Source organism: Ambystoma mexicanum, chromosome 12 (assembly GCF_040938575.1).
Source record: "Ambystoma mexicanum isolate Mex_15411 chromosome 12, UKY_AmexF1_1, whole genome shotgun sequence".
Taxonomy (NCBI): domain Eukaryota; kingdom Metazoa; phylum Chordata; class Amphibia; order Caudata; family Ambystomatidae; genus Ambystoma; species Ambystoma mexicanum.
This window is the reverse complement of record NC_090936.1, coordinates 662,587,125-663,163,840: the sequence shown is the minus strand read 5'-3', so window position 1 is coordinate 663,163,840 and position 576,716 is coordinate 662,587,125. Positions and strand designations below refer to the sequence as shown.

Below are 576,716 nucleotides of genomic sequence, written 5' to 3'. Positions count from 1 at the left end.
CTTATTTAATTGAGGCAATGTCTCAGCTAAGTAAGAATGAATGGCAAAGACTAGGACTTGGTACAATGAAGATACCTGGTAAGCAATGTAGCCAGCACCCCCTCGCCTGTCTTTATTGTCCTTACTTAGGTGAGACATTGGATAAACTAAGCAAGGAATGTGACGAGGAACACCAGGACTGTATAATATAGACTACCGGAAAGTAAGTGAGCCATTTGCATCTCTGCATATCCATTGTTTTTTTTTAAATAGGAGGTAAACTCCTGTACCCTGCTTCCTTTTTTGTTTTATTACGGTTTTAATCTGTTTTGATTGTTCCCTGAAAAATGAGGAAACCAATGTAAATCACAGGTGCAAGTGCACCAATGAAAATGCATATACCCTCACACAAACACAAGCACACCACCTACAACACTGCACACAGTAAATGCTTCTAGTACTGTACAAATGCACTGCCCCAGCACAACTGCTCAAGCCATCCCAACACCTAATCTGCACACACATGCACACACACACTCCAAGATCAGCTTTACACATACAACTAGCCACTACAACAGTGCACACACGTGCAGACACACAGGCATACACTGTACAATGCCCCAGCGCAGCACACATAGACTCTGACCCTTGCACCACACTGTACATACACACCATTCCAGCACTGCAGGAACTTAGGCACAGACACTGGCCTAAACCCAGCTCTGCACAAGGACCCAACCGTGGGAAGTGCATACACACACACACACTCACACACAACATAAATACAAACACACACATTGCCTCAGCACGGCACACACAATCACACACACACCACCATACACCCGCACACTCGACACTCACAGCACTCCTCATACACACTTCATTCCTAGTGCTACACACACAATTCCCAGGCACTGGTTTCAGAGTTTAAGATGCTTAACCTAAAAGACAGAGGTCTGAATATAAATATCCCATAGATGTTTTAAGATACTCTATGGTCAACTTTGATTTGCAAGAAAATGACATCAACAAAGCCAGAAGACAACCCTCCAACACCACCTATATATTACAGTTCGAAACCCCCATAACTGAGGACACAGTACATCGACAATAGGCATCTTAGGTGTCTAAGCACTCATGGTTGGCACCCAATGTTAAAAAAAGAGCCACCTTGCGATAACAGCAGACATTTCACCATTCAGAAATGGTAAGGTATTTTGTATTTGTCACATTGCATTTGAGCCAAGGAGTCATTATGAAGATCAAGGTATTCCGAGGTAACATTGGACACTGCACCATTAACACCTTAGGGACATACTTTGTAGTGGTCAATTTAAATACCAGCCAGTTAATCTGAGTATCTATATTGAAATCACTGTCATGATACTACATAGTGGCTACATATATTTTTCAGACTTTAGGCATCATTACAAGTACGGCGGTGCAGTAAAAATCAGCCGTAAAACTGAGGAAACTCTGTTACCGCCACATTACTGCAGGTAACTATAGGTGTGTGTTGAGTTGGAGGAAAAACCTCCAGCAAAATGCTGGAGGTGATTGGAGGTAATTCCGATGCCTTACTGCCAAAAATGGCAAAACTGTTAGAATTACCACTGGTGGTAATTCCGCCAAAATTGACATGGAGTCCTAATGACTCCATAAATCAGGCCTAACACCACCATGCCACCACGTGTTATCCAGCGGTAATTCCCCCTGACCAAGTGGCGGCGGTAACGATAAATCTGTTTGCCAGTATTCCGGTAGCTTTACGACCGGAATACCGCCAAACCTGTAATGAGGCACAATGTGTGAAGCAAATTCAAAACAACCCTTCTTTCCAACTGTGTTTTTTTCAATCTTTCATTTCAATCTTTTTCTAAAAAACGAGAATATATTTTTTTAATTTACTGAGTCCCACTTCAAGATTGCATGTGCATACTACTAAGAACATACAACATTCAACAGTATAAGGTAGTAAGATTGACTTTCTTAAAATGCATCCTTCAGCATGGCTAGTAACGTGAATTGTTTTAAATGGATACTATGTTGTGTGTTCCCTGCTACATGTGCTACGCTCCTGAACACAAGACAGCCATACTAGGCCTGTTCCATCCACACCATTCCTTCACCCAATTAAGTTTCAATTGAGAATTCTCCTTTTTAGTTTTGGCTATTGGGTGTTGCAAAGTGACAAATATGAGCTAAAACCAGTGAATTGGAGCACAACTAGCAGGGGTCTGGAGGTGGTTGGATGTGAATGTATAGTTTGTATAGTGTGGGTAGATGGTTCTCTGCTTCTCCCAGCAACAGAAATTGAGTGATATACAGTAATTGTTTCCAAGAATTGAGTTGCACCTTGCTATCTTGTCGAATGTGATTGTTTCCAGCTTGGATAGGTAGCACCACATGAAATTAAAATGACATTTTAAAAATGTCATTTAGAAGAATAGATAATTTAATTTAACAGAGATTATAGCAGAAACATGATGCTTCAGTGATGAGGAAGCCACCCGAAGTCTGAATTTGTTTTTTTTTTGTAATAACTTTATTTAAGAAGTATATAAGAAACAATACAACTGAACAACTTCATAAATATCAGAGTGAGAACAAGTGGAAAAAAAACACACCATAACTTGCAGTCCATCAAAATTGTAAAGTACACACTAAGTAGACAGTAATTCAAAAAATGCAAAGAAATCAAAAATCATTCCCACCCACCTACCCCACAACAAGACAAAACCACACAGAACAAGACCCCAAAACTAAAAACCACACATAACAAACACCCCCCCCCCCACATCCCCCTCCTATCCCAAAATCCAGTAACAGGAAAATCATGGCCTACACCTTATCCAAATAAATCACGAAATGACCCCCATCTTTCCTCGTATTCAACTTCCCTATGAAGACGAATTGCCTGAGTCTTCTCATACCAAGAGAGCGTCGGCACATCAGCCACCCAATTCTCGCAATGCGACTCCTTCCTAGACTTCCACACCTTCATAATTTGCTTTATCGCCACCAAAAATGCCCTATCAATCCAATCCGAACAATCCCACAACTCCACAATCCAACCATCCTCTGAGAGGAAAATCGCTGAAAGAAAAGTACGAGGCACCAACATACCAGTTACCAAATCAATGCAATCTATAACCTCTCTCCAAAAGTCAACCACCCTACTACACTCCAAGAGCATATGTAAATAAGTCCCACTCAAGCTTCCACACCCCCAACACAGGTCCACATCAGCCAACCACCTCCCTTTCATTCTCACCGGTGTCCAGTAAATACGACCCAAGGGACGTTGATGAACATACCTCAAATTTAAGTCAACCTTGACCCTCACCGAAACCCTCCAGAAGTTGTCCCACAGATTCTCAGAAATGTCTATTCCCAATTCGTACACCCACTTCAACCGCAACTGGTCCCAGGAGCTCCTCATGCAGTCCTGCAAAGGCATCAGCTGAACATATGAAGAAACCGTTTTAGGAGAAATAGAAAAGATCTCACAAACTCAAGGACTACTACTCAAAGGGTCACTCAACATTTGCATCCTTTCCACCAGTAACTGTTTCAAAATACCATATCTACCCATTTCTCTGGCATGTAACCCATAACAATCAACCACTTCTCCAAATGGAACCATCCTCCCCTCCTTCCATACATCCCCGATCTTCAGAATGCCCCTATTAGCTCAACCCCTCCAATCAAGCGTCTTATTGTTAATCATTACACCCGGATTCAGCCAGAGAGAGGCCATATCACACAAGTGCAAGGATTGCCCACACCCCAGAATCCAGGCCACCAAAGCCAACTTTGAAACCACCAAAGCTTCTAATTTAGCACCAGAATTTGCCAATCTCCCATAAGAATACAAACAATCCGAGGAAAAAGGATACAGCAGTTCTCTCTCCATGACAAGCCAATAAGGATCTGATACCCGCCTCTCCTTAAAGTAATAACAAGCCTTCTTCAAAAAAAAACCCTACAATAATTCTCCAATACTGGATAACCAAATCCCCCATATTTGACACTACTTACCATAATATATCTTGGAATTTTCGGCTTGTTGCCCTTCCTTCAAAGGAAGCCCATAAAAATCCTATCAACATTCCGGAACATTCTTTTAGTAAATTTAAGAGGAAGTGATCACCCGAAGTCTGAATTTGATTCAAACAACACAGAAGAGTAATAATCCAGAAACAATTCTTACTCAGCTAAAAAGGCTGATATGATGGGAAATAAATAATAAAGTACATGTCTACACAATGGCACAATACCACAGAGCACAAAGAATCCCAAGAGGACACAGAATCTCATTACAATCTACTCTTTGGAAAGTGTTCATTAGACTTAATAATTTTGACAGTAGAAGAATTAGCTAATTCTCTTCAGAAACTTGATTCAGAAATGACAGACCTGAAATACACAATATCCGAGTTATTAACAAAATAGAAGCGAGAAACAACCGTAGAGGATATTAACAAGAAGTTAGCGTAATATGAGCAAGACTTGGAAACAAAAAATGAAAGTTTAGAAGAGATACTATTGTCTATAGACTTGACATTGTCTATTCCTGACAGGAGTATTATAACATCAATCACAGAGAGTACAGAGAGCCTTTTAAGAGAAACACTCCTAACCTAAGAGATTAATTAAGCACATCTTCTGAAGTATCCAGTGCGGAATTAGAGCGGCAGTGAGAAACAAGTTACTCATTTAGAGTCACTAAGAGGATGCAGAGAAGTCAAAAAAAGATATCCAGTCGGGAAAGGAAATCTGGAGCTGCGGAGTACTTAGTGATTACCCTTTCTAACTATAAATCATCCAAGCCACAACACAAGTTTTTGGAAAAAGGTTTGTTATTTGCACCTAAATACAACAGTGCATGTTTAAAAGAAGAAATAGACCAGCAAACTGGTTCATAAAATGAAATTAAAAGTGTTTTTCTCCAGAAGTGTGGAGAATATGAGTGATGAACAGGACTCTTACCAGTACAAAGACTTTTCTCCTAAAAGCCTTTTCAATCCAGTGGTACATAACTCAAATCTTGACTTTTTTAAACTACGTTGAATGATATTCAGAAAATCAATTTCAATAAGAAATTGAGAGATAACTTAAGTAAAACAGAACATAGTGGACCCAATGGGGAATGGGGAATAAAGTTTACCGCCCAACCCATGATTCAGCGGTAATTCCGGCATACCGGGATACCGCCCAACTCGTGATGAGGCCCTTAGTATAGTTGTATAATTACAGGACCTTTTTGTCCTTTGTTACAGATTTTCTTTGATACACAACTGGAATTGAAACACAACATGCAGATGCTATCTTCTGTTAGAAGAAGTAAGTCTTATGATTAGGGCTCTGAATACTGGCAGGAATGCATTTAGGATGCTGCAGAAGAGTATAACATTTGACTTAATTTTACTTTTGTTTAGTCTACAGACATTTCATTTTAGCATGCTTTGTTACACTGAGGTTACTGAAAATCACTAAGAACATTTGCCATAGTATAAACAGGTTAATTATTATTATTATTTATTAATGTGATACAGTTTTAAACAAATGTAAAAAACTTTACACATAAATTAACATCAGATATCTAAAATGCATAAATAGAATACAGTAAAGTACAAAACAATTCCAAATCTTAGTAAAATCCTTGATACAATTTCTAGATAGTTAATTTATATATGAATTCGGGTCAAAATCTAAAAGAGATGAGTAAACATCCTATTCTGATTCATAATTAAGATAAAACATTTCATGCTTACACAACAAAATGTCAATTACTTATCGGGGGAAGACCCCCTTGAATTTAATTTCATGAGAGCAATTGCCACTCGCCAGACCTGAAAAAGTGCTAAATGCAGTTTAGGGTTATATGTGTTAACACACTGCTTCCAAAAATCTGCCTGGCCCATATAGTCTGTGTTATGGACAAATTCGCCCAGATACTTGATATACTCTATTCTCATCCTGCCGCAGCTCGTCAACACGTGTTGAGCTAATAATAATATAAACAGGTTAATGGGATGCAAGATAGGGTCTAGAGACATAGGGCCCGATTCATGGAAATGTGCCCAGAAATCATGCCAGGGCCGTGCGCCAACAAGGACACTGAGCGAGCCTGCGCCCAGAATAAAAAATGTGCGCCCCACATATTCATGGAATTTACTGTGCAAAGTAACCTTAATTGCAAGTTGCGCCCAGAACGCCCTGACACGCCCACACACAAAGCATAAAAAGCCAGAACAACTACCTTTGCGCGCTCCTCCGGGTGTGAATACACACACCCTTCAAACAGTGCGTGGGGTCCCCCGCAAGCAAGCATGCATCTCGGGGACTCTGCCAGGATCCCCCGTAACTGTTGCTGGCACCCCGACAACATGCGTATGAAAAATCGTAACTCGGTCTAAACTCGGAAAATCTGTGTGTGAACCCCTGTAAACCGTTCCTGCACCCCGCTCACTGCTTACAAGCACCCCTAAGTTAGATCAGAACCCTGGTTGCGTACATGCACCCCTAAATCTGACATGCAAACCCACCTCCGTGCTGCAAATCCTATGCACACACGTACTTACGCCTGCTTTCGGTCGGCGTAGTGATCGAGGGATTTGCGTGGCCATTTCTCTGCCGAGAGGCTGCTGGTTCCGTGAATACATGTCGTTTGGCGCAAATATGGGTGTGCGAGGGACTGCTTGTGGCCATCCCTCGTATTGCCCATTTTTTCACATGTTCTTCCCCATTTTCTGTGTTCTACCCTTCTCCAACCATGTGGCCAAGCCACGCCCACACGCTGCGTGGTCTCTCATGTAAAACGCTCGATGGCTCGCACAGAATTTCCGGGCATGCGCGAACTCCACGCAAGTCCCAAGAAAGTCCCACGCAATCAGTTCCATGAATCGACGAACGCGGATTTGCGTGCAGTTTGGTGTGCAAATGCCCTATTTCACACGCAAATAATTCCATGAAAGATGCCCATATTATATTCTAGTAGACAAGACATTAAAATCATTTCATTAATTCATAGGATATTTGAATGGATTATTTTCCCTGATGAAAAATATGATGTTATCTGAAACATGTTGTATACAAAATAACATGATCCATTCAGATTAGTGAAAGTTCACATAGAAGAAAAGCTATATAAACAAAGATTTTGTCTATTTTGTAGAATTTTCAGTTGTGTTTTTATAATTTTGGAGAAGTGGGATAATGTAGCTACTCCTATAAAAATCATATGCAACATTGTATAAATCTTGAATTAAAGTAATTCATGTGACTAATATGATAATGCAATATTGAAAGGTATTATAAAAGATTGGTAGCTTTAAGAAATGAGAATACTAAAAGCGTATTTGATTAAGTTTGGAGATTTTTGGTTTTGAACGATACTAGGAATAAATGCATTAAAGAACGGAATTTGTTAGACAGAGCTATACCTGGTGTAGAGTGCGGGAGAATCAACTCTGGAGGGGGTTGAATTTGAATGTATAGTTTGTATAGTGTGGGTAGCTGGTTCCCAGTTTCTCCCATCACCAGAAATGGATTGATATATAGTAACTGTTTTCAAGTATTGAGTTGCACAATGATATACTGTAGCATCTGGAGTGAAGCCCCATGCTCACACTATATGCAGTAAAGAAGGTGCATGTGTTGGTCACCCTTGACCTACCTACCTATCCTTTTACATCTCAGCAAATATGGTACCGAATCAAGCTGGCTACAATGGCAACAGGGACCAATATTGATCTACACATAAAATGCATATCTAGAACCAATCATCCACGATGAACCTCAATCTTAAAAGATAAGATCTTGGGAACTCCAACCTTGAAAATAGTCCACTGGTACCTGAGAGAACAGGAACATGAAGGTGAAAGCTTTGTCCCTGAAACAGGCATGCTTAGCAGGAACGCTTCCGATGAATGTCAGTTCTATGCTATGAAATCTTGGTATTAATAACCACAGCTCAAAATAAAGCAGTACAAATAAGAGGTATAAACAACTGATTTTACTGTTTCTATGTCATAATTTCAAATTTTGTAGGTCACCTGATTTTTTTCTGCCGATTGTAGGTGGCCTTCAAAATTGGAAATAATGACATTCCCCCCCAGTTCCATTTAGAAAGACTGCTCGATTTAGAAAGACCGCTCTGTACGGCCACAGAGCAGTCTTTCTAAATCGTATTTTTTCTTTTCACTTTTTTTTAAAAAGGTCTATTGACCTAATATCATTTTACCTTGTAATGTAAACAATAAACATTAGGAACTATTGCCCTTATTTTCCTTTTTCTCTGAAAAAGCAAATTATGTGCAAGTATATATATAATGAATTTGTTATTGGCGTGTCGCGCTCTGCTTTGTAATTGGTTAAACAAATGAAATGCAAATAAAGTCTATTTCAATCAGCTTTTCGTCCGTGGTGAATTTATTCCAAACAAACAGCTGACACGTGTTTCGACCTGAGTCGTCCTCGAGGCTTAATTTTCACTTATTCCCTCGTGTCGATCATTATTGTGCGTTGTTGCATGAAAGAAATGTTCTTAAACGTAAATTTCTGATTAAACCCGGTAGTACGGGAAATTTTCACCATGTATGGTGTCATAGGCTGACGCGCTCGTTGAATGTGACTAGTTCAAAGAGTGGGTTTCTAGGTTCACTCACTGTTCCGTGTTGGATACCAATATAGGAGATCCTTTTGGTCAAAGCAAGGAATTAGACCCAAACCACAGATTGCATTTCAGGCAACTTTGACCAATTAGACCCAAACCACAGATTGAATTTCAGGCAACTTTGACCAAAAGGATCTCCTATGTTGGGAAATGTGTTGTCATTTTTTGCAATACCCACCTAAGGTCTATATCGGCAGACATTCTGTTATTGGTGAGGCAGCTTTCCTAAGTGGATTCTGACAGTGGTGAAAAGTGCACTCTTAAAGGTTTGGACCCATACATACTGTACAGCTCTAGTCTTACACAGCTGGGAATTTTTATCAGGGTAGGCCTGGGAGAGGCAGACAGTGAGAGGTTTTATCTGAAATTGTTTACCATTTCCAGACAGGACAGGCCTCAACTTCCCATTCACTTTTCACAGAATGATCGAGTCCTTATAGATGGAAATGTAGGCAGCCTTTCACCCAAATGAGTTATGGCACCAATGTCTCACCATTCCAGCGGTTTTTATCAGCAATCTCTTCTTCATAATAATTATGCACACAGTGGGGCCCATTATCAATCTTGGGTGATTCAATGAAATTATAGTTTATTGTCATTTCAAGATGAATGGAATTTACATGCTCAAATGTATCCTGCTCCTCGGAGACTGGCTTGTGCACTTGGATCTCCAGGAAGTATATCTCTCGACTCTGAGATATGCTTCCCATTTCCGCTTCCTGCAGTTGTAATGATCTGCTTAAACTAGTAATAATGCACCTTAACATTATTATCCCTGTCTGTGGATTTTCCAGGCCATCTGCGACACACCTCAATGGTCACCTTCTTTGTTTCTTTAGCTGGAAGCCCAATATAATGGCAGAATCTTCTGGCACATTCCTACAAGCCTGGGTATTGGTGCTCAATTGTAATCCCCCCCCCCATTTTTCAGTTATCATCCAAAAACTGGCAATGCCCATTGGAAGGGGGTACATTTGGTGATGATGACACTGTTGTGGGTAATGCATATTTGGCTTCCAGTTCTTCTGGAATGTTCCTTAGATGTTTGAACCCAACCTCCACAGAGCCCTCCTCTGATGGGGTATCACGCACGTCTTCCTCATCCAATGACATCGGGTGGGTCTCCGATGCTGAGAGCATGGTGGATGTCAGGACACTTCGAAGCCGCTTAGACCTTTCAAGGAAGGCTGAAGAACTGATCCTTGACAGTTTGATCCCAGCTACCTCTTAGAGCAAAGAACGTGTGCTGTGTGTATAATCAATCTTATTTGGAATGAGACCTGCGTCCCATTCCAGCCCCTCGAGCAGCCATCCAGAATTCTTGGTCCTCTTTGGCCGAGGTCAGGAAGGATTACAGAACAGTAAGTACTTATCACTACGCTGTACGAGCCAGGCATGACACAGTCTTGAGAGTTCTACTTAAAGATCACCCTCTGGTCTGCCGTCAGAGATGTGAGAGTTTTACTGGAACTCTATCAAGCATGGTTGCCAAATCAGAAACTCATGAGAATGTCCTGCAAGCGAACCATGCGCTTGTGTCTGGATTCTTGTCACTGGGCATTGACTGTAGAAGCCCTTGTTCTGACTGGCAGAGTGTACTCTCCTGCCTGAGTGATTTCTTCAACATCTCAAGGCGAACTAAATGAAAATCCAGCATTCCTGGACCATCCCAAGCTGTCTGGGGTTTGTGTCTTCCGCAGAGACAGGAGAGGCCACTTATTGATCGTGGTAAGGAAGCCATTTAATGCAGTAACATCTCCATTGCTTGTCTCTGGGTTTGATGGGTCCTGTTCAGGCAGAGATTGATATTTCTGGATCTAGCACTCATTTTGCAAGATGACCAATTGCATCTTAACTGTTCAATGTGGGAGCACACCAGGAGGCATCATGAGAGCATCAGAATAGTACACTATTTGGATATTTAACAATGTCTTCGTAATCTTGAAACAAGCAACAGGAATACTGCCACTCTTGAAATATAATGTATATTTTGCATTCCTTTTAGTATAGGAATGCCTTGATTGCATTAAAGACACAGCAGAGATGATTGTTCCACCCATCAATTGTGAATGCAGATGGCAAGTCATGTTTGCCACTACACAGCACTGCATTGGGCAGATTAAATCAGATGACATGTTGGTGAGGCAAATGGCTCGAGCTAAACACACTCACTTTACTTTAGGAACAGGCTGATGATGTGTGGCATCTGGTTAGTACCCTGGTCAAGATGTCTCATCCCTTCAACCTCCCAAGCTTGCTAGATCGAACCCCAAAAGAGGCTTATAATTATGACACTGGTTATGACAGTGCTTAGAATCTGGTATGAAGCACTAGAAATCACCACATTTTATTATGATGATTAGTATTATGATTATTATGATTATTGTGACTATGTTTCCTTTTGAACTACAGGATTCCCTGAGAGATGATGGGAAACGTAATTTTTTGTTATTGTTTGGAAACCTTGCTGATTGCTTACCTCTCTGTCTTTAATAGTATCAAATTAACAAGGGGGGTCCTGGGTGTCCCTCTGCCAGACATTAGTCCTGGTTACGAGAGACTTACCCAGAGTCTTTAGCTCACTATCGTTCACAGAGAAGAAATATCCCAAACATATCAGTCTTTGTCCTGCCCTGGGGCAGTCCAGAACCGAAATGCTAGACAATTCTCCTATGAACAAAAGTACCAACAGAAACCCCAGACACTTGTTTCGGTCTGGTTGGACCTCATCATTAGGGTGGATCTGTGCCTCTCTAAGAATAGTGAGCAAGGGGTCCACGTCTGGATTCCCCTAGTAACTTAGGGTGAGACCCAAAGCTACTTAAATATGCAAATTAACAAGGGGGTCCTGGGAGTCCCTCTGCCAGACATTAGTCCTGGTTACGAGAGACTTACCCAGAGTCTTTAGCTCACTATCTTTCACAGAGAAGAAATATCCCAAACATATCAGTCTTTGTCTTGCCCTGGGGCAATCCAGCACCGAAATGCAAGGCAATTCTCCTCTGAACAAGAGTACCAACAGAAACCCCAGACACGTGTTTCGGTTTGGTTGGACCTCATCAATAGGGTGGATCTGTGCCTCTCTAAGAATAGTGAGCAAGGGGTCCACGTCTGGATTCCCCTAGTAACTTAGGGTGAGACCCAATGCTACTTAAATATGCAAATTAACAAGGGGGGTCCTGGGAGTCCCTCTGCCAGACATTAGTCCTGGTTACGAGAGACTTACCCAGAGCCTTGCTCACTATTCTTAGAGAGGCACAAATCCACCCTACTGATGAGGTCCAACCAGACCGAAACACGTGTCTGGGGTTTCTGTTGGTACTCTTATTCAGAGGAGAATTGCCTAGCATTTCGGTGCTGGACTGCCCCAGGGCAGCACAAAGACTGATATGTTTGGGATATTTCTTCTCTGTGAAAGATAGTGAGCTAAAGACTCTGGGTAAGTCTCTCGTAACCAGGACTAATGTCTGGCAGAGGGACTCCCAGGACCCCCTTGTTAATTTTAATAGTATCAAGACTTTCCTAGACAAAAAAGTCAGGAAAATCTCCATTGTTGGCTACTCAGGTAACTGGTTTTGCTTCAGGGCCTTAATCAGTCTACAATAGTGAGTCCTATGCTTACCTCCTCTATATTTATTGATCATAGACAGGGATGGCGATCTCCTGAAGACAGCAGATTTATTTTATGTTATTGGTTTGCACAAAAGCGTATGCAAAACATTTAACAATAGCATCACCATCTACATTAAAATAAGAATATCAATGCAAATTATTTATAAATAAATAAACAAATCCAATTTTACTAATGAACAAATCACAATCCTACGCAAATCACAATCCTACGCAAACTAATAGCAAACAATTGTTTCACTTCTAAAAATCATAAAGTCTTAAATGTCCTCAATCACAGTTTTTAAAAATGTTACTGACACGATAAATAAGACCTTGTTACAGCCACTGAAAATTATCTGCCAAAATGTCAATTTCATGCACAAAATTTCCAAACACGTGTTGCCTAGTTTTCTGCAGAACTTGACAAATAATACAAAAATGCTTCGATGTCATTGTTGCAGTATATACAGGTGCTAGTATCACTTAGCTTCCTTATGTGTAACATTTCCCCTGTGTTAATCAAGGTAAGACTTAACCTTAAAAACACCCTCAAGCCTCTTCCTATGTAAAGCGGGATGACCCCATAGTGCTTGTTCACAGTTGCCAAGTCCCTGTATAAATGAGGGACAGTGAGCTAAAGACTCCTTGGAACCAGCCCTCTATGGAGCAGGAGCTCCTTCGGTCCACTGCAGGAGCAGTGGGCAATCCTCGGATGTCCCAGCTGATTTCCCTGTGAAGCGACGGTAAGCACACTAAAACTGCACATGCAAATTCGGAAATAGCGCTCCCAGCCACGCGCGCCGGAATTGCCTCTATCTGCCTCCATATTTGCCCTCTGTGCCTTATTGCACCTTGCCACCCTGTCCCAGGCCCAGTTGCCCTGCCCTGGGGTCCTTTGTGCTTGTGGATGCCATTGCGGTGCACGAGGAAGGAAGCACCTTACAAGATGGCCGCCCGCCGAGATTCACTGCCTTCTTTATCCTAACCCCAGCCTCAGGCCTCCCTACATGGCTCTGATTGGCTTTCTGGCCGTTTTTCACCAGCCTATCCAGTGAGCCGACAGGCGAAAGCCGGCCCACGTCTGCAAGGCCCAAGGAGACAAGGCCAGCACCTGTCCTCAGCCTGTCACCAGCCGTCTGCCTCTGCATGAACCCCTGCACCTTGGTATTAAGGTAACATTACAGCCCGAGTGGCTATCGGACCATTGTCTGCTTTGTTTGAACACCTGTCCCTGAACTACTCCTCTTGCCCATGTGTACACGCCACCTACCGACTCATAGTGCTATCCTACTTTCACTAGCCTGTTGTGTCACAGGTGCACGCTCGAACTATATTTGCTTCTTAACTATGCTCAGCGACCTGTACTCCCATCTCCCTTTACTCTCGTCTTCACCTCCTCCCACAGCCACATATTCACCTTGATGTGTTTTCATTACTGCTGCATTGTATGTGTTATCTTTATTGCTGCACTGTACTATGCCACAATCATGCGCATGTGTTCTATGATACACTTGCTTCTTTGGTGAAACCCCTCATATTTGTGTCTTTTGAACTGCTGTCCACACTTCGTGGCACCACATAGGTATTGACTTTACTCCATACTTGGTAATTTACCCTGCTGCCCTACTTGCATTACCTTATCAGGGCTGTCTAAACAGCTTATCAGCTAACTGTTACCCTGCCTACATGCCTCACTTGTATTAACATATTTTGTCGTTGCCTATTGCCACTGCCACACTCGTGCTGCTTGGCGGTGAGCTGGCCCAGGTGCCTCACCTGCATTGACCTACTTTGTTTATTCTTGCTGCCCAATTGTGTTCTGGCCCAGGTGCCTTACCTGCATTGACCTACTTTGCTTACTCTTGCTGCCCAATTGTGTTCTGGCCCAGGTGCCTTACCTGCATTGACCTACTTTGTTTATTCTTGCTGCCCAATTGTGTTCTGGCCCAGGTGCCTTACCTGCATTGACCCACTTTGTTTACTCTTGCTGCCCAATTGTGTTCTGGCCCAGGTGCCTTACCTGCATTGACCCACTTTGTTTACTCTTGCTGCCCAATTGTGTTTTGGCCCAGGCGCCTAGTTCCCTCACAAGTACTGCCTTATTCGTGTTGACCAACTGGTACCCGGAATAGGTGCATCTATTAGCACCGCCATATCCCTGCCGCTTAACTGAGGAAGATGTTAATTCTAACTATTCTGTTTTGCACTATGGCTGCCACATTACATACTGGTACTAGAAGCCTAGCGTGCTTCACTGAGCTCCCTCTAGCACCCATACTAGATCCTAGCCCGTTCAAACTGACAAATACAGCTTTACATTTTGCTACGCCCTCACAACCCGCACTCCATATTGCCCCAGGGCCAGCATCCTTTGCTTCCCGACCTTGTGCCACATCTAATAGAAACCTTAGACTCCGCGCCAGATTAACAAAATTACACGAACCACTAAGAAGATCCCTACCTCCCACCAACCTGAAGTCTAACCTTCAGTATACTTTGAAACCTATTCATTCTAATTTATCACCTTCACATTCTATCGCCAATACTAATGCCCACCAAACCAATAATCATAAACGGAAATCAAGCGATATCACAGCTAAACCTGTCCAGGTCAAAACTGTTACTGAGGCCCCCTCCCTTAAAGGAGCACTCCTCAACGCAAGATCGCTTGTCGCCCATGCCCTTGACATTGCTGATCTAATCACAGAAGGCAATCTTGATTTCCTTGCGATTACCGAGACATGGCTACATAACGCAGCAGGACCATCGCTTATGCTAGCCATCCCAGATGGCTACACAATAGCCAGACAAGACAGAGATGGTGCACAAGGAGGCGGTATCGCTATCATCTCCAGAATGTGCCTATCCCTCAGACTAGCCCCTACCCAATTGTCACAATCCTGTGAATTTCTATCTGCTAAATTCCAGATAAATAATTCTCAATCTCTCACCATCCATCTAATATACAGACCGCCGGGTCCTCTTGGCACTTTCGAGGAGGACCTGCATAATATACTTTCTAATAACCTCAAACCAACCTCTCAATTACTCCTATTAGGGGATCTCAACATAGGCTTTAATGACCTCATGGACAAAAATGCTACAGACATAGCTAACTCAATCACGGCATTAGGCTTGTCTCAAAAAGTCAATAAACCCACCCATTTGAAGGGGAGAACATTGGATTGGATAGCGGATTATAACTGTGCAGTTACTATCTCATCCATCACTCCTCTTTCCTGGACAGACCACTCACTGGTGTCCTTTTACTTATCTACGACCAGACCCACTCCTACTGCCCCTCTACTAGCGCCACCATGTCTTACAAGAAATAAAAAGAGTATTACAGTTGATAAAGTAATCCCTGCGATCCTTCCCACTCTAAATGCTTTACCAGAAAATCTAGATCCTAGCATCCTAGTCCATGAATTCAACAATATCATGCTCACTACATTGGACAAAATTGCCCCTCTTAAACTCAGATCTAGCAAACCCAAAGCCCACTTAAATAAATGGTTCACGCCACAACTTAGAGACCTACGCCTTTTGAAAAGAAAAAGCGAAACCAACTGGAGACTCTGCCCCTCCACCGATAATAAAGCCAAATTAACCTTGCTCTCCTCACACTATAAGAATGAAGTCTGCCTGGCTAAACATAATTCTTATGACGAGCGCATCGCCAAATCCAACTCTAGCATGAAGGAACTCTTCTGTATACTAAAAGAATTAGACTCACCTATAGCCACACCCGATATCTGTACTAAGGATAAATCCTGGTGTACAGACATCCAACAGGCATTATCAAACAAAATGAACATGCTCCAAAACAAAATCCAGCACAAAAAAAGAAACCCTGAATCTACAGCATTCACCTAAAAACCCTCTGCCTAGCGACCCACCGAAGACACGCGATAATATCTTCCATTTCACCAAAATGTCTACTCTGGAAGTAGAAAAAATCATCCTCTCATTGAAGCCTTCTAATTGTAAAGGCGACATCTGCCCTGCGCAACTAATAAAAGATGCTGCCAGGGAACTATCTCCGTTCATTGCTAAACTGATTAATGCCTCCTTTACTTCAGGCTCCATCCCTGCCAACCTAAAACAGTCTTGGGTGCTCCCTCTCCTAAAAAAACAGACATTAGATCCCCTCATCCCCACCAACAACCGCCCCATTACCACTGTACCATTTTTACTCAAAATATTGGACAAAGCTGCCTATAACCAAATTCAGAAACACTTAGAACGGCACAAACTCCTAGGAGACAGACAATCTGGTTTCCGCCCTCTATACGGAACAGAAACTGCCCTTATCGATTTAAAATCCCAAATTGATGAGCTGAGAGACAAAGGGAAGTCAGTACTTTTGCTCCTACTTGATCCCTCAGCTGCATTTGATCTTGTGGACCATAAGATCCTCTGTAGACACCTAGATTCTGCTGCTCACTTCTCCCCTGAGGCTATCAGATGGATTGAATCATTCCTGAGTGAGAGAACCATGAGAGTTTTCTCTCCTTCGGCAGCTGCAGACCCTACCCCTATCCTGTGCGGTGTTCCTCAGGGTTCTTGCGTCTCTCCAACTCTATACAACATCTTCACCAGGCCCCTGTTCGATGATTTGGACCATCTGGGTATCATCTACACCAATTACGCAGATGATGCACAGATTCTCCTCCCGCTTTCTGGGGATTATATCAAGGACACGGAGTTGGTGAACAGGGTATATCTTATCATCCAGGCATGGATGGCCACTCATGGCCTATGCCTGAACGATGATAAGACCGAGTTCATAATCATGGGAACACATGCCAACATCAAAAAACTAGGTCAGGAATTTTCCTCATTCAACATCGATGGAAATACCATCAAAGTCTCCAAGGAAGTAAAAACCCTTGGCTTCTACCTGGACTCCACCCTGTCCTTTGATAAACAGGTAAAATCCCTGGCCTCCACTACAGCCTACACCTGCAAGCTGATCAGAGCTGGCAAGCCATTCCTCTCTAATGACAGCTGCTTGATCCTGGCCAGAGCGTTAATAGTATCTAGAACTGACTACTGTAATGCCCTATACAGTGGGGCTAGTAAAAATACCATCAAGCGGCTTCAAACATTTCAAAATAATGCCTTGAGAGCAGCACTTGGCATAAACATAAGAACCCATATCTCCTCCATTAGACGCCAGCATAAATGGCTGTCTACTGGTAACAAAATACAGCTTAAGACCCTATCACTGACTCACAAAGCTCTAAATAACGCTGCCCCTAGCTACCTCACAGATAAACTTCATAGAAGAACCTCTCTCAGACCTACTAGAGCTGGCAATGCCAATTGCTTGGCCATACCTAGATACAGACTCACCACTATTGGTGGTAATAGTTTCCCAGTGAAGGCTGCTAAATCTTGGAACCTACTGCCACCTGATCTAAGAGTAGACCAACCTTTCCCACTTTTCCGAAAAAATGTCATCAAATACCTCATCTCCACCGACCCCTAGTCTCCTACCTTTAGGTCTATTTCGTACCTTGATCAATTGAGTCTCACTCGCCTTTATATTCTCATTTAAACCTTGTGCCTCTCTGTAACCTGTATATTTGTACATTGCATATTTTTGTAACCACATAAGTCCTTATTGTATATTGTGTATATTTTATAACTACGGATACTATGTAAGCCTTTATTGTATATATTGTATCTCTTGTAACTATGTAAGCTTTGCATTTTCTTACTGCGCCCTGTTACTTACGGGTCTGGTGCGCAATAAAAGTGAATAAACAAACAAACAAACAAACAAACAAACTTGGTAGAGTCTCTCCCAGGGGCCATCCACCCAAGAGCAGGTCAATGGGTTGTGTTCGTGCTGGTAGAGGGATTCCCAGAACCCCCCTTGTTTCGCATATTAAGTAACTTTGGGTCTCACCCAAAGTTACCAGGAGAATCCAGACGGGGACCCCTTGCTCACTGTTCTTAGAGAGGCACAGCTCCACCTCTAACAAAATAATTCAGCATTTCTGCAAACATATCTCACTCAAAAATCTCACACAAGCATCTCTCGCACAACAACCCGCACGCACTTCACAACACCGCAACAACACATAAGCAACACCAACAGCACACGAGGACTGGCATCGACCCAATACTCGCACCAAAGCTCAGCACCCGGTGTATACCGAGTTGAAGCTGCCAACAGAATACCACTCCTCTCACTATCCTACTCCCGCTTCACCTACTAACCCATCCCACCTTCTCATTTACAGATCCGCCAGAGCGCCTGGGGACCAACTCCGTTGGTGACGGTGCGCGGTACAAATACCTTTAACATTTAACATAGCCACTTCATTTGTCACAAGTGTTTATCCAATCACCTTCATGCATCAACTTCTTGGCAGGAATGTTTTAATCCTTATGCTGACACCAGAATTTACAGAAATTGCCTTTAAAAGTCCAGACATATGATTTTCATTTAGTGGACAATGTTTGTTTTTCTCCTTGTGAAGGAGAAAATCAAACAAAGGAGTGCAGCCCAGCTGTAGATGCGTCCACACTGAGCCCTGGGCGTTGTGTGTAAGTCACTCATGCCAACCATGAGGGGTGGCGCAAGTGATGTGAAATGCAGAGTGGTAGTGCAGCCCTTTTTGTATAGGATACGCCATCCCTTTAGATCAGTTCCTTTTTGTATAGGATACGCCATCCCTTTAGATCAGTTCTTGCATGTTTCGGGTATTTGCACAGGCAGCTGAGCTCCCTGCATGCCCGTGCTCGAACTCCACCACTGCATGCCTGTTCCACGTGCACTACACGCAAATCAGAATGGATTGGTGGAGCTTTGGATTGGTTTTGCAGAATGTTCTAGCCCGTCTGACGCTGGGATACGATGAAGATAAGCAGACACGACGAGGAAGAAGTTGACTGCATTACACGTGTCCTCAAAGCTGTTTAAGTCGTTCCACGCGCGCTTTGCTTCGCTTCACAGCAGAACACCATACTTGGTGACGGCACGACGTCTTATTGCAAGATATTTGCACTTAAATAAGTGCCAGAATGATGTTGTTAATTCCTGATGCAAACCTTCAGTTTAAATCTTATCATCATGATAAAACAAGGGTGAAAACAAGAACCGTGCAATGGAACGGTTGCTCTTTCACAAGTAAGTCTACAGTAAATAAAGAGTCACGCTTCACAGGAACACTAGCCGAGAATGACCTCTGACCTGAATAAACTTAAACACCCAGAGCGGTCCCACCCAGGGCGTGAGCGCAGGTGTGCTTGTTTTTCTTCCATAAGTGTGCCTCAGATACTCACCGCGTGCCAGCAAGATACTGAATCAAGGCTACATAAACCAACCAAGATTGAGTACATGCAGTGGCATTGCATGACAGAAATGGTGCCCCTGCCAAATTGGGTAATGGACCGCTTAGGTTCTAGCCACATGTAGAAATACACACGTCATTCTGGGGCTGTAGGGGCAAGGGTGGACCGGCCTACAGGGAACTCTGGAGATTTCACGGTAGACCTGTGCTCCCTGGGCCTCTTTTGTGTATTTACACATTTCCTCATAGGAAAAGGGTTGGGCTTGCTGAAAATGTGTAATATCGTGGCGCTTTGAAAATTATTTCCAGGGCCTTTTTTGGTTCCCAGTCCACCCCAGTATAGGGGATCCTCAACCATGAGGGCCCACAGCCTCACAACTGAGATGCCCGTTACTTCCCGATTGCATTTCTTATCAACCAAACACGTCGTCGCAGAGAATGTGCGTTTCAATAGCAATCTCGCTGTAGCTGTGAAATACGCTGATTTGGATTCTCCCTCTGAAATACTAACGTTGAGCATTGTGGGATGGAAGCAATGTGGTGTTTCAAATACGACTTTTTAAAGAAAATATCTCATCATGAATTGGTATTGCACGTGATATGTACTACATGGGCCACCTAAAGTGTACACATTATGGTAAAACTGATTTTTTTACCCCATAAAGCACTTTTCATTCTGAGGAAGTGGATGTTGAGGTCAAACATGGAGACCACAAAAGAGTTACAGTAAACAAACAGGAAAACTCATGAGAAGAAAGGAAGGCTGGGAGTTGTGGTTCCAAAACTCCAAAGGACTAGCACAGTGGTGTTTACAAAGCCCACAAAACCACAGAAGAGTTGTACATTTTGAACGGTGGTCCTGGCATTTCAAAAGTCCAACACAGGAGCACTGTCTAAAAAAGCCAAACCGAGGAAGACTTGCACATGGGGAGTATGACTTCTAATATAGTGCAGAGGCACTGTCAAAGTCTAGAGGGCAAAGGAACACGTGCATACTGAGAGTCGTGGTTCGGATGCTAAACAAACCAGATCCAGAGCCTTAATTATCAAGCAAAACTACAGACTAAAATGAATGACTCCTCACAAAGGCACTGACAAAGAGAAAAGATGAACTGAATGAGGGTGGGCTACCCTGGTGCTTAGCAGACTGATATCGAGGCATCAAGCGGTGTTAATGAAATAAGAAGAAGCTCGGTAAAACCAGAGTCTGCAGTAGTGCAAAGTTAACAAGAAATTAATTTTAAAAGAAAATCATTTTAAAGTCATGGTTTCACTCAGAGAAGAACAATTCTTACAAAACTTAAAGTGTGAGATTCAAAACAAGGTATGGGACCCCCTCTACCGAGAACGAACACAGCCAAATAGCCGATTTTATGGGAAGATGCCCACTTGGGAGGGTCTATAACCAAGTTTTAGCTCACTGTACCTTCACAGAGGAGAACTATCCATTTACAAATCAGTCTGGTCACATTCACTTAGGCAGTCCAGCACTGAAATGCTAAGCAAGTTTCCTCTGAACAAGAGTACCTAGTCGGTCCTCATCAGTGAGGTGAAGCTGTGCCTCTTTAAGCACAGTGAACAAGGGGTCCACATCCCGATTACCCTGGGTAACTTAGGGTGAAACGCCAAGGTCTTAAAACATTCAAAAAAAGGTCTGGGAGTGGGAGAGGTCGGCCCATAAGCACACATAAAAGAGAAACCTGCATGAATGTCTGGGGAGCATTCAAAGGCCCCAAACAGAAGTTCCGTTCACATGAACAGCAGGATTTTAAACACTGAACCAAAAACGGCTTGGCCTGTGTGTTTTTTAATGTAAAATTGAAGAGCCATGTGGAAAAGGAACCTACCTGTCACTGCCAAAGGAAAAGCAGCATTTTAATTCACAAAAGAAGGAGGAATCGAAAGGTCCCTTTCACATGGAAAACAGTATTTTTAAACAATGACACAAAATGGCTTGCATATGTGTGTGCAAGTAAAAGCAGTTTAAATGTGAAAATGTACCACTGCTAACAGAAAACTGCTAGGGAAAAGACATGATGGGTGGGTGACAAAAAGCAATGTATATTATGTTTCCCATACAAAATACCAGTGACATTTGAAAAGCCATTTTGTTTTCACTGTAAAATGTCAGCCCAAGGCAAATCCTTTTGCTGGCTGTGGGCAAACTTCACAAGGAAATCTCCCACTGCCAGTCTGGATGTTAAATCTCCCATCTAATTACCGACTGCAATAAAGTGTTCTGCTAAAGTTATCGAAAACCAATGTTCCCCAGACTGGCTGGCTCTGAAGGCAGTGACTGCAGAACAAGTTCCCCTTGGCGGGAGCATGACCAATATGTGTGGAAATTGGGGCCACAACTTCAAAGAGCACGCTTCCAACACAAAAAGACTGATAAAAAAAACTCTGGGTACAGGCTGACCCAGTGAAAACAAATGGCTTGAAGGCAGGAGAATGACCATTTGTCTCACATGAAGATTCACAATGAAATTAAAAGGACTATTATCATTTAGGCCTTTTTCTCAGTAACCATAGGTAGTACTGATTTCATTTATGTACCATTTTTAATGTAATTTCCAGGCGATTGTAGTGATATAAATGTCCTCCACCTATGACTCAGGGAACTACAATGGCCAGTTAAACTAAGTTCTTGCCTGATCTGAAAATGTTCCAAATGTGAGAGTTGTTGAGAGTTGGTGAACAGGTGGAGAATAGAATTAGGGATATGGGTAATAACTTAAATATTCATAACTCTTATGCTTTTTATGGAAACGGCAGAAAAGTGCCACACAGCCATGCAACATGGTACAGACCTGGTGGTCGGCTTATCTAATTGTCAGTGATTAGCTGAATCAGAAAATATGCATATTATGGCAGTTGCTAGTAAAATTATGAAGTTTTGATACACAACTAGTTTTTGCCAAAAATGTGAAAGGAGAACAAATGGCGATTACAAATGGGAATTGACATATAAATTATATTTTAAACAGAGACTTTCTATGTAAGTAGAACTGAGCCCTGGGAAACCAAAAGGTGGGGGAGTCTGCCTGCCTTGAATCCTTTCCCTTTATAGTAGGGGTGGGGGGAGGGTGTTTGGGACTGTGTAGATCCTTTGCCTATTTAACTAAAAATATAAATTCAACTAATTCCCTATTTGGCAGAACACTACGGGGTGAATGTCGTTAAAATTTGAAATGAACAAACCTCACTTCCCAGTGTGCACTGAAAACTATAGCCTATAATTATTTGGGTAATCCTTTTCGTCCTGCTGACCCCGACTTCTTTAAGGACGAGGGGTGTCTTTGTTCTTATATCTTTTTATCCACCTTCCCCAACACAGGCCTTTCAGTGGAGAGGGGTCCAAAATCCAATATTCCCCAAATCATTCAAATTGTTCTGTCTGACTACCCCAACACAGACCAAAGTAGGGGGTATGAAAAACAAACAGCGCAATCACCCCGTGTTTATTATAAACCAAAAATGTGGCCAAAATCATAATTGCCATATGTAATAGTACCAATCTTGAAATCCTACTGCTAGCCTTTTGAGACCGCAGGAAAATCAAAATCGTACAACACTACATGATACTGTTTTGGTCATTCATCAGTTTCATTATTTCTTGAATTTAAATATGTAGAAAGTGAAGGATTGTGAATGTGTTCTTTTCAACTCACTTTTGTGATTTATTTATGCTGAGAGAAGTTGATTGTGTTGTTCACGGATAAAGTGGTGTTTGACATTTTTGTGCAAATTTCTATTATTTTTAATTTAAATAAATACCAATATATTTCCCGTACACCGGCCTGGTTCGTGGCTCGTTGTCAGTTCAGGGGGATGGATCCAAGGCACATGATATGCGTCTGAAGTAGGGCTGAATAAAAGAATCCAGTAAACAGTTTGCTGTGTCAAACCTTAAGTGGGGAAGGAAGGAAATCCCTGTGTTGAGGGTGGCTTCTCAATAAACCGTTACAAAAGAAAAATTATAAAAGTTGTTACTCTTTTTTGTTTTGGCTATACAGTGGTACTAAAATTGTCACCTATTAAGCCAAAAATGTTAACAAGGGAGTAGAAGAAATAGTGGCGATGGGATGTGAGGAGGTACAAACAGCCTGCAGCTATTGTTTGGTTATGTGTCTTCCCAGGCAATGTCCATTGCCATGCTATGGTCTATGTGACTTCCACCTCATCCGTGCCCTTCTCAGTCCAAGCCCATTGCAGAATCTTTTACCATGTTGTCAATTCGTTTCATGTCTCACAGGCTCATCAGAACATCCATGATGTACAGCTGATTAAGATTAGTGTAAATAAGAAACTGAAGCATCACCTCACAGGAAGGGGACAATCATTGACTCCCTTCTGTGTAGTCCCTGCACATTCATGGAAGCTGACACTGGCTGGTAAAGACCCCAATTTATTTCTATTTTTGTCCTTTATCATACTTACTTCATTTTGTGCAGCTCTTCTTTTGGGCTCTTTTTTCTGAACTGAGGGAGCTTTATTTCAGCATTTCTTGGAACTGTGTAGATCAAGGATGGATATATGCAGCAGCCTTGAGGTGCTTTGACCTTCATCACATAGTCTCCCAACAAGGCACTTGAGAAGGGAAGTAACTTGGAAGGTATATAAATGAGGCATGCTTCTTTGGTCGCACATTCTTACCTGCTCTAGGACACAACACACAATTAAGTTCTGACTTGTGAAAATAATGTGAGAATTAAACTAAAACGAATTCACCCTGTAAATACGAACAGTGTCCCCCATACATATCCTGCCCCCACACACAACTCTCAGTTCCACCAATACACACCAACACACACTCTCCCAAACACTGTCTTTCCCCACATACACACATACATGCACAGCTCCTCACATAGTGCCACCACAAATATGCTACCAGAAAACATTGATCCCCACAGACTCACTGACCCCATGCATGCTGAGTCCCACAAACAACATGCACACGCTGCCTGCCCCCATACACAGCCACTGCTACACACACTGCCCCATCACTCACACATTGCCTATAGACACACTTCCACCACTCACACTCTCTCCCCCTTACACCCATACAGACCTCCACACACTGCCTGCTCGCATTTCCCACACACACTGCCCCAAACAAACTTCCCCTAACACACGCACATGCAAACACTGACTTTTCACTCTCTCACACACTCCATACAACATACACCACTCTCACATACACTGCTCTCCTCCACACATGTTGCCCAAAACATACTCCCCCACACACTGCCCCATGCACTAGCCAGACAAATGCACACTCTCCCCCTTACACCCATACAGACCTTCACACTGCCTGCACACATTTCCCCCCACACACACATACTGATTCCTAAAACTCCAACACACAATACCCTGCCCTCACACACTACTCCTTTCCCTACACACTATCCTCAACATGCTGCCTCTCACAAAAACCTCACACTGCCCCAATATACATTGCATTGCCCAAGATGCATTTCCTCCCACACACATGTCCCCTCACACCCATGCACTGCTCTCAAACACACTGCCTCATACATGCACACCGTTCACACAGACTGCCCACAAACACACTAACACTGGCACACACTGCCCCTACGAACGAACACTGCCCCACCCTACACACTGTCCATACACCCATAAACACTTCCCCCACACACTGCCCATATCCTTTCCACACACACAATGTACTGACACACTAGCTAGACACACTCACTATCCACACACTAACACTGCAACCAAAACTGTTCTTCCAAAACCATCAAGGACCACATTGACACCCTCGCTCCTGCCCTGGCTGACTTCTGCAAACACTGCTTCACCATTGGAGCCTTCCCTTCCCCCTGAAGCACTCTCTTGTGCACCCTCTTCTCAAGAAACCATCAGTTTACCCCTCCTGCCCAGGTTAACTATCGCCCGATCTCCATCGCTTCTTTTTTGGGCAAACTGTCAAGTTTGGCTGATGCTTCCTGGAAATCACTTAGCCCAATATCACCCTCCTCCTCCTCCTCCTCCTCACTTGTGTCTTCAGATGAAGTGTACTGAAGTCTTCCCTTCTTCTGTTTATCCTTTTGTTTCTTATGGAAGAGTTACGGCCGTCCTCGAGTGGAAGCCATCTGTCGCCTTTTTAGTGAAGGCGGGTAGGGGACCCCCTCCCGCCGAGAACGCCAGAGAGAGAGAAAAAAGCCACAAGGCCGAAAAAAACCTCTCAGAGGATGCAGTTCGTATGGTACACTTCAGAGGAAAGATAGTCTTTGTAGTTCTGTTGGGAGTTCTTGCAGGCAAAGGACAGGATGGGTGAAGTCCTGGTAGATGAAGAGCAAGATGAAGAGCAGCTTCCAACTGGTGTTCAATTCAGGGGGCACCCCAAAGGTCTTTGATGATAGGTATTAGCAGAGCTCCCCAGAGGAAGCAGGCAACCAAAGTAATGGCCGTAAAGCAGAGGACGACCGTGCAGGCGCAGAAAGAGGTAAGAGCCGACAGGAAGGGGGACAGACCGTCCCTGAGACAAAACCGCTGAAGTCAGCCACGCCAGGGCCTGACCGGTGATCCCCAGGTTATCACGGAGACGGTTGAGCAGGATGGCATGGTTGACTGTGTCAAAGGTAGAAGAGAGATCAAGTAAGATGAGGACACAGGGGGTGTTGGAATCAAGGTTGGAGAGCAGGTCTTCACGGATGTTCAGGAGAGCAGTTTCCATGCTTCTGGCAGCTCTGACGCCAGAATGATGATCATGGAGACAACCAACATATTCAGTGTGAAGATTGAGCTGAGAGATGGCCAGCTTTTCCAAGAGTTTGCCCAGGAAAACAGTGATGACGATTGGGCGATAGTTAGCTGGGCAAGGTGGGTCGGCAGAGAATTTCTTAAGGAGAGGGTGCACAAGGGAGTGCTTCAGGGTTGAAGGGAAGACTCCAGTGGTGAAGGAGTGGTTGCAGAAGTCGGCCAGTGCAGCAGCCAGGGAGTCAATGTGGTCCTTGATGGCTTTGGAGGAACAGGGATGAACCTGTTTTGATGAGACTTTCATAGATCGAACTTGTCTCGAAACCTCGTCTGGGGAAAAAGGGAAAAGGCAGAGAAGGAGGGGGAGAGGTGGCCAAAGAAGGGTCAGAGGAAGAGCAGGGAGTAGAGGGAGGAAGGGGAAAGGAGGAGAGAGAGGACAGGATGTCCTGAGTTTTAGAGATGAAATGAGAAGCCAGTGCCGTGCCGTGCAAACATCTCTAAGTCAATGGCTTTATCTAAACCCGAAGCACATCCTATGCCATTTCTGCCCTACACCACTCTCCCTGTGTTCTGGTCTTTCCTGAACCCCTCTCTCCCCTGCACACACTAGTCACCCTGTGCTGCAAACCATCCCCATCTTTCATCTGCACTCCGTTCTTGTTCCCATCTCTCCCCTCCCTTGCTCCTCTCTTTTTCTGTCCTCCGCACCCTTTCAACCCTTTTTCACTTTGTATTCCCCCACTCTACTGCACCCCAGTCCCTCACTTCCCATTCCCCTATGGCCAGAGCCCCACAACTCTCATATGTACACTTACTCAGCACTTTCTCCTCAGTCTTCAGAGCACCCTCGATATCCTTGGGCGCTTTTCTACAACTATTAGTCATGCTCCATTGTCGTACCTCAGTTTGGGGTCTTCTCCAGGTCACTGTGGAGGCAAGGCCCAGCCAGTGCTGTGCACACATGCTTGTATTTATTATTTACACTATAATGCTGCTTGCCGCTTGCCGGATGCTGCCCCCCCATACCGGCCTGCACCGCACTGGTCTGAGACCACATGTTTGCCTCACCTGCACTGTATGCAGTGTCAGTATACATACACTCATCGCTCTGTGATGATGAAGTCCAGGTATGGACCCAGCAGGGGGTTGAGGGGGACAAGTGGGTAATGGGGATTATAAGCCACTTGAACTTCCATAAGCTAGTGGACTGTTCTGGATGTGCTAAGGGAACGGAAGGGAAGATGGCAACATGCTTCTTTTCACAGCAACAGCATTAATACTGCATATACCATAGGGACCCCTGGGAGCTCTGGGAGGCAAACACACAACACAAGGGAAAGGAAACTGCAACAGAGCATGGACAGGAATGTGCACTGGCACGCAGGTCCATGGGGGAAAGAGGCCCGCTAACAAGGCCATACAGTGCTGTCTTGGGTCACTGTCACCAGCACGATGTAAGCGACTGGCCGGCACTTATTTTCAGGGTGTTGAGCTGTGGGGGCAGGTCATTGTAGTATTTACACATTAGCCTGCAGTGCAGGTCTAAGTAATTTCTCATTTCTGCATTCATGTAATACAGACTATTCTTTGTAGTCGACACAATTTCAAAACAGTCATCTCCCTATCATGACTTTTTAATTCCCACAAGGCGCAGGTGGCGTGGCGGTGGTGGTGCTCTGACCTCACACTACACTTTTGGTTCCTAAATCCAAATTCGAACTCTGCAGAGCCTAAACAAAATCCCCCCTGGAGCCGGGCCAACCGCTTCCTGCGACGCACACCTCCCCTCAGCCACAGCCACCACAGTACCGTAGTTGAGTTCAACTGCTTCAAATGAATCCACAGACGTGTGAGATTATCCCTTTGCTGTGGGTACGGGCTGAGGCAACTTGCATTTCACACCCACTGTTATGGTCCTCACGAATGCCCTCATTATCGGGAAGACCACACTGCACAATGCACAACATTATGAGCTTCAACATAAACAAATAGCTTCATTTTCCAAACAATGGAGACCTTCCCAGAATAGCGCTCCGGTGTATGTGCTCCAGGTATGTCACCACAAACCAGTTTGCCTGCGGAGACCTGCAAAGAGTTCCACCAGCGGGTAAAAATCGGTAAATATTGAATCCCTCTGAGTTGGGGGCTTTTTTCTGAAGTCGCATAGGTTTGCGATACACTCGTGAGCACATTGCGCAACACAGGGGTCTTGGGTGTTGATTTATCATTTATGTTCTGTAATGGGGCTATGTGATACCTGAACAGTGCATGAAACACATCAGGGATGTATGTATTTTGCTCATCGTTTAAAAGTGCACATTGCGTGCACAGAACAGCCCAATTTAGCACTTGTGTGCTGTTGGGTCACCTGCATGCAATTTGAAACCTTCACGAGGCATGGGGCGAAGCCTGTCTTTTCCTCTTATCATGAAATAAAATGAGGGTTCTACCCTCAGGTTTTTCAATTCATGATGAAACATTAAGAGGCCAGGATTCCATGATCAATTTGCAACGTGCTGCACGTGTTTAGAAACTGTATAAATATGGCGTTGGCACATTCCCCCTAATAAATCCTCCCTATGCCGGCCTGCACTGCACCTGGGAGAGGGGGGCCATTTGACTTACCTTAAGTACGGTAGCTGAGGTCTCAGGAGGTCGAGTCGAAATCAGAGTCTGACTCTGTCTCCCTCGATATTAACACACGCTGTTAGTCAGTCACTCTCAGCAGGAGCACGCGTCGCTGCCTGGCTTCTCCTTCCTTCTGGAAGCTGAGGCTCGGCAGCAGTGCGCTGCGCAGGGGCACGTGCATTTCCCTGGCCTGGGCACATTCCAAATGCGCAGGCTCTGGGCACGCATGAGCAAGCAGCAGAAGTTCTTGTTTTAGCCCGCTGCTGCAGACAGTCTGAAGCTAACTTGTACTTTTGCACGCATGACCAGGGATGTCATTTCACCAAAATGCCAGGGGTAGCGGAAGTGACATCACATGACCCTTGACCTCTGATGACATCACAGGAGGTGATGTCGTTTGACCCCACCCTGAAGTGATATCACGGGAAGCGATGGAACTCAACCTTTCACCCCTTGACAAAACAGGAAGGGGCATCACATAGCATTGTTCCTAAGTACACTACGAAAAATATGTTTACGATATCACTATAATGTGATGTACATTTCATACAAGAATGGGTCGCCACATGTATCGTTAGGATCAGTGTGTACAGACCCATATTACCAAATTACTGTGAATGCAAGCAGACGTCCATGGCCAAATGATAATGATGTGTTATTATATAGCACTTACGCTTAAGCACTTTATATAGAAAAAATATACACCCAATATCACCCAACCTGTTTGGTACTCATTTATCGACCTCAGAAGGATGAAAAGCTGAGTTGAGGTGTTTAAGAACAGACTAAATCAATGACTCACCCCCTGAAGTGTGCCTGAAATGAACCTTTAATGAGTCTAGCAATTATTGTATAGAATTCCAGAAAGACACATATGAAAGTATTAGACTTGTGGCACCCCTGTTCTTTTTTTTTTTTCTTTTTTTTTTTTTTAGAGGCCTGAACAAGAAAGTCAGCCACTCCAGAAGTAAAGAGACACATGGTGCTGGCCAAAGCCCAGGAGCTTGCATTACAAAAACAAAACAAAACAAACCAAAAAAATTGACACTTTTTTTTATTTTCATTTTTTTTGGGGGTAGCAAGGGAGACCACAGGGGTAGCAAGGGAGATATCAGAGGTCTCCGTTGTGACCCCTGGTGACCTCTAAACGACGTCCCTGCGCATGACATCTGCAGCCTGCAGTGCAGGCTGCAGACGTATTTTACATGTTGAAGTGACACAAATTCTGGGGGGGATAAATTACATTATATCTCCCCCACCTAAAATTGTGGGGGGGATTTGTCCCCCCTGTCCCCCTCATGTCCTACGCCAATGGGTCCAGGCCCGGGTTCCTGGAGGGAGGAATTACCGGGCCCTCCGAACTCAGAATGGCCTGGTAATTCCCCATTCTGGGAACCCGGACCCGATTTTGGCGGCAGCCATGCCGCCAATAGCGGCATGGCTACAGCCAAAATCGTAATGAGGCCAAGACACTTTATCATATTGCCAATTCATACATTCTACTATGAAACATGATACAAATATGCAGTGCATCTTACCGTACTATTTTAAGAAGCCAAAACGTGACAATGGCCAAATTAAGACTCACTTGTGTGCTACTCGGGCATCTTGACCAAAATGCATCAGCCTCAAGTGATCGCTCGCGAGGCACACATTTGAGAAAGGTTTTCTGCCTAAGTTCATTAAGGCACAGGGGCACACCAGATACATGTGGTGGAATATTTCTATTATGCCTGGAAAGGCCCCACAAACTACATATGCGACAGTGCCGTTCCAGCTACGTGCGAGCCCCGATGATTTCCAGTGTTCCCAACTGGTTCAATCTGAATTGCATAGAAAATGCAACAAACAACTCTACGTGGAAATAGATTCGCATAAGCTTGGCGACGCGTGTATAATGGCATGTGTTTATACTATTCTTTTGCAAGCGTTAGTTTTGAATTTCCAGAGCGTTTGGCCCCAGTGCCACCATCTTTCTCTGTTTTCGTCCAATTCAACTGGGCTGACAGTGGGTCTATAGAGGGCCAAGTGAATTCAATTGCATCAAAAAACGTTTCAATTGCACGCTTGTATTTGGCGCTGGGAGTTATCAATTGTCATTAATACTTTTTTCAAGATTTCTGATATAGGGGCTTGTGTTCAATAGAGCTGTTACGTGAAAGCAAGGCGTAAAAGCCTTGCGTAAGGCTTTAACACCTTGCATTCACGCCAGCGCTCATTTTCCAGGATTTGTATGGAGTAGAGGAGGAGCGGAACGTAACTTGCATTTCTGCCGCTGCCACACAAATGATACATTGGTGGCAGTACCTGACTGATTTGCATATGTCTGGACCCATTTTGCAATGGTGCAGACGAGCCAAAAAACAGTGGTGTGGAAAGGTGCCCAGAGCATTGCCAGTGGTTCAGATTAATTCAAAACCTTCCACCATCACTTTTTGTTTATAGTTTGTCGTCTTTGTGAGAGACGGTATGCCCAGATGTGGGTCCCTTGCTTGCTGCACCATAGGGAACCACGCTGCACCTTGCTGATGAAGCCCAATAAGGCCGAAACATGTCTGGGGTTGCTTGTGTTTCAGTGCAGAGGGGACCTTGCCTAGCAGTTCTGGCTGGGCTGCTCTGATTGGTGACAGTACCTGACTGATTTGCATATGGCTGGACCCTTTTGCAATGCCGCAGACGGCCTAAAAAAGTGGTTTTGTTCACTGACAGTCAGAATATTAAAATTGAAAAAGGTGCCATATATCTAGACGTTAACCTTGTCATATGTTCTTTAAGTACTTTCCTTAGGGTTTGCTCTCAGCTCATGGTGCACATACATGGGGAAATGAACAGGCCTCAAGCACACAATTCATTTGTAAACATGACGATAACCTTTAATGTCATTAACATTTTCTGATGATGCTGTTTCTTTCTTCCTTACTTTAGTTTCCCTGTATGTGCCTCTGATTTCTATGCATTGTGGTTCTTCATATGAATTGTTTGTACCAGCACAAGTGTTGTAAATCTTGAATTGTTAGCTAGTTATTACATGTTTAACATTACTCAAAACTCTGATAAGGTAGCATTCATTATTCTACTATCCAAAATTACAAGATTATAAACAGTGTAATTCTATGGTGCATGCTGCAGTCATTGCCTATGTTTATATATGATTAGGTTTCTGTATTAACAACAACACTCCGATACAATGATTTTTGATGACTACTTTCGTTAATAGATTAAGTAGTTCATGATAGGTCTCCTGATCACCCCTGACATCTTGTTACCAACAATAAAAACACAACTCCTTGTAGGGACTTTTCATCAAAATTTATTTCACATGTGATGTCATCAATTACATTTGTGATGTCATCTTTGATGTCCTGGGTGTTAGTCTTAGGAGTGCACAGTGGTGGTGTGTGTTATGGTTGCTTAGCTTACCATAATGGGCGAATTTCAGGGGGTTTTCGATTTTACTTGTAACCATAACGACCCTTTAACAAAGGTTTTTCATTGAATTTCATAGGTTTTTATTAGTCCAACTTAACCTTAACGTCCCCTTAACAACCTTTTTTCATTCAATTTCATAGGTTTTTATTAGTCCAACTTAACCATATGGTCCCCTTAACAAAGTTTTTTCAGTGAATTTCAAAGGTTTTTATTAGTGCAACTTAACCATAACCTCCCCTTTACAATGTTTTTTCATTGAATTTCATAGGTTTGTATTAGTCCAACTTAACCATAAAGTCCCTTTAACAAAGTTTTTTCAGTGAATTTCATGGATTTTTACCAGTGCATGCTATTTTCCTACAACTTACTAATATCATACTTACCCAATATAACAATATTTGTGTCCAATTTACAAAGTGTCACCTTAAAACTCTGCCATTTCCCACCTGCTAGAATCATTTTTAACACTTCGATACACTTTTTGCAACTATTTCAACTAGTTTTTCATCCGTAGACGTCTACGAACATCGGACTTCATTGCGGACCTTCCAGACAGTGCAACATGACCATACGCTGGCGCACGGCATGATGACGTGTCCGAGAACCCGTCTGCATTTCACAATAAGATCTGTGCTTCGCGGGCAGTTCCGAACTGCATTTTCTACTGATCTAGGAACTTTCAACTTCAAAATTTCCATTGCACAGCTCCATCACCTATTACTACTCATTATCCATTAACAATCTAGTACACAGTACATACTTTTAGCAAAACTGCTATTTATCTTAAAATGGCATCAGCTAATGCCATCCCTCCTCTCCAAGAGCCACCACCACTTCTGTAATCAAGGAGCATGAGAAACACTGCCCCCTACCTTCGAAATAACACATGTGCAACATTTTCCCCTGTCCACATACCCCTCCATATTAGTGTTTGGTGCCTCTTCCCTCATTTCCCTCCCCACCTTTCGTTCTTAGCTCTCCTGCCAAAAAAAAAAATACATCCAAAAACAATAAAAGAAATGTTCCTTTAGGAACCACATTTCACATTTAAAAAATAGAGCTAAAAAAAGGTATAGACTCCATCTACTTTATATTTCTCACTAAAGTACATATACTCAATAAGATTTTCCAACATTTCCATTTGCATTTTGTGTTATGTTAATGGGAATATTGTGGCGTTCATCCTCCATTCCTGGGACTGGAACGGTGGATACCGGCCCGGCAGCCCAAGTTATCAGCCCAAGCAAAGCAACGTTGGATAACGAGGTCTCGGACCATTATCCCCTCATTCCAGCCCCTGTAATGGAGGATGAAGGCCTCTAGCACCCTAGGTTCCCAAATCGGGAAACCGGGTGCTAAAAAAAGGATTTTTCTTCCTACACCGGGATGTCGTAGGAAGGTAAATCCTTTTCCAAGATGGCCATCATGGAATGGGAAGGGAGGGTTCCACACAGGGCCCCTCTTCTCTTTCCATGGCAGCCTGCAAAAGCCAAAAAGACAACTCTATGACCATATTACCACAAGCACATTGTTCTTCCTTTTCAAATCTATCCCAATTTCGAATAACTTTACCACAAAGCCAGTCCCAGGTCGACATGGCCAATTTAACCCCATGTTTTGTCCCTCGTGGTCATGGCCAGTAGCCAGATTGTCCGGATCATAACCTTATTCCTTAACCCGCACAATCTGGCCACTGCCCATGACCACAAGCTACAACTCAGTCACCAAAGCTATATCACTATTTTTTGTACCTTCATTACGACACTTGTCAAAAAATAAAACACAGGCACATTTGCAAAATCATGCTTTCAGGTCCTTCTCAATGCACCTTACACAAGTTTGCTGGAAATCCACCCAAGTTTTATTTTTTCAAAAGTGTCAAATGTATGCACATACAATCGTCATAAAACCTAGCCCCCACTTGACAAAATCCATTCAGACTTTACGAAAACATTTATATCTAGATCTATAATCTTTTTGCAAACCTTTGTGTAGATTTGTCAAATGCACCACATTTATAAGCCTTTACAATATTTTGGCACCCCCCCTCCGATTCTTCCCCTCTTGACAAAATCCCACCAAACTTTGCAAAAACATTTATATCCAGATCTATTATCAGTTTGCCAAATTAAGTGTAGATCCGTCAAATTGCACCTCATTTATAAGCCTTTACATTATTTTGGGAGCCCCCCCTCTAATTTTGCCCCCTCTTGACAAAATCCCACCAAACTTCACAAAAACATTTATATCTATGTGTATTATCAGTTTGCCAAATTAAGTGTAAATTCATCAAATGGTACCTCATTTATAATCCTTTACATTATTTTGACACCCCCATCTAATTTTGCCCCCTCTTGACAGAATCCCACCAAACTTTGCAAACATATTTGGGATCAGCTCAGAAATATAATTGCACAATTTCATGCAGTTTCGTTATGTGGCACCAAAGTTATAAGCCATCCAAGAACTGCTTTCCACCAACCCTTTAATGCAGAGGTGTCAGCGAACTTCACAGGACTGTTCGCGGACTTTCACAGCGAAAAACACTCGTTGTTTTGCTTCTTGCAGCCATATTCCATCCCATCCTCATCACTCCTCACCTCCCCAGAGATTATTTGATAAGTTTGACAAGTGCAATGTTGTGTTTTATAATATGTTTTTAGCGCGATGTCTGCGGACACCGGCCGCTGTCCGCGAATCCAAGATGGCCGGCATTACCAAAAATCTGACGCACCTCACTCTTCATTCCAACCAATCAGCGAACACGTTGTGTGTCCACCGACATGACGCAAGCCGATTATCCAATCGGTGTCCTGTCCGCGGAGCGAACAGGAAAGTGTGTCCGCGGAGCAGACATAGATATCACACATTTTATTAGACCTGCTTTTTGGTCCTTTTAAAATGAACTACTGGACGGATTTTCATCAAATTTACAAAAGCACACTGTTGGGACCAAGCCGCTGCTCCTACTGCAAATTTGCTGAAAATCTGTCCAGCCGTTTGGGCTGCAGGCGCAACAGAAATGTTTTCTCCATTCAGTCTATGGGAAAAAAATAAATTTTGGGACCCCCCTATAACTTTGTCCCCCTTTGACCAAACCTCGCCACACTTTGCAAACAAATTCGGAGTGGGCCATACGCTTTCTTTGCAGAGTTTGGTGAGGATTCGTCCAAGGGCAGTGAAGTTATAAGCCGCCCAAAAAGTGCTCTTCCTATGAGATGAGCAACTTAACCATAACTACATGGCCGCTACCAGAGGCCATGTAATTTAGCTTTTATTGTACGCCTGTGTATTAGAACAATACTCTGTCAAAATGCTGCTTAAAAATGACTATGTTCTGAGAGAAAGAGGCCTTTGTTATAAACTAACCCTGACAAGTGTTCATCCACACTCAATCTACTGTAAGTGAATACTGTTGTTCAGCATGTATCTAAGTGTAAACGGTGGATTAAATTAGGTGACATTATTTTATGATCAACCAAAAAGCTGCACGTGAAGTTAAAAGGTTGAGTTGCTAAAAATGCTAAAAATCTGGTATTCACCTAAATCAGTAGACAAGTCCGAAGCACGTTTTTGCTCCCAAGAAGAAAAACTCTAAATAAAAAGAAACATCTGCCAGAGACTTAGTAGAAGATTTTCAATGTTTTAGTGAGGAGATTCCTGAAAATCTTCAAATGAATGTGGTTTGTGCTGCCAGAATTTTTTTAAAACACTGCAAGTTATTTCACCGTCATACAAACAAATGTTCAAAAGATCCCCTTATCTGGCTCAGAGCAACTGGCTAGATGTAGATGGAAAGTCATTTTAAATGTGACAACATTAATTACATTCCAGATCTCAGAACTGATTAGTATCTGGATATGTACACTTCAAGTGATCACTCCAGGGTGTCGGACCTGACACATGTAGACCAAGGTAAATAATGTTATCAGTTTTAGTCTGCTAGAATTTAGTAAATATGAACATAGATGGATAGTGACTTCTGAATGTATCTGGCTCCGATACCCATTTCACATCACATCTGAAAGCCATTCTAAAAAATGGATGGCCAATGGGTGAAGAAGGCCTGGCAAACTTAAGGATTTTATGCCACTCGGAACAGAGAACCCTTATCATTTTGAAGGCCAGTAAAATGGATTGATTATAAGTACCTCTTAAAGCTTTTGGACTGGTCTGTCATCTACCAAAGAAGCAGATTTCCAGCTTGTGTCCTATTACCTCTGTGGCAGGAATCAACCAACCAGACATACATATAAACCTAAGTTTATAATGTTTTTTTAAGGGATCCTCTAATGTATATGGGCAAAATGATATATGGTGAAAGGGGTTTCAGGTGTGTTAGCTGAGGTGGGAATTGGTTGACCATCGACAGACTTGGGATGGTGTACAGCCCTATTATCGAGATTAAACCAAGAGCACTATAACTCTCTGACATCAATAATCAACAAATGCAATGTAAAGCGATCTCAATTTGAGTTTTTCAAATATATTTACAATATCTTATGAATTCCAAATCAGTTATCATGCAATATATCTTAAACATAAATAATCAGTACAAAACAGACAGTAAATGTCAAAACAACATATAAGCCAATATTGTGGTGAGAAGTTATATAGCAGAGTTTTCCATGACTATTCTTCGTCAACTCCCAATGAATTCAACCAATTAGATAACCCAATGTTTTGTTGAATAGAAAACCATATGGTGCCTGTACCAAACAGATTCAAGGTTTCATCGAGGTCAAGGTACTTAGGAAATTCTAAGGATGGTGAGATTGTTTAGTTTTCTAGGGTAATACAACTCACTCACCTATTAAGGAAGGATGAGATGCATCCTGGCTGTGTTCAGCTGCTTGTTCCTGGTGTTCTGAGTGGTGAGCCGTAATTTTGAAGATGCATATATAGCGATAGTGATGTCATGTTATGATGTTATTACGTTGTGAGTGACATCATGCATGCATGATTGGTGTAAACAACCTGATGCTATTGATGCACACATTTGGTAATATCCCATAAAGGAAGCATAATGCCGAGTCCTTCTATAGTGATGTGCAGACTTCAATAACTAATACATGTTGTAAATGATAATTATGAATTATCACAGGTGTTAAAAGGAAGTATAGTACATTATTTGTATCATATAATTTTATGATAAATTTGTATTCATATAAATAATCTATGGGCCAATAACCTTTTAGAGAAATATATATTCAGTGTAGTACCCAGTAGTTGCATCACTTATACTGGTTCTTATGCATGACTTTGCCATTCCTCAAATAACACATTCTATTACATACATGATTGTAAGTATTATTAGAAGGACATGAAAAAAGTTGTAATGAGCATCAAACTATAATATACTAACACAAACAAATTACAAATGATTGTCTCGTTTATGAGACATATGTACTGGCATCACAGACCTCCTAGACCTCCAAGGCTGGCGAAATGGAGAAAGGTAATCCCTGGCAAATAATAATGGCCTCACCAAGTTAAGTGCTAAGGAAAGTGTACTGAAGGCTGCCAGGGAAAAATGGAAACTTATATTTGCAGAAAAGCCATTTGCCATTATTCCAGATTTTCCAAAAAAGAATGTTGAAAAAGGGAAGACATTTAATGAGCAAAAATGATGGCAAGGGACATGAACATCAAGACCTCTCTGTTGAAGCCAGCTATTCTGAAGATGTTCCTCCCAGGCGGTGTGAAAACTACTGCAATCCCAGAGGAAGCTGTTTAAAGGATGCACAACTGAAGAACAAAACGCAACCATAATACTAACAGCCCCTTAACTTAAATACCATATTCGTAGTAGATGCTATATTCATGTATATATGCCACATTGTTTTTTTGTTCATTTGACTACTAGATTCAGTTTTATATGTCATGGCTGGCACAGAGGGAATCGTTTTGTAGTTGTGTCAATACATCTCATAAACCATTATGTATTATTAATTTGTTAATTTGTTAAGTTCTAATGCAATATTCTTAATATAGGTGCCAAAAGAAGGAGACCGTTTAACAACTTACCGGTCCTGTGATACCGAGAAGGTCCTCTCCTCTAATGCGCTTGTGCTTCCGTATGTATCACGATGCTTTATGTATGCGTGCATACGGAACATGGCACCCCCTAGTCACAGATGGATGTTGATACGGGTTTTGGTACAGCAGCTCCTACTCTTATTGGATTCACAGCATGCAAGGAACACGGTTGCTCATGAGAGGCGGGTAAGGAATATGACATTTGTTGTTTGGTTCAGTGTGTGACGAATGACTTATGCCTTACAAGTTCATTGTCCATGAATGGGTCCCAATAAGAGTGATTAAACCCTATGAATTGCAATCAATATGAATATGAATTTATAAACAATATATTAGGTACCAGTACACCCATATACTGCTCGTCAATGCACTACGTATCTGCACATCTAGGTTATCATTCATGATAGTGCCTAATTAGATAAGGATTTACCACAATCAGTTAGAATAACTATAGAGAGGCAATCTAATATAATGAGATAAGCATACATATTGGTATTATTAGTAAGGTACAGTGTTAGATTGGGGAGAAAGGTCTCTGACGTGAAGGATTTACAACAGTGTGGCTCACAAGCACCTGGTTAGGTAAGAGGGAACTTTGTAATATATTTAATTTCCTTTTTTTAACATTTTTTTAATTAACTTACTCCAGTTTGTTTCACCTACTTACCCCTTCTGGCTTCACATCAATTCGACCTTTAAGGCGCACTGCAATTCTTAAGAGTAATCGCTTGGAATGTAAATGGTATTAAAGATGCAGTAAAAAGGAAAAAGGTTTGACAGAGAATGAGGCCAAAACACTGTGTAAAGGGTGTTGGATTGGAAAAGCTTTTGGTTCATCATACAGCTCTAGCTTGAGAGGTGTCTGCACCGTATTTCACAAGAAGTTACCCCTGTCCGTAACATCTTATAGCTTTACCGGTCGGCTGCTGTGCTTCTGACTATCGCCTGGGGGGGCATTACCCTACCAGTAATGCCCTCCTTCCATGGGTTCTATGTCTTCATTAACAGACCACCCGATGGCCGACCCACCCCCCACCCCCGACTGAGGAAGTCACTAATTGTTATAATGGTGTGTAGACTTCTATAATGATGTATGTGGTCAACCACACATATTGCAGCAAAATAATACTATGTTCCCCAAAATGTATTTTTATATCCTCACTAGCCTCTATTGCAACCCTTCATGTTCCAGCTTAATGCAGCAAGACTATTGGGTCTCAATTTCCTGTTAAGGACTTGTGCCTCTGACTCTCAATTTTCGAAAATCGCCAAATAGATTTTTTTGGAAGCAATAGACAATAATCCTGCTTATTTTTGGGACTGTTCTTTGAAGGGTTCACTATTTGAACAGTACGGGACACTAAGGGGCAAATACTTTTTAAGTACTCTCCTTGCCATTGTTTTGAACCCAAATTAGTAAAGGGTTCACTTAGCTTATAATTAATATCTGAATAGTAAGGCCTAATATTATAGCCTATTTGTTCTATTGACTCCGCCTCAGCCAACAACACCTTCAGCACTAATTTGAAGGGGATGTTGAGGTGGACAATATCCGTTCTGATTTTGTCTATAAAATTGACAAGGTCTATGTCTTTTGATGATAGGAGACAGAGGCATGGGATTTTGTGATTTTGTGATTTTGTGATTTACTCTTCCTTGCTTTGATGAGATGAGCTTTTCAACTATAATGTATGGTGGATACAAATGGGATAACTGTGTATTGCTTAAATGCTCTTGTAGGTTTTACTCGTAAAACATATTTTCCCTGTGAAGGAAGTCTTTTTTTCGGTTTTGCTATGGCTGATTGGAATAGTTTTGCTTTGATTGGATCATTTTGCATGTTGTCAAAGTGGATATGAAGGTACATTCATTCCTGAATGGGTAACAGGGAACAGAGAAATATGAGAGGGTAAATTGTGCTTTTGGGCTGAGTCAATAGTGTTTCCCTCATTGTGGGGGGTGCATACTAGATGTGTGTCTGCGTATGTGTACCCTAAAAGAATTATTAATGTGTGGCTATGAGAATATTCATGCATGCCATGTGTATGGGAGCAATATTAAAATATGTAGAATGGTTCTGAGTCCCCCCACCTTCTTCTAGAATCTCTCCCTAAAATAAACACAGAAAACTATGAGAAAAGAGCAAAAACATCTACATCTGCACTGATGGATACGGGACTGGGATTTTGAAAAGCCTTTTTTCGCAGTGGTATGTAACATGTTCAAAATGTAGTCATAGGCGCACTCTGCGAGAACGAACACAGCCCATTTACCTGTTATTTGGGAAGGTACCCACTCGAGAGAACGCAGCCACAGGAGTTAGGGCCTTCTGTGAGCTGGGTGTCTGCGGACTCCTACCACGGCTCTGGCTGCCTGGGGATCCCCCTAACAGCAGTGCATGGCAAATGCCTAATACTTATACACAAGCCAAAACAGTTGTCTTTGCCAATGCTTGTTTTAACATGACTTCAGGGAAGGACACATTTAGTGCTTATAAATAGTGGCTTAACACAGACCTGGTTAAGACATTTTATTATACCAGCAGCATGTTCACAACTCCAATGTTATTGTATTTTTATTATTTTTATTAGAGTCTTATGGCCTAAATGCATAGGCCTTAACACAGTTCTTCAATGTTAACATAAAAAGGTAAAAATGTACATTCACATAATTCACATAGTTCATACACTATAAAAAAAATCTCCAATTAGTATCCAAATACAATATCAATACAAATTCAATTTTCTAATAAAAGAATATACATCAAACAGTGAAGATCTCGAGCAGTGATCCAAATGAGTATTCTCCCAAAGTGATTCTCAGGGTTGCAATCTAAGACCCTCATCATGTCTCCCCAAACAATTACAGCTCAGAGTTGTTAAAGCTGGACAATCACACACATCAGTTGTTTTAAAGACTCTACAGAGTTTGAGCAATGCCAGAAAATTGCATCACATTTAACTTTCATTTTCCATTTGAATCTGTTCTCCGTGGCTGGTAGAAGGTTCAAACAGAAGCATAATAGGCATCTGGTGAAGCCCCACGAGGGATATAGCAGTAGGAAGGGGGGCAACATCCTCTCTTGCAATGCACCCTCTCCTCTGCATGTCTATTCATCTTGTAGAACATCACTCTATCACATGTATCAATCCAATCCTGGTCTTCTGTCTTATTCCTAATAAGGTGTCATTTATGGTCACTTCTTCTAGACAGGTTGATGTTGTGCCTAGGAACTTACAGCATAACTGCACTAAAATACTTTTGCTGGTGGCCTTTGGCATGGTCATCTGCTCAAATATGGAATATAAAGGAGGTTGCCCTACTCCAACATATTTTATAATTCATTAAGTTTAGGCCCAATTCTTGTCGGATAACCAACATCGGGACTTATCTTGGGAGACCCAGAGCACTTTTCCATAGAAGACCCTTCACATAATCAAAGTCATACTTAGTAGGCTGGTGAGATACTCTGAAGTAGTAGCACATCATTGGAGCCACTTTCAATTTATACAATTTGAGTAGGGGCTTGAGTGAGAATTTTCCAAATCGCCTGTGTAGTGATTTCATCTGGCAGGCCATCTGTTTCATCTTAAAAATGACCTTCTATCAATAGTGTTTAATTCCTTCCATCCAGTTATTTCACATATCGCACCTCTTCAATATTCGACAAATTTAGAGTCCAACTAGTAGCAAGCTTCCTACGCGCGCATTAATTTGACCAGATTGTGATCAACCCAGTGCAGGTGGTGGAATGCATAAGGGCATTCTAAGGGCCTTCACTGGGGGCTTTGTGGGAGAGTGTACTCAAAAAGGCAAGGCTAAAAAGAGGGGATGGTTTGATCTAGCTTGTACGACCACCAAACAAGCCCTCTTGAATGCTTTAAAATCACTGGTTATCTCAAGAGGGGACATTATCCAGGCAAGAGCCCACTATCGCTCAGTGATACAGAAAAGAAAAATTGAGCTAGAGGAAGTGGCGTGGGAGGGGACCAATGACTCCAAAAGATTTGGGGAATTTATGAGAGGGGGGGGCGGCAGTCTATAAATCACCAGAAGGCCAAAATGGCACCCATGTGTCAGTGGAAGTCTGTGTGTTGCATTTTGCCTCCTTTTTTGGAGCTAGAAAAGCTTTAGAGGATGGGAGGAATAGGAGCTCAATCCTACACTTTACAATCAAAGAGGTTTCATTAGCAATCAAGGCCCAACCCCACAACCAAGCCACTGGACCAGATGTGATACCCGCTGACGTATTTCTGGACCAAAGTGATCTATGGGCACCATTGTTGAGCCTAGCATATAACGCCTGCTTAATGTGTGGCCAGCTCCCACCTTCATGGAAATCGGCTATCAATTCCCCTATCTTTAAAAAAGGACACCCCACTAGCCCAATGTCATATCGTCCCATATCCCTCTTAGACACCTTGTTTAAAATCTTCAGAAGGGTCTTGCTGAACATATAGAGTCCTAGCTCTCGGAAGGGTCAGTCTTGCCTGACATTCAGTTTGGATTCCGTCCCGGGCTAGGAACCACGGAACAGGGTCTTAATTTGTATGGCCTATTCTCCAATTCTGTGTTCTGCAAGGGAGAGGTGGTTTGTCTAGCTTTTATGGACCTAAGCACAGCCTTTGACAAATTAGATAGATCAAAGTTGTGGGCTGGGCGTTGGTCAGTGGGGTGTCCTGAAGAAATATTGGTAGCAGAACATAGCTCAGTATTACAGAGATCAGGAGGATACATTCTAAGCTGTCTGACAGAAACATGTATGCCACGTCACTTTCAGGCCGGTAAACGTGTTTTACTAAAAGTAGGGTGCAGCTATATGGTAGATTTGAGATGTACTTAAGCTGACCCTCAAAGTGAATGGGATAATGTTGCCTTGGAGTATGTTTAATATCATCTACAACCTAAACTCCAGAAAACGAATTCTGTGACGGCCAAGGCGTGTGGCTAAGAATGGTCAAGTCAAGAATAGAGAGTATGAAAGGCGAATGTGGACACAGATAAACCGGGTAGGTAGAGAAAGATGGAGCAAATGCCGATTATTGTGTAGGCACTGAAAGCCTGGCACTCTTTTGGTGGAAATGTTTTAGTGACGTGGGTATATATTTGTCTCCTGGGTGGACAATCTTTGAGGCCAGCCTCAATGCCGGAATATCACTGTTAGCATGAGTGCACATACACATATATGCTTCTACTTACTCCCTAGGTACTGCATTGCCACAAATGGCCAGGTTCAATATACAAGAACACTGGGAGGCGGTGGGGTGGATATAGCCACTCTTAAATGGGGATGGGTTTTGAACTGTGGTTCCTCTGGAAGCAATACTATGAACCGGGCTGTCTGGAATATCTTGAGCCCTGCTAGCAATAATTTTAGGAAGGCTATAGTGGTGTGGGGATTGTATTCCTCTTTAGCTGAGCCCTAGTTCTTGTGGAGTTAATCTGCACAGTCCAGCCTTGTCTACCCCTTTGGGCCAGTTGTTCAGCAAGGTGGAGTTAGCTTGTCCTGTTAATGATGGCAGTAGGGGATCTTAGGTCTGGTAGGGTTGAAGAATCAAGTTACCAATTTACATTTGCAGATTTCCATTACCTCAGTCTGGTTTATATGTATTATATCTTTATTTGGGTATTTTGTGCTATATGTGCTTGGTAGCCTTGAACAAAAAACATGACGTTAATGTGATACAACCAGCTATTAGGTAACAAAACCGGCATTATGTCCAAAAGAAGAAAAGGGGCATGGACGTTGAGATGTAAAATATTAAACAAGTATTTTTATCTTAAACCTATTACAACTTCGATAACAAAAAAGGGAATGCTTTGAAATAACAAAAATAACATGTAAATAGCATCTAAATATGAAGGTGCCTGAAATAGAAGGGAATGTGTATGTGAGGGCAGTTTCTTAGAAATAAATAGGTCTTACTGAAAGTAGTGTGTGTGTGTCTGTGTGATAGACTCAAGGTATGCTTAAGAGGCTAATGACATGCGTTGGGCTTAATTGCTAGGAGTCTGTTTAATAACCATTAGTCCTAGGAAGTTATCACAGGCAGTCACGGTTCTACTTAAGGCACAGAAGTGAGCATTATACAATTCTCTTTTCTTTTGTTATTGTTATCAACAAGAACAAATGTCAAAACGACATCTCCTAAATACCTGCACTTCTACTGTTCCTCGTTCAGTCCTACCCTCCACCAATGCAACACGCTCTAATAGGATACACTCCATGTTGGTACACAGAAAGTCCTCTTTTCATAATGGTAACTTTCTTTGAACATTATTAGTGTTATTAAGTGGCTAGACTGTCCTACATTAGATGTAGGCCAGTCTAGCCACTTAACACTTCACGTATCATATTTACTTTACCCTTGATGCATCAAGAGTAAATCAAACAAGAATGGAATGCCCTCAGCAGCTCCCACCCCTAAATTTAAGGACCCCGCTGAGCGGAATCACTAAATTTAGGGTTGGGCCTGACACACAAGCAACACTTTCTCCCACACAATCACAAACCTTTCAAATAACTCCTTGCGTGCACACATTCATAAAAACAAACACACCACCAACATACACCTGCACACACATATATACTTACATACATACACACATACATTCACATTGAAACACTTGTGTATAGGCGCGTTACAAATGCCATATCATATCATATCATATCATATCACATCACAGAGAAAAACAATTATATTACCTGCCTGCATCCTCCACAAGTGCTGCACCCAAATGGATGAGGACCGGATGGTGCTCCTTTCCGCTACATGAACACACTGACTAACAGGAGATGTATCCTCTTCTGTCTGTCAGTGTGACTACAATGTTAGTCCAAAATGAGAGGCACATGTTAGTCTTCTGCTGCCCCGCCACCCTGCCACCTCTCATTATTGCATGCTACATTTGTTGTGGAGCCCAGAGGGCTCTGCATGCCAACAAAAAAAAGATGAGGAGTGGGGGACACGCCCCTGGTCAGAGGGAGGCAACACAGTCACCTCTGCAAATAAAGCACATGGGTGGACTGTGTTGTGTGAGGGAGTGGCGCCCCCATGCCCACAGTGGTAGGCCACCACTGATTACTAGAACTAAATGCTATTCTGTGGCACACTTCAAAGTTGCACTAAAACCATGAATGAAGCATGCATAATAGTTGTACAACAAAATGTGTAAAGAATAGAAGCATTACACCAATCTGCAAACTAAAGAATATCATCCAACCGTATTCCTGAATAAAAAAACCTTAGGGTCTATAACCCCTCCCCCGACCACCCGTGAGGAATAGACCCCATATACCCATATATGGATACATCAACCCCAGCTTCCTTAACAATCCCCCTAGCTCATGTAGCCAAAGTCCAGTTATCAAATTTTTTATACTATTTGAAATGGTCAACTGCACCTAATTTAGAAGATTAAGAAAATGACAGGAATTCAATCACATTAGAAGTTGTCTTTTTAGATGGTGACAACACAAAAGAAACAACTGAAAGATTAAATACTCTACCCTTAAGATCCAATGCACGATTATCAAAAACATTACAACAAGAAGGGGCGCTGTTGCGCACAAGGAGAAATGGCCGCTCCCGTGTGAGCTCTTCAGACATCCTGGGCCAAAATGCGAGTATCATTGCTCAAACAGGCCGGTTCCGACTGGAAATCACCATAAGTGCTCACTTACTCCAATAGAACACTTTGGTGAAGTTTGATCCCATTTGCTGTCAAGGGTACGAAGTTACGTAGAGTGAAAGTAGCCACGGGAGCAGTCAGACAACATACGCAGCGGCACAGGGGGGAGGACCCAGTGGCGAGAGAACTCAAGGACCGGGAATCGAACGGTGTGGCCTCCAGACACAAGTAAGAAGGTCGTGGGCACTCCAACTTTCGTTGAGTGCCTACAGACCCAACGGACACAGCCCCCTGGATGGGGGTTATAGCAGGGCAGAGGGGCCCAGGGCCATCCAACGATCGACGGGGTGAGGGAGCGCAGTTGAAGGGCACATACTCCCAGGCCCGCCTTACAACAGCTCTAGCTCCCACTGGCCGTTCCCCATCCATTGATCTGCCCCAACTCCCCCTCCACTAGATCAACTCTCCACTGCGAGGCTGGTGGACCCGGTCCCGGGTCATCCATTAGCGAAGACACGTGACACTGAAGCCCGGCCGATATCGCCGACCTTAACACTTGTGGCAGGGACCTGGGCTGCTCCTTCACCCACCGCCCACTGCACTCGTGGTGCATAAACCCCACAAATACCCAGGCAACGCCAGGCAATGCCGTGGGACAGACCACGGAAAAAAATTTGCTACAGCCCACCTTAGCATCACAAATAATGGCGCCACTGATCTGCAGGCTATGTCAGCCGTAGTACGCTTTCAAACCCACGAGCCCAAGCACACGGGAGCGGGCTCCACACGTAACGGCTCAAGGACGCAAAGAGACTCTAACTACCTCCACAGAGTGGCTCCCCACATATACCCACGCCCCACATGCACTGGGCACACTACAAAAAGGGACTCACCCATAGGCGCTTTGGGGACAACCCATTCCAGGATCCCCTGGCCCAACCTAAGGTGCCCGCATCCAGGAACCGATAGTTACATTCTTGGGACAGATCACGGCTGCACAGAAAGGGAGCATGTAGAAGTGTAGTCACCTCCACATAAAACAACAGGGGCCTCTACGCCCCCATGGTGTAATTGGAACAACGGAAATCACCATACAGACCCAAGAGGGGTGCATCCTGGACAGGAAGTCTAAAATCCGCACAAGATCTACAAATCCCCACCCTCTAGCCGCAATACACAGTAAGCATCAACAGCGCACCCGAAGGCAACCAAAGGAGGCAAGTACAGTCAAAAGTACGACACCTCGGGAGAGGTGGGGAGCCATCTCCCCTGGATCCCAACACCCTACCTCCCCAAACACGATACGAGAACTAATGTAAGTGACGCAAACCTGGTGCAAGGCTACGACCAAACCAAAAGCAGAACAACACTGGTACCAGCCCCGAAGGAACAAAATACGATGCCCAAGGGCTTCGGTCCCAAGAAAGGGAAAGAAGCCATAGAAAAGTATACAACGACGACAAGGCGTGACACGGAAGCCATAATGTCCAAGGAAATACCCCTGCAAGCACAACCAGCTACGACAGTAACAGCAATGGACCCTCAGGCACTCTTCTTGGCTATGCAGCAGGGATTTTCCTCTCTTAATGAGAAATTAGACGGGATAACAGCCAATGTCGCTTCCATTAAAACGCATTGGACAAGACCACGACCCGAATCACGGAAGCTGAGACACGAATCTCCAACACGGAAGACACACTGGAGGCGTTAAAAACAACAGTGACAACAATGGCAAAGGAACTGGGAACAGTCAAAATTAATTGCAAAGATTTGGAAGCCAGATCCCGATGGAACAACATCCGCATAATAGGTGTGCCAGAGGAAGCCCTGAAAGGACCCATGGAACAAGAGGTGGAAGAACTTCTACATGATCTTCTGGGAGATCCCAGATGGTCACCTATGTTCATTGTAGAGCGCACAAACAGATCTCTCGCGCCACGTCCCAAACCTGGAGCATACCCGAGGGCCATCATAGCGTGCATGATGAATTACAGAGACAGAGATTTAGGGCCTCATTATGACCTAGGTGCTAAGTGTTTAACGGCGCCGTAAAAGGCTGCGGCGCCGTTAAACACCTAGGGCCTAATTACGAGGTCCCTTTGCGTGACCCGACCTTAACGGCTGGTTTTACCAGCCGTTAAAGTAGGGACCCGCAAAGGGACCTTCGTGCTAATTTCGGTACCGTAATTAGCGCCTTCCCCATTCCCATTGAGCCCTAGGAGGCAAAAATGGGAATTGGGAAGGGCCATGGCGGCATGGGGAATTACCGCCCCACCAACCTCGGAATGGGGTGGTAAATCCCCATTCCGCCATGGCGGACTCCGGCATGGACCATGGTGCTGATAGCACCATGGTTTAGCGCCGGAGTCCTAATGAGACCCTTAGTGTTGAAAACAGCCAGAGAAAAACAAGAACTGAAATGGGAGGCCAACACTATCTGCATTTTCCCAGACTACACTTTGGCGGTACAACAAGAAAGACGTCTATTCACCAGGGTCAAAAGACTACTATGGGAGCGGCACGTCCCCTATGCCATGCTGTATCCTGCTAGACTAAAGCTACAGTACTAGAACAAAACCTACTTCTTCACATTTCCCGAGGAGGCCGCAAAGTTCGTAGAGACTCATATCCCAATACCAACTCACCAACCAAGAATTGAAGAGGACACCTGAAGTGATGTGACCCGATGACAGCAAACAAACGAGATATAGACATAATGACTTGGGAAAAAGAAAACGGGGCTCCCCCTTTTTGGGCAAGCTCCACTGTAATGGCAATGCTAATTTAGTCCATCAAAGTTAATGTTGTGAGCATTTATTTTTCTCACTGTTCATGATGAGTTAGAGCAACAACAGAGGGACCTGGCCACGATGGAACAGAACATGACATTGCGGCCTGGAATGTCGCTGCGGCCCCTCCTGTAGCAGGTGCACCACAAGTTAATGGGTGGGGAAAGGGAGGGATATGCGGGCATAATTAAAGTTTGGGGAACTATGAGAGTGGGGGAGGGATACAGGGCAAGTTTGTTGGGTTATGGCTGAGGAGAGGGGGGTACTACAATAAAAGCACACAGGTACTTAACACTAACACAGACATGGACAAATCAATGATGGAACACACTGACCACAATTATGTACATATCCGAGAAGATGGCCGAACCAAGGAATGAGGATATCAAAATGTTAAGCTGGAATGTCCGAGGGCTGGGATCCAAGATCAAAAGAAGGAACATTTTAACATACATTAACAGATTGGGCCCCAAGATAGTTTTCTTACAGGAAACACATCTACTACACCACCAAGCTGGAAAGCTCGCTCTGAGTTGGGGAGCACATCAATACTATACATCATACTCCAGTCGAGCAAGGGGGGTAGCGACCCTTATACATAAGACTATACCATTCACATGTCTCCACCCAGAATGTGACCCGGAGGCAGATATGTTTTAGTCCATGGCACCCTCCATGACAGGGAAGTAGTGCTAATCAATATCTATGGCCCAAACATAGACGACCCTGGCTTCGATTCCACTTTATTCGAGAAACTGGCGAAATTTCCCACGGCTCATCTGCTATGCGACAGTGACATCAACACCATTCTGGATGTACACCTAGACCGCACGTCGGATCAGCCAAAGGCACTGTCTAAATCTGCCCAAACGATACTCACCTATATGAATGATCTGAACTTGAGAGACGCATGGCTCTCCTTAAACACCACCAAAAGGGCGTACACGTTCTACTCTTCCGTGCATGATATGCATTCCAGAATAGACCTATGGCTAATCACCAATGACGCATTAAGCTGGGTTATTGACGCTCACATTTACACCAGGACATACTCGGATCACTCACCCACACAGCTAACATTTCGGATCCCCGACATAAAAATAAACAGACCACCCTGGAGGTTTAAACCAGCAGCCCTCCAAGATCAGGTCTACAAGACGACATTAGCCTAGCACATACGGGAATACTTTGACATTAATGAGGGCTTGGTGTCCAGTTACGAAGTACTATGGCAAGCATTTAAAGTCTGTTTCAGGGCCACTCCAATATCTACAGAATTTGGAGTCCTCAAAGATATCCACAGGGACCTTGCACGCCATGAAACAGACATTGCCAGCAAACAGACCCAGTATGCGCAATCACTGTCCCCACAACTAGGACTGGAGATTAAAACTAAACTCGACTAATTTAAAGAAGCCGCCAATCGCGAGATCTGCTATTTTGACAAGCCCGCAGCAGCAAGACGATACAGGGAGCGGGAGCGCCCTGGGAGACTACTGGCCAGAATGGTGCAAGGCGAGAGCGGGGCCCAACCACCATCCCATGTATAAAGCGTTTAGACGGTACTGTGACCATGTACAGGCAAGGGTTTATGGAGGCATTCTATGATTTTTATAAACAATTATACTCCCCTCAGAACGACGCCACTGATGAGGAAATACACAGATATCTCTCCCGCATACCAACGACACTATTAGCTGATGGCACCAGAGAGGCCTTTCACAACCCAATCACAGAGACCAAGATATCTGAAGCCATATAAAACACTACCCAATGGGAAAGCACCAAGTACAGATGGCCTCGGGGCAGAATTCTACAAGGAATTCAGCCAACTCCTCGCACCCAAGCTATATTCAGTATGGACAGAAGCCTTAGAGAAAGGCGAACTGCCTGAAACCACTAGAGAAGCGGTTATCACCTTAATGCTTAAACCCGGGAAACCGCTCAAGGAATGCAGTTCCTACAGACCGTTATCATTAATAAACACGGACGCTAAAATCTTCGCGAAGATACCGGCTACCCGGCTAACCCCACTAATGCCCTATATGGTCCATGAAGACCAAGCGGGTTTCATCATGGGTAGGTCCACTGCAACAAATATTAGACGTTGCCACAAGATTTTGACGGCAATACCAGCAGACACACAAGGGGTAGCGGTATCTTTGGATATGCAAAAGGCATTTCAGACGGAATACTGGCCCTTTTTGTTCAGGGTATTACAGAACTACGGCTTCAGACCCAACTTTATTAACTGGGTCAAAATATGATATACACGTCCCTACGCCAGGATAAGCATCAATAGTTCCCTTTCCGTCACACTGGAGTTACTAGAAGGCACCTGTCAAGGCTGCCCATTATCACCCCTCCTATTCGCATTGGTGATAGAACCTCTGGCGGACATACTTAGAGCCCGCTGCAGCGCGTGTGGACTGTGGTTAGAAGGCAAACTGGAAATTATTACACTATACGCCAATGACATTCTGTTATATCTTAGGAATCCGGACCGCACACTCGGGAAGGTCCTATCAGAGGTTAAGACCTTTGACGAGTTCTCCGGCCTGAGACTCAACTCTAAAAAATCCGAAATGTTTCCACTTACGGAAGCAACGGTTGCACCAGCCAACCTTCACGACTCGTTTGGAGCCCGGTACACATTCAATATCAGGGGGCATATGTGTCTAGGACTGCTAAATTATCCCGTGCTCTGAACTACCTTGGCCGACACCCTGTGCGCAAAAATGACACAATGGAGTGCCCTACCTATTTCAATGATGGGAAGAATCACCCTCATCAAAATGATAATCCTTCCAAAACTTTTTTATCTGTTCAGCACAGTCCCGGTATGGCCAGGCCGAGCACTATTTGCAAAAATAAAAAGTGCCTGCACTGCTTTCACATGGGGAGGTCACTCCAGATTGAACTGGAGGATACTAACTGACCCATATCCACAGGGACGCTTAGCAGCGCTCGATTTTGAACTTTACTATTTGGCCCCACAAGCACACTATGTCGCCCAATGGGCTACAGACTTCCTCAATCCCAGGGGCACGCAGACTGACCCCATCTATCAAAACCCTCCAAGTTGCTCCACAATATGACGGTGTCATGTCCCAAACACCACAACTCCATCAACCCCACACAAATCACGTCCACAGCATGGGCCAGAATCACTGACATCTATGGTACAGATAGGCTGTACCACCCGAGAATGCTGATTTGGGGCGACCCCAATATACCACTTATTTTAGGCAAGGAGGCAGCTACACATTGGGGAGCCAGGGGTATCATCCAATGGTGCCAACTATTCATGGACAAATGTTTTGTAACATGGGAAATTCTCAAAGACGTAGGCGATGCGCCCAAACACAAGATGCATTATATGCGTGTTAAATCATCCATTGCAAATATATGGCCCACCTTTCCAGCAGAGCCAGTGATAAACTTGGCCTGGGATATATGTTCACTCCGGAGAAAGGAAAAATCTCGGCATTAACACTGTACAAGACTATTACTCAAACCCACCCTCCAGAAATACATAACGCCAAAAACAAGTGGGAACAGGACCTGGTGCACCAAGTAGAGGACATCCACTGGCAACAGATATGCTCTTTAACCAAACACATATCATGCAATGCCAGGTATACATTAATTCATTAGAAAATTGTCCACAGAACACACTACACTCCTGCCAAATTGAATCGCATATACCCCACAGTGATAAGTACATGCCCTAGATGCCACTCCGAAGAAGCAGACATCTTTCATATGCTGTGGTCATGCATAAAACTCAAAGACTACTGGGCAGAGATCTGTGCAGCGTTAGACGAGATGGCTGATCAGCCCATCGAATGGTCACCATTGCTGTGTCTACTGGGACCTACAGGAAAGATAAATCCAACTTGGCGAAAGCTACTGAACTTAAGCCTACCGATAGCTAAAAGGGTGATTCTGATGAAGTGGAAAAGCAATACCCTGCCAACAAAGGGAGAATGGGACAGGGATATGATATGGACAAATGACACTGAGGAACTATACATAGACTCAGTACAACCCACCTCTAGACCTAGAAATATATGGGCCAGATACAATCAATATTTATCGGACAAAACTGAGGCCGACGATTCAGAATAATATGGACTGAAACTTATTGTAATGTTAATGTTCCGTAATTACTTCATAATGTGTATTTGTCCTATCTGTGTGCAACAATAAATAAAGGTTTGAAAAGAAAAACAAAATTACAACAAGCCACCAGGCACGATAATGTCATGGGTTTAGCTGACAGGGTAGCGCTAGTCATGAAACTGAGTAATAATCATATTACCATCCGTCATAAGTGAATATTTTGGAAGAGGTGGGGTGGGGCAACCCATTTCAATAATCTACAGACTAAAGGTTATTCCCGCATTGGAAGACCATCAACCAATCTTCGATAAGTAAAAATAGCTGATATATAAATATTAACGTATCGTAAGATGTCTTCCTTGATAATTCTGCTAGGAAATGATATACTTGAAGAATAGCTGCCTCAATGTGCTCTGTTCCTCTCCACACACCAGCTAGCCCAGGTCTTCCATGCCGAGCAATAAGACCGGATGGGACTTGGTAGCCACGTTTATTTGATAACATTTGAAGCTGACTCAGAAATGGCTGGCGTGGGGGGAGGGTGGAGGGAGTTCCATCCATTCCAAATATGTTCCAGGCCACTAAAACCAATGTGTTGTTGTGTCCTAGCAACAACTCAGTAAAGGAAGGAAGGACAATTGGGCAGTCTACCATAATTTCCAGCAGTAAGGAGTACCAACCCTTTGTAGGCCAAAGAGGTGTTACAATCACTATGCTAGCTTTCTGAAACGGGGCATGCAACAAGAGTGTGGGTGTCATGGCAAATGCTGTAAAATCCTAATGCATCTCTAAACTTCACATCTGGAAAATGATTTCCGGTACTAGAGAGTAAGGATACAGTCGCCAACTAATAATGTGGAGTTTGTGTGTTGAGCCTAGAGACAAAGCAATCTACCTGGAAGTGGCACCCAACTGGCCTGAATTTGGAGATAAGCCCATTGGTGGAGATGGCAGTCCACTAGATTCTGCCAATGTTGAGATCACTAATACCTCCACGACATTATGAATCCCTGCAAGGTATGTCCTGCCTAGGAAGACAACATTTCCCAAAAGGCCAGGACTAAATCTGTCAGGTATTGTAGTGTTCACCCCTAATTTGTTGATGTACCAGAATGCTGAAAGGTTGCCCATACATTTAGGGCAGCAGAAGACTGCCAGATATCTAAAATCCCTTGTCAGCATTGCACATTGTTCTGTGCCTGGTTTCCAAAAGGGTAGGGAGTGCCTGCCTCAGATTCATGCCGATCCCAAGCCAGAAATGGGATGTTCTTGCATCCGTAGAATTCCCTCCCCGAGGATGCCCATCATCCACGTTATGCAGGTGCCCTGCTTTACACCAGTATATCTATCTGCCTGTGTACAGTCATTTGCATGCACAGATTCATTGTTGTGATTCAGTGCACTGGCAGAATGTTGGAGCCTTCTCCACTAGCTATGCACTAATTGCACACCCAAGTGGATAAAGAATGTCTATGAAATGACCCCCAGGGGGAACTATGGCATTTGTGCAGTGGCCCAGCTGGGCTGTCCTCCCATTGGCTCCCTCATTACATTGGGAGCAGCGAAAGGAGGTCAAGGAGACTGACGTCTTTGTGCAGCTTCCCCACTTTGTACTGATAAGGCGGGAGGCGGACTCAATTCTGGGTGCATCTTCAACACCAGTCAGTGCTCCCTTAGAAAGGAGGAGTCAGAGGCCCTTGAACAGCCCCGAGATCTGCAGAGGTGCTGAAATCTCACTTACAGGGCTTTAAGTGGTCTGGGGTAAACCGGGACAGAGCCCCAGCAGCCTCCACCCTAGCACCCTCTGACACTATAAGCAGCCAATAAAATGTTTCCCGAAAGCAGACTACAGGAGACTTGACCACATGGTAATTGAGAACTGCAGAGCAGCATTGGTAGATGCGTAACCAGGATTGCCTAACAGGCGGGCCTGAAGCTAATCTAGTTGGGCCCACCGCATTGACGTTAACATCTGTGAATGCCCACGCACTGCTGCTGAGTATGCATTTACAGGTTTCGGGTGGGTCTTGCCCTCTGAGGCCCTACCCTGCCTATGTCTCTGAGCACTGGATTCACAAGGAGTGAGAGGAATGCATTTAGAGAAATTAGACCTCAAACACTGCTCAAGCAGAACAGCCAAAGCCTCGTATCTGCAGGTGAAGCTGGTCCGCTAGTATATATGGCCTGTGGGTTGCAGACATTGTATTGTTGGATTCAGTGGTGTGACACATGAAATGTGCATCAAGTCCACTGTGTACCGTGCTGAGTCACCAAAATGACATGTCAGTGGAGTTTCAGGATGTATTATTTGGATCAGGATGAGCCCTCTTTAGGCCACGCCTAGCACTTATTAGGCCACGCCCTCTCATAAAAGCACCCCTCGATTTCATATCCCACTTTAAGCACGGCAGTCTGCGCCACACGGGTAAACCCATCTGAAGGAAATTAAAGCACCTCCTTACTTTTTTATATTTATTTTTTGTTTTTTGTTTTAAAAAAATCGTTCACAGTTATAATCTAAATATAAATATATGAAAATAAAACAAAATATTGAAAACTATTTGGACGATACATTTCCAAGGCACAAACCATCAATCGATATTCTCAAACATCTCAGAAAGAAATCCCCTCCTTACAATGAGAAGGTGCGGTCCTAAGCACAGCTTTTAAGGCTTCTTTTAGCTCTGTGATATGAGCGCTCCAAAAAATGTAACACAGTTAAAGTTGGAGACATTGCGATTCACCTAATGTTCCCTGCTGCACAGTGGCTGCTGCAAAGATACTTTGCTTCGTCCATTCTCCACATCCCTTCCCCCATGTAGCACGTTTGTCTACGTAAACCTTGCATTTAAACGTTGTTTATCAATCACAGGGAGGCTCACCTTTTTATGCCTTCCATTGAACAAGTGGCTCATTTCCATTCATCTCTATGGTGGCGAGAAAAGGCGAAACGCAACTTCCGTTTCTGCCGCCTCTCTTCCTCTCCGCCATACAAATACTCTATCATTTGTACCAGCATAAAATGCTGGTGATCCCCAAGGATGTCATTTAGGGGTCGCCAGAGGTCGCAACTGCGACCTCTGTGGTCTCCCTTGCGACCTCTGCGGACTCCCTTGCGATGTCTAAAAAATAAAAAAAACAAAAAAATGTTCTTTTACTTTTTTTATTTTGTAATGCAAGCTCCTGGGCTGTGGCCAGCACCATGAACAGGAGTGCCACAAGTCTAACATTTTCGGCACTGACCCTAAATAAGAAAGAATAGGAACACCAAATAATGTGTCTTTCTGAAATTCTTTACAATAATTGCTAGACTCATAAAAGGTTTATTTCAGGCACACTTCAGGTGGTGAGTTACTGATTTAGTCTGTTCTTAAATGCCTCAACTCAGCCTTTCATCTTTCTGAGGTCGATAAATGAGTACCAACACAGGTTGGGTGATATTGGGTGTATATTTTTTCTATATAAAGCGCTTAAGCATAAGTGCTATATAATAACACATCATTATCATTTGGTCGCTGACGTCTGCTTGCATTCATAGTACTTTGGTAATATGGGCCTAGACACACTGATCTTAACGATACATATGGCGATCCATTCTTGTATGGAATGTACATCACATTACAGTGATATCGCAACCATATTTTTCGTAGTGTACAATGCTATGTGAATACACTTCCTGTTTTGTCAACGGGTGAAAGGTCGTGTTCTATCCCTTCCTGCGATATCACTTTGGGGTGGGGTCAAATGACATCACTTCCTGTGGTGTCATAAGGGGTCAAGGGTCGTGTGATGTCACTTCAGCTGCCCCTGGGATTTTGGTGAACTGACGTCCCTGGTGCTCCCTACGGGGTCCACCAGCTTTATGCACCAGCGTAAAGCAGCCGGTCCCCATAGGGATCCATTGTAAACACTGCATGCAATGCAAGTATGGCAAGGAGTGTGTACAATTGAAATTATACCCTCCCTGACATGTTCCCATGTTGGGGAGGGTTTCATTTTAATTAGGAACACTGCTCACCATGTGCACACGGTCAGCAGTGTCCACAAATGAAAATGAAATGCTCTCGACATGCTCATATGGCAAGCGGCGCTCACAATCAAAAGTAAACGCTGGCTGGCATTGTAGCATGCCAGCCAGCGTTTACTCACTTTGCACAGCGGTGTGCAAACGTGCAGTGCAAAGATCTCGCACACGTGTGTACACCACCTTTTGCACTGCACATATGTACCCCGCAGTGCAAAAGATTAACATTTGACAGCAGGGCGCTGCCTTGTTAAAGTGTTAACGTAACGGCAACCCGACGTTAAATTACGTTAATTAGCAAAATGAGCTCCAATTGGTTTTTCCCAAAGTTTAATGTGTTGTGTGATATAGCAATTTTGTGCACTTATATAGTTCAGAGAATTGTGCGCATTTACATACTTTGATTGCTTAGATTTTTTGCTCAAAACGTTAACGTTTATGATGTCATATTTTTTATTGCATTATTGATGAACATGATCTTATACAAATTACAAAAACAATGACATAAAATGCAAGTCATATTTGTGTGTCTTGACATGGGTTTGAGCCTTGCTCATGGGAATTGTGCTGTGTTGTGTTGAATGATCGCACATTTCCCTTTTCAATGGTCCACAGCAAACACTGTCTCTTATCAGCCTCAAGGCTTCCAGGCCATCACCAGATTATCTCCCTTTTAATGGCTTTTGCGCTATCACCGCTTATCACTATCATACAGCAACCTTCGAGCACAAGAACATGCTTTCAAAATGTTCTCACACAATTCTAACATTTGCTGGTCACTTGGACACCCACACGTTCTCTCCTCCCAACGGTTCAACATTTTCCAAAATGCCTCTTACCTGTACCCTAAGGCAATTGGCCAAGGTACACTCACAATGTGTGTCCAGCCCATCTCCACAACTCTTAACCACAATATTCCCTTCTAGATAGATACGATTTCTTTTTACGATAACCACTATCTCTGTCAGTTGTAGCACTTGTAAATTATTGATTGTTAGCACCTTGACCCTGAAGCATCCTTGCACGCTTTTTACCTTTTGGGATTTCACAGGGCGTGTTGAAACCGGAACATTCATGGCCCTGTTTGACTTTGAAATGCCAATTTTATTTTATTTTAGTTTAGTAGTTTGTAGGGTGCAGCATCTCCAATCCACATTTACACACTTGTAGCATATTCTTTCAATCCATACCACTTTTGATCTATTTACGACAAATAAGGCCCCCACAGACATTTTCTCCGGTGTACTTTCAATGCAATGAAACACTTTTGCCACAAAACAATGTCTTCGAAATGATTGACTTGCAGCTGGGGAGCTCTCTTCCAACCTTTGAGTTTAAATGAGGATAAGAGCGTTGCTGATGTGGCGAGTGGTTAAATAGTGAAAGCCTGTTCGAATGTGGAGGCCGATATGCCATTTCGGACACAGAGTGCATGTGTTGAAACTGCAGACACAAAAGCTAATTGATTGCTCAAAAAGTCAGGCAAGACCCTTCCATTAGAAATTACACAACCTGATGTGCCTGCCTAAAGGAGGTGACTGACAGGTGAGGCAAAGGCAAGATGTACTTTTCCTGCTAATCAACTGCTTTCCACCCTAACAAGGTGCAATGAAACACATTTGCCACAAAACGATCTCTTCAAAATGATTGACTTGTAGCTGGGGAGCTCTCTTCCAACCTTTGAACTTAAACGAGGATAAGAGGGAGGCTGAGGTGACGACTGATTAAATTGTGAAAGCCTGTTCGAATGTGGATGCTGATATATCATTTTGAACACAGAATGCATGTGTGAAGATTGCAGACACAAGAGCTAATTGATTGGCCAAAAATTCAAGCAAGACACTTCCATCAGCAATTACACTACCTGGTGGGCCTGCCTAAAGGAGGTGACTGACAGGTGAGGCAAAGGCAAGATGTGCTTTTCCTGCTCCTAGACTGCTTGCCACCCTAACCAGATGAGTTAAACAAATGACTTTAAAAAAGTACTTCAGCAACCTCTACTTTTTACATCAAATTGTTTGTTTGGACATTACATTGCTGCATTACTGGCCTAAAATCCCATTTTGCAAGAGAGATTTAGATAACCTCAGCGGATCTGATAGAAATGTATTCCAAACATCAGAAGCAGCTTAGGCGGCTTTCCACCAACCAAGTGTTGAGGATCAGATGGAGATCGATGCTCTGCAGTATTTGAGAATTTGCAGGCAGCCACCCTACTAGTGATGAGATGTCCCTGTGGCGAGTGATGAAGGTGGAGATCAATGCTCTGCAGTATGTGAGAATTTCCAGGCAGCCACCCTACTAGTGATGAGATGGAGATCGATGCTCTGCAGTATGTGAGAATTTGCAGGCCTTCACCCTACTAGAGATGAGAGGACCCTCTGGCGAGTGATGGAGATGGAGATCGATGCTCTGCAGAATGTGAGAATTTGCAGGCCTTCACCCTACTAGAGATGAGAGGACCCTCTGGTGAGTGATAAAGATGGAGAGCGATGCTGTGCAGTATGTGACAATTTGCAGGCATCCACCCTACTAGTGATGAGATGACCCTCTGGCGAGCTATGGAGATGGACAGCAATCTCTGCAGTATGTCAGAATGTGCAGGCCTTCATCCTACTAGAGATGAGAGGACCCTCTGGCAAGAGATGGAGATGGAGAGCGATGCTCTGCAGTATGTGAGAATTTGCAGACAGCCACCCTACTAGTGATGAGATGACCATGTGGTAAGCGATGGAGATGGAGATTGATGCTCTGCATTATGTGAGAATTTGCAAACAGTCACCGTACTAGTGATAAAATGACCCTCTGGTGAGCGAAGGAGATGTTGATCGATGCTCTGCAGTATGTGAGAATTTGCAGGCAGTCACCCTACTAGTAATGAGATGACTCCCTGGCGAGCGATGGAGAAGGACAGCGATGCTCTGCAGTATGTCAGAATGTACAGGCCTTCATCCTACTAGAGATGAGAGGACTCTCTGGCAAGAGATGGAGATGGAGAGCGATGCTCTGCATTATGTGAGAATTTGCAGGCAGTCACCCTACTAGTAATGAGATGACTCCCTGGCGAGCGATGGAGAAGGACAGCGATGCTCTGCAGTATGTCAGAATGTACAGGCCTTCATCCTACTAGAGATGAAAGGACTCTCTGGCAAGAGATGGAGATGGAGAGCGATGCTCTGCATTATGTGAGAATTTGCAGGCAGTCACCCTACTAGTAATGAGATGACTCCCTGGCGAGCGATGGAGAAGGACAGCAATGCTCTGCAGTATGTGAGAATTTGCAGGCATCCACCCTACTAGTGATGAAATGACCCGCTTGTTACCAGAGGTTAGAGTCACCACATGTTAACTACAAACTATTCCACCCATCATTGCAATCATGATTTGCTTTCGTTTTGCGCAGCAAAGAGCCAGTGTAGCGGTGCTTGCCAGGGTGGAGTCCCAGCACGTATTTCTGAGCACTGGCGCTTATTGTCCCAGACTCAGTTTGAAAATGAGGTGATGTGTTGGCAACTTTATTATTTTAACTGTCAGTAAGTCATAATCACCCAATAAGCAACAACTCTGTTCACAGACCATGTGCCTCTGCATCCTGGGCCGGTTCATTGTTTTTGATTAACCTGATGAGCCACGCCACCACTGCTATTTGTGCTATCAATTTTCATGAATACCAATAAGCTAGAAGGTGACCATGCTGTCCATACCCACTCACCATATCAGCCAGCCGGCATTAGATTGACGCCACCCCACTGCTTTAATAACCAGCAACAATGCTGCAGCAGACTGGGTGGCTTACGTGTGTCATATTGAAAGCAGGCAAGCAGCCACACTGTTGGGGCAAAACACTAGTTCAGCAGGCAGTGTGAGAAACCAGATGGTGTCTCACCCACTAGTCCCCGGGGATCTTTCATCCAGGTGGCCAGGACACAGCCATCACTTTTGGATCCAGTCCCTGGAGGGGGACCAGTGCAGGAGGATCACCTGGGTGAGGGGTCTTCGGGGAGTAGGACACTCCACACTGAGAGAAAACAGACTTGCACCCGAGCCGTGTACCCGACATGTCCCAATACTATGATCAGGCGAAGTCAGACAATTGTCGACAATCACTCACACCTGACTTACATTACACTTCCCCACTTGGATAAAATGCAGAGCACGAGAGCACACTCTAAGCGAGGCAAAGAACACAAATGTACAGTAGTTTCTAGTCTACAGCTGGACGAGAGTGAGAAATACGGCAAGGCATTAAAGGTTTGTGAGAAGGGCAAACACCTTCTCCTTTTCGGCAGTTAGCCTTTACTTTAAAAAGACCTTCAAGGCAGAAAGCGTGAAACCAGTCTGAAGAATCCTGCATTGTGTGCCAGAGATATCGAGTCCCCTTCCGCGAAACTGACCAAGGCGGGAAGGAGCTGCAGATGCATTGGTATCGTCCGTGGCTCCAAGAACGAAGAAACGACAGAAAACAACACAGACAGTGAGTTGGGGAGACCGATCTGTGATGAATCCAAGGTTGCAAGCAGCAAAATTGTAAAACAAACTAACATGATTAAACGCGTGTGATGAGAGACGCGAGACAAGCTAAATTGCTGCTGAATGTTTGAATTTAAGAAGGAAGGATACGATACCGTTGACATAGTGGTCCAGCACCTTAAATGTGCTCAATCGAAGGTCTGTGTACAGTATCCAGACAAGAGAAATTAACGTAGAAGATTGATGTGAGTATAATTGCATAAAGTGAATAAAAGTGGTGCTGCGATGGTTTAAGCAAAACCAATCGCACATTTGAAAGACTTTGATTAAATATCGAAAGGATCTGAGCCCAGACAGGCGGGATCCATGGTCTGAGCCCAGCAAAGGAAGACCAAATTGTGAACATTGTGCTACAGGGGCCTGAGCCCAAACAAGGGGGACCCGTGGTCCGAGCCCAAAGGAGGGAGACCAATCTTCAAATTATGAACGTGAGAACCCTAACAAAGGAAAGGAACTTTTGTGTTTTGTTTGTTACATCAGGCCCTCTGTAATAAGAAACTTACATTGTGAGAGAGACTTTGGTAGAAGGCCCTGATGCCTATGTGTTGAACTGTTACCTCGTGGCCAAGAGGCCAAGAAGCCAGAGTGAGTGCGAAGCCTGCACGTGCCACCTTGCCCACTGTGGAAAACTGCTCAACTATCCTGAGATATAATTTCTTGAACACTTTTCTTTTGCATACATTGTTATCACACACCATTCTGTATTTTAAAGTAAGAATTGACAATAGGTTTATTAGTATATGCCCTTTTATTATTTTGACAGACTCCACTGGGACTGCGTTATAATTATTTGATGGTTGTAGCTGATAAGCGTTCAACCAACTCATTTAAAGTTCAATAAAAACCCTTGAACTGTGATCACTTGTGTCTGTCTTCCCTGTTTGATACCAGGCCTTCGTTACAGCACGCATGCATGTGCGTTTGCCCGTGTTAGTGGTACAGGGTTCTCAGGATTTCCCATTCCATGGGTGAGGATGTTATCCAGTCCTCATTTTATTCTTTTTTATTTATTTTTTTAAAAACTTTATTCCTGGCAAGAGAAGGTACAGGGCAACAGGGTAAAATTCTACATTATACAATTTAGCATCTTAAATTCTGACAGCAATGCATAATGTGCAACACGAGAGACAGAGAAACGTTGCATAATTACACTTGTAGGGAGTGACAAGTTTCAGTTCGGTTTGGGCATGTCAGGATCACACAGGTAAAAGCGGAAGGGTGTCCAATCATCGCAGGGTCTGAAGTGGAGGGGGAGGGTGGAAACAATAGGTCCTAACATTCTTGGGCCCATGTCAGTGCAATCAGCCATTCTTTCACACGGGAGGGGGTTGGTTCTTGTCTTTCCATTTTAGTAAAATGGCTCTCTTAGCAATCATGCTACCATATACGTGTTTAGTCCAAGCTGTCCATACAGGTATCCTTAATCATGACCTGTGGCTCTTCATCCACACATGGAGGGATCTGTATGTTCCTTGGTCGGTATGGCTGTCTGAGGGGATACCTCTCGACATATTTTTCAATCATGGGTCCATTGGGGATTCGTCTGAAATAGAATGGGTGAGGGCAGTGCTTTCTTTGGTAAGCTTCCCTATCCCTCTTCGCTTGACTTCCACATTGCCCAGGCAGACCCACTTAGCTTTGTTTGGAAGCGCCTACAATTATAAATACTAAGACTTCCACATTTCCCCTAACTGACCTACTATACGTCTCTCTAAATATCTCTGCAAATGCTAGTGGCCTAAATCACTTAATCCCAGCTGAGGCTACCACATATGATACTTCTGTAATACTAGTTCAACTTTAACTACTACTAACTGTACTCTTGAATGTATCCCTGTATTTGGTCGGATCATTACATCCTGGTATTCCACTTCCAATTACCAGAGGCGATAGTTAAACCTCAGAACTCCTCCAAGACCATTATCAATCGTAATTTCAACTGGATTCAGGTGCAGGACCTGTCCTTTAGTTTATCAACTCTCATGACTGAGACTGCGAGTGAGAATTCAGCTGAGTACTTGGCCTCCTCATTGTCAAGCACCTTTTCTAAACTGCGTGATGCCAAATGCTCCTATTCAATCTAAAATTGAGAGGGATAACCCCAATCACAAAAAATGGTTCACTACTGAACTCATAGCAATAAAGAAGGAAAAATGTAAGATAGAACTACGCTGGTTAAAAGATCAATCTGATGAAAACAAATTGATATGGAAAGAACTAGATAAAACCTACAAAAATAAAATCTTTGAAACTAAGGAGTATTATAATTTTGGGATTAACCAGGCCTCCAACTACCCAGAAAACGTTTTGAAATTCTTAGACTTCTTGAAAAACCAAATTCCCTTCTTACTCCATTTGTTCCCTCTAAGCAGGACTCCATAGATGTACAAATAACATTTGAAGCAAAAATAATGAAGGACAGAGAGAAAATCAGTGTAGCACAGCCTAATGTCGCACTCTCAACTAAGATTCAGGGTCATATTCCTAGAAGCAAAACTATTGATCTTTTCGCCTTCTCGCCTATATCTGTACTGGAGATGCAGAATATTTTATGCACTATGCTTCCCACCTCATGCTCTGAAAACATCCTTCTGCCTAGGCTCATATTGGAACACAGAGACCTTTTTGCCCCTTTTCTCAACAGGTTTATTAATGCATCCTTTAGTGATAGCTTGGTGCCATTGCCAATTCAAGCAGTTACGGTTACTCCACTGCTCAAGGAGCCCCGTCTGGACCCTAGGGATGCAGGTAATCTGAGATCTATAACCAACTGTCAAGTTTGTCCCCTATCTTGTTCAACATATACACAAGAACTCTGTTTTCAATATTGGATGATCAAGGGGTATTTCTAACAAACTACGCCGATGACACGCAGCTGGTTCTAGAATCCCCTGGGGACCATTTCAAGGATAACAGATCCATCTCCCACATCTTCCATCAGATAGAACTCTGGATGGCCTCAAACTGGCTTTGTCTGAACACTAACAAGACAGAGATTCTGATTTTTGGCTCCAGGCAGGCCCGGGCAAAACTCAATCCGACTTTCACGAGTTTTAGAATTGGAGACAACACCATACAGGTTCAAACTAACGTGAAAATGCTTGGTGTTCAGCTGAGGCCACTCTGAGTTCAGAGGCACATGTAATCAGCTGATCCGAAATTATTACCAGCTGCACCTTCTCAGAAACTTTCCTCCGCACATTTTGGAAGAGAACAGAGCCACCATAGTTCGAGCAACAATCAACTCAAGGTTAGATTATTGTAACTCCCTATTGATTGGAGCCTCAAACTCATGCCTAAAAAAATTCAGGTTCTGCAAAACGATGCTGTATGTATCGTCAAAAAGGTTGCTAGGCGTGCTAACATCTCCAATCACTGACATAACCTTCACTGGCTTCTTGTCAAGGAACGAATCCTGTTTAAGACAGGAACTATGGTTTTCAAATGTATCTCTGGAAAAGCCCCTGCTTTAAAATCATCCATTCCACAATATTGTCCGCCAAGATATCTGCACTCTAGCAGATTATCTGCCCCGGTCTTAGACATACTAATGGACTTGGCAGATCTTTTCCAGTTAAGGCAGCAATCTTTTGGAACGCTCTCTCCATTACCTTTAGGTCAGAAGAGGCACTAGGAACTTTCAGAAAAGTTTTGAAAACATATCTTTTCAAGTGATCCCCACCCTGATCGTACGATCCCCTTTTGTCCTGTTCCTTGATGGCTTCATGCCATGTGAGTGTTATGGGTGCAACGATGCCCACAGGCTTTCGCCGCCTTCTAAATAAATAAATAGGTACTCTGTACAAAGAGCAAATCCCAAAATCAATGTCACTATCGGAAGTTGTTTGTTAAAATATCTTGATTCACTTTAATATTCTCCTTTAAGTGCCAGAGAAAGGAGCATACACTGCCCAGTCACTGCTTGTGAATACTCCTAGAGTGAATATAGAATCTAGATTAACAGATGGATTTGGAAGGCCATCAAATTTGAGACAATAAAATGATAATTTGTTATATAGACCAGATATTAAAGTAAACAATGCTAAATTGTGGCGGCTAGCATGATATGTAGCAGGTGTTTGAGCCATTACTTTCCTTACCATTGGTAGAAAGGAAATGTTTAAAATCTAAATTAGGCTTCAGAACATAATCCGTGGAAGAATTGCTCTATTTGGAACTACAACTTAAACCATTAATCTTCAAATTTCAAATAACAAATACGTTTTTATAGGTATCAATTTGGTTGAACAGTTATGCAACTCTTACCCAACTGAAAATAAAAGATATGCTGTCTTTAGACTCTTCAATTCTTGAAATGGCTTACTTTTGTTCAAGTATCTTTTGAATCCTTGTGTCAACTACCTTTTACAGTAATATGGCATCTTTAAGCAAGAGAGATAAAAGTCCTCCAAGCTGCAACCAGAATGGATAATCTATTATTTTATCAGTCTATACAAACTAAGCAATCAGTTCCAATTTGCTTATGTTTTATGAACCATATGAAAGGTTCAGTTAATTATCTTCGCTATATCTTTAATAAGCCTACGAGAATTTTGATCACAAACCTTTGTTTATTTTAGCCACAATTAGCTGTTAATTGTGCAGCATAGTTAAAAGATGCTAATTTGATCTCTAACTGTGGTTGACATTCTCTACGAATAAATATAATGTTTTTTTTTGTTTACAATGGTATATTGGTCCATGGAAGAAATATGTCTTACAATTGTAACGCAACCATGCACTTTGGAAAATGTGGACCATCATTTCCATAGCTTACACAATATTATGATACTAAGATTTGCTGGTGTTTAGAAGGTTTCTTAGTGGCTGCTATTCATATCAGACAAAGAATGGCTTCATGCTGAGATAACCAATCTAATTGATGTTTGCTAGATGTTAGATTTAACTCTGTAGTTTTTATATTTAATTGTATTTATTGCTGTATATTATGATTTGATTTCTATAGTTTTCTTTGACTTTTATGGGTATAGTATCCAAATAAAGTTATTGAACTAAGTAGACAACTCAAAGTGGTATCAGGTAATAATATCGCCATATATATGGTCGGCGTAAATAATATCGCCGGGAAAATGTCGTGGCAATGTTATTTGGGTGACCATATATATGGGGATAGGGCAAAAAAAAAATATTTAAAAAAAATGAAAAAAAACAAAAGTTTGGGGGTTGCAGGGTGTCCCCGCATGTTCCATGGAATAAAGCCACCACAAAAAACGGCCATTTTTCGGCGATATTTTTGCATGGCGAGATTTTTGTGGCGACATTATTACATGGAACCCTCAAAGCATAAATTCAAACAAGCAACATCTGTTGCACCCTCAATAAAGCATAATGAGTAAATCAGGCCGAATAATTGGGCCAACTCTGGGACTGTAGTAGCAGAAGTATTGGCAGCTATAAAAACATCTGTAGCAAAGGATATAGAAACAGCATCTGCTCAACCTCAAATGATGGTGGGAAAGGCAACAGCCGCCAAACCTGCATAGGCCGGACAGCAAAAAAACTAAATACACAAAACAAGAATATACTCTAGAAAGTGATGCAAGTAGCGAGATGACCTCTGATCTCAATATGCACAATGATGATTTGACTCCTTTATTAGAGAAATATCAAATATCAACCAGACAAACTGATCATAGAGTTGCTACATCCAGCACAACCTTTGCTCACACATATTTGCACATTGATTTGGATCACCCACATGGAACTATGTACGGGAACACAATCTTGGCAAACTTCTAATAAACTTGAATGTTGGTTAATGAAAACAATAAAAGAAACAAAGAAGGCCCTCTTGATTCTTTGAAGTGGGGTAGCAAATCTCCCATTTGGGTTATTGTGTGGATGAAGTGGAAAGACGAGTTTGACAAGTTGAAGGCACGTAGGTCATAGAATCTCTAAATGTACCCTCGTTCCAAGCAATAAATGACACTCAGGGTTGCAATACAATAAAATACATTCGATCTATTACAGGAACACTTGCCAGAAAAGAAGGAATGGTATTTTCAAAAGGAATTTTATATAGCTCACCAAATTTTGTTAAAAGCTCAATGTGGCAAATATCCAAGACCTATGCACCTGTATTTTGGACATTTTATTCCAAAAGGAAATGTATGATGGCTGTGAGGAATGCAAAGCCTCTGAAGTATATATACATGCAGCCTTTTGCTTAATCAGACAATAGATGCAGAGTAACTCAGTTGAGATGTACTTTTAAAGTAGTTTTTGGAAAATTTGAAGTTTCCGAGCATTGGGATACATTTTTGTGAAAGAATAACAATTGATTTGTCATGGCATGTAATACTTATGAGTGTCACAGAAAAGCATGCCAATTTCTAATAGAATAACAATACAAAAACAAATAGAAAAAACTATTTCAATCACTTAAACCAATCAATATTAAAACAAATTGGAAACATACTACACACGCATAATATAACACCAATAATCAAGAGAAATAACAAAAAGCAGTGCAGGGAATACAGGCAATACAATGTATAAGCACTGGTACACACACAATGAAGGGAATTAAATATTTTAATTAAAAAGCAGCATACAAGAAATATATATTCAGTTCTCAATTATGAAACAGCTGACTAGTTTTGACACATAATTACACGGTAGGCGGTAACCATGGCGCTATTAGCGCCATGGTTGCCGCCGGTATTTTACAGTGTCAGCCTTGGTGGATGGCGGAATTACCTCCCTACTCCAAGGAGAGCGGGGGCGGTAATTCCCCATTCACCAAGGCACTTCCCCATTCCCATTTTTGCCCCCATAGGGCATAATGGGAATGGGGAATGCGCTAATTACGGTACCGCAAATTGCAGTACCGTAATTAGCATCAAGGTCCCTTTGCAGCACCCTACTTTAACGGCTGGTCAAACCAGCCGTTAAGGTCGGGTCCCGCAAAGGGAACTCGTAGTAAGGCGGTAAGGGTTTACCGGTACCGGTGCCCTTACCGCCTACCATGTACCCATAGACTCTCACATCAGTGGTTGCATCTTCGTCAGGAAAAAACTAAGAATAACAATATCTGCAAAACATCAAAAATATAAGAAACTGAAACTATCAGGAGGGAAAATGTCTAAGGTCACCAATCATTTTCCAAAGCAAAGGATGTAAAAACGGATAAGAAAGTAAAATCCCAGGGGCGCTCGTGAGCTTGCGACCAAGATAGCCATTGAGCTCTGAGCTCCGTGCTTGAGCGATTTGAAGAGGAGGCCGCAGGCCTACGCTATTGACCTTTATGTGTGCTTTTTGATGGGAAAAGTTGCACGTCACTATCATGTGTGTGATGCTGTACTCCTGGTCGATTTTGTAGCCCGCATTGGCCGAGCTGGCTTCCTGCATAGCAGCTGGGGGACCTGTGCGCAAGCTGTGATGGTCCATTGCCTGCAGCTGACCAGATCCCTTCCCACTCTGTGCCGTGGCTGCTGGTGGGCTTCCTCCTCTGTGAGGTGGTGCACAGAAGATTGGGTAGTTTGGGTTGCTGTCCGACTGGGACAGGAGACATGGTATCTGCTCCTTGGTCTGCAGTGTTAATTACCTCCTGAGCAGCCTATACCTGGCATCCTTCGCGAGGCTCGGGTCAGCCGAGCCTACCACTGACACCTGCAGAGGACACGAGGACCGCTGCTCACCCGAAGATGCTGCGGCAGTGGGCATGAGGGGATTGAGGTCTACTAGTAGTCGAGGACACAGGCGTCATGGTGACCTAAGGTGGGTTTGCTAGTGGTACGTTCCTGTAGGCTGGTACACTGATACCAGCAACAGGCGCTGGCACTGTCTCTTTGCTGATGCGGGCCATGTTGGAGCCCAGAGCTTTTGTGCACTCACTTGCTGAGATCCCCGAATGATGAACTTCGTTTTTCCTACAGACCTAACATTGAATTTGCACACCTATCAGTGTTATTGACTGTATGCTTCCAGTATGCTGTGAAGGCGCCATTGGAGTGGATGTAAGTCTGTTTTACCTGCATCCTGTGCCGATGGGGGGAGCTGCTGATTTTTGCCCTCGCAAACATCTAGCTGCGGACAGGCTCCCAACGTCGTTGCTTGGCACGTTGTTCCCCATTTGTAGGGAGTGGGTCGAGGTGGAGCTTGCCAGTTACTCATGGCAAAGGGGAGTAAGTGACAATCTTGACTCCCATTTATACACAAGAAAAGCCCTGAAATGCTGAAAAATGATGCTGCATCCTCTGGATCCGAGGACGTAAGCGGCAGAGACAGCAGAGATGGACAGGGGGAGGCACGGAATGGTCCTGCCTTGGGTGCTGCTCCTACTGGCTCATCTTGTGACCTGGCCATTGTATCAATAAACACCAAATTGGATGGCCTAGTGTATAAAATGGACAGTATGAAGGAGTCTATTAAAGAGAGTGGTCGCATTTTCGAGGCTGAACACAGGATTGAAAACCTTGAAGATACCAGTACGGAGGTGTGTCACACTGTGTGGACCCCACAGCGAGAGTTGAAGGCTATCAAGGACAAGAACAAATACTTGGAGGTGAGATTGCGCAGGAATAACATTTGCGTGGTGGGGATCCCTGAGTCAGTTCCATCACAAAATATGGAAGTCTTTATGGAGGAGTTTATCAAGGAGGTGCTCGCAAACCCACCGCTGTCATCCCCGTTTTTGATAGTGAGGGCGCACCCGGTTTCCCCACAGGGCCGAAGCTGGGTCAGAACCCCCGTCCTGTCGTTGCGCGCTTCTTGAATTATAGAGACAGAGACACTGTTCTTCGTAAGGCACATGATCTGGGCACATGATCTGGGTGACCTCCAGTATAAAGATGCCAAGGTCCCTTTTTATCCAGATATCACCCCAGCTGTTCAGAAAGCAAGAATATCCTTTGTGGCAGTGACAGTCTCTCTCCAGGAGCATGGATTCAATATGCAATGCTATTTCCGCTGCGGTCTGGAGTTTGGCAGTGTGGGTTGGGGTTAATATTGAAAAAAGATTTATAATCTGTAAAAGTATGAATAAAATGGCATCGGAATGAGTTTGTGCTTGTTATGAAATGATATAATGTGACATTTATAACGCGCCTGTACACAAGTGTTTCTAGGCGCGACAAGACAAGGAGGGAGAAACAAAGGGAGGACAAAATAACGATCTTACTAGGCCTTGTGTCATTCAGATCGCGCAACAAGTGCAGGAAAGAGGGAAGGGGAGAAGTGCCAGGGGTGAGGAGGAGGTGAAGGGAGAAGTGCAGTTAACTCACAAGTGCAGCCATCGGGTGGCTCATACGTGCAGAGAGAAGGGACTGTAGGGTTGCAGATACAGACCCTTAAGTGCTGGGAGCCCAAAGGCAGTGCGAGTGCAACTGGCCATGAGAAGAGCCTGGGCCAGAGTTCAGAGGGTGACCAGTGCGTGGAGCAGTCAGGTGCATCAGCAGGGAAGAGGAAGAGAGAAAGCGGAAGTGAAAAGGAAGGTCTTGAGTTGCTTCCAGAACCGGAAGTGGTTCTGATCAAGTTTGAGAGACGCATGGAGGTTGTTCCAGAGGGAAGCCCCAGCCGAGGAGATAGATCTGCCCCTAGCTCTCTGCTTGGACAAGCGTCTGACCCTCAGAGAGTTGGAGGTGGATGAGCAGAGAGCTCGAGAAGGAGCGGATGGGAGAGGGCACTTTGTTTATCAATGCTTTTGGTGCTTTGACAATGGCAACAGTTGAAATATTCAGCTGGAACGTCAGGGGATTAAATAACCTGTCTAAGGTGCTCCAGGTGGTGAACCACTGTGAAAGGCATGGTGCTAAGATTATTTTTCTGCAAGAAGCCCACCTTGTAGGGGGTTCCGTTTCAGGGGATCGCCAAGGCCTAGGGAGATGATAAGGCTTTTCACTTCATGGTGTGATGAAACTGATTCACAAGTCATCATGGTTTAGGCTCCTTGAGCGTGAGGCAGATCCAGAGGGCAGGTTTGTGCTGGTATCGGGACTCTTTACCAGCAGGCCTATTACTATTTTTAATATATAACAACCCAACATAGATGATGCAGACCTTTTTATAAACCTTCCGCACAAAAGTTATAAATACGTACATTCTAATCTCATTTGGGCAGGCAGCTTGAATACAACTCTAGATACCATAGAAGACAGGTCTGTCGGGGGCCATAGGCCTCTTTCCCAGGTGGCCCGTGCAATTGTGATGTGTATGTCTGATCTGGGATTGCTGGATGTGTGGCACACATTGCTGCCTGAGGACAGAGAATGTTCTTACTATTCGTCCGTGCCTGATAGGACCTCCCAAATTGATTATGCTTTGGCTGAACCGATGCTGGTGCGAATAACTAAGGATTGTGTGATTCTCCCCAAAACGCTCTCAGATCACTCCCCATTGAAGTGGATGATTGAGGTCGACCAGAGCATGCTCCCGCTGCCATTTTGGCATTTTAAGGCGTCAGCCTTGTATGATGTGGTATTTCACGGTGAAATCCATGAAATTCTTTTGACGTTCTTTGAGTGTAATGTGGGTTCGGTATTCTCATCAGCAACAATTTGGGAAACATTAAAATTCTACCTTAGGGGACTCTGCATCGTGCTGGAACATGGGGTGCTCATAGATATTAGGCGCCATCTCTCTCAGTTGGAGGTAGACATTCATAGCCTTGAACATCAACTGGGGGACTTTGACAATACAGAAACACTAGCTGCCATTAAGACTAAACTGGACCAGTTCTGGGTGAAGGCACACCATGAAGTGCAATATCTAGCACAACCAAGTTTGGTGCAAACATATGGTGAGGGGAGGCCTGGGCCCCATCTTGCGTCCATGCTTAAATGCGAAGAGTATGGGGGCGATATACCAGCAATTCATACGCTGGACGGGAAGTTGGCATTGGACCCAGATCAGATTCTCAAACCTTTTGGGGTATTTTACAAACGTTGCCCAGGTTGGACCAGGCTGCTCTTGAATCACTAGCTTCCCCTATTTCTGGTGATTATATTCTTGCAGCTGTGAAAGTACAGCCTTCTTCGAAACCTCCGGGCCTGGATGGCATGTCTGCCGAATTCTATAAATAATATGGGCCTCGTACCGTTGATCACATGGTACGGATGTGGCATGACCCGATTCAGTCTGGATAGCTACCTCCTACATTATGGGAGGTGATTATATATTTCATCTTTAAGCCTGGTAAAGAACCGGTGGATTGTGCTTCATGTAGGCCAGTTTCGCTGTTAAATTTAGATACAAAGATCTTTGCAAAAGTATTAGCCGATCGTCTCCTTCCACATCTCCCCACCATCATTCACCCAGATCAGTCAGGTTTAACCGGAAAGATCTACTTCACTTAATATGTGCGCTCTATTTTTGCTATGTTGGCTCAAATAGATCCAGATGTAAAGGCAGTGGGCGCCCCACTGGACACCAAAACGGCGTTTGATTCCGTTGCCTGAGAATATCGGTTCACGGTCCTGCAGGAGGTGGGGTTGCCAGATTACTTTCTGAGAGCGGTTAAGATACTGTATGCGGGGGCTGATGCTCACATTGGTTTGTTTGGCAAACAGTTGTCTCCCTTCACCCTGGGTCGTCATACGCAGCAGGGCTGCCTTCTATCACCTCTGCTTTTTGATTTAGCCATAGAACCCCTGGTTATACGTTTTTAAGTAGGTTTCCCCATGATAGAGGGCTAACTCTGTGCAGAGCATGCAAGATTGTTTCACTCTATACCGAGGAAATTCTATTATATCTCAAGAAGCCGATGCTAACCTGCTCTCCTTGACGCGGGAAGTGGACGGTTTTGGCGACCTCTCGGGTCTCTGAATTAACTTGGCTAAATCGATCCTGTTCCCTCTGAATGACAATACGAGGTGTCTGAGATACATGGGAGCTTACAGTTGGGAACAACTCTATGTAAAGTACTGTGGAGTTCAGGTTAGTAGAAATCATGCCACTCTCCCGCAGGATAACCACATATCTTATCTGGGCACACTCCAGAATAAGATTAACAAGTGGTGCTCGCTGCCACTTTAAGCCATTGGTCGGATCACCATTGCCAAGATGGTAGTGCTTTGCACGTTTTTTACTGTTTTCAAAATATACTGGTTTGGCCTGGGGTATCATTCTTTGTGGAATTGAAATGCCTGCTGATAAAGCTTGTTTGGCTCCCCAAAGCACCTTGGGTTAAAAGGGAGACACCGGCTTTACCTTATAATCAGGGGGCCTCCGAGCTCAGGATACGGAGCTCTGGTTTCTGATATCTCAACTGCAATTTGTCACCTATTGGATGTCAGGCCCTTGTTTCTAACTGCATGCGCGCATCGTATGATTGGTGGGCTTCCCACGCTGCCTAAGAGCTCTAGAAGGTTAGTGGGGATTTACATGATTCTTGCACGCCATTGTATCCTTTTGAAGTGGTCCAATAGGGCACCGCCGACGTTCGATTCTTGGTTGAAGGACATGACATGGTCTTGTGATATGGAGCAGGACTACTGTTCCATGGTCACCGGCACAGCTAGACCTTGTGTTATCTGGATCCATTGTTAGCTTTTCTCAATGCACAACATCTTGAGAGTACACCGACAGCAGAGGAGCCTTTGGCCCCACCATAGTTAAGTTACACTTTCACTAACTCTGGTAATCGGTGGAGTACTGATACTTGCTGTTGTGCATGTTTGCTGTCTATTTAGGCCACCCAGAACTCCATTGTATTGCTTTTGCTCCATGCAAATATGTTCTTGTATTCTTTTGTTTTCTTGTTTTTCATTTTCATTTTTCAGCCTTGACAGATGATTGCTGTATTGTTTTGCTTTTGTTGAAATGTACTTGACGAACAGGTGAATCGTAATAAACAAAGTTTAAATAAAAAAAGAAATTAAAATCCCCTGCATCTGATCTGCTACAAAACTGATTCATAGAATATTCACTTAATCTATCTTTGATAGTATGAAACTATGTGGAAGGCAGACTCTCATGTCACGTCTGGAATTTGAAAATTGCTCTGAATAAATGCATTTGTATTAATATCACATGCTTATCAATGTCAGTTGTTATCATAAACCACAGGGGCAGTGCAAACTAACATCCAGGTTTTAGCAGATTTTTTCACCTTCTCTAATAGTGTTGCCTCTGGTCACGGCACCATCAAATCAAAAGGCGAAAACCCTTACCTACTGAGAATATAAATTAAAAACCTTCAATTAACTTATTTTTCAACAATACTATTAAGGTGGGGGAAAACCGAAAGTCATTCCTCAAGCATCTAACATCAAGTTAAAACAAGAGACATCCCAAATAGAAACAACTTTGGTTTGGTGGTGGTGCGACCAGAATCAACACCACTGGTGCAGGTTTCAGTGAATTTTCTCGATATCTTTTTTGGTATGCAGTAAAAAAGTCGAAAACATTTGGTCGAATGCAGAAATGTCTAAAAAAAAGTCTAAAAAAATTTCAAATGTTTTTTTTTATTTGTATGTTTTTTGGGGGTTTAGCTAGTAGAAATAAATTGTAAATAAACCATCTTTTTTATATGTAATCAAATGTTGATGTTCCCTGCTACCTTAACTGATATTCATGTGTGCAAGGTAATTTTCACTTGTTGATCAATTTTCAAAGACTTACCGTTTGAAAATTATTGTTGTCATAAGAAAAATTACCAATGACTTTGTGACTTTGTTATTTTTTGCATAGCTTTTTATTCTTACCTTTGCCCTGGATAAAATGCAGGCACTAATTTAAGAGGTTATACATCAAAACTAGCTGGTTGTTTCATAATTAAGATCTGTGCATATATTCCGTGTGTGTGCCTTTTTAATTGAATCACTTAATTGCTCTCCTTTTGTGGATAGCACACCTTTTACATTGTACTGTTTACACTGAAATTTGTTATTTTGCTTGATTATGCATGCCGTAATGTGCATTTGAATTGTGTATCCCAGTTGGTTTGATATTGATTCACTTAAGTGATTACATTTTGTTTTATTCTTTCTTTTTTTATTCACTTGTGTGTTGTTCTATTAGAAATGGAAATGTCTTTTTTCTTTGACACCCTCATAAAGTACAATATACTACTGAAGAAAATGTGTTGTTACTTTAAATATTTAGCTTTTTCATTGTAATTGCTCCTAATGATCTGCATGTTAATTGGACTCCCCCTCCTTTACAAACTTTATACATGATCATAAAACGTACTTCCATATGTCAGTATATGAAGCAGACCTATTCCACCTTACGCTCTCTCCAAACTCTCAGTACGCAATTGATGCAATAGTGCCACTTGGGGGAACAACTGAGGGAAACTAGTTTCTGAGCACAAGATCATACGAAATAAGGAGGCAGATGGGCATCAGGGCATAAAATATATTTGAAGACCTTTGATTGTCAGCCTACAGTACCTGAGAGCAAAATGGGCACAAATTGCAATTATTAATCTGGAGAATTGTCGACATCTTCCACACTATTCAACAATTATTTGCCCCCAAGGTAGATTTGATACTGACTGTGCATAACCTCTCAAGACGCAGCTTATAATTTCATCACTTGGTGGCTCACTGGCATTCAATGTGGATGGAAACACCTGAACCTTCATGCGCTGGCCCTGCCGACAGGTGCAGTGTGAGCGGGGTGAGAGTGTGACATAGGTGTCCTTTCAACTACACGGGCATTCAGGCACTCAGGTCTCTCTTCTAGTAGGTGCTGCAAGGTTGAAAGCCTACATGGTGCACCCCTGATAGACTAGGGACCAGGTGTGTACCTAGTCTACACCTCGCCAACTGGATGAACACCTCATCAACTGGGTGACTCCTAAATCAACTGGGTGCAAGAATTCAATTTGACCCACCATTGTCAATGTTAATGCATTCAGTAAGTGGTACATTTTACCCTTGTGTTATTGATTTGTTCTGTGTGGTTTCTTAATTTAGGCCCACTTTTATTTGTGAACTGTTATTAGTGTGATTAGTTTATTGTGTTTTGTATGAGATTCAGTCTGTTGTAGATGCAGTTCATCTCTACAATTGGCATCCTTTAGTACCTGGACTGTACTAAAAGGTTTGACGTTGCCAAGGAACCTGTGAGATGATTTTAACTCCAACTCCCATCAGCCCTCGCTATTGAATTACCTGTGTAGAATGAATTAATGGCTGTAGTAATCCAAAATATGTGGCGCGTGCGGAGCAAAAAAGTGACATTTGGGGACAATGCTTTGATAGAGTTGCGGTTTGCCTCTCTCCAGTGCATTGAACAGATTAGTATCAGGCACCAGCGCTCTTTTTCCAACGAACAATGCTATGGTAAAGCCCCAACATCCCCCCACCAGTGCTGCCCACAGTTTTTGTCTGTTGTGTTGCTACCCAACACCCTGCACTTTAATTCACTTACATCTTCCCCTCTGACTGGTCTTTCAGCAAAGCAGTGCATTCACACCTAGGTCTAATCTTACCCCTTGGTATCTACCTTGGTAATGGACCTTTAAAGAGTACTTGGTAGATGATTGTGAGTTTAGGCACCAAGGACTTTGATCCTTCCATCAGGTGCTGACTGCTATTATGCACAACAAGACCAACGCGTTCACTTTGATATTTCATGAAAGCAATCATTACCATTCATCTGCCCCTTCCGCCAAAGACATAGTGGTTGCCAATAATTACCATCCACCTCCCTAATGGAAGTCTTGGCCAGCATCTGTGGCCAGGGATGGTGGGGTTAGAGAGCCAGAGTTGCCATGATTTACATCATACCCTACATTTCAGAGCCTAAACTCCACCCCGAATGACTACTAAATGTGACTCTCGAGAAAGTTTGGTTTCTGTGCTTTAGTGCAAGAGAAACTACTACCTGTGAGCACCTGACATGCTTACTATTCGACAGTAATATTGTCTTCTGGCTGAATCTATGTATCAATACGTATTACCACTGCACATGTAATAAACAATAGATGCTATCAATATATTCCCTAATCACTTATATCACTAACCCAACAACTGTTTGCACTAATATAGTGTATTTTACACTCATAAATATAAACAAATTACATATGCTCTCACTCTCCTGCTTAGGTTTTATGTATATGTATTCTCTTGTAGAGATAATATTTGAGCATGAAGAATAGAATAGTCAGACAATATACCATTCAAAATTTTAGCAATAAAGTAGTTGAGGAAATGCACAGCATACTACTTCTCTTTTCACTTCTAAAATGTCAAACTTTATGAAATCAATAAACAATGAATATGTAGCCATGTTGGCCCAGTAAAACCTAAAATGATACTCACAATTGTGATGCTGTAGGCAGGTGAGGTTATACAGACCAACCTTTGGATAACCCAATAGGTGGAAAGGGTTCAAAACTCTGTCAAAATGTCATGGTTTCTATAGGTAGTTAACTGAGAGCAACCTAAAAGTGATCAACAGCCATGGGTCAAAAAAGATTATAGGTAAAGCATAAATCCTCCTTATATTCCCCTGCAAACTACTCCTCTCACATTTCCTCTGTACTTTGATGGTCCCGCTTATCCCGACCAAAGAAGTATAAGGGGCAACACAGGTTATATATGAAAACTGTCCCGAAACCGAGTATCAAGCTTTCTCTAGCACAGAAAAAGTTGAAAGACCAACCTGGCAAAAATACATCAGTGTGTCTCTTAATGTTTCTCGCATTGGAAAAGAAAACTATATGTTAAAAAATGGGCATAAATGGCTTACTTCAGCCCCATAAATATTGAAACAGGCAAAAAATAGAACTTGTAAGTGACAATGTTTAGCCTGAGGAGCAGGTTACTGCCTCAGGGTGGAGGCGTCTGATCTCTGCTGGTGGCGAAAGAAAAGAACTAGAAAACAGGCCTTCTCAATCTCTGCCCTCAGACTCTGGATCCTCCTCCTCGTCAACATGAGACTCACCCCTTTATGTCTACATTTCAGGAAGACCTGGGTGCCCTCCACTTCAAGGTATTGCTCCCTAATACATAGGTCTACACAGCCTCCAATACCCACCTAACCAGAGAATGGGTGATCTGAACCCCCATGTTTCCTTCCCAGTTTGCTTGTAGATCCCTTTCTCAAAACTGCCTACCCTCCCCCGTTGTAAGCTTCCCGCTCCCCTTTATTTCTACTTACCTCACAATGTACTTCCCCCTATGACTTGTAAAGTGCTCTGTTGGTTCCCCAAGCTAGGTCCGCCCTCAATAACAACTCTACTAATAATAATAAAAATATGTTTTTTGCTTATTTCCAAGGCAGTACAGCTCTCTAATTTAGCTCTGCCTATCATAGATTGAAGAAAACATTACAAATCTTAATTTGGAAGAATTGGCAAAGTGCCAATTTCTTTTAACTCATACATTAGAGTTACAGTTTTTTACCTAGTTATTAACATTTCCACTTGTTTCCGTTGTGAGGAAACCAGAAGGTGTATCACCCGCTAGTCCCCAGGGATCTGTTATCCAGGTAGCCAGGACATGGCCATTGCTTTTGGATCCAGTTCCTGTGGGTGGACCAGTGCGGGAGGATCACCTAGGTGAGGGGCCTTCAGGAAGTGGGAGTGGGACACCAGATGGCAAGACGTGTTATCCCTCCCCCTGCAAAACCTTTACCCCATCCTACCAGGTAGGACATGTGGGAACCTTACCCCCCCTTTCCCTTTTCCAGCACTTTCACAGAGACAGCCTTCTCTGGCAGAAAACAGACTCGAGCAGTGTATCTGACATGTCCCACTACTGTGAGAGAGGTGTATAGAACTTGGAGGTACACCTATGTAAGATGTTTTACAGTTAGGTAAACAATGAAAGTCAAGGTTTTGAAAATAAATTTGAGGTGCAGGGGGAGAAAGGTTCAACCTTGGCATCTAGGTTGGGTACGTATATGGAAAAGAGTGGTTGTTCCCAAAAGGTTTGGGAACTCCCGTCCCCTGCACACTGTCGAATATCTGTAAATACAGATCAATCACTAAAGGGAGTTAGAGATACTCGTTTTATACATTGTTTCAGGAAACATTTAGCATAATGTGATTTGTAGTAAGCAATTTAAGTGGTACATAAACCATATTCATTGAACAAATACATTTTTTGATGAAACGAAGATTGTAGAAAATATTGGTTGCTTTATTGTACATGGTACATGATGGTGCCCAAAGCGTTTCGAGTTATCAACTCTTCTTCAGGGGCAATGGCACAATTTTGCAATTTTTCTAAAAAAACGAAAAACATAAATCATATTTTAACCAATTCTATAAGTTCATATAGCCTATAAACGTTTTAAACTCGGACAAATGACAATACAGCCATCATTGCAGCAGATGATAACAATTTGAAAAGTAATGTTAGGATACAGATATCAGATTACAAGCAAATCCCTGGACTAGACATTGTGATTTGTTGGACAAAAGAACAAAAAAACCAAGAAGGGTTTGTAAGAAAGGAATTACCCTTGACCTTTTTGGCAAGACACAGTTACTTTCAAGAAACCTTCAAGGCAGAAAGTGTAAGGCCAGGAAACCAGACTGAAGTATCCTGCATTGTGTGTCGGAGATACCGAAGGCCTCCCCACGGGACTGACCAAGGTTGGGAGGAGCAGCAGCAGCCACAGTGGTATCGTCCTAGGCTCCAAGAACAAAGAAGCGCCAGAAAGATCAACACAGCCTGTGAGGTGGGGAGACTGATACAAGAAGAGCAGTCTGTGTTGAAGTCAAGGTTGTAAGCAGCACCATTGTATAACGAGCGCAGGAACAAACATTGTTAAACGTTTGTGATGAAAGGCACAAGTACAGCTAAACTGCTGATGAATGTTTGAACTTGAGAAGGAAAGATACAATACAGTTGACCGAGTATTCTGGCACCGTGAATGTGCTTAATCGAAGGTCTCTGTGAGGTATCCTTCCAAGAGAAACAAAAGTAGAAGACTGATGAGAACAATTGTGTGAAGTAAATCGAAGTGGTCCTGCGACTGTTCAAGCAAACCCATCGCACATTCAAAAGTCTTCAATTTAGATAACAAGATTGTAGGATCCAAGCCTGAATGAGGGAGATCCATATCAAGAGGATCTGAGCCCGAACGAGGGAGATCCATATCAAGACCATCCGAGCCCGTACAAGGGAGATCCATATCAAGAGGATACAAGCCCAAATGAGGGAGATATCCATGGTCCGAGCCCGAATGAGGGTGACCAAGTATGAACATTGTGAGAAAAAGGGTGCCTCAGCCTGAGGAGGGAGCCCCATGATTAAAATTGAAAAGCGAGAACTGCATGTGAAAATCCTGATAGGAATGGAACTTTGAGACTCTGTTTGTTACGACAGACCCTCTGCAGTAAGAGACTGTTATTGGAAAAGAGGCTTTGGCAGAAGGCCCTGATGTCTCTGCTTTGAACTATATCCTCATGGCCAAGAAGGCCAAGTGTGTGCAAAGCTGGAACATGCTGCCTTTCCCTGTGCTGAGAACGTGCCGAAGGGAAGCCAACTGCTCAACCGTTCTAACATATTATTTCTTGAACACTTTTATTTTTGCATACACCATTGTACAAAATCCTTTTTGTATTTAGAAGTAAAGATTGGCAATAGGTTTATTAGTATACATCCTTTTATTTAACAGAGTCTTGACTAGGACTGTGTTATTATTATTTGATTGTCGTAGCTTGCTCCCATTCTTAGCTTCAGGTCTAGATAGGCATTCAACCAACCCATTTGAAGTTCAATAAACACCCTTGAACTGTGACCACTTGTGCCTGTCTTCACTGTTTGATACCATGCCTTCCTTACACTGTGCCGAGGCAGGATCAAGTCTTGTGGGTTAGCAGTTGGCTTCCAGCCTCTGCCCCCTCATGGTCCAAAGTGTCATAATGTTTGGAAACATTTCAGAAGCTCATTTGATCCTTCTAAAACAGCTGGTTTACATAGTTTTTGTCCCTCCCCTATTTCCCTGTTAGCCAATCCAATACTAACAGATGATGACGTAATTCATAGGCTGGACCGTCTTGTTTGTTTACATTTGAAATTAAATCAACTTGTCATTATCAACAGTGTAAAAAATAGGCTGGCATGTTTTGAATGCGGGGGACTCTTGCCAAATGGTACAAAACATCTGTGCTTATCCAAAGCATTTTCGGCTATCAGTGTGTCCCAATTAAATGTTCTCGTTTGGTTGGTGTTTTTGTTTCTGTTTGCTTGGACGTCTGTCATATTTGTTGACATAAGCATCTTGAGATGGACATATTCATAAAAAACCCTATCATGATATGGACTCCAGTTGCTGTGCGTGTTTTGCAAAGCCCAACAAAGATAGGGGTTTATTAGCAAACTATTGTGCAGTGGAGCTTATAGTGCACTTGCAGTTGGTGTCGTGTCGTTTTGGCATGTTAAGCATAGTTGAAAAGGGTGCTGTTTTGAAACGCTGCCGCGTTTCGAAACAGAAAAAAAAAAGTTGCAAAAAAATGGCAGCCGGGAAAGGGAAAACATAGTCCGTTTTCCCTTTCCATTGTGGCCATCGGGAAGGGACGTGCTGGGAACAGAAGTGTTTCCAGCGCGTTCGCTTCAAGAAAAGAAGAAAAAAGAAGGTAAGTGGGGTTGGGAGGGTGGGGAGGGGATAGTTTGCGGGGGAGGGGAGCGGAGGAAAAAAATAAACTTCCCTGAGTCCCTGGCGGGGGACAAAGGCAGCCTCCAGCCATGGGGAGGCTCGGAGCGGGGATTTCCCCGTTTTGAGCCTCCTCACTGGCTAAGGGGCTGCCACGGAAAAGAGCCAATCCACATGTTGTATTCCCGATGCGCAGTGCGTGCCGGGTACTAATGTATGTGAATCTCTTGGTGATTAATATTCTGCACTGAACAATTTGTGTTGCGAATTTTCTGCAATGTAATCACTTGGCGCTAATCGCTGCTACTTTCTCCCAGCAAAGTCAGGTGAGTGTGCTGCTCCCAAAAGCTGACCTCAGAGATTTGCGGCTCCTCCCACTCATCCTCCTAGGTGTCAGCCAATGTCACATGGCTTGTCCACTTGCTTCACAAGTCAGACACTGACTGGTGTGTCCTCCACCTCCCAGAATCTCTGCCCCTCTCTCCAGCCAGAAGAATTAGGTGAGCCTAATTCTCCCACGGGCAGCCCTCATGGGTTCCTGGGTCTTCGTGTTCCTTCTCCCAGGTTTCACCCGATGGCACATGTTTTGTTCAATGGACTTTGATGGAGTGACTACCAAAATCACTTCTGCACCCTCCCAGAAAAATCAGGTGAGTGTACTTCTCTAACAAGCTTCCCTCAGTGTACTGCTCCTCTTGCTCCTCCTCCTCCCCGGTGTCAGACAATGGCACGTGTCTCATCCACTCACTTCAAGAGATGGAAACTGACTAGTGGACAACACTCCTTCCCAAATCTCTGGTGACGGTGCATGTGTTGTTTGCCCACTCCAAATCACTGAGCAATGTATAAGCAAACCCGATCTCACTCTCAGCCTGGTTTGAGTCAATTACTACCTCTCCTTACCATTCTTTCTGCAACTACCCTAAATGCACTCCAGTTTATTAAATCTTGCCTAAATATTTTAAGACTGCCTCCAACAACATCGTTCAACCTCTCTGAAAAGGGCCTCAGACTGAATGGGAACGTCAGACATGTATCTCCATTTACTTAATTTGGTCGAATTTCGAACAGACTTATAAAAATGTTTTCCAAGTTTCTTGCTTGACGAATCATCCCAAAATCAGATGATTTGGCTTTGTTGCTGGAAAGTTCACGTGCTGATTAGTGGTGGAGTCCAAATAACAATGGAAAGCCCTAAGTTATAGAGCAGCTATAAAAATAATACTAGGACGGTCGAAAGGGATAATGGCTGAAATGCAGTGTTCTGACAAAATGAGGCACATCTGAAAACAATGAAAAAAAAGGATTTAAATGACAGTGAGTGCGGCATAATACCGCTTCAAACCAACATTGGATGAAAGCAACATGTATTATCAAGCATTGGAGTTTATTTATGTCAGTTAGGCCTTAAAGAAAATGCTCATGGGGCTCCTGATACCTTTCATCAGTTGTGGAATTAATGTTGGGTTTACAACGTACACCAGGCATACGGGCAGCAAGTGAGATCTGCCTCCTTAACCCTTTATGCACCCCCGAAACAGTTTTCCCCCCAATGCCAAAGTTGAAATCAATTCTAGGGGATCTGGGGAATTCGGGGTATACAGAACTAACTCTCTACCCGAGATTGCCTTTTAAATGAACACCCAAAAGCACTAAAGGGGTAAAGCTACATCCATTGTATTGCCTACATAGTGGTACTTAAGCATTACACATTAGTATTCATTTGTTTAATGTTGTGTGCCGATCATTTGCATCACATTGCACCTATTGTATGTACGAATGCAAGCGAACAGCATAACTAAATGACATTCGGATATGAGACAGACAGCGGCACCGTAAATGTAGGATTTTGGGAAGGGTTATAAAAGCATACCTGTGAGTTGGGTAGGGATGTCATATTCAAAGCAAGGTCTGAAAAGTGCACAGCAATTTGGAATAACGAATTTTTAGGCTTCTATATTTTTCTGTTGTGGGGATTTTGATTTAAAGTGTCAATAGCTCATACACATGAGAGGATCCCTTGAATGATGGGTAGCCTTTACTATGCGAGGCAATGAGAGGATATAGGGTTGCTGTATTGAAATTAACAAATGCATTCCCTTGGGACCATTAGATGTTCCTGGTTGGGTTTAAGGAATTTCTCCACTTTTTCTTCTGACAATTTACTTTGACAAGCACCGACACTGGCCAGTGCCGAAAGCCTTTTCTTAATTTTCTGAAGTGATCAATTTGTCTCATATGTCGGACTGCCTTTCTCTTCCTCTTTGTTTTCTCATTTATTCGTAGGCGTTCTCTGTTTGAAACCCACATTGAAGTGAACAAACTTGCCTGACCCTGTGTATATATAAAGTAGTTGTCAACAGCATTTGGGGCTATTGTAGGTTGGCGATCAGTTATTATTTCAATACTTTAGGCCATGTTTATTTATCTTTCCTATTGCTGATCCCCACTGTCCTGTAGATCTAGTCAACTGATTATTAATAGTTCAATGTGGTGCAGCACCAAACTAAAATCACACTGTACTTGAACTGCCATTTCCAAGATGGTGGATATCCCTTCTTCAATCACAAGACGATGATCTAATTGAAATAAAGATGGAAATCACAACTGTCCTGGTGTGGTGTGGCGTGTGTCATGAATGCAGTGGGTGCTTGTAATTTGGGAGACACACTGTCACAAAATAAACCCTATGTACCTTTCCTTTTATGTGACCTCATTTGAGTCATGTTCAGATTCATTTAGAAACCCCCACACCAGAGTTAGATACACCTAATTTGCAATCCAGTTTGGTCTTATTGTACTATCCTATCATACACTCTTTGACCCGATTGCACTCTGAAACTCCAGCTTGTCTGTACCTCATTTTTTGTCCCTGGGCATCCCTCCACGGTATGTTCCTTATTTGTAGTCTTGTAGGAATTTAATTTTCAGTCCACTCTTGTATTCGTATCTGCAGATCTATAATACGTTTCTTTTGCACCCCTTGAAATGTTAGCTTATCTTCTAAATGGTCCCTTTTAGTATTGTTAAATTATGATTTTCTACAGGCATTGTTGGAATTTTCATTTTGGGGGAAACAGTTTTGTATGAAAGCCACATGTAGCAGAAGGGTGAAAATCGTGTGAAACTATCCATGATATTGCTGTCAGGGAACTGATTGTATTCACCTGATGCAGTCAATCTGAAATTGAGTAACCAAACATTGTAACAATTACTGCATTGGCTGATTCACCCTTTCCGTCTGGCTATCTGATTGCGGAGGATAACTCGTCACATGAAATTCGTAATCCTTTACCCCCCGCTTTTATCAAAACCTTGGTATATACACGGTGACCATTTATCTATTATTATAACTTCTGGGAGTCCATGTAATTTCACTATATTTATGATAAAAATGTGAGCTAAGGATGAAGCAAATGTACAAAATATGTTTATTCCTAAATGAATCTCCGACTACTAGGATGGTAATGCAACACTCCTGAAGTTCACCGACAAATTCCATTAACATTCTTTGCCGGTGGTTTATGGGTTTGGTAATGGATATAATAATCCTGTTTATGTCGCTGGTACTGTAGTAGCCAGGGCACATGCAGTACAAGATTGAACATAGTTCTTGATTTGTTTTAGTTCTTGACACCAACTCTATGGTTCTTCCTATGCCCGGGTGTCCGGTTAACAGATGCTCTGGCATGATTTGAAACTGAAAGAAATATTGCTTTCTTGCAAAATAAAATACCATTGACTCTCAATTTAATTCCAGCTTCATTTTGTAGCCATTACTCTTATCACCTTCCTCAATTCTTCCACTATTAGTCCCTGAAAAGTTTCACTCTGAATATAGTTTACTGTGGCAATGTTCCTGTTTTCCGGCAGAATATTCAGCTCGGATTGGGCGCCAATGCCTCACAATCAGATCTTTAGGATAAGGTATCTGCCTTCCCGTGTCTGCTGCTAGCTCTGTATGGAATTAAGAATTGAAAACGTGAAAAGATGCACATCCATGCGCATTCTTGGGGCTGGCACATTTAATAGTTTTAAGAATTCCTAAATGATTCTGATCTGTCTAGACCTGCACCCGGCTTATTGATCATTACAGATAATACCTCCATTGCTCAAACGTGACCTTGATGGCCAGCAGTTTCTTGTCATAGTTCATGTAAATCTGCTCTGTGTTATTTAGAGATCTTTAAAAAAAATGCTGATACGTGCACTTCTTTAATGTGCTCATCTCCCTGCCACAATGAAGCTCCAATTGGTGTGGCTGAGGCATGACTTTCTACTATAAATGGAGGCCTCAGATCTGATGCCATAATATGGCTTCTGAAGTAAATGCATTTTAATGTGCTGAAAGCACTGTCTTTCTGGCCACCCCATTTGAATGGCATTGATTTTTTGTCAACATAGTAATGGGTTGAACTATAAAAGTATAAAAACATCTGCACTTCCTTAAATGTAGTTGGCCTAGGCCAGCTGATCCCAGTGCCCACCTTTGTCTGAACATTCATTATTCCATTTACTGATATGCAAAAATCCCAGGAAATCTAATGCTACACTTTCGAAAAAACACTTTTCTACTTTTGCAAATAAGCTGTGTTGTCTCAGTCTCGCGAACACTCTGTGTACATGATTTCAATGCCTCTCTATTGAGGGTGAAAAAATCTAAATACCACCCAGGTAAATGATGATAAAAGTATCCATCCGGTTTGTAAAAATGTCATGCACCACATGCTGGAAAGTGCCCGGGGCATTACACAACCCAAAGGGCACCATCAATGATTCTAAATGCTAATATCGTGAATTAAAGGTCGTCCTCCACTTGTCTCCACTACTGACCTCACCATATTACAGGCCTCTCTGTAATCCAATTTAGTCAGTATCATGGTGGTACGTAATTATTCTATTAAGACCATTATCAAAACGATCCTATATCCATTTCTAATCGTTGTGAGATTCAATTCACTATCAACCTAACAAGGTCTCAATGTGCCCTACCACCCTATCGAAAAAAGATTGGGGCTCAAGCAGATTACGGAATGTATCGAAAGAATTATTTTTTTTATTGTACGTATTATTATTTATTTATTAGGTGTTTATAATGCGCCTATATTCAATGTGTTAGAAGCCTCTTCTAACATTTTCCTTGATTTATTATTATTATTATTATTATTATTATTATTATTATTATTATTATTATTATTATTATTATTATTAGGGTATGTAATGAGTGCAGACCGAGCTTTAGGAAGCAACAGAGTGCTTTACAATCCTAGGGGGCGTGACATTGTTACTTGACTACATGTCTTCTTTAATGCTAAGTCATACAACCACCCATGTGGTGTTTTCGCATCAAGGCCCATCTTAAGCAGGCAGTCACATATTCTATTAAATGGTAACCTGCGCATTTCCTTCTCCAAAAAAACATCTTGATATTTTCTGTGCTGCCATGGTATCGAAGTTGGTCCCAGATTGTGTGCGTCTAAAGCCCCACCATTATGTGTGATTGATTTGTTTTGCGCTGTCCAACAATGTTGCGAACACAATGCAGAGTTAAATATGATCAATTCCTGCCTCCAATCAATTTTCAGATTATTTTTCCTCAGCCAATACACATCCAGAATTAAAGGAAAGTTAGGAGAACTGATAGAATTGCATTGAATTTCTTCTATATGTCCAAAGTCTGTCACCATCACCAGTCTAAACAGACATCGCCTGATATTGAAAGCGAGCCGTCCACTAACAGTATTTCTGAATCGAGCAATGAAATCACTGCAAAGCGGCCATAATTAATTTTAATGGTAACTTGCAACAAATGTGCCTGCAATTGGAAATGGCATAGGATTCGCCCAAGAACAACCATGACTCATGGCTACCAACGGAGAACATATCCTTGGTAGTGAGAGTTCTTTCCACAGTAGATGCAGAGTTTTTCTTTATGCCTCTCTCATTCCTGCTCACTGTTGCTTAAGGACCGTTTAATGTTCACACCTTCCATGTGCTCCCCTTTATCCTCTGCCTGAAGACTGAACACTTATGAGTCGGGCCCCTGTCAAAACAGACTCTTCATCTTGTCTAGAGATCTCTCCATCTTTCTAGTCTGAATCCACTGATCAATTTGTAATGTTAAATTGACCAATATTGCAGTGGTGGTAGGTCTATCTGTACAATGTGAGTGAGTCCTTAATTTCTTCCCTTAAATTGTATAGAGCATTGCGCCTGCTTAGGTTTGCCGAGCTATCTGGGATTTCATTCAACAGACATAAATCCTGTCTTTTTCTCTAGGTGGCCTCCATGAGAGGGATCCGACTGCCCAGCCTAACTTGGGTCTCCCCTGGGAGGCTGAATCATTTAGATATCTAGGAATCCGGATTCCGCATACACCCAAAGAAACACACAATGGCAACACACTCTGGGTACAGGGTGTGCGGGGGGGGGGTGCCTGGAGAAGTCCATGTCCTTCTGGTCAGCTACCAGTCATGGGCAGAATTGCTATTATCAAAATGATAGTGCTCTCAAGATTTCTCTCCGGATTTACGAATATCCACCATTATATAGAAACAGCCTTCTTCCGCCGTCTGGATTCGATAACTGGAGACTTCATATGGGTCACCGGTCGCCACAGGCTAGCCCTCAGAGCGTTGCAACTGCCGTACAGAAATGGAGAGGTACAACTACCTAATCTTGAACTTTACTACCTTACCCCCCAACTAAGTTTGGTTGCAAAATGGTTAGAGGAACCTCCTACATCAGAATCACAGTTGCTACAGCAACTGGTGTTCCCAGCCAGGCTCAGCCAAAGACTGTGGCTCCCAGTGAGCTGCGCAAACACAATCGCAATGTTGGTTAGACTGGGCAGACAGATATGGCATAGGGCAGTGAAGCTCCTAAAACATAGAGCCCATACTCACCTAATGTTCTGATAATCACAGATGTGTGCACAAATAGATTAGACATGGGAGCTGCTAGACTCTGGGAGGAATGGGGGTCTATACATTGGGGGACCTGTATGAGAGCCTTCAGTTCAGAGGTAATGACAACCTGTCACAACAGGCAGGCCCACCCAACGGTCAATTTTTGCAATATATGAGAGTGAGGAGCGTAGCCAGACGTAAGTGGGAAGGGTGGCCTGAAGAGCCAGAGGAGACGGGAGTTGTGGCCCTAATGTCTCTACTGGAGGATCGCTGGAGACCATTGACTAGATGCAAATAACAATGGGAGTCCTGGGAGACTCTCTGCCAGACATGAGTCCTGGTTACAAGAGCCTTACCCAGAGTCTTTTGGGTAAGGCTCTTGTAACCAGGACTAATGTCTGGCAGAGAGTCTCCCAGGACCCCCCTTGTTATTTGCATATTTTAAGTAACTTTGGGTCTCACCCTAAATTACTAGGGGAATCCAGACGTGGACTCCTTCCTCACTATTCTTAGAGAGGCACAGCTACGCCCTACTGATGAGGTTCAACCAGACCGAAACACGTGTCTGGGGTTTCTGTTGGTACTCTTGTTCAGAGGAGAATTGCCTAGCATTTCGGTGCTGGACTGCCCCAGGGAAGGACAAAGACTGATATGTTTCGGATATTTCTCCTCTGTGAAAGATAGTGAGCTAAAGACTCTGAGTAAGGCTCTTGTAACCAGGACTAATGTCTGGCAGAGAGTCTCCCAGGACCCACCTTGTTATGACCATTGACTAGATTACATAACTTTCTGATTGAAGGCAGTGGCGTCAAAGACCCCAAACTAAAATTAAAATGGGAGGCGAGCCTGGGTTCTGACATCACTGACCCGGAGTGGGAACTTGCACTCACCACCTAAACAGATATCCCGAAATGCCAGGGATAAATTGGTCCAATTGAACGTACTACACACGCACATACATGACTCCCACCAGGGTAGCCAAATTTAGCACTGAAGCTTCATCCCGTTGCACCAGATGCCACCAAGAGGAGGCAGACTTTAAACATATGTTCTGGAACTGCAGAATAGAACAGCCCTTCTGGTTTCAAATTGAACAAGCTTGCAGGCCAGCAGGAGTCATTAGATACTAGAGTCCTAACTGGGAGTGTACCCAAGACAAAGCAAACATAAACATACTATTAGATTCATGGACTTGGCATGCATACTCGCGAAAAGGCAAGTCACTATGCAATGGAAATCGCCAGAAGGACCCCAGTATAAAACACTGGTTACACGACTTTAAAATTTGGAGTGAAGCAGAGACATGGGCCTGTGGAAATTCAGCATTAACGCCAGATGAAAATCTCACTGTCATTCTGTCAGGCCTGGAAGACACTGGTGGATGCTATGTTCCACTCACCAGACTACAAACCACCATGAAGCAACAAGTCCATTAAGACACACAACTAATATCCAAGATTATTATCCCAAGCACTCCTTGCCAGGATATCCTGCCTGCCACCTGAACTCTCAAAAACCAGTGGATCATCCCACACCTGGCCAGACATGAACCTTTCTCTATACTGAATAATGTCTGCGGCTAGATCCAACCGTTTCATAGGTCTTTTGATTGGCTATACGCACACAGTGTACTGTAATGGATCATTTACCTGGCACCTGGGGCTTGCTTCATTTGCCATACTGTACTTGCGAAAATGTAGTCAGCTACAAGTTCTATAAATAATAAGATAGATATGACCACGTGGCCCAGAGCCACACTGCTGGACGACATACCTCTTGTGACCCAATACCGCTAACTTTCTTATCACCCCTGTCAAGCGAAGAGTCCAATTTGTATAGAATGTTTGTTGTTTTGTTGGCTTGCTTGATCGGCTGCAGAAAAAGCTGAGACTTGATTATAACATTTCCTTTATTGCTGAAAGTCGCTGTAATAAGTACACTGTAACTTGAAAAAACAAAGTTTAAAATAAAATAGAGCATTGTGCCTGCTGATTAATCAAGTGTGCTGCAGCTAGTTATTGTAGGTACTGTGCGATGTAGGCAATAACTTCCATTGAGCCTTGTTTTAGGCGTTATACTTCCATATGTGCTCCCTGTTTTATCTTTTGTTCAAACATAACCAACATGATTCAATAAAATTAAATAATTTCCTGAACATGGAACTGTATTGAAAATTAAGGGTGTAGGCCAAATTAAAGCCTATATGTTTATGATGGAAAGGATGAAACTCCTATGTGCTGTATTTTAAGAGTTTGGCCATTGTGATCAGCAGTGAGTCAAAAACCCATGACAAATCTTGGGATCTCTTGGGATCTCTGTGAACTCTTCAGTTGCTGCTAAATTCCTCTGGGATTCACCTACTACTTGATCCACCAGTAGTGGCTCTCCCATTCTACCGAGAGTGGTACCCTGTTTCTGTAGGCTTATAATGTACCCCATTAGAATTCCACTTTCTGTGCATTCTGTTTTTAGTTCATTCTGAATTTCCTCTGTCTCCCTGGGCAATGCAAAAAAGGAGAGCAGCATCAGCTTTTTTAGGAATGACTATGTGTGAGGTACAAGAAGATTTCAGGAGGGCTTCCGATGCAAATTCCCTTCACCTTACAGTCTCCCACCAGAACGACACACAACTCACTCTATGGCCTCATTACGAGAAGTGTGCTAAAAACGGGGTCATTACCGGCATGGAAGAACTAGCGGGACCGTGCTCGTTTGATGCCACTAATAGCGGCTGATTACGAGTGTGCGAGCACGCGCGAACCCCCATGCCGGTAATGGCCGTACCGCCATGCCGCTAAAGGCCCTCCAACCCCCGATAGCGCCATCACGGGACCCGCCAATACCGTCTCCGTACTAGGAGGCACCCCTTAATACCGACCCGGTAATAACATCATGCTAATACCGGGCTCGTAATACCGGACCCGGAAGTAACGTCACCGCGTCGGAACGGGAAATGCGCCGGCATCCATCTTTAAAAACACAATCCATTGCAATCCTCCCAAACCACCAGTGTTTTACATGAAAGACCAGCGCCTTCCAAATCAACATGTCCAAGGCAAGCAGAAAATCTAACCCCCTCCTGCGTAAGAAGCGTTTTTCTGAAGAACTAAACATGTTGGGGGACGCCCTCGCTGCCCATGCTGAGGACATAAATACCCATAACCTCAAGAGGGAGGCACAGCAGAGGAAAAAGGAGATTTGGGAGGAGGTAACCCGCAAGGTATCTGCAGTCGGCACCACCCCACGGACAGTCAAAGACTGTAAGAAAAGGTGGGATGACCTCCGTCTTAGGGCACGCAACATCCTGGCCAGCAATCGGAGGGAGGCCATGGCCACAGGTGGGGGTGCCCACTCCCCGACAAAACTAATGCGCTGGGAGGAGACGTGTAGTACCTTCATCCAAATGGAGTCCATCAAGGGCTTCGGGGAGATGGAGACAGGTGCTGCAACATCTGGAGATGGAGGTGAGTGACCCTGCAGACCCCAGGAGGGGAAACCATGACGTAGCACAAGTGATGTGGAATAGAGCATAGGCAAGGCAATGCATGTCCCATCACACACACATCAACATATCCGTGTCCAGATGGAGGCCCGAACCCTGCCACACTGAAATGCATGCTGAGTGCCAATCCCATTACCAACAGACAGCCAACACACACGGACCATTCCCATGTCATACATCACACAAACCTCAATACAACGGCATGCCACCTGTCATGCAGCATTCCTGAATTGAGACGTCACAGCAAATGTCAAAATGCCCCCTTCAAACTACCCTGTGTGACACACCTGTAAGATATGAATGCATGATAAATGGAAATCTCCACAGCACCATATAATGCATCTTGCATGTAACACCATCACTGATGCCCTGCATCTCTTCTAACACCCCAGTCACCTATGGAGAAGATGCCAGTGAAGAACCAACCACAAGGGCATCCACATCCTGGGCCAAGACAACTGCCACAGGCAAAACCACCTCCAGGGGAGCCTCGCAGCCCACACCAAAACCCAGGTGAGTGCCCAGCCCATGCCCGCACATAAGGGCCCCACAGCTACGCCTGAGACCGGGACCACAGAGCTGGCAACACCAGCGGAAGGCAAGGCCAGTGGCACCCATTCGGCAGAAACAAGTTCTGTGGGCGAGGCAGAAGCCACTGCCCCACTGAGCAACATCGAAATTGGAGCAGAGGAGTATCTGGACGAGGAAGGCCTAATCCATGTGGCATGTCCACACTCCCCAAGCCCCCTGTCCACCCCACAACCCCACACTCAGGCCACACCCACCAGCACCATTGTGGATCCTGCACTCCACAGTTCAGACCTGAGCACCACCCCCCGAGGCCAGCCTAGCCAATGCTCGCCCGGTGGCAGCACCCTCAACCAGTGCTGCTCACACCAACCTTGAGGCACGGCTATCAAGGGTGGAGGCAAGACAGGACTCCATGCTGGAACTTGTCTGACAATATGTGGCGGAGGGAGAGGACACGAGGCGAGAGATAGCACAGTCCATTGCAGGGAACACTGCCGCCATCAATGCCTCTGCAGTGATGATGCGAGACAGTCTGGGGGCCGTCACGCAGGTCCTGACCTCAATACTGCTGCACATGCAGCAGCAACAACCCGCACCAGCCGTGCCAATCACTACGGCATCCACCCCATCCACCACACCCCCATCCTCCACATCCGCTTCCTCTGCACCCTCCAGCCCTGTGCGTCTGACAAGGGGCAGTGCGAGGCAGTCAGAAATGCGCCCCCAGACACCAAGAAAGCAAGGAAATTGTGTGGGACAACAATGGGAGTGGGGAAGATGGTGTCGGTGGTGTATAGGTGTTTAAGGGGGTGTTCATTGGGGGGTATGGGGAGTTCTTTGGGGGGTATGGGGAGTGCTTTGAGGGAAATGGGGAGTTCTTTGGGGGATATAGGGAGTTCTTTGGGGGGTATTGGGAGTTCTCTGGGGGTATGGGGAGTTTTGGTGTTTTGGTGGGGGGAGGGGGGAGCACTTTACTGTAGTTTACATTAATACACCCGCTGTGTGAAAAATCATTGCATGCCTGGACATTGTTCATTTCGTGTGTATCCATTTTATTCATGACAGTGCACAATGCCCAACTCCCCACATACCCTGTGTGCATGTCTACATAGATCCAGTGCTCAGTGTAGCACTGACACATATCCATCAACGTCCCTGTGGTTCAGAAGTATTCATTAAATCAGTGATTGGCGTACGGCATGGCCATATTGTGCATCACGTACTGGCAGGGGTGCTGCTTCTTCTCCATCTTCTTCCTCATCATCCACACCCAGTGCATGCATGTCAATGTCAGGTGGCAGTGGTACATTTCTCCGGACGCACATGTTGTGCAGCATGACACTGGCCATGGTGATATTTGCCACATTCTCAGGCCTATAATGGTGTGCTCCACCAGACCTGCTTAGGCAGCGGAACCGCGCCTTCAACAGGCCAAAGGTCTGCTCAATCATGACACGGGTACGGGTATGAACCCGAATGTACTCCTCTTCATGGCTGTTCCGCGGGTTCCGCACAGGGGTAAGTAGCCACGGCTTCAAGGGATAGCCTCCATCACCTGCATGCGAACACAAAGAGGTCTGTGTGAGTCACTCTGAGCTGCCACCTTCAGGATTCACAACCATGGCCGCAGCAATTTGGTGTTGACATGCACATGTCCCTGTACGTATGAACAAATAGTATTTAGATGCATTGTATACTGCAATATGGTGTGCTAGTCTTGATGGCGTTGAACGGATGATGCAGGGTGATTACTTGCATGCTGATGCGGATGTACTTTGGATGCAGGACGATGTCTTGCGTCCCATGATTGCTCTGTATACTACTCTGTGCATGATCACACTAGCCACATTGGCACAGTTGCAATCATGTTTGGTCATGCATTGCTTGACATACCCATGGGGCCAGGTTGTGCGTCTTACATGTTGTCATTGATATACGGCATTGGTCCAATGTGTGGCAGTGATGTGTCATGTTCGGGTTGGAAGGTTTAGGTCAGGAGTGTTTAGCTCTGCATGCATTCTCCACTCACCACCCATTCCCACCCTGGTGGAGTATGCATCCCCCCACCTCACAACCCCGATGCACTGCCATGGGCCAATCAGGCAACTCAGCAAGCAGCCAGGCACGTCATCCAGCATGTCGCTCAATGTGACGGGGTAGTGTGGAGTTAGGCAGCACCAGGGCATCATGTGTAGATCCGGGATATCGGGCAAAACAATGTGTGATGATCTTGCTGGAGTCACATACCATCTGCACATTGATGGAGTGGTATTGCTTACAATTGCGGTACACCGCCTCTATGGCATGAGGAACTACCAATTCTACATGGGTGCAGTCGAGGGCACCAATGCAATTGGTCATGACTGCCAGTGCATGGAAGCCTACTTTGGTGTCGGCAATCTCCTGGGCAGTCCATGGTAGGGATATGTGGGTGCTAGCGTGCTTCAGGGGGGCATCCAGCACTTGGGTCAGCATGCGTGAAAAGAGTGGTTGTGATATGCCATGCACCTGGCCCACTGTGTGCTGGTAGGTGCCTGTGGCCATGAAGTGGAGCACAGACACCACCTTTAGTTGCGGGGGGATGACAGTGTGTATTTCAATGAGGCTGACAATGTCATCATGTATCATGTCCACAATGGTGGTGATGGTGTCCCGGTCCAACCGGTACAGGGTGTGGATCAGCTCAGGGGTTAGATTGAATGGACTGGGTATGATGCGAGGGATTGGTGGCTGCCTATGAGGTACTACTGGCTGCACTGGCGGTAATTGCTGGGCCTGTCTCACCCTCTTTCTCCTCCTGCGTCTCTTCTGTGATGCCTGTTGCTGTTGCTGTAGTTGTTGTTGTAGTTGGTGTTGTTGCTGTAGTTGTAGCAGTATACGCATTTCCTCCAGCCCCATGATTGCAACAGCTAGTGATATAATTTTGGTGTTGGAAGGGGTGTGGTGTGTGGGTGTACTCCTTTTATACTGGGACAGGCTCCATTAACTCCACCTGTGGTGATTGTGTGCACCTGTGGCGGTTGCCTTGACTGCAGGTTGCTGTTTATGGGTGGCCCGCGATGCCTGTATGGCCGCCATCGTGCAGGCCCTAATTACCGCCTTCGGGATGCCGGCAATTGCATGCCCGCGTGAGTTGTGATGTCCTCCTATTACCGGCATCCCGGTATTTACTCCATGTACACGCGCAAGCCGGTATGGGCGGTAGCGGTATTGGCAGGTTGTCGGGTCGTAATGGCCCGGACCCGTTAACGATGCCGGTAATACCGTTCCGCCTTCCTATTTTCATTACCTCCAATCTCGTAATGAGGCCCATAGTGTACGGATAATGAAAAGAAGATCTGACAAACACTGGAGGGTGGGGGCCCACCTATGATGTGAAGAAATCACAGTTAGTACATTGAAGACCTTCGCACATGCATATGTTTACCACTTTCACAGAGATCTTTCCAGACATGTGTAAATGATCATACACACAATGAATCTAAATGAAGCCTTGCCCAATGGGGTCACAGGAACACCCGAGGTCCAGTGCTTGGTAATAGCCTAAAAACACTCTTTGGCACGAGAGGGAAAAGCCAAAAATGCTCAAGTTTAAAGCGTATCATTAGAGGAGATCAAATGAGAAGCTGCAAGCCCACAGTTCCCATTCTGCAGAGGAGCCGAATCGTGGAGGATATGGGGCAAATTTGACAGAGGGGGAAAGAATATATAGCATAGGAGCAAGAGGGGAGCAGGGAGCTGCAAATGGATTCAAGAGGGACAAATCAGGGGTGAGGAGGAGGAGCCACCTGGACGGCAAAGTTTACCTCAGTGGAGGTGTAAACTAATACCAAGAGAACCACAGAGAAGGGCCTCATCAAGGCCTGAAGCTAAAGCACAACGACAGAGGGAAAACCAGAAGGGCCAAATCCAACGTTGCCAAGCACCTTAGATTGCTCATTGAGTTTGTATTGTCACTATGTCACTAGCCCCATTGACAGAGATGTCTTCCAAGATTCCCTTTATGTTTCCTGTCAACCTGGCCACCATTTGCAAGTGGTGTGTATGTATTTTTGTCCTAGAACTTTCCTTATCCTTCATCTGTTTCCCCCTTTGTAGATTTCCAGATTTCATATAATTTCCAATGCCTCTGTCTTTTATAGGTAGCAGATGTTTTCTTCCCTTTTGCCCGCTTTCATTAAACCTGACACAGAGAGAAGTGGATTGCAAAGGGGAAGGAAAAGACCAAGGAGGATCTGATAGACCAACTGGTATGTGGACGAGCTACTGAAGCCGACATAGAGGGGAATAAGGGAGAAGGTGGGGGTAGAGGAACTAGAAATGAGAGAAAGCAACATACACTCCCTGCATTGAAGAGTGTGAGTAGAGAAGGTGTGGGGGGTCTCAAGCATGTGGCAAATCGTTGAGGATTTGCAAAGGAGAGAAAGAAGGTGAACATCTAGGACCGAGAAGAAATGCCCAAGGCATGAGATCATTACAACTCATCTAAGAGGTAGACAAGGAGGAAAAGTTGGGGAGCAGAGCTAGGTTCCCCAAGCAAGGAGAAGAAGTGAAGTATAAAACCCAATTTAAGAACCAACTGAAGAGGCCCCAGCCTTGGTGGCAAATATAGGGCCTGGAATGGAAACACTCTGCTCGCCCTCCCTTCTCTCTTTCATAGGGGAGGGGAGCCAAGGGGTTGGAAGAAATGTATTGTCTTGGGCATTTTCCTATACCTTCAGCAAATTATGTTAAGGAGTTTGCAAAATAACCTGTGTAAACTCCAAACAGGCATCTATTGTTGATTTTGTTCAGCTTCCTTACAGGAGCAAACATACTGTCGTGATCTGAGGAGGCTGTAGGAGAGCTACCCCTCTAGGAGACAGACCACTCATAGAAAGTTCAGCAGTCGGGCAAAGACCGTAGATAAAATGACTTTCCCCCCAAGAGCGCAGCCTGCAGGATTATAGACACCTAACAGTCCAGGGGCTTGAGTGAAAAGGTAGGAGCAGCAACAGAGCTAAGGAAAAAAATACAAACAATCAATGAATATTCGATAGGTAATGAAACCCAGCCTCACCTCCCTCAGTAACCCCACTCTTACCTGTTGTGTGATGTGAGAAAGTGGAGAACCTACTTGACCTCTCGTGATGGGGAGCAATGATGAATGAAGAGTCCAACAAAGTCCCGATTCCCAAAGAGTGCAAGTCCAAAACAGCCTAACCGAATGGCACGAGGGCGCAACTAACAGTGTCCAAATAAATCCAGGGTTTAAACAGCAAAGCGTCCCAAAAGTCCACAAAAAGGAAACAATCCCAAGGTGACCAATTGTAGAATGCAGCAGAGTGTCCAGTAGGTCACTGAAGAGAAAAATGGTGCGTGATAACATGTAGAAGCAACAGCAAAGCGTTCCTGCAGAATCTGATCTAGTGAAAAGGAGATATGAAACAAATATGTAAACCAAAGAAGAACCGCGTCAGCACAGAACTGTTGTGCTCTGCAGGAAGGTGCCCAATGCCTGCACGCGGCGTCAGCACCCGAGGCAAGAAATGTTTATCTTGTGCTCGCAGGAAAGAGCCCAATGCCTGCACGTGGAGTCAGCACCCGAAGCAAGAGATGTTTATCAGGTATATTCTTTGTTCATAGGGGCAAGACAAGAGAAGCATTGTAGGACAGGCCAGGAGTTCAGTAACCAGGGAGATCCAGGCAAGGGGAGGCAGGCATCAGGAAGCAGAATTGGGGTAAACGAAATGCAAAATCTTTAGGGCAGTCCGAGGTCAGAATATCAAGAAGAGTAGTAGAAATACAAAACACGCGACTTGAACCGAAGACAGTAACACAACGGTTAAGGAGCACCCGACTGGGGCCAATGCTCATTAATATAGTTGTGTTGTTGGAGACGCGAGAGGAACGTCGCATGTGCATCACGTGACTAGCCCTAACCTGGGATTTCTGGGAAATGTAGTTTCTCTGGCGTTGAGACAGACGCCAGGGCAATCTCCACATATTACTGGAAATACCATGAAATAGCGGCAGGTGGAGTCAAGGCACGACAGTACCTCCCCGCAAAGGATGCCGCCCCTGGGCACCATGCAATCGCCACATCCAAAAAGAGCGTAAAAGGCGGGAAGCATGCAAATTGGAAGCCGCCTCCCAGGTACTGTCCTCCGGGCCATATCCTTTACAGTCAATTAAGTAGGAACGTGCCCCGCGCCGCAGTCGGGTGTCCAGGATAGCACGCACCTCGTACTAACAGTGATTGGTCCCGGAGCTGCATAAAGCCGGGTACCGGGCACAAACGGGCAGAGTAAGGAGACATGGAATACAGGGTGTTTCTGCCTATGGGCCGGAACGTCCAAAAGGACAGTAACAGGATTGAGACACTGCAAAACTCTGTAAGGGCCCACGTAACAGGGCAACAGTTTGCATTTCCCTCGGATTGAAAGATGTTTAGTGGAAAGCCAGACACGGTCACGACAACAGTAGGAGGGGGCCAGAGAGCGATCCTTATCTGCTTGCGTATTTGCCGGGACTGAATAGCGCACAAGTGTTGGGCAACCGATGCACGTATGGTAACAAGAGAATCACGTACCGTTTTACCTGCAGGGACCTGATCCAGAGATGGTAGGACCGGAGGGAGAATCCTGGGATGCTGCCCATACAGAGCAGAGAATGGAGAGCAACCCACTGAGGAGTGCCTGGAGTTGTTATATGCAATCTCAGCGGCCCCCAGGACCGATAACCAGTCCGACTGGTATTTCAGACACAAACAGCAGAGGAACTGCTCCATGGTAGCATTGGTGCACTTGGTTTGGCCGTCGGTCTGGGGATGATAAGCCGATGACAGTCGGGCATCAATGCCCAGAGAGCAGGTTAGAGCGCAGCAGCAGCGCAATGTAAATTGAGAACTGCGACCTGAGACCATCACAGTGGGAAGACCAAAAAACTGCACCATGGGGTCAAAGAACAAGGCTGACAACCGGGTCACTGATGGTATCCCAGGGCACGGAACGAACCGTGCCATTTTCGTAAACACGTCCAGCCCTACAAAAATGGCTGACATGCCTTGGACCACGGGTAAATCCACCACAAAATCAAGGGTAACCATATACCAAGGGTGTGGAGGCAAGGGCATTTTCATCAGGAGGCCTACAGGTTTTCCTGTTTGCCTTTTACACCATGAACAGGTAGCACACCGGGAGACATAAAGGTTGGTATTGTTCTTCATACCCGGCCACCAACACCATCGGTGCAGAAGATTGTAGGTTTTCCCCTGGCCTGGGTGTGCTGTCAGATGTGAATCATGAGACCATTCGAGGGCCATTTTCCTGGAGTGATTGTCAGGTAGATACAACAATCCATGCACGTAGGGAAGGCCTGAAACGAGCTTGGCACCCAAGCCATTGAGGATCGAGGAATGATCATTAGCCCACTGTCGTAATCTGTCCAGAAGTGATCAAGAGACGAACAGACAAATATCACCGAGCCAGAGGGTAGAATGGATGGCCTTGGTTTTGGGGTGTCTAGGTCAGTGCCAATGTGGGACAAGGCATCAGCTTTGCCATGTAACGGGCCAGGACGATAGGAAACCGTGAAATCGAACAGTGTAAAAAATAAATGCCAACGTATTTGTCATGCATTAGTACATTTGGCGTGAGGCAAAGCTTGAAGATTCTGGTGGTCGGTATAGACAATAACTGGATGTCGTGCACCCAAGAGATGGTGCCTCCACTTCTTAAATGCCGCCTGTATGGCAAGAAATTCTCTCTCCATTTTAATGTAGTTCCGTTCAGCTGGCGACAAGCCACCGGCTGCAGACATCGTGTGGTAGGACTGGTCTGAGAGAGAATAGCTCCAACTGAGATAGCGGAGGCATCTCCTTCCACGATGAAGGGAAGGGAAGGATTTGTATGCTGCAAGAAAGGAGCAGAAGTGAATGCCTCCTTCAAAGCCTTTAAAGACAATTGTGCCTTCTGGTCCCAAAGAAAAGGGACGGAGGGACTGGTAAGATGGTTGAGAGGAGCCACAATCTCGGAAAAAAAGAGGCAATGAACCACTGTAAAAATTAGAGAAACCCAAAAACGACTGCAGGGCTTTTACTGAAGTCGGGACGGGCCAATCTAATACCGCCTGGACTTTAGAGGAACACATATGGACCCCTTTTGTGGATATGCGGAATCCCAAGAACTCGACTAACGTTACATGGAAGACACATTTTTCTTGTTTCACAAACAAGGAGTGATCCCGAAGGCGTTGCAGAACAGAACGGACATGCTGGACTTGATGTTGAAGCGTGTTTCGAAAAGATCAGGATATCATCCAGATATATCACCACGTAACAGTTCAACATATCCCGGAAAATATCGTTGAGAAGTTGCCAGAGCATTGTAAAGCCCAAAGGGCATAGCGCGATACTCATATAGCCCGAATTTGGTCTTAAAGGCGGTCTTCCATTCATCACACCGCCAAACCCATACAAGATTGTATGCACACCTCAAATCAAACTTAGTAAACATGGTACAGGAAGAAAGTTTGTCAAGTAGCTCCGATGTGAGAGGTAGTGGATACTGGTTCTTAACCATGACTTTGTTCAAGGCTCTGTAGTCCACACAAGGGCACAAATCCCCTTCCTTCTTTGGTACCCAAAATATCATGGAGGCTACAGGGGACCAAGATGGTCGGATGTGGACCAAGCGCAATGCCTTGTCCACGTACTCCCCTAGATAATCTTCCTCTTTCTGGGTAAGGGAGTATATTCGACCATGAAGATTGGCAGCCCTGAGTACCAGATCAATGGGCCAGTCGTAACTCCGATGGGGAGGTAGTAGTTCAGAAAGCCCTTTATCAAACAAATCAGCATAATCAGCATAAACCGGGGTAACTGGGGAGTGGGTGTTTGCCCGGTGGCACTAATCGTAGAAGCGTTAGCCACCATAGTCAGGCAGGGAGACAGTACTGTTGCATCGCTGGTCCGAAGACATTGTCTGGCACAGTAGTCAGAAGAGAACTGCACTGTCTGTCTAACCCAGAGGATGACGGGGTTGTGGGTCTGTAACCAGGACACCCCGAGTATAATCCCGAACTGAGGGGTCAAAATGAGGTCAAATGTGATCCATTCAGTATGTCCCTCGGGGGTGGACATCTCAACAGGACCGGTTTGTTCGTTTACCTGCCCCGAGGCTAGACATGATCCGTCAACAGCATGTACCTCTTCGGGTCGGGTTTAGGGATCACAGGCAATCCATGGTGCTTGGCTAATTAGACGTCCATATAAGTTTCATTAGCACCGGAGTCCAGCATAACCGGATTGGAAAAAGCCATGGAGTCTGGGGTGGTGAAACTCATGAACAAGTAAATATGTGAGGACAGGAAGGACCCCCCGAGCCGTCCATCAACTGACTCATCCTCCCGGCTCGGTTCAAGGACAAGTCCTGGCGTTTCCCCCAGCCTTACGCAATCTCTTGGGGTATACTCGAATGAAGTGGCCTGATTGGCCACAATAGAGGCAGAGGTTATTAGCCATTTGCCTCTCCCACTCAGCTCTGGTTAGGGGACCTCTAGTTGGCCCGATTTGCATTGGCTCATTATCCCCTGATAGTGATAGAGAAGGTGAGTCAGGTTTCAAGGAACACATATCAGGAACCCGACGTTCACCTCGTCGTTGTCGGAGCCGGGCATCCACCTCTAGGACCAGGCCCATCAACTCCGGGCACCCTGACGGTATGGCTGGTTCGACTCACAGTGCATCCTTTAATTCCTCTGATAACCCTTTGTAGAAAACCGCTGCCTTCTTATGTTCTTGCCACGTAGTCTTGTCCGCCAACTGGTTAAAACGGGCGAGATAAAACAGGAGATCCTGCTTGCCCTGACTTATGGAAAGGATCTCCAGATCGGAGGCCTGAGCCTTATACCGGGTGTCGAAGACGGCGTTCATTGCCTGGATCAGGGTATCAAAGTCATATAAGGCAGGGTCATTAGCTTCCAATAACAGATTGGCCCAGGCCGCTGCAGTCCCACCCAAATGGGACAGGAAAAATGCCACTTTCGTGGTGGCATCCGGGAAGGCCAAAGGACGACAAAGAAAATGCAATCGGCATTGATTAACAAACGTCCTGTAGGTTTTGGGATCCCCAGAAAAGCGTTTTGGAGGGGCCAAAGGAAAAGGCCCAGGGAAAACTACTGGCGTTGGAGCAGGGAGTTGAGGTTGCAGAACCGGAGGGGGTGCGGCAGCCGCAGCACCACCAAATTCCTGGTCATGAGGTAAGGGCTTCACAAAGCTATGTAATACGTCCATGCGTTGATGTAGAGTTGCATGGGCGGACGCCATGTCGGTACATAGGGAAGCAAAGGCCTGCATGAGTGCAGCCATTGGGTCTGCCCCGGGATACATACCTGACAGGCCTTAGCCTTTGGACCTCTGAGCTTGCCAATATTGTTTGTCTGCTTTGAACCTTTGTCCACTTCTTTCTCCTTTATGACCCTATTCTGTCTCCAACCTCTCCCTGTCTCTGGTGTCATCCTTCTTCCTCCCTTTGCTTCTCTCATTCAACCAACTCCTGTTTTAGTTCTCCCTCCTCCTCCTCTGTGACTTCTCTAATGCCAACCTCTCTTCCGCCTGCTTTCTCTGTCTCACCTTGGCAAGACACATCCACATTCCAGCTTCCCTCACCCATATAAAAGGAAACAGTACCTCTTTTATTCTGCCTATGTTGGAGTCCTCTTCCTACCTGGGTGGGCGGGAAGGTGGTTTCCTGCTTTCCAATTCCAATTCAAAATGTTTATTCAAAAAAATTATCCATAAACAACATTTGCAAGATAAAATACATACAACAGTACAATGTGCAATTCCTGCATTCATCTAAAAGTGAGGCATTGTAATTTAGTTCTCAGGAGGAGTGTTTCATAAAGCTTGATAGTCATTTTGAAACTGTGCCATGTCGGCTGTCGGTTCATTTGGCAAGAAAGGTGCCTACATCCTGTAGCCCCTGTGTTCCTGTCCATCCAGGGGTAAGAGTGTATACCTGTCTCACCCCAGGCCAGAGAGCGTCCCCCTGGGACCAAACCAGACCCACCTAACTGGCCAGCTGGATAGGGAAGGGCCCTGCAACTGCAACCAAAATTGCTGTTAAACAGGAGCTGGGTTATGCCCCGAGTCCTTAGCTTACTCCAATGGGGCACAGAAACCAAGGTGGATTTTTTAGGGATCCCAAAGGTGACCCCTCTTTTTTTAAATAAAAAAAACATTCACTTTCGTATTAAAAATTCCTATAACTAATCCTGTTCAAACTTCTCCTGGCATGAGTTATTTCTAAAGGACACTACCCCATCAGCCCACCCATCCTTAGAGGGATGAGAGGAGGATCCATAGGGTGGGCTGAAGGAACAGATCCCTGACCTACTCCTGCCGCCACCCACAGTGGGGGAAGGCCAGAAGATGGCTCAGTGGGTGTTCGCACGCCCTAGGTGGCCTCTGGCAGCCACCACTTCCCCTACCTGTCTCACGCCAAGGTATACAAAATCCCTTCTTCTCTTGCATGCATACAAGACACACGATCACACACGATCAGAGGCTGTTTGTCATCATTCAAGGCCTGGATACTTTTTTTAAAAAATGAATCATGATACGGCAGAAGTCTTTGTTATAAAAGAATATGTGGACATCAGTCTGTTGCCTAATACTTTTGGCCTCTGTCCTAGTTCAAAACCTGAGATTAACAATTTAGGCATCATCATTGATAAGAACCTCACATTGAATTCACAAGTTACAGCGGTCACAAAATCATGTTATTTCACCATTAGGAAAATTAAGACGTTTCTTGCATACTTGTCTTTCCTGCATCAGTAGTTGGTATGCAATTCCCTCGTCTCCTTGTGCCTCGATTATAACAGCGCCATTTATTTGGGCTTACCGAGTTATGCTATTTCCAGGCTATGAAGAGTACAAAATACTGCTGCAAGGCTCTTAATGAAATACGAGACGCATGAGCACCTTTCTCCAGCCCTTCGCTCTTTACATTGGTTGATGGTGAAGAATCGAGTAATATTCAAAAGCATGTACCTGGCACATAAAAGTCTTCAACATCCCATGGCAACCCCCCTCTCTACAAAGCTCTGCACATATACGCCAGGGTGCACGCCTTACCACATAGGTTAGATAGAAGACTGAACTTTCCAGAATATAGGAAGGAGAGGTCAGGTGGCCGCTTATTCCTGGTCCAGACTATTAGATTCTGGAACACCTTACCCCCTGACCTAACCTAACTGAACCTAATATTCTGTCCTTCAGGAAAACATAAAAACATATCTTTTTAATAATTAACTAAATCACTCTTATCAGGTTACAGTAACCCTCTTTGGTTTTAGCCGTATGTTCATCCCCTAAACAGCACTGACATACCTTTGGGTGATTGCCAAGCTCTATAAAACCTCAATATAACATAACATAACATAACATAACTGATCAATATACACATTCCTCTACTTAACCGTTAGCATTCACCCTCTTTCATAACTAATATACTGCATAACTATTGATATAAATATGCACTTAAATATACATTTAAATAAACACAATCAACATATAAAACATAATATATTACATAGGGGTGACTGGTGCAGTCACCCACCCCTTTTCAGTACCTGAAGGTGATGCCCCTTACAGTGAATGAGTGGTCTGCTACCTGATGCAAATAGGGCTGTTCCCCATCCTGTCAGTGGTCTTCTGAGGTGGCCCCATGCACTGTGGGGCTGCGTTCAATCACTGTCACGCCATGCAGCTCTGTTCTTATCATCTGGGTGGCCCGTGGTACTTGGGGCCCACCTGCGATCACCGCTGCATTCCACAGCCCATGTTAACCTTCTTGAGTGACTTCAAGCCATGGGGGTCAACTGCAATCACTGCCGTAGTCCGCAGCCATTTCTGCTTTAAGTGGCATCCCTGCCATACCGCAACGACGTTGAGGCCTCATGGCCCCACCCCCTCTCTTCTTGGTGTTGAAGGGATTCAGGGGCAGACACCTGTCCTTCCAGATTTCCAGCCAGTGTGCCAGAGCTTCCTGCTTCTCCCGGCTGGCCGACATTGGGCAGAGAGGACTTTCTCCGGCCTCTCTTCTTCACCTGGGCTGCCCTACATGGAAGCCTAGGACTTCCTTCACTGCTCCTTCACCTCCTGGGCCACCTGGCATATGCAGCCTGGGAAGATTTCACTTCAGGGCCCACCCCACAGCCATGAGGCGGGCCGACCGAGAGCAAGGCCACATCGCTCTGGTCGCCGGTCCGGCCCGCTTGGTCCAGAGCTTTCTTCTTCCCCTAGCTACCCACATATCTGGCCCAGGTTTTTTTTAATTATAGGGCCCATAATGTCTGGCCCCTGGGTGGGCCAACAGCCCCTAAACCGTACTGGTGGCTGGGCTGCTCCGGTCACTCAAGCCGGGCCAACGAATCATGCCGCGTCACCCCACACATGCGTCCAGCTGAAAATTCACTTTAGGCTCTGGGGGCCGTTCAAGGCCATGGTCCTCAAACCAGCTGTGTTTCTTGCTTCTCCTTTCTTCTTCTTTTTCATGTTTGTTTATTTCTCCCAACGTTTTTTCTTTGGAATCCTCTCTTCCTGTCCAGCCCATTCTTAGGCAGGGGAGCTCCAGCCTTTGTCCTTTTTTCTTTCTCCCAGCATTCCATCCAGCCCCATGGTGGGTTGAATGGATCAGTCCAGGTAAGTAAACACATAGACCTACACACACTAAATAAAATATTTTATTAATGCACTCTGGGGTCAGTGTCTTTATTTCTAGATTTTCCTTAGGGGTCAAGCATATAGCCCTCCCAAACTGGGCCAATAATAGACATGGGCTACACTCCGTCTTCAGTTTGTTGCCTTTTCTGTGTGTAAATGGACAGGAGCCTGGGGAATTTCGAATTTCTGGGGTCTTACTGCTTCCAGTTTTCTGTGGAATTTCGGATTTGTTTTTCCAACAATGATATAAGAAAAAACTAAGTGTTTTGTGAGTGCAAGCCCTACTGCTGGATAGGGATGGAGAGGTTGTTCCACTGTGTTGTTCTGGGTGAGGGAGGAGGTATTGCTTCTCCATACAGTGTCAGGGTGCATTTGACCTCCCTAACTAGTGTTTGGTGTAGTTTGGGGCCTAGGACCAGGCTATCTCCAACTATCCCTCCCTAAATACTCCCCTGCTAGAACCCACCTCTCCTTTGTTCTCCAAAGGTGTAGTCTGGTGTAGCATTCAATGTGACGGCATGGCTTCCTGATGGATTTGGAAGGAGAACGTTTCTCCTGCTGCAAATGGGGTTCTGGGAAATCGTCTCTTGGAATGTCCCGAATTCCAGCCCCTAGTCACAGGGCTCCTCACACACTGTCCACCAGGAAAGGAAGAAAAGACTGCATGGAAAGCAATTGGTCAGGTCTTTATTCTATATTGGCGTTACAGGTAAATGGCTAGATTACCATCTGTTTGGACTATCGAGAGTGTGGGAGGTACCCCAGAATACTGCCTCCAGAGGTTCCATCGCATAGCGAGTGGTTTCCCCTGGCCATCAGTCTTCTGGTCCTCCACAACTGGTCTGTCTACTGTGCCTCCATCAGAGCAGATCCCATTAAAGGCTTCCTAACTCTCAACTAATCCACATTTAATTTTATCAGGTAATAATGTCCCTATATATATGGTTGCCTTACATAATGTCGCCGGGAAATGTTTGTGGTGACATTATGTAGATGACCATATATATATAGAGACAGGGGGATCAGGGGTTGAGGGGTGTCCCCTGCATGTTCCATGTAATAATGTCCCAGCAAAAACGCCAATTTTTTGGCGAATTATTTGCATGGCAACATTTTTGCATGGACGTTATCACATGGAACCCATTTAGTGGGTGACCCCTCCCACACACCAAGGGATGTCATGCTTGCTCACCAGCCACCCTCTGTGCCTCACCAACATTCTTACTGAGTTGGGTAGACTTTCGGAGCTTAGAGTCTCTGTTGCCCAGAAGCAGGTGAACTTAAAGCTCAGTAGCCTGTGCTGACAGATCAGTGGCTCACCCAGGAGTGTGGAGCGCAGTAGAGCAAGGCAAGGTGTAGATCAGAGTCCAACTGATCTTCTCAGTCCAGCACAGTACCCTCTCTCTTCACTCTTAAATAAATAGCTGTGATGGGGGTTTGTGGGGCAGATGGCCCTAAAGGAATGGAAAAGGCATCCTTTCAGCCTAATGCTTTAGGGGGATGCAGCGCTGTTAAGGGGGTTGGGCTAAAGGAGTGCTTATATTATAAGCCGGCCAATTACTCACTGACAAAACCTCATGAAAATGGATGAACAATCAGATTATATGATCCTTGCCATCACTGTTTCCATTCCAGGCAAATATAGGATTTTTTTAAAATTCACAACACCCTTGAGACACTGATTTATTTAAAGGAAAACAGGGCATTCATTAACAGCCAAAGTGCCCACAAAAGCACTTAATTATCGCGAAGAGCTGCAAGAGAATATTGAGATGTATTGGCTGAGCCAGACATTAGTTTCCCATGCAAACATAATACTGAGGAGGGGAGACGAAGCTCAGGACTGATGACATCAGTCTGTGTACATTATTTGGTGGGGCTATTTGCATCTCAATATGAAACAGCAATAACTGTTGCACATACTTGAGGTGAAGACTGAGGTGCCTGGCCACAGAGCTGAAGTAGATGGTGGTGGGGGTGGGCGGTGTGTCTGCCTATCACAACTGAGAGGCATTTGTAGATCTGTGCTCAGATCTCAATAATGAATTAGCAGAGAGTGATGTGGTCAAGGCCTATAGGAAACCCTGGAGAATTCCAAGTAGTCCTCTGCACCCTGGCCCTCTTTTGTGTGGTAACTTATTTTATTTCCACATTTTCTCATAGGGCCATATATGTATAATTTGGAGCAATTTTGAACATTATTTCCAGGGTCGCCTTTGGTTCCCAGTCCACCTCTGACATGCTGCTAGTCAGGACCGCACTCCAGTGACCTTTTACTTCAAACTAAATTTTAATTGGGATTAACTCCTCAAATTACACTAGGAAAATATACAAGTCAGTAAAACTTTTGTTATGATAGTTTCCCTGAAGTACACATTGTATAAGAACAAATGTCATGTTTTAATCGCTCCTGCACCTCCAGCGGCAGCTGCAGCTTAGTTTTTACACTTGGGGTGCTGCCTCTGCTGCTGTCTGTCTCCCACTTGCTCTTGGGAGTGGCTCCAGCCAGCAGTCTCATCTTCAACTCCGCTTTCTCCTTCACCCCTCACATCTTGGACCTTGACAAGAAGGCCCACTTCCAGCTTTACCTCCTTAGAGGCATTCTCCCTTTCCTCACCTTTCCCGAGGAGCTCAACGTCTCCAGAGTGTTGGTACTCTCTAGGCTGGACTACTGCAACAGCCTCTTCCTCAATCTCCACCTTTCCTCACTATGTCCCTTCAGCTAATCCAGAATAGGGCCGCTAGACTTACCCTTGGCCTCAAGCTGAGGGACCGTATCTCTCCAGCCCAAAAATCTCTCCACTGGCTCCTGGTGGCCACAAGTATCAAATTCAAGACCCGCTGCATCATCCACAAGGCTTTCTGGGGCCTGGGAACACACTATCTCCCACTCTCCCTCCCTAAATAAGCCCCTGATAGAGCCCTCCACTCATCTAACTCCAACTCCCTGTTTGTCAAACTCTTCTCCAAGCAGAGAGTGGGGAGCAGATCTCTCCCCTCAGCTGGTGCCTCTCTTTGGAACAGCCTCCCTTCCCCACTCAGACTTGAGCCAGACCTCCTTAAGATCTGGAAACTTCTAAAAACTCTACTTTTCTCCACCTCTTTTCCTCTTTCCCTTCCCTGCTAATCACCCCATTGCCACTGAGACTGGCGGCCTGGTCCTTCATGAATCTCACAGGCTACCAGACCCTTTTCCTAGATGACACCAGCACCCTCCTGCCCCTCAGCACTGCCCTTGCAGGCCCCCTGACTGGCAGCTGTACATCCCACCTTTGGGATTCCTCCACCCTAGCACTTAGCCATTGGCCTCCTCCCTTGGCTCCCCTTGGTACTTCTTTCCCGGGCTCCCACCATTGCTTGTCCATACCATGCTCCATCCCTCCTCCCTTCCCTTCCTCCCCCACCTCTCTTCACTGCACGACCAAATGTCACAATGTAGTAGGACCATGATTGTATATTTACTGTTTTGCCTCTGTTATTTACTCCCTTGTTCCCTCCCCACTTTGTCTCGTGGCACCTCAAAACACTATTCAGTTGGATATGTGCCTAACAAATGCTCAATAAAATAAAATACCAATAAAATGGTACTAATTACATACAAGTAAAAATGCATCCGACTATCTATCACCCACTCTCGGCTGGTTTCGCTGCATTTTTATGACCTGGATCGTAAGAGCTGGGCTCGGCATTTTTGCCAGGTTACCTTAGCATTGCCATATTATAGAGGTCTATGTTCCTAGGGCAGCCCACATTTCTACTTTTGACACTCCTGGAAGCAGGGAGCCTCCGCTTCTTTCTTCACTTGCCTAATGTTCATTGGTACAGAAGAGATGAGTAAATGGCACAAATGCAGCTTGTCTGACAACCCAGTTGCGTGCTTGCATATGGCATTCTTTTTCCGGCCCGTACCGTTGTCATTACTCTTATTGCCATCCCAAGGAAAGGGCCTTCTGGTTTGAATAGATTCATTGGGCAGTAAAGCACTGGTGCCAGAAGCATCGTTGAGGATAGTAGGAATAGTTACCACTATAAGGCTGCCCTGGGACAAGATGATGGTACGTTTACCACTGAATGCAGCAGGCCTGCTTTGATGGTGTATAGAATGCCCAAAGATGTTACTTCCGAATTGGCATTTTCCCTCAACTTTGCTGCTGCTTTCACATCACTCTCACCAAGTTAGATAGAGGATTCCCTTCCACACATCGCGTAGTAGTGCTTGCCCCGGCACTTTTCATCTTGTTGATAACATCATTGGTGTGTGGATCCCAGGACCCACTCGCTGAGAACGTAGTGTCTAAATGCTTGCAGCTTGGCACAATGTACTACTTGGCTCTATCTATACGTCATTGACTATTTCTCCTTGATGCTCCTCCAAAGATTACAATATTTGTGTTTTGCAAGTCAAGCAGCATGCGATGTCTCGAGAGTGATGCAGTGATGACTTCACAGAGGGGTTCTGCCCCAATGTAATAGGAAGCAGAAAATTATATTAAACAAGGTTGATATCTTTTTAAAATAAAAATGTATATACAGATTAATATACACGTGTATATAAACTTTTATATAAAAAGTAATATTTATAATATAAAAATATATATTAAAATTAATATAAATTAATATTTTTTGATATAGGCATTTAGATTAAAATTAATATGTCTCATTTTTTATATATAAAGTTGTCCCCCAAAAAAATGACATAAAGAAATGTTGATATACATTTTGATATAAAAATATATATCCATGTTAAAGTCTATGCAGTATAGATGACATCATTATTTTATAATCTCATTGACACGGACTAGAGAGTAATTGTGTATCGATGGATATAGCTTTGACACCGAGTCTAAATAGAAACTGGCATGATAGCCTTACGTTAATTCACTTTATAAGTAAAGTGTGCTTCCCAGAGCCTCTACAAAAGTTCAAACTATTGCATTTGACAGGCATGTTTCTTTTAAATAATGAAAAACAGTTCAGGTTTTAAGTAAACTGTACTTCCCAGAGTCCATAAAAAAAGTCAAATTACTATCTTTTTGAGTCTATAGCACCTCTTGTGCAGCTTACATATGTCCCTCTGCCACTCTGTGACCCATCAAATAGCATGTGACAGGAAAATAATGGAGCTGAGCAGCAGTGAAACAGCACTGCTGTGGGTGGGGGTTTGTACTGCTCACCCACAGATGACTCATACACAATGGAATGCCAAGAATCCCAACAATTCAGATGACTCCCCCCAAGGCTCATGCTTTTCTCGCCAAAGCCAGCAAAAAGCACAGAGGGGTCTTTATATTTAGCTTGCCAGAATACAGCATTTTCTGTGACAGCTGTGTAAACACACCCCAGGAAATACACCTGGACATTTGTTTATCAACCAACCCCAACTGTAGGCAGCACAACAATGTTTTACTTATGACGGGATGATGGCACGGTAAACAGCTGCAAGCTGAGCTTAATTTTAGAAGTTTCCATAATGATACAGGAAGCTAACTATTCATACTTATTTATTTTATTTATTTATTTATTACATTTGTTACACACCCAGACCCTTGGGTATCACGGCGAGGTTGCAGACAGTTCGTTAGGATATAATTCAGTGAGGAACCTTTGCATAATAATTACAATCAGAAAAAGTCATAGCAAGTTATTTACATACAATTAAAATAGAAGCGTCACAGAGTATTTAAAGATGCTGAGGTAGTGGCTAACATACTCTACGGTGCCAATCACTAATTCTTGCCAAGTATGCACAAAATAGAATGCTGGGCTTTGTTGATAATGTTGATAATGCAGGAACCAGGAAACAAACAGCTCAAATTAGATTAGTTACAAACCCCATTTCTGCAAAGTAAGTAGAAGCAGAATTCTGTGTGTTGTTGATAAGGGAACATCAATGGGGAGGGGGTACATGGCTGTATCCTTTAAAACCCTTAAAAGGGGGAGCCTGACTCCTTCAGGGGTACCCGTTTTGCCTCTGCTTGGGAATTCTGTTAGAGCGCTGGCCTGAGGACCCCCTGCAATGCCACTAATTAACTTGGAACAGCTGATTGCAACTCTGCGGGCACCTTGTTATTTAACAGGATTTGATTGTGGCTCTGTGAGACCCCCTGCAAAACTGTTGATTGGAAACTAGGACTGGTGTTTATTTGAGTTGAGCGCTGGCCTGTTGTCCCCAAAAACCTAAGAGCCTGTCTGATTGGGTGATTGGGGTGGTATCATCTATGCTGGCACCTATAGATGTTATTCCACTGGCCCTCGTATGTCAGGTAGCTTGCCTGTCCCTTCCCCAAAAACGATCTATTACATTGTTGCATGGTTGCAGGATTACCACTGGCACTTGCCTTCTGCCATCCACCCCTGTATTTGTGATCCCTGATTGGCTGGAGACGATCTCTCCAGGCCTGGGACCCAGCTCTGTTCTCAGAGGTCAGTGCACCTTCTCAAGGTGATGAGAAAGACTATGTGTTCCCATTGTAGCCGTCAGTATTACCACTTCGCCTTTGAGAGTGCATTCAGGGTTGCAGCGTTGTAAAATACTGTATGTATCATTTTGTGTCTGCTTCGCTGGGAATTGCTCCTCTTCTCACCATGGGTAAATGGCCACTATTCATCTCGGCTGTACCACGTGGGTGAAAACCTAAAAAATTAGCCTTCTGCTATGTAATTAGTGAGGATTTATTCTGCTTTTCTGCAGATGGCTCCTTGTTTCTAGGCTTAGGTATGTGCTGCTAGTCTTTGTCCTTGGCTGCAAGACTCGGCTTGGTGCTTCATGCAGCCCAATTCTGCTTTCTGTTGCCTTTCGTTCTGAGGCCTGTGTCGTCATGTAATTCTACTATAGTTATGCTATAATTTCTATAGGTCTATATTGTGCTATTGTAGGAACAAAAGGATGGGTATCCCCTACAACGTGGACTCGGGGAGCATATGTAATCAAGAAACCAAGAACAGTGGTCACACGGGCAAATTAATAAGACAAATTTGCAAATAATCTCGACTTCAATATGCAAACAAAGGGGATAAGCTTGGTCAGTGAAGAATAACATATTAATATTTTATTGATAAAGTACATACAATAATATAAAAAATGTATAATGAGCACATTATGTACCATAAAATGAGTGCAAGAATGTTATAAAAAGACATATACATTTATTATTCCATCAAGTAGCAATATTTAGTCTAAATTAAGAGAGAGTATCAATATAAAGGAGCATGTAGTATTGATTAGACCTAATAACATAACGCGCTGCTGCACTCAGGGCTAAGGGCTATATTACTCTCAAATTGTGGATTACAAGCAAAGGAACATGCAACAATAAAGTGCTGAGTGCCGACTACTAGTACCTTGCTGAATTGATTTTGTGCATATCTCAAAGAATCCAGTTATTCTGTAGTTTCGATGAATTGTCATATCTAGTTCAAACCAATCGAACAAGAGAGGGAAGAACTGATATTCATCTTCATCGGGACTCAATTACCACAGGCATAATGTTAAACAACGAATGTACAGAAACATATATAAAAATCAACTAACAACTAAACTTGCTGATTACTAATTGATGATTAGGAAATCTTCATCTCAAATCATTTTTCAACCCACTTGTTCACTGTAAAATGACAAAAAACACAGAGTATTTAAAAACCTGACTGAGCCTAGCAGGCCCATGACGCAAAATAAAGTTAAAAAAATATAACATAAACAAAAAAGTCTTTAGCAAAGTAACAGATCCAAATTATAATAACCTTTTTAAATCCAGTGAAGGTGCAGAATCCAACCACCACAGCATTACAGCAGATGCTGGAAAAGTTGATCTGCAGGGACATAACAATGGGACTGGGATTAATACCATCCCTACTTCCCCCAACAAGCCAGATTACCCAAGAGGCAACGACACAAAGTGAATGACCAAAAGAAGAAGACTCTACAAACCTCCATTAATATGAAGTAAAATTCATCCACTCTTAATGCAAGTGGCTGTCATAGGTGCTGTCAGTAGAATATCTGGACGTCAAATTTCCATTTAGAAAGGGCCATGATGAGAGTCCTAATGGAAAAAAAGGACAAATAGGAATAATTAATGTAGACTACACCATAAAAGGCTGCTACAATTGGCCCGAAAGATGTGCAGAGTAACTAGGAATACTAAAAATGCAGCGCCCCTAAAAATGCCTCCATACAATCTAGGGGCCCATAGGACCTCAATCTTGACTAGAAGATGCTGACACCTGAAATATGCCTGAGTAGCAATTATAACAATATGCCAATGATACTGCAGTTAACACATAGTGCATACACAGGTTTCCAAGGTTGTCCTCATAGAGTGAAAGTTTCCATAAAATTATCAGCATTTTGAAGTCAAACAAGTGAAATGTCAACAAGGTAATGTCTCGACCCAGCCTAATGTCTATTTAAATCTGCGAGGCAAAAATCCGAAAATATTGGAAAAAATTCCATTGTGTAATATGCCTGCAAACAGATTACCAGTCTTCATAATAATACATGCTGGTAGCCACGCTGCCAAAAAAGCATTGGGTGCATATAAAAAAGACCCAACATGAATAGCGAGTATCTTAACTAGTTCATAGGCACTCACCTTGAACAGTGCCCAGTATGCAGAGCTGCAGCGTGTTGAACAAACCCAGTAACAGGAGTAAACTACCCGCTGCTCTCCCATTGGTATTCTAAATAGCATGGAGGCACATCTGTATTGACGCTCGTATGCTGTGAAAAAGTGATGGATATAAAAAGAGGATTGGAGAGTCTGACTCAGTAATCTATAATTACATCAACACGTAAAAGAGAAAATACGTACAAAGCCACACTGTCGAACAAATCGCTGGGAGAAAATAGGAAACTGAGCCCAAAATTAAACCCTCATTGAAAACTCTGGTAGATAATAGTAACAATATAATCCATCATAAGAGTAACTATGGAATCAAAAAAAGGCGCAGTGTGATCACGAATGGAGTCATGGTTATAGAAAAAGGACTTCAAAAGAAATATCACAAAACATACAAAAGACTGCCATTGGTGTAGACAAGAAAGGCAAGAAGATGATTATAAACAGCCGAGGAATACAACATCCACAATGCAGTAGTTGTAATATATCCTTGCACTTAGGAGAACATTTAGAGGGGAGGTATACCCAAATAGGCCTATTAAAAATAGACCAAGAAACTACAACATTTCTGCAACAACAATGCTAAATACCAGCAAATATACTGACGTAAAGATATTCTAGTGTACGCAATGAAGCCGTTCTTTTTGGTGGTTAAGGCCCGTTTGGTAACTTAAGGTGTTTTACATGCACCATTGTTCGCACTGAGACAATCTTGCTGCCGTATTGAACAAATCCATGCCAAATACCCGTTCCAGGGCCCACCATTTAAGATCATTACAACTGTGATTTTTTTCCAAAAAAACGGCTACAAGTGGCGATGTTATTGTTTTAGTCTGAATTTTGGACTTGTGTTCAGTTATCCTAATTTTGGTCTAGTTGTTTTTCCAATGTATGTTTTAAGACAAGGGCAGGTAATGGCATAAATGACATTGGAAGTGTTACAGGTGGTGTGGTATTACAAACACCACAATTTTCAATTCATCATGACTGATGTACAGGAAGTTGTAGATTTGCATTGGCTAATAGAGCCACATGGAAAGTGGCCAAGTAACGGTTTGAAGCCCCACAAGGCCAAAAGGGATATTCTGTTTTTTGTTGTTAACACTGACCCTGTCTGCTTGTGAGAGCCAATTCTTTAAATCTTTCCCTTTCTTGAAGGCAGAAATGGGGTGTGCCAAGTCAAGATTGTTGAATTTCAGCAAATGCCAATGTCTAAAGATAATCTTTTTAATGGCATTATGATGAGTATTATAAGTGGTCGCACACAAAATCTGTTTGTTAGTAATATTGGTCTTATTGTTCTTAGTCAATAGAATGTCACAATGTTGATTTTTAGCCCTTTTCCGAGACGGTCTCAATAAATGGGAAGGATAACCTCTTATCTGCAATCTGTCAGAGATGATATCTACTTGGGACGAAAAATCCTCTAACTTGGAGCAATTTCGCCTAGCTCGTAAAAATTGCCTATAAGGAACACTTTTCTCGTAATGCCTGAGAGTGGAAGCTATCAAAGCAAAGGATAGTGCTCCTATCCATCTCTTTACGGAACAGATCTACAATAATATGGCCTTCACTGATCTTAATGAGGAGATCCAAAAAAGGTAAACATTGATTACTACTGTTCATAGTAAATTTGAGGTTAGTATTCAGAGTATTGATCAATGAAAGAAAACTGGTATAATCACCTTGAATTCTGTCCCATACAATGACAATATCATCAAAGTGGCATTTGTATATCCTAATAGCTGAACAGAAAGGATTGGAGTCAAGGAGAATAAAGGTTTTTTCAAAACATCACAAATATAGGATAGCATAATTGGGGGCAAAAGCTTCCCCCATCACTATACCCTTGATTTGCAGATAAAAGGAATCTTTAAACTGAAAATAATTCTTGGTTAAAGCTATATCTAATAATTCAACCACAAATTTGCTAGGAATCTGATGAAAACCTGGTCTAGAGTCAAAACATTCTTTCATAATACTGAGAGACTCTAATTGTGGTATGTTGGAATATAATGATTCCATGTCAAGTATAATTAACACATCAGTGTTGGAATTGAAAGGCAATCCTTCAAGCTGTTTGATGGCGTCAGTAGTGTCAGTGAGATAAGTGTCGGTAATCGCCGCCAAAGGTTTAAGAAAATAGTCCCAAAACTGGTCTATCGGTTCTAAAATGGAACTGCAAAGAGACACGATAGGTCGGCCCGGGGGGTTCAGAAGATATTTGTGTATTTTTGGTAATACATATATAAGTGGGATCCTGGCCCCTTTAGCTGTCAAAAATAGGAACTCCTTTTCATTAATTGCTCCCACTTCAAGAGCTAGAGTAGCAATTTGGTCAATTTCTTTACTTATATTGTCTGTGGGTCACCCCTCAATTTACAGTAAAATGTAAGATTATTAAGCTGTCTCATTATTTCTTGATCATATTTTTCCGCATCAAGAACAACAAGACCTCCCCTCCTCATCATCTTTAAACAAACAAGGCTTGTTGCAAACCAAGAGTCCCTGGGGAATTATATTCTTTTTAAGGTACTCTGTCAGCAAATGACTGTGCATTTCAGTTCTGAATTTTTTCTTTTTAAGTTTCTGAATACTGTTACTGGTGACATTAGATGAACCCCCCAGGAGTATGGGCACCATTAATTTTGTCAAAGAAGGAAGGTGTGTTAATAACTTCAGCTAACTGTTCTTCAGTGAACAACACAGAATCAGATGTCGCCATAGTGAAAGGTAATGGAGGGAAAGTCTTCAAAGGTCAAGACAGGTCAATGCCAAGAAGTAGTTCAGCCACAGTGAAGTCTCATACTCTAACCCATGCAACTAAGTGTTGCACTAGTATTGGAACAAAAGGATGGGTATTCTTTATTGTGCTATTCTTCTTAAAGGTTTAGTAGTATGTTGGTACTTCCAGGTTCCTCACACAATCCTGTAGTTTCATATGGTTAATTGCAATAAGCATCTGCAAGCTTGCTCTTCATCGCTTCTTTGCCTTGCGTTCTGTGTTTCTGTGTTTGGCTAATGAGAAAAAATAATAAAACCTTTTGACAGTGTATATGTATCTGTCCTTTATCTACAGAACTGTGTAAGCATGTCCTTCGCGTGTGCTACCCGTGTCTGTGTGTGTGTATCCATGTAACTTGGTGCATGGATACGAGTGTGCTTCATGGCTCACACTACTATGCTGGGGTGTTTCTAATAACGTGAGCACAGTTATATATTTGCAATTAATCGATCAGGTCCAGTGAGGCATCTGGATAAATGATCAGTGTTGGGGCAAATGTATCCATGACGACATTAGCTGGATAAGGTTTGAATGGCTGTCTGAGAGAATATCTGTTCTCATATTTAGTTGTCACTGGTCCTCCTGGGGGCTGTCCAAACAGCGACTGGCATCTTGCATCTCTGACTCTTCAGGCTGTCATGCTTATGGGGGTCCCTCACTTCAGTCCCCCCTCTGGTCAACTTATCGACCAAACTACTAAGCTTAGTCACTGTTGCCTTTGGTAGCCATATCTTCGTTATTCCTCCAAGATATCCATAGAAATGTGCATGGGAATCGAAACTCCATGTCATGTAACTGCAGTCTCCTTCCAGGTTACATCATACCCATCTCAACCAGTATCTCTGGTTGTCCACGGGATCATTGAATGTTATCATCTCGGTCGGGAACAATGGGAACTCCTTTATCTGTGTCGTTATCTTATTTCTTTCCTCTACAATTTTGTCTTCTTCACCATTTGTATTTATGTCTACTATCACATTCATCGCTATTGTTTTCTCTGTTGTATTGCCGTATTTTGTGATACAGATCTTTATCACACATAATCCAACTTGTACTAGTATTAGTGGTCCTAGTAGTACCTTTATTCCGTCTGCCATCCATGTTGACATCCATGAGAATATATACAGCAGCCATCTTTGGTCTTTTCCTGTTCCTTTGGCTTCTTCCTCCATCTTGGCATGCATCTTTGATAATCTTGTCACTGCTTCAGTCATGGTGCAATTTGCTTCATCATTTGTGGGCACAAATGTACAACATGAACTCCCAATCTTGGCACAAACTCCTCCCTCCATTTCTGTGAGAAGGTCTAGAACATTTCTGTTCTGGAGTGCCATCAAGCTTACCGCTCGGAGCTCTTCTTTTATCATGGTGAAGCCATTTACTGTTGAATTTATTGTCTGCATTAGCTTCCATCTCATAATCTGGAGCCATTTTGCAATTGTGTATGTCCATACAGCTGTAACTACTGACGTAAAAAGCTTCTCCATCCTACTGAACAATCTACGTCCAGGTGGTACGTCGTCAAGTAATGCTTCTGATGCTGATGAGAAGCAGTTATCTCTTTTCACTCTACTCACTTCTACTGCTTTCTTCGTTCTCTTTGTATTGTCCATCTTAGGGAAGTCTTCTGTCTTGATGTCTTTCTGCCCTACTACTAATGCTGGTGTATTATTTTGTACCAATGAACATATTTCTCCCCAGTTGGGTGGCAGCTTCTCATACGCCTTGGATCTGCACACCCAATAATGATCCATCAATACTGCTATCCCAAACTTCATTGCAGGATGCTTTTCTTTGTACTTGTACTCTCCGTTTTCTCCAACCTTTACTTCACCATCATTCTGGAAATGTAATGCTGGTTTCTTCATTGGTATTGTGGGCATTGGTCCAGCTTCATTATCTACCCAGGTCAGTAACTTAGTACTTGCCTCCCATTCTTTCAGGCACTTATGTTCTCCCTGTACTGTGTTCACGGGAGCCTGTAAGAGTGTATACGCTTTGCTGCCTACTACTCCCTCCTTCCATCCTTCCGCTGTGTACACTTGGTCATACACAAACATTTGTGGTCATTCTCAACATTACGGTTCTCCTCCTATATCCTTTTGTCCCTTCTTAGGACATGGCAATTCTTTCAGTGTTATTGTCTTTGTCTCTCCTTTCTGTGGGCCATCAGTTATGTATTGCACAGCCTGGTCTAGTCGCCAATAGTTGTTCATCATGTCCAGTACCTTTATATAACTATCTTTATAAGGAAATGTTGTCTTGGACATCCATCCTAATGTTGTTGTTCTCCCTTGAATCTTCCCCGTGTTGTAACCGTGCACAGGCACATAAGGCATTGTGCTCTTTCTGCTGGTTTTTTGGTTGCTAAAAATGTTCTGGAGGCACTCATGGCATAGGGGATTAGGGAGCAGACCTAGCAGCTCTCCCCGGTGGTTTGTTTGCCTGCTTTAGTTATAGATACTCAAGCACTATGAGTGAAATAGAGTTTCACCCCCCATGTATGCATCTACACTGTGTCTACCTCTCTTTAGTGTATGTACAGTGCTTATCTGTCCATCTGACATGGTCGTTCCACCTGCAGGAATTGGGGGTTGTGTTAGTAGAGGATACAGCAGTATTACTAGCAGTATGTGAAACTCACCAAAAGATGAGGGCAAAGGCACAACATGAGAATAAGACACAAGACACAATAATCCCCTCCATCACTTACGCCTCTTGGATCCTTGTGTAGTTTGAATATACCAGTTGCCTGCTTGAAATTAGCAAAAACGAGCATTACTTTATTATTATTTAATTGGTTCAAGCTCTGTGAACAAAATAATCTGCCATAGCAAGAAGGAATAGCTGTTCCCACACAGTTTTTATTCTGGGATCACTCAGTACCATGGATTTTCTCTTTCGAGGTGTGGAATTACTTGGGACAAATAAGCTATGAAGACACAGAAATATACATTCAGATGGCATCTCCTTGTGCTGTTGGATCTCCTAACAAATTGGACAAATTGGCCTTGTAAGGTTTCGGGATGGGGATCACGTGGAATCATGAAAAAATGCAATACTAACTATGCAATAATAACAGTCGCACTTTCACAATGAATGCTGTCATTGTGCGAAAAGACGAAAAGAAAAATAACAAACAGACAGTGTTCCCTCACGCTGGATGTGTAGTAAGTCCTTTCCCTATCTCTCCTGTTGTGGAACGTGTAATCATAGGGTGTTCTCTGCTGGGCTGTGATTGCTTGACACAATTGTTTTCTTCTTCTGCTTGCGAATTGTTGGCCCTTTCAATATTGGTACTAGGAGAGAGGCCACTGCTTTGTAGTGCTTGATGTCCCCTAGGTGATTCCAAGTTGGTTGTCCTATAAGTTTCACAGCTCGCTCAGTCACTAACTCAACAATGTGAGGTCCAGTAAACCGTAGCGTGTCCCAGTTTCTGTTGAAGTTTCATACCAGGACAGTGTACCCTGGATAAACTGGTTGCTTCTTTAAGAGATCCTCGGTTGCTTCAGTATTGTTGCTCTCTTCTCTTGCTTCAGGCCTCTGCCATTGTCCCAGCAGTTGATGAGAAATAAAAGAGACACTAGCCATCAAGGAAGCGGTGTATTCGTAAATTTCTTGACCCAAAACATCAGAAACTTCTCAGCATCTTTCAGTGCCCTAGTCGGAGGAGTCAAGGGGAGTCACATACGCCATCCTGTCAATACCTCATGTGGGGTTAAATGGGCGGACCATGGTTTATTGCGCAACGCACATATTGCTAACAGAAGACAGTGAAGCCAACTTTTATTGATCATCTTTTTAATCTTGGCTATGCAGGTACTTGAGGCACTCACATAATCCGTTTGCTTGTGGGTGATATGCACAAGAGAATTTGTATTGTATTCGTAACAAGGTTATGATATATTGCAACATCTCATTGGTGAAGTGAGGGCCATTGTCAGACTGCAGGACCTCACAAACATGTCATTGTGGGTATATCTCCCAAACCAGGAATTTCCCGATTCTAAGGGCATCAGGATGGGAACAAGGACTGGCTTCGATCCATCAGGAAAACTGACATACAACCACTATCATGTAGCGGTACCCTTGGCATACTTGGATCATGTCAACATAGCCGATGTGCAGGTGCTGGAATGGACCCACTGGGTGAGGTATGGCTCCTCTCACCACCCGTAATATATGACCTGCTGTAAATTGTGTACACACTAGACAATTAGCATGAATTCAGCCACGTGTTCAGCCAAGTTGAGACAGAACCAGTCCTCTCCAATATGAGCAGCAAGCACCTCCTTTCCTATATACATAGGATGGTGTAATTGTGTCAGTGCAGTGTGCAATTATGAGAATGTCATTACCACATTTCCTGTGCTATTTTGCTGCCATAAGGCACCTGTCAGAGACACTGTACATCCCCTCTTAACCCACACCTCTTTTTCTTCCCTGGGTGCAGCTCTCTGTAATTCCATAATCTGTGTCACTGGTAATGTGCTGTATCCTTCCCTTAGTATCATTGTTTGTGCACAATTGCGTGTTGGGGACCAACTATCCATTTCTAAAATGACCCAAAGTAGGCGGCACATTTTGCTCTGCATCTGCTGCCTCATTACCACTGGAGATGGAGTCCTCACCCCTCGTGTGTGCCTGACACTTTGCCACTGCTATGCGCTGTGGGTACTGGGTTACCACAATCCGTCTACCCAACAGGATTGCATGCTGCACCAGGGACCCATCAGCACGTCTGAAGCTCCTCCTCAGCCAACGTGACCGCCCAGAATGCACTGTGACTGTCACGTAGACTGAATCCGAATATGCTGTCACTTGCTTTCCTTTGCTGTGCTCCAATGCCAATATTAAAGATTCTAATTCTGCTACTTGTGCTGATAAATGCAACTGTAGACCTGCACTTGTCACCACCTCACTCATCCCGTCCTCTCTCAATCTCACTACTACTGTCCTTGTATGTCTTTCCCCAGTCGTTTGGTCAATAGTTGACAACCCATCAATGTAAAGTACATCTCCCCCCAAGTGTGTTCTCTTGTACTATTCTAGTGTCACTGAATTCTTCTATGTTTGTTGTGCAGCTATGTGCATAGTCGCCCTCCCTTAAGGGGTCGGCGATGAAAGTTGCCGGGTTGACAAGTCTGCATCTCACTATCTTGAGAGCTGGGTTTGACAGTAACACCTCATACCCTGAAGCTCTCTGTGTAGTCAATGTACTTTTCTGTCTTGAGTATGGCAAAGAGAGCATGCTTCACATAAAGAGTGGTGCTGCATCCCATGGTAATACTCGCTGATTTGTCTATTGTGAATTCAACGACAGCCAATGCCTGTTCACATGCATAGTGTCCTCTCATTATTGGGTCTAATTTCCCACTGTAATATTCTAAAGGTTTGTGCCCCATGCTTGTCTTTTGTGTCAGTACTGCAGTCATATCCACTCCATTTGAGTGTGAGAATAAGACAAATTCACTTTGATAGTATGGGATCCCTAACACTGGAGCTGTGCATATTGCTTCTTTCAGCTCCTCAAATGCCTCAGTGATTTCTGTTGTCCATTGTAATGCGCCCTGCCCTCTTTGTGCTTCCTTCGGTACAGTCAATAAGGGCCTTGTGTAAATGCTGTAGTCAAACACCCATGCCCTGCAGTCATTATATAGTCCTAATAACTGCTTCATTTGTCTTATGGTAGTGGGTTTGGTTGTCCTGCGTTTTGCTTCTCCTCTTTCTGGTGTCACTTTTTGGCCATCTTGGGATATCTTGTATCCAATGTACAACACTTCCTTCTGGCAATATTGTAATTTGGCCTTGTCTACCTTGTATCCCTTGACTGCCAGTACTGTCAACATGTGCACGGAGTCATCTCTACACTGTGTCTCTGTCTTTCTGCAAATCAATATGTCATCTATGTACTGTATTGTATGTATGTATATTAATTGTATGTTTCTTAAGTCCAATTGAAGTACTCTGTTGAATATAGAAGGTGATTCGCAGTACCCTTGAGGCAGCCTTTTATGTTTTCACTTATTTCTATACAGAAATTAAATTAAGTCTTGCGAATCTGGCGGTAATGGTATATAGAAAAACTAAAGGAAACTCTGCTTCTGCAATGTTGTCAGTGGGCGCAAGTCCTGTATAAAACACTACAACCCCATGTTGCCTTTTTGACTGCGGTCAATTTTTGATAGGGTACACTGCAGTGTTGGTACAGATTCTGATGGTACTAGGATGTCCTGCTTCACTAGTGCTGCAATGGTCACATAGCTGCCCTCGTCTGCCTCCCTCGACAGGGGATATTGCCTAGCTCTTGGTAAAATGGCTCCTGCCTTCAACTTTATTTTTACTGCTCCTATCCCTTTCACAAGCCCCACATCATAGGGACTTGTGGTCCATAAGAGGCTGGGTACTTTTGCCAAATCTTCCTCGAGAAATATCGGCGGTGCTTGTAGCATCATCGCCATTCTCTGTGGTATCTCTCTGTAATGTATTTTCACCCAGTATGTGATGCTAATTTCAAATACTATCTCATGGTCTGATCTGTTGTCTTTGAACAATTCTTCATCTGTAAATTTAGTCAGTCTTTACCCTTCTGCCATGGAGATTACTGATCACCATGGTCGTCCTGTGTCATCTGCCCATATACTGCTATCCAGTCATCCCCCACTATTACTGCTTCTAATTCTAGTGGCATTATCGTCCCTTCCTTTTCATCTAATGGTATTTCTGGTCTGAACAAGTACTCATTTGGAATACGCCATATTTTTACCTGAATGCCTAAGAGCAATGCTATTATTATTTCAGTGCCATATCGAAACAGCTCCTCATCTGCTGGCACCTCATCTGTACCTTGAGTCCACAATAAGCTTGAATAATCTCTCTAATGTTAAGGAGCTGTATGGAACACGCAATCTCCTTGTCAGTGAACGAGATGATCATGTTGAGTTTGCTCATGATATCCCTCTCCATTATTTATACTGGCGTCTGTCATGAATACACAAAGGTAGGGCCGAGTCATGTTCTCCTATAAAAAGTGTAATATTGTCTGTAAATGGAACCAATTCTGTTTCACTCAGAGAATCCTTGAGCATTCCTGGCATTGCCTGACAGACTTTACTTTCCCTTCCGAATGCAGAATCTAGTTGCCCCTGTCTCTACAAGAAAGAAAAAAGTTGTGTCACCTATCGTCACCCCTATGCATAGTTCCCCTGCAGGGTTGGGTGCAATCAATAGGGTGTCCATCTGTGGGCTGTCCTATTGAGGGTATAATGACAAGGTATTTGTCCCCCACTACAGTGATCCCTCTCAGTTTCCTAATGGGAGTTGTTGTCATGGAACCTGTGCGTGCCAGTGTCCCGTCGTTTGGCTGTGGCATGTATGATGGATGTGTGTTATTCTGAATATGCAGTATCTGTGGTGTATGTGTGTACTGTTGCACTGGTGCCTGCATCTGTGGAGTCTGTGTCATGGGCTGTTGTGTCTGCGGGTAAGTGTTTGGTATCTGTCCTTGCTGTTGTGTCTGGTCGGGGGAAAAACAACTCATTCTGTTCCCCTGGGTATGCTGGCTGGTATTGCATCCCCCATCCTGTGGCATTCCCCCTCTGCTTCTACATACCCTGAGATATGTCCCATCTGTCCACACACCCAGCACTGTGGTGATTCTCTTATTTGCCTCTGATACCCTCCGGAGAATCCTTCTGGTCCCTGCTGCATTTGTTGCCCATATCCTCGATACCATCCCTGTACTCTGCTTGGCTCTGTTGCATTTGATGCCCATACCCATGTTCCCTTGGTGGTCCCCTCTTCCTCGAAACCCATGCTGTGCATCCCCCCACCCCCGAACCCTCCTCTCATGGGCGGTGGTGCGTACAGTGTCTGTGGTGCATTCTGAACGCCCATGCTTGTTATCACCACTCCTTCCATGGTGTATTTAGACAGTTTGTTCTGCACTAACTTCGCCTCTTCCTGCTTTCTTCCTCATGCTTTTTTCTCACATTTTCCTGCATTAGCCTGCAATAATGTACTATTGTAAGTTGTATTTCTGACCATGGCTTTGCTTCGATCCACACCAACTTCTTAATTTGCCTTTGCACCTGTTCTGGTAACCCTTGGCATAATATATGATAGAATAATGCCACTGTTTTATCCCACGGTTCTTGCGTTTCAAGGCACCATAACTCTTGAATAGCCTGCATATATTGTGAGGGTCTTCGTCTTCCCCAATTCGGCAAGCCATGTTTGCACTGATATCTGACGTGTAAGGGTATTGTGTCCATACAGCTTGCCATATGGCCACTCGCCAATTAGCAAACAACATCATGCGCTGTGTTCTGTGTTGTTACTCGAGGATACCCCGCCCTTTTCCATATGTCATCGGCGGCATCTCCATGGATCGCCACTAGTAAACCTTTTACATCCCCTACTGCTAATTTTTGTCCCACTGTCATCCTTTCCATGTCGTATATCCATTTCCCTGCATCCGCGGTCAAGAAGGGTAACCTAGACTGCAAATTCTCCTTGTTGATATGTTTCCAGGGTATACACGGAGGTTGCCCCCCCCCCTTTTCCAGTAAGGGGAACTGTGACAACAGTCCTGATCCCCATCCAGTCTTGTGGTGTCTTTGGTGGATCTGGATGCCGTTGCCACTTCTCCCCTCCTTCATGCTGCAAGGTATCTAAGCCTTTGCACATATGGGGTTAAGTCATCGAGGCTGTGGAATGTAGCCCTGGATTGTCTTAGTCACTCGTCCTTGTCACCCCACACTCCCTCTGTATCTTTGTCTGCTCCCCATGTGGAGCTCCGATCAGTGTTTTTCCCTGCCGATCGATGATCACGTTGCCCTACTAACTCGTTATTACTCCCTACCAAGTCATTAGCTGACTCTGTGTCTCCCAAGTCGCTGCCAAAATCATCATGGAAGCTCAATCTCCTCAGTACCTTTGCTCCCTTTGGTTCCTCTTCTAGGTCAATCAAGTTCCCACAGATCCCACTCACGGAGGACCCTGTGTTAGATTTGTCTGACAGCGCAGCTTCCCTGTCACATTTCTTGCGATGCTCTTGCTCTGCTTGTCTATCCCTTCCTTCATTGTTGTCGAAAGTGGTCGACCCCAACCATAGTCTTATGTCGCTCACTGCGCACTGCTCCTTCTCCTTGCATTTGTGCTCTCTTGTGAGCTGCTCTAGTTGCCACTTCCTTCGTTCCCTCTTTACTAAAATGTGCCTTTCCTTTTCATCTTCCTCCCTTCTCCTCTCTATTTCTTTGATCTCTCTCCTTCTCCTCATCTCTCGCTGCTCCCTCTACTTCTTTTCTGTCTTTAGCTTCTCCCATCGTGCTTTATTGCATTCTTCTTGTTCCTCTTTTTCTTTTCTCTCCACCTCTTCCATTATCTCTGCCCACTCTCGTGCTTCACTGCCTTCCTTACAACCTGCTACATCCTTACTCGCCCCTCCTGGTTTCCCTGCTTTCTTCCCATCTAATTTCAGGAGTATCTAACCTCTTACCCACTAGTTAGATGCTATATTCTCCAGCCCTTCCCTTGTGGTTGTCTGTGTCTTGCTGTGCACCCCTTTTCCACCTCCTGCTTGTCCGGCCCCTTTCTGCTCCTCTTCCTTGGTATATGGTGGAGGTTTGAATATTGGATTTGACTACCCTTCTGCTGCTTTTAACTCCTGTATAGGGTATAATCCCTGTGTTCCTGCTAAAGCCCCGTCGCTCTCATTATCATAAGGAGCTGGGGGAGCGGGAGCCAAGGGTATTTCGCCCAGGGCCTCCTGTTGGCTCAGCATCAATTGACACCTCCCCATATGCCCCCCATCGTCCTGAAACATTTTCCAGTGCTTAAATATTGCCATACGGTAGCTCAATTTCTCCCCCTTATAAAATTCTTGCAGATGTGTATGTAATCGTTGCTGCACATGTTTGAAGAAGCTCCCGCCCTTTGGCCATGGCTTAGTCAATTTACCTTCTGTGCTTTTCAACCATTCCGTGCTGTATTTGCAAATCATGTATTTATATCGCGGAAGGGTCTTACATAGGTGCTGTAGGAGTGTGTCCACTGCACCTTTACCACAATACATTTCTTACAATACTTACTTGACCTCAAGTCAAGGTTTTCGACAACCCTGCAGTTATTTTAGAAAATATGCCTTGTCCTGGACAGTGTGGGATTTCGAAATAAAAATGTTTTTTGTACTGTCACAGGCATCTCTGGCTTTCAACCAGCTTTCCAGAGGTGCTCGGCGTACCACCCTTCTGCAACTCTCTGCCTCCTCAGGCACATCCACCAATCTTGCGCATGCGCATTCCATGCACTGCCATAGAGCAGCTTGCTACGTTAATTTTTTATGATCAAAACTGAATTCTGCACCTTCTTGTGCTCTCTGAGTCCTATATACAGACCTCACTGGTGGCATTACCTTTGTTCTAAATAAGGCAATGGTAGGAATCAATAACAGAGCTCACAATTATACTTTCTCAATACATAGATATTTTCAAAAGCCCTGGCATATACCCACGGCCTTCATCCTGAATCCTAACAGGAAATACCAATATTTCACAGGCTCAATCTGTACTTACAGTGTCGCCTTGTTGATGAAACGCCTCTGCGAGACTTAACCAGAAGAACACCTTCTGCAATTTAAGATAGGTCCAGTTGCTAAGCCCTACATACAGGGATACCATCATCCATGACCTGAGCTAAAATGCCCAATCCACAGGAAACCAAATATGTACATAGATTCTGTCATCCGTACCCTTAAGTCAATAGTCTAGGTTAGCCGCCTGAACCTTTTATCTCAAAGATCGAATGTTCCCTAGCCATGAACAAATGACATCTACCTCCTTTCTCTACTATACTACACAATATTCCACAATACTTCAACAATACTATATAATACTCATCACCATTCCACACCCAACATTTCTTCACCACCCCCCTCAATTGCTGTGAGGCTGAGTCAATACTTACACTCCATGATCCACTGACGGTGTCCGGCCACCAGATCTCCCCAAGGTTGCCACATCACCCTTCTTGTCTGCTGGGCTCCTCACGGACCGCACGAAGGATATTTCCAAGATGGCTCCTGACGGCCTCTGCATGGGCTGTACCTCCCATCCCATGTGCACTCACACTTTGCGAGCTGCCTTGCAGTCCTCCAGGCACTGTGACTGAAGAGGCGGCTCTATACCGAAAGGGCATAGTGAACCATCCCTCTGCTACCACTTTGTATAGGTATGCCAGAGAGGACTGGGGCTCCTACCACACAATCACCGTTCGGAGAACCCATGGCCCAACAAACCCTCCCACGGCATACAAACAGAGGACTCAGCCATGGGCAAGTTAGAACTGTCCTTTATTTTCCATAACAGACAGTGATGATACAGGAAAGACGTTTCCAGCCATCACAACTCCTGAGGATGTGTCAGGAGCTTTTTTGCCATTGTGACATAACAAATCAGCTCTCTTCCCTAAAAACCTAAAAGCCGGCCTGGTTGGGTGATTGGGGTGGTATCACCTATGGCTGGCACCTATAGATGTTATTCCACTCGCCCTCGCATGTCAGGTGGCTTGACTGACCCTTCGCTGAACATTATCTATTACATTGTTGCAGGGTCGCAGGATTACCATTGGCCCTTGCCCTCTGCCATCCAGCCCTGGATTTGTGTTCCCTGATTGTCTGGAGGTGATCTCCCCAGGCCTAGGACCCGGCTCTGTTCTCAGCGTTCAGTGCACCTTCTCAAGATGATGAGAATTGTTCGTCTCGGCTGTACCACGTGGGTAAAGACCGCAAAATTGAGCCTTTTGCTCTGTACTTAGTGAGGATTCATTCTGCTTTTCTGCAGATGACTCCTTGTCTCTGAACTTGGGAATGTGTTGCTCATCTCTGACCTTGGCTGCAAGTCCTGGTTTGATGCTTCATGCAGCCTAAATATGCTTTGCTTCGCCTTTCGTTCGGAGGCCTGTGGCTCAATGTAACTCTACTATAGTTATGCTATAATTGCTATATATCTATATTGTGCTATTATTCTTATAGGTTTAGTAGTATATTGTTTCTTCCAAGTTCCTTTGTAGTTCCACATGGTTAATTGCAATACGCATCTGCTCTAATGACGTCAGCACAGTTATATATTTGTCATTAATCGATCAGGTCCAACGAGGCATCTGGATCCATGATCAGTGTTGGGGCACCTGTATCTATGATGACGCTAGCTGGATAAGGTTTGAATGGCTGTCTGCGGGAATACCGGTTCGCATATGTAGTTGTCACTGGTCCTCATGGGGGCTGCCCAAACAACGACTGCCATCTTGCATCTCTGGGCTGTCATGCTTATGGGGGTCAAGAGGGGCATTCCAGGGACCCTCCCTTCACCACTGTTATGTTATAAGTTAAAAATAGCTGTTGACGAGACTTGATTGTCGTGAAGATTAGAGGGGCCTCCGTCCCCAAGTACCACACAGGGAGAGATAATATGACTCTCTATGCGATCCTTGAGGCCACAGGTGGGAGATGCTGGAACGCCGGAACCACGTAGCACTGGAAACCCCAAGGCTGCTGTAAGGCAAACAATTATTAGTACAAACAATCACAGTTGCAGTATACAGAACGGACTAGTACTGTCCAGGAAGAAGCTTACCAAAGTGTGGTAGTAAGGTTGCTGCTAACCATACAGGGGCCTGAGATAACACTATGTGGGGGCGTGTGAGCAGCATCTTCAGATGATGGTAATGGTGATGGTGACGGGATGGTGGTCAGAGTAGTAACCAGTTGCTGAGCCCACCTGCAGTTGTTGATGTGGAAGACGTGGATGTATGTAAGTTCATGAAAAGTGAAAATCAATCAAGGGAAGAACCAAAAGAAGTCCGGTATGAAAGTCCTGAGGTCAAAAACAGCCAGATATCCACAAGGAAAACTGCCAAATCCGAAGGGAAAGGCAAAAGAAGTCTGTAGTTTGAGGTCCGAGTTCGAGTAATCCAGGAATCAAGATTGAAGAGCAACCGCCAAACTGAGTCGTGAAGAACAGCTGTGAAGCGATGTGTGGTCGCGGGAACTCTGCTTTTATACTGTTTGATTCCTAGTCCACATGACCCAAAACAGAATCACGTGATCGGAATCTCCTTGTCACGTGATCTGGAAGTGAACGTGACTGCCTGACTCTGCCTGACCCAATGCACCACGGCAGTTGCCAATGCAGAAATGGATACAACCGGGACCGAATGTGACTTCTGCTGTGATGTAAGGTATGAACCCAAAACTGCTCACACGGCCCCCGTCCTACATGTGTACCGGATGTTGGGATTGGACATGCTGGTGGGCGTGCTGCAATGGAGTCTAGCGGGCGTGTGGACATGATGCATAACAGCTGTGCTGCCTACAGTTGGGTTTTGTTGATAAGAATGTCCATGTGTATTTTCCTGGGGTGTGTTTACAATTCTGGCTAGCTAAATATAAAGATCTTTCTGTATTTTCTGCAGCCCTCAGCAAAAATGCATGAGTCTTGTTGTGAGTCATCAGAATTTCTGGGATTCTTGGCATTCCATTGTGTATTGGTCATCTGTGGGTTAGTAGTGCAATCCCCCCTCCCACAGCGGTGCTGTTTTCACAGCTGCTGAGCTCCATCATTCCCCTGTCACACAATGTTTACTAGGTCACAGAGCAGCAGAGGGACACATGCAAGCTGTGCAAGACCTGCTGTAGAGAAAAAAACAATAGTGTGACTTTTGTATGGGCTTTGGGAAGTACACTTTACTTATAACATGAACTGTTTTTCATTATTTAAAAGGAACACGCCTTATCAAAGGCAATAGTTTAAACTTTTGTACAGGCTCTGGGAAGCACAATTTACTCATAAAGCGAAATAACGTAGGACTACCTTTCCCATCTCTATTTACACTCTGTGTCAAAGCTATATCCATCTATACTCCCTCGCTATCTAGTGCGTGTCCTTAACATTATAAAATAATGACATTCTCTACACTATATAGACTTTATGACCAGTTCATATAACATTGATATACATTTTTATATCATAATTGGTATCAAACATTATTTATATCATTTTTTGTGGGGCAAATTTATATACAAATTTTATGTACACCTTGTATATCCAAAAAATATAAATTTTCATATAAATGTCTATATCAACAAATATTATTTTAATATTCATCTTATATACATTTTTATACCGAAAATAATAATTTTCATATTAATGTTGTACACATTTTTATATTAAAAAGATATAAAATTGTTTTATATCATTTTCTGCTTCCTATCACATAGGGGTGGAACCCCTCTGCGATGTCATCACTGCGTCACTATCCATAACCCTAGATTCACAGTCCCTAGGCCTCATTCTGAGTAGGGCGGTAAGGGTTAACGGTCACCGGTAACGAGACTGGTGCCGTTAAACCCTTCCCGCCCTACTACGAGGTCCCTTTGCGGGTACTTCCTTAACGCCTGCTTTTAGGGACTCCGGGGTCAATAACGGTATCGTAATTTACGGTACCATTATTGCCGCCTTCCCCCTTCCCATTGAGCCCTATGGGGGCTCAAATGGGAATGGGGAATGGCCCTGGTGAGTGGGGAATTACCAGTCCCTCCGACCTCGGAATAGACCAGTAATTACTCCATTCACCAGGCCGGAGTTTGGACGAGTTCGGAGGCAGCCATGCCGCAAATAGCGGCGTGGTTACCTCCGAACTCGGAATGACTCCCAGTGTTCAGAGCTCACTTCGCCATCAAGCCTTGTCCAAATAACACAGCTAGAAAAAAGTAATGGGCAGTAGCCTTCTTTTTTGTTAAATGGGGGCCTGGTCCTAGAACGCAAGGTAAATATCAAGACAAAAAAGAGAGATAGACACCAGGCTTCCCCTCCCTTGGACGTACAGGGGGGGACCTATTCAGAAGCTAGTAATTTCTTGAGCTAGCTATAGATGATCACACTCAAATTTATACAGATAAAACAAACTGTAGTTGAGGAAACAACATGTTAAAAACATACATAAAAAAAGTTACAGTTGTTAACCAGAGAGAAGACAAATGGACATGTGTCTTAACGTGGATATTAAATGCAACAAGAAAAAAATAATGAATGTGTAGTATCAAATACCAAACACAGATTGGTGCTTCTAGCTTGGAGATCCAGATTAGTGTTTATAGATCAGATGTAAGTATTGCAGACACTAGAGTCTCATAGATGAAGAAATGGCTTTCAGAGGCCCCGAGCTTTCTTCAGGACAACAAGGAGATTATTAGATGTACGTATGTTCATCTAAAAAGGTAAAGGATAGGAGTGCAAATTAAAAAGGTGTGATTATACCATTCATTAATAATGGAATACAGAAAGAGTAGGTCTGGCCCTCACCTTTAAGTAGTTAATAACGTCTTGGGATGGGCGAAAGGATCTGGACTGTCTCGCATGCAGTGTTGAAAGTCTCTAGTGCACAGAGGCTACCTATAATAATAGAGACCGGAATTGAATTGCATGCCAGATGCTATAGTGTTGTGTACAGACAAGCAAAAGAAATATTAATTACCTGGCAGGGCTAATTGGGGTCACATGATGTGACATGTTGATAGTGGTCCACAGTAGGGGACTGACAAATCAATCTAAGCTGAAAAACCATACGAAAACTCTTAGGTAGGAACTTAGTTGGCTGCATTTTATATTTTGATTGAGAATAGCAATGCTCACTCATAAATGGCAGACTAAATATTTCACATTTCAGTTGTAATACTTGTTACATATGGATTGTTTTTAGTGCAACAATTGAGAAAGGAAAACATACAACAGGCTGGTTTAACCTTCCTGGTGTATGGAATGCAGATGTAAATTGGTATTACACACAATAAGCATTGCTATGGAATTTGAAACAGGTATCTCTATCTCTCAAGAGATATTACATATCATTTACATAATCCAGCAAGAGACCTCACTGGTAAGTTAAACAAGTGAACAATTGCGACAAATTGCCTGGTCACATTTTGTTGTGCGTAACAAGCACAGAAAGGACGAGATCTGTATCTCTCATATTTTAGAAATCTTCTCATATGTTAGAAAAAACAGATTGCACAATTCAGTGTTTCATGCTGGCAACAGTCTAATTACCTTGGATGAATTATAATCAAAAAAGGTAATGGCTCATCAATTAATGTGAATAGATTTAAAAAAGGGCATCGATTGTTGAACACAAAAGGTATCTAGTTGTTGATTTGTTGCTGCGGATTTGTTGCAATAAAAAGTAGGGAAGTATAATTTAATTAAAGAACAAGTTCCACTCTATTAAAACGTTGAGGCTTCGCTTGACCGTGTCTAGGCAGTAAATCCACTTTTGTTCTAGGCGACGTAGCATCATATCGCCCCCTCTGTAAGGATGTTTTACGGTTTCAATGATAAACCAGAAAATGTCTGTGTGAAGATGTTTTTTTTCTTTAAAGTGTGCTACCGTAGGCTTATCTTCTACTTCATTTTGATGCAAGACTTATGTTCATAAATCCGTTGATGGATTTCTCGTTTGCATTTGCCAATGTATATTAGGTTGCATTGACATTTTATGCCATAAACTGACCATTTTGTTTTGCAATTCATGAAGGATTAAATTTCCAGGTTGTACCATTAAGATTGATTTCTTTCAGGTCCTTTGTAGAGGTGCCGGCAGTGCATGTCCCGCATCTGTGATGGCCGATTAGGGGTGGAAGGTTCCACAATGTTCTTTAACTTAAGGTTATGATTTTAGGTTCTTCGTAAGTGTTGACAAGACGGTCTTTGAGATTCTTGCTGCATTTAAAAGCGAACCTGGGTTTGTTCAGTTTGAAAGTGTCAGGGGTGAGAACATCCCAATGGCGTAGTACTGTCTTTCGTAGCATGTTATTAATAGGTGTGAAAGTTGTTACACACGTTAACTTATCTTGTAATTCTTGAGAAGTTTGAGTGAGGCAGGATTCTCGGTTGGCATTTCTTGCTCTCTTTCGAGCTCTTCTAATGATGTAAGTGGAATAGCCTCTTTCTTTAAGGCAAATTGTCAATGACTTGCTGAAATCTGTTAGTGTAGTACAGTTGAGGTGGAGGCATAAAAACTGGCCGTATGGAAGATTTTTTTTCAGGCTAGACAGATTGGTAGCTCGAGTAACCGAGTAAAGTGTTTTTAGATGTGGGTTTTCTGTAAAGTGTGGTTCCCAGGTTGTTTGCAACAGATTTATATATTTCGACATCAAGAAATGGACTACTACTTAGGTCTTGTTGTTTGGTAAATTTAATGCAAGGGTTTTGCGTATTGTGCCATAAAAAAAATTCCTCCAGTCGGTCCGATGTACCACGCCAGACTCCAAAGATGTCATCTATGTACCTGTGCCAACAAATCAGATTGCCTTTGAACTGGTTGTTTTCATTATAGACAGAAGCATGCTCGAAAGTGTCCATGTATACATTTGCTACATCAGGGGCGAAAGTTGCCCCCATGCTGGTCCCATGGCATTGTTGGTAGAAGGTTTGTCCATGAATAAAGAAGTTTTCTGTAAGTGCTAGATGGATACATTAGAGGAGAAAGGCAGTTGGAGGCTTTGTTTTCCTTCTTTTATCTAGATAGGTTTTTAGTACCTCAATACATTCCACTTGGGGAATGCTGGTGTAAAGCAATTCAACATTAAAAGTTACTAACAGATCATCCTTCTCGATTGAAATGATACTAAAAATGTTGATCATAGATGTTGTATCTTGTACAGATTATTTCATTTTTCCAACAAACGGTCGAAGGAAGGTATCTATATAGATCAATAGATGTTCTAGAATAGACACTATACCTGCTACAATAGGTCGTCCAGGTGGTGTGCAGTCCTTTATGTGAATTTTTGCCAGTAGAATGGGGTGTCTTTTAATCAGGAACAATTTTTCATCGTCATCAATCCATTCTTCGTATGAACGAGTATCATGAGGCTCTCTATCTCAGATAGGAGTCGTTGAGTTGGATTGGTATCAATTTTTTGTAGAATTTGGTGTCTTCCATTTGCCTGTTGTACTCATTGCCATAGACTTGTCCTCCCCAAAGGTCGATGCCTCTTCCTTTGTCGGCGGGTTTGATCATGAAATTGCGGTCGCCTTCTAAATTTTTAAGGGATTGCCTTTCATCTTTGGTTAAATTATCTGCGAAATGTCTCTTGTTGGTAAACATTTTGATGACTTCTGATAAGATTTTATTTTTGAAAGCCAATATTTCAGGGTTTACCATTGATGCAATAGGTGATAAGTTGGAGGGTGGCTTCAGTCCAGTTGGTTTTTGGGGTTCTCTTTCTGGCATATCATGGAAATATATTTTAGACAAATGAGTCGGAAAAATGTCCTTAACTCCACCTCGGTGATGAATTTATAAGCGTTGGTATAAGGTATAAAGCTGAGACCTTTGGACAAAGTATTGATTTCAGTCTGGGTAAAGATGTGGTCGCTTAGGTTGAAGATAGGTATTACCACATCTGTTCAGGGGGTGGTACCCATTGTCTTGTCCTCATATCCGTGAGGTATTTGTTGGCGGGTTCTCCCTCGTCTCCAACTACCCTGAAAAAATTGTGGCTGATTTTTTTTAGATGTTGAAGGTCCCGTGTTGCAGAATCTGAGTCGCTGCTGTTTGAGCTGTTGGAAAAAGACACACATTTTTTGGGGTAACGTCGTTGGTTGTAGCCTCCTGATGTTTGAGTTAAATTTTGTTGGTTGTAAAAATCAGGAACTAGATAAGGATAAGTTTTCTCCTCTTTGTAATTTTTTATATCATTTTTGAATTTCCACAATTTGTTGTCAATTGTACATTTTTGAAATTTAGCTATTTATTCTTCAATCAATTCCAATTGCTTCTTAATATCTGGAATGACTGAATAGGACCCCCCCCCCACCCTGTACATCTAAGGAGGGGTAGCCTGGTCTCTTTTTTGTTTCTTTTTTGTCCCAAATAACACAGCTGCCAGATTATCTCATCTTTACAGCATTTTGATATAAAATGTATATTCACTTATATCAAATTATATAAAATGTATACCCACTTTATATAAAATATAAATGTTAAATCAATTGATATAAAATTATACCCACTTCATATAAAAATATACATTTGATATAAAATTATCATCTTTGATATCTTTTTTTATATCAAATGTATATAACGTTTTTATCAAATCATATCAAAAGGGGGCATGTCCACTTATCAAAAATTTGATGCAGACAAAAGTGTTTCCTTCTACTACTCACATTTAAGTAAAAGAATGTCCATCCATTGTTGAATAGCTTTCATGGAGTTTTTGAAGGACCCATGCTTGGCCAAAGTGAACAGTTTCAAATGGAGTAGAATTTGAGTATCATTACTGTCACATAGTTGTAACATACCAATCCAATAAACTGATTTGTCAGCGGCTGGATGTATACATTGACTAATAATGATGACAGAGCGGAGCCCCGAGGCAAGGGTTGACCGAGATCTATGCAGTACCAAAGTCTGAGCCCTATCAAATAAAAAGGAAGTTAGCCATTTCAGGACCATTCTGTGAGCACTTACTTCTTGGAGGCTCTGCAGAGGGATGCTGTATTGATCCACAAGGAATCTGTTGATGTTTGCAGGTCATCTGATATTGCAATCAAGACAATCTCTAATTGTGGCCAGGGAAAAGCCTGCTTCCTCTACGTCCAGCAGATTGTGTTGTCCCTAATAGGATCTAAGTTGCAATACTCCCTTTTTCACAAAGCTTCATCGAAAGGAATGTTGTAAATTGAGGGATAGTCTATTAAATGGTCAGGATCAGAGAAGGTCTTTTTAAAGAGAGAGTTTCCCGGGATTCTTATATTTTCATCAGAACTGATCCCTCTGCCACTGAAGTTGAGGTGGCCTGTCACAATATCAACCAGGCATGGGTCTCGTTTCTGCATTCCCATTCTAGTCAAAGACCTTCTTCTCCCTGGTCTGTCTTTTTGAGGTATTCAGAGGGTTGCACCAAGCTTGAAGCTCAAACTCATGGTGCTAGGATAGTGATGAAGGACGTCAAGTTGGCCATGCTAATCAAGGTGCTGTGGGATGGGATAGCATTTTGGATATATGGACTAGAAAGTTAGAAGTTTAACTGGGACATTAGAAGCAGCAGAGTCTAGCGAGGCTCAATGGGCAATAACCATTAAGGCAACTCTGAAGGCTATTTATCTTGCATTCTGTATTAATACTGAAATTAAGATGTGAAAGGGTTTCGCTTCAAGAACCATGAATGCCATAGGCATGCAGAGGATAGTTAACATATTCAGCACAAAGTTACCAAAAATATGTGTTTGTTTCTTGACTAAGTGGCAAACAGATAGGTAGGAGGTTTGATTATTCAACAAGGGTATAATTGATTTTTCAGTAGATCTGTCACAACTATCGTCCAGATAAATATTTTTTTTAAAATTAATTGGGCAAAATAACATCAGTTTATTAGCAACACTTTAATTGTGGCTGTGAAGCAGAGCATTTTGTATCCAGTCGCAATTTTGGTCACCTATGGTTCACACTGAAGACACACATTTGCCTGAGCTCAGAGGTGTATTCACCCTTTGCCTGGGATCAGAAGTGTCCTCACCATTTCCTTGATGTAAGAAGGGCCCTACATGCAAGTCAGAGCGCTTATAAAACATTCAAACTTCGAATAAACACTGTGGGTATAACTTCACACCACAGGAAATGGACAAATCACAAGTTACGGCCTTGCAGTGAAGTGCCCTAAACATTTGCAAGGCCAATAGCTGGGTAGCAGCAGGACCTCTGCCACTTGCCTGTTCGCCCAATGGACCTCATCATCCCTAGAGAGTCGAGTTATAAACATCCTCCATACTCTTGCTGTGGCCACGATACTATTTTAGATGAGTCTGCCTTTTTATTTAAAAAAAAAAACTTTACAATCAGTGGGCAAGTGAATTATGGGGATGGACGGTGTGACATGGGTGGGAAGACTTTATAGATCCTCATCTGCTAAGTGATGTTTGCTTTAAGCTGGCTGAAAAAACTGAAGCTTGACTAGGACGACCTCTCCTTCAAGACTCACATCTCCAGGAAATCTCACAGCCTGGTATTAGCTCACTCTCCTTTGCAAGGTCAAACATTTCATCCTATCCTCAGACATCAGAACTGTCAGCCAAGACATGTTATCTCCCCATCTTTACGAAGACAACTCCCTCCTGTAAGGTGTCCCAGCCCCATCCTGGCCCTGGTAGGGGCAACGCAGCATGCATCATCAAAGGCACCAAGAAATTCAGTCAGATCACACACAACCTCAAAGGGCAGCAATGACTGACCCTACAGGGCCCCATCACCATTAATACAGACAGTATCATGGGTAAAGCAATGACAGCCAAAGCTCCTTCCCACCTGGCTGAAAAAACTCACTTTTGCCAGAGGCCAATATATCAGAAGAATCCTGTATGTCTCTCTGCTGGGAAACAAGACATCCAAGAATTAAAAATACAAGAAGAAAAGTTGCTTCTGACTAGGCAGTGGCAACATGTAACCACATTCCCGTGTCCATTGAGAATAATTGTGCTCTCACTCACTCCAGTGAGGAAATGAAGACCCTTGTGTTCATAATCACATCTAAGATGCCACTTCAGATTCCTGGTGAAACTGTCTTACGCACGCTCATATCCCTATCCCACTCCTGAGCTCCATTTTAACCGTACCCTCCAGCGTATATCACTCTCTTGCTTGCCAGCGAGGCTTGCACTTTAGAAATACCATACATGCATACAAAGATACCTAAGGCATGCAGGTCATGATAATCACCTATCTAAAACCCACAGAACAATTCTAATTTGTCATCTGTTCTTCATTTGACTTACATCATACAATCTCACCTCCTCCCCTTGCCCAGCTATATGCTAGGAGGTGGAAGGCTGGGTCCAGCATAAACAACCTGGCGTTCTCTCCATCTAGCCATCTAGCCCTTGAGAGACACTACTCACCAGTTCTAGATTCCCAGGACTTCGGGGAGCACCACTCTTTTGCGATCATATCTTGCCAGAACTGGAAGTGTCCTTCATCTGCAAACTCTTCCAAACTCTGATTGATCTACTGCACTTGTGGTGCACTCATTAACAGAATACACATGCTGCTCACCAGGGTGAAAATATGTCACTTCTGGGGGAGTCTGAAAGGAGTCAGATATGGTCTCATGGACAGGGGGGCCACTAAACGGTCTACTTAAGGTCTTCTGACCTACCTAGGCACCCCATGAGAATTCTAAACCTATGTTTAGTGATAGGCCATCTCAGCAGCATTTCTACCATGTGAGGTGATGGTGTGGCCAATCTCTTTAGGCATGTTCCAATTTGTTTTGGCCCCACCATCCTACCTTAGAGTTTTAGAATGATTGTTCATGTGAAATGGCCCCCACTCAGGTCCGAGGGGGACCCAGTGATACCAAACATGTGGGGGTAGAGGTTTTCAGCCCACCCTGAACATTTCCAGAGTGGGATGGACTCCCTTGGATTCCCAGAGGCAACCCCATTAGCATGAATAAAAAGGCATGGCGGAGCTGCACTCACGTTATTTCTGAAGGATTGTTTATTTGTTCTTGGCAATACTTTGAAAGACAAATAAGTGGATCCCTCGGATATGAGTGGAAGGGGTAGCCATTTTATATCAGGGTGAAATCTCATGAGCCCACTATTGTTGTCTCACGGCACTGCTTAGTAAGACAAGGAGACACAAGTGGACCAAATGGTTGTAAAAGTGAAACAAATAAGTCCAATAAACATGCACATGCCAATAAAAAATCTGAAAATCAGCACTGTCCTGTCCCGATATGTCAGCCGAGAACCAAGGAGGACTCAGGATCCCCTACGTATTTTTGTCTAGAGTCTTTTACGATGCCCGAAACACGGCAAACATTCTCCACCCAAAAAAGAAAGACACATATTATTAATGAAAATACTTTGTTCAAATGCTTCATCCCCACTCAACACCACTGGTAGGAAGAATTGCTATAACATCCCAAAGGTTTGTATTGAGTACCACTTCAGCAGTCTGCATGGTGCTAATTGATGAAATCCCTTCTTATGTGTTTCAGTGCTTTGCTGGAGTCAGAAGGCTAAAGATGGGCAGGCCCAAAAGGAACATTTGAAAATACAAGTATACAAATTCCAGTCTTCCATTACAGTGATTAAATACATGCATGTTATACATTTGGGCTACTCCTAGTTACTTGGGCACTGCCCAACAAGCGACACCTATGAATGCACAAAAATATAAACAGCCCTGTTATTGAACAGTTCATTTTCTGATAATGAATTCATTTTGTGATTTACACAAACATCTTCCGCAAACAACGAAGAAAAGAAATGCAATAAAGAATGGATTTACATGTTTTAAAGTATTTTTATTAATTTAGAAAGTGTTTTTCTTGTCTGCATAACTATTAATTATAAACACAACGATTCAGTTCTGTATTCGGCTCCGGTGAATACTTGTCCAACTATTCGGTATTCGGCCAAATACGTAAAGCTATTATTTGGTATACCCTGTGGGGTTTAAATGCAGCTCTAAGATGAAAAGTTAACTGTGTCTGGCTGACTGAGGCCTAAAAGCGCAGACAATTGAAGGAACACTGATGGCTGACAGACAAATAGGCAGTTTTTCAATCGCAACTGCCAAACATCAAAATGCTGTTTTCAGAGAAAGACGAATACAAACACTAAATGGGCCCTGTATTTGAGTGACTAGGCCAAAGGCCTGAAACTTCATTCCATTACATGTGACTGATGCTTAAGTGCAGCTTTGCTAACACAGAGAGCTACCATGGAAATGTGTACATTCTGTAACATGAAAGCAATGAACAATTGTAATAGGAAACACCATTGACAGACGTAATTCGGGGGCCCACTTTAATGAAGATGGTGACTTTTTAACCTATGGAAAATTACTGACACAAGCAGCACAAGGAAAAATGAAGAGATGTCTTGTATTTACTGTGAAATGTAAAGCAGATTTAATGTATAAAAATGCAGAATGTAAAAGCATCATGTATTTAGCTGTTCCTAGGATTGAGCTAAAAGCTGTGTTTAGCCCAAAAAACATTCCCCTATTTGATTCGAAGGCCAAGAACTGTTCACTTTACCAGACCAGATGCAAGGGTCAGCTCTGCTCCCACCCTCCATCTGTAAATCACCATGAAGCTCACAGGATCAGGAAAGGGACAAGGCTTATGCCTGACGAAAGTGTTATGGTGGTTATTTGACCCACACTGTGAAAACAAAAGGCTCAGCTAATGGATGTGAAAATACAAAGAATTATAATTAAATGTGTGGTCCCTCCCTGGGCTGACAGACAGATGACATGCAACAGAAGACAGCTACATGATGCGAGGAGGTGGAGTTATTCCATCTGCATCAGGAGATAAGGTACCCAGGGCCTGGCCATTAACTTTGTAAGAATGTTAAGAGTTTTTTTCATGGCAGGCTGAACCAACAAAGAAATAGATATCTGGACCTACATCTAAGTGGGGAAATGAAATGTGATGTGTAAGTAAAGTTACAATTATCCACATGAATTGAGATGAATATAGGTGCTAAGGAGAAATCATAATTGTTTATTATCTTGGGAACCATAATTTTCATAAACATGATTCAAATATTTCCGAAAAGCTTATGAAAAGACCTATCCAATGATACAACGTTCATAAATATTTGACCTTGGGACCTAGATTTAGAAGTTAAAATGGGATCCTAGCGTCCCAGAAAAAGTCATGTAGCCAAGAGTCTGCAAGGTGGTAGCTTATTAAATTAGATACCTGTATGTAACATTTCTTGATGACAATTGCTATACTAGTTGAATGAATCACTAAAACCTGTCATTCGCACCTGCAACCACTTGCTGAAATTAGACACTGAGCCTCATTACACAGAATGCGGTAAACCATAGTGCTATTAGCACCATGGTTGCCGCCGGTACCATACCGGTACCACCATGGAGAAAAGGGGAATTACCACCCCATTCCAAGGTTGGTGGGGCGGTAATTCTCCCTTTCTCCAAGGCCCTTCCCCATTCCCATTTTTGCCCCATAGGGCTCAATGGGAATGGGGAACGAGCTAATTACGGTACCGCAAATTGCGGTACCGTAATTAGCACCAAGGTCCCTTTGCGGGTCCCAACTTTAACGGGTGGTCTACACCAGCAGTTAAGGTCGGGTCCTGCAAAGGGACCTCAAAGTAAGGTGGTAAGGGTTTACCGGTACCTGTGCCCTTACCGGTAAACCCTTACCACCTACTGTGTAATGAGGCCCACAGTGCGTTACGTCCGGCATGATCAGACCAATTCAAAAATATATATAGTCTGTGACTCTTATTTGTAATTTAGAAAGTGTTATCATGTTGTAGATTATTAAGTTCATAACCGGAATGTTCAAAATTGCAGGTTCAAATAAGTGGAGATATACCTTCCAGAATTGGAACTAGTAACCACAGGAACCAATCAAAGGAAAGAAGCTAGGCTTTGTTTAAGGGGAGGAAAAATAGATGTAAAATCCGAATCATGAGCTAGTAAGCTGGCACCTGATAATTTAGATATGTTGTGGTGTGATTAGGGGTTAAAAAGAAGACACACAATGGGAAATGGGGGAGAGCTGTCTGAAACGATGTGAGTGGGAACTGCTGAAATATTGGTCAAGAACCAACATTGCCTGGGAGACATAAGGAGCAAGAGGAAAACCAGGAAAAGAGACAAAGACTGGGTATCCATAACCAAGAGAGGCAAATAGAAGGATTGATTCTACTGCAAGCCCCACAATCACTCACACAATTAGAATATAAGTTACAACAAAGCACAATTCTAGAGCTCATATATGAAAACCTCATCTAGTAACTTAAAATATTACATTAAAACACCACAACAAGCCAGTGGAGAGCAAGACATGGAGTTCACTCCACTGCAAGACACACATAGAGTGTAGAAACCATAAGCCACATTTAACACCAATTGAATGACCAGACTATCCACAATAGAGTATTGTTGGATGTAATTATGGCCGTTAAACAGATCATAAATTAACTAAAATGTGAAAACAGTCAGCTCATCATAAAAGAGATTGACTCACTGAAGGATTTTGATCAAATGGATCAGGAATGAAACATTCTGAAGCAACAAACATTACAGCTGATCAAAGAAAAAGATGCCCTAAAATTGAAATTGAATGTAGAAAAAGGTCATCCTGATCAGGACTGGCTAGAAATATGGAAGACAATATTGATCTGATAAAGCGCTTGAGACAAGCAAAGGCTGACATATTACAGGCAGTGCTGAACCTGCAATACATTTGATGAAATAAATCAGAGAATTAGACTTACAGACAATGATTTTGCAAAGAGATCACCTAGGCCCGCTTGGCTGAAAGGGAAAGGCAAAAGCTTCAGCCTAGGAAGGGCATTTTATAAACCTCCACAAAGTCAGGTGAATGGCTGGATTTCCCCAGAGTACCTGGAACGAGGGATAGTACCCATTGGCAACCGTCTGAAGAGGAGACTGTGTTCTATCTTGCACCAAAAAGTGCTGACAGGAAATGGGATCCTGAGAGCTCGCTGTGACATAGGGCAAAAGGAGGAATCAAGATCCCATGATTCTGGAATACATTCCCAATCTCTGAGGGATAGAAAGTGCCTGGAAGAAAGGGAGCGGAGTTGAAAAATAAATACCCAACACAGAAAAGGTTTTTTAAGGACCTCATTAAACAAATTAATGCCATAAATAGTTTCATGACCCCATACCACAAGAATGCTATCATTTGAAATAAAAATGATGTAAATTACATGGAGTTTTCAAAATGTAAGCCAACACCGGGCCTGATGCCACGGGGGGAAATGACTAAAGGAAACTCCTGATAATCAACAGGTTCCTAAGGTGGGGCTCTGGTCAAATGGAGATGTCAAGCCCTTGAGGAAGCTTCCTTTCTTACCAAAATGGAACCCCTCGAAACCTCTCAGCCTGATAGTGAATCTTCATCCCCAAGGAAGCTAGAACACAAAAAGCAGAGAGTGAGTAGAAGAGGGCAAAGAAAAACACACTTTGTGGAGAAGGGAAACAAGATAATCTCCAGTGAAAGAGAAGGATCCCCACAGGATTCAGGTAAGGACATCTTCTATTTCAGGAATGGGGGTATCCCTCCCAAAGAAAAATGGCTGCCAAGAGACACTGAGCATGATGGGGTAGGTATGGAGACTGACCCAGATCGAGAAATTCCTAGACCCCAACCATGGTAGCCAGATCTTACAAAGACTGTACAGGTATCCTCACCCGCAAACAGGTTCAGAGAACGGTCTTCAAATACCCAGGGACAGCAAAGAAAGAGAAACTCCCTACTGCACACATGATTTTTAAATGTTGATTCTTTCCTACAGATTCCCAAACTCTGACATTGAAAACCACCCAAGATCACACTGTGACAGAGTTCAACATTAAGAAAATGTCTCCTGAGCTGGCAACAAACTCATACTTTCTCCGTAGACTTGAAGCAAAAGAGGGCAGATTATATACCCCTTTAAGGATACAGGATCAATGTGAATTATTGGCTCTGGTGGATACACGATCCCAAGATACGCTCCTGTCAAAAAAGACTTTCAACCAAATGAATTTAGGAAGGGGGAGAGTCACCACATTCCCCTCATACCCCTTCATGGACAACTCCAACATGTTGCTGGGAATAATGTTTCCATCGAAGAAACTGCAGATGTAGAAATACAAACCGGGCAACATCGTTTGAAACACCAGGTGATAGTTTTGACTCCAGAGGGCACACCTTGTTTACTGCGGAACGATTTTCTTTGGAGGATATCTCCTCCGATCGACTTTTTGAACCAGTTCCTCTGGACCTAGACTAACCGGCCGAAGTACACATTATGTAAGCTTAAATGGCACCTGCCATTTGATTGAGGGGTGTACTGATCAATTGGAATTTCACTTCCAGAACAACCAAGTCCCAGAAATCACCATCATCTCTATAGAAGAACAAACCTGTGATGGGAACTCTTCTTAACTATTAAAAATCAACCTTCCTCTCAGTTGAAAGTTGTATTCCACACTGGAAGGGAACACTTTGACATTTTATATCAGTCAAAAGTCAGATGAAACACTGAATCCCTTGAAAGAGGACAATAAAAAAACCAGCTCAGAGTATGACTAATATTCAGAAAAAGGGCAAACAGTTGTCTTTTTCTGATTCAGATAAATGAAGGGGAGGAGCCAGTACTCATCAGAGTATACTTGAATAATGGAAAAGCTTAATCAATGAAGGATTATTCAGGAAACTCCAAAAAGCTCAGGCCATCCTACCTTTATATTGATTGATAAATGGGAAGTGGATCTGGAAACAACTAATTCTAAACATGTCCTGCCTAGCAGATGTATGCTGAAAGTTTCCATTGGTGATAAAACTATATAACATAATTGCTGGGTTACTAGAGATGTCCCTTCTGACTTTCATTTGGGTAGTGACATCTTCAATCGATTCACAATTATCCTAGATCTGACTAACAATAAAGCATGATTACGACTGGGAGGTAAACCCATGGGCTTCGGCAATACCGGGAGTGCATTTTGGTAAGCTTACTTGCTGCCTTATGCGGTTGAAGTTTAAGGGGGAGAAGAGGTTACTACCCCACAGGTGCGACAATTCACGATTCCCCTCAAATTTAAGCGAGGCCAGACCTCAAACATAAAGAAGCTTACATAACTTTGAACTATCACCTGCAACAACAAGGTTTGTATTTATATCCAACACCCATAGTGGCTCTAGAAGACAACACCATTTGAATATTGGTTGATAACAGCAAACCTCAAAGTATCACTTAGTGCATGGGTACCTCTAATGGAATAGTGGTGATGCCCAACACTCTTATATTGATTTAGGGATTTAAATTATAGGTCCCATTTCTAACAACTGTTTCGACATCAGCAACTACATCCCTCCAGAAAATATTTTTACCCACCATGGGGGAATTTCTTGTTCTACTCGTCATGTCCTTATGGGGCGGAAGAGGTAACCTGTGAAATCGGGATGGATGAGGTGGTATTTAGAGTGAACCACAACTATCTCGAATCTATGGAACCTCATGTCCCGGTAAACAACATAATAAGAGATCTCTCCACCCAACTGGAGGATACCGCTCAGATTTCCAAGCCTGAGGTCTTTCCAAATTTCAGGCAGATGGTTGAGGAATTGTTTGATCAATCAATCAAAATAGCTGATGCCTGTGAGACTGAGGAGCAAAGACAGCAGCTGAAACAGATATTCCTAGACTTCCATGATATAATTTCAGTTGATTCTTATGACTGTGGACATGCATCTCTTCATGCAACCACCATACCCATGGACCCAGGGATGGCTCCAGTATTTGTGAAACAAAACCAGTTACCTCTCAGATCCAGGGAGTCAGTCAAAGAGATTATCAAGAATTTGGAATCCCGTGGATAATTCATCCGATCCACAATACCTTTAATAACCCAGTACTGGGGATACTAAAACCCAACGGGCAATGGAGACACTGTGCAGACCTAAGGGAGTTAAACAAATGGGTCCACATGTCAAGATGGCCTCTTCCCTACTTCAATCAGGGGCTGACACAGATGCAAGGGTCAAAAGTGTGCACAGCCCTTGATTTGGCAAACAGTGACTAGACAGTACACATGAGTCTGAAAGACCAGTACAAGCTTGCCTTTACCTTTGGAGGACAGCAATATATATGGACCCAAACATCCTTTGGATATATAAACTCCAGAAATTAGTTCAATATATTCCTTCATAAGGCCATGCCTGGCTTGGACAAAAGGGGAAATCTGGCCTATTAAGACGATGTGTTGATCAAGAGCTCAACCATGGAAGAACATATCTCATAGATTGACTATGTTCTGGCCCAGTTGCAGAATTCCAGAGCAAAATTGTCCTTTCAGAAGGCCCAATGGTGTAAGACCAGAGTGAACTTTCTCAGGCACGAAATCGCCACTGAGCATTTCATCCCCCAGGCAACGAAAATGGATGCAGTATTAAAAAATAAAAAAACCCTACCAATCTGCGAGAATTGAAAAGTCTTCTTGGTCTCATTAATTATAGCCGAAATTTCATTGAAGACTATGCAGAGGTCACTCGACCCCTTGCCCAATTATTAAGACTGGAGTCAAGTAGGAGTGGGGTCCGGAACAATCTGAGGCAGTTAAACAACTAAAAAGAAGCCTTTCTCAAGCTCCTTTATTGGCGCACCCCATTAAAAATATGGAATTCTTCTTAGAGACAGGTTTTTCAGATACCTGCCTAACAGTGGTATTGTACCAACAGCACGACAATGTCAATAAAGTTATCTCTTACGTGAGCAAAACTTTGTCCTCTGTGAAGTAAAATTCAACGATTGTGAAAGGGCATACCCTCGCAATGTTATGGGCATTGAAAAATGACTGCCTGTTTATCCAGGGGAAGCACATAATTGTAGACACTCATCAACTCTTGCAGAAGTTACAAAGTTACAATATCCGGCCTGGGAATGTAAGTAATTCCAGAACTACTTCCTGGATTCTGTTCATGTAAGGCTTTGCTTTGGAGGTCAGGTATGGCCAAAACAAGAAGAGTCCTCTACCGCAAGGATTGGCGCACTTGCATGATTCTGCTCAAGAAAACTGTGTGGAGGAAGAAAGTCTAATAACCAAAGACAATATGAAGGCATACCTAACTACCCCACATAAGGTCTATGAAGAAGACACTTGTCAGGGGATACCCACAGTTTATGTGGACCGGCACCATGTTTTCAATAACGGAAAAATAGCTAATGGTTGCCTTTGGGAATGCCTGGATGGATGAATGATACCCCAGAGACCTCTGCTAATTACAAACTAGGACTCCAAAGTAGTCAAGTTGCAGAGTTGATGGCTGTTCATCAAACCATCCTTACTGCGTTACACCACCAACTCAAGAAACTGGTCATCATCACTGGATCTGACTATGTTAGGAATGGGTTAGTGGAACACCTAATCAACTGGAAGAATAGAGGCATGCTTTGTGCTAACAATAAACCCTAAAACATGGAAAGCTGATCCAGTCCATAGATGGTCTTGTGACCTCTAATGAGAAGAGCATCTATTGGAAAGATATTAGGCGTCATTCCAAAATAGAGTTCTGTATAAGACTGGTAATGACCTGGCTGGCCAGATGGTTAAAACTAGAGCTTTGCAGGGGGATTTCATAGATACAGAATCTTTGCTGGGTGAACTTCAAGTTGCAGCTATGCCCAGGTATCAAACTCATGCCAACAGTGAACTCTCAGCTGCTCATTGGAGTAAAGACACCCAGGATGCAGATTTGATCACTGCACAAAAAGAGTATCTGATTATTGGACATTTCTATCAACACATTGACGACCCAGTGAGTTTTCCTCTAGCAGAAACGGATAGTACTAGAAAAAAGAATCTCTGGGTGTTGATGACATTTTCCAAAATGTTTTGATTCCAAGATGGTTTGTTGGTAAGGAGATCGCTATCTGGATGTGACCAATGGGTGGTACCTACCTCATTCCGGAGCCTGATGTTGAATCACGCCCTTGATGGCGTCATTGCCAGTCATAGGGGTATACAAAAGACCTTAGAGATCTTGCGAGAGATTGCATACTGGCCACACATGTACCAGGACCTCAACATATATCTAAAGGCGTGTCTTGTGTGTGCACAATTTCAGCCAAATTCCCCCAGATACAGAGCTCCCCTACAAAAAAGGGGAATGACACCGCCTTGGTCAGGTTTGCAAGTCAATTTCATCGTACCAGCGATTCACTCCTCTAGAGGAAACAAGTACATGTTGACCATAACATGCTTGTTTACAAAGTGGGTAGAATATCTTCCTGCCACGAATTGTGAGGCGGATACAGCTGCCGCACTAATGATCAACCACATATTCTCTCTGCCTCCCCCAAAGGAATGCGTCGGAGAGAGGAAGTAATTTTACCAGTGAGGTGATGACCAATATGTGGGAGATTCTAGGGCTAAAAAGAAAACTCCACATCGCCTACCGCCTGGCATTGAGTTGAAGGGTTTACAGTTATAATAAGACAATTGTAAGCATTCTGAAGAAGTTTATGAATGACTCTGGACCCAGTTGGGACATTGAATTACCACTTGTGCTGATTGCTATTAAGTCTACACCGTCTGCTGCAACTAACATGTCTCCATTTGAACTTAGGACCAGAAGAAAAATTGTGTTACCTCAGCATCTGCTCTATAGAACTCATGAGCAGATGCTGATAAATGCGTCCACCACTCACGAGTACATTGAAAACCTAAGGAAACACCTCCAGCATGCTTTTGCTTATGCCCAACGCAACTTGGAGAAGTCGGTTGACGGGATGAAATCTCTTCTCTATATATAAAAAAGGCAAATTTGTGGATATGTGTGTGTGTGTGCCTGTTTAAAATGTTCGGCATACCTCCCAACATGCTACAAACCTGAAATGTTGCCTGTGTTTAGGTTCCATGGTGTAGACAATTTAAAAAGTATAAAATATACATGTTTCTATTTTTGTATGCTTTTTTTAAACGGTGTGCAATGCTTGGTTATGTGTGTGTCTGTTTGAAATGTTCAGCATACTTCCCAACATGCTACAAACCTGAAAATTGGCATTTGCGTAGGTTCCATGGTGTAGACAGTGTAAAAAGTACAAAATATAAATATAACTTTGTCCATTTCTTTTTTGTTATTGTAGAAATGCTAGTCATACTATAATTTGAAGACCACAAAAAAGGAGTGTGAGGTTGGTGATAAGGTCCATCTCTACAACTTTCAGAGAAACCAAACCAAGGAACAGAAGTTGCTTCCATGTTGGCGCAGCAGTTTTGAGATTGTAGATTAAATATTGCCTGTGGCCAAGATGATTCGCATCCCAAAGGGAGAACAGATGAAAGAGATACAGGTCCATATCTATTAGTTAAAAGCTGTAATCTCAGACAAGCTTTGAGAGTGATTGAGGAGCCTGTTGTAGTTCGAACCAAGGAACCATCTGAGGAGTGAAAGGTAAGATTAGAACCACGGATGTAATCTAAAATATATAACCAGTGAGTAATTAAATTAAAATGGTAATAATCTATGATCCATGATTTCCAATGAATATTGTCTGTGATTGAAAATTAATATTCTGTTTCTGAAATGTTATCCAGGGAAATAATGTTTAAACACAAATGCTTTACTCCTCTCTTTAGAAACATTAACTTCATTACTTCCAGCCTGGAAACTGAAGGAAGGGGAGTCATGGTGGGTCCCCAAAACCCTGAAGAGAACAAAGGGGATCCAGGAAGGAGGTCAATCCCATACCCCATAACCTGTATGATGAATGAAAGCCTGACCAAAGCTACTGGATCACCAGAGAAACCAATGTGAACCCCACTGCCCCCTACCCCTTCACTGGAGTTCTACATGTTATAAAGGAGCAGGGGCAGGGGGACTTGTGGGGTTCAAATGCAGCCCTAGAATCTAAGGAAAGTGTGTCTGCCTGACTGAGGCCTAAAAGTGCAGAACGCTGAAGGCACACTGTTGGCTGACAGACATAAAGGCAGCATTTCATTCGCAACTGCCAAACATCAAAATGCTGTGACAAATACAAACACTAAATTGGACCTGTATTTGATTGACTAGGCCAAAGGCCTGAAGCTACTTTCCATTACATGTAACTGATGCCTAAAGTGAAGTTTTGTTAACACAGAGAGCTACCATGGAAATGTGTACATTCTGTAGCATGGAATCAATGAACAATTGTAATAGGAAACTCCATTGACAGAAGTAATTCAAGGGCCCACTTTAATGTCGATGGTGACTTCTTTACCTATGAAAAATGACTGACACAAGCAGCACAAGGACAAATGAGGAGATATCTTGTATTTACTGCAAGATGTAAGTAGATTTATTGTATAAAAATGCAGAATGTAAAAGCATCATGTATTTTGCTGTTCCTAGGAATTGAGCTAAAAGCTGTGCTTAGCCCAAAAGACCTTTCCCCATGAGATTCGAATGCCAAGAACTGTTCACCTCCCCCATCAGATGCAAGGGTCAAGCTCTCCCTTCCCCCTCTATCTGTAAATCTCCTTGCAGCTCACAGAGCCAGGAAAGGGGTGGAGCTTATGCCTGACCAAAGTGTTATGGTGGTGATTTGACCCACACTGTGAAAACAAGAGACTCAGCTAATGGATATGAAAAATACACAGATTTATAATTCAATTCATGGTCAATCCGTGGGCTGACTGAAAGATGGCATGCAACAGAATACCATCACATGATGCCAGGAGGTGGAGTTAAACCCATCTGCATCAGAAAATAAGGAGACCCAGTGTCCTGCTGTTATCTTTGAAATAATGCTAAGTGTTTTTTAATTGCAGGCTGAACCAACAAAGAAATGGATGGCTGGACCTACATATAAGTGGGGGAAAGAAAAGTGATGTGATGTGTAATTAAAGTTACAATTATGAACATGACTTGCGATTACAATAGGTGCTATGGGGAAAGCATAATTGTTGATTATCTTGGGAACCATAATTCTCACAAAAATGATTCAAATATTCCTCAAAAGCTTACAAAAGGTCCTTTCCAATGATACAACTTACATACAAATTCAACCTTGGGATCCAGACTTAGAAGCTAAAATGTGATCCTAGCATTCCAGAAAAAGTAATGGAGCCGATGCGGTAGCTTACTAAATAACATACCTGTATATGAAATCTTGTGATGATAATTGTTATACTTGTTGAATAAACCACCAAAATCTGCCATCCGTACTTGCAACCTTGTGCCGAAATGAGACTTAGGGGGTAATTCATAGAATTTAGCGCACAAGTGGTGCACACGGCTGGCGCACAGAGTGCCCGTGCGGCAGTCTGCGCCAGCCGCGTGCGCCAAAACCCATTTTAACGCACAGCGTATTCATGGATATTTACATCCGTAACCAGCCGTGGAGCAGAGTGGCGCAGTGACCCTGCAGCAGCGCCAGTTACGCCCTCAACCCCGTCCCGTGCGCCAAAAACATTGCCCAAATCCAGTACATGGCGCAAAGGCCAGTGGACCAGCATACAGCTCCCCAACCACGAAAACGCGTGGAAAACTCCCTGTGCACCCCTCGGAAATACGCGTTCCCCGCTCGAACCAGCGAAATCGCATGGACAACTGCCCGCATACCCCTCGGAATATGCGTACCCTGCTTGCGCTAGCAAAATCGCGTGTAAAACTCCCTGCGCACCCCTCTGAATACGCATACCCTGCACGCACTAGCGAAATCGCATGTGTAAAACTCCCCGAACACCCCTCGGAATACGTGTAACCCGCTCGCGCCAGAGAAATCACATGTAAAACTCCCCGCGCACCCCTCGGAATATGCGTACCCCGCTCGCGGCAGCGAAATAGCGTTTAAAACTCCCTGCGCACCCCTCCGAATACATGTACCCCGCTGCGTCAGGTAAAATGCATGGAAAAAATCCCCCCTGTGGTGTGGGCTGCCTGCAGGGCATGGACCGGGGTGATGGGCTGCCTGCGGGGCATGGACGGGGGTGATGGGCTGCCTGTGGGACATGCCCAGGGGTGATGGGCTGCCTGCGGGCCATGGAGTGAGGTGATGGGCTGCCTGCGGGGCATGGACTGGGGTGATGAGCTGCTTGAGGGGCATGGCGAGGGGTGATGGGCTGCCTGTGGGGCATGGACTGGGATGATGGGCTGCCCGCGGCCATGGACTGGGGACATGGGCTGCCTGCGAGGCATGCCGAAGGGTGATGGGCTGTCTGCGGGGCATGCCCAGGGGAGATGGGCTGCCTGCGGGGCATGCCCAGGGGTGATGGGCTGCCTGCGGGGCATGGACTGGGGTGATGGGCTGCCTGCGGGCCATGGACTGGGGAGATGGGCTGCCTGCGAGGCATGCCCAGGGGTGATGGGCTGTCTGCGGGGCATGCCCAGGGGAGATGGGCTGCCTGCGGGACATGCCAGGAGTGATGGGCTGCCTGCGGGGCATGGACTGGGGTGATGGGCTGCCTGCAGGGCATGCCCAGGGGTAATGGGAAGCCTGCGGAGCATGGATTGGGGTGATGGGCTGCCTGTGGGCCATGGACTGGGGTGATGGGTTGCCTGCGGGGCATGCCCAGGGGTGATGGGCTGCCTGCGGGGCATGGACTGGAGTGATGGGCTGCCTGCAGGGCATGCCCAGGGTTCATGGACTGCCTGTGGGGCATAGACTGGGGTGATGGGCTGCCTGCGGGGCGTGCCCAGGGGTAATGGGCTGCCTGTGGGGCATGGACTGGGGCCATGGACTGGGGTGATGGACTGCCTGCGGGGCATGGGGAGGGTGGATGGGCTGCCTGCGCGTATTCCGGGGGTGCGCTTGGACTTTCACACACGATTGGCCTGGCGTGAGCATGGTACCTGTATCCCGGGCGTGCGCTGGGAGTTTTACACGCGATAGGCCTGGCGCAAGCATGGTACGTGTATTCCGTGGGTGCCTGTGGACTTTCACACGTGATTTTGCTGGCGCGAGCGGGGTACGTGTATTCCGAGGGTGCACAGGGAGTTTTAGACGTGATAGGCCTGGCGCGAGCGGGGTACTTGTATTCCGGGGGTGTGCGTGGACTTTCACAAGCGTTTTCGCTGGTGCGAGCAGGGTACGTGTATTCCGGCGGTGTGCGTGGAATTTCACATGCAATTTTGCTGGCGTGTGCGGGGTATGTGTATTCCGGGGGTGTGTGAGGAGTTTTACACGTGATAGGCCTGGCGCGAGCGGGGTACGTGTATTCCGGGGGTGCACGTGGACTTTCACACGCGATTTCACTTGCGTGGGTGCTTTACATGTATTCTGGGGGTACACATGGACTTTCACACACGATTTCGCTGGCGCGAGCAGGGTACATGTATTCCGGGGGTGTGTGTGGACTTTCACACGTGATTTTGCTGGCACGAGCGGGGTACGTGTATTCCGGGAGTGCGCGGGGAGTTTTACACGCAATAGGCCTGGCGAAAGGGGTACGTGTATTCCAGGGGTGTGCATGGACTTTCACATGCGTTTTCGCTGGCAAGAGCGGGGTACGTGTATTCCGGGGGTGTGCGTGGACTTTCACATGCGATTTCGCTGGCGTGAGTGGGGTACGTGTATTCTGGGTGCACATGGACTTTCACATGCGATTTCACTGGCGCGAGTGGGGTACGTGTATTCCAGTGGTGCGTGCCGAATTTCACACGCGATTTGGCAATGTGTGCCCTCCCGGGTGTGCCCCCCTCCCCCCATGCCCCACAGGCAGCCCACACCGTAGGGGACCACCCCACACCCCCGGCCATGCCCCACAGGCAGCCCATCACCCCAGTCGATGGCCCGCAGGCAGCCCATCACCCCTGGGCATGCCCCGCAGGCCGCCCATCATGCCTGGGCATGCCCCGCAGGTAGCCCATCACCCCAATCCATGGCCCACAGACAGCCCATCAGCCCAGTCCATGCCCCGCAGGCAGCCCATCACCCCTGGCCATGTCCCACAGGCAGCCCATCACCCCAGTCCATGGCCCGCAGGCAGCCCATTGTTAGGGAGAATTCTCATTCTACAGCTAATTTCCCTTACCTATAGAGTCACCCAGCAGCTTTGCTGGATTTGAAGGGTTTGTTTTTTTCTCCTGCTAAAAGTGAGACTCTTTTTCCCACTCTTAGGCATCTTTGCTATGTGTGTTCTAGGCTATTTTTGTGTTTAATGTCTATGGGATTTTTTCAACCCCATAGGAACCATCTTTATTCACATGTTACACCGCACCCTACGTGCAGTGACACAGGGGTCTCGTAGTGACCCCCAAACATAGGCTCCATACCCTGGGACTGACTACTGTCTCCCAGGGCATGTAAAGTCCCCATTGACTTTACTAGTCAATTTATGTGAACAAAACCAGTACAACCCATCTTACTATGGAGGTACTGGAAAGGGTTAATAGTTTTTCCCTTATGTTCATTTTCAAGAGGGTACCATACAGTCCCTCTCGCAAAAGTTTCTGGCTGGTGGCAGTGGTTACTACCATAAATATTCAACCGCAAATATTTTCCTATGGGATTTTCCCATTGTTCGAGGCTACCACTTTTCTGACACCCCCTAACATACTGCCGGTGTAGTTTAATATTAACTTTACTCCGGTAGGTTTTTTTTGCCAGAACTTTAATATAACTTCTTTCTCGTGTCTTTCTCTAAACTCCTAACCTAGGTCGGGGATCCTTTGTTCGTCCGTTTGGCGAGCTTCTGCCAAGAAGCCCTCCTTTCGGCATCACTGAGTCTGGGATGGGTCCATTGTGTGAGAGGGGGAGTAGGACCCCTGGACAGGGTTGCATCAGCAACCCATGTCGCACTCTATCCTGATAGGCTGGAGGGTCATCCGCCAAGATGACCACTTCACTGTGTGAGTGACAGCTAGGCTGTATGAATGGGGATCATTTTGCATAAAAGCAGGGTCCTGAGGACTGGAAGAGCAAGACGTCGCCACTGGAACTAAGAAGCCGAAGAGGAGAGAAGCCAAAGACATCTGCAATGACTGAACCACCGGTGAATCCCTGCTGCAGCGTCACACCACTTTTCTCCACACGACGAGAGAAGATCTTCATCTGCAAGAGCCTTCTTCCCTTGAGCTTGTGGGGCAAACCAGTTTGCCAATCGCCTTCCCGGACCTGCCTTGGTCAAATCTCCCGTACTCGGAGGCCGGATAGCCAGGCACCAGTCCACCCGGACCGTGATTTAAAGGAGCGTACCTTTTATTTGTCGGCCATCACCGCGGCTGGTTTCATCCCTGGGTAGTGCAGTAACTCGAACCTTCCTCCACAACAAGAGCCTCTCTTCCTCTGCTGGATCACCCGAACTGCAGGAACTCCCAGGAACAACCGCCACCGCAGGAGCCACCTCTTCATTTTAAAGGTACATTGTTCCGCCAGGCTGCCCTTTCTTCGCGGTAGCACTAAAGGTGTTTAAATCCTTTACCTACCTGTTGGGTTGGCCTCCCCTCACTCTTAACATTGTCTTTCAACTTCTGCATCCACCTTTTCAAAATCGTTAACCAAAGTCTTGGCTGCAGCTACAAGAACATTTCGCTCCTGGACCCTTGCCCTGTACCATTGACCCTGGCACAGGCCTACTGACTCTGGCTATATTTGTTAGACCTGCCTTCTTTAGATTGATTCTCAACTAGAACTGTGTTGATGCACCAACTTCTTATAACTACCCTTTTCTTCCCCTTTCTAAACCTTGTGAAATTCCATTTTGCTCAGTTTTCATTTCAGTATTGTCTATACTGATGCACTGTCTTGCTTAATCTGGTTGACAAACTTATGGGAAGTGTTGCTAGGGTGTGTAAGAAGCTATTTCTATATAACTTGTGCTTTCCCAACCCTTGTGAGAAATTGCTAGAATATCCCTTGTGTAGTTTTCACTGTGTCGTTTTGCTCAGTTTTCACTCTGGTTCATTTGGTCTACAGCTTAACTAGGGAGTGTGTATATTTTTCCTCTGACTTATTTAACTTGCTTTAAGAAATGTGATAGATGTTGAAGGCATGCGTCCCCAAAAGGCATTACCCTCCCCGCAATGAGAGGCATTAAAAGACACCCCCAAAAGGGAATGAGACTAGGACCAAGTGCGAATAAAAGTAAAAAGGGTCTTTATCTAATCAAATAGGGCATGCAAAGGACTATGCAAGTACTAAGAGCGCTCTGTCTGACAATAGCAAAGACAGTCTTATTTATTACAGAATTTCGTCATAGAAACCTACACACTATAGGGGGCACATAATCTTGGGGATTGGGTGGCGTCGACTAACTATAGGTGCAGTTCTGACGAGACGCTCCGTGGTTGCTGGACATCAGCGTGGTGCCAACGTGGGGCGGATAGGTCTGCTGTGCTCACCGGGAAGGGGCTGCCAAGCAAGGCGCGGTCAGTGTCATTAATGAACGGGTGCCCTGACTTTTCTGCCCTTGTGGCCACACACACAACATTCATTCATTTAGATAATTCCGGTTGTCCTGTAAATCCTACAATAGGTTAGTATAAAGGTTAATAAGACACAAGAGGAATGCATATAATGTGAGGCTTTACCAATACATCAGGACACTGTTACTTCTGACCTGCTGTAAACCTGGGGTTCTTTTTCTGAGGGCATGGGGTAGGCTGCACTGTCATTCTGATCTCGTTAGATGTAGTAAAGAATTACTTTATGATGTGTTAGTACAGGGTTGAATATCTGTTTCACAAGGCCCATTAACTTAGGGTGAACCAGAGAGCCACTGGATCAGCGAGGGTCTACCTTTGGCCTTTGGGATGGGGTTTTAGGGCTGGGTTGTAAATAATTCATTTGGCCAACCATGGTGGTCTGGGACATGGGGAGGCAAATACTTGAAGCGGGTCCAGCAGAATGAGGGGAGGTGAGGCTGTACTGCTCGCACACCAGCTTGTCCTGGCGTGCCTTGGTGTTAGGGGAGGGGAGATGGCCTTGGGAGTGTTCGTGTGAGCAAATCTCTGTGCTTAGGTTGCACACTATGTAAAACAAAGAGATGATTAATAAAGTTGGTAATATTAAAAACAATCACACATTTCTACTGTCTATACATTTGCATATTATTATATATCTGTTTATCATAATTTGGCAGTGTTACATACATCATTAAACATTGGACGATTATATTTTAGTAATGTCACACGGTAGTAGCTGAATAACACATGAGGTAGCATTAGCTTTGATGGTGTATTCAGAAGCATGGAAGCAATACATTCAGAGACGGTAATACATTTTCATTCTGGCTTATACATTTAAACGTGTCCCTCTATGCACATACACACACACACACACACACGCTTGTAATAATGCTCCGTTTGCCTTCCTTTGTATTTTAGCAGCATTCGTTAGTTAACCCTAGGCGGTCGGTATCACTTTCTTTTCATTACACATGGTACCATATGTGAGCTGAGACCATGCTTGTTTTACCAGAACCTATGAATGATTTCTTTTTTAAACATGGGTGTTTATATTTGATTTAGCAATCTTTGTAAACTGTCAGGCATTGGAGTGTGATTGGAAATCGACAAGGGTTCATACAAAGAGGGTATTGACATCATATATTTTACATGTTAGGGGTTAGATGCAGAGTCGAAGCCTGTTCTGTTAGAATGGTTTTCTGTTATTTTCCAGGCTTGAACCGCGAGTCAGGTCACTTCGGGGACAATGATGTACTGCGGAAGGTAAATGATACAATGTTTGTTCTGATACTTGTTCGTGTCTGGTTGTACGTGAGAGAGAGCCTTCAGCGGATCTGCCATGGAGCAGAGGCGCCAGGGGAAGGGCATGGCTCTCTGTGAGTGGGGGCCAAGCTGCAGCATTCGCAGGCAGGCTGCCTCGTTGGGTTTCAGGTTGTCAGTATCTAAAATGGAGTCCCGATGCTTTCCAAAATGGTGTCCATGGTACAGCATGATCAGTCCTCTGTGTCAATCAGTAGTCACCCCGTCACCTGGGCCATTGTGACAGGGGGGTCCCTGACGAGCCACGAACTTCACATAGGTGGGGCTTGTCTGGGAGGGGGGTCTTTTAGACCTATCCTCCCATACATTTCCCCCCTTTCGTTACTTAAGTAATGAATACTGTAACTCACCCAGTCTTTGACGCTCCTTCTCATCTGCAAAAGCTTTGTCCCATGCTGGTGTACCCTTTATTGGCATCCAAGCCCTACACACCCCTCTCAGACTTCCCCCTCTTCTAGCATATTCATCTGGTGTGCAGGTCATATATATGCAATCCCCATCTCCTTACAGGTCCACCCACACCTCTGTATACCATTCTATTTCTTGTGGTTCCTTTATTGTGGTATGATACAATCTATCTACTTTATCCCCATCGTAAGGTATAGGCACCATTCTGTACTTAGGCCCGGGATCCTCACCTGTTTGTACTTGAGCCTCATGCATGACCTGCGCCACTCCTCTAGTGTTGCCCATTGTCACCATCATCATTGCGCCATTAGGCACTGCATTTGCACAACATCGAAGACCCAGCTGGCACACACAAAAAATCAAGAGTAGAAATACCACAGTAGGCATCAGCATTTTGATCGTCAGTCCAAGCCATGATGGTACCCAAGAGAAGCTGGCAACTGCTCCTCCTTCAGTTTTCATTCGTTCCCCCAGGTTGTGCACTGCTGCGATGACATGTGACAACGTATCGTTATCTGCGTCTTCAGAAGGTACGAATGTGCAACATGCACTCCCGATTTTTCGGCAAACACCACCGTCCATCGCCGTTAACAAGTCTAGGACATACCTGTTCTGCATCGTCATTAACCGCAGGGCTCTTAACTCCACCTTCATCACGTTAAACCCTTCTTCAGTGTCGTTAGCTAGCTGGATCAGCACCCAGCGTGTGATCTGGAGCCATTTTGCGTTTGTCCGCGCCAGGATGCTTGGAACAAGTGAGGCAAAGAATGTTTCTGCAGAGCTGAACAGTCGATACCTGTCTGGAATCTGCGCCAATAATTCTGAGGAGGCTTTGGATATGAAGATGGATGATTGTCGCCTCCTCGATAGCACCTCTTGCTCATTGCCGGAAGACAGGACATACATTTGTGGCTCTTCTGTTGAATGGGATGTTTCATTCACAGGGGGCATCTGGCACTCCTTTGCCCCCAACAATATGGCTCTCCGGAATCACCATAAATGCTGAGTGTAGTGTTGCCAATGCACATGTGCCCCTCCAGGACTGCGGGAGATGCAAGTATGCCTGTTGACCGCAGACTCAGTAAGTGTCCATAAGTGCTGCTGTTCCCTTCTTCATGTCTGGGATAGTGAGTGTCCGGTTACAGTTCTTGTTCACACCCATTGGGTACTTTCCTTCCCCATGGAAGCATAGTTCATATGATATTTCTTTTTGCAATTTGAATGGCTTTTCTATGGCGGTCACCCAGGTCAGTTTCATGATGTGCTCTTTCCAGGCGGGTGTGCATGTTTTTTCGACCCACTGTAATTTCTCTGCTGTCAGCCCTCGTAGTGCCTCAGCCCTGCACGATATTTCTTCGTCTTTCCATTTATTGTCCAAAAACAATGTCCCTTTGATCACGAAAAAAGGCTCTTTCAAGCATATCACTCCTTTCACTATTGAGTAGCAGGTTTTCTCATTCTGCAGCATTTCAAAGGATACTTTGTGTGCCTGAAAGGTGTTCTTAATTCTTCACAAGGTGAGATGAAGGAGAGACTGGGCTCTGCAAGAGGTAATTCTTTTGGCAACAGAACTTTAGGTGTGCCTGAGGCGTGGGGGATTAGGGAACAGACATAACAAATTTCGTTGGTTGTCTGTTTTGCGGTAGAACTCATGTCCGCATACCATTTTTTTGACTGGTGTCTTCTATTGTGTCTAGACCCAAACCATAGTACTTGTCATATTGTCTCCTCCCCACCTCCCTCTTCCTCCTGTTGCTTCTAAGGTAGCCCCTTGCTTCTCGGGCTATGTGTGATTTTGGCCCCCCTTTCCCCACACCCCCTGTTTCCATTCATTATACAGTGACAGAAACCTCTCTGTCATTTCTTCATTCTCTTCCTTTTCTCCTATAGGTACTGTAATGTCTGTTGTGGGAGTAGCTACTAGTGAGGGAGGTGTGGCAGTAGTATCGTATATCCATGACATAACAGAAGAGTTGCGGTCATTTAAACTGTAAACATTGTATTCCGAGACCTTTAGGAGTGAGGTTGGGTTTATACTCGAGCTGCTATGGATATTATTTGGGGGCTGCGCTTTGGGTGGGATTGTACCATAGCCCCATCCAAGCTGAAATCCATCCCATATTAAGTAATCACCCTCTTTAACCATTTTGGTTGCATTCTTCGTGTTAGTTCCGTTCCCCCCACCCCCCTCATTCATCTCGATAGAGATGAATGAAATTAACCAGTACATAATGAGACCAAACCTCATTGTAAAGAATAAAACAGCACACACAGACAGACCACATTCATACGAATATCTACACCACTTGAATACATTATTTACATTTCTAGCTGCCCTAATACTATTAGTTGCGGGCTGCCCGTTTGTTGCCATGGTCACTCCTACATGTTAAAACATAAAAGTGCATTAAGCATACTTAATCAGTTGACATTTTCATTGAGAGAGAGAGAGAGAGAGAGAGAGAGAGCTTTATATTTATAATCCAACATTATTTGCATTTTCATTATTAGCTTTCGCTTATCACAGAACACTTTTTTGTATTTTTAATTTTTCCATATTTTCAATCTTTTTCTCAGTATCCATGTTCTATATGCATTTTTTTGTTTTCCTCTTTATTGTTAATTATTTGCTGTTGTCTGTGCTTCCTCTTCTCATTCCTCTTGGACACTATCATATGCTCTACGTACGTCTGTTAAATGTATCCAATATCCCAGGCCCTTTACTTTCACCACAGTCGGTGTGCAAAATATCACTTCATAAGGGCCATGAAACTTGGAGCATTCCACCTCCGTACAAAACTTCTGACATAAATTAGGTCCCCTGGCATTAACTGCCCTTGTGGGCCTTGCTCGACAAATGTTACTGTCTTGTTCCCTTCTTCCCGAGTAAATGGTGGTGCGAGTTGCCTTGATATCATGCGGGCTGCTCTTGTGAGTTTTGTCAGATAATCAGTAAACTCTTCGCCTAGTATCGTGGCAATTCTGTGTTCATCTGAATGTCTGCGGAGTGGAGAGTGTGCTGCGAAAGACACAATTTTGATAGTCTGCCTTTTAGGAGGACGTTGATCTTCTCAACCACGCCGTTGCTTTGCAGATGATAAATTGAGCACAGCTTATGTTTTATTCCAAACAAGTCAGTTACTTCCTTGAAAAGCTCATTAACAAAATGAGTGCCGTTATCCGAGCGAATTACGTCGCAAATTCCCCAGCGCGGGAAGACTTCCCTCACCAAGAACTTTGCAGCGCATTTGGCATCAGATCGTGCACACGGCCCAGCTTCAACCCATCTGGAGAATGGACAGACAACCACTATCATATACTGGGCCCCATTAAACCTTTCCCCCATATCTGCATAGTCAATATGCAGCTCTCTGAAAGGTCCTACTGGTTTGGGTATTGTTCCTCTAAGTGTTCTCAGTGTCATTCCTGAATTGTATATTTGACATGTTGTACATTCCATTGCCAGTTTGGATATATGCTCCTGGAGGCCTGGCACAAACCAGTCTTCTTGTATCTCTATGTGTTGTTTAGCATTGTGTGCAGGGAAGTGTAGTTGCTGAAATGCTACTTCTAGGAGTTTCAGGGGCATTACCACCTTCCTGGTGTTATTCTGATGCCACAAAAGATCAGTTGCTAATTGACTACAACCTCTCTTTTCCCACAGCCCTTTTTCCTCCTCACTTGCTCTTTCCTGCAGCTCCAGTATTTGTGACACGGGCATTGTATTGTATCCTTCCGGAAGATCTTCTGATGTTTGTTGTGCAACTAAGTACTCACCTGTTATTTCTTTTACTAAATAGGAAGCTTCCTTGGCTGCAGCATCAGCTGCAGCGTTTCCCAAAGAGATAATGTCTGTGTTGGACGTATGGGCTTGGCACTTCACTATTGCTACCATAGTGGGTTCTTTCAATGCCTCAATAAGTTCTTTCAGGAGCTGTGCATGTTGTACAGGTGACCCATCTGCTCTGCGAAACCCTCTCAGACCCCATCTTGCCAACCCACTGTGTACTGCTGTAGTCATGTATGCTGAATCTGTGTAAATAGTCACTGTACATCCTTTTGCTGCACGTAACGCTTCAATGAGGGGTATAAGCTCCGCTGCTTGGGCTGAGTAATGGGAGGGCAGGCGATGCTGCACTATCACTTCGTACTCACCTTCTTCCAATCTCACAACTGCTACCCCCACATGTTTTTCCCCTGTGTCAGTGTCAATTGATGCTGACCCATCTATGAAGTAAACCTCTCCTTCGTTTAGGGCATTTTCACTTACCACCGTGCCTTCCCCCTCCTCCCCTGTGTAGGTGGCACAGCCGTGTCCCTGCAGGTCTTCTAATGTGCATGGCTCTGCAATGAATGTTGCTGGGTTTACTGTTTTGCATCTGACTATGTGTATGTTTGCACTGGACAGTATTATTTCATACGCAGTTGCTCTTTGTGTCGTCAGTATGCTTTTTGATTTTTCTAATATAGCAAATAGGGAGTGTTCCACAAATAGTGTCACACAGCATCCCATCACTATTGTTGCACTTTTTTCAATGGTGAACGCTGCGGCTGCGAGAGATTGCTCTCAAGCGAAGTGTCCTTGCATCACTGCATCTAATGTGCCACTGTAGTAAGCAAGTGGCTTGTGTCCCAGGGATGTTTTTTGTGTCAGTACTGCTGTCATGAGTATTCCCTTGCAGTGGGAGAACAGGTAAAACTCGCGGTCATAATCTGGGTTCGCGAGTACCGGTGTGCTTGAAATCAATTCCTTGAGTGAGGTAAATGAGTCACTCATTTCTGCTGACCATTGGATTTCTCTGTTCTCGCCTCTTTGAGTGCCTGCAGTAGTGGTCTTCTGTATTCTGCATAATCTAAGATCCATGCTCGACAATGGTTACACATACCTAGAAATGTTTGCATGTCCTTTACTGTGCCTGGTTTTTTAACTGCTGTAATGGCATCTACTCTGTCTGGTATTACCTTTTTGCCATCCTTTGATATTAGCTGTCCCAAGTACAACACTTCTGGTTGGCAGTAATGTAGCTTCCCTCTGTCAAACTTGTATCCTTTTTGGGCCAACAATGTCAAGAGAGTGACAGAATCTTTTCTGCATTCTTCCTCACTTTGTGCGCAGATGAGCAAATCATCTACGTATTGAATTGTCGTGCTCTCAACTGTCATGTTTCCTAAATCTTCGTGGAGGATGCGGTTGAATATACTGGGGCTCTCTCAGTACCCCTGGGGTACCCTACAATGTTCACACCTCTTTCCCCCCAGTGTAAAAGCTGTTAGATACCTGCCCTCTTCTGCCAATGGGATGGAGAAAAGGGCATTTTTCAAATCAACCACTGTGAAGTGGGAGGCGTTCTTGGGGATGCTGCACAATATTGATGCAGGATCAGGGACCAAAGGGAACTCTTTTTGAATGATGTCATTGAGTGGGCGTAGGTCTTGGATCATCCTCCACGCCCCACCTTTTGCTTTTTTAATCGGATAGGTACAAGTATTACATGGTGAATTTGAGGGTACTATTATCCCCTGGGCCAATAATGCACTGATTGTTTCTTTTATACCTTCTTCTGCTTCTCGGGACAGTGGGTATTGCTTTACCCTGGGCACAATGGCACCAGGTTTAAGTTTTATTTTGACTGGGGTAACTCCATGCAGTAATCCCACATCATGGGGGCCTGCAGTCCACAGATTGATGGGCACTAATTTCATGTCATCATCGAAGAAAGAAGGCGGTGCCCCCACCACTGCCATCAGCTGTACTGGCACCTGCCTTTTTTTGTATCATGATGTCACAGGGTATTGCTATTTCCATTATTATCTCACCGTCACTTTCAGAGTCTGAGAAAAGATCCTCGTCTGACAGATCCCGCAATGCAATGTCGGCATTGATGCACAACACTGTGCGCCATTCGCAGCAGTGTATGTCCATTGCAATTACAGCTATTCTCTTAGCTGAGATTTGAACTGCATGTAAATCTAGAGACATTACTGTTCCTGGTACAATCTCTGGGTGTGTGATTGGTCGGAAGATGAATTCTGCTGGTACTCGCCATTACAGCTTTTTCAACTCAGGTAGTACTCGTGCCAATGTTTTCAGTCCTTGGATAAACATATCTGGATCTACCGGTATGCCACGCACATCTGGTGCTGTTGCTCGTGCATGCACCACCAGCATTACACGCAAAGGACAGATCCCTGGGGTGGAGCAAACTATCCCTCTCTCCGTGAAGGAGATAGTCATATTAAGCTTGCTGAGAAAGTCCCTTCCGAGCAAGTTAATCGGGGACTGTTCGTAGTATAGTAGGGGTGCTCTTACTGTTTTACCCCCCACTGTGACGTCTAATCTTCTGTGTAAGGAACTTCGACAACAGCCCCAGAGAACCCCTCCGTCTCCAATTTACGATTAGATAGCGGAAACCTCCCTTCACGTAAACATGATTTTTCAGCTCCCGAGTCCACCATAAATATGAACTGTTTATTCCCTATCTGCACCCCTATCAATGGTTCCTCTGCTGCATTGTAGGTCATAGATAGAACAGGACACATAAGTGCTCTCTGTGGGCTGTCTTATGCTTGGTGTCTCATGTTCCCCCCTTGACTGAAAACATTCCCTGATACCACCGCCACTCCGCCGTATGGGGCCGGTGCACCATTAGCAGTGGTGGTGAAGGGGTTATCTTGTGTATATTGCATGTGATCTCGGTTTTGCGGGTGCAGCTGTACATTGTGAGGTTGTTCGCTTCGCTGTTATACATACCCCCGCTCTGGCTGCCCTTGTGGTCCTCCCATGGGTAATCCATAGGGGCTCCCTGGGAGAGGATGACCACATTGTTCGATATCTTAATACACGTTGTTTGGTCTACTTCTGCATTCTCATGAGAAATGTCCCCACCTCCCGCAATTCCAACAGTTTCCTTGTCCCCCCCTTGGACCTTGTCCTCCATACCCTCCATTCCCCCCATACCCTTGACCACCCCCTCTGCGGCCCCTGTACCCACCTTGTCCTCCGCGGGGGGCCCGCTCTTGCCACTGCGGACCTCCGTATTGCTCCTGTCCATTCCACTGTGGCTGCCCGTTGCCTGCCCATTTTGCAGCCATCCTCCCTTTTATTGCTACCAGCCCCTCCTCCTCATCCCCCTCCCTGTCGTGGGGGTGCGCCGCCACAGCTGCAGCGACCTTCACTAATTTCGTTTGTACTAGCTTGGCCTCATCTGCCAACCTTTTTTGAGCAATCTCTTTCTCCCTTTCCTTTATTCTTTTGCAGTGGTGTACTATTATGCTTTGTATTTCTGGCCACCCTTTTGCTTCGATCCCTGCTATTTTGTTGAGTGCTTTTTGCACCTCCTTTGGAAGCCCTCTCTTTATTATGAAGTAAAATAAAGATGTTCACTGGTACCAGGGCAATGCCCGTTTCGGCTCTCCACATCCCCTGCACCCGGAAAATGTAATCCATAGCATCCTCCCCCTCATTCATTGTACACTGCATTACTGATTGTAAATTTGGTGTGTCTTGTAATGTTTCTCTTAATGCATCCCATACACTTGAGCGCACTGTGTTAAAAGATGCTCCATCATGGCGATCACAATTCATTGTCACTACCGGGAAGCCAGCCTTTACCCACACTCTATCTGTTGGGTCACCCACTGCCGATACTAGCAGACTTTTGACATCTCCTACTGCTAATGGCACTCCTGTAGTGTGTTTTTCGAATGCATATATCCACTTACTTGCCCCTCCTGATAGCGGGGGCAATACTTTGAGCAAATTAGCTTTATCCATCTGAGCCCAGGGTATATAATTTGGTCTCCCACCTCCCCTGTATATCAATGGGAGTTGTAGTCTGCCATTTGTCGTCTTGCCATACTCACCTTCAATCCTTTCCTTCCTAACAGTGCCATTCCTCCCATTCTATTCCTTAACCTTTCTGTCCATTCCTCTTCCATCGTTCTTCCCAGAGATGTCCCTTCTCCTCTACCGGACCCTCCTCCCATTGCCACACTCAACCTCCCGCTTTCCTGTTCATCGTCCTCAATGTTGCACCATAATTCTTCCATGCCCCGGTAGCCATTCCACATCACCTGTATTTTCATCTATTTCCTGTGGCCCCAGTTCTACTATTCGAGTTGGCTCTTCCTGAATTCTGAACAGTATTTCCCCTTTCTTCCATCTCTCTTCAGATGTCTTGTCAAGTGCCTGCGCTCTAGGTGTTTGCTCATGTCTGACAACACTAGTTCCATTCTGCTCACATATATTTCTTATTCTAGATAACTCATCTCTTGCCATGAAGAGCCTGGAATCTAGGTCCTCTGTCAATTTTTCTATATCTACTGCAGGGGTGCTTACCTGTCCGCGTTGTCTGGGGCCCTCGTATGGTGGTGGTGCAGTTGGTCGTGGAGTGGCTGTAGGTGCTGCAGGGGATACATATGTGGGGTCACTATTACCTTCTGCTGGCACTGGCTTGTTTAGGAGGGGGTACAATCGTGTCACCTCAATCGATCCCTCTCTTCCTACCTCTTCCTTTCCAACTTCAGGTATCGGCAAGGGACTATCAACTGTGGAGGGCAAGTTAGACACTGACTCCTTCCTTCTGAGAGGAGGCACTTCCTCAAATAACCTCCACAAATCTAGGATTTCTCTTCTGTTATGAAATTGTTTTCCTTTGTACTTCATGAATATGCATGTGGCCACCATATCTAGGATGCTCTTATCAAACGATCCCCCTTCTGGCCATACTTGGGGCAGTCCTTCTCCCTTTAGTTCTGTAACCCACTGATTGTGGTATTTCTTTATACGTTCAGCATAACCAGGTACATTTTTACAGATAGGGGCCAGGGGTGTTTCTGCCCCCATATTGTGTTTTCAGTTTTTTTTATTTTTTCTATCCTCTTGTACTATTTGTGTCTATCACTGTGCAGTATAAGTGTGTGTGGCTTCTATCTTAGTCAATTCCTGGACATATGTAAACGGAATACTTACTCGTACTATAACTACCTTTGGATCACAAACACTTGCTTACAATATTGTTACCTTGTCATCTTACCGGGTAACACTTACGATGACCATACCATAGAGTAATACAATGTCATCAATTTAGCATCATTTCCGTGCAATTCATTAAAACATGATTAACTTAACATATGCAACATGGGATAAACACTTAACAGACTTTTGGCATACAACACATAACATTTACCCCTCCTTTTTTCTCCCTGCCCTGTGCTTTTCTCTCTGGTAAGGTCCTCTTTCCCTAGTTCATCAATTGTCCCTACACCTTCTAGACCTTTTTTTATTTTTTGCTCAACACCAAGGTACCCTAAATATAGAGGAAAGAAAGAGAGAAAGAAAGTAGCAGTTTCTAACATTTTCACCGTGTCTCCCTATTACCAGACACTTTTATTTAATTCTCCACTTTTTACTTATTCCTAGTACTAGCTGAGATAGCACTACGTGGCGCCGCTTTCTATCCCCTTGCAGAGCTAAGTTCCCGTCTCTTATCTTCTCTTATTTCACCTTTTTATCCTAATGGCCATGTGCAGAGAAAGTAAAGTAAATACAAGATAGCATTAAATGGTTGAAAGTACCCCTTTTAAATGACGTCGTGTACCCCAACTCCCTTCCCCTTTTCCTTTTACAGTCACTCGCACTTAATATTCACATGCCCGTCTTGAATCGAGATTCTCCAGACTGGGTCCGTCCAGGGAGCGCTGCCTCACACTCAAAGGCCGCCCCCCGGCTCCCGCGAGCGGTACTCAAAGGGGTTTTTTGGAGCGGGATCCCGTACCCTTTGTTAATTTCGTGCGCACGTCTACGCGTACCAGTTGCCGTAGGCGGGCAGCTCTCCTGAGTGGGCACACTGTGCGTCTCCACTGCCGCCCGGAATCTCTAGGGCCAGAGGGGACGATGACGAATTTCAAAAATGTAATCACGCTTTCAGGGTCACCACTGAAGGCATGCATCCCCAAAAGGCATTACCCTCCCCGCAATGAGAGACATTAAAAGACACACCCAAAAGGGAATAAGACTAGGACCAAGTGTGGGTAAAAGTAAAAAGGGTCTTTATCTAATCAAATAGGGCATGCAAAGGACTCTGCAAGCTCCGAGAGCGCTCTGTCAGACAATAGCAAAGACAGTCCTATTTATTACAGAATTTCGTCATAGAAACCTACACAATATAGGGGGCACATAATCTTGGGGATTGGGTGGCGTCGATTAACTATAGGTGCAGTTGTGACAAGCCACTCTGTGGTTGGTGGACATCAGCGTGGTGCCAACGTGGGGCGGATAGGTCAGCTGGGCTCATCGGGGTGGGGCTGCCAGGCCAGGCGCGGTCAGTGTCGTTAATGAATGGGTGCCCTGACTTTTCTGCCCTTGTGGCCACACACACAACATTCATTCATTTAGATAATTCCGGTTGTCCTGTAAATCCTACAATAGGTTACTCTAAAGGTTAATAAGACACAAAAGGAATGCATATAATGTGGGGCTTTACCAATACATCAGGACACTGTTACTTCTGATCTGCTGACCGGGTGTCGTAAACCTGGGGGTCTTGGTCTGAGGGCATGGGGTGGGCTGCACTGTCATTCTGATCTTGTTAGATGTAGTAAAGAATTACTTTATGATGTGTTAGTACAGGGTTGAATATCTGTTTCACAAGGCCCATTACCTTAGGGTGAATCGAAGGGCCACTGGATCAGCGAGGGTGTACCTCTGGCCCCTTGGGGTGGTGGGGTTTTAGGGCCTGGTTGTAAGTAATTCATTTGGCCAACCATGGCGGTCTGGGACATGGGGGGAGGCAAATACTTGAAGCGGGTCCAGCAGAATGAGGGGAGGTGAGGCTGTGCTGCTCTACACCAGCTTGACCTGGCGTGCCTTGGTGGGAGGGGAGGGGAGATGGCCTTGGGTGTGTTTGTGTGAGCAAATCTCTGTGCTTAGGTCGCACACTATGTAAAACAAAGAGATGATTAATAAAGTTGGTGATATTAAAAACGATCACACATTTCTACCGTCTATACATTTGCATATTATTATACATCTGTCTATGATAATTTGGCAGTGTTACATACATCATTAAACATTGGACGATTATATTTTAGCAATGTCACACAGTAGTAGCTGAATAACACATGAGGTAGCATTAGGTTTGATGGTGTACTCAGAAGCATGGAAGCAATACATTCAGAGACGGTAGTACATTTTCATTCTGGCTTATACATTTAAACGTGTCCCTTTATGCACATTTGCACACACACACACACATGCTTGCAATAATGCTCCGTTTGCCTTCCTTTGTACTTTAGCAGCATTTGTTAGTTAACCCTAGGCGTCGGTATCACTTTCTTTTCATTACACATGGTACCGTATGTGAGCTGAGAGCATGCTTGTTTTACCAGAACTTATGAATTATTTCTTTCTTAAACATGGGTGTTTATATTTGATTTAGCAATCTTTGTAAACCGTCAGGCATTGGAGTGTGGTTGGACATCGACAAGGGTTCATACAAAGAGGGTACTGACATCATATATTTTAAATGTTAGGGGTTAGATGCAGGGTCGAGGCCTGTTCTGTTAGAATGGTTTTCTGTTATTTTCCAGGCTTGAACCGCGAGTCAGGTCACTTCGGGGACAGTGATGTACTGCGGAAGGTAAATGATACAATGTTTGTTCTGATACTTGTTTGTGTCTGGTTGTTTGTGAGAACGGGCCTTCAGTGGATCTGCCATGCAGCAGAGGCGCCAGGGGAAGGGCATGTCTCTCTGTGAGTGGGGGCCAAGCTGCAGCATTCGCAGGCAGGCTGCCTCGTTGGGTTTCAGGTTGTCAGTATCTAAAATGGAGTCCCGATGCTTTCCAAAATGGTGTCCATGGTACAGCATGATCAGTCCTGTGTGTCGATCAGTAGTCACCCCATCACCTGGGCCCTTGTGACAGGGGGGTCCCTGAAGAGCCACGAACTTCACATAGGTGGGGCTTTTCTGGGAGGGGGGTCTTTTAGACCTATCCTCCCATACAATGTGTTTATCTAGAAGTGTATAAAATAAATATATATCTACTTTTTAATACAAAGCTTTGGTCAGTGTTTCCTTGTGCCATAGTACTGTAGGCCTATTGTGTAAACCCTGAATACTGCTCATCTCCCTCTTGAGATAAGTCTGACTGCTCAGCCACAGCTACCAACTACATTTGTGTGGTACAGACTGATACCAAAGGGGATTTATTGCTCTCACCTGTAGTCCTAATCTTGTGTAGTGCTCCCTAAGGGAACTGCACAGTGCTCACTAAGGGAACTGCACAGGATTTTGCCTAACACCCATCACCCCAGTCCATGGCCCGCATGCAGCCCATCACCCCAGTCCATGCCCTACAGTCAGCCCATCACTCCATACCATGCCCCGCAGGCAGCCCATCAACCCATACCCTGCCCCGCATGCAGGCCACCTGGCACCATGCACTTGGGCGCCCCGACACATATCCCCCACCCCACCCCCTGTGACAGGCACCCCCCAAGCACCCCCATTGACGGGCACCTGCCAGCAGGCCCTAACTCATGTCCCCCCACCCACCCCCATTGGTGGGCACCTGCCAGCAGGCCCCGACTTATGTCTACCCCTCCACCCCCCCACCCATCCGCATTGATGGGCACCTGCCAGCAGGTCCCGACTCAGGTACCCCTACCCACCACCATTGACGGGCACCTGCCAGCAGGCCCCGACTCATGTCCTCCCACCGCACCCCCAGTGACGGGCACCTGCCAGCAGGCCCCTACTCATGTCAACCCAACTCCCTACCCACCCCCATTGTCGGGCACCTGCCAGCAGGACCGACTCATGTCCTCCCGTCCAGCCATCCACCCCACCCACCCCCATTGACGGGCACCTGCAAGCAGGCCCTGAATCATGTCCTCCCACCACCCCCACCCACTCCAATTGACGGGCACCTGCCAGCAGGCCCCGACCCATGTCCTCCAACACCCCACACCACCCCCAGTGATGGGCACCTGCCAGCAGGCTCCAACTCATGTCCGCCCGTCCCCCCGTTGCCCCCACCCACCCCCATTGATGGGCACCTGCCAGCAGGCATGACTCATGTCCCCCCCATCCCCCCATGTCCCCTACACACCCCCATTGACGGTCACCTGCCAGCAGGCCCTGACTCATGTCACCCCAAACCCCCACCCACCCCCAGTGACGGGCACCTGCCAGCAGGCTCCGACTCATGTCCCCCCACCCCCCAACCACCCCCATTGATGGGCACCTGCCAGCAGGTCCCGACTCATGTCCCTCCACCCCTCCACCCACCCCCATTGACGGGCACCTGCCAGCAGGCCCCGACACATGGCCCACCAAACAACATGTCCTAACAAAACAGACCCATGGCCCTAATGCCAACCCAAATCCCCTCTGCCCCCCAGTACAAGTATGCAACCATCCACTGCACCCACTCCCAAATTACCCATGCCATGAGAGTCTTAAAAGAACCACCATGGCCATGCATAAATGCACAACAAAGCCGCACAGTGGTAACACATGACTGAGGCAATGTTCATTGAGACATGCACAAAACCAATGATAGTACACAACATCAATCATGAAGTTAAAAGAAATGTATTAAAAAACATAATGAAATAACATAATGAAAATCAAACTTGCAAATTAATACATAATGAAAGCAATTCCAAAAAAAAGTAAAATCCAATGAAAAACAAAAATCCACGACATGAAAAAAGAAAAGTGGTCCATTGCCAATGTCAATATGAATTAAATAATCCCAAAAAAAGAAAACCATTGATCCATGGGAATTGTAAAAAAAGAACGTATGTGCAAGTCTTGAACTATATACAATGCAAGTCCAAAGGGTCCATGATCCCCAAACAAAAGGAAACCTACAAAAAAGTCCTATGAATAAAAAACTATATACATAAAGTGGAGCAAATTCCATGAACTCCAAAAAAAAGATAAAACAAAAGAAACCTAACCCTAAAGAACTATGTATAAAGGCGGAGGGCAAGTCCTACGGCTCACTTTATTATGTTCCGGGCCAGGGCATCATCGAACTCCATGTCGATGTTCCAGAGGCGGGCCTCTTCCCTGGCCTCGAGGTCTCGCAGGGATGCAGTCATGGCATCCTCTAACTCCCTGCGAGTTGCCTCGAGGCACTCAGCCCGCCTCAATGCCCTGCGCATGGAGTTCTCCACCCTGACCATAGTGAGCCGTGCCTCCTCCGCCCGCTGCCACTCCGCATCTATCTGCTGGCCCAACCGCTGCCACACGGAAGACACTCCCAATCCAGGGTCCTCATGCCCTCCCGCCGATGCCTGCCCCTGTGATGTTGATGGCCCCCAGCCATCATCCCTCCCACCCTGAGCCTGCTGCTGCCATGCATGTGCCCTGCCTGTCGATGCCTGCATGTCCTCCTCTTGCTGGGGTGGCCACCCCTGCGGGACCTCCGACTCCCGACTGTGGCAGGGATGTGTCCTCCACCAGCCTGGCCGCTGGCTCAGGGGCAGCTCCACAGGGTGCCCAGGTGATACTTGGGCAGGAAGATGGCACGGAGGACGACTGGCGCATAGGGGGATCAGTTGAGGAGGGGGTCGCTAGAAGATCCAGCACACGGTGGAACCCAGCGCCGGTGACCTGTCGTAGTAGGCTGATGTGGTCAATGAGGTATTCGAAATGACGTGCATTGTCCTCACGAGAACTCTGCACGTCATCCCGAATACCACGTTGGTGCAGCGCCACTTCAGCTAGGACAGGCTCAATCTGGTCACAGAGTGCCACGTCCGCAGGGAGAGGAAGGCCAGTTGTTGTTTGCGCATCCCCTCCCTGAAAACGGGTCTGGACAAAGGCATCCCTGCTGGTGCAGGATGATGCAGTCACAGGATCGGGGACAGGATTACACACAGGCACCTCCGTGGTGGCCTGTGCTGCCTCCTGTCCCTGCCCCTCGACTGCACCACTAGCACCAGTGGAATCCCCCCCTCCAGGCCCTGTACGTGGGCCTTCCATGGCCTCCTCCTCAACTGAACCCCCCACCAACCTGGATGACTCCGTGCCATCTTCCTCCATAGGCCCCTGTGGGGGCTCAGCTACCCCTACTGCTGCTAGGAGTCCACCTCCAACCTCCGCCTCTTGGATCTTCCCTTGGCAGCTGTGGCCATGGACGTGGCACTAGACTCCTCACTCCCGGAAGAGATGACTACGTGGGAGGAGAGCTGGGCCTTGCGTCTCCGGCTAGCAGTGGGATCCCTGCCACTGTGCTCCACAGCACCGTCTCCGCCCTCTTCATCAGTCGATGCTGCAGACAGGGAGAGACAGAACACAGGCATCAGGGCACTGTACAATGGTCGGACACACACGTGACAGTTGCACATCAGCGTCAGTGTCAAACTTCACAGATGGCTTCACACTCCCCAACACTCATATCATTTGAACCCACACACATGCACAAATTGACAGGAATCGTGCAGCAGGCAGCAGCATCCATACACACACACCAGCATGAACATCCAAAGGTTGGCATGACGTCACAAGCAACATGGGGAGTGCCGAACACATGCACACATGCCAACAGACAGACAGGCATCTGTACATCTCCACCACCTGTCACAGTGCAATCATCGGTAACTATGTCACATCTGCCCATCGGGTTCCTACATGTCTGTGTCACATGCATCCATGGCATATCACTGTCGCACACATGTGAAACGCACACATGCACATGTATGCCGTGCACGTACATGAAGGTGGAACCAGCATCCATGTATCACACCCCAACCATGCCATAGTAAATACACAGACATACTAACATGTGTGCATCTCCACATGCAGTTGTGCATCATGCTTTGGAACACATACCCCATTGATGTGCATCACACATGACAGGACTCACATGCAGCACGGTCATGTCCCTGCACAAACACACCTACAGGTACTAGCGAAAATGAGATTAATATGAGATTAATATGAACAGCAATGATCAGTGGGACGAATCGGTTCAATTGAGGAAACGTTTGATACGTACCCAGTTGCATGGGGCTATTATGCTTGAGTATTTGAAAAATCAAGCCCTTCCACAGGGTCTCATAGTGAGAAATGAGCCACGTCTATTTTTTGATAATAAGGAATTTAAATTAAAATGGAGTTACATATCAAACAAGTGCGGGAGGGACTGGTTAGTCCTAATCATTGACACAGCTACTGAAGTCTCAAAGAAAATTGAGATAGATATTATGAAATTAGAAGAAGAACTCAAAAAAGACCTTGATCTAGATGTTTTTAAAACCAAACTTGAACAACATCTTAAAGGATTAGTAGACTTTAAAAACGACACTACCCTAGAGAGGGTCAAAAGGTTGAAAAAAGACCTTACTAATTTCACCCATGAAAAGGCTTTCCCTTATGTTGTAGAGGGCCATAAATTTGGTAACACACTTCATGTTCCCAAAAACAATAGACGTGTACACTTTAGGGACACTTCGTACAGCTCAGGTGAAGATAGTACAGGAGACACTGAACCTGCAGCTCAATCCAACCTGGGCAGAGGCAGAGGAAGGGGCCAGAGGGGGAGTAATAGACAAAGGCAAAGGATGCCTTTTTTAGGACAGGGCCCCAATCGAGGGGATTGGGACAATCAGGTCAGGACACGGAGTAGGACAAGGAATCAATGGTGATTAACCTGTCTAACTATGTACTCTCCCCCGAAGAAGAGAATACTCTCAATAGGGGCCTGAGTTTTGTCTTAACAAAAACCCATGATCCTTTTGAATTTCGCACTGTTTTTTTCATTCATGCGGAAAGTACGCCTCAATGAATATTTCAGTGAACACGAGGGTTACAATAGCGCCAACTAAAGTGGACTGCGTAATGCGTCGACTTTCTGTGCACCCAGCCATTCTCACACCGCCAAATCGACGGTCTTTGAAAGACAGGTGCTGGCGGAGGTTCGGAAGTTGGAGTCCTGTGAGAAATCCCATAACTCCAATTTCAGTAAGCTTCAGAGAGCCTCTGCCTTGAAACTGGCCAAGGACAAGAATCTTATCATCAGACAAGCAGATAAAGGGGGAGCTATTGTGTTGATGAATCGCAGTGATTACATAAAGGAATGTGAGAGACTTCTTTCTGATAATGTGAGCTATCTGAAACTCACTGGTGACCCTACTGCGAGACTGACTAAGATTATAAAAGAGAAAGTCACCTTAGCATGTGACTCTGAGATGATCAGTAAACAAGAATCTGATTTCCTAACTAGGGAACAAGGGAGGACACCTGTGTTCTACATTCTGCCCAAGGTACATAAGAGACTAGTTGACCCCCCTGGCCGTCCCATAGTATCTGGGGTTAACTCCATTTTGGAACCGTTGTCCAAGTTCGCAGATTTTTATCTGCGACCATTTGTTATGAAAATGCAAAGCTATTTAAGGGACACCACCGATGCCATCAACAAAATAGAGAACATAGAATTTGTCCCAGGCCGTTCTTTATTGATAGGTTTGGATATTCAATCCCTCTACACGATGATACCACAAAGAGCTACATTAGAGGTGGTTGAAGAAATTTTGCTAGGATGAGAGGATGGACACCCTGTGAGCAGCGCCTTTATTTTGTGGTGTACTGAGTTTGCCCTTACCCAAAACTTTTTTCAATTTCAAGGGACTTTTTTTCAACAAATAGAAGGCACTGCCATGGGGGCTGCCATGTCCCCCAACCTGGCTAATCTCTATGTTGAATATTTTGAAAAAATTGTGATATACCCAGCCACTAATCCTTATATCCAACACTTGAGGAAATGGCTTAGGTATATTGACGAGATACTTATTGTATGGGATGGCACGAGAGAAGAAGCTGAATGTTTTGTGAGTTGGTTGAATCAACAAAATCACTTTTTGAAATTCACGGGTTCCATATCTGATTTTGAGACTCATTTTCTGGACATCACCATCTTCCACTATAATGGTGTGTTAAAAGTGAAGCCCTATATTAAGACCACTGATAAGAATTCTCTTCTGCACTTTAATAGCCATCATGCCAAGCACCTAAAAACCAATTTACCTTTTGGACAGTTTTTAAGGTTGAAAAGGAACAGCAGTAGGAAAGAGGACTTCTACCAAAGCGCGGATGCACTGACTCAAAAACTGTTAAATAAAGGTTACCCACCCAGAGTGATTAAGACTACCTCAAAAAGAGCATATAATAAGAATCGGGAGGCTCTTCTGGAGAAAAATGTGAAAATGAAGAGAAAGATTGGTGTTGTATTTGTCAACACGTTTTCAAATTTATCTTACAAAATTAAATCTATTGTGATGAAAACATGGAAGAAAGTGGAAAAGAAGCTTTGCCTCCTTTGGTGTCTTTTAGAAAAAGCCAGAACTTAAGGAATATTTTGATTAGGAATGATGTGACTGAAATGAATACACCACTGGTGAGACAAACTAGACTGTGGAAATAAAGGGACATTTTCCTTGTGGCAAATGTAGTATGTGTGCCCAAACCAAGGAAATCAGATCAATACAAATTCTGCCGGATCTAAGGTGGGAGCTTAATGAAATGACCAACTGTAATACATCTCACGTTGTGTATTTAATTACGTGCCCTTATGGCTTACACTATGTAGGAAAGACCAATAGACAATGCAAAGTCTGTATGGTAGAACATCGGAGCTGCATTAGAAATCAAGTGATTACAGCACCTTTAGTAAAACATTTTCTTGATATGAAACATGGCTGCATGACTTTACGTGGCTTATATTGAAAAAAGTGCATGGCCATGGGAAAGCTGAGACCGACCAGAAATTACTGAACCTAGAACAGAAAATCATTTTCAAATTGCAAAGTAATGTTTTGGGGCTCAATGAAAGTATTGATTGGCATCTGGTAAGCCAAAGATAGAAGTATGAAATGTTCATGTTTGGGCTGAAGTCATCTTGTATATGACAAACGTTGCTTTTTGAGACTTGTTTGGTCCAGTGCATTCATGAGTATGTAACTTCTCAACATTTGTATTTAGCATGCCTCTAAACATTTCTAATATGCTTGTTTGTGACATCTGCAATGTGTTTCTGGGTTTGGGGTTATTTATGTCCCCTTATGCACTTATTCCCTCAACATGGTTTGCATTGGGGTATTTTCAAGCAAAGATGGCCGCCGTGTTTTGGCTAAGCGAGTGCTCCGTTGAATAGTGTTGTCCTTCCTCTGTGTTTACCTGGAAGTTGATACTGCGTTGCCATCCGGACCATATCATTGTATCTGGTAGAAACGTGTGCGGGTGCCGTACTGGCTGTTTAAACCTCCGCGAGTCACTAGCGAGTTGTTTGCACTTGTGAAGCTAAAGGTAAGCTTGTTTTTCTTCTGCAATATTTGAGGCACGTGACGGCTGTTTATTTCTGTTTATTTATTTTTCCCACCACGTTCTGAGTAGAGGGCTGCTATATACGGTCTTGGGCACGCTGTGCTCTTCAGCATTTCTGCACACATTCTGTTTTGAAAAACACCTGCTGGACAGGCGACAGTGGGCGTGCTCTGGTTTTTCCTTTTTTCCTTTTTCCACTGCTCTTTCCCTTTACTGATTAGAACACCTTCGCAACTCTGTGCTTTTGGGCATGCCAGCGCAGCTCGTTCTTTGGGAAACACCTGCTGGATAGTTTTATTTCTACACGGCATTTTTGATGCAGGTCACCCTTATGCATGACCGTAGGTACTTTTTGGTTGTGGGAGCTTGGGTGACACCCCTACAGACTTGAACATCCAGCTCCTTGTTTTCCTCACCTGATTTGGTATTTGGATTGTATCGGGACAATGAATTGAGGTGGTACCCTGAAGTGGCTTGTGATTGCTTGTGTTTTAATTGCAGATTGGCACTGCGTCATTGTACAGTCATCTGTGGACTGGTTTGTTTGCCACAACAAGGGTGTCTGTTACAACAAGGGAGCTCTTCCCGTTGCCTGGCGCTGTGGGTTGATTCACGTGTGTGGAGGTACGTCCCAGTTACCTCACATTCTTTTGAATTTATCGGTACTATAGTATGGATGGCTTATAGGTAGTGTGATGTGTGTTCTTTCCAGGTGTGACGATATCTCAGCAGACTAGGACGCCTTTTTGAAGTTTTGGTTTTTCAATTAATAAAAACTAGCTCATCAGTCATTTATCGACGTGTATTAAAGGTTTACCATTTCTAAGGTAAATCTAAGTGGTTTAATTTGTTTTAGACCTGTTGTGGAACTGTTCCTTTTCTTGAACTGATTCCACTCTTACATTTGGTAAATATCCCCTCCCCTGTGGGACTGATTAGTTTCCTCTGTTTCTTTTCCTTTTAGGCTGTTTGCCTGAAACTACCCATTCAACACGGTGTTGAGAAGAATAGTGGATGTTTTGATGTTTTAAAAGTTTCCCCTGAAGAATGTTCGCCCGAAAGGGGCAGTGAAGAACAGAGACATGTTGGGATTATATGTTTTTTATTGACACATTTAGGTTTTTTGTATTGTGTTATGTGATTTAGTGTGTGTCTTGGGTACTTGTTTATTTTGTAGCCTAGTTTTTTAGACTTTGTTGGTTTTAGTGTTAGCATTCACACTGTGTTAGGTGAGGGTAGTTTTTTATGTTTCATTTTAAATTGTTTTTATGTTTCAATTTAAAGACTTTGAATAAAACAAGAATGTTTTTTTGAAATCTGGAGTATCGCACACAGTCTATGTTGTCAAGACTTGTAGTGCCTGGAAAAACTTTTCAAGAGGGGTCTATTTGATGGGGAGAGAGAGGGGTGTAAGTAGAGAAAGTGTATCATCTTATCCTTCTTTTATGAAAAATGTCTATATTCCTATTGGTGGAGTAAGATGTGGTATGTGTAAATAGGACTGTTTGTACCTATTTAAATACCTGCACAAACACATCCATACATGGCCCTTTTCAGACATATGTCCAAGCTGCACACTCCTGGCACACCTCAACATGCACTGCGTCCAATAAGTACGCATGGACACTTACCGCTCGGCTCTGGACCGGTCTCCCTCTCGAGGACCTGGCGGTGAAGCGCTGGGTTAATGTGTTCCAGGACCCTCATGTCGTCGGTGGTAAGATGAACCCGGCGCCTCACTGCATCCGCTGCTTCCAAGAGGCTGTTAGGCAGAATCCTGTGCAGTGTCCTTAGTGACCACTACACACAATTAAGACCACAGGTGGTAATACAAGTTTTACCTTTGGTACAAGCCTGTACTACTATGTCAGAGTGGTAGCAGTGGCGGAGCAGCCAGGCTTATCTCAAGAGTATATGAGCAGTAGCAGGGATTACACAAAGGGACCAAAATTACTGTGACTCAAGCAAACACTGACTTAAGGTTTCAGGTAGAAAAATATAAGTACATTTATTTTTAAACCATTCGTTATAAACACAACACTTCTATTAAACTTAAACAAAAACCACACGTTAAATATACTACAACTAACAAATTCACTTTGTACAGTATGTCTCAAGGTAAGTACCCTGTGTTTGAATGAACCGGTGTTATGCACAAACACATTACCACGGATTGCGATCACTTTTTGACAGTTCGGTCTACTAACTAAACGCGTATCCGTGACATGAAATGCTACCGGGGCAAAAACACACTTAGCACCTGAGATACTCAGAGGGAGTTGGAGGCAAAAATCCCAGGCAATATTTTGGTTAGGCAAACAGAATCAAGAAACACTCATAGACAAGAGTTCAAAAGCCAAAGCCAGGGACAAGTGACGCCGGGGCCTGTTGCCGAAGATCACACAGTCAGATAGTTCACGATTCAACGTAGCCACGAGTACTTCGATATTGTCAATGTTCGGAAGCAAAAGTTATAAGAAGGAGGGAAGACAAGGGCAAGCCTTGGAAATGAAGGAAAGGGTTCACCTAGTTTCCTCAAGCAGGACACAGTACCTTATTCCAATGATGCAGCTGGTGCCATGGCAGTTGTTCCTGTTGGTTTCCCACAGACCCACGATTCCTGGAGCTTCGTTGTGAAGGAGGACGTCTGAAGGGGGTCTGCACCATATTTAAGTAGTGGCTTTTCAATTATTTGTAGGCATGCACACCAGGGAGTTTTATTGATTCTACTCTCTTGAATACGATCAAGTACAATAATAAAGAGCCAGCTACAGCTCAATCAAGATGGAATTCTAGAAACACAAATAAAATACGTGAATAAGTAAGTTCCTTCTTGGCATTTCTAATAAATTGCGGAAATCAGTACAAATATAAAATTAATTAGGTTGTTCTTCTTTTTTGATCAATACAAAAATATCAGACAAGGGTTTTCTAAGAAATTCAAAGATACCTTCAAGTCTGATTATTCTCAATAGTCTAAATTACAGTTTATGGACCAGGAGTGTTAAGTGGGGGTCTAGTATTATTAAAAACTAGCCATCTCTCTTAAATTTAGTTGAGTTGAAATATACAATCCCTTAGTCTATTTTTTTCTTAAACTAATGTTTTCACACTATTTTAATATGTTTACTTATGTATTTCTTGTAGATGTGTTTGTGTATTAATGGGGAACAAGATTGATCTACCATAAAGTAATTGTTGTCCTGAAGATGGCCCTGCATTGATTTCTGTGACCACCGCTGACAACAGTGGTACACGATATTGGGCCGAAACATATGTCGACCGTTCAAAGGAAAATCTAATGTTTTTTCCATGTCATGAATGCATATTTGATGAAATGTTATGCACTAAGTGTTTTTTTCCAGTTTTAGAATTCCCCTGTTAGATGAGATAAACGATGAATGTTATGATTGAAAATCAATTTTGAAATGTTTTTTAAGATATTTTTTATAATCATTAAAGAGATAGATATTTTGTAATAAGCAGCAGTGTCAGCGCTATTTTTCTCAACGAGGCGATAACCCAACTAATTATAAGTACAGGTTGCCCTTTACCCTTACCCGAGCTTCCATACACGACTAAAAGAGAGGGGTAGTCAATCAGTCTTTCATAAATATTCCTTTACAGATTGTACCTTCCCTCTGTTTTGACCCCCCGTCAAGAAAAAATAGGGATTACCCATTAATTTAAACCTTATTTCACCTCCTCCTACCTCATGTCCAAGGTAGACCACCCAACTCTGACCAATTTGACACTTGCTTTCCTTTATGGTAAGGTGGGCCTGTTCCAGAGCCTGCAATACATAGTCTAGGCGTTCAATGTGTTCTTTTCATGTAGGGCTGAACACTGCAATGTCATCCAAGTATGCCATGCAGAAGTCCTCCATCCCATTCAGAACTTGATTGACCATCCTCTGAAATGTAGCAGGAGCAGTCTTTAATCCAACAGGCATCACCTTACATTGGTAGAGGCCAGCTGGGGTAGTAAATGCAGTTTTCTCCTTGGCATGGTCTGTCAGGGCTATTTGCCAATAGCCTGACGTGAGATCAAATGTGCTGAGGAACTTGGCTGAGCCAAGTCTATCCACCAGCTCATCTGTCCTTGGCAAAGGATGGGCATCAGTCTTAGTGACTGCATTTAGAGCTCTATAGTCCACGCAGAATCTCAACTCCTTGGATCCTGACTTTGGTACAAGCACAACTGGGCTAGACCATAGATCAAGCATCTTGTTGACCTCATTCCTTATGTGGGATCTGATATTGTCTGACATTCTGTACCCCCTGCTTTTGACAGGCAAACAGTCACCAGTGTGTATGTCATGCTGGCCCCAAGGGGTCAAACCTGGTGAAAGTGAGAACAGGGAGGCAAACTGATTTAACAGTAACTTGCACTCATCCTGCTGGTCATATGTGAGACTGGAAGAGAGATTAACTCCTTCCACTTGCTCATCTAAAGGTAAGCCTCTGAGGAGGTCAGGCAGAGGTTCACTCTCCTCCTCCTCCTGAGCTGAAGCTAGAAGCAGAGCTCCTATGTCAGGTCTAGAGGCATAAGTCTTTAAACAGTTGGTGTAAAAGACTCTGGGAGCCTCCTTAGGGTTGCCTAAGTCCACCAGATAGTTCACATCTCCAAGTTTACCCACAACCTTGAAGGGTCCTATCCATTTGTTCTGCAAGGCACTCTGCCTTTTTGGGATCATAACAAGAACACGCTGGTCTTGAGTAAACTCAACCATGTTAGCCTTCTGGTCATGCCAATGTTTGACCAGAGCTTGACCAGCCCTCAAGTTGTCACTTGCCTCTGCCATCATGTGTGGCATTCTCCTCCGTAGACCTATCACATAGTCAGTCACTCTGATGGCTTGGGGGAAGGAGCACTCTCCAACCCCTCCTTAATCAGGGCCAATGGACCTCTGACTGGATGGCCATAGAGAAGTTCGAAAGGACTGAATCCTACTCCCTTCTGAGGGACTTCTCTATAAGCAAAGAGAAGGCATGGCAGTAGAAGGTCCCACTTTCTTCTAAGGGGTTCTTCTAAAGCACCTATCATGCCCTTCATAGTTCTGTTAAACCTCTCTACCAGCCCATTGGTTTGGGGTGGTAGGCAGTTGAGAACTTGTAGGTGACTCCACAGGTTTTCCACATGGTTTGCATGTAGTGGGACATAAAATTTGATCCCCTGTCAGATATCACCTCCTTAGGAAAACCTACTCTGGTAAAAATACCAAGTAGGGCCTTAGCCACAGCCAGAGCCGTAACAGTCCTCAGAGGCATTGCTTCAGGATATCTAGTGGCATGGTCCACTCCAACCAGGATGAACCTGTTGCCTGAAGATGTGGGAGGGTCAAGAGGATCAACAATGTCAATCCCAACCCTCTCTAAAGGAATTCCCACCACTGGGAGAGGCACTAAAGGTGCCACATTCTTGGACCCACTCTTTCCAGAGGTTTGGCAAGTGTGGCGGCTCCTGCAGAATTTGTCTACTTCAGTACCCATCTTAGGCCAGTAGAAGTGCAGAGATAACCTCTCTTTGGTCTTCTTAAAACTTAAGTGAACAGCCAGGGGTACCTCATGGGCTAACTGCAGAAACTGGAGTCGGTTCACTAAAGGTACTACAAGTCTTTTGTAGTCCCCAGGGGTTGACTCAGTTGGTTCACTGTAGAAGAGGCCATCCTACCAGTGCAACCTATACTTCCCAGGCTCAGTCCCATTGAGCTGAGAAGCTGCCTGTTGGTGAAGACCTTCCAAGGTAGGACACTCTCTTTGTCCCTTACTGAAATATTCCCTGTTGGGTCCACCTTCTGCCAGTAAAGACTGAAGCTCAGGATGGTCAACAGGGTCAAGATCTCCTACCAAGGTACCAAGGTAAGATCCTGTTCTAGATCTGATTCCTCAGTATCTAGTTTGGCCATACAGGGTTGAACCTCACACTCAGCCTCAGCTGGTGTGGGAGTCACAGATGTGACTTTGGACAGTCTCGGAGATGTCCTTCTGGGCACAGGCGTTCTTGCTGGTTTCTTGCTGGCAGACTTAGGTTTCCCCTTTGTCTTTTCTTTTCCTGCAATGGCAGTAAGTAAGTCCTGTGGACATGGGGTGATAGTTTCCCTATCATGTCCCCAGGAGAGCCTCTCAAGGTTCTCTCCCTTGCAGACCTTGTGAGCTCCTGCTTCCTTCTGCTGGGGAGCCTGGGGGGTATTAGACACAACTGCAAGAGTTTTAAGGTCATTACCCAGCAGGACCCTCCCAGGTACGTTATGTGGCACACTTACAGGTATCCTGACAGTCATGTCATTACACTGGATGAGAGCTGGTAACTGGGGAACCATTTGCACAGGGCCTCCAGCTAACTTGGTTAAGTGTTTGGGTGCCTTAGCAACATCCTCCACTTTGGAAAAACATTCATCAACCACAGTTATGCTGGCTCCAGTGTCTCTGATGGCAGGGGTCTCCTGACCATTCACAATAACACTATCTTTATAATACTCTTTAGTATTATCTGGGATTGAGTTATAGACATCTAAGTTCTGTTGTTCCCAAAGACCCAAGGACATTAAAGAAACACTAGCTGAAACTCTCATGGGCTCATCAGCTAGTAGCTGAAAGTTTCCACTGGTCATAGGTACTTCATCCACCTGGGAGAAGGCTAAGGAGACAGTGTTGATCCCTTAAGGTTTACCCTTACACTTGGGATCTCCTTTCACATGGCCAAGCAACCCACAAACAAAGCATTTTCCAAATGCTGTCTGGAATGGGGGTTTGCTCTGACCTCCATCTGGTGTGCAACCAGATGGTACACTAGCCTGATTCGGTTTACCTTGTGGCTTACCCTGGTTATGTTTGGGGCCCTCTTTTGGATTGGAGTTATTGGAATTCTCTTTGTTGTCTTTCTTTGGCTGCTTTCCCTCATCCTTTTTCTGAGTTGCCCCAGAATCCTTGTGAGTGGCCCTGTTGGCAACCCACAAGTCAGCAGCCTTTGCTAGTTTCTTAGGATCTATCTCCTTTGAATCAGCCAAGTGCTGTTTAAGCTCAGGGGAACAGACATCAAAAATAGACTCCAACATTACAAGATTCCTCAAACCTTCATAAGTGTTCACTTTGTAACCCTTAACCCAACCATCTATGTTTTTCAAACATTCACACACCCAGGTAGCCCAAGGGGTACCATCATGCTTTTTGAGGGTTCTAAACCTCTTAAGATACTGGGAAGGGGTCTTCCCAAACCTAGCTATTAATGCTAGTTTCACACACTCATAATCCTGTTTATCCACCTCCCCCAACTCCATTACAGCATCACTTGCAACAGGGGGGAGCCTAGAAAAAAGCCAAGGAATCAACTGATTCCCTGAGATACCTTGAATCCCATGATTGTACTCAAACATTGCTAACCAATCCAAAACATCAAGCTTAGTCTCATACATACCAATCATCTCCTTTGGCATACAGGGTCTCTTAGGGCTGGAAGACCTAGAAGACTCTGGGAGAGAAACATTTTCTAGAGACAGTTTCTTCATTTCTAGTTCATGGTTCAGCTCCATTTCTCTGAGCCTCAACTCTTGATGTTTCATGGCAGTTTGCGCATCAATACGTTTCACTTCCAATTCAAGTCTCATTTTTTCAAGCGAAATAAATTCAGGAGTAAGTGTAGGACCTGTGGGTGTCCCAGTGGACAGAGGTTGTGCTTTCTGAGCAGGCAAAGGAGTTGTAGGGTTTCCTAGCAAGGACTCATCTACTTCTTCTAAAGTAACACTCTCAGAATCAGAAACATCAAAATCCACATTTGCTGGAGTGGCAGGTCCTTCTGACCCACTCTCCAGACTTTTTCCCATTAACTTTTCAACCAGTTCATATTTCTTTCCTTTACCAGAGAGATTCTTATCCCTACACATGGTTCTCAGAACCTCAGCAGTATAGAGTAAAAGACTCTCTTCAGTGTAGCGTTCCATATTTGACATGATTCCTTTTAATTAAATAGACTTAGTGGTGTTAGCCTTGTGGTTAATTGAACCCAAGCAACAGTAGCACTCTAAGTGTAATCACTCTACTTCCAAATCCTCACCGCTGTACACCAGTGTTAGGCAGAATCCTGTGCCGTGCCTTTAGGGACCACTACACACAATTAAGACCACAGGTGGTAATACAAGTTTTACCTTTGGTACAAGCCTGTACTACTATGTCAGAGTGGTAGCAGTGGTGGAGCATCCAGGCTTATCTCAAGAGTATATGAGCAGCAGCAGAGATTACACAAAGGGACCACAATTACTGTGACTCAAGCAAACACTGACTAAAGGTTTCAGGTCGAAAAATATAAGTACATTTATTTTTAAACCATTTGTTATAAACACAACACTTCTATTAAACTTAAACAAAAACCACACGATAAATATACTTGAACTAACCAATTCACTTTGTACAGAATGTCTCAAGGTAAGTACCCTGTGTTTGAATGAACCGGTGTTATGCACAAACAAGTTACCGCGGATACGATTGCAATCACTTTTTGACAGTTCGGTCTACTAACTAAATGCGTATCCGTGACATGAAATGCTACCGGGGCAAAAACACACTTAGCACCTGAGATACTCAGAGGGAGTTGGAGGCAAAAATCACAGGCAATATTTTGGTTAGGCAAACAGAATCGAGAAACACCCATAGACAAGAGTTCAAAAATCAAAGGGCTGGAGCCAGGGTCAAGTGACACCGGGGCCCGTTGCCGAAGATCACACAGTCAGATAGTTCACGATTCAACATAGCCACGAGTACTTCGATATTGTCAATGTTCGGAAGCAAAAGTTATAAGAAGGAGGGAAGACAAGGGCAAGCCTTGGAAATGAAGAAAAGGGGTTGACCCAGTTTCCTCAAGCAGAACACAGTACCTTATTCCAATGATGCAGCTGTTGCACTGGCAGTTGTTCCTGTTGGTTTCCCGCAGACCCATGATTCCTGGAGCTTTGTTGTGAAGGAGGACGTCTGAAGGGGTCTGCACCACACAGGGATGAAGCCAGCAGCAGCGACAATGAATAAAAGGTGCACTCCTTAAAAACACAGGGGAGGCTCTTCAAATGGCTATCCGGACCACTACAGCTGTGTGCAGCGATTTCGACCAAGGAAGCGGATCCTCTGGCCGTGGAAGACGAGCTGGTTATCCCCACCAGGCTCAACGGAAGAAGACTCCGGACTGGATCTCCTCTTAGTCGTTGAAGGGCAGATAGCTCAGGACTGCAGCAGAGATTCACCGGGACAGGGTAGTTGCAGCAGCCGTATTCTCTCCGCTCCTCTTTGGTTCCTTGTAGTTCCAGTGGCGACTCTCTGACTTCTAGCCCAAGAGACCTGCCTTTTATGTGAAAAACCCCCATTCACACAGCCTGGCTGTCAATCACCCAGCAGGGGGGTTGTCCAGCCCAGACAACTACCCTGGCCAATCATGACAAAGTGCGACTTGGGTTTCCTAGGATACCCTGTGCAAGGGGTGACCACACCCCTCCGTCACATTCTGCCCACCTAGACACCCAGGTGCCTTGAGAAGGGCTTCTGAGCAGAAGCCCGCCAAAAGACGGTGAACAAAGAAGGCAAACCTAGTTTGCCGCGCAAAGTAAAACACAAGAAGGACTTTAACAAAAAGAAATGGTGAATAAACCCAACCGGAGCCAAAAGGAAGACGATTTGGTCAAGCAGGTTTATGTTCGAGGCTAATGTAATAGCCAAGAACAATACCACGTTTACGTAATATAACCACGGTAGAAATGTTAGGGTAGATACTACTGCCACCAGCCAAGTCTAAATGTTAAAAGAGCGAAACAATGCTCTAGGAGGTACAGATAAAAAGGGATACAAATTAACCCTTTTCAGTACTCCATGGAAGATGGGGTGTACTGGATCTGTGGTAAATTGACTAAGTAAAGTTAATGGTAACTTAACCCTTTTCTGGGGGACAGTAGCCACCTCAGAAATGGAGTCGGTGGGAAGTCTAAACGACAACCCTGTGCCACTGCACAGAAGGTGCTGTGTGACAAACACAAAGAAGGGGGCTACTGAAGTGGTGTACTCCAGAGCCCACAATCCCAAAAACAGTAATAGTGGTGAAAAGCTCACACTCTTACCAAGTGGAAAAGAAACAACTCCAGAGATCCAGCAAAGCTGCTGAGGGACTCACTAGGTAAGGGAAATTAGCCATGAAATGAGAATTCTCCCTAACAGAGGCGCCGGGCCTTCCTGAGGGTCCTGGACCTGAGGTCCTCCCAGCGCTTACGGACGTGTTGTAGGTCACACGTTGCCACCCCCTCCACGTTGATGGCAACCATGATGTCCAGCCAGATCCTCTCCCGTCCATCCTTGTCGGCGCGTCTTCTTCCGTAGAGGGCATCATAATGCACCAGGACTTGCTCCACCAGGATGCCAACCTCTCATACTGTGAAGCTGGCAGCCCTCTGCCTCTCTGGCTGGGGGTTGCCAGTGGTGCCCGGCAGTCAGTTTCATCGACTGCCACGGGCCCAAGGGTAGTGGTAGCTGCAGGTGCAGCAGTGGCCACCACCACCACCCAGGCTCAGGGTGAGCCAACACATGCTGCGTTGGCATCTGAAGAGTCCCAGAATGATTTCAGGAGGTCTGGAGGCACACAGTAAGTGCACGCAGGGCTGCCCTGACTGAGACACATGTCCCTGGGCAGTATTGTCATCTGCTGCCCTGAGCAGCCAGGTGTTGGCAAGTGCATGGGCAGATGCAGCCGACACCACCCCGGCTGTGAGTCTACCATCCAGGACAGTCACGGTCAATGACATTGGTACAGCGGATGTTGCTGCGCAAGGTCCAGCCAAGGGCACCCAGCAGCCACTGGCACAAGTCAGGGCATCCGTCCTTGTTCCACCTGCAACTCCCTCGGTTCAATCCACCAGCGCCACTGCCCCTACTGATCAGGGCGGAATTTGCCAGTCAGCGTCAGGATCACTGCCCAAGAGGAGGAAGGTTGCACCCGCACAAGAGGCTGGGACCCCACACACGGCTCTGATCTCCGGCACGTCGAAAAGAGGCCTTTCTGCAAGCAGGAACTGGACTTCCTTGTGGGCTACGTGTCGGAACACGACCATGGACTGGGGTGATGGGCTGCCTGCGTGTATTCCGGGGTGCGCGTGGACTTTCACACGCGATTGGCCTGGTGCGAGCATGGTACATGTATTCCGGGGGTGCGCTGGGAGTTTTACACGCGATAGGCCTGGCGCGAGCGTGGTATCTGTATTCTGGGGGTGCGTGTGGACTTTTACACGCTATTTTGCTGGAGCTAGTGGGGTACGTGTATTCCGGGGTGCGCAGGGAGTTTTACATGCGATAGGCCTGGCGCGAGCGGGGTACGTGTATTCCGGGGTGTGTGTGGATTTTCACACGCATTTTCACCGGCACGAGCAGGGTATGTGTATTCCGGTGGTGCGTGTGGACTTTCACATGTGGTTTTGCTGGCGCTTGCGGGGTACGTGTATTCCGGAGGTGCGCAGGGAGTTTTACACACGAAAGGCCTGGCGCGAGCGGGGTACGTGTATTCCAGGGGTGCGCATGGACTTTCACATGTGATTTCACTGGCGCAAGCAGGGAACGTGTATTCCGGGGGTGCGTGCAGAGTTTCACACACGATTTGGCAGTGTGTGCCCTCCCGGGTGTGCCTCCCATCCCCATGCCCCGCAGGCATCCTTAGGGGACCACCCCACACCCCTGGCCATGCCCCGCAGGCAGCCCATCACCCCAGTCCATTGCCGGCAGGCAGCCCATCACCCCAGTCCATGCCCCGCAGGCAGCCCATCACCACTGGGCATGCCCCGCAGGCAGCCCATCATTCCTGGGCATGTCCCGCAGGTAGCCCATCAACCCTGGGCATGCCCCACAGGCAGCCCACACCGCAGGGGACCACCCCTCACCCCTCTCCATGGGCCGCAGGATGCCCATCACCCCAGTCCATGGCCCGCAGGCAGCCCATAACCCCAGTCCATGCACCACAGGCAGCCCATCACCCCATACCATGCCCCGCAGGCAGCCCATCACCCCATACCATGCCCCGCAGGCAGGACACATTGCACCATGCACTTGGGAGCCCCGACACATGTCCCCCACCCCCAGTGACAGGCACCCCCCCACCCACCCCCATTGACAAGCACCTGCCAGCAGGCCCCGACTCATGTTCCCCACCCCCATTGACAGGCACCTGCCAGCAGGCCCCGACTCATGTCCCACACCCACCCCCATTGACGGGCACAGCCAGAAGGCCCTGATTCATGTCCCACACCCACTCCCATTGACGGGCACAGCCAGAAGGCCCTGACTCATGTCCCCCCACCCCCCACCGCACCCCCAGTGACGGGCACCTGCCAGCAGGCCCCGACTCATGTCAACCCAACCCTCTACCCACCCCCATTGATGGACACCTGCCAGCAGGCCCGACTCATGTCCCCCGTCCCCCCATCCTCCCCACCCACCCCCATTGAGGGGCACCTGCCAGCAGGCCTTGACTCATGTCCCCCCAGCCCCCGTACCCACCCCCATTGACGGGCACCTGCCAGCAGGCTCTGACTCATGTCCTCCCACCTCCCCACCCCACTCCAGTGACGGGCACCTGCCAGCAGGCTCCGACTCATGTCCCCCCATCCCCCCACCCACGCCCATTGACGGGCACCTGCCAGCAGGCCCCGACCCATGTCCCCCAACCCCTCCACCCACCGCCATTGACGGACACCTGCCAGCAGGCCCCGACACATTGCCCACCAAACAACATGTCCTAACAAAACAGACCCATGGCCCTAATGCCAACCCAAATCCCATCTGCCCCCCAGTACAAGCACGCAACCATCCACTGCACCCACTCCCAAATTACCCATGCCATGAGAGTGTTAAAAGAACCACCATGGCCATGCATAAATGCACAACAAAGCCTCACAGTGGCAACACATGACTGAGGCAATGTTCATTGAGACATGCACAAAACCAATGATAGTACACAACACCAATCATGAAGTTAAAAGAAATGTATTAAAAAACATAATGAAATAAAATAATGAAAATCAAACTTGCAAATTAATAAATAATGAAAGCAATTCCAAAAAAAAGTAAAATCCAATGAAAAACAAAAATCCACGACATGAAATAAGAAAAGTGGTCCATCGCCAATGTCAATATGAATTAAATAATTTAAAAAAAAGAAAACCATTGATCCATGGGAATTGTAAAAAAAAGAAAGTATGTACAAGTCTTGAACTATATACAATGCAAGTCCAAAGGGTCCAATATCCCCAAACAAAAGGAAACCTACAAAAAAGTCCTATGAATAAAAAACTATATACATAAAGTGGAGCAAAGTCCATGAACTCCAAAAAAAAAGATAAAACAAAGGAAACCTAACCCTAAAGAACTATGTTCCAAGGCTGAGGGCAAGCCTACGGCTCACTTTTTGATGTTCTGGGCCAGGGCATGATCGAACTCCACGTCGATGTTCCGGAGGCGGGCCTCTTCCCTGGCCTCTAGGTCTCGCAGGGATGCAGTCATGGCCTCCTCTAACTCCCTGCGAGGTGCCACGAGGCACTCAGCCCGCCTCAATTCCCTGCGCATGGAGTTCTCCGCCCTTACCATAGTGAGCCGTGCCTCCTCCGCCCGCTGCCGCTCAGCATCTATCTGCTGGCCCAACCGCTGCCACACAGAAGACACTCCCAGTCGAGGGTCCTTCTGCCCTCCGGCCGATGCCTGCCCCTGTGATGTTGATGGCCCCCAGCCATCATCGCTCCCACCCTGAGCCTACTGCTGCCATGCATGTGCCCTGCCTGTCAATGCCTGCATGTCCTCCTCTTGCTGGGGTCCAGTTGGTGGGGTGGCCACCCCTGCTGGACCTCCGACTCCCGACTGTGCTAGGGATGTGTCCTCCACCATCCTGGCCGCTGGCTCAGGGGCAGCTCCACAGGGTGCCCAGGTGATACTTGGGCAGGAAGATGGCAAGGAGGACGACTGGCGCATAGGGGGTTCAGTTGAGGAGGGGATCGCTAGAAGATCCAGCACACGGTGGACCCCAGCGCCGGTGACCTGTCCTAGTAGGCTGACGTTGTCAATGAGGTATTCGAAATGACGTGCATTGTCCTCACGAGCACTCTGCACATCATCCCAAATACCACGTTGGCGCAACGTCACCCCAGCTAGGACAGGCTCAATCCAGTCACGGATTTCTCCGTCCGCAGGGAGAGGAAGGCCAGTTGTTGTTTGCGCATCCCCTCCCTGAAAACGGGTCTGGACAAAGGCATCCCTGCTGGTGCAGGATGATGCAGTCACAGGATCAGGGACAGGATTACACACAGGCTCCTCCACAGCGGCCTGTGCTGCCTCCTGTCCCTGCCCCTGGACTGCACCACCAGCACCAGTGGAATCCCCCCCTCCAGGCCCTGTGCGTGGGCCTTACACGGCCCCCTTCTCAACCGAAACCCCCACCAACCTGGATGACTCTGTGCCATCTTCCTCCATAGGCCCCTGTGGGGGCTCAGCTGCCCCTACTGCTGACGAGGAGTCCACCTCCAACCTCCGCCTCTTGGACCTTCCTTTGGCAGCTGCGGCCATGGTCGCGGCACTAGACTCCTCATTCCCGGAAGAGATGACTACGTGGGAGGAGAGCTGGGCCTTGCGTCTCCGGCTGATGGCGGGATCCCTGCCGCTGTGCTTCACAGCACCGTCTCCGTCCTCTTCATCAGTCGATGCTGCAGAGAGGGAGAGACAGAACACAGGCATCAGGGCACTGTACAATGGTCGGATACACACGTGACAGTTGCACATGAGCGGCAGTGTCAAACTTCACAGATGGCATCACACTCCCCAACCCTCATATCATTTGAACCCACACACATGCACAAATTGACAGGAATCGTGCAGCAGGAAGCAGCATCCATACACACACACCAGCATGAACATCCGAAGGTTTGCATGACATCACAAGCAAAATGGGGAGTGCCGTACACATGCACACATGCCAACAGACAGACAGGCATCTGTACATCTCCACCACCTGTCACAGTGCAATCACCAGCAACTATGTCACATCTGCCAATCGGGTTCCTACATGTCTGTGTCACATGCATCCATGGCGTATCACTGTCGCACACATGTGAAACACACACATGCACATGTTATGCCGTGCACGTACATGAAGGTGGAACCAGCATCCATGTGTCACACCCCAACCATGCCATATTACATGCACAGAAATATTGACATGTGTGCATCTCCACATGCAGTTGTGCATCATGCTTTGGAACACATACACCATTGATGTGCATCACACATGACAGGACTCACATGCAGCACGTTCATGTCCCTGCACATACACATCCATACATGGCCCTTTTCAGACATATGTCCAAGCTGCACACTCCTGGCACACCTCAAAATTCACTGCATCCAATAAGTATGCATGGACACTTACCGCTCAATTCCGGACCTGTCTCCCTCTCGAGGACCTGGTGGTGAAGCGCTGGGTTAATGCGTTCCAGGACCCTCATGTCGTCGGTGGTAAGATGGACCCGGCGCCTCACTGCATCCGCTGCTTCCAAGAGGTGCCGGGCCTTCCTGAGGGTCCTGGACCTGAAGTCCTCCCAGCACATACGGACGTGTTGTAGGTCGCGGGTTGCCACCCCCTCCGTGTTGATGGCAACCATGATGTCCAGCCAGATCCTCTCCCATCCATCCTTGTCGGTGCGTCTTCTTCGGTAGAGGGCATCATAATGCACCAGGACTTGCTCCACCAGGATGCCAGCTTCTCCTGCTGTGAAGCTGGCTGCCCTCTGCCTCTGTGGCTGGGGGTTGCCATTGGTGTCTGATGGTGTTTCCCCTGACATAGCAACCCCCGAGGCAGGTGTGGGTGGGCAACTGGGTCTTGGTGCTGGGCTGTGGAGCGATGGAACTTCAGTCGGGAGTCTTCTGTTCCAGCAGGGGTGGTCACAGCAACTGGACCCCTGCAGATGGCTGATGTGCAGGCACCAAATAGTAGGGCACGTGGCCAGCAGGTAGGCAGGCAGGAGCAGATGGCTGGTGGGAGTTGGCTCGGGGCTCTGGGGGGCAGTAAAATGGCCTTCTGGGCAGGAGCATGGTCTTCCGTGTGTTGTCGCGTGGCTAGCTTGATATGGAGTGATTTGGCACGTGAAAAAACAGTACGTCAGCGTGTAATTCGAGGAAAGGCCCTAAACGCGTAAGCGCGTATGTGACATAACGCGCGCGGGCATTTTGCCTCAGCATGGGTGCATAGTGATTAAGCACGTTAAAAAACGGCACATCCGCGTGTTAATACTTGTAATTCGAGGAAAGGGCCTAAGCGCGTAAGTGACATGACATGCGCAGGCGTTTCCCTTGGCACGGGTTAAAGGTGAGCGGGGACAGCATTTCGCTGTACGTGCATTTCATGGAGACCGATGCGTGTGTTGCTACTTCTGGTTGTTTCACGCGCCATCACTAATTCACAGCGGATCAAGGACGTATCTCTTCTTTTGGCGGGGTATTGGCTATGCATGTTTTTCATTACTATGCTAGTCAGACGGTGAGTCGCGCATGCTATTTTTCCCACTGCGAGTACCCATGTGTATCGCTTAACCGTTTTCGAGGTCATAGTTGCCTGCGTGTCCCACGCATACATGTTTTTCGTGTCCCTGGGTGCCACCGCGTACTTCGGGAGGTTGATTCCACACGTGTGGGCTACCGAGGGGTTGCGTGCATGGTTTTACTGCAGTTTTGGGGTGCCTGAGTGTTGCATGACCCGTCACTTCATCACCGGGGTCACATACAGCCTTGCAGGTGCACAGGGGTGCTGTTAACATCTAGTAGCCCACCCCTTCACCCCAATTGCCCAGGACAATTGTCGTGTACACCTCCCATTGGTACTGCTACTACATCTGTGCCATGATTGGGAGGCCACGAAAGGTGAGGGGTGCCTCAGCTGGGCGTACTCCACTTGGTAGGTGTGGTCAGGGAGGTGGCCAGGGTGACCAGGGAGTAGGGGGACTCCAGAGTGTCCAGGGTGGCTGCAGAGGGGGAAGAGGCAGGGGTGTGCCACTTCAGCAGAATGTTCTGCCACGTGTTGGTGCAGTCATGCCACCACCCTGTGTGGTTCCGGGAGATGCAGCTCTTGCATCTGGCACTGGCACCCATGTGACCCGGCAGTCCGTTTCATCGACTGCCACGGGCCCAAGGGTAGTGGTAGCTGCAGGTGCAGCAGTGGACAACACCACCCAGGCTCAGGGTCGGCCAGCACATGCTGCGTTGGCACCTGAAGAGTCCCAAGATGATTTCCAGGGGGTCAGGAGGCACACAGTAAGTGCACACAGGGCTGCCCTGACCAAGGCACATGTCCCTGGGGCAGTATTGTCATCTGCTGCCCCGAGCAGCCAGGTGTTGACAAGTGCATGGGCAGATGCAGCCGACACCAACCCGGCTCTGAGTCTCCCATCCAGGACAGTCCCGGTCAATGACCTTGGCACAGCGGATGTTGCTGCACAAGGTCCAGTCAAGGGCACCCAGCAGCCACTGACGCAAGTCAGGGCTTCCGTCCTTGTTCCACCTGCCACTCCCCCGGTTCAATCCACTAGCGCCACTACCCCTACTGATTAGGGCGGCATTTGGTAGTCAGGGTCAGGATCACTGCCCAAGAGGAGGAAGGTTGCACCCGCACAATAGGCTGGGACCCCACACACAGCTCCGGCCTCCGGCACGTCGACGAAGAAGCCTTTCTGCAAGCAGGAACTGGACTTCCTTGTGGGCTACGTGTCGGAACACAACCGTGATATGCTAGTGGGCTCAAATTGTCACACTACGGCTGCCCAGCATTGGGACCACTGGAAGCGTGTTGCGGAGAGTGTTAGTGCATTCGGACATGAGGTGCGCACAGCTCAGGAGTGCAAAAAGCATTCGGATGACCTCCATCACTGTGCTAAGCTAAAGCATGCCTCCCATTATGCCATGACTGGGGTGACTGGCGGTGGACCACCACCTCAGGAGGGAGAACTCACTCCACATGAGTTGATCGCTGCAGAGTTCATACCGGCAGAATTGTACGAAGGTGTGGGAGAGATGCTGGATTTTGATGCCCCATCCAGTGAGTGTTTCTGTTGACTCAGATGATGCAATTGACGGTACTCAACACTGTCTGCCAATACACAGTTCTCTGGTCAACCTTTCACTGTCATGCAATGCCTCCCTGCATTTTCACTAAAGGGGGGCAGGGGGGATGCCTGTATCCATGCAACCCATTGCATGCACATTGCACGTGATGCCTGACCTTGCACTTACACTGCCTTCTTGTTTATTGTTTGACATCATAATGCACTTGTTGAAATAGGTAGTTGGTAACGTGCACATGCTCTGCACTGCACCAACCCACTTCTGAGCCATGTCACACCGTTCTACACGCCTACTCACTGATGCAATGTCAAAGTGACCTTCCATGTATGGTCAGATTGTCATCCCTTCACTGTCATGAAAGGCACAGGCACAGGTGCATTCTTTGACACATGTACTCAGTATTGAGACACCCTAGTGGGTGTTTAGCAAAGTTGATAGGTCAACCTGTGGCCCATACTAATCGGTGCAGGCCGCAGATTGAATGTAGCCTGTCAATCGGGTTGTAATGACTGTGGAGCTGCCTGCACATGTGTTTGTGTACACTTTCACATACATCAAGCAAGCAGCGTTGTAACTGCTTGCTTTGCTGTATTGGTTGCTGTTCATGTTCACAATACAGGTGTATGGTGAAACGGGTGTTTTTGAACACTTGCACATGTACATATGCAAGCAGCTTCAACGTTGTGTAGTGCAACATTGTGGCTACTCACTTATGTGTGTGTGAAAGTGTTCATTTACACATGTGTCTTCTGCAGCTTTTTTGTTGAATGACTAAAATGTAGTTGATTGACGTTAATGCTGCTGCGATTTCAGCATTGTGCCCATTATGTTCAAGTGGCACAATCCTGAAGGTGCACTGTGGTGCGGTATGTGTACGCCCAGGCCCACTTAGCTAATCTGGTGGGGCCTGACCGTGATGATTTGACACACTGAATAATGTTTTAGGGCACAATCAATGCACAATGTGCTCAATCAGGCCCAGAGGGGTGTTCTGGAGGCTTCATGGCCGGCAGCTCGGACCGTAATGGGCGTTATGGTCCCTCATGCCTGGTTGCAGGCCCTCGCTTTGCTTGGGACATTCACTATGTCTAGATGGCCCATGACGCCCAGTACGGGACGACCTACAGATGGATGAAGCTATATTGGTGATGATGGTTTAGTGATGCATGTGTACATGCATATTACGTGTGTCATGGTGTTTTTGGATTCACTTGCAGCTGTGGCCATTTTGCAGTTCAGACATGCTTATGGTATGTGCCATCTCTTTGTTGCCATCTGTCATTTCTGCCTGTGACATGTGCCTGGCAGAGGTGGTGTGTGATGGAGGTGATATACTACATTCTGTACATGTGTAGGCTTTGCTATTTACAAACATCCATTTCTGCTTTTGGGATGTGTTTGCATATCAATGCCACTGGATGCATGCCGGAATTTCATTTGTGTGTGACATGTCTGTTTCATGCGTTGGCTGTTTGTGTGTGGGTTATGTGCTTCTTGCATGAGTACTCATGTTTCTTTTTTCCACATTACAGATGATGACGCAATGGAGCCAGAGGATGGTGATGTCAATCCTGACACAGGGTTGCTATCACATCGGCCCCCTGGCACAAGTGGGGGTTGTGGGGTGGTAGGCCACAAGAACCCACTTGTGCTGCAGACCATCGTGTCCAGGGCTGGCAATGCGTCTAGCTCGGATGATCACTCTGACAACAATGTCGAGTTGGATGCGCGTCATGTCCATTCGTCCACGGTGAGTGATTCTGATGTGGATGATCCTCTGTCGGCGACACCTGCATTAAGGGGCCAGACGGTGTTGGAACCTCCGCCTGTGGTGGATCAGGATGCACAGTCACACTCCACACCAGTTGCTGATGTTCCTGGGGCATCACGTCAACAGAGGGATGTAGTCCTGCAGCTGCGGGTGGTGCCAACCCAACGAGGACCGCGGCTCCTTGGGCCCCACGGGTGTCAATCCCAGCAACGAGGTGGCCATGGGCCACCGGGGTATACTGAGTGGGAGCAAGCCATGGTTGCCAATTCCAAACAACATGAGGCAGCAATTGATAAGATTGCTCAGAGCATGGAACGTGTGGCCCAATCCGTGCTCCCCCCTGCTAGGCAGGTGGATCTCCAGAAGCGGGAAGCACAGTCCACGGCCTGCTCGCTCAGGTTGGGCATGGCGGCCTCAGACAGGGCATGCCAGGCTGAAATGGTGTCTCTGCGTCAAGCACTTGCTGCTCACACAGAGGCAGACAGGGAGGCCCGAGGGATGACCATCAATCCCTCAGATCTACTCTGGATGTGCTCAACATGACCCAGAGGCAGCGGACAGAGGAGAGGTTGGAGCAGCTTGAGAATATCATCTCGGCTGAGCTATGTGCTTGCTGGGAGGTGCTCCAGATGTCATGCCAGGCCATGCAGAAAGAACTCTGTGTTACACGTGCTACCTTGCAAGAGGAAGCACGCGTATCACGTGAGGTGCTACATGCTGACCTACGTGTCATCGCCACACAGAACCAGGCTTACCAGTCCCACAGACTTGCTGCCGACGAGGGGCAAGCTGAGCATAGGCATGGTTAGGGTACTGTGCCACGTCCACCTTTTCAGTCAGAGGGTGAGCAGGATGATGAGTTATCTCCCACACAGGTCGGGCCGTCCAGGTGTTGAGCCCATGGAGGTTTTTTTTTAATCTCAACATCATCGCATGTGGGTGTTGAGGTGCACCCGGTGCCTCCCCCCCTCCTGGGTGCTTGCACCATGCTCCACCACACATACAACCACCCTTCCATGCCCACACGTACACACAGATTGCCTTCTCTGACATGCTTTGTCCGTGCAGCGCATGATCACTTACCATTTGGGGATCGTGTACATGCGTCAATAGGTAATTTTTGTTGCTTGTCCTTTTTATATGATGCTCAAGGTGTATCCCAATGGCTGCTCACTGTGCTTTGTGCTGAGCAGTGTGTTGCAGGAGCCACACACAGCACACGGGTTAGGGATTTGCGGATTTCGTTTGGCCAACGTGCATGCCAACAGGCATTCTGTCTTTTGTTGATGGTACCGCTGGTGGCGTGCATTTGTGTATGACTTTGCATATGTGTAAGTATGTTGGTCAGTCATTTCATCTGATTCCATGTCAGGTGTGATTGTCTCAGGCCTCTTTCAATTTATCACGTGTCACTTCGTATCTAATTGGTCATGTGTTATGCTTTTGGTTTGCTCTTTTGCTGTTGCATGCCATGTCATGGTGTGGCAGACAAGGGTGATGTGGGTGCATATAGTAGCAGCCCGTTAGAACGATCAAGGGAGCGGAAGCATGACTTGAGCCCTCCGAATGTGTGCTCCATTATGCCCCTGATTGCAATATGGGCTGTGTTGTATCTTACCAGGGGTGATGTGGTGGGGTTCCGAATTGGCGTCATCATGTGGTTGCTCAGAGGGTAGGCACTGTCCCCTGGGGAGGTGATGATGGTTGTCATTAGTTGAGTTTGTGTATTTGTCTGTGTGTGACATGCATGCATGTGCACAGACATTTGTACTTACCAATGAGCCATGTGTCGCCATGTTTCCCAGCTTCCAGGTCCCAGCTCAGGGCGGAAATTCTGTATATGAAACTGTTATGGGTAGACCCAGGATAGTTTGCATAGACAGAGGTAATGATTCCATGGGCATCGCATATAACCTGTATGTTGATGGAATGCCAGTGCTTGCGGTTTCAATAGATGTGCTCAGTGGCCCTAGGTGGACGTAGGGCCACATGTGTGCAATCTATGGCAACGAGCAGTTTGGGGAAGTGTGCCACCCTGTAAAAGTCCTGGACCACGGCCTGCCTTTCTGCGGGTGTTCTGGGCATGTATATGTGCTTGCGGACTGAGGGGCGTGCAGTCATGATTGCCAACATCTGGTGTAGGCAGCATGACTGCATAGCCTGTGAGACGCCCCCAACTATGGCAGTCATCAGGCATCCCAAAAAGGCTGGTCCTGGGCAAAATAATATGGGGCCTGGCTATTCTCCTCCTTCTGCGGTGTCCCACGATCAGTGCTGCGAGAAATGGGACATTCATCGTAGCTGTATATACATGTTTGTTGTTTGCACACTTTTATACTGCGCGGGGACGTGTTTACGCCTGTGCGTGTCTTTTGGCGTGCGTGAGTTTCCCGTATTCGATTCCATGAATACGTGTTGTTCATGCGTGTGTGCTAGTTCCATGCATTTCCTGGCAGTACTTCACCAGTTACGCCTTCATTTTCACGCATTGTTCCCAATTCCACGTGTTCCGCCCCCTTTTTGGTGTGTGCTCTACACATTGTGCGCTTTCGCTGTGCGCGTCACGCACGACGTTCGGGATGTTGAAGTGACGTGTGCGCCCGTGTGCGCCACCGACGGATTTGGCGCACATCCTGGGGAAAACACATGCACGGCCTTTCATGAATCGCACGCGTGAACGTGCGCTTGCTTATTCACTCTTGCGCCAGCTTGCGCCACAAATTTCAGTGCACATTTGTTCCATGAATTGGTCCCTTAGTGCGCAACATTTGGTATAATCAGACCAATTCAAAAATATATATAGTTTGTGACTCTTATTTGGAAATTGGAAAAAGTTGTCATGTTGTAGATTCTTACGTTCATAACTAGAGTGTTCAAAATTGCAAGTTCAAATGGCTGGACTTAAACCTCCCAGAATTGGAGCCTAGTAACTAAAGGAACCAATCAAAGGAAAGAGGCTAGGCTTTGTTTAAGTGGGAGGACAAATAGGCTTCTATGACTAAACTCCTAGAGGCCATCTAACCAAGTCCCTATTCTTACCCTGAGATGATCTAGGAGCATTGATGACTTTTCCTAACTTTCAAACCCAGAGAAATTCTAAGTGAGTAAACTTACCCAACAGAACAAAATATTGGTGGTATTCTTTTTGAGTGAATGTCTTCCTTTAAATAGATATTCAGGGGGTGGGTATCCAGGAGTAGACCCTTAGTGTTTCCTGATTAACTAATAGTTCAATTAAATCCCACATAGGCAAAGAACATGAGTGCGAGCTTGGGGGAAGTTGTAAATCTCCGAACCCTCTGCCAGCATTGATAAAGATATTCCGGCTGGCTCATTATGAGTTTCCCAATATCCCACCAGAAAACGGAAACTACTGTACTGTCTCTGCTGCCCGTTATCCCAGTATTACTGGGATATTATGGGTGGCAGAGACACCAGTAACTCCCCAGTCCATGGAGTACCATAGGACTCCATGTGATGGGGTTTCCTGAATCACCAGCACCATTAGTACTGGTGCAGCTGATTCAGGCATTTATCTGCCAGTGGGGGCCTGATCTACTGGCAGGTCAGGCCTGGCGGTAGATCAGAGCACCTACCGGCAGACTTGGAGTTGGCTAGTCCGCAAAGGTGCTTGCATACGTTGTTACCTGCACTTTATTTCTGGACCAGCCAACTAATAATGAGGGCCATAGTACTTTAAAGTATTTGGTTATCACTACATTATTTTTGCCCACCCCAAAAATTCCGTAAAGGGGTGGGGGTGCATTTAATAAAAAAAGAAAGTCTCAACTGTGCAACATCCTCCAGACCATGCCTTAAAGCAGAAGGGTTCTAAATGATAAACTGAATCACTAGGTTTGTGCTGGGCACAAAAGTATCTTCCAGGTTAAACAAAGGAAAATAACCCACACTCTAATGAGAGTGTGAAAGAGACTTCACACTAAAGAGAGATTTTGACTGTCTAGTGGTAAAGAAAAAGACAAATATATGGAAAAAAGTGTTTTGTTATTACATTTTTGGAGTTTTGAGAATAGTCAGAAATAGAACACGTGCGGGCATGTCAGAGATGAAAGGCACTGCGCATGAAAAGTGTTTTGTCAATTGAAAAGAGCTACATGTAATTTAAAGTGAAACCCCATGCAACATTTATAGTAAAGTTACATTGTTGCATCATGACCAAGGTGCTGCTAAATTCTTTACATTAGGTGTATTGTGAGTCACCCCATCATTTGAAGTGTTTATTCGACCTGTGTGTCTTTTTACATGAGAGCAGGATTGTAAATACAAATGTTGAGTTTGGGATATTTTGTGAATTCTATTATCAAAAGTGAATAGTGTTCAACTTGTTTGTATTGAAGTTTGTGCCACAGAGTAAGGTAGCATTTCTATTGATCATTCGTATGCTATATTGATTTTGTCTACTAATTAATAAATATATATTCGTTCTGTACACCAGCCTGATTCTTGGCTTATCTATTGCACAGGGGTGAGGGCTGATCTTGGTGTGAAATGAGTCAGAAACAGGGCTAGTGAAAGATCTGATAAACTGAGTCATTTGTCTGGCGCTCTTCATTGGAAAGGGAATTTATTCCCTGCTTTGATTGTTGCCCCATAAATATCTCCAACAACCCTTAATGCTTACATGTATATGACATCCGCCTTAGAGACTTAACTCCTCTTGTTAGCACAGACCAACCTCTCAAAACACATAGGCTCAGATTTAAAGTCATTTTTAAGGTTGTGTGCGGGTACCACTCGAATTCTTTAAACACTTGTATATACCTCAATCAATATATGGAGTCTAACAGACTCTGGAATGCACAAATCAAGAAAATAAACACTGCGGAAACCAATGATAGTGTATTTCATCAGAAATGGTAACTATCCCTGTAGCTATTGCGACTGCTTTATCAATACAAACTGTTATCAATTGTCTCATCTTCATGTTGGTATTCTCTAACATCTTGAAATGTGCCTCCTTTATCACAGAAGTGGCAGAATCAGAAGCCAATGCATTTCGGACTTTGTGTCCATGATAAGGACTAATTGTGCCTGCTATGGCACTCGCATCCCTGCTTCGTACAGCCTGTTTTCTGGCTTCCTGTAGTGAAAAAACCTTTATAGCAGGTTCAGAAGTATTTGGGTGTTAGGGAGAATTGTCAAAATGTGCTGAATCCTCGCTACCTTAAAGACCCCCAGCTCTTTTGCTGAACGTTGGGACTCTGGACTTTTTAATTCTGTTTGTTTTCTGTGTTTATTTCTTTTGGTTATGGAGTTTTAAGATAACTCCATAGGCATCTTTTTTATGTGTGTTACACAGCACCCTCAGTGCAGTAACACAGGGATGTCTTTTTAGACTTCCAGAAGGTTTAAATACCTTCTCTGGGATAGACTACTGTTTCCAAGAGAATGTAAGGTTCAATTGACTTTACTAGTCTTTTTAAATTCCTAGACCCAGCACACACTACCTTCCTATAGAGTGCTGGAGGATTTACCTAGTATCCCCTGTGTCTAGAAACTCATGTAGCAGTCAAATGCTACCCTTTCCTAACGAAATTGCTGGTGGCAGTGGTTTTACAACAAACTAGCATGGTTTTTCCCGACCGCGAACACCCGTAGCTAAAAATCGCGGAAGCCATTTTTTTCAAGATGGCGCCTTAAGCCCCTTTGTTTAAACATGTCCCGGTCTTCTTTTGTCACCATTTGCTTTTGGAAAGGTCCTTCTAGAGTTTGTCTCTGTGTGCCAAACTAGGTTTGGTTCCTTTGTTTCCATGCCTCTGGCAAGCTTCGGGATTGAAGACCGCCTCTGGCGTCTGAGTGTCTGGGGTGGGCAGGAAGTGAGCTGAGGTGCCCGAAACTCCCTGTCCTTAGTCTCCCTGGAGACCCAAATGCACCCTGGTGTGATTGGCTGGCTGACTGTCCGGCAAGGACAGCCACCCTGCTGGGTGAGTGGCAGCTCGGCTGGAATGAATGGGAGAAAACTGTTTAAAAGGTGAGTCTCTTGGACTGGAAAGCAGATTCGACCACTGGAATGAAAGAACCGAATACGAGCTGGAAGAGGACGGCTGCTGCAACTCCTGGACCGTTAGTTTGCCCAGTGAAGCTCTGCTGCAGGTCCGAATCGCCAAAGCTCCTTTCGACAGAGAAGCCCCTTCAAGGACGACTTCTTCCTTTGAGATGGTGGAAACGATCAACTCGTAAGCCACCTGGATACCATTCTCAGAGCTGGTTAGGATTAACCAGGGCGAAGGACACCAGCTTGTGTGCTTGACGACAGCTACTCGAACCGAAGATCTTCCATTTTGCCAGCTTGCTTGACCCGTCCCCATGCAGTGCAGGAGTCCCCCGACGTCCTCCCTTTTGTCCACACGACTGAGGCTCAGGAACAGCGAGATCTGAAGGAATTGCCAGGAACTAACATCTTCAGACTGAGAGGACTTAACTCTCGCGGGGAAACTTTCCCACTTTGCAGGCCTAATCAGCTTGTGACCAAACATATGATTCTTTTTCGTACGTACAAACCACTTCTGAGAACTTTGGCAAAGACTTTACCGTTTACTTTAAGAACTGTTCTTTCCTATCCAAGACACTAGACCATTGACTTTGGCCTAGGCCTATTGAACTGAATCGAGTCCTCTAGTGAACAGAAACTATTTGCACTGCCCAAGAAAGCATTTGTGATCTATTCTGTTATTTTGTGCCTTTTTACTTCCATTTAAAGTAACTGAAATGCTATTTTGCTCCTATTTCCGGGGAGCCTAATTTACTCAGAAACGTATTGGTTTGGTACTGAAGTATATTTGTGCATAATATTAAGTTGCCTCTTTCTAGTGAATCTTTTCTAAATGATTGTGTAATAAATTAGTAAGTGTTTTACCAAGAAACATTGAGTATTAGTGTCTACTTCAACCACTGTGATTTTAAGACCTCTGTGTAACATCCTTGTACTGCTCACAATCCCTCTTGAGATAAGCCTGGCTGTTCAGCTCGCTACCACAAAACTGTGTAGTACAGACTTATACCAAAGGTTGGCTTTACTTACACCTATAGTCCTAATTGTATGTGGTGGTCCCAGAGGGTACTGCATGCAATTCTGCCTAACACTGGTGCCAACGGTGAGGATAAAGTATAGTTGTTACATTGAGGGTGCTGCTCTTACTTTTGTTCAAATAACCTTCCCAAGGCTAAGCACCACTAGAAAAGAAATTGTTTTATATTGCCAGATATGGATAACTTCAGACAGGAAGCCCTGATCAGTCTAACAGTAGATCAACTGAAAGATATGTGTAAGGTCAGGTTTCTCTCTGTTAAAGGCAAGAAAAATGAATTGATTGAAAAGTTGTTGAATCATCAAAGTCTGAGAGGTAGAGCTATAACCCCTACCCCCTCAGCAAATGTGGATAGTGTTGATAAGGATGATAATGATTCAGAGTCTAACTCTAATGTTATTGGTGAGCTAGAAGAGTCAGAGGAGTCTCAGGATATGAGCCCCACTGCACCTCTACCTGCTTTATGCCCTCAACCTATAGCCACAGGGACCCTACCAGATCCAGTACTGAGTCCAGAATTTGTCTCTCTTGAAAAAAAGAGACTTGAGTTAGAGTTCAAAAGGCTCCAAATGCAAACTGAAAGTAAACATTAATAAATAAAACTCAGAGAAATGGAAATGCATCATGCTCTTGAAATGAAGAAATGGTCTCTTGAGAATGGTTCTATCCTAAAATCTTCTTGGTCTTCCAGTCCTAAGAGGCCTTGGATGCCTAAAGAAGCTGTTGAGTATGTATGAGGTGAGGCTTGATATTTTTGATTGGTTGGCTTCTTTTGAATATAACTATGGGATTCAGGATTTCACAGGGAATCAGTTGATTCCTTGGCTTTTGTCTAGGCTCCCCTGGGTTGCAACTGATGCTGTAATGGAGGTGGGGGGACCTGAAAGATTGGAGTATGAAAATGTGAAGCTAGCTTTAATAGCTAGATTTGTGAAAACTCCTTCCCAGTACCTTAAGAGGTTAAAGACCCACAAAAAGCATGATGGTACCCCTTGGGCTACCGTGTGAATGTTTGAAGATCTTAAATGGTTGGGTAAAGGGATATAGGAATGAGAAATCTATTTTTGTTAGAATCTACTTTTTGATGCCTGCTCTCCTGAGCTGAGACAGCACTTGGCTGACACTTAGGAACTTGATCCCAAAAAGTTGGCAAGAGCAGCTGACTCGTAGGTAGCCAACAGGGCCACTCATAAGGATTCTGGGGCCACTCTCAAAAAGGATGAGTGGAAGCAGCACAAAGATGAGAATAAAGATAATTCTAATTCCAACCAACCAGAAGAGGCCCCCAAATCACATAGGGTAGATCCCATGGGAATTCTGGTAGGTCTAGTGAATCTGCTGGTGTCCAACCAGAGGAAGGTCAGTGAAAACCCCAATTCCAGAGATAATTTGGTAAATGCTATGTTTGTGGGTCTGTAGACCACTTGAAAGGAGATCCCAGATGCCATGGTAAACCTGCAGGGGTCAGCACTGCCTCCTTAGCCTTCTCTCCAGAGGAAGAAGTACATATGGCTAGTGCCGCTTTCACTTATTGGCTGAAGAACCCTTGGGTGTTCAGGCCAATGTATCCTTAGAGCCCCTGGGTCTGGGTAAGACACAGAATATGGATGTGTACAACTCCATTCCAGAGAACTCAAGAGGGTATTATATGGACAGTGTTCTTGTAAATGGCCAGGATTCTCCATCCAGGAGAGACACTGGGGCCAGCAGAACAGTAGTGGATGAAAGCTTTTTCAACCATGAGGATGGTGCTAAGACACCCAGAGGTCCCACTAGATTTGCTGGAGGCCCTGTCCAATTGTACCAGCTCTCATTCAGTGTAACAATATGACAGTGAGGATTCCTGTCAGTATTCAGAATGAGGTTCCTGGGAGAGACATGTTGGGGAATAACTTAAAAACTCTAGGAGTTGTGTCCAGTACCCTCAGGCCTCCCAGTGAGAGGAAACAGAACCAAACCAAATTGTCTAGAGAGGCAACCTTAAGAGACCACTCTGAGCCTGTGGGAACGTCTACAGAGACCCCCATTGTAAGCCCTTGTGTTAGTAAATTGACCTCTAACCAAGGCAAATCTGAGACTAGAATAGCAGGGAAATGGGAGCCCCAACCAAACTCCATCATTGCCCATCCAATTGTAAAGTATTTGACCTCCCCCTGCTTCTGAGGAAGAGGTGAATAGACAATTTGGTCACCTCTCTAGGCCTGTGAGAACTGTTAATTCTCAAAGCTGGTGGAAAACCAGGAAAAATAGGTCTAAGGCTAAACACCTTAAGACTGTTGGATCTTCTACTGAAGACTCCAGTAACAATCCTAGTGTTAGGAGGGACACTTCTAAAATAGGTAAGGACATATCTCAGAGGAAGTGGAAGCATGTACCTTGCTTGACCACAACCCTTCCAACCAAGATACCTGAGACCCAACCTGCTCTTGTGAGAGAGGCGGTGAGGAAACATGGAGGCCCCTCTAGGTCTAAGGGATTCCGTTCTTAGGACCCCTTGAAAAAGCCTATTGTAGGTTCAGAGGTTGTTACAACTTCTGAGGGACTGTTAGAGCAGATCCCCTATACCTTAAATAAAAGAGATGTACCACACAGGGTTTGTAGGTCATATAGCTTACAAATGAAAACAACTGATAAAAAGTGCCATAGCAAGGGTTCCAAATGGTTGCTGGTGTACTCAGCAGGCTATTTAACCAACTTGCCACAGGAGATCTATCCTGGTGGGGAATAGATCCTCCTGTCCCTTAGTCTGGGGGGGGGCAAGTGTTAGGGAGAATTCTCAAAATGTGCTAATTCCTCCCTACCTTAGAGATCCGCAGCTCTTTTGATGAACTTTGGGACTCTGTACTTTTTAATTCTGTTTGTTTTCTGTGTTTATTTCTTTTGGTTATGGAGTTTTAAAATAACTCCATGGGCATCTTTCTCATGTGTGTTACACAGCACCGTCAGTGTAGTAACACAAGGATGTCTTTTTAGACTTCCCAAAAGTTTAAATACCTACTCTGGGATAAGCTACTGTTTCCCAGAGAATGTAAGGTTAAATTGACTTTACTAGTCTTTTCAAATTCTTAGACCCAGCACACACTATCTATCTATAGAATGCTAGAGGGGTTATCTAGTATCCCCTGTGTCGAGAAACTCATGTAGCAGTCAAATGCTACCCTTTCCTAATGAAATGGCTGGTGGCAGTGGTTTTAAAACAAACTACCAGGATTTTTTCCGACCGCTAACACTGGTAGCTAAACATCGCAGGAGCCATGTTTTTCAAGATGGCGCCTTAAACCCCTTTGTTTAAACAGGTCCCGGTCTTCTTTTTTCACCATTTCTTTTTGGAAAGGTCCTTCTAGAGTCCTTCTAGAGTTTAGCGGCAGGGCCGCGTCACAGCCACCACTCGCGGCAGCCGAGTAGGGAGACATTGAGCCTCGAGGTAAGGTGGAACACTGGGGTTGCAGCCCCGACATGGGAATCATCTCTTGTGATGGTGTTTTGGTGTTATTTGTCAAATCAGTTGTACCTGCGGTTTGTGTATGATTAACATCTTTGATAATAATTTTGCCATTCCAGCTATTCGAGAGTGGCTCGAAAACAGCAATTGTTGCATTATGTCTGCTTACCTTAATTTCCCGCGCCGCTGAGTTATTTGAGTTCTGAGAGTTTATGCTGGTTTTTGTACGAACCAGTGGACAGGATACAGTCTTCTCTTTTTTTCTGTGTGGCGAAAGCTTGTAAGATTGAGGGTTGTTTCTTAGTATTTTCCGTTGTTGCAATTATACTCGGTTCTGTTTTCCCTCTTTGCTGAATCCTAGGTCTGGACACATTCAACAGATGGGGAGACTGTTTCATTTCACCGTCGCTCTTCTTATGGCTCATGATGCAGGCAAGTAGGGAGTTAGATGGGGCACTTGCGTCAGTGCCTGCAGGCACAAGTTTACTGGGACACAAAGGCACAGTGTCTCTCCATCGCAACACAAGTCCAGGAGATTGGAAAGGGTCGCAGAGTCGCCCTCAGAGCCCAAAGACCCTAAGACTCTGTGTCTGACTCCACCGCCGCTCCGCGGGTTCTGGGAGGTTTTACCTTCCTCTCCCCAATGGCAATAGGCGTAGAAAGTGGACTGGTGCAACTGTAGAATCCTTCAGAGTCTGGACACCTAAGACTCTGCATCTGACTCTGCTGCCACTTTGCGGGTTCTGGGAGGTTTTAACTTCCTCTCCCCAATGGCAATAGGTGTAGAAAGTGGACTGGTGCAGCTGTAGAATCATTCAGAGTCTGGAGACCTAAGACTCTGCGTCTGACTCCGCGTGATGGGGTTCATTTAGTTTTGAATCCTAAGTTCCACAGTGGGGACCACTTCTGTTTGCACTTTTATGCAAAAGGTCTGCTGCATGACATTTTCATTAATTCCACCACTTCGAAAGGTAAATGGTAAAACGCAGATGAAATCACCTTTACTGTTCACTTCTCCACTCTGGTGCTCATATTCTAGAAAAATGTAATTTGGTGGGGGGACCCGTTACGTTTACACTTGAACGTAAGCGGGTCTCTGGCGCCAAATTTTTGTCATTTGTATTGCAGGGTGCAGATGTGAAGGGCATCATGTACAAGCGTGTATGCAACCTTTTGTTCTTCATATTTGCATCTGCAGTGCAAAGTGAGTAAATACTGGCTGACATGCTGGCATGCCAGGCAGCATCAACTTTTCATTGTGGTTGCCGCTTGCCATGACAGCATGGCAGGCAACGCTCACAACTGACATTAAACGTTTCCTGAGGGTTTCATTTCAATTGGGAACAGTGCTTACAAGCAGTGATCCCAGTTGAAATGAAACACTCCTCATTGTTTCATTGTAAAAGGACACACTCCTTGTCATGCTTGCATGGCAGGGAGCATGTACAATGGATCTCTATGGGGTCTGCCTGCTTTATGCTGGCTATTAAAGCAGGTGGACCTGATGGGGATCACCAGCATCTGTGCTGGCGCAGGAGCATTTGTATGGCAGATAGGAAGGAGTTGGTGGAAATGCAAGTTGGGTAATGACCCGCCTCTCCGCCTCAGAAATGATTGAATATGTGATGTGGCGTTATTGAAAGGCGTTAAAGCCGTACTTAAGGCTTTCACGCTTTTCAATCACGTTATGCCACTACAGAACATGCGCTCCTATGTGTCTAGAAAAAGTGTAAATTCTACCCGCAATAAATGATAATGGGAGCCATCGACAATGGACTCCTTTGGAATCTTCCTGCTTTTACCAAGTGTAAAGGTCAGGTGGATGCCACAGGAATGCATTGGTTTTCCAGAAGCATACAAATACATTTATTTTTTATTTATTGAGTATTTATAAGGTGCCTGTACAGCAAATGGGGATTCAACATGCTGGTGGACAACGAAGCAGATTTGGTAAGGGGACCTTAAACAGCAAGAAGACCTTTTAAAGTCTGCTCAGCTCTCCAACTTTGACTGCCAAACCGTGTGCAGCATAAAATGTGCTGGTAAATGCTTTGACCGCCACTTTTTCCACTCTGGGGGACATGGGGAATTACCCCATATGGTTGTACCTTTATTTTCCCCATCCCGAACAGAAGCATACAAATTCCAGCAGGCAAATCAATCAGTACCTCCAAATAAATCTCCTTAAGACACAAGGAGAATTAAAATGCATGACAGGGTCATTGTCCTGCAGCTTGTCTGGCAAGCCCCTCCCTCCCATTCTCCCCTAATGTCTAGCTAATCCACCAGGAATCCTAGCATATTAAAACCTTAGGGAATTGCAAGAACAAAACAGTGCCGCAGAAATGGTCACTGCCAATTACCTGTTAACATCACTAAGCACCTCCCGTTGTAAATGGTCTGCTTGCTGAGAAAAGATTGCAATGGGAGGCCCTGTGTAGCCCAGGCTGACCATATTGAATGATGGCTATGGAGGATGGGATTCGAAGAACAAAATATCTGGAGAGTCAAAGGCTGAAACCCCCTGGCCTAGATGCTGTGTCGCTTGTGAGGCCACTTCCTGTTGTGATGTCACTTCACATGGCATCACCTGTGTCAAAAATTGCACAACAAGGATCAGCCGCTCCCTCCCCTAACTCCCCGCCAAACCCCTTCATGATTGTAAAAGTGGGCACCCCTGTGGGGAACAGTACCTTTGACTGTGCACTGAATGATGGATTTTTATTTTCTGGCGTCTCTTTGTGGATCCCGGCAAGCGCATATTCTCACGTTTGTCCCGTCCCCTCTCTTAAGTTTTGCACGCCTACACGTGCTAGTCATTCATTCGCAGTAGAAGAGAGAGTGTATTGTGTATGTGACTTGTGAAAGTTGGGGAATTGGTTTTTAGCAAGAGCACGCCTTGAGATCGTGGCGCGCATCTCGCGGACACGGGGAATCTTGCGAGACCGTGCAAGACGGCTCTGTTATCAGCCATAGTGGGCAAAGTCGCAGGCGGAATCTTGATGTCCAGTGCGCGGTGCGTGCAAAGTTAATCATTACAGCTGATAGCATACATGGGGGAGTGAGCGAGCTGCAGAAATAGTCCTGCTCCCTCGCGCTGCGCCCCAGACTCCTTCCCCGCGGCCTCCCTGCCCCACTGCCGGCCCTGGCCCGTTCCTGCCATGCGAAGGTAGGTGGCGTCATTACTGCGCACATCCTTTCCCCTCTGCGAGTCCAGCTGCGCGCGCTTTCAATTGCCAACAGGTGTGAGTGATGGAGATATGCAGCAAAAACCCTTAGAAAGTGCATGGAGCAAAGTGGGTGTTATTTCTCCATATTGAGTGAGTTTCTGTGAACGTGTGAGCGTTTTTTTTTCATGTTGGGTGGTATGTGTGTGATTGGGGCGATGATAGCCCCACAATAAACGAATCTGGGCAGTTCGGGTTTAAGTCACAGATCTGATTTGGTAGTGAAAAGTTTAAAATGTCAGCATAGCCACAGTTCTCAGAAGCACTTTATAATGGCGCAACCCTGTTGGGAAACGCTCTGTGAAACAGGCCCATAGTGTGTTTTTAAAAGCATTTCTTAATTGTGTACAGTGCCGATATGTTGCCTTCGCAGCACTTCAGGGTGCTCGTATATCAATAGTTTTTCTGGGGTTTTGTGTGGGCTCTTATTATAAAGGTCCGCTCTTTTCTGAATAGTCTAATATGTTTGAAACGCATAACCCCTAAGGGAATACTTGTCCTTTGGGGAAAGCTGCTGTGTGAATTGCACAGTGCATATAAATATTCTGGCAACGGGTTATGGTAAGAACGAGACAGGTGGTTAGAACGCTGCTAGTTTGATTCGTCTAAGTCGACTTTTTATTTCGTTTTTTAGTTTTGGCTTGTAGGTGGTGTGCGTGTGGAGGGTAGACTAGGGAGGGGCAAGGATAGGGGAGCATTGGGGGACCCCCTATTTAAGAAAACAATTAAAGTCGACTTACAAGAGTCGAACTAGCAGACCACAAACTTACTCTTGTCATTCTAAACACATACAATCGATAACAAATATATTCTAAGGGGATTTTTGTGTTAGTCTTAATAGATGCGTAGTTATTTTAACAACATAAAAAAACTCTCAGTGTTATTGGAAGGCAATATCAAATGAAGGGGCGTTGCTCGAGTAAGACTTCAGAAAAGTCAGGGAACAGGATTGACTGTTGTCTGACCTGGGGGTGCAGTTCTTTGCGCCCACTAAAATATATTTGTGATTTACAGTCATTTTGGATGAGGCATAAAAAAAAAACAAGTGGCTAATTGGCTGTTTTTTGTTTTTTTACCATCCATGCCTTTTTGGGATTGCACTTCTAGATGGCGTGGGACACGGAGCGGAACATCAGCTCACAGCATTTTATTGCTCCATGCAGAAAATTCACCAGCATCCCCGCCTGTAGTTTAGTGTTGATGCTGGCAGAGAAGCTTGAATCTCCACCCATGAACCCACAGAGGGAGTCACTGTAAATCTGGCTGCCATACAGGCACATACATGGATGCCGGCATTACCGCTTGTTTGTGGGTCATGGGGGGAAAAAGGCAAATCAGGGGATGACCGTGAGGGTATCAGGTGTGCACTTGCAAACCCTTTGTGACCTTGCATGGTACCTGCATATCTCCTAGTCCCACATTCGCATGACTGTGAATCCAGGCCATCAAACAGCAAGCGTCGACATTGGATTAGGGTCCACAAGCGCACATTCATTTATTTTTGGGTGATTTTCAGATTATCCTCTGAATAAAGAAAAAGAAGGGAAACCAAGACAAGAAAGAAAGGAACCTTCAAGGAATATTTCACATCTGATCTCCTTCTTCGGAAGCAATGGTTGACCGGACCGGAAACCAGTATCTGGTGACTAGACCCATTTATTCAGTCAACTCCTTCAATGAAGATTATCCAAAGGTGGAACGGGACCATCTAACACTGTTTGGACAGCTCCGGAGATACTTCAGGTAAGGACCAATAACAATGCACATGCTTGATAGGCACAGTTCTAAAATATTCAAATTCGCTTCCATTCCATTGACTACGACCTACTTGAAATTCGACTTTGGCTGCCTGGTAGCACATCAATGTCCCTGATTTCGTGACACTTAGAGGATTCAGAGTCATAAGAAAAGGGATTAAGGAAAAGTAAAGAATAAGAGAAATGAACAGGGCTTTCGACAAAAGGAGGGGGCGCGACAGCGCCTTTTTTTTTAAAGAAGCGCTGCACACAACTTGCAACTTGCAAAAACCCCTGCGGCCACGGGACTTAGACAAAGATAGCTGGTCATCACTCTTGCCTCACATCTAAACAAGCAATGCTGCCTCCTGTGTGATGACACTTCACCTAATAACCAATGCATCCCATTCTATTGCATCGCAGGCTGGAGAGAGCCTGCTACCTCTAATGAGGCCGCTCTCAGTTGAAACTTTCCCAAAATCTTTAAGCAAATGTGTTTTGAATGAAAATGCGCAAGGTCCATAAAAACATGTTAATATTCTGTCCTTTCACTGTGCATACACCCCCTCCCCTTTAATCCTTCACCGCTCTCTCGTGTACGGCAAGGGGCCCTTCACCTCTTACGCTTGTGGAGTAACACAGCCATGGAAGTATTGGGACTATCACGAGGAAGGAAGAAGGGATGGTTGGCTAGTGAAGAAGACGCTTGGAGCCAGAGCTTAGGCATCTGGGTTTTATTGCAAATGCAGAAGGTGGATACCTGTATGGCACAGACGACTATAAAGGTGCTGTGCATGGTAATGTTCAGGCCATTGGAGGAGTACTCACAGTTGAGGGCAATGCACTGTGCATTTCGTTCGCATAACAAGAGTGGCTCTTTCCAGCTGGCAGATTGAAGATTCTTAGTTGCCCAAACAATCCGCTTACAACCTTCGATCAAGAGGGGGCATTAATTAAGCCTTAGCACCCCGGTGGAGTGGAATTTTCAGGCATTAGGTGCCCGTGAAGCCTGACTTAAAGTTCAGAGAGAAGAGAGGGCGTAAAAGGGCCTTGGGCACCTAATGCCTGGAAATCCAACATCCATAGTGCGAAGGCTTTTATAAACCATGGGGGTCGGTATTGAAGGCCCACAAAGTGGGGTACAGGAAGATGTGGCCTCCCACAGCCCTGCATTGCTATGGAGTGGGCTGAGGGAAGCCCCAGTGGGAGGATGCAACAGTGCAACACCACAGACGCTGCTTCACGGTGAGGGGGAGGCCTGCGGAGAGGGTTCGGACAGTGGCAGACTGGGCACTTATCCGTTCAGGCGATTGCCCACTGGGCTGGCCCTATCAGTGGAGACACAGCTGCTCTGGTGTAAGTTTAGGGCTGCCTCCCTGCGTGTGGTTGCTACCTTCCCCCTTGCCTCTGAAGCCAGCCGCTTCCGTCAACAGAGACAAGGCAATTGAAAAGCTCACATTAGCATACCTAATGGGCTTGGAAGTACTAAACAGGGGTCATTTGTATCTACATGCCCCATGCTTCCATGCAGGACTCATAGCTCACTGCATTAGGTACATGTTGTTCAGATTCATGCTTTTTTTGCAGAGAACGTATTTGAGTTTAGGCAGGTCCAAGCCCTTTTTGCTCTTGTTGAGAAAATGCGTCCCATTAAAATGGCTAATATTAAAGAAAGGTGTGACGAATCAACTTCCGGGGCACCAGTGGTCCAGGGGTTTCTAAAGCATCAATCAGCCCTACACCTCTAGTACCCCAGAAGGGATCCGAAAAGATTGGAATAACAAGCACATTATATATAAACCTCCTTTCCCAATTTTGGTAACGTCGACGGAACAGCAACAGTTTAAGATTTCTTGGCTTTAGCACAAAGGGAGCAATGGGTTTTACAATGTCTCTAGAGGCTTTCTGAGAAAGACACAACGTACATTGGGCTGTAGGTGTTCTAAGTGCTTAACAGGGTAAAGTCAGATTCAGCACGCTTTGCAGGCGTCTGTGACAGAGTTCGAGATGGGAGTCAGCTGCGGGTTTCAGGTGACAAGACGGTTTGGCGAGAGAAGCTGGGCGAAAGGCTGCAGTGTGGACTATGTGGCGGCTCAGGATCAGCAATCATTGTCACATTGCTAATCAGTGGTTCTGAAGCAATGGTCGAGACATCTCTGAGGTCTTTTATCGACTGCAGCTTGTCAGTAATCAATGTTACAGTGGGTTGTAGCTCGAGGAACTCGAGTGGCTCGAAAATGTCCTTTAAGGTAGACGGGGGTAGATGCTCGTCGAGGCATTTCTCCCAGCTTCTTCAATAGGCTTGTGTTGTCCTTTAAGGCAGACGGCCCAAAGCTGAGGAGTGTATTGCAGGCAGCTGCCTTGTCCCTGGTTTCGGGTTCAGAGACCTTCTGGAACTTCCTACCTAGGAAGCTGTCTGCAGAGTCTAGCAGGGCATGCTGTGTGCTGGCTGGGTAGCAGTTCTGGAGTGGCTTTAGAGTCCTCTGGATTCAGTATCTCCCTCTGTTCCCTGAGAGACGTTTAGGGGAGTGATCTTGCTTCCCTCTTTGGAGATCCTGGACTTCCTTCACTGGCAGAAGATGTAAGGCAAACTGTACCTTCAGCCAGGGTTGCAAAGTCATCAGATCATCTGCCAAAAGAGGGGCTCAGCCTTCTTTTAAAGCCAAATGGGCCACAGTGATTGGTATAGGCTAAGCCTACCTTAATGAACCAATCCTGGGATCTCCACCAACAACCACCGGTATACACGAGGTCATAACCAGAGTGCTTTGCAACAGAAAAGGGAAAGGAAAATGTGAATCAAAGAGTCTCTCTGGTTAATGGATCCCTCTGTAGTTCCTGATTAAAGTGGCAGGTCTCCCTTGAAGCTGCAAAAAGTCCAAACTCTCTCGCTAGTACAAACTACTTTCTCTTACTTTATAAAGGGGGTTCCCCTGTGGGATGGACTAATGTACACACGCAGTCTCAGACATGACAGTTCACTGTCAAGGATACTGAGGGCGGGAGCTGGTTTCAGGTTGACTAAGTTACATATGATATAATCTGATATGATAGGTTATTTATAATGCACTTAATACCCAGGTCTAAGCGCGGCCCCAGGGATTGAACCTGTGTTGATCTGTGTCATCTTGCTTCCAAGGCGAGCACGTTGCTGCTGAGCTATCCCCAGAGACAAAACATCTCATTATGAAAGGTTGTTGGGGTTTCCTGTCTCCTTTGTTAAACTCTTCAGCCAGGCCCCATGTGGGTCTGTTTGAAGTATACTCTATCCACATGATAATCGCTTCCACCGGCTGCAGGGCCCAACAAAAGAGCAGGGCGGATCCCTGGAGCCTTTGTTAGTTAATCAGGCTGGCCATGCCAGGGGGAAGCTTGGTCCTCTCCCCTTCTGGAGATGACATGGTGTACTCATGGCTGTCATATCCCAACTAAATATGACAGGGAGGACTCTGCCTGTAGGCTGTGTCCACCCAGAACACACGTCTATGCGTTTGTCACGGTGTGAACATAGGAAAATGTGTGTGGATTAGCCCCACACATTTTCCTGAGGTTGGTCTACCATCATTCCATTTAATTACACATTTCAAAAAAGCCCAGGCTTGTGCACACCCACCGTGCGGATGGTCGAATTCCTCACAAAAGAGTAGCAGAATATCAATTCATGTACTTCAGGAACTCCCATGCTGGCAATGGATGCAGAAGTCTTCTTATTTTGTGGCATTGCTTGTGAGCACAAACACGTAACACACAATGGAGTGTGTGTGGATGAATAGTGTAAGATTTTTCTGACAGGCTTTAGACCCTTGGTGCCTAGGCTGCTGGTGGCCTCTCAATCCACCCCTGTGAGCAGAAGTAAAGGGTTGGACCACCTGCATCCTGCACAGGGAATGAAGTCGAACTGGAGTGGTGGGAGAGAGTGGTAGGAAATGCAAAGCACAGCCATCTTACAGGGCCTTCAATTAGGGCCAGTCAGTTGGATAGAGGATTCTGAGTTCCTACTGGCTAATAGTGCATTGAATTTGCTCCTGATTAGCAGAGCCTAGCAGAATGTTTTACTTAAAGTGCAGAATGTTTTATTAAAATGTGTGCAACTGTCCTTCTCATTATGCTCTCTGCATATATTAAATAGTTAAGCTTTGCTTTTGTCATTAAAGACAGGCGCAACGTGGTGGCCATAAAACAGAGAAGGTAAATACAGCTGTGAAACAAACAACAGTTTTGGTACAAATGTCTGCAAAAAAGTATTTCCAGCATTGGCAGTGCATGGGCTCGTTGCTCCTCATGTGGAGTATGCATTTGTGATACTGTCACATTTGCTACAGATCCATTTACTGACTGTGGTTTTCCCCAGCTGAAAAAAACATTATTCCTGTAAAATAACATTTACCAAAAAATATTTTCCAGTTGTAATCTAGGGATCTAGGTCCATATTAGGTAAGGTCCAAGTATAACATAATTGTGCTGTGTCAGATACCTACTTATGTGCCACAGATTAATTCGGTGAAAATCTTGTGCCTGCTGATGGATGTCACACACTCCTCCAGTATGTGCCAAACTGCAGCAGATATAGCACACATCCTAACAAGAGCTGCATTGGCCTCATCTCTACCTATAGGTGTCATTTCCATCCTAGACAAACTCAGAATTTATACCTCAGAAATTATAGCTCATTTGCAGCCAACCATCCCCTTTTCCATTCTCGTCACCCACCTACCCTCTCTTTGGCTGCACTCTTCCTCCTCTATCTTCACTTGCTTATTTCTTTTACCGTTGATCATGCATGTTGTGTTTGCTCTATTCTACCTTCTATTCATTCTTCTTACCCCCTTCTATTGAAGCCTTCAGCAACAGCTTGGTATCTGTCCTTCCTCCCCATCAACCCCCTCTTCTCCTGCACTCGCAAGCCTAATACCCAGAACTCTCGTTCTCCCATGATCTCAAACCTCATTTATCCTCTTTGCTTACTGCACACCTGCTCCTCTCCCACACCTACTGTAATTCTTTAACTTGCCCTCTGGAATGCACAATCCCTCTGTAACATGTCTTCCTACACCACTGACTATGTATCATCCTCAACTTGCACTACTTGGCATCACAAAAACCTGGATCTCCCCTCATGACTGTGCTATACTAGCAGCTCTCCACACTGACTCTGCTACCTCTGGTGGGGCCAAGAGGGTTCCTCAACAATACTGCCCTCACAACTGATCATCTGACATCACCTCTACCTCTTTTAATATGACACTATTCAACCCCTCCCGCCTACTATTCTCACTTTTATGGCGCTCTATTGACCCCTGGTACTCTCCACTTCTTCGGCTCTGACCTGAACCTTCTCCTTGAGTCACTGCCAATGACATTTCCATTGTCATGCTGGGGGGCGGTTTAACCTTCCCAAATCCTTCATAAACACCCATCTTGCACTTAACTCCCTTCTATCAGACCACTCCCTTTACTCCCTTCCCAACCAGTCTACCCACTCTGGTGCCAACTATCTTGCCAATGTCTTTCTTTCTACTTCACTGTGTTCATGTGACTTCTCCTTTGATGCCTCTCACTCTGTTCGCTCCATTGGTCAAATTATTGTCTCAGTGCCTCCACCTTCTACTCCTCAATGACCAACAGGAAATTCAAGCCAGACTCTCCTGCCCCTTTACGTTGATGATGTCAGGACGTCTCTCCTGTTTCACTTCCCAATTCATGCCCTTCCATTGCAAATGCTTTATCTGACATTTGCCATGCTTTGATGACTATCCTAGACCAACACTATCCTGAACACACATTCACAACTTCCTGGCCATGGGCTCAGCCCTGGATCACCTCTGAGATCTAGACCCTCAAAACAAACATGTGGCATAACACGATGCTGGTGCAAATCACAGGCCCCCACCCTGCACACATTTCCTTTTGTCTCTCAGCTCTTCATTGAATGCTGTCAATTTCTTCAACACCTAATTTCCTCCCTTCACAATCACTCCACAAACTGTCATCTACCCCCCAAACCTTGCTCACACCACCAATGCCAATAGCCATTGCCTCCTAGCTCTTTGCTAATGACTTTGCTCACACATTTTCCTCTAAAATGTCTGCAATATGTGGTATTATCACCCTTCCTCTCTCTTCTATCCACCACCTTTTCTCTTTACCGCTTCTTCTCTCGTAAACTTGTCCTCTACCTCTTCTACTGAACTGGCACCTATCCTTTGCAGTGCTAACCCATCTTGTGCTCATTTCAACCTGTTTACTCCTCAAACAGTCAAACACTTAGCCCCAATCACCTGCTCTTATCTCTCTGAGCTCTCTAACCTCTCTTTCTCTCAGCTGGAATCTTCTCTTCCTCCTTCAAATCTGCCACTGTCCTACCCATTTTGAAGAAACCCTCTGCTGACCCAAACATCCCAGTGAACTATAGCCTGGTTTCCCTTCTACTTCATTATTGAAAGGTCTTTGAGTGGGTGGTCTTCAAACGGATCACTAAGAACCTTGAGAGAAATGGTAGTGGAGATCCACATCAATCAGGCTTTCACTGAAACTTGAGGAGAACCATGTCTGGTTCCGGAAGCACCTCAAAACCTTTCTCTTTGCTTCTGCTTTTTCACCTCCTCTCCCCTGCTGAACCCCTGGCTGAAACTGCACTGGTTACCTGGCCACTCGCTGATCTCAGGCCCAGGTCCCCTCCACCACCAGTCGTACACCTGCACTGCCTTCCTGGCAACCCCTGCACTCTGGACTGTCGCTGTATCCCTTCAGTCCCTCTACCAGAACTTGACACCAGTTGTCTGCACTTACCCTTGCACTTGCCACCAGCTGGCCATACTTACTGTGTTATTAGTCTTTTATCCCATGTACTGCACTCTCTCCTCCCTCTCTCCCTTTCACTTTCCCCCTTCACTTCCCATGCACTTATGCGATCTGAATGACACCTGGCCTAGTAGGATCGCTGTTTGTCTTCCCTCTGTTCCCCCTCCCTTAGCTCGTCGGGCCTTGAAACACTTGTGTATAGGCGCGGTATAAATGCCATATCATATCATATCATATCATATAATATCATAGTAAAAACTCTATGAGACGGCACTCATGCGTATCTCCAACATTCTCTCTAATGCTCACAACTCCGAATTCTCTTCTAAACTCATCTTTTTGGAACTCTTTTCCACTTTTGACACTTTCAACCACTCTCTCTTCCTCATTACTATCCAGAACCTTGGTTTTCGAAACTCTGTGCATGCCTGGATTGCCTCCTGCCTGGAAGATTGTTCCTTTAAAATCTTCTGGAACTCATAAAACTCTGATCCCACCACTGTCTGTGTCAACGTCCCCAAGAATCAGTCCTTTCACCTCTGCTCTTCCCACTCTATATATCTGGCCTGAGAAGACTTATCTCGACCTTTGGCTTTCACTATCACCTCCTTGCTGTCAACACTCAAATATTTTTCTCTTTTACCACCTTCTCCCCAGCCATATTGGAATGGATTACCAAGTGCCTCAAAAAAATCCATTACTGAATGGCTCCCGTCTGCCTCATACTAAACTCTTCAAAAATTGAAGTTATCTTTCTCCCAGCTTCCAATGCCATCCCTCCCCCCTCTCTCGTGTTTCCTTCTTTCCTGAACGTCTTGCTCCCTCACCCTGACATGCAACCCTGGGGTCCTCTTTGACAGCAACCTCTGACTAAAGTAATTAATCGCTACAACTGCCTCTGCTACTCATTCTGAAAATGGATCAATTTCGTACTCACCACTCTAGCAAAACTCTAATCTTTACTATTGCAATCAGAAATCTGTGATACTGCTGGTTCATACTTGGCATTCCTCTCTGCTCCTTCCTCACTCTAGCCACATCCTTCAGTTTCACTATCCTCACTCTCCCACTTCTGCCTAGCGCCTCTATGCTGGTTGGCTGTCCTTGCACCACCGCTCCCTTTTCAAGTTCCATCTAGTGTACAAAGCTATCAATGGCCTTGCTCAACAGAACCCAGCTGATTTTAGCTCTGTCTGCTCACCATCTAGTTCCTTCTGCTACCCCTGTAGCACTTAACCTCACATTCCCATGCCCTCTTTCCTCCTCTCATGGTTGAACCTTCTCCGTACGTACCCTGCTCCATTGATACCCCCTGCCATCACAATCAAAGTCAGCATGACTGTGGATCTCTTTAAAGCACAGCTTACACTTAACCTACTTTCCAAAGGAGGAGCTCTCCCACACACAATCTCTCCTATTCACCTGACCTAATGCCACCACACCCTCCATTGCTGTGTGATATTGTAATTTTGTATATTTATCCAGTACTCATCTTGAGTTAGAAGCACTTGCCTTCCTAGGTTAATATTACCTTTGTAAGTCACCTGTTTTGTTTATCTTTTTGCTCTATATTGTCCCTGGGCTAGGCCCCACTTTTTCACACCCTCTCTGCTATTGTACAGGCACCCTTCTAGGGAAATTAACACCCCTGTTCTTCAAATAAATACAAATCGGGTCCACCCATAAACTATTGCTGATATCTCATCTTTTTCCAATTCTGCTCCCCTCAGAAATGCTATCCCTAAACAACATGTCAGTGTAATCAAGGCACTGGAGTGCAGACAAACATATCACAGGGCCACGATAGAGTGGGATTTGTCCCTGGTAACCTGCTGGAAATGTTGTCTATTGGTCATTTCATGCATTCTTTTGTTGAAAACTCAAAATTTCAACAGTTCAGGAATAATGATGATCAATGCTGGAAAGTTTTTTGTCAAAATTATTTTACACACGGCTGTATCAGAGATAATTTGGAGTACTTCATCTAGTGAGGCAGGCACTAAACCACACCAAGGTCCACAAAGCCCTCTTCACCATAGATATATGGACGAGTTGAAAGAACATTGACTAAATGGCTGTGACTGCACAGTGGGTGACCTTCCCTTCCCTTGCCAGCTGAGCGGGGTCTATCGTCCATAAGTAACATCAGAGGGCAGCAAATGCATGCAGTGCAGCACCAGGCATCCTTGAGTAGTCAAGGGTTTGAAGGCAGGGGGCATAGTGTAATTGACACTTGAGGGAAAGTGGAGGAGGTGGCGATGCAGTGGATAAAACCAGGAAAACCTCCACCTGCCATGCATGTTCCCTGCTTTGCACATGTCCTTCACCTTGTGGTGACATATTGCATCAGCAGTTGCTAACCCATGAACCAATTGATTGCTGGGGCCCGGAAGATTGACCGACACTACAGCCAGGCCGGGAGTGCACAAAATGTGCTGCGCCAATTGCTGGTATGCCACAGGTTGCCACAGTACTTCTTCGAGACTGCAATTGCCATGTATTACAATTCTACCTTTTTGCATATTTGACTGGCTAAAGAAACAATGCAGTGGCATTAATTATTATTGCAACAGTCACAGCCAAGATTTAGATGAGGCCTTCTTTATGCCAAGACAGTGGTAGCAGCTCTCTGAGATCTATGTGCTGCTTCCATCTCAGGAGACCACCAAGCCTGTTAGCCAGTACAATGCATCACTTAGTGAGGTACAGCAAATTCTGTACCTGCTAGACGGCAACCTATGCAACCTATCCAACATAAAGGCCAATGATTTGGCTAGTGGATCCATACAAATGAAAGACAATAATGCATAACTCCTGGCCTTGTTTGAATAAAGTGGCTGCTTTTCAGTCATGTGAGAACTTTGAGAACCCAGCAAAATGCTGTACAGTTCAGATGTGCAAACATTCAGTGATACAGCTAGTGGAAATTAAATTGCGTGAACTTAAGTAGGGATGATCCTGTTAGATCTTTTGTGGATCCAATTACAGATAACGCTAAAGTAAATCCCCTAATTTAATACCCCATAGAATACAATCCCAACATACAAATCTGGGACAAGAAACAGGCTGTATTGGAGTAAAATTTCTTTTTATTTATTTTTTTAAATAAAAAGAACAAACGGTGGTCCCCACGCTTTTACTGTAGAAATCACCACATTAAAATAGTATACATTGACAGCAGGTTTACAGAAATACAAATTTGCCCGCCTGTGCAAATCTCACTAAGAAACCATCTACATATGCACTCACACACAAATCAACATACTATAATTCTATGTTTAATTCTAATAGTACAATCAAAATTCTAAATAACAATTCCATAATGACATTGCTGCTTATCAGCCAATGTGTTTAATTGTTCTTTTTCTATATGACAATTTAAAACATTATATTTTATTTTCTCCAGTACCAAAAACGAGTATTGGTGTTAGAGAACATTTGCACAGAAAAAAACATTAATGTGAAACACATTTGAAATACATTCTCCATATGTGTAGATGTGGTGTAGTAGTATTCTAGCATGTACATGTAATGAAAATATAAACTCTAGTGGGTTGCACCAAAATCTACAAGGTTGAATTTGGGGAGGCTGTGATATCGGTTTGTAATGCACAGAATATTGATGTATCTGCTCTATCTAGCCACCCAAGATTCAGACTTTCTGAAAGGGCAACAGCTATCCCAATTCTCATAGATGATTTGGATCTATCTAATTTGGTGCCCTCTCAATTCAAAATAAAGAAATGTTACTGTTCACTTGGAAGTGTATTTTATCTATGGAGATGGAAAATTCCCTTTCATACCTTTCTGTCTTCTTAAATATCTGTGGCTTTCACAGGTGTGTGTATCCGTTCACAGCCTCGGTGGTTGCTATACCTGTGAAAAATCACAGGTTTCAGTTGACTCAGCTAACATTTACAAAATGCTGCATTTTTTGTCCCAGGAAATGCTCCCTGTTTCACATTGCACACACAGCACACAGAAAGGCAACAATGCTATTTGTTCTTATTTCAATGTAATCTCAGCTTTGATTACAATATAATCAGGACAGTATTCACACTACGAAACTGCAAAATCCTGTTCACATTTTTCTGGTGATAGTTTATCAGCCACTGTGCGCTATACACAGAAAAACTGTGTGTTCTACAATAAATGAGATTTCAATTGACTTTAAATCCAGTGAGAAAGTATTTCACCCTAGCCTATTAAAGTATTTTATTTGGAAGGATACCCCCATGGCAATTACTCTCCATTCTACCAACTTGTGGGAGGTAGCAGAGAAATGGTTCAAGAGGGTCTATGTTTAATTACATTGGGAATTTTCATACTCACCTTTGAATAACTCATTAAGGCACAGAGTCAGCAAGGAGCTCAAGAGTTGTGAATCGATTCCCATTTAACACAGCTCATTCTGGGCTCTTTCTCCAACATAGCAGGTCTGTACAGGTTTGCTCATGGCTAAGGCCCAATCACCTCTAGATAATACCCAAGCTCAGCACTCATCTATTGATATGATATGATAGGTTATTTATAACGTGCTTAATACCCAGAGGTTTCTAAGCGCAGACCCGGGGATCGAACCTGTGTTGCTTTGTGTCGTCTTGCTTACAAGGCGAGCACGTTGCCACTGAGCTATCCTCCCGAGACAGGGAGGAACAGGGGTTGCCCTTCTCTGCAGCCTTCACAATCCCAGCTCTCCTTCATTCCCTATGTTTTCCTACTTATATAATGGGTGAGATTTCCACAACATATCAACATGACCTCACAATTTGTGATTGGTCAAGGCCATCCATTGTCTTGCTTAACAGGCAGACACTCTCAGAGAATACACCCCTTAGTGTTAATAGGATGATCAAATTCCTGCACATGTGACTGGGTAGGGAACTGTACACTCAAACAATTTTAAGTTCAAAATCATATGTCTTCCATATCTCATCAAAGCAACATGACACATCAATGAAATATATATTTATGGATTTTCATAACCCACAGGAGCATGCAGCATGAATGTATGCAATGACATATGACTTAATTGTTCATATCTATGACTTTATACATGTTAACAAATCTACATATATCAGGCTTCAACTCTTTTTTATAGAAGAGAATCTCATGGTTGCAGAACAACTTTTCTTTTGATTCTATATTATATTGTTATGGTATTAAAAGCAACATCATTTTTCAATGCAAGTCTGCTGTTAATTGAAATTAGTTTAATTTCCTTGAATTATAAAACCTTATGCTAGCATCATGAGTGATGTAAACAGCTGTCAGTAGCCACTTTATTTAATCTTCAATTAACTTGCCATTTGGTAGACTCGATCACTTAGCCAAAGTCGGGAGGTGACACTTTAAGTGCATTTGGCTGTGTTGCAGGTTTGGGAGTTTGAAAACCAGAGCTCCTATCAAGTAAATAATGTAGATGTTATCTATAAAGAGGACTGTACCTGAGGCCTATTTGAAATGTTAAATGTATTTTTCCTTAAGACGTTTTCCCTTCAGATGGATCCATGTGAGGGAGGTATCTCATCAACCAGAGGTCTTGAACAGAAGATCTTTGTTATAGAGATTTTAATGTGTTTGTTTGGTGAAAGATAAATGAGTCTGTTTATCTCAAAATGGCAAACTAATCTCCTGGGATATCAACCCTAACCCAAATTAACAATGTCTGCAGGGTTAAATAGAAGAAGTATTGCCATAAGCTTTTTGGGAAGAATCCAAAACGAGTATTGCCAAAACCACATTAGAGTACCAATTTGGCCATGCAGATTTAAACAGTAATGTAGTCCTTATTTTAAAGTCTCACATTTAACTATAACACATTGTGCATTAACAGTAGGCTGTATGTGATTTCTTTGAAAATATTTCACCTAATAGAGATTACACTGAATCCATTTCACCGAAAAACAAAATCAACTTTTTAATATGTCTAAATGTTTTTATAATGCTGGGGGAGACACCCTGCAGGTCACCCTCACCCACCCCTACCTTAACTTATACCCTTGCCCCACACCCCACCTATTATGCATTACACATATACCATTTCCCCTACCATTTTCAGTGAAATAAATTAGTTGAAATCTCATTAGGTGAAATGGTATTCAAAGAAATCTATGGTAACATTAACAGTAGGATTCTATTGGCATTTACTAATACATCCAGTATTTTTCTGGCATATATTCTTAAAAGGGTAGTACATTGGAGTTTGCTACCTGTTGGTTGGAAAAAGGAATATATGGCATTTTGTTCATGAAATGAATACTTTGTCTGGTGTGGTTTTCGAATCGGTAATTCAATGATAGTACTGGGCTCTCTTTATAAGCTTGATAACATTTTCAAAATAACATATAAACAGGGGTGGTGAAGGTACTAGTGGTTCCCCAGGGGGCCTGCCGGCAATAGCGCACTTACTGTGTGCTTGCCGTGTCTCTTCGGGTCCCGGCCAAGGCCCCTGCTCTCTCTCCGTGGTCTCTTGTGTACAGCCTTGCCCCACCTGTCCTCCTCAGCACTGGGGGTTCCCTTCGCTCGGTCACCTGCTGGTGTTGTTGTCCTCGCTTCTTCCCACCGTGGGCCTCCGCTCTCCTTCTAGGGGCCCACCGCTTTTCTTCACAGTGTCCCTCCACCTCTCAGGTCAGACTCCAGTGCTGTCGTCCCGCTGCCCAGACTGCTGTGTCCGGTCACGGCACCCAAGTGACCAGAAGTGATCCGCCCTGGCCCTGCATGTCCTTGTCGTCTGGTGCCCGCTTGCGTGCAGGTTCACAGGCCTGTGGCGTAGAGATTGCTATCTCTCGGGTGTTCTTCCTCTATGCCATGGGTGTCTCGCGGGGTCCTCTGCCTGTGGCTGCAAGAGTCTCTGGTGCCCTCCTGCTCATGGTGTCCGCACCACCGGCTCCCTTCCACACTGCTGGCACCCACTGTGTGTGTGCAGTCCTCCGCTCGCCTCTCACTGTCCGCCAGCTCCAGTACACGGCCTCTGGCTGCTGTTGGATGCTACGCCTGGCTGTCGGATGGCCCACCTGCTGGTTCGCCTCTTCACTCGTGGCAGTCCTTTCCTTGCACTCTGCCCTCCATCATTGCCGATGGTCTTATCTCGCTGGCAGGGCCCCTTCTCTGGACCAAGCTTCTGCGCCCGCCATTTTGTGTGCCAGTCTCGTTGTTGCTTCGGTCATCTTCCTGGGCCAGTCCCAGTCCGATTCCCTTCGGGACCGTGTCCAACTGTGCCCCACACCTTCTGACGCCTCTCCTGCACTTTGTTTATGATTTATCGCCTTCTTTCTCCCAGCTTTATCAGATCTTCGGTCGGATCATGCGGGAGCCTCGGGATTCCGCTCCTCAACGCATGGCCGCCAAGCCATGCCCCCGCTTCTCATAAACAGCATTGCCAATGGAGGGCACAAAAATTCAATTTCCTTGCACCCAGTGCAAATCTTGCTCCTTAATGCTGTCATAGTCGGTGCTGAACATCCTAACACTGCACACATGCTTCTGTTTATGAAACAACTCTCGACCTATAACTGTGGGCAAATTATGGCCTAGTGTGCTGCACATGCAATTCCATACAGGATGTGCTTGCGAAAGCATAGCACCTCACTGTGGTTGTTCCACCAAGAATGAAATGCTCTCCACACCCATTATTCAAATGTCACCATCCTCGGAGACAAACAGAGGCAACAGTACATGGCTACAGTTTGTTATGCTGGCTGTCATCAAGGGATAGGCTCTTGCGTGCATAACCAACGGCCTACAGCCCTTGGCCATGTACCCAATACTGTAGGTCTTACCTACACACAGCACAACATAATGGACTCATGGAAGAGAACATTTCCCACATACCACAATCCAGAAATGTAACATATGATGGTGGTGTTAAAGGCAACTGATATCAACCTCAAGTAGACACAAAGAGCAGCAATGTGGCACCTACTTTGATCCAGTGCACATGACATGCAACCAACATTTTTTGCACTGAAGCCAAATGAGACACAATAATCAACAATGTGGCACCTACTTTGACCCACTGCAGTTCCCTTTTGAACCATTGCACATACTTTTCTGTAGAACGGCTGCAGGCAAGAGCCTACGGATTTACCTCACACAGCACACCATAGTACACGCTATGTGTACATCGTCATGTGTCGTGCAATGCACTCCCCTTCAGTAAATGTGCCTGCCACCGGACACCGCTGTGACACCACTGTCTTCTTGTATATATGGCTAGATGTCACGTGAAGGGTCTCACACTCCTGCATCCTTTCCATCCCTTCGTCCCACCACCAGATGCTGTACACTGTTACTTTCAAATATGTTTCCCGCCACATTGTCTTCCGATACAACAGGCCGCTGACATGGAACAATGTTCACACATCCCGTCACCGCACACTGCAATGCAAGCAAACTGTTGGCCGCGCTGTGAACAGGGAAATAGGACGGCAGAGCAGTTCAACATATGACTATTTTGAATATACGCACACTGCTACGTACAAAAGGCCCAGCCATGCACACAGTACTGTAGACCCTTGCCACACACACCGCAACACTGTCCTCTGATACACCATGGCAGCTTTTCCCGAAACCTTTGATGCACAGCACGCTTTCCTCCTGCCAACCATCAGCCGTGTCCACTGTTCACAGACAGCACAGCATACCGCAGGCCAATGGCACTTCGGGCCGTGGAGTGAACAGGGAAATGGGTCCGCAGATATCACTAATTTTTTGGGACGTACATTTCACTGTTTAGCAAAAAAAATAATGGTCTGATTGCAACCGAACACACTAAAGCACGCTTTCTGCCCCAAGCCACCACTCCGGCCGCAAATATGGTGAAAATCTGTCCAGCCGTTCGGGCTGTAGCGATGCACAAAGTTTTTTCCCATTCAGTCTATGGGAAAAAAAAATGTTGAGACCCCCCTATAACTCCCCCCCCCCACATGAAACCTCACCAAGGTTGGCAAACATATTCAGAGCGGGCCATATACTTTTTTTGCAAAGTTTGGTGAGGATTCCTTCACGTGGAACGAAGTAATAAGCCGCCGGAAAAGTGCTCTTCCTATGAGTTTAGCAACTTAACCATAACTACACGGCCGCTACCGCGGGCCGTGTCATATATATTACATGGCCTGCAGTAGCGGCCAATTAGTTATTTTATTGCAAGGTTTGGTGAGGTTTGGTCCTGGGGGGGCAAAGTTATAGGGGGGGTCCCAAAATGTATTTTTCCCATAGACTGAATGGAGAAAAATCTCTGTCGCGCCTACAGCCCAAACCGCTGAATGGATTTTCATAACATTTTTGCGGCAGGGGCTGTGACTTGGTCCCAAAAGCGTATGTTTGTAAATTTGGAGAAAATCTGTCCAGTAGTTTTTTTTTAAAACGACCAAAAAGTAGGTCTAAAAAAATTAGTGATATCTATGTCCGCTCCACGGACACACTTCCCTTGGTTAATCGGCTTATGTCATGTCTGTGGACACACAAAGTGTTCCTGATTGGCTGGGATAAAGCGTGAGGTGCATCACATTGTTTCGATGCGCCTGCCATATTGGATCCGCGCACAGCGTGGCGTAGAAGTGAGCATAAATTCAATTTCGGGGAGTGTGTTGGTGTGTAGGAGTGCTTGGAGAGGATGAGGAAGTGAGAGATGGGTCAAATGCTGTATTTGTTTAGGTGGGAGAAGGCCGTGATGTGTTCACGGTGTCTGCGGTCACCACGGTTGTCCAAGGACATATTAAACACTGGGCGCACTACTGGCTATTTTACTTTAGTATGATGTTGGTTTTGGGTCGTTAGTAGAGCATTGGGTGAAGAGGGTATGTATTGAAGAGTTTGTGCATTGGTTGTAATTATTTTTTAGAATGTTAATTGAAGTGGATAGTTTTTGAGGTGGATGTATTATGTTTTTGGGTTGTGGTCATTTGGTAGGTGTTTGCTTCTATGAGTATGTTATGCTGCGGTGGTTGTGAACAGGGCCTAGAGTCTTGGGTGCATGGCTGCACCCAAGACTCTAGGCCCTGGCCACAACCACCAGAGCTTAACACACCCATGCTACCAAAGATTTTGACTGTGGTATGTGGGCTGCGTAGGGGACATGTTTTCAAAAATGTGTGTACTGATTGGTAGTATTGTAATAGTGTTTATAGGATAGTGAGATGATGTGTGTTAGTTTGTTTGTTGGATTATGTTCAGAATGTTGGTATTTAAGACTCTAGGCATTTTGGGTTATATGTTGCAGTGTTGGTGAGTTTACTTATTATATACTTACGGTTTCCTTGGTTTCCTTTGTTGAGGCTGTATGTAGAGTTTTGGCCAAGCCATGCAGTCAAGATTGTAGTGTTTGGCAACAAGTGCTGCAGCATAAGATACCCATGGAAGCAAACATTTTGGATTGTGGTCTATGGTTAGGTGTTTGCTTGAATGGGTGTGTTATGCTGTGGTGTTTGTGAGTCCAATCATTATGTACTTACTTTTGGAATTGTTGTGGTTGTATGCAGTTTTTTCATGACATGGGTAGTTGGAGCAGACATTTTTTTTCAATCACTGTGATAAAAGAAAAAATCACATGTTAATGTAGGTAGTTTATAATGAGTATTGCATTGCATAGTAGACATTTCTGTATTTTGTCCACCCTCATAGTTAGTACTTTAGAAGTACTATAGTTCAAACCATTGCACTGTGCAATTTGCTCAGTTCCTGTGTTTGTTGATTAAATCATTGGGTCTGTGGGAAAAAATCCATGCTGGAATAAAAAAAAAAACTTTCTACGTCGTGGTACAATATATTTCTTTCATTCTAACTGTTTACTTCTTGTTTCATTTTAGTGGTATTCATTTATCCGTTTGCTTGTTGCAGAATCTTGGGGCAGTTATATATCTGTTTGCGTATTCTAACTGGTCATAGTTTTGAAGTTCAAGTTTTGTTTATGTTCATACACAGATTAGTTAGTACATTTTGGTTTTAAGAATATTAAGTAAGCGTTTACAAGATTTGCTGGCAATCTCTGTTTTAGAGTAATGGTAGAATCATTACATTCGAACCATCCACAATCCTTTTTTATAAATGCAGTGTAGTGACTTGCATTGGTTGTGGCTCCTGCATGGTAGATTATACCTATTGTTGTGAAGGTTTTCTTACCAAGTGATACTTGACCATGTGTGAATCCGGTCAGCTTGAAGTTGTTTTTGGTACCATCTGCATTATAACATAAAAGCATTACTATTACGTATTTACAATGTGTCTGTATTTGTAAGGGGGAACGATTATCGGAATTGCATGTAGTAAATAATCTGCCATGGTTTGCATTTTGTACAAGTTGCTGAAATGGAATGGATTCACAGTTAGGTATAGATACATACACAAAGCATTCATTAGGAACTTCTTCTCGTACAACATGCCGGCAAAGAGTGCATGTATGTTTCCACATGTATGAAATCTGCAAGATTTCATTTATAGGTATGTTTTTTTTTCTAGTACTTGTAGTAAGTACATTAGAAATTCTTGTGGATCTTCTTGTGAGTTTATAGAGAATTTGACCATTCCAGCACAGTAGTCCAATTCCTGCCTCATTTCAGAAACACTGTAAGTGTTGTCAGGATTGTTGGTTGCATTTCTATGAAGGACTAACATTTTCAAACATAATTGGTCTGAACCGTGTAAGTAAATGTTGTCAATAATTGGTGGCAATTGGAATAGAATATGTATTGCTACATTTGCGTAGCAATTTACCAGACAGTTCTGTGTCCAAGTCATTTGTTCAGAGTGTGCATTGCTTCTTTGAAGAGGTAGTTGAGTTACTTTGAGCAGTAGATTCTTCTTTGGTTGTGGTCCTTGATGAATTATTAGCTTCTTTTACTTTTTTTGGAGGAATTGCTGTGAGATCCTGCACAGTTTGAGTCTGAAGTCGTTTTCTTTTACAATGTTTTGCTTTTTGTGGAACAGGATAGGTTTTTTAGATGGGGTGTAGAGTGAACGCAGTCTATTGTATTCTAGAATGCAAGAAATATCAGCATTTACTTTACTTACATCAAAGTTGATTAGAAATAGTCCGTCAAGTGTACATACGTGTGACAGTGCTACATAGCTCATTCCTTCTTTAAAGACTGTGCTACCAATATATATCAATGCTTTATCTAGGGTAAGACCTTGTGATTTGTGAATGGTGACTGCGTATGCTAGAGTTAGAGAAAATGGTTCTCTGCGTACATACATGTCTTTGAAAAGAAGGAAGCAGGCTGTTGAGTGTCCTATCCTTTTAACTTCTGATAGTTTGTCAAAGAGAATATTGACAAATTGAATGTTGTTGTCACCTGGGTATGTTTGAATGGCAACAACTGTACCAAGTGCTCCATTAACTGGTCCTTGGTCCATGTCAAGGTTACGTTTAAGCATTACTCTACAGTTTAAAGATAATTGTAATATTTTCTCCAAACCAGCTGTGTTAGAGATAGAGTTTTCCAAGGTGTTTAGTCTTGTTGTGGCTTGTTGACACATGGGTAGTGTCATACCACGTACGACCAGTTTGTCTGTGGAGCAAATTGGAACTATTGGATGCATTTTATTAACATTGTTTAATTGAATTTTGAACAGTTTGCAAGGACATACAATTGACATTTTGGTGTGCTAATTGTCCCATGACATCAGCAGCACATGAGTTAAGGCCATAGAGTGCATGGATGTGCCTGGTTATTAATATAGATTGTGCTTCTTGAGATAGTACACAAACTCTAATACTTTTTAAAATGTTTGTGTATGTGAGGTCTGCAGACTGACACATGTTTTCAGTTAATTCTCTGTATTGGAAATGTTGCCAAACATTGACATTTCCTATTCTGCCAAGAGTTTTACGGCACAGTTTGTGCCCTAAGGTTTTAAAATAAGGTTCACCTTTCACTGGTGAAGAAGATCTCTAAAAACAATAATGTGTTTTTCTCCAAAGACGTCGTTGTAGTCTGTTCTGAGGACCTCTTCTAATCTGAGCTGAATCAAAGACAACATTAGGTTGGAGACCATGCTTGCCTCATCTATTAGTAGCATTTTCATTTGTTTGAAAACTCTGCATAGTTCCATTGCAGCTTCTGTAGAAAGTTTGTAATAGTCTAATTTGTTTTGGTCTTCTACTGGAAGGAGTAGTAATCGGTGTAAAGTGACACTGCCTATTTTGTAGGCAGCTAAACCTTTGGGGGGCAGTTACAACAGCTGACAATTTGTTGTTTGTCAATTGTTGGAGGAACTTGCTGATGATTTTGATTAAGAATGTTTTGCCTGAACCAGCTTGACCAATCACATATAGCAGTATATGTTTGTAGTCTTGGCAGGTACAGTTTTTACTTTCATGTTGCACACCATGTTCAATTTGTTTTGTTACTTCTTGGAAAATGCTACGCTGCTAATTGTTTAGTTGTGATTTCAGTACAGCAAAGTCTTCTGTAGAATGCTCATACTGACACATGGTGTTTTCTACTTCTGTCATTGCTAATTCTGCCTCATTTGCTATTAGTGGCTTTCCAAGTGGTTCTTGGCTTCCTGTTACAGAAGGTTGACTACTGCCAGGAGTGTCCACATCTAGTTGGGCCTGGAGATCTTCTTCATGTTGCTATTCATTGTGTAACATTGTTTGTTACTGTGTAAAGTTTACACAGTGTTATAGTGCTTTCATTTGCTTTGAAAGCGTCTTCATAGGAGTCACAGGTATCTAGTAACTCTTCTTCTTTTCTCCATGGTTTAAAAAGTTGTAGCAGGGACATGTAATACAGTTCTTTATGTTGATGAGTTTTTAATGACAATTTGATATGATTAATTAAGCTTTGTTTGGTAAGTTTCACTAGTCTGCCTTCACAATTTGCCACTCTGTATCTACCTTTCTTTTCATCTGGTTTAATATTATTTTTGTATTTGAAGTTTTGGGCTATGTGGTATAGACACATGGTTTCCAAAGTGGTACTCCTGTTTGGGTAGTATGTGTCTAGTAAATTGTTTTTCTAAATGTCTTGGCTGTTGGGATCATTTTTGGCTATTGTTTCTATGTCCTCAAATGATTTGAGAACTCTTTTTCTAGATTTAGCAGGACCAAGACTTAGCCATACTATATTTTCAGATTTTCCATAAAAGGCAGTACTGGTTAAACGGTCTGCAGCTTCATAGCAGCCATGTTCTCTATGAGAGAGCATTTTTATGCCTAAGCTGTACAATTTCTGTGATAGTGTTTTGTCAGTTGATATGTCATCCCAGAGGTCCTAACGCTCTGTGTTCTCTGCTTTGGTTAAGAAGGCTGTGACATATCGTGCAACTGCAGTGGAATTGTCTGCAATGTACTGCACACATCTATGTTTGAATTCCATAGGAGGGCAATGATTGCATTGTAATCATTGATGTATTTTGATTCTTCTGTTCTTTGTATGTAATATCTGTTCTTGATTTACCTTTAACACTGTGTCTAACTGAAGACATGAAGTTGTTTACTTGATCTGTTGTTGAAACTTGTCTAGGGAAACCAAAGCAGCATTTGGTGTAGTATTTCCCTTTGTTTTTATATTTGCGACAACAATATTTCCCACATTTGTGTCTTTGAAATTGTAAATTTTGTGCATGAAGGCCACTATGTGTTGTTTGTGAAGGGATTTCACAAGTGACATATTTTTGGATGAACTGCAAAACAGTGGCATCCATGTCCTGACTTAATTTAGGAGCATCTTTAATCCACAAAAGCATGTGGATGCGTGGTGCTCCTCTGGCTTGGTATTCCTTTCTCCTAAAGAAGTGTTGCACTTCTCCCAGGGGAGGAACAGTTTTATTACAAATGAAGTGTAGCATAGCAATGAAGCAATGATGGAAATATCTTGATACATTTAAAGAATTTAGAGAGCAGAGTTCTCATGGTGTTTTTATATCTATGTTTGTTTTGTTTTTGTTTGCTGTGCATAGGAAATCCTGTAAATCTTCCCATGCATATTCTGCACAACTTAATGTCAAGAACGAGGTGGGTGGGCCAAGGTTTCTTATCACACAGAGTACATCTCTTTGACATCAGAACCAGTATTCTTTTGTACCACGCATGTTTGCTAAATGATTTGTAATGCTTGACTGTAAAATCTAATCTTTTTCCTGCACTTTTTGTCGTAATTCCGTAGCTGACAGATTTTGAAAATTGGTACCTGATTTCAATGTGTGTGCAACTCCGTAGCATAGAGTTGCTAGTTCACTTTCAAAGAGTTTTGTCAGAATCTGGGGTCTTCAGAATACATTCTTAAAGAGCGCTATTGTGATGCTGTTATTTGTGGGTCTACCATCGTACCTTCTTCCTTTTCCAGTAGGAAAGAGTAGAGGAAAGGCATGTGCTTCTATACTTTTTTCCCATATGCTGATTGGAGATCCTTTGGCTTGTCGCATTTGGTACATTTCCAGTGCATCATCTATGGTGTCTTTAAAGTATAATGGATGAATTGTATAATGGTCTAAAATATTGGATTCTGTAGCAGGGTCTAGAAGTTGAAATTGACCAGTTTCTGATGACTCTTGAATTATTTCAGTGGTTTCCCTCAGGTTTTCTTCAATATTAATTTCTTTGTAGTATTCATTGTTGTCTTTTAGATATTGCAGGGCTTGTCTAACTTTATGTAAGTCCACGAGTTGTTGCCAAACTGTTTTGTCTTTTGTAGGTACGCCATTTACTAAGATAATTAAAGATTGATCTATTGGATGTTGCACTCCCAGAGTGTGTACATTTTCTTTGAGATCTAATGGCAAATAAATTACTTTGCCACAAAATGCCTTTCACTAATTCAGAGGGCGGTAATTTTGCTGTTTTTGGTTGAAGGCGTATTATTGCTTAAAATGGGTGCACTGTTTGAATTATGATGCTCTCATATAAATTGAGTTACTGCAGGGGTTTCGGTAGTGGGAATAATTCCAAGTTACTTGTAATAGCACGTGAAGGTGTTTGGTTGTTGTCAAGTTTTGCAGTGCAGTAACTGCAAAGTATTAAGGGGTCAGTAATTTCGTATTTGTTTTCTGCTATAAGTTAGAGAGCTAATTGGAACCATTTGGAATCTTCATTGTCTTCTATTTTGTACGTTATGTCTATAGTTTTTGTGCTATTTTTATAAAAAGTCCTGCAGCAATACACACACACATGGTTTGGTAGTTCAGCAGATGTACTTTTAAACTTTACTATTTCTTTTTTGTATGTGTGTAATAGAAGGTTGCCTTCTGTACAGTTGTTGCTAGTCTGTTGTAAAGCTATTGCATTTTGTAAGTGGCTTTCACTTCCAAAAGATTTTCTCTAGTTATGCTCTATTTCTTTGAGTAGTTGTTTGGCTGTACCATGAAGATGATTGTTATTTAAATTGGCTAGTGCTAAAGCAGGACTTTTGGCATAGTACAGTTTATGGACCAGATTTCTTATAGTTGAATGATGTGTTGATATAATTTTGATATGATGGAAGGTGCTTTTGCAAATAGGTCCAGAAATGGAGGCTAATGAATGTCCTTATAGTCCTGAGTATTTGCGCACTGGACAGGAGTCCATATTTTGTAGTAGTTTCATTTTGAATTTGTCTTTGCCTTTCACATACTGATTGAGGAACTGGCGTAAAGATTTGAAAGATTTTTTGGCAATGTTACACAGTGATGTGCACAGCCATTTGTAGACTGCACGTCTTGGTTCAGTGCAATGGAGAGTTGATACTGAGTTTTCTGGGGATATTCCTGTGAGCAGCATTTCTTGTTCCATAATGGTTTTATTAAGTTTTTCATACCTCGTCCACTGCTATGTATAGCAATTGGGTTTATTTGCTTTTGTTTGTATGCTTCTTCATTGAAATATGGTTCTGTGCTCGTGGTGTGACTCCATTCACCTCCACAGATGTTTGTGAAGCTATCTTTGTTGATATTCTGTTTATTGGAAGTCTTTTTTGTAGTTTAGTACTTAGTTTTCTTAGTGGTTTCATTCTGTTTAAAACTAAATTAAATAATTCTCTTTTGAGAAGGATTACACTGTCTATGAGAGCTTGTAGGATTAATTTTCTACTGTAGGTTTTAAGGGTTGTGTGTGATTTATCTACTGTTTTTATAAGGTTCTGAAGGACTCTGTGGTGGAACATTTATTTGTAAAATATGTTTTTGGTATGCTTACTTGCTGCTATACCAAGATTTATAGGTGCAGTGTTAGCACTAGTGGTAGCTGCAGTCCTGGTAATCACTTTCTGTTTTGTTTTACATTTTGAAAGAGGAGGCAAACTTTCTGTACTGGAAGCTTGTTTTGTTTCGCTTAGTGACTGTATTAGCTGTTTTGTTTCAACTTTTTGTGCAAATTCTGCTATAGGTGGATGCTTATTTTGGAGAGTTTTAGTTTGATTTTGTTTACTTTTCGGTAGGCATTCTTTGGGGTCTGTTGGAGAAAAAAAGAAAGTTTGGGTTGGGATCTTGTGCAGTCAGTGGTCGAAGTGTACGAAAAGAAGTAGTGGAGATATGTACCCTTCCAGTCTACCCCACTCTCCACAAACCCCATCGCTGCACCCCCTCCCACACACAGTCCAAACCCCCAAACAAAACACACCTAATATTTAAGGGAATGTTCAGTGCAGTGCACTGTAGTGCAAGCTTCAACTTCTTCTTACACTTATTTTAAAACGAAACCGTTCCGGAACGGTTTCTTTTTAAAATAAAAGTATAGGAACAGTGAAACTGAAAAATAAAAAGAACAGGAGCACCGCTCCCGACCGCTCCCGCCCACTTCGACCTCTGTGTGCAGTGTATGTGTGCTTTGTGCATGAGTGTCTGAATATGATGGTAAGGATGTATGTAGAGGTGTGTGATTGTGCAATGGGCTCCTACATCAGATTGGGAAGGCTATTCCTGTATTTGCATGTTACTATACTGGTGTTCAGATGACAATTCAAAGTATGCTGCTGGTGAGGGGAAGCACTAATACTGAATTTAATGTTGCAGGGTTAATACAATTGTTTGTTCTACAGTACTAGAATTCTACAGTGTTTGAGTAACAGTTAGAACATTATGGCAGTATTGTACTTACTTTTGTGGATGGAAAGAGTAGGTTTCTTCTGAGTTTTCATTCGTACTTCAGCACTGCTGCTTTTCAGGGGAGTGGTCTTCACTGCAATTGTGAAAGAAAGAAGTTAGTAAATATGTGTGTTAATAGCACTGTTGTTAATGTAGACATGGATTTCTTTGTTTTTGTTTTGTTTTTGCAGGAGTAGTGCTTTCTGATAACTGTGCATAGCATGTACATGCACTTTCCTTTGCCTATGTGCATTCTGTATATTTTACTTAAAATCTGTTAGTTGAATGTGCTTTAGAAATTAATACAATAGTAAGCGCACAGAGCACACTTGGCTTCTTAAGGCGATGTTATTGGATGTTAGGCGATAGAAGAAAAAATGGTATGCTTTTTTGCTATTTTTACAGGGTAAATGGCAGGAACTGTACAGAAAAGTATGCAATGTATGCATTTATGAATGTGTGGGAAATAAAGCAGAAGGATTTGATGGGGTCAGCAGCTTATTACTCAGTAGGTGATTACCAAACTACTGGGTGATTCTGTGGTGCTTGGAGATGGGAGAGTCTGAAATAAAGTAAGGGTTTCAAAAAAGGATCTGGTGCTTGTGTTGCAGACTGAAGGGAAGGGGGAGATATATGTCTAGCTTTACAATACTGTACATAGTTGTAGATGATGTGATAGACATGACTGCACCTGTGCATAGTTGAATGCTGTTGTAAATTCTAGAACAGAATGCGCAACCAGCTGGAATGAGAGAGCTGTCTAGATTGGAAGAACAGTTGTAGAGGCAGTGGTGTTGTTTCAGCTGGGAGCCTTTCACATGATATTGGCTATCTGTGTGCATAAATAAAGATGCATGTACTCATCCTGGCTGCGTGTCATTTTATAACACACTAGAAAGCCTTTTTCCATAATTATACTGTTATTTCACCCATCTTTTAACATGAAACGACACTTTGTTAGATAGCTGTGTGTGTTGTGCCTGATTACTATTATAATCATTTCTAAACATAGATCAAATGATAGAATGTATGTTAAGGTGTCTGTTTCTGTATTATTTGTAATGTCTGTATGGTCTGCTTAAAAAGAATTTAAGTACACATCAAGTGATGGTTATTAATTGGTTTATATAGAGAAGTGTAGTATCACTATTTTCACTCATTTCATCCCGAGGAAAATTTTCTTCCAGCCATTCCAAAGTACTACACATTTCTGTGCATAAAAAATATTAATTTTAGTGTACCTAATACAGAAAGTTTATAAATATATAAAATAAATGTAGTGTACTCACTAGTTTCTTGCTAAGTTTTACTGTTACTGCTACGTAGGTATGCTGTTGATTTTTGCTGTGTAGTTTCTGTGAGGTAATTCTGTTGGAGGCATATTTATTTTGTTTTGGTATATTCCATTATGTTGCATATGCTATGTAATTGGACGGTTGGTGTCTTACATATAGAGTTTCCACTTCTTATTTATTATTGAATGTAATGTATGTATGTGCTGCTTTTTGAAAATGTTCAGTGTTTTTATTGCATAATACAACAATGTAAGATACCCCCTGAGTTTTTGGATAGTGTTGATTTTGACCGAGTCCATCCACGGACATCAAAATCACTAGCGCGGGTTCAGTATGTTCCCTGTTATATGAATATAAACTAAGGGAATCCTAGTAAACATTTATCAAATTTATATTATCTATATCTATATTCAGTGAAAAAACTTTGTTAAAGGGGTGTTATGGCTAGGTTGAGCTACTAATATCCTATGCAATTCAGTAAAAAATCTTTGTTAAAGGGACATTATGGTTAAGTTGCACTACTATAAACCTAGGAAATTCGGTGAAACAAACTTTGTTAAAGGGATGTTATGGTTCCAAGTAAAACCGAAAAACCCCTGAAATTTGCCAGTTATGGTAATGGTAAGCTAAGCAACCATAACTCGCGCCACTACCGTGCACTGCTAGGACTAACACCCAGGACATCAAAGATGACATCACAAATGTCATTGATGACATCACATGTCTGGCTCCCTCTTTTTCCTTTACTGACATATCTAAGCCAGTAACAGTCAGGAACTAAAAATTCAAAAAGTACTATATTTGTAGACTTATACTTCAAATATGTTCTTACAGTAATTCACTTGGGGTTCACTCACAGCATATGAAACATATACATAAGGGAAAACACAGATTTGGAAGACAGCAATGCGTTCTATGTATGAAGATAATTAGTAAGGTTATCAACACTTTCTTATAGTTCTGCTGTTTTTTTTTATTACTGGACTTTCCCTGGATATGCTCATATTTGTATGTATTGTACTCACACTACTTTCCTTAGAGTCCAGTCACATTATGTGATAGTTATACATAGGGAAGTAGTAGCTTTGAAGCAGAGCAATCATTTCTGTGCATAAAGATAATCAGTTAGGTTATGAAGATAATACTGCTGTTTATTTGTTTACTTAATTTTCCCTATATATGCTCATATATGTATGTGTTGTTTGTTTCTGTTTTGTTTGCAATAATGCAATTATGTAGTACGTGGGTTTTATTAGGTACTTATTAAATGTTTACAGTATGCGGAACCCTAATAAGAAAGCATTTATAATTTTAGTATTTAACATGGCAAAATTATTAATATTGCACCTCCATCATGTCTGCTGCACACTATATGTATGTTTCTACATATGTACCTTAGTACTCTGGAAAAAACTTCATAATAGAATGCTATTTGGATTAATGCATTGCTTAATGCACTAAGTACATCATGATATTTATTCCAATAATCCTTGACACTTTTTTATTAACATTACAATAAGAATCCCTTGTACAGACTTTTCATGAAAAGTAAATGAAAAGTAAATGCACATGTGATGTCATCAGTGATGTCATCAATGACATTTGTGATGTCATCTTTGATGTCCTGGGTGTTAGTCTTAGCAGTGCACAGTGGTGGCGCGAGTTATGGTTGCTTAGCTTACCAAACTGGTGAATTTCAGGGTTTTTTCAGTTTTACTTGGAAGCATAACGTCCCTTTGACAGGTGTTTTTCACTGAATTTCATAGGTTCTTAGTAGCGCAACTTAAACATAATGTCCCTTTAACAAAGTTTTTTGTGTGTGTGTGTGTGTGTGTGTGTGTGTGAGCAAAAAGAGAGATGGCGGGGGCGCAACTCTAGTTCCCAGCTATAATCTGCTCAACAGTCCAAAGATCTTCTCCTCCTAATTTCATACCTCAGCAATCATCAGGGAGGCTGATTGGATTCAAGTCTACAGGGTTGAATCCCTCTGGTAATTACCAGGCTGCAGTAGCATGGAATTGGGGTATCTGTGTTGTAGAGCCAACCAGGATCCAACTCTCCCCTAATTTCAATGTCATCCCTCAGTGGGGAGGGGGGGGTACCAACAGTGTGGCACTCTAAAGTGCATGTGTAGCGCAGGTGCTGCCCCTCTGGAGTCCCAGTCTCCAGTTACAGCAGTCCAAAGACCTTCTCCTCCTAGTGCACTTTCATACCTCAGAAATCATCAGGGAGGACAATTGGTTTCAGGTACACAGGGTTGAATCCCTCTGGTAAGTATCATTATATTCGTTGGACTGCATTTGTACTTTCCCTTCATCTCTCAAAATAGCATCCTTGGTCCCAGGCCAATGTACTCCTTTATTTTGCAAGGAGAAAACAGCCTCTTCGTCGTGTTTTCACCTCAGGATCCTGGGCTCGTATTTTGAGGCAGCTGGATTGATTGGCATAAGCCATCATCCATCTTCTTCTAATGGTCGTTCTAAACATTGAATAGATACCTCTATAAGCAAGCTTCTATATGTTCTTTCTACCTTGCGTTACAGCGTATTTACAGTTATTTACCAGTGAGTCACTTCATTCTTCTTTGTATTCATGATTACTGTATCATTGGGTACATGTTTCTCTTAGTGCTCCAGTTACATCGTCATTCTTAAGTATTTTCATTTTGTTTCAGCATAGGTTCTTATATCTTCTTTATGGCATTCTTTTGCTGTCATCAGACTTTGTTTTAACATACATCGATTCTGTTCATGGCTGCATTTCGACAGCTCGGCAATGGGCATCCTTCTTGGTAGCACTCCTCTACTATGTCAGCTTATGGGTACACTCTAAATGGTTGCCTGAGTGCCTATCGACTCTCATATTTATTTATTTTATTTATTAATAATTTATATAGCGCGACCACTGACCCAGAGGCTTAAGGGCGCTAACCAAATGAAACATAAAGATTCAACATAAAGAAGTGGTATATAACCAGAGGCCAAAGTGATCAGCAGGATCAGAGGTCTAAGTGGAAGGTCTAAGTGGAAGGGATTAAGGTTTTCAGGCCCTTTTTGAATACTTTGATGGAAGTTTCTTCTCTTACTTTGATGGGCAGTCTATTCCAGGAGATAGGTGCCACTGAATAAAAAACTCAGACTTTTGCTTCAGCCAACCTATAGGCAGGGATGTTTAGCAGAGAGCCTTGTTAGATCTCATGCCGTAGTTGCAGAATTTAGGTACCAACTCATCCCTGAGGTAACTTGGGCCGGTGTTATTCAAGCAATTAAATGAAATCACCAAAAGCTGGAAGAGGATTATTTCCTTAACAGGAAGCCAATGTAAGGCCCTTCTAACTTCCAAGATATGGTCTGATCTCCTATGATCCACCCCAACCCTGACAGCATTATTTTGCATTACTTGTGGCCTATTAATCTTGCATTTAGGAAGACCGAACAGAAGGCTACTACAGTAATCAATTCTTGGGCTTCTAAGAGAACGCGCAACGGTTTCCTGGCTAGTTCTTGAGAGAAAGGGTCGGGCATGAGCCATGAGTTTAATATAGTAAGCCGACAATGCTACAAGACCACTAACCTGTGCTTTCATATTTAGGTTGCAGTCTAAATAAACACCCAGTGTTTTAACCTTTTTCTTGATCTCTATAGTGCAACCATCAATTTGGAGTTGTGTGTACTGTCCATTTAATTTATGAGTTTTTGCCTCAGTGCCTATGAACATCAACTCAGTTTTACTTGTATTAAGTGCTAAACCGTTAGCACACATCCAGTTATGGATAAGATAGTAAATCCTGTTGATGTTTGATATGATATGATATGATAGTTTATGTATATAGCGCCTATTCACAATGTGTTTATTTCATCTACTGAAAAGACACCGGTAAGGGGGATGACACATTGAGCATCATCAGCGTAATTTATGTATCCGATGCCATTAATATCCAAAATTCATCCATATACTTGACGTGGTACAGGAATATTGCAAGGCTTCATGCATGGGTTCCCAATTGTGGTGGAGACCAGGGAGAAGGCGTCCACCTGGTCCTCTACAAACGCCTTTCTTAAATGCATCATAGTCTGACAAAGAAAGAATGTGGTGTAAAAACATGAAAGCCTTGGCTTTTGCATGTGCCTGACTTAAGGCCTGACAACAGCTCTGGTAACTATCAGGAATGTAAGGCAGGGACTGTGAGGGGATTCTCCTGACAAAGCCCTGATTTTGCATGTCAAAACAGGAATTAAAATACGGCACATGTGAGGTACCATTGACATCTACTGCACAAGTTTGAGCTTGTTAATTAAGGCATTTCTCAGATTGTAGTACCACTTTTCTAATTAACTGAAAGCTTACGTTGTGAATTAGAAAAGTGGCAGTCTTTTTAGAAACGCATGCAGTAATGCTTCTGCACACGCTGCCCCACAATGAGGGATTTTAGCTGCCTTTACAGCTTAAAATTAAGCAAAACATTGAATACCGAACTGAATGGAAACTTCAAAATTAAACGGCATGAATGCATAATGAACGCCAAATTAAATGAAACCCTGAAGTTAAGTTTATTAAATGTGGAAGGAAATAAAACGTTATGGGCCAAGCAAATAAAGAGAGCAGCCAAGGTATCCATGTGAAAACAAATTATGGAAAAGGGCGCAATTGTTACAGATAGTCATAAGAAGGAGGGTTACAAACAAAATACCCCCAAAGTGAACTTTTGTGAATGAATGCAGTGTGGCAAAGCCAAAGACTAGCAAGAGGTGTATGACATGTGATGGCAGAGCCACAAGGCTGACAAGGAAAAGCCAGAGGAGTGTAAATCGGCACAATAAAGACGTACTGATTGAAGGTGCTGTGGTGCACAGGAGCCAGTACCAAAGAACCTGTGTGGGCTGGAGAGCCCAGGGATCCTGGTTGGGCAACCTGTGATGGGTGGACAGTTCAGTCTGACAACTGTGCCTAGACCAGGGAACCCTGAATGCTAAAAACCAAGGACATTGTGGTGGTGAAGTTAAGTCTTGGGGAAGGGAACCCTGAGACTTGGGGAACTACACTTGCTGTCTTGAGAATGGAGCCTCAACACCTTTTTGTGTTTGAACTTTGTTGCTTGGAACTTGGGGACGGGAACACCGAGAATTGTTTGGAACTGTATCACCTTGTACTTGAGAAAGGTAATTGTGAGACTCTTGTGGAACTTTCTTACACTTGGGGAAGGGGAGCTGAAAGAGAGCTGCGAGCTGGAAGAAGCTCAGAACTTTTAGTTAAACACTATTTCTTTTATTATTGACATCCATTTTTAGCTTTAGCTGTGAGCGCAAGTATAGGTTTTGGACACAGGCAGACTTTTAAGTTGAACTCTTTGACTCAGATTTTCCTTCCTTTCATTCAGGTAGGGAAATTACACCTTAGCATAGGGCAGGTCTGGCCTTCTACCATTCTGACATTTGATTTAAGTATTTCTTTTTTTTACTTTAAATCTGTTGTCTGTGTCTTGCTTCATGATGCCTTCATACAAGGGAAAGGCCATCGCTCTTGGATCCCCGACCCTGGAAGAGGAGAAGTGAGGGAGGATCACCTGGGTAGAGGGTCCTTGGGGATTGGGAGTGGGGTGCCCACAAGAGAGACATGGTATCCCCCTTTTCCTGTTGAGGGCCAACCTATCCCTTCCCCGACCTTTATGGCTTACTATAAAGCTGTTCCCCTCATTTCCCCACATATAACACTTGAAAATACTGGGAGGAGGAAGAGGCCTATAAAATTCTATGAGGGTCAGGCATGTCCCTTTAATTATGATCAGGCAAGTCTAATTAGGCATCCAGGCCTGCAGGTGTATTAAGGAAGACCAGTGGAGCAGAGAGGGGAGCAACAGGGAAGCCTGTGTGGGAGAGACCAGCAGGGGATCTTGCTTGAGAGGAGACAGCCATGGTGAGACCAGAGAAGGAGCCAGGACACCAGCAAATACCCCAGAGGACTTGCAGAGCCCAAGGCCATTGGTCAGTATAGTTGTTACAGGTCTGTGAGCCTCCATGACAAAGAGCTAGCACCAGGAGCAGCGAGAGCGCACAAAGAAGAGAGGATGCTGCATGTGTCTGGAAAGCAGCACTCCAATCCCCGGCGTACAGAGGAATACACGTGGTAGGCGAGTGATCTCGTAAAAAGTGGACTTCCTGGCTATAGAAGTGAAGAAGAAGCAGCGGGAACCGCCGGAAGGAGACGCAGAGAGTCGGTGAGTGTTGGGGAGGACGCTCAAACACTGGAGCACTCCTAGAGAACCACATATAGGTATCGGTCCTCAAAATTAAGCAAAACAAATGCATATTGAATACTGAATTGAATGAAACCCTGAAGTTAAGCATATTAAATGCTGAGTGGAACAAAACTTGATGGGCCAAGAAAATAAAGAGAACAACCATGGTGCCCATGAGAAAACAAATTACAGAAAAGGGTGCCAGAGAGTCATAAGAAGGTGGGGTGTGATCAAAACACCGTCAAAGGGAACTTTTATGAGTGAATGCATTGCGGCAAGGCCAAAGACTGGCAAGAGGTGTGTGACACGTGATGGCAGAGCCAAGAGGCTAACAAGGACAAGCCAGAGGAGTGTAAATCTGCACATAAAAGCCAAGAGGCCAATACAGAGGAACTGAGTGAAGGTGACTTGGTACAGAGGTACAAGTACTGAAGAACCTGTGTGGAATGAAGAGCCTAGGGTTTCTGGTTGGGCAACCTGTGATGGGTGGACAGTGCAGTCTGACAACTGCACCTAGACCAGTGAGCCCTGAATGCTGAAAACCAAGGGCATTGTGGTGGTGAAGTTAAAGGCTTGGGGAAGGGAACCCTGAGACTTGAGGAACTACACATGTGGTCTTGAGAATGGAGCCTCAAGACCATTTTTCGTTTGTTTTTGTTGCTTGGAGCTTGAGGAAGGGAACCCTGAGGATTCTTTGCAACTGTGTCACCTTGAACTGGCGAAAGGTCCTCTTGAGACTTTTGTGGAACTTTCTTGCACTTGGGGAAGGGAAGCTGAAAGAGAGTTGCGACCTGGAAGAAGCTCAGAACTTTGAGTTAAATACTATGGGCCTGATTCATGGAATCATGCGCATTTATCCTGCCAGTCCTGCGCACCGAGAACGAAGCTGCGTGAGCCAGCGTGCAGCAAAAAATCTGCATACGATGTGTATTCATGGAATTCTACACGCATTATACCCCTATGCGCAAGTCGCGGCCGGAAGTCCCCTGACACGCCCACACGCCGAGACAAAACTGCCAGAAACTACCACATTTGCTCTCTCTCCAGAAGCAAATATATGCTCCCAAAAAACAGTGCCTGGGGTCCCCCGTAGGCAGGTCTGCACCTAGGGGACCCTGCACAAGGTCTGCTGTGACTGTCACCTGCACCCCAAGAACATGCGCAGCATTTATCATAGCTAGTGAAACCTGCGCGCGAACCACCTAAACAATTCCTGCACCCGGCTATGCTGTGTATGCACCCCCCAAAGTACAATCGGAACCCTGTCTGCTCGCACGCACCCCTCAATCCTACATGCAAACGCATCTCCATATTTGTGCATCCACTGGGCAAGTACTTACCTCTGCTTTTGGCTGGCGTAGAGTTCGAGGTGTGGGCGTGGGTTTTTCGCAGGCCGGAGGATGCACGGTCAAATCCATGAATTCGATTTTACATGCGTTGTTGTGGGCTTTCAAGGGACTGCCTGCAGGCCGTCGCTCGGCACACACACTTTTAAGCAAGTTCTTCCCCATTTCTGTGTTCCGCCCAAGTATCTACTCTCTGCGCAGGCCCCACCCATGACCTGCACTGAGTCTCGCGCAAGGCCCTTGACAGCTCGCAGAGGTATGCCGAGCCTGGCGAACTCCAAGCAAATACCTCACATTCGATTCCATAAACCAACAAACAGGGATTTGTGCGCGATATCACGCTCAAGTTCCCTTTTCCCTGCTCAGTTTATTCTATGAATCATCCCCTATATCATTTATTAATGACATCCCTATACATTGTTCAGCTTTGGTTGTGAGGGCAAGTATAGGTTTTGGACACAGACCGACTTTTAAGTTGAACTCTTTGACTCAGTCTTTCCATAGTTTCGTTCGGGTAGGGAAATTCCTACCTTAGCATAGGGCAAGTTAGGCCTTTAACCATCCTGACATTGTATTTAATAAAGTATTTTACTTTGAACTTTAAGTCTGTTGTCTGTGTCTTGCTTCATGATTCCTTCACAATCCTCAGCAGAGATTTTTTATGTAGGTCCTGTGAATCAGCAAAAGAGGCAGTAAAAGTGCCAGTTGACTGTTACCGCTCCTTTTCCAAGCTGCGGGATTTTACTCAATTTGTCAGGCAGACTTAGGGAGTGGTGCAGACTTATCACCTCTGCCTCCTTTCACCACTCTCGTTAACAAATCTGCTCGCAGTACCGCCAGCATGTGGTGTTCACGCTGGCAGTAATGCAATAGATTCCTATGTAATATGTAACACGTCTGACTTTTGTGCCCGGTAGGAGCAGGTGGATTCTATAGGAATCCATTGTAAATGTCTTCCACAATTGTTAACTGTGGGAGGCATTTACCCCTTTTCAATCACTACTAAAAGGTAATATGTATAGGCGATTTTCACCTGTGTCTTACACTTTACCACTACGTTGCTTAAAGGGATTAAAGTTGCCACAGAGGGGACCTTTTGCACGGCGGTGCACTGGAAACAGAAGTTGTCCCAGAATATGTGTGCCGCGTCTCTGACTTGGCTCTTTTCAAACAAAGGGGGTGTTTCTAGATGCCTTGTCCTATTCAATGGTCGCTTTGTGTTTTGGCAGCTGTTTCTAAAACATGTGTTAACGCCTTAAAGAAACATGGTCCGTGCTAGTGCCGCATGGACGGCATGGCGTGGCAGAGAGAGAGTCCACTGCAGCCATCTGATCCAACGTGCTATTCTAAGTATGTAGGGCTACATTTTTCACAAACATCAAAAATATTAATTTCAATATTATCTATAGCCCTTCCAGCAACTCCTTCGTGCTTACCAAATATGACCTAGACAATGAGAACCCCCCAAATGGTATTATGACCCAATGTTTCACATAGATTGATTCATTTATTTAATCACTCATTGGACTTAGATAGGTTGCTGATACCCTAAATTGGGTCCCCAGATGCTTCTGAGCAACAATGACAATTGATGACCCTTCCCCTTCTTCCTTTTAAGGACAGATGACAATTGACGACCCTCCCCCTTCTTCCTTTTAAGGACAGATGACAATTAATGACCCTCCACCTTCTTCCTTTTTGAGGACAGATGACAATTGATGACCCTCCTCCTTCTTCCTTTTAAGGACAGATGACAATTGATGACCCTCCCCCTTCTTCCTTTTAAGCACAGGTGACAATTGATAGCCCTCCCCCTTCTTCCTTTTAAGGACAGATGACAATTGACGACCCTCCCCCTTCTTCCTTTTATGTACAGGTGAATGGAGGCCCTACCCTACTCTCTTAAAAGGCAATGCAAGGCTAAGGGCGGTAATAGTGTTACTAAACCCAGTATCCCTTTAGTCCATAGAGGCAAATCCGATCCATTCCAAATGTGCAGGATTGTCGTTAGAGGTTTTCCAAATGAGGGATCTACAAAAAAGCCAGATCACCCAATGGGAGCTTGACAAAGACCACCCTCCAGTTTTGACATAGAAGAATCTACATCTGCTGTTTTAAGAGGACATAGCTCATTTCATTTACAGTGATTGAGAAAATTTGGAATTATAAACAAAAACACAAAGCAGTTTTCCATGTGTGTGAAATAGCCATACACCGACCATGATGCATAGCGCACACCATTGTGAGAGATGCACTAAACAAACATCTTGAAGAATTATTTTAGTCTAATCACATGTCCATGTGACTTGCGCAAATGTTTCAGGTGGGCTATCAGGCCGAAGACCGATCACACAGATAGATACAGTTATGACTGATCTATACACCTGCGTTTCTACAGCGCAGTGACACGTGGTAGCACTAAAAATACATTTGGAAAAGATCCATGCAGATATAGTTCGTATCAGATGTTTGATTTGGTGATTAGCTCGCCGAGTGGCAGAAAGATAAGCAAGTATTGAACCCTACAGCCAAACACTTACACACTCTGTGTTCTTGTTCATCAGTAGATGGGGTGTAAGATTAAAATAAACATTGGGAGATGCTAACAGCTTTTGGCTGTCGTATGTTAGGTGCCACCTCAAATGTCCCAATAATACCATCATAGGACTGAAATAGTCACTATACATTAAGGTATAACCACGCCTGTGCAGCTTCTACCATCATATGCCATGTGCAGGCAGCTCCAATGATATGCTAGATAAGTATTCTAAATAGGTAAACAAATGCATGTGTAGTCGTGCAGAGATGCCTGAACAAGGTGCAAATCACACATGTGCCAATATGTTGGGTAGACTACTGTTGTATTTCCCCATGAGAATAACTTGATTCCAGCCTTTGACAAAACTCAAGAGAAAAAGTCAAGCGATTTGGACTATCAGAACAATACAAATATTTCTATTCAAAGGTTAATTCAAATAAAAACCAAGTTATATATGAACAAGTTAATTCACAAAGAATACCAAGAAGGAAAATACAACAATATTGTATACAGCTTCACATGTATGTAAGAGTCCAAAAATCAAAAGGAAGAACAAAAAATGCTTTGATATATACAAAAAAAAGTGTATTGTATGGCAATAAGTCAGCACATGGTATGCTTAGCATTTAACTACTTCATATTTAAAAGACGAATAGTGGCACTTAATGATGGAATGGTCATTTGATTATATAACAGTCAACGTGCGTGTTTCTGCGTGTACATGTATTTGCAATGCCTTCATCAGGACCAACAAATTAGAATTGTATTCGATGTATAGGCAGAGATATCATTAGTTCTTGTCAAAGATTCTACTAACATTAATTTGCCCTAAGTCTAAAGAAGATAGCTAGCTTATTAGCTAGAAGAAAACAGTATTTGCTTACTGAGAGAGATTGCTAGACGAGTAGAAACCTAGGCACAGCCAACAAGGGTCATGTTGCTAGATGATAGTTGATAGATGATATTTAGCGGACCTGAGCATGCAGCTCGGCATAAAAACGTGCACTATACAAACAAACCAAATATGGTGCCATAGTTTGGTAGCCTAAATATAATATGAACTATAGAAACACATCTGGACTTGGATCCTTAAGGAAGTGGAAAGGCAGGTGCTGAGAAACGTGCAGTATAACAAGTTGCGCAATAAAGGAAACTAGTCAGGTGCTGTCTCAAAAACGAGAAGCAACCTACCCCAAATACCGCTGTAAAAACCCTCTCTTTCACAGATCGAGAAAATCCAAATACAGGAGGAGCAATGGATGTTGCTGGGGTGGCCACATAAGTAAGTTTTATGTTTAGGTCAAAGCGTGATGAGAGTACCGGGAGCATCCCACATCTCAATTAAGTCAATGCCCGGGGAAAAAGAAAGAAAAGAATGTTGGAGTCGTATATATGATCCAGAAAGTGACTTAAGGGGCGCGGCTATCATGAAGGGGCGAGTAGCAAGGGACATCAATATATACCTGCTCCATAGCCTCATGCCACGTAAAGTAGTGTGAGTATCAAGGACTCTATCGGGAGGCATCCTCTTGATTACATTATTTTAAACAGGGTCATGCATGTGGTTGTTGCCATTGCAATGTGTGATATGGTGAATGGTGTCATCATGCATCAGCCAATGACGTCACACACAAGCGCATGATGTCCGAAAAATAATGCAGCATTATAACGATGAGCGGCTAGTAATGTATTCAATCAGAGGTCCACCTTTAGTGAAGTTTGGACCTGATGTAGTTCAGCTGCCATAAATGAGGAGATGGGAGGCCATCTTGGAGCAGCCTGTTGAGAGAAGAAAAGAGGCTGAATAGTAATATTTAGTCAGCATAAAATTGCTGATGAGTGCCACAATCTAGCCTGAAATGTTTACTTCGCAAAGAAGGAAATGTAATCCTTCCTGATATAGATCAGGTACATATAGAAACATGAATGTTGCAATTCCTGTCCAATGTAGTTTACCCAGATCAGATAGCGTTAAGTAAAAGGATGCAACGTAAGTAACTCAAAACCGCAGGATTAGTGAAAGCATCAAATGTGGACACTTCCTTATTTTTAAAGAATTTCTTTGACGTCAGAAGGGCTGCGTATAAAGTGGCAAAGAAGATTAATTGAAGGCCAGAATCTGACAGCCATGTTTAGAAACAATCTGGTCCATATATTTCTCACTCATGGTTGCTATGTTGGTTGGCTGTCTTAAGGTGGTCTACTAACAATTTGGAAAGAAGCGGAGGTTTAACATTCAAAGCACATTAGATCTGAAAAGGGGCACATAATGTGACAGGTTTATCAAACAGCAGGCGATGCTCTCCTTCCTAGGCGTGGGTGGCAGTGGTTCCAAGAGTAGATGGTATTGATTAAATCAAGAAAGGTTTAAACAAACCCAGAGAAATAAGGTACATTCATGTACCAAAAAATGCACCGTTTCATATCACTGCTATGCTGGGAGGAGTGCAGAAAGTTTAAATAATGCATCAAATGTAAAAATGGCAGAGAATCCATGGGCAGAAACGAACATGTGTTACTTGATCAGTAGACAATGGGCATAAGGGTGACACTTATTTAGAATTCATGTTAACAGAGATGCCCGCATGGATTTATCTGTGTCTGTTAAATCCAGTGCTGTTCCTTTTACATCAGATCTTTTTCCAGATTCCTGCGCCAGGCGTTACGTCATATACATCCATGGCCCACGGCAGAATATCATCCTCACAATGACTTTGCTCAAGAAAATGATGAGTCAAAGGCACTGTGAGCTCACTGCCTCTACTTCACTGAGTGTGAATTCCTCGTGGTAGGCACGGCAGACCACGAGAAATTCATGGTTGCTTTGCCTCCCACTGGGTATATATAGACTGAAATACAGCCACTGAGCCGTTCAACACTCTACTTTCATTGTCCAATCAAACCGGAGGGTTTCATAAATAGAGCCATCTTAACCCGTGAGAACGTCACTTACTACTGAAAAGAGTCCTCAACTTTACTAATCAGGCTTCTTATATTACCTAACGCTGCCTTGACAAAGACAGTTTGTCAAAACACGTGTTGGCTGAAGGGCTAAACTGTTGAATCACACAGAATTAAATTGCAGTCAACCAAGTGCACTATATTTTTTGTGTCGAATTATACTGAATAGAATTTAAGTCTACAAACCTTTTCTTGCTAATGGAATATGATTAGTTAGGCTTGCGCAACAATCCGGAGCCACCATGTGTTTTTTCTTATTTACCTCCTGAGGTTGGGAGTAGAGGCTCTGGCGGTGCAGCAAGCCCCACTATACAGGACATCAAGCGTACTGAGAGTCGGATCGACACACTTTCTTGTTCAAATTTTGTGCATGGAAAATATGGTGGTTCTGCAAATGTCTCAGTAAATGTGTTACTGCTATAATCCCCAGAGGAGCACACATGACATTTTACTGAACCCTGTAGCTAGCATTGGAGGTCAGCACAGGAGCACAATCATCGAGAGCGAAGGTGAAATAAGGCACTATACAAAAACTCAGATGTTTCAGAGGTACAGAGATGTACGCATGCTGTTTGTTTGCCTTGAAGGACAGCAACTACTACCAACAGTCTGAGAAACAGCACCTCCTGTTTCATTTCTGGGTTGAGGGATTTTCAATATAATCAGATATTTTGTCTTTAGAGCTGCCATGCTGTTTAACTGATAATAATGAATTTCAGAATCAGGGAGAACACATTATAATTGTTTTTTTAATAACACGCTTAATACTGAAGAGGTTTCTAAGTGTGCACCCGGGATTCAAACCTGTGTTCCTCTGCGTCATTTTGCTTCCAAGACGAGCATGCTGCACTGACCTATACTGCCCATTCCATCTGTCATCCCTTGAAGCTGTATTAGCTTATGAGGCAAACCTATGTGTTTTTTAAACTGGTCCCTAAAACACATCACTAAGGTTCTAATTTGTTTAATTTTGTTTTGGGTGGAATGATGGAGAATGGGGTAAAACTATGAGATAGATTGGGTGTCCATTCATTTCCCTTGCCAAGACAGGGGCCCTCATTCTGACTCAGGCGTTAAGGGGTTTACGGCGCCGTAAACGGCGCCGACCCTTAACGCCTGATTACAAGGTTCCCTTTGCGGGATGGCTTTTAACGGCTGCTTTTTTGCAGCCGTTAAAATCCATGCCGCAAAGGGACCTTGGCGATAATTACGGCACCGTAATTTACGGTGCTGTAATTATCGCCTTTCCCCATTCCCATTATGCCCTATGGGGCGAAAATGGGAATGGGGAAGGGTAAAATGGGAAATGGGGATTTACCGCCCCACTCACCTTGGAATGGGGCGGTAAATCCGCCAACCACCATGGCGTAAACATAGTTTACGCCATGGTGGTAAGGGCACGACCCAGGCGGTAATTTACCGCCTGGGTCGTAATGAGGGCCAGGGTTACAAGCATGGCTCCAGGAACATGATACTTCATATTGTTGGAAGCTAGGAGTCAAGTAATTTTTCAGGGATTAAAAAAGTCATTTGCAGCGCCGATGGCTGTATTTTTTAGGGGAGTGGAAATATGGATGAACCATTGAACAGATATTTTGTAATCCAAACTTCTTTCTACATTTTCCACATTTTACAAGATGTTTCATTCACCTAAATGTCTTCTGCTCAGACAGTAATATAACTAGAGCTCCACCCTGTGCTACTGCTCTGCTGGTACCAGAGATCTGAAAATATCTTCTTGGGTTCACGCAGGCTCTTCATATGTGGCCATTATTTTCATCTTTTTCTTGGGTGTATTTGTACTTCCAATGTTCTTTGCAGGGAGCAGTTTGCTTGCTTTCAGGGAGTACGTGCCTGGAATGCCTCTTATCTGTAGGGCTGGTTATGAGTACGTTGTCACTGGTCTGCTCTCAGGGCAATGTAATGGGCATGGTAAGCAGTGGCATAGGAATTCTGATTATCATACTCTGAAATGCAGCAATTCTGACAGATGTATTTTCTGGACACATACATTATGAGAGGCATGTTCTCCTGGACCCTTAATGACTTCATTTTAGTGGTACAGGAACCCTTATTGGCATGTTTTCTGGCATACTCCTTTTGGTTGCCATTATCCTACCTGTAAAATAAGTTATTTCTGAATTTTCTGCCAGCCACATGAGCTATAAGCAACATTTCTAATTTGTAACACAAATGTGATCTTTTCCTGCAGCGGTATAAACACAGTTTGATCTTTTCCCCGCAGTTTTATAAACACATTCTGATCTTTTTCCCCCAGTTGTATAAACACAGTCTGATCTTTTTCCCCCAGTGGCATAAACACATTCTGATCGTTTTCCCCCAATTGTATAAACACAGTCTGATCTTTTCCCCCAGTGGTATAAACACATTCTGATCCTTTCCCCCAGTTGTATCAACACATTCTGATCTTTTCCCCTCAGTGGTATAAACACATTCTGATCGTTTTCCCCCAATTGTAGAAACGCATACTGATATTTTTCCTGCAATTGTAGAAACACATTCTGATCTTTTCCCCCAGTGGTATAAACACATTCTGATCTTTTTCCCCCAGTTGTATAAACACAGTCTGATCTTTTCCCCCAGTGGTATAAACACATTCTGATCCTTTCCCCCAGTGGTATAAACACATTATGATATTTTCCCCCAGTTGTATCAACACATTCTGATCTTTTCCCCTCAGTGGTATAAACACATTCTGATCGTTTTCCCCCAATTGTAGAAACGCATACTGATATTTTTCCTGCAATTGTAGAAACACATTCTGATCTTTTCCCCCAGTGGTATAAATACATTCTGATCTTTTTCCCCCAGTGGTATAAACACATTCTGGTCTTTTACACCCAGTGGTATAAACATCTTTTCCCCCAGTGGTATAAACACATTCTGATCTTTTTCCCCCAGTGGTATAAACACATTATGATATTTTCCCCCAGTTGTATAAACACATTCTGATCTTTTCCCCCGTGGTATAAACACATTCTAATCTTTTTCCCCCAGTGTTATAAACACATTATGATATTTTCCCCCAGTGGTATAAACACATTCTGATCCTTTCCCCCAGTGGTATAAACACATTATGATATTTTCCCCCAGTTGTATCAACACATTCTGATCTTTTTCCCCCAGTGGTATAAACACATTATGATATTTTCCCCCAGTTGTATAAACACATTCTGATCTTTTTCCCCCGTGGTATAAACACATTCTAATCTTTTTCCCCCAGTGTTATAAACACATTATGATATTTTCCCCCAGTTGTATCAACACATTCTGATCTTTTTCCCCCAGTGGTATAAACACATTATGATATGTTCCCCCAGTTGTTTAAACACAGTCTGATCTTTTCCCCTCAGTGGTATAAACACATTCTGATCGTTTTCCCCCAATTGTAGAAACGCATACTGATATTTTTCCTGCAATTGTAGAAACACATTCTGATCTTTTTCCCCCAGTGGTATAAACACATTGTGATCTTTTTCCCCCAGTGGTATAAATGCATTCTGATATTTTCCCCCAGTGGTATAAACACATTATATTTTCCCCCAGTTGTATAAACACATTCTGGTCTTTTTCCCCCAGTGGTATAAACACATTCTGATATTTTTCCCCCAGTGGTATGAACACATTATGATATTTTCCCCCAGTTGTATAAACACATTCTGATCTTTTTCCCCCAGTGGTATAAACACATCCTTTCTGGGAATCTGAGCAGCGTTTGTCACTTCACAAATTGACCACAACTATAGATTTTGCATATACTGATCATACAATGCTTTCTTTTGGAACATACATGGATTTTCCTCTGCACATGAGATCTTTTGCGAGGTACTGTAGCAGATTTAGAAGTATTGGACTGGATTAGGCAATATATTTGGAGGAGGTGCTGTAAGATGCATCTTTTATGGTGATTTGTAAGAAATTGCAGTAGTTGGGTGGGGGAAATTCCCTTCCACAACGCCTTCCGAGATAACTCACTAACTAAACACGCACAATTAGTGGTATATCTTATTAGTCAGTTCAGCACGTGGAAAATAATGTGTCCATAAAACCATTCATTCACTTAGAGAAAATTAATTAATGGGAACATTGATTGGACTAACTGAAAATATTATGCAGAGGTGTTACAATTAATTAGCTTTCAGAGTAGATAGACTTCTTCATCAGATGGTGTTCACAGATTGAAATTAGCATCAACACAAAACAGTGCTGGACGTTCCTTTCACAATGCATTACACAGGGGAAAATGTTCACTTTGAACTACTCAATCGGTTGCAGGAAGATTGTGTAGAAACATTATGTATAGAAAAAAGTCCACAGACTCACAATGTACCTATGGAGAAATAAATTTGTGATCAGGACAAACACACAAAGCAGTGTACATTCGTAAGTGTTACCATAGCAACACGACACTAATGGAAAGGGGTACATGTCTCAATATGCATCTACTAAACACAAAGTGCCTTTCGAGAGACTGGTTATGGGAGTGAGCCACTCAGGCCATATAGCAGATGCCTGGGTTGTTTGTCAGGCACTTACATTATGCGTCATGCACCGAGCTACATGGCAGGTACACAGGTTTTGTGACTTGACTGGCACTGTTTGTGTGTGTGGTTGAACACAAGCTGTACCATTTAAACTCAGGATGCATGGAGAAGGTTCAGGCTTTTCTGACAGATACTTGGATTGTGTTGTGGGCATGCAGGATGCGTGTCGGTTATCCATGATGTATGGTTAGGCCCTTAGGGTCTGTGGTGGACATATACACAGGGTGGCGTGCCCTCATGCTGTGTGGGTGGCCCTCATGCTATCTGCTATGCAGACAGGCTGTGTGGTTGGTAGTGAGACTCTTTGATAGGCCGTCAGCGTAAATGGTAGCACTCTAAATGATTTGGTTTTGTGCATTCCGTCTGCGTAACTGTCTATGTTATCGGCACTTAAGCTGTGTGGTGGGCACACATTCAGTGTGGCAGACTCTTAGGGTGTGTATAAGAAATCCAGGCTTTGTAGAAGGAACCTATGCTGTCTGAGAGGCAATGTGGCCACTCAGGCTATGCAGTGAGCTCTCACTCTGTGTAGCATGTACTCTGGCTGTGTGGTGAGCATGTATGCTTTGTGCTGTATGCTCTTTCTTCTTTCCAGCCTCAGATAAATCTGCAGGTGCATAATATGTCAATTCTGGGACCTGCACCTCTGAAAGAAATACCTCTCCATGGTAGAATCACTTACCGTATTGTTCTGGAAGCCTTGTATGGTGGGGCCTTGTCAGTCTGAAGTTAAGCTTGTGTCTCCACGAGACTGGTGGCAAGCATAAGGTCAGACTCTTCCAGCCCCATTATGGCTCAGTGGGACTGCGCATAGGCAGAGCACTTTTGACTATTATAACTTCGATGACATTTGATGAAACTGGAAAAAACACTCCAATAAATAAAGACCAAGGGCCTCATTACGACCTCGGCGGTAGCCATGCCGCTATTGGCGGCATGGCTGCTGCCGAAATCGCGTCTGGGTCCGGGTTCCCAGAAGGAGGAATAACCGGGCCATTCTGAGTTCGGAGGGCCTGGTAATTCCTCCCTCCAAGGACCCGGACCTTCCCCATTCCCATTGCAGCCCCCTTGGCTTGTTGTTTGCTCCCTCTTCCCCTCGCGGGACCCGGTAAGCACGTCTGGTTTTACCAGGTTTTACCAGGCGTGCTTACCGTGTCCCGCGAGGGGACCTTGTAATGTGGCGGAACGGGTTTAACGGGTCTGCATCCTTTTGCGGCACCCGTTAACCCATTCCGCCAGGGTCGTAATGAGGCCCCAAAACCTGAATTAGTCTAAAGGTTGCTCTGGTTGGGGAACGGGTGTGGGGGTTTAAGGATCTCCTTAAATTGCATTTCCCATGCAAGCTCCATTATGGAAATTGTGTTCTTCCATTTCAGCATAAACGTCTGGATGGATATGGACCAAACCGGTGTGAGAAACTGGCGTATGTTTCCGCTCATGATTTTCACTTCATCTGGTGAAAATCCATACAGTGTTTAGTGAGTAAATAAGTGGAAAAGTGGCCAAAGTTAGACACCTCTGAGCTCGCTGACCTCTTCACAGACCTAATCTATCACAATTGTGGGTCCTTTCTGGCCTACTGGCAGATCTGGGCGGTCTGGAGACATCAACAAAAAATGTAATCTGAATGGCTGTTTGAAAGACCGCCATGGATACCAGGTAAGGATTGACTGAACATTTGTGTTGCGCCTGACTTTTGGTGTGCATCTTTATTACTGGTTCACAAAACACACCCTCCGATGAAAATGAAAATGTGCATATTATAGCCCTCTGGGGCATCCAACAACCCATGGCAACATCAAAAACCTGGCTGGTCTACAGAAAAGACCTCTGGACTCGGATCTAGGCCTGCAGACCCAGCATCATGTCAGTTAGCTGGATCTGCAGATCTTGTGCTGGGGGGCCAATGGCTGTGGACTGGGCCCAGGTTTCCAGGCCTGCTGTGTGGATGAAGAGCCATGTCACAGAGCGAGGTCTGCGGATGCAGGGCTGGGTCCATGGACCACGTAAGGCCAGCAGGCCTATCAACTAGAATGTGCTGTACAGTGTAAAGTCATGCCCCACATATTGAGATGCATGCCCGGGCATCTCAAACACTCAAAGAATCAGTGATGTATTGTGCCCACATAGACTGCATATAGGTCATGCCCAGGGGGCACAATATATCACTGATTCTTTGAGTGTTTGAGATGCCCGGGCCACGCCACAAGGCCATTCCACAGGCACAGTGTATCTGGACAAGGCCACAGATCTCTCCCAATGAGACATGTGTGTATGTAGGTGTATACCATTAAAAAACATGAAACCACTGACAAACCTTATTTAGGCCTAGCATTATATACACAGTTACTGAAAAACCTTTGGATGAAAGGACATCATGGTTGACGCGCAAAACAGCGAAACCAGGAGAATGTACCATGTATGCTTCCTAAAGTAATCACCACCATGTACTGCTCATGACGCCACACATGACATCACAAGTCGCATGGAGATACCATTCCATGGGGCAAGCAAAATAAAAATAATATTTGCCTATACTATTTATGTTTAGTTCTAATTTTCATTTAGGTACCAACACAAAACAAGGCCCAAATGGGCTTTAAACATTATTTTTAAGAGGCTTTTGTCCATGTTAGTCATCTCAACGTGTGACGTAATGAGCAGTTCATGTTATGCTAGACTAGGATGCTCTTGACCATGCAACGTTAACTGACAAAGGAAAGGGAAACAGAAAAAATAATGTACCTCAGGGAAAACCCCAAATTTAGCCACCACCTCCAGTTTCACATGAAGTTATAGGACACCATACTTAATCCCTTACATAGAGATGGTGGGAGAGATAATGGGAAGATAACTGCCAAGGAAAATGTTGGGAAATTGTATCTACGCTAAAAATAAAAGATATGATTCTTCAGTTGGTGGTTAGTAAAGCTAACTTTTACATCAGACCATTTGGTCAACATAACAAGAGTGTCACATCCCACCAGCTCTGTGTATCATTAAACAAGAGAAATGACACATTAGTTGAAGGAAGACATTGCTTTCCTCTCTCTTTCTTTCATTACTTAAAACCCTCATAAAAAGGTCAGCTCCTTTAAGGAATGCCACCAAACTGTATATAAAATCGAAATCTTTACAATTCATCACATACCACATTGCTGATAGACATGTCCTTATTTCGTTTGCCCTAAAAAAGGGTCTCAGTCTAATTCTGTGGCGTTGTATAACATGAGGAGAAATTGCCAGAAAATGGGTCAAGTTTTCTTCCTGCCCCACCTAGCGTGTGCACGTGGTGTCCCCATTTTTCCATCTCGTGCGTTTGTTCAGTGCCAGTGGATTGAGTCATCCAAGCAACAGCCGCCCTCTACAGGCTGGTGCCCCAATCCCTGGGATGTGTCCTTGCTTATACAGCCGATGATCTGCAAGCAACAGCCGCCCTCTACAGGCTGGTGCCCCAATCCCTGGGATGTGTCCTTGCTTATACAGCCGATGATCTGCAAGCAACAGCCGCCCTCTACAGGCTGGTGACCCGATCCCTGGGATGTGTCCTTGCTTATACAGCCGATGCTCTGCAAGCAAAAGCCTTCCTCTACAGGTTGGTGCACCAATCCTTGGTATGTGTCCTTGCTTATACAGCCGATGCTCTGCAAGCAAAAGCCTCCCTCTACAGGTTGGTGCACCAATCCTTGGTATGTGTCCTTGCTTATACAGCCGATGATCTGCAAGCAACAGCCGCCCTCTACAGGCTGGTGACCCGATCCCTGGGATGTGTCCTTGCTTATACAGCCGATGCTCTGCAAGCAAAAGCCGCCCTCTACAGGTTGGTGCACCAATCCTTGGTATGTGTCCTTGCTAATACAGCCGATGCTCTGCATTCAGTGTCAGGGAAGAAATATTACAGACTGTATTTCTGATTTCCTTACCCATGTGTCCGCTTTCCTTTTTATTGCCTTCCTCAGGCTGTTTTGATCATTAAAGCCCTTTATATCATTATTTGTATCTTCAAATTACCAGGGCTTCCACAATCTAATTATTTCTTCCTTTCCTTCTTTCTTTCGTTCTATCTTTCTTTCTCTCTTTTCTCCATCCCTTTCAAACGTTTCTTCTCTCCATTCACTTCCTTTTCTTGTCTTTCATTTCCTTTTCACAAAACCGTCCGTTTGTTTATTTCCTATTAATTTCATTACATTTCCGTTTGACAGTCATCCCTTTCTGTCCCTTCCCTTTCCTTCTATTTCCTCCTCACGTTTGTTCGTTCATCGTTCTTCCCTGCCCTTCCCTTCCCATCATTACCTTTCCTTCCATTCCTTATCGCGTTCTGCCCCTCGGTTCAGTTTCTTCCTTGTCTTCCCTAACCATTTCACATCCTGCAATTTCTTCCATTCACTTCCCTTCCATTCCCTTACCTTTCCCTCCCTTTCTCTCCCTGCCCGCCCCTTCCCTTTCCTTTCCATATCCTGCGTCATAAATAACTTCTATACAGATAATCATACGCACATGTACACATATATAAAGGCACACATATTTGCTCCCGGGAATCCATCCACACAGACTTACACACTTGCTGATACAGATTGACATGCTCACGCCTATGGCCATAGGTACAGTCTACAGGCTAAAATACTAGGATGTTCCCCAACAGCGAGACATACATACACACTCACCAACCCACAGATCACTCCAAGTCAAGTAAAACAGACATGACAAGGTGATGAGGTATGCACAGACGCAAAGGACTTCACACGTAAAATGACGACTCACACGCATTCATATTGATGGAGCCCTATTCACAAAGGGACACGGTTGGCACCGCAAACTGCAGCTACTGTGCTTGAGCTTTCTCCCCCTCATAAACTGGGTGTGCTGCATGTGGCGACTCACAAAGAATCCCATGCAGCCTGAAGGCAAGTCCCTTTTTAAGCACACTCCAGAATAAAGACAACCCTCTAGGGAAATAGGCCAAGAGATAGCTTTGCAAGGATAACAAAGATTTAATTGTACAGAATACAAATATCACCAAAGGACTCTGCTGCTCGAGAGCGCTCTGGTTAATCTTAGAGCAAAACAGTAAGAACCTGTGCTGCTGATTGGCAGAGCCCCATAGATGGGCCTGCTCCATAGTGGATGCCAGGCTCCAATTGGTTAGTTTGGTTGCCATCGATCAGGAGCCACGTGGGGCAGCTGGGCTCATCTTAGTCTTGGGTGAAGGCCAGGTTGCTCGTCTTCGTCTAATACTTTGTTACATCTAGACAAAAGCGCTAAGATCCCTATTCCATCACTGTGGCATGCACCTAGACAGCTCGAAGAATGGTGCCGGGGGAAGGGAGGATAAAATATAGTCATGCTGACCCACACATTCAGGGCTTCGTTGATACTGCGCTTCCTGCACTCAAGGTCTCCACCCTGGGTTTGATCTTTCATTTATCCCTCCCTCTACCTCGTGTTACAGAGGCTGTGTTTTATGCTGGAAGAAATACAGTGTGCATGCTTGGATTTTTTATGGGCACTTGATTTGTGTTAGGGCAGGAGGGTCGCTTGCTTATCATGGAATGCAGAGGTGTGGGGATCCGTCAGTGGTGTGAGCCTAGCTTTGCGCTCGCAGGGTGAGGGTTAGAGCCTTATTGGCAGTTTAGTGGAGATTAATGGATCCTACGCGGAGCCTGGTGTTGTCTCACGGTCTTGCAGGGCCCATCCCCCTGAAAGATACTAAATATTTGCAACAGTTGGAGGGACAAGGGGGAAATGAACTTCTGTGAAAACTGTCTGTGTGGATTCATTCGGCCTTAATAAGGTTGGGCCTAGTGAACTGTGTTCATGGCGTTTGGCGCATTTTTAATGCGATCATACCAGCCTGCACTTCATGGCCTAATTCAAAATGGAGTTTTGTTCTTTGTGTTTTATAGGGCTGTGCATCTACTGTTGGCGCTACATTGTGTTTATTGGTGCGGGTTTCTCCCCCCTTATACACTACATCACTTCATATGGGGTTCACCTCACCTGAAAGCGCCTTGGCGGGGGTATTCCCGAATTGACCTTTTACAATTTACCTTTTGCACAATTGACCTAATTATAGTGGTCCTATTTGACCTTCTGCGCATTGACCTTTATATTATTTTAGTTAATTTATGTATGTATTGGGTTAGTTTTGGATTATAAATAACATAAGGGGATTGGGTGGAGGGTTGCAGGGGCTTTAGGATTGGGTGAGAGGCTGCAGGGGGTTTCCCCCTGCATATATGTCCTAAATTATGACCTTCTAAATTAGGTAAATTCTCCCGAGGTCAATTCTCCCAAGGTCAATTGTGAAAAGGTCAATTAATATACAACCCCTTAGGGTTGGGATATACTCATTTCCATCCCAACAAGCCACTGAATGATTTGCGACTCATGCAAGTTTGCTGCTCTAAGAGCATCCTGATTCACAAATAAGGGGCAAATCTTCAGGCGCAAATCCATTGCAAGATCACTACACAAGTATTAGTTGGCATTCAGTGATTGTTGCTGAGGAAATGGCTGCCAGGTGGTGACATTTCCCTCAGGAAAATCCAACACTTTACCCAAATATTCTAGGATCAGAGGTAATAATATATAATTATAGCCCTCCTAGAATATTTGGGGAAAGAATTCTAAGGGGTCAGGAAATAAAAGTCTCCTACCTGGTGGCAGTTTCACAGCGACATATTCACATGGAACCCATTAGTTGTCCATGGCCACACCTTCAGCTACAAAGGCACGCAAATAATGGGTTAGTAGGGGTCTTCCCCTCTCTCAACCCTTTAAATTCTACCAAGATGGCCTACAAGTATTCCAGGCATACGTTTGCACGTTTGCCTCTTGTGAATTGGATACTGCTTGCAAACACACAGGGCCTGATTCATGGAATTTTTTGCACAGTGCAAAGTGACTTTGCACTGCCAACAAACACGCTGATTCATGGAACAGAGCAAAGTGTCTCTTTTTGCCATGCAAATTCACATGCACGGCAAAAAGACACTTTGCACTGCTCCATGAGTCAGTGTGCAGCAGTGCAAAGTGTTTCTTTGCTGTGCAAAGTGACTTTTACACGGCAAAAAGACACATTCAATTGTTCCCTGAATCAGCGAGTTTGTTTGCAGTGGAAACTCACTTTACACCAGTGAAAAGTCACTTTGCACCGTGCAACTAATTTCATGAATCAGGCTCACAGAATGCACTTTTTGTGAGTGAAAAGGAAATTGCAGATGCAAAAAAAGTTGTGTGAGTTGGGCCCCTAATTTTATTGAGTTTAGATACTTTAATGGTGATATTTGAACTTACCTATAAGGGAACATTGTCACCTTTTAGTTTGGGCTATTTCATGATTATGAACCAAAACTATTGATTGGAGTACAGTGAGGACGGAGATGGGATGTGAGGAGGAGCACACTGTTTATGCGTGTTGTTTAGTTATTTAACCACCCATTGCCTGCTTGTGGCCATGCTAATCCCTATGGCCATTCCAACCAACTACCTGCCTCACTCCACCCAAACCACACCCTCCTGGGATCTGTTTGAGCTAATTATATCAAGCAATAACATCAAGCGTTGTGATGCCTGTGTTATTTGAAAGCAGCCCTCTGAGAGTTAATGGCTTAATTGGAGCTATAAATGTGCTCCAGTTGTAAATAAAAAATATCTTAACCAAGTGTGCCTTTTGCTACTTGATGTATAAGCAGTATGCATGTCTTTGCACTGAATTCGCCCTAATGCCTGAGGGTTAGGTAAGCAATACAAATGTAATAATAAAATTAATAAATAAATTCCTGTTGAAAAAAATCACTGACAAAGCCATCCGTTTTGGATTGTGTTAGGTATTCGTTAGGCATTTGCCAGACAATGCTATCAGCTGTTACCATCTTGTAGCCAGGTAGTGCCATTAGGGCAGAGTCTGGCAAATGCCTACACAAAAGGGAAAACTGTTAGCTTTGCCAGTACTTGTGTTATCTGACAGATGCCAAATAGGATCTCTGTGGTGCAGTTCCGGCCATTCTTGTGTAAACTTAAGTGTAGCTTTAAAAGCTGAGAGTTGACTGGGTCAGTGCAAGAGGTTACGAATAAGATCAATTGCCTGATTCATGGAATTATTTGCGCCGAAAACGCAGATTTGCGCTCCTTTCTGCCCGAAAATCCCTATACTTCAAACAGGGATTTCCGGGCAGAAAGGAGCGCAAATCTGCGTTTTCGGCGCACACAATTCCATGAATCAGAGAAGTCTACACCTGCCACCCATTACCTATTTTGTTTGGTACTCAGTGAAAGAAAATAAATGTTTAAAACCGAAAACAAAAAAGCTTGATTTAGAAAGACCACTCGGAGACCGCTAAGAGCGGTCTCACTCTTCGCCGCACACAACACGAGTGCGTGCAGGGCCTGACAGGCAGGCACGGCCAGAATGCTGAAGTTGCGGGCGTTCCACTTAAGTATTAAGTGTGTGTGGGTGTCTTTGGGGTTGAGATGTGATTAATTTAGCGTGGAAGGGGGGTGCAGGGGAATCCCTGTGGCATGTAAGTGTGTCTGTGTGTGTCTGTCTGTCTGTGGGGAGTAGAGAGGGAATCAATTTGGCATGGAAGGAAGGGACCTCGGAGAGCATAGGGGAATTTAGGGGTGTAACACCACGATGAAACAGAAATCCTGCTATTGCGAGAGAGTGTGAGGGTGATAGAGGGCAGGGGATCGGCTGGAAGGGGGAATCACCCACCCCCCAAAATATCATAATTCTGCAATTGAAAATCAGCCAAAAAGAATTCTTCTTTTTTTGCGTGCCACCTTCAATATGCAGGATTAGCACATAAACAGGTTTGTTTTTCTATCTATAGTCGCCCCAAGTGTGCACATATGAAATACATGATACATTTTTCAAAAAAAGTCACCAACTCACATTTCAACTGCAGGCACGTCTGGAGACTTCACTGCAAAAGTATTCATGTATCCGCTATGTGATTGTCAGTGACCATGTTATACACTCACAAGGCCTGAGTCCAGCCTAGGTATAATCACCAACATTCCTTTTTTAGCATTAGAGCATATGTGGGAAGTGTGTCTACTTGGTTGCCTCACTTTTCAGCGGATGGTGGATAATGTCAGGTAAATATTCTCAGTTAGCCAATGGCTGCATTCTTGGGAATTCAGGAATGCAGCCATTTAACATGTTGGGGACAATGATGCATATGCTATGGGATTGCTCGTGGGTTGAGGACTTCTGGATGGATGTGCTTAATGGAATGGATTTAGTGGGCACTGTAGCTATCCCAAGACACCCTGGGAGCTTAATAGTATTGTTGCCATGGTGTGGCTTGGGAATCAACTTTGGCACTAAACTTTGGGTTGTTGGGGCTCTTGTTTCGGCTTGTAAGCATATTCTAAGGTTATGGAGAACTAGAAAAAAAACTCAATTAGATAACTGACTGAATGATGTATTTATCCTTTCTCACTATGAGAAAGTCATGTATAAAAAGAAAGAACATTCTCACTTATATGATGATATTTGATCAGCATTCAATGGATTGTACGGTTAGTAACACCTAAACCGGCTGTGGAAGACCTCCGAGGAGACCACGCTACTCTAGCATGTGTCAAAGCTGAGAGTGACTGCGTGTTGAAGCTTGTATACATGAGCGTACTAAAGAAACTTGAAGTGCTTTATTCCAACAGAGCGCGTCGGTGTGCTGAGTTACGTCATTGCAAGGACGTGCTCCGGCCCACCAAATGTGTCTCTCTCCTCACGGCTGGTTCGTTTGGGAATGCTTATGCACCATAGTGCTTCATCTCAGGAGACGCGAACCAGGGTCTCAGAGTAGGTGAAATTGCTCACAGACTGGGCTTGTGTCTCCTGTCTTACCTGTGCGCTGTTTGCTGTGCGCGTTAAACTTGCTCCTTTCAGCCCCATGCCTCTGCCCCTGAACTAAAGGTCTGTTCACTCGCGCTGGTGCGCTGCCACACAAAACTTAATGCACATGTGAATAGACACATAATTAATGCATCGCCATCAGACCCGGCCCTAGGAGGGGGCGAGCCGGGCGACCGCCCGGGGCGCCACACCCCCCAGGGCGCCTTTTGCCCCCGCCACTCCAGTTCGGGGAGTCTTTCAAGGGCTCCCCCGAGCTGGCGTTGTGTGAAAAGGCGCAGCAGGCGGCCTTTTACTGTAAAATGTGCCCACGGCAGCGGATGCATTTAAATGCGCCCCACCGCCGTGGGCACCTTTTCACAAGAAAAGGCGCCATTAGCCCCCCACCACGCCAGCTCTGGGGAGTCTTTCAAGGGCTCCCCCGAGCTGACGTGGTGGCAGAAGGCATGACAGGCGCATCATTGTCATTGAATGACCCGCAGCAGCAGCGGGCTCATTCAATGGCAATGGGGTGCTAACGCGCCTGAGAGAGGAGGTAAAAAAATAAATACAAAATAAAGTGGCCCCTCCTGGCCCCGGGGGGGGGCACCAATTCGCCCAGGGCGCTGCTGCCCTTAAGGCCGGCCCTGATCGCCATAAAATAAATAAACTTCAAATGACTGTAAACGCATGCAATAGCACAACCATCACAGAGCCAAATATATCGGACATATCTGCTGGGAAACAGCAAAAAGAAGAGGCAGGGACCTGGACAGGACATGGCGTGGGAGAGGCTGAAGGGCCCTGATTGGTTGGATTTTAAAGGAAGAAACTACTGATGCAGGAAATGACTCATGGGAGATAGAGTTTTTACTTTTATAGATTCCAGGTTTCATAAAAATAAAAACAAATAGAAAGTGTTTAAATATTTGTTTATTTCATTTTAAGATTTGAAGGGCTGCTGGAGAGTAGCATTGAAGAAGTTAAATCGTAATGCTTGCATCTGTGTCTTCAATTGAAACAATACTCCATGCACTGTACACCTGGGTAATCTTCATTGTTCTAGGGTCATGAGATTGCATGCTCTTGAGTGGGGTGTAGCAGCACGCAGGACTTTCTTTTTTTTGGGTCTTGTCTAGTGTCTGTCATATAAAGTTGTATTTGAGGGATGGGACTCGGCTATAACTTGGACATGTTTCAATGGTTTGGAAGACATTTTTCAAAGAATTGATTATAATGAATTAGCTTGGTAAATGTATCTACTGATGGATGGTTGGCTATACTTTCCTCTTTTTTTATGCTTCAGTGACTTACTGTTGTGTAAAATGTCACTATATTGGTTATGGCGTTTGTTGTATAATACAAGTTATAAATAAAGAAAATAAATGGGATGCATGTGTGAAGGAAGATGAAGTATAAAGGTTGAAGTCTAAAAGGATTATGGACATCCTTTGGCTGCTGGGCGAAGTCCATTAGTTGGGGAAGGTTCCCTGGAATAAGTGTGATTTTAGGTCTTAACAAAAAAGTGTATGATTTTCCAAGAATCTTTTTTGTGCTCAAAGATCATTCCAGGATTTAGGACCTGTCAGGACCAGCCTTTTTCCATCCATGTTTATTTCGGTGCTATGGTCCTCAATCTTTGTTATATTGTATTATTTGTGTCATTGAATGAGGACCTGGCTCTAATATGATATCTTTGTGATATTATTTTAGGAGTGCTTTTTTTTCTTTTTGCAACTTTGTTTTGGCCTCAACAGAATCTCAAGAAGACATATATGTCTTGTAGCTGCGCAGCACAATGCAGTGCCCGTCCTGCCTCTACTCTACGGCACATATATTCCTTCCGGAAATAAAGACAGTGAACATCACTTAATCACACTCTTGCGGTCTCCTCCCCTCCATCCTTCGGCTTTGACGTTGGTGCATCATCTCACAGGTTTGAAGGAACACACGAGCATGAACTGCAAGGACAGAGCTGAAGGGAGAGTCCATCTACCGTTTGCACACTCCAGGAAATCCCTGCCAGCCCATCAGGGCTGTCAGAACGCAGGCTTTATTTGCAGATGAAAGTCTCCATTCCAACCCATTCTTCACTGCTTGCCCCGCTGCCCTCTGAGCTCTGCCCACACCCCTCCACTGAGCTCACTACAGAGCCCTCCAGTGCTTAATTTGTAAAAAAATAAGTACCAGCGCCCAAAAAAATATTGGCCCCATAATGCCGGGCGCGGTGCCCAGTGTGGGCGTGGTGCCGCCCTCAGCGCGGGTGCACCTGCCGCGCCAGTTCAGTGCTAGACCTACCTAGATCGTCCCATCACCAGCCCATCACACTGCTGCTGCTCCATGTCACATGTTTGGTGCTGCAGCAACTGCAGGCACAGGCTAGTAGTAAATACGCAACAAAGACATGCTCCTCCTGTAACTGCGCCTATATGCCCCCGGGCTGTGTGAGCGCTTTAAAAATGCAAATAAATTAAAAAGCATTCTGTTTCAGTCACTGTTGCATTGTATTTGTCTCTACCCCTTCTGCCCCACCTGGCAGTCAGTTAAATATACCAAGTATTGTTAATCAGTTACCTCCAGGAAGAGCACCCTCCCCTCAGCCCGTTCTTCAGTTACCTCATCCAGGTGTTTTGTGTAATCAATTTACTCTCAAGCCCTCATCAGTCATCACATCTCATAAATGCATCCCCCTTCACCCTTCCTTCAAGCATAAGCATGGTGTTGTATTACTTGGAAAAAGTCATTTCTGCAAGACATTTTTGTGAAATAAACGGCCTCTGCTACTTCTGCTTTAGGGCCTCTTTCCACCTTAACACATATTAAAAAACTAAATATGTTTTGTCACCCAATATTCAGGAGCCAGAGGAGAGTGCATATTCGGATATCTCCTTCCCACTGACATGTTCTTGACATACTTCACTAAACCGCGGGGTGTAACAGACACCCACCTCCCTATCTGAGGATTCCTATCTGATGATTGCATGTGCCCTCATTTGGAGCACATGCTCGGAGTGTATTGTACCCAGGTTAAGGGGCCACATCTGGTGTATAAACCACACATCAGGATAGAAAACCTGCGCTGGAATTATGTAAAACAATGACAGCAAAAGACGGTTGAGAATTATAAACGAATACTCAACTAGTGCTTTTATTTATGACGACAGATTAGTGGGCATGTGCACCATGTTTATCCCCGTCTAGTTTCCATGTGTGTATCTTTAAGCCTTAAATAGCATTTCTGAAGTTCATCTTTGCATGGGATTTTCTCGTGAAGTGCAGTCGGTTTGGTTTCGCCCAATACGTGCACCATTCCGGGTCCCCTTGTTGAAGCTCGTTTGTGAACTAATGAGGCCGATAACATTAAAAGGAAGAACGGAAACACCCAGGCAAAAATTCACAGTTCATGTTTCGCTTAGATGAATGCTATCCAGGGTCGGACTGGGGCATACAATTGTCTCGAGTCGGGCTCGGCAACAATAAAAAAGTAGCCAAAGTTGCAAACGACAATTCATTCCTTTTTTGACAGACACTTGTGGGACCAAGCTGCCGCCCGTGCTCCCCGGTCCTGGGCTTTGCCCTGCCTTGCCTCAATCACTTAGGCTACCTTCCGTGGGGCCACCACCGCCACGGCCATGCTGAACCTGATGATGATAAAAATAGTTGTGCAGTGCAGCGGCCCCACGGAAGGTAAGATTTAAAAAGAAAAAACATATATTTGGGCGGCTGAGGGCCATCACTTTCAAAGTGATGGGCCACAGCCGCCACTCAAAATAAATTATTTCTTTTAAAACCTACCTTCCGTGGGGCGAGGCCCTGGCCACCGGTCCCACGGAAGGTCAGGTTTCAAAGACCTGTTTCCAAAAACATAATTTTGGGCACAATCCACGGTCCGGGCCTACTGCGGCAGAGTCATCGACTCAGTCTGCGGCAGCCAGCAGCCACTGGTCGCAGAAATTGGCCTGGGCCTGGTACTGACCGCAATCAGCAGCACACTGCACACATGTCACACAGACAGAAGCCCAGTCAGGACACCTCAGGGGACCACGCCGCCGCCCGGGCCCCGACCTGGGCCTTCCTTGCCTAATCACTTGACTGTGACAGGCTCAGGCTGCACCGCATGCAACAAAAAGTGACTTACCTTCTTTGCCGGCGGGTTATTGGTCTCCTGTCGGGGCCTCAGAGTTGGGGGGGGCCGGGTGCACACACTGGCATCCGCACAAATGAAAACGTGGGCAGAGGGGGCCCCAGGAATCAACTAGGCCACACCACACAGTGCAGCAGGGCAGGGTCTCTCTCACAAGTCAAGACTGCCCCCTGTGGCAACAACAACACGTCACCATGTAATTTCACTGGCTCAGAAGAACAGCCAATGACAACTGCACATTCTGTGTTACTATACAGAAAGTATCAAATACTGCATAGTAACAACAGAATGGTCATTTTCATTGGCTGTTGTTTGTAACCGTTTGTTGTTCATTGCTATTGCTGGCCCCTCCCAGGCCCAGCCAGCCATGGCCTGCAACCTGCAAGCAAGAGAGGGATCAAGATCAGAATGACAAATCCCAAGGATTTATAATCGAAGTGAAAGAACAAACAAAGCAATTGCACATGCGCTGGCCCCGCATGAGTTCCGGTGCCCAAAAAAGAGTGCCGGTGTTGGGCACTGGCAACCACCCCCACAAATTAAGCACTGGAGCCCTCCTCTCCTTACCTGCTTGGCACAGACCCATTCATTTCAGCATTACACGACCTTGCTCCAGCCCAGACTTGCGGAAATGAGAACTAGCTTAGGGCAACCTGTGGCAAAAGGTGCCCAGGTGCGGGTTACCTGTTACGCTCACCTGGTATCCACGGGGACGCCACCCAGTTGCCGGGACCCTGGTACCCCTCACGGTCGCTCCCTGGATTTATCAGCAGGGAAGTTCTGCCTGGAAAACAGGTGGGCAATGTTCAAGTCTGGGCAACAGGGGTAAGAGCCTCCCAACACCCGGTATGCCCGCGGCCCCTCCCAGACCTTTCCTCACCTTGTTTTGGGTTTTGGCGTGCTCTCCGTCCTGCCTTCTTGGCAGTGGCGCGTTGTCCTCTGTGGGCGAATGCGATCTAGTTACTTCACTGATGCTGCCCTTTTAGAGTCTCTCAGGTAGGTCTTATTACTGTATACTGTAAGCCTTTCCTTGATTTACTAATGTCTTTTTTCTCTCTTTAGGTGCGCGGAAGTCCGCTGTGGAACGTTGGCTGGTTTTGGACTCACCGGCGAGTGATGGTGTTTCGAGAGCGCCTTGATGCGGTAGGTGAGTGCTTGCGCAGCGCCATGATGATGTCTTGCCTTGCTAACCTGTTGTCTTTTGCTCCCGCAGGTTATGTTCACCGGAGCAAGGAGTTCCAGAGAAGTGCTGATCGAGGGGTGACTTGAGGTAAGCAGCCGGCTCAAATGTATTGTCTAATGTCACTTTTCTCTCTTGCAGGTTTGACGATCCAGGAGGCACGCTGTTCCTTGGATGCTGCTCGCAGGAGCAGTGGACAGCTAACGGTGGAATCTAAGGTAAGCTGCTGCTAATAATGATGTCCTTTTGTCCTTTTAGGTGCGGTTCATCCGAGGTTTGCAGATTCTGCAGAACACGGTGAGCGTCACGTTTCTGGATCGCAAAGTAACGCAAAGCGTGTTCTTCCAATCTGGTGTGGTTTAAATAGCCTCAAGGAAAATAGTCCCGGAAAAGTAGTCCCTAGACTACCACACCCAAAACACTATACCGCATAGCTTGGTTCCCAGGAGCCAAGCTATGTGGATGCCTCCATGTTAACTGGCATTGAAAAAGTAGTCCCCAGCACCAAGCACAAGTCTCATTAAGTATGAGCCTGGCGCCAAAGGCGCCAGGACTTGCCCCAAGAGGGCCTTGGCCAAGGATGCCTAAACTTGTTGTGGGCCCGAACCGAGACCCCTCCTGGCCCATGTGCCTGCCCGGGGGGTTCAAGGAAATGGGTTGTGACAATACCAACCATTTAAGTGGTGTGCGCGAGTTCTGTGCTATGATCCCAGGCGCTACCCCACCTGCAAAGTGACAGGGTGGGCTACTGAAAACAATCCATGAAAACAATTCTCTTTGCCTGATGCACACCTTAATCACCTGCCCAGCTGGACAAGCTCAAATGTACTTATAAATCGATTTTGTGTTCTAATGTATCAATGTACAAACGTATGTATAAATGCATTTCCCAGCTGTACCTACCCTGTAACTAAGCTCCCCACAAGTAACAGCGCCTCTATGGCCATGGGCTTCTGTGCGCTATACAAATGCAATAAATAAATAAATACTCTCTGCTGGATAACAAAGACACCTTCACCAGCAACATATGTTTGATTGCTCATCAGGCTCCCCTTTGCATCGCATTAATACAGCAGCCGTACTCCAAATCAGGATTGACCCTCCTTCTCCATGCATTTTACGTGCACATTGCAAACAATAAGCAGGGTTAAGACCCCAATTACATACAGTGCAATTTGCTCAGAGATGCAAGAGTCATCCACAGCCGCACCGAAAGAGTAGGAATTCATGTCCATGTTTGCATGTTTTCATTGAAAATGTGCATTTACTGTTCAAAAATGGAGCCTACGTGCTAACACTTGTTAGCAATTTCTTTTTGTTTCCTGTGTGGTGCAATGTAATGTTATAAACACAATTAAAGGAGAGACGTGATTTATGTTGATTTACAGAAAGGCTCACATTGCAAACATGTCTGCAGCTAAAAAAGCAATAACAGCTTAATTCATTTTCTTGCACTGTCTTTCGGAATGGACAGCTTCTCCATCTTCTTTAACCCAACTGAGCTCTTGCAACACTGAACAGTGATGGTGGAAACACTTTGAATTAATCATAGCCACTGGCAATTGTTTTTGAAAGTCTTACTTTCCATCGTTTTTCAGTCCTGTGTGCTCTTACAGAGGTGGGAAAACCATATGCAAACCAGACTTGATTCCACCCCAAAGGAAGCAGACCACCCCAAACAGTTGGATCTCATCCCTACTGCCTGAGAACTTAACTGACCAAGACATGTTTTAGTCTCACTGGGAAGTATCAGCGATGTGTAGTTTGGGGTACAAGGAACAGCAAGCTTCGAATGCTTTGGATACAAAAGCATAGGAAATTGCTCAGGGCAGACTCCCATTTCGTTATCTTTCAGCCCCCTGTGCCATTGCAGGAGAGGAAACCCGTATGGAAACTGCAGTTGATCCCACCCAAAAAGTGAACTAGACAGGTTTCGGCCTCACTGGGCATAATCAGCGTCATGTCGCTTGGCAGACTGTGCTCGTACCAGTGTCTTCGCCTGCGTGGGCTTTTGTGGCTGATGGAAAAGCCCAGGTCCAGCATCTCCTCCTCACCAATCTCCTGTTTCTATATGTCGTGGGTCTCACCTGATGTGACCACTCCCCAGTAAACATAATGCACGTTTTATCTGGAAAGTCCATCGTCAGTAAAGGTTTAGTGCTTATTTCCAGAAAGGCACAAGAGCGCTAGGTAGGATCCCCAACAACAGATTCCTACAACCTTACTTTTAGCGTTGGAACAGGCCTGCCCAAAAATAATAAAACATCAAGAGTCTAGTGGTAATGATGAGAAATGACTTCAATTATGGAGCTCTCAGTTACTTTTTGGGATAATAATATTAGATGGTGAGTATCCCTCTTGCAGTATTAGTCACTTGATGGTATTTAAGTAGTATGCACTGGTTTTTCTATTTTAAAAATGTCAATAGCCTGTGTTCGTGCTCTTTCTGTTCTCCTCTGTATTTGGACATGCGTAGGCTTCTATGTGTCATTTGTTTTCTTGTGTGTGGTATCCTGTTTGCGTTTGGTGGGTCACATAGTGCAAACATGCTGTCGACTGGCTGCTTCCAAGCACTTTGAGACATTGCAGCATGTTGCACTGTCAGAAAAAGGCAGGATTCAGAAAGATGTAGTGTTCCAAGAGGGCGTCAGAGCCCCCCCCCCCCCCCCCGGACCCCCAGCCCCATGCTCTGGCCTCCTGCTGGGGCGCTGAGATGGCCTGAACACCCATTTCAAAGTGGGATGACTGGGTTACGTCAGCAGTAGTCTTGCATGTGTATGTTCACAACCCCTGTCCCTAATGCCATCCTGCTAGCTATCTTTAAGTATGCCCGTGGTGCTGTCAAGATAGGGCTCCACTGAGGGCAGGCTTTCTCCTACTCTTACTCATGGGCACTACTGTTGATTAAGAGGCTTTAATAGAAGTGCACATTTTCGATTTTGACTTACACCATGGTATCGATATTGAAGCCCAGGCGCCACCGAACCCCCTCAGCCCCCCAAAGCAAGACTGTTGGAATTTGGTTAGGTTTGGCGTCCGCTGGGACTCCTACACAGTATTTGAAAGAAAGCCTTGCAGGACTAACACAACTAACACTGCACCCCATATCCCCTTTTCAGAACTGCTATTGTGTTCTATTATTATTGGGACTATGCTTGGCTGGACACTGTAAATATGTCACCTTTACAAGTTAAACAAATGAAATATTCACTTTTGCATGAGTGCACGACTCCCTTGCTAGCCCCCAAAATATTGATATAGGTGAAGTGACAACTGGCATACATTAAGTTTCTTAAACATTATTTGACAGTCTGTGTCTCACAAGGGTAGTATCTGAATACTGAACTTTCCCTTGAAAACCTTTTCAGCTGTTCACGTCAAAAAGCCAAGCACATCACTTTAACCCTTTTGCCGGTGTTCTCCTGGCTCCGCGCCTACCGCATCAAGGAGTGGCTCTTCAGTGACATTGTGTCTGGCCTCAGCACAGGACTCGTGGCTGTCTTACAAGGTAATCTTATGTCATTACATGTTTCACATCTTTCACAAAAGACTTGCATGTGCCATCCTCAAAAATTAACAAAAGCAATTATGGTTATAATTTCGTTCTGGACATTGGTGCTGAGATGTGATACCATATTACAAGCAGTGCCCGCTGCTCTCCAGAACTACAGAATGGGCTATATATGCCAGGTTCCGAGGCTAGAAAGAGGCAGATGGGCGGGTGGAGTGGCAAGAGAAAAAGTGCAAAAGGAGGGGCAGAGATAGAAAATCAAACAAAGGGAGTGGCTGAGAGTGAAATTGACTGAGGTCAAAATAGTAAGAAACACAGGCAGAGAGAGAGAGGGGGGGAATTAGCATATATATGATGCTGGAGTTTTCTCCAACCTCTACATGCATGTCTACTACAGTCAATTTAAGGTGAGCTTCTTCAACATTATCAGATCCTAAAATGCTGCCATTCACATAGTTGCATATACTCTATTCCAATATGGTGTTAATCCCCCGTTGCAAAGGCTGGAACGGGGTAACGGCCCGGCAGGCCAGGTTATCGGCCTGAGCGAAGCAAGAGCGGATAACAAGGGCACTGGGTTGTTACCCCCATTCCAGCATGTGGACAGGGTTTAAGGCTATTGGCACCCTGGGTTGCCAAAGCGGTAACCCGGGAAGCTAAAAAATGTATTTTCCTTCGTTTAATGGGACACAGCGCACGTCCCGTTGAACATAGGAAAATACTTTTCCAAAATGACCGCCATGGAAAGGGAAGGTGGGGCTCCATACAGAGGCCTTCTTCTCTTTCCATGCGGCCTGTGGGAGCCGAGAAGAAGGAGTGGCTGCGGTGTAGGCACTTGCCACTGCAGAAATAAGGTAAGTGCAGTGTGGGAAGGTGGGAAAACAAAAAAATGGGGGACAGAGGGTGGGGGAAGATGGCAGCGGGGGGACCCGGCCACCAGGCGGCATAGAACACAAGCTGAGATCGCAGGTTTCAGCCCACGTTCCTAGCCACCTGATTGGCTGGCTCATCCAACCAGGTTGCTAATTCGTATTCATGCAGATGCTGAAGGCGGTTATAAAATGCTGTAATATCACAGTAGTGTGCATAAGTCATTGTGCACAGGTGTCACATCACAGCAGCGTACACTGACTTGCATCCACCTTAATTTAACAAAGTGGCATCTGCAGCTTCCATTCCCTGCCACCGCAGATATCTACAGACCCAAGAGAAGGATCTAAGTAGCTAATGCCCTAATGCTGTCATTTGCACCTTTGTTTGTATCCCCCTAGGTTCTTGCGGATATGAAGTAGTCGTGGGAGAGGTGGGTGCTATGAAATGGATTCCCGCTTTTCTCCTCTTTTATCTGAGATCCCCACAAACCAGAGGGAGGCAGGAGAAGGATAAAAGTGTTGTTGTGGCCATGCTCCCCCATCTTCCCCAGGCTCCTTCATTTCTGTAGAGACTCAACACAGGAGGGGAATATGTGCCACGTGCAGCTGCTATTCAGTTAGTCTGGGGCACATGGCAAAAGGAGCAAACGCTGAGTGAGGTGTGGGAGCGTGTCCTGGTGTCAGGTAACTCTTTTGTACTTGTTACGGGTCAGGTCATGGGACCTGAACATGACGGAGGTGGAGGAGGGATATTTCAAGGAGGTTAGTTGAAGGTGTGCTGGTTTATGGATGGTTGTTTTATGCTTGATATGGAAGAGAAGTCCTTAGCCCGGATGGCAGGAGGCCGCATTTATTGTATTATGCCCCCTGCCTCCACCCCTCTTTTTTTGTTGCTGATGTGGTCAACTGTGTGATGGGATGCAGGAGGAGATGATCATGTAATCTGGCAGGTAGCACAGCCAAACACTTGTGGATGGTACTAGGTCACCAACAGGCCACCGACCACATAGCTGCCTGTCCTTTATGTTTGAGAAGGTACCTGGTGGGAGACAGGCTTCTTGCCACCTTAGCCTGTAGGTTCAGGCGCAGTCCCCGACACAGATTCATTGTAAAGTAACTGGGTCTTGTATAGCGCAACATCTGCCAATTGTGTGGCCTCTTGGTACCAAATGGCAAGATACCTCTCCCCCCTGATCCCCCAAGAGCAGTCTAGGCCCACTCGGCAAGTACACATGTCTCTCCCCACACCGCTGGTTCCATGTGATAGTAGCATTTATAGAACCAGCATTGGCAATTAGACCGACCAAATGTGGCTGTTTTAGGCCAGGAAGTTTATTTGAATCTTTCTTCTTTAAGGCGGGAGGCTCTCCCCGGACCTTTCTCCTTTCTCCTTCTATGAACTTCCCACCCTTGCTGTTGTTTATATTATTCAAGCCTTTCCCCTCTGCCCAACATATTTTCTAGGTGACTCTTACAAGTTGACCTTTTTGACAAAGGTGGTTTTAAAATGCTATAATCACATATGAGCCTTCTGTTGTCACCTCATAAGAAAAGAATGGAGGAGTATGGGATGGGAATGTATCAGGATAATTATGAGGAACCTGTAGTGGTCAGGTAGTTTAACTGGGTTTTAGGGAGTGAGTAGAATAGGAATGAGAGTGAAGTGAGGTTTGGGTTGGTTTGGGTTGGTTTGGGTTGGCGAGGTGCCTTGGGCTAGTGAAAGAGATAGGATATGATTTTTCATGTGGTACCTTGGGGACGTGGGAGGCATGATTGTAGTTTGGCAAGTTCACCTGTGCTTTAAGTAAAGATAGTTTGCCCCACATTGTCCCGTATGACTACTCACTGCATGTAAATGGCATATAACTAATTTCCCCACATTTCCTAAACCATTTCCTAACCTCACATTTACAATAGTGTGCAATTGTAAACTTAAAGTGTGCATGGTGTTTACACAACATTTAGAAAATGCACACTAATTTGCTAGGTTTTTGACAGGATGCAGAGCTTATGCAAAAACCTTTATTTACAGTGATTCACATGTACATTAAGCAAATCAAAAGTATGAATTGAAAGGTTTTCAAAGTTTCAGGTAGCCTTAAAAACATGATTTAGAACACTTCAAAGATGCTGTGGCGGTAGTGGGTGGAGGAGAGGAGAACTTCCATGTTTATTGTATTTATTTATTTCATTTGTTGATAGCGCCCAGAGCTGGAGGTATCACGTTGCTAGTACATGTCTTACAAGCAGCAATAGAGTACAGTTGGCATGGTGGATAAGGTCGTATACAGATGTGTTGAACAGCGCAGTTTTCAATGTTTTTCTAAACACAAAGTAAGATGGTTCCTCTTGAATAGAGGCAGGAAGGGCATTCCAGAGCGTGGGGGCAATAGCGGCGAAGCTAGCTCCACCGGCTCTTTTTCGGGTGTATCTAGGTGTGGCTAAGGTCGTGATTGTGGGTGAGCGCAGGCAGCGTGGTTTGGTGCTTTTGGAGATGTAGGTAGGATTTTAAACTCGCTACAGGATTTAATGGGCAGCCAGTGGGCCTCATGTCTTGCTTGCAAAATGTGCTCTGTCCGCTTCAGGCCCCAGGCAGCTCAAAGGGTGTTATTTTGGATATGTTGCAGTTTGGTAATGTTTTTGGTGGATGTGCCAGAGAGAATGGCGTTACAATAATCTAGTTTGCGCCCAGTAATGGCTCTGGCTAGTGTAAGGCAGTTGCCTGAAGACAGAAACTTTCTACTGAGGTCAATGAGCTTGGCGGAGTATGCAGCTGAAGAGGCAAGGGCCTTGACATGCTTGTGCATGGATAGCTCGGAGTCTAGGTATACATCCAGTGTTTTCACATGGATCGAGACAACGGTAATGTTGCCATTAATAGTAAAGGAAGGGAGCAACACAGCTGCTCTCCACCAGGGGGCGCTCCAGCTAACAACTAGCTAATCTTTGTTGCTGCCAATGCTCTAGTCAACAAACACTCACAGCCTGGCAGCAGGAAAGTATGGAGAGACGGCACCACTTCCCCCTTTGGCTGCAGAATAAGAATCACGAAGGAGGGCTGAGCTAAATAACTTCAGTGAAACAATGTGAAGGGTAAACCGAATCTTAACGACGTGGATACCTAAGCTAAACTGCAGAAAGAAAAGGAAATCAGCATTGAGGGGTACACATTGCTTAGCCTCCCACTCTCTCCTATCAATGCAGAAAAGAAAACCGTGTGGTTGTATAATGTTTGCAACTTCTATCGAGGGGTCACTGCCTGTACCTCACTGGGATGAGGTAGAGTCTGCCTCTGGCTGTCTCTCTGCAAGCCACCGAAACACCAGACGTGTCCCTTACACCATGCAGGGCGGTTTAGGTCCTTGAACGCATGCTCTCCTGAAGGCTGGCGGGTGGTTGAGTGCTAAAAACGAAGGGGTCAAGGGTTTACTTTTTGGGAGTGTGACAGAACTGGTGCTAGAGAAGAGCGAGGAGAAGTCAGCAGAGGAGTTGAATTGCCACAGGGAACTTTGAACAAACTAGTAGCCACACAGTCGCGTGCAGGCACCAGTGCAACTCTATCAATATTTGATGCACGCAGTGGGTGGTCCCCAGAGACCCATATAAATCATGGCTGATCTGGGTGGGCGTGTTGATCTAGACAGATAGCCCCTTCTGAAATAGTAGCGGCAACTGTGCCTTAACAAAGTCACTAACCTTGAAGGTAGGTTAGCGAGTGGCACGAGTCTTACTATGAAGCTGACGGATGCATTCTCGACTGCTAGCCAATTTAGAACACACCATGTGCAATTCTAGGGGAGCAGACCTCTAAATGCTGTCCTAATTAAACATCCACCACAGTTTGAAAAGAAATGGAGCTTTTCCGAAACTCACCACCTCAAAAGCAGAAACCCCAGCTGAGGCATGCAGGACAGCCCTGTAGGTGACCAGCATCTACTCCATTGACTCCTGCACATGTAACTGACGTTGAATGGCACTTTGAATGTTGGTGATGAGTACTACTATATTAGTCTTCTCAACCAGGTCACTGGCAGAAGGTTGTGCAATGTCTTATTCCATAGTCTTCAGAAATGGATACATATCTTTGTAGGTAAATTGGAATTTCTTTATCTGAGATGATATCATCTGGGTACCCTTCTTTCCAGAATAGCTCATTGTTAGACACACTAACACTGAAGCCGTTTTGATGGATTCAACAAAGAGGACCTCGGGCAACTCAGAAAGAAATGATTGATTAGGACAGTGGCGAACCTAACTTCAGTGGGAAAACCACTGTAAGACCCAACCAGGTCAACAGCAACAGTGTGCCAGGTACCCTGGGGCACCAGAAGGAGAGACGGGGGTGCCTACTGGATTCTCATGGTTTTATCTTAAATCCCTCAGACTGGCCATCACTGCACAAAGAGTTCACGGTCACCCTTCTATCACCGCCCATCCTTAATCTCTGTGAATCACCCTCTTGGTAATGATGATAACTAGGTGACGCTGATGTGCTGCTCGTAACAGCTTGTTTCTCGGGCCCTCATTTGGCATAATCTGATAGGCCCTACAGAGAACTTTGGTTTGAATGAACAAATCCTGTTGGACTTTGTGGAAGAGGGGGAGCGCCAGATAGACCTCCGCGTAGGGAATCCAGACACACTTTACAAAATGCAAAACCCACTGTCGGACGTTGTCCTGCAGATGGCGTGCTGCCATTCCTCTCTTCATATGCAGCCCTTCACCAAAGATTCAATGGCTTCAGCCAAGCAGTTGCCTCCAGATACTTGGCAGAGGAAATCTTGTCCAACGCTTGCAGTGGCACATTGCACCTGCTGGACTTATATCCAATATTGCAACTGTGCTCTGGTAAGAGGCCAGAACATGTCATCAATCCATGCAAGACTCTTTTGGTGCTAGCGGCAGACAGCACCTGCAAAAACGGTCTGTGGTCAGTTCCATACGAGAAAGGAGTTGCCTGGAGCTATAGGTGAAAGGGCTGCATATGCCAGCCCCCCCCATTCTATAATTGAATACTTTACTTCTGGGGCCTGTAGTGAATGGGGTCCAAAGGCCTATGTGTGGTCATGCCCAACCCTGACCTGCGAGAGCGCCGCTCCCAGATCCTCGTTGATTGTGTCGACTGTCAGAATGGTTCTGTCATTCAAGGAAAAGGAGTACAAGCAGAAATAATGTACAATTAGTAGTTTGTCCTCTGAAAATCGTGTTGATGAGGCCCCATCAGGTGAAGCACACCCATTTTTTCGTGACACATTTTTTCTCAGGCAGAGTGCTTCCGCCGCTTTCACCCAGCAAGATCTCGGATCTTAGTTGAGTTCATGGCACAGATGGAATCGAATGCTTGTCCATTGGGTTCAGGGTAGCTGGTGTTCTCTCCAACCTCTACACCCTGTAGGAGCTTGTCACCAGTATCCCAGTGCTGAGGCAATAGCTGGCGGAAGAGGTGAGAACTTCAGTTAGATTGGAAGAAACACAGCTGCTCTCCCCCAGAGTGTGCTCCCACAAACACTGAGGAAATCTTGCCCGCTGCCAACGCTCTAGGCTACGGAACACCTACAGCCCGCAGCGGGAAAGTATGGCGATACAACAATGTTGCAAATCATTTTAAAATCAGATGAGTATTTACACAACAATGTGAGGGTTCTATGTGGCTTTGCCATTTTGAAGGCGGATTGTTTGGTTGTGACATTTTGATCGTGCCCATGAAATCATTTCCCCTTTCTTTTAATGGGAGGTCCAGATATCATGCTGCCCCCTCTTTCTCCCCCCCCTCCATTCCCTCTACCCCTTATTTATATATTTTGGTCATGACAATCAACCAAACAATACACCTTCAATTTGAGGAGTGTGTTTTTTGCAAGAAGAATGTTTACAATGAGGTTAACTGTTATGTAAACTTTCTGTTTACTACTTTTTGCATGTTTGTAAATCAAAGCAAAAGCATGGCTCAAATTTGAACTTTGAGACCATGACATTGTGGCAAACTGTTGTAAATGTGAGTTGCCCGATTGTTAGCAAATGTAGGATACTTGGTAAATCATTGTTTTCATGCAGTGAGAGCAGAATCCAAGCTTTAAAGAGTGAATGTGTAAACATACAGCTCCTGCTTGCACCTGGATTGTAGGGAGAAATGTATCAATCCACGGGTACAGGAGGCGCTTGGGTGGTGTAGAGATTGTGTTAGAGACATTGTATATGGACTCCCTATATTGAACTCACCCTTGGCTTGAAGATGCATGCCATTTTTGACTCATACGTTTTCCATTGTTCACAGCATGGCATTTACCTCACAATTGAAAGTCCTAACAGAGCACACACAGAGTATCTGTGTTTGTTCAGCGATAGCAACCTTTGGCTCATAAAGTCTTGTTTAAAAAGGCAATATGTTAATATTATGGTGCAATGCCAAGCTGGGGAGAGCAGAATCAGATGAGCACCTCTCCCCTCTTATTTTGCATCTACTGTTTTTTTTATGAAACTAGCCTATAGTTTACAAAGATGTACAAACCACAAGCACACTAAGCAAAATGATAACTTCATGATGACAGAATTACATTTTAAGTGCGTTTCTGTAACTGTTTCTGGAGAACAGAATGTTCTTTGCAGTAGAGAGTATGTTTGCAGAGCATCTATGTATTGTGAATCATAGGGCCTGAGTGACAGAAGCATTGTATAATGGTGCACTCTCATTGGCAAACGCTCTTTAGTGTGTACACAATCCTTGAAATGGACTTTCAGAACTACATGGGTTCTCATGTATGAACCAACTGTAGAGCAAACGTTTATAAGAAAGTTAAGCATCCTTTGAACCCTTTGAAAACCCATCATTTGCAAAGGTGTAGCTAGTGTTCACCCAATTATTCATTTAAAATGTGCATGCAGTGAAGGTTTCATTGGCATTCGCCCACAATCTGCCAGGGGAAGTGGCATTTCTGTACTCATTAATGCTCCCACCACGGTGCTCCTCAGGTGGCATAGGTGGACTCTGGCATATGAATATACCGAGGGATATGAAGCATAAAACACAATCATAAGCCTACCACAACCTAGTCAGAAATGCAATGCATCACGCCTGTGCTTATGTAGACATTAGCACCTCCTCTCCTTTTTCCTATGTGTCTTGTCTTAATGCATGCACTGTTGAAACCGACCTCCTGGCAGCCCGGCATAGTTATAGTCTTGCGCAAAAGGTGGGATGTGATTCTGGACATGCGTTACCTGCAGGGGAGGACTGGCATCTTTGGGCCTGGAGGGGGCAAGTATCGTTTTTTGCCCCATTGTGCAACGCAGTGGCCCAGAGCCACAATGGAAAGTCCCAAACCTCCATAACAACTGAACTACCTACTTGCTTTCCTTGGATGCTGTGGAGCAAGACAGTGGAAACCTGCCTTCTTACTGCTTCCGTCTCCTCCCGATGCAAGGTCTGCTTTTAGATGAAATGTGCACACTATTTGCAATGCACTTGGAAACACAGATCTTTCATTTGTGCATTGATTTCATAATGTAATTATTGATTGTAACTATTTTTCTGGTTGTTGTGTTAGAACTTATACGTACAGGTATTATTGGGCGCTCAAGTGTGTTTAACTGACTTATCCTTGTTAAGCGAAGAACAATTTTATGTATCCAGGACTTTCACTTTATTTATTGAATTATTTTATGAACTGCGTGGTTTTATGGATTGAGCAAATCGGCAATACACTGTTTTGACTGACTGACCAAAGAAAACTCAATACCAATCTCTGCGCCTCCCACACCTTCTCAAGTATATATAGTAGACATTATTGACAACGCTTTGCTTTTATCCAACCTATCTTTCAGTTACGCTTGTGGTTTCTTAGAGAGCCAGACCCCAGGGAACTCTCCCACACCCTTAACGTATTAAAAGGATAAGGCCTCCACCTCCAAGCTTCTCCTTCTCAGAGCCTTCAATATTCACCTCAACTCCCCTAATGTGACCTCTGGACTCTTCCGCAACACCTGTGACTCTCTTTTCCTCTCCATTCTTCCCTCCAGTCCGACGCACTCATCCGGACGCACCTTGGATGCTCTCATCTCTGCATACATCCCCCTCTCCTACCCTCTCACTACTCCTTTCTCCTGGTCTGATCATGCCCACCTGTCCTCTCACCTGTACCTACTGGGTCCCCTGGCTAAGCCCCCGTCCGCAATACCAGTCTCCTTCTCTGTCATTCGACCCATGAAGCGAGTGTCAGCTGCTGCTTTTGTTATCGCCTTCACGCCCCCTCCGTCTCCTGCCACTGACTCTCACTCTGACACAGCCCTTACTAACCTTCAACTCTCCATCTCCAACACTCTGGACATCCTTGTCCCTGTCATGAGGATCCGCATGAAACCTGCCTCCAAGTGCAACTCCTGGTATGACTCTGACCTGGACTCTCTGAAATGCAAGGGCAGAGCAGCTGAGCGGAAGTGGCAGGCTTCGAGCACATCCTCTGACAAACTGGCCTGCTGCCTGCTCCAAAGGCAATACAGATGTTCTATCTACTCAAAGAAGAGGGCCTACACCCAAGCCCGCATCTCTTGGGCCACTAACAACACGGCTGAACTTTTCAAAATCTGCAAGGAACTCGCCAATCCTACTGCAGTCTCCATTTCTCCTCTGCCTTCCCTGGCCCTCTGCACTTCTCTGGCCTCTCATTTCATTACTAAAACTCAGCATACCATGTCCTCTCTCTTCTCTACACCTCATGATTCTCCCTCACCCGCTCTCAAGCCTCCTTTGGCTCCCCTTCCCTCCTAATCTCCTCTTTCTCTCCCAGATCACCTGATGAGGTCTCTGGACAAGTCTGCTCTATGAAAGGCTCATCCAAACAGGTGCTCCCCTGCTCCTCCAGAACTATCAAGGAAAACATTGCCTCCCTTGCTCCAGCCTTGGCTGATTTCTGCAATCATTTATTTGCCACTGGATCCTTCCTGTCACTCCTCAAGCACTCTCTTGGGCACCCTCTCCTCAGAAAGCCTTCTGTCAACCCTTCCTGTCTGGCAAACTATCGCCCTTACTCTATTACCCCCTTCCTGGACAAACTCTTAGAGAAGCTGGCCATCTCCCACCTTATCCACCACACTGAATCTGTTGGTTATCTCCACGACCACCAGTCTGGCTTCAGAGCTGTCAAAGGCACAGAACCTGCTCTCTTGAACACCCTTGAAGACTTGCTCTCTAATCTCGATTTCATCTCTCCTTCCGTTCTCATCTTTCTTGACCTTTCCTCTGACTTTGACACAGCCAATCATGCCACCCTTATAAATGGGCTCCATGATACCCTTGCCTTCACGGACGTGGCTCTGGATTGGCTGACCTCCTTCCTCTCTGAACAACCTTCCCAGTTTCAGCTGGGCCCTTTTCTCTTGCCCATCTCGCTCTCCACCTGTGGTGTCCCTCAGGGCTCTATTCTCTTGCCTTGATTTTTAACATCTACCTTTCCCCTATTAGCCCATTTTATCTCTGCCTTTTCTCTTTACTGCCAGTGTTATGCAGACAACACACAACTCTCCTTCAAGCTTCCCTCCTCTGCCTCCTCCTCTTCCGCCCTCATTTGTGAGTGTCTGTCTGCCATCAGGCATGGTGCACTGCTAACAATCTCTGCCTTAATGCCAGTAAGACTGAGATCCTTCCCATTGGGACTCCAGCTCCCTCCTTCCCTCCTACACTCTTGCTGCCTTCTTTGGGCCCCCACTCTTCACCCTCCTGTCAGGCAAAAAACCTTAGGGTCATCTTCGACTCCTCTCTCTCTTTCTCTCCTCACATCACAGACCTTGCCAAGAAGGCCCACTTCCAACTGCACCTCCTCAGAAGCATTCTCCCTTTCTTCACCTTCCCCCAGAAACGCAATGTCTCCCGAGCTCTGGTCCTCTCCAGGCTGAACTATTGCAACAGCCGTTTCCTCAACCTACCTAACAGCCCCCGTCAAATAATCCAGAATAGGACTGCAAGACTTATCCTTGGCCTCAAGCCCAGGGACTGCATTTCTCTAGCACTAAAATCTCTCCACTGGCTCCTGGTTGCTATGAGGATCAGCTTCAAAGCCTTCTGCATCACCCACAAGGCTTTCTGGGGCCTGGGACCCCTCTACATCCAACTCTCTTTTCCTAAATACCTCCCTGCTGCTAAAGCCCTTCGGTTTTCTAGCTCCAACTCTCTGCAGATCAGACACTTCTCCAAGTAGAGAGTGGGGTATAGATCGCTCTCCTCTGCAGGTGCCTCCCTCTGGAATGGCCTCCCTGCCCCTCTCAGACTTGAGCTATCCTTAAGTTCTGGAAGCTTCTCAAGACCATCCTTCTCTCTTCCTCCTTCCTTTTTCCCCTCTCCCCTCCCCTGCAAATGCCTCTTGACTGGCTGTCTGGTTTCTTCTGATTCCCCCCCGACCAGTCTACCCCTGAACTTGGTCTCCTCTGACCACCCCCCCATCATGCACTACCCTTCTGGGCTTTCTCCCCCTGTACTAGCCTGGCTGAGCCTGCACCCCCTGAGCACTTCCTGCCCCTGCCTCGCACTTAGCACATGGACCTGCTGACCCTGCACTCTCTTCTCCTTGGGCGCTGTCCACATGGCCTGCATTGCCACTCACTCAACCCTTGTGCACTTCACTCACACCCCCTCCACTCTCCCCTGCACTTCTGCCTACTGCACTTGCACGATCTGAATGTCACAAGACCTAGTAGGACCACTTTTTTTTTGTCATTCCTTCCCCCCTTGTCTTGTTGCACCTTGAAACACATTGTGTATAGGCGCATTATAAAAACCCAATAAAATAAATAAATGTTAACCACATTTGTAAATGAATGGAGTATGAGGGTTGAGGGGAGACATTTGCTTGCTGCTGGGGATTTTAATGCCTCCTGTATTGAAATAGACTTAACATCTGATGTTGACCATACCCTCAAGGATGGAAACTTTAAGCATCTTTGTGGGTAGCTTTGGGAAGCTGCCTCTGCGGGCTGGTACTTATGATGATGAATTGGACAGTTCCTAGAGACATTCCCATCACCCTTGCATGGCACAGTGGGGGTTTCTCCTCACTATTGACTATAGGCCTCATTACGAGATGCGTGGTAGCCTTGGAGCTATTAGCTCCATGGCTGCCTCCCATACCGTGCCCGTGTCCGGTGTTGTTCAATGGGGACTTACCGGTGTAGTCCGACCCTGCCGTGACCGGTAAATCCCCATTGAACAAACCATTCCCCGTTCCCATTTGAGCCCCCATAGGGCTCAATGGGAATGGGGAGGGCGCTAATAACGGGCTCGCAACTTGCAAGCACGTTATTAACACCCTGGTTGCTTAGCGGGACGCGTAAGGGACGTGTGGTCAGACCAAATGTTCCTTACGGTCCCCGCCAAGGGACCTCGGAATAGGGCGATAAGGGATTACCGGCACCGGTCTCCTTACAGGTGCCCGGTATCCCTTACCACGCACCTTGCAATGACCCTCTATGTCTTTCTGGGAGAGTGTCTGTTTAATAGCGGTAAACGCTCAAAGGTTTTACAATCTCCCTGGATCGACCATAGTTTTGTCGTGAAGTTTGAATTGAAGGTTCTGTTAGGGGAATTTCATGGCCCGGTTGAGGTTTTAGTTAATCCAGCTGGAAATAGTATCTCTTGGAGTCCCAAGCTTGCTAATCGTGTTAGAGATTCTCTTGCCACATGTTTGAAAGTCCCTTTTTAGAGTAGAAGTATCATACATTTAATATTCATATTCTTTATGCTTTCATGGAGGAAACCTTAAAACCTGCCATGGGTAAAACTAGGGCGGTGGTCCCCAACCAATCACTAAGGCATTTCCATGTTTACGACACTTTAGTGGCCGAGAAGAAGAGGACTTTGAGAGCCCAGATTAGAGGCGTATGTTATTCAATAACAATGGGTTAGGTTGCTGCTCTTAGTCAGATAAGAAAGGTTAAACAACTGGCTGAGATACAACAGAGCTTTCAGATTGCAGAAGGATGCATAGCAGATGCTCTGTGCTTTGCGTAATAAGAGATTGTCTATCTTTTGTAAAATAATTAATGAGGTGGGAGTTTCTCAGTCGGAGCGAAAAATTAAACTCTCTGTCAGAGAAAAATTGGTCTGAGCACTTTGAGGCTATGTCTGCCATACAGAGATCCATAGTGGTGGTCAACTGCATAGAAATGTCTGCCTTGAATGACAATTGGAGTCTCTCTATTGAGCGGGCATCCATAAAAGAAGTTCTGAGAAAGATGTGTGCTTCCCGGGCTACTGGGCTCCCGGCCCAAATAAATTGTAAAATATTATATTTACAAGCAATCAAGGGGTTTGGGCAACTATTTTGACCATACTTCTTAAACAGATGGTGGATACTCTTACTTTCCCCCCAAGTCCTGAAGAACTGCCTATATCATTCCCATCTATAAGAAGGTTTTGAGGGCTGATCCTAAAAACTATCGCCCGAACTCGATTCTAGATGCGGACAGCAAGTAATGGATTATTTATTTATTTGTTTACATGCCAAAGGAACAATGCTCTTTTGATCACAAAAAAATATACAATAGATAAGAAATCAGATTTAACTAGAAGCAGTGTTCTTCTTACAATCAGGTGAATTTGAGGGACATTCTGACCAGGTTATCGAGGGGATTAAATGGAACAGTCACTGGGGACAATGCATAAGTGGACATCCATAGATTAAGGACATCAACATTGGACATTTTTAAGTGCAGGTAGGTGAGGTGAGTAGCAAGGAAAGGAGAGATACCCGCTTTCGTCCATTCAGAGGGGGGGCCTTGCAAAAGCAGATGAACTGTGGCAGTACAAGGGAGGCAACGACAAACACTTGTCTTTAGATGTAATCCTTACTAACAATATTTAAGAAACATGGGCGTCTCATTACTTGAAAGAAGAGTAACAAGTCCATCTCCACTATCTGAGAAATGTGAGCATAGAGGTGGATAGTAAGGCGAACAGCTGGAGTGTCACAAATACAGAAGTGTTAATAAATGTCAGGAGAAAGTAATGTGAAAATATTTTGGAATATCCAACAGTCCATTGCGTTTTTAGAGCAGACAATCCCTTCAACTTGCTTTGGCATGGCAACTTACTCCTCATCCATTGACAATAGTACACTATGAAGATGAGTGGAATAGCGAAAAATCGATATGACATAGAATTCTGGATCCTAATTCAGGGAGCGTCCGCCCATATGGGAGACCAAAACATAGGTACATGCTTGCGACCCTCAGGACCTCGCTCGCTAGCCTGGCTGCCTTTCTGCTTTGGTTGGCTCCATACTGACGATCTCCATCCTTTGATTGGCTGGTGTGCCACCCAGCCCTGTGGATAGGCTGAGGGAGGAGGGACAACGCAGCAGAGAAATCTCCATTTGAGAATCAATCTGGTCCCACCCACAAGGACAGTCCAGCACTAACATGCTAGGAGAATATTGTCCTCTGAAAAAAAGAGTACTAACAGCGACATCTTTGGTTTAATGAAATGTTCAACAGCCGAAAAAGAGCAGAAGCAACGAAAAGAAAGATGATCAGCAAGATTTGTATGCATTTGTTTATTTTTCATCACATGATGTTCATTTGTGATTATTTGAATCGCTAGAAGGGTTTTGACAAGGAGCTCTGTACATGAGCATGCGTGGCTAGCACGCCCATCCCATGGGTGTCTGCCTGCCATTGGAAGAGGAGATGCTCGGACAGATACACCCCCAGGTGCACCAGGGAGGCACTGGTACAGTAAGATGGGATGCCACTGAAATAAGCTTACAAACACACATATGACGTCATTAGCAATTGCATCAATAATATTATGCTATATCCATGGCATAATTGTAATATATGAAATAAATTTGATAGTATATATCACATACATTTCATATTTAAATCGCATTGAGGCCACACAAGTGGGGAAAGAGCGCTATATAAATATACAATAGAATACAATACCACATAGTACATAATATGGCAGAGATCGTCAACCTTTGATTCTTCAGATGTTTTGGCCCAGAACTCCCATCAGCCCTATCCAGGATATTGAACGGTAAGGAATCATGGGAAAAACATCTGCAGGGCCACTGGTTGCAGACCCCATATAGTATAGATGTATGTCATTTGGATGAACGTGCATGTACTGCTAGCACTCACCGCTCAGCCTAAAGGTCTCATCTGTTTGGCAAACGCCTAATGATGCAGCTGTGGAGATCTTGTACATGCGTGTCCCCAGGGGCATTGTTAGGGGGGGGGGCTAAGAGGGCTATAGCCCCTGATCTTTTGGTTGTAGCCCCGGATAGAATCTCAGGAGCTACAGCCAAAAAACTAGCTAGCCCCTAGTCCCAACAGTTCTGACATCAGCGTAGCCCCGGATCTTTTCACGACCTAGCAACTCCCCTGCGTGTCCCTAATGATTGGACTCGCCTGGAACAGGGCCGGGCGGTGCTGAAAGGGTGAAGCGCGCCACTGCAGTGTGTAATGAGGGCACACATTGTTTGATGATCCTGTGTGTACGTTTACTCCTGCTCGCTGATAAGGAGGAGTGGGGTGGCTGTACTTCAACAGCAGATAAGGAGCTGTCGCCTTTGCCAGCTTCGTAATAAGACTCTGTGTGGGTAGATAAGTCGGCAGCAGGTCGAAAAGGCCAAATCACGATGCGTAACACATTTCTTTTGTTGCTTTTTCTGTAGTGCTGATTGCCAAAATGGAACTGCGTGTCCGTGTATGTGAGGCAATGTGTGTTACTATTGGCAATGTGTGTACTATTGGAGTACAGACTATTTACAACAGGCGTGTGAATGTTAAGGATAGCAACTGCACAATTGCGCAAAACTTGGGCGGCTACTCTTTTTGAGATGTGTTTCCTCCTGTCCGGCCCAAAACTAAACCAAACAAGCATGGACGAAGACAGCAGTTTGGGCTTTTCTATAGTAAAGTGTTTTCTGTGTTTTCAGCTTGTGACATCATATGCACCAGTTCTCATGCCATTTTCCGGTAGTTAGCATCACAAGATCAGGATGAGTGAAGCGTCAGGCAGCGTAAGGCCATTCAGTGATGGATGGCTGTCAGGCAGCGGGTGATGTGTTCAGAGAGGGCAGGAGGGAAAGGAGAACATGTTCTGAGGGTCATCAGCAAACAGGTGGTGGTGAAAGCCAACGGGTGAGATGTGTCTACCTATGGAGCATTTGTAGAGTGAAGAGGAGTGGGCCCAGGACTTCTACTGGGGAGGGTGGCGACCGAAGAGGTGTTGGAGTTCCGTCAGATGGAGGGGAGTAGTCGGAGATGTAGGAAGCAGGCCCGACAAGCGCAGTATCCTTGAAGCGAATAGAGGACAGGATCAATAGGAGGGAAGGTGGATCAACTGTGCCAAAGGCTTCAGAACGATCAAGTAGGATGACGGTATGGAGGTGAGGTGAAAGTGAGGTGAAAGTGATGAGCCGTGCTCTGAAAATCAGGGAAATTGGTGAGAATGGTTCCAGTGGAGTATTAGTTCCAGAAACTAGATTGGAGTGAGTAGCAGACAGAGTACACAATGGGCCTCATTATAAGTTCGGCAGTATCCTTGCCGGTAATACCGGCAGGCTGCCGCCGAACTTGCACATTTTTCTGGCACCCGGGAATGGGCAATTACCGGGGCATTGGACGACTCTCTCAGGGATGTCGAAGGGGGTGGGCAAGAGGCAGTTGCATCTGTAGAAGGGGGAATGGTTAGGGAAGGAAGTGGGTTTCTTGATCATGGGGCCGACTGTCTCTTTTGTGGCGCACAGTGAAAATATCTTTGAAGAGGGAGATATTCAAGAGGGAAGAGCAGTACGAAGTCAGAGGTGCACGCTTTTTCATTACTTATGGTGCAAAGAGGTCTATGGGAGTACAAGGTGGGTTAGATGAGAAGATAATGGAGTTCAGTGGGGAAGGTGGAGAGAAAGGAATAGTGAGGAGTGGGTGGGGTGATAGGAGGAGTGTTGGAGTAAGAGGGAGGGAGAAATAAGAGAGTTGACAAAGTGTCAGATATTTTAGTGACCCGGGGGGGGGGGAGTAGGAGGCAAAGTCAACAGCGGAGCAAGAGAGAGAAAAAGAGAGTTAGAGAGGGAACAGTTTTTTGGGGGAGAAGAGTGTATTTTGCTGTTCATTCAAAGCTTGTGGGTGTAAACTGAGAGAAATTATGAGGTGAATATATGAAGAGGATTATTTGGCTGGGTCAATAGCACTAGTGCAGCAAGTAGAGCAGCTATGCAATGAGCAATGTGACAATACGCCAGGTATCGTTACTTGACCCCAATGGGGAGCCCTTTCCCATGAGGCTAGGGAGGTGAGGCCGCTACCCAATAGTCCCTGTAGGGGTGCTTTAATGCGGGAGTACCTCATGGGAAGGGACTCTCCCTCTGGGGATAGGGACAATCACCTTGGGTACAGCATGCTGGACAACGCCACACCCCAACCTTATCTAACCAACCCCCCCTCCATGCCAAACAACTTCCTTGAGATTAGACCCATGTATTTCTGTAATGTAAAAGAAACAACCACAGCAGAAATTACCAGGATGAAGAAGAGCAAAAACACATGAAGATGACTGGTTGTGCTAGTACTGGTACGAGGTGGCCCCAAGGATGCATGAGGATCAATGCATCAAGAACAACAAAGTACTTTGACAATCCATTAAAAGTGGGACTGGCATCATTGTATAAGAAGAGAAGAAGGACTGAAACCTTGGTCAAGCCCAACAGGGAGAGGCAGTAGGTGTGGAAAACGGCTGGAGCTGGAGGGAGTCATTCCCGCTGGTCTCCTTTTGCCAAAGAATATTTCTGCAAATATCACCCAAACACCAGGATAAGGGAGTCATTCTCCGGGAGAAGGAACATCCTGTTGACTTACTCTTTAGTTGTACTGTTAGGGATAGAAGAAGGTTGTAACACAGGGCGGTGGAGTTTGATTTCAACAGACATTCCGGCAGATCCTTTAGTATTAGTTTGAGGCAGGGAAACCCCCTCTCAGAAGATAGGGATAGTGAGGGTTTATTTTCTTGATAAATAAAAGTTTTGAGAACCAAAATGCCACCCTTGTGTCAGCATCCTTCTTCAACACTTTTACCGTATGAGGAGTAGGGTATCAATCCTTTCGCAAGCGGTAAAGGTGGAGATGCTTGCTTGTTCTCAGCTGTTGGGTTGCTGGAGAGATCTATGAATGAGGGTGGGGTGAGAAGGCGTGAAGGAGTGAGTAAGATGTTGGCTGTCAAAAGAAGCTTAAAGAGTGTAATTGAACTTGGTAAAGGTGTATTTGATTGAGTGAACAAATTGAGGGGACAGGGATTGAAGGGAAGATTTGACATGGTCCAGGTATGGTGCCAGGTTTGAACTTTCCTTTGATGATTCATAAAGGAGGTGTGGGCGAAGGTGTAAGGGAGTATATGAGTGGTCAAAGGGAGAGGTGTGAACAGAGCGGAGGAGTTGAGAGGGGAGTATATGAACATTAGACCAAAGGAAGGAGTTACCAGGGGTATGGGTTGGAAGGTAAGGTGCATTGAGCAGGGTGTGGTCAGAGAGTACAGTCAGGCTGTATTGAAATTCTCGTCAGATTCCCGTACCACGGAGTGTCTTGCGTTTCAGACACAGGCTGGCTAACCAGCCCTCCGCCCTCAACCACTGTGAGACTTCTCCAGGTGCTCCATTCCTAACCATGATTTAACACCACCATGTTCTGCCTTGATAAAGACTACGGTCGAAACGCGCATTGGCTTTTGTTTCACCTTCACCTGGCATAACCTGCTAGACCTGTGAATCATGTGTGTTACCGCAATAAACCCCTATTGATGACAAGAAGTCAGGAGTCACTTCTCCTTCATTGCAAATACCTATCAACTCAAGTAACTAAAGGCTACAACCATTGGATAAACAACCAACCGCTAGCGCCATCATAAAACAAGGTTTGTCACATCTTCGAGTATGATAAGAGGGCTAGGGGCAAGAATGTTCCAGTGGAGTATGTTATGCTGTGCTGTGGTAAGTTTACCACTCACTTCGAACTGAGAAAAGTGCCTTGGCAACAGGCTTGGCAAATGCCTGCAAAAATTAAGCACTGCCCCATACCAATATTCTCTCAGTGGGAAGGGGCACTACAACTTTTTCACATGAGGGCTTTATATATAAGTAGATGTATATGAATAAATCAAGTGACCTCGAAACCAGTGGAGGGACCACAGACCGGAGAAAATGGGAGATAATAAATTAGATGCAAGCTGTGAATTAGAGCAAGCACTGGCAATGCCAACAGTTTGGCTTTTGTGTTGTCATGGGAAAGGGACTTGTCAGGCACTGCCATAGTGGTATTAACTGGCCATTGATGGTAGCAGTTGCAAAATGTGGCGGGTACATGGGCATCTAATAGCAGTGCCTGGCAAATGCCCAATACCTATTCACAAACCAAAACTGTGTGCATTGCCAATGCTTGTTTTTAACTGGACTTCAGTGAAGGGCATGCATAGTGCTCATACATTAAGTGGCTGAGGGCAGACCTGGTTAAGACATTTTTCTTACACCAGTAGCAGATTTGCAGCTCCAATGAAATCATTAACTCTCAGAAGTCTGCATTGAAAAAACAGGTTAGGCGTTAGCCCACTCAGTGTGGTGGCTAATTTGTTCCTGATCCAAAGCAAAGCCTTTCCAGTTTCCACAACTATGAACTAGACACACCGGTGTTGCGAACATCTGATCTGACTGGCAAAAAGGTTCATATTGCTCTGACACCTTTGAAGAACGCTCATCTACCTGGCAAGGTGACATGCTGGTGCTACATGAAAATAAAAATGAACAAATATTGAATACTTCTGCAGAATTGGGTACTGTACTCCGACATCATTCGTTTTACTCTAACCTCAAATTGTACGTAAAATGATCTTAACAAAGAGCATGATGGCAATGGATTCCCGTCAATTACGCTAACGCTAGCAGATACTGCACCCGTTACACATCACACATCCCACCATTTATAGCTCCCTGTAAAATCTATTTACGAGAGAAAAGTGGCTTCTTTTTAGCAATAAAATGACAATCATAACTATTTTCATTGGCACTCTTAACATATGAGCACTATTCAAAAGAGCGGGCGCGAGCTGACGAAATGTTCGGAATCATGCCAAGACATGGGCGAGCATTTCTTTTCCTAGTGCTTCAATAAGATCGTTTGGGTTGGCCAGGATGAACGTAAGATCTGTTTATGTTTGGGTTGGCCAGGATGAACGTAAGATCTGTTTATGTTTGGGTTGGCCAGGATGAACGTAAGATCTGTTTATGTTTGGGTTGGCCAGGATGAACGTAAGATCTGTTTATGTTTGGGTTGGCCAGGATGAACGTATTTTGAAAAAATCCAAATCACCTGAATTTTGGGGTGATTTGATCCAAGTCGAAATTAAATTCAACTTTTTAAGAAGTTTGACAGAGTTCACCATTATGGGCTTTAAAGGGACATCTTTGGTTGGTGTTGGTTTCAGTATTAGGCAGCTTCAAGAGAGGTAACGTGGGGTTAATAATCTGTAATGGGGAAAGAGCAATTGATTGGAAGAAGGGGTGGGGAGAGGTAGTGGGTCATTGGGGACTCAGAGAGTTAGATTTGGGGTAGGTTGTGCTTACGTTGTGGGGCACAGTCAGTGATTTTGGGGGATGGAACAAGTGCCATCCGTTGATTCTAGGAAGAGGAAAACCCTGAGAGTGAGAGCATCTTGAGTGACAGTGGGACACGTACATATGACATTTGATTGTGAGTGTAACTTATAGAAGTCTGAATAAAATACCAGTGATTGCTGGATACTAGAAGTGATACCAGGCATTCTATGGCTTTAAGTGACTGCAAGCGACACACATTCCACAACAAACAAAAACATCCCCAAGGGCAGCTTGAAGGAGACTCCGGCTCCTGTGATTTTTTGTGGGGGAAAATTGGGGAGAGGTGGGTAATACATTCAGTGTATGGCTCTTGGAGTGAGTGAATAAGATTTGTACCATCTCTTAACATCTGACAATTGATATGTGATCTTGATATGTGACACTTGGAAGGAGGATCTGAGAATCCCTGAGGGCAGCTTGTTCAAGAATGAAGCTTGCGTAATGTTTGTGGGAGAAAGTAGCAGGCATTCAGGGAGGTGGAAGATACCATTCAGTGTCTGTCTCTTGAAGTGAGTAAACAAGGCATTTTCCATCAGGTAAAACTTGGGAGAAGGAGCAAGAGGAGAAGAGAGTCCCTGAGAGAGTGTTGTAAGAGACACAACCTTGCATGATTCTTGTGGGAGAAAGTAGCAGTGATTTAGGGAGGCGTGAGAAAAGATTCATTGTCTGTCGCTTGAAGTGAGTGAATAAGACGCATTCCCTTAGGTCTCACTTTTGAGGAGTGGCAGGAGGAGCGGAGAAACCCTATCGGCAGCTTCTGTAAGATTCATGCTCATGTGACTTTTGTGGAGGAAGTAGCAGGAATTCAGGGAGTTGGGATATAGCTTTCAGTGAGTGAATGACACATTTGTACAGTTTGTTTTGAGCAGCAAAACGAGCCAGAGCTAAGAGGTTTTTTTTATGACTTTCTGTGTGAACGATGGATACCAGATTTGCACCTGGACGATTGAAGGTATTTATCCTCCAACTCATGCTCTACACTCCCCCATCACAAGTCGCTATGGAGTACATGGATCAGTACAGGTACACAATATCATTTAGAAAGAAGAAACTTCCAGGTATAAAATCTCTGCTTAGAACATGGATTTACAGTCAATTGTGATTATAAAATAAGAGAGTTACCGTCAAATGAATACATTGAACATTTAACAATACATCCACGTGCATATCCAAAAATAATTATTTCAGTGTTTTCAATATGCTTTAATGTGTTAAATGGTAGTGAAATAAAATTATTTATATGCGCGGCATGTACATGTTTCTGTCCTGAAGGATCTTTGATGCAGGACATTCTTCAGGGGCATAGATTAGGCAAAATATGTTCTCACATTCATCATTTAAAAGAACGCATATTCGATTGCTGCTGTTTCAGTTGACCAAATGAAACAATATCAATTGTATTAATAAATAGTTGGGATTGTTAAAATGTAACAAATATTATATAAAAGAAAGATCGTAAATGACTTAGCTGTTTCTCAGAGGAATTATTACAATTGCATAATTTCCAAAACACAACTGTGATGCTTTACATGTATGAGTTCTCTTTAGGCGCTAACTACTGCTCTTTCATCGTTTGTTAGTGAAATGTACCTAATGAGCAACACAAATGACTGGACAGCTCGAAAAAAAATGTCCATATTCGGTACCCTCCTTTTAAGGGTTATTTGCAAAGGTTATGTTGCTCCCCATACCAGCTTCTCTGCTTCCTCCCTGCAAACCACCTACAGGAGGCAAGGATAGCGTTGCAGCAAGTGCCTCTACATGTATGTTTAAATTGCTGTGGTATTCAGTTCATCTGTATGAGAGGCACTAGCCAATGTAAGCAGTACATGCTACAATACCCATTTCCATTGATTTGGCACAAATGCAGGCATTGAAGTGGAGTGGCATGCTGCCTCTGACTATTTGTTGAGATGGTACTGACAACACACGCCTGCTGCTGCCCACAGTTACCAGTGTCATTGGCTCTAATTGGGCAGTTGTGTCACTGTTTCCGGAAAGCTTGAGCTTGAGCGTGATCTCAACTAGAGACATTGAGAGTGTGGAGTTCCCTGAAAGTTGTCGAACTGTGAAAGTGGTGTTGGGTTTTGACTCAAGAGTTGTGCATGAACATATCCTGATGGAAGCCCAAGTGCTGCGTCAGATTGGTTTTATTATCTCTACCTTTGACCCAGAGCATGATCATCAAAACTGGGAGGAGGATAAGCAAATCAACAAGCATTGGTCCCAAGGCAGCAACCATTCGCCCCTAATTACACACGCTTTGAGAATGGTTCAAGCAGACAAACCAGCCACCACTTGTCGAGGATAAGGGGCAAGAGGGAGCAAGAGAGAGGACTGGTCATGGGTTGCTTCAGCCTTCAACTCCATTCAAGATGTTGAATGGTTTGAGCCTCGACTCTAGCTCCTTCCGTTCTCAATTTAGCCTCATGGAACTCCAGAGGACACTCTAAGCTCTTCGCAAGTGTGGCAATAGAGCTGCTATTGCGTACTCAGAAATCATTTGTCTCCAAGAAACTTGGTTGATGAAACGTCCTGCAATGGACAGGAATACTCTAACATCGCAGTTGGCAATTAAAGGCAGTCGGGTGACCTAAGGGGGGGGGGGGGTCTCCTAACGATGTGTTAAACAGATTGTAGTATTAGGCTGGTGAAGAGCTTGTACACTGTAACAGGAATACAGGCTACAGAGTGGGAAGGAGTAAAAGGGCGCAGCGATCTGCTCCTGCTCATCTGTAACATCTATTGGCATGAGGGAGTGAGTGAAATAGATTTGTTCCAGGCAATCCTCACAGAGCACATTATCACCTTGAGGGTAAAGAACAGGGGTGGCCACATAATTGTTTTAGAGGGATCTTTACTCGGCCTGCTTTGCAAGGGTCCCAACTGTGGGGGAAACGGTTTCACATCCTGTCTGTATAGGTAAATTAGATGATGGTACAACGTGGAAAAACTGCCTTAATAGTGTGGATCTTTACTTTTTAAATGGCTCCAATGAATCTGAAGAGGATAATTACATTACTTGGAATTGTGGGAGGTGAAAATCGGCCTTGGATTACCTATATCTAGATCGACATGTGATGTCCATAACGGTTCCTAGTGATTCCAACGACAGCAAAACCATCGACAACCACACCATTGACAAAAAAAGCATCGGAAAAAAAAAACATTGAATGCATTTTTTTTAAATGGGGGGTTCCACCAAACCCCCTTTTTAAAAACATTAAAACACATTTTTACTAAACTAAACCCTTTACCATTTAAAAAAAAAATGCATTTGATGGGTTTTTTCCGATGCATTTTTTCAATGGTATGGTCTGTCGATGCTTTGGATGCGACGCAATGACCGGATACTGTCCATAACCAGCGACTGTGAAATAATGAACAAATGTTGGAGTGATCACTGTTTGCTGAGAGTTGTAATTAAGTGCCCTGATAACACAGAAAGAGTACACTATACTGAAGCACTTGTGCTGAATCCCGGTAATAACAGATTGTTATGGACTCAAAACAGAATAGACTCAGTGAAAAGTGTTATAAGTGGGATTGTCGAAACCTCTGATTATAAGTGGAAGTTAAACACTTTTACTTATGACAATTTCTCTGACTCATGTCTGAGACCCTAGGTGCCACATTGGGAATGAAAATATAAGGAAATGTCAAAAACAACCCCACACAAATTCCCACAACCATGATCAAGCAGTCGTTTCTAAAAAAAAAAAGGAGTTGAGATACACAATTCGAAAAATAAATGGAGAAGAGACTAGTGCCCGTGCTGTTGCCTTAAGTATAAAGAAGGTCAGACAAAAGTACAGAAACTGTATAATAAATCACTGTGCCTATCTAGTTCAGGCAGATTCAGAGGCAATGCTGAGGTACCTCCAAGAGAAGGGCTCCCGCTGCTCTTGGGCTAGGATGAGTGACCAGAAAAAAGGGATCAGGGGATAACCTAATTAATTTGGTGACCTAAGAAGACTGGGTGGTCCATTTCAGCCATTTATATGGAGAAACTGTGAATGTGCCTAATTCAAGTAGAAAATAAAATAGTGGAAGTGACTGAACTAGTGGGGGCTATTACCTTTGAAACGGAAGATGTCTTCGAAGTTATTAAGAAAGCCAGCGACTCAAGAGCACCCGGCCCCAACAAAAACTATTTTCGAGGACATCCTGAAGACGGGTAACTTTCCCCCAACCTGGAGTACAGCTCACATTATCCTAATTTTTAAAAAGGGTAGTAGAAGTATTCCAAAAAACTACCGCCCGATTTCAATCTTAGAGTTAATCTTTGCGAGTCTCATACTAAAACATCTAGCAACATGGGTGAGTAACAATTCTCTGATTTTGCCCCCTCAAATTGGCTTTCGTAAATCACATAGTACCAACTTAAATGGTTTCCTCTTAAGCAGTCTTCAGGATCTCGTTGATCGGGGAAAATACCCTATCATACATGTTGCGGTTATTGGACATGTCAAATGCTTTTGATACTGTTGTAAGAACTAACCTGTGGGAAAAGTTCTCATAGTGGGGTATACCTGCTGGGTTGTTAAAACTAATAAAGAAGCTTCATGAAGGCTCCAATGTTAGAGTCCGACTGAACCAGGAAAGTTACTTAACAGAACAGATACCCACTGCTAATGGATTGCGGCAGGGATGCATCTTGGCACCCTGTCTCTTTAATTTATACACAGCCGATGTTAGCAAGAAGTTAGAAGCAGTATCATTAGCTCCAACAAAGATTGGCAATTTGGCAGTCTGTTAGATGGCTCACGCTGATGACTTTATTTTAATCGATTGTAGCAAAGCTGTATTGCAAAGGCTTTTGGAGGCCTTCAAAGCCTTTGCAAGAGAAAACAACTTAACAATCAACCCCAAGAAGACTCAGATCATGTCCCTGGTAAAAAAGAAACGAAAGACCCAGTTGCACTGTTCAATTAATGCCATTACCTTGAATCGGGTCACCTCAATTACTTATCTTGGGTTTCCTTTCACCAGTTCCCCCTGGCAAAAAAGAAACGAAAGACCCAGTTGCACTTCTCAATTAATGGCATTACCTTGAATCAGGTCACCTCAATTACTTATCTTGGTTTTCCTTTCACCAGTTCCCTAGATAGACTATACCTCAAACTCTTGAGAGAGAAAGCAGACTTTTACATACTGCAAATTAGGGGAATAAAGAGTAAATATTTCAGATTCTCCCTGGTACCTGTAATTCGTTTCTACGAAGGCAAAATCAGCCTGAAATTGCTTCACGGCACAGAACGTCTTGATGACAGGGCACTTGAGCACCTAGCCATTATAGAAGGTGTAATCTAGCGAAGGTTTTCGGTATCGCAAACTCAGTTCCTGTGACTGCCATTCGACACGAATATGGCCTTACCTCCCCAAAAGCGCGAGGTCAATGGCGCATTTTGGCCCTTGACTTGAAATTTCGTGAGCCAAATATAAAGACCATGTACCATACAATTGCACAGGAGACGAAGACTGGGCTAGTGCCCACACTTAATGACTTTATCAAACGCAGTGAAACCTTATTAACTCAAATACACCTTACAAAGGAAGACCTCGCCAATAACCCTGTTAGAACAAAACAGAAACTCTTTGAACATAATTGGTGTTGCGATACGGAAAGAATGCATGGATATGTGTCTCTTAGGCAGCTTAGTAATGATAACAGAAGTAGAGGAAATTGGACCACAACATCACTAAGTTTCCCAGTAATAAAATCAGAGATGATTTCATAAGATTCCGATGGAACTTATTAGAGACTAAAGAGGTTATGGTCAGAAGAAAAATTGTTCCCTGGATAATGCACAATGTAGATTTTGTCACAGGGAAGGGATGGAAGAAACATTAGAACACAGCTGTATGTCCTAATTTGAGAATAAGGAGGTACTTACACATTTAGAGTTTTTTTTGACATGTGTAGGGATATGGATCATGAATCTTGAATGTATTTCTGGTCAACAGACAAATTTGGTGGTCTTGGTGATGAATTTCTTGTACAGTTTGAATTTGGATAAAGACGTAATAAGGGAGGACGAGCAAAAAAGAATGGGAAGTAGTAACGATTAGGCGTATGCTTTAGCGCTCTCACTTTTCCGTTTCTTTTTCTGTATTCCTCATTTATTTATTTTTTATTTCTAATTCGGTGAAAAGTATTAGCGTTACCTGAATGAATTGTATTATGATTGTTATTTCTTTTAAACATTTTGTGCAATGATTTTAAGAATTGTAAGTTTTGTCAGCTTGGATTAACTGTTTTCTCTTATTCTCAAGGTTGAATCCATTTTAACCAATAAACAAACATAAAAAGCAAAAATAAATGTGCACAATATTTTCACATCAAGCATTCAACACTTAACAGGATTGCCTGCAAAAGGCCACACTTCATTGTCAGTACCTGCATCAGCCATTAATAAAATGGCTGCATATTAGAGGTACACTGCTGGAAAAAAAAGAGGCCTGCTTGCGGTATGCAGCTAATGTTCTCAAGGGCCCTGCTATTCCCTAAATCCATGTAGTGAAAAAAAAACTGTTTTCCCGTTCGCATGGCAAAGGGTTGAGTCCAGTCCTGCTCTGGCCTCTAGCCTCAACACCTTGTCAGCCCAAGATTTGAAATGGGGCAGATTGTTTCCAAGTCCAGCCTTCCCTGACAAGCTTGATCAGTCCATTACAATTCATGCATTCACTCTCACAGACGAGAGACACAGAAAACATATCAAAACTCACACATTGAGGACTGTCTTCCTGCCAAAGTTAAACTCCTCCTGCCTCCTGCAGATCTGCCAGGTCATTGCGCGCATCTGCACGATATGAGAGCACGTGCTGTGCCACTTCACAATGAGCATGCGCGGGTGGTGCCAGAGAGAAATTAATAGAGGCCAAGGACTCATACCCAGCAGCACCAACCTAGACCCTGCATTAGTCACACTGCCTGTTCTTTGTCCCGTGCCCAGATGGTGAAGAGCCGTGTGATAGAGGCCCACAGCATGGTACGCAGCACCGAGTGGGAAGCCGCTTGGCCTTTTATTGCGCCTGACACGTCTCCCACGTGTCACTTCACACGTGGCTTCTGCAGGAGCCCAGAAGGGGCGTCAGTTACAACATTGCATTTGGGCCAACTGGGCTCCTTTAAATATGAAGGCACAACTTGTTGAATTCTGATTCACCTACTTTGCTTTTTGTCAAATTCAGTAAAGCATCATCATGCAACAAACTGTGCGTTCATGACGATTTCCGCCATATAATCACACAACACAAACAATAGGCCCATAGTGCACAGGCGCAGAGGCAATTCTCCCGTATCCCGGTGCGCCAGGACAGAACTGTCACCTAGTGACCCTCGGGACATTGCTTGAGACCCCAGTGCCCTAGTCAATGGGATTGCTGAGCTATGGGCCAGAGACAGAGTGGAGATGAAACACTGTGAGAGAACACTTTAAGCTAAAGCACACCAAATGTTGCTGTCACCTGTCATGTTTAATGGATTTCAACTAAATTCATCACTGTTGTACATTAGATTACTCACCACATTAATTGTTCAAATACCTAGATGTTTACATTATTATTTACACACTGACCACAACTATATAATTGTTCCCTTCCAATACGGTATTCATTGGAAAATGCAACCTGGTCAACGGCAAGAGCAATATGGCAAATACATGTTTTTAATAATTGTGATTCAGACAATGACCCTCATTATAAGTTTGCCGGTCTGGAAACAAAATGCTGCTAACACCGGTTGCGGTACCTTTTCTGGACTGGCAAACTACAAGTCTGCCGGCAGGGGCTGTGAACTACTGGCAGGCCTGACCTGCCAGTAGTTCAGGCTCCTACTGACAGATTTTTCACTGAGGCACCGGCACAGTGACTAATGGTGCCGGTGCTTCAGTGTTCCCATTCCCGTGGCGTCCTATTGGACGCCACGCGAATGGGAACCTAGCGTTCCTCCGCTGCCCGTAATATCCTGGTGTTACCGGGATATCAGGCGGCGGGAACAGTGAGGCGAGCCTGCTGGTAACCCACTGGTAGCACCGGCGGGTTAACGGCAGACTCGTAATGAGGGCCATATCTCCAGTTGATATTTCGAACACCAACAGACTTCAATAAAATATGTCTTACGACCTGGCAAAGTCGGCATCTACATACAAAAACAGCTAGGCATTCTCTGTGATAATATGTCGCACTTGCCTGGATAATCTATGTTGGATTTAGTCCACCATGATGTGATCAGCAGAGCCACCAAGACACATGCTCCTAGCAGTAGAAATGGAAACAGTGCATTTATACACGTTCACAATTGGAGAAGCACATCCCAAGGATGCCCGTGTCACCCTCACATAGTGACTTGGGGAGCAAACAAAGCCACGCAACATTTAAGCTAGAATTCTTGAATGATCATCCATCCAAAAGGCCCGCATCAAGACCTAGATGCACATAGCTGACAAGGCAATAGAAGCAGGTGTATTATTTTCTGAGAGACATCGTCACAAGAGGTATCCCACAAGGATGTATAGACATGCAATGCAATACACAGGTCCAGCGGGTATTATCCCACTAGGATGTATAAACATGCAATGCAATACACAGGTCCAGCGGGTATTATCCCACTAGGATGTATAAACATGCAATGCAATACACAGGTCCAGCGGGTATTATCCCACTAGGATGTATAAACATGCAATGCAATACACAGGTTCAGCACCTATTAGCCTATCTGACTGTGGCAAAATGACCAAATGACCAATTTGGTCGAATATGATATGGGTTATTTGGCCTTCGGGCCAATTTGGTCGCATATATTGCTACATACCAACCCTGGAGAGCAGGGTTTACGGGGGTGTCCCCCGCTATCCAGGGTTGGTATTTAGCAATATTGGGGGTGCAGGGGTGTCCCCCGCTTCCTTAAAATTGGTGGCAGGGACAAAAAAACAAAAATTGAGCACCAATGGAATTGGTTTACAGTCAGTTTGCCAAAACCAGTTTGCATTCGATCAGACCTACCCAACCGTCCAGCAGCCATAGTAATCCATTTTACCGGAGCAAACGTTCTTTCTGTGAGGGTCCCAGAGTGTGTGATGCCACTTCAGAGACCACTGGCATTTTGGTGAATTAATATCGCTGTTATGCCGAGGTATAAGTAGCTATAAACCCATTGACGAAGTGCGTAACCCGGCAGTCATTGTGTCAGGGCCTCGTTTAAGGCCCAGAGGTGGCCCATTACTACCCAATAAAGCCCTCCTTCTGGAGGTTATTAATGGCGTTAAGCTGCTTGTATCCCTGCACGCCCTGATTGAAGACTGGTTTAATGAACATCATTGCCTGAAAGTAAAACCTTCAACAGTTTGAAGACACTTGGAAGCCAATTCACAAAGGTTTCAGATTAAGCACCGCAAGATAGGCCTTCTTAGGTATGAACAAAGGCATGCCTCCTGTTTTGCGAAATGTATGCATGTCGGAAAAGTTTATGCAAAAGAATGTTTAACAATTCACACATGCTTCTCCCCCCTCGTCCCCCGTACAATGTCAGAATATTCACATTGCTTATAGAATTCCTGGCTATGGTTAGCAAATTTGGATTTTTTAAACTCTATTCTTTATTTTTATGAAATTAATATTATTGTCATGATTTTGCACCCTTTCATGTGCACGCTAAAATGACTTATCGGGAGATTATATGATTATGCTGTCGACCTACATACATTTCCTTTGTCTTTTTTCCATGTTTATTCATTTTCATTGGATCCCTATGGGCTTTTCATATTTCAAAGACTAGGCAATGGACTCGTTGTAAAAGTAAGAATATTAGTTATGAACATCTTGCTAACGAGTTATAAAGACTCAAGTATTTCAAAGATGGCACAAGAAACTAAAAAAGATAGAGCCGAGAACGTATATTATAAAGATATTATAGCGCAGAGAACGCTGAGGAGGTGGATGCGCAATCCGCATACTTTCTTCGAAGCAGCGCAAATTGAGTCATACCCATGGTACTTGCACTTGGTTATAGACCAAATAATAGAATACAATGAAAATGGTTCTGCTTAGATATACAGCCATCAAAAAGAAAGTGTAGCAGTAAATTGGGCTGAAAGGCAGCGAACCGATGTAACATGTTTGGTGGAAGGGAAGAAAGTGTCCATTTTCTGTTGGCGTAGGGAATGGTATTCTACCCCGCGAATGAGATGGCTATTACCACTCATTCTAGCCAGTGGTTGAAGCGTACACAAAGAAGTAGTGGAACTATGTTCCCTGCTGGCTGAAAGAAGTGGAAGTGACACAGACGGGAACTTGTGAGTCCTTTATTTTACGGAGCTCCCCGGAGCCCCGAACAGCTGCTCCACTCCGATTCGTTTTTCCTTTCAACCGTCTCCCGTGGTCACGCGGCTCTCACTCAGAACACTGACAGAGAGCGCGCGTGACCACCGCGAGCCGAAAGCAATACATGCAATTCCCTACACTGGCCTTCCCCCACTCCCCACAAACCACATCGCCACACCCTCTCCCACACACAATCCAAACCCCCAAACACACACACCTGCTGTTTAAAGGGAATGTTCAGTGCAGTGCACTGAAGTGCAAGTTTCAACTTCTTCCTACACTTTTATTTTAAAACTAAACCATTCCAGAACGCTTTCTTTTTAAAATAAAAATATATGGCCAGTAAAACGTAGGAAAAAACAGTAGAGGAGAGGTGGGGGAGGCAAAACACAGGTTGTTGAATCTGTTGCTGCAAGGGGATCTGTATAAAATGGGCCTGTTTATCGCATTTGCACTGACGATCCGAAACATGAGGCTCCACAGCAGTAAATTAGAAATGAAACTTGAGCGCAAAAGGCCCCCTGACAGGGAGTCAACTGCGCGCCAAGATGGATATTTTTAACGTGTCAATATCGAAATGTGATAGTTTTTGCATGTTTCGATAATAAGGATATGCAAATGTGAAATCAAGATGTATTTATGGTATATTTGTAGTAAGTGTGATATTTTAATGAATGTAGGATGAACTATTGTCCGTACAGGATTCTGCCTTTTAGGTGACATTGTGTAACACGCATTTTGCTGTATTCATAAACAATGCAACCATTTATTTTTTTGTTGAATAAACTTTAAACTCCCTATTATGCTTCTCACTTTCCTGCTACTCATACTTCGGTTCGCAACACTAGAAACCTTATCTTTCCCTCTCTCTGACTGTTCAGGCCGCTATGCTCTTGATATCTTCATTCCTTTCAATCTATAGCTTCTTTGGATCACTGAAACCTGACTCACCTCTCTCCTAATCGTGCTACTCCTGCTGCTCTCTCTTCAAGTTCCACCTCCTTTTGCCACCCCCCCACCTCTCTGGTCATGGGGATGGTGTCGGTGTTCTTTATCACTCCTCCTCCTTCCTCTTTCCCTTCTAAACTTACTCCATTTCCTTCTTTTGAATTTCAGTTCTCTTGTCTCACTACACCCTATCCTTTGGGCTTGCTGTTGATCTACTGCGCCCTCACTGTTTTCTTTCTGTGATGACCTCAATATTCTTGTATCCTCGCTCATTAGCTTGGACATTCCTCTGATACTCCTGGGTGACTTTGATCTTCGCCCCTCCACCATTCACTCTTCTGTTCGCCCCTCCACCATTCCTAACTCATGTTATCTCTGTAACGTCCCTGATCTTCCCTATCATATCTGTTCTTTAGATTTGATTTTCTCTTCCTCTTTATCTTTCACCTCTGTATCTGCCATTCCTATGTACTCATTTGGCCATTCCCTTCTTTCCTTTTCACTCATTGCTGAACCACCTTCTTCTCCTTCTTTTCTCCCCTCCCCTACTATCCTACTTTTCTTTGCTGTGACCTTTGTTCAACTTTTATTTCTGCCGTCACTTCTTCTCTTCCCTCAATTAACGCGTACTCTTTCTTATCTGCTGATCTCCTTCTTCTCTTTGAATATCTCAGACACTCTTGACTCTCTGTACCTTGCCTCTCCCTTTTCCCCATCGTGTAAGCCCCCCAAACATGCATGACCCTGTCTCTCAGCTCCTCGCAACATATCTTACGCGACTTTGAACGTTGACGGAGGAAGTCAAAGTCTGCATGAGACCGCCATACTTTATCCTCTCTTCCTACTTCTTTTGATTCTGGCTTACTTCTTGCTAAGAAACATTAATACATTGAACGCCTTAACGCTTTTTCTTCTCACTCCTGATGTCTTTTCAGACCCTGCATTGTATCCTGCCTTCCCTCCCTCTGATGCCACTGTATATTATTTCTATATGCATCTGACTTTGCCTCTTACTTTTCGACAAACGTGGCTATTCTGCATTCTTCTATCCATCCCTCCTCTTCATCCCCAACCCCCTCTCATTGTTCCTCTGAGCACCTCTTTTATCTTCCTTTCTTCCCCTCCCTACATTGGATAACTCTAAGACCCACTCTACTGTTGCTCCCTCTCATCATCTCCCTTCTTTTCTCCTTCCAAATGTCAACCCTTTTGTCCTTGCTTATATCACATACTACTTCATTCTTTCTTTCAGTCCTCTATTTTTCCTTCCTCTTTTAAACACATGCTATCCTTCCTATCCCCAAGAAACCTTTTCTCTGCCCTTCTCTTCCCACTATTGACTCATTTTACTTTTTCCTTTCCAACATTTTAGAGCATATTGCCTGTTCTCATAGTTCATCCCACCTTAGCCCTGCTTCTATCCTCTCTATACGCCATTCTGGATTTCACCTATTTCACTCCACAGAGACTGCTCTCCTCTATGTATGCGATTCTCTTCTTTCTGCGTGTTATACTAAACAATCCTCTGTACTGGTTCTTTCGGCTTGTCAGCAACGTTTGACACTGTTAATCATTCTCTTCTACTCTGTTCTCTCTCTCATCTTGTTTTTGGGGTTCTGTACTCAACGGGTTCCTTTCCTTTCTTTAAAACCTCTCTTATTCTGTCTCCTGGGCTGTCCAAACATCCCCAGTATTTCCTCTTCTATATGGTGTCCCACAGGGTTTGTCCCGGGTCCCCTTTTTTTCTCTATTTACATGATTCCATTTCATCGTTTGGTCTTCCCTATCACTTTTACGTGGACAATACCCAGGTTGTTCTCTATTTCTCTTCTTTTTGCCCACCTATTCAACATGTTCTTACTTCCTGTCTTCTTGCCATTCAGTCATGGATGTCTGATCACTATCTACACCCATCCAAGAATGAGGTCCTCTTTTTTCAGATACAGTTATTCCACTGACTCTGCCGCCCGCCCCCAACTCTATTTTACCATTCGGAAGGCACAGCCCTTCATTCTTTTCATGTCGCTAAAACTCTCATCTCATCGCTTGTCTTCTCCCATTTGTTCTACTCTTCGACTCTTCTTATCAGTCTTCTAGCTACTCCTCTGACTCCTCTCTGCTCCATTTGTAACTCATCTATCTGTCTCCTTTTCTCTTTATCCACTCGCGACTCTATCTCTCCTGCACTATTATCTTTTTTGGGGGCTCTCTTTTGAATCATGCTGGCTGTTTAACTTTTTCTGGTTCGTTTTTAAATGTCTCTCTGGTCTGGCTCCTCTTTCTCTCCTTGTTGCTTTCTTTCTATTCCCCTGCATGTTTCCTTTGTTCTCTGTCTCTTTTTCTTCTTTCAGTGCCTCGCCCTCACTGCACTAAATCACCCTTTTGCTCTCCCTCTTTATAAGCTTCCAAGCACTGGAACACCCTTCCTCTACCTCTTCGTTCTCTGTCTTCCTTTCGACAGTTCCGTCCTCGTCTTAAAGATCACTTACTATCCTGTTGATTTTGTTATCTTATTTATTTAAACTTGATTTGTACCAGTGTTTTTACTTCTGTCAAAGTGCTTTGGCATACATCGCTTTCGAAATAGAATAACGTATACATTATTTAGGAACACTCCCTCTGTGATCATACTCACTGGATGTCTTTAACAAATACTGAAGTCAGAATGCCTTATTTGTCAACTAGCTGCAAAAAAGTCCACTCACTACACTGACTCGTCTTGTCTCACACTTTGCTAGTTTCAATGCTATGCCGTTGATGGCTCGTCTTACTCAAGACCAGAACATTTAAGTTGCTTCCGTCATAACGCCATAACGTATACATAGATTGCATGCAGTGTCGTTCTTTTTTTCCTCAAATACACTGCATGCCCCCAATTTAGTTCTCCAGAATATAATATTCTCTCCTGAAAGAATAACATAATAGCATACATCAGTTATGTCAATCCTGAAACGGCGTACAGTCTGAGTCTTATAGTATCCACACACAACCACATGTACACTCAAAGCTATCCTGACTGGCAAAGTTCCAATTTGTTTCTCTAAGTGTTTTCTTTACCTAACCCATGTTATGTTATGTTATGTTGCTTGCCATTTATATAGTGCGTTATGTATCATTGGTATGACCTCAAAGCGCTGGTAGGTCGAACGCCCTCGGGAACCGCAGTTCAAGTCAGTGGAGAGAGAGAGGTCTTATGATGCATGGGCACACCGGATATGTGAGCAGCTGGTGTGGTTAGCTGCTCCTTAGCGGTAGGTGTGGTGCTGAGGAAATCAGTTGGATGTGTTCAGTCTGGAGGGTGGCGTCATGGTGAGAACCCTAATTTGCTTTCCTACTGGGACATCCTCTTTTCATGGCATCATACCATTCATAAGGTTTATAAACTGAGTTGAAAATGTCCATATGTCCAGCAACTTGGAGGTGTCGGTCATAAAGATTACACTTTTTCCCAATTCACTTGCCGAAACACTCGACACATTCAAATTTCCAGCTATGATGTCAAATTGCAGAAGAAAGCACTGCTATTCTATATTAATAAAACTTAACTACTTCCCAGATGCTACATACCAGCAATCTATCATAAGCCTGTTTATCTGGCGTGATTCGAGTAGTGGGCATCTTGTGTTTACTTTCTGCACAAATACATCTATTTGTAACAGTCGTCTTCATTTCCTTCAGCAAGTTCACATACTCAAATGCGTGTGATGCGCAAAGTGTGGCTTGTGTCTACTGCAATGAGTGGAGAGTTTTGATTTCTCATTAAATCCAATGCAGACTCTACGGTGGCGATCTTATTTTTGCCACTATATGCTAGTGACATTAATGAAGCCACTTATTCTTCTAACAAAGCAAATTTCGCGCCTTGAAACACTTGTGAATAGGCACGTTATACATGCCATATCATATCATATTAATTCCATTCAATGCAAGGTTTGTACTCATATCTATTCAGTATTTACCCTGAAAATGTACACATTACTGCAATGCTATGTGCAAATGCAGACAGATCTACACGTGTCTCAATCACGTACAACCTAACCAGTGCCACTCTGCTTTCTCATTCAGGCCTTCCTTTTCCGAATTCAGATGGCACATCCAAAAATGTTCTCGTTTCGCCAAGAAATTCTATAATTCTACTTCTTTCATCGAATTGAGCCGTCTCAATTACCCACCATTTAATTTCTTCTACTCTGACATTGTGTTGCCAGTAATGTTCAACCAATAGTGTTAGTCTTGTTGCAGTGTGGCCTTTTGATGTACGCTCGTTAATCCACACACGCATAGTCCTCAATCTTTTTTCGCATGTACACTTTTTCACATATACTTTTTCGCATGGGCATAGAATCCCAAAAAATCACATTCTCACTCCTGCAATTAGTGTGACTTTTAATTGCCACAGTTTTTTGTTGCATTTGAGCGTATGCATAGTATGACTAGTAGGTTGCCAGACAGAGGCCATCCCAGTTCCCGTCTTACAGTCTATCAGGCAGGCTGGGCTGGCAGAGATTGACTGCTTAATATTGCTGTTGAAAATAAAACCTCACCCCGGAATCATCCAGTGTGTGTTCGACATATTGCAGGTATATCGAAAAAAGATGACAGCGCTTATTTTGAAGAACGTAGATATTTTGCACAATAGTGACACCAACTTGTCATTCAGGAAAGCTGGATGTCTTAAACATTTGTTAATAGATGCAGCCAGAAAATCACAACTGAGTTAAATGAAACAACCACATAGTGGCAGTTGCCCCAAGTAAAGGGACATTGGCAGGGTGGCAGTTGTGGTGTTCGTAGGTTCACCTAAAAAATGCAATGGCGGCTCTGTGCAGCAGATTGAAACATTAGGCATGTGTCAGTGAACGCTCATTGTCGGGGTGATTTCCGGGGGTCGGCAGGGCCGTCCGCAGACCTCCGGGGTTGGGGAGGCCCCAACTCCTCCCGCGTCCCAAAGGAGTATGAGACACACACAAGAGCAAAGAGTTACTGCTGTTTATTGCACAAAACAGGCAGGGACAGGTTCTCGGATCATAGGTACCCAAGGAACATCTCAGCGGTGATGGGCTTGCAGGGGAAAACTAGCCCCTAAACCTAACGCTACTCTGGGTTGGTTCCCCGAGTGGTAGGGTCAGTATAGACCAGTATAGAAGGAAATGTTATTGGTAGAGAAGGGGTCAGGTGGTACGCCTGGGTCGTCCCTAAGAATTGCTACATGAAAATAGTTACATGGGGAAATTTAGTGATTGGTTGGGTTGTAGTGCCGTCAGTGATTAGCCACAAGCATCCTGATTGGTCCATACACAAGCCCCCACGCCTGAGACCATCGTTGTTCCCAGCTCACAGTGTACCTGGTGCTGGCAACAATGTGTGACTATGTGTCAGTGGTGGACAATGGACAGGTCTGCTTTTTGCTGTTAGAACGCTCCTTTCTTACCGCTGCCAGTGTCGAAATTGTCACTTCATTGTTGCAGTCTGGGTCCCAGATGTGAGACCCCAGAGCTTCCCTGGTCCTTGGAGCTTGGCATTGTATCAGGTTGGCCTGGTCACATGTTGAGAGACTGTGGCTGAAGCAGAATTATGGGGTTTTTATTTGTATTTCTACTCCGAGGAGTGTTTAGCAGTGGCAGGTGTAACCTTGGCAATGGGAGCGCGGCGTGTAGATTGCAACTGCGTGGGCTTGGCTGTGGGGCTCCCGTCAGGGTATGTTCTGCATGATCAGCACCTTGCAGCTCTGTCTGCTCTGCCCCGGGCCTGGGTACTCGAGTTTGCGGCCTACTTTGGCCTAGTCTATGGGTGGTGGCATATAGTCCATAACACGGGGGTTGCGAGGTGCAACTTGGCTCCTTATACATTAGTCCACCAATAGAGTGACATCTTCATGGTTTTAGTAGCAAAAAAGCATCTGCAAGCATATACACAAGCTCTTCTGTGTGTCTGATTCAGGTGCTTGGTGGCACGTGTGTTCTTGTCCATTGACTTTGTTGCCTCATCTCTAACGATGGCGATATTGGTGGGTGACGTCTAGTCGAGTTGGTCCATATGGTCAGCCTCAGCTCTACCCGAGGTCCCACCACGTGCTGCTTTGGATGACGCACAGCTGGCCTGGGTGTGTGGGGCGTGGCCATGGTGGATGTTGACGTCCAGGGCAGCAGTGGGAGGGCTGAACTCATCCCGCGGTGGGTGCTTAGGTCGTGACGTCATAGGCCATGGTCTGGACAGAAATCGAGGGAAGCGGTCGTCCCATTTTCCCTCTTGAGCTCATGCAAAACTTTGTTGAATTTATCAATCAATATGATATTTGGTAATGTTATTAATGTCTTTTACAAGGACATAGCAATGCATCACCTAAGGAACCTTAACAATCCTTTCCTTCCTTTGATCATTTTCAGGCCTCGCCTACGCACTGCTGGCAGGTGTCTCACCCGGCTATGGACTCTACGCTGCCTTTTTCCCGGTCTTAATGTACTTTGTCTTTGGAACCTCAAGGCACGTATCAGCAGGTAAATTTCCTTTTGTTGTATGTGGAGAGAAATATGTTGAACACTCTAAAAGTGCATGAATGGAGCAGATTTTTGCAGAATTCTATCAACCATCTACAAATGGGCGAAAGCTGCCACAGTTTCCTAAAGGAGTAAACAGCCACATGTGTACAAACATTATAATCTAAGTCATATATATTGTCAGACCGAAAATAGTTACTACATTTACAAAATGTCTACCTACTGCTCTGCTCCAGCATAATGCGCTTGTTAATTCTAGGAGCTATGTTTTGGTGGAAAAATGCTTGCATACATATGCATTGCAAAGAGCCTTGACAGTACTTAAAGATGCCAAGATGTTCGCTTTTCTATTGGTTAGGTGAAAACCTGTTTGTTTGTGTTGTGTTATCAAATAAATTAGCTTAGAATGGAGAATTAAATTGTTTGAAAAGGCTAACATTTAAACTATGGGCATGGAGCAAATATATCATTTTAAGGTATGGTGCGTGTGTTTAATTCCTTACACAATGGTCAAACAGTCATCCACTTTAAGACTCTTGGTTTTTGGGTAAATTAGTCCAGATATTAATTGACTCCTATATCTGAAAATGATCAGGTGTAACTTGCAACTGCTAGAAATGTTCGCAAGTTGAACCGGATCCACAAAAAAGCCCAAGTAGAGCCAGGATTGATGGTCTTGCGTGTTATTCTTTTCTCACTAGCAACTCACTCCATGTGAAATGTGAAACAAAAATATAAAAAAAGATGTGTTCTTTCACTCCAGAATATTAGTGTGCCCTGCTTCCTTCCTTACTCTGCACATCGCAGACATGTAAATACACTTTCAAGGCTCACATCTAGCACATACACCTATACCATGAAGGTGTAACTTAACCTATACCATGAAGGTGTAACTTAAGTGTGTTCAAATCAGTTTCCAAGACAACTTTGGTGTTATGTGAATGCCTGTTTTTTTATTTTTTTCATTAAGTGCACATGGAAGAAACATGGTCCTCATTTTACACATAAAAAAGACATATTTCTACACTCGTGTGTCTCGGAGGCGGCCTCTTACGACGCATAGTTCCTGCGTTCGTTGCGTAGAGGTGCGGCTTGAGACGGCTTGAGACGGCTGGGTCCTTTCCTCGAACTGCGCCGTCGGCTGGCTCGGTAGGCCCGGGGGACTGGCTCTAGGGCTCTAGGGCTGGGAACGGAGCGGAGCCGGGAGTCGGGAGCACGGAGGAGGACGGAGACTTTTCGTGCACACGCCGAAAGGAGAGCCGCCAGTGGTGACGGGGGCGCACATCCGATTCGTCGCCCGCTGCCCGATAGTGCAGCCCCATACGGAACAGAGGGCGCACTGGGTGCACTGTGATCCGGCGACGAAGCGGGCGAGATCTCCCCCCCCCGGAGGTTACTGGCCTTACGGCAAGAGGTACGGGGAGGGGTGTTGGCGCCCGCGGGTGTTGCGCTGGGCACTGGGCGCACTCACACAGACCGGACCAGGTCACTGGCTGAATAAGGTACCCCCACAAACTGCGCAGTGAGGCTACCTCCCCTTTGTAAGATTTTGTGAGTGAGGAGACAGTTCCTCTATGCGGATACTTTCCCTGGCGCAATTAACATAGTATCTGCGTTCCTCTACTGATAAAGATTAGTGGCATCAGAAGTTGAGCCTGGTAGAATTCCAACGTAACAGGAGACTGCGGGGATTTCCCTTTGATCCTGTAATCGGTCAATCCTACCGACTGGTGCCTGGTAGCCTACTTATCCCAGAGTGGATGGCTCCCCATAAAAAACCTGCTCCTTCCAAATACAATCTAAGGAAAAAGACACACGAACCAGACTTGGGTCCCATAATGGAAGAGTTTAAAGGCAGGAGAAATAAAGCCAAGAAGGGAACCCCCGTAGATCAAGGTAAAATAACGGGTTTTTTCCCCATAAACATACCGGCTGAAAATAATTCCACAACCCTCGAGACGCCCATGAATCAAGTGACCAATACCTCCAATTTGGATAGATCATTAAATTTTGAGGATATTGACAACAACTCCTTGCTGGACTTATGCCTATCCATACAGAAAGGCATGACACCCCAGATTGTGGTGCACTCGGAGGATCTGGAGTCTCTCACACCGGAGAACCAGAGTGAAAACCAGGGCAAACGACTTTCTCAAGCTGTAACAATGGAGAGGTTATCTACATCACCTAACCTAATTATTGATACTTCATCTGACATTGGAAGAGAGACAGACAGTAATATTCATTCGGTAGCCCAGGAAATTGCCGAATTACAAGCTTCCGTGGCCTCCCTACAGTTCGCATTAAAAATATTGCTGAAGATGTCGGGCCGCATATTGGCAAACACAAACACATTGATGAGTGACACTGAGCAAAGACGGAAGGAGGCCGAGGATGCGGAAGTCAACCTATCTGAAGCTATTATAATAGCAAACGAGATACACGAACAACAACTCCCTGACCCCCATACCGACATAACAGCTCAACTAGACATTCCAATGACCCGTAAGCAGCGGAGGTTGGCCAAGTTAGCGCTAGACAGGGCCAGAGTGAATACTCAAGAGCTCTTACCTATTGAGCTAGAGAAGCCTATCCCTCGTTCTAAAAAAGGGAAAAAAAGAGCAGCTCGAGCAAAGAAGCGAAGGGCTGCAGGAGATGGTTGTCTAACTAGTTGGTTGATTACGGAGACCACTGCAGCCCCAGATGGGGCCGAGCAACTCGAAAATACAATAATTGAATCTATACTTGAAGACGATGGCACTCTAGAAAAGCCCCCGAAAACAGCGCATGAACTTGATTGTCTGCATAATACAAATTCTTTAGATTTGGCAAAAGAGTGTGATCCGAAGTGGGGGAATCGCACCTGTATTATTAGAAATTTATATCAATCTGGCACAAGCGCTTGGCTATCTCGCTCCGAATTTTTAAAGAGACTATTCTCGGTACCCCAACTGAGAGTCCTGCAATCGGAAGATTTTCAATTTCTTGAGCCCTTGTCAGGATCCCATCCCAAGGTATCAGCCCTGCATTGCAAATTTACATCGACTGCCCAACTACTAAGGACTTACAAAACAGAGCTGAAAACTGTTGACATTGAGCTAGACGCTGAAGTAAACTATAATGAGCCCAGCAGCTCTGAAATAGAAAATGTTACAGATGGGCCTGTGGTCGCTTGCCCCATTATGCCATCAGGAACCAAGTTGGACAAAAACAATGTACAATCCATCTTGAAATGGTTGACGGAGGCATTGTCTAAGGTGGTAGAGAATCATTGAAAATTATCGTTGGCTTCGTGGAATTGTAGGGGTTTTGCCCATCTTCTAAACAAGACAGGCCCTATAGCTCAATTGTCCAATTACAACTGTATATGCTTACAAGAAACTCTTGCAATGAATCCCCTATTTTTAGATGGATATAAGGGCCACCAGGTATTTGCCAAACGAGGCGAAAGAGGTAGACCCTTTGGGGGGCTATGGATTGGGGTATCTAATAGCCTAAGTTCAAGGAGGATTCTTGGGAGCCAAAATGACCAACTATTGGCTGTTGAAATAATATACAATATTAAGAAGACCACCGAGAAAGCCTTGGTGGTGTGCTTATATAATCCTCCGGGCGCTATGTGTAGAGAATCAATACAAGATGGGTTACATGAGCTACTGGCCAGTTGGTTATCCATTGAAGGAAATAGTAATGTTTGTGTGGCTGGAGATTTTAACACCCACATGCTTGGGGGAGAGAGGAGCTTTGCAAATCCTAAGCTCCGTCCCAGATGTGTTATGGAGCATGATAAATTGGAGGATGAAGGGCTGGATTGGGTATACTTCTTTTGTAGGTGGGAATTTGAGATGTTAAATGGACGCACCAAAAGTGATCATCCAGGTAAACATACTTGGAGCAATGGAACTGCGATCAGCACTCTAGATTATATTTTCGTGTCACCAAGTCTGTTGTTACTGATTGATGATATGATGGTAATACCAAACATATGGAGTGATCATGCTATTCTGGCGTGCTCATTTGACATCCTGGAGAATAATGATCGAGTGTGCACTATGGGAGATCTGAAAATCAACCATGCAGGGACCAGTATCCGCTGGACGGACAAGAATGTCTCTCGCGCCGAGGAAGCCCTACATAAGTATGGCTATCTCGGTGTCGAAGACATTAAGAAAATGACCATAGATGGAGTAGAGGACTGGATATACCTGTTCTCCGATCAATATGCCGCAACTCCGGTTGGGATAATGCTCGGTGAGCAGGAGAAATGTCCTACCTATGACAAATTTATTCGAGATACTAAAAGAACTTTGAGGGCGGAACTAAGAAGAGCAAAGAAAACAAGTATGACCTGGGACATATATAACATTGTGTCCAAGGAAATAAAGATGAGATATAGGAGGGTGATCAAAGCAAAAAGAAGCTCCGACAGAAATAGAGCCTGGCAAAAGCTAATACAGACTATCTGCTCCCGTAAAGACATATTACAATGTATACAATCATCATCATTTAAAATCATGTAATCATAAAACAATTCTTAATTCCAACCATAAAATTCTAAAAAGACAATGTTCTTATCTTACTATACATTAATTCCATAAGATTTTGTGAATACTTGTAAAGTTATTGTTTTGTTGACGTGTATATCGAACCCCCCCCCCCCCTCCCGCCCCCATGACACACCAACAACTGCATAACACACTTCTTGAAACGTCCACTTTTTCTGGTCTTGGAATAAGTCGCCTATTAGTTGCACAAGTGTGCAGGATTTATGGTCAAAGGTAAGCTGATAGATAAGCTGTGAACTATTTTGCAAATCCCTGTTTTCATGAATTGGCCCACACAACTTGAGATGAAGAGGGAGGGAGCGTTCTTTCCTCGAAAATAATTTTAATACATTAATGGTGAGGGTTTTAAAATGTTTCAACGATTGTTTGAGTTAATTCCAAAATAAATGCATTTAAAAATTAAAATGTCATGACGAAAATGAGATACAGGTAACGTGTGAATGAATCCCCTTCAAAATAGTTTCCATTGGGGCAGAGAGCAATTCATTCAAGGTACGTCTTTAGAGATGTGTGTATCTAGGAAACAAGACTACACTGAACAGCAGGGGTTCGATACCCAGTGCCAGTCCTGCGCTTAGAAGCTGTAGTCCGGCATGAAGCGCCATATAAGAAACCAATTGAATGTGTGCATGTATGAACATGGCATAAATCACAGCAGTGAGTTGCAGCCCTTTAGATAGTTGTCGTTTGTATGGATTTATTTGCTTGATATGTGTTCATGTATCTTTGTATTGTTTCAATGCTTTGTGTAGGACATTGTTAAAATTGTAACATGGATATTCGTAGGTTGCTCACAGGCATCTTTACCTTGTCTGCACCGTATAAATCAAATAAATATATAAAGAATGCTCCATTTATTCTTGAGCTGCCATTAAATACATTCAGGGTCATGTTTGTTGTACAGTGGATTAGAAAAAGTGGTGGTAAAAATGTTTTCCAGTATTTTTTCGATCCACCTCATGTACCCCCTTTTATCAACTGAAGTTGGGGAACAGGATGAACATAGCTTGTCCACATCCATTTCCCACTCGCCAGACTAATGCGTCTGCCTACAGCCAGCATGGATTTTCATGCTGGTGGTAATGCTATGGATGCCTATGGAATCCGCCAGAAATTAGCATCTGGTAAAACTAGGCAGATTCCATAAGATTCCATTGCAATCGTTAATTTCGAGAGGCATTTACCCTTTTCCACCAATATCGTGGAAAAGTGTAGAGAAAAAGCGATTTTGTCCATGCTTTATTCTTAACATTTCCATCACGTGGTGGAAAAGTAAAAAATAATGCACAGACAGAACCTATCCGTTTGAAGTGAACATGGCCCTCATTCCAAATGTACTTGTCTTTAATGCATTGCAAGCCTACCGGCCGGCTGTCAGTCACTCACCTGTTGCTGGTTGGGCCTCCAGACATATCCTTCTGCTGGCCCCAATTCCTCGCCATGAGCCTTACTGCAATGTTTACATATTCTTTGCCCCCCAGGTCCGTTCCCTGTGCTGAGCCTGATGGTGGGCTCGACGGTTACTAGGCTGGTACCGACTGGCAATGCAACAACGAGCAGCCTCTTCGCGAATGAATCGCTATCCCTGGAAGAGCAGAGGATAATCGTCGCCTCGTCTGTCACAGTCTTGGCTGGAATAGTTCAGGTTTGCACGGGGATTACAGGGATCTACATTGTATCGTATGGTGCCTATTTTAGGCGTCCAATAGACAGATCTGTATAATATATTTAATTTATAATTACCTGACATCGCTCTAAAGCTAAAGCAAACTTTTGTTTGTCCTCGTTTCCTGGTTTGAGTTTCTGCCCAGTACTTTCATTATGCAGGCTCACGGTACAGTCTGTACACGTTACAGTACCTATGTTATTTTATGTTAATGGGATTTATACCGTGCACTGCTTCCATTTGCATGGTATCCAGGAGCTCAGGGGGAGAAGAAAAAAGTGGAAGGGGTGGGCTCGTGAGTGCGAGGAAAGCGAGACTGACTGGACAAGTGCTTTTGCTGTTCTGCTGGTAGCATCAGTTCAGAGAAACCAGTCACTGTTTATGTGTTGGCTTCTAAGTAGTGTGGGTCGGTGGGCATGTGGGTGCCTGAGTCCATATGGGAGGGCTTGTGTGCCAATGGCGTAGGGGTGAACTGACCATGTTGCGATTGTGTGAGTTATTGGAGGAGGCGTGGAGTTTTGCTCTTTGGTGTCAGTGTGGTTGTATGGTGATGTGGTGGCCATGTGTGGGAGGCGCAGTTGGTCGGTGTGTGGTGTGTTTGCAGGTGTATGCAGAGTTTTAGTAGGGTTTGTGGGGAAACTATGAAGAACTGCTGATAGGAATTATCTTTGAAAACCACATCAACTGCATAGAAAGAAAACTCACGGAATATAGTGCAGAGAGAAAACAAATATTTAGCCCAAAAAATAAGCTTTGGCTTCGTTAAAGTCACTAAAGTGGAATCCAGACACGATGGTGCTCATGTGGACACGCATATTCCAAAGGCAAGCTATGAGTTTCTCAGCAGGTGAAGTTCAACGCAGTTTCATGCACACCCCAAACATAGCCGATTTGGTCACCTGGAGGCATGATTTGAGCAGTAATAGTAGTAATAGTAAGTGATCATTATAACTTGCTTAATACCCAGAGGTTTCTAATCATGGGACTGGCAAGTCTGGCAGGCAACAGCAGGTAAGGGGAAAAACGTTTTCGTTTGTGTATGCTTGTGTTGTGTGAGTGAGGATTGTATGTATTCATGAATGTATGTGTGCATTGCTGTGTGCAATTGTGTGTTTGTATGTAGATGTGTGAGGGTTGGTCTGTAAGTGCATGCATATGAATGAATGCAGTGTGAGTGGTGTAAACGGGTGCATGTGCGTGTGTGGACCTAGTGTGAATGTTATTGGTGCTCGTGTGCATGACGGAGAAGCTGTATGGGTGCGTGACTGGTGTGTGAATACATATGAATGTGTCCATCTGTATATCTGTGTGTGTATCTATGGGTATGTGTATCTGTGTGTGTGTGTGTGTGTGTATGTGTGTGTGTGTGTGAATGCATATCTCTGTATATCTGTGTGTATGTCTGTGTGTGTGTGTCTATGTTTATATCTGTGTTTGTATATATTTGTGTGTGTGTCTATATATCGATGTATATCTGTATATGTGTGCATGTGTGTGTGCGTGTGTGTGTATTTCTGTGTGTGGGTATCTGTTTGTGGTTATCTATGTGTATATATCTGTGTATGTGTATATCTCTGTGTATGTGTGTATCTCTGTATGTGTATCTATATTTCTGCGTGTGTATCTGTGGTTGTGTATATCTCTATGTGTGTATGTGTATGTGTGTGTGTGTGTGTGTGTGTGTGTGTGTGTGTATTGCTTTGTGTTTATCTGTGTTTGTGTGTGTGTGTGTATCTCTGAGTGTGTATCTGTGTGGGTGTGTATCTCTCAGTGTGTGTATATGTCTCTGTGTGTATATCTGTGTGTGTGTATATATATATATATGTATGTGTGTATATCTGTCTGTGTGTATGTGCGTTTAAAGTTCTATATAATTCTGTGTATATGTGTATCTGTGTATGTGTGTGTCTGTGTGTATGTGTATATCTGAGTGTATGTGTATATCTGTGTGTGTGTGTGTGCGTGTGTAGCTTTTTGTGCGTGGGCATGCGTGAGTGCGTGCGTGCATTCGTGGTTGGGTGTATGTGTGTGTGTATGCAAGGCTGGGGCCTGAGGATGGGCATTGGAGCATGAACATTGTCTGACTGGGGCATAGCATGTTTTACTGGTGTTTTTGAGCACAGCAAAACCAACTTAAGAGTAATTATGTGAGGGAGAGTTTGGGGTGTGTGAGGGTATTATAATTGGACTGGCTAGGTACTACTGTGGCATGGATTTATGTACTCACATTAAGGGCAAACCAAACATGGTGAGTGTTCTTACATAGGGAAGGGATGGCATGTTTCCTTACTGTGGCATGACATTGTTTTACTGGTGTAGAGGTCAAAAGCAACATGATAGGTTTTCTTACATAGGGGGGCATTTGTACAGCCCACAATGCAATGTTTCCTTACCATGGCATGGCATATTCTACTGACGGTAGGGGGGAAATAGAACATAATATGGGGGTGGGGGTGGTTGTGTAGCCAGCATGGGCATGTTTCCTTACTGTAGCATGGCTTTGTTTTACTGGCATTAAGTCACAGCCAACAGGAGTATATTCTTACGTGGGGATACTGACATATATTGGTGAGCCAGCATGAACATGTTTTGTTATAGTATAATTACTGGCATTATGGGCAAAGCAAACATGAGTATGTTCTTATCTGAGAACACTTGCATATATAGGAGCACCCGAATGGACACGTGTGGGCACAATCAGTATGAAAATGTTATTTACCCTTGTTAGTGTAATGGAATATAGTGGGCAAAGGCCCTATGAAAATGCATGGGAAATTCTCCTGTGCATTGTTGGTGACTTGGCATTTAATGGGCTTTTCCATTTCTTACACTACCATACCGATTGGAAACTTTGTGGCTTTTGGAAACTTTGTGGCTTTTTACCTAATTTATCACAGAAAGTGTACTGTAAAATGCATCATGTTAACACATAATTTCAAACATGTTCTAGGGGGAGAATGCCTTGAATCCCCCTTAATTAGTTTGCGCTCCCTCGCTACGCTTGGTCGCTCCTGCACATTCGGCCAGGGGCAGAACAAGCTCCATCCATCTGCTGGCTCCCCTTAGGATGGAGGCACCACTTGTTACACAATCCTGGCTACACCGCTGCCTCCAGAACTTATTTTAGGGATGCATTAGATGTGGTTTAGAGCTAAAGCTTTCTTTAGCTAGACCTAAAAATCAGTTAGCTTTATCATTTCATTTGTATCAATTACAATTTTCTGCATTCGCAGCTAACTTGAATCAAATATGTTAGCAATAAGAAAACAAGCCAGTTTGACACGCAAGCTGCTGCAGTTGTACATCATATATCTCTCTCCAGGAAACCTCCATTTTGTCCATCAACATTTTGCCTCAAATAGAACTGTTTGTTTCTGATATGTTTGCCTCGCTTATTCTCTGTTCCTATAATGACTGGACATTATACACATACATGAGACATTTTTAAAAAACTTTTTTTATTGTATATGGTTTAGAAGAAACCTTTACAGAGAACATCTTAATACACCACATAAAAAATATAAAGTCCCAAAATTCCTAAAATTTACACAGAAGTAATTTAAGAAAAAACATATCATTAAATGCATCACAATCCTGTTTAAAGATCAATAAAATCCATATTACATAAAACCCTCAATAAATTCATCACCATCATATTTTAAAAATACAATAAAATTGAATTCTAAAAAATTACAAATACAAAATGTCAAAAAAGCATCAACCGCCAACCGATCAGAATTTGTTGCACCACTGACCCAGGGTCTCCACAAATTGTCATCCTCTGATCATTTTATCAAAAAGAATACATTTTTGAAAGATATTTCATTCTTAGACAGTCAAGCACACTGCAATACATAATTAGGTGTTTAGTTGTTTTTTTCTTTTATTTTACAGTACCTACAAGTTGCAGCCACAATAGTGATGAAACCTGTTCTTAAAAGGACATCCCTTGTTGGTAACAAATCCCAACAAAACGGTATATAGATAGAACAGTAATAACGGTTTGGAAAATGAATTAAATACGGTGAAATTAATCCTCTTTTCTTATATTCATAGGCAAGATGCCTTAATGAGAATAACCATGAAAGCTTTCTACCCTAATTACCCACTCTGCATCAAACAAGGCCTTCATTACTTTCATGGGGGTCTTAAGCAGATCATCCGTATAGTGACACATTTTTCTTCAAATATACAACAAATCTTGCAGACCCTACTAGAGGAAGATTAACCATACATGTACAAGTATTTAATTCTGCATATAATGTGTCCACCATTGGTGAAACGATCTTCCTAAAGAGGGAAAGCAGTCTCCAAAGTATTCTCACCCGTAAGGAAGATAAGCCCAACTCGAATCGGATCGCTGCCAAAGGAACAGCATTTGAAAAATGTAAAATACACCTTCAGAATCTAGCTTCCAATCGATCCATCTGTAAAGCAATAACATGATACCATAGTTCCATTCCATAAATTCATTTGGGTACCACCTTTCCTTCATAAAAGGTGCTGGTGGGCTTGATATAGAAGCGGTCAAATTGTCTATCTAATTTTAAAAGCTGGTTTGAAAGACATCTAGCCTTCTGCATGAGGACAAGGGTGATATTTGAATACATAGGCTACGGTGTAATATGAAAACCTAAGTACACAGCATTCAAACTGCATTTAATTATCGTTTGTTCAAAGACCCGTGAAGTTTTGCCTGGTTATTTACTTTTGCACACTGCTAGGATTTTGGTCTTGATAGGATTAATTATAATGCCATTGACCCCAGCATAACAAGAGAATGCAGATAAAAGTCTCTGTAGCCCTATTTTAGAGTTATCCTAACAGAGAATGCAGATACAAATCTCTGTAGCCCTATCTTAGTGTTATCCAATAACAGAAAATCAGAATCGCATAGTAGCCCAACCTTGGGGAAATGAATGCATGAGGAGAGAGGTGTTCTGCAATGTCTGAAACGTATAGATTAAAGAGAGCAGGGGCCAACACACACCCCGGCCTCAGCCTAGAGTTAGTTTCAATCCTTTCAGACATATCTCCTTCCTTGTTTAATCTAACTCTTATTCCTGTCTCTTCATGTAAATCCCTAATTAACCAAAGCAGGCCGCTTCCAATTACGATCATAGCCTTCTACGGTCCGCAATGTCAAAAGCAGCCGATAAGTTGATTGAGGCCATATAAGTACATCTGGAGGCATAGGCCCATGCATGTTCTTGTATCATCCTTATGATGAAACTATTCAGCTTTGGGGAATATCCGTGCAGAATGTCTGTCTGTAGTTTACTTAACCTACCCGTCGAATGTGCCCAATTCTCCAAATGTTTTATTTAGTAGGAGAGATCCAAAATCTTGCTATCTGCATCAAATAATGATATTGGGAGGTAGCTTATTGCTTCAGTTCTGGGACCCCTCTTATAAATAGGGACCACTCACGCTGTGTGCCATGAATGAGGGAACCATGAACATTTAACAATGCTACTAAAGAGAACAGTCAATGCAATAGCCCAATTAGTCACATCAGATTTGAGTTTATTGTTAGTAAGACCATTAGGTCCTGGGGTTCTCGAGTTATTACTTTTTATAATAGTCTCCTGGATCTCCTCTACATCAACATGTAACCTCCACTCCACTTTCAAAATTCTCTCAGGGGAAGTGATAGTAGCACAGTTAAGACTCTCACTTGGGTCATACAGTTCTTTAAAAATGTTGTACCAAGGCACACTCTGAAACCGCGTCCAGTTGTACAATGGCTGTAGAAGCATCTTGTACATTCACCAAGGCCCAGAAGGAAGTAGATTCCCTCTTGATAAGTGTATATGGCATATTTCCTGATATGCACCACAAGCTTTGCAGTAGTTCCTATATTTCTGCTTGATCTTTTTGCACATATTAAATTGGGCTTCAGATCCCTCATTAGAATGCTTAATGTCTCTAATCAGCTTCCTCATATTACATTTTCGCGATCCTAAGTGATCATCATAGATGTACCTATCCTGTTTTCTCACATAACCTATTTTAACACCAGCAGTTCTTTACAATGTACTCATTAGGTTACCCACAGAAGACTCAAAACAATCCACATTAAATTGTTCCATTTTCCATTCCAATGTAGAATTGTTCATCCTATTCCTCAGACTAGCATTAAAAAGCCTGATTTAGTGCGGGTCCATCGAACTTGACCCCGCCTACCCCCCATTTACTTGCAGTCTGATTGGGCCTCCCTTAATATGTGCAAATAGTGCTATATTAAAACGTACCTTTAAAATGCAATAATCAGTCAATTTATTTTCTGTAATTTTAAAATCAGAACAGGTTTCAAGTAAACCATGGTCCACAAAACAATAGGCCAGCGTAGACTTACTATGACCCCGATGCCATGTGAATAGACCCTTAGCTGCTCCTCGAGCCTGGCCATTTAATAAATGTAAACCAACTGACGTTAGCGAAGTAACCCACTTCTGTCCTGCCACTCTTTTTTAAAATCGGAGGATCACCTATCTGGGATATAATCCCAGAGTTCTCCCTCCAGATCCGGAGGAGTACAGGTCGCATTCAGATCCCCTGCTAGAAGAATTAATCCATTAGGTTCCTTAGTTTGCCAGGTCATAATACAATCTGTGATGATTGTCAGGAATTCATTCAGGTCTACCACTTCTCTTCAAATGAATATGTGCCGAGGGCTTGATATAGTAATGGCTAGCAACCAATAGGGAAGTTCTGGGATCATCCCAGTAGCCAAACCAGTACCAGGACGAATAGCTGTGATCAAACCCCCAGCTGGTGGCCCCCCATCAACTTGGTTTAGCAGCTTTAGTGAAAACCTGAAAACCGTCCAATACAGGGGGAGAACACAACCATGTTTCTTGTAGCATAATACACATAGTATCCTTAATTTTAGCCATAACCTCTGGATTAGTTAAGAGTTTAAGGTTTCCCCAAGAGTTCCAAGATTAGTGTGAAATTATCATCTTCTTCAACAAGTAGCCCTACTTCACTGTTTGCATCTTCCTCTTCAGCAGCTAGCCCTACTACACTGGTTGGATCACCAATTAGTTGTTCGCCATAGAGTAGATGTGATTGCAGGCCAATCAATTTTATTTACAGAAGGCTGGAGTACAAGATTTATGGCCTCTCTAATGTGGCCCCCATCAGTGAGCGAATGTACCCTGTACCCACTGCCACTCCTACGCCTTAATCCCTCACCATTCAAGGATTCCAAAAAATCCACAGAGAAGCCAGGTTTTTTTTGTTTTTGAAATTCAGAGTAAACCAATTCCAATAGCAGTTTCGAACCAAAGTGGAGAATTCACCTATTTGTATTCTTTCTACCGGGGAATTCCACTCTCCAAATCAACTGTGGACAGAGCCCTTAAAGAAGGAATATCAATGAAAATCAGTAAATCATTGCTTCTATTCAGACACACATTGCAATCATCTCCCAGAATGCTAGTAAGTGCCAATTTGTTCCCCTTTATATTATTATTTAGGGCTTCACTTCCCAAATTAAGATGTTTAGTAGGATTTGACAGTGGCTGCTTGTATTATACCCCATCAATTCTATGAATACTTCTCTCATGTCTCAATATACTAAAAGATCTATTCATTTCTATTGCCTCCTGTTTATCATTTAGACTTTGTACATTACCATTTTGAGAAGCATGATTATTCGGTTCATACAAATTGGTTTTATCCCATAACAGACTGTTAGGGTGCTGATTTGAAGCATGTTTTGTAGGTAATTCTCTGCTCCACAAGGGGCCTATACATGCATTGCAACAAATCACCTATCATGGAAATTATATTAGAGCATTGCTGAAAATCAGTACCCCTAAGCAGGTAAGAATTTGGCCTTGGGTCAGCGCGTATATCATTCATTGTGAGCCCAGTATCCATTTGTAGAGGTGTATTAGGGCTACAATCACTCCTAGTATTTACAAAAGATCTCATATTTGAACATTGCGGTAGGTCATTATCCCTAAACAAGTGAGCATGTGGGTCCTAAGACAATTTGTAGAGGGGTGTTAGTATTACATTCACTTCAACAATTTGTGGTAGTTAACCGTTTAGGCACCGAGTTTAAAGGGTCACTGTTCACTGTATACCCAGTATCAGTCTCTGTAGCAGAGTTCAAAATACATTCTATTGTATCTGGATTCTCTAATCTTTGGATAGTAACAAACCATTTACCGTAGAACTGAGTGGAGATGTTTTTCGACCCATTCACTACCTCCAAAGTTGCTTGTGGTCCCCCAGAAGTATGTAATATACCAGCTTGCACAGCAGACGAAACCCGTCCTGCACTTATTGCATCTGAAAAGGTCATATTATTAATAATGAGGTCTTCATTTTCAACCACATCACTAGCTTTTTCTTCAATCAATGGAGTCAGTTGAGATGATAAACAGCCCTCAGAGGATCCATTCCACCTTTCTCCTAATGACTCCATTATGGTTAAGTTTCACAGACATTTTTAAGAAGATACATTTTTTCTTTTTTTTAGCAGCCTCTTATTTTTTGTTTTCTTCATTTGGGAAATCCACCATTTATTTCTCTTGACAACAGCCTCCTGCCCTTCTTAGGATAACGTATGTCCCTGTCAGAACTATCATGATTAAATGGTGGATCACTATTACAGACAGTCACATTAGACAAGGTCGCCCCTATTTCAACACTGATTTCATTACTGGATTCAAGCATCTCAACCTCCTCATCAAATTCTGTCATAATAACAATTGGGGTGTTGTTTAAAATATTCAACCATATTTCTGGTATACACACATGGCATGTTTGAATGAGAGGACATTCAAACGTGGATAACCCTTCTAATTTGACATTGATATTGCTAAGCATCATAGTATGAGTTTGTACCTCTTCCCAGATGTTGTCATACAAATTTACAAAGGAACTTCAAATTATATTGAGGGCAGATACAGTGGGTGAATATGATCACCCACCTCCCTTACAGTATGATGAATAGAGTCTGCTGCATAGGAGGCGTCGTCCCTCATAGATTAAGATAAGGACTTTGCATGAGTGCAGATTTTAATAAAAATTAGGAAGGTCTGTTGGGGAGCCCAAAAAAGATGGATCACACGTATGTTGTACCACACTATTACAATTGCGTCTGGCATCTTCTCATTCCATTGAGTCTGCATGATCAGTCAGATGCAGATCATTTAAGCCATTATTATGTGTACAGTATAAAGTTGCATTTCCTCTAACAATAACAGGCTTACATAATGAGTCAACATCTTTTGTTTTAAAGTAATCCGTAATTGTCTGCACTGCAATAGGGTGCAGGTTTGGATGCAGAGATTCACTGTTCCCCAATAGCAAGGCAATATTCCTTGTTGATTTTCTATCCCGTTTAGAACGGGCACCAGTGCGCAAGTCCTGCATAGCCTGTACTTCTAGCTCATTTGAAGCACCCTGAGTACAGGGCCGAGCATCACCCAGAGTGTGCATTAATGCAGCAACACTTTCTGCTTCTTTATGCGAATGGGCATCTTGAGTTAGACCCGTTGCATCAATGTTTATGTTGGCACGCAAATTATCTTGGGTAATGCCGTTATTCCAGGTAGCTTAAGAAGAGCCACGACTGATACCCCGGTCTGCCTTCTCAGTCCAGGTCGCATTGTCATTCTGATGTTGAAGAGTTAGCTAGAATATGCTTGTTGTAAACACAGTCAGCTCAAAGGGTTTAGACACCTAGACACCCCGCTGTCGCCGTACAACGCTCAAGATCACCACGAGCCAAATATACAAGAACAAACACTCAGCTCAAAGGGTATAAATGCCCCACAGTCACTGAGTAGGAGAAAATTATTTCACTTCAACATCCAATTGGGCTGAAATTAGCCACTCCATCCCCTCAAAAGGTTGAATAACCCTGCAGTCACTGAGAGGAAAGAGCACACAATTCAAAATGGCAAAAAAAAAGAAATGTCACTGTGTTTCAAAATCAAAGTCTTAGCAAACAATGCAGTCAATAAAAATGGTGAGCAGGCAATGAATAACAGGCAGATGAAAACCAGCTGAGACAATACGCTAGCCAGCCTCACAAAACATTGTCCTCGGCAGTTAATGAAAAGTGAAAAAACGATTTAAGAAAGAATTACGGTTATTGCAGTACCAGTTATGCAGCTTGATTCCAAATGAGACGTCTGGATCGAACATATTGAGTGTGAAGAAATAAAATACCACAGCAGCTCCCCCGCATTCAGCCACGGACCACCACAGACCACTTAAGCACACTTCCAAAAAATGCAATAAATACAGGAGTTTTACCAAAGTTTTCCCTGAGAGAAAGTCAGTTTCAAAGTAGATGTCAAACTCTATTAAAGTGGAGGAAGGGAAAACACAGTCTTTCGCCGCTGCAGTCACTGAAACATTAATTAGCTCTTCACACAGTTCACTCACTGAATTTCACCAGGCAGAAAGTCTGTTTCAAAGTGGATGTCAAACTCAATTAAAATAGATGAAGGAGATGAAGGAGAAACGCTGCCTTTCGCCACAACAGTCACAGAAGTCTTTAAGCAATAAGCCCCGAGCCGCGGGGGCATTACCGAGTCAGGTAATATCCCGGGGCCCATAGTTACAGTCCCGAGCGAAGGCCCCAGGGAATTACCTGACTATGTAATGCCCCCTCAGTGAGGGGCTTATTGCTATTAGTACCCCGGCCCGCAAGACCGGGGTACTAATATAGCATTTTTTTCTCTTCTGAAACGCTGCAGCGTTTTGGGAAAAAGAAAGTCAACAAAAATGGCCGCACGGAAAGGGAAAACAGAGTCCACTTTCCCTTTCCATGGTGGCCATCAGGAGCGGATGCGCTGGGCACAGAAGTGTTCTCAGCGCGTTCGCGCCCAAAAAAAGAAGGTAAGTGGGGTTGGCAGAGCGGGAGGGGATCGTTTGCAGGTGAGGGGGGTGGAAGAAAGAAAATATGTACCTGAATCCCCAGCAGGGGACAATGGCAGCCTCCAGCCGTGTGTAAGCTCGGAGTGGGGATTGCCCCGTTTCGATCCTCCTCATAGGCTGGGAATTCCGGCCGAGGGGTTCACAGTCGGGTAAAGCCCTGGGGAGGGCCAATCACAATGTTTGTTATATTCTGATTGACCCTCGCCGGGTACTAATAGCTCTTCACGCTCGTAATTCAGGGTTTTTCTGAGCTGAGGTCAGCATTGTAGCCTGATCGAGCAGCACGGAGAGACACAGCAGAAGCCCAGCCCAGTTCTGTGTTAACTGCTTCTGCCTTTGCGCTCTGATTTCGACTCTGCTTTCAGCCTCCAGCCTTCTAGCTCTTCTCGGCTCCCTGTTTGCTGCTTCCCAATGCTTCCCAATACCCAGCACACTCAGATGGTAGCTCACAGCTCGTGGCTCACAGCTCTCACAACTTCTTTACTCAATACCGATGAAAGACAGACTCAGCATGTCAAGGATTGAAAAAACTTCCATTTTAACAAACTAAATGATCTGAAGGCGCTGACAACAGTTATTATTTGCCTATGCAATGGTCCGGTGAATGCATCAACCCACTGCGCTATTTTACCCCAAGGATTAGTATGTACAACCATTGAATGAGAGGAACCCCTTTTCCATCAAGCCTGAAGTCAGAACATGCTAATGCCACTGGATGTTCATGTCCCATTTTATTTTTCATATACTGTACAGAGAATTGTAGACGGTTAACAGTGAAATTCATGAATATGTTTATCTGTGGTGTTCTGTTATACATGATAGGCGAGAAAAGTGACACTTGACTTGCCTCTGATATCACTTGGAACCATGAGATCTTTACAGTTACCAATCTATAATGTTATGTTGTATGAGCCGCCCCAATGCATTTGCCACTCCCTGCTCTGTCCCCATGGACCAGTAGTGCAGGGATTGGTAAGAGGCGCATGAGTGAACTATAGGCAACGTTCATAGAGAAAAATACTTGATGTGGTGCCCCCTTACCTCACCATGCACCACTCCTAAAATCAAAAACCACCTAACCTCCAGTCACCATTTGCCATTGCGGGACCACTTACCCTGTACATCTCAAATACCTTGCAAGATACGGGCCACAATCAGGCGTGGAAACACATCTGTCATGCCCAAGCAACCGTCTAGATGGTAGAATGGAGAAAACAGAGAGAAGAGAGTCCACATTTTGGCATTCAAGTAACCAAGACCATAATCCCAGCCTGGAACACAACAAACTCCAAGAAGACCAGTACTCTTAAGATTCTAAATCTCTGCCAGCGATTTACCCTACGTCAACACATAGCAGATCATAAAATTCATCATTGCACTTATGCCAACCTATATTGTTACCAGGAAGACAATCTTAATCATAAAAGATAATTTTCAGCGACTTCAAAGACAAATTCAGCACACAGGAGACATCCCAGCATCTCCCTCCGACTAACTAATCTGGAAGAATTCCCCTGCCCCCTGACCCCTGGGCCTCTGATGGGATACAAACCAAACACAGAATCAAAAGTCTTCTCATCCATGCTCACTCCATACCATAACATAGCACAGACATTGACGACCGGCCCACCGAGGGCAACCCTGACTTCATCTTCACCGAGACCAGGTTAACCAACCATCACATGGGGTATTGTCCAAGGCTAAACCATTAAACTACATTCATTAATTCATGAATCCCCCCGGAAATAGTGGAGGAGGCATAGCACTCATGCACATGGCCTTCTGTGGCACATCACCTTTGGACATCATGCCTGACTGTGAATCTATCTGTTTTCTATTATTATGTCTCATACATTTAAAACTACCCTCACACAATCCTTCTTTTGCAGAAAATGTGGAGACACTATAATAAATCTCAAGGTGGATGGCTAATACTCCATCATCCTGGGAGATTTCAACCTGTGGCTGGAGGAAACGGAAAGCCCTGCAACACAAATCATGTCAGGAAACCCTGATGCCCACCAATTAGTGAGGACACCAAAGCATGCAGCGGGACACACATTAAATTGAGTTTTTTGCAATGATAATGTCACAATAGTAGCACTCACTGTCTACCCTGTGGTGGAAATCTCTATTCATTTCACCTTATTCACAACTGCTGCAGTTCTGCCGAAACACGCCATTGCCCCACTACTAGTCATCACAATACCTCCAACACTCTCTAACGAAATATCTTCCTACTCAAGCTCTCCGCTCCTCCACCTCCAACTCCTTGAGTGTCAGTCGGTTCTCCAAGCAATGAGTTGGGGGCAGATCTCTTTCTTCCACCGGTGCCTCCCTCTGGAACAGCCTCCCTGCCTCTCTGAAACTTGAGCAGAACCATCTCCAGTTCCAGAAGCACGTCAAGACCTTCCTCTTTGCTTCTGCCTTCTCTCTTCCTATCCCCTGCTGATCTCCTGTCTGATACACGCACAAATGACGAGAATTGAATAACTCTTTTTCCCATCTGGGAAACACTGATGAGCAATGCTGATGCTGCTACAGGTGTACTCATTCTTCTGGATATCTCTGCAGCCCTTGACACTTTCAACCATGAAATTCCCCCCTAAGAAGACGTGTTGACATTAGAAGGGAGGGAACTGTGCCATGCTGTATGACTATGACATTGACATTGAACACGATAGAGAGTACCTCTATGTCTCCATTCAAATCACCCTCCTGCAATGACGCCTACTGGTTGCCGCGCGTGTCCAGCCTGTCACTGCTACTCTCCATTAAGCTCATGCCTCAGCTTCTGGAAATCATCACCAATGTACCCTGCATCTGCTAGAGTTATGCGGCTGATATTCAAATTGTTTATAAAGGAATCCAAGCCACAACTCAAAATCAACCAGACTGCAGCAGTTGTCTCACATGGACAGATGCATGGATTGATTTAAACTTTCCACAGCTAAAGTTCTCCCTCATGATCTGTAACTCCACAAAAAAAGCCACAAATCCTTGCACAGAAGAAATATGAACCTGCACTCAGCCGAACTTGACAGCCCAAAATCCTTGTTTTTTCATGGATAAGTCTCTTACCTTGAAACCACAAGCTTCCCATCATGCTATTCTTCATGTTTACGCGTAAAACCATGGCATTCGTTGCCCTAGCACTCTCAAGACTGCATACTCCAACAGCCTTCACCTGGCCTTCCAATAATACCTGCAGGTCCATCTATAAAGAGTACACATCTCAGAGAGAAGCACGACTCCCTTTATGAGTGGGAAGATTGGAACCCATCACCCTGGCACTCCAGATGCTTAACTGGCATCCAATCATATGTAGAATCCAGTTAAAAAAACTCTGCATTGTCCACCTTTCCTTCCATAGCAGGGACCCTGAAACAACCAGAAAAAAGCTCAGCCCCTATGCACCTGTCAGGGCACATGAATCTAGCAAGGCAACTATATCAAGAGTGCCATGCTTCAGGAACATGTGCCATGGGGCCAGAAAGTCCTCCTCTTCAGTCTTGGATGCCAACGATGGAACTCTCCACCTTGTAGGACCACTGGACTCGTTTCATCAATCCTGAGCATGTTTCTCTCTTCTACCACGTGACCTCAGAAAGTCCCTTTAAACTGTTCACCAAGTCACAATAAATGAAACAGTGCCGATACACTTGCTTAGAAGACAAGACAGAATTGGGCCCGCCTCACTCACATGCCCGCCACAGCGGAGTCCATGCTCCAACATTGTGCTTGTTCACAATGACACTGTGACAAGTGCTCTCACGTCTGGACATAATTGTTTGGTCTTATCCACATGCCTGCAGGCATGGAACGTCACTATCACCCATTCGCTGAGGCAATCATAAAATGTAGAGCACTCACAATCAGTACACCCTCACCCTCTTCACAGACAGAATTTCGTGTTCTCCATTCATTCAGAATGTCACTGTTACCCTCACACTTGTGGTCGGACCCTGTTGGTTTGGTCTCATCCTCCACCATGGGCACGGGACATCAAGATCTCTCCATCTGCACTTGCCTAGGCAGGACCAAGGAAAACTGGAACACGGCAAGACTAACACTATTCCCCACTATAATCATAGGAACAAAACCAAGTACAGCCAAACTCCTTGGCCTGATAAATACCCTCAGCCCTCTCCCCACTAACCTACTCGTCTGTTCTTCTGTCTAGTTTACACAATATACTCAGCTCCCCATAAACACTGCAGCCACTCGCCTCCTAGCACCCCTTGCTACTTCACTTACTCCAGTGGAGATCTGCCAAGCTCTCTCTGCATAACTCTGCAACAGTTCTCCCTCCCACAACACCTTACATCTTCATTACCACCTACTTCTCTGCTGGTATACCTGCCTTGTAATGAAGTAAGCAAATTACCACCAGCTTGGGTTCCCCTGTGGATATGCAGATGCCAAAATTGTCAACACCTGGAGCCATATTTAGAAACAAACAAGCACACAGAAAACCAGAACTCAAAGGCAGCACTCATCAAAACGTCAGGGTTTGAAGGTGCTTCTCTACCTGCTCCAACTAACGTTGTCCTGTCGCCTCTTTTCTGAACCATGCGACAAGGCGCAATTCAAATGTCAAATGTTGCATTATATAAAACCACTTCACATTACATTACATTTCCCTCCCCCAAAAACACAGAGCAAGGGAACCCTTTGCCTCTTAACGTCATGTGGTTGGACACCAGGAATGTTTTCCCTTTGAATGTCGCTGGTGAACAGGAACAACGAATATTTATTTTACCATTCCCATGGTGGCAATCTTTTCTTGGAGCTTTTCTCGAACTTGAGAAAATCTTAAATTCGCACTCCGCACAGCATGTATGGCTATAACACTCATACACCAATTTTCCCAGATGTCATTAAAGGCCCTCGCTTAGTTTGTGCCGTCAACTTGGCCTTCGTGCCGTTGCCACCCAGGAAAGCTTGCCTGTGTGGGTGTTATTGCTTGAAAAGCACATGCTTGAATGTTGAGTTCCTTCCCTTTTCTCTGCACTATTGACCTGTGTTTGCAACCTTGTCTTTGTTTATTTACAGTTGGTCATGGGAGTACTTCAGATTGGCTTCATTGTAGTATATCTATCGGATGCCTTAATTAGCGGGTTCACCACGGCCGCTGCCATTCTAGTCTTGGTCTCCCAGCTGAAGTATGTATTTGGACTAAAGGTCAAAGGCTACAGTGGACCAATAGCCGTCATCTATGTAAGTAACTGTATGACATGCGTATTGAAATGTGATTCTTTTCAGAAAGCTTGACATCAGTCTGGTTACACTCTACATGTTGTGCCACAAGTGCCTTGGACTGCTTCTTTTCTGTAAACATCTAGTTCCTCTCCTGGATCACAGGACTCCTGCCGGGGACTTCTGTGCCTGCGCAGTAGTAGCCGAGACCCTCCACACCAATCAGGAGTAAGGTGGGTAGGTAGCTTCCTCTCACACCACTCACTGGCTGCGTTCTACTCACAGGCCGAGCTTTTTTGAGTAGCTCGACTGGGCAAAGCTCTGCCTCCACTCTACCTCCATGGTCACACTTCAAAATGGAGTGGTGGAAGGTGCAGCCGCTCGGTTTAGAAGTAGCCGCACCGTGCAGGTGATTGTATACTTCATGTGTGAGACCTCCTGCTTCGACACGAAACTCTTTACGAACGTTCATGTTGCAGCAGGATCAGTTCCAATTGTAGGTGCTTTATACTCGATAAACATGGATTGTGATGAATACACAAAAGCCGGGGGGTAAGGAAACAAGTGTGGGGAAATTAAAAGGGGACTTGCAGTCAATGGTTTATAATAGAAAAAACAGATTAATGATATTTACAATTGCTACAACATCAGAGGTGCAAATTAGACAAGAATTGAACGATGATGACTTCTGAGGGTAATTTGAAATCCAGAAATGGTGGGGTCTTTATTTCAGGGGGCTGGGGGTGAGTCCCAGAAGTAGGAACTAACGTAGGAAAAAATCTGAAACGGAAAGCAGCACAGTGTGGGCAGCCTGGGAGGTTGGGACAGGTTAGGGATTGAAGAGTGCAGGCAGGGTAGTAGTGGGAGGTTGAGGCAGCCAGGTATAAGGGTGTTCAGCCCATGGATAAACTTAAAGAACAGGAGAAGAGTTTTGAGTAAAGAGCGATTGCTAATGTAAAACCACATCACATGAGGGCGCTGTGCATAGGAGGGTGATGATTGTGAGTGGTAAAAAAGGGTATGGGAGGCAATGTTTACTGCTTGGTCGCCGGGGGAGAAGGACTAGAGTGAGGTCCCCATGAGGACACTGGTGCAGTTTCTCCATTCTGCTGAGGGCAAGAGCAGAGATCGGGTTTTTAGTTCAGTTCTATATTAGGTGGGGCAGATTTTGCAGATGTTCCAGAGGTCAAGCCTGGCATCCTTAGCAGTGGAGGTAATAAGCTGCTGTCAAAGAGGACCTTGAGGTTACAAACTTTGAGGATTGCTGTGAAGAGATCACGGGAAAAGATATAGGAGAGGGGAAAAAGGGGTGCATTTTTAGAGTCTGGGAGAATGATTACTTCAGGTTGAGAAGCGTTTACCACCAAGCAGCACTGGGATGTCTAGCGACGAGGTGCAGAGAGACAGTGCATGATGCAAGAGAGGCGGTGTGGGGTGAAGGCGGGAAAGAGGAAGAAGATCTGATTTTCATCATTGAAGAAATAACAGGTTAATAACAGGTCAAGCCAAAGGGGAGTTTAGTTTGTCAAATGGCAAGGAGAAGAACAAACAGACCTTTGGGGGAAGTCCACATAGAGGGCTGGTTATATAAAAGGTGCTGGTGTTCCTGTAGATGAAGAAGTAGAGGTTAGACAATTGGGGAATGGTCCAGGAACGGTGGGGGACAGTCAGTGGGAGAAAGGGGTAATTAACAGTGTCAAAGGCAAATGAAAGATCCAGAAGGATGATAGTAGAAGAGGGGCCTGGTGGGTTCAGCAAACATCTAAAAATTAGGGATTTTTGGGAAGTGATGAGTGTCTGCTACAAGACCTCAGAGTTCAGGCAGTCACTGAATCCATTTGAATCCAGGTAATTGACGATGCAGTTAAATATGATGGACGTTCCGGTTATTCCATGTCCATGGGTGACTATGACTTTGCACGGGAAATAGATGTTGGCCATGGCCCTGCCCCACTAAGCCACCAAAGGGTCACTGGGCCTGGCTGCCGGCCTGGCTATAGATCTGGCTCCAGACCCACTTGGGGTTTCTTGGTGGGGCACATGGCATGGCCGAAGAGTATTCGCCCCAGAAGTAGCCATGCACAGCGAGCCCACAATGGGGGCAAAATGACCAATGGGCCAGTCCTGCAGCCAGGCCCAGTGTCACTTCAGATGGCTTTACGGGACCAGGCCATTGCCAAAGGCTTTGCCCATGACAAAGTGACAGTGGCATGCAGTCCACTGGACCAGGGTACTGACTATGCCCATTAAAGTGATTTGTCTGGGGGCATGGCATGGTCGAAGGACCTGACCAGGGCAAAGTAGCCAAGGGCCATGGATTTATTTAACCTGCATATTAATTAAATTAAAACTGACATACAGAAGTGTGTCCTGTTTTGTCTGTGATGTGATTATTTGCTTATAATGTGCTCAAGTTTAATGTAGTCGATGGTATGGTCATATTTGTTTTCTCATAGATTCCTCTCTGTCACCCATCACTGTGGTATGTGGGAGAAAGCCTTATTCAATTGTGTTCAAAACAGCTCATGTGGCATGCTGCTGGTTGGAGATCTATGTAGCAAATGCACTGGCAGAATTCTGCCAACAGGCCAATGAGCATATATGTGTCCATTTTACCAACCTCAAAGCCATCTGCGTTGTGCCTGACTCCGATGCCAAGTTGACCTATTAGATATATGCAGAGCGAGAAATCAGTAAGGCGATTGAGAGGGCTCATGTTGTGACTTGAACAATAAAGAATTCATCTGATTTCAGCCTTCTAAAACCTTTCACTGAAATGATGGCTCTTTCTTCACTTGTTCGCTCTTTGGGTACACTTCTCTGAACTGTTATGTGGCGTTAAGCCCCTGTTCCAAGGGCTGGAACATGGGGTAACAGCCCAGCGGCCAAAGTTAACGGCCCGAGCAAAGGGGACGGAGGGTGGGGGGTCGATGGCGGTGCGGGAACCGGCCGTCGGGCGGCATGGAATGCAGGCTTGCACCATCGGTTTAAGCCTGTGTTCCTAGTCATCTGATTGGCTGGTTCCCCCCCCCCCCCCCCCGACAGTGCTAATATTGTAGGTTGCATTCTGCAAGTAAATGTATTTCTAATACTCTCGAGACTGACGTTGAATAGCGCTTAAGTAAAAAACAAGTGAAAACTCATTGTATAGAAAACTATCAAAATACTTGAAGAACTGTGACACACATTACCTCTCTCAAGATTTGAATAAGGTTCCCTTTTTATAAGACCGTGAGCCCTCTAAAGTCAGCCATAAACAGGCCATCCTCTGGGAATACCCTTCCATTTGCTTAGAATAGATCCCCTTTGACCCTTCAAAAACAATGGAATCCATGCCTATACTGAGAAAACTACTACAAACACACCACTTGCTCTGCCGCCCTTCAGAAGTGTACCTGCAGGTTTTTCTCACAGATCGGTGGTGCTATGGTACCATTTGTGGGGCTTGATCATTAGAAATTACTTTCACATAATGTCACAAAATATCGCAGCTAGGAGGAGACAAATGCCACATTTCTCAAATTCTTCTTGTACGCACACCTCTGCAAGAAATGCCTTCCTGTTTCCGGACATTTCCACCATATGCGCCTAAACTGCTCGACGACTTCCTTCCTACTGTATCTAGCCCTCTAATTCCACGCTAAACTCCTTCTGCTCACTTTTTAAATTTTTCTTTCCCTAAGTATTTCTGAAACCTTAGTTTCTCTTCCATATTAATGTTGCTACTGCGGGGTGCGGGGGGGGGGGGGGAGGCGTTATTTCAGTAATTTCACTTCTGCTTTCCTAACATGGGCACATTCCCTTGTTGGTACGTGGTTACCCCGATGTTTGCTACAACATGTACTTTAAAGGTGCTCTCCACCTGAGTGAAGGCTTTTATATGTTCCAGAGTGTTCTGGAATTATCCAACTGACTCCAAGGGTAAATAAAGAGAGTATATGAAAAATCGTCAATATACAATGGAAATATGATAATATAACATTTCTCTGAGGGACTTGATGGTTGTATGTGGACAGAATGTGTTGCCTTCCATATTGTGTTGAAGAGCATGAGTCATTAATTCTACTCCCTAAGAAAACAACACACTTTTTTGTCAATTCTACTCCCTGAAATAATTGTTTCTTTCAATGGGAAAAGACTAGACATTATTAGAAATCCCATATAAGTCTATGTATACCCATTCCGTCATACTGATGTACGCAATATGTTATCTGATGTGTAAGTCCAATATTCAGTTTGGTCATTTAATAGCAAATATGTTTTTATTTTTTAGACGTTGCAGCACATTTTCGACCAGATCACTAAAACCAATATCCCTGACTTCCTTACGGCCATCATTGTGATGATCATAGTACTTCCGGTGAAAGAAATTAATGCCCGTTTCAAAGCAAAGCTGCGGGTGCCAATACCCATTGAGTTTATTGTGGTAAGTGTTTTTCAAGCCTCGACTTCATTGATACTGTTCTTGATCTGGAGGCAGTCAGTCCCAGGTAAATGGAAAGGGTAAACCCACTTAGCCTAAATCGCAGGATAATTCACCCAGATAAATGTATATGTGTCTGTGTGTTTATGTATATAAAGCATGTGACTGTGTCATTTGCTGTACTCTATATTGCAGCTATTGTGTTACAAATATGATGTCAGCTTCCACGTTTACTTAAGTTAAGTCCTTAGCATCAGACCTCTGGCTGTCACACGTGTAACTATTTTGATAATCCCCATATCAACATGGAATGATAATGATGCATATCAGCCCTGCCTGTAATACAACATATGCAGAGCTGCACTGAACATTAGAGCACGCTAAAAGAGCAATTCTCACCAGAGACCTGACCATGTAATTGACAATGAGTACACACCCGGCACAAATAACCTGCCATGATTATACACATCTACATATCCTCCCTGAAGCGGGTCTCCCACCATTGCATATGTGCAACGATTGACTGCACCTTGGTTTAAGTAATGGAAGATCAGTATTGCTGTTCCCAGGCAATAATAGGGGCTGTGAATAGCAAACATGCAACCTGATTATCAGACCACTCAATTGATATTCCAAAATCTCAAAAGTAACAATCCCACATTGAGGAGTGAAAGCAAATTCATAGTACCGTCTCCCCTCGTTTAGCACAGAAAGCTGATTTAAAAAAAAACCTTGGCCAAAATAAATACATCTACTCCATGGTATATTCTACAGCGCAAGGTTAAGTACAATATCCAGAGCAGACTGTATGACTCATTTCACTCAGCAACACCAAAGGCAAAGCTCGTATTGAGTCTCAAGGTATGTAGTCAAGTACCACTTCAGTAGACACCAGCCGCAGGCAAGGCCACCCGCTGGTGTATGGAGGCATTTGCCGCCGTACACCAGGCTAATACATCAAGCACAACATCTCTGCCATCAGAATGCAGCTACGACCTATAACAAAAAATTGGTCTAGCAGGACACATAACGAGTTTCTTGCACTTGTGCACTCTCCTAACCACCTCCCAGCACCCAATCACATGCCTGACCATCTCCAGGCCACCATCTCCCTATCTCGGCCTAATGCACACATGCATTCTATTCTTTCTGACAATTTCTCATACATTGGACTCCGGTCCCTCGATGCTGTTTAACCCCACAAGCGCATCGAGGCCATACTAATGGGATAAAGGTGCTATATAAATGGCATACTGCCACTACTACTGCCACTGCTACTTCCTATGAAAGATTTAAGGCCATTAAGCACATAAATGCTGCCTATGCCACAAACGTACTCTGGGCATCGTCCTCATCTACAGACTTTCAAAATGGAGATCATCCTTCTTTAGTGACTAGGCTGCTAACCTCAATGAGGTAACAGGCCTCTGAAAAATATTCACCATTTTAGGTGTGGTTAACTGTCCTCTTGATTTCTTTGCATCAGATGTCCTTGCTGACTTCAACAACCTTAAATTCACTCACTGTTCCAGTGATGTTCTGTCACAAATCCAGCCATTGAAGGCCACTTCCAAAAAGACTGCCTTTTTTAGGCTACTTTGGAGCGGACTGCAACGGGTGGAATTTTGCCAACATCAGGGGGTTTCACCACCCAAACTCCCCTTTGAGCCTCTCACCCACTCCACCTTCATCAAACATGTTTCCTGCCCCTCAGTTCTGGAGTTTTACCTCCCCCTCACCAAGTCAGACTTCGGGTCGCTCCCCTTCTCTTCCCTGCCACATTGTGTCTCCCACCCAAACTGCACACAATCACACACAGGTACCTGCTCCTCCATGCCTGGGATTCACATTTCTGGGTCCCTTTAGTCTTTTTCTCTTGCAGAGTGCAGGTAGACTTCTGAAATTGGTCTTTGCTGCCTGTGATGAAACGATCGCGGGCACAAAGTGTGTTAACGCCTGGTGCAACCCAATGAAAAGGTTTCTTAGTCGACTTAATCACTGTGTCGGCAAAGTCACACTGTTCCCAATTCCTTGGTCAGACGAACACCTAATTTATTTTCAATGTCTCTCTCATGCCACCAATCAATGCCAGCCATTTGTCACTCTAGGCTCACCTGGTCGAGATGTAGTATGACAGCAGACCCCTTCTACAAGCCCTCCATCCCCCTCACTAACCAACTAATCAATCCTCCAGTGGAACACCTCGTGTGTGGCATAGAGGCAAAGTTGCTTACTTAGGAACCGGAGATCTGAGTTCTAATCCTGGATTCAGCAATTGATAAACGTGTTATGAGTTTCTGAGAGAATCACCTTTTCTCACTTTTCCTCAAACTGTAAATATGAGTGGTGTAAAAAAAAACACTGCACACCGTGCTGCCTAGTTCTGTCCCAATAACATGTCTCCACCGCACTGCCTCCCGCCCTCCTTGCATTCTCGTTTTTGCAAACCGATCTCAACCCAACAGTCAGGGTTGTAGCCAAAAGCACCTTGACCTCTCTGCAGAGCAGTTGGGGCCTCACAGCTCTCCAGTAAGTTTCTATAAAAGCAGGCTGCAATCGCTGGCAGTGCCACAACCAACTCGAGCAGCATCTGTGCCAACCAACTTCATCTCCTATGAGGCATCACTAGGGAACCTCTGAATGATGAGCTGAGCACAACTCTATCCATACACTGCCACTCCATATACTGCCACGGCCCGCTACAACAAAAGTGAGGTGCCTCGTACTTTGGGCACTCACTGAGTAATTAATGACCCTCCATTTGACCATCCTTTTGACCATTGCAGTGAAACATAGTCATCAACCACCATTTCACATATCAGAATGCCTTCTGTTGCTCAGCTCCCCCGGACTATCAAAGTGCAGGAACAAGAAGGCAGAATAAAGGGAAAATTGAAGTAAGTCCAGGTAAAAGTGCTGTTGATAGCAAACACAGTTAGAAAAGACTGGACTATTATTCTTTATGAAAGAATTGTATAATGCAGACTAACACCCCTACTTATCCACTCACTACTCCCTACTACTCTTTCAGTGACCCTAACTACTCACTACCCATCCAACCAAAAAAGGACTCAAATCCTCTTCCCACCTTGAAGTGATTCAGTCAGGATTAAAGAAAACACACTGGGCCTCATTAGGACCCTGGCGGAGAGGGTGTTACGCCAGCGTAGTGCATGGCGTACCTCTCCGCCATACTACGAGTTCCCGTAGCGCCATGGCGGCCTTTTCCGCCTGGTTTTACCAGGCGGAGAAAACCATGGCGCTACGGGACCTCGTTGTTAATTACGCCACCGTATTTTACGGTGGCGTAATTAACTCCTTCCCCACTCCCATTATACCCTATGGGGCAAAAATGGGAATGGGGAAGGGCAGAATGGGGATTGGGGATTTACCGCTCCGCCGAGGTCGGAATGGGGCGGTAAATCCGCCAACCCCCATGGCGCTATCGGCGGCTTTCCGCCATGCTTCGCGGTGCATTTAGCACCGCGAAGTCCGCCTGGGTCCTAATGAGGCCCACTGACAGATCTTTCTGAGAGGGGTGGTTGGGTATTGTTCACCTGAGAGATGTGTTTATAGATTATATTCACTGAAAAAAACTTGGTCACAGGGACGTTATGGTCAAAAACCTATGAAATTTAATAAAAAAACATTGTTAAAGGGACGTTTTGGTTTTATGGTTACAAGTAAATCCAAAAAACCCAAGAAATTCACTAGTTATGGTAAGCTAAGCAAATATATCTCGCGCCACCACCGTGCACTGCTAAGACTAACACCCAGAACATGAAAGATGAGATCACAAATGTCATTGATAACATCACTGATGACAGTACATAGTAAATTCATTTTAAGAACGTTTTTTCCTTGAATTTCATAGGTTTTTATTTGTGCAACATAGCCATAACGTATATTTAGCAAAGTTTTTCCAGTGAATTTCATAGGATTTTATTAGTGGAAATGAACCATAACGTCCCTTTAACAACTTTTTTTCAGTGAATTTCATGGGTTTTTACCAGTGCACGCTAATTTCCTACAACTTACTAACAGCATACTTACTCCAATGTAGCAACATTTGTGTCCAATTTACAAAGTTTCACCTTAAAATGGTGTCATTCCCCAACTTCGAGCATCATTTTAAACACTTGTATACACCTTTTGCAAATTTTCTCACCATTTTTGTGTTCGTCGACATCCGTGTACTTCTGAGGTCATCGCGGACTATCCGGACAGTGTCACATGACCACGTCCTACACTGCAGTATGAAGACGTGTCCAGGAACGCGTCCGCACTTCGTGAACAGATCGGTTCTTCGCGAACAGTTCGTAACTGCACTTTTCACCTCATCTAGGAACTTTGAAGCTCAAAATGTACCCTTGCACAGCTCCTACACCTATTCTTACTCATTATCCATTAACAATCTAGCACACAGCACATACTTGGAAGAATATTAGCAAAACTGCTATTTATCTTAAAAATGGCATCAGCCATTGCCATCCCTCCTCCCCAAGATCCACCACAACCACGACCACCAGCTGGAGGACCTTCACAACAAAAAAAGCTCAGTACTTGTGAACACCTGGCTCTTGGAGGGTATTGTGCCGGAAGATCTTAAACACGCTTGGGTGACCCCCTTATTGAAAAAAAATGGATCTTCACATAGGAGATCCCTTAAACTATAGGCCTATCACAAATACAGCATTTCCGCTGAAGATCTTGGATCAAGTAGCATATAGGCAAGTGGCCCAACATCTTAGTAATGTTCCTGTCCGGAATTGCCGACAATCGGGATTCAGAGCAGGTCATAGCACAGAGAAAGCGCTATTTGAATTGAAATCTAGGCTCCATGCGTGTATGGACAAGGGATTATCCTCTATGCTCATGCTCTTGGATCTCTCGGCCACTTTTAACCTGGTAGACCATCCTTTATTGGTGTCCAGTCTCAAAGAAGTGGCAAACTTTTCCCCAAATGCGTCTCGCTGGGTTGCCTACTTTCTCAATAACAGAGATAGTAGAGTCTGCTCTGAGACAGCTGAGGCTGTTGCTGTACTGATCGAATTCGGCGTCCCTCAGGGCGTGAGCATTTCTCCATGTTTATATAATATTTTCAGGGCCCCCTTTTTGCACTGCTGGAGCAGGAAGAGATTTGGTTTACCAATTTTGCAGATGATATGCAGTGTCTTATCCCACTGTCGGGCTCTGACATCCAAAACTAAGAAAACCTTAACAAAGCTTATGCTAGCATCGAAATGGGATGGTTTTGAATGTTCTGGCACTTAATAGGTACCAGACCGAACGACTGATCGTTGGTACACAGTCCATATTAGCCAATTTGGGCTTGGTCTATGAGGGTTACCAATTAGGCGATGTGAATATCATCACAATTAAGAAAGTTAAATCTCTTGGGGTTACTTTTGATCAGCATCTTTCCATGAAGGCCCATGAGGGGAGCCGGGTCTCGGCTGCCGCGTATTACCTAAAATAATTTGCTCATTTGCGGCCTTTCATAACACAGGTCAATGCGGAGACTCTAGCTAGCGTCATCGTGGGTTCCAAACTAGATTACTGTTGTAGTCTCCTGACAGGTCTCAGCAAATCAGAAACAAACAGGCTTCAAGTAATACAAAATGGGGGCTTGCGGGTTGTAATGGGCCTATCCAGACATGATCACGTCTCTGAGGCTAGAAGAGCCTTGCATTGGCTGCCAGTGGAAGCGCACATTTTTTTCTGCTTCCTCATGATCACATTTAAGTGCACACTGGGCATCATACCGAGCCATCATCGTGAATAAGGCCGCAAGCAGAGCCCTCAGATCCAATCATCTTATTCGACTAGTGATCCCAAGATGTAGATCCAAGAAGATTGAAAAAGGGGCTTTCTCAGCGGCTGCCCCCATGGCGTGGAATGATCTCCCACTTGATCTCAGGCTCCAGACCAAGACTGATCCATTCAAGAAAAAACTGAAAACCTGGCTCTTTGCCTAAATTTACTTCCTGACTGATTTCTCAGAACCCAACCCCCAGTACCCTCTGTACAAGCTTTCGTTGTCCCTCTGCTTTTTAATTGTCAGCACCTTTATGCCCCCGGGTCCATTGCTGCGCTATACAAATAATAAAAGTAAAAGTAAAAGCACATTACTTCCAAAGACGATGAAGAGGACCAAGACGATGAGGTAGAGGAAGTGCCTACCTCTAGCACCCAGCGAGAATCATGGGTGTGGCAGTTCTTTACCACTGTTGTGAATGTACCAAAGACTAAAGCTAACAAAGTGAAAAGCACTGAGTGCAACATAGTACTCAGTCGCGGACTACCTGGACAGTTCTCCTACGGGACCACCTCCATGTGCCACCACACCAAATCCAATCAGTACAATGCTCCCAGAAAGGTTGTTCCTTTCTTGGCAAGTAGTAGGCTGTCTTCCTCCACCTCATTTTGTTCTTCGCATGTTAAACAATTTAGCCCAATACCAATACACAAAACTAGAGGACATCAGGGGGAAATAGGATGTTTTCGAAAACAATTAAAGTTGCTACTTTTAAAATGGGGAATCTACAAATGTCAGGCATACCAACAGCAAGGGACAAGCACTGAGTATTTATCAAGTTTTTCCCTAATTCAAGGTCCACAACACTATAAATTAAACATCTCACTACACCAACACTTTACAGCACTTGCTTCATAAATTGAGTCTTGTGAAGTAGTGGTGAAGTGCGAGTTAAGTTTGTAGTGTATTAGAATTTGGAAGCCGAACTTCAGCCCAAACTTAACACAAACCAAGTAAGTGCAGCTTACATGAGACATGAGACAATAGCCTCAGTGCCTATCGCTGAAAGTCATCATTAAGGACAAAATGTACATTAACACTATTTCTAAAGTAAACAAGGCTTGCAAAATGCCGGGGTGTGCCACTTTTGCAGTGCATGCAAATAACATGCAAATGACAAAGGAAGCGTAACTCTGAATTGCACCTCTCTTGCACTAAAACACACTGTAGCATCCAGTGTTCATCCTCATCAGAATCTTGGTCAATCGCTGTATCACAGACCTCATGGATGGTGTGACTGTGTACGCCGCATTAATGCATAATTTGATTGTCAAAAACATTCACATATTCAAATAAATTCGAGTTGTTAGTCTATCTCTGTGTCCTTTGAGTGAGCATGAGAAGGCACAAGTACTAAGCAAGGAATGTTCCACTGCAGAACTCTAACATTACCATCAAGCCCAGTGTATCCCAGGGACGGTGGCTGTAGCAACAAGTACAATCGACTAAATTAACATAAGGAAATAGAAGTCTAAAATACATTGGGCCTCATTACGACCCTGGCGGAGTGGGTTTACGCCAGCGGTATTCGCGGCGGACCCGTCCGCCCCACTACGAGTTCCCGTAGCGCCATGGAGCGTTTTCCGCCTGGTTTTTCCGGGCGGAGAAATCCATGGCGCTACGGGACCTTGTTGTTAATTACGCCACCGTATTTTACGGTGGCGTAATTAACGCCTTCCCCACTCCCATTATACCCTATGGGGCAAAAATGGGAATGGGGAAGGGTAAAATGGGGAATGGGGATTTACCGCCCCGCCAAGGTCGGAATGGGGCGGTAAATCCGCCAACCCCCATGGCGCTATCGGCAGCTTTCCGCCGTGCTCCATGGTGCATTTGGCGCCACGATTTCCGCCAGGGTCGTAATGAGGCCCATTATCTTAAAGAGTTTTGAAAAGATCTCAAGCTTTCAGTAAGGTTGAAATCTAGGACGTTTTTCTTACGTGCAGATTACACATCTAAAGTGAGTGTACACGTTTTTAGGACCAAGCTTCCCGTTTGTGTACTGAAACCCCATTTTTAGTTGGGGCTATTAGGTGGTGCTAAAACCGCTACCTTTAAGCTGAAACTATTATCATGAAAATAAGAGCTTTAACATTAGAGCTTAGAATATGGGCTATGAATGAATGTCTGTAATGCTTTTCAATGGAGATGACATTTGAGGAGGGACACAACGTTTTTTGTTGTTTTTTTATGTTCCCACCCATTGACTAGGCATGATAATCCCTATGGCCATTCCCACTCAGTTCCTACCCCTCCCCACCTAACACATCTCCTCATGGAATGTCTTTGAGCTCACTTTAAGCCAGCCTTACCATCAAACTGTGTGCTCAAAATGCATGCCAGTGTTTTTTCAAAGCAGCCATGTGAGAGTTAATGGATTAATTTGGAGTTGTAGACCCACTATTGGTGTAATAAAACCAGGTCTGCTTTAGCCACTCAATTTATGAGCACTGTTTATCCTTCTCTGGAGTCTTGTTACGAACATTGCCAAATGCCAATAGTTTTGGCTAGTGTAGCACTATTAGGCATTTGGCAGGTAACAGAAGCCCAAACTATTGGCACTGCCAATGCTTGTTAGTTTTTGCTATTAGGAGGCACTTGTGCGCCTCATATAAGCCAAAAGGATTGCATTGCCAGTACAGTTAAGGTGGAGATGGGAAGTGAGGATGGACACAGAGCTTGTGGGTGTTGTTTGGTTATTTTATTTACCCACCCATTAACTACCCAAAGCGACCCTAATGCCTATGTCCATTCCCACCCATTACCTATACCTCGCCACCCAAAACACTTCCTTCTGGACGCCTTTGAGGTAGCTCTATCAAGAAATACAATAAAACCTTCCTTGTTCTGTAAAGTGCCTGGCAGTGTTATTTCAAAGGCGTCGTCTGAGATTTAAGGGATTCATTGCAGCAGTAAATTTGCTGCTAGTGTGATCAAAAATGTCTCTACCATCCTTGCCCTCAGCCAATTGATTTATGAGCAATATGTGATGTCAAAGATAGCATTTAAAAATGCTCCAAGTTTGATAGATGGTTCAAGGATTGTTATTAACAAAATCGTAAGGCTTAATCTTTCCATGTTTTGAAGACCTCTATAGAGACAAACTAAAGGAATGTTCTTACTTGCCTCTCAACCTCTTGCTGGCACCTTCACCCTAACCCAGGCATCTCTATCAACCAGGATTTATGGGTGAATACTAGGGATCGGTAACCCCTAATATCGAATGTAATCCTCTTGATCACAGTGGGGGTGGGGGGAAGACTAAGGCCTTATCTATCTAGCTCAATGTGGGGCTCCTTAGTGTTCCCCATTCTATAGTCCTAAAATGATGGTGTTAATGATTTTTCAAGATAATACCCATATTTTCTTATTCACTCTCCTTTCTCTCCTTGACTCACTCCCTCTTACTTCTCCCCCTGATCTCACATGTCCTTATTCACTCCTTCTCTCGCTCCTTCTTATCTTGAATTTTCAATTGTGTTTATGATATACAAAAGAAACCTCACACAACTAAAACAAAATAACATTTTTGCAATAGGATCATCAATACACATCATCCAATAACAGTATACATATTACGAAGTTATTATAATTTCACAGGATTATTTTCTTAACAATAAATGTACAGTGTGGGATCGTATATCTCTCTGGCTTGGCATTTTGCCTGTTAGAGACGCGGATCGTATGGATTAGAACCTTTTTTATTTGAAATAAGGTGACAGATGCCACTGACAACTGGAACTATCAGTTTGGCTAATGGTAGCCATATATTAATCTTTCATCTAAGGAAAGAAACATTACTCAACAGAGCGCCTTTTTGGTTATTTTTCTGTTAACCAATAAGGAATTGGAAGACACTAAGCGGACAAGGAAAGTCCATAGCACTCGTTTTTTCTCTCAAAATCAGGAAATTCAGTTGCCTTGAGAACGACCAGTGGTCGAAACACGTGTCGGCTGTTTATCACATTAAAGAATTTCAGAACATCAAAACTCCGTTGGATTGATTTTAAGGCACTTTAGAGCCATTATTTGGACATTACAGTTTTTTGTTTGAGCGCGGACTCTTAAATAACCCCCCCAATCGCTCGTAGACTTTTATTTTGTTAACATATGCTATCTTCTGTTATGTTACTTTGCATTTATATAGCGCCTTATGTAGCATTGGTATGGTCTGAAGGGGCTGGTAGGCTGAACGCCCTTGGGAACCGGAGTTCAAGTCAGTAGAGAGAGAAGAGAGAGTCAAAGGTGCGTGTGAGCACCGGATATGTGTGCAGCTGGTGTGGCGTTCATGTAATAGCTGCTTCTTAGCAGTAGGTGTGGTGGTTCAGATATCAGGAGTATGTGTTTGTTCTGGCAGGATTTATCCAGACCAAATGTGGCTGCGTTAGGCCTGAGGAGAACGCCTGGCTGGGGGTGAGTAACCAGCAGTGTTTACTTAGAGTGATGGGGAGTATGCGGCAGATGTTGGTATGAGAACAGCTATACCGAATGGTGTCATAGTATCTCTGTGTTCTAGTTGAACGGTGGTGTAAAGAAGAGAGTAAGCGTGGTGATGTGATATGCTGGGTTACTTGCTCTTTTAAACGTTCTATGCGCTCCAGTCCGCGTCATGCACTCCAGTCCGCTCCATGCACTCCAGTCCACTCCACGCACTCCAGTCCGCCCAGACACGCACTCCAGCCCACTCACACATGCACTCCAGTCCGCCCCACGCACTCCCGTCTGCCCCATGCACTCCCATCCACCCCACGCACTCCCGTAAGCCCCACGCACTCACGTCTGCTCCACGCACTCACGTCCATCCCACGCACTCCAGTCCGCCCCGGACTATTATCTTATACCTTAATACAACAAGAATCATAATATTCATATTCATCTCACATATATTAAAGACTAATTAAATTTAGTCTATTTAAAAAACAGAGCACTGCTAGTGTCATAGTGATGGAGCTTCCACTATACAATCTTTCCCATACACTGTCATTAGGAATGCAATTTAGATTTTGCATACAATTTTTTTAAACTGGGCAGTTGAACATTATGTGTTTCAAATTTTCTTTATCATTGTACTAATATCTGCAACCATTGGGAGATTGTTCCTCGCCTTCACAAATACAAATAGTTTCTCTGGTTAAAGCCTCTTTGCATATGTCCAAGGAATTCTTCAAATAAAATTTTGCATGGAGGTTCCATACATTTTTTGCATAATAAAAATCTTCTACAAATAACTTGAGAATTAAGTGACCCAAGACCCAGTTCAAATCTGATGAAAGTAGTGAATACAGAGTTAGGAAGTGACAAGACTTTACACCATATCAAACTCTCAATTGGGTTTAAATCCAATTCATCTAGAAGGTGGGGGCCCCGTAAATTATTGTTGGCACTACTTTTGTTTCATAAATAATTATGAGAGAATGTGCCATGTTTATTATTAATCCTTTTGATTTAGACTGATAATGAAATTGCCTTCTTTCTGATGATTCCCAGAATCAGTTTATTATTAGGACCCACAGAAAAATAAAAACCCATGTACTTAAGCTGTTTACTATTTCCAATTTTTGATTACCGATCTTCCATGCAAAACCAAGCGGTTTCTTCCCAGAACATATTTGTATTATCTTTGTCTTATTGGGGTTTATTACCAAATCGCTGGCAATTGCTCACCCCGTGCTTGTTCCCTCTCTCATCTCCCTCCTTCTGTCCCACTGTCTCCTTTCACTTCCTACTCCCTCCAATCTCCTCACTCCCTCTCTTCCCTCCTGCTGTCTCTTTGTTCCCTTTCTCCTCTATCATTCCACATCTCTCCTCTGTTGTCCCTTGTGGAAATCCCAAGGGTATTCCATTATCTAGTCCCTGGGGATCCTCTATTCAAGTGGTCAGTGGAGGGCCATCACTTGTGGATCCCGACCCTGGGGGTGGACAGGCGAGGAAGAATCACCTGGGTAGGGGACCCCTGGGGACTGGGAACGGGATGTCCAAAGGCGAAACATGGTATCCCCTTTTTCCCGAGATCGACCTCCCCTAAACACCCTCTGTATTCATGGGCTACTGTAAGAGCAGCCCTATTCTACAACCCCTGTTCCCCATGCATAACATTCAAGGAAGACACACTGGCCCTTTAAGGGCTGACTTGGGTAGGGCTAGAGGCCAGGCAAGTCCCACAAATTGGCTATTTGAAGGTCAGGAAAGTTAAACACTGGTCTCTCACCTTTAACCTGTTAAACTGCTACATGTCTATAAAAGGAGGCTGCCCACGCAACAAGGAGAGCTGTAGTTAGGACAGGGAATGTGCATGACTGAGTCCAGCAGAGGATCCTGTGGGAGCGATGTGAGGAGAAGAATGCGGCCCACAGGAGGGAGCCGTGGTATGCAGAGCTTGAGATCCAAGACCTACAGAAGAGAAAGTACGGGCTGGAATACTGGGAAGCAGAAAACTGCAAGGCAAGAGAAGGAGACATGTGGTCGAGACCATCTCCCATTTCCCCTACACTGTGAAGTGTGCTCGTTCTCCCGCGGAGCTGTTTCCTTGAGGGAGGGTCTCGGGGGCAGGAGAAAAGCCCTTGGAGACTGGGAAGCCATGTCAGAGCCAGCGAAGCATGCTGGAGGCTTCCGCAGCCCGGTAGTTAAGCTTCAGAGTCAGAAAGCCGGCTGGAAGGGAACCGCAAGTGAAATGCCCATTCTTGAATGCAACTTTGTATTGTAAGAAAATCGAGTGTGATGCAAAGTCAAGAAAAACCCATTGTTGAATGCAACGTTGAATTGTAGAACTACTGTGAGTAAAAGAACTTACAGGTACCTGAAGAGTTGAAGTGGTCACGTGCCGAGTGAAAGAATCGGAATGGTTTCATGAATGGAAAAGATACGTTTAGATTTCTGCAATTGACCATGTGTGAAAGAAAGTAAAGGAACAATGCGGTCGGAGGAAAATTAAAGTTGTGAAAGATACAGAAGTGCTTGTTGAATGTCGAACTGAAAAAAAATGTGTTTCTATCTGCGAGTGATATAAAGCAAGTAAAGAAAGTAATTAAACGTGAAAGAAAGAACAAGATCAACATATAGTATGAAAAGTATCTTCCCACAGTGAAAGGTGTTATGGGAATTGTAGTGTATTGGTCTGCAAAATGTATAACAGAAAGAAGCACGGTATTCTGGAACTGGTAGTTTTGTGGCTGAGAAGAGACATTGTAAGTGAAGCCCAAAAGACTAAAACAAGCTAACCAAAAGAAAGGTAATACCAGAGAGCAAAGTGAGAAAGTGCTACAGTTGCACCTAGGAGCTGAGACTTGGGGATGGGAACCCCAAGCCCAAAGGGTGTTGGGAACATTTCAGATAAAATACAGCTTTCTGCAAGTCTAAGAAAGCAGGCGGATATTTGTTTGATAGGATCATTTGGGAAAAGAAAGCCAAGCAGGAAAAGTTTCAAAGGAAAGTACCAGGAATAAAGAGAGGGGATACAGATCAGAGTGGTCACAAGTAGGAGGCGCAAAGAACCTGGTGGTTTCGAAAGTCTCTAATTGTACCCCACATGTGAAATGTGTATGAAAGAACTGTTTATAAAAGGAAAGGTACATCCTTACAAACTGAACTTGTGTTTGAATCCAAGAGGGGCCTAACCTCAGGAAAGGGAACCCTGAGAGGCCTAAGGAAGTTGAATTATTATTGGTTTTGAAGCTACAGGAGTTAAAGCTTTGGAAAGGAAGCCCCAAGGAGTTTGGAAAAGAACTGTGTATATTTCTTTTTGATTGTGTTTTGGAACTTGGAAGACCTAAAGCTTGGGGAAGGGAACCCCAAGGAACTTAAGACATTTGAAAGTGTAAGACTGCGGCAGGAACTATGATGAACAGCCCTTTGTTGATTTAACTCATTTTGTGAAGCTGAGAACCCCACACCTGGTGAGAGAGTCACCTGAAACCAACCTTGGTTCCCTATTTTCAGTTGAACCACTATTTTTCCTTTTTGAAGACTTCCTAACACATGTTTGTAAAGAGTGAGAAGCATAGGTTTAGAGACAGACATACTATTGTTTTTGACTCTTAGGCAATGATGGTCTTTAGAAACATCAGTTAAGGGAACCATCCCTTTAGAGTTAGGACTAGTTAGGTATTACACTAACCCAAGAACATTAGTAAATACAGGTTTTGAAACTAACATCTTTGAGACTGTGTCTCTCTTGGTACCATACCTGTCTCACACCCTCCTGTCTTGTCACACACCTCCCCCTCTCAACTGACTACTCCCTGCAACCTTCGCTGACTACAACTGTCTTCCCTCACCTTCTTTCTAACACTGGTTGTCTCTCACTCCCACTTTCTCTACACTCTCTCCCTATTCATCTGCTACAATCCCCTCTTCCTTCACTCTCTACTCCCACCTTTATGTTACCACTAACTCTCAAATTAACTCTCACAATCACAGCTTCACTCTTTCTACTTGGTAGCAGTCTCTCATGCAATACCTCACCTGCCAACCGCCTCCACAATCTCATCAGGACTCTGGACTCTGCTCCACCTTCAGACTCCTCCTTGTCTCTCGGTCCACCTCCACACCTGCTGGCCTCACCCAAAAACCTTTCACTCTGTCTCTTTCATACCTATTATTTACTGTTTCTGTTCTTCACTATTCTTTTCCTGAGCCATTGCACAGAGAGCCTTTAAAAATCACATGTATCCCTGTCCACTTTTCATACGTGGAATTCAAATCAGTTTCTGTTTTTTTCTTTTTTGTTATTGGCATTTGGCTTATTACAAACCTTTACGAAACATTTATCAGTCAACATATAAAAATATAATTTATCATATATAAAGGAAATAGAAAAATGAAGAAGAGAACAGAAAAAAAGCAGTCAATTATTTTTTAAATGATCTTGGCAAATAATTCATCAATGAACTTGGCTAAGGCAAATTACATTTTGAGGTTATCTCCTCGGCACATGAAGGTCCACCAGTATGATATACTCCAGGATGGTTTTTCATTTATTAATGTGCCAAGGTAAGTCGTTCTTACAGATTTAAGTCCTGGACAACTCAATGCAAGGTGTTTTAAAGTTTCTGCTGATATTTTTCACCCGCTACAATTGTCAGATCTATCAAGACTTAAGTTCCTTGCATTGAGAATTTGATTGGTCAGAAACAAGTGTAATCGAATTTGCAGCAGTATATTGCGGTGCTGAGCATTGGGAATTTTGACAGATACTTCGGAATGACATTTACAGCTCTGGTTCTTGAGTGGTATTTTCATACAGCTTGTACCACAGTTTTGTTTGTGGCCAGTCCTAGAGCCAGAGTTTCTTTTTTGCAGCATCGGGATTCTGTACAAGCATCTCTACTGATATGTTTGTTTTGTCTAAAATCGCTTGACACTGTGAGTACCAAGTTTTTTCACCCCAATCAAATTTTCCTTGTGCATCAGATTCCAGGATTTGAAATTGGATCAGACCATTCGGCATGATAAGCTTGCGGAATAATGGCAAAGCCTTCCACACCACTATGGTATAGATTAAGACTAACCCCAATTTGTGTTGTATGATAATGATTGATACACAGTTGGGCACTCGCAGAATTTGCCTCCAGAACGTACCTTCGAGTACGACCACGCTTTCCAGGAGTAGCACAGAGAGGTCTCAGCTCTGTATGTTAGAATCAGCACGACTTTCTGTTTGTAAAATTTAACAACAGGAATCAATGAGAATTTTCTGTACCTTTTGTGAATTATGGCTCCTTGAACAGTGAGACTCTTAGTTTTTGTTCTCAGGTCAGCTATGCGCGGTTTGTTGCATAAGCTCTGGTTTATTTCATCCCCTGACTATTTTATGCAGTGCACTCGAGCAATAGGTTTGTTGATAAGGTGCCAATCGAAGTTGTTTGTTTTCTGGATACCTCTTGTTCTTTGAAACACCAGGACGGCAGATTTTGTGGCATTTAATTTTAATGCAATTCTTTCATATAGAGCTGAAGAAAATTCAGTTTTCGTTGGAGGGTGATTGGTGTCAAAGCTAAGATTATGAGGTCGTCAGCATAGAGAATCCATCCCACGGGTGTCTTGTTTATTTCTGGTGGATTAGAGCGTTCTTCCAACAGTATTTATTTTATGTCCGCAATGAATAACTTAAACAACTTAGCGGCCAAAGAGCAGCCTTGTATTAGGCTGCGGAAGGTTAGAACATTTTTGCTTAATAGGCCTTCCTTGTTCAGTCGAACCTGAATAGAAGTATCTGTGTATAGAGCTTTTATAGGTTCTAGGATCCATTATGGGCAGCCCCAGTTGTCCATTTTCATCCAAAGCTGATCCCTGTCGACATTGTCAAAGGCTTGATCAAGATCAATCCTTGCAGTATAGATTCTTGTGCCTTCCTTTAGGGATCTTAATTTAAGGATGTCCAGGATAAATAGGTTACTGTTATAGCCCACACTTTTAACAAATCCAGTTTGTCGGGGATCAAAGTGGCCGGATTCTTTGACCCAGTTTTTCAATTTTACCAGAATTATAGAGACGCATATAGTTTTCCCAGAATGTAGATCAAGGCAATTGGTCTATAGTTCTTTGGATCAATTTTGTTGCCCTATTTGTAGATTGGTATGATGATCGCTGTCTTCCAGGAATCTGGAATTTTCTTCTGGGTCATGATTGCTCTAAATAAAATGATACAGAAATCAGCCCATTCTCCCTTAAAATCTTTAAGCATTTGGTTCGACACTGCATCTGGGCCTGTGGCACAGGAATCTGTTTTTAGCATGTGATGTTTGTTTAGCATGCTGCTTCTTTGGAGCCGCAGTGAATGGTGTGCCTCTCTTTGAGATGAACTTTGACCAGCCTCTGCAATTCAAAGTCAATACGACCCTGGCGGAAGACCATGGTGCTATTAGCACCATGGTCCATGCCGGTAAGTTACCGACTCCGCCATGGAGAAAGGGGGAATTACCACCCCATTACAAGGTTGGCGGGGCGGTAATTCCCCCTTCCTCCATGGCCCTTCCCCATTCCCATTTTTGCCCCATAATTAGCACCAAGGTCCCTTTGCGGGTCCCTACTTTAACGGCTGGTCTACACCAGCCATTAAGGTCGGGTCCCGCAAGGGGACCTCGTAATTAGGCGCTAATAGGTTAACGGCGCCACAGCCTTTTACGGCGCCGTTAACCCATTAGCGCCTGGGTCGTAATGAGGCCCAATGTCTGGGTCAACAGTTTTGTTTCACAGCTTGCAGAGACTTCTTGGCACTGCACATTATACTGTTTTTGTGATCCTAAAATTAAATTAACAGAACTCTGGCCAGCATCATGGGGTACGCCATTGGATGATTGACAGTGGTACCAATGTCAAGGGTCAGAGCACATAGTGGTGTTTCAGGATCTTGGGCTCTTCCACTGCCTCTGGTATAGGCCTGCCTTTGGCATATGCCCTCTTAGGTCACCTAACCTAGGCTGGGATGGGTCCTTCTGTCGCCCCTGATAGGGTCAATCCCCTGACCCTGTCATACGTATCCTTCCATCTGTTCCTTGCACTGATGTCCTGTTAAAAACAAGCATCTGCATCGCCAACAGTTTGGCTTGTGCATAGATTTTACACAGACATTTGCCAGGCACTGATATAATATGCAAAGATAATCACACCATTTTCCAGATGTTGCTATTTTATGGCCAGGTGGTAGCATTATTGCGATCCCTGGCAAATTGCTATCCCATTCCTAAACAAAAAGCCAAAACTATTGGCTTTGCCAGTGCTTGTTTACGATTATTTTCGAGACTCCCTAAAGTAGTCCCAAAATTAAAAGTCCCTCATTTACGTTCATTAAAAAGAAAACAAATGGCAATAGGTGGTACTATTAATCCTTGAGAATCATGCAAAGAAATAGAAAATTGTGCATTCCTACCAGCGACTAACACAATCAGCAACAGATGTCCGTGAAGAGCAGTGCTGCAGCATAGTCTTAATAGACCTCCTGGTAGTAGAAAGTGGCTCAAGGTGAGAATCATCATGCTCTATGAATAGGTCGTTCCTCTCACATTGTGACAAACTAGTCCTTTGAAGATCATTTAAGGTAAGGGGGCCTCTACACAGGTTTTAACATGGAGAGTAAAGCTTTAATGAACTATGAAGTGAGTCAGAAACCTGAAGTCGAAAACACCCCTTTGTTGATATCTGCCTATCTGGAGTTGTGTGTTTTGAATCCAGCCCTTTTGCCACTTTAGCCCTTAAACACCCAAATGCAAAGGATGGCACGCTTTGAATCAGTCATATCCTCTGTCATTAGACCTGGATAGCTCACATTCCATCATTGTAAACTCGGCTATGGAATTATACAAGTGTATCAGTTGTATGCAAATCAGTCTTTGTCCTTGAAGCAATGCGAGCAGTCCAGCCCGAACTACTAGGTTATGTCCCCTGTGCACAGAAATGCAAGCAAATACAGAAATGTTTTGGCCTGATATCCAGGTAAATAGTTCACAGGCTTAGCGTGTGCTTCTCAAATGAGGCCAGCCTACCCATTTTAAATCCTGGCTGTGATGACCCAGTCCTTTAGCCTACTGAGGACATTTATAGTGCGTGATAACAGCTGTTATTACTGTTCTCTGTACTGCCTGGAGCCACTTCAAAACCTGGTGAGTTTGTGTCTATTAGTGGCGGTGGAGGGGGATTTCATTTTGGATTGTGTGAGAAGAATTTTGGGCTTCAGGGAGACAACCGTGTATACCTTTGGGGGCAAAATGTGGGATTGCTGCCCTTGCCCTAACCAATGCTCGACGAATCCCTGCAAATGTCTTCTTGCCTTCCCCAAGACGGGTAGAATTCTTAGCAGACCTCTGAGCACAGCACCTGAGCATGGTAGAGTGAGCTTTGAGGCATATCTCAGCTCGCCAACCAGCATGCTAAGCAAAGCAAAATGGGTGACTGCATCCTTAAATTTCAAGTAGCCCTTCCTCTTGCTTCCAATAACCCTTTGCTGTAGCTCATGCTAATGGTCTGGAGTTTAGAGACTGCCCCTTCCCCCTCATCTGCCAACTCGCAGATGCTTGTTTTGTTGCACATGGGATACAATGCAATGTGTTGGTGTGAGAGAGCGAGCGAGAGAAAGAGAGAGAGAAACAGAGAGAGAGCAAAGGATTGACAGTTGTATAGTGAGCTAATAAAACAGGACCAGTATGCAAGAGGCCTGTGGTGGGTATTCAGGATTGCAGGTTGTTTTGCCTTGTAAGACTTACTCCCCCATCCCTGTAGCTAACCATCTCCCCTCTAAGATCTTCTACCACTTTACACTCCACACACAAACCCCGCAATCATGGCCACCACTGGCCTAGCTGTCAGCATATCAACACTAACCGACCCACAACCAAGCTCTCTTTATCCTTGTCAAACTCTCCCATATCAGCAGCCAACCAGACCCAAAGCGCTGTAGTCTATTAGATCTTGGGCTCTTCCTATTGATAGCATACCCGCCAGTTTCTCCACCAAACCCGTAGACAGCAGATTGGCACTCGGGAACCCGGGTACTTTGGACCTGCACCCATCAACACTGAAGGTTTGGCATCAGTGGTAGAAGTGTATGAAAAGAAGTAGTGAACTATGTTCCCGGCTGGCCTTCCCCCGCTTCCACAAACCCCATCGCCGGGCCCGCTCCCACGCAAAATACAACCCGACAAACAAATGCAACTGCTGTTTAAGGGAATGTTCAGTGCAGTGCACTGCAGTGCAAGTTTTAACTGCTTCTTACACTTTTATTTCAAAACAAAACCCTTACGGAACGGTTTCCTTTTAAAATAAAAGTATAGGAACAGTAACACGTAATTGAAAAAAAATAGAGGAGCACCCCTCCCAACCGCTCCCGCTCACTTCAACCAATGTTTGCCATCTGCCTTTCCCACTATCCCACTAATAAACTCCACCCCTCTTTTTTCATATAGAGGCCAGCGCAGCGAGGCCACCAATAGTGCCAGATGGCGCTATACAAGACCACTTATATTACATTACATAACATTACATTACTCAAAAACAGGAGATATCCGGTGTGAAGTGCCATGTAAAAACGTGATCATCTTCACCATATCTGAAGTAAACCAGTCATAGGGCCTCATTAGGACCCTGGCGGTATGGGTTTAACGGCGCCATTAAAGGTGCCGGCGCCGTTAAACCCATACCGCCCTATTACGAGGTTCCCTCGCGGGACCCGCTCTGGATGTCGTCAGACCAGAAGTCCTTTGCGGGTCCCGCGACGGGACCAGGGAGTTATTAACTGGCCCATTGTTAGCTCTCTCCCCATTCCCATTGAGCCCTATGGGGGCTCGAATGGGAATGGGGATGGTCCGGGTCCGGGTTCCCTGAATGGGGAAATACCGGGCCCTCCAAGGTCAGAATGGCCCGGTATTTCCCCATTCAGGGAACCCGGACCCAAGTTTGGAGGCAGCCATGCCCTTACAAAGGGCATGGCTGCCTCCAAACTCCTAATGAGGCCCATAGTGTATGTGTTGCTGGTCTTGCTGCAATGCTGCATTTGCCATTTGCAGGGCCTCTTGATGCTTTAAAGGCAAATTATGCTTGGTCCCACAATAATAGGATTAAATAGTTATTTCACATGGATTTGTGTAATTTCTCTTTTCTATAATTCCCACAGCCAAAAAGAGCAGCCCGACTAGAACTACTATGCCACATCCCCACTACACAGTGATGCAAGAACCTCCAGACATTTCCCAGCATTCTTCCTTGGGCAGCATCAGTGAGCTACAGCTTGATTCTCTAGGCAAAGGGGAGAAGGGACCCACGTCTGGGCATAGCTAATCCCATTTAATTTCCACAGCTCCAAACTACCAGGTCTGAATTCACCTATTCCAGCTTTCGGTGGAAGTTAATACCACAAGTGGCCTGCACTCCTAACCAGGCGATGTTCTGTAATCTCAACAGTGCATCTGTGTCAGTAGCTTTTTATTCTGCCTGCCATGAGCGTAGGCGTTAGCTGGAGACGATGGTCCTCATCACGAGTCTGGTGGTGATTTTACTACCACTTCTAAGTGGGCAAAATACACCTAAATACAAGTGACAGGAAGCCAATGTTAATCCCCATTTTCGGAGGAGCTCGGATTCCATGGGAATTTTGGAGGAAATATGGTGGGTGGTAATACCACCATGGTCATCACTCCACTTTTTGGTGTTAATGTGGAGGAAATACCTCCAACTAAAGACCCGGGGGTATCTCCTACGCACTCCCACAAAGCCTGTAGTAGGGTGGTGCTGTAAAAGTGGCAGTCATTCTGTTAGCGTCACTTTTGTACTGCACAGCCATGCACGCAATGAGGCTGAATAGGTTTATTTATGCTTGTTTATTTATTGCTAATGTTCAGCGTGCTTAGGGTAATTTAGCACTTAACATCCTCTGACGTTGTATGGCGTAATCTATCATTTCAAGGATAGTATTAATCATTCATTTTTTTCTATTTATAATCCTGCAGACTATCATTGCTACAGGCCTATCTTACGCCTTTGATTTTAAGAAAAGATATAATGTTGATGTGGTTGGTAACATTATAAAAGGGTAAGTGGCAAATCTTTTTTAATGCATAGAACCTGTTTTTTGTTGTTGTTGTGAATGGCAAATTGTGTTTCCCAGATAAACTTTACGAAGATAATTCAACAAGTGAATTTTAATAATTAGGATAACCCAGGGGAGTGATGTGGCAGTCCCCCATTGGCCAATGTCTGGACAATACTAGCCAGTATGGCTCAGAAATCCAATAAAAGGCCCAGAAATTGGCCAATGAGAGAGGGAGCTGCGTCGCTCCCCCAGTCACCGCTGTCAGAAGGGTTTCACCCCACCCCTTCTCCCTGGGATGCACCTGCCAATCTGTGCAGCTGAGAGCCCCACTGCCTGTTTCACCCCCCTTCTTGCCCAGGCCACACCAGACAGACCCACCGGGGGCACCATAAATCCACCGCCCACATGTCCCCACACCATCCGCCCCATACCTTAATGGTGCTGGGCTGTGTGGTTTCACCCCCTGCTGGCTCAATCTTTGCCAGGCGCAACTGTCAGAAGCGGCCCGCATTATCCCCTAATGCCCTCCATCTACCTCCATTATTTTTCTGAACCGCACCGGGCAGATGCAGCCCAGCTGTTTACTAAGCCTTGCCTCTCCCCACCCTCCACATCATGTTTCTACACAGTTGAGGAACTAGCCACATACTAGAAACCTCATTAAAAACCCTCACTTCTCCCGGGCCTTTAACTCTGTCTTCGGGGCCCATAACTCCTGGCATGGATCTCAGACTAGGTCTATAAAGCTTAAATATTATTAGCCTAAAAGAGTTCAAACTCTTTCGTTTAAGGGTCTGTAACTTTTAGGCAATCTTTGTGTCAAGTATGTGCTACGGTGGTACACTAAACCTAATAAAGTCAAAATTATATAGATTATTTAATAGTTATGGCAGAACAATGATGCTAACAAAGTGGTATACATTTAAATAACTATTCAAATAACATAGGAATAAAGAAGTTAAAACTCAGTAATCATCTAAGAGTTTGTAGAAATATAACATGTTAGAAATCCAATAGGTATCGAGCAATGAGTTGAGGAAGACAATACTATTTCGATGTAACATTTAATGTTAAAATTACCATCTTTGGGGGAGATAAGCAAATAACATAAAGCAAGCAATTCGATTAGGTAAAAATGAGAGGGCGTATTTTCTCCAGGTGGACTGTGCCTTTCTTCAGTCTTGAAAATCGTGCACATAGTGTGCAGTTAAGAGGAGCCTCAGAAGGCAGCGGAATGCTCATCTCAGAAGATTGTGCCAGATTTGAACAATATGTATAACCTGGATTTAAACCTTTACTTTACTGCTAAACATTCCTTTGTGTGCTACCCCAACTAATAATTTAAACCTTCAAAATTTGATTTGGCTTTCTGTTGAGTTTTCTCTGTGAGTTTTGGTGTCAGTCCTGAAGAATATCAATTGCTGAAAAGCAGAATGTTCCTTAGAAGACGTAAAGAAGCACATTTTAAATAAAATCTAAACATTGACCAGAGGAGACTGTGAGAAAACAAAGCAAAGAGTGTCTCACCCACTAGTCCTCGCGGACTTGCATCCAGATGGCCAGGACACAGCCATCGCTTTTGGATCCAGGTCCTCGGGGTGGACCAGTGCAGGAGGATCATCTGGGTGAGGGGTCTTCGGAGAGTGGGTGTGAGGCAGCCAATGGTGAGACGTGGTATTCCCCCCTTTCGTGTACACACAACCCATCCTATTTATTAGGATTCACCAGTGTCCCAACTCCCCCCCCTTTTCACACAGTGGGCCGAGGAAGAGGGTGACTGAGAGCAACAATGCTTACTCTTACACATCCCATCGGACATTTCCTGCTAATCGGGTCAGGCAAAGTCAGACACTTGACTCCAAGTGCATACATCTGATACTAATTAGCTCTCCTCATACGGATAAAAGGTGGAACACAGAGACACATAAAGATACACTTTGAGCAAGGGGGAACACGAGTAAGAGCAGAACTTCCAGGTTCGAAGGTGAATCTACTGGAGGGACGAGAGCCACGGGTGGAGAACCCCAGGAGTTCCCTGCAGGAGGTCATTGCCTCCAAAAGGCTGCAAAAGACATGTGGAGAAGGCCAAATCCCAAACAAGAAGGCTGCATTGTGTTTCAAGGACACCAGAGACCCTCCCGGGTGAACGGCAGAGTTGGGGAGGTGATGCCAAGCCTGTGGTACTAGCCTTGACTCGTAAACTGGAAGACGGTAAAGACAAGAAAGAAACGCACACAGCTGGAAAGCAGCATGAGAGACTGGTGTGTGCTAAAGAAAGATTGAAGTGGCAACATTATATCGCACAATTGAACGCTGCACACGTGTGGGTGAGACATGAAGAAAGGCAGACCTGCGAATGAACCTTGAATTAACGATAGCTGTAATGTTAGCGGTAATGTGTAACGGAGTGGTCCGGCGAAAGAAAGTAGCCTATTTGAAAGTCTCTGTGAAAGGTGAAAAGTTTGTAGCGATAAAGTGAATGAACTGTAAAAGTGAGGTGATCAAAATTAACCCTGCGAGAAGGGGAAAGTAAAGCGGCGAATGCTGGATTTTGATGCCAAGCCAGTGAACTACCCAGACCAGGAAGCACTGGGGCAAATAACATAAGCGTGTGAGTTGAAAGCTGGAAAGTCGAAGTGGTCCTGCGTGCCATTTACACATGGCAGACAGAATTTACAATGAATTCCTATGGAACACCCCTGCCTTTTGCTAGTGTAAAAAGCACATGGATTCCATAGGAATCCATTGCTTTTACGTCAGCATGAACATGACATGCTGGCGTAACACCAAGTGGTTTTTGAAGGTGGAGTGGAAAAGGCAGGTAGAAATGAAACTCATTCTGCCAACTGCCTCCACCTTCAAAAACTACAGAGCGTGAATGGAGGTCTTAAGATGTTAAGACAGGCGTAACAAATTTATGACTGACTTTAACACCTTCATTTATGCTATGGGTACTTCAAAACTGAGACCCAACAAGTTCACCACCACATAATTTGCCCCATACTACTGTCACCTCAACAGCAATGCAGAGAGAATTTATCAGCAGTGATACCACTTTCTTCCCTTATCTCATCGGCAGCAGCATCTTTATTACTGTATCAGCAACATTACCAGCAGCACTACCAGCTTCTACTGCAGGGTGATGCCTTGTTGCAGCCAAACATTAGTACTCAGATGTTATTTTGTCAGATTTCGAGAGTTATCCAATCCCCTTACTCAGCAGCCATAATAAGCAGCATTAGCTGCACAGCCCTCATCACAACTACGCCCCCCCACCCAGAATCTGGAAACTCCTCTCTGTCAACAGCAGACTCTTCCCCTGACTTCGCAATTTCAGAAGGATCTCGAGACACTCCACTTCAAACGAGGGCTCCTCCTCACCATTAGCAGGTTTGCACACGTATGTGCAGAAGTTGACACAGGTAACATTTGAACATCAAATGGTGCCGCAACTCAGGCAGCAACAGTGAGACGAGGACACCGAAGCCTTTGAGGAGCTAAAAAAAGCTTTATCGTCAGGAGTACCAATCTCCACCACAACCATCAACTACACTAAAACAAAGTCCTTCTGGCTTATCAGCAGTTAGTCCAGCTACTCTACTAGGTCCACCATCACCAAGTTCACCAGAACTGCATCCACAAATATCAGCATCATATGTATATTTGAATAATACATTTATATGGCACATGACTTGGATGTTGAAGAAGCCCTGCCAGTCCCAAGCAAGTAGGAGGAGTCAGATAATTCTGGCACTGTCATGATGATGATGATGATGATGATGATGATGATGATGATGGTAATCACTACCAATGAAAGCATGTTTGACGAGTTACCAGCCACAATACTGGGTGAGTTCAGACCCTTCTCGTGTGTTCAGACCAACTGGGATTTGTACGCAGGTGACATGGTGTCCATTATTCTCTTTAAATCCTCATTTTCATTCATTGGTGCGCAAGTGAGAGAGATGGATCTGGTCATACTATCTGTGGATGTGGTGAAGGCATCTGAACTGATCATTTGGCCTTTTCTGGAGAATGTTTTGCAGTTGCTTCAGTTGGGACCCTTTGGATCTGATGGACTGAGGAAATAAACACTACACAAACAGCAAAGGTTCAGGTGCATGGAAAATATTGAGAGGCTTTTGATTTGGTTAGGGAAAAAGATATGGGTTACAACTATCCCACTTTCTTCCATTATATATCACAATTGGCAGCATCCATGTTCAAAAAATAAGGATCAAGTGCATTTTAAGCAATGGGGAAGAGTACAAACTCACAGCTTTTACAGATTAAACTCTGGCTGTTGGTCACATTTATGGTTTGGCGAGCTATCTGATTTAAAATAAATGTTCAGGATTGCATTGTAAAGCCTCTAGGGTCTAATGTTATGAAGATGGAGGACACTAAGGTATATGACCAATCTAATTGCCTGCAGAGTTGGCTGTGCAATGCCCTACCACCTTCTAACATTATCCCTGTCGAGGCGCGGATTAAGAAGGACCTAAAACATGGCCATCTTTTGCCTTATCTTGGCAGGACTTTCTCTGTAAACATTATCTTTATGCTTAGACTACTGTATTCATTCACCATGATGTCCTTTGCAATTACTAAAGTCTTTTTCCAAGAATTTGTACTTAGGATTTTCCTGTTTCTTTGGGTCAATATGTAGTCTTGAATGATACCGCAAATGTAGAATATGCCCTGAATGGTGGTTTGGGGTAGGCTTGGAATAGAGTACTAAGAATAGCAATAGTCTTTTCTGGAGAAACATATGTTAGCCCTCATGACAGAAGCTGGGTAACTGAGGGATTCCATAAAGATCCTGCCTAGCGGGGTCTTAAACCACCAAGTCCAAGAGATAACATGAAAAACTTTAGTTAGTGGGAAGGACCCTGAACATCTGTCCATGCAGCCATCTTCACTAATTCCCAGCTGGGAATGTTGGCCTTCAAAAGTGGTTGTGTGGCAAGTTTGGAAGTGTGGTGCAGCTCTGAGGGATGCTACATTCCTCCCTATTGAAGATCTTGAAAGCGACTTATGGGAGGGGCTAGTAACAGTGTTTGCCTATCACCAAATAACTGAAGGCCCTACTTTAAATGTGCAAGTGAAGAGGGTCTTTAGAAAACCAATGGAATTTAAAACAGTTAACTGTCATGAAACCGGCAGTGGGGCGTATGTCCATCCTTTACATGATGTCGCTGTCTAGAAGAGGACTGAACGTATTGAAATACGTTTGGGGTCTGACGGAACTATGAGTTGAGGGCCTAGCCTTCATCGTTGCAGTAGAATACGCGAGGGGGTTGTGATGTGCTTTCTAGCCCATTTTGCAAGGCTTGATGCTACTGCACATGTGGCAGTCTGCTCCAAAGATACTACATCAGATGTCCCATGCACACACTGCTATCGGGGATACATGGAAAAGAACAAAGCCTATCTGGTGAAGCAGTAGGGAGATCCAAACTTGTTTTAGGATGAATTGAGGAAGTAATTAATGACAACATTCCAAGGGATCCACTATGGATTATTTTCAGTCTCCCCCACAAAAGTAATACAGTTGAATAGATTGGCCTTCACAGTTCATGCTATTCATTTATTGTGCAGCTCAAATTAGTGAGATAGGAGCTTCGAAAATACCCCCCCACCCTCAAGCACTAAGTAGTTTAGTGAAGTCTGGGACTTACATAGTATGATAGAGTGAATGCATATCATTCACAAAAGAATCACACTTAAACATGGAATGGTACAAATTCCTACTCTACACATGTGCTCATAAAAGAGGAAGAGACGAGACAGTGGGGGGGGGGGCGGTGTTGAAGCCAGAAGAGGGTGGGTCATCCCAAACAGCATTATATGGACTATACAGAAACGTGTGTGGTGGCGGTGGCTCCCTCTAGTTCTGTGTTAAATTGCGCACCTAAAATAGTAGGTATTTGCTATTTTAAAATGTTAAATGTGTTTTTAACCTGCCTAAGTTTTGTTGGTTAGGGGGGTGTGGCAGCAGTTTTTGTGTACATGCCTTCTGTAGGTGAGGTCCTTCTTAATTTTAATGTGCTGAGTCTCTGCAATGGGCAAGGCTGGGCTAAACTAATTAATTTAGCAAAGACAAGGCACTTGCCAGCCTGGTCTAATCAGCACAGTGGTGTCATCACATGTGTTGGACAGCCTTTGATCAGTTTGTGTTGCTCCACCGTTATTTTCATCTTTTTGTTGTGTTCTATATTGTTATTTCTCTCAGAAACGACAAGAATACACACATCAAGAAGTTACAATGAGGTTATAAAGAGACAAAAACAGCAATGCATCAGATGAACAAGAAATATCCCTCATTTGTCAGCCCCCCTCATAAACCTGAAATTCAACATAAACACAGACGTTCAACACGATGAACCATTGACCGCCTGATAGCACCTGTACCCTCCTCACTCTTCCCTACTCTCACTTTCCTTCTCTCTCTGTGTTCACCCCTTGCTTTCTAAAGCGCTTGGTAGTTTGCCAGCTAAGTTTAACCTTTATGTTAAAAATGCCCCCACTTCCTAGGACCCTCCAAATCAAACTAACCCCATCCTCTTCCAACATGTGCATTGAAGGGGACCTCTGGCAAACACCATAAATGCTTGCTCACCTCTATCGACACCCTCTAGAAGAAAAAAAAACATAATGCCTCCAGTTCCAGCAATGATTCTCTGACTCTGTGGAAAACCTGACTCTGCTCAATGCCGAGTTCTTCAGCAAATCTGCTTGCACGCTCACCACATAACTTGATGCTACCAGAGCCTCTGCTGTACTGCAGCCTAAACGAATTCTCACCCAATATCCCTATCATTTGGGTAAATAAAATAAGCTAAATGATAACCCACATTTCCTCTATGGCTACATTTGGGGTTAACCCCTATATTGCAGGGAGAGAAGCGGGCAGGTGTCGGTTTATGAGCAAGCAAGCAGTCCTCTCCATACAATGATGCATTGTTTGGGAATGGGTGTACATATAGCACAGAAACCCTGGTGCAATCGGGTTTCCTTGTTAAATGTTCACCGCCATGTTTTAATCCATTATACTACATTTTGACTGCAATATCGAGATGGAACAGACAAGAAGACTTGTGCTGGTGGTATCTTTCTTATCTTACAACTGTGCATGTAATTTGCATGTGACTGCATGTTAGCCATTGATGCATGTGTTCTGCATGTAAAGTATACCAGAGCCCTCTGAATTGATAGACTATGTACAATCCCCTTGCCCCCTCCTTGCACTGCAGCCCATAGAATACAGCTGACTCCCATGAAAAATTCAGTCCAGCTGTCACATAGCCACTGACATAGCATAACTTTGCACTATGCGCTGTATGATTTTAAAATGCTTCAACCTAGTCATCTCTGCTTATCTCGGAATGCCAATTACTGTTTAATTATTATTGCCTTATATTGCTCCTTTTATTTACATATTTACACAAACGACGGTCTTCGGAGGGGCGCTCATCCACCAAAGCGCTTCGAAAATGAATTGTAAATGTGGCATGCCAGTCCGTGTATGGCAGGCAGCGTTGCCATGATTCCGCATGGAACCTGCATGATTTTGGCAGCATTCCAAGGGGAATCATACATTTACTTTTTTGGGAGGATCAGGACCCCCAAGTACAATACATCACAGGTATATCCTACGTGTCTGCCGGACAGGGTGTATATGAATATGCAGAGAGATACAAATGTATTCAAAAAAATAATGTATTTATTTTTTCTTTATTTTTCTTTGTTCTAATTTGTATAGATTCGGCCATGATGGCAGACTTAAGTCCAAAATGCATTGGCTCCTTTTGTATGCAAATCTGCATTCCTCAATATGCACTTATATTAATTCACTGAAACACCCCAGAATTCTCTTTAATGTAGTGTTCTTTAAAATGGTACCATTAACCTTCGTCATTATGTAAATTAATTCTGGACGACCCAAGGGTGAGCATGCAGTACCAGGAGATCTCTGTAGGTGTGTCTGTGGTAACATTGGGTGCATATGTCATATCATCCAGGGGCATGCTTTGCTGTAATATAACTATGTTGCTGATGCAGAGCCCTAATCCTCCTTATAAGGCAGTCCTGAGACATCTCAGGAGGCCCTGACAAACGTCTGAAGGCTCTTCATGTAGTCAAATTACCCAAAGCTGTATCCGGACACGACAGATATGAACCTTGTTGTTTCAGAAAGGCAGCAGGCATTGTACTGGGGTAAGTAAAAGCTGACATTGGTTAATGCCACCAATCTATCCCTGTCAACCATGTGCGAAACATCAGAGTCCGGATTGATCCAAGCATTCACAAGCACGCACAGGATGCTGCATTGGCATGGAATCATTGGTCCATGCCTTTAGCTCGATGCCTCTGCACTATGGCAAGGTGATGCAAGCAAAGCTACCTAAAGTCCTAACACAGAAGCTGACGTTGGTGCATGAAAGGGCTGCTTGAATGCGGCATTGTGTCGGTAGCGTCGGCCATACTTTCCTCGTCCTACGCGATAATCCACCGTCCTGATGTAGTCTTCCATGGGACGTTATTACCTTCAAAGCATTGAGGCGAGCGGCAGCAGTGTATGTACAGTTAAGGTCTGGATTGGCCACAATGAGATGATATTGCCCTCATTCTGTGGGAAAAGCCACTGTCGCGATTTAGTCTTCCATGGGAAATACAAGATGGCAGCTGGAGCAGTGTATGTACAGTTAAGGTCTGGATTGGCCACAATGAGATGATATTGCCCTCATTCTGTGGGAAAAGCCACTGTCCCGATTTGGGGGCTGATTCATGGAATTATTTGTGCCGAAAAACGGGGATTTGTGCGCCATTCTGCCCGCAAATCCCCATTTGTTAAACAGGGCTGAATGGCGCACAAATCCCCGTTTTTTGGCACAAATAATTCCATGAATCAGCCCCTTAGTCTTCCATGGGACGTACACAGTGGTCGAAGGGAGCGGGAGCGGTTGGGAGCGGTGCTCCTCTACTTTTTAAAAATACATTTTACTGTTCCTCTACTTTTATTTTAAAAAGAAATCGTTCCGTAATGGTTTAGTTTTAAAATAAAAGTGTAGGAAGAAGTTGAAACTTGCACTTTCAGTGCACTGCACAGGACGTTTCCTTAAAGAGCAGGCTCATGTTTTTTGGGGGTTTTATTGTGGGTGGGAGGGGATTGGCGATGGGGCTCGTAGGGAGCGGGGGCAAGCCAGCAGGGAATATAGTTCCACTACTTCTTTTCGTACACTTCGACCACTGGACGTACAAGATGACAGCTGGAGCAGTGCATTTACAGTAAAGGTTTGGATTGGCCTGCCTGCCTGCCATGCTAATATGACCAGTCAAGTTTTCCCTGACATTATATAAGACCCAGTTCCTCTATTTGGTCTTTCCTTTGTCATTGTTTTATTTTATAGTTTTTATTTGAGAATTGTAATTAAGTACAGCGTTTTGCTGCATCTCTGAATAAGGGGTGGGTGTCCCACGTTAAACAATGCACTTAGTACATTTTGGTTTTGAATTGAAAACAAAACAAAACATGTATCATGGTTCAGAGAATGCTTGATTGGGGTCAAAATGAAGGCTACCCTTCGAATCCTATATATGTTAAATATACTTTGGTTCTAGAACGTGTTACCTACTATACACCAGCTGCAATTAAATTAAATGCTATTTAATTTGCAAAAAAAGCTGAAAATATCCAGAACTATTCCATGAGATGCCTGATATCATAAATTACTTTCAAGCTGCTCATTTTCATATTTATTTTAACTGGGCGAAAATGGAAACCACTTAGCGGGTGACACATGGGGATTTGCCAGAAGGCCATTTGGGGATATGTTAGGTGTCTAAAGCAATGGCGCCTGAACCTTTATTCATATCCACTTAAGGACATGAATGAACCTATGGTGCTTGTAGTGAAGCTACGCTTGGCAAATGTTTTTTCTCCAACTTGTCAGCATTCCCTATATAAACAAACTCCAGTCCTAGAATATGTGGGGCAAGTGCTGGCTGAAGGGAGGAAAAAACATAATTTGCCCAGTGATGTTTTTTTACCACAAATGTAATCACCATGCCCCTGTTATGAGGAGCCGAATGAAGCCTGACTACAAGCACAACACCTGGTATGACTCCGACCTAGCCTCTCTGAAACGGAAGTGCAGAGTGGCAGAGCGGAAGTGGCAGGCATCAGACACATCCTCTGACAAACTGGCCTGTCGCCTGCTCCGAAGGCAATACAGACTCACCATTTGATCGAAGAAGAAGGCTCACATCGAAACCTGCATTTCCGGGGCCTCTAACAACTCTGGTGAACTGTTTAAAATCTGCAAGGAACCCTCCAATCCTTCTGCAGTCTCCACATCTCCACTGCCTTCCGTGACTCTCTGTGCCTCTCTCGCCTCCCATTTCCTTTACAAAACTCAGGACATTCTGTCCTCACTCTCTTCTAGCCCCCTCGCTCCCCTCTCCTCTGCTCTCATGCCTACCTTGACTCCCCTGTCCCCTTCCCTACTTCCCTACTCCTTATCGCCCATAGCACCCGATGAGGTATCTAGACTAGTCCTCTCTATGAAAGTTTCCTCCAATCAGGTGCTCTCCTGCTCTTCCAGAACTATCAAGGACAACATTGCCTCCCTGGCGCCTTCCCTTGCTGATTTCTGTAACCACTCCTTTGCCACTGGCTCCTTCCCTTTACCCCTCAAGCACTCCCTTCTGCATCCACTCCTTAAAACGCCCTCTGCTGACACCTCCTTCCCGGCTGCTTACTATCACCCTATCTCCATTACCCGATTCCTGGGGAAACTCCTATAGAAGCATGTCATCTCCCAACTGTCCCAACACACCAAATCTGTCGGCTGTCTCCACGACCACCAGTCTGGCTTCAGAGCAGCCAGAGGCACAGAAACTGCTCTACTGAACACTCTTGATGGCTTGCTCTCTAATCTTGACTCTAACTCTCCATTTGTTCTTATCCTCCTGGATCATTCCTCTGCCTTCGACGGGGTCAGTCCTGCCACCCCGACAAATCGTCTCTGTGACACCCGTAGCATCATGGTCCTGGCACTGGATTGGTTGACCTTCTTCCTCTCTGACCGACCTGCCCAGGTTCAACTGGGCCCCTTTCTGTCCCCTATTACACTCTACAACTGCAGCGTCCCTCAGGGCTCTAGCCTCCCGCTGTGGATTTTCAATATCTATCTTGCCCCTTTGGCCTACCTGATCTCTTACTTTTCTCAATTCCAGTGTTAGGCAGATGACACGCAGATCTCCTTCAAGCTTCCCTCCTTTCCTCCTCTTCCTTCTCTCTCATCACTGACTGTCTGACTTCTATTCAGTCAAGCTGCACTGCCAATCATCTCTGCATTAATGCCAGTAAGACTGAGATCCTTTTCATTGGGACCCCAGCTCCCTCCTTCCCTCCCTCCCCCACCCTCTTGTGAGGCATAAAACTTTGGTGTCATCTTCGCCTCATCTATCTCCTACTCTCCTCACATCGTGAACCTTGCCAAGAAGGCCCACTATCTGCCGCACCTCCTCAGAGGTATTCTCCATTTCCTCACCTTTCTCCAGAAACTCAATGTCTCCAGAGCTTGCTAGGCTTGACTACTGTAACAGCTTCTTCGTCAATCTTCCTTCATCCTCCCTTTGTCCCCTTCAACTACTCCAGAGAAGGACTGCAAGACTTATCCTTGGCCTCAAGCCCAGCGACTGCATCTCTCCCTCCATAATTTCTATCCACTGGCTACCGGTTGCTGCTAGGACCAAATTCCAGACCCTCTGCATCATCCACAAGGCTTTCTGGGGCCTGTCTACCCACTACATCCAACTCTCTCTCCCTAAATACCTACCTGCTGGAGCCCTTTTGTCTGCTAGCCCCAACTCTCTGCAAATCAGACGCTTCTCTAAGCAAAGAGTGGGGCGATAGATCTCTCTCCTCTACAGGAGCCTCCCTCTGGAATGGTCTCCCTGCCCCTCTGAGGATTGAGCCAGATCTGCTTAAGTTCCCGGAAGCTCCTCAAGACCCTCCTTTTCTCCTCCTCCTTCACTCTACCCCTCCTCTGCTAACACCTTCTTCTGTCTCAGTGACTGGCTCCATGTGAGTACTACACATATACTACATGTGAGACTCCCCACCACCCAGTCCGCCCCCTTTCCCTGCACTTACCTACATTCCCTTGCACTTATCCTCTGGCCTCCCCTTAGAACTTGGATCTTGCCTCTTCACCCTTTTCCCTTCCCATTTTAGCACTGCATTTTTGTGCAGACCGGCACTTCCCCCCTCCACCTCACACTTCTTATTCTGCACTTACACAATCCCAATGTCACAAGGATTAGTAGGGCCGTTATTGTATCTTTCTCACCTGTCCCTCCCCCCTTTTTGTCTTGTGGTACATTGAAACTCTATTTATTTTATTGGCGCCTTACAAATTTCTTATTATCTCCAATAAATAAATAAATGAATAAATAAAATATAACACCCCAATTCAAAAGGATCCATAATTCAGTCATTTCAATCAATTGGCATGGGCATATTGGTTGTATACGAATTGTTTGTTTTACAACTGTTCGAATTACAATTGACCTTTTCACAATTGACCGAATTGTGAAGGTCAATTGTAACATATATGTGGGGGGAAACCCCCGACCCAACGACTCAACGCCAAACCCCTCAAAACCCCTATATATATACATATATATATATATATACATATATATATATTTACGGTCACTTGTGAAAAGGTCAATTGTGACCCTTTAAATTCGGTCAATTGTTCATTCGAACAATTGTAAACGAACAATTTGGGTAATACCGGCATATTATGGGAATGGCTTTATTGTGTTCTGGCAGGCACTGCAAAGTCACATACTGAATGGCAAATGGAAGAAATGCTTCTACATGTGTGCAGCAGACTTTCACCAAAATAATCAATTTTTGGGAAGAAATATTTCTCTCTGTAAAAGAAATGGCAGATTAATTGATACCAGTGTATCTTTTAACTATCACAATTAGCAGCACATTAAGAGAATTCACCTTTGATGATCTTACACCAGTCCCTTAATAATACAGCTGCTGTGAGCGGTGAATAATTTACAGGGAAATGTGCCAAAAACCCCAATGCGGTTTCTTAAAGTGTGAGAAATTACAATAAAAAGGCACATTTTCAATTCAACGAATGAGAAATTAGGGTAGGGGAGGGATGTGTAAGGTTTATGTGAGGTGTGTTCGTATAGCATCACCTGTTACAGAGCAGCTTGGTTTACTCTGAAAGGAATGTAGGGCGCACCAATATCCAGGTACTGACAAGACAATCAGTTGTCTACTTTCTGTTGTGTTTTCCTTCGTTAAAACAATTACGCAATCTCAGCTGCCATATTAGTATTCACTTGTATGTCAGTACATAAAATTCCACGTTGAATTACAAAAATATTTATTTGTGCATTTACAAAAATAAATATGTCCAAAGACAAACAGCAAGACAAATTTTCAGTTTACAAGAATGACAGGAATGACCACATCAATAGATACAATGTTTTAGAATGTCATAGAGAAATGAATATTCTTTCATTCACATGCATACATCCAATCAGCCTCACAACTAGTCCAAACACATCTCCTAAATGCGCAGAACCGTGGTATCACAAAAACAAGCAGGCACTGTTTCCTGTATATAAGTAACCAAAAAGCAATCCAAATCGTAGTTATTGTACAAGAACATTAGAAATACATGAATAAGAAACAACTAATCATGAAAAAAACTGCAATTCACTGGCAGGATGCAATTTCACTTGTCTTGATGAAGTGCAACCAAGTGCCTAGTAATTTCAAAACAAGCCTTTTAGACAGAACAAAGCTGCCACATTCTGGCTACCAATTGATGCTGGATCTTCTTCTGGCAAAACCTGATTTTAGGGTATTTTCCTTCATTACCTGTTTGTATGGAGAGGCAACAATCATGTTATTTTCACAATTAATCTGGTCAACTGGTTTTGCTGTACTTTGGTCTCCGGAACATACTTCCACAATAATTTGTTCACCTTTTGCTGCAATGGGAAATTTTTTGCATGTCTTGTCAACACATTATTCTAAGGAATTAAAGAGACAAGATATCTTGACGATGTCATAGGTTGAGTCTGCCCAATGTCTAATCGTGACAATATTTCCACAAAACTCTTGAATCAGAACCTTTCCTTGGCTTTCTTGTTGGTTGTGCCAGAACTCTGAGGGAAGAGAAAAGCAGGGGTGAGAAGGGAGGGGCAGGAGGTCATGAAGCAAGCAAATCCTTGACCTGGACATCCTCAAATGACACATGCAACACTTAATCTTGGAATCCAGGCTCATACTCTGGTGCACTAATCCTAACGTTATTTCACCCATGCGGACAGGGCTCCGCAAGGGGTTATTTACATATCCTCAGGTGTTCCGTCTCCTACTAATTTTATACAACTGTGTTTTTCTCAGTAGGCAACCCATATATCTAGCGTTCGTGGACCTTGAGGCTACATTCAATACTTTTGCTTCCCCTTTTATGGAAGTCGCTCGGAAATTATGCAATAGCTATGCCTTTAATACAATCTATCCAACTACTTTACATGGACAACTTTGCATGTGTCAGAGGGGATAAGCAGACGGGTCCCAGCAATTACTTTAATATTAATATAGGGGTACAACAGGGTTGCTTCCTATTATTTTCACTTTACATTAATGATCTAATTACAGCACTCCAGGAGTTCCGAGGAGTTTCCAGCTGATACCCCCCCAAATCAGCTGACAGAAAATTGCAACCCTCTTTTACGTGGATGATGCGATTTTGCTGTCCAAATCTCTGATGGGCTTACAATCACAATTAACATTGCTTCATAGGACTCTTGGAGACAAAGGACTAAAGTTACACATTACTAAGACCAAGATTTTTGTCTGCCATCCCCCAGGTCAGCAAACATTGTAAGCTGTCATTTAGTCTTTTGAGAAATAAGATCGTAATGGTCGATAAGTTTGATTACCTGGGCATAAGAATTGACTCTTACCTCTCTGGAAAACCTCTTGTTAAGAAGTGTTGCTCCACACTAGGACACAGAGGGGAAACTGTGTTAAAATTCTCCACGAAATTTGAGGATCGGTTAATATCTAGTGCAATGGAGGTTTCTACCTTGCAGGCCGTATCAGCAGTAATATACGGCACAGAGTTTTGGGCTCATACAGATTTGAGTGAAATCCAAACCATGGAGAACAACATTGTGAAAAGATTGCGATCGCTTCCCGACAATTCCATCCCTGCATAAGGTTGGCCTGTGGCTGGCTCCTAACTAACAAAATAAAACTAAAACCCCCGTTGTAGTGGGTGAAGGTGTGGACAAGTGATCTACTTATAGATTATCGGAAGAGCTTATTTGCTCATTTAGATCTTCCAGGAACATTCACGTTACCATGGCTAAGCTATGTAAATGGTATGTTTCTGAAATTCAATATCCCAGACTTCTGGTTCTCCCCACAAAATCTGGGTCCACACTCCAAAAATGCTCCTCACCAAGGTGTTTGGCCTTTGAATCTCTAATGATATACGCCGCATAATAGCTATAAACAGGTTGGCCAGGGGCTATCTATGGAAGAAAGAGCTGTTGTGCTTCAGCCCCAACTTGATGGGTGGGATAGTGGGAATTGCTTGTTCCTACTAAAATTGTGATTGGGCATTCTTCTGATTGGACATTTTACCTCAAAATGGGGGTGGAATAATGCAAAATTCTGTCATTATTGTAAAGCAATTGTCGAAACCATACTGCATTTGCTTTTTTTTTTTACCCTTCATATGTACATTTCAGGCACCTTTGCTTGAAGCCGGTATAAATACAGGAGGGTGTAAGGACTGTTACTGTCACACTCGAGTTATGTAGCCAACTAAATGATTACACCAAAGAAAACCAATTGGTATCATATATGAGCGGCCCATGGCAAAAGAGAATCGCATATATGCTGGCTAACTCGTAATTCCCTGTTGACAGATTCATAACATTTCGTTATATGCTAATTGCATTTTTTGCATATAAGACATTTTTAAATTGTGGTTATAATCTCTCATAGTATGGTTTAACGGTGGTCAATTTGCCAACAGTTATTAACTAAGGGCACGATTCATAGAATCCAGCTCAGAAAAGGCACAAGCGCCGCATGGCGAGAAGGAGCTGGCACAAAGAAACAATTGCGCGGCTCACATATTCATGGATTAACCAAGTCCTCAGTAGCCGTGGTGCAAGGAAAATCAAGCAGTGCCAGTAACGCCCCCAAAACACCCCTATGTGCAGTAAAAAGCTAGTGAAATGCTTAACGTGGCACAAGCCCCCGTGCCATCCTTGGGCCAGCATACAGTCCCCGGAGCCAAATCGCGTGAAAACTCGGTGCGGACGGGGTACGCTGATTTCCACGTGATTTGGCAGGGTGCAGACAGGGTATGCGCTAAATTCCCATGTGATTTGATGGGGTGCGGATGGGGTACGCGCTGAGTTTCCACGCGATTTGGCTGGGGTGCGGACACGGTACGTGCTGAGTTCCCACACGATTTGGCAGGTGTGCAGTCAGGCTATGTGCTGAGTTTCCATGCGATTTGGCTGGGGTGCGGACGGGGTACATGCTAAGTTCCCACGTGATTTGGTGGGGTGCGGATGGGGTATGTGCTGAGTTTCCACATGATTTGGCTGGGGTGCGGGCAGGGTATGCGCTAAGTTCCCATGTGATTTGGTGGGGTGCGGATGGGGTACGCGCTGAGTTTCCACGCAATTTGGCTGGGGTGTGGACAGGGCACGTGCTGGGTTCCCACACGATTTGGCAGGTGTACAGTCAGGCTACGTGCTGAGTTTCCATGCGATTTGGCTGGGGTGCAGATGGGGTACACGCTAAGTTCCCACGCAATTTGGCGGGGGTGAGGACGGGCTACGTGCTGAGTTTCCATGCAATTTGGCAGGGTAAGGACGGGGTACATGCTGAGTTCCCTGCGCTGCCCCGATCTACTGCCCCAAACGCTCCAACTCTGAAGACATCCTTTGTGTAAGGTCTATGTTTGCCTCCTGCCTGATGACCGATACCTGCCTCCCTGAGTTGGTACTCCCCGAGTAATGTAGCCTTCTACTCCGAGCCTGCTGCTGCCGAATAGCCTGTTGCCTGATCCTTAAAGACAGCCTCTGGGATCATGACAACTCCCGGGGCTGTCGAGCATGTGTCCTGCTCCTTAGTGCCTGCTCTCCCTCCATTGCCACAGCTCCTGTCACCGGCTGGATCTGTGGGGTGACCACCTGGGCTGATCCAACCTCGACTCCCGACTCTGGCAGAGATATTGACTCCACCAGACTGGCCGCCAGGGTTGGGACAGGTACACAGGGGGCACTGGTGGCATCTGGGCTGGAAGACAGCAGGCAGGACGAGGAGGAGGGGGTCGCAGAAGTGGCAAGCCCACACACCCAATTCTAGACCAGGAAATGTGCTAGCCAGTTCACGAGACGGCAGACCTCCTTGTGATGACATGCAAGCCCTCGATTGGAAGCCTGCACATCATCACGAATGGTGCCTGCCCACCTCATGATACTGGCTAGCACCGGTTCCACAAGGTCCCGAATGGCGACATCCACAGGTATTGTTGTTTCTGTTTGGGTGTAAACATCCGCCACCTGCGGAAGGGTCCGGCCTGGGGCATGCCCTCAGGTGCATACTGGTGCAGTCGCAGTCCCAGGGGTAGGATCAGTCACAGTCCCCTCCACAGCAATCTGTACTGCCTCCTGGGCCTGAGTCTGGCCTGCACCAGTCACACCCACGTCATCACTCCCGCCGGGGCTGGGATAATGCAGCCTCCTCCTCCACCTCTGCCAACCTGGATGCCTCCCCACCGTCTTCTGCATCGGATTGCCCCTGTGCTACTTCACCTGTCCCTCCCACTGCCGAGGAGCCCATGACCAACTTCACCCTCTTGGGCCTCCCCGATGATGATATGTGCTGGGAGCGTGACTGGGCCATGCGTCTGTGCCTGGTGGAAGCATCCCTGCTGCCTTTCTCCACAGCGCTTTCTCCGCCATCTTCTTCCATCGTCGCTGTGGATTGGGAGACATGGAACACAAACATCAGGGAACTAAAGATATGTCGGTTTGGCACAAAGCAAATGTACATGAGTGACACTTTCAAAGGTCACAACCATCCTCACCGTCCACAAAACACAGGTCAGTGCAATTAACACACACGCACAATCATGTCTAGCATTCTCAACAGACAATCACATCCTGGGCAAGGCACTGTCAGGACCTCAAAATTGTGCATTCCTCTCACACGCATCATGGGACATACACATCTCCTTCACACACATCAGCTGACAGTCATGAAGCAGGCCATGGAGCTATCACGTCAGAGTGCACTAGAGGTCAATTTGGCAGCAAGAGTCAATCACACAATCTAATGTTCAAGTGACATCCATCCCGAAGTGTTGGCCAGTCACACACTCACTCTTCAGACACATGCACATATGCACCATGCATGTCCATGATGTTGCAAAAAGCACCCATGTGTGACACCTCTCACATGGCCAAGTCCAGACACATGAAATCAACCATGTGCACGTTGTTACTTGCTGCCACGCATCACACATTGCTACTCAAACACTGTTGATGTCACACATGCTTGAATGGACACACATGCAGCACTGTATGGGACATGCACACAGACATCTGTACAAGAGGCATGCCTGACATAAGGTCAAGGTGCACACTCCAATCACACATAAACATGCACATGCACTGTGGAGGACAACAACACATGGACACTTACCAGTCGACTCCAGACGTAGCTGCAATTCCCCGACCTGGGTGTACAGCGCTGGGTAGAACTGCTCCAGGACCCACATGTTGTCAGTGGTCAAAAGGACCTGGCGCCCCCCCTTGGTTCTCACCAGCCTTGAGGGAGCGCCGGGCCTTGTTGTGGGTCCTGGCTTTGTAGTCCTCCCAGCGTTTGTGGACATGGATGTAGTCCCAGGGTGCCACCCTCCATGCGTTGATGGCACCCATGATGTCCCCCCAGATCTTACTCCGTCCTTCCTTGCCGACTTACGCTGGTCCGGGGAAGAAGGCATCATGATGTTGCAGGACTTTCTCCACCAGGATGTCAACTTCCCTGGCTGAGAAGCTGACAGCCATCTACCTCGCTGCCGGGAGGTTGCCACTTGCCTCCGATGACGTTGCTTCAGACCTGGCAAAACCCGAGGCAGGTGAGGGTGGGAAAGATGGTCCTGTGGCTGGCAGGTGAGGGTGGGCAAGATGGTCCTGCGGCTGGGCTATGGAGCGGTGGTCTGGCACATTGGGAGTCTTCTGGATCAGCAGAGGTGGTCTCAGGTCCGGACAACAGGAGCACTGGCAATGTACAGCAGCCACCAAAATTACAGGACACATGGGAAGCAGGCACACACAGTGGGCAGGCAGCAGCAGATGGCTCATAGGAGGCCACTCGGGGCACTTGGAGGCAGGTAAATTGGCTGGTAGGCAGGAGCGTGGGTCTTCTGTGTTACTCGCGTGGGCAGCCAGAAACAGAGGGACTCCGCATGTGCGGAAACAGCGCACAAGCGTGAAATCAGAGGAATGGCCCTGAGAGCGTAAGTTACGCGACATGCGCTGAATGTTGGGCGTGGCGTTCAGGATTGGGATAAAGTAGTGCCTAGGAGACCATCCCACACTTGCGTGAGTTATAGCGGACCACTGTGTGGACTTTGTTTCCACATGATCTCTTCACTGCGTTCAAGGCTCTTATTTTGGTGGGGGATTGCCTCCGCGCACACGCACGTGTACTTTTGAGGCTGACAGTGAGTTGCATACGCATTTTGCATTCTGTGGGTGCCCCTGTGTGTCGCATAACCCCTTCTTTAACATCACTGTAGCTTACATGTCCTTTGCATGTGTATTTTTTGTGTTGCTGGGTGCCATAGCGTACTGCATTAGGTTTTGCCTTTACACATGGGCTACCGAGGGGTTCGCGTACATGTTTTTTTCATATTTAGGGTGCTTGTGCATTACACAGCCTGTTTATTTTTCCCCAGGGGTTACATTGAGCCTTGCTGGGGCACCTTGGTACATTTAACATCACATACACTGACCCCTCACTTAAAATTGCCCAGGACAATCGATAGCTGCACCTCGCATTGCGCTAATCCATCAGTGCCATGACTGGGAGGGCAACTAGTGGGAAGGGAGGCAAAGGTGGATGAGGTGGCAGAGGTGGCAGAGGTGGCTGAGGTGGCTGAGGTGGCCGAGGTGCCTGGGGCCATGCAGGGAGAGCCCTTCCCTCCACCCAACAGGGTCAAGGAGATGCAGCTGATGCTGACATCCCCAGCACCCGGGGTCATGGAGCAGCATTGCCATCAGCTGTCCACACAAGGCAGGGTGAGCAAGCTGCAGGGGCAGCAACCACCACCCAGGCTCAGGATCACCCAGCCAGCTATGTAGTGGTCCTGGCCCAGGCCCATAGAGACCCAGGGGCAGATGTCCATGTCTCCATGGGCAAGAGACGTGTGTACAAAGGTCCAGCCACCAGCACCGGGGGTCCTGGAGCAGCATTGCCATCAGCTGTCCACACCGGGCAGGGTGAGGAAGCTGCAGTGGCAGCTGCATCAACCACCACCCAGGCTCAGGGTCACCCAGTCAGCTCTGTAGTGGTCGCGGCCCAGGCCCTCAGAGACCCAGGGGCGGATGTCCGTGTCTCCAAGGCCAAGAGACATGTGGACAAAGGTCCAGCCACCAGCACCCAGATACATATGCCTGCAAGGGGGCGCTAGAGAGCCCACGACCAAGATGGACGGCCATCGTGAGCTCCCGGAATGCATTGTGAAAGAGGAGGCTAAACCTAGACCCATCGGGGGCAAAGTCGGTTAAAACTCTGGTGAAGCACATCGGACCGACCGTGGGAGCGGACAGCCAAGCCAGGTGACGATTGTGAGCCCAGAAGTGCCGCCGCAGTGAAGTGCGTAGCAGCTGAGAGGAGGCCAGGTGCACGGCTCGGAGCACGTATTCTGTGAGTGCCTGTGCACGGCTTGGCTGGTGACACTCCAAGTGCCTGGTTGTGGCTACCACCATCCGCGACTGGCAGCCTGGGACTCCTTGAGGGGCTGTGAGCCGAATAGAGCCTGACCTTGTGCAGCAGAGGGAGACACGAGAGCCGAAACCCACTGCCAGAGTTAGCCAACATACCACCAGACCCGTAAAGCCCTAGAAACTCAACCGAAAAAGGTGGCCAGCCAAGATGGATAAGGGCAGGCAGCAGAAGAGAGGCGGGAGGGAGCAGGTCCCCCCAATGGGTGACACACACCAGAGCCTTGCTCACATCCCCAGGGAGTGCCAGTGCGATGGGGTCGAGCGGCTGATGCCGGAGAACGAATGACCAGAAGATCCGAGCCTGCTGGGACACTCCCCTCATGAACTGGAGAGCAGGAACGGCACTGGACCAGAGGCAAAATGGCTCGTGCCGCCCACTGAAGCTGGGATACAAAGACACACAATTAAGTTGCCTCATCGCTCACAGCTACGGGGAGCTCCAAGATCACCCCCATATACCACCCCACGTAACATCACAGCAGTTCTTACCGCAGGTACGGGGAAGATCTTAAGGCGAGAGGAGAAGAGGTACGCTATCCGAGACACCTGGAATTAGCGCAGGGGAGGTCCAGATAACCCTCAGGTCTGGGCTGGCAGCAGGGCCCTGTCCTATGGTGTACGGTGGAATAATTACTCAGGCACACAGGCGCGCAGCAGCCCACTGCGGAAGGAGAACCAGACACAATATTAAGAGACATAAAGTCGGCCCCACACCACAACGGGCCACAGCGGGCTATGTCACGCACAATGCTGTGTAACATTGATAACCCACAACAGGCTCAAATAGCGTGTACAGTGAAGCAAATATAGCACCACAGCAACCCTCACGGCCTGCATACAGAGGCACGGGGGGTAAGACAAAAATGCAGAGGGGCAGGGGAACTGCAGTGAGGGGTAATGAAGGTCATCGGGGACCCCAAATCCCAGCAGGAGATGAGGGGGGAACACCAGGGTACAGGAAATCTGATTAAATCAACGGCTGCCTGCGTGTGAAGCCTGTGGAAGGGGACGACTGGTGCACAGGAGAGCAGGCCAGAGGAGACCCTGACATAAAGGGAGCATAACACTCCCCCCCACGCCCAACAGAGCAGCGGGTAGTAGGGACGGAGCAGCACATGTGCCCTAATCAATCGGGCCAACAATTGGTGTTGGCTTCAGCGGACAGAGGCTGAGAACACGGCAGAGGAAGACAGGTCAGAGGGTGGCTAGTCGCCGGCCCTCGAGCCAAGCGAAGGGCCAGGGGCCCGAGAAGACAGCGACATGCAGAGGGCGGTAAAAGGCAAACACGCCTAACATTCACTCAGAAAGAAGGGCCAGGGAAAAACAGCGACAACCAGAAGAACACGCTTGGATCCCCTATGATAGCAGCTACATCATCCTCTGCGGGAGTTGCGGCGGGGCAGTGTGAGGACCCCCCAGCTTCGGAGCTGAGCCTAGTTCTCGCAGAAATGCACTCTGGGTTTGCTGTCATCAACACGAAACTGGACGGCCTGACGGTACAAGAATTGCGCCGGGAAGTAAGGGCCATCAGAGATAAAAATGTGGACCTCGAAGCGAGATCACAAAGAAAATAGAGTATTTATGCTGCAGGGACCACCACTGTCCTCCCAATTCCTGGTTGAAAGAGCACACAGGATATCACTGCTCGCCCCAAGACCGGGTCAAAACCCACGCCCAGTTATAGCGAAAGTGTTAAATTACCGAGACCGAGAAGCTATACTCAGAATTGCAAGGGAACTCGGCGACCTCACATTTGAGAACAGTAAAGTGTCCTTCTATCTGGATTTCACCCCAGCCATCCAGAAGGCCTGAATGTCCTTTGCAGCCATGAAGTGGGCACTACGCGATGGAGTGCTGCAATATTGTATGCAATACCCCTCCAAACTGAGAGTCCAACACAATGGACGGGCACACTTCTTCACTGACCCGGCGGCGGTACACCAATTAATTGAAACTCTGCCAAAATGACCTGCTGGGCAATATAACATTAGAGACCAGTATCACGCTTCCGAAAGTGAGCAAAGGGACAACGCACAGGCAAGCGCTGAGGATAAGGACAACCTGGGCAGGTTGTGATATGGACCAGAGCCCCGATGGGTCATGTTAAAACAGAGCTTGAAATGTAACCAGTCAGTCCTGAGGCACTTGAGAAAAGTTATTTGATCTTGGTCCGCCTCTAAGTTTCAGGAGTTGGAGACCCCTTGGATGATGGTGTCCAGCGCCCCCAGGCTGTTGCCCATGCTGATTGATGTGTTGGGTTGCTCTATGGGGGGAGTTATCCACTGCAGGTTGGGGACAGGCAGTGTGGAGGGGGGTAGAGCGGATGAAAGTTGGGGTAGGATGGGTGGGGAGTGGGAAAGTTGGCAGTGCTGGGGTATCTCAAAAAGGTTCACATCCATCCAGAAAGACCACGAGGCAGTCTTTAGTGTGGCAGTCTTTAGTCTGGTTGGCAATGTGGGGAAGACTTGAACTTCTCTTTGATGCTCACCCAAGCAATGGCATATAAGCTGGAATGTGCGGGGACTGAATGGCCCATGTAAAGCCAGTAAAGTGATGCAATGCTGTCAGTTACATGGGTCAAAGATAGTGATGTTACAGGAAACCCATCTCAAAGGGGAAGGGAATGAAGGGGTCGCCATGAATTGGGGAAAATGCAAGTACTTCACAACATATTCAGCATACTCAGCGGGGTTGATGACGCTGGTACACAAGTCGGTGGGATTCAGGGTTAGTGTTACCATAATAAACCCCGGGGGAGGCATGTAATCATAGCTGGAGTTGACACTAGTCAATATATATGGGCCAAACGTAGATGACCCTGAATTTTTCAACACCTTGCTCGGTCGCAGTCAAAAATATCTGCATACCAACATATTGTGGGTGGGTTATCTCAATGTACTGCTGGACCGAAGCATAGATAGGTCAAAGGGGGAAAGGAGGCATACAAGGGTGGCTGAAGCTGTGCTGAACGCGATGGAGGTGCTGGAGCTGGGAGACGTTTGGAGAATGCTACACCCGGGTGAGAGGGATTTTTCACATCACTCTACGGCACACAACATCTCAACCAGGCTGGATTATATACTGGCATGCCCCCAGCTAATACACTGCATGGAGGGGTGCAAGCTGCTCCCAAGAACGCTCTCTGACCACTCCCCGGTGCTATGGCTCTTGTGTTTAGATATGACGCCACCTCGCCCTCATTGGAGGTTCAACCCAGCGGCATAGTCTTCAAGCGTGAAATACACAGCTTGATCAAACACTATTTGCAGTAAAACCTGGGCACTGTGCCGGGGAAAGGGACTCTTTGGGAGGTGTTCAAGGTGGTACTGAGCAAGGGCTGCATGTCCACCGAATTGGGAGTGCTAAAACTGATCCGTAGACAGCTTAATGAAGCGGAACTCAAAGTAAAACACTGGGAGGAGGAGATGGAAAGGTTGAACACATTGAGTTTGCTGGCCAGACTAAAGGAAGGATTGGACCGCTTCCAAGAACTAGCGGACCGGGAGGTGAAGTACTTCGCCCAACCCACCATGGCCCGCAGATATGGGGACGAGGGGTGGCCGGGTAGACAATTAACGAAACTGGTCCGACACGAGCGCGGTCATAGGGAAATAACTGCAGTTAGGACACTGGATGGGGTAATAGTAGTGAAACCAAGCGAGATTGCAGAGAGATTCCGCATGTACTATGAGTCCTTGTATGCTACAAGAGGCACTCTACCGGAGAATATATTGACGCAGCAGCACTCCCTAAGCTTAGTGCTAAAGCTGCTGAGGCTCTAGCAAAGCCTCTCATGGTTGAGGAACTGCTGGGTGCGGCCCTTCCCTACTCAAAAGCCCGGGCACAGATGGTATAATGGCTGAATTCTACAAGGAATGGGGCCCAGATATATGCTGGGGGTTTGGGAAGTGGGATTGGAGTCAGGAACACTACTATCCTCGATATGGGAAGCAGTGATAACTTAAATTCTCAAACCAAGAAAGGACCCACAAGACTGCTCCGCCTACCGCCCGATCTCCCTGTTAAATCTCGACACAAAAATATCCACCAAGGTGCTGGCGGATCACCTGCTTCCATACATCACACAAATAATCCATCGGGATCAGTCTGGGTTTATCCTTGGGAGATCGACCTTGCTGAACCTCAGGCGATTGTTTGCAATCTTGGTGCACAAGCAGTTGCAGCACTATTGTACAAGGAAAAGGCATTCGACTCTGTGGAGTGGAAGTACTTGTTTTAGGTGCTGAACCAGGTGGGGGTCCCCGCATATTTCATGAAAGCGATATGACTGCTGTATGCAGGCTCGAGCGCTCAGATAAATATAGGCGGAACATGGTCGGACCTGTTTGAACTAGGGAGAGGGACCAGACAGGGGTGCCCGCTTTCTCCTCTAATCTTTGCCATCGCAATTGAGGTGCTGGCTTGCAGGCTGCAGAGATTTCACAGACACAGGGGCTTGTCCATGGGAGGGCCTAGCGAATTAGTTTCACTGTACACAGATGACGCGATTATTTACATCATCAGCATCATTTAATCTATATAGGGGTACTCGGCAGGGATGTTCCTTGTCTCCCTTGTTGTTTAATTTGGTGTTGGAGCCTTTATTAGCATATTTTAGGCAGCATAGGGAAGTTTGGGGTTTGTGTATAGGTGATGATGAGGTGAAGACATTGGCTTATGCTAATGATGTGGTGGTTATTCTGAATGACCCGGTGGAGGTGGGTCCACTTCTAAAAGAAATGTTTGAGGAAGTAGGAAGATTATCTGGTTACCGGATCAACTTGGGGAACACTGTGGTATTTCCAGTCAAGCATTCGCCAGGGGAAGAACCATCATTAGATTGGAATTGTAAATGGGAAAATTCATGTGTGAAATATTTAGGTGTTCACATTGTTCAGGATATAAAGAAAATGGTGCAATATAATGTAGATAGAATTATTGAAATCATACAAAAAAATATTAGAAAATGGGGGTGCATAAATTTGACCATTTGGGCTAAAGTTCACGCAATTAAAATGCTCTTATTGCCCAAGAATCTGTATGTGATTCAATCATTGCCACTACACTTCACAAAGAGGGTGATTGAGCGTATTGATCGGGTGTTCCAAAAATGTTTATGGGGTGATGGGAAGAGGGCTAGAATTCCGAGATATATCATGGTTAAGGGTGTAAAAGATGGAGGCTTTGGATACCCAAGTTTGAGGAACTATGTTAATTTTTTTTGTTAAAGAAGGTGCTTAACTATTCTTACAGGGAGCGGGATCGGATGTCATGGTGGGTACAAAATAGAATTGCAGAAGTTTTCACTGTTGTACCTAAATAGTCTATATTCCTTTGGGAAGCTACCTGGGAGAATTTGGGGTTTAAAGACTATTTTGACAACTAAAGATGCTCAGGCTTCCTTGATAGTTGATAGCGGACAAGGTGTATTTATGTATAAAGAGGCCTCACTTTGGTTTAATCCGGGGCTGAAAATTCATAATAAGGTACTGCATTGGAGGAGCTGGATTAGTAGAGGCATTTTGATGATAGTTGATGTTTGGGATGATGGAAGAGTGGTTCCGTTTGAAAATTTGGTTGAGAAATTTGGTCTACAATTTAGGGAGTTGAGAAGGTACAATGAATTGGTAAGTTCAATTGCCAAGAGGGTTCAGATGATGAACGCTCCACTTTAAAAAAAAACCTGAGGTCTTTGCCGGGTTGACTAGTGGAACACAGACTGTATCGAATATTTTGAGATGCATGCAGCCGGAAAAGAAGTGGATCGATTCCTGGGAGAGATTAAGGTTGCTGTGGTCGGAGGATTTGGGTAGTGAACTTACACAGGAGAAATGGGATAAGATATGGAAAGCTCCAATAAAGGCTAAACCAGATTTGCAACTCTGCTTTATACATCAAAGAATAGTGGGAAGAAGGTATTGGACCCTGATGCGTTTGTGTGCTTTGGGAATGATTGATGATGACAAATGTTGGGGTTGTGGGAAGGAAAGGGGTAGTCTGCTTCATATGTTATGGGATTGTGAAAGGGTGACACTTTTTTGGAAGGATGTGCTTGACAGAATCGACCAAGTCTGGAAAATGCTTACCCACGTAACTCTTTAACTGTCATTATACAGTTACATAGTTGTGGACATAGTATGAACTGGATAGCATCGAATTGGATTAATAAAGTCCTATTGGTGGCAAAGAAGCAAATATTAAAGGTCTGGAAGACAAGGAAGAAACCAACAATAGAGGATTGGATTTTAGACATGCAGGTCTTGTCAAGATATGAGAAAACTATGTTTTACAGGCAGCACAAGGGTGATATTTATGATGAACTAAAGGGGAGCTTCACTGATCTTTATGGGTGATCCTGGATTGTATTGTAATACATTGGGATTGTCTGTGATTTTATTTCTTGGGTTGGGGTGGGTGTGTTTGTTGCGTGTCTGTGTGGTGTTGTTCTGTTTGTTTGTGGTTATTCGATTCTTACTTGTTGGTTATATTTTAGGCTGATTTATCCTTAATAAATTTGTTTACATTTTGACTGATGTTCATTGTATATTATCAGTTTGTTTTGTTATTGATGTGGTGAGGTTTATTCCATAGTGGCCTAAGATGTATCCTTTGCTGTACTTGATGCATTTCTGTTTTTCTATTGATAATAATAAATAAAGAGTTGAACAAAAAAAAAAAAGATCCCGGTAGTTAACCTAACAACACTAACAACGGATATAACGCCATTTGGTGCAGCCTCCGAACTTAAATTGAATCGCACTAAGTCCTCCCTGTTTCCCTGAATGAGGCTACTACCTGTCCACCGAATACAGAGGGGTTTGGCCTGGAGCAGACCTTTGTTACATAGCTAGGAGTTAGGGTTAGCAGGGAACCCAAATCCTTGTTAGATAATAATCACAAGAGATATTTACGGGCCCTGCGAACTACTGTGGATAGATGGTGCAGACTCCCACTCACACTCATGAGCAGAGTGGCGGTGGCTAAAATGGTAGTGGTCCCCAAACTCCTCTCTCTATATGTTTCAAAACATTCCGGTATGGCAGGGAACGCCTGCCCAGCGTATGGACCAATGGCAGTGTGTCACTGATCGTATGAGCACCTTGGGCATTGAGAGGCGCACAGCTTCTGAGGCAGTGAAGCGTTGGAATGACCTCCGGTGCTGAGCCAAAGATAAGCTGGGTGCCAACTACGCCTCTAGTCTGGTGACTGGAGGTGGGCCACCATAAGAGGAGGAAGAACTCACTCCAAATGAAGAGATCATCAGTGATATGATTGATGTGGAGCAGATCCAAGGCGTGGGAGACTTGCCAATTTATGAGGCAATGTCTGGTGAGTGGTGATGCGTGTGTGTCCAGGACATGTGTATGTTGCTTAAATGAAGTGTAATGATTGTCTGGCAGTTCTGCCTGCATTTACATGACTGCCATGGGTGAACCATGTCATGGTGGACTGACACGTGCTTGTTGTCCTGCAGGCTGCATACGCACAATGTGCTGCACACCGTGACACATCCCATCACCACACCTTCTCACTCCTTCAATGTCACTCTCTGTCCAGCCTCTCTTGGCCCTCTTCCTGCTCCAACCTGTGATGGTGAATAGCCTGTGACAATCTTGCACTCCACACTCACCTTCTCTCTGCACATCTCTCACATCTCTGAGAGGTCACCCTGCCAGCTGCACCTCCTCAGGGGTATGCTACCCTTCCTCTACTACCCCCAGCAGCTTGCTATCTCCAGAGGACTGATTATACCCATGAATGTGGCTGTGTGCACTCTGCAGGGGTTGGATTTTAGGTGAAAAATTGTGCCACAAGCTGGGTACGGGCGGCCTCAGCACGTGCCCTTTCGCCTCCCATCCGCAGCCGCCGTGCATGTGGTTGGGGATGTGGGGGCACCACCATGTCTACCGGTACACCACACTGTGTTGCAACGTTGTGCAATACACATGCTGCCACAATGATCCTGCACACTACTGGTGGTGCATATAGTAGCTCACCACCAGAGTGGTCAAGGGAGCGGAAGCATGACTTTAGCACTCCAAATGTGCGCTCCACTATGGCCCGAGTTGCAATATGGGCTGCCTTGTATCTTACCTGGGGTGGTGTGGTGGAGTTCCGTATTGGCGTCATCTTGTAGGTGCTCAGAGGGTAGGCATTGTCCCCTGTAGAGGTGAAATGGGTTGTCAGTGGTGTGGTTTTGTCTGTGTGAGACATGCATGCATTTGCAGGGTCATTTCTACTCACCAATGAGCCATGTGTTGCCATGCCTCCCAGCTTCCAGGGCACAGTGTAGGGGCGACATTCTGAATATGAAACTATCATGGGTGGACCCTGGATAGTTGGCATATACAGAGGTAATGATTCCATTGGCATCACATACAACCTGCACATTGATGGAATGCCAGTGCTTGACGTAGGGCCACATGGGTGCAATCAATGGCACCAAGCACTTTAGGGAAGTGCGCTACCACGTAAAAGTCTTAGACCATGGCCTGCCTTTCTGCGGGTGTTCTGGGCATGTATATGTGCCTGCGGACTGAGGGGGGTGCTGTCATGATTGCCAACACCTGGTGTAGGCAGCATGACTGTGTGGGCTGTGAAATGCCCTGACTATGGCAGCTGTCCCCTAAACTGACCCAATGGCCAAAAGATGCAGTACATTGAGCACCTTTTCCAAGGGGCTCAGTGCTTGAGAGCACAGGGTGGGTTATGTGAGGTCATCTTCCCACTCCGTGACCAGGTCTAATATGATATGAGGTGGAAACCTATACCTGCCATAGACCTGGTCATCAGGCATCCCAAAAAGGCTGGTCCTGTGTAAAGAAATGCATGCCCTGGCTATCCTCGTCCTCCTGCGGTGTCCCACGATCACTGCTGCGAAAAATGGGACATTCATCATAGCTGTATACGCGCGTTGGTTGTTCGCGCACCCTTTTTATGCATTGTTTTTAGTGCGCGTTGACGCTTATGCCTGCGTTCGCGTGGCAGACGCGTTTCCGGATTAGCATGTCTTTTTCCATGAATATGTGTTGTTAGCATGCGTCTGGGTGATGCGAGTATTATACTGTGGTACTTCACGCGTAACGCCCACATTTACGCTTGTTGTTCCCCATTCCACATGTTCTGCCCCCTTTTTAGGTGACTGCGCAAGAAGGTATGCACCTTCGCTGGGCGTCTCGCGCAAAGGCGTTCATGGTGTTCAAGTGACGTGTTGAACCTGCGCTGAATCAGTGGAATTCTCTGGTAAGCCCCGCGCATTGTGTTCCATGAATCGACAAACAGGCGCTTGCAAGCGTATTGCACGCAGGCGCCCCTTTTTCTGCGCAATTTTGTTCTATGAATCGGGCCCTAAAACTGCTGGTACTTGATTTGTTGATGCTTTCTAGTCTGTGTACCTGAATGGTTTATTTATTAATTGAGATTTCAAATGTATGTATTGAAACGGAGCGTATTATCTCTTTTAATATGGATTTTATGTAGTTAAGCCGTTTCCTCATTTAGAGTATGTATACACATGCCACATTTGCACTTTGCACTGTTTTATAAGGCATTTGCTATGTGATGATGAAGTGTTTTATTATTTGCCTGTATTTCCTGTTTTGCTTTTAAGGCTTATCGCCAAAATAAAGCTTAATTGATACTCTATAATTCCATGGCAAATGTCCAGTCACACCTCTTTAATGCGTGTCTTATTCCCTCTATGTAGGTATCACCCTCCTACAGCAGCAAATACTAAAGTCCTCGCCGAAACTGTGGGAGATGGCATCTCTCTCGCCATTGTCGGATTTGCCGTTGCCTTTTCTGTGGCTAAAGTATATTCAATCAAGCATGCATATGCCATCGACGGCAACCAGGTACCAAGACAATTGGGAAAAGAAATTGCCGAACTAAGCATTATTCGCCATAAACAGATAACCATGCAATCTGAGGGTTTCTATATTGGTACACATCATTCCATACTTGAACATAGGTGTTGCTCTCTGCAAAGCTTTTGTACACATGTTTAGTTCTGATTATTCAGGTACTTTGCTTTCTCGCATTTCCGATAGAAAACCGGAAGTTTGGTGACAATGAGGGTTATTTGGCTCTGTACAGACGGGAAAAGATACAAAGGGGCACATTTTCTAAGCACCGCAAGTGTTAAATCATTTCTAGGGCCTTTAGATGGGATCCTCACAGGTACCGCGCAATTCATAATTCTCCTGAATATCAGAGGACCAAGAATGATATGATTGGTTCATAATTCTCCTGAATATCAGAGGACCAAGAATGATATGATTGGTTATTTATAACGCACTTAATACCCAGAGGTTTCGAAGCACGGACCCGGGAATTGAACCCATGTCGTCTTGCTTCCAAGGCTAGCACGTTGCCCCTGAGCTATCCTCCCAAGACATACGAACATAAGTAGTTCATGACAGGTAGAATGCAACCAAAGCCCTGTCTTTCGTCACACAATCATGATTGTGTTATGAAAGATCATCATTCTCCTTGCCAACCTTTAGACAAGCTTTCTGCTTCTTTTCATTGTTTAGCTTCCATCCCTACACACAAGCCCTGTGATGAATTTCCTACACAGCCTACAGAGAGTGAAACATGTTGGTGTATTGACATTACACATTGAATGGGTCCATAGCAGTAGAAAACAGTCTAAATTTACAGACTACTTCTCCTTCTCAGCAATGTCATAAAGGTGTAATTCTGCCTCCAGTGTTATGAATGATTAGATAAAAACTTTCAGTAGGCTGAAGAATTGCATTCCCCACTGTTAAGATAGATGAAGGTGAAGCGTAGAGTTATGTGCAAGTGGAGCTCTGGTGGGAGCTGAGGGGGAGCTGAGGGGGCAAGTGGAGAAAAGAGAAACATGGGTATTGAACTGTGGATGGATGTGAGTCAGGGAGGGCGTGTGCATACGTGTGAATGGTGGTTTTGGTGATCAGACTAATGAAGCTTGGAATTCAATTATGTGTACAAAAATGTGTACGGTACATTGCTAAGGTATGATTAGTGTTGTGGTGGTAGGGGTTTTAGGTGGAACTGTCAATGATGGGGCAAAAGCAAAATGGCTTAAAACATGGCTTTGAAGTTATTCTTAGGATTTAAAGCATTTCAACTCAAGTCAAAAGCCAGATGAGTGGTGTAGCTGATAAAAGTATATGTTATGGTCTGGGTGCAAGGGTGACTGTGATTAGGGATGTGTGTAGGCTGAGTAGTAGTATTGAGTGATAGTAGTTCCCCTAAATTGGATAAGTGGTGTTGAGCTGTGAATTGAGTTTTTCTAAGTGGAGAGATGTAGATGGAGGCCTGGGTGGAGGTTTTTGTGGTGTCATTGCTGGAGATGTGAATGGGGCTGAGGGTGCAGACGTGGGTGGGGTTGAGAGAAGATTGGGTGGGTATTGGCATGCACATGTCAGTGTAGATCTCAGTGGAGAGGGTGGCTGTCAGCACAGCTGAGAGTGTAGATGCAAGTGAAGGCTTTAAGTGGAACTTTGAGCAATGCTGAGAACGGAGGAGCATGAGTACTTCGGCGGTAGCCTTTGAGTGAGTATTGAAAAGATGTAGCCAAGTATCTGCCTAGTTTTATATATTGCTCGTTATTCCACCTGCAGGGGTAAGATAGAAAGAGAAAAACATTTCACTCATATATGTGACTTAATTACACGAGTGTTACAGCTATGAGAAGCTGCATTTTCCTACATGGAAGTTACTCTGGCAACACAAAATAGCAAGAAGCCAAGTGGACAGTAGTTGTGGCTTTTTCTCTGCAACTCTTTTGGGATGAAACTGCAGAGGGGTTGGATCTGTGTCTAGGATGGTGATGTGCACATAGAGACAAAGAGAATACACTTAAAATCTCCAGCCAACACTTACTCTGCTACTACCTACCCCAGTTGCCCTTCTGACCTGCATAGCCATCTCTTAGAAGTATTTCCTTTAGTTAACCTTGCCGCCCATCATTCATCATCTCAACAATGCACTGAGAGAGTGTGTGTGTGGGGGTCAGGGGGAGGGCAGGAGGGGGTGGGAAGCGGAAGCACTATTTTTTCTTGACCATCGCCACTTTATAATCTTATTTCCTAAACTGGCAACACATCAATGGTACGCAACGCATCGCCCACCAAACGTGTTTTAATGTAAAAGATCAAGAAAACAGCAATCAGGCTTTTTTTCATCTTCATTGTTGATTTGAGCATCACCCCAACACCACACATTTGCTTTACTAGCCTAACTCTCCAACTGTATATGTTGGTTAAAATGAATAAATATAGAAATTGTGTCTTTATTTGTATTCAGACTCAGGCTGATGTTTGTCATCTGTTTTCAGCCCCAGAACCCCCCTTTCACACCGCAGAACCACTCCCAACAACCCAATTGCTGAAAAGAAAACGAAAGTCGTTGTTAGTGTCTGTTCAGACTAGAACAGTTTCCTCTTTCTGAAGTTGCCCCATTACTGCAGCCCTGTTACCCCTGGAGGGGGAGATGATGATCCTACCAACCACCTAAACTAGCCCCCACCACAATGGTACGCCGCTGTTTTGAGCAATTCCCCACAAAGTCCTGGAGTCAAGTCTATACTCCCTAAGTCCCTAGGGTGACATTAACTCTCTCCTCTCCACATTTATGAACAACATGACGTTTATCATAGACCACAAAGTGTCACAGAAAGACTGCATACCAGGAAAAAAGCACCCAGGTATACTCAAAACTCAATCCGACCTTAAAACACTTAAACAACACCACCGTTCTCACCATGCAATCATTTAAACAGCAAAAGCCCCATATGACACAGTAAGAATTGTTGTGTAATATGTTGATCATAAGATTGTAATCAATTGTCTACATTCTAAAGGCATCATGAGCTTGGCCCTTTATTCGTTTCTTTCAGATCACTTTCAGGCTGTCTTTCTCCCTCCATTCATGTCCTCATTCCACCTGCTCACAAGTGGTGTCTTCCAGGGATCTTCACCCCCCTACCTCTTTGTCCAAACCCTTGCATCACTCCTTGAATTCCACGGTCTTTCTTTCTTCGCCTATCTTGATGACAGTCAGCTACAGGTTCACCTAAACAATGACACTAACTTTTCGCTCATCCGCTTTCAAAAGTATATGACCGAGAGCTCCACCTGGATAAACATCAAGTCCCTAAAATTCATCTCTGGGAAGACAGGGGTCATGTTATCTGGAGCCATCTCTCATGTGGCCTCCATCCTCTCTGCCATGACCCATCTGTGTCCGATGTTATAAACCTAGTACTCAAATATGGTAATCAGCTTTCCTTGTCCCCACAAATCAGCCACATTGCCTGGTCTTGCTTTTACCATCTCAGAGTGCTTTGTCAGATTCTTCCTTTCTATATTCACCCTGTACAAGCAACAGCTGCCACTGCACTCATGCAATCTCAGTTAGATTACTGAAAACTCTCTTTATCGTGGTCTTCTCTCCCACCAAATCCATTGTCCCCAACTAACCCAGTATGTTTTATCCTGCTTCATCGCCAGCACCAGGAAACACAGATAAACACCACCTTGACACACCAAATTATCTCTCTCTTTGCTAGCTCGCAATCCTCTCTCAAATTCCTTTTCAGACACTCACTGATGTCTCTACCAAACAAACCCAGCTTTCTTAACATCAGATTTCTGAGAATGCATCCTAGTCTTTCTGCTCCTCTCAGCGTCAGCTTTCTCAGGTGCCCCCATTCCGCTGCTCTCGAACTGACAGCTGATCTTCCTCTGTGCTTTCTGCCCAAGAATGGAACGAGATTCCATTCCACCCAATGCCGATACCGCCCAGTGAACATGCCCTCTACAAGTGTCATTAAAAAAAAACATACCATACCGTAACAAGTGGGGAGTGCAAACAAAACAGTAACCCTCTTACAGGCTATATACCTTTGTCATAGCCCCATCACAGAAATGCAAGGCCGTCAAAAACGTAATAATTGATACAATGTCAAAAATCAGAATGCATATCATCACCCCTCTTCTACAAACCGGGACACCCCGCCAACCTCTCTAGGACCGTACCTCAATGGTCAAACATCAGGCCGATTACTACTGATGAGCCAATTACCTTTCAACACCCTCACATTGCTAAACCCCCGGCATGCAAGGAAAACAATGAAAATAATGGCAAAGTGCCCTTGCACCCTAGTGAAATACATCATCAATGTGTCTCTCTCACAAGGGACCTTCTCTGCATCATTCAAAACCGCCTTAGCATGCCCACTTCTCAAAATAATGATCTGAACCTGGACAGGGGCAACCTTGCAGACTACCACCCAATCACCAAACGTCCTTCTCAGAGGAAAGCCATGCTGTAAATCGTAGCCACACATTTGCACAAATAAATTGAGAAACCGTGTCTATATCAAGACTGTCAAAGTGAGGTCAGGCCCAGATGCAGTACCGAAATAGAAAGCACAAAGGTTAAATGGAGACACAGTCTGTTTCATGGGCAAAGTAAATGCATGTCACTTGGTCCTACTCAAATCTCTCTGCAGTCTTTGATAGTCATCCAGACACTTTTAATAACAGTACTAGCCTCAGGTATAAGGGTTCTAAGGATTAGCTTAACTGGTTTCCTCCTGCCTATCAAACAGACAATAGCTGGTCTGGATGGAAAAATCCTGCATCGTTTGGTCACATGTGGGGTCCGCCAAAATTCTATCCCATCAGCAGTCATCTTTAATCTACACATGGAGCCTCATTCTGCTACAGGTAAGAGTGTACTTTTGAAGGCGCATGGCCCCAAATAACACATATAAATTGAGAATATGGGTTGAGGATGAAATGGGCGGGTGTTACTCCCAGAACTCTTTTACAAATGCTTCCATATGGTACGATCGTATGGCATGCAATTCATTTGAGGTATTTTGATTATTACTATGATCAAAGTCTATTAGTATGGTATCTTTTGAATGCTTGGGATCATTGTAGGCAAATGGTTCATTCTAAAGAGCATTCGGCTGGTAGCATGGATGGATGGATATTGGATAGGATTTAAAGACAGGCCAATAGGATGTGGGTGGTTCTCAACCCAATCATCCTTGCAGTGGCCAGAGAGGTGGGGGACATTTAATCGGAAAGTGTGCCCTTCAGGGAACATTGTACCAGTGACATGAATTAAAACTGACTACAGGCTGATGCATCTTTACAGAGGCTTGGTGTTCGCCCTAAGGAGTCTTCGGAAAACAGAGATGCGCGTTGTACAGTCTAAAGCGCAATGGGCCTCCTTACGAGCTTGGGCATTATTACCAACAGGCTTTTCCAACAACGAGCTTTTACACAACCTTAAGGAAAGGAATGTCAGAGCCTAGTCAAGACAAATCCATAACTCTCCAACAATTAAGTGTAATCTCAGTTCCTTGGGATTTTTCCTGGGGCTCACAGCAGAAGATCCATCCCCCGCTTTCAAAGTGCCCCACCCCACTAATGTGTACAGCTTTCCAATTCCTGCTCTTTCTTTCCTCCTCCCACCCCTTTTCCTCTTTCGCTCTTGGCTCTGCAAAGTAACTTCAGTAGCAAAGTTTAACTACCCAATGAATAAATAAAGTGTATTAGGAGAGGGGTTTTGGCACATGCTCACCAACTGGTCCAGCATACTTACAAAGAGGTATTCCCAGTCCCACATTCTTAAGAGCAGGTATCAACAGTCAGTAGCAGGTATCGCCAGTTCTCACATTCTCAGTAACAGGGGTAAACAATTCTCACTTGCTCATTAAAAGTTATTGATAGTCTTGCATGTTCAGATATGGTATGTTGCCATCATATCCAGTTGCAGATGATTTCCCTTTCTCACATGCTCGGTTACAGGTATGGGCAGCATTTGCAACCCCAGTAGCAGGTGAATCCAGTTTTCATAGGCCAGAAACTGGTATGGCTACATCTTACAAGCTCCTTAGCAGAGTGCAAACTTCTCACAGTAATCAGAATGACCAGTTCCATCATGTCAAGTAACATGCATGTCCATTATGCATTAACCTCTGGTACTGGTTTGACCAGTATCTACAATCCCAGTTACAGATATGACAAGTTATCACATCCTAAAATAAAGATACCCTCAACTTTCACATTGCTAGTAACAGTATCAGATTGCACGCGCCCAGGCTCTTTATTCTCCTCCAAGTAGTCTCAAGTCTAGAGGTCTTCACGAGCCACTGGAAGCAAGAATACCAGGAGGGTTGGGCTATGATTTGGATCATTCAGGAGTAGAATCAAGACTACCAGTCCTTACCTGCCACTGCAAGTGGGAATACCAAGATGGATATGCTGTGCTTGGGATCCATGGCAGGTCACAGGAGCAGATCCAGACCTGGGTTGGAGGCTAGTAACCAGCACATGGCTGCTTCTTTTTTTATCTCTGCTGATGAGTCTGTTATTCTATCGGTCAGTCCGAGCGAGGTTGCCCCTCTTTTCGATATCATGTTCCAGGACTATTAACATGAGAGCATGAAACCCTATGTAATAAGCATTAATCTGAAGTATATGCCCTATGCCTTCCTATCAGTCATATATGTACCAGTTCACACTAGTGTAGGAGATTGTCTGCATTTTTTGGATCACTTTCCCCAACTATTTAGTGACACGTTGACTTTATTGTGTATCAATAATTATAATATAAGGCAGGTTTTCTTACTTTACTATAACACAGAAATAGGGCTAAACAGATGAAAAGTGTTGTCACCTGCAACTGGCCACATAAACATGCATTCATGAGGAGATAGGTCAGGTCCCGTCTGTGCAGTAAATATTCTATTGTAACAAGTCTAGACTTAGTTTGTAGAGATAGAGGACAGGGGGTGATTCTACGCGTATCCTGCCCGAGAAAACACAGCACTATCCCTAGTCAGCGCTGGTGTGACGCTTATCTAAAAGTGGATAGAAAAAGAAGAGGGATAAAGCTCTCTGCACATTGATGTTCTACTTGTGTTGAGAGACAGGACCTACCCCTTCACTTAATTTCAACCTCAAACATCCCATTAAAAAAAAAATGTAAATAGATGCAGGGGTTCACAGGATGCTGTCTATGGCAAGATATCTTGGTTGGCCGATCTGGGGGCCCGGCTACTAAAATTAAACACTTTTAAAAGTGTCTTGAAACTCTTCTGATCTATACCGGGTAAAACAACCTAATAAGTCTCCATGGGATCAAAGTTATGCTATAGTTAATGGAAAGCAACTGTATACCATTACTACATACAGAATATCGACCGGTTTCAGTGGTTCACTATTTCTTCTGCCCACTTTCTTCAGGAAGGTCTTCTTCATGACAACTTGGTATACTCATCATTGTCTTGTTTACTGAGGCGTGTGTTAAGGTTTACTACACCACTAAATAGTGGTCACAGCACAGAATTTAATGTATCTTGGACCATGGCGCTACAGCGTTACTGTATCACCACACAGTTTAACACAATCACTGATAAATGCATGTTTATGTGACCAGTTGCACTAAGGGGTTTAGCCCTATGTTTGTGTTATAATATCAGTTGCCAGGGCTTACCCTGTTCCGAATACAGTTGGGGCCCCACTGTAAAGTTATTTGATCTTTCTTACATTACTAACTGCATAAAACCAGTAACGTTTTAAGAGAAAAAAAGGCAACAAAACGTATGGCACTTCCATAGAATTGGACACATTCAATTCCACCATGAAATATGGCAGCTAATTCATGGCAACTGGAATGTGCAAGGCTTTTCTACAGTGGCTATACATTTTCCATTGAACATGTGCATTGAATCAGATTTGCTACAGCTCGATTTGAGTGTAGGTACAGTGTTTATTAGTAAATGTTTGTGTACTATAAAATTGTAAAAGTAACACACACAAGGTGTATCTGGTGTGTGTGTGTGTGTGTGTGTGACAGAGAGATAGAATGAGAAGGAGAGAGAAGGAATGAGTCAGAGAGAGAGACAGAGAGAGGGATAGAGAGACAGACAAAAAGAGACCGAGAGCGAAAGAGTGAAGGAGACAGAGACAGAGATAGAGACAGACACAGAGAGAGGACGATGTATATTAAATAGGATGCATATTTCTATTTTGGTAAGTGAGACAACGGAAACACACAAGAGGACACGACCCAACGATGATCTTTATTGAGAATTGAAATAAAACCTCCTCTAAACCTATTTCTATGAAGGGGTCCCTACTCTACAAAACAACAAACGGGTGCTCATCTGGATGCCTCTCAAAACTATCCTCCATCCAAATCCATTCTAGCCTACCAATTAACCTATCACTTCTGAAAGAAAGAAAACAAAAGGTTAACATATGCTAGAGCTTAGGAAAGGGTTACTTCCCCCATGTAGTGATTTAGTGGATGCTGGTTTTCTGATCCCCATCCAAGAGTTCTTGCAATCTGTTTACTTGTGGAACTAATACCAAAGGTTCCCACAAAACAAAGGTCTCTCTGCTTCCTTTTAAGTTGAGATAATCTCCTGGTCATATACTCCAGACAATCTTTTTCTTTATACCGTCTTCTGGGAAAACTCTGGGATCTGTACCGGTTGGCAGTTGGAAAAAAACCAAAGCTCACTCCTATATCTGTCACCTTCTCAGCCTCAGGCAGGCCTCTGACTTGGTCAGCCCTGTTTGTTGTGTCTTTTCATTCAGCTCCTCGTGTGGTAAGTGGTTTATCAACCCCAGGTGGGTTACGGGCCTGCCTAAACCAGCTTGATAACTTGTTTCTCTCTACTCTCCCTGAATTACTTGTATAGTCAGTGTTGTGTATGCCACGGGCCTGTTCAGCCCTCATTGGACGTTTGTTTTGCTCAACCCCTCCTGGCTTATTCTTAGGACAAGCCCTGCGTAGGCTATGGGCCTGCTCAGCCCTGCTTGGCAATTTAATTTTTTCAGATCCTCCAGGTGCATTCTTATGTACAGCCCTGTGTGTGCTACGAGCTTGCTCAGCCCTGCTTGTTAAACTTGCTGTGTTCAAGCGCTCCTGGGATATTCTTATTTATTTATTTATTGCATTTATTTTAGTGCACAAAACCCTCAGGCATCTACACGCTAGATACAGAAAGTGCATGGTGCTTGTTATCATGTAGGTTACATTGCATAGAATCGGCATGTGAGGCAGTGCAGTGCTGCCAGGTCAAATCAGGTGGGTTACATTACATAGACTAGGCCGGAAGGCAGCGCAAGGCTGCCAGTTCATATCAGAGCAATAAGCGGAGGGTCGAAAGCTGTAGGTTTCAGAAAGTTATATGTTTAACACAAGGCTGAGGAGTCAAGATCAGGTGCAACGTGTCAGAGTAGGTAGGTCACAGCCGTGCCACAAGTTATAGGGGGCTACATCTGGTGTACATATACGCAACAGACAAATTAAAGTAGGTACATGGTCTGGCAAAGCCGTGCCTCCTGGTACGGCTGGCTACATCAGGTATACATACACGCAATAGACAAATGAAAGTAGATGCAGTGTCTGATAAAGCTGGTCCTCATGTTATGGGGGGCTACATCAGGTAAGCTTTAGGTGTGGCAGATGGGTTATGGGCACAGGACAAAACAGGTGCATCACAAGACTGATAGGTCCTGTTAGGTTGTGGAAGTGCAACGTGATGCTGCAGGATCAAAGTCAGTGGGTTACAGGAGTGATAAGGTTTCAGGAGCAGCGTGAGGCTGGAGTGTCATAGTGGGTGGGATTCAGATGAGAGTCAGGTGCAGCGTGAAGCTAGGTAATCGTGAACTGGCTAGAGTAAGGCAATGCTTGCCTGCCTGACAATGTTTTGAAGTGTTGGAGATTTGCCTAAGGGACAAGTGAGGAGCAGTAGAGGATGTAGTGGCAAGTTGGGATTCAAGACGATTAGGGGCGGGAGGATCAAGAGGGGTTGATCCTCTTACCTTCCGTTGTTGAAACTATGCTGCAACAGGTGAGGTGGACGGTAACTCAGGATCGGCTGTGCGGAAATATAGGAGTCGCAAGCAGAGCTTCAATAGAGGGGAGAGAGACGTATCCTGGAGCCGGCGAGCACGGTTGTGCACGGGCACGGTCATTCAGCCCTGTGTAGTCTATGGGCCTGTTCAGCCCTGTTCGGTAGTTTTCTTTGCTCATCACCTCCTACGGTATTCTTATGTTCAGCCCTGTGTGGTCTACGGGCCAGTTCAGCCCTGTCTGGTAGTTTGCTTTCCTGAACGCCTCCTGGGGTATTCTTAAATTCAGCCCTGTGTGGGATACAGGCCTGCTCAGTCCTGCTAATTAACTTACTTTGTTCAACCTGTCCTGGGGTATTCTTATGTTCAGCAGTGCCGCCCCCTTCTGAGGTATACAGATTTGTAACCCTGTATGAGATTTGCTGGGACCTCCCCGCCCTCCACCAGCTCTGGTACAACGTCACGTACCTCTCATTTAGCTTTGGTGTGACTCTGGGGATTTGGTGTCTCTGGTCAGCGCAGCTGTGCAGTTTGGACCTGGCTGCACTCTCCGTGGTTGTGTCTCATGGGTGACTCCTTTTCTGGCCAGACGGGCCATGGACGTCTCTTTGGGAGGACATCAAGATGCACTCTTGGCAGCACCTCGGTCCATCGACTGCGGTGGTACCAGGCGCTCTGGGTTCGCCACCTGTACTCAAGTGTCAGCATTGCATGGGCCTTCTCGAGTCTCCACCCACCATATTAACAATTTGGTTCTTCCTTTTCCTGTGAGGGAGGAGCTTCCTCCTCTGCGAGGCTGCGCTTGCCGGCCCTTCTCACGCTGCAGCTGCTTCTCTCCATTGTTGCTGTTATCCAGTGGTATTTAAGTCCCTCCCATGAAGGCAAGGGACAACACCATTGGTCCCGATCTTCATCAGAAAGCACTAACAAGTACAGGTCAGAAACCCACGCCATCCACATTAAAGGGACCCTGTATATTGTTCAACCCCCATGTAACTGATAACTATTGAGGACGTAGGTGTAACGGGAGGTGGGATTTGGGCATTCCTTGTCCCCAGAGGGGGTCACCCCAGTGGGATCCCTCTTGCCCTGTCCTCTAGTGAGGCTATTGCATAGTGGGCTCACCTCCCTAGACCGACCCAAAGTTGGTGTCTGCCCATTATGGAGAAGGGAGGACTTCCTTGGATTCGTTGCACTATCTACTCACTTGACAGTCGTTTTGCCAAGGACTGCATATCTGAGACAATCATACATATGCTACTGTAAGAGTAATGAACATTCAATCATCTGCACGGTAGAAACTATGAATATTTTTTCCTAATAATGTACTCATGATTGACCTCAGAAGGATAAAGGGCTGGACCATCTCTTCCAAGATTCCAACCTGGGTCTGAAGGTTGCACTTGAAATTCTCAAATGATCACTGAGCCAAGATACGGGCTCTTCAAAGCAGGAATCAAGTAAGGGAGATTCACTGTGCTCTGATTTTGTCATGCTTTTTATTTTCGACTGGATACATGGATAGCATATAAAGACAAAGTCATTTACATCTAATACATTGAGATAGATTGTTTTTGTTTTTGAAACCAGAAAACACCTGAAGATTTTAAATGTCACCAGACCCAGCTTACACAGTAGCCCAGGCATTTACAAAATGGCCGATTGTAGCCAATCATGGGCCGTTTTGCTCAAGGTTTAAGGTGTTCCACGTTTCTTCTTCGGATTGCACATCCCCTGTTTAAACTTCACAGCTAGTTTCGCATGATTCTGAGGCAGGGCAATATGGAATTGCGTTTGTGGACACAGAGGGCACCCACAGCGGCTAAAGAGGGCAAGCGTGGGGTACCGGTGCTGCCATCTCTGAAATGTTCCTCAGACATCTTACTCACTTGTGTAAAGGTTTTAAATTCAAGAGCACAACTCAGTCAACACCCCGCTTATTTCAGAGAGGCAGCCCCTCTCTCTGTTTCTCACGTCTGTCGTGTAAATAGCTGTTAATGGATGAGCCGGTACATTCTGAGGCTCCAGGTAAATCCCTTACGGAGAACCGATGACAACTTATGCCAGTGCGAATTCATGACAGTCCCTCCCGACCCTTTCAAGGACAGGCCTTAAAATCTAGAAGAAGAAAGCATGGCTGTTATGCCGTGGTTCCAAAATGTGAGTGTAACACACAGCTTTGTTAGGAAATCCCCATGAGACCCCAGCCTAGCAATGGGCCATGGAGACTACAAACTCAAGATTGCACTGCTATTGGAAACACCATCCTATCCTCCACCCAAAACCCCTTTCTGCGTCTGCCAACATACCGCTTTTCACCATCCTGCAGCTGCTGCCCTTCCCTTTTTAGGCAAAGGGGCTGCACATTTTAAGGAATCGACACTCCAACCTTATTATTTTCTGGTCCTCGTTTTCCGTCTGAAGAATCCGCTACAGGTTGGAGGCATCACTCTGATTCCAAGGTCCTGGGGCTTATCAAAACCTAGTGAGTTGTGGCCATTGCACGGTGGGAGGGAAGTTTTCATTCTGGACTGGTGGGAGATAGCAGGGTAGATCTCTGGGAGAATCTAGCAGGGATTGTGTCCTCTGCCGTGCCCAATGTCTGATGAATGCTTGACATACATCTTCCCTCTCCTCGAGAGACATGACCTTGACAGACAAAAGTCCCAGCAGGCCACTGAGCACAGCACCTGAGGTCTGACTTCACACATGAGGGCAGGAGACCCCTACCAACATGAGAACTGTGAGTTAAATTGGTAATACTAAGCAAAGGGGCAAAGTGTTCTAGTTGGATTTTAATCAAAGCATTAGTTAAATAATCCTTTTAATATACAAACAATGAATGTATTTTTAGGAGCCTCAGAGTGAGGTTTGAGGCTTTTCTCAGCCTACCAAACAACATACTAAGGAGGAATTGTGTGACTCCATTTTAGGAAGCCCTTCCTGTGAACCAAAGTTTCTGGTATTCCATAGCTTTAAGCAGGTAGCTCATGGTAATGTCTGGACTTTCCACACTGCCCCTTGCCCCCTCATCAGTAAACGGTACCTTTGTTCCCCATGACACACAATCTATCATTTTGAGACAGAGAGAAAGAGAGCAAGAGCAAGAGGGGGATTTGACAGGTAGCATTGTGAACTAGAGAAATGGCACCTGTCTGAATATGGCATGGGGTAGAAGTCCAGGTTGCTCTACCTTGTAAGGCCTACTACGCACTTCGCCTGACTGACTCATCACTAAGATCTCCTGGCACCTTAAACTAACACACACAAGCCCCCCACAGCACCTCAACACTTATCCGAACCACAACAAACTCACCTCATTAGCACAATCTCACATTTCCACATCAGCACTCACCAGACGCAAAGCATCCCAGTCCCTCACATCCTGTGTTATTGAGATAACCTACTCCCAGGTTTCTGCGCCAAACCCAAAGAAAGCAGATTGACACATATACACCATGTACTTCTGACATGCACCCATCAACACCACCGGTTTTACCTCTGACACTCCCACGGTCCCACTAATGTCCCCACACCTATGCTTTTCTCTTACAGAGCCACGAGCGGCCAGGTCACCAATAGAGGCAGAAGGGCACTGTAGAACATCACTTACCTTGCATTACATGATTATATGGGCTTACAATCACACAAGAAAATATCAGATGATATTTGTAAAGAAAAATATAATCGTTTATCTATAAAAGTTAACTTAGAACTGACAAAAGAATCACATCATTTAGGACACATTTGAGGAAAAGTGGCATGTGATTTATGTAGTGTAAAAATGTGCTAAGTGTCATTTATTTTGAATTAAATGACACTTCTGCCTACAAATTGTTCTGAATTTTGTTTCTATTTTATTGACATTTATATAGTGCTTTTGCCAAAGTGGTGAACAATGCATTAGAAACAACGATACAAATTAATGGTAAAATGTTCAGTGCAATGATTGGCAGAAAAGTAAATGGAGATTAGGTGTCGGGAATAAGAGAGAGTGAGTTTTAAGGTGTGTACAAAAGAAATGAAGTGAGGCTGAGGATAGAATGGAAAGGGGAAATGAGTTCCAGTGTATGGGGGGCGAGAGGGGCAAAGGAATGAATGTGGGAAGAGGTGCAGGGCAGTTTAGGAACAGGGAGAAGATTGAAAATGAAGAGTTGTGGCGGGTAATAAAAGGAAAGAAGAGAGAAAAGCTAAGAAGTAGCAAGACCATGTAAGCACTGAAAGACGGTACAATGAAAGTGGAAAAGAAGGCAAGCATTACAAGCTAAGAAAGAGATAGACAGGAGAGAAGAAGAAATAGATAAACAGTCAGGTAAGAGAAGGAGTAAACAGATAGCAGAGTTACAGATGGAATGAAGAGGGGTAAGATGAGAAGAGGGAAGGCCAAGCAAGATTGCAGAGCAATAGTCAAGATGATAGAAAATAAGTTCAGAGATGAGAGTTTAGTAGCTAGAAGGTGAGAAAAAGATGGCGCAGCACAGGTTAAAGAAGTGGAAGCGACAGATCTGAGCCGTGTTTGTGATATGAAGGGGAAAAGTAAGAAAAGAGTAAAAAAATAAAGCCTGGATTACAAGCAAATGAGAAAAAAAGAAAGAAGAGAAAAGGGAAAAAAGAAGACCAGTAGGAATGCGAGAGAGTGAAGAAGAGGAAAAGATAGAACTTCTGTCTAAGAAGGATTAAGAGGAAGGAAGTGAGTTAATGCAGGGTATTAGGAAAGGAAGAGAATGAGAAGAAGATCTGGGAGTCATCAGAGCAAAAGTGGCAGGAAAGATAGAAAGATTGAATTAAGGAGGAGTGAAGGACAGTGTAAAAGGGGAGAAAAGTAGAGGTCAGAGGTCAGAACCATGGGGGACATTGAAGAGTAGACTGCGTAAATAAGAAAGCTGGCCAGCCCAAGAGACTATTTAAGAAAGGCCAGAAAGATGAGTGAAACCATTGCAGGAGAGAATCTGATATAGCAGGAGAAGAAAGAGAAGACAGAAGGGTGGGGTGGTCGAGCCTGCCAAACGCGGCCAAGAGATCAAGAAGAATGAGTATAGATGATAGCTTGTTGTGATGTGCAGAGAGAGGAGAGTTGGAGATGTGTAAGAGAGCAATTTCAGTAGACAGTGCTGTGCGGAAACCAGATTGGAAAGGGGGAAGAAGAAAACATAGATTGAGGAACGAAGACATTTTAGCATAGACAACTCTTTTGAAGAGTTTGGAAAGAAAAAATTAGGGAAATATGTCAGAGGGAACAAAGGGTTTAGCAAAGGTTTTTCGAGTATAGGAACAATGATAGCATGTTTAAATAAGGACGGAAAGGATGAAGTAGAAAGAGAATGGTTAAGAAGACAGGTAAGATATGGCACGATATGTTGATAGCTAGACAGAGGAGGTGGGAAAAGGGTCAAGAGGAGACACAGATGCGAAGGCACATGTTAAGAAGGTGGCAGTTTCAAGTCAGTGAGGAGATTAAAGGAAGACAGTACAGGGGGTGGAGATTTGAGGGGTGACAAGGCGTTGGGGAGGTAGGCAAGGAGGAAGGAGGAAGAGAAGAGCAGAAGGATGAGACTTTAAAAATGAACTAGCCTGCAAAATCAGTAGAGAAAAGAGAGGGAGTGAGAGACGGGTCATGGGCGGTTGAGAGAGAATGCTGCTAAGTAGTTGTAATAGCTGGTGAGCATGGGCAGAGAGAGAAAGGGTAAGGGCAAAGAAATTGAGATTTTGGCACTAAGTAGTAGAGAGTCATAAAAAGAGTGAAGAAAAAAATGACAGGGGAAGGTGGAGGGTGAGAAGGAGAGAAGAGGGAAAGAAAGCAGAGAGTGAACAGATCAGTAGATGGGAGAAGCAGAGACAGGAGAGTCAGATAGAAAAAAGGAGAAGAAAAGCTCAAGCGAGGATTGGGAGATGGGGGAAGTGGAAAGTGATGCAAAAGACAGGAGTCAACGAGGGATAAGAAGGATGAGGAAGAATAAGTAAATGTAGGATGAAGATTAAAATCTCAAAGCGAAAATATGCAAAGGGGACTAGAAGAAGAGAGTCAAGGCCATCAGGAAACGAGTGAAAGAGGGCCAGGAGGTCAGCAGAGGATGAGAAAGGAGGAAGGGAAAGGACGAGATTAAGTAGAAAAATGATATTCAAAGGAAGGAAGGACAAGGAGAATAGCAAGAGCGGGGGAGTCCAAGAAGTGTGAAAGAGAATACCAACTTCACCACCTTTGCCAGTGAAGAGGGGGTTAGGAGTGAGATTTGTCACAGTAGAGGAAACCAAGGCCAGAGTGGTAGTACTGAAGGGGGTCATCTATGTTTCAGTGAGAAAAGGAAAGGAATGTTATATATAAGAAAATGGTTGAGAATAGAGTGAGGCTTTTTACAGACAGAGCAGGCCTCCCAAGGCCCTGTGGAGACGAGAGATAAGGGGGAGGTACAGGAGCGTGGGGGGAAAGATGAAGACGCTCCAGGTGAGTGATGCGCGGGAATGAAAAAAGGCCACAGCGATGAAAATAAAGAGACGGCGGGGAGTGAAGGTGAAGGTGCGAGTGGGGGCCAAGGGATCACATGACGCGGTTGAGTCAGCAATACGCGGGAGGTTGGGGGACACAGGAGAAAAGAAAAGGACTAGGAGAGTAGGAGAGTAGGGTGATGCAAAGTTCCAGGCGCAAACAGAATCCCTTAGATAACCCGCAGAAGGGTGAAAGATGATTTAGAATTCCTGTCATAACTGCGTCACAGCGGCAGTCTTTATAAATAATAGCCAGCGGCGAAGGTGGTCCCTTAATGATTATTTTAGAAGTTTTAGGACCAAAGAGATCCTCTCTGGAAGGCACATCTCTTTTCATTGTGGTACATTCCCGCGGACACCGGACTGTCCAACCCTGCTTACCACTTGGTGTATTTGCAGGAGGAGCCAAGCAAAGGCATGGCTGGCCAGGCCCCTCCAGCCCGCCACCGCCCCAGTGGCTACACCCCTGAGTCCCTATACAATTCAGAAATGGATGTCAAATTCAGGCTGACCACAAATGATGCTGTTGCCTTCTGATAATTCCATACTGCTGATTGGTTAAGATAAGATAGACCCACTAGGATATTTTGTAGACGATTATTAACCACTGCTTTTAAAGTGTGCCTGTTTTTATTTCTATCCTAGGAATTAATAGCATTTGGACTGGCAAATATATTTTCTGGCTCCTTCAGAGGTTTTGCAGCAGGCACGTCCCTTTCAAGGTCAGCTGTACAGGAAAGCACGGGAGGGAAAACACAGGTAGGTAACCAGAATGTATATCCTTGTACCACTGTATAATAACTTCAGTAGAGTGAGGTCCCACAACTTGCATGCAAACCTCTAGCCATGAAATACTAATTCAAAATGGCGGATCGTGCACTATCTACACTTGGAGACAGTACCGTTGATAGTCAGGAGAGAATGAAACACTACTCTTCGTTCTTCAGGAGTACAGCTCATGAAGAGAATAGGTTTAGCTTTTCAGGCTATTCTGCTCCTGTGTGATCCTACACTGAAGGAAATGGCATTTAGTGATAATGACATTGGAAATCCTATGCAAGGATTTGATTCAAAGTACATTTGTGGGGTTAGCAGTTTCCTAGTATTACCTTGCCTTAGAACTGGGCCGGAGCACAGCCCAGGGCATATATGCTAATTGACCCCATGTCATGGCACTTTGCATGCTGGGACTCGTAGGTCTCGTTTTCCCATTATCGTATGGTCCTACAAGTAGCCTGCAAGCGAAGTGTTGCTGCCCAAAAAGCCAGGTTGGATACACGTAACCCTCATGAATTAGACCGGTCATCTGAGATGGAGATGGAGCCCCCAACTAGTCCAATAGCCTGTTTTATCACTGTGGTTAATTGTGCATACCTGCAATTGAACATATGTTATATATGCAAAGATATACACTACGAAGACGGTTTAAAACATGCTGTTCACTATTGCAGGTTGCCAGTCTTATTTCAGCGTCGCTAGTGATGATTGTCATATTGGCCCTTGGATTCCTGCTTCAGCCTTTACAGAAGGTATGCTCTTTCTCAGGTTAACAATAACAATACATCATCAGTTTAGTAAGCACCACCTGTTTTCCTGAATGATGAAAGCAACACAGCACACATCTTGCAGACATAAAAACAAGACAGGAATGATACAGTATTCCAATTGGTATCCGCAGAAATTGAATGCAACATTACCTGATGAGAAATTACCAAATTATTTTGATCAAATTTGTTAGAGATATTTGTACATTTGTATTAATGTATAGATGCGGGTCCTAACATGGTAACAGGCAAGCTCAAAATCATGCCTGTGTGGGCTTGATCAGATTGAAGAAATGGGTCCAGAGTTTAACCTGGAAGCAGGGAGAGAGGTCATGTTGTAAATGCTCATATTCTTGCAAACTGTTTGAGGGTGGGAGCAATCACAGTCATAGGAAATAATGTCTGGACAGTGGGGAATACATCCTCTATCCCTACCTAATCTCGTTTGTAGATTCATAGATGTGTCTATCATTTTACGTTCATATGTTTGCCTCTTTCGCTGTCTTCGGACACTTCATTACTGCCAATTATGTCATCTCATGAGATGGAAGGATGCTCCTGAATGGGCGTGGTGTCTTTATTCCTGGGAAGGATGCTCCTGAATGGGTGTGGCGTATTTATTCCTGCGAGCACACTCAATTATGTCATCTCATGAGGTGGAAGGATGCTCCTGAATGGGTGTGGTGTCTTTATTCATGTGAAGGGTGCTCCTGAATGGGCATGGTGTCTTTATTTCTGGGAACACACTCAATTATGTCATCTCATGAGGTGGAAGGATGCTCCTGAAGGGGCGTGGTGTCTTTATTTCAGTTCCATATAATAATGTCCCCGCAAAAATATCGCCATGCAAAAACATCGCCGAAAAATGGCCTTTTTTTTGGGGACATTATTACATGGAACATGCGGGGGACACCCCTGCAACCCCCAAACCTTTGTTTTTTCTTCATGGGGAGCGGGGGACACCCCCGCAACCCCTGCTGCCCCTGTCCCCATATATATGGTCACCCAAATAATATCGCCACAACTTTTTCCCGGCGATATTATTTACGGCGACCATATATATGGGGATAATATTACCGGATACCTTTATTTCTGGAAACACACTCAATTAGGTCATATCATGAGGTAAAAATATGCTCCTGAATAGGTGTGGTGTCTTTATTTCTCAGAGCACACTCAATTATGTCATTTAATGAGGTGGAAGGATGCTCCTGAATGGGTGCGGTATCATTATTCCTGGGAGCACACTCAATTTTGTCATCTCATGAGGTGGAAGGATACTCTTGAATGGGTGTGGTGTCTTTATTCCTGGTAAGGATGCTCCTGAATGGGCGTGGTGTCTATATTTCTGGGCTCACACTCAATTATGTCATCTCATGAGGTGGAAGGATGCTCCTAAATGGGCGTGTTGTCATTATTCCTGGGAGCACACCCAATATTGTCTTCTCTTTAGGTGGAAGAATGCTCTGGAATGGTCGTGGTGTCTTTATTTATGGGAACATACTCAATTATGTCATCTCATGAGGTGGAAGGATGCTCCTGAATGGGCGTGGTGTCTTTATTCCTGGGAGCACACTCGATTATGTCATCTCATTGATGGATCAAAAACCGGGTTTAAGAGGGGGCGCCGAATGAAGACCTAGCTTCACGTCGCTCCGCCAGGGCCGCCTAAATCCTCCATAATCCTGCCGTTTCCACGAACCTTTTGCCGACCAACACCTCGGATCACGGTAGGGGAATGCACTGGCACCCCCTCCGAAAAATCCAGAGAAAAATCGGACCTGCCTGAGCCTCCCGCACCGTGTGAGAGCCCGGCCGGGGCCGCAGGGCCGGGGCCGCAGGCCCGCGAGGCAAGCCGCACGAGCGAGCCGGCGGGAACACCAGCCGCGACCAATGCAGCTCCGCCAGGGACACATCGGGCACTTTGAAGATCGCTGCGGGTCCACCCCCCGGGGCCGCGGGACTGCTGCTGTGGGACCGGAATCATCGCCCGGCGGGGCGAGAGGTGAGAACCTTCCCCCCCCCCCCCCCCTGGGCCTCCGCTGCTGCTGTCGCCACCGGACCGGTGCCGAGGGACGCCCGCCGGGCCTGGAGCTGCCTCCTCCCCCCCCCCCTCCGGTACGACGACCGTGCAGGCTCTCCCTCCCCGGCCCCCGCTGAGCACGGGCCGCCCGGGTCGAGGGGGAACATCGAGTGCGGGGGGGGCACGCGCGGCAGCTTGGGGGGGGGAGGTGAGACCTTGGAGGCGTCAAACTAACGGCGGACCGAAGCGGACCTGCCAGGTGGCTGCTCCAAACTGAGCCCCCCCTACCAACGGTCGGACGACCCAAAAGCACCCGCTACGCATTGGGAAGAAACGAAGGAGTACCCCCCCCCCCAGGCCTGACCTGCCAGCCCGGCACACAAGTCCAACACCACCCTCTGCCTGCATAATCTCCCCCCCCCCCGGACCACACGACAAACAGGCCCAGGCTGGGCCATACAGGACATAGCACCGGATTGGGCAGGCCAGGGCCCAACGGGGGCCCAAGCAGCGCGGCGCAAACAGCAATAAGGCAACCCAGGAAGGAACCTCAACCCAAGGAGACACACCCGCACCCAGAACCGCCCCACAGAGTCAGGATGGGGAAGGATCAGCCCCGTCGGGGAGCGACCCAAAACAAAATATACAAATACACGATGAGCACCCCGGCGGCTCTCCCGGACCCAATTAGCGGGGTGGACAATGAGGCTATGAAGGGGGGTGCGACCCAAACGCTGTCTCTCACTGACATCATGGCAGCAATCAACGACTCCAGAACCTCGGTGGAGACCAAAATAGACGGGCTGGCCTCCGAGGTGTCCTTTGTGAGGCAAGACTTAAGGAACCTCACTACCAGGGTTGGGGAAGCAGAACAACGAATATCAGACACCGAGGACACGGTTAAAAGCCTGGGAAGCCGCCTTGAGCAAATGGAACGGAAAATCACCACACTGGAAAACAGAGCCGAAGATAGTGAGGGTAGGTCCCGTCGGAACAACCTCCGCATACTCGGCCTTCCCGAGAAAGAGGAAGGGCCCTCTATGGAGCTCTTTCTGGAACACTGGCTAGCTGACCTGATGGCTCCCAAGCAGCTCTCTAAATTCTTCTCAATAGAAAGAGCACACAGAGTTCCGACGGGCAGACCAGTTCCGGGGGCCCCCCCACGAACGGTGATCGCAAAACTCATGAACTACAGGGACCGAGACACACTACTGCACATGGCAAGGGCGACCGGCCCCATCACCTACAATGGTCACCGAATCGGGCTCTTCCCCGACTACACGAGGGAGGTTCAGAAGTCGCGACAGTCCTACGACTCCATCAAAAAGAAACTGTCACCCCTGGGCATCAAATATGCACTCTTCTTTCCGGCAACATTCAAAGTATACCACAACGGCAAGGTCCAAGTGTTCTACACTCCCCGCGAGGCCTGGGACTGGTTGGAAACACAGGTCCTCTCTACTCCACGCCCGAATAGACCGGATGGAAACACACCCCGCAGGAACGATGGAGACAACAACCGCCCTACTGGACAGGTCACCCCACCACGCGAGGAAGCGGGAGAACCCGGCCCCCCGACAGACACGGGACACACCTGAATATGGGCAGCTGCTGAGGGCCAGGAATAAGGAAACAGCAAGAGACCCTTCCGACTGGCGGCCCTGGCCGGCCACCACCTCTTCGCCCCCGGAGGGGGACTCTTCACTGCTAGCTTTACTTTAAGTTCAGTGGTTATCTTGGACCACACGAGTTGCGGGGTAGGGTCCTTCTGACCCCCCCCCCGCCTCTGAGTTGGGGCTTTCGCCTCGTTAGTTGTTTTAAATGGTTAGGGGAACAGGTGCTTCAGGTTGGGGGGAAGTGCGGGGTGGGGGGAGTTTGGGGTTTTTGGAGAAGGAAGGGATTGGTCTCATGTCACAACCACCAGCAATAGTGGGCTGCAAAACAGAAGTTCACAGAATTCCTTATACGAGATATGAGAGGGACCGACACGTCCCCCCCACTGGCCAACACATATCCACCTGCACGGACGGGACCCACGGTTCACAGGCTGGGGCTATAGAGTTCGCACATGAAGTACACAAAACAGATCACCAAATAAGCACGGCAGAAGGGCTCAGGCGTCCATTACACCTTAGAACGGCAGACAAGAGAAGAAAACGGGAACCACTCCGCATCCTAACATGTGACACCAAACCAAATCCCACGCTGACATAACACAAAAGAAACAGATATCCCTATTGACTTGGAATGTGAACGGCCTGGGGTCGGGCATAAAGCGCAAACTGGTACTCCAATACCTTAACCGCCATTCCCCAGACATTGCATTCATAACAGAAACCCACCTGATCGGTACTAACTGTGGGCTCTTTAGGAAAACAAATTACCCACACACATACCTCGCTGGGTTCTCCAGAGGCTCTAGGGGAGTGATGATCCTCTTGCACAAAAGATTTCCGTTTACCACAAGGAAAGTCAAAGCAGACCCACGGGGCAGGTTTGTGATGGTACTGGGTGAAATGAAGGGGGAGACTTGGGGCCTCGTGGCAGTGTATGCACCTCCCACGCTTACAACGGAACTCCTTACCGAGCTCCAGGACATAATACTAGAAGAACGGGCAGACTCATGGGCGATAGGGGGGGATTTCAATGAGGTCATGGAGACATCTCGGGACAGAACACACGTGGGTAGCAGAGCGGTAGACATCCCGACCAGACTCCACACCTTTGCAGAAGCTATGGGGCTATCTGACACATGGAGAGCAGCCCACCCAATGGACCGGGGCTACTCGTTCTACTCCAACGCACACCGGTCCCTATCCAGACTTGATTATATCCTCACCCCAATGAATATGGGCCATCGCCTATTGTCCGCAGAATTCCTGGCGAGAGGAATCTCTGACCACTCCCCCCTATTGGTAAAACTCAAGGGCCTGTCAACAAAACAAGAACCCACCTGGCGCCTAAACACCTATTACTTAGGGATACCCGAAATACTGGAAGGGCTCGCAAATAAGACATCGGAATATTTCGACCTAAATGTGGAGGCAGTGGACTGCCCAATAACAAGGTGGGAGGCATACAAGACCGTCATACGGGGGGAAGCAATATCCTTGGTGGCAGCTCACCGCAAACAGCATAGCGAGGCAATCTCCGAGGCAGAAGCCCAGGTAACTAGGCGGGAGGAGCAATTCCTCGAAAAGGGAACCCAGGAGGCACACGAGGCCTTGGTAACAGCCCAAACAATCCTGAAAGACAGGGCCTTAGATAATGCCCGAACCGCCCACTGGCTGGCCCGGAGCCATATATACGAGAGAGGAGACAAGGCTACCAAAACACTAGCCTGGCTAGAACGTAGGGAGCGGAGCAAAGGACAAGTACGGGCCATCCAAACCCAGGGCGGGAACTTATTAACCGGGGACACTGAGATCGCGGGGGAATTCGCAGACTACTATAGAGAGCTATACTCCCCACAAATACGAGACCCCACAAGGTACGTCCCAAACTTCCTGGACGAGATCACGATCCCCCGCCTTTCTGAACTTCAGACAGAGCAGCTAGACACTGCCATCACTGAAGAGGAGGTAGGGGAAGCCCTTTCACAACTACAGACGGGGAAGACCCCTGGCCCCAACGGGTTCCCCGTAGAAATCTTGAAAAAACTGAGCGCAACGACAACGAAACACATGCACGACATGTTCCTCCGTAGCAGAGAACTGGGCACCCTCCCCCCAGACCTCTGAAAAACGACAATAGTGGTGATCCCCAAAGCAGGGAAACCCCCGGAGCACTGCGCCTCCTACAGGCCCATTTCCTTGATAAATGGGGAGGCAAAAGCGCTAGCCAGAGTCCTCGCCAATAGACTGCTGGGGGTGATTGGATCTCTAACTCACCCAGACCAATGTGGATTCATGCCAGGCAAGTCCACTCGAATGAATCTCCGCAGGGTTCAGATTGCCCTCGACCGAGCTGGCGAGATCCGGTCTCCACTGGCCCTCCTGGCGGTGGACTTTGAGAAGGCTTTCGATACAGTGGGATGGGATGCCCTGTGGGACATAATGGAACGCATGGGCTTTGGACAACACTTCATGTCATGGGTTAAACTCCTTTACTCCCTCCCCGAGGCCTCTGTAAGAGTCAATGGGAAATCATCCTCCACGTTCCAGCTGAGTAGGGGGACTAGACAGGGATGCCCCTTCTCTCCCCTGTTGTTTATCCTCGCCATTGAACCTTTGGCAATCCGGTTGAGAACTGATGCACGATGGACAGGATTCGCCTGGCCGCGGGGCGGGGAGGAACGGGTCTCGCTGTACGCGGATGACCTTTTGATATATCTGAGCAACCCAATAATCTCCTGCCCGATTGTGACTAGAACCCTGGAGGAATACCAACACTTCATGGGACTACGGGTCAACACACAGAAAACAATCTACTTCCCGGTACAGGGAGGGGAGGAAGCAATCCCAGATCCCTGTCCATACTCCGTTTCAATTCTGGGCTTCACCTACCTAGGCATACGAATCAACAAAACACAGGAGGACTTCCCCAAACTGAACCTACACCCGATAATGGGAAAACTGGAGAACGATGTCGCCCACTGGCACTCCCTCCCACTTTCATTACTCGGGAGGGCGGCACTTTTTAAGATGCTGGCACTCCCGAGATTTCTGTACGTCCTCCAAAATGCCCCGCTCCCCATCCCGACCACAATATTCACAGATATAAACCGGACTCTATGCACACTTCTCTGGGGAGGAAAACAGCCGCGCATTGCCCTGAAAACACTCTATCGCTCTGTGTGGGATGGGGGTATAGGACTGCCCAACATTCGCACATATTATTGGGCGGCACAAGCGGGAGTGGCGAATGAATGGCTACACGGAGACCCGCTGCTGCCACATATCCGTGTGGAGACAGGGGACACTGGCTCGCCATCCCCCCTGCACGTACTATATGACAGCCCAAGGAACCTAAGAACAGCGCCGACCGGGTCCCGTCACATACAGCGAGTTTGGAGGGAGATACACAGATACTTAGGCTGGGCAGACAGACCAACCCTGATCCAACCCCTCTGGCGTAATGCACACCTTCCCGAAATACAAAAAATGGGCCACTTCGAAACCTGGGAGAGAAAAGGGATAACCACACTGGCGGACATAGTCCAGGAGGGGCGAATGGTGGACTTTGAAACCCTACGAACGAGACACGGGCTGTCACCCATGGACCGCTTCAGATACCTCCAGCTCACGCACGCCATTAATACCCAACTCCCGAACCTGGCCGATGTACCCGCCTGCTCTCCCCTGGAAACAAACATACTCCCACACCACATCCCCCACAAGGTAACCTCCACCCTCTATCAGGCAATTAACTCCTTTGGATCCAGGGAACTTGACAATCTCAGGGCTAAATGGGAACAGGACCTGGGCCCACTAGAGGCGGAGGAGTGGGTGGAGGCCCTGATGTCCCCGAGGGAAATAGGGATAGATGCCAAACTCCGGCTGATTCAGCTACGAATCCTGCACAGGTCCTACTACTCCAGAACGCAAATGGCCAGTTGGGGTGGGGATGTAAATGCAGAATGCAGTCGATGTAAAAGGGCGGAGGGCACCTTCTACCATTTGTTATGGGATTGTGGGGTGCTGCAGGAGTTTTGGACTGCGTGTTTACTCCGCCTCTCTAGAATACTTGGCTCCACAATCCCGAGAGACCCTAAGCTTATCCTGCTGGGTATAGGAGGCGAAACTGACCTTAACAAATATGAAAGACTGTTTCTAGGAGTAGCGCTTGGTGCTGGAAAGAGACTCACGGCAGCCACATGGGGCTCGGGGGACAGGATAACCATTGACAGATGGTCCAATGAAATGGACAGATGTGCCTCCCTGGAGAGGCGAATTTATAATGCAAGGGGTGCCCCCCGTAGGTTTCAGAAAATATGGGGAAAATGGGAACTATAAATGCAAAGACCAAAACAAGGGACAGCGGCGACGCCCTACGCAGCTGCCGGGTGGAGGGTGTGGATTTTCGATTTCGAACCCCGGTTCCCCCTCCCACCCCCCCGCGCAGAACCATACAACTGCCAAGGAATATGTTGCCAACTGCTATCTATTGTGATCTCGATGATAGGTCTCCTAATGTCTTTTGTGTACTCATGCTGTAAGCGCTACCTTTCTTTTTCTTCTTCTTGTTCTTTGTTTAACAAACAAATAAAAAAAAGATTTATTAAAAAAAAAAAAAAACGGGTTTAAGGCATCCAACCATGTACTAATGACTCGCCAGCCATGAAGATTCAAAGTCAAATATGTTTATTCAACAAACAGCATTTGATCAAATGGATCTCAGCACCCCACGATGTGTAAGGCGGACACCGTGAGGTGAGAGAGCGCAAACACTTAGTACAACATGCACATATATAGCAAACTTCACAGCATTAAAAGGTATTACCTGGCCCCCTTTGTTCAGACATCATCAGGCTAGGGTTCAAGGGGTTATTGCGTAATTCATTACAATAAGACATTGTACATTCTTGCAGCCAGTGCCAAGACAATTTATTATCTGAGAACATGGTGCATCTGGTCGGAGAAAAACATATGATGTTCCCCATAATGAGGTGGCATTCCTTGCTCTACCAGCTAATATTATCTTACAGTGCTAAGGACAGACAGTTCTGAAGCAGAAATGAATAACAACTCCCATGGAGGAGCACATACAGCCATGTATAATTCTTTCTAGCTGCCTACTATAATGGCCTAACTAGACAGGACGGCTGCTGGGTTTGCTGATTACTCATGTTTCTGTACAGCTTCAAGGTTCTCTCATTGTAAGACAAAACAATTCATGTGGCAGCCTGGCATTCCAGTCTATGTAAACAACTCAAAGTTCAAGCAGCGGTTGGTTACTGTGCTCAAGCTGAAAACCAGAATATATATATGCGATGAACAGAGAGCAGAACAAAAACTCAAAATGGCCTCCTTACACAAAATGGCTTCTCAAGCAATGGCTTCAGGTTTACATGTTGCAATATTGTTTCATGTTGCGAAAGTGATACGAGTGTGCTTAGGCCAATACATAATCAGACGACATAGTTGCAATTATATTTCTACAGCACAAGGTGCAAGGATGCATCTGGAAACACACTCAATTATGTCATCCCATGAGGGGCAAGGATGCTCCTGAATGTGTGTTGTGTATTTATTCCTGGGAAGGATGCTCCTGAACAGGCATGGTGTCTTTATTTCTCAGAACACACTCAATTATGTCACCTCATCAGGTGGAAGGAGAGTCCTGAATGGGTGTGGTGTCTTTATTCCAGGGAAGGATGCTCCTGAATGGGCGTTGTGTGTTTATTCCTGGGAAGGATGCTCCTGAACAGGCATGGTGTCTTTATTTCTCAGAACACACTCAATTATGTCATCTCATCAGGTGGAAGGAGAGTCCTGAATGGGTGTGGTGTCTTTATTCCTGGGAAGGATGCTCCTGAATGGGCGCTGTGTCTTTATTTCTGGGATCAGACACAATTCTGTCATCTCATGAGGTGGAAGGATGCTCCTGAATGGGCGAGGTGTCTTTATTCCTTGGAGCACACTCAATACTGTCATCTCTTGAGGTTGAAGAATGGTCCTGAATGGGCATAGTGTCTTTATTTCTCGTAACACACTCAATTATTTCATCTCATGAGGTGGAAGGATGCTCCTGAATGGGCGCAGTGACTTTATTTCTGGGAACACGCTCAATTACGTCATCTCATGAGGTGGAAAGATGCTCCTGAATGGGCGTGGTGTCTTGTGATTTAAGCTGCAGAAGTTTGTGCTTTTTCTTTGTCTCAGTGCTGGTGGTTTTCCCAAAAAACAAAAGGGCAGTTGGTCATTTGGCACCTGATGTCGGATTCGCCACCTTGGTGGATGTGCAAGTGAAATAGCTCTGTATGCTCAAGTCATCGTTGCTGTGTGGGTATACTTGTGTCTGTTGCTTTGATGTGTGGGTAGATTTCCCAGTTTGTGTTAGCAGGAGTGTGTTCAATGCTCTGTTGGGTTTGTGAGTACAATCATAGACAAAAGGCAACGGGCAGATTATCTAACGTTTGCACAACTGCTAAAAACGGAGCACATGCGTAGATAATACGGCATGGATTAAACAGGCATTGTCACTGTTAGGGAGAATTCTCATAAATGTGCTCATTCCCTCTACCTTAGAGCCCTCCAGCTCTTTTGCTAAACTTTGGGACTTTGAACTTTTGATTTTCAATGTGTTTTCTGTGCTTGTGTTCTTTGATGATGGAGTTTTAGACAACTCCATAGGCATCATCTTTTTATGTGCGTTACACAGCACCTTCAGTGCAGTGACACAGGGATGTCTTTTAGACTTCCCAAGGTCTCTGGTATGAACTACTGTTTCCCAGAAAATGTAAAGTGAAATTGACTTTATTAGTCTCTTCCAAATTCATAGACCCAGAACACACCATCTTACAGTGGAATGCTGGAGGGGTTACATAGTATCCGCTGTGTCTAAACACTCCTTTAGCAGTCAAATGCTACCCTTTTCCATTGAAATGGCTGGTGGTAGTGGATTTAGAACGAACTACCATGATTTTTCCTGACTGCGAACACCGGTAGCTAAAAATCAGGGCAGCCATGTTTTTCAATATGGCGCCCAAGACCCCTCTGTAAAAACAGACTCCGGTCATCCTTTTTCACTGTTTCTTTGTGGAAAGGTCCTTCTAGTGTTTAACTATGCGCGCCAAACCAGGTTTGGTTCATTTGTTCGTGAGCCTTTGGCGGGCTTCAGGACTGAAGTCCGCCCATGGCGTCTGAGTGTCTGGGGTGCACAGGAAGTGAGGGAGTTGTCTCAAACTCCCTGTGCTTAGTCTCCTAGGAGACCAAAATTCACTCTGGCGTGATGGGCTGGCTGACTGTTTTGCAAGGACAGCTAGGCTGGAATGAAAGGGAGAAAGCTGTTTAAAAGGCGAGTCTCCAGGACTGGAAGGCAGAGTCGACCACTGGAATGAAAGGACCGAAGACGTGCTAGAAGAGGACGGCTGCTGCAAACACTGGACCGTTGGTTTGCCCGGTGAAGCCCTGCTGCAACTCCAATTTGCCAGAACTCCATTCGACAGAGAAGCTCCTTCAAGGACGGCTTCTTCCTTTGAGCTGGTGGGGCCAATCAGCTCAGAAAACACCTGGATACCATTCTCAAGGCTGGTTAAGGTTTAACCAGGGAGAGCGACACCAGTTTTGTGTTTTGAAGCAACAGATGCCTGAACTGAAGTGACTCCATCTTGTTTGCTCTGAGGACGATCCCGTGCAGTGCAGGAGTCCCCCGACGTCCTCCCTCTTGTCCCCGCGACTGAGGCTCAGGAACAGTGAGATTTGCAGGAACTGCCAGGAACCAACGTCTTCAGCTACATCTTTGTTCTTCATATTAAGGTACTGTGCCATCCGGTTGAGAGATCCTAATTCTCATGGTGAAAGTTCGTAAAACTTTCCCAACTTGCAGGCCTAATCAGCTTGTGACCCAGTATATCTTGCTTTTTCGTCTAAACTACTTCTGAGAACTTTTACAAAGAGTTCTCCACTTGTTCCAGAACTGTTATCTCCTATCCAAGAACACTAGACTATTGACTTTGGACTGGCCTATTGAATTGAACTGACCCTCCTGGTACACTGAACCTTTGCATTGCCTAACAGAAGTGTTTTCTAATCCTCTGTACAAACCTCTGCTTTTTATTCCCATTGAAAGTGATTGAAGTGCTATTTGGCTTATTTTTCAGGGGAGCACAAACTGTCTCTAGAACTTATAGTTTGTTACTGTAGTGTATTGGTGTTTTATATTTAGTTGATTTCTACTAGTGAATGTTTTCCAAATGATTGTGTAAATAAATGTATAGAGTTTTACCAAGAAACCTTGAGACTAAGGGCCTCATTACGAGTATGGAGGGAGCCGTGCCCTTAATAAGGGTATGGCTGCCACCATACCGGGTTCCAGTACCGGGTTCTGTGAATGAGGAATTACCGGGTCATTCCAACCTTGGAGGACCCGGTAATTCCTCATGCACAAAACCAATCCCCATTCCCATTTGAGCCCCCATAGGGCTCAATGGGAATGGGGATGGAGCTAGTAATGGGCCCGTTATTGGCTCCTTGGTCCCCTCGCGGGACCCGGAAAGAATGTCTAGTTTTACCAGACGTCTGTTCCGGGTCCCGCTAGAGGACCTCATAATAAGGCATCCCGTAGTGAACAGTGCCGGTCCCGTACTGACACCCATTCATTACGGGAGCGCAAGCCTCGTAATGAGGCCCTACGTGTCTACTTGAACCACTGTGATTGTGATACTTCTGTGTAAATTCATCTACTGCTCACATTCCCTCTTGGGATAAGCCTGGCTGCTCAGCTCGCTACCAAAAATGTGTGTGGTACAGACTTAAACCAAAGGTTGGTTTTTACTTACACCTGCAGTCCTAATTGTGCGTGGTGTTCCCAGAGGGTACTGCATGCAATTCTGCCTAACAGTCACAATCCGTAGTATCTAAAATGTTTTCACTAGGTCAAGCACGTATCAAACCTGTTTGTACACTATTTGTTACGGGTGGTTTACTACATTTGAATGTATCTTGCGTGGCAAACATAGCTTCACTTTTTCTCTAGTGAAAACAGTGCTGGACTGGCCCACCGGGAGACCGGGACTTTCCCCGGTAGGCCACGGGCGCATAGGGCCTCTTTTCTTGGTTGGGGGAAGGATACATACATTTAAATGGGGACGAACAACGAACATTATGATCATCTCTGATCCAGTCCAGCCTGAGCCAGCCTCGGTGGTTTGCTCGTCATCGCTCTTTGCTGGATGCTGCTTTTCTGTCCTTGCTGGCCATGGCTTGCGCCTGCGCCTTTACGGGGCGGCACTGCACAAACCGCACGTGCCCTAGCATCCATGGGACTGTGCTGGCATGCGCAAGTGCAGCCCGGGCCGACTTCGGTGCTCCGTTGAGGACTGCAGCCTGACGAAACTGGAGGCAGGCATATGGTAAGTGTAATTCTCACATATTAAGATGATTGCAGAGTAACAGACATTTTAATTGTGAATGGCGCTTCTATTGTCCACTCTCGAGCTGTCACGAGAGGGACAATTCTGCGGTCCTGGCATCATCACATTAGCAACGTGCGCCTGCAGAGCGGTGCATTAGGTGGTGTCAATGCCCGGGCAGATGGGCGGGCTGGCTGGCTGGCAGAGCACACTGTGAAAACAAGGCCTCGCTGACAATTCACACACCAAGCTTTTTCTTTTCCCCTGTCCTGAAGCAGGCATTATTCACCATTTGGATCATTTTCCTGCGTGCCATCGATTAATTTAGCATCGAACCCACTAACGGCTGTCGGAATAGAGCGCTTGGTCGTAATATTTGCAAATCAGCAAACCTTTATCATGGGTGGTGGTGAAGGGATTTCATTTGAAGTCTTGAAACTGCAAACCGTATTCCTGACTGCAGGTTCACAAAGAGCAGATTTGTAGCAATCTGGAGCTGAGAGCGGGGCTGCACAGGCACTAGTGACAGGTTATTTAGGCAAAGAGGTTAATGAGGACGTGCGCAGGAGACCCCAATTCCTATTATTTCCAGGATGGTTGCCTGGGGGAGAGCGGTAACAGGTAAAGTATCGTATGATCCCAGTCAGATCTCGGTGGCAAGGTCCTTGTTTATTAGCATTATTGTGCCTGTTAAAGAGACACAATATTGACAGGAGTTTCATCCATTTCTCCCCCGTTGCCTGCACCCTCCAGTGAGTATGGGCAGCATAGGACGAATAGCCCAGACTTCTTCACTATCCGCTTTTGCTCCCTGCCTTGTTTCCTTTAACTAACACGAGCCTGCCAGTGGAACTCATGTCATGCGCAATTCCGCGTGGTTACAAACTACAGCCACATTTCCAGCATATATTGAGAGAGACATTTTAACTGCTAAAGAAGGAATTGCTTGCCTGCAATCGGCTCTCACCGACATTTTGCACCTCGGTCTGCAATCCCTCGCTTGTTGTACATTTGACTGAATTGAATTCTCTTACTTATTTTACCACCACCATCTCTACTCATCCTGTATTATACATTAATGTGCGATGCCCCGACTGGCTTGCTGTACATCTATTTACACTCACTGCCTTCGTATATACCCCAATTTAAACTCACTACCCAATTCTTTTTTTTATTAAACTCACGAAATGTGGGCATATGAATACTATTGAGATAGTGCACAACTCTTTTTGTCAAAATATTTTAATTGTCTTCAAAGAAGACCGATTTGGGTGGCATCCAGTTTTTCTGTATGTGCTTTCAGAATAAAATTCCCCTTTTCAACGCCTTGTACAAAACAAAAGTTCTTAAATGGGCCATTACTTTAAACAAAGAGGTGATAAGCCCCAACTGTGAGGCCCCATGGGTCTGATGGGCTGCTCAGGAGGTAGGTGGGAGGTATTTGTCTCTAGAAGCACATCACATGGGGTTGCGATCTGACAGCACGGCCTTGCTAAAACCGGCACAATGAAAAGCCTTGTGGCTGGAAGCAGCCCAGCCTTTATTACTCCTTATACTCACGGCAGCAGGTAGCTGTGCGTCCCCACAAGCGCGGGCCCAGGGCGACTGCACAGACTGCCCATGCCTCGGCCTGGCACTGAGGGCCGGTACTAGGATTTACAGGATTCTGGGAGGCAAAAGATGTACAGGCTCCCTTTATTTGCATACAAAGTCAAATCAGTGACATCACAGAATGAGACTTTAATACTCAAGGTGATCATGCAAAGTTATGTTAAAAAAAGTTGTTAAAAGTAAGGCGACAGACCAAGACACTTTGTGATGTCCAGTATATGATTGGCCGCTGTTATTTTTACATATGTGGCAATATCATGAATAAGGCTTCTTTGGCGTAGTGAAAAGTGCGAGCAGAATCAGTTCTAGGCTCTTTTAATTTTGATAAACTCCAGGGCCTGATTTACAAAATCACACTTTTGTGTGCAATCCCATTGGAAAATTCTTTGTAAATAAGCAGTCTCTTGATTCAGGCACTTGAACCAGGGTTGGGATGGCCTCTAGCGAACTCAGGAGATTTTCTGGTAGGCCTCTGCACCCTGGGCCTCTTTCCAAATGTTTTCATAGGAACATGGTTGGGCTTGATAAAAGTGTGTAATATGGGGCCACTTTGAACATTATTTCCAGGGCCTCTGTTGGTTCCCAGTCCAGCCCTGAGTGAAAACCTTTCTATACATTATTAATTGGGGGCAAAGCCTGTTTGCTCCATTCCCCATTATCGCAGTTGCAGAATTGGTGCTAAATTCCGTTGCTGCATGTTTTTTCGCACAAGCGCAACGTTTAGATAACCTTGTGATAGATGTATTCTCTCATTTGTTGGACTGAGGTGAGCTCATTTTTCTTTGCACACTTTCCGCACATCGGTTTCATCTCCTTACCACAGGTGTACACCTACACAGATCATGGGTGACTGCTGCACATCACAATGCACCATCATTGTGTGTTTCCACGCTTAACAGCAATGTCCTGCAGCCAGACCAAGTAAGGTAAAACAAAGCATGCCATGCATGCTTCATGAAAGGCAAAATGTAAAAGGCACACATCAAAGGTAACACGTAGTAAGTACACTGCATTCATTTCACAAGTTGAATGTAGACCTATTAATAAAGTGCCAAACATGGCCTTACTGCAAGCATCCTTCTGTATTCCCCATTGGTTGCAATGGTTGCCTGCAGATTGCTGTGATGGATTCCTTGCAAAGATTGAAGGTTTTAAAATGGAGGCTACTCTATCCCTGCCACCTCAACCCCTTATTTCCTTCAGTACAAAATAGAATGTCTTGTTTTAGATCAGCTGAAAGGACTAATTTGCTGTCGCCTGTTGACCCATCTGACCATAGTAAAGCCTTTCATTGGCTGGGTCTCCATTATGTTCAGTCCAGATGCAACGGGCACACATCAGAAGGTCACAAATAATGAGAAGACTATTATTGTACATTGTAACAATGTGGTGATCCCTCTGGACTTGGGTGCTGTATATCAGGCGAAGATCTGTTTGGCACCCTGAAAGCGAGGCAGAATATGGGGTGCTGCAAGTCTCTCCCTTTGTAAAGATTGGAAAGTATACACTATAAACATCTGATCGCTTACTTTACAGTCAGCCACATGTCATTGTATTGTAACATCCTTCCTGTAGACTAGAGGCAACTTCAGGCAGCTAACCTTTCTTTTTTGCTTTCAGTCGGTGCTTGCGGCTATAATCATCGTCAACTTAAAGGGGATGCTAATGCACTTCAATGAAATTCCAGTCCTCTGGCGGAAGGACAAATATGACTGTGTAAGTATGATGCCCAATGCACTCTCCAGCAGGACTATGTACTCACCAGGCCACAGGTGCAACGATCTAGGTCTAAACCCATCCGGCAGGTTTAGCTACATGCCGCGTCGGCCGCCTGTGGCCAAGGACCTAGGTCCAGATGCATCGGATCTATATGCAATGTCGACGGCAGCCCCGGCTTCCGAGCCCGCCCGCCTGCCTTCCTCCCGTTGCCACGTAGACATTAGTAAGTGCATGCTCTCACAAATGTTTTGCAGTCAGAGTCTAAACAAGATCATTTTAGGTCATCAGGTGGAACTTTCCCATGTTGGCACGTACTCCTTGGAACACTCGCTGTATGTCTGGCCACGGTCAAGAGTCAGTCTGAGATCCTGTACCATCTCTGAATTTCATGTATACTTGTGGAAGAAAAGCAAAATGCACTATTAACTGTGGACCATGTGCCAATTGGACATGCCAGATGGTGTATTCTGTGTTTTGTTCACTGAGGTGGAATGTGGCTGAGACAGTGGTATGCCAATCTCATGTGTGTACAGAACTTCATGCCAGCACTTCCAGTGTGAATCATGATTGTGGCCTTTGCATATTCATAGCCACCAAAGGCATATGTCAATGGGTTTCTATTTGATTTTGTTTTATTATGAAGGCCACTGGAGCACCTCCTGAAGAGTTTCTTTGCACTGCAAGAAATGTACAAGAGGAAAGCCTAAAAACAGACAAGCAGAGAAAACCAAAAGCATAGAAAATAGTCAAAGAGAATGTGTCTAGTGGAAAGGCTGGAGTAAACATAAAAGCAACTGGAGAAAAGGCAATAGGGCCTGAGGCTGTCCTACGTGGAGTATGCCGTTCTGATTGATGAGACCAGGGAGAATCCAGTGGGGGGCATTGCACCTCCAGACACAGGCTACCTGAGCTGGTCCATGTATAGCCTTCCCAAGACCCATCGCATGGCCGTCCTACCACAGCAAAGAAGGAGGAACGGTAGCTTTGGCTGGTAATGACGCAGTCGCTTTTCTGTAGAGCCCAACATTCACTTCAGGCTTAAGCATGCTTGTTATCTGTCCTGAGCGGTGTCAGCAGGCCATTCAGCCAAGCAGCCTCCCCTCCCAACCTAGATTGCACATGGAACATAAATGGAATGGCCATAATGCACAGAAGCCCCCCCACCCCAGCGCAGATACCCTCCCAGGTTTCTGTCCCACAAATAATTATCTCTCCAATTCAACCACTGCTACTCTTCCACCATTTGCCACAGTACTAGATACTCCAGGGGCCTCCCATCCACCAAAATTGGGTGTGCTGGTGGGCAACCCAGGGTGGGCTAATGTAGACCAATATGAGGCTATGAGGCTTCAAAAAGCTAGTGGCTGCATGGGGGAGCAGGTGTGCGATGTGGGGCTCAAGCCCGCCCCGCCACAATCCCGTCTCGTAGAAACAGAGAAAAGGCAACAATAAGAAGGTCATTTTGCAAGGGGTAGAGCGCAAAAGCAAGGAGTAAGCTGTTTATACCTTCAGTTTACACTTTTACACTTCAGGCACCTTTAAATTAATTTGAAGGAGGAGTAGGTGCACAAAGTGGAACTTGCTTTTCCACCATGCATTCCTCATCCTCCACCAAATGCCTTAGTTTGATGCCAGCATGATATTTGCATGCCTTTGAACAAATTGGAATCCAATGTAATGTACCTAGTTATAGCACCAGCTAAAAGCAGGTGGATTCCATAGGAATCCATTGTAAATTCTGTTTGATTTGATTTGTAAAGCGCAAAGAAAGCTTGAAGGAGTAAGGGCGCTACACAACAGGAAAATGCAAACATAAACAGCAAGAGGCAAGTAGAAAACTTTAAGAAACAAACACGCTCAGGCGATGGGCACCTAAATCCAAAAAAGCAGTATGAAAAAGAGATGGATTTTTCAAGCTTAAAAACACACATCATCTAGAGAACAATCTTGACATTAGAGACGAGAGGGCAATTCCGCAAGGTCTACCAGCGGCACAAAAGGACCGGGAGGTTACTGAGTCCACAACCTACGACAATACAGTCTTTATTGTTCTCTGTAAATCAGTCCTTCACGTGCATCCTTTGCAGGAATCTATGGCCTTCCCATTCTAATGCACCCAGGCCCCGTTCGTGCTTGGATCCAGTAGGGGACCTTATGTCTTGAAGACTGTCTGGATTCCCACTGCTCAGGTTTATTTACATTAGTTAGTATGACATTTCTACAATCCATAACACAACCTCTCAAGTCAGAATAGAATCCTGCATCTCGGGCATTCTCAACTTCTTCATGTGAATGTCCTTCCCAACCGGGGTAGCCATAGGGTTACAGGTAAAACTCACAATACCCCCTGTCCCCCCCCCCCGTCCTCATTGGAAATGTTTTTTTTAGCGCACAAAGAGTTTAACAATGAGGTAGGAATGACATCCCTCTCAGAGGTTTGCTGAACGCTACCTTCACTAGCCACCCAAATAGGGTCTTCAAAATCGACCCCATTGGTTTGGCAGGCTGTGCTCACCATAAGGGGACAACGCTGGGTGATATTCACATCCGTTTGACACTGATTGTCTATCCTAACAGGGGGTACTTGTAGCATAACGGTATCAAAGATTCGACCCAGAAGCAAAAATCCATACTTTTTTGGCATTGGTTGAGGTTGGCAATCATTTTCTCCTTGATAAGTTGCCAACTCCCCATGTTACTTTCACCACTGATCATTTTGATATCCATCTGGGGCGTCTACAAGAGGGCATCCGCAATAACACTCTCCATACTCTTAGTTGGTGATTGTAAGGCTTTAGATACTGCTGCAGATGCTGGGATGTGGTTGCCTGGGTACCTTTCTACTAAAGTTTCACTAGGCAAGTTTCATGTTGTCCTTCGGGCAAATGGATCCTCCATTATCCCCTTCAAGGCTGGCCCTAGACATAACCAATGGCGCTCTCTTGTCAACATTGGTTGTTCTCTTTTTTTCTTCCTGAAGACGAGGTGCTAGAATCCAGTAAGGCCCCTTCCTCATACCCCGGTCTAGACATGGATTGAGAGGACCTTTTCAATTACCTGGTATCAGTGACCTTACATTGGGAGGTAGACTCCATTAATTGTTCAGACACCCCCTTGGAGGAGCACGCTCTGGTAATGGCCATAGTGGGTGAAAAATAAATGCAGGACAATAGGACCAGTACAGCACAGTATCATAAGCATTAGCTGGAAATGCAGTTACACTGATGCGCCCACGGTTTACCAAAAAAGAAGACATTTGACCTCTTTCTCAGTGTTAAAATAGGTTTGTTTTTAATGCATGTTGATAGTGCCCTCTGTGATTACACGTGTTTCGACGGACTCCTGTCTTTTTCAAATCAGGGCCAATTAGTGGATGTTTTACGGGCTGCACCTGTCCTCTAGTGTGTCCACCGATTGCTGCTGGTGTTGTTGGCATCCAGCATCCGGCTGGAGCCATGTGTGCATTGAGCTGCTGTCCCTGTGCAGGGGTTGCCAGGGAGGCAGTGCAAGTGGAGAGCGGCTGGGCCAAGAACCCGAGGTCGGTGAGAGTGGCCCAGGTGCAGGTTCAGTGCAGTTTCAGTGAAGAATTTAGCAGGGGAGAGGGAGAGAGAAAGCAGAAGCAAAGAGGAAGGTTTTGAGGTGCTTCGGGAACCGAAGATGGTTCTCCTCAAGTTTCAGGGAGGCAGGAAGGCTGTTCCAGAGGGAGGCCCCTGCCGCAGAGAGAGATCTACCCCCAGCTCGTTGCTTCGAGAAACGGCTGACCCTGAGGGAGTTGGAGACAGATGAGCGAAGGGCTCGGGAAGGAAGATATTTAGGAAGAGAGAGTTGAAGGTATTTAGGCCCCAGGCCCCAGAAGGCCTTGTGGACAATGCAGAGGGTTTTGAACTTAATCCTCGCAGCCACTGGGAGCCAGTGTAGAGATTTCAGTCCTGGAGAGATATGGTCCCTGGGCTTGAGGCCAAGGACAAGTCTTGCAGTCCTGTTCTGGATGAGATGCGGAGAGTGGTGGCAGGCAGATTAAGATAGAGGCTGTTACAGTAGTCCAGCTTCGAGAGAACCAGGGCTCTGGAGACCATGAGCTTCTGGGGGAAGGAGAGGAAGGGAAGAATACCTCTGAGGAGGAGGTGCAGCTGGTAGTGTGACTTCTTGGAGACATCAGATATATGAGGAGAGAAGGAGAGTGTTGAGTCGAAGATGACCCCAAGGTTTTTTGCCTTGCAAGTAGGAGCAGGAGGCGGGCCAAGAGAGGCTGGCCAGAGCGCTGCAGGGAAGGAGGGAGTGGGTGTGCCGATGAGTAGAATCTCAGTCTTACTGGCATTAAGGCAAAGGTCATTGGCGGCACACCATTCCTGGATAGCAGACAGACAGTCGGAGATGAGGGAAGGAGATGAGGAGGCCGAGGGTAGCCTGAAAATGAGCTGGGTATCGTCCGCATAGCACTGAAAGTTGGGGCAGAGAGTGGCGATGCGGTGGGCAAGGAGTGCCAGATACTGGTTGAACAGCCAGGGAGAGAGATTAGATCCCTGGGGACACCACAGTTAGAGAAAAAGATGTCAGAGAGGAAGGACCCCAGTTGGACCTGGGAGGGTCGATTGGAAAGGAAAGAGTTCAGCCACGCCAGAGCCTGACCAGTGATACCCAGGTTATCACGGAGACGGTTGAGCAGGATGGCATGGTTGACAGTGTCAAAGGCAGAAGAGAGATCGAGCAGAATGAGAACACACAGAGTGTTGGAGTCGAGGTTCGAGAGCAGGTCCTCACGGATGTTCAGGAGAGCAGTTTCCGTGCTTCTGGCAGCTCTGAAGCAAGATTGATGGTCATGAAGACTACCAACAGATTCAGCATGGAGGTTAAGCTGGGAGATGGCCAGTTTCTCCAGGAGCTTGCCCAGGAAGGGAGTGATGGAGATTGGGCGATAGTTAGCCGGGCAGGAGGGGTCGGACGAAGGTTTCTTAAGAAGAGGGTGCACAAGGGAGTGCTTAAGGGGGATGGGAAGACTCCAGAGGCGAAGGAGTGGTTGCAAAAGTCAGCCAGGGCAGGAGCCAGGGAGTCGATGTGGTCCTTGATAGTTTTGGAGGAGCAGGGGAGAACCTGTTTAGACAAGACTTTCATAGATCGGACTTGTCTGGAAACCTCATCAGCAGAAAAAAGGGGAAAGGCAGAGAAGGAGGGAGGAGGGGTGGCTGCAGAAGGGCCAGAGGAAGAGCCAGGAAGAGATGGAGGGAGGTGATAGGAGGAGAGTGTGGACAGGATGTCCTGAGTTTTAGAGATGAAGTGAGAGGCAAGTGCTGTGCAAAGGGCCTGGGAGGGGACGGGAGAGGTAGAGACTGCAGCTGGGTTGGCAAGCTCATTGCAGATTTTAAAGAGTTTGCTGAGTTGTTAGATGCAGCAGAGATGCGGGCTTGGATAAGGGCTCTCTTCTTGGTGAGAACGGAGAGACGGTATTGCCTTTGGAGCAGGCAGCAGGCCAGTTTGTCAGAGGATGTACTTGAAGCACGCCATTTCCTCTCTGCCACCCTGCACTTGCGTTTTAGGGTGACAAGATCCGAGTCATACCAGGAGTTACATTTGGCTTTGGGCTTCAGGCGGATTCTCATGACAGGGACAAGGATATCAAGAGTATCAGATATAGCAGAGTGGAGCGTGGAGAGGGCTGTGTCAGGGTGGGAGTCAGCAGAAAGGGGAGGGGGGCGAGAAGGTGGCAGCGAAAGCCTCAACTGACACGCGCTTCATGGGTCGGATGACCGAGAAGGTGGGTGGCAGTGAAGAGGGTGGCTTTGCCTGTGGGGTAGGGAGGGTGAGGTGGGAGGGAAAGAGGAGTGGAGAGAGGGAAGGTCAGAAGAGATCAGAGCATCAAGAGTGTGCCCTGCAGAATGGGTAGGCCCAGACGGGAGAATAGAGAGTGAGAGAGAGTCGCAGAGGTCACGAAAGAGTCCAGAGGGGGGACAGGAGGCATCCAGGTGGATGTTAAAGTCACCAAGGAAGAGGAGTTGAGTGGTTGAGGCCAGGAGTGAGGAGGAGAGGTCAGCCCACTCAGAGAGGAAGGAGGAAATTTGACCAGATGGCCGATAGATATTAGCCACTGTAAGGGAATGGCGAGGAGAGAGAGAGAGTCAGCAGACAAGACACTCAAAAGAGGAGTAGGTCTGCGTAGGAGTGACAGTGGCAGGAATCCACTCAGGGAAGATAAGGGCCACACCCCCCCTGCACGGTTGGGCCTGGGCACGGAGAGGATCTTGTAACCATCAGGTAGGAGTGTGTCAAAGCTGGTGACAGAGCTGGCCGTGAACCATGTCTCAGTGAGACCGAGGACATCCAGGTCCAGTTCCTCAAGAAGGCGACAGATATCAGAGGAATGTTTGATGGCAGAGCGAGAGTTAAGAGTGGCAATGTGGAGAAGGTTGCCATCCTTGAAGGACTTCCGGGGAGGGGTACAGATCAGAGGTACGCCCTGCTGAGGTGTAGAAGAGGAAAGTGAAGAAGGAGCAAGAGAGGGGGCAGGGAGGGAGGGTAGAGGCAAGGTAGCCACACCTCACTTGGACATTGATGATTTCAATGTCCAAGTGAATGGAAACAGCAATTGCACAATAGTTAAAATTACAGAATTGAGCAGTCCTTACTGTCTGGTAGCAGGTAAGGCTACTAATGGGCAAAATGGATCGCCCAATATACAAACTTGAGGAGAACCCACATGGTCACTCTCGACCAGATACTTTAACACAAATCTGTCCAGTAGTGCTCCCATGGAAGGGAGGAAGGATAACTCGGGTGCAACGCGTTTGTCTTGGAAGCAAGACAATGCAGCACAACAGAGGTTCAAATCCCGATCACATGCTTAAAAACCACTCCTGGTATTAAGCACGTTACAAATGAACAATTAGTATCATTATAATTATAGAGACAGAGAAGAAGGAAGAAAGACAGGTTGGTCAGCCCATTTTAACACCTGCCCAGGCAGAGTGGGATTGCTTTCTCTTATGTCAAATTTGAAATGCTCTTAAACAGTATAGCTGTGTTAGTTCAGAAAAAGGAATGCAGAAGGAATGCAAAAACTGTAAGTAAAGGTATGGCGGCTATTATCCACGACAGCTAGTGCAAAGACCTGAGTCACATGATGGCAGAGTCTGCCTCTGTGGCTTAGCAAAAGATGGGAAGTTTAATACACCCGGTCAGTATATGTTTGAAAGGAAATACATTTTGGGTATTGATGTGATGGATGGAGGACATGCAACTGGGACAATCCAATACATGTCATTTTACAGGTGCATTTTACATGCTTATATCACATTCAATAATTGTACAATTTAGGCACAGCCTGGTGGTGGAGTAACTTACATAGAGCTTTGAGTTGATTGTTATAGTTGGGATGGGAACCCATGCCTTAAGTTTCCAAATTCATCAACACAATCAAACTGTGGCCAGTCACGAGGGTGTGTATCACTTTGCCTTCTTGCTGTGATGCTGGCAGGTGTGGCGAGTTTGCAGAATCTGAGATTGCTGATCTTCTCCACAGCTGGTGTGGGTGGCGACCTTCATAGCCTCCGTCTTGCTGGACCTTGACATCGGCCTCGCCGCTGGAGTAGGCTTTGAGCTCCTGACCGTGATTTTCCGTGCACAGTTGTAAGTAAAATCTCCCCATGTTACCTTCCTGTAATAGGCATGTCCAATCGAGACTCGCTCTGCACATTTGAAGCATGTGTGCCAGTGGCCGATTTAAGGACATTTCTGAATGCATTGTAACATAGATTGTATTTACCATTATGTACTGTCTATTCATATTGCATACTTTTACATGTGGATATCATGTGTGGATTTTAGCAAGTGTAATGTAATTCATGAACGAGGTGACGGGAGAGCCCCAAGATGGCACCTGCGATACAGAAGAAAGTCATGTATGTTTGTGGAAAAAAGGATATCGATGTGGAAGGGCTGGCTTCAAATATGAGGAACCGTAGAGGTGTCAGCGGTTCTCTGGTAAGGGTAGGGAGAAAAAACAAAATTTATTTGAACGAAACCAAAACCTTTGCCCTTCCAAGGTATTTCTCTGAAAAAACATTAGGCATAAGCTGCCATTGAAAACTCACTGATCTGAATGCCTCCCCCACCCCCACCACAGAGTCACTTCACACCAGTGACTCCACCCTCCACTGTTGCAGGTATTGTTGAAGGAGGGGATGGCGGGGGGCAGAGGCGTTGCTAGGAGGGGGCTGAGGGGGCTATAGTCCCGGGTCTTTTGGTTGTAGCCCCGGCTAGAAGTTCAGGGGCTACAACCAAAAGGCTATAGCTAGCCCCGAATCCCGCCATTGCTGACATTAGCTTAGCCCCTGATCTTTCCCAGAAACACCCCTGGCGGGAGGCATGAGGAGCACACCTGGACCATCTGCTTCTCCTTTCAACACGCACCAGATTTCCACCATGTCGTCCTTGAGTGGTCTTCAGCAAGGCTGCATTGTTTTCCATAACTGGTGCAGACTTCACACTTTCTATTGTTGAAGGGGCCCTGGGGTGAGATGTGTGCTCTGCTTCTAAAGGCATGCGATGTGGGGAAGTTGCAAAGTTGAGTCCAACTCAATAATCATGAAATGTTCGCCTGTTAGTTAATTTTGTGTGTACGTGAACTAATCGTAAATAATAAACTCCCTTTGCTTTTTCAGCCCTCTGTGCACGCTTGAGGCTAATGTTGGAGGCCATGACATCTACAGAAACAGAAAAGATTACAGAGAGGTAAAAAAAAATAGGCCTGTGGGTCTTACGTATTACTGCGCACACATGTGAAATCACACCTGGGTTCACGGTAAAATCACAGTAGAAATGTTGATTAATAGCAGCAGGTCAGTGGTGTGCTTTGAAACGATTCTCAGCACCAGGTGCCATCACAGCAGTTATCTTGTATTCTGAAAGCGCTCGTATCACTTCTCAGCCACTTCACAGCACTCTGATTAAAGAGTGCATCCTGTTCAGTTGTGGCAAACGTTTAGTTATGCTAGTGGCATCATTCCTCCTGGGTCCAGAGCCGACCTTAGGGCACGGTGGAAGCCCTGCTATGAGACCCCCGCCACGTCAGCTCAGGGGAGTCTTTCAAGGCCCCCCCTCGAGCTGGCTTGGTGGGAGAAGTTGCGGCAGGCGCACTATTGAAATTAAATGCGGTCCACTGAGTGAATTTAATAACAATAGGGTGCATGCCGTGCATATTGAAAAATGTGGCACTCCCCCCTTGCCGCATGACTAGGAGCACGTGGGGGGAGTGGAAGGGCACGTGCGGGGAGGGTGCCACATTTTTCATTTGTTGCACGTGGCGCTGCAGCTTCGAAGGCCGGTCCTGCCTGGGTCTATGTTTGATCTTGACTAGTTATGGCACCCAGTAGTCACAGGCAACAGCAAACAGGCAGATATTCAATGAACTCAGGAAGTCATCTTCGACCATGAGATGCAGGGTGGTGGTGAGTTTCAGAGGGACAAAGTGTCCCCTCTTATCGCCCTCTCCCCTAACACACTTGCATTTGGCAGAGAGTTGGCCCAAGTTTTTAAGGGTGCCCACCTTTGGAGACTAGTCTGGCTGCACAGCTGGAAGACCTCGGGCCTGCCAGGCAACCCATTAATGCCATTCTTTCTTTCCCCAGATCTACGAGCTCGAAGGTGTGAAGATTTTCCGATGCCCGTCCCCAATCTTCTTCGCGAATATCGATTTCTTCAGAAGCAAGCTAAGAACCTGTGTGAGTGTTTAGTTTTGGTGATTATTTCAGAGCATAATCCTTTGATGTGAGTTTATCACGTGACTGCGGTGAGGGATGTTAAGTGATCTTAAAACACAAAACGTGACCGAAGGGAGAGCGAGAAGCATGCATATAGGCACAGCAGGAAGGCCCCATTGTGACGCGATCCTAGAAGGTCAAAATGCAAAGCTTTCCCCGAATCCCTACGGATGGAAGAAAAGGGCAAAGAAAGCCCCAGAGAGCATTTCCACAGAGCCTTAATATTTATATTATTTTACAAGAAATATATGACACGCCATTGAATTTTTGTTTGGAAAGAAGAGGCTGCAGTTTGAATGTTCGTGTAACCCTGACCAATAGTACCACTTTTATTGAAAGCAACGGCACCACCCGCGGCCATTGCACATGAAACAATAAAAGGGTTGTGTAAGAGGACTACCTCATGCAATGGACTGCCGCCCACGTGCTGCGTTCACACCTTGCTCAAGGCTTTCCATGAAGAAGCCACTCAACATTCCGGCACTTACTGCAGCGGTGCCGGTAACCCTGACCAGTGGGTGCATCAGTGGGTATGGGGTGCCTGCACCCCTTGGCTCTTCAGAAGTTTTGGATTATATCCCATCTGCCCGAGCCACCATGGTCAATGGAGGCGGATCATGGCAGTTGTAGTCCATCACATCTGGGGAGCCACAGCTTGAGGACACCTGGGGTAGAACTTTGGAACCCACAGCGGCACTGTGAAATAAGAGTGACTCATGTCTCATGGGATTAGAGTTAGGCTCATCAGGAGACAGTCTTTGGTAGACGTCAATGGGTAAAGAAACAGTTTGAGAGAGGGATAAAGGTAGGAACTACTTTTTATATTTGTTAAAGCACTCAAACGTCTTTATTTATTCTTCATACTTGATATGTTTGTGTGCGTACGAGGAGCTACACGATAGAAAAATCCCTATGACTCAAGGGCCTTAGTAAACACTGTAACCAAAAAAATCTGGTGGGGACCATTTAATTAGCTCTGGTGCTCACAGATTGCTCGAATGCGAGCTCTATTCGTTAATTACACTTCTTCAATAACAGTATTTCACAATTTGCGCTCAATAAATATCCTTTTTCTTCAATTAGAAGATTGAATCGCTTTTCTTTTTGAAAATAATTGAAGAAAAAGGATATTTATTGAGCACACAGTGTGAAATACTGTTATTGAAGAAGTGTAATTAACGAATAGAGCTCGCATTTTAGCAATCTGTGAGCACCAGAGCTAATTCGGTGGTCCCCACGTGATTTTTTTCGGTTAAAGAAACAGTTTGAACATTTGGCTCAAGTTTTATCTCTTGGTGGAGTTGGTATTTGATTTGGTGGCTGTAAAACCTCACCTTCCTACAGACTGTAGCAGCATGTCTCTGAATGGCTCTGCATGGCTCAACAGCTCCGCTTTCCGCATCTGCATCAGCAGTCTTTGCATATGCAATACTCTGGAAGTGTATTTAGTCTGCAAGTGTTGGGTCTACTGAGCCAGTGCTGCAAGGTTGAGTTGTGCGTTTGCTCGAAGGTTGAACCATACATGAGCCTTCTCTTAGTCCAGAGGTCTCGTTGCCCATGGCCATTCATTGCAAAGCTCTGACATGCACCCACAAAAAAGTGTGCATAAAACTTGATTGATCTTCGAAACATTCATGGACACAACCCTACATAAAGGTACCTTTTAAAGTTTATTAGTACCCAGCGAGAGTCAATGAGCTTGTTACAAGCAAGCTCATTAGCCCTTGCGGGGCATTAACCTGCTGACAAGGCTCCCTCACTACTGCGGCTCCGGGGTTCCTTCCGCGACTGGCTGCTTTGGAAAGGGAGAAGGGACTATTTGTAGTCCCTTCTCCCTGTTCCATGGCAGCCATTTTGTTTGTTTATTTTTTTTACATTGATTTCAATGGCCGCCATGGAACGGGAGAAGGGACTACATGTAGTCCCTTCTCCCGAGCCCTGTCAGACATTTTTTTTATTTTTCTTCGAGAAACGCTTGCAGTGCTGTTTCTTGACTCGAGAACATGTGCAATTAGTACCTTGGTAAGATGTGCCAGTGTACTAATGGCAATATGACGTTGGAGGGGAGCCATTACCTAATCCCTGTGCTGTGAACTTGGTATTACTAATAATAAGGTGGACCCATTATTTGATTTCAAAGCGGCTTAGTAACTCATTATACGTGTGATGTATGAATAATTTAAAAAAAGATGGTTAATTTTGAAAGTGCTCTGTTACTGCCAACTACCATTTTACTTCTGTAAATTATAAGAAAATGTTATTGTTTTAGTTTTAACTTTCAAGTGGCCTTTTACCCATACACAGAGGAAGCCAAGGCTAGTATAATGTAGAATAAATAGGTGGTATTCAACTGACACAGCACAGTGTGTGCCTTTTTCTCTGCATGCCACATTCTATTTGCAGGGATCAGTGTTGTTTACTGTTGACCACTTCATCATAGAACAATGACAGAGGGAGAAAGAGTTATCTACCAGAGTCGATGCCTGCAGGAGAGTGGAGAAAAGGGATTCAGTGTCCTTTGTTAAAAACATTATATAATTGTTCTTTTATAACGCACGTAATACCGGGGTCCAGTTTCTAATCGCAAGTGTGGAATTCGAGCCTGTGTTGCTATGCTTTGTTTTGCTTCCAAGACAAGCGTGTTGCCCCTAAGGCAGCTCTGCCTGCGATAGGTGTTTGCATGTCTCATGTTGCAGAAGGAATTCATTGTGGCAAGTATGTGTGTCGGGACCGTGCAGGACAAGATGCACTGCTCCCATATTCCACAGAGAAATAGCACACCACCCCTGCTGCTGCGGACCCACCCAGATCCTTAATCATGTTGCCATGGGGAGCAGGATCGATGTGGGGCGGAGCTTGGGGGGCAGCGGTACAGCAGGAAAGCAGTGCATTTCTCATACTGCCTCCCCTTCGCTGGACACCTCTGCAGTGCCACTCTCTAAGGCAGTGAGAATGAGAATGTGTCAGTGCACACAGACCACAGGGGGTGCTGTGCTATTTGCTATAGATAATGGGAGCAATGTCCCTTGCACAGCAGAGCAGAAGCTTTCCTCTTTGCCCCATTACATTTCTTTGGAAAAATGGGACAAAAAGGGCTGCCAGTGATGAGATGCATGAGAATCATAAAGGGCTGCCTGTGATGACATGCATGAGAATCATAAAGGGCTGCCAGTGATGAGATGCATGAGAATAGCTGGGAACCAACTGTATCACATTGCTCCCATTCCCAGCCACAGCAGTGATCCTCTGCTATAAAGAAAGGCCAGTGTGGCATTCATGAGAGAGGGTGGGGGGGTGGGGTGGGGGGTGTGTGTGTGTGTGTGTGTGTGTGTGTGTGTGTGTGTGTGTGTTTTCATTCAGATGCCCTCTTTGTGAATCATTGCCGATTAGTTCTTATTGTTCATGACTGAGCAGCCTAATCTAAATTGCGAATCTTTAGTCATCTTGTTTTTCATGATTGCCGTCTCAGCAATTTATCTGCACATTTCCTTATGGTATCATAAAAATAACACAGGGTTGTTATTGTAGGGATGTTCCATTGCCTGACAATCAGAAACTAACTTAGATAATTGTTGTGGCGAAACGACAGAGCCACCTTTACCAGGGACGACCTTAAAGGAAGGGAGGAAGTGCTGAGGACCTGGGGAGAAGGAGGAAGAGGAGGGGCTACTAGAGCCCGGGAAACGGCAGAGCTGTAAATGTCAAGAGGAGGTTATGGTCAACCTGGTTCCAGCGTTTATTTAATTCACATAATGATGAAACAAGATGAACTAGCCACATGGCTAGTTGACTCGCAAGGTTCAACAACTGGCGACGAGGGGAGGGCTACTGTATCAGCAATCTGCCGCAGTGAGAGGGCAGTCCACCCAGGGAAGGAAGGGCCATCTACCCCCTATCAGCAGTACAAGAGGGCAGTACGGGCAGGAGAGGAAGGGCATCCGCCCCCAAACTGAGGTTTGAGAGAGCAGTCCGCTGAAGGAAAGAAGGGCCATCTGCCTCACAGAGGTTCGAGGGGGCAGTCTGTGCAGGAGGAGAAGGGCCACCCACCCCATGAACTGAGGTGCTGGATGGCATACCGTGGGTAGTACAAGGTATTGCACCCACGCTCCATACTGTCAAGTGCTACTGCCGTAGCCCGGCCCACGGAGGCTTCAGCACTCTACTGCTTCAACAACAGCGCACCCTGCGGTCCCAAGGCAGGGAGGGGGAGCTGAACTGACGGTCTAGACTGTCTGCAGCGTTCTAGCAGGGACATTCCGCCCACCGAGCCGGCTACTGCAAACAAACAGAAAAAAACAGTAGAGGCACTTTGCTTGCCGCTCCCAGCCCAGGAAGCGAAAGGGCACAATGCTCACAGAGAAAAAGCAAGAGGCCAAGCAAGGGAGAGTACCAGGGCTAGCATACGTCTCTGCTGGTTTGTGACAGGGTACCCATTGCTCACACAGGGAACCCTGCCCATTGGAAGAAGAAGGCTCTCCACCCAGTGTTAGAATGTGAACGTCTGAGCGGTTCCATGTAGGGCCATCTGTCCTGGATGCAGGGGATGCTGACAGGACAACCCACCCGCAGGGAGAGCCGGCCCAAGAGCATATTGTGAGGAGGGGGCCACCCAGGCCGGCTGATAAAGTCCAGAGGGGGTACAAGGAACAGAGTGTTGAGCGACGAGGTAATCAGGAGCCAAACGAAGAATAGAAGAGCAGAATGGGGGAAGGACAGGCAGTCCTAAGGATGGGCAGCACGGCCAGAACTGCAAGAGCAGCCTTCCTCCGAAGACCGGAACCATCTCAGCTGCAGCCTCAGCAAGCCAGAGGACCTAGGTGAGAAGAATGTCTGGAGGAGTTTACAGATTACATGAAGGCGCTGGGGATGACGATCCAGCAATGCTCCTGGCAGTATTCACGAACATCGCAGGGAGAGAGGTCAAGGGGATCCTTAGGACCATCCCGGCACAGGAGAGAGCAACATACGGGATGACCATCACCGCACTCAACGGGAAACTACTCACCAAACAATGATTTCAAAAGTTACCTGTTCAACAAATGGCGACAGCTACCTGAGGAAACAATAGAAGATTTTGTCATCAGATTGCAAAAAAAGGCTGCGCACTGTAACTTTGCGAACTTCGCGGACGAGGAGGCAATATGGCTCAGAATAACAGAAGGATGTAACTCACCCACATTTCGGAAGCATCTTCTGAAAGAACCCCTCTCACTGTCAACGGTCCTCGAGCTGGTACGCGTCCATCAAAGGGTGGAACCCAATCAACAGAGCTGGAGAAGCCGACGGAGAGAGGGCAGATAGCTGCCATGCACACACATCAGACAAAGGGGCTACAGGGACAACTGGGCTTCGAGAGAACATTGTAATACCATGCGCCACAGCAAAGTGCAGAAGAAAGTATGTGCTACAGGTGCGGGATGCAATTTCCCCACAGTGGACCATGTCCAGCAATAGGAATCAGAGCACCAAATGCGGGAGAAGCCACCACTTTGAGTTGGTGTGCAGAAAAGGGATCCCCTTCCCACCAAAGGAAAGACAGGGCCCTCAGAGCGGTGGGTGCAGCGCGGAAGGGGATTTTTATAGGTGGGAACACGGTAGGAGGGAAGATCTGCCCTACAGAGGATACTGAAGGCACCCATTCGAACCAGGGGGGCAAACAGGGGACGTGATGGAATGGCACTAGACAAGAAGCTCTGGCTGATAGGAAACGTCAACACCACCCAACGACTGCGCACCAGGGCTGGGCTGTGAGGAGGCAGCTTGGCGATAAGTAGGAGGGAGATTTGGCGAAACGACAGAGCCACCTTCACCAGGCACAACCTTAAAGGAAGGGGGAATTGACGAGGACCTGGGGAGAGGGAGGGAGAGAATAAAGAGAAGGTTATGGTCAACCTGGCTCCAGTGTTTATTTGGTTCACATAAGGAGAGAGCGGACGACCCACCCACAGGACTAGTTGTCCCACAAGGTACAACAGATAATGACACATTTCTGAGTACAAGGGCCTCATCTTGATTCTCTAACGACTCCCTGTCACACGTGACACCTTTAGGTAGTCCTGGCTTTCGAAACAACAGCTCTTTGTATTTTGGGAGCTGCCGTTTCAATTTCTCAATTATGAGTATGGCCTTAAATTTCCCAGCATACCAAGGGCAATTGGAGCAAAAGCTAGGGCTGTTTAAAAAATGTACATATGACTTTGATCCACCCGGAAGCAATAAGTTGCAAAGTTGCTACCTGATTTCTAGTCATACCAAATCTATTTGTAGTTCTGACGTCTTGAAGATTAGGGAGCTGAGGCTCCACCCACACCTCCCTATAATGACCACATAGCGAATGTGCAACAGCCTCTCATAGCATGATGCCAACACATTTACAAAAAACCACAATGGGCCCCATTACGTGTCTGGCGGTAACCCTGCCGGTGACACCGGCGGTTTGCCGCCAGAACCAAAAAAAAAACGGACTTCCCAGTAACACCGGGGTATTAGAACCCCGGCGGCCGGGAAGTCAGGCACCAGTAATTTTGTAAGTCCCCATTCCCATGGACTCCAACGGTGCTGGTGCTCCTGTGAGAACTCTGCGACTGGGTGCCGTCCCGCCCGGCTGGTCTGACCCTGGCGGGCGGGACGGCACCCACCTGCAGAGTTGTACTGTGCCGGTCCGGTAACAACAGTGCCGGTAGGCTTACCGGCACCATTGTTAACGGACCGGCACAGTTGAAATGATGCCCAATGTCTTGTAACAATATGTTTTTCTTTGGTCCGGGCAGTCAGGATCCCTAACTAAAGACACATTTGAATTTATAAACCTTTCTGCCCGCAAAGTAAGATTTCTGATGGGGCTTATTCTGCTGAATGTCCACGCACCGCACACACACGCGCCCCTGAACTAAAGCTGCACCTGCAGCAGTGTGGCATTCCACAAGGGCAACATATCTTTATTGCAAAACATGATATCCTCGTGAATAATGTCATGCAATTTTGCAGGTTGGCTTTAATCCAGTGAGGATTTTGAGAAAACGTAACAAAGCGCTCAGAAAGATCCGGAAGCTGTTGAAGAAGGGAGAGCTACGCCTGACACCGGTAAGTGCCCAAGATGCCATTCTTGAAATGTATCCCATTGTGTTTCAGACACTGACTACCACTCCTGCTTCTGCCTGTGCACAATGAAATCCTGGCTTCACGTGCTTGCCATGTCCAACCTTCATGGGAAACACTGCTTCACGCGTATACTGACTTCCCTGGACAGGCAGTGAGTGACCTCTTTACCTTAGTTTGGATGCCGATTGGAAACCCATACTATCTAGGTATCTGATTAAGGTGAGGTCCTAAAGGCTGTACCCTATCTCGTTTACTGACTCTGGCACTTACTAGGGGAACCCTGGCTCTGCAAAAGTATTTCCCAGTTTACAGTCTCTTCCCCCGTCGCTCCCGTTCTCTCCTGTCCCAGGTCTTCTCCCTCTTTTCTTTCTCCCACCACCTCCTCTCCCTCCCTACGCTCTTCGTACTCTCCTATCTTTTCCTATCTTCTTCTCCCCTTTCCATCCTCCTATCCCTCTCTCTTTCTCCCTCTATCACCTCTTCTGCCCCTCGGTTCTTCATATACTCTCTCTCCTTCTCGTCTTACCTTTCTCCTACTCCTCAACACTCTCCTGACCTCTCTCTATGCCCCTTTCCTCACCATTAACTACACCCCTCTTCTATCTACTACTCACACCCCTAATCTCACACCCTACTAAGGGATATGGTACCTTGCTCACCGTTCCAGGGATATAGTGGCCTGCTCACTCTCGTAATACACTCACGCTCACTATTCTCAAACCTCAGTTCTCTCTTGCATTCTTCCCCTCTAACCCATCTCTGCTATCCTGACTCTCTCCCAGCACCCGCTCCCTTTCACTCTACCTACTACCCTTATTCCCCTACATCTGTCACCCACTCTTCACTCAGTACTACTTTGATTCTCACAAACATTCTCTCACTCACTGCTACACGAACTGGTACCGCCCTCTCTCACTACCAATACCCAATTTGCACTCTGCACCAACTGTGTCACCAACTCCTCAGCACTCCGTTCCACCGTCCACCCTCCACCCTCGCTCGGGTCTCTCGATCCCACTTCACACCTCCTGACCTCATTGTGTTCACTACCCTTATATACTGTGCTCTTTCTGGTTATTTCTCCCCCTCCTTCCATTGTTTCCAGCACTCGCCTGACTCTGGGGGCCAATCTATACCCGTCTCTTCCCCAGGGGCTGGGCTACACAAAGAAAACATTTGGAAAAAAAGTCCTTTAAGCCCTTCCTCCTTTTCCAGCACAGTTTTGTTGGCAGTCTCTGATGGTTTCCCTGTGGTTTCTCTGGCATGCTGTGGGTGTGGAAATTTGTCTCTCAGTTGTTAAGCTGAGTTCTTTGCTTTCCTGAGATTCTGGATGCTCTTAGTGGTGGTGAAGACTCATAGTCCATATTAATTGCAATGTTTCTGTTTTCCTCTTGGTTTGGTTCTTGTCTGGGTTTTCTTGCTTGCGCCCAGGTGTACCCTGGGAGTTGTGGTTCTGAAAAAGAAAAAATTAAAGAAGTTCCAGAAAATCGACTGAGAGACATCGTTCGATAGAGGGTGGTACTGGTCTTAGCAGGAATGGCATATGAGGAGTGGTTCTGAGCCCCCAAACCCACTCCAGGCCTCTGAGACAGGCTGCCTCCTGCTTTTTTCTAGGTAACCCCCTCCCAAGCCCCCAACCCAGGTCGGGAGGGGTTCCAAGTCCTCACTGATAGAGTCAGGCCCATGATCCTGTCACAGTGCTCTATATATAGACATGTCAGGCAGACATGGGAATTGCTACTGCTGCAGTCGAAGAGGCAGGGCTCAAGTCCTAAAACAAAAAGTGGGGGAACTCACAGGCAGTGAACGTAAATAAATGTGTATATTTATTTTACGGGTGACATTCCCAACTCAGAAAGCGTACAGGGTGAATAAGCAATTGCCAAGCTAACATGTTTTCTTCAAATATTGATTGCTAACTGGAAAAGGTATGCAACTTTTGTCTGAAAATGTATACGAAAACGTATGTATCCTGTACAGCAAAGTGTTAATAGGAGTGTTATATAGCCACACATCCGCCAGCTATGAGATTTTTGTGGTTTCGTGGTTAACTTTCTTGTCGCTGAACCAGACGACTTGGGTTCGAATCTCAGACACGGCTCTTTTCTATCAAGTGACGAGCGCTTTTTAAACGTGCTTTAATTAATTGACAACACACAGGGAGGACAGCGTCCACCCTCTGAGAAATGTGTGCGGATGCCATCCACCCGTCTGTTACCAGGACTTGAGCCCTGTGAAGAGGGGAGGTTTAATGTGACCTTTGGACGTCAATTTCCATGACTGCTATTTTTATCTGACACCTTATAAAAATAAAGAAAATCATCAAAGGAAGTTATTTTTCTCCTTGTAGAGAAAGTATGAAATACTATAAAAAAAATACTTTAAAATTACTTATTGTTCCCCTAAATCTATACTAAAGACATACAGGCAGAATGGCCTTGCTATACATGAAAATGTTTGCAACTGCAGTGGAATCTGTCTGGGGAAACATGGCCGCCAACCTCGTTTGTACATACAGACGGCGAAACTCCATCACTGTTGGGAATTGGAGAATACTGAGGCATATACACAAAATGTATTCTCACGCTAGTATGCAGTTCTGCTATCTGTTCGAAAATGTAATTAATACCCCTTCGTAAATCATATACTGAACAAATCAGAGAATAAATGTATTGGAATCAATTACACATTAGAAACATATATAACTATTCAATATAAAAAGGGTTTAATAGTGTCCCGAAGGACAACACTCTAATACATACAAACAAGTACATAGTCATTTAGTACTGAAACTAAATTGATAGCTAATATACACATCCCAGGTCTACGTCCAGGCACCTTATACACACATATTTGCATGTTGGCACAATAGAAATAGCATAGGCATAGATCTCAAAGTTTTACAATTTACATTCAGTCCCTCTAAAAGCCTGCGCCAGGTGCATCTCTGTTGTATTCATTAGTTGACTTGGTCCCCAATTAGAATTTTGAAGGAACACTTTGAATTATACAGCCATTAACATATTGGGCACAATTTGTAAATGATTGTGTACAACATTTCATATTTTCCATAAATGCTAGATGCAGAACATATTGGGTGCAGGGCGGACGTTTTGGCAGAGTTGTAAGGTAATCCGCCTTTGTAGCAACCCAAGTACTCGGAGCTCTGTGGATGTCATAAAGAATATACGTCATATTAAGAAACAGACAGCACTTTTAAAATCAAAGATAGCAGGTCTCCAAGCAAGAAAACAAGGAGTGTACACCTTCACCAAGAAAGGGCTACACGTAGCCCAATGAAACGTGCGCTACCCAAGAGAAGCCTGTGCACCCAAAGAGTGAACGATTTAAAGGAGCCTCCACTCCCACACACCCGTACCCCATTGCGAACATATGGGGTCAAAGATCTAAATCAACAACCCCAGTATGCTGTTAACAGGACCATGAAAAATAAATGAGGAAAAGAAATGACACAACTAGACAGCAGAATGTATGAAGAAATGGATGCATACATTGAATTCGTGCAGATGTAATAGCTCACCAAGGGCAGAGGGAACGTCTAGAAGTCAGAGCGTAGTGATCTGTCCGGAGTCAGCCATTTTGTGTACTCGCAGTATGCCGCCCTGTTCATTCCCTCAAGTCGTATTGGCGTGAACTGTAAATTACAGCGTTGTAGTAGACCAATAGTGACTAGATGGAGAGCAACAATAATTATTGCAAGAAATAAATAAAGATATACATTAGGCAGCCTGCACAGGGCAGCATGCCCCATCGCACTCGACAGTCGCGTTAGCACTTCTCCTTACATGCTTGTCATCCAGATGGTGAAATGGTCACTTCTAGCTATGCAGCGGGGAGGAATCCGCGAAGCGGCTACTTCGAATGCATGTGGCACGTCAGGGTTCGAGCAAAAGGCTATTATAGTTGGGACCAAGCAAACAAATAGATGTGTCGAATGGGAAAACTTTATAACCCGTTCGTCTTAGTCCCAATGCCCATATGCTTATATGCCTACTCGGCGAAGGCCAACTAATCACAAAGCAGGCATGGTCCTACAACCCACATTCGCTTTCCCAGTTACTTACCTGACCTATGCGGCACTGGGCACAAACGTGTCTCCGACTGTACGCGAGCCGGAGCACACGAGAAATGGCAACGCTACACCCACATCGTGTGACATTCTTGGTCACGTATTGGGGCTCAAACTAACAATATTTACCTCGTTTGGCCTCTTAGCTGCAGATATCAGGCAGAGCCGTATATGCCACAAGTAAAAAAAAAAACTAAAAAAAACATGCATGCGCCACAATCCCCATATGTTCTGATGTTGCATGAAATGGGAATGTTGGCTCATATTCGTCCTGACTTCTCGTGGCCTTGTTAGTGACCCTTCTTTTCTGTGTACCAGCACAATCTTTTTCTTTAGTCTTACTTTGCCTTTCTCTCGTAGACATGACTGGATTCTCTATATGCTTGTTTAAGCTGTAGAAACTATGATGACTTTATATCTTCATGGTAGTGTATCACATACATTGATGAACAAGAACTGTGTGAGATGGCTCCTATAACCTGTGGAAACTATGATGTATTTGTATATGACACTATCACATACAATCTAAATGAAGAGCTTGTAAGATAATTAGGTCTTCTCTCTCTATGGCAGATCAGTCGGTGTGCCGAACAGGACACTTTCAACTTAAACATTTTTCTATCCCCTCATCTCTTTGTTACTGTCCTCTCTGGATTACTCGCATTCTTTGTTCCTTGCACAGCCAGCCTATTTGATTCAGTGCCTGCAAATCTTGCAGAACCCGGCGGCTCATATGGTTACTTCCACTCCCCATTGTGCTCATATCCCTCCAATATTGCGATGGCTACCAGTTGCAAAGCGCATTCAGTTCAAAGCACTTTGCTTAGTGCACCAGGCTCTTCATGGTTTAGGAGCTGTATATTTGCAGGTGAAGTTCAGTTTCTATGTTGCTCGCCAAGCCTTGCGGTCAGCTGAGGCTTTTTTGGTGGAGGTTCCACGGTCCGTATTGGTGGTCGGTCTTTTTTCAGTGACCGCTGCCCTACTGTGGATCTCTCTCCCTCGTGCTCTCCAGGCTGTGGATGACTAATAGTCATTCAAGCGCTCTCTTAAAAAGGATCTATTTTTGTTTCTTCCTCTCTATCATCCTTTTTAAGTTAGCGGCAAGTGGCCTCAGGTGAACACTGCGCTCTATGAATTCTGATAAGATAAGCTTGTATAGAATTTAAACATTTCTTCCTTTAAGTTTTTAGAATTCTTGTTGCAATAGTATCAGGTTCTACAAATGTGTAAAAGAAATTCAAATACAAAAAGTAAGAGTACTCCTAGCATTGCAAGCATTTCTAGAATATGGTTGCATGAATAACATGTGTTTTAAAAGCCTTTTTGTATAGTTGCGGGAGGATGGCTCAGATGCAAAGTTTTTGCCTTGGAATCAAGACAACACGGAGCAACACAGGTTCGATCCCCGGGTCTGTGCTTAGAAACCTCTGGGTATTAAGTGCATTATGAATAACCATAATAGTCTGCACTTTGTTCATGTAGTTTGGTCGAATTCCACCAATTACATATACATGTATATGTGGGGGTAGAGGTGTGAGGTATGTGTGCCAAGGGTGTGGGGGATATGCTATGAGGAGACATTGTGGAATCAGAAAATACAATATTAAGGCTTTTACACCATGCAAAGAGAAATACGCCGACACGGGCTTGTAAAGATTCCCAGAATCTTTATTGCAATTCTGTACAGTTCACAAAACAAAGTACAGAAATAGCTATTTGGCCGTCAATACATCACAGAGATCACCAGTAGGGTTCAATGTGAGCAGTGAACAGGATTTGCTAGCTGGACATCAGCGTATTTATACAGTTTGTTATAACGATGTCCAGCCTCCTACAAGTTAATCATGTACTGGGCTAGGGTCGCGCCAGGTTTGTTCCTAATTTACATATCTCGTGCATGCGGTTTACTTTTTAACACATTTGCTAACAAACACTATTATTCTCTAGGTTTAACTTTACACTCTTTACACATTGCTTTAATACAGATCATACAGATGTTTCACATATCGTGTTTAGATAGCGTTATTGTTCTTGTATACTTGTAGGTTAACATCGCCAATTCAAGTAATCCCCTGATCCCGAGGTCAACAAAGGACAAGGTGTACATGACCCTAACATGTAGCCTGAAGGCAGGTTGGACATTAACTCTCCTATAGAGGTTGAAGAGGTTAAAGCAAGAACGAGCGAACACAAGACGGCCATTTTAGGCCACAGGGTGACTTTGTACAATAAACTAAAATGGCGGGGTTTATCCTAAAATGGAGGCTTGATTCACTTAAGGTCACGACCTTGCAATATGGATTTCCTCGCAAAGCGACTGGGCATAGGCCAACATATACAATGAGGACGAAACAATATTATATCAGTTCTAACAAGATGGGGGCCGCCATGCAAAAAGAAACTGGTTTCATCCATGACGACCAAAGAGCAGACTTTAAAAAAGAAGGCTTTGAAAATATGTCGAATTGGTTGGAAGAGTGTATGGGTGCAATGTGGTTTATTAGGGTTATATAACATGTTCTGCTTGAGGACCAGAGATGTGCTGCAGTAATGTTGCTGCATACTTGATGCTGAGGCATATGCAAGTGTCTGCTTGTGTGGCAGTGAATAATTGTGAGTCTCTTGATAGGAGCGGGAAGTGCTTATCACAAGTGTGAGCCAAAGATCCATAATGCATGATATTGTTTGAGCTATATCCTCTAACTATAGGTCTATAATACATGAGAATAGTACACTTTTAGCGTCAATTACAACATTTGAGACTGTTTTGGGACAGGCTGCCCAAATCGACACATGGGATACGAGGAAATGACCCAGAAAGCAATATTTTCTGTGTGTACACTTTCTTGCTTAGGGTTTGTCTCTGCCTAAATACATTTACTATCTTTTTACTTTGCTGTTTTTTGCCTGAATTCCCTATTGATCAACTCTCATTAAAACAAATAACATATATGAAAAAATGCAAATATTTTGGGTCTGATCTAATTCCCTGTATGAATTCCCTACATTACCTGCATGGGTCGTTATTTCTAAATTCGCAACATTTCTCTTCATCTCTTTGTCATGAAAACATCCTATTTATAAGTATGTATGGGTTTGTTTATTTCAAAGGAAGGAATTGTTAACACTAGTTATGACTATCAAGAATCTGACGATGAAGAAATTGACAACAACCAAATCGAGGAACTGGACCTGCCCACGTACACTGCAGACTTGCCGATTAACATCGACTGGAACAGAGACCTCCCTCATAACATCATCGTTCCCAAAATTGATGTGCACAGTTTAATCCTCGACTTTGCTGCTGTCTCTTTTCTGGATCTTTCTGCAATGAAGGGCATCAAAGCGGTAATTTGTTTAATTTTTTGGGCTGTTTTATTAACACATCTCTGCATATCACCCTACAACTTACTCTCACCATGAGTCCATTTCAATACATAGTGGGTCATTCTGAGTTGGGCGGTAAGGGATACCGGGCACCGGTAAGGAGACCGGTCCCAGTAAACCCTTACCGCCCAATTCCGAGGTCCCTTAGCGGGAACCGTAAAGGACGTGTGGTGTGACCACACGTCCTTTACGGGTCCTGCTAAGTGACCAGGGTGCTAATAACGTGCCTGCTATTCGCGGGCCCGTTATTAACGCCTTCCTCATTCCCATTGATCCCTATAGGGGCTCAATGGGAATGGGGAATGGTTGGTTGAATGGGGATTTACCGGTTCCTCCAGGGTCAGAATGACTCGGTAAATCCCCATTCAACCAGACCGGTACCAGAGCCAGTTTGGGAGGCAGCCATGGTGGCGATTTTCTGCCATCATCCAGTAATCCTTCTTGGTGCTGTTGGTCCCCATCCCGTTTCTATTTGAGAGATAACAACAGAAGTCTATCAGACTGTCCATTTTTGCATGATAATCTCCTATCGGAAAATAGTTGATATGGTTATTCTAGGTTTTGATAGTGTGCTTTGCATAGTTAGACAAGCATAACATTTTTATAATGAATGCAAAATATACTGGAAGTGATCATTATAAATTAACACTAACATGTAAAAACAGCTAGTTTACATAGCTGAATTAAATAATGTTCTTTTTAATAGCTTTTATTAAACAGTGCCCCTGCCATTCAAAACCTTGCCTCCACCTTAATACTTGGTTCACCCCTCACCTACGCAACCTGCGTAAAGAAAAAAGAAAAGCTGAGGCCCTTTGGAAAAGCCTACCTTCTCTAGTTAACAAAAATAACCTTACCACGGCTTCCCGCATATACAAGGAAGCCATCGTAGCTGCAAAAAAGGAAGTGTAAAATAATAGGATCTCTCAAGCCCACTCCAATACTAAGGAACTGTTCATGATCCTTAAAGAACTAGAGTCTCCAGTTGCACCGCTTGTTACATGCATCCCTGACACTGAGTGGTGCTCCAACATTCAAAAGGCTTTGCTAGACAAAATTGCCACGCTCCAAGCCTAAATCAATACCAAAAAATGCCACATTTCGGACTCAACAGGTAACCCTCCATCCTACAAAACCCCCTCACCTAAACACTCCTTCAAACCGTTTAGCTTTAAAGCCTTGACCATTAAGGAAGGCGAAAATATTATCTCAAAACTCAAGCCTTCCAAGTGCCAAGGTGACGCTTGCCCCGCACCGATCATAAAGGAAGCCGCACACGACCTTGCCCCATTCATTACTTCATTCATTAATGCCTCCTTCAAATCTGGCACTGTACCCGACAACCTCAAGGATGCATGGGTCATTCCCCTAATTAAAAAACCTAATCTCGATCCCAGTAACCCCTCCAACTATAGGCCAATCACCACGGTACCTTACCTTCTTAAAATCCTGGACCGAGCGGCCTATCTCCAAATACAGGAGTACCTCGAAACCAACAATCTACTAGGGCTTAGACAGTCCGGGTTCCGCCCCAGACACGGCATGGAGACAGCCTTAATTGATTTGAAAACCCAAATCGAGGACCTGAAAGACAAGGGCAAGCAGGCACTCTTGCTCCTCCTTGATCTCTCAGCAGCCTTTGATTTGGTTGATCACCAAATCCTCTGCCACCACCTCAAGATTGCTGCTCACTTCTCTGACGCAGCCTCATCTTGGATCAGCTCCTTCTTGGCAAACAGATCCATGAGGGTCTTCTCTGCCTTAGCCACAGCCGACCGAACACACATCCCATGCGGAGTCCCACAAGGATCGTGTGTATCTCCCACACTTTACAATGTGTTTACTAAGCCGCTCTTTGATTTACTTGACTATCTGGGTGTCACTTACACGAATTAAGCGGATGTCACCCAGATACTCATCCCTATCACTGGCGATTATGTAACCGATGCCAAAGCACTCAATACCGTCTACTCTGTCATCCAGGCCTGGATGGCACATCATGGGCTATGCCTTAATGATGAAAAAACTGAGTTGCTTATTCTCGGCTCGCATTCCAAACTCACTAAACTTGACCCCAAATACAAATCATTGACGGGAACGATATTATAGTCTCCAACGTCACCAAAACACTGGGTATCTACCTAGACTCTACTCTGTCCTTCAACAGACAAACAAACGCAGTAGTTTCAGCGTCATCCTATACCTGTAAACTAATCACAGCATGTCGCCCCTTTTTGACTACTACCAACTGCCTGATTCTTGCTAGAACCCTCATCATGTCCAAAATCGACTACTGCAACGCCCTCTACTTAGGGACTAGTCAAAGAAACCTTGATAAACTCCAGGTCACACAGAATAATGCCATAAGGGCAGCTCTCAAGGCCCCTAGGTGATCTCACATCTCCAACACCAGACGTAACTTGCATTGGCTACCTATCACTCATCGCATATCTCTCAAAGCACTTGTCCTAACTCACAAATCATGGAACAATGCTGCCCCTGCTTACTTATCCTCACGCTTTACTCAACATACAGCTTCCAGACCCCTGAGATCTGCTCAGGAGCACACCTTATCTATACCCAGTTTCAAGCTATAGACTGCCGGAGGTTCAAGCTTCCCAGTCCTTGCTGCTAAACTGTGGAACACCCTACCTAATGCTCTTAGAAATGTTCCCTCCGTCTACTCCTTTAAAACTAAAACCAAACTGTGGTTACATGAACGGGATGTCTTGGACACCTCGATTTAATCTTCATAGCTCCTACATTCTCACTTGCTCTCTTTCTATAGACGGCTGTACTGTTTATCTAGGCCCTCTCCATCTCCTATCTATGCAATGCCAGTAACTATATGTAAAAATATGTAAATGTTGCCTATTGCTATGTTTGCTGTTATGTTTCGTTGTAACCTTCTAAACATGCGTCCAGATACCCACTGGCAAGGTGTGCACTATAAATAAACAAATACAAATAGGCCTTATTTCGAGTTTGGCGGTATTCCAGCAGTAAATCCACCAAAATGTCATCAAACTCAATTAATGTTACCGCCAGTTGGTCCGTGGTGTTACCACAGGACAGGATTACAAGTGGTGGTAATTCCCCATTTTTGAATTTTTGGTGGATTTACCACCAACGGAATGGTCGCACAGTAAATCTGCAAATTTTCAAAGGAAAGGGGGGAGGCGTTCACCTCCAGCTTGCTGCTGGAGGTGACACTGACACTTTTCCTCCCAACATAGGTGAATTGGCAGTGTGGGAAAAGTGGCGGTAACAGAAGCCAAACTTATGAGATTTTTTTTTTGCTTTGGTCGCGCTACTGTTATCCGGCTATAGCAAATACACACCTGAGAAGAAAGAGACATGAAGTGAAATAGAGAGATGGGGCGGATATAGAATGAGAGAAAGAGAGTGAGGGAGAGAGAGGGAGAACGCGAGAGAGAGAGAGAGAGAGAGAGAGAGCGAGAACTAGATTGGCGTATAATACCTGGGTTCAGCTAGTAGCAATTATTTCTTCAGCCCATCTGAACTGTCACTCAGAAGGCTTCGGTCTTTGCATCAACTTGTTGTGGGTAACACTATACAAGAGATAATTCTGCTGAGAAAGCGATGTCCTCTTTCCCTACATTGGGTGAACCTTCTTTGACAGATGTAGTTGTTAACCTAACCAGATGACTTTGTGAGTCATAGGCCGTAGCCCAACACCGTGTCTTCTTGATAACAGCACCAGAGTAGCAAAGTTCAAAGCTGCCTCTTTATTGTAATGTTTATCACACAGACCTGATAACATCTGTACTGTTTATTAGGATGTGAAGTCATGAAGTTATTACACCATCTGCAATGGCTGTGTTTGTCTACTTATAAGTACAAAATGGCAATATTTAATCGCCATAAACTCCATGCCCCATAAGAAGTACACTTTGCACCTGTATAGCTTTGCAGTGAAATGTTGCATCAAATGCAGAGTCGCCTTACCAAATGTGTTTTGCAGAAATGAAGAGGAAAAAATTCACTGCAAACTTTAAGATGGTCCCATGGGTGTTTAGGTACAGGGCGGCAGGGCAGAACTTTGCACTTCCCCGTAGTGGCTCCTAAGTACAGAACAGGGGCAGTGGGTGGGCTTCTAACTCAGGTTTTCTGAAATTGACTTAGTAATAAATGTCTTTTGGAGGAAGGGGGCTCTATCATGTCATTGCATTGGTGCCAGGCAGTTTTGCACCACCCAAACAGGCAATCTCTCACTGGAGCAAAGCTATTACCTACAGTAAACCCACCAGGACAAAAAAGATATTTCCACAGACGTGTGCCTTGCAAACAACATTTGGCCCCAGTTGGTCAGTGTTAATGATAGCCCTGAATTGCCCGGCATGGGTGCAACTTTACCAAGAACTGGGGCAATTTTTCGAAGCTGAATCTTTGACTAAAGGGCTATTTTTCCATCAACTTTACATCTGGTAAAAAATCACCTTGGTGCATTTACGTGTGCACTTATGACTTTTTTTCACCGAGGAAAGGTTTGCTGCAGTGCAAGTTGTGTGCAAAATTGCTTTCCACCAGTGCAAAATATATGTAATGCAGGCCTAGGTATTTGTGGGAAGAGAGCATAAAATAACCCTAAGACTAGTTAAACCAAAATATATCTCTCAAGCAGATACAAATCGACATCATTAACGGCTGCACAACACCACTTCATCTTTCTAACTATCCCCCACCCAAGATGCAATGTGTGGCCCTTTAACTTCCACTGAAGAACTGCAAATGTACAACCAATGATGGCAGGTAATAGCAGGTTTTATAAGCATCCCTGGTCCATAGTGTTGCGCCATCTGAGTCAAACATCAACACGTACCCTCTTCACCACAACTGCTGCTAAGAACTTCTTCCATATACCTTTGAGGTGTGGGTTGCTCAGAAGGACTTTGAAGGCCTTCCTTCCCAGTCTAACATTCTCAAGATCTGTAGAATGGAGGTTTTCTTTTGCGTAGAGAAGACTGCTTTGAAGGTCCCGCGGATAAACTGTGCAGAAGCTGCGTTTATAGGAGCTAAGAATATGGATGCACCAAATGGGTTATTAAGGCATTCTTCATGCAAGTTCATGCAAGACCGATTTATTGTAATATGTATTGATTTCATTACAAATACCTACTGTCACATCATGCATACTGCCTTGCATGTACTAGCCATTGCATTTGATAGGAATATAAGATTGATTTATGTTTTGTTATTCAATTTAAATATTTCCTGCATTTTTATAATGATGAAAGAAACTCGCCATCTCTAATACACTTCCTGCACGAGCCGGGGGCACTTGAGAAAGGTGTACCATGAAGTCAGAGCACCAGTGACTGTCTGCTTGTTAGAGGTGCTCCAGTATGGGTTCTGATTTTCATGGGTCTGCAACATCTGGCTCTCCAGATGTTTTGGGCTAAAACCCCCATGATCCCTCTTCAGTGACTAGGCTTGCTCGCACGAATGGGAGTCGTAGTCCAAAGCATCGGGGAGCCACAGGTTGCAGACCCATGTGGTCCATTGAAAGCCTCAGCAGTGCACGCTAAATCGCCTTTGTGAGGTTGGATAAGAATCTATTCAGGAGAAACTTGCATGCACTATATGTTATCATTGAAATTGACGTTCTTGATCCTTTGCAGGCTTTGAAGGAATTCATCAGGGTTGACGTTGACGTGTACATCACCGGCATAGACAGTAAGTTCGCTTTTCAGAGCTATAGGTGCTGCATCTATAATTTCTTCACGTCTGTGGAACGGGATCTGCATGGAACCGCGAGAGGACTGGAATGCAGGGATCTATGTTGAATAATGGGATGACAGAGGGGTGGTAGGAGGCTTATAATGAGATTATTGTCCCTATGTGGTTAATATGTCTCCTATGTTTCACTCGGTTTTAATTCAAATATCCTGCACTCAATGGGAAGAAAGTCTGAATAGCATCATAAGCTTTCGATTGAGAACCATAGAGGCCACCATATTTCTTCCCTCATTATATAATCCTGAACTGCTGCCAAGGGAGTGGCGGGTACAGCAAAAGCTTTGTTATCCGGTATACTATCATCTGGAAATCTGTGATAATAGGCAGTGCCATTACTAGAAGCGGGGTGAAGACATGGTGAGTAGCAGAGCGGAAAGGTCCAGAAAACAAAGCATTCTGGGTAGTTGATTGCCAGTAAATAAGGTAGTAGTCCAGGATTCTTTGTTATCTGGACTTTCTGATCTATTATTTGGCACTCTCCTACTTGGAATTCGGATCTACTATCTAGCACATGTTGCTGTCCAGTGCCTTTGATTCTAATATGCTGGTAACAAATAGCTCAGTGTCTTCAGTGCTTTATTCAGACATGTGTGCTCTGCCTGCATTCACAGATTTGACTCCTGGTAGGCCCGACCCAGAATTCTTTCAGGGACAATGAACTGAGTGCCATTGAGTAGGGTACTAATAATAGGTAGAATTTAAATGCTTTGAAGATAAAAAGCCTTGCCTTGAAGCACTATAACGAGATGTTGTGATTATGCTTACTGTGTACCACTGGAGACAATACCAGCCGTTACATGCCCTGTCCATTTGATGTAGGATTGTGCTGTGACTAGGTAGGCAGCATATAATGGTCAGTAGAGCACTAGAAGGCTGTCTCTGACTCAAAGGCCACCTGATGACCATCAGCCTACTTATGAGTGTCACGCAGCGGCACATATTCAGCAGGCTTGAATTTACATGTGCAGATCTCAAATATATGTACTTTAGTGTACCCTGCTCAGCAGTTACTTGCCAAGCGTTTAATAAAGATTGGCCATTTTAGGCCCTCATTACAGTTTTGCTGGTATCCCGCTGGTAATTTTGCTGGGATACCGGCAAAGCTGGTATACCGTTTATGCCGCTTGATATCCCGATATTGCTGAGATATTACAGGCAGCGGATATGCCGGTAAATTCCCATTGCATGAATTACCAGCACTGGTAGTACTGGTATTTGCTGGTAGGGGCCTGAACTGCCGGAAGCGGGAAGCGGCAGTGGCAAGAAAAGTCTTCCCTCTTTTGAGGTTCAGGGTGGCTGGGTTGCACATGGCCCTGTCTGGAGCAGAGGAGGCTCTATTCTGCAGTGGCGTAAGCAAAGGAGGACCAGAGGAGGCTGTCCACCCGACAGCGATGAGCCAAAAGCACCACAGACCTGTGAACACTGAGGGGAGCCATAATCGAACGACTTACCCAGTGAGGTCACAGTTTGTACGTCACTCTGGAGCGCTCCAACGCTGTCCGTGTGTTCACAGCAGGCCGCTTCACTCGAGAGTGAGTGAAAGCAACAGTAGCATTGATGTTGAATGCCAAACTATACAAAACCAACAAAGGTCGGGCCTGTTGAAAGCAAGTGACTGTATTAATGAGAGCATGAGAGTGTGGAAAACCCAAAAACCCCACGGGAAAGCTGAAAAGTGTGCACAAGCTTAAAAGCAATACCCAAGTCAAGAGTATATTGCCAACCAGCAAAACAAGTGTAGCAAACTGTACTCCAGGCAAGAGGGGAAAACTGAGAGGCTTAATGTTTATACAACTTACTACCCATGTGCTATGAAACACCTAAGCCAAAATAGAAGAAAAGTAAGACTATCTTGTGGTCAGAATTTGGTTGTTGGTGCAGAGGGGAAACAAAGGTGACAAATAGGCTGCCCTTTGGGAGAAGGTTATCCAGAGGTAGAGGAGCATAGTTGCCAAGAAGTCTTGGAGAATATTAATGTGGTTTCTTGTTTTCCCACAAGCAAAAAAGCTGAGTGGATCACCCAGCTAAACAGTTGCTTTCACACTGCACCCCTAATGGGGTTACTGGAAGCTTAGCATTGATGCGAATGATGTCCCCAACAAAGTGCAAAAAATGCTGGATATGTCCGCCCGGCTTCCGTTCAATGCTCCCTGTCCTTTGTCCAGTTCCCTGGGTGCTAGAATTGCCATCAGCCCTGCTTAATGGCCCTCGCTTCATTCAGGGTAATTAAGTCGGGCTTCTCCATGCACCTAATCCCATTGCACTGGCCCTCTGGCGCTAACCCTTAAAAAGCACTTTACTGCAGTGGCACATAAATAAGGTAACTGCACTTTAGCACAGTTACAGTTTAAGGAAGGTTACAGCATAACAATAGTGTAGGGTGACCCGTTTTCTTTTAATAAATCTGGATAGGCGATAGACAGACCATAAACATAAAAGTAGGACTACAGTAAACACAAATAAAAATGTAGTCCTACTTCTATGTCGCTGGCCTGTTGCGGGGGGAGGGGTGGGGTGTGCTCACAGGCACACTCCTCTCATTGGAGGAGAGCGGCCAGGGAGGGGAAAGGGGAGGAGATGGGGGCGTGAAAAGCATCACTCCACCATTCATGCGCAGGAAGAGTCGCGCCGGGCCCAATTTCGGGATTTTGAAATCGGGTCCCAGCAAAAACCAGGACTGTAGCCACCCACCCTTCTAATCACGGGACGGGGTTTAGAACATTAAAAAACTCCCAGGACCCCTGGACGAAGGGCAATTTCCTGGGACTGTCCCAGGAAAACTGGGACGTCTGGTCACCCTACAATAGTGAGTTCCTATTTGGCAAGTTGGTGCTCTGTTTTGTGTTGATTGATTTTAAATACAGTAACTAAGTCATGCACTTTTAGCCAGACCTTTGGCAGAGATTTTGAAGCCTGTTTACTAGAGTTCCTGCTTCAGGATTGAGGTAAGAGGATGGACTGTTCAGGATAAAGGCTGACTCTGGAATGCCTGCCTAAAGCATGATGGGAACACCTCAGAGGCCTTTCGCTATGTGCCTCTGGTACCGGAAAAGATTATGAAACATGACTCGTGAACGAAGAGCAGAAGATAAATGCGCTCATGTCTGATTTTTCCACGGAAAACATGATCCATTCTCAGATGAAAGTACGAAAACTCTTTGCTTCACCCATGTTGGCACCTAGGAAACAGATATGCCTTTTGGGCGGGAATCCCAGGATCAGGTGCTGTTAATCTCTTCTGGGTAGTCATCATAATTACCGGCCATGAGAGTTACTCTGCCTGTGGTTACCATGGGTTCTTCCAAGCTGAGAATAATGCCTGTTTTGGCTTGGTCTGCATAGCCAAACACTGGTCTTCACCGGTGGGAATCACTCCACCGGCCAATGAGGAATGTTTTTGCACAGGAGGCGTGCCCCCGCAGAATGCACTCAATCCCTGGCTTCAGCGTTACAGAACCAGTAGAGCGCGAAGCAAAACACTCCCAAATCAGGAAGTTCCATGACAAGGTCATAAGGTAGATGGTGCTTCGTGGGGGCCACCTGTGTTTCAAGGCTCCTTTCGCAACCTTGAAACACTTGTGAATAGGCGCGTTATAAATGCCATATCATCATATATCAGGGAATGCAGAGATCGGCACAGGGTGCAAAGCCCCACCACCAACACAGCCCTCTTTTGCCACAATCCCATTTCTGCCCACTGCTGTACTGGGATGACCAGCATTTTTTATTGTATTTATTTATTTATTTATATATTCATAACGCGCCGCAGCTCGCAAGCATCAAGGCGCGACAGAAACACGAAGACTGAAGAGATCACGGGACTACGTAAAACAGAGAGGAGAAGGACTCAACATGAGTCCGAAGCTGAGATTGTAGCAGATTACCGAAAGAGTAATGTTTTCAGCTGCTTTCTAAAGGAAAGATAGTTACTTTCCAGCCTAAGATTAGCCAGAAGCTCATTCCAGAGAGCAATTGCCTTGGTGGGAAATGCCCTGCTAAGTCCGGTGGCTTTTACTTTGAGTAGCCCTTCTTTAGCTGATCTTAAACATCGGCTAGGTTCGTACCAGTTGAATTCCTTTTTGAGGTATGATGGAGCCGAGCCGTATAAGCAGTGATGGACCAACGTCAAGGATTTGAATTTAATGCGCTCCTCTATGGCGAGCCAATGGAGGCCTATTCTGTCTTGAGTAATATGGTACCGCTTGGGTTTCCTAGTGATGGATCTAACGGCGTTGTTTTGAATGATTTGGCATTGTTTAATGCAGTTGTTGCTGGACCCAAGCATCAATGCATTTCCATAATCAAGTCGGGACAAGTTGATGGCTCTAGCGATGGTGGCGCTATTTTTGGCATTGAGGAATGGCCTAATACGTCATAGTAGTCTCTGATAGTACTGGCAGTTTCTTTTAAGGTATGTGACCTGTGCCTCCGATCCCAGAGAGGATTGCAGGTACATGCCAAGTGTTTTAACTTTGTTTGTGACTGCGATGTTGGAGTCTTTGATGTTAAATGGAGAATAGGCAGGGCTTAGATTAGATAGAGCTTTTGTGCAACCAAATGTCATGAGTTCTGTTTTTGAACCATTCAGGCACATCCAGTGAGCCTTCATCCAACTCTCTATGGTGTTATAGATGACCGACAGTCTGCTGTTGTCTGTGGCATGGTCACCACAAAGTTCAATGATCAATTTTGTGTCATCTGCGAAATTAGTGAAATAAATCCCCAACTGTGAGAGGAGGGCGCAGAGACAACAAATGCATAAATTAAAAAGGAGAGGGGAGAAGCTTGCTCCCTGTGGGATGCCGCAATCCACAGAGTTAGAATTAGTGGAATGTCCGCCCCAGGTGATTTTGGAGTTTCTGTCCTCCAAGAAGGAGGATATCCATTTAATGGCTTCGTCAGAGCAGTTTCCTGCTTTTCCTAGGGCCTCTGGGAGCTTCCCATGATCTAGTAAATCGAACGCTGCCGAGAGGTCCAGGAGGATGAGCAGGCCAGCCTTTCCTTTGTCTAAGATACTCAGCATTTGTCATGCCCCGCGTTCCTGCACACGGACGACTAGGGTCATCCGTGTCCATGTGGAAGTTGCCTTGGCGACTATTTCTAAGTTGCGGGACACGCCGCACTACACTTCCCAGCATTTCCCCTTTTTGCGATCACGTGACACGCCGGCAACACGTCTCACATCCTGGGAAAGATAATCGTACTTAACTCAGCTTGTCCATGCAACGGGTGCTCCTAAAACTAAGCAGTTAGTTAAAGTGCCCGATTCTCGTTATCCTGTTTTCTGAATCTCCTGGACCTGGCTCATGCTTTAAGGACTATTCCGTACATCTCCTCCCTTACCATTTCTGGCGCCAAAACCCTCGACTGTTTTCCCTTTGGTAATCGAACTCCTGGCTTTGTATACGGATTGCTCTCTCCTGCTCCTGTTTGTTGTGACGCTTTCGGATTTGCTTCCCCATCACTGAACTTCCAATTAAGCTCTGTTTATCCCCTCTGGCTGCTATCTTCACGGACTTCCTAATTCCCCTTCATTATTCTACGCATTCTGGATGGTTTATTGGTACTTTTCATTTTGTCACAAAACACATCACTCCACGCATCAACGTGACTATATGAACGCTCTCCTGATTCTACTGGTCACTACCTGGATTGCTTACCTTCACTTCAGGGACGCTTTGCTGAATTGAATAAGGGATTGCTTTTGGACACTAGCTGCGCCCTTGTGCCGTTCGGGTTAGGTGAATCTCTGCACTAACTTCTACCAACTGGGACTTTCTTCCTGCATCACCTGGTTGCTGTGGTGTGTTTGGACTTACATAAGGTTGTGGGATTTCTTTCTGGCTAAGCAGGTAAGAGAGGGTAATTGTGGGTGGCTGGTCGCTGCATTTTGGGTAACCTTAGTTACTCTTTTGAATCATTGTTTTGTTTTCTCCCTTAGCTCTGTTGTCGCTGCTCCTGCCTTTTCGCTCAAGCCCCTGGCCTGTTAGTTATAGTTAAATTCCTACAGGCTATGCTCTTGGGGAGGAAGTCTTGTTCAGCACCACGCGCAAGGTGTCCCGGAAGAATCCGGTTCGCTGCACGTTCAAGATACCCCAGAGCGGAAGGGCTCCCCGAAAGTGGATGCTGACTGTATCCTTTACACGGCTGTATCCTTTTATAAAGTTTGTCTAAAGTGTGACAGATTTAGGAGCCTATTTTATTTTTTGCCTGTCGGTCATGGACACCGGAGCTGATCAAATGGCTGCCTTGATGCAAGCCTTTGCGGCTTTGCGTACCGACATGGCATCAGCACATGCGACCCTCCATCAGCGCATGGATGTACTACAGAGTTTCGTGCAGCCACTACCACCCGATGAGGAGTTTGGTGATGCTGTTGCAGCAGCAGCTCCTCCTACACCCCAAGTTCAGCCTCCTGCTTCAGCCCCCATTGTGCTTCCTGGACCTTTCCCCTTGGCCCCTCCGGAACGCTTTTTTGGAGATCCAAAAACATATCGGACCTTCATAAATCAGTGCCGTCTGCATTTTCTGTGTCGGCCACTGGCCTTTCCTGATGCTGTTACTAAAGCAGCGTTCCTTCTTTCCCATTTGGGAGGAACAGCAGCGGCTTGGGCTAACCCGTTACTCGAAGCCAACGACCCAGCCTTGTATGATTTTGATACCCTTATTCAATCCATGAATAGAGTATTCGACATGCGTTACAAGGCACAAACTTCCGATCTCGAGTTCCTTGCTATCAGCCAGGGCAAAACGGACCTTATATCCTACCTTGCCCGCTTTAATCAGTTAGCAGCGGAAACTACCTGGCCCGAACAGAAGAAAGCAGCCGTCTTCTATAAGGGACTTTCGGAAGAGTTAAAAGACGCTCTATCAGTGGTACCGACTCTACCGTCCAGTTTTCCGGAACTGGTAGACTTGGTTTTACAGGTCGATGCTAGGCTACGACAGAGACGTGGCGAACGGCGTATCCCTGATCTTCGTCTTCCAGCCAAGTCAGAAACCTCCTCTTCTACCTCGCCAGGAGAGGTCGAACCGATGCAAATAGGGGCTATCAGAGGTCCATTAACCAAAGCCGAACGGGAACGGCGTATGGTTAATAATCTATGTTTCTATTGTGGCCAGTCAGGCCACTACATCCGTGTATGCCCTAGGCGACCTGTCAAAACGGCGGGAAACGCCAAGACTCGTCCTTAAGCCGAGCCCTAAGGATGAGTCACCAAACGGATGGCTCAGAACAATGTTCTCCCTCCTCACACATCTACCTGTCTATGTATTTTGTGATCCCTGGTGTGGAGCCTTTCAACAATCCAGTCATGATTGATTCGGGGGCTAACGGTAACTTTATGGATATACAGTTGGCTTGGTGCCATGGTTTAATGGTAGTTCCTAAGGTTAGACCTGAGGAGGTGCATGCTGTAGACGGTTCTCGTCTGGTATCCGGGTGGGTAACGGAACAGACAACCCCGCTTTGCATGTCCACCACAGAAGGCCATACTGAACATATAGTGTTTGACCTTATTTCAGCCCCTCAGTTTGGGACCATTCTTGGTCTCCCCTGGCTTCGGACTCACAACCCTGTAATCGACTGGATCCAACAGACGGTGCATTTTTCTTCTGTGTTTTGTAACCAACATTGTCTTCAAAACCCAGATATGACGTCTGTTTCTCCTTGTTTGGCTTTGGTGGCTAATGTCCCCTCCATTAATGCCACGCGGAGGGATCCAACGTCCGAACTGCCGACGGTATACAAGGACTTTTCTGATGTCTTTGACAAAGGACTATCAGAGAAACTCCCTCCACACCGTTGTTACGACTGCCCCATCGACTTAGTGCCTGGGGCAGTGGTGCCTCACGGTCGTGTCTACTCCTTAACCGTCAAAGAAGAGGAACATCTAAAAGAGTATGTGGATAAAGCATTGCGTCTGGGACATATTCGACCTTCCCGGTCCCCTGCTGCCTCTCCCATATTTTTTGTGCCAAAAAAGGAGGGGGACCTACGCCCTTGCATAGATTATAGGGCCTTGAACAAGATAACAATAAAAAACCAGTACCCACTACCCCTCATAACGGAACTACTTGACAAGATGACATCTTCCACCATTTATACCAAATTAGATCTCAGAGGGGCATATAATTTGGTTAGAATGCGAAGCGGTGATGAATGGAAAACCGCTTTTAAGACGAAGTTTGGGCTCTACGAATACTGTGTCATGCCCTTTGGGCTCTGTAACGCCCCAGCCACTTTTCAGCACTTCGTTAATGACATCTTTGGAGACATGCTGGATTGTTATGTAGTGATCTACTTAGACGACATCCTGATATTTTCGGATTCACTCACTCAACACATCCAGCATGTCCGCTCCGTGCTGCGGCGTTTACGTACTCACTCCCTCTATGCTAAGCTAGAGAAATGTGTGTTCCACGCCGCCTCAGTCGAGTTCTTAGGGTTCTAAATATCGGCAAATGGGGTGCTCATGTGCACTTCCAAAGTCAAAGCTGTGATGGACTGGCCGGTTCCGGACTCTGTAAAAGCGCTCCAGTCTTTTCTGGGTTTTTCAAATTTTTACAGACGCTTTATTGCCTCCTTCTCTGAAATAGTGGCACCTCTTACCCGTCTCACTAGTCCCAAAGTCCCCTTTGTTTGGGACAACGAAGCCCAGTCGGCCTTTGAGGCATTGAAAAAGGCCTTCACCACAGCTCCTGTTCTACAACACCCAAACTCCTCTCTCCCTTTTATAGTGGAGGCTGATGCCTCCGCAATAGCGGTGGGGGCTATCCTGTCTCAGACCTGCCCTGCTACACAGTGGTTGCATCCGGTGGCCTATTTCTCCCGAAAACTGTCCCCGGCTGAACGCAACTACACTGTCATGGAGAGAGAGTTTGTGGCAATTCGAGCGGCTTTCAAGGAGTGGAGGCACCTTCTCCTGGGTGCTCGACACACCATAACGGTGTACTCTGACCATTGGAACCTCCAAGCTCTTTCAGATGCAAAATGTACCAATGCCCGCCAAATACGTTGCCATTTGTTCTTCACACTATTCGATTTCACGGTTACATATCGCCCTGGCCTTCTACATGGGAAGGCGGATGCCCTATCCCGTGTCGCTACCGATTTTAACACCCAGGACTCGGTGTCGCCTATATTGCCCTCGGGTTCTGTGGTATGTGTCTGTTCGGTCTCCGCCTCACTCCTTGACCGAGTACGACATTGGACCAAAGATCATGCTTCTTTTCTCAATACTTTGGATGCCCAAATCGTTACAGGTCTTCCTTATGTTCATGGGCTTTTGTATTTACCTGATGACCAAGCCAGACGGAAGGCCTTGGAATGGGCACATGATACCCCGTTGGCTGCGCACCCGGGTCAGCTTAAAACCTATGACCTGTTACACCGATGGTGCTGGTGGCTGGGCATGAAGAAAGATTCTGATTCATACGTATCTAAGTGTGTGGTGTGTATTCAATGCAAGAGACAACCTGGGAAATCTTTCGGTCTATTGATGAAGATGCCTCTCCCACCACATCCGTGGCATACGGTTACTCTTGTTTTCGTGGTGGAACTCCCCTTGGTCATGGGGATGTCAACTGTACTTGTGGTAGTGGATGTTTTCACAAAGATGGCACGGTTTATACCATGTTCTGGTCTACCTACTGCTCCATTGTTGGCTAAACTATTCTTTGATCATGTGGTGCGTTTCTTCGGTCTTCCTACAATCATGATTTCCGATCGGGGCACCCAGTTTACCTCACGGTTCTGGAGAGCTCTTACCCATTCCTTGGGCATAGATTCACGGCTTTCATCATCCTACAACCCTCAAACGGACGGACAAACCGAACGCACCAATGGCACCATGGAGCAGTACCTTCGTTGTCTGTGCTTGCAACATCAGACCGACTGGTTGTCCGTTCTGGGAACCGCAGAATTTGCTTATAATAACTCTCGGCACTCTTCAACAGGTTGTTCCCCGTTTTACGCTTTGTATGGTCTACACCCAAGGATTCTTCCGCATGTCCTACCTTCATTGGACCAGATCCCTGCTGCAAAATCTACAAGAGACACATTAGTTGCTATACGCGATTCGATTATGTCTCATCTACTGGCTGCGCAGTCCCGGACAAAAAAACAAGCGGATAGGCATCGATCGCCTGCCCCCTCCTATGCACCGGGTGATCGTGCCTGGCTCTCGACCAAGCATCTCAACATTCGGGGTAAACGAAAGCTTTTGCCTCGCTATGTAGGTCCTTATAAGGTACTGCATTGTCTCAATCCTGTTGCAATCCGTTTGGACATTCCATCTCATTGGCGGATTCACCCTGTTTTCCATGTTTCCCTCCTCCGCCCCTTTGTACCTGGTACCCGGCTTTCTGTTGCTCCCGCTCCCATCGATGTGCAGGGGGAAGACGAATATGAAGTGCATGCTATACTGGACACTCGTCTGCGTCACGGAGTGCGATCTTACCTGATTGATTGGAAAGGTTACGGCCCCGAAGATAGAACTTGGGAACCGGCCTCAAATGTGCATGCACCCCGGCTTTTGCGTGCCTTTTTTTTGGAAAGATTGCGTGCCCGCAGAGGTAGTCGCTCTTTGCGGAGGGGTACTGTCATGCCCCGCGTTCCTGCACACGGACGACTAGGGTCATCCGTGTCCATGTGGAAGTTGCCTTGGCGACTATTTCCAAGTTGCGGGACACGCCGCACTACACTTCCCAGCATTTCCCCTTTTTGCGATCACGTGACAGGCCGGCAACGCGTCTCACGTCCTGGGAAAGATAATCGTACTTAACTCAGCTTGTCCATGCAACGGGTGCTCCTAAAACTAAGCAGTTAGTTAAAGTGCCCGATTCTCGTTATCCTGTTTTCTGAATCTCCTGGACCCGGCTCATGCTTTAAGGACTATTCCGTACGTCTCCTCCCTTACCATTTCTGGTGCCAAAACCCTCGACTGTTTTCCCTTTGGTAATCGAACTCCTGGCTTTGTATACGGATTGCTCTCTCCTGCTCCTGTTTGTTGTGACGCTTTCGGATTTGCTTCCCCATCACTGAACTTCCAATTAAGCTCTGTTTATCCCCTCTGGCTGCTATCTTCACGGACTTCCTAATTCCCCTTCATTATTCTACGCATTCTGGATGGTTTAATGGTACTTTTCATTTTGTCACAAAACACATCACTCCACGCATCAACGTGACTATATGAACGCTCTCCTGATTCTACTGGTCACTACCTGGATTGCTTACCTTCACTTCAGGGACGCTTTGCTGAATTGAATAAGGGATTGCTTTTGGACACTAGCTGCGCCCTCGTGCCGTTCGGGTTAGGTGAATCTCTGCACTAACTTCTACCAACTGGGACTTTCTTCCTGCATCACCTGGTTGCCATGGTGTGTTTGGACTTACATAAGGTTGTGGGATTTCTTTCTGGCTAAGCAGGTAAGAGAGGGTAATTGTGGGTGGCTGGTCGCTGCATTTTGGGTAACCTTAGTTACTCTTTTGAATCATTGTTTTGTTTGCTCCCTTAGCTCAGTTGTCGCTGCTCCTGCCTTTTCGCTCAAGTCCCTGGCCTGTTAGTTATAGTTAAATTCCTACAGGCTATGCTCTTGGGGGGGAAGTCTTGTTTAGCACCACGCGTAAGGTGTCCCGGAAGAATCCGATTCGCTGCACGTTCAAGATACCCCAGAGCGGAAGGGCTCCCCAAAAGTGGATGCTGACTGTATCCTTTACACGGCTGTATCCTTTTATAAAGTTTGTCTAAACTGTGACAGCATTTTGGATTGAAGGTCAAGTAGTGCTGATTCAGTGCTATGTGCACTTTTGAATCCAGATTGCTGGGGGTGTAATAAGTCGTGCTTGTCCACATACTCTTGGAGCTGGTGCATAGCTATTTTATCGAGAATCTTCAACAAAAAATTACAATTTGTAATAGGTCGAAGATTGGCTGGATTTTGCTGGTCCAAACCAGGCTTTTTCACCAATGGTGTAACCGTAACTGTTTTTATGCTGGTGGGAACATTCTGGTCTCTAAATGATGAGTTTGTCATGCGGCATAGAAAGGGTGAGAAAATTCCTGCGTTATCTAGGATGAATTTGGGGGGTAATATGTTTTTGGGGCATGAGGTACAATTCATATTAGAAAGGGTTTTCAGCATGATTTCTGGTGAGATAGGTGTGAACTGAAATTTGGATGCCTTAACTTCAAGCAGCAATGGAATACTCCCTGGTCGCTGGTATTTTTCATAATGAAGGCCCTAAAAGTGGTTATGAGAAAGGCGTCCACGGTAGCAATATGCATCAGTGTGAAATATTGAAAGATGCAGTCGATCGAAGAGCCCACGTCCGGTCTTGTATCCTTCCTGGTATGGCACATACTTCACCATTTTGTGGATCAAGTGGCAGACGTGAAAGTCCTGCTAAATGAGCCACACAAAAGCTATTATGATATGATTGGTTATTTATAACGTGTTAAATACCCAGAGGTTTCTAAGCGCGGACCCGGGGATCGAACCTGTGTTGCTCCGTGTCGTCTTGCTTCCAAGGCGAGCGCGTTGCCCCCGAGCTATGCTCCCATGACAGATGTGGAGTCTGCTGAGAAAAATGCCCTTTATTCCGAGCTTTAAAGGGTGGCACTAGCTCTCAACACAGACTGCCTCTTTTCAGCAACATTGCCAATGTTTTCAATGGCATAGTACAATCACTTCTTAGGAGGAAGTAGGTGCTACATGACTTATTACCAGGAGCTCTGTTTCACCATTTCGAGCAGCCTACACAAGATATCGGTGACTAGTCTAAAATGATACCTAAGTTGAAAACCAATGTATGTCACGCTTTGCTCTTAGGGCAAGGACGGCTAGGAACCGCCCGCCATGAGATATGCTAGGTTTTAACAGGATGTAAATTTGTGGACTGGTGCAGCTGGAGAACAATATTTTCTCATGTCCAAGGAACAGCCAAGCTTCAAAATGGCTTTCACCGGACATGGCGGGTAACGGCCCGCCAGCCCAAGCCTAGGTAGGCCTGAGTGAAGCAGGGCATCAGCAACAGCTGGGGGCCGTTACCGGTCGTGTCCACATGCCCCACAGCGGGGGTTAATGCCATCCATACCTCAGGGTTTATCCAGGGTGCAAATGGTTTCTTTTTTTTTCCTGAGGAGACTGGCTGCGCAAGCGACGCCAATCTCCCTAGGAGAAGAAACAAGATGGTGGCCTGGAGCAGGAGGAGCACTGGGACCAGAGTACAAAGCTCTGGTCCAGCAGGTAAGTATGTTTTGGGGGACAGGGGAACCGGGGGGCAGGGGAGGCAACATGGAGAGGTTCCTTGTTGCCTCGCCAGATAACAAAGAAATAAAAGATGGCGCCACCCGAGGAAGGGCCTCGGGTGGCTGGAAACAGTGGGTGGAGAATGTGTATTCTTGCCCTCAATTCCACTCACCCAATTGGCTGAGTGCCCTTTCCCGGGTGCCAATGTAAGTTCATGCATGATTCTAAGTTACCTCAGGTTGTGTTGTGCTTAATTGTTCTAGTCTCTTAACCGTTAGCAGAGATAGGAAAATGGAAATGTGTATTGCTTTGAGAGACACAGGCACCCTTCTTTCCCGTTTAGCCTGCCTATTGGGTGGAAGACGTGTACTGGTACTAGCTTTCGAGGTCATCGGCCGAAATGTTATTTTATTTTAAGAATGAATCTGTGTCATGCATATGCAAATATCTCATTTATTTCTTGCCACGTTCTTGTTCTATGTAGCTTCTTTCTTTCTAGCTATCGGGTACACACATTGTGATTCAGAAGCGGGATCCAAGTTTCAACCTTTACGCTTTTTCTTCTCCGACTACTTGCAGGTCACCTTGTGGATAAACTAGAAATATGTGAATTCTTTGACAGTGAGATCACAACAGCTATGTTTTACCTTACCGTTCACGATGCGGTATTGCATGTGCAGATCAAAAGAAGCATGATCAGTTCAACCAAACGTGACCCATACATGGTAAGTCTCTCATCATCTATAGACAACCCATTTCTCAACCACATATGTCCTCAAATTACAAATAACAGGAACACGACATAGGCGAGGCTTGCACTCTGAAGCATTGTCTTCTGACTTGCATGAATGTAGCACAAACAACCACTAACTACCTATAGTACACAGGGTTTGTCACATTGGCTTGATAGCCCCTAAGGCAAATGCATAGGCCTTTGATCCAAGTAGAGCACTGCAGTATGCTATACTGTGCTACGCGGGTATCCTTAGTCTTAGAATTGCCAAAGGGTTGCGCCTAAACCAAAAAGAGCTAAAGCAATGTGAGAGCGAGAGATTAGTGGGCAAGGGCTGCTGAGAAGCAGAATATTGTGTTGGAATGGCAAGTGGAAAGACTGGCATCATGTTTTGGCTGACATACTCTCTTGTGTGCTTTTTTGCCATATCAACTGATATGGTTTTTGGGTCATTGGGGAGTAAGCGTGTTGGAAGATATGTTTCTCTGTAAGGTGTGAGCCGGGCATACTGTTGGAGGAGCAGGAGCGCCCCACTGACACTCCCTTCCCCGGGTATCCCGCTTCCTCTCCTTCGGCCTTAATGCGGTTTGTTAGCGGCATGGTCCAAGTGGCCACCCTCCAGTATCACCTGTCGCCTCCATTCCGTATTTTCATCCTATGTCTCTCAGGAAAAAAGCAAACCCCAGCCCTCAACACGCTCTCAGTAAATACTGCCCAGGCACGCGCCTCACACACCCATTGCCACCTGTCCCATTAAAAAATGCACAGTGTTATATCAGCCCCCATGCCCCCTCATCTCCTCCCCACCGGGTTTCAGCTTCCTCGACACATCCTTCCATGCAGCACTTAAAACAACATGTGCCAGGGCAGACAGGTCCCGCCATTGCTCCTTTCCTCTAATGATAAAGGGTGGGACTTGCCTCTTTTGCATCTATACTGGAAATAATGTCTTCCCAGGCAGGTGCACCTCTTCACCACTGCCTGCCCCCATCCCTGGTTGCCCGCATCATTTTGTCACTGGATGTCTCCCTGGGAGGTGGGACCTTCCTCGCCACCTGCCACCCCTCTTTATGCCTTGGTGTCGTCCAATGAATGCCTCTTGGTGCATGCGGGCCTCTCCATCGCCACCTGCGTTAGGGAATCGCATGCGGGGGAGCTATATCCTCCAGCCGAGATGAGGAAAGCACGGCTAATTCACGCCGACTGCACCATTAATAAAAAAGAAAACATGCACTGTACTCAACCACACTATCCCCTGCAGTCTTCAACAGCTCCCAGACCCGCCCTCTCCGCCATATTGAAATAAATACCACCTGGGGCACTTGCTCCAATATAGCATCGCCTCCACGCGATCAACGGCATGCAGGAAACGTGAGTCCCCCCATTTCTTCCTGCTCACTCCACAACCTGCAGAATCCTAAATCTATTTGCCGCCTGAACCATCGAAATAAATTAACAAAATTGTACTACACCCCCTCCACCTCCACCTCTTTCCAATTCAACCCCCCTCCCTAATTAATAAAATGCTACCCAGACAAGCTTAATTATCTCTCCCACCCCTGCCCCCCAAAAAAACATTGCGCTGTTTGTTTACCCCAACAGCGTCTCGAACACCTGCTACTCCCTCATCACATCCATGTTCGCCTCCATATTGCTTGCTCCAACACAAAACAAACATGAAGTCCATTTCCTTGTCCCGACCCCCTCCGCAGGGAGCTCAAGCTGTTCCTTGCAAGAGACAGAAGACCAAGTTACTCGCGTATTGCTTTTGTTTATGTCTGTCCTCAAGCATTGAAAGTACTATTACAAAACCCATAGGAGAGTATATTGGCCGATATTGCTTTGCATTCTGGTATTTGGACTCTTCAATTCAGGAGAGGGGCATTCAAAGCAACAATGATGCTCGTTTTGGCTAATCTATTTAGTCCAAGTATTTTTATCTTTGTGCGGCCTTTAGTCTTGAAAGTACCGTTGCAAAACCCAGAGCCGATTTTTTTTCGGCCGCCATTAAAGCAAGCATTGGCAAAATGCACAGACCTAGTTAAACGAATGTGTCCATGCAAGACATAGAAGTCTCTTTCCTCTGCCTTCTATTAATGTTATGTTTCTTCAAAAACTATCTTAAAGGAATATTTTAAAATGTTAAAGGAAGTATGCTTACAGTGTCGGTTTCAGTACTGCACTTTTGCCTATACATATAAAATACATTAAACAACTGCAAACTTCAAATCTATTGGCTTTGACAAACTTGCCCCGATCCTTAGTTTGGAAGCAAAAGCCTGCTGAACATGTTGGGGCCAGAAACGGAGCGCTAAATCATGTCTTATTGTCTGTATGTCTTTTAGCAGCAGGAAAAGGAAGACAACTCGCAACCCATTGAAAATGGAAGTGCCAATGACAACTGGATCCTACGCAAAAGGGAACAACAGTCCGTAAGTGTGTGGGGAATAATAATACTGCATCTGGTGGTATTTCTTTGAAAAAGCTATTGCCCCCATTTGTATCACTCCAGCTTTTGCTACAGAGACCTCAGCGTGTGGGAAAGCGTAGATTTAAGGCGCAGAGCATCGTTACTAATCTCCTCCTTGTTAGTGTAGAATTAATGACCTGTGACGTTTAGCAGCTCGTTTAAGAGAATCTAAAGCAACAATCCACCCAGGTAGATGATTCATTTACACTGAATTTTTCCATTTCGTCCCGGGAGGATAGCTCAGTGACAACGTGCTCACCTTGGAAAAAAAGACGACATAAAGCAACACAGGTTCGATCCCCAGGTCCGTGCTTAGTAATATGGGATTTAAGCGCGTTATAAATACGCAACTAAGACATATTCCCGTAACAACGCCTCGAGGCCCCCGGGGCTGTGTGAGCGCTTTAAAAAAAATGCGAAATAAATATAATAAACCTGCATACAATACACCCAATTGGCAAAAGTAGACATCATTAAGGGCATGATTCATGGAACTTTTAGCACAGTGCAAAGTGACTTTGTATGGCAAAAATACACTTTGCACTGATCTGTGTGCTGGCAGTGCAAAGTGACTTTGCACCATGCTAGAAATGCCATGAATCAGGCTCGAAGTGTTGCAAAATTGAACAGAAAGGCTATTGCCTTGCATTGGTATTTCTGTTAGGGGCACTGCTGCATGACGAGGGCGGGGCTGAGGGGGCAGGGACTGAAAATACCTCTGCATGAGTTTCATATTGGCTTCTGTCTTGTCAGATCCAGTGCAGGGGCAGCCTGTGACAGGTTGCCCACACTCATAAGTGCATCCATCTGGGATACTCTCACAACTGCACTTCAAAGCTCCATAGTGATGCCTTCCAAGCATAATTTGCATCTGGATTGCAAGGATGGCCTAACATAATATATGGCCGTGCAGCACAAAGTGCAAATTTGCAAAAGCCATTGGAGAATTGCTCCCTATGCATGTTGCACATTGCATGCACAGTTCGCCTGCTAACTTGTGGTCATGAAATATATTCAACCACATTAGGAATCGAGCAAAAAGACATCCCCCTCCTTTTTATGAAATGACATCTTTGTTGGATTTGACTGCATGGTGCAGCAAGTAAACATGCTTTTACAATGTGCCTGATTATGGAACGGCTCCTATATATGAAGCCCAAATGTACATCCCTTTTGATATTATTGACTGAATACCTTTTGAATCACCCATTTTGGGTTTCTCTGCCTGTGAAGAACATATTAAAAAAGGCAGATACATTGGATCTCTACAAACACCCCTCTCTAGATAGGACGGCTCCAAATATCTCTAAGATTTTCACAATATGAACACATATTGGATCGGAGAATGTTTTAAACCCCTTCCTTCCTTGAGAGGAAACATTCCATAATCAATGGGCCAAGATCATTTCTGCACTGAAATTCAGGTGGCCTGAAGAAGGCTGGGTCTGAAGGAATACATAGACTGTTTCAGCAGATACGTGGTTGGCAGGATATCAAAGTACCAATTTCACAGTCACTAATTAATATACAAGTTAGATAGGATGCTTTCATATGAACGATATAATCCACTGTTGCAAATATATATTCTTTGATTCTGTATTTATATAAATGTATGCGTATACATGAAGATTTTATCTGAAGTGTTTTGTTTTGCGTTTGGGGTGTTGTATTTGTGTAATTGTATGCCTTTGAGAGAACAATCGACCAATGGAACAGGTGTTGTGACTATACCCATCTCGTCTCCCTAAAATGTTATGCGTTTGTTGTTGAGATGCTACATACTTATAAGAAAGCATGATCTTACTTGACACTATGTCTCTCAAAGAATCTTCGAAGGTTAATTCTACGCTTACGTATAAATCGTCTACCAATACTGGCCACCCTAGGACCGTCATTAAAGATATCCTTAGTGGAGAGTGGTTGCCATGTATGTAAGAACCCTGCCAAATTGGAATTAGCCAAAAATGTTCTAACTGAATGCTGCAATTTGAGCACTAGCTATATACGTTATCTTGGTAATCAAGCACATGACTTAGACTCCATTAAAAACATTGCCTTTTGGAGGCGTTGTCTGAAAACAAGCAACACCTCACTTCATTTGGCACTATGCAGAGTTTGGCAGGTGGCAATACAAAAAGTGCAGTGCGTAGCTTAAAGATACTACCCAACAAATGAAATGATTGCATTAGATTGATTTGAACTTTAGCTGGTTTTAGGAAAATTTGTAGATTTTTTTGGGATGAATGGGCAGATTGTATTGATGCATTTTACTGTGAATGTTCTTAGTATAAGATTGATGAATTATTAATTTATATTTTAATGACTGTTGATATATATGTTGTAATAATATGTATGAATGCTTTATGAATTGATGTGTACAGTGTTTTAAACTGAAACACATTACTAAAATAATAATTGTATGATACTGACTTTCACATTTGTATGGTAGGGAAATTTGTCAAACTGTATTGCTGATTTCATAGTTATATTTATTGAAAATAGTATTTTGGATTTTGACTATTAAAAAATATATATTTATTACTAAATATTTGCATATGAAATAATTATTTGGCTAAGTAGGGACAGGCATGGAGTGCATAATATTATAAATTCATTAAATAAGTTCATAATTATTTTAAACTAACTGCTTTGGGAACATTGTTGAGGATCTTACTCTTTGTTGAATTGAAACGCAATACTTTGTCCTACTACTTATCCCACTTATGGTTTCTGCATCCTATGAACATTGTATAGATTAGAAAACCTGTTTGACTTCTGTTGTTTAGAAAAGGAATCTACAACATTTTGCCAAGAATGCAGGATTATGTAGAACATCTTATCTCGGGACCTGCCCCAGAAAAATAACCCATATTTTAAGCCACATGCTACAGAAACATACTTTTTTCAACGGGAATGAATTGTGGGTTTAGTATGCTGCAGCTCAGTGGTTAAGATAGTGCCCTTCAATCTATTGTGGGTACATTAAAATGATTTAGACAAGATCCAAGATGTCGTACCTTGTAGTTGTTAACCATATATATAACTATTTTAGTTTTTCCATTACTCAGAGCAAAAAGGAAAAACTCGCCACCACATTCTTGTTAGGGAATTTATAAATAGCACTGAATGACAGTTTGGGATCACAGGGAGTGTTTACACCATGGGTACAAAGAAAACACTTATTTTCTAAATTGCATCAGAGCTTGAGAAGAAAACATCTTGATAAATTTGCAAGAGAATGTTTTCCATGGTGAGCATAAAGGGCATGAAAAATGTGTAGGACATAGAAAGCTTCCAAATAGTTTCCTTTTTGTACCGTACTTTCAGTTATCAATAACAGGCAGTCAGTGGCACTCAGGAGGGTCCTGCTAGAGCAGTGTTTAACTGTGACCAATGTCAGAAAAGTAAATGATGTCTTGTTTTACCACAGCTTATGGCAAACAGTGTTTTGTTTCTTGAAGTGGAATAACACAAATACTTCTCTTTTTCTTTAGATTTCAGTTGGGACAAGATTCTGAAACTGCAACCAGAGACCTCCCCATCCTAAAACACATTTCTACCTGCAAAATATTGTGCACTACTTGTCAGATGAGTAAAGGCGACTAGCTGTCTGTCACTGTCTACACTGCATGGAATCTTGCCTTTTCGACTGCCAACCTCAGACATTTTTTTTCTAAACCTAATGCGATTATAAGACTTCTCTTAAGAAGAGACTATATGAAGAGACCTCTTTGATGGCTGCAACTATTTCTGGAATTCCCATTCTATTTGCATTCCATCTAGTGCACCAATCGCGTTTACTCTGAACTCATGGATGTCCCCTTTTCACCAAAGACATGTTAGAAGAGAACATGTACATGTTTTGTTCATTTTACAAAGTTGATGTCTCTGGAGAAGTTTGTACACACATTCAGCCTCTGCTGGTTTGCCAACAGCTAACGTTTTAGGAACCCATGCCTTCCACGTTGGAATCACTGTTTCGTATCACCTTCCAGATGAAAGGAGAGTCCAGCCCTAAGTTATGGCATGGGTCTACACGTGGATGCAGAAATATTGGAAGGACAGCATTGATAATAACCTTACTCGAATGACATCGGTGGAACTCACGAGTGCTGCCCTACTGGCTGATTTGCCACTGAATATTTGAGCAGGCTCGGCTAACAAGATATACATGATGAGATCTTACATAGAAATGGATTCAGACATATTTGAGGGGTTTTGTAACTTTTCCCTGACCAATGCTCAGACAGTGCCTGCAGCCAATCCTAGACTTCCAAACAAGAACTTTCAGTCACAGAATTGATGGCATTAATTATTTCATATGCAATGGAGCCAGCCAATAGAGGAACCACACACTGGTGCCATCCCTATGTTTTAAAGTTATGTTGGAGCAATTTCAAACTTTTTTGTACAAAAGAAAATAAAGGAGATTAATTGAATTATAGAAAAAGCTGTGAAATGTCAACATCATTGATTGCAAACGTATCACGCTATGTCTTTTGCATTTGGTGCCTGTTTAACTGTTACAGTCTGAGTTCATCCAGATCCCTGTAACATCAGATCTTCTCTTCCCACTGACAGAGGGTGAGCATAGCTGCTAATACTTTGGCAGTCAATGCTGCCTGCATTAAGACTATATGCTGAAGGTATATGTGTCAATTGTTTACAGATTTTAGGTAATTTTGAGCCTTGCATTGTTGAATTCTATATGTACACGAATGGTGTGTAGTGTACAGAAATATTTTTAAACTATTTTTTTTAATCACAACAGGTGTCATTACAAGATTGGCAGTAACTGATATAGTTACTGCCAAATTCCATTAATTAATGATATATCCATTTGGTTCTGTGAATTTCCCTCTGGATTATAAGTGGCAGTATTAGTTTCCATTCATGTAGTCCATAGAGGGCGTTTGGGGATTTGGGGGAATTACAACCACGGGGCAATTTCTCCAGTTTTTGAAGGTCAGTGGAGGATTTTCCCCAGCACTTTGCTGGAGGTAAATCCTCTCGTCTACCGCCCAACTGGTAAGGATGTAAATCTGGCAGTAATTCTTTAACTGCCAAGAACATTGTCAGTAACAGAGCAACCACCAACATTTTACTGGACCTCCATACAGAACGCCATCACCCCCACATGATAATTTGCTGATTCAGACTATTTACCAGAGATGTGTGTAATCGCCGAGAGAAAAGTTCTACATGAATTGGCCCATCAGCTGCTACTCAGACTGGAAAATTGTCCTCACAGATTTAGTATAAAGCATCATCATCAATGTAATCTGTTTTCAAGTGAAATGTATACTTGCAACACTAAAAACGAAAACTTATTTAGAGCAAAATTTGAAAGCATTTGTGGATTTGCACAAACCCATGATAGAACAATTTTCTTGAGGTAAAAACAAGAAAGTTAAATTGGTCCGGTTTCTCTATCCCAATCGAATAGTAAATGCCCCCCAATCATAACGTGTGTTAGCTCAAGATCCTACTCCACTTTCACATCATGAACAATTTAACCACAGTGAATACCTGCAAGGCATGGACTGAAGAAAGTAGCAACAACAACATTCTGTAGCATTCTTATCCCATTGAGATTAATGCTGGCTCCAGTGACCCACCATTGAGACACTTGTTTAGATCACAAACAAGCAGGTAGTGACCTAAATACATTATATGAATTACTAAATGTATATTTGATGTTCTTAAATAAAGCAATCTTGTCACATCTGGTTTTGTGGAATAATCTTGAATTTTGTATTTCTAGTCAGCCAGCAGAGACTGGAACATTAGCCACTACCAATATCGAAATGGTGTCTGCTTGCAGGTTTCACTAAACGTAATTTAACAAGATATCACGCAATACTAAAACTTACTATAATTGCTGGCGATTAGTGGATTTAGCATGAACTCAAGTGAATTTTGTCTGCCAACTTTTTTGATATGGTTCTTTATTTCTTGCTTTGTTGGAAGAAAATCAAGAGCAAGCAGATCAAACCGATAGTAAAACACAAACAACCATAATTCAAGACAATGCAAATTAAAATATATTATATATATATATATATATAAATTACACGGCCACGGTAGTGGCTGTGTAGTTATCGTTAAGTTGCTGTTTCCATAGGAAGAGCACTTTTTGGGCGGCCTATAACTCTGCTCCCCCTGGATGAATCCTCACCAAACTTTGCAAAAAAAGTACATGGGCCACTCTGAATTTTTTTGCAAAGTTTGGTGAGGATTCGTCTAGTGGGAGTTATAGGGGGGGGGTCCCAAAACGTCTTTTTTCCCATAGACATAATGGGAAAAACTTTGGTGCAAATCCGTCCAGTGGTTTGGGCTGTAGGTGTGAGCAAATTTGTGGCAGGAGCAGCGGCTTGGTCCCAAAAGCATGCTTTTGTTAATTTGGTGTAAATCCATCCAGTAGTTTTCTTTAAAATGACCAAAACGTAATGCTCCGCGAAAAGGACACGGATTGGCCAAGCGGCTTGCGTGATGTTGGCGGACATATTACATGCTCTCAGATTGGCTGGGGTGAAACGTGAAGTGCGTCAGATTTTTGGAGACACCCGCAATCTTGGATTCTCATCCGGTGTCCACGGACAACATTGCACTCGTCAAGCTGATCAAATAATGTTTGGGGAGGTGAGGGGTGATGAGGATGGATGGAATATGGCTGCAAGAAGCGCAAAAACGTGTTAACTAAACAACATCCGAACGCGAAGAAAGCACGTAGCGGTGTAGACCACGCTCACGCAGTAAAGTGCATGCGCAGAACTACTTCACCTGCTCTTCACATATAATGCACCAGGCAAAATGCGCACACAATTTCTTTTTCAAACTCGCATGTGCGCCTCATCTGAACACGGACACGCATTGAAGAAAACGCGCAGAAATGTTGACCGCGCACAGGAGTTAACAGAAAACATGTAGCAGTCAAAACCGCGCACACGCACTGTAGGAAACACGTAGCTCCGAAGACCACGCACACGCGTTTTAGAAAACACATAGCTGCAAAGACCACGCACACGCATTTCCGAGCTCACACACGCCTTATTGAAACACGCACATGCGCTGTACATAACACGTAGCTGAGAAGACCACGCGTTGAACAAAACCGTGCACAGGAGTTAACGGAAAACACGTACCAGTGAAGACCACGCACACGCGCTGTAGAAAACATGTACCTGCAAAGACCACGCACACGCGTTTCCACGCTCACACGTGCCTTATCCGAATATGCACACGCGATGAACAAAACCGCGCACAAGAGTTAACGGTGTACCGGTTTGGGAAGAAAAATCTTTTTTAGCACCCGGGTTCCCGCTTTGGGAAGCTAGGGTGGTAATGGTCTTCATCCATTTAAAAGGACGTTATGGTTACATTGCACTAATAAAAACCTATGAAATTCAGTAAAAAAAAAAAACTTTAAGGGGACGCTATGGTTGTAGGTAAAATCGAAAAATCCCTGAAATTCGCCAGTTATTGTAAGCTAAGCAACCATAACTCACGCCATCACCGTGCACTGCTAAGACTAACACACAGGACATCAAAGATGACATCACAAATATTATTGATGACATCACTGATGACATCACATTTACATTTCATACAAGGGGTTGGGAATGTAATGTTGCCAAAAAAAGTATCAGGGATTATCGAGAGATGTTTAATACACTACATAGTTTATTACGCAAAGTAGTATTCTAAAGAACATTTCATTGCAGTGTTCTTTCTAGTACAAGAACCTGCTCATACAGAAATGTAGGTATTGGCTACATCATACACGACAGAGGTGCTATATTTGTAATTTTCCAAACTTATATAAAAAAAATGGTGAATGCTTCTGTATCACACTTTTCCGTACTGTGAAACATGCAGTAAGTAGCTAATAATGCATTACTTACAACATATTTCTACGAATACACACAAACCATAAATAGAGTACAATGCATACATATATGGGGCATATATATGGAGAGTACAATAAGCAACAAAAAGGCAGTATCATTAGCAACTGTGCATTATGTACATGCTTGTATTCACGCACAAAAATGATTGCTGTGTTTCAGTCCTGCTTCTTCCCCCATGTATATGCATCATTCGATGCGCCTGAACTCTAAGGAAAGTAGTGTAAGAACATATGAGAAGGGCAATGTATACAAATATAGTACCTTTTTGAATTTCCCATTCTTGACTCAGTGAAGAAAACCACCTGGCCTAGATATGTCAGCAAACAAAAAAGAAGGAGCCAGACATGTGATGGCATCAGTGATGTCAATGATATTTGTGATGTCATCTTTAATGTCCTGGGTGTTAGTCTTAGCAGTGCACGGTGGTGGCGCGAGTTATGGTTGCTTAGCTTACCATAACTGGCGAATTTCAGGGGGTTTTCGATTTTACCTACAACCATAGCGTCCCCTTAAAGTTTTTTTACTGAATTGCATAGGTTTTTAGTAGTACAACTTAACCAGAGTACAAATGCCTCTGCACATGCATGCATGTCAGACACTGAGAAATGTGAAAACCCCACTAATGACAACCATTATCACCTCCCCAGGGGACAGTGCCTACCCTCTGAGCACCTACATGATGACGCCAATTCGGAACCCCACCACACCACCCGAGGTAAGATACAACACAGCCCATATTGCAACCCGGGGCATAGTGGAGCACACATTCGGAGTGCTCAAGTCACGCTTTCGCTCCCTTGACAGCTCTGGTGGGCAGCTGCTATATGTGCCCTCAGTTGTGTGCAGGATCATAGTGGCTGCATGTGTCCTGCACAACGTTGCAACCCGGCAGGGCGTGCCGGTGGACATGGTGGTGCCCCTGCCCCCACATCCCCAACCACATGCATGGCTGCTGCGCATGGGAGGTGAAATGGCACGTGGTGAGGCAGCCCGTACCCAGCTTGTGGCAAATTACTTCACCTAAAATTCCACCCCTGTGGAGTGCACACAGGCCTGGCACATACCAGCTGACAGTCAATGATGATGACAAAAGGGACAGTCAACTGTCACAACCATAACAGCCTGAGATTGTTCACCTGGAAGAGCTACATGCTGTGCATCCCTAGCTACTTAAACACACCCTATGCTGTGTCTTAAAAAGCCACACATTCATGCAGCATGAAGGACTACACCCTTGCAAAATATGACATCAAAATAGTGGCATGTCACCCAACCCCTCCCCATCTCGGCTACCCAACACACCATGGCATGGCATGAAATGTGAAAGCAACCAAATGAATGCACAACACATGACACAAGTGTCACAAAGTGCACTGTCCTAAATGGAAACAGGCCACAGACGATGTGCTCTCAGTAATGAATAGAAAAACAACACACATGAAAAAAAACTTACCAGCAAGACAAAAATCCTAACAGAACAGTGGCAATATATGACAGTAAAAAATTAAAGCAGTGCAGGTGTCACAACCTCAGTAAGGCAGCACATCGACCGCTTCCAACTGCAGAGTGTTGCTGGTAGGCAAATGTGTCAGTGTACTGCATACAACATGAACTGCATCTGCAAAGGAGACGAGCTTGTAAAGAAATGAAGAATGTACATGTATATAAGTTAAAAGTCATGGATGTGCAACCATATATAAATCCACCATGCAGTGGAGAATTGAACAACAATCCCCACTAGGGATTTGTGCACAGTTTTGGCTACAGACTGCCCACACAACCTATGGGAGCCCAATGTCACTGTGTAAGTTACTGTCACTTGGTCACACCCTTTGCGAGCCCATGGAAAGGGGAAGCAAGAGGGGTGTGTGTGTCAGGAACCCAAGTTTCTAACCCAAAGACAGGACACGCCTGCATGTGCCCAGCTGGAATACACAGTGGATGCCTACGGGAGCCACACAAAGCAACACACTGTTAAAAAAAAAAAAAAAAAAAAAAACAAATATCAAAAATGGCCATGTCTGGACCGGGGGGGTGAGGGGATCACTCAGGAGGGATAAGTACAGGGTGCACCCCAACACCCACATGCTACGCTACAGAGGGAGAACTGCCGTCGCTGTCATCACCCTCTGGTGCTACATCAGAAGGTGGGCGTGATATGGGAGGCAGACCATGCAAAGCCCTGGCATGCTCCTCCATGGCAGCAAGCATGCGGGTGTGAAAGGTTTGGTTCTGCAGGATGCTGGTACGGAGATCCCCATGCAGCACCTCACGATTAGCACGCATTTCTGCCTGCATGGTCTCGCGTGATGCCCGGATTGCCTGACGGGTTGCCTTGAGCTCAGCTGAGAGTGTGCGTGTCAGCTGCTCCAGCTGCTGTTCTGACTGTGTACTCCAGGACACCAAGTTCACACAGAGTATCTCTGAGTGAGCCGAGTTCTAACCTCAGGGCTTCCCTGTGGGCCTGTGACTCTGCAGATACGGCTGTGCGCAGAGTCTCCAGTAAAGCCCGTCGCTCCCTGTTGGACGCCAACATGTCCTCCCTGTGTGAGTGGCAAATGGACTCTGTTGCCTGCTGCTGGAGCTCCACCTGCCTTTCAGGGGGGAGAATGGAAGTGGCCACCCTTTCCATGACCTGAGCCGTCATTTCACATGATGCCCTCTGTTGTGCTGCTATAGTGTAAATGGAGTTTTCCCACACACTATTCCCTGGTGGCGCACGGCCACCGCGTTGGCGGGCACCACACCTGTTTGGGGCAAGGTGATGTGCACCTTGCTGTGCTGGCACTGCCTGAGGCTGCAGGACTGGATTCCTCCTTTGATCTGCTGGCCCAAAGACAGGAGCAAATATTGTGGAGTGTGACCCTGCATCCGTAACTGCCACAGGCAAACTTTCCAACACTTAATGCCCCATAGAGGGGTCTACCCCCAGTGCAGGTGGGTTGGCCAGAACAGCATCCCTGCCAGAAACACTCACCTGTGACGGGACATATGTCTCAATGTCCGATTCAGCACCTGATTCATAGAGGTCTCCGGAGGTGTACCCAGAGACACCCGTGGACAGTATGGCCTGCATGAGTAATGCGTTTTCACCCACCACCACCCCACGTCCTGCACTGGTGCCCGGTTGTGGCTGTGAGTACTCCTGGCTGTGCGCCATCTCCTCCTCCTCCTCCTCCTCAACAGCATCAAGTGCTTCATCACCTGCAAAAACATTAAAGAAAAGTAATGAAAACAGGCATGAGCACCATAGCACACACACATAGGCATGACGAGGCAGACATCCAGTACATAAATGACATCTCACACATGACAATAACTCTGGCATGCATGCACTGTCAATGAGTTGGAAGGGGAGGGGAGGCAAGAAGCAGACACTGAGGACTCCAAGATGGAAAACCAACACATGTGCCTCATGCTGGATAGCACTGGCATCAAACATTAGCCTCTGAGTGGCATGGACAATCCACATACGTTGACACATGCCAGCACAAAGATGGCACGTAGCATAGCCATGGCAGATTTGACAAGGACACCCAGATGGTAGCAAATCAGTACTGTCACCCATCCATGTGAGATGGACAGCATGAAATTAAACATGCAAAATAGTGTGAGAAAACACACATGTGCCACATGCTGCAACAAAGCCAATGTTGACTGATGCAGTGATGGCAGTCACATGGATACATCAATGGTTGGTCACTTCGACATGACAGAAGACAATGGTCATGTTCAACATTCAAACAGGGCCCCAATGAGTAATGTGCACCTACACATTGCCTGCACACAATCAGCCTGATTGTTCAAATCATTCCCATAATAAGGTTCTGTAACGCTCACCTGGTTCCCACGGAGGCGCGGCGTCGAAGGCGCAGAACTCTGAAGATGGACAGGAAGGGCCCCTCTATTCTGGCTTCCCTGGCTCGTTGGATACCCTCCTGTGCGTGAAAAGGGAGTATTACCAACTGTGGAACAATGCTCAAGCCTCCCACTCCCTTCCAACCCTCCACGATACCTCCTCCACGATTCCCCGTGAAGCCTCACCTTAGGGTTTGGAAGGATGAGCTCTCCATCCTGCTTCTGATGCAGGGGCGCGTTGAAACCCAGTTACTTCACTGGATTGAGGATTGATGGGAGTTCAGGTAAGCTTGACTGTTCAGGTAAGGCGCTGTAAAAGTTCTGTTCAAAAGTTCAAGCTTAATAATAATGTTTGTTGTCTAATTGCAGCAAGCGCTAATGCTTATGTCTTTTTCCCCTTAGGGGCCGGGGTTTGGAGTGCCGGAGATATGGCGCCGACCCGAAGTGAAACAGTTCTGGATGAGCGCTCAGGTAATGTCTTTGCATTCGCTCATTCAATGTCTTTGTCTTTTTTCCCCATAGGGGCCGGGGTCCGGAGATGCCAGGAAGCGGCAGGACCCGAAATGCAGTGGGAATAATCCAACAGGTAAGACTTAAAAGGAAACTGAGCATTCCTTATTCCTTTTCTCCCTCTCACCTTTGTTCTTGTCTTTTTTCCTCTAGGCGCCGGGGCGTAGCTGAATCCGGAAGATCGCTGCTGAAGATGGAAGCGCCTTGCAAAGGTGAGTAAAATGCAGCGCTGCAGCGATCGAAACGAAATGCCTTTAAAATGATGTCTTCCTTTTCAGGGCCGTTGGAGAAATGACTCCGGGATGCAGATTTAGCAGGTAAGGGCTTTTCTTCTCCTATTCTCTTCCTTTCTCCCCTTGCAGGTGTTCCAGGGTGCTGGCAGGCGTGGCTGAAGTCAGGATGCAGGAGCTGACACGGTGAGCGTCCAGCTGCTAGGTGCAGAACAACGCGAAGCATGTGTGGCTGTTCGGGTGGGGTTTAAATAGCCTTGGAAGAAGTTCCTGGTATGTATCCTTCCACCAATCAGGTATGTATCCTTCCCCGACCACACCCGGGTGGTGAAGTAGTCCTACAGGTTAAGTAGTCTCATTCAGGCCTCAAGAGGGCCTGGATGAAGCAGCAAGGTCTGCATCAGGTAAGTGTGCACCCAAGCACTTAAACACATATCCTCTTCTATGAGCCTGGCGCCTAAGGCGCCAGGACTGGGGTCCGCTATGAGCCTGGCGCCTAAGGCGCCAGGACTGAGTCCAAAGGGCCCCGACTTGGGCCCGCTGAGACTTCCCTGGGGAAAATGATGTCTGCCTCTGGGGTTGCTGGGCCCGGCCTGGCTCCTTAGAGGTAGGCATCATGACAGTACCCCCCCTCAAGGCCCCTCCCAAGGTCTTTTCCTCTGGGGGTTTTGGTTTGTGCGGGAATCTTCGATGGAATCTTTGAATTAATCGTGGTGCGTGAACATAGTTACTGGGTTCCCAAGATCTTTCCTGAGGTCCATATCCTTTCCAATCAACAAGATAGAAGAGCTTCGACTTAACTATCTTGGAATCTAAAATGTCTTTCACTTCGAATTCTAATTCTCCATCAATTTGGACAGGGCCTGGGGGCTCAGACAGTCTGGTTCCAGGTTGTACTGGTTTTAGAAGAGATGCGTGAAAAACGGGATGAATCCGCATGTTGGATGGTAAATCGAGTTTAAAGGCCACTGGGTTGATAATAGCTTTGATGGGGTAAGGCCCAATGAATCTGGGATTAAAAGTTCGCTGACCTTTGAGGGGTAGATGTTTAGTTGCTAGCCATACCTGATCTCCTACTTGGTAAGGAGGAGTTTTACTTCGGTGCAAATCAGCGTTTTCTTTATACTTTCTCTTGGCTTGCTGTAAGTGGGTTGTAGCTTCTTTGAAGGCTTGGGTTATTGTGGAATGTAGGTGATTTACTGCAGGCATCTCCAGGGTCAGAGGTGGATCTAGGTCAGAGGTCCGAGGATGGTGACCATACAGGGTATAAAAAGGAGTCTGTCCGGTTCCAGAATGCACTGAATTGTTGTATGCATATTCTGCAATCCAAAGGATGTCCTTCCAATTCAACTCGGATTGGTGTAACATGCACCGCAGATATTGCTCGAGAGTCTGATTGGTTCTCTCGGTTTGTCCGTCGGTCTGGGGGTGGTGGCTGGTGGATAACCGCACGTCTATTTGTGCTAGTTGGCAACATTTCTTCCAAAAGTGGGAGATAAATTGACTTCCACGGTCTGAGACTAATATGGAAGGGAAACCATGTAACCGCACTATATTTTCCATAAATTCCTTTGCCAAGGTGGAAGCTGACGGCAATCCTTTTAAAGGGATAAAATGGTCCATTTTGGAGAATAGATCCACTATTACGAGAATCGTGTTGTAACCACCACAAGGAGGCAGGTCAGTTATAAAGTCCATTGACAAGGTGTGCCAAGGTGCTGGTGGAATGTCCAAAGGTTGAAGTAGGCCGGCTGGCCTTTTCTTTTGACTCTTATTTTGGGCACAGATTTCGCAAGACAACACAAATGACTTTATGTCTTTTCTCCAAGAAGGCCACCAGAAGTGGCGTTTGATCTTTTCTTCTGTTTTCGCGATACCGGGGTGTCCTTCCATTAATGATTCATGATGACGGGTAATGACAAGTTCCTGCAATTCTTTACTTGGCAGAAATAACCGCTCTTGGAAGTAGGGTAAATCATCCTTAACGGTGTAGTGAGGACCCTTTTGACTCCATTCCAGTAAGGCAGAAGAGTCAAAAAGCTGTTTTACTTGAGCTTGGATGTCCTCAATGGTTTGCAATGAAGTCAAGCCCAGAATTCTTTGTTCCGGTATGATTGGCACAGGTTCTAAACTCGAATTGGGTTCTTCCATGCCTATCCGGGATAAGGCATCTGCCTTACCATTCTTGCAGCCAGGGCGATTGGTAATTACAAAATCAAATTCCGCAAAGAATAAAGCCCATCGGAGTTGTCGCGAAGATTGAGCTTTGGCCGTCTTTAAATACTGCAAATTTCTGTGGTCCGTAATTACGGTGATGGTGTGTCTTGCACCGAGAAGATAGTGACGCCAAGCCTTGAAAGCTGATTTAATAGCCAGTAGTTCTTTGTCGGTAATTGCGTAATTGAGTTCAGGTGGAGAGAATTTTCTGGACCAAAAGGCTACAGGGTGTAGTTGGTTAGTTTCTGGGTCTCTTTGCGACAGGACAGCTCCCATGGCCGAACTGGATGCATCGGTTTCCACGATGTAAGGGAGATCTGGGCGCGGGTGCTTCAATACAGGTGCAGAGGTGAATTTGGTTTTCAGGTCCTGAAAGGCTTGTTCAGCCTCAAGAGTCCATTCAAAGCGTTTATTTTTCTTTAGGAGAGCTGTGATGGGTTGAACAGTTCGAGAAAATTCCGGGATGAACCTTCGATAGAAATTGGCAAAGCCAAGCATGCTTTGCACTCCCTTCACAGAGCTAGGAGATGGCCATTTGAGAATGGCGTCCACTTTCCGCGAGTCCATTCGGATTCCTTGAGGTGTCAGGATGAATCCGAGAAACTCCACTTCTGTGGTATGAAAAACGCATTTTTCGAGCTTGGCAAATAATTTGTGCTGGCGCAATTTCTCAAGAACTGCCCTAACATGGTTTCTGTGATCAGATTCTGAGGAGGAATACACCAGGATGTCGTCAATATAAACGATGACACAAACATCGATAAGTTCCCGAAGAACATCATTCATGAAGTACTGAAAGGCGGCAGGTGCGTTGCACAAACCGAAGGGCATTACTTGATATTCGAAGAGCCCAAATTTGGTGCGGAATGCAGTCTTCCACTCGTCGCCCTCTTTTATACGTACCAGGTGGTAAGCTCCTCGGAGATCTAGCTTGGTGTACACACGAGCATCTTTTACTTGGTCGATAAGCTCAGGTATCAGGGGCAAAGGGTAACGATTCTTAATCGTTATCTGATTTAGGGCGCGGTAGTCAATACAGGCCCTAAGGTCTCCTTCCTTTTTAGGTACGAAGAACAAAGCGGAGGAGACTGGTGACTTTGATGGGCGAATGAAACCATTGGCCAGGTATTGATCCAAATACTGGCGCAAATGCAGGTTCTCAGGTTCAGTAAGAGCATAAATCCTACTACAAGGTAGTTGTGCATTGGGTACCAAGTCGATTTGGCAATCGTAAGATCGATGGGGAGGTAAGGTGTTAGCCTGCTCTTTCTGAAAAACGTCTTGGAATTCTTGGTATTCAGATGGTAGCTGTACAGGGGTGGAAGTTACAGAGGCTAGACCCATAGCTGGATTCCTTGGGTAACAGGTTGGTTCACAATCAGGAAAAGTTATCTTCTTTGCTCGCCAGTCTATTCTCGGATTATGTGTTTCTAACCAAGAGATTCCAAGAAGTACTTGAAATTGTGGGGCCTTGATCACATCAAACACGATTGCTTCCCGATGTCCGTCCTGACCCACCAGAGTGATTTCAACTGTGGAATGCGTTACAGGCCCTGAGGCTATTTCGGTTCCATCAACTGTAGTAATTACATCTTGGGTTACTTTCGGGCGGAGAGGAAGCTTAATCCTGGAAGCCAATTCACGGTCTATGTAATTTCCAATAGCTCCACTGTATATGTATGTTTTTATAGCATGCAACTGCTGAGGCTGTTTTGGGTTCACAAGCACCATTGGCATGACAAAATGCGAGGTCAAAGAGTTTGTTTTCAAGCTCGGCAAGCGGACCCCTACGCTTGTCGGGCTAGGTCGTTTCCCGAACCAGGTGTCAATAACTCGTTATCAGTGGCTCCAACCACCTTCTTGGGTGGTTTAACTGGACAACTTTGAAGAAAGTGACCGGAAGTTCCGCAATACAGACAAAGTTGCATTTGTCGCCTTCTCTCTCGTTCCTTCTGCGTTAATGGTCCTTTAACACTGCCAATTTGCATAGGTTCGGAAACGTCAGTACTCTTGGAGTTAACGTGGGTCTTGATAGGTACTCTGGTTTCATACTTGAGCCGATCTGCTTTTCTATTTTGAAGTCTGTGATCAAGTTGAACCACTAAGTCTATGTAGTCTGCGCAGGCCTGGGGTGGATCTACTATCTGAGCTATAACATCTTTAAGCTCTCCGCGCAGGCCTCGATGAAACAATGTGATCCTTTTATTTTCAGGCCATCCGGTTTCCACAACTAGTCTATTAAAGGTGGCGATATAGGACAAAAGATCCTGATTACCTTGTCGTAAGGATAGCAGTTCGTTGTCAAGGGCCTGTCCCTGCAAGTGTCGAGCGAACAATCTTTCCATGCTGGCCTGGAAGCCCTGGAAATCCCGGAGAATGGGATCATCCTGATTTACCAATGGAATAGACCAATCGGCAGCACAGCCACTGAGGTAAGATAGTACAAAGGCTACTTTGGTCTGGTCGTTGGGGAAGGCCCCGGGCATGCATAAAAAGTGTAAACGGCATTGGTTCATAAAAACGGCATATTTCTTGGGATCCCCCGCAAAACGTTCCGGCGGGGCCAAAGGCATGTGTCCAGGTAGATTGATTTGTACCGGGTTATTCGAACCCATTGTTGTAGAAATATCTCCGGAAACAGGTAAAGGAGTGTGCTCTGCCTGGCCCTGCAATAACCTTTTGGCCAGATCATCAGTTCTTTCCTTGGATAGGATTAGTTCCCTTCTGAGAGCATTAGTCTCCTGGCGGGCTGAGTGCACTTCTGCCCGTAATTCCCCTAAAAGATGGGCCAGCTGATCTGTCTCTGAAGTCTCCATAGCGCCCAGGTGGGAAATTGTGGTAAGGCTTCGCGTTCTGTAACGCTCACCTGGTTCCCACGGAGGCGCGGCGTCGAAGGCGCAGAACTCTGAAGATGGACAGGAAGGGCCCCTCTATTCTGGCTTCCCTGGCTCGTTGGATACCCTCCTGTGCGTGAAAAGGGAGTATTACCAACTGTGGAACAATGCTCAAGCCTCCCACTCCCTTCCAACCCTCCACGATACCTCCTCCACGATTCCCCGTGAAGCCTCACCTTAGGGTTTGGAAGGATGAGCTCTCCATCCTGCTTCTGATGCAGGGGCGCGTTGAAACCCAGTTACTTCACTGGATTGAGGATTGATGGGAGTTCAGGTAAGCTTGACTGTTCAGGTAAGGCGCTGTAAAAGTTCTGTTCAAAAGTTCAAGCTTAATAATAATGTTCGTTGTCTAATTGCAGCAAGCGCTAATGCTTATGTCTTTTTCCCCTTAGGGGCCGGGGTTCGGAGTGCCGGAGATATGGCGCCGACCCGAAGTGAAACAGTTCTGGATGAGCGCTCAGGTAATGTCTTTGCATTCGCTCATTCAATGTCTTTGTCTTTTTTCCCCATAGGGGCCGGGGTCCGGAGATGCCAGGAAGCGGCAGGACCCGAAATGCAGTGGGAATAATCCAACAGGTAAGACTTAAAAGGAAACTGAGCATTCCTTATTCCTTTTCTCCCTCTCACCTTTGTTCTTGTCTTTTTTCCTCTAGGCGCCGGGGCGTAGCTGAATCCGGAAGATCGCTGCTGAAGATGGAAGCGCCTTGCAAAGGTGAGTAAAATGCAGCGCTGCAGCGATCGAAACGAAATGCCTTTAAAATGATGTCTTCCTTTTCAGGGCCGTTGGAGAAATGACTCCGGGATGCAGATTTAGCAGGTAAGGGCTTTTCTTCTCCTATTCTCTTCCTTTCTCCCCTTGCAGGTGTTCCAGGGTGCTGGCAGGCGTGGCTGAAGTCAGGATGCAGGAGCTGACACGGTGAGCGTCCAGCTGCTAGGTGCAGAACAACGCGAAGCATGTGTGGCTGTTCGGGTGGGGTTTAAATAGCCTTGGAAGAAGTTCCTGGTATGTATCCTTCCACCAATCAGGTATGTATCCTTCCCCGACCACACCCGGGTGGTGAAGTAGTCCTACAGGTTAAGTAGTCCCATTCAGGCCTCAAGAGGGCCTGGATGAAGCAGCAAGGTCTGCATCAGGTAAGTGTGCACCCAAGCACTTAAACACATATCCTCTTCTATGAGCCTGGCGCCTAAGGCGCCAGGACTGGGGTCCGCTATGAGCCTGGCGCCTAAGGCGCCAGGACTGAGTCCAAAGGGCCCCGACTTGGGCCCGCTGAGACTTTCCTGGGGAAAATGATGTCTGCCTCTGGGGTTGCTGGGCCCGGCCTGGCTCCTTAGAGGTAGGCATCATGACAGGTTCCCATAATAACGTAAGAAATGTGGACCATTGTGGGGTGTAATCTATGACTGAAGTAAGTCACATTTGGGGCTGTACGGCACAAAAATGTGTTGTAAAAATGCTAATGATTTCATCAATCAGGCAGAATGAACAGGAAAACTATGAACAGTGTTGTGGCAAGATGACAGTTGAAGGACAAGTGCAGTAATCAGGTGCAAATTGTCAACTGCGGTCAGAAGGGATACAGTGAAACCGAAACCCAAGGGTGAGGAATGGCTTGGAGGGACCACATGGGTGACCCATAGCAGTCATGACTACACAGCCTCACCTGGCACTCAATCAGAACACATCACCCAAGCAACATACACATGGATTGCACACACATGCATGGGTACTCACCGGACATTGCTTCAAGAACTGGTAGGTCTCCCACGCCTTGGATCTGATCCTCTGTGATGAAGGCTCCAGCGATAGACTCATGTTCAGTGAGTTGTTCCTCCTCTGGTGGAGACCCACCACCAGTCACCAGAGTAGAGGCATGATTGGAAGCCAGCTTCTTCTTTGCTCTGCGTTTGAGGTCATTCCACCGCTTAGAGCAATCAGCTTTGCGCCTCACAAATCCAAGGGAACTAATTTGGTCCGCGATGGTCTGCCAATCGGCCCTACGTTGAGCAGTCGTATTCTTGCACCCTGAAGTCACCACCATTTCGCGGCCATGGGCCGACACGTAGCCCACAAGTGCGTCTAGTTCTGCATCATTGAAACTAGGCTTCCTTGATGTGCCGGAGTGGGTAACCGTGTCTGGGGTCCCAGCCTGTACCGCAAGAGCACCCTTCTTCCTCTTGAAGGTGGTGCGGACCCTGAGTGGCTTACGTCGCTCTGGTTGGTAGGGGCTGAAGCGCAGGTGGACTGGGCACTGGAAGTAGCCAAAGGCACGATGACCAAAGGTCTCACTGCAGGCATTGGCTGCTGGGTGATGTTGGCAGGACCAACCTCGGTGTGTTGGACTTGGACTCACACTGTCCTGGCTGGGAGACTCGGAGCTGGGGTGGATTGAGCTGAAGCTGCCCCTGCAGCCTCCTCACTCTGGCTACTTGCAAATGACATTGCTGCCCCAGATCCACGGGGCCTGGTGACAGTAACTTTCACCGCCACACGTGGCTTTGACTTGGTGACACGGAAGTCAGCCTGGGAGTCATCCTGTGTCGGTTCTGTGGACAATATGGTGTGGGTTAACAAGGGCTGAGCTGGGATGGTGTCAGCTACATCTCCCCGACCCATTGGGGGGTAACGGTGTCCCCGATTGGTCCTCCACACACTGGCCTCTTGGGCCACCCTGCACATCCTGGCCACGTCCCCCACCGCGCCCACCTCTTTGAGGTCGGCCACCTTTGTCTCCCTTACTGCTTTGTCATCCCCCAACCATGGCACTGATGTTGTGCGAATGGGAGGTGCAGTAAACAATTGTCCTGGGCAATTGGGGTCAAAGGGGTAGGGTACTAGATGGAATACATACCCTAGTGCTCTAGCAAGGCTGTCTGTGACCCCTGGGGGAAGACGATGGATCACGCAACGCTCAGGCACCCTGAAAACAAAATTTAACGTGCACGCGACCCCTGGTAGACCATGTACATGGAATAAAGAACCTGCACTACGCTGTGGCACCCAGAAACACAAAAATAAGCGTGCGTGTGGTACAAGCAGGCTACAATGATCTCTGAATTGGTACGCGACACACGGGGGCAACCACAGTTGAAAAATACGTGCGCGACTCACCATCTGCCTGGAAAAAGAATGTGAAAAAGACGTGCGTGTGCACGTAGGCAACACCACCGCCAAAAGAAGAATTGAACGCTGTCTGAGTATACAGGGAGTACGAACTGGAACCGTTGTGAAGTAATCACGTGTGAACCAACAAGAAGTACAAGAATCACCCGCTCGCTCTCTACAAAAAGCACGTACAAGAAAATGGAAGACCACGCTCCTGCCCAGAAGGCCATTTTCCTGCACCCCAGAGCCCCGAGCACGCTCCCACCTGCCATCTGCTGCTGCCTGCCTGCTGGCCATGTGCCCTGCTATTTGGTGCCTGCACGTCAACCATCTGCAGGGACCCAGTTGCCCACCCACACCTGCCTCTGGGGTTGTCATGTCGGACACAACACCATCTGGCACCACTGGCAACCCCCAGCCAGAGAGGCAGAGGGCTACCAGCTTCAGTGCCAATGAAGTTTGTATCCTGGTGTAGCGATTCCTGGGGCAGTATGATGCCCTCTTTGGCAGTTTGCGCGCCGACAATGAAGGACGGAAGAGGATCTGGATGGACATTGTGGCTGCCATCAACGTGGAGGGGGTGGCAGTCCGCGACATTCAACATGTCCGGAAGCGCTGGGAGGACTTCAGGTCCAGGACCCTCAACAAGGCCCGGCGTCTCTTGAAGGCAGCGGATGCTGAAGGGTGCCGGGTTCGCCTAACCAACAACCAGAGGAGGGTCCTGGAACATATACGCCCAGCGCTCCACCTCCAGGTCCTTGAGAGGCAGACCCGTCCGGAGTCGAGCGGTAAGTGTACATGCATACTGATTGGACGCTGTGCATGTTGAGGTATGGCAGGAGTGTGCAGGTTGCACATATGTCTTTGTAGGGCCATGTATGGATGTGTATGTACAGGGACATGAGCCTGCCACATGTGAGTCCTTTCATGTGCGAGACACATCGATGGTGTATGCGTTGGAAAGCATGCTGCCTGAATGCATGTGTGGGTGCACACATTTTTTAATCTCTGTGTATGTACCATGGCATGGTTGTGTTGTCACACATGGATGCTGGTTCCACCTGCATGTAGCTGCACTATGTACATGTGCATGTGTGTGTATTTGACAAGTGGGCAACTGTGATACACCATGGATGCATGCGACACTGACATGTAGGAGGCTGATTGCCAGATGTGACATGGATGGCGATGTTATCACTGCGACAGGTGGTGGAGATGTAGAGATGCATGTATGTCAGCTGGCATGTGTGGATGTGTTCTGCACTCCCTGTGTTGCATGTGATGTCAGGCTAACCTTCGGCTGCTCATGCTGTTTGTGTATGGATGGTGCTGCCTGGTACACCATTCCTGTTGATAGGCTCATGTGTGTGAGTTGAAATGATGTGTGTTGGGGAGTGTGATGCAATGTCTGATGTTTGACACTGCCACTCATGTGCAACTGTCATGTGTGTATCAGACCTTTGTACAGTGCCCTGATGCCTGTGTTCTATCTCTCCCTGTCTGCAGCGTCAACTGATGAAGAGGGCGGAGACAGTGCTGTGGAGCAAAGCAGCAGGGATCGCACAGCCAGCCGGAGATGCAAGGCCCGGCTCCCCCCATGTTGTCATCTCGTCGGGGAGTGAGGAGTCTGGTGCCGCATCCGTGGCCGCAGCTGCCGAGGGTAGGTCCAAGAGGCAGAGGTGGACTCCTCAGCAGCAGAAGGGGCAGCTGAGACCCCACAGGGTCAGATGGAGGAAGATGGCATGGCGTCATCCAGGTTGGTGGGGGGGTTTGGTTGAGGAGGCGGCCGTGGAAGGGACACACACAGCATCTGGAGGGGGGATTCCACTGGTACTAGTGGTGCAGTCCAGGTGCAGGGACAGGAGGCAGCACAGGCTGCCGCGGAGGTGCCTGTTTGTAATCCTGTCCCCGATCCTGTGACTGCATCATCCCGCACCAGCAGGGATGCGTTCGTCCAGACACATTTTCAGGGAGGGGATGAGCGCACAACAACTGGCCTTCCTCTCCCTGCGGACGTGGCAATCCGGGACCTGATTGAGCCTGTCCTGGCTGGGATGGCGTTGCGTCAACGGGTCATGCGAGATGACCTGCAGAGTTTTCGTGAAGACTCTGCACGTTATCTCGGGTGCCTCTTTGACCGCGTCAACCTACTAGAACGGGTCACCAGTGCTGGATTCCTCCGTGTGCTGGACCTTGTACCGACCCCATCCTCAACTGAACCCCCTATGCACCAGTCGTCCTCCGTGCCATCTTCCGGCCCAAGTATCACCTGGGTACCCTGTGGAGCTGCCTCTGACCCAGCGGCCAGGCTGGTGGAGGACACACCACTGCCACAGTCGGGAGTCGGAGGTCCAGCAGGGGTGGGCACCCCAACAACTGCACCCCAGCAGGAGGAGGACGTGCAGGCATCAAGAGCCAGGGCACAGGCATGGCAGCAGCAGGCTCAAGGTGGGAGCGATGATGGCTCGGGGCCATCAACATCAGAGGGGCAGGCATCGGCCGGAGGGCAGGAGGACCCTGGATTGGGAGTGTCTTCCGTGTGGCAGCTGTTGGGCCAGCAAATAGATGCAGAGCGGTGGCGGGCGGAAGAGGCACAGCTCACTATGGTCAGGGCGGAGAACTCCATGCGCAGGGCGCTGAGAAGGGACGAGTGCCTCGAGGCAATTCGTAGGGAGTTGGAGGTGGACATGGCTTTATCCCTGCGAAACCTCAGGGCCATGGAGCAGGCCCGCCTCCAGGACATGGAACGGGAGTTAGATGAAGCCCTGGCCCGGGAAATCAACAAGTGAGCCGTAGGACTTGCCCGCTGCCATTGTATATGGTTAATTAGTGTTAGGTTTCCTTTCTGTCTTTATTTAATTTGGGGCGCTTGGACAATGCCCCACCTTTTTGTATATAGTTGTTCATTAGGTAGGGCTCATGGTCCCTGGATTTGTGCTTTGTATATAGTTCAACACTGGATTTCACTTCAATGGACAGACACTTTGGACCCATGTGCTTTTGGATTTATTTGGATTCTGCTTTCACACATTTTTTTAAATATTTTGGACATGCAGCTTTTTCTTTGTTATTTCCATTATTGTGCGATTTCATTTCATTCCCTTGCTTTTGTGTTTAATACATTTTTATTTCATACTTCAATGTGTGGTATTCTCTCTTTGGTTTCATGCATGTCATGATGTGCGTTTTCTCATTCACTTGCACCCATTGTGTGTGTGTGTGTGTGTGTGTGTGTGTGTGTGTGTGTGTTTGAGACGGACATGTATTGATATGCATACTTGCCATTTGGGATGTATCATGTGATGGGGATTTCAATGTGGGGTGGATGTAATACTTGGTTGTGTGTTTGGACTGGGGTGGCATGGGGTGGGATTTGGGTGACCATAAGGCCCATGATTGTGGATCGTGATGATGTGTTGGGGGTAGGGGACATGATTCAGGGCCTGCTTGCAGGTGCCTGTAACTGCTGGGTGGGTGGGGTGCAGGGGGACATGAGTCGGGGCCTGCTTGCAGGTGCCTGTCACTGCTGGGTGGGTGGGGGTGCAGCGGGACATGAGTCGGGGCCTGCTTGCAGGTGCCTGTCACTGCTGGGTGGGTGGGGTGCAGGGGGACATGAGTCGGGGCCTGCTTGCAGGTGCCTGTCACTGCTGGGTGGGTGGGGGTGCAGCGGGACATGAGTCGGGGCCTGCTTGCAGGTGCCTGTCACTGCTGGGTGGGTGGGGGTGCAGCGGGACATGAGTCGGGGCCTGCTTGCAGGTGCCGGTCACTGCTGGGTGGGTGGGGTGCAGGGGGACATGAGTCAGGGCCTGCTGGCAGGTGCCCATCACTGCTGGGTGGGTGGGGGTGCAGGGGGACATGAGTCGGGGCCTGCTGACAGGTTCCTGTCACTGCTGGGTGGGTGAGTGGGTGGGGGGACATGAGTCGGGGCCTGCTTGCAGGTGCCTGTCACTGCTGGGTGGGTGGAGGTGCAGGGGGGCATGAGTCAGGGCCTGCTGGCAGGTGCCTGTCACTGCTGGGTGGGGGTGCAAGGGGACATGAGTCGGGGCCTGCTGGTAGGTGCCTGTCACTGCTGGGTGGGTGAGGGACATGTGTGAAGTCTCCCAGGTGCATGGTCCCATGCAGCCTGCCTGCGGGGCATGGGGAGGGGGGTAGGGACACACCAGGGAAGGGCCACACTGCCAAATGGCGTGTGTAACTCCCTGCACACCCCTCAGAATACACGTACCCCTCTCGCGCTAGCGAAAACGCATGTAAAACTTCCCACGCACCCCCAAAATACACATACCCTGCTCGCACAAGGCCTATCGCGTGTGATATTTCCCACGCACCCTCGAAATACACGTACCCCGCTCGCACAAGGCCCATCGCGTGTGATACTTCCTGCGCACCCCAAAATACACATACCCCGCTCGCACAAGGCCTGTCTTGTGTGATATTTCCTGCGCACCCCCAAAATACACGTACCCCGCTCGCACAAGGCCTATCGCGTGTGATACTTCCTGCGCACCCCCAAATTACACGTATCCCGCTCGCACAAGGCCTATCGCGTGTGATATTTTCTGCACACCCCAAAATACACGTACCCCGCTCGCACAAGGCCTATCGCGTGTGATACTTCCCGTGCACACCCAAAATACACGTACCCCACTTGCACAAGGCCTGTCACGTGTGATACTTCCTGCGCACCCCCGAAATACACTGTACCGGCCCTGTGAACTGGTGCAGGGTTAGCGCGGCCCTTTGCGCTGTATTGGGGATTTCAATGCCTTTTCCTTGCGCAAGGAGCGTTCTTGGGGGCGTAACTGCCGCTGCGGGATGTTCTCTGTACCAGCGCTCAAAATGGCTTGAAATTCCATGAATACGCAGTGCGCCAGAATGCTGTTTAGTGCGCACGCTCCCTCTTTGCGCTGCTCGCGTGCGCTGCCTCTGCGCTGAAATCTATGAATTACCCTGCAAATCTTTTCCATCTCCATCTGTGTCATGTGCAGCGGAATTGTCTAATGACAATATTTTCCCAGAGAGTGGCGAATCATTACAATGCATTCAGTGTTTTCAGCAGAATAATTCAAGTTCACTTAGGGTGTTTAAAGTCAAATACACAATTCACCAATGTGCGTTCATCAAGGCATTTACGTTCAGATGACTTCCCTTTTCGTTTGTGCGGGAATTATGTTTGAAAACCATATATATGTAAACACAATATAGTGCAATATAATGTTACAATGTCGATCACCATCATTTATGTGAATACCCAATATATGAAAAATTAATTCAAAATATATTACACAGTGGCTGTGTAGTTATCGTTAAGTTACTGTTTCCATAGGAAGAGCACTTTTTTGGGCGGCTTATAACTCCGCTCCACTTGGACGAATCCTCACCAAACTTTGCAAAACAAGTACATGGGCCACTCTAAATTATTTTGGAAAGTTTGGAGATGTTTGGTCCAGGGGGGGGCAAAGTTATAGAGGGGTTCCCAAAATGTCTTTTCCCATAGACTGAATGGGGGAAAACTTGTCACACGGCTACAGGCCAAACCGCTGGACGGATTTCAACCAAAATTTGTGGCAGTGGCAGGGGTAGGGGCTTGGTCGCGAAAGCGTGCTTTTGTAAATTTTGGGACAATCCATCCAGTAGTTCCCTTAAAAACGATCAAAAAGTATGTGTCTACAAATTAGTGATATCTATGTACGCTCTGCGGTCACACTTCCCTGTTCGCTCAGTGGAGAAGATTGCAATTGGCTATTCTGTGGCGTGCTGGCCGTGACCATGTTGCGCTTTCACTGATTGGTTGTGACACAGCGTGAAGTGCGTCTTAATCTTTCGATACGTCTGCGATGTTTACTTCATTTTCTGTTGAACGTGGACATCGCCGCTAATATACCTAAACGAAGACAACACCAATGCACTTGTTACACTTGTGGAACACTGTTTGGAAGGGTGAGTGTTAATGAGACTTGGTAGTAGAAAGTGAAACATTGAAGTATTCTTGTTAGCACTGTCGTACGGTACAGTGAAACTTGCTACCCATTGTACGAAATGAACTTACTGCGTCCATTTTACAATACATAAACAACATTACTGCGGTCAGACTGGCGTGAATGTGAGGCAGCCACCTGCTCTATTACACAGAGCAGTTCCGCGCGTGTACGGGAGTAGCGGTTCTCATGAATAGCCGCTGATATGTTGTTGCAAAATGCGAATATATTTGCATTCGCAGTGAAGGCCACTTCATTTTCTGTTTGAAATACAAGCTCGGTACGGCTGCATATTTGTCGACAGCTATAAGGGGCAGTTGTTTTCTAACCTTGAGGTCCAGGGAAAGAGCAGAAAGAATGTAGGGAGTGCCAGTTAGAAAAACATATCGTTTGGTAAGGTTATGCTTCAAAAACGTTTGCACCAACCATCGAATATTAGTTACACTACTGTCTGACTGCAGCTAACGCAATGGAGCCGGTCCACATCATGTAAGTGTATTTTTCCCACCTATATACCAAATTGATATTACATTTTTACTTTGGGGGAAAAAAAATATATTTTCCTACCACATTACAAGGTTTAAGTGCAGTTGAATTTTTTTTCCCCCATTATGGACATTGCACATTGTCACCGGTTGCAGGGTGCCAGTATATTTCCCCAAATCAAATTATTATTTAGTATTAAAAGTATGTGTTACAACTTTGTTTTGTGCAGAGGTTGCGTATTGATATACATTTCATTTACGCTTTTCCCCTGAGATACTTCCTTTCCTATTGTGATGGTCACAGATTACAGCTGCCGAGTGACGCCTTTTTTAACCGTCAAATGCAACTGTTAATTACCGCTTGTCTGTGCGTCATATTGCACATTGTCGCCGTTTGTAGGGTGCCAGAACATTTCCCCCAATTTAAATTATTCTTTACTAATAAAAGTATGCGTCACAAATTTGTTTTGTGCAGAGGTTGCATATTGATATACCTTTTATTTATGCTTTTCCCCTCAGATACTTAATTCCCTATTGTGATTGTCGCGGATTACAGCTGCCGAGTGACGCCATTTTTAACCATCAAATGCAACTGTTCATTACCGGTTGTCTGTGCATTATAATTGAGTGGGATGATCGTGTTGACCTCTCTGTCTGTATGCTGATGTCGCAATAAGAAGTAACATTCCATCCTTTCTGGTGGTGTATATCACAGAAGTTGACGTCACCTTGCACATCAATGTGGGAGGAAAACGACTATTGTGGTGGCAGCGCTCACTTTCTGTGTGTGAAAGAAACCAACGTGCCCATTACCATTTTCATTGTCGACAAAAGACAGAAACTTACTACTTGTATGGAAATGTGCATAGGGCAATCATTTCGCACAGTTCATTGTGAAACACAACTTCTTTACTAATTGCTTAGGGTGATGATTTCGCTTAGTTTATTGTGAAATAAAACTACTGTACTAATTTTGAAATGTCTGTTTTTTTTTTACAAATTTACTCTCTGCTTTCACAATGTGGCATGCTACGTTGCATGTTGTAATTTATTCTTTTGTAGGTGCTACATCACGACACGTACGTCAATATGGACACATTTGTTTAAGCTGCCAAGGAACGTTATGGAGAAAGGTACGCAATACCCCATTTGCTTTGGCTATGGGAGGCTCAGGCCCATATCATATGCTTTAGTGCCGTCAGGCCAATTTCTGTCACCGTCAGACCAATTTTTGTCACCCAGATGTGCTATTAACCAACATTAGTTCAGAATACTTACTATCATCTTAAAAGTGGGAAAATAAGGTAAGGTGCACTGAAAGTGTTTGGTGCACAGAAATGTTTGGAAAATAATACATGGTTACACCCTCTCAATACACATATCTTCACACCTTACGATCTGTGCCACTTACGAAATTATGTGTCGAACGGTGAGTGTTAATGGTGTTTCTTTCAGTATTTCTAACATCATTGTGCTTCCCATCACAGAGTTTGTTTCAGATTTTATGTAACCGTAAGTAGAGTACTCCTTTGTGTTTTGTAAGCACATTTTTACAGAAATAAATTAGTACATTTACAACACATGTAAGTAAACGTCATTGCCAACAACCGAAAAGGTTTATGTTGTGTATGTGATCGTGTTTCGATGTTTAACAAGTGTATGCATGTACATAATAAATCAACAGTACAGCTTCCGTCTCTGAGGGGTAACATCTATTTATGGTTAGTGACCACAATGTCGGGGATGTGGCTACTGGCCATTACTGGAAGGGACAAAACATTGCATTGAGGTCACCATGTCCACCAGGGACTGCCTTTCTGGTAAAGGTGTTGCTTATAACCATACATTTCTCAAGGAAGACAAATGGGGCTAAACATGTGATGTGGTCCGTGATGTCATCAGTTACATTTGAGATACATCTTTCATGTTCTGGGTGCGACTGTTAGCAGTGCACAGTGGTGATGGCAAGTATGGGGGCTCAGTCTGCCATAACTGGCGAATTTCAGGGGTATTTCGGTTTTAATTTGAACCATAATGGGGAGGGCGAACATTTTATTTTTAGTTAAGTGCACATGTTTTTTCGTAGGGCAACTTAACCATAATGTCCCATCAACAAAGTTTTTTTTTGGAGTGAATATATATATAAGCACAAGCTACAAAGCTGTTTTGTCAAAAACTAGGGTTAAGCTTTGAAGAAAAAATAGTGATGCCTATTTGCCAAGAAAGGTGTCCACATGACTCTAAGAGAAGACAATATCTTCAATAAAATAAGTGTATAATGAATGTTTCCATTGTCCAAATTATAGGGTCTCAAAATCTTCCCATAACCTAGCGAAGGCATTCCGATTGATAACAATAGACAAACAGACCTTCATGGTTTCCCTTTGTGAATGCAGGAAGGATAAGGTGAGGGGGATTTTAGAATGGGCTAGAAAGAACATTTTGTATCAAGTTATCTTATGTTTTGCCACAGCTGCATTTTGATGTACACAACAAATGGCATCACGGATTGCTTCACATTTGACATCCTCGCCTAGTAACCATGAAAGCGAAAATTATTCAGAGCCTTATGAGAAAAATGTATACTAATGTGTTACCCAAGAGGGCTCACAGCATTTGGCAGTGTCAGGAATGCGTTCTTGACTCGGTGCAGGTCTGTTTTCAATTTGTTAGTAAAATATGTTTCTGATATACAAATGCTTAAAAGATCTCCTTTATTGCATGTAATATTCCTGGAGCAGGACATCCAATGGTTTCATTATAGTACATTGAATAATTGGGCAATTGCTCAAGGCTATGGTTTACCCATTGCCTAATTATCCCACCTCTGGTTATTTGCGTTTATTTTTCAACTATGTGCAGTGTACCTTTGGATTTTTTGGTTTTCAAGAGAGGTCGGAGCATCTTAAATGAATGGCAGTGAGAATCTTTAAATATCAAAAAAGTGTTTCTGTATATTAAACTTCTATAAAAGACAACCTTGCCAATCGCCATCAGCAATAATATCAGTGTGTATCACCAGGCCATTATTTTCACTGATCAGGTTTCTGATTGTTTCGCCCCAAGCTGACAAACAAGACGCCCCTTTAAAGCATTCAAACTGCTCTCAGAGGCCATTTGCCTTCTCATATGAATGCAGTTATGACCAATCTATCTCCTAAAAGGAAGAATATAATTTGGCGGACTTCTAAAAAGGTTCAGAAAAACCTAATAGTGTTCGAATTTCATAATATTGCAATAGACAATTGGCTTCAATATGAGTTTGGCAGTAACTTGGCAATAAACCGCTGATTTTGGGGCTTTAAGCGGAAGAGTTATCTCCAGCATCATGATGGGGGTAAATCCTCTACTTCAAGGACAAACTCTGAATTCAGTGTTGCCGTAACAAACTGCGGCAATTACATTACTACCCAAAGAAAGTAGCGGTAACAAATGTATTGCCACTTTTTACCACACTGCTGGACTTGCAATGAGGCCCAATGTGTGATAAGCATAAGGACTCCCATTGTTTATTATCCTACAAAGTGTATTAAAACAATTTTGATAATATAATACAAACATAGTATGGAACTCTCTACAAGAAACATAATATCTACATACTCACTTGTTTTTTTAACAAACTCTGATTTGTCTTATTGTGTGTTTTGTTTAGATTAAATTTGCAAACTTAATATGATCATTTTATTCGGGATTATCTGATAAACTTAGAGTGCTGAGTCAGTCTTATTTGATGTAAGAATTATTCTGCATCCCATCCATGCATTACATTTAAGGACCCCACGGGTTCAACACAACATCATGTCAATAATACACATACTCTCACACATCTGGCTCATCCCATACTGATCCACCAACCACCGAACTAAAACATGAACCAACCATACAAAACAGTCATAAGGAAATGAATGGCGCACAAACTACCCATAGTACCAACAGATGCAAACTGTAACGCTCAACCAACTAACCCAGAGCCAAACAACATGACAGCCTACTCTCTCTCCCAAATCAGTAGTGTACAATGTACAAAGGTACATAGATTGGTACAACAAAAAACAAACCAACGATGTATGCTTCAAAGCCTTACACCAACAAATAAACTACTGACCAATTGTTAAGAGACATGCAGGTACATGCACAATCATGATGTGCAAGTCCTAGAGCATAAGGCATTTCAGTTCCAAAAGATTACTCTGTTGAGGCATAAAAAGACAAGTCGCTACTTCTGAAAAAATTAAACTACCATTCAAAATGTGGACAAAGTCCCTGAGCTCCAATGAGCAATACTTTTCAGACAAAATGCAGAATAGATACCAGTATTTTACATGCGTTTTATAGAAAGTAACACATTTGAATGTAGAATTTGAGAATGTCGCATACTCATTGAAAAATACACTAGACAAATAAAAAAATGAAAATCAGGAACTCATAAAGCAGACTCCAGAGAATATATGTGATACACAGATGAAAACCAAAAATGTCAAACAATGTACTACGGTAGACATATGTAATATCACAGAACAAAGAAAACGTTCAAATCATTTGTCCATAGCACCAAAAACTAAAATTAAGAGTTAAAGTTAGTATATTTCAAAACATTGATCCTTGTAACACGAATATGTCAAATTATGGGCATATTGCATTTACTGCTCTTCTACTGAACAATACAAGTCATACATCGCTGAAAAATGATAACGTTCGCTCCATTTCAAACACGAATGCATAATTTGTAATAGAAAACATGCATTGCAAAAAATGTGACAGGACTTAAAATAATATGGAACACGGTACATTGGAAACGATTGGTTACATTATTCAAGACATAAAATACAATGTCACGGAAAACATACATTATCTGAAGATAAGGGTTAACATATGGAATAACACAGAGAAGTAAAAAAAAGACAATGCAAATACACGTTTGAAATTGAACAATACCCACTAGACGTGTGAATGGTATCCCATATTTCTTATCAAAAACAAATTAAGAAAATGTATTGATAAAAAAAAAACTATTAGCTGAGGCCACAAAATGTGTCTTGGTGTAATTATACATGTATTCCTTAGAAAAGGTATTCCAAGGAATGAGTACAATACTTAGAAATAGATTTGTACTGGTGTACCAAATGAGACGAAAATGAATTAGCAGCACACACTACAGCAAATATGAAGAGCAAAACCCATTACACCACTAGGCCTGGCTGGGGCACTGAATCAGTCTTGGTGTTTGTTATGGATGATCTTGCGAGGCTAGCAGACCAGGGCGGAGGAGGCGTCCCGATATTATTGGATCTGTCGGCCGCCTTTGAAACCTTAGATCATACCATTTTGCTGCGCAGGTTGTCACTAGCTGGCATCTCTGGAGTGGTGCTGGATTGGTTGGATTCCTTTCTGGCTGATCTGACACAAACTCTGTCTTTGCGGTCCTTTATGTCATCTTCCTGCGCACTCTGCTGTGGTGCCCCTCAGGGGTACGTGCTCTCACCCATTCTTTTCAATATCTATGTTCAGCCCCTCGCTCATCTTATCCAGTCCTTTGGTCTGTGTTGTCATATATGCAGACGCCACTCAGATAATAGTACCACTTAAATTGGATAACTCATCTGGTGCTATTAATCTTAAGAACTACCAAAAAAACTGTGGGGGCCTAGATGGGCCAGAACTAGCTTAGATCGAATGGTGAGAAAACAGAGGTTCTAATTGTCAGACCACGATTGATCATGTCAATATGGACACCTGACTACTTGCCCCCATCCTTAGGCCCAGTTCCAGTACCTGTGCCAATGGTAAAAAATCTAGGTATTAAGATGCTGGCTTCCCTTTCTATGGACTCACAGATCAGTGCAGTTTGTCAGCAATGCCATTTTAAACGTTGCTGTGCACAGGTCTTCCATTCCTCCCTACTTCACTATGGGCCCCGGCGATGGCCTCATTGATCTTGGGGGCCCTCACTTGTTTCAACCCACTTATCTTCTGGATCAGTTCCAGGTGCTGCAAAACACTGCAGCACGGGTAGTCTTGGGACTTTCCTCCCGTGACCACATCCCGTCAGGAAGGCGCAGTCTCCACTGGCTCAGCAAGTGGAGTTCAAGGCACTTTTCCCTTCTACATCGGGCCCTAAATGGCCAAGGTCCCAACAACCCACAGCAAAAATTCTGTTGCTAAGTACCAGCACAGCCTCTCAACTCCTCCTCGGATTTCCAGAAGTCAGTACCAAGATTCCACCGAGCTAGGTTAGGCGGCAGAGCTTTCTCCATAAGAGCTGCTCCATCTTGGAATAAGCTCCCTTTGAAACTTCGAAATATTACAGATCACCTGGTCTTCCATCGCCAGTTGAAAACTGTTCCATTTCAATGAATGTGATTTTTGCACTCTTGGCTTTGTCTCACTGGATCTCTATAGCGCCATGATGCCTCCGGGTGGAAGTGCGCTTTAGAAGTTAATTTAACCAACCATAACGTTTAAATCACTTTATATGAAAAGCCCATGATGTAATTTGATTGCTCATTTTAAACAAGTGTAGGACTTCAAACAAAGTCTGGAGTAAAGCCAGCAAATGGGTTAAAGCTTTAAATGGGCAATGCTCTTTGACAACATGCAAGCATTAGGTATACATTGCTCAAACATTACTAGTGATCAGGAATGGAGTGCCTGCAAGAAGTAAAACGATTTGGCACGAGATTATGTATTGACATAAAGTACACGAAGAACTTACATTCTTAAAACCTGATCCAAACTAGATTGACAAAAACAGTAGCTCACATGCACATAAATGTAGAGGCGTACATTACAATATGTAAAGTTTGTAAAAGTAAATGTACAATCCTCTATATGAAGAATATACCAGTCATCTGCTTCATGCTTGTGATGTAATGGGTGACTCCATAGACCTATATCAAAGGTAAGGAACTAATGTAAGAGGAAACATGCTTTCCACAACCCTTACCTACTGGTCGTGATGGGGAGTTTAAAGACAGAATATCACAAATATCCATCTCTGAACTCAGGGCAAGTTGCCGGTTTTCCACAGAGAAATTATTTAGACTCAATCACAACTATATGATCAACTTACATTTGAGAGGGAGTCAGTTACTTTATGTTATCACACACATCCAACACAGGTAAACACTACTTCCACTTTGAAACAAAAGATCAAAAGGAAAGGATCAAGTCTTCGAGGCTAGCATCACAAACACACAGCAAAGGTGCAGGGAGCAGGCGTATATGAAGATAGTCTGAACTCAGTGGCATGTTACACTTGCTACAACCAGCAATGTGGTTTGCAAAACTATTCTGTGCTTAGTAGGGAGAACCGATTGACTCACTCAGGCTTGCTAACCGCCACCTACCAAACATAAAACCTATAACCCATGCACGACTTGTGTGCCATTGATATAGTAATTACTTAATCAGTTTTTGGCCATGTTAAATGTCTTGCGAAATCTGGAATGCCCATTGGATGACTCATTGGACTCAAGGAGACGCCATCCTGTAAAGTGCTGAGGAAGAGGACACTTAAAAACCCTCCCATCTTCCCGAGAGAGAAAAGCAATGACTTGAACTGTACTTATGCGTGTGCATCCTAGGTAGCGTCTGTTACAGTATGCTCTTCAGTTCATTTGATAGGATATACGACATTTGTTAATATATCTGTACTGGAAATGAATGCCTGCCCTGGTTAATGCAGTCCAATGAGAGCCCACCTAATGTACAAGTATGTACAGAAGATGTATTCTTTAAAGCTCTTGCAATCAGAGCATAACTATTTCAGTGTTCCTACTTGTCCCCGGTATCAGGATTGTAGGGACCTTCACCCCCTGGGACTCATCTTCCGACTTCTAGAAATCAGTCATTCGAGTGGTCAAAGCAGATCTGGTGTTGAATGAGGGTGCCTTTTGCAGTCCTTTGACTCTTGCAACATTCCATTCTTTAGTACACAAGTAACAGTGCTGTGATCCATTTTAGAACAGTTTACTCCCTCGTTACATTGGTTCCATTTTGTTTTGATTTACTACTTTAATTAACCTAGATCACAAATATCAATTCACCATAAACCCAAATACCTTTGACAATGTGGAGGATGACGAAATCACAGCAATCACTTGTACCGGAGCCAAGCAGATGTACTAACCGTCAGCACGTCACCAAAGTCTGGTAAATTGAACCACATTAGTTACATTAACAGGGCATATATATTAAGCCTATAGGAATGCCATCTCGGCCTCCAGCATGAAAGCATGCACTTCGCCCAACAATGCAGATCTAATTTCAATAGCCATAAGAGCATGCATGGTGGCCCACTGAGTTAATAACCATCAGCAGATGTGTTGCCTTCCGCTCTGGCAGGGGGCCCAGTTAGATGGAGCCCCTAACCCGATTTAAACAAGTTTTAACAAGGTCAATAGGTCTTGTTTTGTAAATGGGGTAAGCTTCTTTTCCTAAAGCCTAGAAAGTACAAAAGAAAGCTTAGCCTTTACATTTGCAAAGCCAGAACTGTTGAGTTTGCCAGTGCTTCTTACTGTATATTTGCTCGTTAAGAGCATTCATAATGCTTCTGCTTCATAACATCTGCCAAGCTGCCAGCTTTCTCTGCAGCCTCCTTTGTGCTTTAATTTCTCTTACTCGTACCCATTATGCAAGCTTCAGAAATCAGCCGGTTCACATACACATGAATCCCTGTCTTGGCTGTCTCCTTTCTGTAATTCATGTTGCAATTTCACATAAAATGGATTACAGAGGGTTTCACCTCAAATGGATTACAAAGGGTTGAGTGGAGAGTTAAGTGGAGATTATGTGACATTTGTAGAGCACATAACTTCCATTGTCAGTGCCTCAAGAGCTTTAGCTTGTCTGGGTGTTAGGCATATCTTTGTCTGAAAATGCATGATAAATATTACATTGTGTTATATAGTCAAACTTGGTCCGTTTAAAGATTTACAAATAAATTGCACATTTTACAATATATTGTATAAGCATCTATAAAACCAATTGTTAAACCATATGAGGTCAAGTAGGAAACCAACTGTAATAAATAAACAAGTACGTCAACTGTAGCAAATAAACATGTTGCTAGACAGTGGAAAACATCCATAAACATGATATTTATGTTGCCATGGCCCTGCATGATGTGTATAGCCTGCTGCTAACTTTATTGGTAAATGTAAAACCAACTTGTTACGTAGTTTCCAGGGTTACATAGAATGTGATACGATTCCACTTCTTTGTTGCTCACCTGTGCAGACAGAGATTCTTCTGAGACGGGAATGCTTTCATTATTGGAAATAAATACTTATGAAAATAATACCTGGGTGTCCTTCACTTCAATTGATTGCAGGCAAAGGACAATACTTGACACTTTATATTTAAGATTGCAGGTAAGTCAATTTTCGCCTGCAAAGACTAGTACGGCAACATTACTTTTAGCAGGTTCGTGCATTCAGTGCAGTGTGATTTTCTATGTCAGTGACTGCTCTACCTCCCTCTCCACCTCTGGTGTCCCTCAGGGTTCTATCCTCTCCCCTTGGCTTTTCAACATCTATCTTGGTCAGCTGCCACTCCTCATCTCCTCCTCCTTCTCCCCCACCTTCCAGTGTTATGCAGACAACACAACTCTTTTTCAAACTTCCTGCTAACCCTCTTGTACCTTCCATCATCCTTGACTACCTATCTGCCACCCAGTCCTGGTGCACTTCCAATGATCTCTGCCTCAATGCCAGCAAACTGAGATCCTTCCCATTTGGGACCCCTGCTTCCGCCTTCTTCCCGTCTCTGGCCTTCCTCCATGGGCTCTCCCCCTGCTCCTTCTGAAGTGAGAAACCTTTGAGTCATCTTCGACTCTTCCCACTCCTTCCTCCCTCATACCGAGGGCATTGCCAAGAAGTCCCACTTTCAGCTCTTCCTTCTCAAAGGAATTTTCCCATTTCTCATCTCCCCCCAGAAGCGCAATGTGACTAGAGACCTGATTCTCTCTAGGCTTGACCATTGCAATAGCTTCCTCCTGAATTTGCCTTCTTCCCCTCTGCAACTGTTCCAGCTAATCCAGAATATGGCAGCAAACTTATCTATCTTAAGTCCAGGGACAGCATCTCTCCTGTCCTAAAAAGTCTTCACTGGCTCCCGGTTGCTGCACGGATTAAATTAAAATCCCTCTGCATCATCCTCAAGGCTGCCTGGGACCAGGGACCAAACTGTCTGCAACGCTTGCCAACTAAATAATCTCCCTCTAGACCTCTACATTCCTCTGGCACCAACTCTGTGTGTAAAGCGTTTTGCTAAAGAGGGCCAGAGGTCGATCGCTTTCCTCACCTGGCTCCCTCCTATGGAACAGCCTCCTCCTCCCTCTACGTCTTGAGCAAAAGCAAAACTTTCTTAAATTCCAGAAGCTCCTCAAGACTTTCCCCTTTACCTCCTCCTTCTATCCTTCTCTCCTCTGCTAATCTCACAGTTGCCGTGATTGGTGTACAGGGCCCTTTCCCACACCCAATCACTCCAGCTTCTGTCTCCCCTCAGCACCTTTCAGCACACCCCTCTGCCCTGGAGGGTCGCACTTTCCACCCAACACAGCTCCTGGCCATTTAGCAGTTACCTTACTTTGCACTTCATCTGTGACTCACCCTCGAGCATGGACACCCCAGCACTTACTCCCACTGCCCTCTTCCTTGCTGCACTTGCACGTTCTGAATACTCACAGGCATAGTAGGTGCGTTTGCTTTCCCTCACTGTATTTATATTGCACGTTCTGAATAATCACGGGCATACTAGGTGTGTTGGCTTTCTCTCACTGTATTTATATTTCGTGTACCCAGTTGCCCTGTGGGTGGTTTGAAACAGTATTTACTTCCTGTATAAGCGCCTAACAAGCGAACAATAAATAAAATAAATAAATGTGGTTATTGACGCAAGTTTCAAATTTGGCAAGTGACTCAGTCACTCAATATTAGATTTCTGCACTAGAAGGTGGTACAATCAGTGTGTATACATACTGCTACCTACACTTAAAGCAACTTGCAACAATACGTTACCTAATGTTCATGTAAGCATTCCATGTTAAATGGTACATGGTATTAAATGCATGGTTTGCAGACTGATGTTTTGTCATATAGTTGCAGGGAAGATATTTCTTGAAGACATGTCAAGCTGTGCGGATGCGGTGCATAGTGGGCACATGACAGTCTCTCTTCATTCTTTACTGCTGGAGGAACCGTTCCTTTAAAAATCCCAGAAGTCTGCATAGGGGAGCGGAGTGGAGAGCAGTCACAGGTGGTGGATGGGTGGATTGGGGGTGCGAGTGAGTCCCTGCCTGCATGCTGTTTGCCTTGAACTCCAAACATGTCTGTCACAATCTGCCAATGGATGTACAATCTGAGGAGTGGCAAAAAGGGTTTGATAATCAATATGTCTGACTCCATTGGTTCGAGTTCAATTACTGACCTCGAGTTGTTGGTGGCAAGTAATGTCCCCTTACCACTATGACCGAGCTTTGGTACAAGCTCCATTTTATCTCAAGAAAGTGAGCACTCGTTCCATGAAGTGGCTGTGGGTTTGGTGGGGAGGGGGGTAGTTCATGCTCTGCCCAGGTTGCGCCAGCTCGGAGGGGAAAGTAATCACCCAATTAATCACCTCCTATTTTGCCCCAAACAAATTGGGGCAAAATCAACCAGTAGCGGGAGGGGTGTACGCGCTGTTGTGCTCCCCACCCCTACCAATAGTATTTCTGGCTCCAGATAACCTCAAGGGGAGGGGTAGTCCCCAGCAAGCCGGCATGAACATTCTTTGACTTACTTGAGTTCCCTGCTGTCGTCGGTAATGGGGCAGCATTTTGTATCAGACTTTGAATCCTCATTTATTTCGGCAAGCCCTCCCATTGCTCAAGGTCCTCCCAGAAACCCAGACTCATTGGTCGGGTTGAAAAGTGAAGGACCCCTACCCTGGGAGTATTCGTTGGTGGAGATCAATCAGGTGCTTTGCATATTGGTCTCCATCTATGAAGATCTAAAAATTGAGACCAAAGCAAACTCTGTTCTTTTGGAGTCACTTTTATTTAAATTTTATCATATCAAACTGCATGCAGTAACTAAAGACTTTTTGTTCTCACATGGCCTGATTAGCCTAAATTAGGGGAGAGTGGGGGGGGGCAATGCAATGGTGAACACCCGCCCTGAGATTTATTCCTATGGCAAAGACCTATGCAATGGTCTAACAGTGCCCCCACCAAGGGTGTGTACGGGAAGAGAAGGTACAAATCAGAGGACTATATGGTCAGAACCCCTGATGGGCTGCTCCTTGGCCAGTACTATTGATGGTGAAGTAATAGGGGGGTCCATATTCAGGGAGGAACCCTAAATATTAAATCATGGTGGTCTCTGGTAGTCGGACCACCCTTGCAAAGAAACAGCTTAACACGCCATCAATCACAAAGATGATCTTGGTGAATCAGGGTAACGCGAAGATCTCCATATGTGAAGTGTAGTCAGACTGTCAACTTGACCCGGGGGGTGTCTAGTAATCGCCCCATGGGTATAGGACGTAAGGCACCCCTCCTCACCCGAAGAGGTATGCAGCATTTTGCCTAAGAAAGTAAACTCTCAAGTCTCATGGTGCTTTTTGAATAGTCTTGGCCCAGGTCTCTGTGAGTGGGTCTCTGCCTGAAGAGAAAAATGTGGTACCTGTTGGGGAGCAAGAATTCACTATCTTTGGTTCTGGCAGGTAATCACGATCCCCCTTCTCTTGTTGATGCTGCTCCTGCTTTGGGGTACCTGAGGGGCCTCGAGTTGGCAGACCTAATGGCTGCCCCTCTGCTGCGATGTGGCCCTCAGGAGCCCAAAGTGCTGGACTTCCCTCATCAAAAGACCCATGAGTGAATATCGATCCCTTATATTCACAGGGACAGCATCCACAAACATTTGGGGGTGGCAAGAACGGGCCAAAGGGCCCAGGGGATTTGAGGGACCAGCAGATGTTCTTGAAACCTCCATTCCAGGAATTGAAACGAGCCAAGCCCTCTTATGGTATCGTTTTTGAAAGTGTGATTCCCGAAACAAAATCAGTGCAGCTAAATCGCACCAACATCTTGCACCTGAAGGGCACTTCGTCAGATGATCTGATGAGGATGCATTTCCCGGACATTCAAAGATTGGACCGCTCAGTGGTCTACTTCAAATCAAAGTTGGTGGTAGATATAAGGTTGCAAGAGAGTGCCTTGGTTTCGACCATCTCGACACGTCCTATATATCGGGTTGGAGAAGTCAGCCACTTCAATGACATTGCAGCAACAATTAAGTGAAGACATTCTTACCCTAAAACAGGAAATTATTACTTCAGGAGGAAACACGAGACTTGTCAGGGCTGATGAAGGCGATGAATTCCTAACAGTGACTATGTTGCAAGTGATTAACTTCCTTTTGCAGTAATGCCCTGAAATACCAGGGGCCACTCATCTTTTTGCAAATTCATTGTCGAATGCTAATTGGGATCACTTTAGGCTCACTTGTCTTCTAGAGACCTGGTTACAAACTAGCCGGATGATGGATGGTTTTGTAGTCCTTTTCCAGTCAGCAAAAAGGGACAGCCATATGGTGACCTGTTACCTCTTGTCAAATTTTCAACCAACCTGAGGGTTCTGAACTCGGACACATCTTTTTTTTGGGGCCCTACATACTCATGTGCAACCACTGGGCGCAATCCATCTTTTGATCATTAATTTTTAGTGGCATGAGAAAATGTTAAAGCTAGTTTCTTTTTAGAATACCTTAATTGCTCGGTAAATGCATGGTGTGATCAAAATGTGGGGGGTTTCATTATGCTGGTGGGGGATTTGAATTCAGAATGCATCGATTGTGACCTGCTCTTAGGAATATTGGCTCTCAAACATCGTTGCCTAAATAGCAGCACCATGTCCCCCTCTAATGAAGCAGTGGAGGAGGACATTCCTCCTAACCCCACTTGGCACAGTGGCCACCTCCACTCTACTATTGATTATATTGTCATTGGAGTCTGGCTAAGGGGGAAGGTATCTCATTCCATGTGCTTCCAACAGAATTGAGCAACCACCCTAAATTGATTGCCCCATTTTCCTTGGGGTTGTTGGTCCAGCAACAGGATGGTTTGTCCTCAACCAATACAGTTGTTAAAACCCTGTTCTTGTGATGGCTCTGGTGGAGTGGGCTTTCGGCGGCCTGGCAGCGGCCTGCTGTTCACTCGATGACAGTGCATGATGCAGCCGGAGAGCCACCTGGAGATGCAAGCCTTTGTCAAGGCCTTCCCTTGATTTACAGGTCCAACATTGACAACTGAGAAGTCTTCAGAAAATTATTTTCGTGCCACATAGAACTTTGAGGTATGAGCAATGTCCAGTGAATGCAAGGCCCTTTCCGCTGGCGACAACGGATTCAAAAAGAGGACACGTAGCACCAAAGGTTCGCTGAGGTGGAATTCCGATGGTACCTTTTGCATAAGGTGGGGTGTGTATACAGAACCACTCTTGAAGCGTGGAACGATGAGTAAGGCTGCTTGCAAGACAGGGCCTGAATCTCCCCGACAGTCTGGCCGAGGTGATAGCCATGAAGAAAGCAGTCTTCCACGAGAGAGACTTGAGCGGAGCCTGATGCATTGGTTCAAAGGGGGCTCCCATGAGCTTAGTTAGCACAACAGACCTAGTGTACCTGAATATGGCGGTGAGATGCCCTTGATAGAGAGGAGTGAACCAGTCCCGCTTTGGCCAAGGAAAGGAAGTATGGCAGAAGTTGTGGCGCTGTGACACGCAGAGGGGTAATCTTCTGAGTCCGCCACCACAAGGAGAAGCCAGGGATTCTGAGATGGGAACGCACCAGCCAGTCATCCATGTAGGGGTATAAAAGGATGCCTTGCAGACTAAGATGTGCCACCACCAGGGCCAGGTACTTCGTAAACACCCTTGGGCTGACTTCAGGCCGAAAGGCAGAGCCTTCAACTGGTAGGGCTGACCTTGAACTACAAATCGCAGGAAAGTGCGGGGCTTTTTGTGAATGGGCAAGTAGGTGTCCTCCAGGTCCAATGATGTCAGAAAATGTCCCTGTTCCAGCTGGCCGAGCACATGCTGCAACGTTACCATCCAGAACTTTTGGGACTTTTCAATCCAGAATCAGCCTCCAACCCTCTCGTCTTTTTTCAAACTAGACAGTATCTGGAATATACTGCAGAGCCCTGCAGCCGCTGGGGGAAGAGGCTCCATTGCCCCTTTCCTTAACATGGACCGCACCTCCTGCAGAAGCTGTGGTCCGCGTAGTTCTTACCGCTGAATCAGAGGCATACAAGGACACCAGTGTTGGAACTCCTAGGTGTGCCCCTGTCCGAGAGCGTCCAGCACCCATCTGTCCATGGTGATTTCTTCCCCACGTGCTGACGAACTTTGCCAGCTGGCCTCCCACTGGGGTGCATAATTGGGGGCCCAGAGTTACAGCCAGTTCAGGCCTGCTTGGGCAGGGGGGTGTGTTTTGCCTTGCAGGCGGCACCGCTGCTGACCTCTGCTGCCTTGAGAGCTCCCCTGTATGCTTGAGTGGAAAAGCATGAAGGCTGCCTGTAAGAGGTACTATAACCCTTTGAAGATCTTCCTGGCTTTCCTCAAGAGGAGCGAAAGGATGAGGATTGACGTTGTTGCAAAGTTCCGAGGGAACGTGCTGTCCCCATGATGTCGGTCTTTGCCTGCAAAAACTCATCAACCACCTTTCCAAAGAGGTTCTCCCCATCGAAGGGCATATCTAACATCTTACTCTGAACATCGAGAAGGAAATTTGTAGCCTTCAAATGACCGACGGCGTAGAGACACCCCGTTCACAATCTGCCGAAAACCTGTGTCCACAATGTCTACCCCCACTGTGATGGCGCGATCCAAGGACACTTCCCCTTCCTGAAAGAGTTCCAGTGCCTCAACCTCCTTGTCTTCTGGCAGGACGCCCAGGATAGGGCCCAGATTGTACCAGGGTTTCCAGTCATAAGGGGACAAAATGGCTAGGGCATTTGCTGCCTTGATGGTAGACGCTGCCATTTCAATTATCCTCTTGCCCATCGCATCCAGCTTCTTTCCTGCCTGGTCCGGAGGTACTATGGTTGGCGATTACTGGTTCGCCAAGCGTTCCATAGCTGTGGCCGAGACCACCGAATCTGGTGAGGGCCGAGACCTTAGGCACCTTGGAGCGGAGTCGGGCACCATGTACTTCTTTTTCAATCCGTCCCGATTGGTCAGGGCCATACTTGGATTTTTCATTAGGCCTAGGCCCTCCACCCAGATGTCATGATGGTCTTTCTCGACTTGCATCATTGGTACAAGAAACCCTCCTTTGTCTCCTCAGGCACTAAGTGAAAAAGTTCAGAGGCCCTCGAGATGACCGAATGAAAAGAACCAACTTCGTCCGTAGCAAAGGCTCTATGGGGCTCATCCGCATGCAGAGTCTCCCCATCTGCCACAATGAAATAGTTGTCTTTGTCTGTACCAGTAGCCGCGATAGCTGTGTCTGTGCCAATGTTCGTGTGTGGCTCCGGTAGGAGTCTTGTCGTGATGAGGTGGTGGTGGTGGTGGCGCAAGGGTCAGATGATGCCAAGGAACCACGTCACCCTTGGACTGTCACTTCCGCGGGACTGAGTTTACCATCAGAGGTTCTGGAGGTGCCAGCCCAATGGCGGCATCCTTTGCTGGATTTCGGTGGCCACTGTGGATAGAATGTCCAAAGACACATCACTAGGTCTAGGGGTAAATCGAGCCAGCGGAGTAGGATCCGGCTAATGCATCTCTCCTTCAGCACAGCGGACCGAGTTCCTGCCTCAGGTCCTCCCCTTCTGTGGTCTGAGCAGCACCCATCATGCAGATCATTGTCCTGGTCAGTACTAGAGTAGATCTGCTCCGGTCTATCCTCAGTAGCCTGCGGGTCCGCTTACCTGGGAGGCTCCACAGGTGGGACTGTTTCCCTCTCAGGAGGCTGTTGGGTCGGAGTGGCCACCTGGTCTCTCCCTGGGGCCAGTTCCTTTGGATATGCGCCATATGACCGTGGCATAATTGACTGGTCAATTTCACCATAAATACAATTTTGCGGCAGCCAGATCTGGCAAAACCTTGAGCCCCAAGTTTCTTCATTTCCTTCGGACCCTGTGACATTGGCTCCGTCCCTCTTAGACAAGTTGGATCCGACACTGCAGGGTCTGCATTTCTCTTTTTCCCCATCCCCCTCCTCCAGTCCTCAGGAAGCAGGAGACACCCTGCCACCCCTCAAGACAATCACTACCCAACATGGGAAACAGGGGTCATCCCTGCAACTCCCACTTGGTATTGATCACCCAATTTGTTTGAATTTAAAATCGAACAAATGGTAGTGGCCGACTTCAACCAAATCTACCATGCATTCAATTAACTTTGAACAAATTGGACAATACCGTTCCCTCACCACTGCTTCCACAGCCGTATCTTAGCCTGGGGGCAAGGACACCCACTGGGTGGCTGCCACTTCTTTCCTGGACCCGCTCTCTTTCAGAGCCGCAGTGGACATCGTTGCTATAGACAACCAAGTGCTTGTGGCTGCCTTCGTGAACGGTGCTGTTGTTGACTCAGTTGACTTGGCCTTGGTTGAAGCCTTAACTGGCTTCGACGAGTCCTACCCAGTCTTTTCCCTTGTTGGACTATCCACGGACACAGAGTTTGGACAGTGTTAGTGACTTTCTCTTCAAAGACGCTCCTTTCGTTGGTAGGCCCACCGTGAAACATGATGGTGAATGCCTTTTGTCTGACTCAGAATCCGCATCAGCAGCGAACCTAGCAGAGCTAGCGTCGCAGAGCTTGGCCTTCTCTCGGACCCCCGCATGCGGGCGTCCTCAAAGGATCTCAACCTCTTCCCGGAGGGAGAACACTCCTTGGATCAGCCGTTTCTGGATGAGGCTTGCCCTGCCCAGAGGCTACATCAGATGCCTTGCTCAATTTGAGCCATGTCGACAGTCTGCTGTATCTCTCTTTTTTTTTTCTTCGAGAAGCCACGGCACACTGCGCATCCCTCCTCATTGTGGTCCGGATACAGGCAGTACAAGCATTTATGGTGTCGATCTTCCACAAAGACATTTCTTAAACCACACTTCACGCAGAGTTCGAAGAGGCTGCAACCTTCCTTCTCCTCAGCCATGCTGAAAGGGTACGAAGTAGGCCCCAAGACCGGGCCTTCGGAAACTTCGATGATCCAATGGTGGATGAAGATCTTTGCCGGTAGTGGGGCCCCGCTGATGGTCTCTATCCTTCGTCCAAAGAAGACGGACTCCCAACACTAAAGTGTGCAGTAAAAATCTGAAGATGCCACTAGGGGTGGAGCTAAGGGAGAGGACTGTCATTGGTTGGGGGCAGCAGGACCCAAAGATTAGTGATTGGTTTAGAGGAGAAAGTGAAGCTTTTTTCTTTTACTGAGGATTCCCAGCCTGATGGGGAATATTCATGAGCATGTGAATTCACGAGCATGTGAATCCATGCCAGACCCCATGCCGGAGGAGGAGGCGACGGAGGGGGCTAAGTGCTAGGGGTTGAAGAGAGAGTCCCTGGAATGCCTCTCCTCGCCCCCATGAACAGGACGGCCCAAAGATTCAAAAACACACAAAGTCACTCACTATTCTGCCACGCCCCAGGAGGACCAGTGACTGACACGTATGCAGAAATATATTTGCTCAGACAGCTATTCAAACCTTATCCAGTGAATGTCTTTATCAATACAGGTGCTTTAACATTGGTCATGGACCCAAATGCCTCAATGGATGACGTCGGCACAGTGGGTTACCGGCATTAGACAACATCATTAGTGACACCATGACATAGTCACGCTAGTCATGAAGTACATTTACAATCATGCACATCACACAACCACACACTTGTATACACAAATAACATGATTACACAGTTCTGTAGCTAGAGGACAGATGCATATTGTTGAAATCTTTTATTATTTTTCTCATTAGCAAAGTGCAGAATCGCTGAACACAAGGCAACAAAGAGATGCAGAGCAAGCTTGCAGATGCTTTTGGCAACTAATCCTATGGAACTACAGGACCACAGAAGTAGACTGGCAGGACCAAATATGACTAACCTATAGGAAACATCACACAATATAGGTGTGCAGAAATCATAGTACGAGTGTAATGAGGATCACATAAGGCCACAAGCCGCAGGACAGAAGATGAGGGAAAGCAGAACCAGACTGCACAGGAAGGCTCATAGCCAAGATCAGAAACAAGCAGCACATTCCAAACCAAAAATGGCAAGGGGCCAGCTACAGTAAAACAGAATCAATTCTCATGAATTGCAGTTTTGTGGTCCTCAATCACGTGATGCAGCCGAACTAGACAATAGGTATTCACCCGCAGTGGGAAGAACAGTTCTCAGCACCACAGACATGAAGTAAACATGAACAAGTTAACAACGTTGCAATGAGAAGAGCACTGTCACAGGCAAAGTTGTACTGCTAACAGATACATTGGGAACAAAGTCATTCTCATCACCTTGAAGAGGTGCACAGAGCACTGAGAACAGAGCTGTGTCCCAGGCAGGGTGAGACCAGTTCCAGCCAATCAGGGACAGAAATCCAGGGGTGAATGGCAGGCGGCAAGGACCAATGGTAATCCTGCAAAGCTAGTTTTGTGGGGAAGGGGCAGGCCAGCCAGCTGACATGGAAGGGCCAATTGACTAAGATCCATAGGGGCAATCTATACTGTATAGCACTCTGATCACCCAACCAGAAAGTGGGATAGGTTTTTCGAGGAGGGGCCCATGTTGTGACGACACTGCCACAAAAAGGTTTGACACAGATTTGGGAATGGTGATTTTTTTTAATGCCCTGTATGATTGATTCCTGCCAGTTTTTGTAATAAACGACAGTCTATCTTGCCCTTGGCAGAGTCCTCCGTTTGTTGTGGGGCAAAGGTTGTTTGACCCTGGGAGCTGAACGGGTAAGCTCATAGTAACGCCCAGACCTCTGGCATACCACACCTCACTAACAGGGTTCCAAAGAGAGAAGTGCTAAGGAATACATTTTGAACAAAATCACCATGGTCAACACCCTAGTTCTGGTTTTGAGTGACTTTAATCATTGGGCTGATTCCCCATCAGATACTGTCACTCTGTCCCCACTGGGTGCTCTCAAAGCCATAGCATTCCTGCAATGGGTGTCCGGACCATCACATAATGGAGGGCATACCCTTGATTTGGTCCTCACACACCACCTCACAGTTTCTAATCTAGTTATTAATCCCTGCATTTGGTCTGACCACCACCTGCTTACTTTCGGTGTAAATATCCCAGGGCCACCAGCAAGACTAGATACTAATCCTAGATTAGTCGTTAAAACCAGGAATTGGAAGCACATAACTCCTGCAAAACTGTCAAATGTGGGTTTAACAATACTGTTCTCCAACTTAGACAGCAGAAACGGTCAGCTGAATGTTCCTGGCATAAAAATCCCTCGCCTACAACTTTGGCCGCCTATTGAATTCTGGTCAAAAAGTTCAAGGAAGCTGTTATACAAGCCAAATCCACTTTTTATAACTCTAGGATCATACAAGCTAAAACCAGTTTGAAGTAACAGTTTGCCATCTTGAATTAATTTAAAGGAAAACCTCGTACTACAGCTGGCCCAGCGAAGAACGATGATTGGTGTCAGACAATCCACAACACCTTTTCTGATAAAGTTCCTTTCAGAATACCAGGAACTTGCGTAACTTGGTGAGGGATTCTTCATTTGATTCTCCTGAACGTAAACTCACCATAGTCTCCAATACCTCTTCCTTCCCTTTTACAATTCCAGAGCTTTATTGAACAGAACAATATCCTTGGACTACATCAGTCAGGTTTCAGAGGCAGACATGGCACTGAGACTACCATGTTGGATCTCAAATCAAACCTGTTAAATATTGTTGATCACGGCCAACCAGCACTCTTAATGCTCCTCGATTTATCCGATGCATTTTATATTCTTTATTGTTTGTATTGTGCACCTAACTCTGAGGTAACTGGGCGTTGGAAAACATAAGAATGTTACAGGCATACATACACAGGAAATCAACAGGTGAGTCGACCAAAGGTTACAGGTAGGTCTGGAAGCCAATAAATACAGATATGAGCATAGATATCAATACGATTAGGACACAAATACAGGTCAGCTGGAAACAACTGTTTTAGTAGTGCAGACTATGGCTTCAGATGTTGGATTTATCAGATGTTGATCTGGTGTATCATGCTCTATTGGTGGACAGATTGCAATTCATAGTAGGCTGCTCTAGCCTTGCTTCACAATGGGTTGCCTCCTCGCTTGGCCCCCTTAATGCTAGAGTGACCATCGGCAAGGCATGTTCCAGGTCAGAACGCATCACTTGTGGTGTCCCACATGGGTCCTGTATCTCACCTTTTTTGTTCAACATCTATATCATTCCCCTCTTGAGACTTTGACGGGCTGAATGTCCTGTATACCAACTATGCCAATGACACTCAGGTCATCAATAAACTCTCAGGAGCAGTATTCCCAGGGCCTACTCAACCTTAATACCATCTATTATGCTATCCAAGATTGGATGGCAATCAATTATTGGCCCTCAACCCTAAAAATACCAAACTACTGATTGTAGTCTCTGGCCAAAACTTAAAACCTTACCTTTGGAGAAGAACACCTTTACGATCTTGAATACGGTCATCCCGATGGCCAAGAAGGTGTAGACCCTCGGTGTCACACTGGACGCCGAATTGACAATGAACTAGCATATCACCCAGATTCGATCCTCATGCGGCTTCGTCAATAAACTGCTCTGCAATATACAGCCTTTCATGTTGCATGATAATGCCTAGAATTCTAGCCTCTGTCCTTGTCAATTCCCGTCTGGACTACTCTAACAGTCTCCGGAGTGGATGCTCCCAGTCCAACTTATCCGCACTACAGATGGCTCAGAATGGAGCAGTTTGTGCCATTACAAGCTTATCCAAACGGTTCTACATTATTTTGCCAACCTATTTTTCAACGTGGGACTCTTCAGCGGCAGAATTTTCATCGCCAAAACCCGTGTTTTTTGGGTTTTTTTTTTTTTATTCGGGGGGGTTCCCCCTCCCAGGTCCCCCCTTACTATTATAATCATACCACAACCCCTACAAAACACCCCCCAAAATAAAAAATTGAAAAAACTGGGTTTTTGGCAATGAAAATTCTGACGATGAAAAGTCCCACGTTGAGAAATAGGTCGGCGAAATTCGTGTATACCATGCAAACGGGCTAACATAACAGCTTCCAGGCGGGAACTTCACTGGTTTCCTGTGAAGCATAGAATCACACACAAGATTCTTACACTGACAAGTGCCTACTCAATATTACTCCAAAAATATCTCACTGACCACCTTCAGCCTTATGTACCTTCACGCACCCTCAGATCCAAGGATCAACTCAGACTTGTGCAGCCTAGGTTTAGGCTGGTAAAAGCCAGAGGTTGCAGCTTGGACATTCTGCGTCCAACTGCCTGGAATGCCCTTCCAAATGTCATCAGAGCTACAGAAATGGCAATCAAGTGTAAGAAAAGGCTGAAGACGTATCTCTTCAACCTTCCTCCTGACTGACTCCACTCCTTTGTTAAAATTGTCTATTGTATTGCCTTTTACTCCTCAACTTGTCACCCATGTCCGTCTTGTCTGTCTCTCTGTGCACTCTGAGGCCTTTGTGCATGTAGCACAACATACAAATTTCAATAAATAAATAAATGTAGCAAACTGCTTAGCAGAGATCACTTGGTAATATTGGTCAACTGCCAGTACAATAAGTGCAGGCCTGTGAGACAGGCCAGTCGGCACCAAAAGGAAAGTGCTGGGAGTGGGCAGAGGCTGAATGTGATGGGGGACTTGGAGGGGGGGCAGGCGAGGACCCAGAAGGACACATAAGGGCCCTGGTCACCAATCTCAGTGACTGAGGGATTTAGCAAGGGAGGGGGAAGGAGGAGATGAAAAGGAAAGTCTTGAGGAGCATCCAGAATTTGGGGCGATCCGGCTCAAAATGGAGAGGAAGGCTGTTTTAGAGGAGGGAGCCAGCCGAGGAATGAGATCAGCCAACAAGTCGCTATTTAGAGAAAAACTTGAGGAGAGTAAAGATCTGGAGGCAGAGTATTTGGTGAGAGCCAGTTGTAGATAACATGATCCCCGGCTCTAGAAAGCCTTATGGATGAAGCAAAAGGATTTGAATTTGCTCCTTGCAGCAAATGGAAGCCAGTGTAGAGATTTTAGGGTCGAGAGATGTAGTTCCTGGGCTTGAGGCCAAGGATAAGTCCTGCAGCACTATTCTGGATGAAATGGAGGGGACGTAGAGAGAAGAAGGTAGATTAAGGAAAAGGCTGTTGCAGAAGTCCATCCCAGAGTGTGCCAAAGCTTGGAAGACATTGAGCTTCTGGGGGAAAGTGAGGAAAGTTAGGATTCCTTTGAGGAGGTGGGCCTTCTTGGCAAGGTTCTGGATGCGAGGTAGGAAGGAGATAGAGGAGTCAAAGATGACTTCAAGGTTTCTGGCTTCAGATGAAGAAGGGAGGAGAGCCCATCGATGGTGGCCATAGGGAAGGGAACAGGAGTCCCAATGGGAAGGATCTCGGTCATACTGGCGTTGAGCCAGAGATCATTGAAGGCACACCAGTACTGGATGGCAGATAGGCAATCCAGAAGGATGGAGGAAGTAAGGAGATGATCAGAGGGAAGTTTGAAGAAGATGTGTGTGTTGTCTGCATAACACTGGAAGGGGAGAAAGTGGAAATTAGGTGTGCAAGTGGAGCAAGATAGACGTTAAAGGGCTAGGGAGAAAGGTTTGAGCCCTGTGGAACTCCACAGGTGGAAATAGAGTGGGAGAGTAGAAAGAGCCCAGGATAACATAGGAGGGACGGTCACTGAGGAGGGAGGTCAGTCAGTCCAGTGCCCACGCCAAAATACCAAGGGTGTTGCCATTTTACAAGAATGGAGTGGTTGACAGTATCGATGGCTGAGGAGAGATCAAGTAGAATGAGAACAGCTGGAGAGTTGGGGTCAAAAGATGCAAGAAGTTCTTCATAGGTGTGCAGGAGAGCAGTTTCCGTGACTCTGGATGCTTGGAATCCACATTGATGGTCATGTAGGCAACAGACACGATCAGTGTGCTGGGTCAATTGTGGGAAGACTAGCTTCTCCGAGATATTCCCAAGGAAGGGAGTGATGGAGATGGGGCAGTAGTTAGCCAGATACAGGGAATCGGCAGAAGGTCTTCATGAGGGGGCGCACAAGAGTACTTGAGGGTAGAGGGGAACGGCCCAGTAGCAACAGTGATTGCAGAAATCAGCAAGTGCAGGGGCAAATGAGCCGATATTGTCCTTGATAGTTCTGGAAGATCAGGGGGAGACCTGTTTGGAGGAGACTCCATAGAGTAACCACTCTAGTGACCTCATCAGATGCGATAGGAGAGAAGGCAAAGAGAAAGGATGAGAGGCAATGGGTGGCAGGTGGATGGGGGTAGGGTGGAAAGGAAAAGAGTGTAAAGAGAATGTCCTGGATTTTGTCAGTGAAGTGAGTGGCCAATACATTGCAGAAGGCCCGAAAGGGAAGCAGTGAGGTGGAGACTGCGTAAGAGTTAGCTAGTTCCTTGCAGATTTTGAAGAGTTCAGCCATGTTGTTAGATGGACCACCAGAGACACAAGTCTGGATGTGGGCCCTTTTCTTGGAACGAATGGAGCGTTAGTATTGTCTTTGGAGAAGGGGACAGGCCAGTATGTCAGATGATGAGCCCAAGATCTTCCACTTCTGTTCAGCAGCACTGCACTTGCATTTCAGGGCTGCAAGTTCAGAATCGTACCAGGTGTTCCGCTTGGTGGCATGTTCCAGGCGGACCCTCATGATTGAGGCAAGAATGTCAAGAGTGTTCATGATGGCAAGATGGAGGTTCCTGAGAGCGGAATCAGATGTAGAGTCTGCAGTGGGGGAGTGAAGGTCGATGTAAAGCCAGCAGCTGACACTCGTTTCATCCGATGGATGTCTGTGAATGAGGATGGGAGAGCTGGGCGAGGTGCAGTCAGACCGCAGAGAGGACACAGGTGAGAAGAGGGAGTGGTCTGATCAGCAGAGTGGGTCAGTGAGTGCAGTGAAGAGTAAAAGATCAGTGTGCATCAAGAGTGTGTCCAGCTTAATGGGTAGGACCAGAGGAGAGAACGGAGAGGGATTGGGAGCTGCAGAGGTCACAGAAGAGAGTTGACGTTGTGATTGAGGAGTCAAGGCGGATGTTGAAGTCACCCAGGAGAAGGACTGCAGAGGAGGATGTGTGAAGAGAGGAGAAGCAATCAGCCCATTTCGAGAGGAACAGGGTGATAGCAGCAGGTGGTCTGTAAATGGTGACAACGGTCAGGGAGGAAGTGGGAGAGATGACCAGTTTCTAATTTTTAAACATCTAACAGCTGTCTTGGTTGACTTTAACCAGCGGGTCGATCCCAGAGTTCGACAGATTTCCCATTCACATGCATACACTGAGGAAGTAGGAGTCAGAAGGCACCAACTGAGGAAGGCGGTTAAGAACCTAAAGCAACAGTGAGATCTCAGGTAAGGCTAAAAGGAATTTGGTCAAACAAAACCAGCAGCAATATCGGAATTGGACTAAACCATCCAATGTAGCAGGCTCCAGGGGGATGCAGAGGCACTTTTTGTGGTCCTGACAAATAAAAATACCCAGGCCTTTTGGCAACGTTTAAATAATGCAGATGCTTACCAGCATGAAATGCAGGTAAATGCTGTTTCCGAGTCCTTATAGACCCAATATTTGACATCACTATTCTCACGTGCCCCCCAAATGCGGTGGATTATGTTACACTCCTTGAGGGTACGGTACTGAGGATAGAATGGACCTAGCCCTCTTTAGGTCTGAAGTCATCCTGGAAAAGACAGAGGATTAGTTCCTCGAGGGCTCCGGGACCTAACAAATTATCAGACCTCCTGCTAAAGAGTAATCCTGATTTATGGGCCTTTGCTCTAGAATCTGTTTTATACAACATGGTATCTCTTGAGCATTTCCCCCCCCCCCCCTCATGGTCCAAAGCCCTCATACTGCCAATCTATTAGACAGGCTCTTGAACTTGTCCTTTAAACTATCGGTCCACTGCTCTTCTGGATGTGGACAGCAAGGTTTTTGCGGCAATCTTGCTGTCCCATCTTGAGGCATGGGCCGTATCCTCGGCTCGATTGACTAAATGGCAGATTGGCTCCAGGAGAAACATAGGCACTTCATTAAATGGGCTGATGGTGAAGACCATTAAAAATAGAGCATGGGAAGGGCAATCCAATTCAGTCTTCATGGCCTCAATAGATCTAACGCAGCTTTTGATGCCGTAGAACTAGACTATCTGTGGGTTAAGTTGACGGATTGGGGCATTCCTATGGCTCAACTGAAACGGATTATATGGCTGGTTGCCCATTCAGAAATTCAGGTCCGTTTAGATGGTGCTGAGGTCTCTCAAGGTGGATTCCCACTTACCGGGGTGTCGGGCAGGGATGTGTTCTCGGCCCCCTGCCGGTTCAATCTCTATCTGACATTGGGGAATATCTGGCACCAAAAGCCTTTATCACACCAGTAATGCACAATACAAGGCCCATATGAACTTCCTATGCAGATAATTGTCATCTTTGACTGTACCCAGACAGGTCTCCAGAGGCTGCTAGATACCTTTGCAGCATACATGAGTAATCACTCTTCACTGATCAATGCAAAAAAGAACTGCATTTTGCAATATCAAAAGGGGCGTGCGAAAAGGACTTTTTGCTGGTATAGTGGTTCAGAAACAATTATGAGGGTTGACTCTCTGCTATACCTAGGTTTTTACATGTTTGCGAATCCACCGTTGTCCAAGTTATAAGTTTGGTTGAGGAGCAAATATCTCCCCTGACCAATCAATTGAAAAGGGTAGATGCTCGATATGGGACATTCTCTCAAAGCAGCTGTAGAATTCTATGAGGGAAAAATTATTCCAAAGATCCTGTACAAGCTGGGTGTGTACCCTCTTCAGTTATTGGAGGTGTTACCACTTCTAGAACCCCAGGTTTGGTGTAATGTATTACAGGTTAATAATATAAGCGAGCTAGAGCTATTGTGACAGGTTACGCTTAGTGCTACAACAACATGAATAAATAATTTATTTAAAAAAAACATAAGTTTAATAGTTTCAGACATCAGTTAAAATAGTATTGCATCAATAAACACAGATAAGCACTCAGGCGCTAGTGTAGTAAATAAAAACGGGGCTGTAGGAATACAATGTAGAGCCTACAAGTGGCTAATATTCAAAAGCCACGCCAAAAGACTGCAAACAAAATATCAATGCATACAGTAGTCCATAGATTGGCTAGTGCTGTTGGTTAGTAGCTCTGTTAAATTACAGAGCTTATGTTATCACCATGTTTCTGTTCTTTAAGGTGATGAATACTGAACATTCTGCAGGAGGGAAAATTTAAATCAGATTCCTATTCAGTGGATGCAGCTGGGGCAGAGGTGAAAACAAACATAACCTGTGGGTTAAAAGAAAGGAGGATAGAGTCAGCTATAAAGGCTTAGATTCTCCAATGGTTCTATAACTGAACCAGTATCCAGCAGTTTAGGTTACCTGGATAGGCTCATGTGGGGGCCAACAATATCTTAATTCAGTTGTAGGAGGACTTATAATCCGCTGTTGAGAAACTGCAAGAAAACCATGAAAGTAGCCTTTCAATCGCATATAGTGCTACTGATATCTCAGATCATAAATGGCATATTCAGGAGTTGTGGCAAGTAAATTGAATTAGACAAGCAACCCACCTGTAGATTGAGGGCTGTCTTTATGATGTGTTGTAGATTGTTTCTGAACGAAGAAAGGAAGTTCCTTTGCGTGGGGGGTTGGTTGGTTGGTCACGAGCTTCGTGAGTAGGAGGAACCCAGGTTAAAGAAAGACTCTTACTGGATCCCAATGATTGCGATGTCCAGTTGGTAGTAAGTGTACCCTCAGGGTAGCAGCAGAAAGCCTAGTGCTGTAAAGAACGTAAAGTCTTCAGGGTGAGGTGCTGAGTTTATGTTAACCAGAATAGTATTGAACACTTGTTTGTATGCAACACAAGACATAGAATACGGGCAGTTCAGTTACCTGGCATCCTATGTAATAGACTGAGTAAATCAGGGGTTTTTCATGAGTTCCTAGTGGCAGCATGATAGAAATCTACTTGATTACAGTAAAGATCGCCGGATCAGGACTAAAGAAATCACAGACAGGACGGCTTGTCAGTGTGAATCCTCCTTTGTTAAATGCCATGACTGCTTCGTTGCAGCGAAAGTAAATGTCTTGTATACAGCCAGTGTTTACCTTGAATGTGCAGATCCTCGCAGCTGTTGGAACTCAGAAAAATGTGGCCATAGTTCCCTTGCAGACCTTTGGATATCTGTGCTCGAGTGGCTATAAGCAAGTCGTGTCAGCGATTTAGTGTGACTAGAGATGCTGGCCGACCCGTTTTCATGGCAACATGGGGTGCCTAAGTCCTTTGTTGCTAGTAATTAGTGGTGTAAGAAACTGAGCGCCATCTGGGAGAGGAGTGTATTCGCAGTAAGGCCATATGTTAAGATAGTATACAGAGTGCTGGATGCCGTATATTAATTCCATAGTCTGTGCAATATTGGTGTCATAACAATACTTGTTACCCCATGCCACGGAGAACCCATCAAGCTGGAATTGAATCCAGGGCTCCATATCGCTAATTCCAGGAGGATGAGATCAGTAAATTGTATGAATAGGACTGTGAATTAATCCAGTAGAAAGACAAGGTTGAGGTGCATTGTGGCACTTAACAGCTCCATCAGTTCTTAATTTTGTGCCAGTCGATTGATTCATCCAATTCATTGATGTCACTTCAGGGCCTTTAGCAAAAACAATGGATCTAGCGAAGAGAGTTGGGGATATGGGCAAAGAGATCAACCAAAACACCTTAGCAAACTAGGCCCAGAGAGCAGTTTGCTGCTAGGGAATGCCAACTGTGCAATCTCAGAGAGGAGAAGCATCTGGGAAAGAAATGAGGATATTCGTAGGTACTTTCACCTCTCTGGAGAAAGCTCAAGCTTCAAAAAGATCTTCTTCCCAAGCAGAGGGGTCGCAGGAGCAGAGGAGTTGGGCGAACACACAGCTCAAAACGCAGACGAGACCCATTTCCTATCCACCAGTAAGGGCGGGGAGGAGGGGGCAGTCAAAACAGTTCTGGCAGAACTGGCACACACTTTCCAGCGCTGCCTGGGTGATGCAGACATTCAAAGGTTTACAAATAGAATGCATACAAAACCCAGTTCAGGACTTACTTCCACGCCCCAGATACTTGTCGCAAGCAGAAAGGGTCCTCCTCCACATTGAGCTCACGAAGCTCGAAAAGAAAGTCCACAGAATTTAGCTCTCGGACACAAACATTTGTCAGCAATATGTTCCTAGTACACAGGAAGGAAAAAGTAAGATATGTAATAAACTTGAAACCATTAAAGAGCTGGGCGTCATGCAAACCTTTCAAGATGGCAGGGATCCACCAGCTGAGGGACACCCTGCAAGAAGGGGACTGGTTAACGAGGATAAACCTAAAAGATGCATACCTTAACATACCAGTAGAGGAATGATTCTCGCATTCAGCAGTGAAGGGCGATTATGGCAGTTCAAATCGATGCCCTTCAGGTCCTGCACCAGTACGTGGGCATTCACCAAGCTTACGAGAGCAGTAGCAGCAAAGATCAGGAAGAAAGAAATTTGCATGATTATATACTTTTACGACATCCTACTTCTGGCAAAGAATAGAGAAACTATTATAACAAACGACTTGGTTGCAGAAACTCCTAGCGTCGCCATTGAGGCGCCTCGACTTTCTAGGTTTGATGATAGACACGAACAGAACTACTTTAGAGCTTCCAACAAGGAAGATTTGGGATATCAAGAGGGATCAGAATGTGTCTCTCCAAACAGATCATTCCACTGCAAGTGCTAGCAAGAATAGTCGTTCTGCTAGCATCGTCCGTCCAAGCCATATTTCCATTGCCCCGTCACTAGAGAGCATTGCAAAGGCTAAAGATCACGCATCTTCAGCAAGGCTTGAAGTATCACAAGTTTATACCTTTCGACCAGGCAGCAAACCGAGAACTACAGTGGTGGTTACAGAGCATGGAATGGGCGGGCCATCTTTAGGGAGCGTCCAGACCCAATTGTAGAATCAGACGAGGCACGTTAGGAACATGACCCAAATGGAGCTCAGAGGAATTACAGCTTCATATAAACTGTTTAAAACTACTATCTAGGTAATTTGCAATAAAAACTTTCACGAAAGGCAAAGCAAATTGCTATATCCTCCCAAAGACAGACAACATCCCAGCATTTGGAGACATAAACCATCTAAGAAAGCCAAAATCCAGACTCAGAGGAATTAGCCAATTATTTTTGGCACTAGTTTTTTTACTTCCTGGCAGCTGGTAAGCGTCTCTCCCTCTGTGGCCACAGGGCTTGATTTGGCTTTTTTTCACCCTTTTGCTGCCCAGCGTTCCTTGCAGACTCATTCTTCCCTTCCAAGCCTTGTCCCGGCTCTGTGCCGCTCGACCCACACAACACCAATGAGGGTCTAGCCCTCTGCACGCAAGCTCCCTGTGCCTTTTAACTTCCAGGCATTAGGTAAGCATCACTCACTCTGTGCCCCCAGGGCTTTATTTGGCCTTTTTTCACCCTTTTGTGGCCCAGCATTCCCCCCCCCCCCGACTCCCTCTTCCCTTCTGTGCCTTGTCCAGACTCCTGTGCCGACCCCCCAGCCCCGATTGGTCAATTGCTCCTTGAACTGCACCTGTCCTGGAGAGCCCTCATGCCCAGAAGCCCCTGCAGCTAAGGGCCCCAAGGCAAAGGCCGTCCCCTACAATGGCAGCTCCAGACTGTCTGCAGGTGTCAGCAGGGGAAGCAACGACCGCTAACTTAAACTAAGCCTAAACTACCAACTACCCCCTCCACCCCCACAGTGACATATAACCAAACAGAACCACTGTGCCCCATCACCTAGCTCATTCTCCACACTGAGCTCAAGGAAAAAGACCAGCAGTGCTCCCACCCAATTCCCCAGGTGCAGTGTGAAACTCCAACCATTCCCTCCAACAACAGCCAACACTTCGCTGCTGCAACCACAATCAACAAGGTGGTTGCAAAGGCATACTTCCACCGGCAAATCAGCAGTAGCAGCCCGCTGAGGAACAGACTGACATCTACCAGCGTCAATGGATACGGGAAGCACAATTTCACTCGCACAAATAACCCCTTTAGCATTCAACCCACCATACAACACCGCCACCGAAAAGAAGTACACCAACTGCTCACATCCATCACACTGACTAGGGAATCCATTGTGAACACAAATTGTTTTAGAAAACCTAACGTATTGTGAAACCTAGGCCCTTTTCCCACTATACAGGATTCTCAAATCTAGGTGTGTTCTCCCACATCTGCCTATTGCATTGTTAAAACGTATTGTATCGCGAAACCCAGGTCGCTCTCCCACCATACAGGATCAACACATCGAGTAACGCTAATTGTATTGTGAAACCTAGGCCTCTCACCCACTATAAAGAAATCTCAAATCTGGATGCGACTCACCCATATCGGTCTACAGTATTCAGAAACTTGGCCTTTATACCAATCTACAAGATCCCACATCTAGGTGTGTTCTCCCTATCTGCCCATTTATCGTGAAACCTAGGCCTTCCCCCACTAGACAGGAATACCAAGATAGGTTTACCTCTATCTGCCTATTTATTATGAGACCTAGCAATGGTCACAGTAGACAGGAACCTCGAATCTATGTCTGTTCCCCATTGCATACCCATTTATGCCTGGTGTATGATCTATGCTCAACCCAACTTCACTGCACTACCCGCACTGCCCTGATGCCACATTGATCCTTCGTGACCTTGTGTGTGCGGAAACGTCCAGCAGTATCATTACTTCTGTACTAGCCTCTTAAGATCAAACATACTCTCCCAGACCCATAAACTGCCAGTCTACGGCAGCACACCCCAATACTGCCCATTGCACCAGCCCTATGAGAAAGTCCTACCTCGCCTCGGCATTCATGCGTAAATGAACGTTTGACCGATTCGGGTTGCAATTCATGGCCCATGTATAATCTGCTTTGCCTTTGACCTAGCCAAATTAAGTTGTATTAATATAATGTTAAATAATTCCTCTGCCTGCATGTGACCGCACATCTAAAGGTCTGCCAATATTTGTGCCTGCTAGCATTGTATATAATACTGCAACTACTCGATTTGTAACGCATGACTTGCGTATCTCTTGTAGTGTCTTTGACCTGTTCAAACTAAGATGCTTTAATACGCTGTTAACTAGTTCCTTTAGTGTTTGCATGAGAGCACACAAATGCCTGTCCATGTTTGTGCCAGTTTACACTGTACATACTATAACGGATATATGTGCCTTCGACTCACCCACTTTGAGAATTAGCAGCATGTTGACAGTTAATTATCTGTAGTCGTGTCCCTCCAACTGCATCATCTATTCTTGCTCTAGACTAACAGCACTCCTCGCAGATCTATCCCCTGGGTCACCCACTACTAGATACTTCCTCAGCACCTACCATGAAAGAACTGAATGTTTGAACTAATGCTTCTACATGTGCTCCTGTTCTTTGCCTGCTAAGCACCAGACGTTGCATAATAGACAACACCAGTTTGTAAGTAGCGACTCCTTTTCCACCTGCTTCCATACTAGTGATGCACCTGAACGTTTAGTTGCCTCACATTGTTAATATGAATGCTATTTGCTTTCTGACAATCATGCTCCTTCACCTCAGAGTTCAGGCCCTCCCCCCAATAATTCCACAGCCACCTACCTCCACCCCAAGTAGCAACCTAACCACATCTTCAGTAATAACAGAACCCCCTAACAGCTATCAATGGATTAATCTATTTGCCAGGAAACCAACACCCAACCAGCCCTGCACCATCAGTGAAAGGATTGCTAGACTTGGCTTGAGATTGAATAGAAAATGTTCTGCATTACATTAAAACACAAGATATACAATCTATGACTAAAGTGACGCATAAGCTCGCCCGGAAAACCTCCAAAATTAGAAAAAACAAACAATTCAAGCAAAAAACACTAGTCCCTGTGACACCTCCAGTCCTTATCTAAAAGGTGCGCTAATCAACGCCAGGTCTGTAGTGACCCACGCCACAGACATTGCCGACCTAATTAACGCTGGGGACCTTGACTTCCTTGCAGTATCAGAGACCTGGCTAAACAAGGCTGCTGGACCCTCCCTTCTAATGGCCATACCCGATTCATACACCACTGTGAGGACCAATAGAACCACTTCAAAAGGGGGGCGGCATTGCCTTCTTCACGAAGTCTAACTTAGGCTTCAGAGTAACCACATCTCCCACCGTCACGTCCTGCGAACTCCTAACAGTCAAACTTACCACGTCTAAGACTAGCACCTTAACCATACATCTAATCTATCGACTGCCAGTTCCTGTTGGTTCCTTTGAGGAAGGCATTACTTCCCTTCTCTCAGACAACACTAAAACTACCTCCCAAATACTACTCCTAGGTGATTTCAACGTGGGCTACCAGGACCCTACAGATCACCAGGACAAGATTCTATCCGACACCCTAACAGAATTAGAACTGACACAAAGTGTCAAGCAGCCAAAGCATGAAAAAGGCATATTACTAGACCGGGGTTGCAGACTTCAACTACAAGACATCGATCTCATTTGTACAACCCCAGACCTGGACTGATCACTATCTTATTTCCTTCACCACCTCCACGAAAAAAACACTAAACTGATAGCTCCGCCTCTCCTCACAAGGAACAAACGGAACATCACCACAGACAAACTTTTGTCTCTTCTACTACCCACCTTGAATTCTTCTTCAGACACCTCTGGCCCAGTCGAGCTTGTTGAACTATACAACTCTGCCATGACTCGAGCCATAGACATTATTGCCCCATTCAAACTGAGGAAAAGCAAACCAAAAGGCCACCTTAATACGTGGTTCTCACCCCTCATATCCCCAACTAAAAGCGGTACAGGCAGAGAAAAGAAAACTAGAACTCCAGTGGCTAAACCTACCGTCTAATGAAAACAAACACCTCCTTATTGAAGTATGTAACAAATACAAAACCAAAGTTCTACAGACCAAAAAAGAGAACCCTATAATAATGATAGGATTAACAATGCCAGTTCCAGCACTACAGAATTTTTCACGATTCTAAGGGAAATGGAATACCCCATCCCACCCGAAGATCCCTGCATGAAGGATAAAGCATGGTGTACAGACGGTGTGCAGTCATATTTTCGAATGTAATATTTTCGAAAGTCATAATGTCGAAAATATTAATTCGAAAATAATGTCAAAATACAAACATTTCGAAAGTATATGTTTTATAAAGCATGTTTGAGTTTTTAAAGCATTAACATTGTAACTTTTACTAATAATAATTATTAACATTGCAATAGGTATTTTGCTAAAGTAGTTTCTGTAATATATATAAATTAAATAAATATTTATTTTAAATATAACAATACTAATAAATAATAAATGCTAAATAGGTAGCAGTCTTTTTCAACTTTGAACAATCAGTATAGGTTTTCTCCACTAGATGGTGCTATTGTATAAGAAATGGGAGTGTGCATTTTGTTGATATTTGTTATTGATTTGCACGTAAGGCCACTTAAGTCTAGGTATGCGTGAGCACCATTTTTAAAGTCCATTCTTGAAGCGTTTCTGTCGCGTTCGGCTCTCTGTGTTTTCGTTCCTGTTTTTTTTAGGATTTGGATGTTTTTTTTACCGGATTTCATGGACGCAATGGATTTTTTTCCTGGATTTGATCGATGTAATGGATTTTTTTTCCGATCTATGGACTTTTTTTGTTGGATTGTGGATTTTTTTTGGGCTTTCTTGGATTTTCACCTTTTTTTCTTTGCTGGATTTAACTGTTTTTGACCGCTGATTTGGACTTTGCTTGGATGTCATTTTTCTATGGATTGGCTTCCGGACCTTGGGATCCTTGGATTTGTCTGGTTGGTGTTTTTGGCTACTGGTTGAGTTTGTCATGGCGGATCGTTGATTCTTCAAAAAACGTGAGTATTTTTAACGCTTTAAATTATATGCTATAGAATCCAGGTATTTTTCCGTCTCATCTTGGTTAAATTTATGTACTATTTGCTCAAGTTTCTGCTCGTAGTCTCTGTATTTCTTCCTTTTTAATTCTGTGTTTGCAAGTGAAATTGCGAGAGACGAAATTCCTGATGGGATTGTTCATTTTGTAATTCTTTTTAAAAAATGCCATAAATTGGGGGTTTTTTGTGTTGAAATTGTTATTAATTCGGCTATGCCATCCTTCCAATGCATTATTAGTTTGTGGTCTCCCCTCTAATGTGGCTTGGTAGCAATTCCATAATTTTACACTGTATTTGGGCCTTCGTCTTGTGCCACTCCTTGTTAATTGTCCTATCCAAGTGTTCTCTATGTAATCGAACAAGTCCGAATTTTCCTCCTCATGATTTTTAAAATAGTCACTGTCTATTAAATGTTTGTAGACATGTATAACTTGATCCTCTTTACCAAATGCCAATCCGAAAAGTTTTTATGTTACATTGATAAGTACTGCCCTCTGTGTATTTTGTGCTTAGTCCCAGTTTTTGTAGTTTCTTCCATATGGCTTGAGTAAAATGAAAAAAACACCCTTGTATGTTTGTATCTGTGTATATTGCGGAAAATGACTTAATTTGTGCCAATTCGAAATCCATGATTATATTTGTGGGTTTTGAATCTGGTACAGTGTCCTTGATATTGTTAAACACAATTTTATACGTTTCTTAGCTTTTCTTGGGCATTAATACATAAACAAGTGGAATGAGTTATTTATCGAACCATGTACTGTAAAAAAAAAAAAAAATTGTTGGAAGGGTTGGGGGCATGCCTTGAATGTCGCGTCACTTTGCCACATGCCACTTTTACTTAGTTGCTGGAAATTGGTCGCCGTTGAAAATATTTATTTTTTTGTCTCTCATTTGTATGGTAGCATGGTGGAAATTTTCTCCTTTATCAGTGAATTTAAACACTTCTGGTATGGTTATATCATAGGTGCTGGTGGCAGATTTTCTTTCTGCTTTTTTTCGGTTTACTGTTCGCTGCATCTGTTTTTTACCAGGCATTTGTGCTGATATGTGTAAAAGCTAACTTGTCACATACTGTCGATATTACTGAACCGCTTGCTTGACCTGGGTTTTCTACTGCCTTTCTTTTTAGCTCATGAAGAGTTTGTTTTATTATATTTGTTTTGTCCGGAAGATGGTTGTGTTCTCCCTTTATTTTTGTATTAGAAGACTCACTTATTACTCGTGCAGTACATTTTGTTCTTCCATATTCAGTGCACTTCCAGTATGTGCGTTAATTTTTTTCTGATTCCTTATTGTAGATGTATCCTTTGAAAACCAGTTGTTTTCCTCCCTTTTGTGAAGTTATATATTCAGCTGTTTCTGTCATTTTCAATCTAAAACGGAAAAAAATGTTTCACTATTTTTGTCACACACTAATAGTAATATATTTTTCTAATTAAATATCTAGTTACATATTTTTATGGTAATATTACCTGTTTTTGCCTGAAGTAGCCGTATTGAGTCTACTGCAGTCCGATCTGACATTTGGTTCTGTCAGGTAATGATGTCTTTCCACAACCGTCATCTGTTCCTTGGTATTTAGGCAAGGTTCTTTACTCGTGGGTGTCACCTATTTGATTAACCCTTACTACTCTTCATTCTGTGGGGTTTTCATCAGTCATAATGTATTGTATTTACAGTTAGGCAAATGGTTATGTATTGGGGGTGAAAGGGGAGGGGAACCCCCCCCATAAAAATGGTACTATTGCTGACACTTTACATTGGTATGTTAGCATTTTTGGTCGACTTTTTTTTTCAACTTTTTTTTCCTCGAATAATTGTCTTTTTCTGTTATATGTATACGTTTGACATATTTGTTTTCGACATTTTTTTTGACATTTTTGCATTTCGGCATTATGTTTTCAATATTATGACTATAAACCATACAGACATACAAAATGCCTTATCCAACAAAATTACCACCCTCCAAAACAAAATTCCAGCAAAAATAACTTATTACCAATTCAGACTTAGACCCTAAACCCAAAATACCTCTACCTAAATGCCTCCCCCAATTCAAATCCTCACAAGTCTCCACCACTGAGGTTGAAAGGATCATTGCTTCACTCAAGCCTTCCAGATGCCAAGGCAACATTTTTGTCCCACCCCAATATTCAAAGAAGCCGCTAGAGATTTAGCCCCTTTTGCCACAAAACCAATAAAAGCATCATTTTTACTGGCAAAGTCCCAATTAACCTAAAGGATGCATGGGTCCTTCCCTTGTTAAAAAAAAAAAAAAAAAAAAAAAACACCCACACATTTGACCCTACCATACTGACCAGCTACATACAGGCCCATTAGCACGGTCCCATTCCTCCCCAAAATCATTGATAAAGCTGCATGCATAGAGATCCAGCAATACCTCGAGACCAACAACCGTGTAGGACTACGACAATCGGGCTTCAGACCACTGTATGGCACGGAAACGGCTCAGATTGATCTGAAAATGCAAATTGACCTACTGAAAGATAAAAGGCAATGTGCCCTGCTCCTACTATTAGACCTGTCTTCTGCCTTCGATTTGTTAGACCACACAGTCCTTTGCAAACACTTGACATCAGCAGCTAACTTCTCCCAAGAAGCCTCAAACTGGATCCAATCCTTTCTCAGCAATAGGTCAATGAGAGTCTTTTCTCAAACAGCCACGGCCGACCCATCCCCAATTACATGCAGTGTCCCGCAGGGCTCAATCGTGTCCCCAACTATTTACAATGTATTTACCAAGCCTCTAGTTGATAAACTCGATCACCTAGGTATAGTCTACACCAACTATGCAGACAATACCCAAATACTCCTTCGCCTTACTGGAGAATACAACATTAACCTTGCCCTCCTGAACAAAATATACCTAGTCATTCAGGCATGGATGGCTATCCATGGACTGTGCCTGAATGACGAGAAAACAGATCTTGATCCTAGGAGCACCAGCCCAAATCAACAAACTTGATGCTCAATACACAGCATTCAATATCAAAGTGGCCAAAGACTAAAACACTAGGTTTTTTTCTAGACTTCACCTTAACCATGGGTAAGCAAGTAAATGCTACAGCATACACCTGTAACCTTACCCATGCTTGCAAACCCTACCTTTCAACAAAGAGCTGCACCACCCTAGCCAGAGCTTTAATTAAGTCAAAGCTGGACTACTGCAATGCTCTTTATGCAGGAGCTAGTAAACAGATTCTGAACAAACTCAAATATTACAAAATAACGCTCTTAGAACAGCACTTAGTATCCCGAGAAGAGAACATATCTCACAGGCCAGAAGAGAAACCAAACGGCTGTCCATTAAAGACAGAATCCAACTTAAACTAGCATCTATTACCCACAAATACCCGAACAATGCTGCACCATAGTACCTCCAAGAAAAAAATCATCAGAAAACTTGCTCCTCGCCCCACAAGAGCCAACCAATCCTGCTGTATTACAGTTCCCAGATTCAACCTAAAAAGAGCAGGTGGGAGTAGCTTGCCTGTCCAAGCGACACAACCCTGGAACTCCCTTCCCCTGCACCTCCAAACTGACCAGACTTTCCTAAGTTTCAGGAAAAATACCAAAACATGGCTAGCCACTAAAGACAACTGACGTGTTGTAATGATGTACACAATCCACATACATGTTGCCCGTCTATATTCCCTGCATCCTGTAGTTTGCCTCTCCTTGTTTAATAATGCCAATGTATGATATTCTGCTTGCCTTCGCTCCTCTGTAACTACACCTTATTGTTACTATATGCTTCTTATATTTATGTATGTATAAATAACCATAACTGTACTTAATGCGCCCAGATACCCTCGGGTCTGGTGCACTTTACAAATTAATAAACAAACATGCCATTTGCCTTACCCCACAACCTCACCGCCTCCCAGAAACGCCCAGCTAGCCACATAAGGCAATTGCGAACCCACACTCTAATTGCAGTAGCTAGTTAGTCCAACGGTGTGTGCCCCCTCGCCCCATTGAAAACCCTTAGTTAGCAGAATGTGCCCTGTTTAGACACTCGGCCATCGGAAGAAGTTTGGAACAATAAATAAATCACTACCTGGCCAACCACTGTTGAAAACCCTCAACCATACATCCCACACCCTAGAACAACCAAACCAGTAACCCCACAACATCTAAAACTCAGCCTTATGCAGGCACGCCAGCCAATCTACAAGAGCAACCCTCAAGAGCAACTTCACCTTCGGATTGTAAACAACCCACAAAGACTCACGTCAACAGAGTACACCCCATCAACACAGCAGAATAGGAAAAAAGCTCGACAACATTCAAACTATACAAAGTCCTACAGATGGGCTACAGCCCCTGTAAACAAAATCTGAGCTATCGCACCATCAAAGACGCTAAAATGTCCCATGAAAGAGCGGGACTCTGCCAAAGAGAAATGGAAAATAAAACAAACCAACCGGATATGCGCCACCCTCAAGTAGAATCGGCCACAAATACAGAACACACGCTGAAAAGCACCCTAGCCAACGAAACATATCACAAGAAGAGCTACATCCCTATATCCAACACTGTATCACACAACCACCTCGACAATTCAACAGCGCTAATAAATCCCGGCACGCCAAGAACCGACCGGAACCTCACAGAAAGAAGAGATGACCCAAGAAGGGGAAGGAATTAAACCAATGCCCTCACCCCTTAGATCACAAAAACACAAGGGCCCCGCGAACAGCCAGGGAAAAATAGAGAATAAAGAAACAGAAGAATGTATCATCAGCTTGACAATCAACCTAACAGAAAATTTCTGCAAGGAAGCAGAATACGTGGAACACCAACCAAATTGTGACCCAAACAGAAGAAGCCCAACAGAACAACCACAAGACAACAAACGCAAGGATTAAAAAACAAATGTAACTGTGTCAAAAAGATCCAATGCAACCTCATCAACACCAGATCAATGTCCAAGCATGCCACAGAGATTTTCGCCATCCTATGCGAAGGTGCTATCAAAATCCTATTCATAACCTAAACATGGCTAGATGACAACTACAAAACCACATTGCATAACTGCAACCCTGAAAATTCCAAGTGTTCACAAGTAAACATGAAAAACAAAAGGAGGGGGACTGGCGATGGCATACAAGTAACACCTCAAAATTAAAACAGATGAACTACTGAACATCAGAAACTGTGAATCCATGATCCTTCACCTAACAGCAAATCCCAAAACAAACCTCAAATTCATCCTGATATACAGACCACCAACATACAATGCAAGCTCCACCGACGTACTCTCTGAAGTCATCACCAGCCTAGCCATTGAGTAGGAACACCGGGTAATCCTCAGACTAATATCTCGTTTGATGAAGAATCCGCTAACTCACAGAAATCGCTAGCCAAACAACTGAAGACAATGAAACTACATCCGCTAGTCAAAGAAGTAAGCCATACTGCAGGACATACGCTAGATGCATTCTTCGCCAACAAAAATCTCATTGCCATGATGCCACCACTACAGATCCTCTGAAGCGACTACCTCATCATTCCATTTGTGATCTCACTCCCCACGACAACAGCAAAAAGAAAAAACAGACAAACTGCCAACTATCATGAAAAGACACTGGAGAGCTATCAGAGCTAGCAACCTAGCAGAACAATTAGAAATCAACAAACCACAGACAATGACCCTGGAGGAAGTGGACATTGAAATAAAAACAGAACTACTCCATAAATGGATTGCTGGAACGATCGACGGGATCTCAAAGGAAAAACCTTTCACCCCATCATGCAAAAGAGCGGCAACAAAATGGTTTACCCCGCTACTCTGCACAATGAAAAGGAAAAACAGGAAACGAATTAGAATGGAGGAAAAATAATGATCAGGTGAAGAAATTACAACTCCAGCGACAAATCCACTCTTACAAGAAGGAAATCCATAAGGCCAAAAAGATCTACTACGACAACAGAATCACCAAAGCCACCAACACCCAAAAGGAATTGTTTAAAATCATACATGAAATAAGAAACCCTCCTGGGTGCAACAACACTCCGATACCTTCACTGAAGCTGTGCAATGACCTTGCAGACCATTTGAAAGACAAAATCACCACCATACAACAAATCATACAAAGCAGACCAATTGATTACAACATGCGACCCACCCAGCCATCTGAGGGCCACCGGAACAAACTCTGAAGCTTCCCCCAATTATCAGCACGATGAACACAAACAGCCTCAAACTCAACCCGGGCAATACTGAAATAATGATCATAGCTAAAGGCGAGAGTAAAAATACTACATCCCATAGCCAACGGAACTGGGTACAGCACAGACTCCATCAATGATAGTAAAAAACCTGGGAGTCTTGATGAACGACAAACTAACACTTGAACCACAAGTAAATGCCATAATCAAGAAATGTTTCTTCCTGCTACACGCAGTAAAAAGGATCCTACCATTCCTCTTTCACCCACAAACCACTCACCATCATCATCATCATCATCACACTCCGGTCCAGAGTATACTTTGCCAACAGCCTATACCTAGGAATGCCAGAATAACTATTAAAATCACTTCAGTGCATCCAGAACACTGCGGCAAGACTCCTGCTCAGACTACCACAAAGAGAATACATTACCCCAGCGCTAAAAATGCTACACTGGCTGCCAATAAAAGAGAATAAAGTAATGCATAATGCATAATGCACAGGGCAGTCCACAGCCAGGGAGCAGAGTTCCTAAAGAAAAAAATAACCATGTACCACCAAACAAGATCACGCAGATCAAGCAACGGCATACGCCTAGTAACAAAACCTTACAACAAAAAGAAAACTGGCAACCTTAATCTGGAATAACCTACAAAGAAAACATACGCAACACCAGGTGTCATTTGGAGATCAGAAACTACTAAAAACTTGTCTCTTTGCTCCAGATGCAGGACGAATCAACTTGGATGAAATCATCACAATGAAATCATGAATACCCCTTTAGGAAACCATAATCCCCCAACCTGTCCCTCCATTATACAAGCAGGGTTTGGGTGCTCTGCCCACCCACGACCAATCCTAAAGGGTACTTGGATATGTGGAGACAACCAACAGGATGGACAATAAGGGACATGTCCTGTGACCAAAAATACACCTAAAGCAGGGCAGGGGAAAGTAGCAGAAATTAGCTACATACACAAACCACTGGGGCCACACAAAGGATAGCTCCCATTACGCAGCATGCCTGCCATATATCTGGTCAAAGTAGAGTACCAAACACAGGATAACCATAGAGGTTGGGTGCAGAAAAGCAAAAATTAAGCGGTAAGAAATCGACAAATACTTCAAAACCATTATAACTAAGCTTAAATTTCAACTTTCCACATACTCATACAGAAACTCACAACCACCTCTCTACACAGCAATCCGCACGAACTTCACCACATTGCAACAACAGACTAACACCACATTACCCGCCACAACAGCACATGGGAATTCTGGCACCGATCGAAAACCGCACTAAAGCTCAGTGAACAGTGCAAACCGAACTGAAGCAGCTAACAGGACATCACAACTTCAACTCTCACTTTCCTTTTTCGACTACACCCTACTAAACCCCATCCCCTCTAGCCCCCCTCTTGACATTCTCCTTTTCAGATTCCTCAGAGTGCCTGGGGACTACAGCAGTGGTGATGGTGCGTGGTACAAATAACTAATATTAACATTTTAACTATTACCTTCAGACAGGGAACTCAGTAACAGCCAAGTACTTTCCCAGAGCTCTCAATGTGATACTGGATTGGAACTGACGACATCTGATGGATTCCAGCGACTGGAAGCTCGATCAGGAGACTTTCAATCAAATTGAACAGCTGTGGGCCCATTTCACACAGATGTATTCGCCTCCAGGCTGAAACGCAAAAGAGTCAGTACATTAGCTGGAGTCTGGATCCGACCGCACGGATTCTTTCCTTCAAGATTGGAGTGTGAATCGGCACTAGGCATTTCCCCCCCTTCATAAGCAGAGTGCTAGCAAAAGTATGCAGAGAGAAAGCGACAGTAGTAGTAGCTCCAATGTGGAAATCACAAGTGTGATTTCCAGCTCTGATGGAACTCGGATTTCCGGCAGATTCTCCAACACATGCTCAACTCAGAGCAAAGGGAACGCTTCCCCTGGTGGCATGCAAGGTATCAGGCAGAAATGGTCTCTGCCAGGCATTTCAGAAGAAGCTGCAGGGCTTATCGCGGTCTAGTGGGGTCCCTCCACTCGGAGGAGCTACGACGCAGCATGGTACAGGTGGACTACCTGGTGCAAAGGTAGAGGGGTTTTCATCCGGTTTCTGCCCTTGCAGTAGTAGTCCTTAATTTCCTAGCGTCACTCCTAGAAGGTAAAGCCTTGAGGACTTTAGGCATTTGTTGGTCAGCGATAGCCACAGGACATGCGCAAGTGTACGGAGCGCCCATAGGAGACCATCCTTCAGTTGCTAGACTCATGAAGGGAGCTCGTTTTCGGGTTCACCCATGCCAAAAATATACGTCTCTATGGGACGTGAACTTAGTACTGAAATTGGTAGAAAACTGTCAGTCCAACAAATATCTATCCGTAATTCAGTTATCAGGGAAGCTGGCCATGCTGCTATATCTAGTCTCGTGCAGACGAGTAGCTGACTTCAAGGTGCTAGATGTAGATAGAAAAGTATACCGACCGGATGGATTTACCTTTGTGCTCGACAAGAGGACCAAGACTAACTCATCATACCCTTATCTAATGCGTCAGCCAAAGCTCTGCATAGCTGCATGTTTTTTGGGAATACGAGCTCGATACTGCAGAGCTGCGGCCGGCAGTATTCTCCCAACTACTCATTGCACGCAGGCGCCCATGCAAAGCAGTAGCCATTGCCACCATCGCAAGATGGGTTTGCAAGATTATGCAGCAAGCAGGGATTGACCTGACTAAGTTTTGGGCACATTCAGTAAGAGGAGCTATGGCATCTAAATCTTTCACACCAGGTGTAGCTCTGGGGGACATTTTATAAGCAGCGGATTGGGCTAGCGACAGTGTGTTTAAGACCTTTTATTTTCAACCAGCATCGTCAGTGGCAGGGTTAGTAGTGAACAGCTTTGAACAAGCATAATGCTCGCCTCCAGTCTTGACATAGAATAAAGATTACTCCTGCATACTGCATTTGGAGTCTTGATTCTATTGAAAACACAGGCGAGCATTACGTTCCCACCCAAGACCTGCAATATGCATTTATTCCGTTTAACGTAAAATGTTGTCCCTTTGAGAGAGGACAGTGCATTCTCCACCCTAATGTCTCTCTAACTTGACAGGAGAAGAGCAGAAAAACGGATGAGCCAGATCAAAGGGAGAGCAGTATCTAGACCCAGACAGCGCCAGAGGTCATGGCTCTGCCGAGGTACAGAGCATCAGGATTGCAAGTTTGTCGAGCACTGTGGTTTTCGTATGTGGTTTAAATGACAGTGTTATGGATCAGTTCAGAGCATCCAAAGAAGAGATTGAGCAAAGGATAGGAAGGGACTAAGGACCATGGACAGGAAGTGTTATGGACTACAGAAAGGAGGACGGGAGGGAAATTACGTTTTTAAAGAAAAAAGCAGAAGAAAGTAAGTGCCATGGTCATTTTCTGTTATTTGTTTAAACTGCTGAAGAGTAAGAATTAAAGAGGTTGAAGCATAATGCTCACCTCTGTGTCTTTAATAGTAGCAAGACTCCCTGTGCAGTATGCAGAGGTAATCTTCATTAATCATGGATATACATCACTCAGTGACTGCAAGCAACAAACGTTTGATGCCTGAGGCACATTACCCCTGCGCTCCCAAGCCCACCGACGCAGAGTTGAAGGAAAACTCCACTCTGCGGTTACAACAGGTAGTAGAGTTAATGTTCCAATGCCAAGAAAACAGGACAGAGCATCTCTGAGGAAGTGAAATCCCACCGGGAGCCAGACAGACATTTTATATTGCTTTCTATTCAGCTAACAAATGGAATAGTACATAGCCTAACAGATAGGCACGGTGTGCGAGCAGTGTGTCTGTTGGAGAACTGGTGGACAGACCGCTGTGCTTTTGCTCCATGAGGATTGTTTGTACAGTCCGCTTTCTACAGCTACTGAAGGTTTTCAGCCTCCATCTACATAATCACAGCGCATGCACGGAGCGCTGCGCGGTGTGCGAGCAGTGTCTGGTGGAGAACTGGTGGACAGACCGGTGCTTTTGTTCCGTGAGGATTGTTTGTGCAGTCCGCTTTCTACAGCTACTGAAGGTTTCAGCCTCCATCTACATAATCACTGCGCATGCGCGGAGCAGTGTGTCTGGTGTCGGGAGAAGCGGTAAGAAGGTCCTACCCCCTTTGGCTTCTTCCTGGTGCAACGATTCACAACAGTACTGTTTAAATCACTCTACTCACACACCCGAGAATAATCTGCTCAGGTCATGTATGAAAATTACTCCAACGTCCCAGCTCTTCTTACCTCGGACTCAGCTCCTATTTTCTTCTGCATTGTGAATCTCTGGTCCTTGTTCTGCGGGACTCTCCGGACTTGCTATCTCTGAAATGGCACTGCCTACTCCGTCCGAGGCAACCCTCAAGAAACGGTGGCTCCGAAGCGATACCGTGTTAAATGAACTTGGGGGAGAGGGTCTCTTGCCGTCAGTATTCCCGATCGTTTCTGCGGACGACTCGGAAATGAGCCCGACTGTGGCTGACCCATTAAAGAACACGGCAGCACAAAAATCCTCATTAAATCAAAAATTGGCAACAAAACGCCGGCAAACAACTTTATTATTTTGTACTCAACCAGGTGATGGTGACGTAACAGGCCAAGCACCGGGGGGGGGGGGGGTGGAGTGGATACATCGGTCCAGGGGAGGACCTCCGCGGAAACCTGGGCATCTGATGGTGATGGCAAAGGTAAAAATCAAATGGCCAACAAGGGAACAGCACCAGCGATCGAGCAAACAGATTTCCAGACCCCCCACCTGTTTCACCGTATCAAAGAGTGGTCTCTTACCTGAGGCTGTCGGAGGACGGCTTCGGCAGGAGCCTGAACGCCAGGGGATGGAAAATGCACCCCTCGCATCAGAAGACGTCCTGTTACATCCATCACAAAACCCCCCTAATGTGGAAAATGGGGTGGAAGAAAAAAAAAAAAAAAATTGGAGACAGCCAGGCTCAGGTACTTCCCCGAGCCAATGTCCAAACGACTGCACTGATCCATAGAAGTTTCAATCTACCCAGTGGAAATCAAATACTGCCTTTTTCACCCAACCAATTTACCAGAATCGCCTCAAGCGATTCTTTGATTTCTGATCAAGAAGACTTATCTATAACTCAGGATCTTGGGAGCTCTGATGAGGAAGCGTTAGAAGCTCGTTCGGCAAAAAAAGAAAGGCCCCTGGACCTAATTCCAGTACCAGTACGGACTGTGAATCAAGCCCAGATAATTGAAGACTTGGTGAATGTAGTCACCCCCAAAGATCAAAAACCAAACTTGGAAAGGGCTTCTATAAAGGCTCAGGGTAATTGCCAACGAGCCCACCGATCTCGCAACAATGGAGTCAAACATAAAAGAATCGGCAAAAACAAAGTCGACCCCAAATAAAATATACACAAAAAAACAAATTGGGCCCCAGAAGTCAAGGGAGTGCAAACTGTTTTCCAACTCCCCTGATATCGTCCTCCATTAAAGAATACTTTCTCAAACATCATAAAAGGAAACTAGATCACGATTCGGAGATCTCCGATGCGGAGATCGGTACAAGACCCCTTGCCTGCAAGCAAAGCCCGAAAGACTGACCAAAGTTTCCCAAGGCCGGATCCAAAAGCGAAGGCACCAGTCCTAAAGGAAACGATCGCTGAAGATATGTCAAATACACCAGTCCAGGACCTTCGTGCAGAGATGCCCCCACATTCGTCGGCTCCTTCAAGCCCTCATACTAGCAGTGGGAGGCCACCTAGGATCGAAGCAAAGAAAACGGTAGAGGCACACCAGATCCAGGGGGTAGCTAGTCCTCCACTGTCAAACACTCCATTAGGAGACTGGAGCTTTACAAACCTCATAGCGGGACGAATAGAAAGACACGCATGGACTAATGCCCATATACAAGAACCTTTGGGCCACTCTAAAGGATGCCAAACAGAGGAAGAATTTCTTGCACAAGACTCATTATTGTCCACAGATAGAAGTAGTGTAGACAGAGTCCCTGTCTATACCGACGACAAGGGTCTCCATACGCCGGTCTCTAGTCGAAGACTTAGTGAAATATCAGCACCGGTTCAGAAGGACTCCCCCCAGTAACAAAATAGATCTGATAAAAATAATGTCCACATTGACAATTGCCTTAAATCCCTTTGCTAAACTCTACGAGTCCATCAATGAAGCTCTCAAAGACAACACCTCTATGTCATCTGCAATGCTGGCAAAGCTGACCTTCATTGAAGGCTTCATAACAGCCCTGGACACAAAAACTACGCTATCACAGGCGACCATGGAGCCTAAAATTGCCAAATTGGAAGACCAACTTACGAAAAGGCACCATGTCGCTCAAGTTACATCATCTTCAATCTCTATTGGGTCCCAGACTAGCGAAGGGCCTCTCCACAGGGACTTGGCACCCATCTTTGGAGCAAAGCCATCACAGAATTCGTCTGCAATATCTGAGTCTAGGACCTTAAAAGAGCGAACAGAGCTGGAGTCGCAAAAAATTAAACCAACTAAAACTCAAATTCAACAAATCAAACATGCATCGATATCTGGAGCAAAGCAAACAGAAGAAAAGTCATCCCATCCACTGTTGGTTCTAGGCGCCGGAACAAAAGGAAAGAAGCAAGAAGAGGCTACAGTAAGGATGACTGAACGCTCCCAAACTATTCCACCTGTTAAACTAGATCATCAGCTCTTGCTTACATCTCCAAAAACGATTGAGGAATTTCAGGAAAATAGCGATCTAATGAACCTATCTCAGCACTATGACAATTTAGAAGATTCTCAAATCCTAGTCATATCACCCCAACCAGAAGCCAAATCAGCTTCAGCAGCTGTAAATAAAACCATCTTATCGAACGACCCCGAAGAAGTTGAGGACGATAAAGAAGTGCCCATACTGAGGCGTGGGTGAGTTGAGGCCGTCGAGGGCCAAATGGAACCTAAAAGAAATCACAAAATGAGCCCTGGAGATCAAAGACAAAATAGGCCTCCGATCTCAGAAAAGAAAAACGATCAACGTGAGGTCACCCAGAGGTCTTCGAAGTACGTAGAAAACTCATGGCCGTCAAAAGGATCCAAGAAACTTGACAAAAAACTCACAGGAACTACAATCTTTAAACTTGAACAAACGTCATCTAAAGAAGGGTATATGGTCTTGAACAGAAAAACGGTTCTTAAAACCCTAGCAAAAATTAAGAAATTACAACAACATCTGACGACAAACGATGTTAAGTTGGTAGAACCTTATCATCGGGACCATAGAGCAAAAGCATTAATCCATATAAGAAACGAAGCTCTAGCAGAAATCCCTTCAGAAGTTTCCAAAGATCTACACAAATTGAGATTTCATTTGTTCTCAGTAACCAAACAGGCACGAAAACGGCCAGAAAAAGAAACTCCGAAGAGGGTCTGTCCGGCAAGGGCCCATTACATCTCAAGAACTGAAGCACTGTATAACCAAAATCGCTGGCAAGACACCGCAAGGAGCAGAATCACAAGGCATCAGTTGCCGAGTAATGGCCACGAACACTCCGACTGGAGAAAAGACTCAAAGTTCGAATCCTCGTCAAATTGGGAAAATACCGGGCAGAGTCTGCATCAGTGAAACCATTATAAAACTATGCAGAGCACAACAGATAGAAACAACTCTATAGACAAACGGGACGAACTTACGAAAAATCAAATGTGTCAGAAGAAGCCAAAAGTCTCAGAAGGACCATGGAAGTGGTTGGCGGATTCATTTGGTCAATCCCACAAGAAATAGCAGCGAACACGAAGCCCTCTAGAGCTTCCAACGTCTAGAGTGAAACTGGCCCCTAAATCGGCCAAAAAAGATCTGGTTATGGCATCATGGAAGACAAGAGGCTTCAATCAACCTGACCCGCCCGAGTGACATAAATTTAGGGAGTTTCGATATCCTGTGTTTACAGGAAACTTGGTTAACAGAGCCACCTACATTAGATGGATTTGCAATAGAACTCTCTCCAGCCTGTAGGTCACTAATGGGAAGACCATCCTCTGGCCTTCCAACGGCTATTCGCATAGGCTCAGGGATCACGCCAAAAACCAAAATCATTGAAGCCTACCGTATGCTCGGCACCCTAACTTCATGACAGCGCTATGACCCAGTGCAGCATATATGGATCATTTCAGACCTTGCGATAATAAACTTGTATTGGAACCCGGAGAGAACATCATTAAAAAACATTGCAACTCAGTGGCTTAAGCCATCGATACCATCAATGTAGAGTTCGATATGGATAATATAATTGCAGACAAAAGAGGTTTTGCATGGTCAAAGATGATGAAATCAAGAAACCTTTTCATTGCAGCTACATTAAAAGACTCTGAACCTCAGATTCCAACGTGGGAAAGAGATGTATCCTTTGCTACCCTGGATTATATCTTTGTAACTGAAGGTCTTTTCCGTTTTATTTCGTCCTTCAAAATCGTGAAAACACTGGAAAGCGATCACAATTTGCCACAACTATCTTGGGGAGCACAGGCACCGGAAAGGCTCCTATATGCTTCGGAAGTGGAACCAAACAAGCAACAATCCCTTACGGCTGAGAACATCAGAGCCATAAAGGGTAGGTTGAGCATGGATCCAGAGTTCAGAACAACCAGTCCAGTTGCTAGAAGACCAGATTATATGCCCTTATTGTTACCGCATAGGGTGTCTTTTCAGGAATAAAGGGTAAGAAACCCGCACATAATCATACTTAGTACCGGTTGGTGGTGATCAAGAGACGATAAACAAGAGAAAACCCGTCCAACTATAGACCCATTGCAATGTTGGATATTTGGGGGAAAATATTTCTGACTTTATTACTCAAGCACTTTCAGAAGTGGGAAAGAGCTTAACCTGCAGCTGATATTTTCCAGGCTGGTTTCCAAAAGGGCACAGGGACGGCGATAAACATCTTAATTCTAAACATCATTAAAGCTAGGGTGAAATCATGTGCCCCTAAAGTTCATCTGGCTCTGGTCGACCTATCGAAGGCCTTCAACATGGTGGATCGTGAGAAACTCTGGGAAAAATTGAGACCTGGAAATGCCCGACTCCAATATTGGATCCAATCATGGCCCTACACACACACACAAACTTCCATGCGTGTCCGCCTGAGCCAGCAAGGCCACCTGTTAAACAAAATTCTCACAAAACGTGGGGTCAAGCAAGGTTGCCCCCTGGCACCGGCTCCGTTTATTGCCTTTATAAGCGACTTCCAGTACACTGAAGAGAAAATTGGCTCATTCCCACCAAGAGTGGGACTGTCACAAGTACCCAGGTTATGGTACGGGGATGACCTGATCCTGATGGACCAGACAAAAATAGGTTTACAATGGCAATTATCAAACCTCTCTGCCTACATGAAAGAAAACAACTTAGAAATTAACACTCAGAAAACAAAAATCCTTTTCTTTATCAAATCGACAGCCGACCGCAAAACCCCATCGGCCTGGTTCCTGGAAAAACAAATTGGAAGTGGTGAATGAATATAAATATCTTGGGGTGTGGATAGATAATTCCCTGAAAGAAAACACCACTACGAAGGCCCTGCGGGATAAAACAAGAAACCTGACCGCCCAACTGAAAGCTGTACATAAATAATTTGGAAAGTTTTCGTGGACACCAGCTCTTCACTTCTACAAATCTAAAATAGTTCCCGCTCTAGCTTACGGAAAGAGCGCAAATCTAACCCTTCCCGAACAACTGTGGCTAAAATTGGAAGGTTTTGTGTGGAAGACGGCGCTGGGCCTCCCAAAGTCAGCCCGCACGGCGGCGATTCGACAGGACCTTGGTTTTACGTCTCTTGCATCAACAGTGGAGCAAGGGGTACTCCAACTCTTTAGAAAAATTCTTTTGCCAGACGGTCTTCCCATCTTTCAGGTGGTAGCAGAAGAAATTCAAAGAGGGTGGGTGTAAACCTCTAAATGACTGGGTCAAGAAACGGAAAGACAAACTGGAAGAGATCGCCTGCACGGAAGAACTCTTAATCTCTAATCCTGGCAGAGTGAAAGAAAAAAAATAGAGCAGCAAGATTGGATCTTGACAAATGAAAAAATTCTGTCACATAAACTATTGAAAGATCTTCCGCCTGGACACAATAAACCAAAAACTCTGCTGAAATATTGTGAAAAATTTCCGGAAAAAGATCCGAGAACATCATTCATGCGAGCTTGGTTAAATACCCTACACACAGGGGAAATTTTGGCCATTAGATCTCAATCTGCAATAGCCTTGTGCCGTCTATGTGAGAACTCAAATCAGCTTGAAACGGTGAGACACCTCCTGACGTCCTGTCCAGCGATGTCTACAGAATGAGAGGTGTACTTGGCACCGCTATTATCCCATCCATCGGTACTTAGTGAAGAGACGGGTTGGTGTCGGCTCATTTCTGGCGATTCAGCTAGATGGTCGAGGGCCGCAGCCAAACTTTTAGATATTGCCTTGAAAAGAGCCCACCCAGAAAACTTTAAACGTCAAACGGTCATTGATCAGTCTGACTATAACATCTGGGAAATTGACTTTTGAAAGAAAGAAACTGAAAGCGGTGTCCTAAGTAGCCTCATCAGAACATTTTAGTAAGAATGCTAAAAGACTTTTTGTAAAAATCTTTTATTGATTAAATGCAAATAAAAAAATAAATCAAAAAAAGATATTCTTTGTCATGACCTTGCAAATATAAGTCTACCATCTTCTGCCATCTAATGGACATCCTACTATTCTACATCTCAAAGTGCCTTGTGAGCCCTGTCACTTTCTAGCAGAAATGCCTTATAGGACCCTCCACTTCTCGTAGAGTGAAGGCCTGCCTTCCATGACAGTGTATGCTTGTGTGTGCCAATATGGCTTCCTCTCTACCACATTTCACAGTTCCCTCCCTACCTGTCCTGACAGCAGTAGTAATATATATTCTACGTTAGCAGTGGTTAAACATTGCACTTCAGCAATCTCCTCCTATGTGCGATTGCCTTTGTCTCAAATGTTTCAAGTTGATACAACAGATTGCTTGTGTAGGTTTGATTACAAAAAAGGTCACAGCTCCAATATTGGAGTATCAGCCCTTCCCCCTCGCCCCTCCTGAAGGATAAGAACTATCAATTTAAGGCTTTATACCAAACACAAAAGACGAGGCAGTGAGTTATGTCCTTGGCCATCCCCTATGTGTAGATGCACTTAACCGACAAATTTACATAGACCACCCAACTGCACATATTGCTTTTGACGGTACCAAAGTAATTCCGGAATTGCAAATTACTTCAAAAAAGTCTGTCTGCAAATGAACATGGAACACTTTTGAGGATTCGTTTATTTAAATCAGAATCAGGTAATCCTATTCCTATACTGGTTGTCCAGAATTAGATTCAAGTAACGGAGAGGCCTTCCCACTTCCGTTAGTAATAGGTATCTTATTACATAGGCCATTTGAGCTGCCTTGTCCCAGTGGGCTTCTTGCAGCTCTGGCTAAGCAGTTGATTTTAGAATCTGCTTTGCCTCAACTGGGATACAAAATGGTTTTATGACCCAGCTCTCCTTTCTCACTTTACAGAGAACTTCCTCATAGCTCTAACCCACAGTATTATTTCAGAGGTAAATAAGACCTGTAGTTCTTCCACAATCGGTCTGTGCATTAAGTGTGCTGGGGTCCCCAGTATTTTGACTCCAGCCACTGCACCCTCAGTATCTGAGAACCAATCTACATGGGCCTTATGCACAAATACATTTGCTGTGGATATCTAAACTGCCAGAGATTTAAAAAAAAAAAAAAAACTATTTCCTCAAACCACTTGCCCAAGATAGGCCCCAAACCTCAGAACCATACAAGACCTTGACTTCTGCTTTTGAGGTGTAACGTTTACCACGTCAAAGGATGTGCGCCAATCTTCCTGCATATGCCCATTAGCACCACAGAAGACGGCCACCTTTTTCTCTGAATATTTTCTACCTGTGAAGACCAGGAAAGGTGGTAAGCAGAATGCACCCCAAGACAATCACACAGACGTAGCCTCTCCAAGGCTAGACCATTTAGCAGGTACCTTAGCTTTGGGCTTCTTATTTAACCCAGGTGCTTTCTCGATTTGGGCAAGTTCATAATCAGGCTATGCTCATTGCAAAACTGTACAAAGGCAGCCAAGCAGCCTGGTTAGGGCAATTTTTGTTTGAACCAGGATAAATGCCCATCAGGAGAGGTCCACGAGGATTATGGACTCATTGGGATTATCTGTTAATGCTGCAAAATTAGCGATTACGGTCTTGCCTCAGCTTTTTCCTTCTTTTTTTACACATACCAATGCTGAACCGATAGTGGTCCTAAAATGTTATCTTGGTGTTGGACTCACATCAACTGTAGCACCAGGCATTCATTTTGAAAAACAAGTTTGCAGGATTAATCAACTGATAGAGGGCATTTTTTTCATTATTCACAATTAAAGCCTGACCAATTGACCTTATGCTTAAAGTTTACAAGGCAAATGTGAAGGCAATTAAACTTTACAGGTCCGGACTCCAGGGGTTTAGAGATAGCATCTCTTTTCAAACACTACAAAAAAAAAAAAAAAATAAATAATGTGCCCCTTCCAAAATCTTGCCCACATTGTGCCACATGTTGGGAATTGAATATCTTCGAGAATTCTATACATTTTTCTCTCTATCATGGTTTATCATTCTGCAGGTATTCCAAAGATTTAAGAGAGGAGATCCTAAACATTCTTGTGAGTGAAAGATTAAACTTAACTCCACTATCAAATCATGTGACAAACTAATTGGGCTAGTTTAAAGTATCGCCGCATTTACTTAACTCAGTTACAAAACACAGGAATTGTATTAGCTCATTTCAGAGTCTACTAGGACAATAGAGACATAGAAGATTCTGACATTATAAAGCCTAGGAATAGGCTAATGAACCTCATTAAAACCTCATAGGATTGAAGTGTATTTGACTTGGTCACCATTTAGTAAACATGTTTTCTAATAACCAGAGCACATTTTAATATTTGATTGAATGATGTGCCAAGGTGCAGACTCCGCCTCTAGGTGAAAATATGGGTAACTGCTTATTATGCACACATTGTACTCAATTTGCTCAAAACATGAAATAACAAATTGCTGTTATGGCCAATTTTGATAGAAGTGGGAATTTGGCAATCTGAGGTTGGGCTTTCTTTTTAGCTTTTGAGCACTGCTTCTATTAAATCTACTTGGGCATTAAATGTTTGTATGCCAGGTTTTGGTTACAAGAACAGCTTCCCTTAAGGAGCTTAGTGAATAATTAAATAGACTGGAATTATGTATGAATCAGAATTGATATATATGTTGTTAGCTTGTTCCTTTCAAACCGAGTAAGCAGCACTCTCCATAGGATCACAAAATGATCAGGATTCGATTTCGTTGATTTCTCCATTTCTTCCTTCATTAGTTACAAAAAAAAATATATATATAATAATCAGGGAAACAAATCACGGCTCATAAAAACCATCATAATCTAGTCCTCCCAAAGAGTAGCAAAATAATTTTGCTGAGGCATCTTCACGCGTTTCGTGGCCGACTTGCCGGTTGTTCACAACAAAAAAATGCCTCTTTTGCACAGATCATTTAAGGAAAGAGAGAAGGGGAGTGTTGGTGCTAGAAAGAGGACTGGGTTAACCAGCCAACAACCTTTTGTGTCAGCCATCTTTCAATGTGAGCATGCCTAGTCCATTGCTACATATTTTCTATCATTTGCCTTTGGGCACAGTGCCATTTCTCCAATATTCATAATAAATATGGTGAACGACAATCACATTTCCATCTGTAGCGAATGGGGCCAATAGTACTGTATATTAAATGCATTTTGCCACTTGGGTCAGAAACACTTTGGTGCTTTATTACCAAATGTAAAAGACACGCCAAAATAAGCTAGAAAACCACCCGCTGTCACAGCATTAATAACTGCCAATTTTTGGTTCCCACTGACCTTATCCGCAATCAAGTGCGAGGTTGGGTCCATAGTACAAGTGGCGTGATGACAAGGTAGCTTACAATGTGTTGTGATTTCCCAGCGATTGTGGCAGATGCATCCCCTCATTTTTCAACGCACTATAGCCCATTTTCTATTCACGTGCACAGAAGTGTATAATGTTTAGGCAATTGCTTTTTCATAGAAAAAATGCTGACATAAAAAAAATCACATGTCCTCAGCTGCATCACATGGTATCTGTTCGTGATGTGCATCAATGCTGTCTACCTGCACAGTATGTGCATAGCTACTCAACATCAAGGTGAATTAAAGTGCTATGTGCTTCAGTGCACTTTTAGTATTTGCTAAAGTGCATAAGCAGCATGTCCGTAGACAACATATTGCTGACCACTTGCTACGTAAGAGGGGGTTAAAGTGTTAAGTGCTACAGTACCATCATATTTATTACTAAAACACATAGTGTAATAGTAACCTTTATACTAAAGTGCATACTGCAATAGCAACACATCTTTGTTGACTTATGCTAAAGTGCAAAGTGCAAAAGCAGCATCACTAAATTTAATACAATGCACCATGCAATGCCCTTCTTAAGTAGAGTGCAGGTTTGGACCATATGATATACCCATATCAACAAATTGATCTATAAGATTGTAACCGCATTGGGCCACACCTGGCCAAGTATAGTCACTTGTGTGTCTACTACATCGCCCCCAGTCTCAACTGCAATCCGTCTTACTAATCTCTCCTTTCCAAACCTGTTCAATTACATCATTGAACATAATGAATAGAAAACAGTTGCCAAATAGAAGCAATAAACAAACAATACATACAAATTATAATTAAAATACATGAGTTACATTAGGAATTCATGGGAACGGAGTCAGTCTCTGAAGAAAGTTCTGAATAACCAATAAACACCTATGTAAAAATAGCAACTGCTAGTTGAGCCAAGAGATGCCCAAAAGCCAATCATTGTGCAGCCTATGACCGAAATACAGAATCTGTTGAAAATCAAACCCTTTCTTGATTTCACTTCGTATTTTCTCTCTTAAGCAAACACATTATCCCAGGAATGTGTGCAGTTCTTCATCTATATTGTGTCTATTGGGCCGTTTGGTCTCGAAATCAAGAATATAAGTTTCCTTTTGTCGCAGTAGTTTTTCTTTATCACCACCTCTTGGCCCAGTTTCACTTTTATGGATGCCAAAGAATCCAAAGCCATTCATATTGCCCTTATGAAATTCACTGAAGTGTTTGGCCATTGGGTAGTTGACATTGCAATGTTGGATCGCTCTTACATGTTGAATTTGTATTTTCAATTTGCACTTGGTGCTGCCTATGTACCATTTTTCTGCAGGAACAAATTAGAACATACACAACATAATCTGTCTCACAGGTAATGATTTCTGATATTATAGTCTGTCCTGTGACTGGGTGTTGGAAATTTCCACAGTTAGTTGCGATCCTGGTTTTTTGTTTCCTGCACATTTCTTTTCAAATCCTCCATCAATAAACATTGAAATGCTTCAATATTACTCCCTGCATTTGTCATCGGGTTGAACCTTGACCTTTGTTTTAGGCTACTTTTTGCCATCCACTCTGCCCAATTCAGCCAGCTTATTTGGTTCCGATTCGGCCCATGCAATTGCCTTTTTCTAGTTCCATCAAATCTGATAATATACCAAATTCTTTGATGGTAATTTCTGTTCTACCGGTAGGTGCTTCTTCCGCTGACTTTGGGTATTCGTGGCAAAACATTTCTTAAGGGGAACCTTGCGAATGAAGTGATCTAAATCTATTCTTGTTTGGACATAATCGTTTTTGGAGCTGGGGCAGAAATTCAGACCCAGGCTGAGTACTTTGTGTTGATTGGCAGTTAGGATGTGCTCCGAAAGATTGATTGTTTTGAAACTGCCTTCTTCCTCCGTACTTCTCCCATTAATTTGCCAGAGTGCAGAGATCTGGAGGGGGAATTCTTCATTGCATTTCCTGCTCCTCCGTCCCCTCGTTTTCTTGAAAACCCCGTTCTGATTTCCACCTCTTGTTTGCTTACTTTTTTTGCCATCTTGGCACAGAAAATGCATTATGTCTTAAAAATGTAGCCGAATGCTGGGTTTGTCAGTGTTGCTGCTGGTCAGGTCAGACTCCGATACTGATGAAGTTTCGCTAATACTTGCCATTGTATTGTTAATAATTGGAGATGACACTTTTGCTGATACTGGTCTTAACTGTTCAAACCTCTGAGCGGAGGTATAAACCCTTCCTTTTTCATAGTCTTCTTTATCTCTAAAAATGTCCTGTTTTTTTCATTTAATTTCTTCCTCATTCTAGCAGATTTTTTTCCATATTCGTTTTTAGTTTCTTTCCCTCTTCAGTCTCCGTTATCAGTTGTAATTTATTCTCCACTTTCGTTATATATTCCAATAGTGTCACCCGATCACTAGCAGCATATTTAATCAGCAAATGTAGGAAGGTTTGGGACCACCCATTAGTTGCATTGCAGTCATTGAAGTCAGGGGCACTTGCATACAGGGGTCGCATGTACAGGAGACCTGGGTGGACACTGTCCTGGCACCTTTGGCAGCAGGCTCGTGAACAAAAGTAAACCAGAACATCCATTTAACACCAAAAAGCTTTTATTATGGACATGGCATTTCATATGCATTAACCTTGAACATTCCATCCATTAAGCAGGATGCATTAACCTTGAACATTCCATCCATTAAGCAGCCCCAAGTGTATTCTTGGGTGTGGCTGCTGATGGATTGCCTTCGCACATGCTCACTCTCTAGGAGTGGCAGGGTGTGGCTGGTAAGCCGGCCCTAATGGGCATGCCCAAGATCTCAGCTATATAAGCTGGCCAGATCCTTAAGACAGACGCTTTGCGTTATTCTGCACTTGAAAGCAGCGTAAAGTTCACCATCGCCTGAGGTCAGACTTACCTTTGAAGATCCTGCTTCCTGGACATCCTGCTTCCTGCCAGCATACTTACCAACTGGGGGAAGCCGTTTTACCTGTACATCTCTTCGGCGAACCAAGTATTCATCTTTACACTTTCCAGAATGCCGAAATCTTCATCTTGGCACAGCAGCACGACACGCTCCATCGTCGACAGCAGTGCCTGCAAAGAAAAACGGAAGACAAGGTTAGACATCGAAAAAACAGTCCGTTTAAGATTGCGCTTCGCCATACTTTGTGCTTTCCTTAAACCATCACTTACCTGCTGTTGACCAATGCAGTAGCATCCATCTTCCATCTGGCCGCGTCTCGTGTCTCACAGCTGCATTTCCATCTAAGGGAAGAAAACAGAACAGACACATTATTGCGGGCATAAATGGGAGCAACATATAGAGACATTAAACAGAACGAACAGCATCACAAGAGCTCAAGAAAGACGTAATCATAGGGAGAAACATAGTCGCAGCTGGACTGGACTAATCCTCATCAGGGATCAGTGAAGGAACTAGAGCCCATTCGACGCGCCCTTGCCAGAAGTAGCAGGACGGACAGCTTATGTTCCATAATTCACAGGAGCAGTACCATCGCTCAGATTTTCTACTGAGAGAGAGGCCTGAAGGTGGTGATTCAAGTTCAGGGAGGGCTTCAACCATTCCCCAACGCCTCTGCAGAGACCAGGTGAGCGTAACAGTCGCTCCACTCTTAACATTAATGGGTTTTGTTCCTCAAAGGATGAAATTATTAAAATCATCAAGCCCAGTGGAATCCCATCAACCTCTATGTATATATGTCTTTATTGCAACTTTGTGATTTCACCTGACAATGAATGTTTGTATATGTGATTTTATGGGAGCTTTGAATTCCCGTAATAAAGAATAATGAAAGGACCATTTTCCTAATGGATCATACGAATGTTCTGCTTGCCCAAAAACCCAAGCCTGCTCTGCAACCATACATTCACTTTCCAGTGATCACTGCTTCCAGTTCTACCCATGGTTGCAACACAAATGTTCTGGATAAACTATTTGCACAAGATCGCAAGGCTGCACTGTAAATAATTCCTCCAACTCCAGTAATAGCTACTGTACGGACTGCCTTCTTCCAAATGGCTGGGACCCATGAGCTGAGAACATACGGTTCACCAAAGATCACATGGCTGCAATGGACGATTGAAAATGAGTGAATTGTCTTTGATCCCTATAGAAAGCAGTACTTTACAATGTACTACATTGTACAACCACAAGGCTTTATTGTGATAAATTGTCCATCTCTGAGTATTCATCTCCATGTACATGTTGCCAAAGATCATAAGATGAACTGTAAGGAGTATGATGCAGAAGCGCTTCTTTTCCTTTCCTACTCACAGAACACACAAGCTAAATGCCTATGCTGTCTGACCAAGATCTCAAGGCTACACTGCAACAAATCTCTCCATCGCCAAGAGCTGATAACTTGATGTTCTTCCCCACGAAAACAGGCACTCTAATTGTACTATGCTTTAAATGAAATATCAAAAGTGACTATGTTGTAAAAATGAGTTGCAAAATCTCAGGAATATTTTAGTCTTATTTTACCACTATTGCAATAATGGTGTATATGCAAGAGGGTTTATATATGAATCCAGATTACGTCCCATTGCAGCCTAACTTGACCAATATGTGAGCATTGGGCCAGTGTCATACATAAAACATCACAAGTAAGTTTTACTTTGTTAAATGATCATAGGCAAGTGGTAGTTGGTGTCCTTTAAAGCAACATTAATGCACTTGTATTTCGTTTTAATGAAACCAAAGCAATGCTTTGAATGATACTTTTAAAAACACTTTTTTATTTATTTTTTTTTTAAACACAAGAGCATTTTTGGGACAGCTTATAACTTTACTCCTGGACGAATCCTCAAACTTTGCACACAAAAAAAGTACATTGCCCCCACTGAATTTTTTGGGTAAGTTTGGTGAAGTTTCATCAAGGCTTCATTAGGGTAGGGGAGTGGAATGTAGATATGAGGATGTTTGTATAGGCTGTATTGTGCTGTGGTGGTTGTGGCAAGCTCCTGGACTCTTGCACCCAAAAGTCTGCCCAATGATTGAAGTACTGTAAACGTATGTGTAGAGAAGTGCACAGGGCCTCAAGCGGCTGGCTTATTGCACCCAAGAGTCTGCACACTGGCTGAAAGTAGTGTAATAGTATGTATAAAGAAGTGGAGAGAGTGTGTGAGTCAGAGAAAGAGTGAGAGAGTGAGAGCGAGTGAGAGAGCGAGAGAGAGAGCGAGAGCAAGAGAGAGAGCGAGAGACAGGTGGCTTACTGGACTGCCCCAAGATTCTTGGGCGTATGATAGTCTGTGCAGTGGATGCAAGTAATGTAATAGTATGTGAACCGAAGTGGACAGGACTTTAGGTGGATGCCTTGTGTGTGGGTTGTGGCCACTGGGCAGATTCTTGGGTGCATGGCTGTATTATGCTGTGGTGATTGTGATCAGCTACTAGACTCTTGGCCATTCACCCAAGAGTCTGCCCACTGGCTGCAATTAGTGTAATAGTATGTGTACAGAAGTGTACAGGGTGTGTGGCAGGTGGCTTATTGGACTGCCCTGAGATTCTTGGGTGTTTGATAGTCTGTGCAGTGGGTGCGAATAATGTAATATGTGAACTGAAGTGGACAGGGTTTTAGGTGGATGCCTTGCATGTGTGGGTTTTGGCCACTGGGAAGATTATTGGGTAATTCACTGTATTATGCTGTATTGGTTGTGGGCAGTCCAGTCAGTCTTGGGTGCATGGCCGGAAGCCATACTCCCAAGAGTCTAGGGCCTGGTCATAATCACTGCAGCATGCACTCAAGATTGTGACACTGGCATATGGATTGCACAAATATGTATAAAATGCAATTTGCAGATTACAAAGAAGCAGGACACCAATGTATACTCACTGTATGTATTGCTGAGGCACTGCACATCTTTTTTTAAACGCTGTGTAGAAAATTGTTGAAGTGGCAATAGCAGATTTGAATATTTTGGCATGTGGAGATGCAGGAGAAATGCGTTTCATTATCTGTGATAAAAGAAAACCTAACATGTTAGGGTAGGTACTTCATAATATCATATTGCATTCCATTGCAGACATATGTGTACCTTCATAATTAGTAATTCACAAGTACTATGCTTTAAACAAGTGTATTGTACAATGCGCTCAGTTCCTGCGTTTGTTCACAAAATCATTGGGTCTGTGGGGGAACCTACGTTCATTTGTTATGTGGCACAGTGTTCCATTCACGTGTGCACTACTTACAAGAATGTTTAAGGTGCATATCTATGTGGCCTTCTGGTTATAAGCACTGTTGTAGTAGGAGGAACTGAAATGGTGTATGATCTTTCCTTTTGGAAGTGGTGGTACTATGGTTGAAGCTATATACCAGTTGGCGTATTCTAACTGTTTATGTTTCCTCTCTTTAGCAGTATTTGTTTATGCGTTTGCTTGCTGTTGGTGCTTTCCAAGTACTGTAGTATTGCAAACTAATACTGCAGGATTGTGGGAGCAGTTAGATACCTGTTGGTGTATTCTAACTGCTGGTAGTTTGAAAGTTGTTGAGAGTATGTATGTAGCACTATGATTGCTGAAGGTTGGTTTAAGCAGTTTGACCGCTGAAAGTAATATTGTAGTACTACGGGTGCAGTGAGATACCAGTGGTGTATTCTGGTTGTTTATACTGAAGTGTTGAAGGGTTTCCTCAGAAAAACTTAAATTTTTGTCTCAGGAATAAGGCAGGAATTGGACTACTGTGCGGGAATGGTGAGATTCAATGTATTTGTGTGTACTGTGCATGAGTGTCTGAATAGGAGGGTAGGTATACATAGAGGAGCTCGATTGTGAAAAGGGCTGTTACTTTTGTTTGGGAAGGTTGTACTATGTGTGTTCCTGTGGGAAAAGTTTGCTTCAGTGTGCATGACCGTGTAATGTGCTTGAATAAGTAAGCACATTGCAATGTTTTTATAAAACGGGTGGGTGTTAACATACTGGTGTTCGGATGACAATAGAAACAGTAGAACTGGCAAGGTGCAATGAGTAATGGTGGAGCGAGTGCTGTGGGCTTGGATAACATAGGCTACAGTAGCTACAGTACCACAACACTGCAGTGTAACAGGCAGACCACTACAACAGTACTGCCCTTCTTTATTGGATGTGAAGAGTAGGTTTCTTCTGGATTTTATCTTCCAGCTGAAACGTCACTGGCGTTTAGCAGGCATGTCTTTCCTGCAATTGCAAAAGGAGGAAGTTAGTGGGTACTTGAATTAAATGGTACAGTAATAGCAGTAGGAGAACACATTGTTTTAGATTGTAGGAGGATTTGTTGGCAGGGAGAGTTAGTGCGCGTGTGCAATTGTACAGCATTGCATGCAAGTGGGGACTTGGGAGTATTAGCATTGTTGTTATGGGGGCCAGTGCTGCAGTGATAACTGTGCCCTAAGGCGCTGCAGTTTTGAAGTGTGTGAGATGTTTTTGCACTATTTGTTTTGGAAATAGATTAGTGGAAAGCATCGTAGAGTGAGAAAAGGGCAGAAAGATGTGGAGATTGGAAAGGAGAAGGTTACCGTTTGTGGAATTTTGCTAGGTTTCTCACACATAGATACTCGCTACATGAATGCAGACATTCTTTTCAGTTGTTGCATTTATGTATCCAAATTTCCAGATAGCACTGTTTCCAATGTACACATGCATTTCTTTGCTTTCCTCCCTGATGCATTTTGTCAATTGTGCAATGCATGTACTTGCCATGCTTTCCTAATAAACATGCTGTTTACCTTTTTTTGTGTGCATTCTGGGCATTTCACATAGGATCTGGCTCTTGCATGTGCTGTGCAAACGTTCCAAATGTGTTTTTCTTTTATAAAAGAAATCACAAGCAGTGGTGCTGAATAACAAAGTTATTCACCGTAGTGAATACCTTCTCCTAGTCCATAGTCTCCTGAGCTTGCAGAGTGACCGATGAATCGGAGGCAATGCAGGAAAAGCATAAGCCTTCATGTTGTGCCACAAGATCCCGAGTGCGGCTCCCAAGTAGAACGCTCCGAGGCAGTCTCTGAATGCATACAGAGGAAGTTTCCTGTTTGTAATAGTCGCAAAGTGGTCCATTTCTGGAGTGCCCCATTGGCGAAAAAATGGTGGAGAGAACATCTGTGTTCAATTCCCACTCCTAATTGGCTGCCGACTGGCAGCCGAGTGAGTCTGCAGTATTGATGTGACACGGAATGTGTACAGCCAGAAGCCAAATGTTGTGCTGGATGGCCCATTCCCAAAATCTGTATGGCCAGGACCACAAGGAGGGGTGACTTGGTGCCACCCTGCTTGTTGATGTAAAACATCGCCACAGAATTGTCCGTGCAAACACTGACTACCTTGTTCGTGATGGATGGTTGAAAAGCTTTGAGCGCTAGAACAGCAGCCAGGAGTTCCAGATAATCGATATGAAACAGTGTCCTGAGGTGTCCAAAGGTCCAATACTTTGAGGTGACAGCGTTGCGCCCTACTGCAGAAGGGAGGAGTCCGTGGTAACCATCACTTGTGTGCAGGGCTCCAGGAATGAGGCCCCCACTGAAAGGTTGTCAGTCGAAGACCACCATTGTAGATGCACCGCCATGCAGAACGAAACTGGGATCATCTTAGAATCCGGGTCCAAAGCTTGAGACCAAGAGCTCCGAAGAGCAAGCCGAGTACGCCTCATCTTTAAACATGCAAAAGGAAGAGCCTACAAGCAAGAAGCCATGAGGCCCAGAAGTCTCTGGAACCACCAAGCAGACATGTGCGAAGACTGGAGGAAGAGCCAACATGTGGCTATGTCTGCCATCCTGTCCACTGTTAGGAACACTTTGGCACTGATCGTATTCCAACCGAAACTCAGGAAAATCAGGTCTTGAGAGACCGTTGTGGAAGATTTTGGCCAGTTCACTAACAGCCAAAGGTGGAACAGGAGCTAGAGGAGAGACTGGAGATTGATCAATGCAGTTTCTGGGCAAGAACTGCACAGGAGCCAATTGTCCAAATATGGGTATACGTGAACACCCTGCAGCCTGAAGAAAGCTGCGATGACCGACATCTTTGTAAAGACATACTGCACCAAGCTGAGGCCAAAAGGGAGCACACAGAACTGGAAATGTTCCCCTCCCAGGGAGAGTCGCAGATATTTCCGATGCAGCCTCCATATCAGGATGTGCATATATGCATTTTGAAGGTCCGCCACACTGAGCCAGTCGCCCTTCTGAAGAGAGGACTTTATTTGGCAAGGCGTGATCGTCAATTTCTCTTGGCGAAGAGAAAGGTTGAACTGGGAAAGATGGAGGATAGTGCGCAGCCCAGCCTGGTCGGGCCTTGTGAACAGACTGGAGTAGAAACCATCCCTTTGCTTCCTCTTAGTTCAAATAATAATGTCTTGCTTCTTTCCTTTTAGGTATAGAAAGGTATTTTGGTGCTGTCATGCAGTTTGAAGATGAGCATGGGCCGGTTGGCGAAAGCGCAGTGTGTGCGATGCTGTCCAGTGAGTAATGCGCTGTGCTGTTTCGGCTTTTTATATTGCTAACCTGTGTCTTTTCTCTCCTTGCAGTTTGCGATGTTCCTCGCCGAGCGCCGTAATGCTCCAGAAATGATACTGACCAGGAGAGGACTACCCAGGTAAGAATTGTGTGGCTTTCTTCATTCGGGAGGAAACGCGAGTAAACTCTTACTAATGCTGTCTTTCTTTCTCCTCTTTCCAGGTTATGGTATTCCAGGATGCACGTGGTGCCGGATGATGGAGTTTGTACCTTCAGGTGAGTGGAACTGAAGTCAGCGATGGATTGAAGACCGGATACTGTTCCAGGTAAGTTTTGAAGTGTTCTTTCTCTCTCTGCAGGTGTTTGGTTTCAGGTAAGCTGGCATCAAAGAACTGGACACTGAATGTTACGCTGCCCACAGCAGAATAACGCAAAGCATGTTCTGCTGTTTGGGTGCGGTTTAAATAGTCTCGGGTAAAGTAGTCCAGGTAAAATAGTCCCAGGCCTGCCACACCCAAAAGACTAGACTGCATAGCTCAGTTCCTTGTAACTGAGCTATGTGTGTGCCTCCATGTTGGCTGAACCCCTTCAAGTTAAAAGTAAATAGTCCCATTCTAATGTTGGTCTTCATGATGGTTATGAGAGGGGGAGTCTTGGATGAGGTTTTAAGGCCTTTGACCTGGCCCTAACTGGAAAGCTGACTTGCCAGTGAGGGCCAGGGGCAAGGGTCATGACACAAGCGAGTGTCCGCCCGAGCGATGGACAAAACCCACCGGGCTTTGGTGATTGTCTGCCACACCTCCAGATGAGACGAGATTCGTCCTCCCACCGGAGTCTTGTGCGAGCGACAAAAAATATACTATTTCGATGATTTGACGGCAGGGAGTCTACCTGTCCCTGGAGAGGAGGCTGATGGGCGAGAGAAACACTGACCACCTTGCCGCTGTTGCTTTCGGTGGGGCCTGCCAACCGGAGCTTCCGTTCGGCGCACACAGCGATCCTCAAAACGCCCCTGAATCCAACGAACGACTGAGTCTGGGACCCTCACCTCTGCGTATAATGGGCCTTAGCTGGAGCTTTTCCCAGGACTGATAAATATTTAGAGGTTTGGGTACTTGCTTCGGTTTTTGTGAGTTCCTCGTCTGTAGAAGAATGGAACAATTCCTTGCCATCAAAAGGAAGGTCTAGTACGTCTTGCACTTCCTTTGAAAACTTCATCGCGTGGTGCCACGCTTGGGAAAGGTCAACCCCGACCACAAGGCCTCGAGCCGAGGTATCTGCTTGGTGTGCCGCAGCTTCCAGTAGATCCTGTGCCAACACTCTGGCGTCTGACAGACCGGCTTTAAAGCCGTCTAGCCTATTCGCAGGAATACACTCCTGGAAATCGGCTAGCTCTTTCCACAGCCTGAGATTGGCTGCTGCCAGGATGAGCTCTGTTTGAGCTTGACAAAGTTGGATAACTGAATTGGCAGACTTTCTTACTCAAGACGTCCAGAAGCATTTGGATCGCTGCCGTTGAAGATGCAGAGGCTGGCTTGACTGTAGGGTGGCCGTTGCCACCACCATTGAAGAAGGGAGCAGACAAGCCAATAAGGTGATCTCCTCAGAGACGTGAAGCTTGAAGCGAGCGTCGATCTTGTTCAGGTGCAGCCCGGTATGTGGTTTATCCCAGACCTTATGGGTCTCAGCCAAGACGTCTTTCTGGAGGAACAGGCCGGTGTGCTCCTGAGGTGACAGGGTAAAGGCTCCAGAAAGCACCCCCTTGAGGTTTGGGGGCCTCAGGTACTGGAATATTAAGGAGGGCCATCAAATCCAGGACCCAGTCATGGAATGCTCTCAGAGCGGGGCGTCTCATCCCCATCTTGATCCGTTTGAGAAGAAGCCTGGTCCCAATGCGCACAGGTTTTAAAGTGTTATCCTGTCCTGCCGGTGTCTTCTCTATATGGGACAACGGGGGCAAAGGAAGGAGTGGCAGAGGAGGTCTGGTAGGAAGAGGAGGTGGCACCACCAGGTCCTGCATAGGAACAGCCAGGGTGGAAGGCGGAACAGGAGGTTCAGGGTACATTTCTCTGAAAAGACCTTTGAAATACACCTTCATGGGGTCAGAGTGCATGAGCACTTGAAACCTCCCAAAAAAAATGTATCCTCAGCCCAAGGTTTTGGTGCTGGAACAGGCAGCGGCCACTTGTGAGGGGCATACCCCCATGAACGCAAGGAGGATGGTTGCCATGAGGGTCCACCACTGGCCGGATCCACATAGATCAGTGGTGCTGAAGCCGGAGGGAGCGAGACAGCATGTGGTAGCAGTGCCCGAGCATGCCAGTCAAAACAAGGGCAGAACAGGTTTTTGTTGTCCACATAGCGTGGAAAAGGCTGCTCAGCCCCAAAAGGAATGCAAAAGGAATGCTCCCAGCACCAGACGTTGTGAACGTTGTTGCAAGAAGTATCCAAAATAGCGCCGTGGACCATGGAGGTTGGGCCGCCATTTTGGCGACACCTGAGGAGAACTGCATCACATGTGGAGATGAGGCAATTGTGACTCGTTGTGGAAAGCTCCAGAAATGGCAACCTCAGGGCGAACCCCGGTAACCAGAGCCACAGAAGAACTGGGCTGAACTTTAGCACCCAAACGGTGAACCTCGAAATAGTGTCCGGTTTTGGCAGGTCCATTGCAGGAACCCTCAGAGACCACTCTGGTGTGCGCCTATTAGGCCCTTTGTGAGACACCTCCGGAGAACCCCTGTTGACAGAGTTACTGGAGCCGCCCCTGGTCCTCGAAGACCCCAGGAAAGAGTTCCTTGGCCGGGGAGCCCTAAAAGTAAAAGTAAAGAACTTACCGGTCATTTCTTCTTTTCATCGATGAAAAGTTGTAAATAAGTGCCCTGACGGAGAGGGAATCACAATAGAACCACGAATCCCAGCGATGTTCCGGGTCTAGACACTCCAAGCAAAGAGTGAGGATCCGCCCTCGCGAAACAACGTTTGCATGAAGAACAGGACACAAATCACAGACGCTGCACCATAGACTGAGGACTAGATGACCGTGGAACCAAAGCAGGAAGGAAGCACAAAGGGGCTGAAATAAAAATTCCCAGTGATGCAAGTGCGTCCAGCCCCGACCACGCACAGAAAAGGACTGAAGTGCGATGATCGGGGCGGATCTCAGGAGGGCAGGGTTACGGCCACGTGCAGTACTCCACGTAAAAAAAGACAAAAAAAGCAAACCACATTTCTGATGCTTTTTACAAAAGTGCTCTGGTCCCATCCCGAAGGACAGAATGTCCCACAAGTATGGAGGAAAGGGGACGGACGTAGGAGTAATTGAAATATGTGGTTGCAGCTGTACTGAGTTGGTAGAGTTAGATTGGATGTGATTGGTGGATGGTTGTGGAACTGTTTATCAGTAGCCAATGAGAGAGTTTCGGCACAGTGTGAAGTGGAAAGGGAAGAAGGGCTACCCCTGTGTTACAGAGTCCAGGCACCGCAGTAGCTCGCAAATCACACATGCTACATCCGGGGCGTCTAAGCATGTCTGGCATGGAAATGGCATTGTATTGTGGGGATTAGCCAATCAGGTGTTAAGGGTGTGCTTTACAGGAAGGGAGGGAGGATATTACTTCATTTCATTGCTGTGTTGGTTGTGTAGTGAAGATGGCTGGAGTTATTGAATGGATACTGGGAAATTCGTTTGTGATCTGGGGAGGTATGCAAAGGCAAGAGGCGTTTCTGCAGATCTTGGTTTTCCAGGCCTGGAGGCTTTATGATGCACTGTTCCTGGCTTCAATTTGCACTTACTTTTGGTTGTCCTGATGTTTGGGTGGTGCACTGTGGAGGAGAGCATTTGGGGTACATCAGTGCCCCAAGTTTGACTCCTGTTATGAAGTTGATGATAGAGGAACGAATGCTGCTTTTCCCTGGTGCAAAGGTGTTTTTTTTTTTCTCAAATACTACCAAGAGCACAATGGAATAACCCCAATGTCTTCAATCCCCAGCAAAATGTTGGAAGGTGCATTGTTAATAGAGGGCTGGGTATAGTTTTGCGGCGTTCCGAGATGTCAGTTTTCTCCAACGACAACATGACTTCCCCAGTGTGCACTAGTTTACCGCAGATGGCGTTTTATTGTTCATTCTTGGAAACGCTCGTTTCTTTCGGAATCTAAGGGATGCTTTGCAGAGGTTGGTGTAAGAAAGAAAGGAGAAGAGAACCCCCCCCCCCAAAAAAGGCTCTTTTCAGAGCCACTACTGTCCCGGAAAAGAGTGCAATAGTTTATATACTGCCACCCCCTGCATGCTTTGGAAGTCCGCAGACTATAGCACCGTCCAGGGACTTCTCAGACTGCGCAGGACCTGAACCATTACATGGGCACTTTTTAAACTGTGAAAGAGCCTTTCTTTTTTTTGACTTTTTTTTTTTGTTTTAAACATGGCATACAAGGGAGGGAAGGGGCACCAACCACAGGGATAAGAAAGGGCAGATGGAGAGAGGAAGATGTTGGGTGGGCCTCATCGTCGCAGCACACACACAAAAGTGATCTACTGCTGTGCATATGGCCTGCAAGGCTGCTGGAGGAATCCTCTGCCCCACATGAGTGTCCCTTGTGGTGACAGGAGCAGATGTTGAGGATGCTGCAGTGGAACTCAACGTACTACCCTGTTCGAAGGGGACAACCCTCCGAACTGCTGCTTTGTAGCTGGATCTCAGGTGTCGCTGCATGGAGGTAGTCCCACAACTGTACAGCCCAGGTGTGCCACGTCAGAGTACCATGCCGCACTCATTGCAGCGAACTTTGGCCACACTAACCTTGAGTTTAACAACAGTGGTGAAGAGCCTGCACACCAAACACTCACTCCTCTGCATCGTCACGCTTGTTCCCCTACCCAGGCCAACGGGAAGGTGGTGGTGTTGGAGGTGGTGGGGATGAGGGAGAGGCAACAGGAGAGGTAGCCATGGATGCCATTTTCCAAGAAAAAGTAGTCTGCAACCAGGAACAGACCAATCTGCAAAACAGCAGGAACACAGCAATGTGTCAAATGGCTGAACAGAAACCTGGAGCAGTAGTCCTGGTCAGCCACAACCAACAGCAATGCCAATTGTAGCCAAGTAATCCAGCATTGGATCCATTCTGTAAATCCAAAAACAGAAGGCGGAGCAGCACTGAGGGGTGGTCTTGAATAGGGGTGGTGGAGAGCGCGGTCCGCGGACACTTCGAACCCCAAGCTGGGCTCAGAAAGTTCAAAAAAGTGTCCAGATCGCCAGGGGGATGGTCTGGGACCAGTGACACTGAAGTTTCACAGTAAAACACCTAGGATTGCAAAAAATGACCTTTTGCTTTTCGGGGGCCCAGACCCTGTTCGCGAATAAGGGTTGAAGCTCAGCATGGGTGCAGTCACATGGTGACATCACGAATGGAGCGCCTGTCTGCCGGGCAGGGTTGGTGTCCCCGAACTAATTAAAATTGCGCCACAACCTTGCGGACATGTCCGACAGGCGCGTTGTCCGTAGGACACAGGGAATGAGATGTGCATGCATCCAGGTCTCCGCCAGACATGGGTGGGGTCTCCGACCTAATTAAAAGGTATGTCACAGCTTTGAGGACATGCCGGACAGGCACAGAGTCCTATGGACACCTCGATTTTGAATGCAAACACCCTGGACAGTTGCGCTCTCCGCAGACTCCAAACAGGTTTTTTTTTTATAAAGAAAACACACACATTATACGCATAGAAATTTACTTACACACATGCAGGTGGCACAGTGGTATTTAATATGTTCCATTATGTCTCTTTACAAAATCTTTTAAGTCGCCAACATTAATTAGCCCATTTTTGCCTCCAGGGTCACTAGCTGATTTTGCACACTTTTAGTTTGCTTTTCTATGTGCCCATGGACTTGTGGAGGAGCTGCTGCTTCTGGACCAGGTCCTATACGTACTCTTAAAGAAAAAAAACTCTCTCTCCAGTACATGTGAAGAAATGTGTATTCTCTTACTTTTCAAACAGCACTGTGTATCAATGAAATTGCTGTCTTCAATCATTTCATTACGAGGGAAATTCTCTTCAGGCCAGGACTTTATTGCCAACTACCCCTTTACCTCACTCTCTTTACACCACTCTTCCTTCTATGCAGTGTGTTTAGGGGCGAGGGGGGCAGGGGGCTGCTGCACACATTTGTTTTTTTCTTCCCCTTGCCCCTCGTGGTATTTGGTTTGCATCCCTGGGAGAATGTTAATAAATCAAAGTTACTGCTTGACCCCTGCCTGTGTCGGCCCATTCACTACTGGTATGGGGTTTGTCGCATTCCTCCGAGCTGTGCATTTTGGAACTCCGTGGTTTTGCAGAGGGATCTTGGCCCTGTTGCAATTAATGTGCAACTTAAAGCGGGTCAGCGGTTTACCTTTTTTCCAGTTTTTGTTGGGTCTGTGCCAGTCTTTGTGCTGAGCACTTCCGCTTTCTGCTGCCAGTCTGTTTTGTTAAACTATCCAGTGGTGCAACACAAACAAAAATACATTTTTCTGTCACTAGATGGCGCGGTTTCGCTTTTTCCACTGGTCTTTTTCTCTCAGTCAAGAGATAATTATGTAGTTGGCTGTCAAGCCGTGCTTCCGGCATTCTGGTAGAGTGATCTAATGTTATAGACGTAATTGCTTGTCTAACTTCAGTCTTGTCCTTCTCGTGGGGCAATATCTACACAGAAATCACCTCGGCTGGCGCCGGAATTGAATCCCATCGTCCTGTTCCCTCTTCTGTGTGAGAGCGCCCCCTTACATTGATCTTCTGCCAGCCTTTGCACCGTTCCACACCCAATTTCTACACGGAAACATTCTGTCATAGAAAAAACGTATTGCTACGCGCATGCACGCTTACATACATTTACAATTACTAATAAGTCAATAACGGTCTCACACGCACTTCTTTCATGAAATATAATTGAATGAGTACTTAACTGCTGCCCGAGCAGCAAAGAAGGAGGAAGGACAAGGAAGGAGAGAGAATGTTATGGGAATGTCAGTGAGGATTGGCTGGACATGTCACATGGTTAAAGGTAAAAATATCCAAATTAGACCAAAAAACATTTCTTGGGAATTGGAGTTCTTTATTGTGTGAAATGTGTAATATATGGTCTGATGTTTAATGCCGTTTGAGTTTTACAGCAAAGGAAGAAAGCATACCAAGCCCCCGGTCTTGACATAGAATAAGGAACATGTTTTGTAATAAAAAGACTATGCATGATTAGGTCTTTCTCCAGTTCCTGGCAGAGTAGAGACCCCTCCCTCCCATGATTATTAATCAAACTCAGTAACCATGTTTGGTAAGAAAGAAGGGTGGGTTTGTAAGGAGACCTCTTTATAAAACACAAGGAACAGCTCTTCCGAGCAGGCTTGCAGTTAACCAAATGTACAAGCTGCAGTGACAGCCACTAGAAAAGTAGTTTTCCTTGAAACTGCAAGCCAACTGAAACCTTCAGTTTGAAAAGTGTGCACGTGCCAAGGCTGACAAAACATTTAAATCCCAGACAGCATGGGTGGTTTGACCAGAAGAAAGGTTAAGTAAGCCATTAATGTGTCTTCACGACTGGTTTCTGCAGAGTAGCACCAGGAAGCTAATTTGGGTTTCAGGGGATGCAACTGTTGGAAAAATCTATATGGATAGCAGATGCTGCTCAACTGGAAAGGAAGGACAGGTCGTCATCCAAGCAGCAGAGAAATTGATCCACCTTGTCAAATTCTCAATCACAAAAGCTCATCAATTTGCTTCTACATTGTGAATGTAATCTTTCCTTGCTGCCTAAACGATTTTCATTTTCTACAGACAGTCCAAGGATGCTAGGTCTTCAATTGAATTGATATTTTATTTCTATCGCGCTTATACAGTGTTTCAGAGAACCAGGGAACTAATGAAGTCTTTCGTGGGGAGAAACACAGAGGCCCAATCACTGCTGCTGTGACAACTGGTCTCGGAAGAAACAATAACCGGATACGAAGACGAGGCGGACGTAGAAGCAATATCTATCAGACTTCTGTGGGGTGCTCTGAATCATGTAGCACACCCTGCACCTTGATATGAGCAACTTGTCTTGCAGTGGAGTAGCAGCATACACAAACTATTCATGGAAGGGGAGGCAATATTTCTAGATCTGGGTGGATTAGGATGACAAGAAGCAGTCTTCTGAAAGCAACTACCTTCATTGTTGACATACAAGTGCATTGCTTAGTCAGTCAGATTGCAGCAGATGTAACAGACGTCCTTACCAAGCAAAGATGCAGCAACTTTCCTCAACTGTCACACTTGGAATCCTCACGTGGACTCCACACCACTGTCACTCACCAATGGTTCCATGCAGCAGACCAGCAAGCAAGACCCAATACAAGGTGAAATGCATCCATCCATTAAGTGTTTGCCCCAGAGCTCACCAGGACCACAAAAGGGGGCCCTTCTTGACATCCAATATTGTGACCAGGTCTACCAGATGAGAGCATCTTGAACGATCTGACAGCCCACGCGTCGCTGGAGTACCAATGAATGAGGATTTAGTGAGTTGGCTCAATCCTTTTAGGCATTATAACCAAGATGATATACTGCCACCTTTAAAAACGTGGTGCTAAACAGCCCATCCCCATAGGCGAAGAGTGCATTGGTGTTTGGGCACTTCGAAGAATTTGAATGCTTCCTGTTAAAGTAGAACATTGCACAAGTGATGTCCATCTGGATCACCACTCTGCGACATTGAATGGAGGAAAGATTTGAGTAATCTGAATATCGTCTGTAGCTGACACTCCAAAACCAGAATTCCACAGGTCAGACTGAAGCGATTTATGTTGGTTCCCCAATCCTAGACTAAAGCAACACTTGTGATGAGTGAGGGGCAATCCCAGTTTCAAGGGGTCGCCAGTGTTTATATTGTTCTGCTCCAGCCACCATGGTCTAGTCTGGGAGGACCACAGACTGGTTAGATACTGGGCTGACTGGACCTGCATCTTCTTTTCCCATGATGCCAAACAATGCAGTTGATGTCACTACCTTTGCAACATTGAGAAAGGGGCTACCTGTATAAAAGCAATGTACATCAGAGTTTACTGATAATGGAGCTCAGGCTACCTTTCTTTGCGTAATGGTCCTGCAAAGAGTTCGGAGGGCTGATATCAACTCCATTAGCAAAGGGCTCATATCTATTCTGTGGTAGGGAAACTTCCTCAGATTATTGTCCCTCTGTAACCCAATGAAATTGACTCCATTTATTTTATTTGAATTTTTGTTCAGTGCTGGCCCTACCCAAGGATCAGAGCGCCTTACAAAGATTAGGACAGACAGGCAATTGGTGGAGCGGCTGGATTAGGTGTTGGGAATGTAGTATGCTTTGAGGCTTTTTCAGAATTTGGTGATAGAGGGTGTAGGACAGATGTGAAGTGGTAGAAAGTTCCTGACACTAACTACATGCACACCAGATTGCTGGTTTTTGCATGCATGCTTGCAGAGTAAAACGTGTAGGAGAGTATGGCTAGCTTTGGTGTTTGGCTGATGGATTTCGGTTTGTTGTGCAGGTATGATGGAGTTTTGAGGTGGATGGTTGTGTGTAATTTGCGT

General features: G+C 45.0%; 1 protein-coding gene across 1 annotated transcript; it reads left to right on the top strand.

Moving 5' to 3' along the window:
- Window positions 1-214,300: 214,300 nt before the first annotated feature.
- On the top strand, window positions 214,301-480,755 carry LOC138513973 (chloride anion exchanger-like). The gene is made up of 20 exons (XM_069629153.1): window positions 214,301-214,431; window positions 276,703-276,842; window positions 315,003-315,113; window positions 321,160-321,323; window positions 337,311-337,475; window positions 341,728-341,880; window positions 363,130-363,212; window positions 394,024-394,171; window positions 411,323-411,436; window positions 412,129-412,206; window positions 428,490-428,585; window positions 436,102-436,208; window positions 437,243-437,312; window positions 438,209-438,301; window positions 445,328-445,423; window positions 452,643-452,879; window positions 458,561-458,615; window positions 472,509-472,654; window positions 475,008-475,094; window positions 478,627-480,755. Exons 1-20 carry the CDS (start codon window positions 214,301-214,303, stop codon window positions 478,648-478,650), a joined length of 2,298 nt encoding a protein of 765 aa, XP_069485254.1. The 3' UTR covers window positions 478,651-480,755.
- The last annotated feature ends 95,961 nt before the right edge of the window (window positions 480,756-576,716 follow it).

Excerpts from the sequence above, each read along its gene's own strand:
- LOC138513973 (XM_069629153.1), top strand. The coding sequence starts at position 214,301 with ATGGTTGACCGGACCGGAAACCAGTATCTGGTGACTAGACCCATTTAT. Across the intron at positions 412,207-428,489 it reads TGCTTCAGCCTTTACAGAAG|TCGGTGCTTGCGGCTATAAT; the intron begins GTATGCTCTTTC and ends TTTTGCTTTCAG. Across the intron at positions 437,313-438,208 it reads ACAGAAAAGATTACAGAGAG|ATCTACGAGCTCGAAGGTGT; the intron begins GTAAAAAAAAAT and ends TTCTTTCCCCAG.